This window comes from Struthio camelus, chromosome W (assembly GCF_040807025.1).
Source record: "Struthio camelus isolate bStrCam1 chromosome W, bStrCam1.hap1, whole genome shotgun sequence".
Lineage (NCBI taxonomy): Eukaryota > Metazoa > Chordata > Aves > Struthioniformes > Struthionidae > Struthio > Struthio camelus.
The window spans coordinates 8,317,466-8,870,490 of NC_090981.1; the positions used below are offsets into that span (position 1 = coordinate 8,317,466).

The window sequence follows — 553,025 nt, forward strand, 5'->3', positions numbered from 1 at the left end:
ATAGGCGATAGAAGCTAGCCAGACCGTTCCATGGGAAAAGGAGCATCTGCAGGGCATGCTGACCCATAGTCACACAGCTGAGCCTGCGCTAGTGTAGTGCTACACCTGGACTTTGAATCGGAAGTAACGATGAGCTCAATATGCTTGCTGTGCATGTGTGTAGTCCATAAAAACCTCATATAGTGCCCCTCCGAGGCATTCCTCACCATGGACCCACACTCAGCAGTGCCAGGGACTCTCTTGCTCCATTAGTGCCTCGATCGGGAAATCGCTGGGGAACCCCTGCTCAGGCACAGAGGTAATAAACGCTCAATATCAACCCTAGTGTGCCTTGTGTTTGTGCATCTGTCCCTGCTGCGAGTCCAGGTGTTGCCCCTGCCTTACCCTTACAGTTGGCAGGATCCACAAACGACAATGCCATGACTTAGGAGAGCAAAGGGGGAGGGTGAGAGCCAAGGAGGGGCTGCTCACCTGCGGCTGCCAGGATGGCCCCAGACTGAGCGGTGGGGGCCAGTAGCTGCATTGCTTGCTGCTCTGGCAGTCCCTGAGGACTGGACAGAGTTGGCACAGGGGGAAAATGTTACCCTGAAGGCGATTGAATCCGCTTTATGGGCTATGCCCTTCCATGCCGCTTCAGAAGCAGCTTGGAAGCTAGCTGGACGATTAGGGTGGGCACTGTTGATGGGCATTCGAGCCTTAGATAATGAGGTATTGTCTTTGCAGCAAGGAGTAAAAGATCCGGAGAAGGAGAATGGGGATTTGCACAACATGAAGGCGGTAGCACAGGAGTTGGTTACAACCCAAACTGAAGAGAGTCAGGAATTAACCCATAGGGGAGAGCGACTAGCTTTACGAGTGGCTAACAAACACCGTGCACGCTATGGTAAAGCCTCAGCTACAGTTGCCCAATGAGAGCAATGATAACTAGACCCTGCTGGGACCCCGAGGAGTGGGATGGTAAATATCTGGAGCACTTCATCTGACTCGGAGATTGAATTTGGATTAGAAGGAGAACTGGCTACTCCCCAGGTCCGACCTCTTGTGCAATTGAAGGGGGAGAGGCAAGTAGATGGGAGTACAGTGGAGCAATCGAGGACGTATACCCCAAAGGAATTGTGTGAATTTTTAACTACTTTCCAGCAGCAGCCTGGAGAGCCTTTGTTAGCCTGGTTAGTGAGGGCATGGGATGCAGGTCCCGGGTTGCTTACTCTCTTAAGAGAGGAGTTGAACTTAATGAGCCCCTTATCAATCGATGCTCAAGTACAGTATTGTCTTACCCAATTAACTTCTGCGCGGGATGGGGCAGGGAATGTTATTGAAGCTCCAACATTATATCAATGGTTATGCGCCACTGTGGTGGGTGCTTACCAGTCCACAGGTGAATTAGCTGCTACAGTGGGAACATGGCGTACTTTTGAGGAAGGGATCAACGCGTTGCAGCAACTCAGGGTAGCAATTGGGTTAGCAGATGGAGACGGACTGGATGATGTGGAAATAACACGGCAGATGAAAACCCAACTATTAAAGGGGGCTCCAAGTGCCTTAAAGGCGTTACTGCTTGGCACAGTAATGCCTGCAACTGGGTCAGTAGGGGCTTTGGTAAGCAATATGAGGGATTTGGCACTTGTTGGTGGACTGGATACTAAGGAAGTGAGAGCAGCTCGGAATTCCAAGGCGAGAAGATTGGCAGGGACTACTAAATTGAGTGGAAAGGCAACAAGGAGACAGATGTGGACTGATTTGCTGCAGGCAGGGGTATTGCGTGATGAGATAAATGGTCTTTCTACTGCTGACTTAAGTGGTGGCAGTGGCTACCTGCTAATCAGCAATATCGGACACAGCCTACTGCCCCACCCGCCCCAGCCACAGCATGGAAACTGCCAGCCAAAAGACAACGAGGGGGAGGCAGGTCCCCCGCAATACGAGCGCTAGTTGTGGCTTACCATCGGGGCGGGGGGACTGATGCCCTTATGTGCCCCTGCGAATTCACTGGCGCTCTGGAGGAGAGATCGCTGTACTTGCTTTAGTAGTACTGGGGCAGAAGTTACCGTACTACATAGCGTGGTAGCTCCAGGAAGGCCACTACCCATATATGTGGGTTGGGAGGATCGGCCACCCCAGCGGTACGGGCTGTAGTTATGTTAGCAATTAGCAAACCCCCCCCCCCATTTTCTACCCCTGTTTTATTAGCCCCAATTCATGAGTACATCTTGGGGGTTGTGGCAGCAATGTGCTCATGCAAGGTGGGAACCTGTAGGTTTCTGGTCCCGTTCCCTGCAAGGGGCCACAGCAAATTATACACCTCTGGCAAAACAGCTTTTGGCTGTGGTGTGGGCTTTGCAGGATACCGAAGGAGTTACAGGACGTGACCCAGTGACTGTACACACCCCCATCCCCATCCAGGCCTGGGTGACTGATGATACAGTCAGGGCCCATGTGGGGGTGGCCCAAGCTGCAACTCAGTGGAAATGGAAACACTATTTACAAGCCCAGTTTAAGAGGGGAAGAAAGGACATGAGTACCCTGCATGCAACCTTGTTGGGGGAAGTAGGTTTTGAGCACGTGCCTCTATTGTCTGAGCCAGAGGGGCTGCCCTTCTCTGCTCCCCCAGTAGAGTCATCACCTGTCCAAGAGGCGCCTCCTTTTGAGACGTGATCTCCTGAGCAACGGGAGTGGGCCTGGTTTTCTGATGGCAGTGCAGTGTATTCCTGGGCAGGAGAGCAAGTGTGGCGCTCTGTAGCATATAAACCTGCCACAGATACTCTCTGTTTTGCCTCAGGAATGGGATACGCAAGTCAGTGGGCCAAACTAAAGGCTGCAGCTATAGCTCGCGATGAGGGAGATGCACGCTAACACTATATGGATAGCTGGGTAGTATACAAGGGTCTGCAAACCTGGTTGCCAACAGTGGCAGATACATGATAAGGAACTCTGGGGGAGCCCCTTGTGGGAAAGGATTTGGGACGCTGTGCAAACTAAAGCTGTGTCTGTGTGACATGTTGATGCTCATCAGAAGCAAGAGACCCTCGAAACTCAGCATAATACAGCAGTCGACCAGATGGCAGCTCCCTCAGAGTTAAAGCAAGCTTGGCAAGCGCATGAACGATCAGGGCATTGTGGCCGCATCACAGCTCAGGCTTGGGATCTATCACGAGGGCATCCCATGTTAGCATTACATTGGTATAAGACAGCACGTGCTAACTGTCCCGTTTGCATGAAGATAACAAAAGTGCCTTTCACCAGCCCATATGGTTGCTTCAAGCAGGGCGAACATCCCTTTGCAACCTGGCAAGTAGATAATGTAGGCCCATTGCCCCCCTCACAGGGCTGAAAGTATATATTAACTGCTGCGGACACCTACGCAGGCCTTATGTATGCATATCCTACCTCCCATGCGAATCAATCCTCTACTGTGCGGGGCTTAGAGCAACTCATGTATACTTACGGTATACCAGAAGAAATACAGAGTGACCAAGGTACCCACTCTGCAGGCCATGTAGAACAAGAATGGGCAAAGGACTTGGGGATCACCTGGGTCTTGCATATACACTACCACCCTCAAGCTAGTGGATTGACAGAGAGAATGAACGGCCTGCTGAAGGAACAAATTCGGAAACTTACCACCACACAGATATTAAGGGGATGGGCAAGCATGCTCCCACAAGCGCTGTTTATTTCGTATAGTTAACCTATCTAAAGCAAATATTTGCTTTCGCTTTGTAAATGTTACCTCTGCTCTGCGGAACGTAACCAATACCCAGTTAATTTGTAATGACACTATGAATATTACCTATGTGTCTGCTCACCTGATACTACCACTAGGATGGTTCCTTCTGTGGGGCACTGCAGCATATACATCTGTGCCGGCCAGCATCACAGGTGGCCCATGCACTGTAGGTCATGTTACTTAAAGCATCGTTCCCTTTATGACAGAGCAGTGAAGGACCCCCATGGCATGTCCTGGATGCCATTTGTAACCCCCATGTAAGTTTATTTTCTCATACAGAAGCCTTAGGCCTATTATTAAGCCCGGCTGGGATCCCAGGGGTGGTGGCGCATAATTCTAAACAGTTAGAGCATGTTGCCTGCGCTTTAGCTCAAGGCTTAAATTGGACATTTAGAGCTACTGCCTCTTTAAACAAAAAGTTGGGGGCAGTACAGCAAGGAACACTGCAAAACCGTCTAGTGATTGACTATCTCTGACTGCGACATAACCACAGATGTCCTGACTTTGCCAGGATGTGCTGTTTTAACATCACTGATGCATCAGCATCTCTTGAGAATGCTATCAGCCACTTACAAGATATTATCCAACATATCTGACAGAATAATGGGGATGTCTGGCTGGCTAATTAATTTGGCTCCCTAACGGGATGGCTGGGCCACCTCATACAAGGCGGACTCTTGTTTATCTTTTGCTTTGTATTATGTTATGTTTTGATTTCTTTGCTTTGTAAATTCCCTTGCCCTCATACTCCACGCCCTTCTGAAGATTGGGATGGCCTGTAACTAGCTTTCCATCACGGGGGTGGAATGTATGTGAAAATGTGGAAGAATGTCGAGGAGCTAGGCGATGGAAGCTAGCCAGACCGTTTCATGAGAGAAGGAGCATCTGCAGGGCATGCTGACCCATAGTCACATGGCCGAGCCCGTGCCAGTGTGGCGCTGCACCTGGGCTTTGAATTGGAAGTAGTGATGAGCTCACTATGCTTGCTGCGCATGTGTGTAGTCCATAAAAACCTCATATAGTGCCCTCCCCTGAGGCGTTCCTCGCCGTGGACTGATGGTCGGAGACTCTCCTGCTCCATTAATGCCTCAATTGGGAAATCACTGGGGAACCCCTGCTCAGACGCAGAGATAATAAACGCTCAGTATTGACCCTAGTGTGCCTTGTGTTTGTGTATCTGTCCCTGCCAGGAGTCCAGGTACCCCCGCCTTACCCTTACACTCTCACCTTGACTCTCTCTCTCCCTCTAACCTTGATTCTTTCTCTCTTTCTCTCTCTCCCTCTTGCCTTGACTCTCCCTCTCTTCCCCCCCCTTGCCTTGACTCACTCTCCCCCCTCTCTCCTTGACTCGCTCTCTCTATCCTTCTTGCTTTGACTCTCTCCTCTCGCATTCTCCCAGAGCCTTGACTCTCTCTTCCTTTTTCTTTGTCTCTCTCTCTCCCCATCACCTTGACTCTCTCTCTCTCTCTCTCTCCCTCTCGCCTTCACTCTCCCTCTCTCGTTCCCCCTCTCACCTTGACTTTACTCTCTCCCCTTCTTGCCTTGACTCACTCTCTCATCTTCACTCTCCCTCTCTCCTTGACTCACTCTCCCCCTCTTCCCTTGACACTTTCTCCCTCACTCTTGCCTTGTTTCTTTCACTCTCACACTCTCTCACTCCCTCTCTCCCCTTTACTCAATGTCTCTCCCTCTCCCCTTGACTCTCTCTCTTTTCCATCTCCCCTTGACTCTCTCTCCTCCTCTCACCTTGACTCTTTCTGTCTCTATCTCTCTCTATACAGAATCACAGAATCACAGAATCGTTTAGGTTGGAAGGGACCTCTGGAGATCATCTAGTCCAACCTCCCTGCTCAAGCAGGGTCCTCTAGAGCATATTTCCCAGGATCACATCCAGACGGGTTTTGAATATCTCCAGCGAAGGAGACTCCACTACCTCTCTGGGCAACCTGGTCCAATGCTCTGTCACCCTCACAGTGAAGAAGTTTTTTCTCAGGTTTAGATGGAACTCCCTGTGGTTCAGCTTGTGCCCGTTGCCTCTTGTCCTGTTGCTGGGCACCACGGAGAAGAGGCTGGCCTCATCCTCTTGACACTCCCCCTTCAGATACTTGTACACGTTTATGAGAGCGCCTCTCAGTCTTCTCTTCTCCAGGCTGAACAGGCCCAGCTCTTGCAGTCTTTCTTCCTAGGAGAGGTGCTCCAGCCCTCTAATCATCTTTGTAGCCCTCCGCTGGACTCTCTCCAGTAGTGCCATGTCTCTCTTGTACTGGGGAGCCCAGCACTGGACACAGGACTCCAGATGTGGCCTCCCCAGGGCTGAGTAGAGGGGCAGGATCACCTCCCTCGACCTGCTGGCAACACTCTGCCTAATGCACCCCCAGGATACCCTTGGCCTTCTTGGACCCAAGGACACACTGCTGGCTCATGGTCAACTTGTTGTCCACCAGGACTCCCAGGTCCTTCTCTGCAGAGCTGCTTTCCAGCAGGTCAGCCCCCAGCCTGTACTGGTGCATGGGGTTATTCCTCCCCAGGTGCAGGACCCTGCACTTGCCTTTGTTGAACTGCAGGAGGTTCCTCTCCGCCCACCTCTCCAGCCTGTCCAGGTCCCTCTGAATGGCAGCACAGCCCTCTGGTGTGTCAGCCTCTCCTCCCAGTTTAGTATCATCAGCAAACTTGCTGAGGGGGCACTCTGTCCCTTCCTCCAGGTCATCGATGAATACGTTGAACAAGACTGGACCCAGGACTGACCCCTGGGGGACACCACTAGCTACAGGCCTCCAACTTGACTCTGCGCCATTCACCACAACCCTCTGAGCTCGGCCATCCAGCCACTTCTCAATCCACCTCACTGTCCACTCATCCAGCCCACACTTCCTGAGCTTGCCTAGGAGGATGTGATGGGAGACAGTGTCAAAAGCCTTGCTGAAGTCCAGGGAGACAACATCCACTGCTCTGCCCTCATCTCCCCAGCCAGTCCTTCCATCATGGAAGGCTATCAGATTGGTCAAGCATGATTTCCCTTTGGTGAATCCATGCTGACTACTCCTGATCACCTTCTTGTCCTCCAGATGCTTAGTGAGGACCTCCAGGATGAGCTGTTCTATCACCTTTCCAGGGATGGAGGTGAGGCTGACAGGCCTGTAGTTCCCTGGCTCCTCCTTCTTGCCCTTTTTGAAGGCTGGGGTGACACCGGCTTTCTCCCAGTCCTCAGGCACCTCTCCTGATCTCCAGGACCTTTCAAAGGTGATGGAGAGTGGCCTAGCGATAACATCCACCAGCTCCCTCAGCACTCGTGGGTGCATCCCATCGGGGTCCATGGATTTATGGATGTCAAGTTTGGATAAACGATCTCTAACCCGATCCTCCTTGACCAAGGGAGAGTCTTCCTTTCTCCAGACTTCCTCTCTTGTCCCCAGGGTCTGGAATTCCTGAGGACTGGCCTTAGCAGTGAAGACTGAAGCAAAGGCAGCATTCAATAACTCTGCCTTCTCTATATCCTTTGTCACCAGGGCACCCACCCCATTCAGCAGTGGGTCCACGTTTTCCCTAGTCTTCCTTTTGCTACTGATGTATTTGAAGAACCCCTTCTTGTTGTCCTTGACATCTCTTGCCAGATTTAATTCCAGCTGGGCCTTAGCCTTCCTTGTCGCATCCCTACGCCTTGACTCTCTCTCACTCCCTCTTGCCTTCACTCTTTCTCTTTCTCCCACCCCCTCACATTGACTCTCTCTCTTCCCCCTCTCACCTTGACTCTTTCTGTCTCTCCCCCCCCCCCCCTTGCCTGGAGTCTCTCTCTCCCTTTCGCCTTGACTCTCTATCACTCTCTCTCCCTCTTCCTTGACTGTCTCTCTCTCTCCCTCTTGCCTTGACACTCTCTCTCCCTCTCGCTTTGACACTCTCTCCCACTCTCCCTCCCTCTCGCCTTGTTTCTCTCTCTCACACTATCTCTCACTCCCTGTCTTGCCTTGACTCTCTCTCTCCCCCCTCATCTTGACCTTCTCTCTCTCTCTTTCTCTCTCTCCCTCTCGCCTGGACACTCTCTCCCTCTCTCTCCCCCTCTTTCTTACTCCGTCTCTCACCTTGACTCTCTCGCTATCTCTCTCCCCATCTTGCCTTGATTCTCTCTGTCTCCCCCTCATGCCTTTACTCTCTACCCCTCTCGGCTTGACTCTCCCTCTCTCTCTCTGTCATCTTGACTCTCTCTCACTCTCTCTCTCCCCCCTCTCACCTTGACTCTCTCTCTGTCTCTCTACCCCTCTCACCTTGACTCTTTCTCTCTCTCCCTCCCTCTTGCCTTGACTTTCTCTCTCCTTCTCGCCTTGACTTTCTCTCCCTCTCGCCTTGACTCTCTCTCCCCCTCTCGCCTTCATTTTCTCTCCTCCTCTTGCCTTGACTCTCTCTGTCTCTCTACCCCCTCGCCTTGACTTTCTCTCTCTCTCTCTCCTTCTCGCCTTGACTTTCTCTCTCCCTCTCGCCTTCATTCTCTCTTCCCCGTCTCGCCTTGACTCTCTCCTGCTTTCGCCTTGACTCTTTCTCTCTCCTGCTGTCACCTTGACTCTCTCTCCCTCCCTCCCTCTCACCTTGTTTCTCTCTCACACTTCCTCTCACTCCCTCTCGCCTTGACTCTCTCTCTCCTGCTCTTGCCTTGACTCTGTCTCTCTCCCTCTCTCCTTGACACTCTCTCTTCCTCCCTCTTGCCTTGTTTCTCTTTCACACTCTCCCCCAGTCACCTTGTCTCTCTCTTTCCCCCTCTCGCCTTGACTCTCTCTCTCCCCCCTCACCTTGACTCTCTCCCTCTCACCTTGACTCTCTTTCTCTCTCCCCCCTCCCTCCCTCTCTTTTTTCTTTCTTTCTCTCACCCTCTCTCACTCCCTCTCTTGTCTTGACTCTCCCTCTCTCTCCCCTTGACTCTGTCCCTTTCTTTCTCACTTTCAATCTTCTTGAAACTCTCTCCCGCTCTTTCCTTGACTCTTCCTGTCTCCCCTTGACTCTCTTTCTCTCACCCTGACTTTCTCTCTCTTCTTGATTCTTTCTCTCTCTCCTTTACTCATTCTCTCTCTCCCTGAAACTCTCTCTCTCCTTCTCCTTGACTCTCTCTCTATCTTTGTCTCCTTGACCTTCTCTCTCCCCTTGACACTCCGTCTATTTCTCTCTCCCCATTACTCTCTCTCTCTTTCTCCTTGGCACAGTCTTTCTATATCCTTTCTTGGTGCCCACTCCCTCTCTCGCTCTCTCCTTGACATTCTCCCTCTCTCATCTTGACTCTCTCTCTCTTTCCTTGACTCTCTCCCTCTCTCATCTTGACTCTCTCTCTCTTTCCTTGACTCTCTTTCTTTCTCTCATGCACTCTCACTCTCTCTCTCTCCCCTTGACACTCTGTCACTCGCTCCTTGACACACACACTCTCTCTCTCTCTCTCCTTGACTCTCTCTCTCGTGTGCCTTGATTCTCTCCCTCTCTTTTTCTCTCATGCCTTGACTGTCTCTCTATCTCCTTGGCATGTGCGGTCTTTCTCTCATTTACTCTCTCTCTCTCTTGCCTTGATGCTCTCTCTCACTCTTTACTTGACTTCCTCTGTCTCTCTCTCTCCTTGACACTATCTCTCTCGGTGTCTCTCTCCTTGACTCTCTCTGACTCCTTGGCTAAACCTCTCTCTCTCTTGTTGACACTCTCTCTCTCTCACCTGAGCTCCCTCCCTCTCTCACCTTGAATCTCCCTCTCTCTCTCGCCTTCTCTCTCTCTCTCTTTCTTTCTCTTCTTGGTGCACACGCTCCCTCTCTCTCCTTGTTTCTCTCTTTCTATGTCACCTTGACTCGTGCTCTCTCTCCCTCCCTTTCCTTGGCACTCTCTCTGTCTCATTGACTCTCTCTCTCTCACTCTCCTTAATTCTCTCTCTCTCATTGACTTTCTTTCTCACTTGCCTTGGTGCTCTCTCTCTCTCCTTAGCATGCATGCTCTCTCTCTCTCTCTCTCTCTCCTTGGCGCATGGTGTCTCTCCCTCTCTCTCTCTAACTTTCTCTACTTGACTCCCTCTTGCTTTGACTCTCTAACTCCTTGAGTCTCTCCCCTTGACACACTCTCTCTCTCTCTCCTTGGCACACACTAACTTGACTTTCCCTGTCTCTCTCTCCTTTACACACTCTCTCTCTGTCTCTCTCTTTCACTCTCTGTCTACTTGTCTAAACCTCTCTCTCTCCCCCTCTCTCACCTTGAATCTCTTTCTTTCTCTCTCTCTCTCTCTCTCTTCTTGACACTCTCCCATTTACTCTTTCTCTCTCTCCTTTTTTGATGCTCGCTCTCTCCTTGGCATCCACTCTCTCTCTCTTATGTGCACACTCTCTCTTTCTCTCTCACCATGACTCTCTCTCTCTCTCTCACCTTTACTCTCTCCCTCCCCCCTTGACTCTATCACTGTCTCCCTCTACTTGACTCTCTCTGTTACTCTCCCTCTCACCTTGACTCTCTCTCTCTCTCCTCTTGACATTCTCTCTCTCTTTCTCCCCGTGTGTCTCTGTCTCTCTCTCTCCTTGGCACAAACTCTCTCTGTCTCTGTCTCTCCTTGACTCTCTCTCTCCTTGACTCTCTCTCTCATTGACTCTCTCTCTCTCCTTGACTCTCTTTCTTCCTCTCCTTAACACACTCTCTCTCCTTGACTCTCTGGCTGTCTCTACTTGACACACTCTCTCTCCTTGACTCTCTGGCTGTCTCTACTTGACACTCTCCCTCTCTTTCATCTTGACTCTCTCCTGCTTTGACTCTCTCTCTCCTTGACACTTTCTCTCTCTCTCTCTCCACTTGACTGTCTCTCTCTCTCTCCTTAACACTAACTCTCCTGCTCTCTCCTTGACTCTCTCTCTTCATGACATTCTCTCTTTCTCTCCTTTACTCTCTCTCTTTCTGTCCCCCCTTGACACACTCTCTCTCTGTGTCTCCCCATGTCTCTCTATCTCTGTCCTTGGTGCACTCTCTCTCTCTCACGCCTTGATTCTCTTTCTCCCTCTCTCTCTCCTTGACTCTCTCTCTCCCTCTCCTTTACACTCTCTCCTTGATTCTCTCTCTCTCTCACCTTGACTGTCTCTCTTTCCTTGATTCTAACTGAGAGAGAGACTAACTGTCTCTCCTTGACACTCCCCCTCTCTCACCTTGATTCTCTGTCTCCTTGACGCTCTCTCACCTAGTCTCTCCCTCTCCCCTTGACTTTTTCTCTCTCTTTCTCCTCATTACTCTCTCTCTCTCCCTGACTCTCTCACTCTCTACTCTCTTTCTCTTTCCTTGACTCCTTCTGTCCCTCTCTCCTTCTCTCCTCCCCTTGACTCTCTCTCTCTTTCTCTCTCTCAATTCCTCTCTCCTTGAGAATCTCTCTCTCCCACTCTGTCCTAGACACACACACACGCTCTCTCTCTCTCCCCTCTGGATGCACTCTCTCTCTCCCCCCCCCCCATTACTCATGCTCTCTTTCTCTGTTTCTCTCTCTCCTTGGCACACACTCTCTGTCTCCTTCCTTTGTGTGCACTCTCTCTGTCTCTCTCCTTGACACTCTCCCTCTCTCGCCTTGACTCTCTCTCTTTCCTTGACTCTCTCATTCTTTCTTTCTCTCCTTCACTTTCTCTCATCCTGATACACTCTTTCTTTCTCTCTTGGCTTGACTCTCTCTCTCCTTGGTGCTCACTCTCTTTCTCTCTCTCCCTGATACTCTCTCTCCTTCTCTCTCCTTGACACTCTCTTGCCTTCTCTCTCTCTCTTTCTCTCTCTCATTGACTCTCTCTCCTTGACTCTTTCTCTCGCTCTCTTCCCATGACTCACCCTCTGTCTCTCTCCTCCTCTCATCTTGACACACTCTCTCACCTTGACTCTCTTTCTCTCTCTGTAGTGCACTCTCTCTCTCCCCCTCCCCATGATTCTCCCTCTCTCTCTCCTCGACTCTCTCTCTCCTTGGAGAGTACTCTCTGTTCCTCTTTCTATCCTTGGCAGACACGCTTCCCCCCTCTTTGGTGCACGCGCTCTCTCTCTTTCTCTCTGTGACGTGCATGCACTCTTTCTCTCCCCTTGACTCTCTCTCTCTCTCCTTAACACACTCTCTCTCTCCTTGACACTCACTCTCTCCTTGACACAACCTCTTTCTCTGTCTCTCTTCTTTACTCTGTCTCTCTTTCTCCTTGATGCTCTCTCTCTCTCTGTCCTTGACATTCTCTCTCGCACGCACACCCTGATTCTTTCTCTCTCTGGAGCGCGTTCTCTGTCTGTCTGTCTCTCTCTCGCTCTCTCTCTCCCCTTGGCGCATGCACTCCCTATTTCTCTCTCTCTCTCTTTCATTGACTCTCTCTCTCTCACCCTCTCTCTCCTTGACTCTCTTTCTCTCTGTGTCTCCTTGACACTCTCTCCCTCCCCTTGACTCTCTCTCTCCCCTTGAATCTCATGCTTTCCTTCTCTCATTGACTCTCTCTCTCCTCTTGACTCTCTGTCTCTCTTGGCTTGACTGTCTCTCTCTCTCTCTCCTCTTGACTCACTCTCTCTCTCCTTGACTCTCTCTCTCTCCTTTACTCTCCCTTTCTCCTCCTTCCTCCCTCTTCCACCCATCTCCCCATCTCACTTTGCCTTTCCCCATCTCTCACTGTGTTGCTGTCTCCTTCGTCTCGCTCTGTCCCTCGCTCTCATGCTCTCTCGTGCTGTCTCTCTCTCTCTATCTCGCTTTCTCTCTTTCTCACTCTGTTTCTTGCTCATTCCATCTCCCACTCATTCTCCCACTGTTGCTCCTCCTCTCTCTCTTTTTTCTCCCTCTCTCACTCTTCCTCTCTCTTTCACTTTGTCTCTTGCTCTCTCTCTCTCTCTCTGTCTTGCTCTGTCCCTCTCTTGCTGTCACTTGCCTTGACTCTCTCTCTTTCTCTTTGGAGCGTGCTCTGTCTCTCAATCTCTCTCCTTGGTGAACGTGCTCCCTGTCTCTCTCTCTCTTTCCTTGACTCTCTCTCTCTCTCTCACCCTCTCTCTCTCACCTTGACTCTCGTGCTTTCCCTCCCTCATTGACTCTCTCTTGGCTCGACTGTCTCTATTCTTGACTCTCTCTCCTTGACTCTCTCTCCCCTTTACTCTCCTCCCTCCCTGCCTTCCTCCCTCTTCCACCCGTCTCCCCGTCTTTCCCCATCTCCCCGTCTTGCTCTCCCTCCCCCATTTTGCTGTCTCTCTCTGTCTCTCCGTCTCGCTCTCTCTTTCTCACTCTGCTTCTTGCTCATTCCATCTCTCACTCAGTCTCCTACTGTCACTCCTCTCTCCTCTCTCCCTCTCTTTTGTCTCTCTCTCTTCCTCTCTCTTCATGTCTCTTGCTCTGTCTCACTCTCCAGTTCTGTCTCTGTCTCCCTCTCTCATTGTTTCTCTCGCTGTCTCCCTTTCTCTCTGTCTCCATCTTTTGCTCTGTCTCACTCTCTCTCACTGTCTGTCTCTCTCTCTCTCTTTCTCTCTCTCTCTCATGTTCTCGCTCTCTCGCGCCCTACTCTTGCTCTCTGTCTCTCTCCTCTCTTCTTTCTCCCTCTCTCTCACTTTGTCTCTCTGTCTCCCTCTCTCTCTCTCTGTCTTGCTCTCTCTCACTCTCTCTCTGGCTGTGTTTCTGTCCATCTCCCGTGGCTTTCCCCACAGGTAACTTTGACAGCCATGCATGCCATATGCTATAGGCCATACTAATAAATCTTCATGCACATGACGTTGTCTCAACATCATTTGTGCAACAGCTCAATTGTCTGAAATGCATAAGGAAACACGAGGATACAGAATGTAACCCCTTTTAGAGCAGATTTTCAACTTGTAACCATGGGCAGGACCTGACCCTGATTTTTGCATTATATCCCCTACTGCTGGCTTTCAGCTGTCACTTTATAGCATGGATGTTTTATAGCAGGAATTTTATGGCTTCTTTAAAAAAAAAAGTGTAGTTATATCACCCTCCACCCAAATACTAGCATGCCTCAGAACTCTTTGCAGAGTACAAATTTGCCCACTTTCTGCTCCCCAGCCCCATGCCTGTGTGACAGATACATGCATTGCAGGGCAATGGTTTATCTCAAATGCCGTGCTGTACACAACCTGGATTGTGCTGAGGAAGATGAGATCTTGCAGTGCCTTCTCGAAGGCCCCTTTGCTTGCAGGGGTTATGATGAAAAAACAACTTAGTCATGAAGCACTTCCACAACTTGATATTATTGTGCCAGTTTTGTAACTCATTTGTTTGAGGCCATTGTGCAATTTCAGTGCATTTAAAGTCCCCTCCTATTAGATGACCCCCTCCAAGCAGGTGAGTTGAGAGGGCTTTGCATATAGTTGAGGTTGGGTTAAAAATCTTACTGGAACATGAGGTATATGCATCTAGAGATGAACCACCGTATTTTGCTCAGGGTTATTTGTCTCTTATCAAACAGTAGTATGCACTGCAAGCACAAGCACAGAACAGCACTCAAAACAGGCAAATAAGGCCACTCAGTGATTTGACTTCTTTAAGGAACTTGCCTATGTATGTCAGAGTCCAGTACTCTCTGACCAAGTTCTTTTAGATATTCCACACATACAGAGAATGCAATGTTTAATATAAAAGTTTATTTTGAAGATATTTGATGTTACACAGGATTTTTGATTTAGCAGAGTGATTCAGCAATATACTGAAATCACAATTCAAATGTACACTTATACAGTTCAATCACAATACCAGTGTGATTGTCATTACCAGTCTCAATAATATGCTCACCGTCAGATGCTGGGGATCCCCAATCACTGGGAAGGAATACGTGGGTTGAAGCCAGCTCAAGCCCATTGCTCTCTTTGAAATTCTTTTGTTAGTTGTTGAGGTTTTATACTCTCTGTTGGGCTGAGCCATGTATACACTTCCCCCATGCTAGTCTGGCTAATCTCAGGGAGACATTCACATTCTTTTGATCAACTCAGGAAGAAACATTTACATCTGGCCCAATTAACGGCTATGGCTACTTATTTAAAACAAAGGTCACCCTCTGGCCCCCTTTGTGTTGAGATAAAGTCAGTTCTCTGTGCAACAGCAAAAATTAACGAGCTGCATCCTACACTGTTCCTGAACTTCATGGGCACCTCACCCTCTGAGCCTTCTTCCATTGTAGGGGTTATTGGTCGGTCACAGCCTAAGGCTGGTTATTGTTTCATTGGGGGTAGGGGGATCAGAGAAGAAAAGGGTAGAAGAGCAGAAGTAGAGCAGTAACAAAAACCCAACCTGCAGCCTGAATCAGTAGTTTAGTATGACCCTGAGAAACATGTGCATAAAGTATTGCTGAGCAATAGAGGAAAGAGACTTTGCTATGCTGAGCAGAGAAAGATTTATTTATTTGCTTCCTCCTCCTTCTCAGAATCAGGACTTTGTAGATAAACATGATACATCCCTGATGTCTCTTCCTTGCTGGAACAGTGAGATTGCTTCTGATTCATTCACATTGGAATGAAACCAGCACTCATTCATGATTAGCTAAACAGATGAATATCAGTTGGTTCATTGGTAACCTCCAAAGGAATAATAATAATAATTTAAAGAAATGATTAATTCCCTTTTCTTTGTCCTTCTCTGATAGAGAACAAACCTGGAATTTGGAGACTGTTTTTAGGGCTGTTGTAACTATTTCTTAATAGATTGTGACATTCAGGTCCTGTAAGAACTGGGTACATACTAGAATTATGCCATTACAAGGGAATGGTATGTGAGCAGTTAGAAATATTTTTAGTAATATAATAGTAATTTAGCAGTAGAACAATTTCAGAAATTGTTAGTGTTTGTTCTGGCTCATATTCTTAAGTTACTGCCATGACAATTGCTGGACCACTGGCCACACCTGAACCCACAGCTTTTGACAAGTCCTGTGTCAGGGACAATGGCAAGCCACTCAGCATAGGGGCTGTGCTGTGGACTAACCAAGTGGCATGTGTTACGAAGCAGTAGGTAGCAGCTGCCACCAAGCCTGGAACAGGCACTGATGCAGTGCTACCAGGATTCTCGCTTCATTCCTTACCAGCTGGGGAAAGCACCCCATCTCACTCCTCCTGAATGTGAAAGTAGGCGGGACTCATGGTACAGTCAGAACAACAGGTTTGGTTTATTGCCCTCCTCCAGCTGCAGTGATAAAATGCAAGGCTGTCTGACACGTACATGATTTGCATACCTTCTCCCCTTTCTTGACCCTCCTTTTCACCACCCTTGTACCTCCCTTTCTCTGCCCCACCACTTCATAACATCATGCTGAGGAAGATGGCAAAATTAGCTCATGCCTGTGGGCTGTCGGTAGCAGAACAAGTGAAACAGAGTGAAAAAACTACAGCAGAAGATCAGAGGAACCAGGTGCTTATACAAGAATATCCAAACTTGAGGGGTTCACCAACACAAGAAAAGGAAGCTTTGAGCAGAAAATGGGGGGAGGTAGTCAGAGCTGATTTAGCTGCAGGACTGACCAACATCAAAGAAAATCAGCTGATGAGGACTTAAACTGAGTAGCAAGGGAGGATCTGGGATAACCTCCTAGTGCTAACTTCAAAGGAAGATGGTCTGGAGAGGCGAGGAGATTAACATGAGGTTCCTGGTTTTGCCTAAGTCTGAATATATCTCCTGATACAAAATAAAGCAGGACAGTGCTTTACAAAATAAAGTGCAACAGTACAATTCTGTGCAGAGTCTACAGGCACATATCTGAGTGTGCACAATGTACTAATCAGTTTAACCTCTTCATGGAAATCTATCATGCTTCCCAAAAGATTTTGGGGACCATGCAAAAACTGTTAAGGATGCCCTGGGGGGAAGACAGTAATTTCAGGGTTTACATAACTGAATATAGGAATGCTGCTACTCAGGAAAGATGGCAGACATGAGATCTACACCTGGACTGCCTGTCTAAAACAGGAACAGCATCTACAGTGGCTGGGTGCCAGCCAAGGGCATAGCATTGTAGCATTTGCACTACACATCACAGCAACATGGCCAACATCCCAAAGAAGGAATTCTAATAAAAGTTTAAACTGCTGACAAACATTTTAGAACACATTTAGTTGTGTTCAGCTCAGCATAGCTCTAATGCCAAATAACCTCTTGAGAGGAAGGATGTCTTTGTTAAAAATTCAAGCCCTGCTCTCTTTCAGTGGAGTGCTTGCACTCCATAACTAGGATTCCAAATGAGACCACTAAGCAAACCCCCCCATATCTAGTATTCCTGATGACTTACCACATGTGCACATGTCACTGTATCAGTGAAGTGACACTCTTTGTTGAATTGTTATGCAATCACCCCAATGTAGCCACACTAGTAAAAGACCCTATTGGATTTGATCCAAGTATGCATGTAGCACTAAGCTGTACTGATTATGCTGCACTGCAGTATGGACAGGTACTCCAAGTTTATGTCAGGGCCCTGAGTGCACCAGTAAGCCTTAATTGCCCTGACCAGCCTCACCTGGGGCCTCCACCTGCCCTGCTCACCCATGGGCCCGGGACTCCATTTAAGCTCAGCCCTGAGCCCTTAGTCCTTGCTTAAGCTATGTTGTAGGAGCATTTGTCTCAATTTCTGGTTCTATCTTCTCATTGGACCTGTGTTTTAGGTAGCTTGTCTCCTCAGTGGATCCCTTGAATGTATGCTACAGCTTGTCTCTGTTCCTGCCTTTGGCCTTGTCTCCTGGATGGACTTTGAACCCATGCTGTAGCCTTGTTTCCAGTCCTGTCTTTAGCCCCATTGTATTTTGCTCTTGACTGGGCTCCCTGTATGGATTCTACACCTGGTTCATCACCTTACCTTGTCTAGGACTGTTGATAGGCTCTGTTATCAGTACCATATTCTGCTCACCTGGTTCAGATGCTGTGGGACTGTGTCCTGGTCAGTGAGGGCACTGCATGCCTTGTTATCACCCTTGGCTCCTGGTTCACCTTTTCTTAGGGAGCAACTGGCCCTTGCTGCTCCCTGAAAGCTTGTTTTTGTTTTTCTCAGGTATACTGCACTATACTACTGATGGTTTGTGCTGGATTGCGAGATACTTCCAGTAGGCCTGGACGCTTGTGAGGAAAGAAGATTAAGTTCACAATCAGTGTTCACATAGCACTACCCTTCCTTACCTAATATCTATCCACATGATAGAGCTCCAGAGCTTTATGCTTTCTGGTCCTTTATCATGGCAGAATAGCTGTCCCTGGCACATGATTTAAACCTGAACAATTTGAATGTACTAAACTTTCAGGTTTCCTTTATAAACCAGAAGGCAGCAAGGATGCCCTTCTGTTTCTCCTGTTTTAAAGGTTTCCTTTATAGATCGTGCTGATTGCTGTTAAGTAGCAACATATTACATTAAATGAGTAGTAGCCAAGAGGAAGCAGAAAAGCAACAGTTAGAAGGGAAAGCCCAGTGGGAGACTCTATAGTGTACTGGAGTAGGGTATTGTAGCCCAGTAAATATGATTTTTGCCCTTACTAATAAAAGGTCACAAGCTTTGTACTGACATGACAGTGCAACGTCTCAGGACTGTCTGGGCTTGCCTTGGCCTGAGCTGGGTTTAGCTTGTTTTAACAACTGTCCAGTGGTCAGTGACTGTTGTCTCACCTGTTGTAGCTTCAGCTCTGGGAGTGTTGTCTATGGTAAAGGTCTGGCACACTCAGACAGTCACCACTCACTGTGTAACAAACAATAGTCTTTTGTGCCAGTTGAGGTTGAAGGAAGCTAGTGAGCAACTTTCAGGCTTTAGCTGGGAACCAAGGAGAAGGAAGCAGGCTATGCTAAGAAAACTTATAAAAAGAAAACAAAGTGAACCCCAAGGCTGAGGAGGAAGAAAGCTTCAACACTATGCTCTGCCCAGTAAAGAGGAGGAAGAAACCCCATGGTGAACATCTTACCCCCTCTGCCTGGTGAAGACCTAAGGATACTGACAACTCATCTGAAAAATGAAACGTCAGCCTTAGGACCCAGAGGAACATTGGAAGGGTGAGTATAACACCAAAGAAGAGAGGTAAATATTAGAAAGAGGTATTTAGTATAACAATTTTAACTGTATTATTTATTGAGATTTTTCTGTATTAGAACATTTGGACTGTTAAAACATTAACTGGACTAACAATAAATTCTTAGCTCCATATATATATGATGTGTTCCCCTTTGCTACTACAAGATTTTGAGTGTATCAGTGTACCAAAGTTAACATTTGAATGTATATGCAGTCACAGTTTTGTATTCATCTCATGATGATGAGTTTGATCCAGGTAACTGATTTATTTCCAGCAAAGTTACATCCTGTCTTGGGGACAGGACACCTTGCCCTCCAAATGTGAAGAATTATCATCAAACAGGCCAATGCAGACAGTAAGAAGCTGTTATTGCATTTAGTGAGATCTGTCAGCCTCTGTAACGTCAATGACGAGCAAGGTGGAGCACAGCTTGCTTACTACAATGGTGGGAGCCTAATAGGGATAGCACTGAAGCCAGTAGAAATGCTCAGCTTGCTTTGGTGGGCTTTAACCAGCCCATGGATAGATGACAAATTTCAAGTTTTTTTCTTCCTGATGTTAGATGGAATTCCTGGAGTACACATTTAAGGAAGCTTGGCTTTATTTCATAGAAATCTATTATTTCCTCCAGTCCCACCACCACCCCCAAATTTTGCTCTTTTCCTCCAGAAATGGTGAGAATACATTGATAGACCTTTGGACACACTCCTCTTGTCTTCCAGGATTTGAGCCACCTAGTTAGGAGTCTTGCAACAGGATGTCACTATTTAAACTAGTAATTGCATTGTGTCCTGTTCCTCTCCAGATATTTTTTTTTTTCTGAATGGCAGGGAGAGAACCAGTGCAAGGCCACACAAGCATTTCTTCACTATTTCAGATGGGATTTTATTACTTTTTATTACTTTCATGCACTAACTTTGTCATTTCTTGGTGAGAAAACTCAGGAATCTTTCTAGTTCTCACTGTGGTTTGTACAATGGCCTAATTAAGAGATCTGGATTGCTAATCCCTTGTCTGATTCTGACCTTGAAGTCAGTTACCATTTCTCAGCCTGTGTTTTACTATCAGCAAAACGCTGATGTTGACCTTTGATGTTGACCAATAGTTGTTGGTCTTTTGCACCTACAGGTGATGTTGGTCTTTCTCCTTGCTCTATAGCGAGGCTCAACTAAGGCTCATTCTGCTGTATGGGAGAGAATGAATGAGACACTGCTTGTAGCATTAAATGGGCTACCTTTCCAGAGGGCAGAAATGCAACATGTTTTTCTCTGAGGATTGAATGCTGGGCAAGATGAAGACCTAATGCAGGCCACTCCATTTTCCAGAAGGTTACATGATGGGAAGGAAGCAGATATCTGACATGTTGAGGACATGTAAATGACGTGGTCATGTAATCACATAGGGATTATGCTTTGAGGCATGCTAGATTACATGATGGTACTGGCCAGAGCAACTTCTTTCTGGGTTTGGTGTTCTGCAGACTAAAGGAGGAGAGAAGCTGTGACACCAAACTATAATTGAGTAAGAACTTAGGAGTGACTGTCCAAACAAGGGCCAAATAAAGAAAAGTCATCAAGCTACTAGGTTTGGCAGCTTTCCCTGGTGCAGGGCATTTCCTCTTAAGAACTGGATGTTAGACAGCACTTCTCAGAGCCACCAACTATAATGGGGTTGTGTGGCTAAATGAAGCGCAGCAAACAGAGGCAGCGAACAGACACAGCAGTGTCTGGGCTCTGCTTGGGCCTTTTGTGGACCTTGTTGGAAGTTGTGGAGGCTTTCTGGGGACCCCTGAGGAACTAGACAGTGCTTGCTGCTAGCAGGAAGGGAGAGCTAGGCAAGGACAACTGCAGGAGGCCTTGACTTAACTTCTCCTGGGAAGTTCTAGCTAGGTGTGGCTGCTGCTAACAAGCTCTCTGGGTTGCCCTGGTCAGAGGGAGTTGGGGCTTTTGATTCAGGTGGCTCTTGATTGGGTGGGTCAAGCACCCTTGTGAGTCACTGCTAGGCAGGGGCCTATATAAGAGCCAGACCTAGAACACAGCTCCCAGAATGCAGCAAACAGAGGCAGCAGTTTGTGCAGAACGGTGCCAGAAGTCAAAGAAGGCACCTCTCCATTCTCTGTAGTGGTGTGTCCTTCCTCAGGCATTATCATGACACGCTGCAGAGCATGGTGAGGCCAGGTGAGGCCTCACCAGGGCTGAGTAGAGGGGCAGGATCACCTCCCTCGACCGGCTGGCAACACTCTGCCTAATGCAGCCCCAGGATACCCTTGGCCTTCTTGGCCACAAGGGCACATTGCTGGCTCATGGTCAACTTGTTGTCCACCAGGACTCCCAGGTCCTTCTCTGCAGAGCTGCTTTCCAGCAGGTCAACCCCAAGCCTGTCCTGGTGCCTGGGGTTATTCTTCCCTAGGTGCAGGACCCTGCACTTGCCTTGGTTGAACTGCAGGAGGTCCCTCTCCGCCCAGCTCTCCAGCCTGTCCAGGTCCCTCTGAATGGCAGCACAGCCCTCTGGTGTGTCAGGCCACTCCCCCCAGTTTAGTATCATCAGCAAACTTGCTGAGGGTGCGGCTTTGTCCCTTTAACCAGGTCATCGATGAATACATTGAACAAGACTGGACCCAGGACTGACCCCTGGGGGACACCGCTAGCTACAGGCCTCCAACTAGACTCTGCACCACTGACCGCAACCCTCTGAGCTCTGCCATCCAGCCAGGTCTCAATCCACCTCACTGTCCACTCATCCAGCCCACACTTCCTGAGCTTGCCTAGGAGGATGTGATGGGAGACAGTGTCAAAAGCCTTGCTGAAGTCCAGGGAGACAACATCCACTGCTCTGCCCTCATCTCCCCAGCCAGTCCTTCCATCATGGAAGGCTATCAGATTGGTCAAGCATGATTTCCCCTTGGTGAATCCATGCTGACTACTCCTGATCACCTTCTTTTTCGTCCTTCACGTGCCTGGAAACTGTATCCAGGAGTAGCTGCTCCATTGCCTATCCAGGGATGGAGGTGAGGCTGACAGGCCTGTAGTTTCCTGGGTCTTCCTTCTTGCCCTTTTTGAAGGCTGGAGTGACACTGGCTTTCTTTCAGTCCTCAGGCACTTCTCCCATTCTCCATGTCCTTTCAAAAATGATTGAGAGCGCTGGCGGACATCATTGCTAGGCCACTCTCAGCACTCACGGGAGGTCCTGATGGGATGCAATGGGCTTGTGGGTGTCCAGTTTGCTGACGTGATCCCTAACATGAACCTCCTCGACCAAGGGAAAAAAAAAAAAAAAATCTTGCTTTCTCCAGACTTTCTCCCTGGTTTCCAGGGTCCAGGATTCCTGAGAGCTGGCCTTCGCAGTAAAGACTGAAGCAAAGAAGGCATTCAGTATCTCCGCCTTCTCTGTATCCTTTGTCACCAGGGCCCCTGCCCCATTCAGCAGCAGGCCCACGTTTCCCCACTCTTCCTTTTGCTATTGATGCATTTGAAGAAGCCCTTCTTGCTGCCCTTGACATCCCTTGCCAGATTAAGCTCCAAAGGGGCCCTGGCTTTCCTCGTTGCATACTCGGACAACATCCCTATATTCCTCCCAAGTGGCCTGTCCCTGCTTCCACCTCTTGTACACTTTCTTCTTCTCTTAGAATTTTGCCAGGCGTTCTTTGTTCATCCATGCAGGTCTCTTGCCCCCTTTACTTGACTTCTTGACAGCATGTTCCCCGGTGGCTGTTGGAGTTGCTGCATCAGCTGTGTCTGAGGCTTCAACCCAGACAGACCCTCTGACAGCAGAGGCAGCTCTACAGGTGTCAGGCTGCAGGGAGTGCCTGGGGCCTCTCTGTGAGGCCTGGGCTGACAGACAGCTCTCCTGTGGAAGGTGTGCTGTGGTTGATCAGTTGCGTCATCAGGTAAAGGAGTTACGGGAGGAAGTCAGTAGGCTGCGTAGCATCCGAGAAGATGAGCAGGAGATAGACAGGGTATTCTCAGAGACTGTGCAGCTCCAGGAGTCCCCGCCCCCCACTGCAGCAGAGTTGCTGGAGGGCTCTGTGCTGTGTGCAACAGTACATCATAACGCTGTTCAAGAGGGCTGGAAACTGGTGACCTCTCGTAGAAGGAGAAAGGCTCTTGCTCCTCCTCAAGATTTGCCTTTGAGGAACAAGTTCAGCACCCTCCAAGCTGAGGAGGAGCTGGGCATGGCTCCAAGGGAGGCAACCGGCCTGCCAGACCCTGTGCCATGCAGGAACACCTGGAAGCAGCAGTGAGTGATTGTTGTGGGTGACTCCCTGCTGCAGGGGACAGAGGCACCTCTCTGCTGACCTGACCTCTTGTCTAGAGAGGTCTGCTGCCTGCCAGGGGCTTGAATACGAGATGTCATGGAAAGACTGCCAAGGCTTGTCCATGCATGGGACTATTGCCCTCTGCTGCTCTTCCATGTGGGCGCTAATGACACGAAAGGCAAATTGGAAATCAACAGGATTTCAGAGCTCTGGGAATGGTGGTCAAGGGTCTGGGAGCCCAGGTCGTTTTCCCCTCAATCTTGCCAGTGAGGGGGAAGGACGGGAGGAGGAGTAGACGAGTTTTCCAAGTTAACAACCGGCTGTGCCGCTGGTGTTGGCAGCGGGGCTTTGGTTTCTACGACCATGGGACCCTGTTTGAAGATCAACAGCTGATGGAGAGAGATGGGATCCACCTCACCAAGCAGGGCACGTGTGTCTTTGCTAACAGGCTGGCCAGCCTGGTAAGGAGGGCTTTAAACTAGGAGAGATGGGGGAAGGGGAGTGGCATAGAGACAGGGTAGTCAGTAAAACACCACTCGAGTCAGGATGCCTCCTGTGAGTGCATACAGCCAGGGGAGACAGCATGGGACATGGCTATGGAGGATCTTCTTGCACCTCTCCTGAGAAGCCTGCATGCTCGATTGGCTCTCTGAAGTGCCTGTACACCAATGCACGCAGCATGGGGAATAAGCAGGAAGAACTAGAGATCTGTGTGTGGCTGCAGGGCCATGATCTCGTTGCAGTTACAGAGACATGGTGGGATAGCTCACACGACTGGAATGCTGTCAGGGATGGCTATGTGCTTTTTAGGAAGGACAAGCCAGGAAGGGGAGGAGGGGGAGTTGCCCTTTATGTGAGGGAGCAACTGGAATGTATGGAGCTCTGCCTGGGGGTGGATGAAGAGCAAGTTGAGAGCCTATGGGTAAGGATTAAAGGGCAAGCTAACATGGGTGACACTGTGGTGGGGGTTTACTCCAGGCCACCTGATCAGGAAGAGGTCATCGATGAGGCCTTCTACAGACAGCTGGAAGTAGCCTCATGATCACAGGCCCTGGTTCTCATGGGAGACTTGAACCACCCTGACATCTGCTGGGAAGAGAGCACAGCTAGGCACAAACAGTCCAGGAGGTTCCTGCAAAGCATTGAGGATAACTTCTTGACACAGGTGGTGGAGAAGCCAACAAGGAGAGGTGTGCTGCTAGACCTTGTACCAACAAACAAAGAAGGGCTGGTTGGAGATGTGCAGGTTGGGGGCAGTCTTGGCTGCAGTGACCATGAGCTGGTGGAGTTCTGGATCCTGAAAGGAGGAAGCAGGGCAATAAGTAGGATTGCAACGCTGGACTTCAGGAGAGCAGACTTTGGCCTCTTCAGGGACCTCCCTAGGGGAATCTCATGGGGTAGGGCCCTAGAAGGAAGACGGGTCCAAGAAAGCTAGTTAATATTCAAGCATCACTTCCTCCAGGCTCAAGAGCAGTGCATCCCTCTGAGTAAGAAGTCCAGCAAAGTGGACAGGAGACCTGCATGGATGAGCAAGGAGCTCCTGGCAAAACTCCAACAGAAGAAGGAAGTCTACAGAATGTGGAAAAGGGGACAGGCCCCTTGGGAGGAATACAGGGACGCTGTCAGAGTGTGCAGGGATGCAACAAGGAAGGCTAAGGCCCATTCGGAATTAAATCTGGCAAGGGATGTCAAGGACAACAAGAAGGGGTTCTTCAAATACATCAATAGCAAAAGGAAGACTAGGGAAAATGTGGGCCCGCTGCTGAATGGGGTGGGTGCCCTGGTGATGAAGGATACAGAGAAGGCAGAGTTGCTGAATGCCGCCTTTGCTTCAGTCTTTACTGCTAAGGCCAGCCCTCGGGAATTCCAGGCCCTGGGGACAAGAGAGGAAGGCTGGAGAAAGGAAGACTCTCCCTTGGTCAAGGAGGATCGGGTTAGAGATCTTTTGGGCAAACTTGACATCCACAAATCCACGGGCCCCGATGGGATGCACCCACGAGTGCTGAGGGAGCTGGCGGATGTCATTGCTAGGCCACTCTCCATCATCTTTGAAAGGTCCTGGAGATCAGGAGAGGTGCCTGAGGACTGGAAGAAAGCCGAAGAAAGCCGGTGTCACTCCAGCCTTCAAAAAGGGCAAGAAGGAGGAGCCAGGGAACTACAGGCCTGTCAGCCTCACCTCCATCCCTGGAAAGGTGATGGAACAGCTCATCCTGGAGGTCCTCACTAAGCATCTGGAGGACAGGAAGGTGATCAGGAGTAGTCAGCATGGATTCACCAAGGGGAGATCATGCTTGACCAATCTGATAGCCTTCCATGATGGAATGACTGGCTGGGGAGATCAGGGGAGAGCAGCGGATGTTGTCTCCCTGGACTTCAGCAAGGCTTTTGACACTGTCCTGGGCCCCTTTGCTCTCCAGGGTAGTCTCCCATGGGATCCTGCCAGGCAAATACCTGAACAAGCCAAAATCTGCTTTCCTCAAGTTCAAGGTTATGATTCTCCTGTTTGCCTTGCTCACTTTTCTCGGGATTTTAAACTCTATCTCATGATTGCTACATCCTCGACCAGTTCTTGCTTATTTGTGAGTACCAGATTCAGACAAGCATCTCCTCTAGTCAATTTGATGATCTTGTATCAAGAAATTGTCTGTGCACTCCAAAAGTGTCCTGGTTTGCTTGTACCTAGCCATATTGCCCTTCGAGCAGATGCCAGGGTGAGTGAAGCGTCCCCCAATGAGTACCAGGGCTTACAATTGTGAAGCTTCCTCCAGCTGTCTAAAGAAGGCTTCTCATCTGCTTTCACTTCTTTATCTGTAGCAGACACCCACCATGATGTCACCCTCTTTAGTCTATCCTCTGATCCTCACCCATAAACTCTCAACTGGCTCATCACTTGTTCCAAGGCAAAGGTCCATGCATTCAAGCTGCTCCTTTGCATAGAGCACATCCCCTCCTCTTTGCTTTCCCAGCCTGACCTTCCTGAAGAGCCTGTATCCATCCATGGCAACGCTCCAGTCATGTGAGCTATCCCCCCCCGCCCCAACTTCTCTGTAATCCCAGAGAGATCAGAGCTCTGCAACTGTGCATGGACTTTAATTCCTCCTGTTTGTTGCCCCATGCTGTATGTATTTGTGTACAGGCACTTGAGACGAGTCCCAGTTGTGCTGCTTTCACAGAGAAACTGAGAGCTGTCCTCCAGACACTTCCTCGCTGCCCCCATGCCTCCACCTCCCTTCAGGCTATGGTAACCCTCCCTCGACATACCTAGTTTAAAGCCCTCCTCAAGGTTAGGAATCTTGTTGGTAAAGATGCTCTTGCTCCATTTTGTCAGATGGATTCCCATCTCTCCCCAGCAGCCCTCATTCCTCAGAAAGGGTCTCACAGTCGTAAAACAGAAGCCCTGCCTGCGACACCAACCATGCAACCAGGTGTTTACCAAATGCATCCACTACTGCCTGAGCCTTTCCCCTTCACTTCAAGGGGAACACTACCTGGGCCCCCATAGCTCTGTAGTCACTCTTGATACTGCCCGGGTGACCATGAGATCATCATCCACGCCCACACGGATCAGCAAAAAGGGGTAATACTCCAAAGGCCAGATGAGTCTTGGCAGTCTCTCTGCAACTGCCCAGATCCAAGCCCCCAGTAAGCAACAAACCTCTGAAGACAGCAAGTCAGGCTGGCAAATGGGTGCCTCCATCCCCCACAGGACATCTCCAACTATCATCACCCACCACTTCTTGGTGCAGAATCTTTAGGAATTCAGGTTTTCACTATAACTTATAGCTCATATAACAATTTTTTAGTTAAGTGAAATTGCTATGCATTTTCTTTGTTTTCTAAGTATTTGTGTTAAAACCCATCCTCTGAAAGTAAAAATCTGATCCAAAACAACAACATTATGCAACCACATTTTTCATTCAATACAACTAGAAGTGACATCACTGAGGACAGTTGAGGGGAGGGATTCATAAGTCTATCAACACCAGATAGCAATGAGTCAACACTGTAGAGAACAAATAAAGAAAATAAATTTACCAGCCTATCATAGTGCCATAGAATCCAAAAATCTATTAGGAAATTTAATGACAGGAAGGGAGAATTCACTTTTGTTTCCAGAATACAGAAGAACCACATGCAATTTTCAAGAAAATATTCACCTATTTTTACCTGTCTAGAAACTGAAGACACATTAAAATAATTATTTAGAGCATTTATTTTTATTTGGGGGACAATGACTCCAAAGTAGCTCCCTTAAAATAGTCACTGTGGTTTCATGTGCCACATAAACCCCTTTCAAAAGGCTTAGGACGGGATCCCAAATTTAATGATCAACTAACCGGAACAAAAACAAACTAATTCTTCCTGTTTATTCCCCATCCTGCATGCATTTGTGTACAGACACTTCAGAGAGGTACTCAAGCATGATGATTTCCCAGAAAGGCAACAAGAGGTTTCCCCAGAGTCTTTTCTTGTAGGTACTTCCTTTCCTGCATGCACTTGCTGGAGGTATCCCTGCTTGAGCCCTGTTTCGCTGACTGCATGGTCTCTATAACTCTCCCCTTCCCCCATCTCTCCTAGTTTAAAGCCCTCCTTACCAGGTTGGCCAGCCTGTTGGCGGAGATGCATATGCCCCATTTGGTGAGGTGGGTCCCATCTCTCCCACTCAGTTGTTGATCTTCAAACACAGTCCCGTGGTCATAGAAACCAAAACCCTGGTGCCAACACCAGCTGCGCAGCCAGTTGTTTACTTGGAGAATCCATCTACTCCTCCTCCCATCCTTCCCCCTCGCTGGCAAGATTGAGGAAAAAAATGACCAAGGCCCCCAGACCCCTGACCTCCACCCCCAGAGCTCTATAGTCACATTTAATACTTTCCAAGTTGCCCTTGGCAATATCCTTGGTGCTCACGTGAAAGAGCAGCAGAGGGTAATAGTTGGATGTGTAGACAAGCCTCGGCAGTCTTCCCATGACATCTCAGATTTGAGCCCCTGGCAGGCAGCAAACCTCTCTAGACAAGAGGTCAGGTCAGCAGACAGGTGCTTCTGTCCCCTGCAGCAGGGAGTCACCCACATCACCCACTCTACGCTTCTTCCAGGTGTTCATGTGTGGCATAGGATCTGTCAGCCTGGTCACTTGAAGCCATACCCAGCTCCTCCTCAGCTTGGAAGGCACTGAACCTGTTCATCAACTGCAAGTCTTCAGGAGGAGCAAGAGCCTCTCTCCTCATACAAGGGGTGACCAGTTTGCAGCCTTCATCTCCTACAGACTTATGACTTACCGTTCCACATGGCACAGAGCCCACCTGCACCTCCACTGCTGTGGGGGATTGAGACTCCTGAAGCTGTAAGGTCTCTGAGAATATCCTATCTATCTCTCGCTCATCTTCACGGATGCTACGCAGCCTGCTGACTTCCTCCCATAACTCCTTTACCTGGTGACACAACTCATCAACAACAGCATACCTTCTGCAGGAGAGCTGACTGTCAGCCCCAGCCTCACAGAGAGCCTCCAGGCACTCCCTGTAGCCTGAGACCTGCAGAGCTGCATCCACTGTCAAAAGGTCTGTCTGGGTAGAAGCCTCTGACATGGCAAACACAGCAACTCCAGCAGCTACTGGGGAAATGTGCTCCATAGCATATCATAACCATATCTGAGGAAATGTATGCTACTATGACTGGAGATGAAGGCACCTTCTTTACACCCTTCTGCATAAACTGCTGCATCTGCTCACTGCACTCTAGGCCTGGCTCTTATATAGGCCTCTGCCTAGCACTGACTCACAGGGCCAGCTGGAACAAAGGCCCCAACTCCCTCTGATCAGGGGCAACCAACAGAGCTTGTTAGCAGCAGCTACACCTAGCTAGAGCTTCCCAGGAGAAGTTAAGGCCTCCTGCAGTTGTCCTTGCCTAGCTCTTCCCTGTCAGCAGTAAGCACCATCTAGTTCCTCAGAGGGTCCCCAGAAAGCCCCCACAACCTCCAACAAGGTTCTCAGAGGTTCTAAGCAGAGCCCAGACGCTGCTGCGCAAACTGCTGCCTCTGTTAGCTGTGCTCTGGAAAAGAGGCTACAAATTCTGCTTGGCTGCCCCAGGCATCAGAGCTGCTAAGGAGCTGTGCTCACCAGTGTGTGCTGGACGTGGATTTAACAACTGAAGCACAGAGAGATGAGATGATTAGCCCAAGGTCTTGCAAGGACAGAAACAAGAACTGAATCCAAATCTTCTGAGTCCCAGTGAAATGCCTGGGCTGCAGGACTGTTTTTTTTTGTCTAACCAGATATGCAGAGGAGCTCTCATGGGAAGCCAGTCTGCCAGGAATATGATGAAACAAAGCATAGGTCAAAATAGTAGTGTAGTGCTCAAAGTGGGGGCATAGTTACATATACCAGGAACCACAGCCTCACACGAAGACAAGATATTGCTGATCACCTGAGGCAATAAGTTCTGAGACAGCTTGCTACAGAGCCTTTCTAAGGACTGAGGAGGAGCATCAACCAAGAACTGTTGATGATTTGTATTTTGCCTCTGGATGAGACAGCTACCATTTGCATTTAAAAATGGTAGTGCTGAAAATAAGCAGTAGGACATGCTGCATTACACATTGTCCCACTCTGTGCACTGTTGCTATGTAACACCAGCAGAGACATGCAAAGCTTTGGCCTCCAGCACTATCCTGGATCTACCCCTTTCACAGTTTTATAGTGAGTTTTCTCATAGTTGTGGATTTCTCTTTAGTTTCTTATCTATTGCATGTTTCTTGCAAACTTTTTGCCCTCCACAATGATGCCCTCCTATTGCTTTCAACGGTAGCAAAGCTACTGGCTGCCCTCACTCAAAACGGCCCTCAATTTCCCTTACAACTCCTCCATGTGTAGATATAGCTGCTGCTGCTAATGAAAATAGTCACCACCCACTGCTGTTTTCAAAGAGACTGGGCCTAGGTTATTCCCTCACTAGGCATCGGGGTTAAGAAACTGCAAGAGATGGAAGAGAAGTGATGGAAGGCAAGCAGGACTAGACAAAGCATAGAGGAAAGCAGTGTGTACACATGGGGGGGAGAGGCAGAGGCATAATATGATTAGCATGGGATGCAGTGCAAAGAATGAAATGGGGCACCTCATCCTGCCAATCATTAGTGTTTGCTCTTGCCTTATCTTTGCAGCTTGGTGTTTGGGTCCTTCTGGCCTGTGGGTTCTTGTGGCCTTCCAGACTGATGAGAAGGAGAACAAGGGTACAAGAACTGTGGGAGTAAGACATCTGAGGTTGTAGCATGATGTGAGGTACAGAAGGGAAACTGAGGAAAGGTTGTAAAGCTATTCAGAGAAAGATGTAATTGGGGAGAAGAGGACAAGGAGAGAGGAAGACTGAGCCCTTAATAGGCAAAAGAAAAAAAAGGAAGATGATGGAGAGCATGAGGGGGTTGGATTGGTGGTGATAAAGAAAACAGAGGGACAGGAGCAGAATAAGAGATGAAAACACAGGGGTAGAAGAAAATGAAGACAGGTGGGGACAGCTTGGATGGGAAAGGTGGGGGAGACTGAGTCAGAAGAAAATATGGGGAAAGGTACTTTTTAAAATAAATAGCTGACTAATGATTCTCCACCCTCCTGTGACACCAGGGCTTATTTTGCTGCCCGGCCTAGTAGGCAAACAGGCTGCAAGGCTCAGGCAGGAGCTTGACTGAGGTGGATTGTTTGATAGGTGTTTCACCTTTACAGTTTCTTCTCCAGACCAATGCCTTTTTCTGCAAAAGACAAAAAATTGCAGGGAAGGCAAACAGAATTCTGCAAGTCACAGACTTTTTGCTTCTTCATCATTCTGTATAAGGTTCTGTATAATACAGTCAGGCATCCGGGACAGGACAGGAAGCATTAGGCACATGTCACACTCAGTGCTGCTTGCTGCACCTCCCCGAATTAGAGGGGGTTTTGCAAGCCACACTGAGGAGGAGTGATAATAGGAAGTATCGCGAACCACCGGGCTGAACTCTCCTCCCTCAAGGCTGCTGCCACTCCTCACTCCCTAGCCTCCTCAGTAGGGAACGAGGAGGGAGGTCTCCGTGCACCCGCAAAGGTGCAGCCCCATCGCTACAGCAGCATGGTCTACTACAACAATCGGGGACTCGTCCCCTCCCCCTTCCGCAACACGCGGGCAACTGTCACAGGCTGGAATGGTGGAGGAGGCTGCGTCTTAGGAGAATGCCTAGAGACAGCAGTCTCTTCCAGTTTGGAGGGACAGGGAAGGGCCACCATCCAGTTTATGGGGGCTCCGCTCGGCTCCGCGGCGCTCTCCGTGTTGGGTGGTGACGGTCCCCCTTTCCCTTGGCTGTGTACTTCCTCTTCCTTCCTGCATGAAGCAGCTACTGGGCGGAAAAGGAACGGGGGAAAAAAATGGGTGGAGAAAGAAAGGAATCGCGAGGTCTTGAGCCGACGTGGGGGTTAGAGCTAAGAAGCACAAGAAGGAGTTAGTGTTCTTTCTATAGCAGCAGGAGAAGAAACAGAGGTGGGGACTCAGGAAGAAGAAGAAAGGGGGGGTGTAGAGGAAAGCGGCGGAAGAGGAAGGCGGCACTAGGAGCCGGCGGGGCTTAAGAGCCACCGTATCAGGGTGCCTAGGAAGTCGTTGCTGCTGGATCCGCCCCCCAGAGGGAGGGAGAAAAAGTGAGGCAGGCTGGGGCTGTTGGAGTAGATTCCTTTTTGCTCCCCCCCCCCCCTTTCTATTGCTTGCTCGTTTCGCGCCTGGGGCTTAGTGCGTACGGCGGGAGGGGCCCAGGCTGGAGCATCGCCTGAACAGCCCAGCAGGAGCCTGGGGACGGGCTTCGGCTGCAGCCTCTGAACTAGGATGTCCCGACATGAAGGTGAGAGATTTAAGGCCGCGGGGGGGAGGGGCCTTTGGGCCTGGTCCGGTGTTAGGGCCTGGCATATCACTGTGTGAGATGGGGTCAACATGGCGGCGTCGCCGCTAATGAGAGTGGGGCCTAGGGAGCTGGTGGCGGAAAGTGGCCATGGTGGGAGGAGGAAGGCGGCGGCCAGGCCCCGCTTTGCAGTGTCATGGGAGGGGAGGTGGCAGCCGTGTCCGTTACGGGCAGGCCCGAGCCCTTTCTCTATCGCCACTAAGCGCGCACACCAGGCCTGCGGTTGCCAAGGCGGGGGGGCCTACTGTGGTTTGAGGTGGGCCCGGCCTCTGCCACCCCTCACTGGCTTGTGGCTCGGGCCTTGCTCCACCCCGCACAAGGAGCGTGTCCGAGGTGGATGATAGAGAGGAGGAGGAGAAGACAGGAGAGTTGTTTATTTTTGTTCCTCTTCCTTCACAACTTGAAGTATGGGAAGAGAGAGAGAGGTGAGGAGGCCCTACCCAGGTGTGTGGGGTGCCCCTTCTCTTAGGATTGGCCCTGTAGGGGGTGGAGGAAGGACGTGGGTGGGCCTGGGGGAAATCTGTAAGGGGTGGGTTTGGGGGGGGGGGAAGGAAGGAGGAGGGTGCAAGATGTGTAGGAGTGTTGGGGGGGAGGTCAGTGTCAAAGCTGTGAGTTGTGAATAGTTTGGTGAGAAGGGGCACAGGAGGGGAAAGGAGGCTTGGCATGATGTGCCCCCTTTGAGGGGAGTACCCCTAAGTTTCTTAGGATGGGGAGGAGGAAAAGGGATTATGGGACATGATATGTAGGGAGAGCAGTGCTTGAGGGGAGGTGGTGCAGGGAGGGTGGCCTGGCATCCAGGAGAATTGAACTGGAGTGGGAAGGTTTGTTCAGTATAATGGAGGTGGAGGTTTTGCATGGCAGGTGGAGAAGAAACTCATGTATGTAATCAGGCTGTGATGTTGGGTTTGGGAAGAAAAAAAGTTTACCTAGTTCTTGTGGTCTTGCTTAGGTGTACTTTATATTTTGGTAGATCGAGAAGATCGAGAACTTTTTTTTTTTTTTTTTCCTAATGAATTTTGTATTTCAAAAGAGGAAATGAATGCTGATGTAGCATATTTTGTAGCATTAAGAGAGGTCATAATACAAATATATTTTATGTTTGCCCTTGTTCTTCTGTGTTCTTTGCTATGGGTGAGTTAAGTGGATAGTTGAGGATTAATCAAAAAGAGCAGTGAGAAGAATGGAGAGAAAGCTGAAAGTGAAGAGGGAATTTATGTAGAAAGAAGAGAGCGTGATATAAAGGAAGTTGTTTGTTTTTCTACCTATTCTTACTGAAAGATGAGGTAGTTAGGCTAATATTGAATATTTAATAGAAGCTCTGCCTTGTCTCATTAAATGATAAAGTTTTGCCATGTTAGTAACTAAATTTAGCATCTGTCTCTATAAATGATCTTCATTTTCCTAGAGCTGTGAAAATTATTTATTTAAAGAAGTGGAGACAGCTTTCAAAACGTTTGAAGATTAGATAAAGATATGTGCTAGAAGAATTCAGTGCTTGGGAGTAATATTATTAACTTCTAGATGGTGGGTTGGTAGCTTGGTGGTGGACTAAAGCAAGTATGATGGATGTTCAGTGTGTAGCTACAGTATTTTGCGTTTTGTTAGTGTGTATGTGTATATGTGTGCTTGCTTAGCTAAGAACAGTCTTGCCTGAATCCTCTAACACTTTTTTTCTTCTTCTATAGTAAAGGTATAACCAATCCTCTTGGTTCTTTTTTGATTAGAATGCTGCTTGCCTTTTTTATTATTTTATTTTATCTTTTTTTTATTAGAAGGTGGGGTTGCTGGATTTGTAAGCAGATAATGAGGTAAATGATAATAAGTGAGTAAAATGAGGGTTAATAAAGTTTTTGTTTGTGGTTTTATTGGAAAATGTACTCTGTAAATTGCTGCTGTGATAGCTATCCATAGTATGCAATTTAAAATATGATGATAGGATATAAACTTCTTAGATTGCACTGGTTAAAACCACAAAAATGGTATGATATGTTGTTCTTTAACTGTTCAGTGTTAATTCTTAAAGTCTACAACCTGCTGTTATAAATGGTTATATTTAGTAAAAAATATTTTGGTCTTGAAGTAGTGTTTTAATAAAGAAGAATTTTGCAAATGGATTTCTTTTTAAATGTGTTCCTCATAGAGGTTATATTTTGAAATTTTTCTAGTGGACATTAGATTTTGTTTGTAGTGGGGAAAATCGTGTTATTTCCGCGCTTGGATTTTTGCTGATGAATAGAAAAAGTGAGAAAAAACACTAAGCTTGGTTTTGTTAAAAATGAGAAGCAGGTATATGAGTGTGTGTTCTTTGAAGTTGCACTTTCCTTTAGAAATGGAAATAGCTATCTTCTAATAAGCTGTTGGTGAGTGTGAGGTTTTGGTAACTGTACATTGTCAATGCAAACATCTTCAAGTATGTTTTTAAAAAAAAAACCCGCAAGATATAAAGCTGCAGCAATGATTGTACTTTGATAGATGTTTAGAGGAGCCTGGTTTGTCTTTAGTTTTCTTAATCATTTTCTTTTACTCACCTTTTAACATGCTTTAAGTCTTAATTTTAGATTAGTTATGGGGTTAGAGTAAGTTGTCTTGATATAGGAATGGGTTTTTGCAGGGGGTGTTTTTGGAGTTTTGGGTTGGGGGGGGGTTAAGGGATGATGTTTTGTTTTGTTCCTCCAACCTGGATCAGATACTTGGTTTGTGTTAGAAGTATGGAAGTCCTTAAAACTGAAATATTCCCAAAAAGTACTCGCTTCAGATCTGCGTTATGTTGTCTATGGTTGGCTGACAGCTTTCAATCTGGTATGACCTGATCAAAGCTGTTTCTGGAAGGATAAGGTATAGGGGAAAAACGAGCTTAAATTATGTTATTAAATTGTGTCTTTGTGTGTTTTTGAAGTTGCAAATAAGATTTGATTGATCCATTGTTCTAGATCTTACCAGAATCAGTTTTGTGATGGGGAAGGCTTTATTTTAAAAGATAAATGTTGGAGAACTTGGAATTCCAATGCCTCAGGGCTTTAAATAAGCATCTGATAGAGGCCTAATCTTATTCTTCATTAGGGTCTCTTGGCTGTTTTTTTGCTCTTAATCATCTATAAAATAGTCAGTTGCTAAAGCATCTTCCATTTTCCTCAAGAAAATGTCAGCCTGCCTCTTCACTGTGCTCTTGTTTCATACCTGAGCTCTGGGCTCACCTTTCCTTCCGTTTCAGGTGAATGGACACAACTGGAACTTTCATTACTGTCTCTGTCTTGAAATGTTGGCTATTTCAGAGGATTTGTTAGCTAGTTGTTGCTGCTAAGAATGCTTGTTAGTGTTGATCCCAACTTTCCCTACCAATGCTTATTTCCAATTTTTAAAATAACCTTTGATGCATGATTTGATAAGAGAATAGCTATTCCCTGCCTTTGGGCTTCTAGAATGGAACAGAAGATCACTCTCCTGGTCTCTCTTTTTTTTTTTTTTTTTTTTTTAAATGTCATGCCCTTTATAGGAATGATGCACTATGCTTCTCCAGTTTAGCATCTTTATTTCAGAGTATATGGTGATGTGATCTTTGGCAGCCTAAGGGAAATGGGCAGGTGAATTTTTAGGCTCTACTATGGCAGAGGGTATTCAGTAGACTAAGTTTTCTGTGAACATGAGCGTGGCAGTGACTCTTTTGTATGGCTATAGATATTTATAGCCAGTAGAGCAGAAAAATGGAAAATCATAACTTCTGTGTACATCATCAAAAAATTCTTTTGCACTGTTTAATAAAAAAATTGTTTTAGGTGTTTTAATTGCATATAATAATATACTATTATTAGTAGGGAGGTGACAATTACAGCACCATGGGAAGTCATACAAGTGCTAGATTCCAATTTTCTATATCCAACAATTCCAAAGAATTCCCAATGTAGTTTTCTATGTTGTCATCTTCTGAATGCCAGCAGTTCCTGAAGTGCTGCTGCTTTTTCCAGGTCTTGGTTGATTCCAGAGCTTTTCAGCTAAGTGGTCTGTATCACTTAATTCTCTGCCTTCTACATTCTGTTCTTCCCTTTAAGTTCTGTACTTTGGTTCTTATTTTTGTTCAGTTTGTTTCTTTGCAAGCTTTTTGAAGCTCAAAAACACTTAAGGATTTCAGTGGTGTTCATTTACCAACAGTTCTTGTCAATCAGCAAAGCTCTGCAGTTAATCCTGTGAACTTCAGGAAGTCCTGAGTCAGGTAAAGCTGCTAATGGGGGCAGTAATCAAGCTAGGAAGGGAAAGCAGTGACAGTAGGGGCCATGTGAAATTCTGTGAATGTTCCCTGTTAGCTTCAGTCTCCCTGCACCCAGTGAAGCTTGAAGCTCAATGCATTTTTTAATAAAATGTCTTGTATGAAGACTTTGAAGTCAAGTACATATTAGTAATAAAAGAGTATATGAATACATTGTGGGGGAGGGGAGGGGCAGAACATGTGTTTGAAAATGAAGGTATCTCAAAGTTGGGATTAAACATGCACCAACCATTGGGAGGGAGGAAGGCAGAATAATATTACTTTGTTCTTTTAGCAGTAGAATAAGAAAACTGGGAGTCTGGGCTGGTTAGGTTTAGTTTGGTCATGATGTAAAAAATAAAACCGCTTGTTACAGATGAAGTTCTTCTTACTGATGACAGTAAGAACTAGAATGTCCCTGTGCTTGCTCCCCCAGTTATACCCTGGCTGTGTCATACTTGATCAACAGAAAGATGTTATGAATTTCTGACTAGACAAATAACACTTTGCCTGTGGCCATTCTCTTTAAGATTTTATGTGCCATCAGTGTTAGAAATGTCACTAAATGCAGATCTAAGAGGTTTGCATCCGAAAGTATATTAATTCAGGTAATGGAACTACAGTACTTTGTATGAAAAAGATGAAATCATTCTGTTCAAGTATTGTATTTTAATAATGGAGAACTGTCTCTGTGAAATCAATTATAAGTTGAGGTTCTCTGTGTATTTTTTTCTCACTTACATCTGCAAACGTAGAGTTTGACTATTTGTGCAACATATGAAAGAACTTAAGAACTTTTTAAACCTGTTCTGTAGAAATTAGGATGGTAGTTGTACACTTACCATAATACAGTGAGTTTTCTGAGTTTGTAGTAATACTTGGGTCTTATTTAGTGTTTTCTAACTTTAGATCTCAAAGTATTAAATAGTGGTGAGGTAACCTGTTCTCATGGAGTAAGACTAAGGCCTATAATATAGTGTAGTATCTAAAAAATGAGTTGGCATTATAACTTGGATAATGAGCTATATTTGGGACAGGAAAATGTTAACATTAACCTAAATGCCTACCAATATAAGTGGAAATATTGAAAACAGTATAATTAACAATTAATGTTCTTTGCTTTCAACAGAAAAATGCATCCCTTAAAATGGAGTTGAACACATCAGTAACATTTAACTGGTAATTATGAAATATCATGGAATTCAGATTTTTAGGGAAAAACTGTTTCGTGCTCTATTGATGGTTCAGGAAACCTTTTGTGTGTGAATTGCTACACTGCTGTCTTCTGAAGTCTGCAAGACCTCCAAAATAGATGTGGAAAGAGACTATTTGAGATTTGCGGTGAGAAATTAAGTAATGCCATGGATCAAAAAATGGTTGGGAGATGGGGGGGGGGGGTTAGAATTAAACAGTTGATGGCAAAAGGTTGGTAGTTAAATACCTTCAGAAATGGAACTGGTATAGAACTTATAAGTTCTATCCAGGGAATGGGGGAGGTGGAGGAAGGGGGAATAGTGGGACAGAAACACTTGCAAATAAGACAGTTATTTGAGCTAGTGCTGACTAGAAGTGATCGTGAGGAACTTTAGAAAGAGCTAAGTAAGTTAAATGCATGAGCAGCACAGGATGAGTGAAATTCACTTGTTAAAAGGAAAAGCACAGGGATAAGTATACTTCTTGGGTACCTTAGAAGCGTCTACTTTAGTGGTATTAACTTGAGAAAGGATATGGGGTATCTCTATAGATAACTATGCATCTGTTTTTACTGCTGCTCTTTTTTACTGTTAAGATATGAAAAATGTTACTGTGCTCAAGCTGCTCAGAACAGCCAGGTCATCAAGTTGAGCACTTGGAAGTTGGGATGTGCCAGAAATAGGTTGCACAGAGAACCCTAATTCAGCCCTCTTTGTGTACATGCACTGTGGAATTACATAGCCACATATCTTCTCTGTGGTACCCTGCCTCATTTAGGTTGTATAGGGAAGGAGGCTGTTGTATGTATGATACTTGCTTTGTTTTTAAGGTGAACATAAACAAGGAGGTAAGGCATTACAGAAAGAAAGGATGGTTGTGGTGTTGATAGTTGAATTTTGTTGTGGAAAGTTGGCTCGATCCCTACTTCTGCTACAGATTTCCTATGAAATGCCAGGCAAATCACTTAGACAAGAGTTCACAGGTGGCTTCTAGCTGTGTGTTTCTTATTTTATGAAGGCCCAATTGAAGATTTTTGGATCTAAGCATTCACAGCTGCAACTCTTAATACCTGGATGATGAGCTAAGAAAATATACCTAGCTATAGAAAATTAAATACTCTGAAAAATCCATCCATAGGTATCTCAAAGCAGGTACCTGGACTTAGACTTATGATTTTAATCTTTTTATGTTTTAGTTTCCAGCTATTGCAAAGGGAGGAAAATACTACTTTGAAGTGCTTTGAAAGCAAGTGCATTGATGTTTATGCAGCGCTGAGATGCTGTAGACATATGCTTCATAAGGAAGGCTTTGAGAAAATAATCTATATTCAGTACAAGTTTTGAAAAGGGTGCAGTAAATCGAGCCTCATGCCTAACTGAGGATAAAATAAATACTCAGTATCTGTTTACTGAACACCACTTACCCTGTGTGTTGAATGAGGTGATATTTTCATAGAAAAGAATGTGATCATATAAAACCTTTTTGCTTATGGATTCTGATCATAGGCTGATTTTTAAGATGCGTATATGATGCAATGAGCAAATTAGTGTCTCTTCTCCTATTTTTGTTCTTAGAAACATTTTGGCTGAAGCTTCTGAAGGAAATGCGTTCTTGGCCTAGAGAACTTACCATGTTTGTCCATCTAATTTATAGGCTGTGAAAAAGGAGTCATAATGAGAAGACCAACAAACTTGCTTAACTTTAGGCAGCACTGTCAGATTCCCATATAACAGTGTTATAAAGTACTGTGTGCAGCTTGATCCCCTTCAAAGAATTGGAGTGATGTTAATGCCTTAGGGTGTTGTGTGTGGGGGGGGGGGGGGAGCTATTGCATGGATAGAGACTGGGGGAAAAAAAATCTTTACCTCAAAGGTTGATAAAGAGAGGGAATCTTTTAAAAAAAAAAAAAAAGTCTAGATGATATAGATCAGGAGTGTCTATAATTTTTCATAATACAAGAGCAGGAGGTTATTCAATTAATTTAAGAGGTGATTGATTCAAAGCTGATTAACAGAAGCACTTTTTCACATACCATATGTAGTTAGACTGTGAAATATATTTTTGCAAAAAGTTATATCACCTGGTATCCAGCTTGAGGGGATTAAAGTTTTGGATTGTATCTTAAACTTCATATTTCAGGTCTCTTAACTGTTTGAGACTAAAAGGTGGCAGTAGAGTATCTCATATCTGATGTCTTCTGAAGTTCCTACACCTTTCCCTGAAGCATCAGCTGAACCTCTGTTCTGAATTCATATGATAATTCCTATGTTCTTTTGTACATATGTTCCTTACTGTCATTCACATCTTTGTTACTTTCTCATAGTGTTGTTACTTTCTCATAGTGTTATCCTAATTAACTTTGATACAATGAAGTAAGGCCATTTTGAATTTCACTCAGTGCAGAGTATAGTAACATGCTCAGTAGTTTCACTGGTTGCCAGTATGTGTAAATCAAGGTTTTGAGCTGTTTCCTGAAGCTTTATTTGACTTAGGCTCTAGATGTTTGTTGAGTTGACAAAAAGCGAGTGAGGACTTCCCCCAAGTTAAAATAGTGGGCTGGCATCACAGAAATTACTTCAACTTTAATATAATTCTTGCCACTTACATAAGTGCTCTTCATCCATAGAGTTTAGAATTGTATCTCAAAGGTGAGTACAGGCAATTGCTTGACTTGTACAATTGGAAGTTATTGCCTCATGGTTGGAGCCCTTTTTTGAATGTGGACTGACTGGAGCCAACAAGGTACTCTGAAAAATGACTGGGGTTGTTGTTTAAACCAAAGCTGTCTTCTGCACCTCTATGAGTCAGTTGAGTTGCTCTACAGACTCATGGTAGCATGGCAGGAACTTGGTGGTAGCTTCTATGAATAAACTTATGGGCAAGTGTGCTAGAAAGTCTTCAACATTATTTGGGGGCTGGACAGAAGTGTCTCGGGGTAGTCAGCTGGATAGTCATGCTCTAAACTGTTTTGTTAGTGATATTCTCTAGATAACTATCTCGAGTATCCCAGCTCCAGAAGCAGTGGACCATAGGAGGTTCTTAAGGTTGGAAGCATGTTGGGAGATAGAACTAGAATGATACATCGTGTGGTTGTCAGAAACTTCTGTCTCTGCTGGCAAATAAATGATTTTATTAAAAATATTGTTCAAACTTATTGGCTATGCATTTATTGCATAATTTATGTCCTTCTGTGTGTTGGTTATAATTTTAGAAAAATTTTCATATGGATGGATCTTGAAATTGCTGGGGGTTTCAATATAGATAAGCCTTTGTCAGTTGGACTTTTATGATTGTTAGAATGAAATCTGCTGTAAATGAATCTGGCTACAAGGACTTTCTAAACTTAACCATGGAAAGGTTGATGTAGGAAAGAAAAATCCAAGATGCCTTTTAAGAAGGGTACCAAAGCTTTGTAAAAGTAAGCTATAGAGAACATACAGCTTTGTAAATTACAGTTTAAACTTACCCCCCCCCCCCCCCCCCCAACAATACAACTCTAAAGATATATGTAAGGTAGTTCAGATTATCTTAACTTCATGCCTGTCCCCTGCTATCATACATATTGTCCAGGTAAGGTGAAAATATTAACATATGTAAGTTGACTTCTGATTGCTGTACAGGTGAAAGGCTCATCCCCAGACTCTGTTACTCCTGCTGTAAACCATGACCATCGTTCATCTTATAGACTTGTAGTTTTAAACTATATTCATTAGATACATTGCAGATTTATTAAGTTGAGTTGGAAACTGTGTGGTATCAGTTGACTTGCAAAGATTGGATATGTTTCCCAGCACTTTTCTCCCTTGGTTATCTTCAATTTCAGAGAACTCTTAAGGATGAGAAGCTTTTTGTCCTGTGCTGTTAGATACAGAAAGCAAAAGAATGGATGCAATGATCTGTAAATCATACCAAGAGACTGGAAAGAGAATAAGGCCTACAAATTGTCAGACAGTTTGGTAGGCAGGACCTGACAGTATAAAAAAAACTTCCAGGATAAGGAAAACTTGGTGTGAAGAACTTACAAGGTTCCAAAGTGCTTTTTTTATAGAAGAATGCTTTATAAGTAAAGGATGTTCTTGGAGTAGTTGTGACCCTTAGCAACACCTACCACTCTTAATTTGACTGATATAGATGTTGTTTCTGTGTTATTCCAGACTGCTATCTGAGGCTTAATTAGGAACAAGTGATCTGTAGGACACAACTTATTAGGCTTAACTCATGATGGAATATTAAAGAAATCATTTAAATGGTGGTTTGGAAAGATTTGGGGATCTCTTATAGTCTATAATGGTGCGAGAGAATTGTATCATCTAGCCTTTAAGTATTGGAAAATCATGACTTTCCAGTAACTGGTTCCTTGTACCATAGAGGTTAGTCACTGCTTTCTGGTGTCCTGGAAGCAGGAACAATTCAAACAGCGTGACCAGAAAACTGAATAAGGAGCTCATCTCTGATAGGATTGTTGAGAATCATATGCATAAATACACCTGTTCTAGTCGGGAATAAAAAGAATTGGGATGATAATTGGTTGGGGTACAGGACTTTGACTTGGAGGGATACCATGAAGGATGTTTTCTGAGCAACTGTATCAGATCAGCAGCTAATGGCTACTGTTAATGATGCTTGCATTGAATTTCACATTAAACTTCCTCCAAACACATTTTCCCTTCCCTCAAATGTTCCTTTTCATAAATTAATGCTTTTGAAGACAATGACAACTTTATGTAGGATGATGTGTTAAACCTCTCTAGACTGCGAGAAGATGCTACCTGCATTTTTTTTCCATGGCATTAAGCAGTTGGGGATCTCAGCTGTATGATACAGTTTTAAAAGTCTATGCTGCTTTAGTTTCTTCCAGTTAAATATATGTAAATCTAATCAAAGGTATTGCCTCTAATTCAAGCCAAAAAGAATTTAGAGGTTAAGATTAGAGAAGTTGCATATAAACAATAGGGTTGGGAATCCTTTTGTTTTCCACCTGTGGCTGTTTGAAGGCCTTTGCTGTCTGTAGGCTCTTAACTTTAAAAAGCTCAAGCTATTGCTGTAAAATATACTGTGTGGACAATATTACAGCTGCTACATTAGGGCCTTTGTCATGCCATACCTCTTTTCTTTTTTTCATGACAAGCTAACACAGGATTACAAATGTTCGCAACTTCTTTTGGCATTGTCAGGAGGCTGATATGAGCTGTTGAGCTGCTTTAGAGTTAGTGCTCTGCAAAGAAATGTTTCCAATACAGTAAGTTGACAATCTACTTTGGCATGTGTGGCAGAACCTGGAAGGAAAGCAGTTCATGCTTATGATCCCCTGTAGGAGCCAGGGTGGACTCTCCCTCTATGGAGAGCTCAGAAAACATGTGAAAATAAGTTTGCTTAAAGTCGTACTAGGAACATGGAAGCTCTGTACCACAGAGTAAATCTATAGGCTAGGCTAGGGGGCTTCCCCTCCCTCCATGCCACCTTCTTAAAAATTGCTCTGAAATGAATTGATGGAATTTCAAGCTCATGTGTGTGTTCAGTCCTCTAGTTTAGGAAACGTGTTGCCTTGATGTGGTAAAAATGTAGGGTGATGGTTATACATTTGTGATGTGTTCCTAAAAGGAAACTGAAGAATACAGCACATGGTGTACTCTTAAATGTGTGTGTGTGTGTATACATTCTTTACATTTTCATATTTTTATATATTTATATATATACACACTAACTACTGGAGGTGCAATTCATGTGAGGGCGAGCATTTCCTCACAAGCATCTGAATTTCAGATGGCTCAGCAGTGCAGTGAGTAAAAACCATCCTTTTGGATGGAATTTGAGTGAAGTTCGGTAGAAAACTGAGGATAGGGTTTATAGATTAGTTCTAAAAATATAAAATTAGAGCTGTATCTTCCTCAGTGTTCCAGCTGTCATATATCTCTATCCCTGAGATACACGAGGTAACAATATAGAAGTATGTGTGGTGGCTTGTTTTTTTTTTTTTCCTTCTTCTGTACTTTCAGTGTCTCCCCTTCCTTTGTTATCTAGGTTTTCTTCCTTAGCATTTGAATTCCTTTTGACTTCTAGTGGGTGAATGCATGTAAAAACATACTATGCTTGCAGCAACAGAGCACTGGACTCTTCTTGAATTAACTTACAGTATTGTCTTTTCTCTTACCTTCAATATGCAGATCAGAGACCCGTGCTTTTCCTGTTTCATGACATTAACATAGTCCACAATCACAATATTTTTCATATCCTAGCCTCTCTAGGCAGTTCTCATCTCCCACTGCTATTTGTTGTTCAGTTGTGAGCCTCAAAATCAAATCTATGTTCTCTCCTGTTAGTTGTCAGAACTATTGGGTCTTATTTTGTCACCTAGTAAAGTTTTGAAGCCCAAAGTGCTGCATGTATCACTAACTGTTATCCAATTCACCCAGCTAAATATTAGACAAAAAAAAAAAAAAAACTTGCTCTTCTGAATAAGTGAACAAGAGTATAATCTAATATATTAGACTTAAAGGTCAAGGAGAATCTTGCAAGTGATTATTAGGAATACAACTCTGCATCATATAAAATATATAATTGACAGTGTAGCTTTTCCTAAACTTCTAGCTTTATTTAAAATCTCCTAATTCTCGAGCATTTGGTAAGCTTTTTTTTCTTCTCTAATAGACAGATCACTGAAATCTTAATTGTCCTGGTGAAGATTTGTCAAACTTGTTTTAATGTAGGTGATTCTCCTCTTCTCTTCCCCCCCCCCCGCCACCTGTTAAAGCACAAAATAGTATAATAGTGGGTTTTTTTCTTCTCTGTAATAGTACCTTGGGATCTGAGTATATAACTAGGAATCATGAGACCTGGATTTTGATGCTCTCTTTGCTTGTGTCTCAGTCTATGGAGTGGGATAAATGACTATGTTAATACAATGATTTATTGCATACTATGTTTCATCATATATTTCAACATAATAGTATAATAATCTTTTGTATTTTCTAAAAAAATTAGTTCAGCAAATAAAGGAAAACATTTTTACAGCCTGCAATCACTTTCTGGGAAATCATCATGCTTGAGTACCTCTCTGAAGTGTCTGTACACAAATGCATGCAGGATGGGGAATAAACAGGAAGAATTAGTTTGTTTTTGTTCCGGTTAGTTGATCATTAAATTTGGGATCCCGTCCTAAGCCTTTTGAAAGGGGTTTATGTGGCACATGAAACCACAGTGACTATTTTAAGGGAGCTACTTTGGAGTCATTGTCCCCCAAATAAAAATAAATGCTCTAAATAATTATTTTAATGTGTCTTCAGTTTCTAGACAGGTAAAAATAGGTGAATATTTTCTTGAAAATTGCATGTGGTTCTTCTGTATTCTGGAAACAAAAGTGAATTCTCCCTTCCTGTCATTAAATTTCCTAATAGATTTTTGGATTCTATGGCACTATGATAGGCTGGTAAATTTATTTTCTTTATTTGTTCTCTACAGTGTTGACTCATTGCTATCTGGTGTTGATAGACTTATGAATCCCTCCCCTCAACTGTCCTCAGTGATGTCACTTCTAGTTGTATTGAATGAAAAATGTGGTTGCATAATGTTGTTGTTTTGGATCAGATTTTTACTTTCAGAGGATGGGTTTTAACACAAATACTTAGAAAACAAAGAAAATGCATAGCAATTTCACTTAACTAAAAAATTGTTATATGAGCTATAAGTTATAGTGAAAACCTGAATTCCTAAAGATTCTGCACCAAGAAGTGGTGGGTGATGATAGTTGGAGATGTCCTGTGGGGGATGGAGGCACCCATTTGCCAGCCTGACTTGCTGTCTTCAGAGGTTTGTTGCTTACTGGGGGCTTGGATCTGGGCAGTTGCAGAGAGACTGCCAAGACTCATCTGGCCTTTGGAGTATTACCCCTTTTTGCTGATCCGTGTGGGCGTGGATGATGATCTCATGGTCACCCGGGCAGTATCAAGAGTGACTACAGAGCTATGGGGGCCCAGGTAGTGTTCCCCTTGAAGTGAAGGGGAAAGGCTCAGGCAGTAGTGGATGCATTTGGTAAACACCTGGTTGCATGGTTGGTGTCGCAGGCAGGGCTTCTGTTTTACGACTGTGAGACCCTTTCTGAGGAATGAGGGCTGCTGGGGAGAGATGGGAATCCATCTGACAAAATGGAGCAAGAGCATCTTTACCAACAAGATTCCTAACCTTGAGGAGGGCTTTAAACTAGGTATGTCGAGGGAGGGTTACCATAGCCTGAAGGGAGGTGGAGGCATGGGGGCAGCGAGGAAGTGTCTGGAGGACAGCTCTCAGTTTCTCTGTGAAAGCAGCACAACTGGGACTCGTCTCAAGTGCCTGTACACAAATACATACAGCATGGGGCAACAAACAGGAGGAATTAAAGTCCATGCACAGTTGCAGAGCTCTGATCTCTCTGGGATTACAGAGAAGTTGGGGCGGGGGGGGATAGCTCACATGACTGGAGCGTTGCCATGGATGGATACAGGCTCTTCAGGAAGGTCAGGCTGGGAAAGCAAAGAGGAGGGGATGTGCTCTATGCAAAGGAGCAGCTTGAATGCATGGACCTTTGCCTTGGAACAAGTGATGAGCCAGTTGAGAGTTTATGGGTGAGGATCAGAGGATAGACTAAAGAGGGTGACATCATGGTGGGTGTCTGCTACAGATAAAGAAGTGAAAGCAGATGAGAAGCCTTCTTTAGACAGCTGGAGGAAGCTTCACAATTGTAAGCCCTGGTACTCATTGGGGGACGCTTCACTCACCCTGGCATCTGCTCGAAGGGCAATATGGCTAGGTACAAGCAAACCAGGACACTTTTGGAGTGCACAGACAATTTCTTGATACAAGATCATCAAATTGACTAGAGGAGATGCTTGTCTGAATCTGGTACTCACAAATAAGCAAGAACTGGTCGAGGATGTAGCAATCATGAGATAGAGTTTAAAATCCCGAGAAAAGTGAGCAAGGCAAACAGGAGAATCATAACCTTGAACTTGAGGAAAGCAGATTTTGGCTTGTTCAGGTATTTGCCTGGCAGGATCCCATGGGAGACTACCCTGGAGAGCAAAGGGGCCCAGGACAGTGTCAAAAGCCTTGCTGAAGTCCAGGGAGACAACATCCGCTGCTCTCCCCTCATCTCCCCAGCCAGTCATTCCATCATGGAAGGCTATCAGATTGGTCAAGCATGATCTCCCCTTGGTGAATCCATGCTGACTACTCCTGATCACCTTCCTGTCCTCCAGATGCTTAGTGAGGACCTCCAGGATGAGCTGTTCCATCACCTTTCCAGGGATGGAGGTGAGGCTGACAGGCCTGTAGTTCCCTGGCTCCTCCTTCTTGCCCTTTTTGAAGGCTGGAGTGACACCGGCTTTCTTCGGCTTTCTTCCAGTCCTCAGGCACCTCTCCTGATCTCCAGGACCTTTCAAAGATGATGGAGAGTGGCCTAGCAATGACATCCGCCAGCTCCCTCAGCACTCGTGGGTGCATCCCATCGGGGCCCGTGGATTTGTGGATGTCAAGTTTGCCCAAAAGATCTCTAACCCGATCCTCCTTGACCAAGGGAGAGTCTTCCTTTCTCCAGCCTTCCTCTCTTGTCCCCAGGGCCTGGAATTCCCGAGGGCTGGCCTTAGCAGTAAAGACTGAAGCAAAGGCGGCATTCAGCAACTCTGCCTTCTCTGTATCCTTCATCACCAGGGCACCCACCCCATTCAGCAGCGGGCCCACATTTTCCCTAGTCTTCCTTTTGCTATTGATGTATTTGAAGAACCCCTTCTTGTTGTCCTTGACATCCCTTGCCAGATTTAATTCCGAATGGGCCTTAGCCTTCCTTGTTGCATCCCTGCACACTCTGACAGCGTCCCTGTATTCCTCCCAAGGGGCCTGTCCCCTTTTCCACATTCTGTAGACTTCCTTCTTCTGTTGGAGTTTTGCCAGGAGCTCCTTGCTCATCCATGCAGGTCTCCTGTCCACTTTGCTGGACTTCTTACTCAGAGGGATGCACTGCTCTTGAGCCTGGAGGAAGTGATGCTTGAATATTAACTAGCTTTCTTGGACCCGTCTTCCTTCTAGGGCCCTACCCCATGAGATTCCCCTAGGGAGGTCCCTGAAGAGGCCAAAGTCTGCTCTCCTGAAGTCCAGCGTTGCAATCCTACTTATTGCCCTGCTTCCTCCTTTCAGGATCCAGAACTCCACCAGCTCATGGTCACTGCAGCCAAGACTGCCCCCAACCTGCACATCTCCAACCAGCCCTTCTTTGTTTGTTGGTACAAGGTCTAGCAGCACACCTCTCCTTGTTGGCTTCTCCACCACCTGTGTCAAGAAGTTATCCTCAATGCTTTGCAGGAACCTCCTGGACTGTTTGTGCCTAGCTGTGCTCTCTTCCCAGCAGATGTCAGGGTGGTTCAAGTCTCCCATGAGAACCAGGGCCTGTGATCATGAGGCTACTTCCAGCTGTCTGTAGAAGGCCTCATCGATGACCTCTTCCTGATCAGGTGGCCTGGAGTAAACCCCCACCACAGTGTCACCCATGTTAGCTTGCCCTTTAATCCTTACCCATAGGCTCTCAACTTGCTCTTCATCCACCCCCAGGCAGAGCTCCATACATTCCAGTTGCTCCCTCACATAAAGGGCAACTCCCCCTCCTCCCCTTCCTGGCTTGTCCTTCCTAAAAAGCACATAGCCATCCCTGACAGCATTCCAGTCGTGTGAGCTATCCCACCATGTCTCTGTAACTGCAACGAGATCATGGCCCTGCAGCCACACACAGATCTCTAGTTCTTCCTGCTTATTCCCCATGCTGCGTGCATTGGTGTACAGGCACTTCAGAGAGCCAATCGAGCATGCAGGCTTCTCAGGAGAGGTGCAAGAAGATCCTCCATAGCCATGTCCCATGCTGTCTCCCCTGGCTGTATGCACTCACAGGAGGCATCCTGACTCGAGTGGTGTTTTACTGACTACCCTGTCTCTATGCCACTCCCCTTCCCCCATCTCTCCTAGTTTAAAGCCCTCCTTACCAGGCTGGCCAGCCTGTTAGCAAAGACACACGTGCCCTGCTTGGTGAGGTGGATCCCATCTCTCTCCATCAGCTGTTGATCTTCAAACAGGGTCCCATGGTCGTAGAAACCAAAGCCCCGCTGCCAACACCAGCGGCACAGCCGGTTGTTAACTTGGAAAACTCGTCTACTCCTCCTCCCGTCCTTCCCCCTCACTGGCAAGATTGAGGGGAAAACGACCTGGGCTCCCAGACCCTTGACCACCATTCCCAGAGCTCTGAAATCCTGTTGATTTCCAATTTGCCTTTCGTGTCATTAGCGCCCACATGGAAGAGCAGCAGAGGGCAATAGTCCCATGCATGGACAAGCCTTGGCAGTCTTTCCATGACATCTCGTATTCAAGCCCCTGGCAGGCAGCAGACCTCTCTAGACAAGAGGTCAGGTCAGCAGAGAGGTGCCTCTGTCCCCTGCAGCAGGGAGTCACCCACAACAATCACTCACTGCTGCTTCCAGGTGTTCCTGCATGGCACAGGGTCTGGCAGGCCGGTTGCCTCCCTTGGAGCCATGCCCAGCTCCTCCTCAGCTTGGAGGGTGCTGAACTTGTTCCTCAAAGGCAAATCTTGAGGAGGAGCAAGAGCCTTTCTCCTTCTACGAGAGGTCACCAGTTTCCAGCCCTCTTGAACAGCGTTATGATGTACTGTTGCACACAGCACAGAGCCCTCCAGCAACTCTGCTGCAGTGGGGGGCGGGGACTCCTGGAGCTGCACAGTCTCTGAGAATACCCTGTCTATCTCCTGCTCATCTTCTCGGATGCTACGCAGCCTACTGACTTCCTCCCGTAACTCCTTTACCTGATGACGCAACTGATCAACCACAGCACACCTTCCACAGGAGAGCTGTCTGTCAGCCCAGGCCTCACAGAGAGGCCCCAGGCACTCCCTGCAGCCTGACACCTGTAGAGCTGCCTCTGCTGTCAGAGGGTCTGTCTGGGTTGAAGCCTCAGACACAGCTGATGCAGCAACTCCAACAGCCACCGGGGAACATGCTGTCAAGAAGTCAAGTAAAGGGGGCAAGAGACCTGCATGGATGAACAAAGAACGCCTGGCAAAATTCTAAGAGAAGAAGAAAGTGTACAAGAGGTGGAAGCAGGGACAGGCCACTTGGGAGGAATATAGGGATGTTGTCCGAGTATGCAACGAGGAAAGCCAGGGCCCCTTTGGAGCTTAATCTGGCAAGGGATGTCAAGGGCAGCAAGAAGGGCTTCTTCAAATGCATCAATAGCAAAAGGAAGAGTGGGGAAACGTGGGCCTGCTGCTGAATGGGGCAGGGGCCCTGGTGACAAAGGATACAGAGAAGGCGGAGATACTGAATGCCTTCTTTGCTTCAGTCTTTACTGCGAAGGCCAGCTCTCAGGAATCCTGGACCCTGGAAACCAGGGAGAAAGTCTGGAGAAAGCAAGATTTTTTTTTTTTTTTTCCCTTGGTCGAGGAGGTTCATGTTAGGGATCACGTCAGCAAACTGGACACCCACAAGCCCATTGCATCCCATCAGGACCTCCCGTGAGTGCTGAGAGTGGCCTAGCAATGATGTCCGCCAGCGCTCTCAATCATTTTTGAAAGGACATGGAGAATGGGAGAAGTGCCTGAGGACTGAAAGAAAGCCAGTGTCACTCCAGCCTTCAAAAAGGGCAAGAAGGAAGACCCAGGAAACTACAGGCCTGTCAGCCTCACCTCCATCCCTGGATAGGCAATGGAGCAGCTACTCCTGGATACAGTTTCCAGGCACGTGAAGGACGAAAAAGAAGGTGATCAGGAGTAGTCAGCATGGATTCACCAAGGGGAAATCATGCTTGACCAATCTGATAGCCTTCCATGATGGAAGGACTGGCTGGGGAGATGAGGGCAGAGCAGTGGATGTTGTCTCCCTGGACTTCAGCAAGGCTTTTGACACTGTCTCCCATCACATCCTCCTAGGCAAGCTCAGGAAGTGTGGGCTGGATGAGTGGACAGTGAGGTGGATTGAGACCTGGCTGGATGGCAGAGCTCAGAGGGTTGCGGTCAGTGGTGCAGAGTCTAGTTGGAGGCCTGTAGCTAGCGGTGTCCCCCAGGGGTCAGTCCTGGGTCCAGTCTTGTTCAATGTATTCATCGATGACCTGGTTAAAGGGACAAAGCCGCACCCTCAGCAAGTTTGCTGATGATACTAAACTGGGGGGAGTGGCCTGACACACCAGAGGGCTGTGCTGCCATTCAGAGGGACCTGGACAGGCTGGAGAGCTGGGCGGAGAGGGACCTCCTGCAGTTCAACCAAGGCAAGTGCAGGGTCCTGCACCTAGGGAAGAATAACCCCAGGCACCAGGACAGGCTTGGGGTTGACCTGCTGGAAAGCAGCTCTGCAGAGAAGGACCTGGGAGTCCTGGTGGACAACAAGTTGACCATGAGCCAGCAATGTGCCCTTGTGGCCAAGAAGGCCAAGGGTATCCTGGGGCTGCATTAGGCAGAGTGTTGCCAGCAGGTCGAGGGAGGTGATCCTGCCCCTCTACTCAGCCCTGGTGAGGCCTCACCTGGAGTCCTGTGTCCAGTTCTGGGCTCCCCAGTACAAGAGAGACATGGAGCTCCTGGGGTGAGTCCAGCAAAGGGCTACCAAGATGATGAGGGGCCTGGAGCATCTCTCCTATGAAGAAAGGCTGAGAGAGCTGGAACTGCTCAGCCTGGGGAAGAGAAGACTGAGGGGGGATCTGATCAATGTGTACAAGTATCTGAAGGGAGGGCGTCAAGAGGATGGGGCCAGACTCTTCTCCGTGGTGCCCAGCGACAGGACGAGAGGCAACGGGCACAAACTGAAACACAGGAAGTCCCGTCTGAACATGAGGAGAAACTTCTTTACTGTGAGGGTGACTGAGCACTGGACCAGGTTGCCCAGAGAGGTTGTGGCGTCTCCTTTCCTTGGAGATATTCAAAAGCCGTCTGGATACAATCCTGGACAACGTGCTCTAGGTGACCCTGCTTCAGCAGGGGTTTGGGACTAGATGATCTCCAAAGTTCCTTTCCAACCTTAAAGATTCTGCAATTCTGTGAAAATACAGTAATACTCATAGAAACAGCACCAGTGGCTTGCTTCTGTTCCCCTCTCCTGCTGATCGGGATGAAAGCCTGTTAATAGAAAATATATATGTACCTATAACGTGAACCTTTTCACTAGCTGGCCCCGAGATCCCCCTGGTCTCACAGTTCCCCCCCCCCCCCCCGTGTTTCTCCAGTAGCCAACTTGCAAACCCTCTGGGTCTCCCTAGTAACCAACTCGGACTTGGTCTCTCCAATACCTAACTCCCAGTCCTCCTATCCTATTTTCCAGCTCATCTGGCTTGAAGTTTATTAGTTGTTATACACACCTACATCCACCCCTGCACTATGTGCGTGTGCTCTGGTTTCTCTAGTTGCTGGCACCTCAGGCTTGGGGGCCCTTAGAACCCCATGGCCCCTTCTTCAGTGGCTGGCACTTAGACCTCCATGTGCACAGAATATAGAGCCCCCTCACTCAGGAAAAATAAAAAGGGAGTTTAGTAAGTCAGGGCAGACTGGTGATTAGGCACAGGGCATGGCCAGACCTACCAGCAACCTGTTTACATGTTATGGGTCCCTTTTATGCACCTTATCCCTCTATTTTCCCATGCTTGTTCCTCCCTGATCCACCTTGATCCCTCCCTTTCCCCACCTTTGATCATTCCCCTGAACACCCCATAGTAAGTCTTGTACAAATCCCAATATGCTCTTTCCCTGCATCCCATGAGTCCCATACCCTTTTAGGCAGTACCCCCACCCCAGAGTCTGCATGGCAGTCAGGGAAAACCTGTCTTGTTGCCCCCTCTTTGTGGGTCTCGTACCCAGACGATGGACTGGTTGTCCTTTTATAGCTCTGGGAATATCCAAGTCAGGGTTCTCTGTTGGCTTTGATCAGGTTATTGGCATTCCTCTGCTGCTCCTTTGTCTTTACAGAGATTAACTTTTAATCACGTAACCTAACACACTCCATTTGTAGGTCTGGTGTCTGAAATACTCAAAGTTTTATTTCCTTTTGCACTACTAGGCCAGCTTTTACCTATTTTGGAAATGTTTAAGAAGGTTAAGTGTGGCAACTTCTTCAGCACAGAGCAGAGTTAAGATCTAGTGTAGGCAGTAAACTGGCAAGCAGACAAGCACTGACCCATCAGCCTCAGAACTGGACATTTAAAAAAAAAAAAAAAAAAAGCTTTTTACCTAGCAAATGTCCTAACTATCTGAAATACACCAAAATATGATCCCTTTCTAGTCTCAAATCCTTTTTATGTGCTTCAGGCCTATTTCTAATAGTAAAGTGCCTAAACATCCCTAACAGTACTTGAAAACAAGGAAAGAAGCAAAAACGAATGACAAAACAGCTTTCAATATACCACTACAGACTTCAAGAACCATTACTGCCCTATGGATCACAGTTGATGGAATCACACAATAACTTAGGTAGGAAGGGATCTTTGGAGGTCTCTGGTCCAACCCCCAGCTCAAAGTAGGGGCAACTAGAGCAGGTTGTTCAGGGCCCTGTCCAGTCAAGGTTTAAATACCTCCAAGGATGGAGGTCTCACAGCCTCTCTGACATTTGACCATCCTCATGGGGAAAAAGGTTTTTCCTTATTATCAAATCAGAATTTCCTATGATGTAACTTGTGCCTGTTGCCTCTCATCTTATCACTGTGCACCTCTGAGAAGAGCTGCATACCAAGCCTGGGCTTTCATTCAAGTCTTAGCTCTCTCGTTAAGCATCAGAGCAAGCTGTATGAAAAATGCCTTCTCTTCCTTCTTGGGAATTTGGTGTATGATGTATTTCCCATTTGCAAAGACTGTTGCTGTTGTGGCTTGGGGAAGGGGTGAGGTCCCATTAGCTGTGGGACTCCTGATGCTGGGAGTTCTGTGTTGGGTGAGAGGGTTTGGCTATGCTTTGTAGTCATTTGGATGGATGTCCCAAGACATAGTAGAGCTGTACCTCATTTTTTCCAAGTAGTCTCTGCCTTTAGTGACCGAGTATCAGTTGTTCTTGAGCCTGAAAGCACTTATGTGGAAGTGTGTTTAGCTTGACAAAAGCTGTTTGAGTCCACTTAATATAGCAGAGAAATGTCAGGTGGAGCTAGTAACTTCCAGCAAATGTGCTTCCTATTTTAATTAGATTAGCCTAGCATCTCTGTCATTAAGTGATTGCAAATTTCAGTCACAACTCAGAGGTGATCTCCAGCATGTCTATGATATACTAACTTTATTTGTGCTGCACAGAAAACTGTTTTACTTTCTTAATTCAGGGCTGCCAAACAAGCTGTTATTAGGCATTGTCCAGTTACCAAAAATAACTGTTTGTGAAATTGCCAATGATTTATTTTTCTGTAAGAAATTAGATTCCTAGAGTGTCAAAACATTAATTTCCCATTTCAGGTCACCTATGAATTCTGTAACTACCAGGGTTTCATGGTTGTGGTATTACTATACATATTTGTACATAGACAAAGATACTTGGTAACGGTCATTAGATTTAAAACAGTTAATATTTTTTCCCAGTCAAATACACTAATGCTTCCAAAGCTATAGAAAAGTGTACAGGTGTTAAACAAGTTGTAAATAAAGGCTTCTATAAAATTTTAATGCCTGCTTTCTCTCTATTTGTTCCTCTATTATAAGGAGAGATTAAAGCACAGTTAAAAATATGGGTTTGAACCTGAAGTGCTCTTTGCTGTATAAGATGTCAGCTAGTAGTGCCTTCTGCAGCCAGCAGGTGATTATCCAGGATCACAGTGGAGTGACATTAACACAGATAATACAAAGCAGATGTAAACTAGGTAATAAGAACTGCAGTCAAGGTGCAATGGGAAAGAGAGCAGTCATTGATGCTGTTGCTTGTAGTGCATGGAGAGCTGTAGGTTACTGCTGACTTGAGCCATAAGACCAAGTGAAAATAACTATGCTGCTTCCAGGCTTGAGAAGAGCCAGCTCAGGGATTGCTGCACTTACAGCTGGGGCTATTAACCAGGCCATGAGTTTATTCTGCTGCACTATTAAGTTTAGGATTGATGTTGTTGCATGTAATCCAATTAAATCTTAAAAGCATGTATGTTTGTTTGCTGCATTTCAGATGGGCCAAGGGAGGAAGCTGGAGGAGGCAGTTGAAATAGATTTCCCCTCCTCCAAAAATGACGTGATTAGAATTCTGGTCAGCATTTTAGCAGATGGAAATATAGAGCAAGGAACTAGTTGCAGGTATGAGAGAAGGGAGAATAGTGTGTTGATAAACAAATAGCTCTGGGACAAATGAAGATTGGGGGGGGCACAGAATATCATTATTCAGACTCTTTTCTGATGCTTTGAGGGAAACTCCTGAAATAGTTCCATAATATCTTAAACTTCTGCTTGAAGGCTAAAATAACTGATGTCCTCAAGAGTTCCCAAAAAAATAGGCCCTGTCTTACCACTGTGCACCTCTGAGAAGAGACTGGTTCCATCTCCTCTACACCCTGCCATTAGGTAGTTGTAGGCAGGAATAAGGTCTCCCCTGAGCCTTCTCTTCTCCAGGCTAACAAACCTCATTCTCTCAGCCTCTCCTAGTATATCACGTGCTCCAGCCCCCAACCATCTTGGTGGCCTCCCACTGGACTCACTCCAGTATGTACTGGGAAGCCCAAAACTGGACTCAGGACTCCAGGTGTGGTCTCACCAGTGCCAAATAGATGGGATGACTCACTTCCCTCAACCTCCTGGCTGCGCTCTTGCTAATACAGCCCTGTACGTATACAACCTCACTTGGTGAAGGTGAGAGAAATTAAGTGCTTAAATAAATAAATAATCATGGAAAATGAATAACATCCCAATGATCAATTCCAAAGCATCCAAAGAAAAAAAAGAACAAAAACCAAAAAAACATCTGTGGGTGTGTGTATGTGAATCCTGCAGGCAGTTTCTTGCTACATTCAGCTCGCAGTCAAACCAAGGTGAGTGTAACAACATGGGTTCTTGTAGTGAGAACACCTGCGGGAGACCTGGCGAGGAGTCAGTGACTGGCAGAGTATGTGGTAGCAGCCCCAGCGTGTGAAACTACACACTGACCAGATTCCCGTCAGGGCCAGGCATGCATGTTCTGTTCTGTCAGCAATGTCTAGCTGCTTCCCGGACAGTAGCTACTCAAGGTTAGCACAGCTGAGATAAGGAAATAGCTCTAGTAGATTTAAGGGGCCCTTAGGATACAATGAGTCGAGTCCTGCCTGAGCGTCCGACCCATGCCTCCAGCAGCCTCCCATCAGCAACCCCTCTGCGCGGTTCCCGGGGCTCCCTGCGCAGTCAGCTACACTCAGCACATGCACCTGGATGAACTGCTACACCAAATTGGAAGGGGCAGGGGCAGCTAGGCAAAGGCATCTGTCATGTGAGCAACACACATAGCCACCCTGCTAGAGGGACAGGCAGTTGGTGAAGAACAAATTTATGTGCCTGCTGACCAATACAACCAGCACCCTAAAACATGGTTCAGGGACAGGGAGTGCCTTCAGAAGATGGTGAGACCATACAACAGAAGTTATGAAGGGAAGGCAGCAGAGAGGATGGCTTTCTGCTCTCTGGTAGCAACAGGAGGAGAGGTCTGTTACCATGTGCAACATGGCTCTGGACAGTTGGTGACAGCCTCCAAGGAACAGAGACTTGGGTGGTGGCATTATTGTTTCCTAGCACATAAGAACCAACCCAAGTGTGCACAAGATGGGCAGAAGACACCATGTAACAAGCACAAAGCTAAACCAAGCAAAAATAAATCTATATCTTGCCTTTCAAGGTGCAATTAAAAAAAAAAAGGTAGCACAAAAATGAAAAACAGCTGAGAACATGAGCTTGTACAAAAAACAGCTACCCATGGACTTTTTGGTGCTTGCTGAGCTGACAGACCAGATACGGCTAACTCTTGGCTTGAGCTACCTCACAGGAGCCAGTTCCTAGATGCGTAAATGGCAACTCATTGTCTTGTTCCTCAAGGGCTGTGCAAAGCAGAAGACTAGTATTTGGGTAACAGGTGTAACTCCTCCCCCCTCCCCCCCAAACCAAGGAAACATAGACCTCCCAAGCTTTCCCTGGAGAGTCTGGACTGAGAAGCCCATCACAGCAAGAATTACCTAGGCTTTTTACTTCAGGAAGGACCAAGGATAAACTTCCAAATAAAGTCACAGTTTGCTGCTGCTGCAGTTTAGCTACAGAAGTAGTCAAAGGTCATTCCTCCCCCCCCCTCCCCCCGCCCCAACTGCTAATATGGGCAGAAACATTTTCTGTCCCATCTGTAGTGCGAGGCAGCTTCTTCTTTTTTGGGGGGGAGGAGACAATGTCAAACAGAAGCAGCAGGACATCATTGTCAGTATTTTGGCTATAGGAAATGCAACAGCAGGAGCAGTTACTGAGCCCACAAGCATCGTGTATGATGCTGGTGCTGAAAAGCCATGAGCAAACACCCTCAAAGCAACCTTTCAAGGGCTGCTTTGAGAGCAGAAAGAGGAGGGCAACCTTCTGTTCCTCTGCAAGCACAAAGACCAGACCATGTATGCATCCTCCCACCGCAAAGCAGCAACTCCAGCCCAGTCTGCTGGCCATACTGGCATGAGATGGGGCATTGCCATGATGGTCACAGGGTGGCCCTGTACAGAACCTGCCTAGCCCGGCCAGGTCTATGCTTGTGTAGTGAGAGTAGCTGGCGGAGCCCTGGGAGGGAAGCTGGGGTTACGCTCGGCTAACACAAAGAGAGATTTGTTGACTGAGAGATGGGGAAAGCCCCAGTAGAGGTGACCAGCTCAGTCACAAACCATGGACAGTATAAGTTAAAGGCAGGGAGGCACCAGAGACTCACCTCCAAGCTGACAGTGATGGATCCCAGTCCTGCACACATCCTTTTCCTTCTGTTTCTCTCAGAATCACAGAGCACTTGGGGCTGGAAGAGACCCCCTGGAGATCATCTAGTCCAACACCCCTGCTCAAGCAGGGTCACCTAGAGCACGTTGTCCAGGATTGTATCCAGACGGCTTTTGAATATCTCCAAGGAAAGGAGACGCCACAACCTCTCTGGGCAACCTGGTCCAGTGCTCAGTCACCCTCACAGTAAAGAAGTTTCTCCTCATGTTCAGACGGGACTTCCTGTGTTTCAGTTTGTGCCCGTTGCCTCTCGTCCTGTCGCTGGGCACCACGGAGAAGAGTCTGGCCCCATCCTCTTGACGCCCTCCCTTCAGATACTTGAACACATTGATCAGATCCCCCCTCAGTCTTCTCTTCCCCAGGCTGAGCAGTTCCAGCTCTCTCAGCCTTTCTTCATAGGAGAGATGCTCCAGTCCCCTCATCATCTTTGTAGCCCTTTGCTGGACTCACCCCAGGAGCTCCATGTCTCTCTTGTACTGGGGAGCAAGGCACTGGACACAGCACTCCAGGTGTGGCCTCACCAGGGCTGAGTAGAATTGAAAACAGCTCTGCCCCTCGATCCCACCTCTAGTCCCTCACATTTGCCCTCATTATTTCAGCTTCCTTCCTAACCCCAATTCCCATCCCTTCTCTGTTATCCTTCTGTTCCCCCTCCACCCCCAACCTCTGCCTCCTTTTCCTGTTTGTATTAATTTTCTCTCCATACCCCAAAACCCTTCAGAACAATTAAAGCGCCCCCATTCCCTGCTTCCCCCTATCCTTTCACTGTCCCTCAGACTCCTCTACTTCACACTCCCCCATTTCATGCTGAGGCCTTGATCAGTTCTACCCCTGTAGCCCAGTAAATCTGGTGTTGCCATTGCTTGTACCAGGCCACGGGCTCTGTGTTAAGCTAACAACACAGGCCTCAGGACTTGTCAGGCTTTGTCTGGACTTGTCTTGGCCTGTCTGGAGATTTGTTTTAGCTCTTTTAGCTGTAACACCAGTTATCTAATGACCAGGTGACTGTTACCTACTTTGTTTTAGCTTTTGCTTATCTTTGTACAATTCTGTGATGTAACACTTAGTTACAGAAATATAACAATAGCTAGTAATAACAAGTAGTTATTCTGTGCAGAATGAACTGTGAATAACAGAATAAAATGCAGCACAGAGGAGTACAAACATGGGATGAGAGCAGAGGTCTTGAAAGTCTTGGCACAGGATGATACCAGAGGCCCCAGGCCTATGAACAACTCACCAGTGGTCAGTTACTGGTCAAAGAAACGCAGCCTTGGGAGCTGGGTTACCCCCCAGTCCTTGGGGTAACAAAGACATATGCAAAACACACATAGTGTATAGTAAATTCAGGTGTAATGTGGGCTTGCAGACTACTGAAGAAGGAGCAAGGTGTAGAGCGTGTTACCCAGCATAGAAATAACCCCAAGCAAATCCTAGTGAGGGGGAAGAAACCGGTAGCACCAATGTCATACCTCTCCCAGGAAAGACCTTGGGATGCTGACGACTCACCATACAGCACTCCCCCACACCAGACTGAAGCCATTGACCTTAGAAGGATGAGCATAACACCAGAGAAAGGGGTAGATGCTAGAAAGTCTGTGGGTGTATCATTTTAACTGTATACAATTTGAATAGTCTTAGTATCACTGTAAGTGGACTATAATAGTTCTTTGATCAGACTGTTAAGACTTTACTTAGACTAACAATAAATTCTTGACTTTGCATATAGAGGTGTTCTCCTTTTGCCCATACCATGACAAGATTTTGAGTGAAAAACTGGAATGTGGTCCATATCTATACATGTGTGGGAGAATGACATGTGATCATCCCATCACACACCCTGCTTCCCCAGGGATGTTTGCCCAGCAGAGATGACCCAACCCTGCCAGGCAAGGCCTGAGAGAACATATTTCAGCTGAACAAGCCCCATCTAAGGATCACACAGGTGGCACTAAGGATGCAGCAGCCCTATCCACAAGGGAACGGATCCATGTCAGAGTGCCACTGTGCAGTGGTTAACAGAGGAAGCCATTGGCTCCTAACTGTAGGCTGCTTAGCATTCTCTCAGCTTCTCCTGTTATATCATGTACTCTAATCCCCATTCATCTTGGTGGCCCCCCACTGGACTCACTCCAGTATGTCCATGCCTATCTTGTACTGGAGAGCCCAAAACTGGACTCAGGACTCCAGGTGTGGTCTCACCAGTGCTAAGTAAAGGGGAAGAATCTCTTCCCTCAATCCGCTGGTTACACTCTTGCTAATACAGCCCAATATGCAGTTGGTCTTTTTCACTGCAAAGGTACGCTACTGCCTCATGTTCAACTTGTTCACCAGGACCCTCAGATCTTTTTCTGCAAAGTTGCTTTCTTTCTAGCCAGTTGGTTCTCAGCCTGCCCTGGTGCATGGAGTTATTCAAGCCTAGGTGCAGGACCTCTATACTTCCTTATGTTTAGAGTTTTGCCAGGAGCTCCTTGTTCATCCATGCAGGTCTTCTGCCACCTTTGCTTGACTTTCTGCTGATTGGGATGGACCATTCTTCCTGGCCTATGGATGATTTTCTTTCTTTGTTGATCTGTGCGGCCGGCCATGCGTATATGTATTTTGTGCATGTGTACCTACTGGAAACACATGCTCAGCCTTGCTACTGGCTGGACCTGGGGGCATGGAGCTGCAATAGCCTCGCCTCTTTCAGACTACCTGATTCAGCAACTCCTAACAGAGCGTACCTAAATAGAATAGCTAATTTCCACCCAGCCTTGTGTAAAGGTATGAGTTTACAAGGAAAGTTGTGATGAGTTGTACCATTGCCAGATGTATTAAGCAATCAGTGGCTGAAAGAAAAAGTTTGATCAAGTCTCTGAAGTCTGACTTAAGGTTTGACTGTCTGCTCAACTGAGCCATACTACTTAGTTCTCTGAAACCTAATCACTTGTTCCCATTGTTCACTTTCTCCTTTTTTTCCTCACTCTTTGGTATGTTTTTCTTGTTTTGTTTTAGCACAAGTTTTAAAAATCTTCAAATATTTTTTTTAAAGAAGATAACCTCTAAGCCTTGCAGGACTCAACAGAGAAGTAGCAGTTCTTAATTTGTTTTGTCTACCCTTAGGATTTTCTGTGTTCCTTCTTTTCACATTTCTCCCAGCTATAGAATTAATTCTCAGGTGGTTTCCCCCCCCAGATTGTGTTCTCCCGAGCTGAATCTTTTTGTTGTCCTTTCCACACCTACAAAAAAATCTCAGGACCTTGATCCCATGCTATTAAATGAGAAATTTTACCACTGATTTTAATGAGTGCAGGATTTAGCTCTGCAGCTATTAATATTTTCTTGCCCTTATTACTGTTTACAGCTGTCCTCAGTTCAAGTGTCTTTTATTCATAGAATTCACGTGCTGTTTGCCAGTTTCCAGATTAAGAGAAATGCTAAATAAGACCATGCACAGTGCCAATTCCTGTGCTGCCACATTACCAACTTTGTGCTGATACAGTGCTTCATACCATTTGAAGCAGAGAGCAAGAAACAATTGAAGCTTACCTGTAGAAACTGAGAGGATTGGTATTACTGAGAGGGAATACCTTTGAAGATGCCTTTAGGAGAGACAGTTTATCATTAAAGGCATAATGAATAAAAACTCTTTAGGCTTTTAGCGTAATGCTACCCTCTAGTGGAATATTGTTGCATTAAAAAGCAAGCACATTCTTTGTCCATGAGCAACAAGTTTTTAACTAGACCTGATAGCCTCAGTTATCCTGATTGTGAAGAGAGGGTGCATTGGTGTAAATGTCATTATTTGGGCCTGTTTATCAGTGCACATGTGTATTTATGTATTGATAATTGAAAGTAGAAAAACTGAAGAAGCCTCCTCACTATTCTCTAAGGTAAAATGCATTAAAAACTTAATTTTAAAATAAACTGGATGATTTCTATTCTGTGATCATTTCCATAAGGTCATTCTAGAGAAGATTCTAGAGGAGAACAGTTCTCACTGAATAGGAATTCATTTTAAAATCATTTTAAAAGTAAATAACATTTACTGAGTAACACAAAAGTAAATAACATTTCATGAGTACAGAACATTTCACATGTACAGAATCTCTAAATTCTTGTCACAGATTGTTCACTCATTTATTCTTTTTGTTCCCTACTTCTAAGGGAACCCTTCCTGAGTGTGGTTTTTCCTTAAAACCTGTGATAAATATGCATGCATCTGGTTCAAGTTGGCATTCTGTTATCTGAGTGTTTGGGGTTTTTTTAGGGGCAGAGAGGCAAACTTCTAAACTTTCAATTAATTAACATAGTGTAGGGATTAAAATAGGGAAAATTGATCAACAAGCTGTAAAATTTCATAAGAAGGAGAGTGATTACTGTGATAGCAAGAATGGGGTGGGAAAAGACTAGCTTGCTGGAATGCCTAGCCAATTTGGATAAATGGGTGAGGTTGAGGTTTTGGCAGCCACGTGATAGGCTTGAAGAAGGATCAGAAAAAATTGTAATAGAGCTGAATTTGTGAGGCCTTCTTTAAAAAAAAAGGAAAAATAAGTGATGCGACTCCTGAAAATAAGGTTCTGCTGACTTCAGTGGGAGGTCTGGATATTTAAATATGGGTTTAGCTCCTAAACTAAGATTTTTATTTTAATTTCTCATTGTAATGGTTTGCTTGAGATTTTCCCCTTCTGTTGCACTAAAGGATATAAAAGTAATGTTGCCCTCTGGACCTGACATTGCTATTAGTAGTGGTGAATTGTGCTAATACTAGATTTTTCTGTTAAATTCTGATCATAGAATTTATAGTTAGGAAACAATCATAAAAAGCTTGGGACATTTGCAGTTTTGCGACCTTTTTGACTTCAAGAGGACGATTAGAGGAAGATTAATGTCATTGCTTTCTTCTGGTAACTTTGTTTCTATGAAACTTTCTGTACTTGCACTGAACTATGCATGCTTAAATTGATGTTGAAAGAGGACTTTGATCAAAATTTCATGTGTGTTGTATACACTACTTACTTTCATGAAGGCCCTTAACTTCCTTCAGTTGCAGTAGTAAATTTTCATGGGCCTTGATGATGATGTTTCCCCTGCACTTATCTAAATTAACAACAAAGAGCTGAAACCATGCAGTGAAAATGGCCAAAACTTTAGAAATTATGAAGCCTTTTTCTGACACAGGCAGTGTGACTGATTTGCAGTGCAGAGATTGAACTCCAAAAAGGAAGAAGTTGGAGAGCTGATGCAACATAACTTTGAATACATCTTAATTTTCTTCTGTACTTCAAAAAAGAAGATCTTAATTTCTACTCCCAGATGCATTGTCAAGAATGGTTGTGGCATTTTTCAGAATTGAAATATTAGAAAGTATGAAAATAAACACAAAAGCTGGATGGGGGGGGTTGAGGGTCAAGTTTATCGTTGTGTGTGGTTTTGTGTTTTTTTTTTTCTTCTCTCAAGTAAAAGTTCCAGATCAACCACTATACTGTTTAACTTTTGGAGTGTTTTGAACCAAGCTTCTGAACAGAACAGGGGAAAAAGTATCTAGATTTTATAGCCTAACAAAATTATCATTTTGAGTACTTGACTGGTTTTTATTTTACTTTGTGTTCAAGACTTTCATTTTGGATGACTATTGCCTTTTTTTAAAGATATAAATATGCTTAAAAACTGAGTCATATTGTGCATCAGCTGCATAAAAGCTTCTTGGCTGACTTCCTTTTTGGTTGGGGATAATAATAGCAAGAAATAGCAAGAAAACTGTATCATTAAAGCACAGTGAAATTAATATTGTTTACGAGCAGTTTGATTTGTTCGCAGGTGTCAGCTGTGATGCATGTTTAAAAGGAAATTTTCGAGGTCGCAGATACAAGTGTTTAATTTGCTACGATTACGATTTGTGTGCAACTTGTTATGAAAGTGGTGCAACAACAACAAGGCATACAACTGACCATCCAATGCAGTGCATACTAACAAGAGTAGATTTTGGTAAGTAATAATTTAATTGATATTATAGCTATTTGCAGTAGTTGCAAACATAATACATATTTTTGTTTCATTGCTTATTAAGTACACAAATAGCATGCTGAAAATTATACCAAGTTCCTGTCTCTTTGATAAAAGGCTCTAGCATATGAAAATTGTTTTATGCTTTTGGGTCAGGTGTTTTAGCACACAGCACGTTATCAGACTATTATTTCTGATAAAAATGATTACTCCTAAATTAACTTCCAATTCAAAAGGTGTAGCAAATCTACACACACCCACACCTCTTCCCCCAATATGCTGTACCAGAAAGTGCCATGGTGAAGAAGAGAAACAGTGGTGAGAGTTAGGGGGAATGTTATTCTTTGGTTACATCTGGTGATGTTAATGCAGCAGGGGTTGTAGGCTGTACTGAACGTGGAAGAATAGTGACAAGGGCTAGCAAGTAGTCCACTTGGGACTTGTTTGAAGTTCTTTTTGACTGCAAAAACACTTCAATACTGAAAAGTTGCTATCATCCCCCCTCCCTCAAATGTCATTTCTATCACATCATGTTTATAACACTGGTGTTGTAATTCTCTTGAACAAACCTTTGCATTAAGATATCGCTGACATTGAATGCTTATTTCTTTTTATGCCTGTTCTAAGCCCGCAAAGCTAACGTTTTATTTAAAACTGTTTTTAGTGATTTGAACCATATTGTTCTTTAAATTTTCATCTCTTTTAAAATATAATAATCTCTTAAAAGTTGAGGTCTTAGGAATTTTAGTCAATTTTTTTAACTTTTTGATTAAAAAAATTAAAAATGTATTCATGTATATTACATATGAGGTTAAACAGCAGCATTGTCATAAACATTATGTGTACATGATTCATAGGGGAAAGAGGACTGATGTATGCTTGCTGTGGAGCTATAAGTTAGCATTAAATGCTAAAAGTTTGAATGTAATACAATGGGAAAATTTATTTTAAGTCTTTTATCTCTTAAAATTCCTACCAACCGAGCTGGTGAATACTCTGTGCAACTAGAAAACATTTTGTTTCTGGAAACTTGAATATTTTTCTTTGTAAGTCTCTAAGCAAACACACCTTTGGATTAGGGTGTTACTCAGTAATTTTAAAAATGCCTTATTTAAATCTGTATGAAGAATCCAGTCAGGAAGATGGAAGCAACTTTGCAGTGAACTAGGGAGAGGGGGTGTTAGTAAGAAGAGAAGAAAATGCTGATGCACAGCTCTTCAACAAGACTTTTGATTTGATTAAACCCCTGGAACAACATGAGAGGAAAGAGCACATCACTGAATTCTAAACCACAACAAAGGCTAATGGCAGAAAACACCAAAGTAAAAGTCGCCTTGTAAATTTCTGCAGCAGAGTGAAATAAAGAATGTTTATAAATGTCCTTCTGCTTAGGCTTTAGGGAGGGTTATGACCTCATTCTTAAAATATTTATGCCTTTCTATTACAATCCTATATGGAATGTAAGATATAAAATAATATGTACAATGTGGTTTAAAAAAAGTTGTTTAGAGAAAGTGTAGTAACTTTTTAAAGGGCACTTTATAAACAAGGAGATCATGTGACTTTGAGGAAAATAGAATTTAGGAGATAAGGAAAAATTATAATTAATGCTGGAGTTAGTCTAAACAACTTATTTCAGAGTTGTCAGGTTAGCTGTTCTAGTGAAACTAAAAATCACCAAGCAAGGATGTATGAGCAGATTAAAAGAAAACATCCTGGAGGGAAAGATCAGCAGTATAAAATTAAATGAAAGAAGATAGAACCCAAGAGAGATGTTGTTTGCAGTCTATGGAAGTATGAGCAGGAAACAATAAAGAATACTGGGGGAAAAGACTTGAAGTAAAAATATAGAATGGAAGACTGTTAATGGAGGTAGATGCATGATTCCTAGAGTACCTGTCCATTGACAAAACTCAGAATTGTTGCTGGCAATCAGGTTTGATTCAAAGGTTCCAATTAATGAAGCTTCTTGATCAGTGTTAGAGAAGTATCTCAAAAAAAAAAAAGTAGGCTTGTCAGCATTCAATTTCTTCAACCTTTTAGTTCAAATGTTAGCGTGAAATCAGCTTATTACTTGTATGTTACCATTATTTTTAGTTTATGTGCATATATTAAATTTAAATGAAATTGCACTTGTATAAAATAAGAAAAATGATATTAAAATTCCTGTCTTCTGTGTACCCTCTTAAAATAATGTCTCCTCAGTATACAAGGACAAATTGTTACAACATTTAGTCCTGAATCAGCTCCTTCAAATACTGGCTTTGTCTGAGGAACTCTAGTGTATTTTTTCTCTCTAGTTGCTAACCTCCTGGCTCTCGTTCAGAATGTGCTAGCTCTATGTGGTTGATGAAGCAAAATAGCTTTTTTTGGCTGAGATTGTCAGATGTGAGATGTCTTAAAGCTGTTTCTTTTAGGAAATACTATAGTTTCCAAATACCATTAGACTTGAAATCTAACTTTGTATGCTATTGAGTCCTCTTTAGAGAGCGTTCTCATCCTTTTAGCATCATCTTAGTGCTGTTCCTCTGTAAGCAGTGAGGGAAACTTCCTTGAGAGATGTAATTTAGTCTGAAGTCAAAATACAGGGAACTGCACCCATCCATTGCTTCCTTTCCAAGGTTTTTCTTCTAATTGGTCAAGCAGCTGTTTTTGCTAAAGAATTACTAAACAACCCCGTCTTCCTTCCTAGCTCTTCTGAAAACAGGATGTTACAGGTCTACTGAAGAGGAGTCTGAAGAGATAGGGGCCAGAACTTTTGTGTAGGAAATAAGTTGGAAGGGGTTAAAACCCAGTATCTCAAAGATTTCTTTGTGGCCAGAAGGGATAGTTCTTTGGTCATGAACCAGTCCTATCAGAACAATATTACAACTGTAAGTAGAAACAGGAATACAACTCTAGGCCGTCTCCCTTCTGCAGCCTTGGAGGCATCACCTGCTCATTTTTTTCCCCCCATGCTTCCCCTAATAGAGCAAGAGGGCCTTTAAAGATGTTATACTGTGACTGCATGTGTTTTCTGAGAATTCTTGATGTCCTTGTAAAGACAAAACAGGTGGAGAAATAGCCAGTGTATGCTCTTAAATTGGACTGAAAAATGAAGATTCATGATATGGTCACTTGATGACCAAGCTTTTATTTTTTGATGATACTTTAAACAAAACATATCTTGTCTCCTTTATTTCAGATTATAAAGGGTCCATGGGACAAGACTTTGGTAAGGAAAAGTGGAGTGGTTAAGGATGAGGACAAAAAAGGTGGGGAGGGTATCAACTTTGAGGGAAAAACCTCTGGATTTGTTGGCAAGTTGTTTCACTGTCAATGGGTGCATTTTTAATATTTTTTTTCCAGGGAAAGGCATAGTTATTTGACATGTGAACACAAGTTTGCTGTGAGCTATAGGAAAGGAGTAGGAGGAAGTATGAATAGGAAGAATGTACAACAGTATAACCAAGAGGCTGGAAAGAACACAGTGGATATATTTTTTTAAAACTAGTAATTGGTTTGTTTCAGACCCTTGAAAAGGGCTAGAGGCATATGATTTGATAGATTTCCATCCTCTGTGGTAAGACAGTGTGTACTGTTGGAATTTTTGACATCTGGGCAGAACTAATGTCATTAAGGGGGAGATTTTTACCTGCATGCTAACCTGTTTTCCACTGTCCTCAGACTTTTTGCCCTGTGCCATTTATTCATCTGAGAAGTTGGGGTGGGTAGTCCTCTCCTTGAAAATATTTCTGGTTTTGAGGTGAGATTCACGGGTTAGAGGTATCTAGACCACCTAATGATTTAGAGTTGTTGTGGTTGGTTTGTTTGTTTGTTTTTGTCTAGATAATAGATCTAGCAAACAAAAATTATAAAAATAAGTATAAGAAAATCTTCCTAAGAATAGTGATGTGTGGGGGGGGTGGTTTTTTTCTTTTTTTTTTTTTAATAATAATACTACCAATAAATGGGTATTTGTTTGTCTGGAGGGTTATACCAAAGCTTGAGGGAAATTAAATGGACTGTTATTAGCTCATGATATGTGTTTGACATTTAGCAATTCCTACAGGACTGCAGAATATTTTACATGAGTCCTTGCTGAAATACTAAGCTTCAAATGATAGCATAGTATTTCCATGTGCTGTTTTAAAGTAATATAGTTAAACTTAGGTACTTTTTTCAGTTCTTCTAATCAGAAATTTGATCTTTTTATTTTATTTACCTAAAATCTTTATATAGGTTCCAACTTTCTTATATTTGTAGGGCTGTGGAGAAGTGAGAACTACAGTTTACTCTAGTACTACATTGCCTTTGCTGAATGCCACTGTAGGAATGATTCTGTGAATGCTTTCAAGCCCTTCCTTTTTGGTGTATACTGTAACAACTTCTGTAATAAGTTTCTTTATCAATAGACAAATTCCATGTAATGTCTAACAGGGATTCTTTCATACATCTTTATTGCAGCATATTACACTTGTGTATTTCACTTGACAAGTATGTTGGATCCTTGACCTTTTCCCCTGACAAAAGGTGCATCCCAACTTGTATTGCTCATCCATTTTGTAGACTTCAGTGACATCTTAAAAATATGTCCTTTGTGTAAGTTGTTTTTGCTTTGCTCACTTGAAACAATGGTGTTTTTATTTATTTGAACATACTGCAGTATATCTGTGGTATTTTACCCTCACTCAAGTTTTTGGCAACATCAGAATTGGAATCTGAATGTGGATCTTGGAAGGTTTCTGAAAAGTATTTCATGAAATTGTGCACTGAAGTGGCACTAGATTGGAACTTAAATCTTTTGGAGTTCAGTGAATTATACATATCTTCTGTGTGTTGTATTTGAAACAGTCTCCATAGGATTCTTCATTGCTAAGCCCCACAGATTGATATCACACTTCAAACATATAGTTAAAAGTTGTATATTAAACTGCACAAGAAAATCAATCCTGTTATGTCAATAAAAGTAGTATGGAAGATTTACAAACAAGACTGATGGTCACCAGATTGAAAATTTGGATGCTGTAGTTTTAGAAAAGCTACTTGGGTTGAAAGGTAATTGATGCATACAAGTAAATTAAATTTGATTCAGACTTTCTTCTGTTGGATGCGATTGCTCACCACCTTGACATGGAGACTGTTGGAGTTCTGAACTCTAAGGGGGGTAATTATGCTGCCACAGCCCTACTTCCTTTTTGTCTATCTATCAGAACTAACATAGTCATATATAATTGATTAAAAAAATAATAGTTCTGAGTTCTGATAAGTACTACAGACAGCTGTGTTATAGTTTCAAAAAAAGCTTAACATTTGGAATCTTCTGTTTTTGTTAATGTTTTGCTTTTTTGAGCATCTTGAACACTCTCTGGGCTGATGAATATTTAGCTTTTAAACCAAATAAGCAGATTTAAAGACTGTAAGATATATTCTTCTGCTCTTGCAGCATTGTTTTCTTTGGTTAAATATGATGTGTTTCTTAGACTTTGGCCAATTAATTTTCCCACGAATATAGCAAGTTCTTCAGTAGGACTTCCTCTTCCCAGCCTTGTGCATTCTTGCCATGGATTCTAGAGGATCAGGTATGGACAGATGTATTGAATTAAGACATATTGGATGTCCCCCACATTAGGATGCCAGCTGAACATCTGGCAAAATCTCCAGGAAATGCTTATCTTCTGTATGTTGAGTGGTTTAGGTGCATTCAGAATTGAGTCTTGATACATGTTTTACAAGGCCTTTGGGAAATTCCCACTAATAATGATTCCAGACTTTTGTTTCTGTTACTACTGTATAAATGACTCTTAAGTTTGGGGAGGCATCTTTTGGGCATCTCTTCTGATTTAGATTGCTGCCTTTCAGTCTGTGTGGTCCTGTCATATCTGAATTTGCAGTTCCAGCCTCTTCATCCAAAAAGTTATTACTCTTCTGCCTGTACTTCATTATAAAGAAAACTTAGAAAGCCTCAAATGCTACTTCAGTGGATTATGATTTAATTGGCAAGGGAACTTTCTCTTTTGGATGGTTTGACCTGTGGTACTTTCTTTTTGTTAGGAGTAGCTGAGACTAGATTCAGGATGGTAACTTAAGCTTAGTGCGATAGTTAATTTGATGTGACAGGCTAAAATGCTCAATTTGTCTGGCAGTGTTTCCTTTTTGGCAAGGCTTTCTGTCTACTATGGCTTTTTTTTTCTTTAACTTTGTCCAGAAAAGAGGTACTCTTCTCTTGTCATGCTGTGCTGAAGCTCTCTGGAAGCAGTTTCCTGAATAAGGGAAACAGGAACTTAGTGAACATAAACTCTTTGTTCTGCAGCTTATTGCATCCTTGGAATGACATTGATTCTATATCTTTAACTCTACTTATTAGCCCATTTGCAAATATGGTTTGATGCATTGATCTTGGAGTATTAATCCTCAAAATATCCAGTTATAGGTCAAATACTATTTGTTTGCTGTGTGGTTAAATGTACAGCTCTCATAGCAAGATTCTATAGATAAGCTATATTTGAAGAATGAGTTTCTCTAGGCAAGGTAATGTCTTCTGTATGCCTGTAGAAATAACAGAACCATTGTTCTGCTCTTCTTAGTCCTGTCTCAAAGACAGGCCAATAGCAGAAGATATGAAAAACCTTGGAAAATTGCTACTTGTGCCTGCAGAAGAACGTATTCCTAACACAGGTTAGATAGATATTGCCTTGTGGTGCAAAACATGAGTTTTTATATTTTCTGAAATTTGCCCCTATATTTGTTTATAACAGAACACTTGCAATTCTATGCAAATGCCTATCAGTTATTTATCAGTAAGTCCAAGTAATAAAAAAGGCAGTGAAAGGATTTAAAATTTGTTCAGGAAAAATAAATTTTTGTCTTGATGTGCAAGTGAAAAATAAAGCTTGTTTCATAATCCCTATGGGGGGGAGGAAACTGACTCTTCTTTTTAGCATGGCTTCATGATTGATTTGGCTCATGTTAATTGCTAAATTAGCAACTTAAGGGAGGCTGCTACTTCAGTAGTCAAGAAGTGCTGAAGAAGTGTTGAAACTGGTACATAACAGATCTTAAACTCCTTTTGCTTCATTAAACACACCCCTAGAGTTTATCTTTAAGACTTCTTTCTAAAACTTCCCTTTATTGTTAAACACTGGCTCAACTATGGCACCAGTATCACCATATGGAGTGCTGTTGTCACTGAGGCATTTTAAATTACCACTTCTAATCTAGGTTTGTTGTGAGTAGGGTTGAGAGCACAGTGCATCTACAGTAATGTTATCTCTGATACAAGGTCGCCTATGGTAAAAACAAGGATGGAGGAAAAGTGAAGGTTCAGCAGCACCATCGACCTTTGCTCTTACTGAATATTAGAAAGTTATGTTGTTTGCTAGTGAAAATGATGTGTAGTCTGTCTATTCTTTTGGCAGTTGAGTCATTGAACATCTTCTTTATTATCAGCATATGCCCTTTGTGCAGAAGTAAAATTTTTACATTGATTAAATATTGAATGAATTAATTTGACTACATGCACATATGTGTATATATACACAGGCTATATAAATAAAATAATAGACCATGCTGCTTGAAAACAGCCCCTCCTAAAACATCATCTTTTCCAGATTTGTACTATGGTGGAGAAGCTTTCTCTGTAGAGCAGCCACAGTCTTTTACTTGTCCTTATTGTGGAAAGATGGGTTATACGGAAACATCTCTTCAAGAACACGTTACTTCTGAACACGCAGAAACATCAACAGAAGTGGTAAGCAGCTTTCAGCATTGTTTTTCAATTATGATGGAAGTATATGAAAAATTTCTCTTCCAAAAAATTAGTATATTTTTTTCCTTGAAGTTAGTTCCTGAATTATTATATTTTTTTCCTGTTTTTTTCCTTGTTCATTTAAATGCTGTGTAGGAAGGTATGTGCCTGTATTTGAGAGATGAGAATGTTTTAATTGAGGTTTATTTAATTAGTGAAGCCACCAAAGAAAATGCTTCAATTAAGTTGTGTATATGTAAAATGATTAAGTCACCTTGAGCTGTGAACCTGTTACTTCTGGTTTTGAATTGTGCAACTTCTAATGCTGCAGTAGTGTAGTACTAAATATTTTATTTCCACATAGCTTTTTCCCCCCCATCAATGTTAGTACCAATGCAGTTATTTTCTGACTATAGGGTGAATAGAGCAAAGAATCATCAAGTTCAGATTTTTAATGGTGATGTTAAATTAGTCTGAAAGTTTTCTGTTCATTTTGTTGCTTGTATCTTGGCAATGGAAAAGATGTATTTAACTCTTTAAAAACAAACAGAAGAAAATACAAAAAACATTTTCTGAAAATAAGTGGACACATCAGAATTTTTCTACGTTTTACAGGTATCCTAATATAATGAGATTGATCACGTGGAGGGGAGCACTGTTTAGTTGTTCTGATACTTAGGCTGCCCCTTTTTGGAGCTTATTTACTGTATGATAGGTAATATTTAGAATCATTTTATTGTTATTCTGTATAGCAGTGTCTCTCCCCTCACAACCAGTTGCCTAGCTGCCAAACTGGCTCACAGTGTCCTATAAGATCATAGCTTTGTCAGCCTTTTCTAGCTGTAAGACAGGGAAAGGTATGAAGCTGATCTGTTGGATGTGGGTGGGTTTTTTTTTTAAGCTTTTGTAGTCTGGTATATTTGTCCATCAAAATTTGTTTTTCTATTAGAATTGATACTGCTGTTTCCCTCTACCACCAGCGTTAAAATAGATGGCATGATTAAGAACATGCTTCATGAAATATTTCTGTTGACAGTTGTTTATCTGAGGTGTCAGTGCTCAACATTTTAACTTACTTGGAGCAGAAAAATTTATAACTGAGCAGCTAATAATCTTTTTGTTGAGGTAATTTATATAATACTTGACATTTGTGACCTCAAATTCTAAAACATTATCACAACTTCCTTTCTGGAAAGGCCTGTTGATAGAAAAAACTACATATGTGGGTGCTCTTGAAATTCCAGTCTGTGTATAAGAGTTCAAATATATTTCATTTTTACAAAGATAGGGCTAGAATGGCCCTATTCCCCCCCTCCCAAGACATGTTATTAAATTCTGTTGAAAAATTTTGGATTTGACCATGTTCATTCCCTTGTTACGACTCCAATTTGGGGTCACTGTTCAGACATTTTTAGCCATGCACAAAGGGACTCTTCAAGCAGGATATATACAGCTTAAAAATATAAAGCAATTATTTATTGGCTAACATGTGCGCACGCACACAGAAGATAGCTAGGATTTAACAAGCTGCTAGCCTAAGCATTAGTATGCTCACTGCCCCTGAGACACCCAAAGAGTCTTTGCTGACCAGGCAGGCATCAGTCAGGAGGGGAAGGGGCAGCCTCCGCAGCTCCCTGGAACAGATCCTCAGTGGTGCTGAGTTGCTATTGTCCACCAAATCTGATGGCACTGATGACCCAATTGACTGACTGACTTGACTCTGTTTTGTTTTGTTTTGTTTTTTCCTTTGGGATTTTATACTTTTCCATGCTGGTGTGCTCACTCTTGACTCCTTGAGCTACTAACAATCCCCGTCTCAATGATCCTAGCTCTGTCTGTAATTTCACCATTATCTCTCTACAGACTTTCTCCCAGCTCTCTCTCAGCAGTCTGAGTCGAGGTTGCGCAGCTGGGCCTTGGATCCTTGCTACACAGGCCACTAAACCCTGGTGTTACAAAGGGAGAGGATTACATCCTTGTAAAAAAAATAACATTTAAATATATTGATTTTTATAAAGTAGCACTTGTTGTTTCCCTTTACCTCACCACTTGATTTTTTTCCTGATGGTTTCAACAGTAATAATCAGTGCAGAGCAGTTATACACCATATAATTGAGTACTGGAAGAATTGTTTTGCTTCTGTTTTTTGTTGGTAAGCATTCTGCTCTCAAGTTTTTATATCTAGATGTGACTGTTGCTTGTGCCAGAAGTTCTGAATTTTTTCCAAAGTGTGAGGTGACTTCTTTGCTATGTAAACAATAAATGAAAATAAACAATTTGGATTTTGATACTATTAGAAATGGTTTATTCTCAGCCTTTATTACAATATTGAGAAACTACATGCTTATACTATTTAGTGTTCAGACTACTTTCATTTAGAAGAGTCTGTAGCTCTGTCTTTAGATTTCCCTTTTTGGTGTGGGGGTGTGTTTTGTATTTATTTTTAAAGCCTGCTTTTTAGGGTTGCAGATCTAAAAACTCTAGGAAATGCTATCAGATGTCATCTTTGAATCAAGTTTCAGAATAAAGACATCAGTTTTTTGCTATTAAATCACACTTAGCAGATTCCTTATGTATTTAGTAAGGCGGCAACTAGACTTTTTGTGTGTGAACTGTAAGGACCAGATTCTGCAAATGTTGGCGAACGTGTTGGCAAGAACTTTACTTGCAGTAAAGAAATAGAGGAAATAAAAGGTCTATGGTTCCTATTTCTATTTTTCTTGAAGGAGAGTTATTGTAACCTTACCTTAAGCATGACAGGATTTATGTAGGTGCAGAATAATTGTATACCTTGTATAAACAGGGAGGTAGTGGTGATAAGAGAACACTTCTGGAAACTGGCAGGTCATCCATCAGGTTTGGAGCCTTACTGGCTTAAGGCTTTTTAATCATCTCCTGTATTTCATTCAAAGTAATATGATTATCTGATAACACAAGCAGTTGTAACTTCCAGGAGAAATTTCTCAATGTAGAATCTGTTTCTTTGGTCTTGTATAACTTAGAGAATTCAAGAGTGTTGTGTTAATGGTGATCATATTAGCTATGTCATGCTTGATCAGTGATGCTGCAGTCCTTGTATCAATTGGTGAGCGTTTTGCCAGAACTAATGCTTAACTAAAACTTCTATTCGTATACAACAATGCTCTACTTGCTAAACAAAAAAGTTCTTAAACCTTAGTGCACAGATTTAGGTTTAGGATTAGGACAGTTAGATTTTCTCTTCATTGTTCCTTGGTGTGGGTATGGGTTATTGTTGTGGTTTTTGGGCGGGGGGAGGTGTTTGCTTGTTTTAGGGGGTTTTTGCTGCTTTTTTGTGGTTGTGTGTGTGTTTTTTTTTTCTTCCTGGTAGTTGGTGTTCTCCCAAAGACTATGGAGTTGAGGGGAAGGATATGGGCTGTTCATAACTGCATTGCCCTGTTAAACTGGGTAGAACTTCCTTTTACTTTGTTACCTTTTAAAGTGTGTTGTCCCTTTCATGCAGAAATAAATTCTGCTTTGAAGATGTTGATTCCTATTGGTACTGAACACTTTCTTTCTTGAAATTAAGCTGATTATAAATAAGTTAATGGGCTCTATAGCAATCTGTCCTATATGCATCCATTTCTGTCTCTCCCACTGACTAGTTGTATAAATAATATATTGGCATAACTGAGGATTATAATCAAACCGGAAGGTGATTGTTGCTGATTTTCATGGATTTACGATAGAATTTTTTCAAATAGCTTTAAATGGATGGCAACTCTTTTTTGCTGTTAATTATGATGCAGTAGAATTGAGGTGAGACTCTGTTCTGGAGATAACCTGCTTGATAGGTTGCCCAAAAGTGAAGTTTTCATAATAGAAAAGTACATTTAAATACATTTAAAAATCATGGATTTAGAATCTCTGTTCCTCATACAGTGTTTGATCTGTTTTTACTCTTGATTTTACTCTGAAATTGCATACATTTGGAAGGTAATTGTATCACAGTGGTCATTACATTTTTGCCTTTACAGATTACTTTCAGGCTTGGGCCTGCTTATGTATCAAAAAGGTGTTTTTTTGTTGTGGGTTTTGTGGTTTTTTGGGGGGGTTGTGTGGGTTGTGCTTCTTTTGTTGCAGGGGAGCAGGCGGGCAGGCGGGCCTCATTAGAAATTCTGGTCTACCTTAAAAACTTGTATTCTGTCTATATGAAGCTTTTCACTACTTCTTCCAAATTGTTAACACTGTAATATATCCAGTGCATTACTGGTAGCTTTGTTTTCCCTCGCATGTTATGATAAAATGTCTGTTCTGCTGTGTGTCCACTTGTATTGCTTCTGTAGTGATGAGAGATTTGAAAAGTAGAATCTAGTGAAGTGAAATCCTGAGCATGAAAAATAAACTCTGAGCTAAAGGGGAAAGGGATTGTAATAAAAGACTTTTTAAAAAATGCCTTTGTTTTTTATGATCAGTGCTACTTTCTAAAATTAAACTGGCATGGAAGATTTGGCAACCCTTCCCACCTTCTCAAAGAGAGATTAGATCTTGCAATAAATATATTCTAAGATATCCTCCTCCTCATCCCCAAAAGGGTCAGAAGGGTATGTGTGCTTTCAATTAGATGTCCTTATGCCCACAGTCTTTTGAGAACCATTGTCAATAACTTGAATGAATGTGTGAAGAGCACAGTTTAGGAACCTGGGCTCTGTCACAGCCAGGACTCCTCTAAAAAGACAAAGGCAACTTGCTCCCGGGGGAGTTGAAGATGGCAAAAATGTTTGTCTGAAGCATTACAGTACTGACTGCCTGGGAAGAGAGGACCAGAAGTGCCATCCATTTGGGTCTGAGAAGCAGAGAATTCGCAGAAAGTGTTGGATTCAACTGTCAGAGTGATGTGTGATGGGTAGAAGAGTAGCTAAGACCTCCTTACCTAACACACATTGTGTGGAATAAGTTTGTCTCCTTTCTGGATTTTTAACCAGTGATCCGTCAAACTTTAAGCCTGGCCTGCAAAACTATTGCAAAGCACTTTTTAAAGGCACACTTCTCAGATGCATACAAAGTCATGGGGCGGGGGGCAGGGTTAATAAATGAAGGTTGCTATAGCACTAATGGTCCCTTAACTTTTTTTAAGTGTGTGTTTAGGCTTAAGGAAAAAAAAATGTAATGCCTCCTCCCAAAATACTTATTGGGTAGGAATAAGTAGTTTTTCTCCTCTCCCAAACCTCTGCTTGTGTGCTACCTCAATGGGTGGTCTCAGTGGTGATACTTTAATGAATATTCACATCTGGTTTCATTCTCCTTCCCACATTTCTCTGGTGGGATGAATGAGAAGTTGCTTGGGGATTCAAAGAGCAGTAAATGAACTTGATGATGTCATGTGCAGGTACATACAAGCAATTAGTAATCCCATGTCACCAGACCCACTGTCTGAGCTGGAATTGACATACAAAGTTTTAAAGCTGAAACACTGCAAATTGGATTTGAAAACTTTACTTTTTGGTTTCCCTGGTATTATTAAAAGCATAATTATGAGGAAAAGGTGGATCTTAAAAACATGCTAAAATTAACAGCTGCAGTTGAGCACATTTACTGCTTTAAACCTGTGGCTGTCTAGATACAGTATTAGAATGTGATTTTTAAAGTATAAGAATCCACGTTGAGTGATCAACTCAATGATGTGTGTTCTGTGATTTGTGTAAAGTTGGTTGTGGTTTTTTTTTCTCACTTTGTTTCAGATTTGTCCGATATGTGCAGCATTACCTGGAGGGGATCCTAATCATGTCACAGATGACTTTGCAGCTCATCTTACACTGGAACACAGAGCTCCCAGAGATTTAATATCCTTTCTTAAGTTGAGGAAAAAGGGCTAGACTGTTCCATATAGTAGCTGTAACTACTTGTTTTGATTTTTGTAGTCAAGTGGTTGAGTTTGGGTGTGTGGTTTTGTTTTGTTTTTGTTTCTGTGTGTGTTTTTTTTGTTTAGCAAAACCTTTTAATGCTTTGAACTTTGTTGAGATTGACTGACTTTAAATTTCTTGTTTGATTAGTTTTATCACCATATTTCAATAGGGTAGTTTCAGCCTGTTATTTATTGACATTTTTTAGATATAACTAGAAGAGCTATCAGGAGACTTCCTAGGAATTAGGGCTGTCTTTCAATTAACTTTATCTGCAGATTGTAGAGATTTAACTACTCTCAATGATTGAAGAGCTGAAACTGTCAGTTTCTTTCTGCTTTAAGTATAATTTTCTTTTGCATCAATTATCTTAGGAATAATAATGTGGCTTGTAATTAGAGTACCTCCTGAAATTAAGTAATTTCTATGAATTATTCATATTTTCTATGAATTATTTATCTTTCTGTATCTCATTTAAAAAAATACACTCCTGCTTTAATTTGATAGTGCCTTTTTTGTTCAGGGCTTCTTAAAAGAAAAAAAAATCAAGCCCCAACAATTCAAGTTCATTATGTCTACTGCTAGCAACATTTGAGGAAATGGTTTCACTTTGTGATCTGTATTTGCATTTAAATTTTTTAGCATTTAAATTGTCAATCCTAATTACACAGTGAAATTAACTTCCTACTGAAGTGGATGAGGTGTTTGATTAGAATTCGCACTTCCGGAGGTTCCCCCCCTCCCCCATCAGTGACATTGTCAGATAACTTTTAATTGGGAAATGTTTGTTTATTACTAGCTACATAGGAGCTATAAAAAATCAGAATAATCTTTTCAGTTACTGAGTAAGGCCACAGTGTCAGTCATCATGAAATTGATTGAGGGGGATGACTTTATAAATTAGACCATGTTGTAAATGATTTAAAATTATAGAAAATGCACATGGATGTTTTTGTACAGCATTGCTCTAGCAATCAGTGTTGTCAAGTCCACAAAACTTGATGGGGAAAAGTTTTCTGAACTACCTGTTCCATGTTGGGTGCTATTTCATGTCTCCCAACAGCTAAGACTAAAAGGAAGAAAAAGGGACAGAAGAAAGGATATCTGTCAAAGTCAGGGAGCTGTTAAAAAGCTATTCTCTGATACCATACTATTGCTTTTATACATGTCTTTGTATGAAACTATCACAGTTCAGAAATATGCAGAATAAATCCCTCTGCTCTGTTTTAATTACCCTCTTCATATACAGGATGGAGAGAAAGGAGACTGCCTGCATATTTTCTAGCATAAGGACTTGTGTTAAGCAGTTTCTGAGGTGGGCTTTGATTGGCCGCCTAGAGCTATGAACAGTTTAACTTCCTGCCTTGTCTTTTCTATAGAGATTAGAGTTGTTTTTTTTTTTTTTAGCTGTCACAAATGGCTGCACATATTTCTTGTGATGAATTCTGTGCAGCCACTACAAGGCATCTCCTTTATCCCTGGAGACTCTGGACAGCTCTTTAAAGTCCAGTTTCTTTCTTAAACAATTTTCAACTGTTTTACTGTTAAAACATGACTTTAGCCTTGACCATGTAAATGGTTCTAGCTTGGTTATTTTCAGTATATGTTTGCAATGAGTTAAGAGTTCCAAATGCTTTTTTAACCCCAGCATAGCTGGATAAGACATTAGTATACTCTTAACTAGTATTTAAGGGATGCTATATGTCTTAAAACACTTTGAAAGTTGCAGTTAGCAAGCTACTAAGGTCCTTTTCTAAATAAGACCGAGGCTGAGATTTTTCAAAGGATTAATATTAAGGGTGTTCCAGTTCCTTACTTCCTGAGTCTACTTTAAAAATTCCAGAATGAGGACATTTTTCTATAAGATGTAGCTATATTGTCAAACAGCATGAGAGCTGTAATCCATCTAGCACAATGTTTTGTTGCTACCAGCATCCAGTATCAGCAGACTCAAAGGAAGAACAAACCAGTCTATGCTAGGCAACTATCTTCTGTCCCAAGGGAGATTTTTTTTCCTCTTAAATCCTGGAAGTCATGTGTTTTAAAGAGTCAAACATCCTTGAAAGTATTTATTATAACAACTGAATGATCTTACTTGCCAAAAGAAGTCTAATAATTTTTCAGTCTCGAGTTTTTGTCCTCAGTGATATCCCAAGGCAATGAATTCTATGCCATAATTGTATGTTGTGTGAAAAGTACATTAGGCACCAGTCTGCTACAAATAATAGATATTATTCAAGTGATAAGGATGCTATTTTTAAAAAAGAAGAAAATCAGAGATAAGGTGAGCTAAGCTACTAATGTAGAAAAGGGAAAATAAAATAAGTCAAAGTACATTATTTCCTAGTCTAGTAGTTAATTACAGTAGTGCTCCTTAAGATAAAAGGAAGCCTTATCTAGACTGTCTTGGGAGAACATATGTTAACACTGTTCTGGGAAAGATCATTTTTTTAATGATTTGTTTATAGTCTCATAGTGTGTATGGAAAAAGTCTATAAAAGCTATGTCTTGAAATATAAGCCTCTCCTAGGAAATGGGGGAAATAAGAAAGTGAAAGGGATTGTTTTCATAATTGGAGTGAATGGAATTTGTGCGGAGAAAGAGAGGGAAGATGAAATAAAGGGGTATGACAGTGCTGAATCCTCTTGACCTGCAATTCCTTGAAGACTGGAGTGGGTGAAATTCCTTGGATAAAAGTATGAAATAAAAAGGTCAAAGGGAATACAATAATTACTGTGTGTTCTTGGTAAGAGTGACAATAAAACTGATTATTTTCAGTGCTTAAATCCCCTTCTTCCCTCATTTTAATGTTAAAATCCCTATATCTATTGAGTAACATGTTCTGCTGAACATGCGTCATCAGTTCAAATTGCCTAGTAGAAAACTTTGATCTGGAAAACAGAAAATCCACCCTGACGTTTCTTAGACATGATAAAAGGCCTGAGAAAAGAGAGTTTGGTGCAAGCAGCCCTGGGTGTCTTGGGTTTAGACCTTTATGTCTGACTGGCACCATAGCTATGGTTGCATTACACTTACAAATTTGAATCGTTGTTTTATGAATGAGGAATAGTGTGTTGCCTGATTACCCCACCTAGTAAATGCTCTTGCTGTTTAATACTCAATAGCAAACAGCTGTTTTCTTAACTGCTTGGTTATGATGAATCTAGTGGTGTTCGGCACGTACGTAGAATGTTCCACCCAGGCCGGGGGCTGGGAGGCCCCCGCGCACGTAGATCAAACATGCACTTTACTAGCAGTTCCACTGGTGGGCTTTCATCTTCTCAGAGTTCATATTCTCCAAGCAATAGAGAAGCCATGGATCCTATAGCTGGTAAGAGCTGTAACCACCAATTTTAACCCAGAGTCCTTAAATAGGCTTTGACACAAAATCCAAGATGATGATAATTGCCTTGTTTTTCAGTTTTGAAACTGAATGTGTATATATGCTTCCCAGTGCCATTGTAATTGAGGGATGTTTACTGATGAACAGTATCCTTGATTAGATTGTCTATAGGTATTGAGCCTGAAACTTCTGAAATTAAAAACGCCGCCCCTTGTGCTTTTAAATTTAGAGACTTTTAGGCTCATTCCCATGGCTGACCTGTTCACAAGTGGTGTGTATTTTTAAATGTAATTGTTTCTAACCTTTATTATCTACTTGAATGCATCTAACTTTAATTTGCAATGTGCATAGAGGTGTTTATGGAGGAGATTAGGAATCTTAATTTTTTTAGTACAAACCAAGTGCTGTACTTGAGAGTTCATCAAGATGAAATTAGCTCAATGTGAATATTATTAATAGATATTTAAAATGTGTTCAGTTTACATTCAGATTGCAATTTGAATGGCAGACTTGCTAATTTTAGGAGGTCTTTTAAGTGTATTTTTAAATTCTTATGTAAATGTATTGGTATAAAGCATTTGTAGCATATCTTGGTCAAGTTCAGGAGAACTGTGAAGGACAGGAAGTCTCATTTTTAACTTCCAAGAATCACACAGGCATGTTTTTAGGTTTTACAGGTATAATCCGTAATTATTTATTCAGCTTTGTGATTTTCAAAAGTAACCTCTCTATAAAGAGATTAAAATAAAAATTGAGCAGGAAGTTGGTTTTAAAAAGAACTATAATTTCTCCTAATGCAAAATCTTAAGACATCAATCTTATACTGGCATGGTGAAAGGTAATAAGCGTCAAGGAAACTTCAGAACTTCCTGCCATTATCCACCTTTGCTTCAGATACTGGAAGGGCATGAATGTTTAAACTGGAGCTTCCTGTTGTTAGGCTATGATTCCTTGAGAGGCAGCAAGCCAACTTTAATAACACGTTGCCCCTGAAAGGGGAAGCTGCAGCTCCACCTTCCCCCTTTCCCTAGGCATAATCCCCTTGCCTCTCTTGTGCTGGCTCTGGTGCTCTTTAGGCCTTCTGTGAACTGATTTAACTCATTAATATGGCAGAAAAATCATATAATAATTTAGGTTGGAAGGGATCTCTGGAGGTTGTCTGGTCTCAACTCCTTGCTCAAAGCAGGTATATTTAGATCAGGTTGCTCAGGGCCTTGTTCAGTTGAATCTTGAACACCTCCAAGGATAGAGATCCTACAACTTCTCTGGGCAACCTGTTCTAGTATTTGACCACTTCTGTGATATAAAAAAATTCTTTATATCTAATTGGAATTTCCCATGTTACAACTTGTCTGACTCTTGGCCTATTGCTGTGCACCTCTGAGAAAAGTCTGGCTCAGTCTTCTCTCTATCTTCCAATCAGGTAGTTGTTGACAGCAATAAGATCTCTCCCAAAGTAGACTTCTTCAGGATAAACAAACCCAGTTCTCCCAGTGTCTCCTCATGTCACATTCTCCAGCCCCAACCATCTTGGTGTGGCCCTTCACTGGACTTGATCCAGTATGTCCATGGCTTTCTTGTACTGGGGAGCTCAAAACTGAACACAGAACTCCAGATGTGGTCTCACAAATATCGAATAGAGGGGAAGAATATCTTCCCTGGACCTGCTGGCTACACTCTTACTACTAAATATCCCAGCAAAAGAGGAAGAAAAGTTTTCCGCCTTCTTAGTGAGTTAAGTTAGGTCATGGGAGGACCTAAAAAGCACTAGAGTTGGTTTAAGAAGGGAGGATGTTTGTGTGGCCTGGAGCGTAAGAACTCCTCTTTTTGTTATACTGACTGTTAGTTCAGCTCAGTTAAATATGAAGTGCCTGCTTTGGTTTGTTTCAGCCTCACAAGGCCTTCTTATTTACAGGCATGAAATGTGTAATAAAATGGCATTCCTTGGAATCTTTTCTTTTTTGATGGAAGTAATGTTTTTTTGCATTCAGAGAATGTAGTGCAATCTGGCTGGGTGTCTGTCTCATGCTAAGCCTGTGCCTCAAGCTCACCTCTGCCTCAAGAGTACTGTTTGACTATACTCAAAGCAATCTTACAACCAGTGAGGATAAATACATCTGTCTTGCCTGGCAGTGTTATAAGCCTTCCTTTTTATTGGGATAATAAATAGTACATGCAGCCAGAAGTTAGAACTTGTGCTTATAATAGATCTCTAAACATTATTTATTTTAATTTTTACTCCTTGTGGTTGTTGTCGTCAGTATTTAGTGAAATAAAATATTATTGGTAGTTAGTCTTGATATGATTATGCTGACTAAAAATGACTTGAGCATTTACTGTTGGCATTCTGAGTTCCTGACACAAAGAGCTACTGCATTGTGCTTTATTCCCCCCAGGAAAGCCTGGTTTCAAAGGATTATATCTAGAAAGTAAGATGGAAGGAAAATTATTATGATCTATAATAACTTGCAGTTTTAATGGAGGGGGGAGTAGACAGAGGAACAAAACAATCTACCTTCTCTGTCCTCCTTGCATCAAACACAACAAAGTAGTACTCGCAACTTCTTGTGGAATATATTCTGCGGAATATATTCTGTAATAAATCACTGAGCAATAACTTATTATTAATGTTTATTTGGGGAAATACTTAGTTTGGACAGAATTTGTCAGTCTCCAACTTTGGAGGAAAAGAATTCAGGCCAGATTTTTTTTATGGTTAGGTTTTCTTTATTTCTAGCAGAAGTCAAAATTCACACAATAAAAATATTTGACCATAGCAGTTTTTACATCATACAACATTTGAAAAAGCTTTCTGAACTGAATGTTTTCTAGAAATGTCTGAAACAATGCTGCAATATTTCTGTTGTTTCTACAGCTTCCCTCTGGAATACTGGGAACGTAGAGTCTATGCACTGAAGGTGCATTTGTTGGGGAGGGGGGAATAAAGCCACCAGCCAAAGTCAAAATTGAAATGTTTTTTTAGTCAATAACTATTTTGACTTGAAGGTAATATGTTAAAGTATTGTTGCACAGGGCATTGCTTATAGGGCATTCCCCACAGATTAACTCTTATTGGTTTAGAAAGCTTTAAACTTTGAATCTCTTATCTAGAGTAAAAAACTGTGCATAAACAAGTCTTAATCTTCCTTAACCTGTGAGCTTTGAGACATGGAATGCTTGGAGTAGGTAGCCCATGAAACTTTTCAAATCAATGCAATTTATTAACTTCATTGATGAAGGGTTTTAGAAAGAAAATAATTGATACATTTGTATTCGGGACATATTTGTGCTATTGTGCAATATTTATTTAAGCAGATTTCACCGTAGAAACTTCTCTCTTCTCTGGCAGAGCTTTTATCTCAGTTATCAGGCGTGAGGCGTTCTGCAGGGCAGCTCAATTCCTCTGGCCCTTCTGCTTCTCAGTTACAGCAGCTGCAGATGCAACTGCAGTTGGAGCGACAGCATGCACAGGCAGCAAGACAACAACTGGAGACTGCACGCAATGCAACTAGGCGCACTAACACAAGCAGCATCACCACCACTATTACACAATCTATAGCAGCAACCAACACATCTAACATAGAAAACAGTCAGCAGACTATCCAGAATTCCCAGTTTCTTCTTGCAAGGTAACTTGTTCTGTGGGTTTAACTTTACTCTTCTGCCATTTCTGTTTTCCTTGGTCCTGATAAAGATACAGAGTTCATTGAAACTATTATGTGTTTAGAGTTAGGTGTGTGCTTTAGTGTAGCAAAGTAGGGTCCTTAATTGCGGTTAAATATATCCCAGGATTAACAGGCCAATCAGTGAATCGTACAGACTATACCAATGTTAGAGGTCAATAGCTGTCATAGAATATCTGTAATTCATAACTCAATCTAAAAGAAAAATATTTCACACTTTAGTGCAGTACCATTAAAAGCAATAAACTTCATCCACTGAATTGTTCTTAAACCTGATTACTCTGTTAAATGTGTGGTAGTAGCCTGTGCATTGTTACCATAGTCAAAATATCTGAATAATGTTAAATATCACATCTTGTTGTGTATTGTAATCATAAGAAATGTGATGTGTTGGTGTTTTTCAGTTGTTTGATGTGCATTTAGGTGTTTATGTACACATTTATAAAGCAATCACAAAAAATTAGATTGATCCACACTGTCAGGAGTAAAGTAAATCCAAGAAATTAATATCTAAGAGTAGTAGTTTGTAGCTGGCCTGAAGGGAATTCTTCTGCTTTAAGGAAACCAACTCTAAGACTTGGCTGCAGAAATATCCAGTGGAGTCTCAGTGTTGATAAAAGTGAGAGGCAGTCTCACAGGCACGCTGCATTTCTTATATGTGTCTAGGAATGTATTTAAAGGTTTAGACTGGAATATGGGTTAGTTGTTTTCTGCAGGCCTTGAAAAGGAGGCTAGTCTTACAAGTTGAGCTATGGCTGTATGAGCTGCTTACAGTTCCAGCCACAGAATGGATTCTGCCAGATCCCTAATGAAGTTTGTAGTTGAGATGCTATGCTTTTGTTTGCATTCATAACATCTTCTTTTCAACCCTGCTGTGTCTCTGCTCCTAGGCAATGAATAAATATTACTTGCTGATTCTCAATTTTGAGAGAAACATAAGGAATATTACTTTGCTAAACTATACTTGTTTATTCTACTACTTCTGATAAAACAAGGGCATTTACAGTAATATGGTTCAAACATTATATGCTGATAATGTGAGGGGAGAGAACTTAGGTAGTATTGTTTACTAGGAAACAAATCTTTAATGAAGGCTTAAGGTTGAATAGAGGCTTATATAAAAATATTTCAGATGAAAAAAGCAAATAAGGAATGTGCTATTAATAAGCAAAATACACAGCTGTTTCAGAAAGTATAATTATATCCTAGGGTTGTTCTATAGAAAAGTTGCCCACTCTCATTCCAACTCTTTTAGGAGGCTTAGAATATTGATCTGGATTCAAAAGAGTTTTTGGGGTGGTTTTTTTTTTTGAATGTTTTTTCAATTAGATGTTGAGAAAGAACACACATTTGAACAGTTGCTGATTCTGGAAACCTGGGTTGGGAAAAGCTATTGCTGTCATGCTGGTTTTTATCTAAACTCAAAGTAATATCTCAATCAATAATAACTTTAATGAAAGTATCTACAAATGTCAGTCACTGATCTTGTGAGGTAGTGCAGAATTGGAGCAAGCAATGTCCTTGCTTCTGTTAGGTGATGATGCATGCACTGATAAGTGAAGAGAATGATGTACTGTGCTTTGGGAATCTTTAGGCATTATGTGTGTAGTAATGTATTTTGTGCCATGTTTACATTTAGAAGTTGACCTGGGGACAGAATGGGCACTTAAGGGATGACTAGGGAATCCCACCCTCACCCCCCGCAAAAGAAAACTCCTCTGAAGGGAAAAAAAAACTTCACGAATAGCTACTTTTTTTTTGCCTTCAGCATGAGAATCCACTTCTATGAAGTCTTTTGTAGCATCTAGGAACAGAAGGTTTGTTAAATGTCTGCATTCTTGTTGCATCGGGAGTGCCAGATGTTGTCAGATCTGCACATGTCAAAAGAAGTGCAGCAGTACCTAGGCTGGTTCCCAAAGGAACAGTTTTCAAGTGTCATTCAGCATGTGTCAGTCCAGCTGTAAGGCTTAGTAGTATTATTCAATGAAACAGGCTTTCACTAACTGTCTGTCTTGTCTCCTTCTGTGCTGCTGTGCAGGTTGAATGATCCTAAGATGTCAGAAGCAGAGCGTCAGTCAATGGAAACCGAACGGGCAGACCGCAGCTTGTTTGTTCAAGAGCTTCTACTGTCCACTTTGATGCGGGAAGAAAGCTCTTCCTCAGATGAGGATGAGAGGGGGGAGATTGCTGATTTTGGTGCTATGGGCTGTGTAGATATTATGCCTCTAGATGTTGCTTTAGAAAACCTAAATTTAAAAGAGAGTAATAAAGGAAATGAGCCTCCTCCACCTCCTCTTTGATGGCATCCCACTTTGCAGACAATGTCCTCTGTGCTGTATTTGCCAATGAAAGTGGACAACAACTATCTTGGGTTTGTTTTGGTGATTGTAATTTCAGGTCTGTTACTCTTGTTACATTGTGTACATTCAAAAGAAAGAGAGAAAAGATATATATGATAATCATTTCCACTTAACTAATTTTTACTTCTAGCAGGTAAATATAGGTTGCAGTGCAGAGAAAAAAGCTCTGCATCCTGTAGCTTGACATGCAAAAGGCTCTCCTAATACTCCACATTCAAACTGAGGAGGAAAAAATGAAAAATCTCAAATGAAGCTGCTGTGTGTATTTATGAATATTAATGAATAAAAATTGCTTGGATGGTTTACCTTAACTACTGCATGACATTTTTTGCAGCGTGCATGAGTTCTAGTGACCTTGTCATTTAAAAAATTAAATACAAGGAGTAAAACTAAAAACCCAAAGCTTTCCCATTATTCAAAGGTAATATTACAAAAAAGGTTAGTGCTCACTAGCAGTTTGTAGCCATGAAGTAGCTTTTGAGTAACATGTGACTAATGACCTTTTTATGTGCCCTCCCTGCACATTAATGCAAACTCCACAGTGGGCTACAGTGTCGTTTCCAGGATGTGGCGTTTTGCTATATTGTGACCATTATGTTGTCCTTTTAGCCATTATGTCCAGGTGGAGTTGAACTTTTTATATGTCTGTAGGAGACAAAACAACAAGGACATTGCTGGAATCTACCACAAATTCCCTAAAATCAAATTTTGCTCACCTTTCTTTAAAGTTTTCCTTTTTCATGGTTAATTTTTTTTAACTGTTAAACATACTTTATTCAGGTGTAGATGATTCTCATATTCACTGTCTTGGGGAAAAAAAGTTAACCTGGATTATGTTGCCTTTAAGCCTTCATAGTATCTATCATTTTGAGTTATTTATCTATTTCCTTCATAGTTTGCAGAGACTTGTCAGTATCAGGAGAGCTTGCAGATTTGACTTCCCAGATTGTCAATATGTTAAAATTGAATTCTTAATGCTAACTTTATCAACTTTTATTTATTAGGCTTTTTGGTTATATTTCTGGCATAAAAATAAAGCCTTTTTAATTGAAACATGCCACCTATATGCCTATACTGTTAATCCTATATGTTTTTAAATATTTTTTTTGTGTATGGATTATTATAATCCCAAGGCAAAGAACAGCAAGGCTTTGGTTTTTTTGGAATGTAAAGTTAGATTATAAAGACAAAAGTGTGCACAACTTCTGATAAAATTAGACTTGAAAACTTGATGGTGTTCCTAACAGAACTGTGATATGTATGCTAATCTAAAATAACAGCAACAGAAAAAGCCACCCTATAGGTTGGCATTTCAGTTCCATTCTCACTTTCTCAATTCTCAAATTCTATTGTTTCCTTTTAGTACTGTATTAGCTTTGTCTTCTTTTAGTCTCTGCAGCAGAAAATGTTTTAAGGGAACTTTTTACACTAGTCCTCTGGTTATCCCAGGAGTTATCCCCAGTAGGGTTTTATTTTTGATTGATTGTTGAGGATTTAAAAAATAAAAGTTCAAGCTGTAGTCTTTTCAGATACATCTTCTGCACATTACAAAAAGACACAGTTCAATAAAGCTTTTTCAAGGCTGTTGTTCAGTTGATTCTTTGGTGTTGATGTATTATCTAGGTAGCTGCAGAAGAAATTCTGGAATGAAACTGTCATTTCCAACTGTATGCAAAGGTATTTCATGTAGAAATCCTGGGATATTTACATAAACACACTTTTAAAAATGTGCATATTCTGTGCAGTGCATGTAGCTGTGAATAAACATGTAATCTTACAGCTTCACAGGTGCATGCATCCAACTTCTAGGAAAGATTTGTTTAAAAACAGAACCTTCTCAATGAATACTGAATATTATTTAAAATCTGTATATAGCCAGTCTGTTGATGATGTGTACGTTGCATGGTTTGCAAACTCCATTCCACTTTTACAGCACTTGAAAAGGCTGCTAATCCTTACTGTCCATGTTTATTATTAGAATCTGAGTATCTGCTGGCTTATATTTAAAATTAAATTTAGTTACTACATTAACTCCTTTAAGGATTACAAGCGTTTTAGATTTTGTTAGCTTAGAAATAATACCAAACAGCTACTGGGAGAATTTTGTTCTAGCACTCTGCTGATTAGTATTTGCAGGAAAGTGTTCTTCCTTTAAAGAATATTCCCCAGAATTATATTTTGGTTATTTTCAAAACACTGTTGTTTATTTTCAAGATACTGTGAGCTATAATGAAAATAGACTTTGAGGGCTTTTCAAGGGGAGCCTGGAGGGGATATTGCATCATTCCTACCTTAAGACCACCACTTTGGAAAAGAGAGCCCTAGCATTGGGCACACCTGACATCCAGGAGGAGTCTGTTGACTTTTGTGCATTTGTGTGAGATGTTTGTTTTCCCAAAAATATGGCACAGCCTGTGACAATCTTTGCAGAGAGGTTACATCTATGAATAGAGAGCACATCTGAAATTGGTGTGCTCTCCTATGAATTTTCACATCAGAGCTCAGAAGTGGCTTGCTTCTGCTTCCTGTTTAGTCAGCCAAGAATCTCTATGTTGCCTATGGAGTATGGAAGTCATGTTGAATTTTGCAGAGATGGGTATGGTGCCCATGTGCCCTTAGATTGAATTTTGCAAGATAGCAAATGAGACTCTACCTCTGTGTGTTGGGGAGGGGGTGTTGATCTTTATGTGTGTAGCTGTTAGTTTTGGCGGCCAGTGAAGCTGGGTGTGCTTGGTCTTTTACTTGTACTTTGTGCTGACCAAAAGGACTGTAGCTGTCCTTAGTGTGATGCTGATCTTGAGCTAACAAGTGCTGCAAAAAATAATATCTTTAGGGAGGATAAGGGCATATTTTATATATAAAAATGGGAAGGGATGTGCGAACTTGTTTAAAGCTGTTGGGGAGCAAGTCCCACTTAGGTGTCTGTGAGTACTTCTGTTTAATATATACAGTGCAATTCAGATTATTTGCAACTCTTCTAATCTGTTTTAATCCGTTTTTTTTTCCATCTGTGTGGTACTGTGCCAAAGCCAGACATTTACATGAGGTGGGTGGTACATTAAGCAAAATTAAATTGCATTTTAACTTAAACATCTCTGGGGACTTGATAAAAGCAGTCATGAGACTGGCAGGTCAAATGAGGTGGCCAGGAGCTGAAGTGGTTAATTACATCTTACTGGTATATACAATTGTGGTTCTAGAGACTGTCAAAGCTACTAAACATCAGTAGAAAGCCTTTACAGCTGTCACTACTTCCACTGGGTAGTTTTTTTGGAAATGAGGCTTTGCTCTTCTCATAGGAGCTTCTTGGTTCTCTCACTTCTATAATGTTGTTAATCTCTGCCAGCTTCACCTCCTGAAAGTTTCTTTCCTTTTTTGCAGACTGCTACTGGCAGTTAAGAGTATCGGCTCTGATTCAGTCATTGTTCCTGTTTGTTGTAAGAGGGACAGAGTTATTACTGCTGCAGCAAGGAAAGGTCGGTCTGTAACCTTAGCAAATAGCTCGTCCGGGAAATGAGCGGGGGAAGAAAATTTGGATATGGAGTGGATTTGGATCTTTCTTGGAAATATGTGATGGGTTGCAAACTAAGCATGAGATGCGCTTAGTGGTCTGGGCTCAGCACACAGAGGTAATGTTTTCATAGCAATCCTGCACAGAAGGGACCAGCATGATTGCTCAGCTGACTTGCAATGAGGCTGGAAGTAGAATTGTGAGCTTTGGCAGCAGCTCTAACTCCTACGGCTCCCTCCATCTTTGAATGGAGTGGGAGTGGTGAGTGGATTTTTTTGGGGGGGTTGTTTTTGTTGTTTTTTTTTTCTCTCCTATCTTCAGAGTGGTTTATAAGGCCTTATGTAAGGGTGTGGACTCTTTACACGTGACTTAAGGACACTGTAGCTTGCCCCAAAAGCTAAGTGTCTACATGTGTGTGCATTTCTCAGTTTTAGGGCCCCGTCTGTTGGGAGGGAATGAAGGTTATTCTTTATTATTGCACAGAGAAGCCCTGGGCCTGTCATAAGGCCTGAAACAGGGAAAGATTACATGCATTTGTTGTTTGCTGACTCTTTTCTAATTACATAATTTCCTTTCCTCCTCCCTGACAACCTCAGCTTCACTGCTGAATCTGCCTTGTTTACCAAAGCAAAAGGGGATAGCTTGTTATGATGAGGGTTTTTTTCCCCCCCTCTTAGCTCCTGAGAGATGAGGAAGAGGAAAAAAGCATGTGTATCTGTTTATCTCTGAGGGCAACTCTCCCCCTTCTCTGCCATGTTCTGTTTTACAGAGCAGAGCATCACAACCATCCAGGGCCCCTTCAGCTTTGGTGGTACTCAGGTCCTAACAGCTATGCCTGCTCATCTTCCTTCCAAAATAATGCTCAACAAGCATGCTGGTTCCTGACTGTAGAGAGCACAGCAGATACAAAAATGTTGGGCTCAGTCATCAGAGAATGGTAGTGGAGAGATGCTAAGCAGCCTGCAGTTAGGAGCCAATGGCTTCCTCTGTTAACCACTGCACAGTGGCACTCTGACATGGATCCGTTCCCTTGTGGATAGGGCTGCTGCATCCTTAGTGCCACCTGTGTGATCCTTAGATGGGGCTTGTTCAGCTGAAATATGTTCTCTCAGGCCTTGCCTGGCAGGGTTGGGTCATCTCTGCTGGGCAAACATCCCTGGGGAAGCAGGGTGTGTGATGGGATGATCACATGTCATTCTCCCACACATGTATAGATATGGACCACATTCCAGTTTTTCACTCAAAATCTTGTCATGGTATGGGCAAAAGGAGAACACCTCTATATGCAAAGTCAAGAATTTATTGTTAGTCTAAGTAAAGTCTTAACAGTCTGATCAAAGAACTATTATAGTCCACTTACAGTGATACTAAGACTATTCAAATTGTATACAGTTAAAATGATACACCCACAGACTTTCTAGCATCTACCCCTTTCTCTGGTGTTATGCTCATCCTTCTAAGGTCAATGGCTTCAGTCTGGTGTGGGGGAGTGCTGTATGGTGAGTCGTCAGCATCCCAAGGTCTTTCCTGGGCGAGGTATGACATTGGTGCTACCGGTTTCTTCCCCCTCACTAGGATTTGCTTGGGGTTATTTCTATGCTGGGTAACACGCTCTACACCTTGCTCCTTCTTCAGTAGTCTGCAAGCCCACATTACACCTGAATTTACTATACACTATGTGTGTTTTGCATATGTCTTTGTTACCCCAAGGACTGGGGGGTAACCCAGCTCCCAAGGCTGCGTTTCTTTGACCAGTAACTGACCACTGGTGAGTTGTTCATAGGCCTGGGGCCTCTGGTATCATCCTGTGCCAAGACTTTCAAGACCTCTGCTCTCATCCCATGTTTGTACTCCTCTGTGCTGCATTTTATTCTGTTATTCACAGTTCATTCTGCACAGAATAACTACTTGTTATTACTAGCTATTGTTATATTTCTGTAACTAAGTGTTACATCACAGAATTGTACAAAGATAAGCAAAAGCTAAAACAAAGTAGGTAACAGTCACCTGGTCATTAGATAACTGGTGTTACAGCTAAAAGAGCTAAAACAAATCTCCAGACAGGCCAAGACAAGTCCAGACAAAGCCTGACAAGTCCTGAGGCCTGTGTTGTTAGCTTAACACAGAGCCCGTGGCCTGGTACAAGCAATGGCAACACCAGATTTACTGGGCTACAGGGGTAGAACTGATCAAGGCCTCAGCATGAAATGGGGGAGTGTGAAGTAGAGGAGTCTGAGGGACAGTGAAAGGATAGGGGGAAGCAGGGAATGGGGGCGCTTTAATTGTTCTGAAGGGTTTTGGGGTATGGAGAGAAAATTAATACAAACAGGAAAAGGAGGCAGAGGTTGGGGGTGGAGGGGGAACAGAAGGATAACAGAGAAGGGATGGGAATTGGGGTTAGGAAGGAAGCTGAAATAATGAGGGCAAATGTGAGGGACTAGAGGTGGGATCGAGGGGCAGAGCTGTTTTCAATTCTACTCAGCCCTGGTGAGGCCACACCTGGAGTGCTGTGTCCAGTGCCTTGCTCCCCAGTACAAGAGAGACATGGAGCTCCTGGGGTGAGTCCAGCAAAGGGCTACAAAGATGATGAGGGGACTGGAGCATCTCTCCTATGAAGAAAGGCTGAGAGAGCTGGAACTGCTCAGCCTGGGGAAGAGAAGACTGAGGGGGGATCTGATCAATGTGTTCAAGTATCTGAAGGGAGGGCGTCAAGAGGATGGGGCCAGACTCTTCTCCGTGGTGCCCAGCGACAGGACGAGAGGCAACGGGCACAAACTGAAACACAGGAAGTCCCGTCTGAACATGAGGAGAAACTTCTTTACTGTGAGGGTGACTGAGCACTGGACCAGGTTGCCCAGAGAGGTTGTGGCGTCTCCTTTCCTTGGAGATATTCAAAAGCCGTCTGGATACAATCCTGGACAACGTGCTCTAGGTGACCCTGCTTGAGCAGGGGTGTTGGACTAGATGATCTCCAGGGGGTCTCTTCCAGCCCCAAGTGCTCTGTGATTCTGAGAGAAACAGAAGGAAAAGGATGTGTGCAGGACTGGGATCCATCACTGTCAGCTTGGAGGTGAGTCTCTGGTGCCTCCCTGCCTTTAACTTATACTGTCCATGGTTTGTGACTGAGCTGGTCACCTCTACTGGGGCTTTCCCCATCTCTCAGTCAACAAATCTCTCTTTGTGTTAGCCGAGCGTAACCCCAGCTTCCCTCCCAGGGCTCCGCCAGCTACTCTCACTACACAAGCATAGACCTGGCCGGGCTAGGCAGGTTCTGTACAGGGCCACCCTGTGACCATCATGGCAATGCCCCATCTCATGCCAGTATGGCCAGCAGACTGGGCTGGAGTTGCTGCTTTGCGGTGGGAGGATGCATACATGGTCTGGTCTTTGTGCTTGCAGAGGAACAGAAGGTTGCCCTCCTCTTTCTGCTCTCAAAGCAGCCCTTGAAAGGTTGCTTTGAGGGTGTTTGCTCATGGCTTTTCAGCACCAGCATCATACACGATGCTTGTGGGCTCAGTAACTGCTCCTGCTGTTGCATTTCCTATAGCCAAAATACTGACAATGATGTCCTGCTGCTTCTGTTTGACATTGTCTCCTCCCCCCCAAAAAAGAAGAAGCTGCCTCGCACTACAGATGGGACAGAAAATGTTTCTGCCCATATTAGCAGTTGGGGCGGGGGGAGGGGGGGGGAGGAATGACCTTTGACTACTTCTGTAGCTAAACTGCAGCAGCAGCAAACTGTGACTTTATTTGGAAGTTTATCCTTGGTCCTTCCTGAAGTAAAAAGCCTAGGTAATTCTTGCTGTGATGGGCTTCTCAGTCCAGACTCTCCAGGGAAAGCTTGGGAGGTCTATGTTTCCTTGGTTTGGGGGGGAGGGGGGAGGAGTTACACCTGTTACCCAAATACTAGTCTTCTGCTTTGCACAGCCCTTGAGGAACAAGACAATGAGTTGCCATTTACGCATCTAGGAACTGGCTCCTGTGAGGTAGCTCAAGCCAAGAGTTAGCCGTATCTGGTCTGTCAGCTCAGCAAGCACCAAAAAGTCCATGGGTAGCTGTTTTTTGTACAAGCTCATGTTCTCAGCTGTTTTTCATTTTTGTGCTACCTTTTTTTTTTTAATTGCACCTTGAAAGGCAAGATATAGATTTATTTTTGCTTGGTTTAGCTTTGTGCTTGTTACATGGTGTCTTCTGCCCATCTTGTGCACACTTGGGTTGGTTCTTATGTGCTAGGAAACAATAATGCCACCACCCAAGTCTCTGTTCCTTGGAGGCTGTCACCAACTGTCCAGAGCCATGTTGCACATGGTAACAGACCTCTCCTCCTGTTGCTACCAGAGAGCAGAAAGCCATCCTCTCTGCTGCCTTCCCTTCATAACTTCTGTTGTATGGTCTCACCATCTTCTGAAGGCACTCCCTGTCCCTGAACCATGTTTTAGGGTGCTGGTTGTATTGGTCAGCAGGCACATAAATTTGTTCTTCACCAACTGCCTGTCCCTCTAGCAGGGTGGCTATGTGTGTTGCTCACATGACAGATGCCTTTGCCTAGCTGCCCCTGCCCCTTCCAATTTGGTGTAGCAGTTCATCCAGGTGCATGTGCTGAGTGTAGCTGACTGCGCAGGGAGCCCCGGGAACCGCGCAGAGGGGTTGCTGATGGGAGGCTGCTGGAGGCATGGGTCGGACGCTCAGGCAGGACTCGACTCATTGTATCCTAAGGGCCCCTTAAATCTACTAGAGCTATTTCCTTATCTCAGCTGTGCTAACCTTGAGTAGCTACTGTCCGGGAAGCAGCTAGACATTGCTGACAGAACAGAACATGCATGCCTGGCCCTGACGGGAATCTGGTCAGTGTGTAGTTTCACACGCTGGGGCTGCTACCACATACTCTGCCAGTCACTGACTCCTCGCCAGGTCTCCCGCAGGTGTTCTCACTACAAGAACCCATGTTGTTACACTCACCTTGGTTTGACTGCGAGCTGAATGTAGCAAGAAACTGCCTGCAGGATTCACATACACACACCCACAGATGTTTTTTTGGTTTTTGTTCTTTTTTTTCTTTGGATGCTTTGGAATTGATCATTGGGATGTTATTCATTTTCCATGATTATTTATTTATTTAAGCACTTAATTTCTCTCACCTTCACCAAGTGAGGTTGTATACGTACAGGGCTGTATTAGCAAGAGCGCAGCCAGGAGGTTGAGGGAAGTGAGTCATCCCATCTATTTGGCACTGGTGAGACCACACCTGGAGTCCTGAGTCCAGTTTTGGGCTTCCCAGTACATACTGGAGTGAGTCCAGTGGGAGGCCACCAAGATGGTTGGGGGCTGGAGCACGTGATATACTAGGAGAGGCTGAGAGAATGAGGTTTGTTAGCCTGGAGAAGAGAAGGCTCAGGGGAGACCTTATTCCTGCCTACAACTACCTAATGGCAGGGTGTAGAGGAGATGGAACCAGTCTCTTCTCAGAGGTGCACAGTGGTAAGACAGGGCCTATTTTTTTGGGAACTCTTGAGGACATCAGTTATTTTAGCCTTCAAGCAGAAGTTTAAGATATTATGGAACTATTTCAGGAGTTTCCCTCAAAGCATCAGAAAAGAGTCTGAATAATGATATTCTGTGCCCCCCCCAATCTTCATTTGTCCCAGAGCTATTTGTTTATCAACACACTATTCTCCCTTCTCTCATACCTGCAACTAGTTCCTTGCTCTATATTTCCATCTGCTAAAATGCTGACCAGAATTCTAATCACGTCATTTTTGGAGGAGGGGAAATCTATTTCAACTGCCTCCTCCAGCTTCCTCCCTTGGCCCATCTGAAATGCAGCAAACAAACATACATGCTTTTAAGATTTAATTGGATTACATGCAACAACATCAATCCTAAACTTAATAGTGCAGCAGAATAAACTCATGGCCTGGTTAATAGCCCCAGCTGTAAGTGCAGCAATCCCTGAGCTGGCTCTTCTCAAGCCTGGAAGCAGCATAGTTATTTTCACTTGGTCTTATGGCTCAAGTCAGCAGTAACCTACAGCTCTCCATGCACTACAAGCAACAGCATCAATGACTGCTCTCTTTCCCATTGCACCTTGACTGCAGTTCTTATTACCTAGTTTACATCTGCTTTGTATTATCTGTGTTAATGTCACTCCACTGTGATCCTGGATAATCACCTGCTGGCTGCAGAAGGCACTACTAGCTGACATCTTATACAGCAAAGAGCACTTCAGGTTCAAACCCATATTTTTAACTGTGCTTTAATCTCTCCTTATAATAGAGGGACAAATAGAGAGAAAGCAGGCATTAAAATTTTATAGAAGCCTTTATTTACAACTTGTTTAACACCTGTACACTTTTCTATAGCTTTGGAAGCATTAGTGTATTTGACTGGGAAAAAATATTAACTGTTTTAAATCTAATGACCGTTACCAAGTATCTTTGTCTATGTACAAATATGTATAGTAATACCACAACCATGAAACCCTGGTAGTTACAGAATTCATAGGTGACCTGAAATGGGAAATTAATGTTTTGACACTCTAGGAATCTAATTTCTTACAGAAAAATAAATCATTGGCAATTTCACAAACAGTTATTTTTGGTAACTGGACAATGCCTAATAACAGCTTGTTTGGCAGCCCTGAATTAAGAAAGTAAAACAGTTTTCTGTGCAGCACAAATAAAGTTAGTATATCATAGACATGCTGGAGATCACCTCTGAGTTGTGACTGAAATTTGCAATCACTTAATGACAGAGATGCTAGGCTAATCTAATTAAAATAGGAAGCACATTTGCTGGAAGTTACTAGCTCCACCTGACATTTCTCTGCTATATTAAGTGGACTCAAACAGCTTTTGTCAAGCTAAACACACTTCCACATAAGTGCTTTCAGGCTCAAGAACAACTGATACTCGGTCACTAAAGGCAGAGACTACTTGGAAAAAATGAGGTACAGCTCTACTATGTCTTGGGACATCCATCCAAATGACTACAAAGCATAGCCAAACCCTCTCACCCAACACAGAACTCCCAGCATCAGGAGTCCCACAGCTAATGGGACCTCACCCCTTCCCCAAGCCACAACAGCAACAGTCTTTGCAAATGGGAAATACATCATACACCAAATTCCCAAGAAGGAAGAGAAGGCATTTTTCATACAGCTTGCTCTGATGCTTAACGAGAGAGCTAAGACTTGAATGAAAGCCCAGGCTTGGTATGCAGCTTTAGAAAACCACTCACCTCAGGACTTAGGCTGATCAGAGCACTACTTATCTCTGCTGGATAAATAAGTGACATGTTATTGCCCAAAACTCTATTTCTCCCTAGAGGCCAAGTCACTCCACTGCCCCTGGATGCTGGGGGAATCACGAAGGACATGTCTTCATCTCCTAAACAGTAAGGAGCCTTCCCAGATTGCTGAAAGCCAGTGAGCATCTGGCAGCCATGAAACTCTCAAAGTTCTCAAATTCAGAAGAGAGAACAGAGGCCCAAACTGTATACTTCTCTTCCTTCAAAGGAAGGGATAGGGAGAGAGAGAGAAGGGTCTGGTATCATACCCTGAGTCCTTCACTTCTCCTAAAGTGTCTGTCTAGAGTTCAGTCCTCACCTGCACTTCCCCTCATAGGATGGCAGAGACCTTCCTGTGCAAAAGGAGGCAGGGACAAGCTGTACCTCCAAATCACTCCGCATATCACTACCTCCATAGCAGGTGTCAGGGTCCCCGAGGACTAAACAAATGCAGGTGTCCCAGCATAAGGTGCAGCAAGCTGCCTAACATCTCACTTGATGGGCCAGGGACTAGGCTCATACTGTGTTTTGTGACTGGAAGTGGCTGCAGAGACTAGTAGATGCTTATCAGTACTGGTTGTCCACATACAAAATGAAAATACAGTAGTACAAATATGCAGATATTTAAGACTATTAAATAAACAGTTATTTACAATTAATATAAGCAGCACAAAATATTGAGTTATACTGTCTTAATACAGCATAGTCTTATAGCATAACATAAAGAAACAGCCACACTAGTGCAATTGGAAATGAAATAGCTAAATTTAAAAAAAATTGAGAAAAATAGTACAGGTAAAAGATAAATTCTCCAAATTATAAGCTAGCAAGGGCAGTCTGCATAATACTGTAAGTATAGACTGCTTTCATGCTCATTATCACCAGTCATGGTTTTTTTCCTCAGACTGTTTAACAATTGTATACAGATTAAAAAAAAAAAAGTTTCTGAAGGAAACAAACAACAGCTAAAACATATAGAAAAAAATACAACAGCCACAAACTACTGGGTATATACATAATAATGAAGCAGGCAGTATCTGTAAACAAAATAATGTATGATAGTTTGCCTGTCTCAGAGTTTATCAGATGAACCCTGCTCTAGTTTTCCAAGGAAGATGGGCTGGCTAAACAGTGATTCATAATTCATTTCTCCTGGGAGAACACACTTTCTTGGCTTAACTTTTAATTATTTAAAGACTCCAGGTGGATCCTTTAAGGGTACAGGTGCTTTAAAATTGCAACAGTAACCAAAGGTGCTTTTTATGAGCCCATAAGACTAGATTTTTCATATACTGAGCTATAAAATGTTGCAGGAAGTCTGTGTGTTAATACTGTTAATCAGAAGTGGATAGACAGAAGTAAAATGGAGAGCTGACAGTGCAGAATGCCTTCTCTGAACTTCTGAATAATGTGTTTCCTTTCCTTTAGCTTCATAGGTGACTTTTTGTGAAGAGGAAAAAAAATGGAAGAGGGAAATGGGAAAGCCACTCCCCAAGATGGTAAGCTTCTCTGCAAGTGAACCTCTTTGAAAGCAGATGCCCATGAGTTTTAATCGTAGAACTGGTTTAAGCTTTGGTTATGCAGTCTGGACAGAAAAGCAAGACATGCACTGAACAGTTCCTGTTATAATAATGCTGCAGGTCATGCAACCACATCACTGCAAATAAAAAAAATAAAGAAAAAAGTTAAAAAGCAGCAAACATCATTACTGTTAAAAACAAGAACAGAACAGGTATTTTCAAAGCAATTTAGTAAGGCTGTCTCTAGTTAAAGTTGTGCAAATTCATGGGGAAAACTTCTTTGTTAGGGCAACTCTTCTGATTCATGGGACAATTACATGCCAAAAATAAAAGCAACAAAAGTGAGTCTTTAACAATGTCTAAACTCAGATAAATTTGAATATTTTCTAGTAAGAGCCTAAAGGGCACCACTCTCAACTAACACAACTATGAAATTAGTCCACACAGCTAATGAAAACACCTCACTCATTCTTGCTGAGTGCATTCAGTTAAAAAAACAAAACTAAGACACAATATGAAGTGAAAGGTGTCTGTCCAAGACCATGTATTGTTGTCTACAGAAAGACAACAGAGGTTGTAACTCCTCTACGTGAGACTTCAAGCTTTGAGCACCAGAGAAAACTCTTAAAGATTAAGTGTTTATCTTTGATCAAAGCCCACCCTGTGTTCAATGTTTAAAAATGCAGTGTCATATTACACTGGCAAGCTCTATTCATTTCATGCAATTTAATTTTTTTTCAGCACATGCAAATTATAGGTATTCCTACTAAAAAGCAGACTAGGAGCCACTGAATAGTCTGCACAGCACATCACAGTGCTATGTAGCAATACTTAAGCCAGCCTAGGTACAGAACAGCATAGGAGATGTTGGCATACTGCCTCCATTCTGGCTATTATATCCTCTTTATTGGCATATGGAATTGTCCAGGTGAAATGCTTTGCTAACACAGCTATGGTGCTTTCAGCTCCCCCCACAAACACAAATATCTCTACACAACACAGCAGTATCTGCTCATCCTGATTTTCTCTTGTCATTGGACTGAATTCACATTCTGTGAATTATAGTTATTCCCCCCCCCCCAACTATTGCACTGATCAGGAAACTAATCTAAGAACACTTCTTGTGGCAAGAGAATCCAGATTGACTATAAGGGGAAATATGACTAAACTCAAAGACTTCTTGCAAAAAAAAAAAAATCATCTTATAGTTATGAGTCTTATGAGCTTGTGTATCCCTCCCTTTTCATCCTTGTGTTTCAACCCAGAAGACTAAAAGTAGTCAGAAAGTACACAGGAAGAACAGGCATAAGAAATCAAATGAAATAAAAATAGAGAATGCATAAAATGAACACATTCAAAGCAGAATTTGAGAGTGTATTTTGAATAATGCCTGTTTGAAGTGTGCTGTTATGCACACAAGCACTGCTAAGCAAGCATAAAGTTAGTATTCAGGATTAATAATATGAATATTACTGTAGTTAAGTCCATAAAAATTAAATGTTCAAGCTATATAAGAGTGCATCTATTCTACTACATATAAATGAATACAGCCTGTCCTTTATTCTCACCTGGATATGACCTATTTCAGATCTGCTGTGTGGTAGCATCTCATTAGTCCTGTTGCACATTAAGAGAACTGATATTAGAGTTTTGTCTTTCAGGTGTATTTTATGAGGGAAAAAAAAGTTAAAGTCTTGTAAACTCTGGACAATGTATTCTCTTTCAAGAATGTTACATAATACCCTGATTCATCCAAGAAGATATTAGTGCTCTTCTGACTAGAAATTTTCTTTCGTTTTGAAATGAGAAAAGAGTTGTTTTTTTTTTTTTCCTTTCAGGAAACACCTGAAATCAAAATCAGTAAAAGCAACATTTCAAAAGAGAGAAATGCAAGCTGCAAGGGTACATCCACTGCTGGCATAACCTGTCATTACTTCTGTGGCTTCATCAGAATAGGACAATTCATTCAGCAGAGAATTGGTCTATAGAAAAGAGTGACTTTCTCTTATTTACTTCCCTTGCCAGCACAGAACATTCTGATTCTAAATAGCTGAAGTAATGCTGCTATCATTGCTAGCCTGGGGGATTATTCCTTAGTAAGGAATCTCCCTTCAGTATTCAGTGTCAAACCTCATTAGCTCTACTTCATCAAGTGGCTATCATGCCTTTAAAAAAAATCTCAACTTCTCTCTGCTCTTCTGGTTTTTGAATGCACAGAAGTGATTTAGACATCTCCAGGCCATCTCAACTGCAGAAAGGATGGCAACCACTACTTGTCACCATCCTCATCAGCTCTGGAGGTACCTATCCACATGTGCACTATACTTCAAAGCATGCTTATAGTAGTCTTTCAAGCCAAATCAGATATAAAGAACACTACACTTCCTCTTAGGTATTTTTGGTCCTAAGATGGACCAGGATTTGTGTAGCTAATGATCTGCTGTCTCTAAGTGCCGCTCTGCCACACAGTCACTAAAGCAATCAGAGCAATGCAATCTGTTTAAAGTCCAGCACTATATGCATTCATTTTCCAAGTATTTCTACCAAGTCTCTGCTCTTAATTAACTGCCTCCAAATTTATTTGCTTACAGATTTCCTAACTTCATTACTTCCTGGCTTCTATCGTTAAGCCCCCCCCCCCCCCCCCGCATGCTGTTTTCTTTTGACTTTTTAAAAGAGCCTCCCAACATAATATCCTCTATAAGTGTATTAACACCACTTTGCATTTTTCATAGCTCTTTCAATCCCAGAGCACAAAGATTATTATAAATTCTAAAAAATATGCGGCCATTCTATGACATGTTCATTACTATTGCAAAATTTTGACTGACATTGATAAATCAAAACTAACACACCTCTCAATACCACTGATATCCCCAGGAAATATGTTCATCCTCTAGATGAACAATTCAATTCAATCCAACTAGAATTGCTTACATAATATTTTAAATTGAGAACTATATAAAAATGCTTTATTCAAGTCGCAACTGAATGTCTGATGCTTTCCCTTCACCTATTATATAAGTCCATACATGTTACTCGGTTTGGGATGCTCTCTTAAAATTCTGCTAATTTAATGATCATGCTAACAATCAGTCTTCATATTAATTTTATTTTCTCTTAAAAAGTTGACTTCATCATTAGAGATTCAAGTTCCACTTGCAGAATAATCACTGCCAGAAAAGCAAGCTCTTTCTTTTTGTAACAGGAGAGCCACATTTAGTTTGCTTATCTCATACATTACTTCCTACCTTTGGAAATATCTGCTGTTGCAATAGTTCAGATTTGTGCCATGTTACAACAGTTAACAGCTCTTCCAAGTGCCGATAAATTAGCATGATGTGGAAACACAGTGGCTGAGCAGCAGACAGCCAATGTTGTTTCTGAACTGGGGGCAGCACGTTTTCGCACCTAGAAAAGTTGTTGTGTTGTGAATTTTGTAACATGTGCAATCTATAAGCAAATTTTCAAGAACAAACCTGGAAATGACACAACAAAAGCAAAGACCTGGACACAACTGGAGAACTCACAGCTGGAACCAGAGATTGGAAATGCTGCTTCTGTAAAGATTAAATTAACCATGTTGCTCTCTGAAATATGATAGTCTATCTGACAGTCAAGAACCACTCCAAGGCCAAGCCATGAATAATGCTGCCACCAGACAGGAAAGGTTTCCTGACTGCCCTGCCCCCCGCCGCAACACTTTTCACGTTGGCTGGCTCATGCTCTGAGATCAGAGGCAACAGAACAGCACCAAGAGATTTTTCTATGCTTGTCAGATGGAATCTACTTTCAGTCTGGAATCAACACAGTGCTAAGGAGAGTGAAGGCTATGATATCAGTTTTCCAAATAATTTTGCATATACACAGTAAACGGCAGCAGAGGAATTTATTGATTTGCCATCATGGCCAACTAATAGAATCCCACTGACTTAGCAAGGCCCTACAAATAGAGGGTGAAATCCATGCTCTAATAGCAAAGGCACCCTCCAGCTTCCACAGATGAGGGTTTCACTGCAGCATTTACCATGAGTGCCTGCTGAGTCATCAGCTGTGGTTTGATCTGAAACAATTTGTTTGGAAAGCTGCCTTGATTCTACTGCCAGGTGTTCCTCTGATGTCCTGTGGGATTGCCTGGTTTGCCAAGTTTTCTAGGGCTTTTCAATCGATACTCATTCATTCACTAATTTAATGAGTTGCTACATTTTTAAAAGGACCTTTGTGTCTCAGTTTTCAATGAACCCATGAAAGTAAAGGAAAAAAGAACAAAAGAACAAAATCAGAAGTCCTCAAATTCTCCAAATACTGCAGTGAAGCTGGCAGCAAAGACAAGATCTCCAGGAATTCGCTGGATCAGATGCAGGAAGTCTGAGGATGGCATGGCTGATAAGACAACTTCAGTCTTATTCGCATAGGGTGAAACCTCAAATAGTCAACAGCAACTCAAAGTTAATTAAAAAATATATATCAGTTCCAAGAGCTCAGGATTCTGTTTCAAACAGTTTTCACACTACAGCTAAAAAGCAGCATGCAGGCAGACATACTGATACACATTTTTGTATTCAACAAGTTTCCTGGAATGGGTGCTTGCATCTTCTTCCTCCTTTCACTCCAAACTGAGCAAATCACCACTTATTTTTACTTATTGCCTGCAGAGGTCACTCACAAGCTCCTTGTGCTTTTCTGGACTTCCAGAGAGGGAAGAAATGTCACAGGAGCAAGGCAACACAATTGAATATGCTAGAAAGCTCTCAAATTCCTTAGAGTGGCAACCAGATGTTGCTAGGATCCTATGTATAATCTGACACCTCTCTCTTCACCCTACCCCCAGCTGACATGAAGTTAGCTTCTGGAGATGTTCTGAGTGCAAGTGAGATTTGTCCCTTGCTATAGGAAGGGCTCCTACCCCACCCTGAGACCAGGCAAAATTTCACTTCTTTCTCCTCATGAAAGGCACAAAGTAGGAAAGCAATATTTTTTCCAATCCAGAAGGGAGCTGGACTGCTCAGGTCTGGAAGAGAAAGTGTACTTGAGCTGTGTGCAATCTGCCTGGCTCAAATCCCCACTCAAATTCCTTGCTTACCTAATCTTTTTATGTTAAGTTTGTAATGATTCACCTTTTTTTTAAACAGAAAAATATACCCATGTGTCATATTTCCAGCTTTAGCTAATACAGTCATTCTAAGGAAGGGTTTCTGAAAAGGTTGTTTCTTAAGCACTTGATTTCCTGAGATCACACTTCAGTTGTAATTCAGCTCTCAAAACTACTTTGTAGGTGATATTCCTGCAGTATGAATACTGAAGACTTGCAGAAATATACACACTTATATAAGTATATCCTGACAGAGGAACCTCTTTCTATCTTTATTCAAACAGTACAGATGAGGGAAAAAGACTGCAAAATTAGCCAAGCTTGGTTTGGAGGTGTCAAAGTTTGTCAATACAAAATTACTGCTAAACACAGGGTCCACATACTACCTAAAAGACACATATGCACACACCCTAAAAGCCAGTTAAATATCTGACTTTGAGTGCAAAAATACTCCCCCCTCAATCTGGGGGTGGTGGGGGGGAAGTTTGGGGAAAAATATCTTCATAAGAGGAATGAAATCCAGTATTGTTTGCTTTGTAGGAAAAAACTTGAAAGACATTCAGGATATTCTTCCTCAGAATGACTAACTAAAGGAAAATCAGGTGGTGAGATAACATTTTCTAATTACCATATTTACAAAAAAATCAAGTTAATCAAACTTGATGCCAAGCATCAAGAATAGGAGGAACCTCTGTATCTAGAAAATGGGTGGGGGGGTTGGGTTTTTTATTTTTTGTTTGCTTTTTTGTCTTTTTAAATCATAAACATCCTAAATGAGATAGCAAAGGATGCAGCTAGGTTACTCTCATTGCCAATGTTAAGTTCTTTTGGCTGCAAACACATTTCACAACAACGTTATAGGATAATACATGTAGATACAAATGTATCAACTGTGACAATAAATTTGTTTGCTACACAGCCTATGTCAGGCTTTTCAGAAGAGATGAGGCTTCATACAAATTAAAAAGACTCCATTATTATACAAAACTTTTCTAGAGTTTTTTCAAAACTTTGGCACAATCAAAAAGGCAGAGAGCAAGTGACAGACTCCAAAAAACATGAGCAAAAGGTATTAGAACAATGAGAAACCATAATAAAGCCCCCTTTTGAACTGAGAAATAACAGTGGTTACAAGGGACAAAAAGATAGGATACTGGTTGAGTTTCCTGAAACATCATGTGCAACGGAAGTGGCCTGGATCACAGGGTAATTTTCTTTCTTAAAGGCAACGCTTCTCTACCTTGCTGTTGCTGGCTGGACATGACCAGGGTAAGATCTCCTTGTGCTCGTGGCTTGCCTTTGTCTAGCCAGGAAGGACTGTCCTGAGCCTGTACTAGCCAGTCTGTCTTCTGCTGCTTTTTTATGCAGAGTCATTCCCTATAAAGAGAAACTTATCAGTGAATACCAACAAATAACAGTGAACACCTCATTTACAATTTGTTTATTATCACTTCTTCATCAATACCAACTAACCCGGTTTGAATTTCAAGCATTATATTTTCAAGGATGGGGCTAAGACATTCTTCCTGAGCCTTTTAAATGAGTTCACTTTTTATCATCATGCAAGCTTGCAGTAATTCTTGAGGAAAGAGACTCCCAATGTGCCAGATCTTGAACACGCTTTTCTGCACATGAACACATGGTGCTTGGACAAAACTTTTGAAAGCTATCCCCTCCGAAGTTGAGCTAGAAGGGTGCTTCTCAATTATTTTCATGCTCTATGAAAATACTAACTTACTGTAAATGGCAAGAGGATATTTTGGTGCTGGTGGACAGCAAGTTGAACATGAGCCAGAAATGTGCCTTTGGGGAAAAGGTGGTCAACAGCATCCAGGGATGCATTAGGCAGAGCATTGCCAGCAGGTCAAGGGAGGTGATCCTCCCCCTCTACTCAGCCGTGGTGAGGTCGCTTCTGGAGCGCTGTGTCCAGTTCTGGGCTCCCCAGTACAAGAGAGACATGGAGCTACTGGAGTGAGCCCAGCAAATGGCCACAAAGACGAATAAGGGACTGGAGCATCTCTCATACAAGGAGAGTCTGAGAGAGCTGGGACTGTTCAGCCTGGAGAAGAGAAGGCTCGGGGGCGGGGGGGGGAAATCTTATCAATGTGTTCAAGTTTCTGAAGGGAGGGTGTCAAGAGGACAGGGCCAGACTCTTCTCAGAGTTATCCACTGAATGGACAAGAGGCAATGGGCACAAAATGAAATACAAGAAACTGCATTTAAACATAAGAAAAAACATTTTTTTACAGTGAGGGTGGTCAAGCACTGGAACAGGTTGCCCAGAGAGGTTGTGGAGTCTCCATCCTTGGAGATATTCAAAAGCCATCTCGACATGCTCCTGGGCAGCCTGCTCTAGGTGATCCTGCTTGAGCAGGGGAGTTGGACCAGATAATCTCCAGGGGTCCCTTACAACCTCAACTATTCTGTGATTCTGTGATTTTGAGAGAAATTATGTTTTTATCAGAAGCTAGGACCTATGAAATATTCTCACTGTTGAATGGCAGGAAAAAGAAGAAAACATAAGGAAGACCCTGACCAGTATGAGATGAGAGAAGCTATGATGGGTTGTAGATAAAAGCAGAGACTAACTAAAAGGAAGAAGCAGGTAAAGCTGTCAGCCCTCAGTCCACATGACAGTCAGGCTACTGAACCATACCTCTCAGCTCAGCCTTGTCTTCTGCTCACCAGTGGGACTGTTATGAAATCAGACAAGGGCGCCAGGTCACCTGAAAGTGTCTTCAATACCAAAAGGATTCAAATGCTCTGTTTAAACACCATTTTGCCCTCCTACTCATGGACATAACAGGAACATAAAATAGCAAGAAGGAAACTCTTCCAAGGGAAGACAATGTGGAGTGATTTAACCTCTATGATGAAACAGATGCATGCTACAGGGGGTCAGGGACTCTTATCAGGAGAGCCATTTCAAAGCAGCCACATCCTATCAAAGGTAAGTCTTGAACACATTTGCTGAAGGTGAAAGTCTCCCTGCACAGAGGTCCAACACTGTGTGGTTGCATATATAATTCCCTTATGCTTTGAATAGCATAAGTGAGGCTTGGCCCTTGCACTCACCCATAGCATGGGAGTAAACTTGCCCCCAAGTTAAGGGAGTAGCCTCCCAGAGTGCTTACTGCAGCAATGAGCTGTCTCGCTTTCAAATACTATAATCATAATTATTCTCTTGTGCCCTTCAATTGGATTCCTCATTGGTCTTAAACTTGGATCTCATTTTCATATGGGATCTCATTTTCATATGGGAAAAACTGAATAAAAGACCCAAATATGTATGGCTTGGTAAATGCCACAAGATGAATTGGAAAGGTGTGCACAAAACTATCTGCATTGCCACTCTAATGAAAAAGAAACAAGCAGAAGATCGGGGGTGAAAAAAATGAATTTGAATATTAGAAGTCAGTATAACTAAAGGGCTGGAATTACAAAACAGAAAATTGAGGCTTCCTTCCCCCCACAAAGTGATGCTTCTGATTTTGAAACTTGAAAATAACAATCACCTTGTTTTTTATATTCTGAATTCAGGTTTAATTTGCTTCTTTCAATATGACTGCTTTCAGCCTTTTACGAGTTTATTTTGTTTACTACAAGGTTAACTGTTATATAATGTTAACTAAAAGAATGCTTTCATCTACATATGTATTTGAAAATACTTTGCACACAAAAATATTATAAATAAATGAAGACTATGATAAATACCACAGAAACAACCAAGATTCACCTTTTTATCTTTTTAAAGTTTGGAGATTCTTACCATATTATACCAGGCACTAACAATAAACTTCTCCTCCATTTCTCTTTGACTCTTTGTTTTCTCATATTCTTTCTAAAACAAAACAAAAAAGCATATATTTAAAACTGTTTACCTGCAGAGGACAGGAAGTATTAGAGAAGCACAGTCTATACTCCCAAAATATTGAGGAAACAAAAAATCTACTGGGAAACATGGAGATTATTACCTCTAATGAATGGAACATTCTGTCCCGTTCTTGCAACTGATTTTTCAGAGCCTGAATCTCAGGAGCTGCACCCTGGTTTTGTTTAGGATCTAAGGTGCGGATAACCTGTGAGAGGAAAACCAGTTTGTTTTTAATTAAATGCTACAAAAGGCATCAAGGCATTCTAACCATGTAAGGCAGGTTGAGACACAGAAGTGACTTAAAACATGTCAATACAATAATGTAAAATGGCATTTAAAATGTCAAACAGAAGAATGTGTAATTTTAAAAGGCTAACTCATATGATACAATCACATCTCTCTTCTAATAAGGCAGAGGTTCTAAATACTTTGTCAGCCAGGATGATGGAGACTGTCTCTGAACACCAATCATGAAGTGTCACATAGCATCTGAAATGTGCTCTAACAGGACTGTCAAACAAACATGTTGATAGGAGAAAGGAAGACCTCAGAGGTTCAATATCTTGGACACAAGGAAGCAGCTCCTACCCCCATTCTGCACTGCCATGGGGCTAGAGTATAGGAAACGTTTCCTTGAAGCCTTTTTGTCTTTATAGTTAAGGATTACCTGTTTTCCCCTCGACTCACTCCTCACTGTGAACTCAAGGACTACTTCTGTCTGGAAAGAGGCTGTGATTCAGGGACTTGGAGTACCAGTACTGCTAATTTTAGAAAGTTTTGCTATAATCAAGAAGAATCCATGGTAGTGCACGTGTGATGAAGTTTCTGCCACTAAGATGAGGGAACAGCTGGCTACATTCTTATGTGGCACCCATCACAGGCAGCATGAGCGCTAACAAACACTGAGCTAAATCAAGAACGAGTCCAGTAAGAGGCCTAGATGTCTAAGTTTGTCCTAGAAAAATAACTGAAAACTTTTTAAGAACACATGAGTGTATAGAGAGAGACTTCATATCTGCTTTACTACCTATTTCAGAATCCTGCCCAGGTAATGAGGACAAGGTCATAACAGAAAATGAAGCGTCCAAAAGGACATGCTGAAATAAAACAATCCTTTAGATTTTAATAAGCCATCTTTACTGGATGGTACTCATGGAAGAAAATTCATAATGAAGTGTACTAAATTTGTTTCTAAGGAAACACACACTTGATTTCGACTTAGCTTCTATAGTGGACAGCAATAATGATTGTGTCCATCTTTATAAAAGAGAGCAGTGAAAGGCCATGGGAAGACCACAAACAGGCAAACTAGGTGAAAAAAATTTAAAACTATTGTCATATAAAACATCCTAGGTTAACACAACATACACAAACCAGCAGTTCTTATTTTGCGGGGAGAAATCATACCCCTCTCACTCATTAGAATAATTTGAGGAATAGTCAGCATCATGTGTAAAACAGAAGAGACAAATATAATTTGTTTAGTTTTCCAAAAAGCCTTTTAAGTGTCTCACAAAGAGCTATTAAAGATATTATGTAGCTACAAGGGAAGGAGGGGTAAAGTTGTCAGATTAGAAACTCATTTATGGATTCTAATTCAACTCTAACTCAGTAATCTCTGAGATCTTGATATCACCATGAATAGATCAAATAGAACATTGATATGCTTTTAAGAAGCCCAAATGAAATTTCAGGGTATATTAAGAGGAGAATAGTAGCTAGGATGGAGGCTATTATATTGCCATTATAAGGCTAGTAGTATACCCATATCCTGAATATCATACTTGAATATTAGTCAAATTCTCTCCAAAAAAAAAACCCACCTCATATTAAATAGAAAATGCAGATAGAAATGTAGAAAGTGAGTAGAGCTCCCATAGGTGGCTCAGTTAGAAATATTATTTTATTTGGAAAAACCATTGATAAAATAATATGTACTAAGAGGGTTTCTAAAATAGTTAATTGATCCAGAAAATTAATAGAAACCAAGGGCAAGAGACAAAAAAAAATGTAAACTGATAAAGAGGACTCTGTGGCACATGCGTAATTGCCTCCTGACAGTGAGCTCAGGGTTATAACTGAGGCAAAGAGCTTAGCAGAACAATAAATAAATAAGTAAATGAAAAAGGATGAACAGTTAAAACTCATCAAAATCTATAGCAGCTAAAAGCCACATTTGTAAAAAGGGATATCAACTTGTATGCTCTAAATGAGGGAGACATTCCTGATCAAGCACTATGAGAAGCCTACACCCCCCCCAACTACACAGAGCATGGATGCAGATAAGCTGACAAATATTCTGCTTTGTACCTGTGAAAGGAAAAAACCCCAAACCTCTCTTCCTCCCTCCACCCATTTAGTCTCCAGCAAAGCAAGCCACACTGATAAAAGCAGTTTGTTGGTTCAGTTGTGCCTGTTCAGTTGTGCTCTTGGTGGCAGAGCGACACTCATTTCAAGTACAGAGAAGCATGACTCTTCATGACAACTGTGCCAGAATTCCCATGCACATGTATCAATGAAACAACACTTTTATCTGCAGAGATTGCTCTTTCAGTTGGTGTATGTGGGTGGTTTTATGATTCTGAAATAAAGCACAGCTATTCTGGTTATTTCTAGATCACTTAAGCAGTCCTAGCATGGACATGTCTTCAGCTGAACTGTATCACTCACTGATGAGTCTGGAAGAACTCCCACCAAGAAACAAGTTATCACAACTTCAGGAAGGGTTTAACACCCTCTCTATGTTATCAAATGGCACCCTTAAGTAGCTTTGTCTGGGTAACCCTCTGATATGAATCTGTAACAGTGGGGTACACATGTACAGAGGTAGCACAAAGGGTTTTGGGTAGATAGTAAAAGGGGATGGTCACAAGTATAGACGATTTACTGTTATTCCTGCAGAGTGGAAATGTTAGGGAGGAAATGTTCAGCCTGTTAGGGAAGGAACCTTAACTTGGAACCCAGAAACTTACGCTCTTGGCCTTTTCCAAATACTTTTTGTATCGCTCTTCCATTTGCTTCATTTCTTCGTCCTTTTTCCGCAAAGCTTCTTGTAATTCTTCAATTCTGAGTGCTTTATGTCAGGATTGGAGAATAAAATAATTACATTACATTTATTTTCATGCATTTAAATAGACATTAAACCCAGAGCTAGGACTTACTTTATTTCAGTTAAGAAAAGTTTATGTAAGGAATGAAAAATGCATATTGATGCAGTGGACACAATAAGTTTAATTATTCAACAACTCAGACTATATTCAACAACTCCACTATATAATCTTGTTAAATAATCATTCTGTATGCAACTTTGCCTTCTTATATTATGAAAAAATACAGAGAAAGTGTCATAAATCAATGCCATTATTTGGTAGATATTAACTTAAAAATTCAAGTTTATTAATATAGTATATGTTCAAAAACATTTTGGTATATTGTCGGTCAAATGAAAAAAAGTTTAACAATCCTAAGTGACAAGCAAGATTCTTGCTCATATCTTCCCAAAGATAATAATGAATAAAATTCATCAAAATTGTGACATGAAAACACTCCAATTATGTTTTCTTCACATCATCCTCAAGCAGCAATGCAGACCAACAGGACACTTTCACTGTACAGCCAATTTCCTTTGTTGATTTAAGAATGGGCCAAGGCACTACTACTTATGCAAGCTATATGTCCTACTCGGATCTCAGAGAAAGATCAATTTGGTCATCATTGATCAAGCAGTATATAACAATGGTGTCTGGCTCTCAGACAATGATAGATATTGGACAACTCTTAATCCATCTATTTTGCAACCTCATTTTGTAATATTCATTTATGTTTGTCTTATTTACAATTTTCTCTCTAAGCATTAGGAAAACACTAAGATGATGACTGGGTAACATAAGATTTCTTCCACTGATCAGTTTATGGAACCACTTGCAGGTAGTCGTCAAGACTCCATTTTGCAAAATTTTGCATGATTCTGGCATAATGTCCAAACATCTTGGCCATAATTCAGGCCAGTTAAAAGAATCCAAAGAAAGAACTCACACACCTTTTATCCTATTCATGGAAACAAAGGAAGAAGTCCAACTACTATAACTGCTTTTGTCATATCAAGATAGAAGCTCAGCCCAGGGTTTTTCACAAGCAACTTGCAATTCCAGTAAGCCAATCAGAGAAACCTTAATATGCTCTAAATTTTAGAGCTTAGGTACTCAGAAAACTGGGCCCCTTTCTGCTATTAAATGCCCCTTCCTCCAACTGAGGCATAGTAAGTATGGAAGGATTACATACTCATCAGCTACCCACAGAGCCCCTGAACTTCATCTCCAGTTGTTCTATCTTTTTCTAAGATGTAGAATTTTGTAACATGTAATATTGTTCTGTGGTTTTAACTGGACACTAATTAAAACCTTCTGGATCTAAAATTTACCAAGCTATTACATAATGAATACCAAAATGATATTTCAATCCTCCCAGACCTTTTCATGAATAAAATTGCTTTAGTGCTTCCAAGAGAAGCTGACATTGCTACTTGAAAAAAGTAAGAGACAATTTATTATTTTCCAAGCCTTCCCAGTGTAAAAAAGGCAAATGCTGGTAGCCATCAATGATGTACCTTTCAGTCATTTACAACTGGGTGCTGAGGTCTTTCTGTGATATGACCAAAATGGCCCAAAAGCTACATTATCATTGACCAGTGTCCAAAAACTTTCTCAAGTTACAGCACAATTCCACTCTATAATCTGAAAACATATTGAAGTAACATATATTGGGAGTAAAAATAAAATGGAGATGGCAGCAAGGATTTTTTAACATAAGATGTTAGGAGACATAATACTATTTTCAGAAAACAGTTCTGAACAGCTGAGGTTAAATGACAGATAAACTATACTGACTCAACATTTCTGTGGACATCATCATTCTTTGCCATGGCTCTAAAATGTGATCTGCTGCATCTCAAGAATTAGTAGCATCTTTTTGGTCACTGCAGCTTCCAGAATAATTAACAACACACATATCACTACCACTTAAAACATACATTTTGTTTTCTTACAGCCTTTATAGATATTATAATTAAAGATCTTTCCCTGCATGCAAAACATTTTACAATTAAAAGAAATGGAATTCATATCAGAAAACTCACAACTGTTATTGCATCTTGGTTCCAAATCCTCAATAATAGCTCGTTTTTTCTGTAGCTCATTGTTAGCTTCATGAAGTTTCTCACTGTTACAAACCATAAAAGCACATATTATTTTTTCCAATACTCTTATCCTGCTTGAATGAACACTAAGTGATACAACCTCCCCCCGAATATTCTATATTTCTGGGAGCATAGTTGACTTTTGGCAGAGTTATAACACCAGACAGCTCTATTCTTGATCCAGAATTATACACTTCTATACACTTACTTTAGAATTTACAATAAATGGTACAAATCATGTTAGAAGTGTACAATATCGATAGCTGTGATAATATTAGGGAAGAATGGCTTAAAAATCCCAAAGTAACAGAGAGACTACACTTTCTGGTAAGCCAGTTAACAAGCAAACAATTCTTCAATACAAAAGTAAAACTTGCAGTTTAAAAAAAGTGTAAAATTAAAAGCAATGCAGAAATAGTAGAACAAAATGATCACACTCACTAAAGTGTTACCTTTTAGTCCATAATGTATACTAAAGTGTAAGTGGGTAAATCTTGCTTACATTAAAATGTTTTCCTCAGAACAAAATTCCTCTTAATTTAAGCTTCACACAATTTTAAACAAAGTTTTCTAACCACCAGAAAATGGTAGTTCTTTTATAATCCTTTTTAATTTGGCAAAGGCTTTCTATAAGAAATGGAAATACTGCCTGAATAACAGATCCCCTTAATATTCCTGAGCTATCTGCATTTCTTTTCCTTATATATCTTCCAAATGCACTAATGCCTTCCCACTGCTGTTGTTAATGGCTAAGCACCTGCTCAGCATATGGAAAACAGATTGTTTCATATGGCAAAGAAAATATGGAAAACTTTATTACTTACAGATGCTCTTCAAGTTTCTTTTTCAGAAGAATTGACTAAAACAGAAAGTTAAATGTGCCAGTTATTTTAATATTGTGGTGCTTTAATATCATTTCAGCTACATTAAAACATATAATTTCACAATTATAACCAGAACACAGCCTTTTAACTTCACTCATTTTTAGGTCATAATTGTATAGCAGTTTTCTCTACTAGTTGTCCTTTCCTTGATAGCTGTGTGACTTTCCTGAAGTCAGAATACCTTATAACTTCACAAGTATTTTCTTGGAATTGGATCAATACAGGAGAAGTCTATTAATGACAAAATTCTATTTCAGTTGTTTTCATTTCTTCATGATTCAGTACTTCTGTAGATTAGGCTCACCAAATTTATTTGAAATTAGTGCAAAATTTGCTTGAAGAGCTGTCCTACCAATGCATCAAAGCAATATTACATAAAGACCAGGTAAAATCCTATCCCCACAAAAATTAGATAGAGTAGAATGCCACTAACCAGAGCACAGCAGGAATTTTATCCTCAACTGCTCTGCTTTTCTCTGTTTTCACACCTTTGTTTGCCAACAAATATGTAAATATCATGCACCTTATGGTATTCCAGTTTCTGGTTAAGTCACATTTGGAGAAGCTCTTGGCCAGGGGATAGGGGAAGGAGGAGAAAAGCTTCAAAGTAAATTTTAGTTTAATCATAAACTCACTTTATATACAGTGAGCATCTTTTAAAATCAAATCATAAATGCCTGTAAAGTGAAAGCAGTGTTAAGTAAATAGAAAGCCATACTCACAATAGCCTTGAGCAGAAACCCATGCCAGGAAACAGAGATGACAGATTAGTATAAAGCAAAAACAGCAGCCAACAGAAGAAACTATTTAGTAAACTCATGAACAGAAAAAGTTAAAGCTATGCATTTTTTTCAGACATGCACATTTTTCCTCCTTCTCTGTTCTCATTAGCAGTTTCATCCTGTCACGTTTTCTGTAACGTTTTGGAAAGCTAATAAAAATTATCCATACTGAATCCAAGTATATGAATGCTTTTCCACTTCCACACAAAAACTAAACACTACAGAAGTAGTAAAGAAGCACATATATGAACATCATACCCAAACCAGAATTTCAAAGGAGAGCAGCTGCTGTTATGAAAAGTCATTTTAACACAGAAGTCATTAGTAACAAGGCAGCAGACAATATGCACTCTGTTGGGCTGCGATCAACATGTAGAGATGTGTGTATTTTGGTGGAGTGATTCTGAATTGGTGTTATTTTCACAGGACTTCAATACAAGACAAATATTAAATATCGGATATTTAAATTGGAGACTGCCTTTTTGTTTTGCATTTGTCCAATACCCATTATAGTGGAGTCCTACTCTGTGACTGATGCTCCAAAGTGCTATCACAATACAAAATAACATCATAAACAAAATGACTTCATTGCTTTACCTTTCCATTTTCTTTCAAGAAAGGTTTAAGCACAAAGCCAATACAGACAACTTGTGTGCAATCCAAGAAAAAATTTTAGCTGGAGTTTAAATGCTTCAAAATACCATCTTTAATCACATTCCTGGGTCATGCTCTTGATTGATTATTTCAAAGTTGGATTGCCTTTTTACACTGTGAATAAAGGGGATAAAATAAGCAAATGTGACTCCACTGAGTTCAAACAGAGCTACAGAAATTTACAGTAGCTAAGGACAGGTGGGTTTTGGCCACTTGTTTTTTTCCTTTTCCAGTTTTCCTAACAAATATAACAACAACACCTCTTATAACAACAAACTGCTGTATGCATTTCTCCAGGCAATGAAGTGCTTAGATTCACAAGGTTACTTATGCCTGGTCACTTACAGAACAATGTATTGACTTTGATAAGGAAGGAAAAGATTGTCAAGCAGTGTCCATTTCCCTAGTTTTTAAAGGAAATAAAAACTGAATGCAGATTTTGCCTTGGAAGGCTTGCACTGCATTTGGGTTTGGTTTGGTAGAGACACAAGTGACTACTTACAATAGCTGTTTCCACTAGCATCTCCTCGCTTATATTAATTGCACAGCACCAGCACTGTTGTGGGACTTAACCCCCCCCATATAGATAGATTACATGTTCTTTAGAGCAAGAACCTAACAAAGATACACAGTGCAAAGAATTAAAAGTGGGACAGAGTTTACAGAGTAATTTACCTAAGATAAAAGAATAAGAAAAAGGTAAGTAATAAAGTAATACATATCCCATGGTCATATTCTGTCTTCTACTGAAATCAAGCAGCCTGGGACAGAGATCCTGTTATTTATATGCACATTTTACCCACTCAAGGATCCTGCATACACATGAACCAAAATATTTAACTTTACAGGGATGAAGATGAATCACACAAAAAAGTGTTTAGCCCATTTTTGAAGTCACAACTAACTTCAAAGTCACATTTATGAACCTACTGTTACTAACAAGTTATCTCTATTATTGCTGTACCTGAACAGGAACAACAATATATAAAATTTATTGGGATTTTTTAAAGAGCTTTCTCTTAATTTTCTGCTCATTTCACAGTTGGCCCTATTCAAAGCTATGATTCATAATAGGAAAACATTTCCCTCATGAAGCCACAGACACATAGCAGATATTTTGGGTTTTTTTCTCCCAAATGTTAAGAAATTCTACTGATTCACTGTCACTTATTATAAGATAATTAAAGTTAATCCATCAATATACATAAGAGGGGGCATAATCTTAATTATCACAATAAGCATGTAAGAAACCCCACAAAAATATTTATGGGGTGGTTAAAAAACAAAACCAAAACACAAATTTTCTCCCCAATATTTAATTGATATCTTTCCTCTATTTCAAAAGAAACTAAGGAAAGAAAGCTTTTTTTGCTAGAAATTTCTTGCATGCTTATACAAACATAAGAAAAAAGTCTGTCCCCTTTTTGGGAAGAGATTTTTGTTTTCATTCTGCACTCACAATATAGAACTCAAAACAGTCTCCCCACCTGGGTCTTTGTAAGTAGTAGTTTGCAACAGAAGTGCATAGTTAAGGTAATACGTTTACTGCTTTTTGGGAAGGCAAAAGAACTACTTCAACTTATCAAAAAAAAAATCACACATTTCTGGACTGAACATGAAAAGGATCTTCCAGTTTTCCAGGTTAATTGCATTTATATTGTAAATGTACAGAAATAAGGTTTCCAGTGCGCTCTTGCAGAAAAGTAATGAAAAATCAGATGAAGCATGTGAACCTAAATTGATCTTATCCCTTTTCTCATGTTTCTAAAGGATCATTCTTGTAAGGATAGCTTAAGGATAGCTCAGGATGACCCTCAGCATTTTGATCTAACTTTGAAGTTGGTCCCTGATTTGAATAGGAGAATGGACCAGACATCCAGCCCTCTAGAGGTACCTTCCAACTTAAAGTATTCTGTGAATCTACATTTCCCCTTCTGCTTGTTTAAGAGTAAGTGAAGGCCAATATTCAGAACTGAACAAATTGGCCCATAGGGGTAGTGCCTATATATCACTGCTGGTATGATCAAACTTATACTGAAGCTAGGAATGCAGCTGCTGCATCATGAGCTTCAACTCTGCCTGGGACCCACAACAGGCTGCACAGTTCCATGTAAAAACATGTGCTAGCATGGTTTTGCTACTAGCAGAACCCAAAGCCAGCTCAGATTATGCCTACATGGGCTGTAGTCAGTCCTTTAAGTGCACTGTAAACATACCTTAAATCACTGTCTAAACCAAAGCCTCAAACAGGGACAGATTTAAAATTACAATAAATAAAGCTGCATTTGATTAGACTGAGATTATTTACAATACTTTCCACATCTGAGAATAACTTTCATAAACACATTGCTCAAAAATTATATCACAAAACAAAGTTTTATATGTCAAATGCTGAAAATAACAAAACTCGTGAGGAAAAAAAATTACCTGTCTTATCAATAAATGCTTTCTCTGGGTTCCTAAACTGTATAAAACTGAAGTTTCTTTTTCTGGTACATAAATATAATGGCTAGGTGTGTTTTAAGAAATATCATCAGAAATTTTCAGGAGAATGTTAAATTCAGCAATCTTACAATTAAACATGTGACCTGTCAAATGGAACTCCTAAAAACTCCTCTGTCTGTATTCACTAATCCTTAATTTCAAGCATATTTAGATCCATTCCTTGCCAAGACAGGGTGAAATCCTGACCACTGAAATAAACAGAGATTTTCCTCTTGATTTTCAGTGGGGCCATGATTTGCCTTCAACTCCCACAGCTCTTCTTTCCAGAGAGGAGAGCAAAAAAGATCCTCTTTCTGTGAGACTGACAGCATGCCAATGAACTTGTGTTATTTTTCATGCCAACACCAAAATATCAGTGCTCTGATCTCACTGAGCTAACAAGGCTGGAACGTTTATGAAAGCATGTGAAAGGTGGAGATTCAGCTGACTGACTGACTTAGGCTGCTGTTCCACCTCTGAGGAAGCCCTAAGAGTTCTCAGCCCTTTGCACAGACGTAACGGAATCAATATCAATTGGGTTGCGCTTTCTAAGATTTCCTGCATCAAAAAGATAGTGATAGTGTTAGTAAAAAGGGTTCCACTCAACTGAACACTATTAAGTGGTGCTCCTGTTAAGGATGCCAAGGATTAGACTTCTGTTGAGTCTGATTACCACAAAACATGCAATCAGTATATTCAGATTTTAATCACCCTGAAAAATTTGTTTTTGACTTATAACCAAGACAGCAAAGAATATCTTGGAATCACACAATAGTATAGACCTATTTTAAAATGAATTAAATTCTAAGTTACTTATTAATAGTGTTTTTCTAAATAAGAAGCCTATTAGTAGGTTTACTTTGGTATAGTTTAATCTGAAAAAGAAAAAGATAAGCTAAATTGAATAGACTCTTAAATGAAAATAAACAGCTAATAGAAACTTTCATTGTTTTATCTAAATCAGTTAAAATATAAACACAAAAGGAGAAAGTAACAAGTTAGCAAGGAAATACACTCAAATCTAAAAGGACGTGCACACACATATGACCCTGACCAAAATCATTGCTTTCAAGATAGTTCTAGAGCTTCTGCTCTCAAATATGGGAAGCAGCAAATACAATTTTCAGTGGAAGACTGAAAGTTGTGTTCCCACATTAATTCTGTCACAACTTCTTTATTTTAAATATTAAAATGTACAGTATCTAGGTATACAGAGATTGAAAATACTGCATTGTGTCAAAGGACTGCTCATTTTACTTTTTTAGTTTTGGCTTGCATGGCATCTTGCATTAGAGATACACATTTATATCAGCAATTACTGGGTTTCCACTGGCAAGAAAGGTCTTTACTTCCATGAAGAGCAGTAAACAAAAATACCTTGGGATATTTTACTAAGAAATGGAAAATTAATGTAGCCTTAATTTCCTATAAATGTCTCTATTCTAATTACAGAACTTTAAATAATGCTGAGTTTACTACTGGAACAGATACACTGAAGGGAACAAAATCTATTTGATTCCTTTTCTACAAATAATATTTATATTTATTCTAGACAAACATCTCATTTTACATTTCTTATCGAGAGAAATACAGTTTAAATATAAGGCCATTACAGCAAATATGAAAAGCTATCAGAAATCTCCATCTGTATTATTTCTTCATGATGTAACAAGTAGGAAATATTATGTAAAGCTGAAGGGTAGGATAATAAGTACTTGAACACAAGTTTGACATACATTCCTACTTACATCTTCAGCTTTTGAATCTTGCTCCTGCAAAGATTTCTGTAGTTCTTCAACCTGAGACTGTACTTCTAGAAGTCTCTGATTAATCAGCCTAAGAAATAGATAAAATTTTACTTTTCAGAAACAATGAATTACTGCACGATGAAATCCAAGACTTTTAGTGTCCAGCATTATGAGGCCATCTATGCAAGAGATGCACCACTATTTGTTTATTCAAAATTTACAACATCAGTTACAGTGTACAGCAGTTAAGATTATATCCTGTAATTCTGATGCTCTTCCAGCACAGTGAGAATAGATACATGCTTGGTAAGAATTTATTTCTAGACAGACATGATAGAAATTTTTAATAGTCATTTATACTGCATGAGAGCTACTAGCTTATTTCTCTTATGCAAACAAACCATGACATCTCATCTTCCTTTTCCCTTCTACAAGAAAAAATTACTGAAAATGTTTAAGGTTACTATACTTAACCTCCCCCTTCCATTATCCAGGACATCCAGAATCTCCAGGTTAAGGGAAAAATGCTGGTTTTAATCTTTTAGCAAAGCAAGTTTAATATTAAAGACCATTCTAATGGATGAAGTTAAAGATCTAACTGTGTTATGATCAGACTGGAGTTTTGGTACCAAAAGGTCAGAGGACACATTCCACAAGACACATGCCTATTTCTGCTGACTCTGCAAGATGCATCTGTGCATCTTTCAGTCTGCCTTCCATCGGGAGATCATTATGCATTTATTGAGCATTACCCCTTCCAATTCTTACACAAAAACAGATACCTCTTTCACTTCTCTGCAGCCTTAACACAAAACTACTCTGCTAATTTTTTGAAGCAGTGTAATACTACTAGACCCCAGTACTGTCACATACAGTAGGATCCTGAACTGACAGTGTCCATGATGCTAGGGTCCTTTAGCTGTGGATGGGAGACATCTAATCTGTTTTTGATAGAACATGTGTCCAAATTACTATAGGGGCAAATGTTTGTCCATTGAATGAACACAAACACAGCAATGAAGCAGCAGCTGATACCAATCTCTTTCTAACTCTACAGTCAACACAATTGCATCTAAGATTCTGCCTGCTGACTTTGTCCTCACTGGTCACAGTATTCTGTGGGTGAAGCAAGACAGCTGAAACCTACTGCATACTACAGTAAGAGAAAATTCAGTAGATAGAATCATGGAAAAAAAATTATCACCCTAAACTTTCATAAAATACTCATTTTTTACAAAATCTAGATCATCTTGACAGCAGCTCTAACACCTGCCAATGTATTTTTAAAGAACAAAATAGGAAACAGAAGGGAAGATGGAAAAATGTACAGGGAATGAATAGGTAGTAGGGAAGATAAGGAATTCTTTTTGTTATACTTGCTTTGCAGAAGGAGAATCTGAAGAAATACATGGTTCCTGCTGGGATCCTTTGCATCATTCCACTTGCAATCTATTACAGAATTCTTCAGCCCACACTGGAGGCTGTGGATATTGGAACAGCACTGAAAGACTGAGTAGACTCACAGGCTGGTTGAGCTACTTTTTGATAGGGCTAACCACATTTTTTGACCTAAGGAACTTGGCCCTGACCACAGTCTGCTAAGACAAGTGTACAGCATTGTTAGAAAAGTCACTGGAACAGAGAACAATACTTCCTTACCTATTCTCTGTCTCCAATTCATTCTTCCGTAAATTTGTATCATCAAGTAGACTCTGTAACAAGGCGATCTTTTCATTGTCAGAACCTTCCTGGTTCAGCTTTAACATCTTGTTCTCATGCTGAAGGCGAATGAGTTTCTCCCTAAACAAATAAAATCTGCTAGAAGCAGCTTGCCATTCTCTATAAAGAACAAAAGAATCTACCACAGGAGGTGTAAAGATAACATAAAGATCTTTTACCAGTTTTAGAAAGAGAGGAAACAACAACCAACTCTCTAGATACCCAAATTCAAACTTGATTAAAGAACCTGCAATTGTACAAAACACAGCAGAGGAACATTGCCTGAGGGCCCGGATTAGATCTGAGAGCAAGGTCAGACAGAGTGATGGGTAGAACACAGAGCTGGGTATCAAGGCATACAGTCTGTAACCTTAACTATCACTGAACTACTGAATGAACCTGGTCAAGTCACTTCCTTCCTCTTGGTGTGTCCCCACTCAATGAGTATCACTTAACTTGTCTATTTAGACTAAGCCCAATTGACAGCCCATAGACCGAATCCACCTTGTGAAAGAAACACTTTCATCAAGTCTGCAATTCTTCTCTATGGGATGGGGAAAGGAAAATCTTGTCTGAATAGCCAGATACTCCCTTTGCTAGCTTACAGTTGAGAGACCCAGGCTCTGTTGTCACGGAGAAGACAGAAGAGCTGCAGCAGCTGTTCCCATGTGTAGGAGCCCCCTTCCACCAGTGACAGAGGCCTCCAACAGCATTTAGGATCCTGTTCTTGCCTATGCAAATCATTTGAAGGTTCATGCAACAACCCGCTACTTTTGCAATATTGCGTCAAAGCATTACTCTCCTCCACTGCTCTTGAACAAAATTGAAAGGAACTACTTTTGTAGCAATGCACAGCAATGCAGCTGCAAGAGAAACAACTCTCTTCTGTTATTACTTACCTAGCAAGATCTCCTTTTACTACTCTAAAAAGTTTCTCAATCCCATATGCAGCTTTCCAAATGTTGAAATAATTGTATCAACATTTGTAGATGAAAAAATTAACTCCTAAAGAGCTTGCAGATTTCTGAGATGTGAGTGTCCCTTAATGACTTCAATTTCAAGTTACAGTAATACTAGGCTGTAGTGAGAACACCTGCGGGAGACCTGGCGAGGAGTCAGTGACTGGCAGAGTACGTGGTAGCAGCCCCAGCGTGTGAAACTACACACTGACCAGATTCCCGTCAGGGCCAGGCATGCATGTTCTGTTCTGTCAGCAATGTCTAGCTGCTTCCCAGACAGTAGCTACTCAAGGTTAGCACAGCTGAGATAAGGAAATAGCTCTAGTAGATTTAAGGGGCCCTTAGGATACAATGAGTCAAGTCCTGCCTGAGCGTCCGACCCATGCCTCCAGCAGCCTCCCATCAGCAACCCCTCTGCGCGGTTCCTGGGGCTCCCTGCACAGTTTGGAGTGCAAGTCCTTCATTAAATCTATCCCATTTAACCCCTCACGAACCTTGAGTGCCTCTCTCCGCTGGGATCCGACCCTCCCTTGCCCGCCTTGCAGTCACATTTGGCGTAGCCGGCAGGATACTGGTGCGGAGATGCCTCTTTGGGGGTGAGAGGACAAGGGGGAGGCAGGGAGCCGTGTTCCCAGGTGGCCTGCTATGGGTCAATGGGCACCCACGGCTCATGAGCTGGCGGGGCAGGTTGCCCCCACAGCGTGGCCGGAGCTAGAGAGTGAGCCAGGGGGATCCCCAGAGCGGCTCGTGGAACTGGTCTCCAAGCTCCGGCTGGAGAAAGCAGGGCTGGTGGTGCGAAAGGCAGCGGGGGATCTGGGGTGGGTCTCGCTGACTGCGCTCCGCACCCCAGACGAGGCGTTGCTGACGCAGCACCAGCGAAACGGGCAGGTGGAAAGCGGTCTCGAAGCCGCTAAGGAGGCTCGCCAGCTGTCCCAGGAGGTCACAACTGCAACCATGGGTCAAGCCGAGAAGATGGAGCACCAGTGTGCATTGTGGCCACCCGCATTGCAAATCGCCAGTGGTGACAGGGCGGGGTGATGAGATGTCCGTCCCTGGCAGTGTGGGCACTGGTGCAAAAAGCAGATGGGGATCTGGAAACTTGGGATGGCAACGTCTGGGGTCCTGATGAGCCCCTCAGCTCGGAGTCAGACACCGAGCATGAGGGGGAGGCAGCTACCTGGCCAGTGGCAGCGCAATCTGCAAGGGACCACAACTACTCGTGATTTTAAAGCGTCAGAGCTGCAGGATGTGCAGGGGCGCTACCAGCAGCAGCCCCATGAAGGGTTGTTAGAGTGGCTGTTGAGGCTGCGGGATGATGGGGCGGTTGCGGTTTATTTTACTAGAGGGGAGCTCGATGGGACGGGGGCCCTGCCCCAGGATCCCAGGCTGCGCGACACCCTCCATACCCCGCAGTAGTAAAGCCAAAATGTTCCCCCCTCCCTAATGGAGTGGGTGCTGGGTGCGGCGCAGTTAACCTGGCCGACTGCCGCAGACATCGATGACGGGCTCACCGGGTGGACCGCTATCGCGGCAGGAATGAACCGGCTGCGGCAATCAGGAATGCTGTCCGGAATTTACTCCCCTGAGCTTACCGGACCAGATCAGATCCCCATGAGCAAAACCATCTGGAGTAGGGTGCTGCGAACCACCCGCCCCCCTGCATCTTAAAGCGATGGTGCTACCTGTGATTGGGGGGCCGGGCACAGTGGGGGAGGCCGCAGCGCTGCTCTCTCGGGTAGCAGAGGCGTCCTCTGTTAGCAGAGGTGGGCAGCTGGGAAACAGGCGGGTAAACGTGAACCACAAAGAAAGGGCGAGTCGCGGCTCTGTGTTCCGAGACCTGCGGCGAGCGGCATGCCGTCGGGGGAGGTGGACGGCGAACCCAGCGCAGAGCTGCTCCAACGGTGGCTGCAGCTCCAGCCGGAGCAGCGCACGCAGCCCCTGGGGGTGGGGGAGCGCGGCGAGCAGCCTGGGGAGCGCAGGGGGGACCCGCGACACCCACTGTCCCACCGGCAGCGTGCACAGGGGGAGAACTGCCAGCGGCACAAACAGGGGCCAGGCAGCGTTGCCCCCGTTACACCTGCTTAGCTTCAGATACTGGTCCAAAACATTACGGGGTTCAGCTGAACGATACACTCTGATGGAACAGCAGATACTGGCTGTAGTCTTGGCTCTTCAACAAACAGAAGCTATCACAGGTCCAGATCCAGCAGTAGTGCCAACTCCTTTGCCCATGAGATGGATCCAAGATGAAGGACCACTAGCTAGAAGTGGTACTGCATAGGTCCAAATTTTGTGGAAGTGGAAGTATTATCTGCATCTACGCATGAAGGCCTCTAAACCAGGCATCACAGATGCTCACACTCGTCTCTTAGGGGCTGTCACCTTTGAGGAATTACCCCCAAGGATACTTGGCAGCATAGCCCTCTAGCCACAGCCCCAGAATCTCCATGCATAGAATCCCCCCTGTACAATCAGCTGACAGCGGAGCAGCAAGAATGCACATGGTTCACTGATGGCTCAGCCTCATACAAAGGGGCAGAGAGGTGGTGACAAGCCGTGGCCTTCAATCCCACTGTCAAAGAGATTCTGTATGAGACTGGCCTGGGACTATCAAGCCAGTGGGCTGAACTTTGGGCAGTCTATCTAGTGTTCACCGAGAATGAAGGGCCTCTAGTCATATACACTGAGAGTTGGGCAGTGTACAAGAGTCTTACTGTATGGATGGCAGCATGGTATACATTGGGATGGGCTATCCACGGCAAGCCAATATGGGGACAGCCCCTATGGCCTAGTATCTGGGAAGCCTGCACTCAATGTCAAATTGCCATAAGGCATGTGGATGCCCATGCAACTAGTAATCCCGAGGAAACCAAGTACAATGGTGAGGTAGACGCTATGGCAGCAGTTAGTGTGATTATTGCCCCTGAGTTAGCAGATTGGATTCACCATAGAAGCAGCCATCTGGGTGGAGATAGGGCCACTCAATCAGCTAGCGAACGAGATCTTCACACCACCATAGCAGCACAAAAAAGGGCCAGGCAGCATTGCCCCCGTTGTACCTGCTTAGCTCTGCAGCAGTTGCAGACCAAAAAGCATTATATCTGCAGAGGACAAAAGCCTGGGGAGGAGTGACAAACTGAGTCTATTGGACCCTTACCAGAGAGCCAGCAGCACAGATACGTCCTGACCACTGTAGATGCCTGCTCTGGTCTATTGTACACCCACTTTTGTGTCACAGCTACCCAGGATCACACCATTAAGGCATATGAAGACTTGATTGGGTTATATGGTTCCCCAGTGGAAATCCAAAGTGATCAGGGCACTCATTTTACAGGGAATGACATTCAAGATTGGGCTGGAGAGTGAGGAATAGCCTGGACATATCACATACATACCCTACCATCCGCAAAGGGCAGGATTGATAGAGCAAATGAACAGGCTGCTCAAAGAGCAGGTGTGCAAGTTGTCCCCTACTGGTACCCTCACGAGTTGGAGCAAAAACATTCGTCAGTCAATCACCTGCCTCAGTGACTGCCCACTGAATGGCTCTACCCTGTGTGCTCGTTTCAAAGGGGAATCCATGGAGTGTGTGCTTAGAGTGCAACGGCTGCACCCCCCAAGCCTGCCTCCCCATGCGAGCCACACTTGGGAGTGCAGGGTTGGGTCTGCGATTGCCACGCAAAGAAATAACCCTAGAACCGGAGAGCTGTCATCTTGTGAGTATGGGGTTGGCCGTCGCCATACCTCAAGGGTATTACGGTCGCATGGCGCCCTGCAATAGTTTAGCTGTCTGGAGAGGTAGACATCATTGCAGGGGTCATTGACTCAAACTACCTTGAGGAGGTGAAGGTTGTGATCCATTACACCGGATCCCAACCCCTGTGATGTATACAGGGAGACCAAATAGCTCAACTGATATGTGAGCAGACAGGGGTCCCCACTATCCAGGGAGTAGATTCCTTACAGCCCACCCAGCAACCAGGCGCTTTTGGGTCTCCAGGGCATGCTGTGCGGGTGCATGATCTGACTAGACCCGGACAGTCGGAAGGGGAAATCATTCCTGATGGGCCAGGAGACACCCACCTGGTACTAATCAAAGAAGAAAGCCTCCCAGTCTATGTCCCCTCTAGGAGACTCTCATCCAGAGAACCGAGACCTGATGAATATGCCGAGCGGAGCCACGACACTGCGGCTCTCCATCCCAGCCCTGTACACGAACAGTAGTTGGGACACCAACGGAACTGCGGTGAACACAGCGAATCCAGCGTCCACAAGATAAAGGGCCTACTTCAAGGACTACACGATGTAAAGTCTGAAGAATCAGTGTGGGACAACTCCTGGGAGTGACTGTCATCATGACTGTCGAATTTAGGACTATGGGGAAAACACGTTATACTCTTGGTCTTCTGGGCTGATTAGTTTTGTGTGCATATATGTTATAATTTACTACATATATTCACTATGAATTAGTTGCTTGTACACCTTAGCTGTTAGTTAGGCTAATACCAGAAAGGCTTATCTGAACCTTGTCCACACACTGGTGGCACCAATATCACGTCTCAGTCAGTCGGGGGTGGAGTGTAGTGAGAACACCTGCGGGAGATCTGGTGAGGAGTCAGTGACTGGCAGAGTATGTGGTAGCAGCCCCAGCATGTGAAACTACACACTGACCGAATTCCCATCAGGGCCAGGCATGCATATTCTGTTTTGTCAACAATGTCTAGCTGCTTCCTGGACAGTAGCTTCTCACAGTTAGCAGAGCTGAGATAAGGAAATAGCTCTAGTAGATAAAAGGGGCCCTTAGGATACAACGAGTTGAGTCCTGCCTGGGTGTCTGACCTGTGCATCCAGCAGCCTCCCATCAGCAACCCCTTCGTGCAGTTCCCGGGGCTCCCCGTGCAGCTTGGAGTGTAAGTAAGTCCTTTATTAAATCTATCCTGTTTAACCCCTCATGAACCTTGAGTGTCTCTGCCGGTATCCAACCCTCCCTTTCCCACCTTGCGGTCACACAGGCACTCTGGCAAGGCTAAACACAGATTGCATTATCTTAAGCCACAGTGATTTTTAGTCCTGTCTCTTCTCTCTCTTTCTAATAGTGCATGGTTTTTCTAATGCTAAGATATAAATGCATTTTAAAATCTATTCTTCATTTTGACAATTTTAATGTTTTTTTCCTTATACAACAACATATCCCATTGTTACAAACATTTTTGTCTGTTAATGCACATAAAAAGTTGCAGTGCTATGAATTATTTGCAGGAAGAGAGACCCAATTTGAGGATGATGGGTTTTTTGTTTCTCCTTCTTTGGAAAAAAGAAGACAAACTTGAGAGAAGTCAAGTGAATCTTGTCCTAAAGCATAAGGGATAGTGTTGTATGGAAATCCAAAGGGAAGGAGAAGAACAAACATGAATCTTAGAAATTTTCAAACACTGAAAACCAGATGGGAATAGTCATTTATGTGCATATTCTAAGGGTTAGGCAAAATAAAAACATGAGTTAACTTACTTGATTTCAGGAGTAACAATTTCCACTGCTAGACTGTCTGAAGGTTCCTGGCTTCCCAGGAGCATCAATGCTGTGTCAGGAAAAGAAATAAATAAAAAGTTTAGCAGGAAGAACAGTAACTTTGCTTTACAAGACCAGGAATAAACTTTGTTCTACAAGTTTATAGTTTTAGAATAATGCTCTTGAGTAAATGGGAAATAATACAAATGTCAGACCTCTAGCAAGAAGGAAAGACAAGCACAACACTATTTGGAGAACAATCACTGTTCCTTTTTTCACATGTTCTAATAAGTGATTTTATGGTGTATGATCTACTGATTGGTTTACATAAGAATTGAAAAGCTGTGCAACATAACACATGGAAAAAATTGCAGCATATGAACCTTCATGTACACATCAAGAAATCATTACATAATATTCTTTGGAGATGAGAGAGATATTGAGCATGACTATTCAGAAATCAAATTTTGCGGGGGGGACACACAACATGGGACATTTTCTAAAAATACCATATTTGGGAAGAGACTAAACATGAAAAATTTCACTCAAACTGAAAGTTTCATGAGTTCACAAGCATTTGAAAAGACAGTCATATCAAAAGTTTTTGAGCTTAGATGAATTTAAGTTTATTATCTGCTAAATTAAAACATATCCAGTATTCTCCAGAAGACCTTTGTGCACTTTAGAAGAGATGCATTTAATCTCCTTATTTGTCCCTTACCTGTAGTGGCGAGCTGACCCTCCTGTGCTTGTACACATCGGAGCTCTTCAATAGTTTCTTTTAAAGAATCTCTTTCTGCTCTTAATCTCTGAATAATTAGAACAATATTAGTCTTGGCACTATAAATCCATCCTTAACACTAAACAGGTTGCCATAAGGCACAGCATCAACACTTGAAAAAGAATTTATATGTAACTCAAGAGATAGATGATTTTTATATCAAAGCATCTCAACTCATTTCATAACAGAATAAAGATCAACTGCTTCCCAGAAACAGTGGTTCTTTGAGAAGGCTTGCTGCTGCATAGTACACTTGTTGGGGTAAAGATACCAGACTATAAGCTTACAAAAATCAAGATATTCATGACATACATAAACTTCTGGTACCAGATAGCAAACAGTATAATCCTCTCAATTCCAATTTGAGAGTGAGGAGCAGAAGAAAGCGATGACGAGGACAGATACCCATAGTAATTAGCAAAATCTGACAATGTACAAAAATCAAAGACCTATGAGCAAAATATAACTGAGAATTTTCAGCTCAAATGCTAAGTGCAAGACCTAGAAATTTATTATAAGATTAGACAGGAAATAGGGTATCATCTTCAGGGAAGTGTCTACAAAGATTCTGATTGATGGAAAGAAAAACTTACACCTCAAACAAGCCTGAGAAATTGCTAACTGAAAGTGTTGGACATGTTTCATGTGGTACTTTAAAGTGCCAACATACAGACCCAAAAAAGCCAACAAACAGAAACCAATTGTTGAAGAAACAAGAGTATTCAGGAGAAACATGGAGGATCATTCTTGGCAAGAGAGGATAGAGCAATCAACCTCTGTCATGTGCTGCTGGTGGTTTTGAGAGGAAGGGAATATACTGGTATCCACCCTGCATATCCATGATGACACCAGAAGCTAAATCAGTGATGAGCTGTCATAAGAGAAGGGGGAAATCACAACAGAGGACACATCCTTCTACAAGATTCCTAAACCTCTTGCTTCTGAGAACTAAACTTCTGAGTTTAGTTCTAGGGAGGTATTATAAAAACCCTACTTTAAATAGTTTTTCAGAATACATTACAATTACCTTTGGCATTTATTATCCTTTTCATGGTGAATGGTCAAGAAACAACTTCGGACACTATATGTGAGGACTTTTCCTCTTGAAAATTTGTTGCATATATTTTAATACAGTCACTTTATCCCATGCTATATAGTCATTAAATTTTAAAATATATTTGCACACAAACATTAAAACAATTTAAGTGGAAAAAAAATCCCTTACTAATTTAAAAAGCTTGCTGTAAAAGCTTATTTTGATCATCATATCACTGTATAATAAAGGACAAAATATTGATTTCACTACTACCAGAAAAATAATATCTTGAAACTTACATCTTTTTCTTTTTGGAGGCTGTCTACTTTTTCTTTCAGCCGTTTGCATTCATAATCTAATTTATCAGCTTTCTTGGATTCTTCAGATAATTTGTTTTGTAGTTCAACTGCCTGTGAGAGCAAGAAGCAGTAATTTGTCTGCAATTATTAATATTAAAGCAAAGCATATGAAAGAAAGTAGTTAATTACCATGCAGCACGAGACAAAAAAGTGAAATATTTACCTACAGGACATTCTAAAACGTTTTCATCAATTGTTATACGTTTCAGTATAACCTAAAATATTCAAATACTAGGCCTTAGCACAAATAAAAGAAACAACAAAAAAGATGTAAAGTATCTTCAAAAATTTACATACAAGTGAGGTCTACAGGAAAAGTTATATAATCCTATGAACCAAAATGCTTAGGAAAAGTAGAATAATCCTTCTACTTTCAGAGAAGCCTAGGAAAAGAAAAAACTCTCAAGAAACCTTTTTTCATCTTTTTTCACAAGCCTCACTCATGCAATTATATAAATTTTCTTGTGCTTAGATATTTGTTATTGTTTAATACACAAATATGAAGATTCAGCTGCAGGCTCATAATCATTTTTCTTTATTTCAAGAGGCAATATGTTCCTAACAAAATCTCATAGACATTTTTCAAGCTGTAAGTTAGCAAAGAGCTTTTAAATTAAAAAAAGAAGTCTGAAAGCATAGCAGAAAATATCAGTGAGCACAAGACAACTCTGCAAAGCCTTGCCTTTTCAAAGCTCTCAGCCTTTACTAATGTAGGCTAAATCCCAGAACGTTAATAACATAACACAGAGCATGAAAGCAAGTAAACTGACCAAAGATTGAGCTGGAAACACATAAGCTGAATGAAGACTCAGCTAAAGATATATAATTAATTATTATAGCAGGACACAGAATTAGGACTCCTGGAAACTAATTTGTTTGTGACATTTCATATTTATACTGTCTTCATTTATGTGTGGCTCTCAAAGGCACGTTCAAGAGGAGCTCAACTTACAGACACTGAAGGCAAACAGACTTAGTGTGTTTGTTCTGAGACAGCACGGTTAAGTGAAGGAAACGTCTGCCAGATGAGGCCTGGGCTTTATTCCAGTCTCAGTTAGCAGTAAAGTTCTGTACAACACAACAGCTCCTCAGTTGTAAAATCTCATCCATAAAACACAGGGAATGAGGGAGAAAAGGTGGAGTTCTTTGCAGCTGCACAGCTGAGACACAAACAACAAAGCTTCCCCCTCCAAAACCTGTATCATTGTTGAAATAAGCAGATCAGATGCAGATATCAGGAGTAACACAATTGTAATGGGTACTCTGTTATTCAGAGGAGAGACTTATTCCTTTTGTGAGCAAATGCAATATTAATGGTGTATGAAAGATTGCCTCCTCTTATATTTCCTTTTCCCTTTGATTGTATGTTACTTCAGCCTTTTCCTCATTAAGTTTTGGGTTTTTTTTTCTGGTGAAATCAGTTGGACTGTATTAACAATTAGCCCAGGGAGGTACAAGCTAATTGACCTATTTATCAAGATGGCCAGGTGCAGGGAAACAGCCTTTGAGTTTGAGGGATGCACATTGCTCCAGGGCTTATAATATTCTTGGTGCCTGTTTTTGTATCTTTTTTAATTCTGCTGTGGATTGACATGTAGGGACTCCTGCAGTGTGACCATTTGAGGTTAAGGGAAGTCAGAATAAAGACAAGTCACTGTTTTCATAAACCAGGCTCAGGCTGGCCCTGCAAAAAGGATCTCAGAATGATGGCAGGTCAATGTAGCGTAGACACAAAAAGTAGATTAGCATGCATCTTCCACCTTTATAGAAATATGGTCACATCCCTCTCAGTGGAGATGGAAAATAAACAGATGCCCTCCCACTCCAGAGGTCTCTGGTGATGCACAAAGTACTTTTCTTGGTGCATATATGCAACAAGAATGATATAGAGGAAGGAGGATGTGTATTTTCTAGCCACAGCTGGACAAATTTAGATTAGAAACTTTAAAAAAAAAAAGTTACCAAACTTACCTAGGCTATGGTGGATTCCCCACTGCTGGAAATTTTTAAGTGAAGAGTGGATGCTATTTCTGAGAGAGTGGCTCTAATTCTAGCTCCACTACTGAACTTGAATTAGGAATAATTTGATAAAACTGTTAAAATCTGTTACTTTTTGAGAGGTAAGACTGTTCATTGACAAAAGTAACACAACTTGACATAATGATCAATAAGCAGTGTGGGGAGGGAGGAAGAAAGAAGTATTTACAAAACAAGGAAGTCTCTCAAATGCAAGGAGCTGGCTTTGTTTGGTTGATTTTTTTTTTTTTTTACTTTGAGGCATTAACCATGTTGCAAAGAGGAAAAGTTGAGAAATGCAGAGAATTGTTGCACTAAAGATGTCTGTTCTCACCTGTCTCTTGTATGTCTCCAGCTGGCTACGTGCTGCATTGGCCTTCCTTAGTTCTTCCTCCAGGCTCACAGTGTTTTGCATGTACACTGTATTCTTCTCTTCTAAGAGTTTCACTTGCCGCCGCAAATCACCCAGGTCTTCCAATTTCTTTTTGTATGACTCTATCTGGCTTTCTAACTTGGCCACTTTGTCAGAAGAATGCCTGGGAAGACAAGAGATTGAACATTTGTACCAAATCTGTACTTGGAAGACTAAAAATCAAGTGTTATGAAGCTTCCTCAGTGTTACAATTCAATTTAGAAAACATTTCCAGACATCAAGGGGAGCACAAGGACACAAACGTCCTCACACTACTAAATGTCTTGGCTTCCGAGTTGTCTGCTCCCCGCCCCAGATAGTTGAGCCAAAGTGCTGCTACCAGAAGTGCTTTTGAATGGTATCATTTTTCCTAATGCAGCTCTCATTTTCTCATCTGCTTCCATTATTAATTTAAAAAAATGTTAACACCTCTACATTCCAACCCATTTCCTTCTAACTAACTCTAAATTCATCCTCAGAAGCCACTGCTTTACCAGGATAAAAGTAATATTTTCTGCCCTTCACTTTCTATTTTTTTTTTTTTAAACGATAGCCAGGGATAAACTTGTTCGGAAAAATGGAAATGGCAGATGATGTTAACAACTATTATATTCATTTCCCGGGCAGTCTGTACTTGGTCACACAGGAGTACCATAATAGTTTTGGAGCCTGAATCCTTTTTAACAAAAAAGCAAGACAGGGCTCGGTTTATAATACATTCAGAAAGAGTTTTCTCAATATTGGGTCATCACTTTGAATTGTGATGTGACTCCTAAATAATTCACAGCTTGACGGAAAACAAACAACATTAGGAAAATATCCTCTGAAAGTTTTCACAAAAAATTATAAACACCAAAAACCTATAAGCTAACAATAAAGAATGAATCCCCACAGCCATACCCAACAGTGTGACACTAGAATTAATTCAGCTGAACTAAACTTTTTGGTGCTTAGTGATCTGATGTCAGACTGCTTGACACAAAAGTTAGAACTATCATTTTGATGGCCACAGAGTGGCTTTTAGCACTCGCTTAAGAAGTGTTTTAATACATATCCAATCTTAATACCATTATGCCAAAAGCTAATGAAGCCTAAATTTATTATATGAATTTTACTCTGGATTAAAACTAATTATGTTCTAAAAAAAAGAAAAAAAACCCAAAAGCTAATGGAGCATAGTTTACCTGAGTACATCTATTTCATCCTTCAATGACTGAGCCTCTTCTGCTAACGTACTAAGCTCTGCAGTCTGTTGTCTCAGTTCTGCAATTTCCTTTTCTAGTTCTTCACAACGTATTCGATAGTCATCTTTGGCAGCTTCCAACCTGTACAATTGAAATAAAACAGAAAGTAATTTTTCACCTTGAGCCACTGTTGCCTTTCTTCATCATCATCCTCTCTAGAAACACCAGAAATAGACTTCTGATGCACAGTGAAAAGGAAACAGCAGTCCAATGCACAACACCACACAGAATGGAGTTTTGCTCTCAAATGTCTCACTTATTCAAAAGCATAGAAGCAGATCACTTTTCTAATGCTTCCAATTTCATGTCAATGTTTCTACTTTGGAACGTCACAGGGAAATGCGCATGTCAATTGTACTGGAAAGGAAAAAATCAGAGCTTTCTCTGTGATAGCAATGGAACTTCTTGCAGAAGTTTTCACTCCCCTTCCCCCCTTGGGGCATAGAAAGCTTGAACATGAAATCTTTATCCTAGGATTTATCCCAGGATTTTGTCCAGCTGTCCAACTCTCCTATACTATCAAAAATATTTAGGCAGGCAGACTTGATCTTCAGACATTCTGAATACTGTAGAGCTCTCACTGACTTTTTTTTTTTAGAAGCTATGCCTATTCAGCACCTCTGAAGAACCAAATATTTTTGACTAGTGTTTGAAGAGCACAGAAGAAAGTCTCATACAATATATGTAGGAAAAGTTGCATGAATTTGGCAGTGAGTGAAGGGAATAATCAAGAGAAACTTTGACAAAACATGGTGAATGAGTGGAGGAGAAGACAACTTGGCAGCACAGAGTGCAAAGTGCCATTGTGAATTTGATCCAAAATTAAAATAAAAAATAAAGATACCCAGAAAAGGGGATGCAGTCAAGAAAGATGTATGGCAGCATTTAATTCAAGGAGTCCAATAAGAGACTAAGAGAAAGGAGACAAGAGATGGTCAATGGGAGGCTTAGGCCAAAAATGACAAAGGTTTCAATAATAAGACCAGAACAGTCAAAGGACATAGAAGGTTGGGAAAACAACTACTGCACAAAACAACTGCTGCATACCAAAGCTGTACCTACTTTGTGTTTGGTCTACTAGAGCCGGAGGAGTAACAAGACAGACAATTTGTCATTAAACTTTACACAGGGAGAATGCGGAGAAAGGAGATAAAAGAGGATTGGAAGACAGAGACCCAGTGGACAGATGAGAAAGGGTTAGAAAAGTCTCCAAAACCTTGATGTAAAGGGTATAGAGGAAGGTGAAAGTACCAGAGTTACAGGCAGTGCAGAAATTGAGGGAGGGAGGGAGAGAGAACACCTGTTCAGTATAAACAAGAAGTGGTAATTAGATTGTGGTAGGAATCATTCCAGATAGATAATTAAGACAAATATCCTGTCTAAGGAGAGTTATAAGGGTAATTTAGAGAAACATGAGTATACTATTTCTTTACAGTGTAGATATATAGAGACAAGGAAAATATGCATTAGCTTGAGTGAAAGATGGAGAAGTACAGAACCTTTTTCAAGAAACAGGAGGGAGAGGGGCATGTGTGAACACAAAGTGAGAAGAGCTAAGACAGAGGAAAGAAGCTTGGCAAGAGAAAGTAGAAGGATGGGAAAATGTGAGCACAAAAGGTAAGAAAAGGTTATAGGAAGGTTGACATCAGAATTAGAGAAGGGCAAAGGAAAAGAGAGCAGAAAGAAGAAAAAAACAAAAGTGTAGAGAGACACTAGTTTCAGTCAAAGGAGAGGGAAAGTACAGGAACAAGAATGAAAAGGTGAGGGTGAAGGCGACCTTTCATCCTCGTGGATTTTTTTAAAAATGACAGGAAGGACTGCACACAAACCTTTCAAAACAACTTCGAGGGGAGGGGAGGGGGAGTGCATGCATCATTTCAGCATTAAAAAAACCACACACATTTTTCAAAGTCTGAGCTTATAAACAGGTAGATCATAACAGAAACTTCATTACTATGGTTATTATACCACCCATTATAATAATTTAGCATAATTGCCAATAGAACCAAAAGCATACAAGTCACGTTGGCTGCCAACTACAAACAGTTTACCCACTTGTGGCTTTTTTACCTGAATGTTTCTTCTTGGAGGTGTTCTAATTGGGTCTGCAGCTGCAAGTGCCTACGACCTGCAGGGCTGTTGGGATCTTCTATAGAATCAGACTGATTCAAACGTTCCATCAAAATCTGGTTCTCAGCAAGTAAACTGCTCTTCTCCTCTTGAAGTGCTGCAACCTGTTGTAATAAAAGAACAAACTGGAATAATGGAGCTGTCAGCTATAAAGAGCAACTTTTTTGTGCATGCAACAAAACATTAACACAACCCACAACTGGAAACATACAAGTTCCAAAAACTGTATTTCACAGGAACATGTTGCGACTTTAATACTTTTTCAATTGCTATGTGATGTAACCAATGTACTACAGCATTAGGGACAGGATTTACCATATAGAAAGCAGCATTCTTACCTATATTTCTCAGAAACATCTAAAGAAAAATATCTTAGCTATCAAAGATTACTTCACTGTATTAAAAGTCTGCCTACTTTTCAAACACACAAAAAAGAGACCACACCCTAGCACCCCATAGTAAGTTTTTTTAACCTGGTTTCCAAAGGAAACAGTGTTCATACAATCACACAGAATATCCAAGTCTCTCATGGTCATGCCCTTCCAAGAAATTTTTGAATCCAATAGCCAATTGCAAACAAACTTGGAATAGGAACAGAGGACCTAAATGTAATTAAATTTCTACCAGCTTTGTGAAAACAGACAGTGGGGCAAGGAACCCAAAGTGCTGTGACTCAAAGAATGGCTGAAGCATGAGCTCATATTATTAGACACTATACAATCAACATGCAGGTAGGAGGGGAAAAGAGGGAATATAAATATCCCAATAGAAGGAAAAGCTTTGATCAGAGCTTGCATCAAACACACCAAAATCAACCAACCATCAAATACAAATCAGCAAGTCATGAGGCTTCATTAATTCCAATGGTTACTGAACTTGGCTAAAAAGCTTGGCTAAAAGCCAAATTACATTCCAAAATAGAAATTCAGTGAATTGGCTCTTCTGGGTTAGTCTGTTGATGTCTTCCAGATCAGATATGCTCAGTGTACAGTAAAATTTATTATATGCATAGCTGATAGACAAGAGTAACTTTTGATCGGGGTGTAACTTTTTACTGAAATCATTATACCAGCAGAACTCCTCCTAGGATTTCTGTAACTCATGAGTTGAGCAATGCAGTTCATTTCTTGCTTGAAGAAAAAAGCTTTATCAGTACCAATCACCTTAATGCTGACATCATTGCATCAATACAAGGGGACATGCACTTTTTGTTCTGCTAACATGAGTAAAGAAACAGCTATTGAGGGTTTGGGGTTTTTTTTAATAAAAAAGTTAGATTTTCACACTACCTTTCTTCAGCTGTCCAAGAATTAACATACTTCTTTCTCGATTTGAAGATGACCTACCTGCATATCTAACTCATGACATCTCTGGGCAATTTCTTCTTTTGTTGCTAGGGCTTCATTTAATTCTTCTGTAGTTTTCTTCAACTATCATAAACAACAAACATTAGTTTCATAATCATCTCTCTATATATATGATATAACAACATTCTGAATTATATGATTGTAGAGTCTGTTTTATTGAAGTTTTGGAAAGAAAGAGAAGCAACTCTGCTTCTACAATGAAACAAAGGAGCAACTGTAATCATTGTTTAGTTTGTCTAACAAAGGTAAATGTAGCTGAAGGTGATATTTGGTCTTGAAACAAAACATTGAAATTAATCACATTTATTCTGTAAACTAAGCCCCTGCCCAAAACCAAACAGCTTAGTTCTGAAGAATCTATTGCCTCTGCACACTGAAAAAAATCATCAATACCACTTTTCTTTATGGATGCAAAGAATGCATGATTTCAGTTTTTAATCATCTTTTCAAATACACGAAGGATTGAGAGGTGGAATACAAGGAATAACTGGGAACTACTCTTACTGAACAACAGGGAATGGAATCTTATAAGCAGTGTGCAAACATTCAGTTATATCTCTTTAGAGGATTTTATAACAATTAAAATTTATAATAATTAAAAGACTTATATCTTCCAAGTTTCTGTATGAATATAGTTAGGGAAATAAAGAAAATTGTTCTGATAAAATATGTACATAGTTAATGCATACATATATATTTTATTACACATGATAAATTTTAGATGGGCCTTCTACTTTTCACAAACAGGATCTTTCATTTTTTAAGTTTACAAAGGACGGCTGACATAAAAAATAATTCCATCTACCAGAATTTATGTACTTCTACACAGATAACATCATAGCATGATGGAACAATGCAGGAAACACCACTATACCTCTACTGCTTTAGAGAAAGACTGATGAGATAAAAGGACAGTGTTAGCATCAGATCATGCTCTCTAAATATAAACACAATAGTTTTTACAATTTTATCTAAATATTTCAGGCAGGGAAGGATTTTCTCTCAAAATTTCTTAAAAACATTGTAACAGTTACCAAAACTGCTTCAAGCATTTTTTTAGCCTCATCTAAGCCTTTTTATTGACTTTGGAAGTGAGACAAGGCAAAAAAGTTTTGTTTAGAGTTCATAAATACTACAAACTCTTTTGTTGCCTCCTCATTAGCCAAAGATTTCCATTGGTCTTCAGTTTTGTTATATCATAACATCTTATAGCTAATCTTATTTTCCAAAGAGAGTTCTTTTCCTTGTAAACACACATAACAGGTTAACTCAATTTTATATGCCAAGGTTTTATTTAAATACATGTACTGCTTCTTGATATAAGACAATAAAATATATTCAGTTACAAATTTTTAGTTATTTTTCAAAACAAAAGGTCTTAAAGAAAAAAATAGTCAAGTTTTGTTTTCTATCCATTATTTGAATTTCCCACAAAATTCTCCCACAATAAAAAAGGTAGACTGCTTAACAATAAACTGGAATGATTAGGCACTGATTTCCTGTGATTAAAGAAACAGAAACATGCAGCCTTAGATACCTGACGATCAAGGTCAACGTAAACATCGTTTCCAACAGAGACTGGAGACTCTTTACTCATCAACTGCAATTAGATTACATTGGATTAGAAAAAGTATAAGATTTATTTGTATATTAAAAGCTAAGTTTCGATGAAAAAAAAGGTTGATCTTAACTTTTAGGAAAGCTTTTTTTCAGATGACAATAACATTTTTCACTTCATTTTTATATGTGGTATATTAAAAAAGAATTATAGAAAGATATCTTCAGAATTTATAATACCTAAAGGAGTATGAAAAATATTACTTACATAGTCATCCTCTCTTCTGAAAAAGCACATTCATTATCTATCATGAAAGCTATAGTATCCTTTGCAGAGCACTGTACTGAAGCAGCATTAAACTGGTAGCAGCTATTAATATGGCACGCAAGATAGGTCTTGAATTGTTCTCTGGCAGTGGTTTTCATCTTTCCCCATTTTGAGAGCTGATATTATTATTAATTTGTGAAACCTCTGTAACCTCCAGATTTGTCTAGAATTTGCAGATTAAAAAGTTATACTCTAGAATGAGTATTTTTGAAATAAATATTACAATCCTTAGAAAGCCCCAGATTGACTGACATGCTTATTGGGAAAAAAAAAGTTTTCTTTCAGGAACCTCACCCACTGATCAACTATACCAGGTAAATGGCTAAAAATAAATTTAAATGTTACAAAATTTTTAAGATCAAAAGACCCCCCTCTCCCAGCAAACAAATTAAGGTGAAATTAACATTAAATATATATATTGCAGATATGTTGCTACTAACTCAAAAAGAAGCATTACAAACCTGTGCTGCTTATTTCTGTGATAGTTTCAACACACCAAATGTTTTATGAGTTTCTCCTACTGACTCATGAAAGTTAGGAATTAACCCAGTCACCTATCCTAACCAAAACCAGGCCAATATTCTTCCCCTCAATGTAATTCTCTAGGCTTACTGTCCAGTCCAGTTACTCTCTCCAGAGACAGGGCAGGGCTTCCATTAATGCCCTCTAGAAGCCAGTGCTTGCATTCCATTTCACCGCCAAAGTTCTTGTGATACACAGTACAAACTTTCCTTTTCTCTCCATCCCTTCTGTTTCTACTACTACTTACAAAAAAACCAAAACTCTCCTTGTATTTTACATTTACACCATTCAAATATTTATATGCTTATATTTCTCTTCCTTTCCTCCACTCCTTAATAGGGATTTAGCCAAGTACTAAATATTTAAATTTCATCTAATCTCTTCTCAAAAGTTCCTCCAGGTCCTGACCATATTTGTTGCTAACCATTGAATTCCTTCAATTTTTGCCTACATTTCTATGATGACAAGCTACTTGGAAATGAAGCATTCCATATACAGAGCCCAGATGCTTTAGAAAGTCCCTAGCCTCAGAACTGGCATATCTACAAAAGTCACATGTCTTTTTCATTATTGCATATAGTAGCATTGCAAACCTGTATTGAATTTACAGTCAAGGTTTCAGAGTATCATACTGCTATCCAAAACAAGAATTTCCAATCCCTCCCTCTCTGTGACGTCTATGCATATGTTAATTGCTCTATTTCACTAGTTGTTTACACCCTTTTCCACATGACTAATGAAGATGTTAAGACTAACCAAACACTGACCTTTTCTCCTCCCTCCATTCCTTACAACGTTACTCACAAAATCATTTCCCCACTCCAACCACTATTACCCTTTGAGACAGTGCTATTCGATTGGTAGGCCACAAACTAAACAGCCTGCAAAAGGCCACTGACAGTCACCATCTCCTTTCTGGCCCTAGTACAACTTTCCCTTTAGAAACCCAGCTGAAGAGCCCTGCCCAAAACTTGCCTCTAGAGCAGGAGATGAGGAATGGAGAAAGCTGTACAGGCCACTAGAGGCCACTGTGGTGTCACTGCTTTCTATGGATGACTGCAAAGGAAGGAAGCAGAAGCCAGTAACATGGTAACCCGTTTATACCCTATTCTTCAATGCCTTCTGCTCCCAGACCTTCCTATGCACCAGAAACCTTAGCAAGAATGTGAAAGAGGACACTGGCTGGAGGGGAAGGGTGGGGGAAATCGGAAGGGGGGAGCATGAAAAGTACACAGGATTTGTGCATGGAAGGGGGGGGCATCAGAAATCTGGAGTACAGACATATCCTGGGATATGTGCATAAGGCACTGAGGATGAGAACCAGAGAATTGTGCAGATGATGGACTCATGGCAATGATGGAAGGACAAGAAATATCTTTTTTATATTTTGGCATTGATATGGTGGGAAAGCCAAAGAAAGTTCTAAGGGACTGACTGAGTGGCTAGGGGAGCCCTACAAAGTGAACCAGACAAGCAGTAGGAACAAGATAGCTGGATTAGTCACAAATAACACAGGAATGAGGCTTCTGATGTAGGAATGGTCAATGATATGCCACAGTTAAGAAAGGGTAATGGTACATGTGAATGAATGTCCTGACAGGGCTCTACTACTGACCTGTCACTTCCCATTTTCTACACCTTTAAAGAGAAACACTTCCCCCTAAAGAGATGAGCCAGTAGGGTGCAATCTCACCTAACTATATAAACTAATTTGATTTCCACAAAAATTCCTTTCAAGTTCAAGAAATGTTTAATGAATGCTATGTTTTAAGATTCTATGCAGATGTGCATGTCTTCTCAAATACATACCATACCTTCCATTCATGTAAAACAAACAAACAAACAAACAAATTGGCCTGTTTTCTCCCATTTTTCATTTTTATAGTATCACAGCACAACTGACTTGAAACATTTTAGACTTTTCCCTCTGAACTGTATATCCCATCAGTATATTAGAACCTAAAATTTTATTGTACATTAGTCCTTTCTGAAGATATATTTCCTATTTATTTATGATCTGATGAATTAGTTGAATTGTTGATTTTTAAAGCAAATTTATTTAATGTGCTCTGTTATCCATCTTCTTGACCATGTCTAGAAATGAAGACTTTAAAATAAAAGAAGTACGTACTAGAATAATCAAAATATCATTTAAAGTCAAATGAATCTATTCTCTGGTAAAGAAGTCATTCCCAAGTTTAAAAAGACAATAACCCGGACAACAAGATAATTTTTAAATTTGTATTTTGGTATTTTTATGAAAAATAGTTGCCATTCCCTATTCTATTCAAGGCAGCACTTTATATGTTTTCACACCCACAGCTTTGGCAAGAAGCCTTATAAAAATATTTGTAGCTCTGCTAGTTTTGTTATTAAAACCTTTAGTTTTAACTGCTTTGCTCATGAAAGCTGAGAAATTTGTGTTATCACAGATACATAAAGATAGGGGGGGGTGTTAAGACCAGCAGGAAATCTGTATACATGAATGTCCTGGACTGTGAACTCCCTCCCCCTCCCTTTTTCCATGCATGTGATTTGCTTTCTGCATTTTACAAATATAGCGGCACCACTTATTTTTATAATGTAGTAACTTTAAAATGTTTGCTTCATATACAGTGTTTTTACATTTGTTTAACTCGCTTTAATCTCTCTGGATCAACATTAAACTCATGTTTCTGTTCTCAGGAGTGTGTACCCAAGGGCATATATGACATGCTCTGTATCCTCTAATACCTTTAATACAGGAAGACCTTCCCCCCCCAAACATTGCTGATAGGCCCAATTAAAGATTTTTCCATCATTCAGAAACCACTTTTTTTGAAGACAAGAACCTTAAACAGTCAGGCCACAATATAGGAAAACCAATAGTTTCTGCTTTGTAGAAACAACACTGTTAGTATCAATCCAGAAAGCAGGTCCTTCTTGCTATATAACCCCAGACAAGTTTTGGCACTACCTTTAGTACCTAGTTGTAAAGAGCCTATTCTGACTGCCTACTTATAGAGAAGGGAAAAAACATCTGTTGAATAATCAAGTTCAGAAATGTTCTGAGCAGCAAAGGCATTTTCCCCCACTATCACTTTTAATTGGTGAAGAAACCTTAGCCACCCAAATGCTTAATTACCTAAAAGGCTTGGGAAAGTAACAGCATAATTTGTCAAGAACATAAAGAAAAACAGAAAAATATATCATTTCAAAAATTTGTTTTTGCAGCAATAGATTTTCTGGAAAGATTTTTTTTAGAAAAAAAATCTGTAAATTATGAAATTAAAGAATGCTATACTGGTTTTTGCAGCTCAGAATCTAAGAATCTAAATGGTGGTAATAAATGAAATCAACTTGATTGCACTGAAAAAAACAATATAAAGGCATTGTTAAATTTATATGTGCTTTAGAAAGTGCTAGGCATATTTTCGTTATTAAAGTTTTACTTTATATATTTAAATAAAAAATGGAAGGAAATGTTCAAGAAACAGAGGGAAAATTTTAAAATAATTTTACCAAATAAAATTTCATACATGAAGTGCTCACTTTACTAAATGAAAAACAGCCCTTTTTCACACACAAACGAAGAAGAGACAGGTCAGATGCTTGTTCTACTATGGCTTGACAAATGTTTCCATGATTAAGATGATATATGAAAGCCAATAAATCATCAAAAAGCATTTACATGTACTATGCTGAAACAGAAAAATAAATTACGTAATAGATTAAAAAAAGATTTAAAGAGGTATTTTTACATAGCTAATATTGAAAGACATGGAACTGCATGTCAAATGTTTTGAAGTGTTTGGATTAGGTGACATTTATCATTTTTTCCAATATGCAAATATAGCTATTTTAGTAGCACTTCATTTTGGTGTCTCCTACACACAGCTTAATCAAAGTCACTTGGATCCTGAGATCTGCTCTAAGAAGCCCATGAAAGAGAACTGAACTCCCTGAATCCTGCAAAGTCCTAAAACCCTTGCGCTCTCTAGGGGTCTTGGATTCTACCTGTGTTTTAAAGCACCATTCTGCAGCACTGAAGTCTATCTGACTTGAAAATCTGATGCCTGCCCTGCTCCACACAGAGACCTCAAAGACTTCTTTCCTACCCTCCACAGATAGAGACTGTAGCTCTGAAAAGATTCCTGGGATCTAAACTTTTGATTCTGAATAGGCTATTTGACCTCTCTGAGCATCTCAGAGCCTCCCCATTTGATCCTGAACATCTCAAACTTCTAACCATTTTGAAAGACAGCATTAAAGCCACTTGTATCTGCACTAGTCCTTGAAGGAGAAGCTCTTTTCTGATCCACCAAGTTTCAAAACCTGTTCCAGGAAGACAACCCCTCATCTTGTTGTTTCTCTTTCCCTCCCCCCAGCAAAGGGCACAAATACTAAATGAATTTCATGCCTACTGGCATTCGGCTTTTCTGCTCACATTCAGAAACAATTTGATTACCAGTGAAGGCCTGGGAAGGAAAGGTACACTGACAAAGACTTAGGAACTGTGATTTTGTTCCGGAGCGCTTGCCACACTTTCTTATCAGGAAGTACAACAAACTTTTCCTTTTAAGACTTCTTGCTTTCCTTACTAGCCTGCCTGCAGTAAACCTCCATCTATGAAGCCTGACTGAGCACATCAGAAGTCACTCAGAGGCTTCACGGCAACAGCGGTCACTAACATTATTCTGTAGTTTTCTTCTTTGATGCTTCCATCTGCATTGTTAGTGCGATATATCAGTTAAACAAGACTATGAAAACCTTTATTGCATATAGTAACTCTCCAGGCTAACAACTGCTAAAAGCACAGCAGAAGAATTGACTTTCCCACCACCACAGTCTTAATAATAAATCAGGTTTCCTATTACTATCCTTAAAATAACATTTTTACAAAACACACTGCAGTACATATATTAACAAGATACAAAGTATTATCAGGAATATCTTAACTAGTCTATTAATGTTGCTAACAACTGACAAAAGAATATTTCGCTGCACGTTTCTCTATTTCTTTTCACTTGTCCAGTTACAACATTTAGTAGTTCAGAAAGTTTTCCAATTATTAAGTAGACATTTTAAAGAAATTCTACAGTATTTGGTTACTTATATAAAAGCAGTATAGTGCACTTCAGGAGCCACAGCACAGGAAAGGTAAAGGAAGGGGAGCCCAGTATCAAAAATTTATTTAAACCTAGAAGATTTAAACTTCTAGAGAAGTAGGACATGCAAACAGAGTTCTTTGACATGAAGAAGGCTTTCTTGATTTGTTTTTCTAATTCAAAAAAGGAAAATATTCCTTATTCTAAAATTGCAAATTCTATGTCCCTTGTTTATTTACTTCCAACTGAATTCATCAAAGTGGAAAAAAGTATGGTTTTGTACAATATTGAAAGGCTGAACTTTATACACTATGAGCTCTATAACATACCTCCTGAATGGCTGTCATGACAACATGTTGAACTGATTCTTCCATCATCATTATGGTCTGGATGTACTCTGAAAAGAGAGCATTCTGACATGTTACTATTTAAGTTTGTGAAAGTCGCACATAATATGAGATCAGTAGTCGTATCTTTTCTACAAGCTGAGCAGGTGCTACAGATGAGATTGAAATTTGTAATTAACATTCAAGTCTCAGGTCAGCAAGCTCAAGAACACATTAAAAATAAGTCTATTCAGACATAAATCAAGGCTCACTGGAACACTGCAACATGCACATGTTTGTTTTTGTTTGTTTGGGTTTTTTTTTGGCTATGTTAGCCATTTTTTCCCCATCTCAAACATTACTTCCCCAAAGAACTGTCTACCCTCCAAGTGCTTACTCCCTTTGTTTCCGAGCTATTCAGGCAAAGGAAGAGCATAATCCAAGGATAGGTTGTCTTTTTCCATAACTTTGACTCCTTGTCCTGCCTTTCTTTGGCACCCTTATTTCACACACTTTCCATATGAGGTCTTGAAAAAACACAGAAATAAGAATACAAATCAAGAATATATCCTCTCTACTTTTTTTCTTCCTCATCTATATATAGATGTGAGCTGTATTGGAAGTATGCCACAAGAGGATTGAGTGGTTAGAATGCAAAATCCTGATGCTTAGACTGAGTCAGAGAATTCGTGACTTGCCCAAAATCATATGGATCCGAGTCAGCTTTCATGACTTCTTCTTTTATTTATTTACTTATTTAAAATGTCATGCATATCATTTTTATGATTTGTCTAAGAGGAAGATGCTGGAAATCAGACACCTCAAAGTGATTTAGACTGTAGTGATCCTAACTGGAAGACTATTGTACATCAAGGAGTTAGTGATCCACATAACCAGTTGACCTGAGCAGGCGCAGGCCTGTGCTATGCTACATGTATCCCTTGGCTGCAGGAAAAACTTAGCCATCATATTATACTTAAAGATTCAAGTGGGCATTCCTTCTTACAAAGATCCAGAAAGAACTGGCACCTACCCGGTGCACAACATTTGGCAAAGTCAGCAGGATCTCAATAAGAAAATGCCTTTTTGGAAAAAGGACAGGAATGCAGAACAGCCTGAATGGGTGCCAGGCTGGCCCCACATGCAAGGTGTGGGGGCCAGTTGCACAATGATTGGCCCTGGTGACCTCCCCGGTGAGTTGGGAAAATGAGGAGTTATCTGGATGTCCCACTCCAGCTGGAATATTAACTTGTCTCCAAAACCAAGGGGAAAAGGAAAACCCCAGCAGGATTTGCATTGTGGTTGGTTATTACTAACATGCTTGAAACGAGTGTGGGAACATTTTGACCAGATAAAAGCGTTCGTTACAAACGACTAATAAGATATGGGAAGAACAAGTGCAGGTATCCCAGCAACAAGGAACGCTGGCAAGGGAGCACACTGCTGGCCATGCCATCTGGGTACAGGGTAGGCAGCATGTGGTTCATAAGCAGCAGGTACAGGGCAAAGGTTGGGATCCTGGAGAGTGGGGTCAGTAGTTATGAACAAAGCAAAAGGGGCCCATGGGCAGCCTTATCATAAGATCTCTGTGTGAGATTGCACCCAGGGAGAATTGCAGACCATTGCTGAAGCTAGGGCAATGGCTAATGTGAGAGAGTGACTCTGTGTGTGTGCGAGATAATCAAACAGGGTAAAAGCTCTAATCCTATTATGGGGGACCCTCCAGCAGGGGAGCATGTGAGTGTGTGCGAGTGTGCTGCATTATAATGCTGATAACCAATATGCTTCAGGGCAGCAGAATCATGGATCAACTGGCTGGTCGGGGTCTCCCATGCTGGTGGGGGCCTCCCTGGAGATCCAGTGCACCTGTAACCCTTACACCCTTGGGCAGCAAGCACACAGGTCTACTGGCTGGTCAGGGTCTGCCATGCTGGCGGGGCTTTAGTGTGCTGGTAACCACTATGCTCCCAGGGCAGCAAGTGCATGGGTCTGCCAGATGGTTGGGGTCTTCCCTGCTGGTGGGGCTTTCCTGGGGATCTAGCATGCACGTAAATGTAACTGTTAGGCTTAAACCTCACACCACGACCCATGTTTGACCCTTGGTCAACTTGTAAACTAGCTTGAACCTGACCAAGGTGTTTAAAGGAAAAGGCAGCAGCGGGCTATGAGAGGAGGGGGGATTTCCCTGGGTCCTGAAGCCCTCCCCGCTCACCTGCTCCATGACAGCTCAGCTCTGAGCATCCCGAATCCTCAGGGACAGAGCCCCTGTATGGGGGGCTGGGGGGGGGTGTCATCCTCTTGCAAATGTACCTGAAGTGTTAAAATTGATGATCAAACTGTATAACTCACTTAAGCAGTGTATTCAGGAACACCCCAACTATTGAACCAGCAAGCTGTATTGGTCATAGAGCAGGCAAAGGCCCAAGGAAATAGGCTAAGGCCAAACCCTCTACACTCTGCTCCCTGGAAGTTGGAAAAACAGTTACATAAGAAATAAACAATTGTCAAAGGATTTCCTCACTTAAAAGGAAAAGTGAACCTATATGGGGCAAGACATCAGAACTCCAGGTTGTGTTGAAGGCAATACCTCCCATACCTTTGGGAGGAAAAAGGTACAAATCTTAACTCTTACCCTTTGAAAGAACATAACATCCCTCACTCATGGGGAAAATGCAGAAAGAGAATGAAGTGATAAGAGTTGCTTACAGGAATGGTGAACAGAGACAGAAGAGTTAAAGGCTTGAGGGGTGGCAGTCAAAGCTCCTGGAGAGGTGATAGCTGATGCATGCTGTCCTGCTGCAGAGGCTAATCACAAGAATGTGAGAAACAGGTAAGAGCCCTAGGAGCACAGTTACAAAACAAGAAAAGGCCTATAATGTGAAGAGCCAGCATCTTTAATTACCAACACTGTTATAAGAAACCAGAAGGGGATGGAAAATGCCCTAAGATGTAGTAAAAATCTCTGATTATCAAGAAAAATCAATGTAAAGAAACAGCTCAACCTTAAGTAATAGATGGATGTAACCTTGAGTAATCTAAACAGAAATGGTTTCAGCAGTTACAGTTAAAGCCAAACTATAACAACCTAATGGCCTAGGTAAGGCTTTCTGTTCTGTTTTAAGGAGTGATCCTCTAAAGAACAACAACTTGAAAAGAAGCAGCCAGAAATAGTGATAGAATTACCGATCTCCGTAATGTTTTTTTTTAAACAAGTGTGTAAATAACAGAATGAATCTAGGAACCAGAATAGAAGAAACATTAAAGGAAGATGGCATAGATAAGTATTAGAGGATACTCATACCTGTCTGATAACCAAGCTTAACAGCTGTATTCTAGTGTTTCTAAAAGTTAACCCTTTATAATGTATGATCTACAAGGTGCTAACACTTTCCCTTGAAAGGAAAGGAAAGAGAGAGAAGAAGATGATAAAACCTATGCATAAATATAAGAACTGCTGATTTAAGCTAGAGCATAAAGTTTGTCTGTTTATTATAGAGAAGACGGGGAGATGGAGGAATGAAGAAAAAAATGTGACTGAGTATATTGGAAGCTCCTATGAAGGAAAATATTGCAGCTTGGGGAACAAAGATAACTATTAATAATAATATTTTCTTAATCTTATCTTTGATAGGTAACACAGAAAAGTGAGTATCCCATTCCAATCTTATAGATACTGACCTATGTACATTATGTGTGTGCATTTATGAGCATCACTTTATGTATTTACAAAAGATGCTGCACAATGTTGGGAGGGATGAATTGCTGGCAAACTCACATAAACCCTCCTATGAGATCTAGGCCTAACTACAAGGCCTTTGCTATCTCTGCTACCCTCTTCACCATGTCATCAGTAAGACTAGCAAGGGATTGGTAAAACAGTCAATGAATGAGTAAATAGGTTAAGCAATCATAGAAGGGTTATTAATCACCAAGGTTATGAACAATCAAATACCATCCAATTGTGAGCCTATTGAACATATAAAATGAAAATGTTCTCTTTGGAATAGTGCCCTTAGGGCCGTAGGGCTGCTACACGTGAAAACGTATCCAATTGTAATGTTGCTTATACTAACTGTGTTAAGCATTGTCTAACTTTAGGTGGTTACATGTAGCATACCTCCTGCTGATTACAATGCACTTTTGGGGGACTGACGCATCTGCTCCAGAGCACCTGTGAGGCAAGAGCAGATGTTGCCACAGCACGGCCTCACCAGTGAACGGTCAGTCGCTGCGATTGAGTTGGGAGATGGGCATCTGCGGGGCCAGCTACTGCACTCACAGGAGGTTTGAGATATTGCTGGATAGTCGTCATATTAACCACACTGACCCCTTTACAGTGGGTCAACACAATCCAAGGGGTGGAAAATCATAGACTGAAGCCTACCCAAAAACACCATGCAGATTAAAAGGCCTCACAAAAAAGTTAAGATTAAGAAGTAAAATCCTTAACTCTAGATCTGAAGTACTGTGCAATAATTTACAGCAGGTAAATGAATTAATAAATCAGACTACAGGTTCCATATGCAAAGTATTAACTGTAGAACAGATGCCAAAAATATCTCCGCCTTCTTCTCATGTTGGGAAGATGTTGGAAATCAGACAGTTCAAAGTAATTTAGACTGTAGTGATCCTAACCGGAAGACTATTGTACCTCAAGGAGTTAGTGATCCACATAACAGTTAACCTGAGCAGACACAGGCCTGTGGTGTGCTGCACGTATTCCTTGGCCACAGGATGAACTTAGCTGGCTAATCATAACAGAGGAGCCTGTAGGCAGCTCCCACTTGGCACTGGCAATTACGTCACCCGTGTGTCCTCATCTTTATCTAAAAGTGAAGCAGCATGTTCTCATGTGAACATTATTTTGCTTGACAGTGGGAATGATGAATAGAATTGGTTTCTTCTAAGAACATCCTATAAGAGCTCTAAAGGCCAAAATGCTGGTGAACCTCACCATGGGCAGGATCCACGTAGCATGCCATGTCCTGATCTTACATCCCTTCCGATGCTGTATCATCTTGGGGTTCCCAGCATCAGAAGGGATGTAACATTTAATTGTTAATCTTTTATTCTGCTTGAATCTTTGAATATTCTGACCAAACATCATATTATACTTAAAGATTCAAGTGGGCATTCTTTCTTACCAAGATCCAGAAAGAACCAGCACCTACCTGGTGCACAGAGACTAGGCATGACAGTAATTAATGAAACTACATAGAACTAGACAGTTTAGATGTCTGTATCCTGTATATTTTTAATTTTTAGACTGAAATATGTAAAGTTCAGGGAAAGATACATTCCTCACTAATAAATGCCAAGAAACTATCAAAGGGAATGGGGAGAATTTAGAGAATTTAGAATTCAGAGATGTTAACTAAGCAGTCAATTGGAAGAGAGGAGGCTTAAATTAACAGTTATTTATGTACTTATATAAGGGAAATCACCTCTGTTCTAATTAAGAGGATGGCCAGACTTTCTCCTGCTTAAGGGAAGAATAATAGGAGCCTCAGGATGACAGTTTAAATCAATTTAGACACCTGAGAAAACTTGAAAGGGGAGAGAAAGCTTAAAAGGTAAGATACATCATACAACAGGAAGAAAAAAGGCTTGAAACCCTAGCTACCATTTTGCTAGAAAGGAAACAGAAGTGAAGTGTATTAGGGAGAGACAGTTTTTGATATAACTTTAGTGTAAATACAGTAAGCAGTTTTTTCTTTCATGTATCCACCTAAATCTTTTTTGAACACTCGCAACTTATCTATTTTAAGCATTATGAATAACTTTGCATTTTAACCTTAACCTGGCTTGAGTTAAGTGTAATTTAAGGTAACTGGCTAAGAAGATGACATCATACACCCTGGAACACCTTAAGAAATGCTTCAACCATCCAGCACATCCTCTACCATATCTGGAAGGAAACAGAATGGGTCCTCTTTTGACCTGTGCAGGTCAGATAGAGAACTGGCACCACAGAAGCCATAGGAGACAGAAATGTCTTCCAACAACTGCTAGGGTGGGATTCAGTAGCTTAAATATAGGCCTCTAGTGTCACTTTAGATGCCCTTTGGGGTATTCTGCCTGACTGCGCAAGTCAGGATGCCTCCAGCGGGTGCATGCAGCCAGGGGAGACAGCATGGGACATGGCTATGGAGGATCCTCTTGCACCTCTCCTGGGAAGCCTGCGTGCTCGATTGGCTCTCTGAAGTGCCTGTACACCAATGCACGCAGCATGGGAATAAACAGGAAGAACTAGAGATCTGTGTGCGGTCGCAGGGCCATGATCTCGTTGCAGTTACAGAGACATGGTGGGATAGCTCACACGACTGGAATGCTGTCAGGGATGGCTATGTGCTTTTTAGGAAAGACAGGCCAGGAAGGCAAGGTGGTGGAGTTGCCCTTTATGTGAGGGAGCAACTGGAATGTATGGAGGTCTGCCTAGGGGTGGATGAAGAGCAAGTTGAGAGCCTATGGGTAAGGATTAAAGGGCAGGCTAACATGGGTGACACGGATGTGGGGGTTTACTCCAGGCCACCTGATCAGGAAGAGGTCATCAATGAGGCCTTCTACAGACAGCTGGAAGTAGCCTCACAATCACATCTCCTGGAAAGAGAGCACAGCTAGGCACAAACAGTCCAAGAGGTTCCTGCAGAGCATTGAGGATAACTTCTTGACACAGGTGGTGGAGAAGCCAACAAGGAGAGGTGTGCTGCTAGACCTTGTACCAACAAACAAAGAAGGTCTAGTTGGAGATGTGCAGGTTGGGGGCAGCCTTGGCTGCAGTGACCATGAGCTGGTGAAGTTCAGGATCCTGCGAGGAGGAAGCAGGGCAATAAGTAGGATCACAACCCTGGACTTCAGGAGAGCAGACTTTGGCCTCTTCAGGGACCTCCCTAGGGGAATCTCATGGGGTAGGGCCCTAGAAGGAAGAGGGGTCCAAGAAAGCTGGTTAATATTCAAGGATCACTTCCTCCAGGCTCAAGAGCAGTGCATCCCTCTGAGTAAGAAGTCCAGCAAAGTGGACAGGAGACCTGCATGGATGAGCAAGGAACTCCTGGCAAAACTCCAACAGAAGAAGGAAGTCTACAGAATGTGGAAAAGGGGACAGGCCCCTTGGGAGGAATATAGGGACGCTGTCAGAGTCTGCAGGGATGCGACAAGGAAGGCTAAGGCCCATTTGGAATTAAATCTGGCAAGGGATGTCGAGGACAACAAGAAGGGGTTCTTCAAATACATCAGTAGCAAAAGGAAGACCAGGGAAAATGTGGGCCCACTGCTGAATGGGGCAGGTGCCCTGATGACGAAGGATACAGAGAAGGCAGAGTTGCTGAATGCCGCCTTTGCTTCAGTCTTTACTGCTAAGGCCAGCAGTACCATAGCACACGCTACCATATTCCAGTGTCATATTTGTCAACCCTGTGCAGAAGTCTCAGAAACCCTAGTGTCTCAAATGGCACTAGATGGCACCTGGTGACAATGATGGCTCTCTGACATGCAGTAAGATATTAGGATATGTTCTTGAACCCAATGGTCACACAGAAGAGTGTGTGAACCACATTTTTTGTTTCTTAACTACTACTTTTGATTCAGAGCTACCACACACATGAATAGTTAAAGGTTGGGGACAACAGTTTTCGTCTGTGAAGTTCCTTTTCAGATGAGGGAATCCAAACTGAAAATATGCATGTTGAAAGCAAAACTAATTCCACATGTCCAGCCTGCAAACTCAGTGAAACTCATAACATAACAACACTTGTTATCTGTAAAATGAAATAGTGTCATGATTTAGAAAGAGTCAATTTGTCTCTGATAGCAACCTGAGAAATATCATTTTCCCTAGGTGATTTAAAAAGCAAGTTAGATTTTCATTAACTGCCCTGGAAGCAAAACATACTTTCAAAATTTAATACCTTGTTTCTGTTCACAATTCACAGCACATCCCAAGATGAGCTGAAGCATTCTCCCAAGCTCTGCAGAATCAGAGTGCTCTCCAATCAGGTTAATATCAGGAAGGGTGAAGTCATTAATCTGTTGCCCTAGAATCTGCATAAAGACACAGTACATCATACATATGTACAGCACTATATATACACATACACATACATTACAAAATACAAAGATGATTCAGAGTCAATAGGAAGAACTCACTTTCTACTTTGGCATAATTTTCAAATCCATCTTAAAAAAATAAATTAATAAATTGCATAAGATCAGCTCATACACATATTTCAAAATATAAGACCATCCATATCACTTGACAGAGCTGACATTTGGGAAAGCCTGAACACAGCTGTCTCAACTAATAAGAAATTATTAGTTTAAAATTTATCAAGAACAAGACTTATTCTTCCAGGTAAGGAAAGGTAACATAGGCAGGCTTAAAAAACCTGATCAACTTGATGAAGTTTTTATTTTATTTTATTAAGTTTTTTATTTTAAAAAAATCTAATGCCTAAAAATATTCCATCTGGAATACAGTATATGCGAGTCTCTAAATCATACCTTTGGAAAGTAAGAAATTAAATATTTCTTTTATATGAAACACATCTAGGATGAATGGGTGACAAATCTAAGATCGTAAAACATTCGATCTAACAGTTTTGTAGGTCTAGTCTAAGGATACTTAGCAAGTCCAGAGCCAGAACAATCAATTTCTCATCCATTAGAAAAGAATTTGAAGTAGCGGTACAACACACAATTAAACAGAGCAAGTGTAAAAACAGAGAGACTGAAGAGAGCGAGAGCGTGCACAAGAAAAAGCAAGAGAGCGTGCGAGTGAAAGAAAGCAAAAGAGCAAGTGAGGGAGAAAGCAAGAAAGAGAAAGTGAGAGAGGCAGAAAAAGCAAAAAAGAAAAAGCAAAAGAGTGAGAGAGGGAAAGTGAGCAAGAGAAAGTGAAAGTGAAAGAGCAAGAGAGCGAGAAAGCAAGAGACAAGTGAGAGAAAGCATGCATGAGTGAGAAAGCGAAAGTGTAAGGGAGTGAGCAAGAAGGCGAGCTAGAAAGCAAGTGAGACAAAGCAATATAGAGAAAGAGAAGGCAAGAGAGGGAGAGAGAAAGCATGAGATGTGAGAATGTGAGAGAGAGCGAGCAAGCGAGCAAAGGAGAGCGAGAGGGAAATTAAAAGAGAGAAAGCACACACACAAGAGAGAAAGCAAGAGATGTGAGAGAGAAAGTGAGAGTGTACACACGAGAGAGAAAATGAGCAAGAGAAAGCACGAGTGCGAGAAAGTGCGTGAGCACATGCGAGAGCATGAGAGCAAGATCATGTGAGCAACTGGGGATCCCGAGAGCATATGCGAGACCACAAGACAGCGAGAGAGAAAGAGAAATCGAGAGGGAGTGAGAGAAAGAGAAAGCAGGTGAGAGAAAGCTAGCAGGAGAGAAAGCAAGCAAGAGAGAGATAAAACAAAGGAGAGAAAGTGAGCGACAGAGAAAGTGACTGACAGAGAGCAAGCGCGACAGTGCTAAAAAGAAAGCAAGCAATAAAAAGAGAAAGAGAGACAGCAAGAGAATCAAGAGAGAAAGCGAGACAGAGAGAATGCAAGAGAAGTGAGAGAGCGTGCATGTGAGAGAAAGTGACCGAGAGAGAGAAAGTGCAAGAAAGTGAGAGAGAGAGAAAGTACAAGTACAAGAGCAAGATCACAAGAGCAGGCATGATTACTGAGTGCGAGAGTGCACATGAAAAAGTAATAGAGAAGAGAGAGAAAGTGACAAAGGTAGAGAGAGAAAAAGCGAGTGAGGGAAAGTGAGAGTGCAAGAGCAAGATCGCAAGAACAAGCATAATTAGTGAGCTCGAGTGTGAGAATGTGCGAGACTGAAAAAGTGAGAAAGCGAGAGAGAGGCAGAGAAAGCAAACAAGCAAAAGCACTAGAGAAAGCGTGAGAGAGCAAGAGAGAGAAGGCATGAGAAAGAAAGCATGAGTGAGCAAGAGAGGGAAAGAAAGGGAGAGCAAGCAAGAGAGCAAGCGAGAGAAAGCAAAAAAAGCAAGACAAAGTGAGTGAGAGAGAAAAAGCGAGTGAAACAGCAAGAGAAAAAGCAATAGAGAGAAAGAGAAAAAGCATGAGAGCAACTGCGAAAGCAAGCACAAGAGCAAGCAATCGAGAGAAGCAAGAGAGGAGAGAAGGCAAGCAAGAGGAAAAAAGTGAAAGCAGGAGAGATGGAAAGCAAGCAAGAGAGAAACTGAGAAAAAGAGTGAGAAAGCAAGAGAAAATGCAAGAAAAGTGAGAAAGCAGGCATGAGAGAAAGCAGGGGGGGAGAGAAAGCATGGGAGTGAGCACAAGAAAGTGAGAGAGTGCGAGTGCAAGAGAGATTGCGAGAGCAAGCATGATTAGAGAGCATGCGAAAGTGAGAAAGCAAGAGAGAGAAGCGAGAGATTTAAAAATGAGAGGGAGAGAAAGTGAAAGAAATCAAAAGTGAGAGGAATGGACAGAGAGAGATGGAAAGCATTCAAGAGAAAGGGACAGAGAAAGCACAAGAGCAAGTGCAAGAGCGAGCGTGAGAGTACAAGATTGTGCGAGTAAGCTAGAGAAAGCAAGAGAAGCGAGAGTGCAAGAGAAAGCAAAGGAAGAGAGAAAGGGAAGGCAAGGGATAGAGGGAAAGTAAGAGAGAGTGGGGGAAACGAGAGTGTAAGAGTGAGCACAAGAGAGAATGCAAAGAGAGCGCAAGAGCGAGTGTGAGAGAGCACAAGAGCGAGAGAAAGCAAGAGAGCAAGAAAGCAAGACAGTGAGAGAAATGAGACAGAAAGCAAGAGAAAAGCCCATAAGAGAGGGAGAGCGAGAGGGGGGAAGTGAGAAAGAGGGAGCAAGTGAGAGAGGGAAGGGGGGAAGCGAGAGCGAGCATAGATAACACAAGAGCACAAGATCGAGTGTAAGAGCTACAGGGAGAGGGAGAGAAAGTGAGAGAAAAAGTAAAAGTGCAAGAAAATGAGAGAATGAGATGGAAAGTGTGAACAAGCAAGACAAAGTGAGCACAAAAGTGACAAAAGACAAAGTGAGAACGAGCATGCAAGTGAGAAAAAGCGAGAGAAAAGCAAGAGAGAAAAGGGAGAGAAAAAGCAAAAGAGAGCAAGAAAGCGAGAGAATGAGACGGAAAGTAAGCGAAGGAGTGAGATTGAGCAAAAGAGTGAGAGAGAAAGTGCGCAAGCAAGAGAAAAGAGAGAGAAGCGAGCGAAAGAGCGAGAGAAAAAGTGAGTGCAAGAGAGAAGGCACAGGAGTGAGAGAGAAGTCGCGTGCGAGACAGAAGGCGCACACGACGGGAGGGGGGGCGACGGTGGGGGAGAGCGCAAGGCGGAGTGCAGGGAAGTGAGGCGGGGAGGCGGGGCGGGAGCGAGGAGGCGAGGAGGAGCGAAGGAGGAGGAAGCGGGTAGGGGTGGAAGTGGGAGCGGGGAAGCGAGGGGGGAGCGAGGCGGGGAGCGAGAGAGGGAAAGCACCCATGCGATCAAGAGCAATCGTGCATGCGAGCGAGAAAGAGTGCGAGCAAAAGCATGATTGAAAGAGCGAGAGTGCAAATGTGAGCCATAGGGAGCGTGAGCAAGTTTGTGAAAGCGCAAAAGTGAATATAAATTGTCTCTAAGAGAAAGAAGAAAAACATGTGACAATTACTGTAAAATGATTTACAATTAGGAAGAATTTATGTTAATGATTATCAGTACAAGGAATTAAACAACTCTGTTCTGAAAGCTTTCAGGGGGCTGAAAATATGAATATGAAATGTGCAATTAATTACGTTCCTGAAACTTTAATTGTAGATAAAAAGAAACTGCCAAAAGTAGATGTAATAGAGAAACAATGACTACAGGAGTCACTCATTTATTTTCTGAATGTTGCTTTTTTTTTTTAATATGCAAGAAAAATAGCAAAGCAGGTCAAGGTATTTATATGAAAACTGTTTAACAGATGTAGAAATCAAGTTGTTGAAAAGTTTCCAGGATTGGGCTTTGGAGGAATCATGGGGTGGAGGTTTTTTTTGTTTGGGTTTGTTTTTTAAAGACTTGCTCAAAAATGAACACAGACACTACTAAAAATCTGAGTATTTTAAAGACTTTGGGACCAGTTTTCTATAAAATGACTCATTTTTTGGTCCCTAGTAAGAAAATAAGAATTTTATGGAAGCATTAAGTACAATATAAAATGTTGCTATTATATAAAATGCATTAATACAATCAAACACACCATTATTTAAATGGTTTAAGTTTGACATTCGTTTACTTGTATTACCTGCATTTTTAATGCAATGATGTTGTTGTTTTTTTTCTATTAATGATAATACAGTTGCTTTGTAGAAGTTGTTGGGGGAAGCTGAAGAGAAGAGGTATATTGGCTTGAACTATTAAGAAATGGGGGAAGCAAAGAAGCAGATTTAGGATTATGAAATAAATGTGATGCAGACAAGTTTAATACAGCAACAAAACTCAATGAGATGTACAACAAAAGGAAGATTGGGCTCCAGAATAAATATTTTGTGATGAAAGTGAGCACCTTTCATTTATTTGAAGAAAACAAATACTAGGATCTTTTACAAAAAGAATGAAAGTTTAGATTCCAAAGCAGCAAGATTCCAGGGGCCTCATAAAGCATACAAGAGTCTGAATAGGAACCTTTAGCTTGCTGTTCTTCCATATTAGAATAGACAAGACAGCCAGTGTAAGATAGCTGCTGAGAGACTCTCCTCTTGGCTGTACTAGGTAAAAACCAACTATATACTGTGCAAAAAGGCTTTGCCGGGGGGGGGGACACCCAGATAACAAAAATATAAGTACGATCAGTAGCAAAATAAAGTACATCACTATCACTACAATCATCACTTCAGCAGAGGGGGGAAATGGGGTCATACTTATAGATGTACTTTACCTTTGTACAATTTAGTAAATCAATCATTATAGCCTGCAGCTTGCTGACTTAGCAATATAATAAAGTTGTCATATCAGAAACTTAACAATCATACATACCAACTAGCTGAAAAGAAGCTGCCATCATTTTGTCATAGCCATATTAATATTCTATGACAGAACAATTTAATTATAATGTATCAACACTCATTAATTAAGAAACTATAAAGAAACTGTTCTTTGGCATTCTTCAAAATAGAAATATCTAACAAAAGACTATAATGAAAGATTATTTTAAAACATCCAATGAAAAGTGAAAGTATTTGCAGACTTTGTGCACTGGGGCAAGTATAGGACCCATACTGAAAAACTTATGTCAAAACCCACAAAAATTTTATTCTAAAATGTACTTATGGCCTTCTAATAAGGTCAACTATGATCAGCTGAGTCAGGACATAAAACATTTCCTCAAACATCAATTCTCAAAATTGCAACCTCAGCATGGATATTCAACCCTGGGCGGGGGGGGGGAGCGCTGAACATTTACTGAATATGGACTTACAAATCTAACTTCAAGTACTCATTTGTTTTAGAAAATGCATGAAGGCATGGGGGCAGCGAGGAAGTGTCTGGAGGACAGCTCTCAGTTTCTCTGTGAAAGCAGCACAACTGGGACTCGTCTCAAGTGCCTGTACACAAATACATACAGCATGGGGCAACAAACAGGAGGAATTAAAGTCCATGCACAGTTGCAGAGCTCTGATCTCTCTGGGATTACAGAGAAGTTGGGGCGGGGGGGGATAGCTCACATGACTGGAGCGTTGCCATGGATGGATACAGGCTCTTCAGGAAGGTCAGGCTGGGAAAGCAAAGAGGAGGGGATGTGCTCTACACAAAGGAGCAGCTTGAATGCATGGACCTTTGCCTTGGAACAGGTGACGAGCCAGTCAGGCATCTGTGGGTCAAGTTCAGCGGACAGACACTGACACAGGTGACACTGTGGTAGGAGCCTTCTACAGACAGCCCAATTGAGAAGTATATGAAGCCTTTCTTAGAAAGTGAAAAGAAGCTTCACAATCACAGGCCCTGGAGAATTAAACCACCCAGATATCTGCTGGAAGGGCAACATGGCTGGGAGCAAACAATCCAGGAGATCAGTGGTACAAAGTCCAACTGGCAGGGTAACTAGCAGCATCCCTCAGGGATGGATACCGAGGCCAGTACTGTTTAATATCTTTACTAAAAGTCCTGAACAATGGAATGGAGTGCACTCTCAGCAAGCTCATAGACAATACCAAATTGGGGGAAGCAAACAATATGCTGGAGGGCAGGGCTGATATTCAGAGGGACTTGGACAGGCTGGAGAAATGGGCTGGCAGGAACCTCATGAAATTCAACAAGGACAAATGTCAAGTCCTGCACCTGGGCTGAAATAACACCCTGCAACAGTAAAGGCTGAGCACCAACTGGCTAGAAAGTAGCTTTACAGAAAAGGACTTGGGGGTCCTGGTGGACAAGTTGAACAGGAGGCAGCAGCGTGCCCTTGCAGCCAAGAAGGCCAACTGCATATTGGGCTACGTTAGCAAGAGCATAGCCAGCAGGTCAAGGGAAAAGATTCTTCTCCTCTATTCAGCATTTGTAAGACCACACCTGGAGTCCTGTGTCTAGTTATGGGCTCCTCAGTACAAGACAGACATGGACATACTGGAGTGAGTCCAGTGGGGGGCCAAAAAGATGGTTGGGGACTGGAGCACATGATGTACAGGGAGAGGCTGAGAGCACTGGATTTGTTCAACCTTGAGAAGAGAAGGCTCAGGGAAGACCTTATCGATGTCTAAAGCTACCTAATGGGAAGGTATAGAGAATATGGAGCCAGATGCTTCTCAGGGATGCACAGCGATAGGACAAGAGTCAACAGACACAAGTTGCAACAATGGGAAATTCCAATTTGATATAAGGAAAAACATTTTGCCCCATGAGAGTGGTCAAACACTGGAACAGGGGCCCAGAGAGGTTGTGAGATCTCTATCCTTGGAGGTATTCAAACCCCAACTGGGCAAGACCCCGAGCAACCTGCTCTGGTTGGCCCTGCTTTGAACAGAAGGTTGGATTACATGACCTCTGGAGGTCCCTTCCAACATACATGATTCTATGGTAATGCAGGCAATCAAGTTTGAGAGGGCTAACACATTAGAACAGGCTACAAGACATCTTGGATGCCCAACATTGAAAAAGTCCAGCCCTAATAAATCAATAGACTACATTGTACATTGAAGAGAATAATAAAAGGAAAGTAAATGTAGATTACTTAAGACTGTTCTTACCTCATGGTTATAATCCAATATCCCTTTTAAAATTTTCTTCAAGTTGCTTACCTATTTCACATGGAGAGGAAGGAAATATATTAAAAATGCAGGAAACACCTAAATAGATGATGCTGTTACACAAATACAATAAGGCCACAGAGTAGACAATCACAAAAAAAAAACTTCCCACAGCCCACCATCAAGAATCATACAATATATATCTATTTGCATGCCAATGAGAATTTCTGGCTGAACAGTTTAAATTAGCATCATGGAAGTTATGAGATGGTCCCTTGTGATCAAATTTCTAGATGTGATCACAAGTCCACATGAAGCAATGGAACCCAATTAAGTCTATGAAAAGAAAAAAAAAACAAAACTACACACCACATTGTACTGAATGGGCTTTAGATCAGATACTATGGTTTTCTAAAGGAAGTCTTCTCTAGAGTACTTCTTTATCTTAGGATGTTTTGGTTTTTTAAAAATTAAAATTTTCTTTTCCTCTCCCCTTTTCTTGAAATATCCTGGTGACTCTTCTTACTCTCTAGAAACATGCACCTCTAATTACTTTAAATAAATAAGTTTAAATAGTTTCCATAAATACTTCCTGAAGAGGGATGGAGAGAATGGTTTAGAGTTGAATTGTCCTGGGTAATCATTTCCCAATTCAATTCATCTTATCTCAGACCTAAATAGCATACTGTCCTCTTACAGAGTAGGTGATTAGGATTCACAAGATGCCTACTACTGACAACAGCATCCTGTTGTCCTGACATGAGCTGCAGAACTATAATGGGGGGGGAGGACAACACACACAAAACAGAACTCCCAACTTTTGACCTTCTTTAAAACCAAGGATGTATATATATATATATATATATATATATATATATAAAATAACTTTTGGCAGTGGAGAGCCTCTTTAAGTTATTTATCTTCCAAAAAGACCTGAGTAAACACAGCAGAAAATAAATTAGGAGGCACTATACTGATATTCAAGGACAAATTATGAACTCCAACATAGTCAAAATGAGAACTGCTGAAAGCTAAACTCAGTTTCTTCCCAGAGAGAAGTCTAAGAATGGAATGGGATATTCATCCTGAAAGATATAGGAGAGCCTTGAACTCAAAAGTGGTAATGGTCTGACCTTCTCATTCCTACTAAACCCACCCCTTATGGAAACCAGGAGTCAAAAACTGACCAACTACAAGCATACATATAAAACATCCTCAGGAAATGTTTAGCATTGTCTTTGTAATCATTGAACCTAAAGTTATACTAAAATAGACATTTACCTAGACATCTAAAAAGACATACCAAACACTCCAACAACCTAAGATGAGAACTAGAGATGCTACATAACAATCTGCAGACCACAGCTATTCCTGTCTCTCTTTTAATGGGATGTACACAAATCATTAGTTTATCTTCAGGTGTAGTCTCCCTCTCCTGCCACCAAACACATTATTTTTGGTGTAAGAACTTCAAGAATTTCCTAGATGATTGCCAAACAGTCCAGTCCCTACCACTTCTCTCAGTTGTCATGCACTGTCATAAACAAAGTCTACAGCAAATTTAAGAATTAAAATATCAAATTATTTTCATATCATTGCAAAGAATACTGTACTGATTGGAATATCAGTTTCAAACTTGATTCATTAAAAACCTTCCAGTTTGTAATTTACCTTAAGCTGCTGCAGAAAGCACCGCAGAAACCAATGGGCCATGCTACAGAATTTAAATCCAGCTTAGCAACAAGAACATTGAGATGAATTTTGAAAATATCCCAAAAGAGAGTAATGAAATGAAAAGCACTAGGCTTGAAAATACTTCTTTTCCCCTCTCCCCCATAAGCCTTATTTGAATCAAGTAAGATTCAAAATGCTGCTATAAAGCAGCTTTGCAGAAAAGGACCTGGGGGTTGTTGCACAGTGTTTCAGTTCTTTAACTTGTGTATTTGCTAAAGGCCTTCCATTTGCAGTTTTAGCCTGCCTTTTCCCTTGCAACCTTTCACCTGCATACCCTGAGGCTGCTATGGCAGCACCTTGGGCCTGTTATCTCAAGTGCTCTTATCCTCATGGCCTTACACTGGTGCATTTTGAATCATTTATGTCTTATTCCCTGAGAAAGAGATTGTTTCCTATTTCTAAGTCATTCTGTTTCTCCTCTATCTTCTCCCTGCGTTGCTTTGCAGTTTTAGTTTATAGCTCTGTACTAAAGTTCCCTCCCTTCCATCCACCTGGTAGCTTCTAGACTGTTGACTCCATATTAGAACAAACATGATAGATAATAAGGAAATAACAGTAATTTTAATATCTGATAAATATTACCTGGTAACAGATGTGTACAAGGCTTAGTAGCCAATTAGTGTGCAACACTTGCACCTAATTAAGCATATTCCAATCAGTGCCAATAGTGTCAAAGACTGCCAATAGGAAACTTGAGTGAGTATCAATGAAAGGTATAATTGTACTGGGGGGGAAATGGTTGGGGGCTGTCACTCCCTCCCTCTCCCCCCTGGATGCAATTGAGATTCCCCTGCTGCACTCGAAAGGATGCTCACCTGGGGACCCCCACTGCTTCTCTTCCTAGCTGGCCACTGGGGAGAATTTTCCTTCCTTTCTCTCTCTCTGTCCCTGTTTTTCCCAGGGTAACCTTGAAGTCAATGTGTGCCATCAGCTATGGGCCCTGCAAATAAAACTTTGTGCATATCAACCTGCCTTGACTTTCTCTGTGCAACAGGGTCCTGGTGGACAAGTTGAACAGGAGGCAGCAGCGTGCCCTTGCAGCCAAGAAGGCCAACTGCATATTGGGCTGTGTTAGCAAGAGCATAGCCAGCAGGTCAAGGGAAGAGATTCTTTTCCTCTATTCAGCATTCATAAGACCATGCCTGGAGTCCTGTGTCCAGTTTTGGGCTTCCCAGGGCAAGACAGTCATAGACATACTGGAGCAAGTACAGTGTGGGGGGCACCAAAATGGTCAGGGAGCTGGAGCACACAATGTACACAGAGAAGATGAGAGAACTGGGTTCGTTTAGCCTTGAGAGGAGAAGACTCAGCAAGGATCTAACTGCTGTCTAAAACTACCTAATGGGAGGGCATAGAAAAGACAAAGCCAGATTCTTCTCAAAGATGACAGTAATAGGACAAGAGGCAACAGACACAAGCTGTAATTCAGGAAATTCTGATTAGATAGTCGGAAAAAAATTTTTGACCATCCTTCATGGTCAAACATTGGAACAGGAGCCCAAGAGAGATTGTAGAATCTCCATCCTTGGAAGAATTCAAACCTTGACTGAACAGGGCCCTGAGCAACCTGCTCTAGCTGGCCCTGCTTTGAGCAGGGTATTGGACTAGAGAGCTCCAGTGGTACCTTCCAACCTAAATCATTGTATGATTCTATGAAGTTTATTTTCTTATCTGATTTCATTTCCCTCACATTTTAAGACAAGGTTCTGTAAGGGTGTTCTATGTAGATTTCCCTCTCTAGGAACAGACTAGATCTTTCTATGTAGAGCAATAATAGGATAGCCTGATGAAGAGGACAACAGAAACATCCTTAAGCCGAAGGATTACTGGACAGTAGTGAAGCAATGGTGGTTTAATCTTTTGTTTTCTCTCCAGCATTAGGAAATTTGGTTTCCAATCTTTACATTTATATATGATATTTACATATCATTTGTATGATTGAGTTCTGTTTGCGCTGAAGATTCTGAAAAACAGTAAGTTGACTCTTCCCAGTTCCTTTTACATCCCAGGTCCTAAAGCATCTGAACAGGAACCCTAATGTTCCGAACTGCCCTGCACCAGTAGCTTGCCTGGATAATTAGGTACAGGCATGTTTCCTTTCTCATAAGTTATAACTACCAACCTTATAACCCTTAGAAGTGTTGCTAGGGCACAGACTTGCAATGAGGTGAGAAATTGTATCATTTTACTTCAGGCATCTGACTTAAGTAGGTATTGATGATTAAAGGGATTGAAGCATCTCTCCTATGAGGAAAGGCTGAGGGAGCTGGGCCTATTCAGTCTGGAGAAGAGAAGGCTGAGGGGAGATCTGATCAATGTGCATAAATATTTGATGGGAGAGCGTCAAGAGGATGGGGCCAGACTCTTCTCAGTGGTGCCCAGAGACAGGACAAGAGGCAACGGGCACAAACTGAAACACAGGGAGTTCCATCTGAACATGAGGAAAAACTTCTTTCCTGTGAGGGTGACTGAGCCCTGGACCAGGTTGTCCAGAGAGGTTGTAGAGTCTCCATCCTTGGAGATATTCAAAAGCTGCCTGGACAGGGTCCTGGGCAACGTGCTCTAGGTGACCCTGCTTGAGCAGGGGGGTTGGACTAGATGATCTCCAGAGGTCCCTTCCAACCCCAATTATTCTGTGATTCTGTATTCTCCTCAGCTGTGCTTCACAAAGAATGCACCCAAGTCATCTGTCTCCACAATTCCAACCACCTACATTAGGGTTTCTGCTCTGAACTGCATTCTGCAGGAATCCTTGTCTCTTCACTGACTGTATAGGGGGCCAAGAGAGACACCAACCTACTAGCTTTGGGGCCTATCCCCCCCAACCACCACCACCTGTCTTCCATGAAAAGATATCCTAAGAACATACCTGTATCTTTGCATTGCGTGGACAGGTAGAAACACTTCCTTGAGTTTAATGGGAAACCAAGACACATTTTTAAAGGAGATAGATAGCTTTGAACATAGATAGCATTTCCAGATTATACTTATGTTGGGATATATAGTGACTTAGAAGTTAAAGACAGAGAAACAGAAATAACTATGTTAGTTACTAATTATCTTCTTGACACAAAGATGAATGCTGGCTCTTAAGTATGCTGATGGTCTCTGGTGTCTTGTTTGCAGAGCCTAGCAGGAATACATATTCACATGAAAAACTTCTACCCCTATCAGGGAAAAAAAGAAAAATCAAGAACCCAGAAGGACAGTTCATGAGTAAGTGCTCCCCTCTCCTACAAGAGGACATGAAACTATTGAAAGGATGACACTATACATATAAAAAAGTCTTCCATCACTCCACCGCAGTCATCCCAGCTAGTACTGTAGAAAAATTCTATGCAAGCATAAAAACTAGGCTAAAATAGGGAGCCAAAATTAATCCTCAAAAATCAAATTTGTTTACTTGGGTTACAGCACTAAGTAGTTGATACTGTAATTTAATTATTCAATTTTGCAATGTTTTTATTAGACACATTCATCTTTGTAAAACACAAGTCATCCAAACTATTCCAGTTGTAGAAAAATCTAATTGCATCCATTGTTCAAATGTACTATTCAATAATGGAGCAGATGCTACTTGTTAATGTAAACACAGATAAAAACGTATGTTAAACTGATGCCGCAGTCTGATTGCCAAGGCAAACGTCTAGAAGTCAGAAAACGAGCAGAATAACCCATTTCCTTCCTCTCAAAAAATATGAATTTTTAGATATGGCCACATTGAATGAAAAAGAGTTAAGTCTATCAGTTCTTTTTCCCATCCCGAAGACAATCAACAATATATTCTGCACATTGTCACAGTGTGTCAGGGTCCTGAGCGTGCCAACAGGCTCTGCAATCTCCTTCCCAGATGTTTGGCTGCCTTGTGCTTAAGGCCAGCTCTGATATGACACAGCTGTTTAATCTGGGATCAGACAGGTGAGAAAGAGCTGGGTGAGGCCTCTCCCCTTTGCTCAGGAGCTGCATTTAAGCTCAGGCCCTTGCCTTTAGGCCTGAAGTATGGTGTAGTATGCTACGTCCATCCCTTGCTGATCTAGACTTGACCTGCTGACTTGACTTCCTGGCTTGACCTTGGACCCGTTTTGTTGCTATGGACTTGTTTGGCCATCGCTGGACTATTGTCTGAACCTGGCTGCTAGCACCAGACCTACTCTGCTCTTCTTGTTTGGGTACTGTGGGACTGCACCCTGTCGGTGAGGCCATTGCCCTGCCTGCCTTGCTGTCAGCCTTGGCTCCTGGCTCACCTGCCCTTGTGGAGCAGCCACTTCTGCTGCTCTCTGACCTAGTATGATAAAAATTAATCAGAGATAGGCACAAATGTCAATCACAAGTCATTAATTGTTTAAATTCCTGTTTTAATGTATCTACATCCCTTGACCACTGAACTATCCTTGTTTAAGGAATTCCATTATTGTGAAATTTTGGCAAGACAATTAAGTTATTTTTGGTGCTATTTCCTAGTTTCAGTGAAGGTTGTTTTCAAAATGTGTCAGTAGGAAATATTAGTTTGTATATAGTTAAAATGCGACTATAGGAAATATTCAGTTTTTAACTAGGAAAAAGATCTCTTCATGTTTGTAGATCTTTGCTAACCATCACATAAAATTCTATTTAAGGTAGTGTGGGGGGGGGAATGACTAAGCTTGCTGATTATATAAGTTTTGCCCCTGAAATTTTGTCTTCCAAGAAGCAAACTATATCTGTATTAGAACACAATATTTAAAAAGAGATTTGGTCAGTTACAATATACAGTGTGCTAACTGGCTGGATGCTTTCTACTCTGCCAGTCCTTAGAGTTCTAACATTTCCCTTATACTATCCTATCCATTACTCAAATCGCTGAAGCCAAACAGCCTGCTCTAAAAAACAAAATTATAATGACCTTCCTGTCAATGTACAGATTTACTTGCAACTGGTATAGTAAATGAACAATATTTTTCATAAGACTGTGTCCTTGCAGTAATCAGCAAGTAAAACAAGTAAAGATAACTTACAGTGTGTGTGGGGGGGGGGAATCATGACCCAAGCCACCTATTCTTGCATAATTCCCCATATGTAAAAACATTCAATTCAAAGTTTACAATTGGACGCTTTTCTGAATACTTGTGTCAATCACAGAATCACAGAATGGACAAGGTTGGAAGGGACCTCTGGAGATCATCTAGTCCAACCTCCCTGCTCAAGCAGGCTCATCTAGAGCACATTGCCCAGGATCGCGTCCAGGCAGGTTTTAAATATCTCCAGGGAAGGAGACTCCACAACCTCTCTGGGCAACCTGGTCCAGGGCTCAGTCACCCTCACAGGAAAGAAGTTTTTCCTCATGTTCAGATGGAACTCCCTGTGTTTCAGTTTGTGCCCATTGCCTCTTGTCCTGTCTCTGGGCACCACTGAGAAGAGTCTGGCCCCATCCTCTTGACACTCCCCCTTCAGATACTTGTACACATTGATCAGATCCCCCATCAGTCTTCTCTTCCCCAGGCTGAACAGGCCCAGCTCCCTCAGCCTTTCTTCATAGGAGAGATGCTCCAGTCCCCTAATCATCTTTGTAGCCCTCCACTCGACTCTCTCCAGTAGTGCCATGTCTCTCTTGTACTGGGGAGCCCAGAATTGGACACAGGATTCCAGATGTGGCCTCACCAGGGCTGAGTAGAGGGGCAGGATCACCTCCCTCGACCTGCTGGCAACACTCTGCCTAATGCAGCCCAGGATCCCCTTGGCCTTCTTGGCCCCAAGGACACACTGCTGGCTCATGTTTAACTTGTTGTCCACCAGGACTCCCAGGTCCTTCTCCGCAGAGCTGCTTTCCAGCAGGTCAGCCGCAAATAGTGCCAAGATTACTGGTCAAAGGGAAGGTATCAGAAAAGTGGTACAACAACCCCTGCACGTTCTATCTTGTCACCCATTTCCTCCTCTAGTCTGGATCCTTTATTTGTTTTGTAATACTGACAGCTCATACAAATGAATGACTATTAAACCATATCATATTGGTTACAGAGCAACCTTGTTGAGCAACAATAACATGCTTCAGCTAGCTATCAGTTACTTGAAATAAACTGTTCTATGAGCAGCAGAACTGACACAGCTCTTTTGGGGAGGCATGTCCCTTGTCCCCCAGCCCACCCATATTGCCTCACCAGTTTCCCTCACTTCTGCTGGCAACCCCATTAGTCAAGAGACAGTACATGCTATACATAGTCCAGAGTTACACATGACTGGTGGGGCAGTACACACAATACTGACAGGTCTGTTGGCCAAACCAAAACATGTACAAGAGTAGTCCTCCCTACCTTTTTCTCAGGAGGCACTTATTTGTGCGTCTCCTCTATTCAGCCACTGATGTTCACAAGGCTGTAAGACCTAAAGCATCTCAGAGCTTTGTCAAACATGGCTGAAACAGGTTCAGAAGGGCTTTTGGGGGCCAGAACAAGGTGGATTTAAGGGAAGCATGAACTGACAGACAAACTGTATGGGAAAATGCGGAAGAATGTTGAGGAGATAGGTGATGGAAGCTAGCCAGACCGTTCCGTGGGAAAAGGAGCAGCTACAGGGCAGGCTGACCCATAGTCACACAGCCGAGCCCGTGCCAGTGTGGCGCTACACCTGGGCTTTGAATCGAGATTAGCGATGAGCTCACTATGCTTACTGCGCATGTGTGTAGTCCATAAAAACCTCATATAGTGCCCCTCCATGGGGCTCCTCGCCATGGACCGACGCTCAGTGGTGCCAGGGACTCTCCCACTCTGTTATTGCCTTGATCAGAAAATCACTGGGGAACCCCCGCTAAGGTGCAGAGGTAATAAATGCTCAGTATTGACCCTAGTGTGCCTTGTGTTTGTGTATCTGTCTCTGCCAGGAGTCCAAGCGGTGCCCCCGCCTTACCCTTACAGTTGGCGCAGTCAGCAGGATAAACAAATGACAATGCCCGTGGCCGAAGAGAGCAAAGGGGGAGGGTGAGAGCCAAGGAGAGGCTGCTCGCCTGTGGCTGCCAGGATGGCCCCAGACTGAGCGGTGGGGGCTGGTAGCTGCATTGCTTGCTGCTCTGGCAGTCCCTGAGGACTGGACAGAGTTGGCACAGGGGGAAAATGTTACCCTGAAGGCGGTTGAATCCGCTTTACAGGCTATGCCCTTCCACGCCGCTTCGGAAGCAGCTCAGAAGCTAGCTGGACGATTAGGGTGGGCACTGTTTGACGGGCATTTGAGCCTTAGATAATGAGGTATTGTCTTTGCAGCAAGGAGTAAAAGATCTGGAGGAGATTGGGGATTTGTGCGACAAGACACGAAGGCAGTAGCACAGGAGTTGATTACGACCCAAAACTGAAAAGAGTCAGGAATTAACCCATAGGGGAGAGCGATTGGCTTTACAAGTGGCTAACAAATGCCATGCACGCTATGGTAAAGCCCCAGCTACAGTTGTCCAAGTGCGAGCAATGATAACTAGACCCTCCTGTGACCCAGAGGAGTGGGATGGTAAATATTTGGAGCACCTCATCTGACTCGGAGGTTGAATATGGATTAGAAGGAGAACTGGCTACTCCCCAGGTCCAACCTCTTGTGCAATTGAAGGGGGAGAGGCAAGTAGATGGGAATACAGTGGAGCAATTGAGGACATATAACCGCAAGGAACTGCGTGAATTTTTAACTGCTTTCCAGCAGCAGCCTGGGGAGTCTTTGTTAGCCTGGTTAGTGAGAGCAAGGGATGCAGGTGCTGGGTCGCTTACTCTCTTAAGAGAGGAGCTGAATTTAATGAGCCCCTTATCAATCGATGCTCAAGTACAGTATTGACTTATCCAATTAACTTCTGCGCGGGATGGGGCAGGGAATGTTATTGAAGCTCCAACATTATATCAATGGTTATGCGCCACTGTGGTGGGTGCTTACCAGTCCACAGGTGAATTAGCCACTACAGTGGGAGCGTGGCGTACTTTTGAGGAAGGGATCAATGCGTTGTGGCAGCTCGGGGTAGCAATTGGGTTAGCAGATGCAGACAGACCAGATGGTGTGGAAATACGCAGCAGACCTCCCATGCGAATCAATCCTCTACTGTGCGGGGCTTAGAGCAACTCATGTATACTTACGGTATACCAAAAGAAATACAGAGTGACCAAGGTACCCACTCTGCAGGCCATGTAGTACAAGAATGGGCAAAGGACTTGGGGATCACCTGGTTCTTGCATATACCCTACCACCCTCAAGCTAGTGGATTGACAGAGAGAATGAATGGCCTGCTGAAGGAACAAATTGGGAGACTTACCACCACGCAGATGTTAAGGGGGTGGGTGAGCATGCTCCCACAAGCGCTGTTTATGCTTAACAACGGGCGTGTTGGAATGCTTACTCCCTATGAGCGAGTACAAGTGTCAAACCAACCCTAGCAATCCCTGCTCGGATATCTGTAATGGAAAAGGGGATTGCCCCCCACATACTTGCCTCCAGGGAGGTAGAATTCTATGCACCCAAGCAACTGATGATTACTGAACAAAGAGTTGTAAGCTTACACTTAAGACTTGACTGCCCTTCACAGTGTGTATGGCTGTTTACACCTTTAAAACCTGTTCAAATAGCCCCACTCTTGTTGACCTCTCCTCAAGATTTATCTTTCCAGGTATCCGTATCCACGCCAGTGAATGTCTCGCAGGGAGCACCAATGCTGCGAGGAATTCTGATCCACAGTGCCGGAGTGCCTCAGTGCACTCTTTAGCAGTGTGTGGATACTATCTCCTCAGAAGGGAAAATGGCCTGGCACTGTTTTAGCAGATGGCCCAGGAGCCACTGCTCTAGTTCTTCCTGATGGCGATACCATGCCTTTCTATCTTCCCATCAACAGGTTATCACATTGGCATCTGTAAGTTGCTGTTGGAATGTTGCCTCTTGCTGACTACGACAGATGCCATTGATCCACAAGACCATCCAGCTTCCCATGTGAATACGTGGATCTGGCTCGCACAAAGATCAGCTAACCTCTCTGCTTTCTGTATTGCAGGAGGACGATCAGTGGATGATGTCTTAACTACGTGTTACATAGATGTACCAACTCCACTTGCAGTATTGCAGAGTTACACTTATTTTGATATTTCTGTTACTCCCATGAATTTATATGATTTGGGTATTGTTTCCCAAAAGCTGACACCTTGGATTTACTCTTTTCATATAGCAAACATATCTAAAGCAGATATTTGCTTTCGCTCTGTAAATGCTACCTCTGTTCTGTAGAATGTAACCAATACCCAGTTAATTTGTAATGACACTATGAATATTACCTATGTGTCTGCTCACCTGATACTACCACTAGGATGGTTCCTTCTGTGGGGCACTACAGCATATACATATGAGCTGGCCAACACCACAGGTGGCCCATGCACTGTAGGTCATGTTACTTAAAGCATTCTTTCCTTTATGATGGAACGGCGAAGGACCCCATGGAATGTCCTGGATGCCATTTGTAACCCCCATACAAATTTTTTTTCTCATGCAGCAGCCTTAGGCCTATTATTAAGCCTAGTTGGGATCCCAGGGGTGGTGGCGCATAATTCTAAACAGTTAGAGCATGTTGCCTGCGCTTTAACTCAAGGCTTAAAGTGGACATCTAGAGCCATTGCCTCTTTAAATAAAAAGTTGGGGGCAGTATGGGAAGGAACACCGCAAAGCCGTCTACTGATGGACTATCTCCTACTGTGACATAACCACAGATGTCATGACTTCACCAGGATGTGCTGTTTTAACATCACTGATGAACTGGTGTCTATTGAGAATGATATCAGTCACTTACAAGATATTATCCATCATCTTGTGAAGGCTGGGGGCAGCGTTGGCTGCAGTGACCATGAGATGGTGGAATTCAGGATCCTGCGAGGAGGAAGCAGGGCAATAAGTAAGATCGCAACCCTGGACTTCAGGAGAGCAGACTTTGGCCTCTTCAGGGACCTCCCTAGGGGAATCTCATGGGGTAGGGCCCTAGAAGGAAGAGGGGTCCAAGAAAGCTGGTTAATATTCAAGCATCACTTCCTCCAGGCTCAAGATGCGTGCATCCCTCTGAGTAAGAAGTCCAGCAAAGTGGACAGGAGACCTGCATGGATGAGCAAGGAACTCCTGGCAAAACTCCAACAGAAGAAGGAAGTCTACAGAATGTGGAAAAGGGGACAGGCCCCTTGGGAGGAACATAGGGACGTTGTCAGAGTCTGCAGGGATGCGACAAGGAAGGCTAAGGCCCATTTGGAATTAAATCTGGCAAGGGATGTCAAGGACAACAAGAAGGGCTTCTTCAAATACATCAATAGCAAAAGGAAGAGTAGGGAAAATGTGGGCCCGCTGCTGAATGGGGTGGGTGCCCTGGTGATGAAGGATACAGAGAAGGCAGAGTTGCTGAATGCCTTCTTTGCTTCAGCCTTTACTGCTAAGGCCAGCCCTCGGGAATTCCAGATCCTGGGGACAAGAGAGGAAGGCTGGAGAAAGGAAGACTCTCCCTTGGTCGAGGAGGCTTGGGTTAGAGGTCATATGGGCAAACTTGACATCCACAAATCCATGGGCCCCGATGGGGTGCACCCATGAGTGCTGAGGGAGCTGGCGGATGTCATTGCTAGGCCATTCTCCATCATCTTTGAAAGGTCCTGGAGATCAGGAGAGGTGCCTGAGGACTGGGAGAAAGCCGGTGTCACCCCAGCCTTCAAAAAGGGCAAGAAGGAGGAGCCAGGGAACTACAGGCCTGTCAGCCTCACCTCCATCCCTGGAAAGGTGATGGAACAGCTCATCCTGGAGGTCATCACTAAGCATCTGGAGGACAGGAAGGTGATCAGGAGTAGTCAGCATGGATTCACCAAGGGGAAATCATGCTTGACCAACCTGATAGCCTTCCATGATGGAATGACTGGCTGGGGAGATGAGGGCAGAGCAGTGGATGTTGTCTCCCTGGACTTCAGCAAGGCTTTTGACACTGTCTCCCATCACATCCTCCTAGGCAAGCTCAGGAAGTGTGGGTTAGATGAATGGACAGTGAGGTGGATTGAGACCTGGCTGGATGGCAGAGCTCAGAGGGTTGTGGTGAATGGCGCAGTGCCTAGTTGGAGGCCTGTAGCTAGTGGTGTCCCCCAGGGGTCAGTCCTGGGTCCACACTTGTTCAACGTATTCATCAATGACCTGGATGAAGGGACAGAGTGCACCCTCGGCAAGTTTGCTGATGATACGAAATACGAAACTGGGAGGAGTGGCTGACACACCAGAAGACTGTGCTGCCATTCAGAGGGACCTGGACAGGCTGGAGAGCTGGGCGGAGAGGAACCTCCTGCAGTTCAACCAAGGCAAGTGCAGGGTCCTGCACCTGGGGAGGAATAATCCCAGGCACCAGGACAGGCTGGGGGCTGACCTGCTGGAAAGCAGCTCTGCATAAAAGGACCTGGGAGTCCTGGTGGACAACAAGTTGACCATGAGCCAGCAGTGTGTCCTTGGGGCCAAGAAGGCCAAGGGGATCCTGGGCTGCATTAGGCAGAGTGTTGCCAGCAGGTCGAGGGAGGTGATCCTGCCCCTCTACTCAGCCCTGGTGAGGCCACATCTGGAATCCTGTGTCCAGTTCTGGGCTCCCCAGGACAAGAGAGACATGGCACTACTGGAGAGAGTCGAGTGGAGGGCTACAAAGATGATTAGGGGACTGGAGCATCTCTCCTATGAAGAAAGGCTGAGGGAGCTGGGCCTGTTCAGCCTGGGGAAGAGAAGACTGAGAGGGGATCTGATCAGTGTGTTCAAGTATCTGAAGGGGGAGTGTCAAGAGGATGGGGCCAGACTCTTCTCAGTGGTGCCCAGAGACAGGACAAGAGGCAATGGGCACAAACTGAAACACAGGGAGTTCCATCTGAACATGAGGAGAAACTTCTTTCCTGTGAGGGTGACTGAGCCCTGGACCAGGTTGCCCAGAGAGGTTGTGGAGTCTCCTTCCCTGGAGATATTTAAAACCTGCCTGGACGCGATCCTGGGCAATGTGCTCTAGATGAGCCTGCTTGAGCAGGGAGGTTGGACTAGATGATCTCCAGAGGTCCCTTCCAACCTTGGCCATTCTGTGTTTCTGTGATTCTGTGATATCCGACAGAATGACACAGATGCCTGGGCCACCCCATAAAAGGAGGACTCCTGTTTATCTTTTGCTTTGTATTATGTTATGTTTTGATTTCTTTGCTTTGTAAACTCCCTTGCCCTCATACCCCACGCCCTTCTGGCGGCCTGTAACTAGCTTTCCATCATGGGGGTAGAACGTATGGGAAAATGCAGAAGAAGGTCGAGGAGCTAAGTGATGGAAGCTAGCCAGACCATTCCGTGGGAAAAGGAGCAGCTACAGGGCAGGCTGACCCATAGTCACGCGGCTGAGCCCCTGTCAGTGTGGCGCTGCACTTGGGCTTTGAATCGAGATTAGCAATGAGCTCACTATGCTTACTGCACATGTGTGTAGCCCATAAAAACCTCACATAGTGCCCCCCTGGCGTTCCTCGCCCTGGACCGACGCTCAGCAGTGCCAGGGACTCTCCCACTCCATTATTGCCTCGATCAGGAAATCGCTGGGGAACCCCTGCTCAGACGCAGAGGTAATAAACGCGCAGTATCAATCATAGTGTGCCTTGTGTTTGTGTATCTGTCTCTGCCTGGAATCCAGGCATTGCCCCCACCTTACCCTTACACAAACCATACCTGTTTTGTTTCCCCAGGAAACTTGGTTGGAAATGGCATTTTAGGAAGGCACATATATCCTGATTTTCCCATCAAATGTGGTCAGTGTACATTTGAATTTTTTTTCCTGAAGCTACACTGACATCTGAATGTCCAGCTGTGTTCTTCCTGGTTTTAAGCTCAAATTCTCCTTAATTATAGGGAAACTTCTACTGCATTGAAGTTTTGCATAAGAAAGAATCAAGAAAAAGTACTAGTATACCAGGTGGCAGAAACGATCCAGCAAATAGAGTGTGGTTAACAAACATGCTGATTACACACAACATAAGAGCACCACTTTCTCTCCTACACCTACAGCTCAGTAATTTTGCAGAGCTGCCAATGTAAAAAGAAATATCACTTTGCTTTTTTTATTCAACTAAATTACTTATTACTTTGCTATTTTTATGCAATTATTTCTCAGAACAGAATCACTTTTTTGAAAGAGTAATTATTTTCACATGTTGCAATAAAAAGAGTAAAAACCTTTATTCACACTTCTCAGTTGCTCAAATGGTAATTTACACATTCAAGTTATTTTAAGATTTATTTTTCCTCTTAGCTTATTGAAACTTATTTACAAACTCAACATTTGTTCGTTTTTTTCTTCATTAAACTACAGGATACTACTAATAATAATGTAAAAAACCATCGCTAAAATCACCTTACATTCAATATATTCTATTATAAAGCAAAGTCTTAATTTAGAAATACATTACTATTTAAGCACAAACAATATTGTACTAAGCACTGATATACAGATTTGCAGGCAAGTAAAACAAACCAAATACCTTTAGCCTCCAATTATCTCCTACTTCTGTTTTGATTCTGTTTAACCAGTTTTCATCAAAGTAAGTTGGATCTCTGAAAATACATAAAAAGTTAGAACATTTGTTAAGAACACAAATTTCAAGTACTGACACCTTAGTGATTCAACATCTATTTTAGGCAGATGTTATTTAAATTACTATCTATATAGATATGGCCAGTATATAAAAGTTCAGAATCCTGCTATTATTCATTTATCTAAGTATTTACACCCTGCTCATATCTCAATTTTCTCTGCATGCCATGGGTAGTTAATACTTTTGAGGAAACTGCAACACTTGGAATGCATCTTGCCAATTTCTTCCATGTCTCCATGTTGAAAGTGTTCTTTCTTAATGTTACAGATTATCAGCTAATGCTGGGGCTTAAACTCTCAGGGAATACTACCATGTTTGCAACACTTAAAAAATTAGTAAAATTATTAATGTTTTTTTCCCCACACATGAATTCCTTGCTAGATTCTGGCTATAAATACTCCTTTAATAAAAAGGAAAGCTTGAGAGTGAACAAAATATGCCACCTTCATACACTGAAAAAAAGTTAAAAGCAGCACTGGAATTAAGTATTTGCTACTGAGAACATACTTATCTGTTATCTCTTCTATCAAACATCACAGTTTTTCCAAATATTTTTTCATGGTAATCCTTCACAAAAAGATTTATCATTACCTTTCTTTAAAGGATTTTCCATCTTCTGCACTTCTGGTGAGGCAATCAAGGTAAAGACACAGAAAAAGAGAACACCTATTGCTTGTATAGCATGCTGCTATTTCTGTAAACCTCCTTCCTCTCTCTTGCACATCTTCACTGAGCTACTTATTCATGACAACTAACACTCCCTCCCTCTTGCCCCCAGTTCAGAGACAAGATTATCTAAAAGGGTAACATTTCCTACTGCTTACTGAAGTCACATTTTCCCTTCTACAACGTAAGATTTTTGACAGTATGATCAGAACTAAAGAGAGATAAGACATTAAAAATAACTGGTATTAAAGCAATATGCTAACATAAGGAAAGACTCATATTTCAGATGAAAAATAGTCACCACAGTCCAAAAAAAAGCATTTTTTTGAAAGAGTAAGGCTCTTAAGAGCCAATGTAGTAGTCAATCTCCAGACTTCAGTTGCACAAAAAGTATTCCTAATTTCTAGACTTAAACTACCACATGTTGCTGCCAAGTACTATTAAATTTACTGCTGCATTCTCCAGAGAGACACAAAGTGGACATAATTATCTGTGTTTCACTGGCAAAGACCAAGAGAACTTTCTTAGGGGCCTCATCTTATCATCCTGGTCATGGTAGGTCACAAACATCTTCAGCTGCTTCAAGGCTGCAGTGCCATGATTATGCCAATTCTTGGCTTTACATTTTCATTGTATAAAAAAAAAAGTCTGAAAAGCAAGATGGGAAACAACATAGAAATGCTCACAAGGAGAAATCTACTTGGAGGGACTGGTTGACTAACACTGCATACCCAATATTCAACAAGGAAGCCATCACCTGATGAAAAAATGCAAAATTTAGGGTTCAACACCAACTCAGTTCACCCCGGTGAGCTATATTTCAACAATGATTAAAAAGCTTTTCTTGGCTACAACAGTAACGTGGTACAGGGACCATCAATCTACCTTCACTTTCTTCTTGACAGAAGTCATGGACTGCTTACACTTTTATTTAGCTCTCTAAACATTCGTTTTAGGGAGGCTCCTTGGAATGAAATCAAGTTAAACCTGAGTGTCCCCTTTGGTCTTCATGAAGGATCCAAGGACTAGCAGCAGATAAACAATCCATTCAGTCATTCACACAAAACAATAGTCAGAAAAGTGTCAACAACAATTCTCTTTACAGGACCTCAATGCCAGATTAAAAAATAGCTAGCAACATCCAAAGACAGACCTGTGCCAGCAAATCTCAGAAAGAACGCTGTAAGAGGGTCATCACCAAGAAAGTCTAAAATTATCATACTTTCCTCCACTGTTGGGAAGTCACCTCAGCATCATTCCTAATGCAACTGCCAAAATTTCAGTTCTCAAAATTCTAAGGTTCAAATCATGAGTATTAACATCAACAGCAATGCTTTCTCTCTATAATCAAACTAAGGGACCAAATCATCAGAGATCAAAAATTTAGCATAGAAACATTTAAAAAACGGTGTATTGGGCCTAACAGGCAGGGTTTGGGTAGCAGGGGGCTGCAGGGTGCCCTGTGTGGGAGGAGGCCAGGAACTGCCCTGGGCCGGTCACAACTGGTGCCAGCCGGCTCTGGAAGGGATGAAAACAACCCATTGCATGCCAAAACTCCAACCAATCCGAGGAGCACATGGAGCCTCTGCTCAGATATATTTAAGAAAGAGCAGCAGCTGTTAGAGGTGGGAGATACAGGAGGAGGTATGTGAGGACATACAAAAGTAAAGACACGAGGAGACACAGGACACAAAAAGAGATGTGAGGAGATATGTGAAGAGACATGTTTGGAGAAACAAAATGGATGAGACATGTGGAAAGGGGCATTGTTGGGGACATGGCTGGAGATGCATTCTTGGGAGGAGGTGCTCCATGCCAGAGGAGGTATGCCTCTGAGGGAACTGCAGCCCATGGATAAGCCACACCAGAGCAGGTACACCCATGAAGGGACTGCGGTCCATGGAGGAACCCACACCAAAGCAGAGAAAACAAGTAAGAAGCCAGGAGCAGCAGAAGAGTAAGAAGCAAGGAGCTGCAGACAGAAACCACTAGGCACTGGCCCCAACCTCCTGTGCCACCCGTTGCCTCACTGAAGGGATTGGGAGAGACTGAGTGTAACATGCAGTGAAAACAAGGAGAGTTGAGACTAGGAAGGAGGGAGGAGAGGTGCTGGACTGAAGTTAAGCCTGGGGAAAGGGGAAGAAAGGTGTTTCCCTACGTTTAATGTCTTTGCCTCTCAATACCCAAATCGGTAATTAAAAGTTTGTTAATTGGCAATAAATTATATTAGGTGAAATGCCCCAAGTTGAGACTGTTTTGCCTGCAATGAATGGGTTTTCAGGTGCACATTCCAAGACTACAGTAGCTCATAGCCATCACTGTGAACAAGTCTCCCCCACTTAACCAGCTTAATCCTTGAGTACAGTTGACTCATGTTCTTTAAAGCTCCTGGAGTCCCTTGGCCCGTGCAATTACAAGGAGGAAAGCCAAGATCATCTCATATTGGAATGCTCAAAAAAGCATCACTGAAACAAAAATGAAAATAGGCTTAGCTGAGAAGTGAGCAGTTGTGATTATGAAATGTCTACCAGTTAATTTGAAGATGTATTAAATGAGGTCAGCAGAAAATCATTGATTGGAATATCATCAGTATGATGAGATGACTTGCTTGAACCAAGTGTTGCGAGCGAGGTTTCTGTCATCATCATAACCTGAAGGCTAGAGCTGAAGTTGGGGAATCTCTTGCATTAGATACCTTTACCTTTATAGAGGTATTCATACATTCATAGCTGCCTAATCTCTAATTCTTCAGGTAACTTGTATTTTTTTTCAGAGCACAAGATACTTATACTTTTGTTAATACAGTAATGCTACATGTAATATTTGTTCTCAGTAGGGCTGAGAACTATCCTATATTCTCTATCCTATTTTGTATGCAATTTCCTTTTATTTAAGCAATTACCTCTGCACTTCATAGATGCCGGGGGGGGGGGAAGAACCCCACACCTCTCCAGAACAACCACTCCAAAACACTGAGTATGCAGCATAAATCATGACTATTACTCATTTTAACAGTGGCACAGTAAGCTGTTTTAAGTGTGCATGTGCACACAGGGGAGTAGGAAATACATTAAACAACATGACACCACTACTCTGAACTTATTAAGCAGACCAAGTGAGAGAGAAGCTGCGTCAAGGAAAGCTTCTCACTCTCAATTCCCTCCCTTCCACCCATCACCACTCCAATAAGTCAGCACAGCCAAGCCTAGGGGAAGCACAACACTCACTCCCACAGGTCTCAGTGTCAGGCTCTCGGGCAGTGGCTCAACACCAACTCATAACAGTTCCACCTCGGGTGCTCTGCTTCTACACAGTGTCCAAGGTTACAACATCCCCACCCCTGATCTCTATTACTGGGGGATTTTATAGCAAAATGTAGGCACAGGCTGCCAATCAGATTAGTCCACAATGATATCATGCTACACGTTTCCAGCAGTTGCAGGTATTGTTCTCCTGTCACTTGTTGATCCACCAAGGCTCATCACATTCAGTTCTCGTTTGCGTTGTCCTGTTGGCCACAGCTCACCACACTCAGTCCACTTGCATTGTACTCAGCTCTTGGCCAAGGTGAGGCCCACATGAGCATGTGTTTACATAGACACACCCCTTCACTAGGAATATAAAAGCCCTGCTTTTATATTCTGCATATATTAACACACACAAGCTATGCTGCACTGTATAACAATTAGCCCCACTCAATGACTGATAAAGAAAGAAAGAAGTACCTAATGATACCTAGATACTAAACAGTCTCCAGAGGCGGAAGAAAGGCAAAAAGTTAGTACTCTAATATATAACAGAGAATTATTATTTTCCACTGATACCAGTGGATGCGTAAGAAATACTGAAACTGATGAATAACATCACAGTAAAAAGTATTGAGTATTGCACTCTCTAAAACAATCAACAGTTTTGATGGTATACAGGCATCTTAATTTTACTGTATTTCATTACTGTTTTAATCAGAGGGAATGGTAGCCTTCACATTTGAAGGTTCAAGTGAACTCTATATCATAAGGAATTAAAAAAAAAATCAGTTTCAAAGCATAGACTGATTTTTCCTTCTCAAACGTAATGAAGTTAGTGCTGGAGAATCCAATTCATTAGTACTTTAACTTGAATTTCAAAGATGATGTGTTTAAGATAAAAAGTGTCCTTCAGGATTTTTATTTAGCAAAACCTGCATCTGTAGGTAAAAATGCTCTTCCTTACTTGCATCACATTTCTACCATATTTTATCATACTCTAAATTCGCGAAAAGCTTCTGAAGGTGTCAACAACTCCCTCTAAGTACCCTTTTCCACAGTCTCTTTCAGCAGCTTTATTACAGAAAAGTTCTGCTACATGGTTTAATTCTTTTAACAAATGATCCTCATACACTTGGGATAACACTTTATCCTAGCTTAAAAAAATAAAAAAAATAAAATAAAAACCAACATACTTTCAAGATGGAAGGAGCTCCTGACCCTTCCTAGCCCGTTAACGCAAGGGATGGCTGTTCTATCATCTGATGAGCAAGTGATTTTCTTCCATTTCTTATTTCACTGCCAACAAATCTTCTGGTTCTCTGCTGTGTAAATCTTTTATTTCCCTGAACTAAGAATCTCTCTGAAACTGTCTCTCATCATAAACTACTGTCTTAATTTTGTCTTTGTTTCTACAATAACCTGCCTTGATAAGTACCTAGTAGACCCTTCCCATGACAGTGGAGGTAAAGAAATGGAAAGAATAGCAAGTTCAGAATTCAATCTCTCAATTTTCTTGAAATGCTAGCCCATTTCTTCCACAGAAATATGCCCAGATCACCAGATCAGTGCAAAAAGTTAAAGCCCAACATCTTCAGATTTCTATCCAATGCTTCACCTGACTCATGTTCATTAATAACTGCATTTTGCTTAGTCATAGAAAATTCATCCCCTTTTTGGAATTCTCACTGGAGATATTAATCTGCTTTTCTGACTTTTATAAAAATTGTTTTATTATGATGAAATTCTTGATGCACTGAAAAGTCATCAGATATCTCTTCCCCTCCTCAACACAATGTTATCAGCCTCAATGAACACACATTGGCGGAGGTCTTTAAATTGGAGGCAGCTGTACTGAGTGACCCCCAAACTTCAGGAAACATCATTTACAGCAGTAGCAGTTTGCTTTTCTTAATGTAATAATAAGAGAAACTGTTTAAGTGGTTTTTTGACTCTAGTTTCCATTCTAAATTTGTCTTTAAGATGCACTTGCTGAAGGGTTGGGAGAGTCTGAGGTGAAAATCTCTAAAGTCTTCATTGAAGATGACAGCTTTAAGTCACAGATTGCATGCCTATGATCCAGGCTCCATTCCCCTATTTACAGTAATCCATTGCTTTTTGGCCTAATTTATTCTTCACTATTACACTTTAATGAATGATTTCAGAATAACTCCTAGCATCCACCTGCCTTGTTGTCATGCATTTCTACTTATGTGCCAACTTTCTTATACTTAGTGGTTTTCCTTGGGACAGGGAGGGAGTTACCGCTACTGATACAGAAGAAAAGACTGACTTATTTGTTCTATCCTAACTCCTTTCATTTGCCTGCACACACCCACCTGACCTGACTAAGTATCTTTTCTGCAGTACCTGTTTGACTTGAAGGAGCAAAAAGGAGAACTCTACGGGTTGTTTCAAATTTGTTTTTTAAATTGTTAACAGCAATGAATGCTTTCTCTTTGCATTCTCTAAAATGGCTTTGTCTATTGGGTCCCACTCAGTTTTTTAAACCAACTATTTAGACCAAACATAGTGACCACATCTATGTGCTGACCTTTCACATTCAGAGACACAGCTGGCTATTGTGTTTACTACCCCGATAGCTACATCAAGGATCCATTGGAAGCATCTTCTACTACAGAAAGAGAAGCAATAATATTTTTTCTTAGAAATCATTCATACCTTATTATTGTTTTAGAATTCTAAGATCAACTTGCTGCTGCAATTCCTTTCCTCCAAAGCTTTTCTCAAGAGAAATACAGTCAAGGTTATTGTTAAACTCATGTATGTGAGTCAAGATCTTCATTACGCAAGCATGCAAAATTGTAAATCTGAATTAGAGTTGACATGAGTTAAGACAGCCAAAGAGTAATTTTTTAGGATCCAATTATTGCCTGAGACATATCAGAAGACTTCCAATTGCTTAGCTGATCTTTACTTAAACTTCTCTGAGTACACTGAGGAAGTCCAGCTAACATTCAGTATCAATGTGACAATTACTAAAGGAAAAAAAAAATTCAAATGCTGCTACGGAAACACAATATTCATATGGTACATACTTCTCTTTTTAAGAGATCACTTCATCAGTTGAAAACAGGATCTCGGAGTAGATTTCCTTGCTTACTACTGGGGGGAGGGGGAACATGACAGTATCCTAAGTCACAGTAATAGGTTAAAAATACAATCAATAAGATTACTGAGGTCTGTTATTCGAGCTTTATTTTGGTATATAATCAAGGCATAATATCTTTCAGATCCCAATTCTGACCAGTCCTTGAACTAGTCAGTTAAAAAAAAAAAGCTAACAGAAGAACATTGACACCAATTGCTGGCGTGTCATGAAGTAAATGGGGATTGTACTCTATGGGGAAAACTGCGCAAGTTCATGATTGATGAGCATCCAAACTCAATGTGCCACAATCATGGTTCCCCCCCCGCCGCCCCCAAGCACTCCAACATAGAACTTAAAGATTTTGCCAAAAATCTTGACTTTTTACAGAATTTACTAAGCTCACTTACCATTTATATAATCACCCTCTCTTCTACTTTAGCAGGTAAAAGAGGAAGATATTTACAGTCTTGAAGAAAGAAGCAGCATCCAATTTCTTATTAGACTTGTAACACTGATATTCACATTTCAGAAAACTTAAGAATATGCTAGTTTAAATGTTGGATCATAATGCCCATTTCTATTTGCTTTTTGTCTTCTTTTAGATCAACACAAAACATTTAAATAATATAAAGATTTTTCACTTATTCTGAAGCAGCCAGGACTGCTGACATTATTTGAAATTGCATAGATTCCCTCAATGCAAAGTATATAGAGAACAGATTTTTTTTTTTAAAATAACTGGTGTCTCAATTTCTTTGCAGGAGAATTTATGTGAGAAATCTCTTCCAGATGACTGTATTTATTCCTTCAGTAAAATAACTGTCTCTTCATAACTTCCATCTTTTTTCACTACTAAGCTATTGGACTTATTTGGGTTTCCCACATCCAATATATTTCTATCTTACTTGAAACTTCTTAGAAGATCTAAATGTCAGTTTCTTTCTGCTCTAGAAGGAATTATCATTCTATACATTAGAAGTACCTGCATAAAATATTTGAGGGCATTATCTCAAATCAACAAACTAATTAAAGGTCTCCCTCTCCACCTCCCTTTCTCTTTCCCCTTCCTGTGAGCTCTCCCCCCTCCTTTCCATATGAAGGAAGAAATTATCATGGAAAGCTGTTCATGTCTTCTCTTTAACTTTCTAGTCTTCATTTTGAAGGAATCACACATAAAACATTTTTTTTGTTCTACACTTAGTCATAGGCAGTACCAAATTCATATTAAAGAGAATAAAGTGGACTTTTTTTTTTAAATAGGTCTCTAGGAACTGGCATACACAATCTGGACTGTGTGTGGTCTTCAGAAAGTATTGTTTAAGCTTCTAGTGAAAGGTTGAAAAAGCTCCCTCTGAAAACAGGTAGTTCTGGATATAAATTAAGTACATTTCAAATGCTTAGCTCTAGTGCCCTAAAAGAAGACAAAACACTGTGCACTCTGTCGAGATTAGACAGAAAATACATTTGAAGAGAAGCATTTCAAAATATTTCATTCTAAAATTCACACTGTATACAGAAACAGCCTAGATTATATGCTGGCATGGTAAATTAATGCATACAATATTTTAATTCTATTTGACTTCAAATTTTTTAAACAAAATTAATTACTATCTAGCATAATAATGATTTTTCCATTCATTTAGTCTTAACAATATGATGTCCTTGCATGCCACTAAATTTACATTATCAAAACAGAGCCATTAAGTTTACAGAATCATAGAATGGTTGAGGTTGGAAGAGACCTCTGGAGATCATCTATAGTCCAACCCCCCTGCTCAAAACAGGGTCAGCTAGAGCAGGACAACCTCTCTGGGCAACCCGTTCCAATGTTCGACCACCCTCACAGCAAAAAAGTGTTTCATGTTCAAGTGGAACTTCCTGTGTTTCCATTTGTGCCCGTTGCCTCTCGTCCTATCGCTGGGCACCACTGAGAAGAGTCTGGCCCCATCCTCTTGACACCCTCCCTTCAGATACTTATACACACTGATAAGATTCCCTCTCAGTCTTCTCTTCTCCAGGCTGAACAGGCCCAGTTCCCTCAGCCTTTCCTCATAGGAGAGATGCTCCAGTTCCCTAATCATCTTAGTAGCCCTTTGCTGGACTCGCTCCAGGAGCTCCATGTCTCTCTTGTACTTGGGGAGCCCAGAATGGGACACAGCACTCCAGGTGTGGCCTCACCAGGGCTGAGTAGAGGGGGAAGGATTACCTCCCTCGACCTGCTGGCAATACTCTGCCTAATGCAGCCCAGGATGCTGTTGGCCTTCTTTGCTGCAAGAGCATATTGCTGGATCATATCCTCAGGACCCCCAGGTACTTCTCTGCCAAGCTGCTTTTGCAGCTGGTCAACCCCCAGCCTGTACTGGCACATGGGGTTATTCCTCCCCAGGTACAGGACTTTGCACTTCCCTTTGTGGAACTTCATGAGGCTCCTCTGCCCATTTTCTCCAGCCTATCGAGGTCCCTCTGAATGGCAGCACACCCATTCTATTCTTCCTGGGTCACCTGTCCCTGCTTCTACCTCTTGTACGCTTCCTTTTTCTTTTTGAGTTTTGCCAGGAGCTCCTTGTTCATTCATGCAGGTCTCCTGCCCACTTTGCTTGACTTTTTACTCATTAGGATGGACCATTCTTGAGCTTGAAGGAGGTGATCCTTGAATATCAAGCAGCTCTCTTGGATCCCTCTTCCTTCTAGGGCCCTATCCCACGGGATTCTTCCAAGCAGGACCCTGAAGAGGCCAAAATCCGCTCTCCTGAAGTCCAGGGTTGTGATCCTGCTCTTTGTTCTGCTCCCTCCTCACAGAAGTTTTATTGTATGACCCGTGTTCCCCACATTGCCCTGCCAATACAACTCAGACATGACCTGGAGACACTGACTCCAGTTTCAGAGTCTTTTTTCATGTCTGTTCAGTATTTTAACTCTCCACTAACACTAATAAAAATGATAGCAACAGTGAGAGCAATAATACAGACAATTTTAACAGCTTTATCATTTCTCTCTACTGCAATTCTAACATATAGTATAGTGTACTGTGGTTTCAAATACTGCCCTGAGCTAATACCTTATCTTGCACTGGCTTCAACTGTTTAAAATGAAGTTTAAGTGTTGTGAACACATAAACCTTGTTTTAACCCAATTTATTTTCCAATAAGATTACCACTAGATAAATACCTTGTCCAAGTACTTTTTTTTAGGTTTATATTAACTGCACTTAAGATAACTATCTGAAAGTTGGGGAAAAAGTAGCACCCATATTCCAGATTAAAAACACTGGCTAAACACAGCAAAAGTTGAGTCCTTATTGAATATTGGCCAATTTTGAGTTAAGAAAATACACTCAAATTCAGACAAATTTACAAGTGATAAACCTGCGCACCAAAAATCATGGAACAAATTTGTTCTTACATCTTTTGAAGCACCTGAGCCATCACAACCCCATTCGTTAAGTCTTCCACAGTCTGGCATGGTGTTTCAACATTAAACGTCTGGATCTGAAGAGGAAGGGAGGAGGAAAAAAAAGTTACTAAAAGTTATTTTCTTTTACTTTTGAAAACCTCTTGATGTTCATTTTACTTGCTGTTGTTAGGAAACATTTCCTGTATGAGTAGAAAAGTAGAAAGTTTTAGATTGAATTGGCAATCAGTAAAACAAACTGCAGACATTACTTAATAGCTTTATTTTTGCAACCAAAAATACTGCAAACTCTACTATGATCAACTATAGTATATTCCCAACAAATGGATTTCCGAAAGCATTTTCTAACACACACAGGAACAAAAGTTGGAAGTGAATGGGACTTGTGTTCTCCCATTTAAGCACTTCTGAAAAACCCTTTTTCTCAGTGTAATATACATAAGAGAACTGATGAAAACACACACACACACACACACACAAAACCTACACCCAAACACTCATCACTCAGAGCTCCTACATGTTCTAGAGACACATATGTACTGCAAAACTAACTCCTCTGTACTATGAAATGGAAGAAAGCGTAGTTCTTTTAGTCCTAGAAGGTCTATATGCCGCTAGTTTTCCAATTGCTCTGGAGTGCTCAATTATTACAGTGACAGACATTTAAGGGCTGTATACAGAAGAGTTCCTAGTCTGTAGATGGAGATTAAGATACAAGATGCAAGCACTGGTAATTCAGAACTGTGGAAGGGGAATGACAAGGACCATATACATGCAATGACCGATTTGATTTTAATCCATGATAAAATTTCTTATGACTTAAGGTGATTTAGTGTCACAGGGGAAAAGGAACACCAAGAGCACCAAGTGAGAGAGAAGCTGCGTCAAGGAAAGCTTCTCACTCTCAATTCCCTCCCTTCCACCCATCACCACTCCAATAAGTCAGCACAGCCAAGCCTAGGGGAAGCACAACACTCACTCCCACAGGTCTCAGTGTCAGGCTCTCGGGCAGTGGCTCAACACCAACTCATAACAGTTCCACCTCGGGTGCTCTGCTTCTACACAGTGTCCAAGGTTACAACATCCCCACCCCTGATCTCTATTACTGGGGGATTTTATAGCAAAATGTAGGCACAGGCTGCCAATCAGATTAGTCCACAATGATATCATGCTACACGTTTCCAGCAGTTGCAGGTATTGTTCTCCTGTCACTTGTTGATCCACCAAGGCTCATCACATTCAGTTCTCGTTTGCGTTGTCCTGTTGGCCACAGCTCACCACACTCAGTCCACTTGCATTGTACTCAGCTCTTGGTGAGGCCACAGTACTCCCGTGTCAATTGGGTTACAACAAAATTCCTCTCTATAGACTATACACTAAGTACACATACAGAGACAAATCTAAAGTTAACTTTTGGAGTATGCTGTATAGCTTAAAAAAAGTCTCTCACGCAAACACACAATCAAGAATTACCTCTTTCCAAAAATAAATTAATCAGTACACAATTTATCTATGGCTGCTAATTTAATCAAGTATTCATCTACTCCATTTTCATGCATACTCTAAAATTTACTTGGGGGGAGGGGTAGCCACCCACACAAACACAGACACACACACCAGTAAATCACCAGCAATGTATAACTATAAAGCAGAGCTCTTTTCTCCTTTCTTTCCCCTGGTGTGGAAAAGAGCCAAGTCATTTCCTGTGGTTCAATTTATCATAGTACTTACTTTAAAGGACCAATACTTTTAAGGGGATGCAGGTAAGCTTTGTGAAAATATCATCTATGACACCACTCTGAGGACATCTGGCCAATCCTTTCACTGCTGTTATTCTGCTTGGAGGTAAGCATGTGCTCCCCTGTATGAAACACAATTTGTACATAGCAGGGGCTAATATTCTTAGAAGAGCTTGCAGCTTCAGGCTACATTTACATCAGATACATCAACTGTTCTTTCTGAACTCAATGTACAACCATTTGTGCTTTAACAGTACTTGAAAGATTGATGCAGGCAGATCCAAGCTATTCCCTATAAAATGCCCTCTAATTATGTATTCTTCAGTATCAGGCAATCCACAGAAAGTAAAAAGTTTCACAGATCCCTGTGAAGAAGGCTCTCAAAAATTACAAGCATGGTATTCAAACTCTCATAATGCCTTAGTAATTTCACATAAGCACTAGCAACAGCATCATTTAAAATTAATTTTAGAGAACAAAGACCTAAATGATTGTTCCATTCCTTTTTCTTATTCAGCAAGAAAGGTTTTAGCACTTCATTAGGAAAAATCAGGAACAGTATTCATGAAGAGCTAAAAAGATGAGCTCAGAAAGCACATTCATTGAGCCAACTTAAATAACCACCACAACAATAAGAGGTGAATGATGCATATGCTCCAACAACATAAACAATAAAATTACTACATGGCATCTAGATCACAGGCTAAAGCTGTTGGAGACTCAAGAGAGTGGCTTCCCGCAGCTTGGCCTGAACTACCCAGACAGCAGAAATACCCCCAACAACAGTGTGGGCGGGGGGGGGAGAAAAGAAAACAACCCACACATGACAGCATATACAGTCAAGATCTTTGTCTTGCACAACCCACACATGACAGCATATACAGTCAAGATCTTTGTCTTGCCAGAAATCTTAATAGTTTAACTAGTTTCTCTGTACAGCAGCATGGAATCCATGAGCCCTTTCTGTGTCCGAATCCACAAAACCTAGTAATACACTAAACAGGAAAAAAAAAGTCTCCCTAGCAAAGGAGGCTACAGTGTATCTCCATGACAGAACATGGATGCTCATGCATGAAAAAGTTCAGGATGGCATGAAAACCTGTTTCCAATTTTGCATATTTTGCCTTTAAGTTATCAAAGCTGCAACCACCCAATCTGATACATGGATAGCCAAAGCAAAAATTCACTTGAGAACCACTGCCCCAATTTTTCAGAAATAGGTAAATGCAAAACCTTATTTTCAGCCAAGCAGTACTGACACCCAAGGAGGCCTTCATCCATCCTGCAAACCACATCTTGTCTATTCATTACCTTATTTTGGTGAATGAAATCCCTCCTTGACTAAATATAGGTAGGAGAAACCACTACACTGAGCAGTGGAAGGAAGGCTGCAAAGCATACTTCTGAGATACTAAATAAATAAATAAATGCACACTCACTAATTTTGCCCTCGTAACTCCCCAATGCTTTACACAAGAGGAAAAAGGCAAAATGGTCAGTAAGGATCAGTACAACTCAGGTAAGCAACCTGACCTCTACTTTTTCCACAATGAGACATGCCCACACAAGATCACAACTGAGGACTTCAATGCTATCTATCTGCAGATGGCACAGAACAGAAAGGAGGAGAGAAAAGACTGATTATATGAGCTGTTTCTTTGTATGAGTTTTAACTTTTTCATAAATTCCCTTGTTTGCACAACAAGCAATGAATACACAGCATAACATATCCACTAAGGTAGCAAATTTATGCTACATAAACTTTAATATATAAAAAATACAATATCTTTGCTACAAGAGATTAATGAAGACCTCTATAGATATGCAATGAAAGCAACAACTTCGTCTTCCAGAAAGAGTCTAGTTAAAACCAAATCCCATGAGTTCTTATCCTGCTGGAACTGTTCCCACTTTTGACTGTGTTCAATACTGTCCTCACCTTTTGTTTGTCAAAGCTGTACATTCATTCCAATCCCCTGTTAACAACTTTGACAATGTGATGAACACTTCTCCAACTTTTCCATTTCCTGTGCCACCATATCGAGCTCTGACAACATATGCTAATAGACAACAGAGTCTGAAAAAACACCCAATAAAATGAGTTAACCACTATCCTTGACAGGCCTTCACACATTCCTACTATCATGTAAGGAAGCAAAAAACAGTTATTTCGCTTGATTTTTTTTTAATTCATTGCGCATGAGACTACTTATAGTATAGGTGAGGAATTATATGGTAGATAACACCAGTGGGCTAAAAAATTACTATAAAAGTCAGGACCTTGGAAAATCCGAGTTAGATTTCCAGATGATACACATGGCTAGTGAGGCTTTCTTAGCTACTAAAGAAAGGAGGAAGGTGTGCATTTCATGAAAAATACTCCTAGTATTAAGGTTGGAGAATGGACTAAACACAGTCCTCCAAAACAATAGCTGAGGGCCAGGATAAAATAAGGGCTACAATTCACAAAGCTCTCCAACACTTTAACCTCCACAACACTAAGTGCTCATGAAATACCTTTTCTTTGCACAGTGATTATATTCAAAACTCTGCTTTTTACTGCTGTTACAATTATTATAAATAAATATTAAAAAGGTCTGTTATATAATACCTGAAGTATATATATGAGCATCTTAGGTGGCAAACAATGTGCAACTGGTTGCCTTATAGACCACACAACACAAAGTAAATATTTCACCAGTGCCCAGTTAATAGTTTATTAGAGCAGAGTCCTGTCCCCCCAGCATTTTATATAGTATTTATTTCCCCATTATTTGCTCATAGTTTTGGAATTGACTACATAAAATGACAACCAACTGCCATGAAGATCCTAGTCAAACCTGCCCCCTCATGAAAAACAACCAACAAAAACAACCAACAAAGCAGATTATATAGCTAAAATTGGGGGAAGTGGCTAAAAAGAATAAGGATAAAAAAAGGAACCTGTTTCAGTTGCCTGGAAGAAGATCATTACTCATGCCATAAGCAAGAACGGGTGAAGGAGCAGACTGGCAGAGAAGAGCAAGAAGAGGGGTGTATATTTGTCTCCTCACACAAGACTTTTAGTCCATTCACAAATATCATCAAGAGGATCCTTAAGAACCCGATTAAAACACATTTCACTCAGCCTCAGTGCCTAGAAGAAATCAGATCATTAATATTTTTTTCCAGAATGGTAAATTGATTACCTGATGCAAAAAGTTGCTCATCTTCAAATTCCAGCTTCTAATATTGAGTCAGATTTATCATAATGAGATTTGGATTCCTATCCTATAAACATATTCTGTGCTCCAGGGCAACTTATTGATCCATTTTTCCCCCCACTTGGCAGCAGTGTTATTGTCTGCTAGGCTAATCATGCTACAAGCCATTTTTTAATGTTCTTCAACAGGGCATCATACTGAGTGAAGCAAATCCACAGGGTCAAGACTCTTGCATAAACAGTAAGTTTTACTCCAGGACTTGGATTTTTGGACTTTGTTGGTCTTTAAAAATATATATATATGCACTAAGGTTGTCAGCTTTTTATTATTATTATTAAAAAACAAGAGTTGTTTGCAATCCAACTTTGTGCCAGACATTCAAAATGGCCAAACAGTTAACAAGGACTTAACATCACTGGCCAGGATGGAGGTTCTTCTGGTGTTTTTTTGGTTTTTTTTACATTTTTTTCCTGTTTTTCAAATTCCCTCCTTGTCATATAACAGTGTTTGGCCCCAAATATTGGAACCAGCCAAGTGTCAATAACACAAAAGGTTCCCATCAAAGTATTGCAGTAATACTAGAAATGCTCACAATTCACAAAAGAGATCACTTGTAACTCAAGCTGTTCAAAGTGATTTCTTTGTATGGTATTATTCTATGGAGAGATGCAGTACAGAAAGCAGAAAAGGTATCTTGACACTTATTGGAGCATGATCAGATGGGGGAGGAAAGGCAGCATAAACCAGTTTAATTACACTGTCCTGGTACCACCACAAAACTGCTACTGACTGAACTGTTCAAGTCTGAAAAAGTATTAAGACACAATAAATGGAATTTTAGTCTGAACAGTATTTGGTATACATTTAACCACTGCAGGAATATATGTGAGAAAATAAGCTACTTAACAATCATGCTAGGTAAAAAAGGAAATAGATCTAAGAACAGTGAATTTCTCTGGTATAAAATAAATCTTTAGCAAAAACAAAAAATAGTTGATGAAAAAAATAATACAACAGAGCAATTGTGATGATGATAGATAACCCAAACAATAATGGTCCACTGTGGGGCAGTCTGCACAGCCTCCTCTTGGCAACATGGCCTGGATAACAACAGCTCATAAAATAGGGATGTGAGTGTAACAGAGGGTGCGAATGGGACACCCACAACTGTCTGAGAGGGCATTTGCCCCAAACTGATAACACTAAATAGGAAGACAACCATTAGTCAGATTAAACGGTAATCAGGGAATTACAGAGACTTCTGAAACAAAGGAGGAGTCAGCTTGAAAAGAAGCATAAAAGAAACATTAAAAATTTGCAATTGTGGAAAAAGAAATGGGAACAGAGCAGCAGTGAAACTAGGTTTGAGGCTGCCAGAAGTGGCCCCACGGGCATCCCAACCTCCGCCTAGGCTTGGCGGAGCAGCCTCCTCCTTGTGGGACGCGGTGAGTATCCTGCCTCCAGCTTGTGGACTGTCAGTACAGGGTGCACCAAGTAGGGGCCCACCCCTCGGGGTGCATAGGTGACCTTGTGGGGGGCTTTCTCACCAGCATGTGGATTTGCAGGTTGTAGGGAGCAGCATGGGCGCACCTATGGCTGGAGCACCCGCAGATCCCACAGGAGGGATGTGCAAGTGGGGGAATTCGCACTCCCAGAAGGGGTGTGTGCTTGTAACCCACCTGTCCTGTGAGGGGTGTGCACATGTAACTGTGTGTGTGTGTGTGTGTGTGTATCAGATTAGTTTAGGATTAGTAATAGAGGGCTGTTTAGAAATGTGTACATGTTTATTAACATTTTATGAGTGTTTAGTATTGTGGTTTATCTATTGTATTGCTGATATGGATCCTGAATGTATACTTCACTGATTGCTAGATAATCACATATTGTTAATAAATCAATCAACCACTTTGATCCTGATTTGATTTAAACCATGTGAGTTGAAAAGTTTTTCCCTATGACAATCCACAAAGTTTAATCAAGCACAAATAATGGAAGTGCTCTCTAAAAGTAGACATTAGTTTAGGTGGCAGAATAGCATTCAAAACCACAAAGAAAACATTATCACAGATGAAGACTGCCAGATTACTAGAAAACTGAACAGTGTCAGAAAAATATGCCCCACTTAACCTCCATTTAAATACTACTGCACATGCAACAGTATATATTGTTTTGCCTTATGCCATCAAATAAAAACTAAGTCCTTTAACTTCTTGGATAGGGTTTGGAGAAGAAAGCTTAGAAGACTAGTAGTTAAGATTTAAACACATTTCAAATGTTATGTTAAAAAATATGGATGAACACAGATGGCAGTTGTGCCCTTGCAGAATAAAGAATAGCCACTTAAAGCCTCCAACTCCACCTTCTTGCAGGTATAACTTAGATGAAAAGTGCTGCCTTTATTGACAGGTGGAATAAAGAACTCTTCCAGCAAAGGTATATAAAAGGTGAATCTGACAGCACTAAGTTAGGTTAAAATATCACATCTGCACAAGTTCTGATCAGTGTGGGAAACACCCAATCTTTCAAAGAATCACAAGAGAGTAAAAGAGACTTACCAGCTGAAGGATGGAATTCAGAGATAGCTGGCAGCACATTTTTAACCAAGCAGGCTTAGAAACTTCAGACTTAATAGATGTCAAAACTGGTGACACAGATGACTAGCACACAGCCAAGTTTATTGCATCACGTAGTTCAAATCTTTTCCCTTTCCAGGCTTTATATTTCAGCACACAATCTCCTTGGACTTCAAGAATACTGTGCGTACATAGAACAAGTTTTTGTCAAAAGTAATCTAACTGTCACAATTCAATAAGCAAGGCAGAAGTCACCAAGGATTAGGTTGCCATCTTCTGAGGTTGTTCAAGTACCAGCTAAACCAAACTGGAGTGATCTAGTGATCAGGAAAAATGAGACTTAAGTGTGCAATGGAATTGGTTAGAAGAGATTATGGTTTTCTATCTATTCCTATCCTGAAATAAAGCTAAGAATACCTTGTTGCCTGTGGCAAACAATCTCCCTCAAAGCTTTATCTTATGTAACCCTAGAACAGAGGAAAAGCTATGCCCTATCCAATGCTCTGCAACTCTGAAATACACAAAATATGGACTTTAAATTTCCCAGATCTTCTAATGCTTAGAAGAAACATCTAACATAGTGTGAATACACACTTGCTGTCTAACTTGCATATCTAAATTCGGTTCCCAAACAGTCTTAGTTCTCAACAGTCAATGGGACCTCCACAAAGGATATACAGTACTAGTCAGAACCTTAGTTAGATGGCATGAATAATCCCCACACATTCCTTGGTGCAGTTACGATGATATCATCAAGAGGAAAAATAAAAGCCTACAACTTGTGGTCGATGATCAATGACTAGAGAAGATAGTTTAAACACACAGGCTTAGCTAGGCTTCTGCAATCCTTCCATCCACAAGAAGAAATCAAGAGAGCCCCTTAAAGCACAGGCTACACAGGAGACATGCAAGAATCAAGAGTAGCAAAGTATAAAAGGTAAGGAAGTAACGGAAAAGGAAGGGAAGGAAGGGAAAACCCTGGAAAGGTGATGGAACAGCTCATCCTGGAGGTCATCACTAAGCATCTGGAGGACAGGAAGGTGATCAGGAGTAGTCAGCATGGATTCACCAAGGGGAAATCATGCTTGACCAACCTGATAGCCTTCCATGATGGAAGGACTGGCTGGGGAGATGAGGGGAGAGCAGTGGATGTTGTCTCCCTGGACTTCAGCAAGGCTTTTGACACTGTCTCCCATCACATCCTCCTAGGCAAGCTCAGGAAGTGTGGGCTGGATGAATGGACAGTGAGGTGGATTGAGACCTGGCTGGATGGCCGAGCTCAGAGGGTTGTGGTCAGTGGCGCAGAGTCTAGTTGGAGGCCTGTAGCTAGTGGTGTCCCCCAGGGGTCAGTCCTGGGTCCACACTTGTTCAACGTATTCATCAATGACCTGGATGAAGGGACAGAGTGCACCCTCGGCAAGTTTGCTGATGATACGAAATACGAAACTGGGAGGAGTGGCTGACACACCAGAAGACTGTGCTGCCATTCAGAGGGACCTGGACAGGCTGGAGAGCTGGGCGGAGAGGAACCTCCTGCAGTTCAACCAAGGCAAGTGCAGGGTCCTGCACCTGGGGAGGAATAATCCCAGGCACCAGGACAGGCTGGGGGTTGACCTGCTGGAAAGCAGCTCTGCATAAAAGGACCTGGGAGTCCTGGTGGACAACAAGTTAAGCATGAGGCAGCAGTGTGTCCTTGGGGCCAAGAAGGCCAAGGGGATCCTGGGCTGCATTAGGCAGAGTGTTGCCAGCAGGTCGAGGGAGGTGATCCTGCCCCTCTACTCAGCCCTGGTGAGGCCACATCTGGAATCCTGTGTCCAATTCTGGGCTCCCCAGGACAAGAGAGACATGGCACTACTGGAGAGAGTCCAGCGGAGGGCTGCTAAGATGATGAAGGGCCTGGAGCATCTCTCCTATGTAGAAAGGCTGAGAGAGCCTGAGACTTGAGCTGGGGGGGGGGGGGCGTGTCTCATCAATGCATATAAATACCTGAAGGGAGGGTGTCAAGAGGATGGGGCCAGACTCTTCTCCATGGTGCCCAGTGACAGGACAGGAGGCAATGGGCACAAACTGAAACACAGGCAGTCCCATGTGAACATAAGAAAACACCACTTCACTGTGAGGATGGTTGAATATTGCAACAGGTTGCCCAGAGAGGTTGTGGCATCTCCTTTCCTTGGAGATATTCAAAAGCCGTCTGGACAGGATCCTGGGCAACGTGCTCTAGGTGACCCTGCTTGAGCAGGGGGTTTGGACTAGATGATCTGCAGAGGTCCCTTTCAACCTCAACTGTTCTGTGATTCTGTGACCCTTCTTGAAGAATCAAAGTCTCTATGTCAGGAGTTGCTCAGATGGCCTCTAGATCTCATCTGAACTGGAATAATCTGTCTATGTAACAGACACTGTGTATAAGACACAAATACCACATTTAGGAAGTTTCTCAGCCAAAAGGGAGAAAGTCAAACAGAATAGTAAGGATTGATACCACATAAAGAACTAGAAGCACTTTCAAAATGGAGGAAGTCAAAACAGAGGCTTTGAACAGTATTTACAGAATGCCCACTTTATAGAGAGTTTTAACACCTCTACCAAGGAAATAAACATCAACTCCCCTACCTGAAGAAAGTATTTTCATTTGGTCTTCAAGACAATTAGAAAAGGAAAGCAGGTAAGGTGCAACTCAATGGAGGCAACATACAACAGAGTAAGTTACTGTGATGAGGAGGGAGAGTTGCCAACATCTCCACAACAATATGTTACAAAAGATCAGCCAACACTGATTTCTTTGAGGAATCCTGCTGCTTAAATAGCAAGCACTAAGCAACCTTCCCCAGTATCAGATCTTACTTCTATGTTTTATAAAAATGCTAAAAACAGCACATGCTAAAAACCACACACTGAACAGCCTGCAGCCATTTTATTTAGTTCAGATATGGGCATATTACAGTGTAACTGCCACATGCATGTATGAAAACACTCCAAGATCTTCAGACATGACCCAAAGATATAACTGAGTTAAAAACACTCCTGACACTACTACATCCATAGCAAAAAACCTCAGTGTCTGCATCTGGATCAGTCACAAGTTTTAAACAGAAATGACGCTGTGTACCTCTATTAGATATGCTGAAACAATTTTAAAAACACTGCAGGTTTATTCCGCAGCCACATTGTTCTGGACTGTTTTGGTTGCAATGCTGTTTCGGTACCTACACCACATTGCCTAGAATAAACTCAGAAGAGGCTACTAGGAAATTTTTTTTTTTGGTAGAGTACTAGTTCTGCAATGACAGTGGACTGCAAACACTGCTAAGGCTTAGAACAATCAACTCTGAGATGTCAGTAGTTGGGCTCCAGTCCCTTGCTCAGTTTCGCTCCAGTTGCCACTACCCTGGCTGCCTCAAGAACCATCATGGCAATTTGCTGAAACAGAAGGAAACAAAAGCTCTCTCAGCTGTTTAAAACCCTGAACAAAAATGATTCAGGAATATGTCTGACAGTGCTCTCAATCCAAGAGATAAATGAAACAGGGGGGTTGGACTGGATGATCTCCAGAGGTCCCTTCCAACCTCAACCATTCTGTGATTCTGTGAAACTGAGAGCAATGCCTTAAACTATAATATAACCCAAAACAGTGAGAGGGGGATATTAAAAATAAAAACAGAACATTTATAGTGGCTTGCTCTAGTTTAAAGATATCAAAAATAGTCATCTTGGGCATGGAGGCTTGAAGGATATTCTCATCCATCAAAAGCACAGGTTGCCAGAGGGAGGAGCAATTTCAGTTTGCCTACATCCATGCCAGCAAACACTCAGTTTAGGCTGAACAGGTTCTCAGACCTCTTTGCAAAGCCTTATCTACTCAGAACACAGACAAATCAGTGTAAGTATTTCTATATGGATGTGAAGTGTTTTTACAAACAATCTAGGAGGTTAAATCAGTTCTTAAGAAGAGCCAATTTTTCCAGCACAATAGATCTCCATGGCCAGTCTTTTCTAAGTTGTAACAGCTCTTTTGCCATCTAAAGGGGCGGTTTCCCCAAGAATCATGATGAGACTTGAGGGAAGAGTCAGACAAAGAAAACAGTTTTATTTGTTTATATTGCTTGTTTCACTGGAGACTAAAAAACCTCAAGGTCTCTTTTGCAAGTTTCATATCTTGCAATTTAAGGGGAGATGCATCCCAGCCAATTAAGTTTAAAACCAGCTCAACCAAACCAGTTTTTAAATCCAGGTAGGGCCAGAACAAAAGCTAAGTCTGAACCACTTTTTTTTTTTAATTGAACTGAGCCAATTTCAAATCCACCTTCATACTAAAACGGCTAAACAGGCCAGAAAATCCCACGTAATCACCTAAGAAACACAATGGTGTTGACAAATTCTATATGCTTTTTAAGAATTATTTACAAATATTTCTGCTAACCAAAAAAGGAAGAAGCTAGTGTCATAATTAGGTCAGCATGCAAAGAATGGAGAAAAAATGTAAAGGACATAAATTAGTTGGGGTATTTAAATAAATCGTCCATGGGATGCTAAGCTTCAAGGATACTGCTTCATATAGATATATTGGTCCTCATCCCCTCCACAAACAAGAATTGTTATTTTATTTTACTTCATTTTTAATCAGCAGTATCCCAACTTCTGCATGTGCCCAAATCCAGTAGAAGTTGACAATAGTCCTTCAGAATACATATAGACCATTGTTTTATATCATATTTGGCTGCACAGAGAAGCCTCCCTTCCTCACCCAACGAAGCCTTTGCCTCTAACTATGCATTTTGTTAGTTCCCTAGCTAGTTAGCAAATACTTTAACCTTCTGAAATCTTTTTTAATTTTTTAGAAAATTTATTTAAATTAGTTTAAAATATCTATTTGTTTTCAACAATATGTCACGTTCCAGAGTTTCATATAATAGATATTTACTTGGCAATTTTCTTAATGTGTGTGTGGGAAGCCAATGATTCCAGACAGCTAAACCAGCAAGTCAACTGCTAAGGAAATAGCAGCTTCACAGATATGTTACAGTTACTGTGCTCCACGTCTCAAAATGCAGAGTAGCTGCAAAAGCAGGTTCAATGTCCAGTAAGTTCTGGCTGTTCTATGAGTAACAACACCCCATGAACATACCGATGCATGCAGTCCACGTCGAACACGCAGGCAGCAGGTTAGGAAACACGGCACAAAAACATTGCAGCCATGGGCAGGACAGGCACAAGACTTGGGGCGGGGGGGGGGGGAGGAGGGGGGAGAAGGCAGAGAGAAGAATAAAAGCAACAAATAATAACTTGCCCACTAAGTCTAGGCACGCGACAGGAAGGAAATACACACCAGAGCCTCTCCAACACGCTGAAATCTGCTTCCTCTTCGCGCATCCCTGTGCAGGCACGCGCGGGAAACAAGCTCTTTTATTTTTCCCGGCAAATGTAGAGTTAAGGCAATGGACGGAGGCTACGACTCCCCATCCCGCCCCGGGGCTTTGGCCAGGCGGGGCAGGTCCACCGGGGCTCCGCAGACCCCGGAAGGGATCAAGCTCACCCGAGAGCGAGGGTATGGCCCGGGGTGTGGGGACTAAAGTGACAGAGACCCCGGAGCCATCCACAGGGCCGCGGAGAGGAAGAGATGACCGGAGAGGGCGGACAGACGCGCACCGCGGCGGGTGCCTCTAGCTGGGCTACCTCGCTCTGAGCGGCCTACTGGGCCCGAGCACTCACCCAGGTAAGGAGGCTCTCCCCAAGCTCGGCCCGTTCTAAGCTTTCCACGTTGAACATAGCGGAGCGCAGCAATCCTGAAGCCACCAACGTAACTATTATGGGCTAGATCAATAGCGAAGGTGCTGCTCGCCACCTTTTCACCCCGTCTCAAGCCGGGCTGTGGTGCATACACGTCACTACGACCTACCAAGATCCACCCGCTCGTTCCGCCTCCGTCATCGCTACTACGTCACGCTAATGAGGGCGGAGCCAAAACCGGTAATAAGCTTCATCGGAAATTCAGCTATTGCAGTAATCTATAGAGAAAAGGGTTACTTATCCCTCTCTCTTCGGTACTTGAGGAAAGAGAATTTGTTGGTTAGTGCCCGCCTGCTTATTCGTTCGGGGCGGGGGGGTGAATCTGTCTTTTTCTCTGGTTTGTGGGTAATGCCTTGCTTGGGCATACAGTTTCTTTTCTTTCCGATCTCGGGGGTAGGTTTGACCGCCGTTCCTGGGCGAGCCCTGCTACTGCGGGGGCACTTACATTGCTCTGAGGGGGCCCTTGTGGGGCTGGTGTCCCGGGACACCAACATCCTATCCCCAGGCAGCTTCTGAGTGCTGGTGGACTTTGGCTCTGTGAGAAGCTGAAAGGGGTCCAGGCTCTTCAGGGAGGTCCCTAAAGGTGGGCTGCATGGAGCACCCTGCTCCCTACACTGTGCTGGAGTAGCCTGGGCACCCTTGTGTTGACAAGTGCGAAAGGTGTTAACGCTACTTGTGTCTGTAGGTGCATTTCAGCTGAGACACTTACCTTATTGCATGTATGTATTATTCTGCCTAAGCGACCTTAGTGGGTCACTAGTGATACCCTGGTATTGGAGCGCTTGCCTTAGCAAAGCTGATGCCATGGTTACTTTTTTCTGTCAGAGCTTGCAGTGGCAATTTTTGTTGATTAAAAAGTGGGTTCCTTAAGAGTGCTAATACTCTGAAGAGGTCCTCTGCAGGTTGACCTCCCTTGCCTTATATCTCTCCTTCACTAGTCCTACAGTCTGAATGAATAAGTAGTAACTGATTTAGTCAGTCTCTGACAGGTAGCTCATAGGACTAGGAGGGATCTATGTTATACCCCAACTTCCAGTAATCTCCAATTTCAGCAATGTGGTTTTGTGAGGGTACTGCACCCAAAGAAATTCACTTATTAGTAATAATATAGTTTGACATGTGGAAGGAGTAACTTTTAAAAGGAGATTTTTTTTTTCTCATCTGGAAAATGACAGTAACTTTCTCTCAGTAAAACCCTGCTTATCCACAATTTGGTCATGTTTGCTCTTGAAGGGGTGTTGGGGGGAATGTATAGGCAGTGCACTTCCCCAGTTGCTTGGCTAGAGTGCCTCAATTTCAGAATGTGAAGGGATTGGGGTTTCCCCAATCCTTCAGATATTCTCAGTAATTTATTGAATTGTGTCCTGTCTGAGGTTTTTGAGAATGTCAGGTGTAATGTTAAGTGATATAGATTCCTGTTGATAAGGAACTGGACTGACATGTAACATCTGAGGAGTCACAAGCCTTGTATACTAATAATATAGACTAGAGTTGAATAAGCAACCAAGAGATGAAATGTTGCAGATCTAGTAACTGTACTTCAACTGTACATGAACACAGCTTCAGTATGACATTTTGTGTCATCTTTTTCCATTGTTAGCTTAACTCTGTTGGTTTCATAATGTTCACAACTGTGGTTCATTTCACTTCCTGATTGCAACAGGAGTGATTTAGCAGCATGTTGCAGATCATTTTATTTTGCTTATATTTCCACCTGTAGTTTAATGAATGTTAGTGTTAGCAAGTCATTCTGGTCTTTGCAGATATGAAATGAATATAAAACAAATGACAGGGTAATGAGAGAAGCCTGGATGTGTACTCTTCCATCCAAGCTTTGCCCATGTTTCCAGCTGAAGGATATAAAATGCACAGAACAGGCAGATAAAGTATATGATATGGCTCCTGTTTATCCAAATGGACATTTATTGCTTTAAATGCAACTGAAATGCAAATATTAGTGATTCTTTTCCCACATGAATGATGTAAATTAGTTTTCTCAAAAAATGCTCTCTTAGCCTAACTGCAATGAGGTAGTCTGTACTAGCTAATACTCCTGATAAAATAGACTTATTACACTCTGTATAAACAGATTGCACTTAGAACACATCAAATCAAGCAGGCTCTCTTATGCCCAAGTAAGATATCTGGTAAAGATCTCCAGGTTAAGGTATCTGACTGATTTAAAAGGTCTTAAAAGACTAGGCTATGATCTAAAGAATTGCTACTGTGTAAAAAATAATGTTGTGCAATCCTCTGCAGCAAGCTCTCTATTTAGTAGAATTCAGCTGATTACTCTTGCTTTCCCTCCTCTTTTCCCCAAAGTGATGATTAATCTGTAGTCTCAAGAATTTAGTGTGTATAAATATATGTATATATATTTCTATGTATATATTAAATATTTTTTTTAATTTTAAATGTGGAATGGCCTGTCACCAAGCACAAGTTAACAGTTTGAAGTTAGATAATGATTCAGTTATAGAAGGAATAAGTGACCAAGTAATGATGGTAGTTGTACTGAGTTTCACTTTCATTGCTGCTCTGGTATATGCACTTTTAAGGTGAGAATATGTTTATAGGAATTATCAGTACACCTGTAGCTCAATTTGTCAAATTTAAATTTGTTCTATTAAATCAAATAGTTGTATTAGTGTACAAAATAACTGTGTTTTTGTGACATTAAGTAATTGTTTGATCACTTACTCTAGATACTGTGCCATTTAACTAATTGCTTGACACAGTTTGGTATTTTGGTTTGCAGTCAAAATGAAATTATGCGTTTTCCAAAGGTAATGCCAAGCTCTTCTTAATCTTCAGTTATTGTAAATTCCCTTTTCCCTGATAGGGGATCCAGTTGGAGGAAGACACAGATCACAACCAGTATGGTCAACCATGGTCACTGCAGCCAAGGTTGCCCCCAACCTTCACATCTCCAACTAGACCTTCTTTGTTTGTTAGTACAAGGTCTAGCATTGCACCTCTCCTTGTTGGCGTCTCCACCACCTGGGTCAAGAAATTATCATCAATCCTCTGCAGGAACCTCTTTGACTGTTTGTGCCTAGCTGTGCTCTCTTCCCAGGGTTCTTCTTTCTTGTTCCCCTTCTTTGTGCTTAAACACTTTACTGTCTCATCCACACACACATCTCTGTCTTTGGGGCTTACCAATTGACTCAGGCTTACCCAGTTGTCTCAACCCTGGCCAAAGGCTGCCACACGTACCTCCCACTGCACCAACCCCTTGCTCCCTGAGCGAGGTCCTGCAGCAACCTCAACCCCCAGGGCCTAATGTCCATCCATCCCCACATTACAGCTATCTGTGATCCGTGTAATTGGTACCCCACTTCTGACACCTAAAGTCATTATCGTAGTTTAAGAACAAATGACAGTGTGGAGACTAAATGTACTCGGATACCAAAACACTTTAATCACAGATATATGCAATTCTACAATTACACAACTTCCCTGTTGCATGGGAGAGAGGATGGAATCCAGAAGAAAACTCAGATGAGCTAGCGTAGTGGTTCAAGCTGTCCTATGTGTAGTCCTGGTGCATGGCCATGGGGTCCCCTGGGTTCTCTCCTAGTTCTCCCTCCTCGAGTGACTCCAGACACCATCAGTTATATGATTGGGTAGAGAATATCCAATTCTTGATTGGCTTGTTCAAAGTCAGTCAGCGTCCAACAACTGGTTGTTGCTGGCACTCACAATCTACTTGTCTTGAAGGTTCTCGACACATTTGGAACTTTCAGTGATTGACAAGTTGTTTATGCTTGAAATGCTTCTCTGTTCTTATAACTAAACTGCTCCCTTATCCTATAGGGCTAACTAAAGTTCATGTGCTGGCACAGATTGGGCCTGGTCGACAACTGCCACACCCACCAGACTCTCCATCAGGTCTATGTCCAAAAGACTTGGCACGGGAGAGTAGAGGGACAGACTTGCACCCTAATACTAAGTGGTAGGGGGAGAGAAGGGTGATAGTTTCTTCAATTAGTGATTAAGAAGTTCTCTGTCTTCTCATGAGATAACCTTTTAAAATTAATTATGCAGTTCAACCAGATCACGATTTATCTCATTAATAGTCTAGAATTTGAACACTTATTTTTTGGTATCTTCAATTAACTTTATATGAAAAATTATACCAAAAAAGTTTTTTCTGGATGTTTAAAATCTTATTTCTTACAATAACTGTTTTGAATCAAAAATTTTAGTGTGTCTATAACTGTTACTTATTTCCTCGAGGTTCCTGTATTATTACAGGCTGGAGGTATGACTTGTGGCTTGGTGCCATCCATTGTCCAATCTGCAGACAAATGGCAATATTTCAATCAATCATGGACGCAGTGATTTGGATACCAAATATAATCCCCAAGCCCATTCAAAAAAAAAAATTCCTTATGTGCAAACTACAAAAGGAAGAGTGAAATATGAGAAGTTAGAAGAGGGATATGCAAGATATAGATGGTAAACAACAAATTCTGAACTCTATGCATTTTCCAAAGGGGTACAGGCAAAAGGGGTCCAGGCCAAGGCTTGGCCAAAGGGGTTCAGGCCAAGGCTTTTCCAAAGGGATTCAGGCCAAGGCTTCGGGGCAAGACTTTTCCAAAGGGGTTCAGTACAGAGGTTTAGGCCAAGGCTTTTCCAAAGGGGTTCAGTACAGAGGTTTAGACCAAGGCTTTTCCAAAGGTATTCAGGCCAGGGGTTGAGGCCAAGGCTTTTCCAAAGGGGTTCAGGCCAGGGGTTGAGGCCAAGGCTTTTCCAAAGGGATTTAGGCCAGGGTTCAGGCCAAGGCTTTTCCAAAGGGGTTCAGGCCAGGGGTTTCTGGCCAAGGCTTTTCCAAAGGTAATCAAGCAAGGAATTCAGGCCAAGGGTTCAGGCCAAGGCTTTTCCAAAGGTGTTGAGGCCAAGGGGTTGAGTCCAGGGGTTCAGGCCTAGGCTTTTCCAAAGGGGTTCAGGGCACGGGTTGAGGCCAGGGGTTCAGGTCACGGCTTTTCCAAAGGGGTTGAGGCCAAGGCTTTTCCAAAGGGATTCAGACCAGGGTTTCAGGCCAAGGCTTTTGCAAAGGGGTTCAGTCCAAGTGTTCAGATCAAGGCTTTTCTAAAGGTGTTCAGGCCAAGGGGTTCAGGCCAGGGGTTCAGGCCAAGGCTTCTCCAAAGGGGTTCAAGAAAGGGGTTGAGGTCAATCCTTTTCCAAAGGAATTTAAGCAAGGGATTCAGGCCAAGGCTTTTCCAAAGGGGTTCACACCAGTGGTTCAGGCCAAGACTTTTCCAAAGGTGTTCAGGCCAAGCATTCAGACTAGAGATTTTCCAAAGGGATTCAGGCCAGGGCTTCAGGCCAAGGCTTTTCCAAAGGGGTTCAGGTTAGGGGTTCCGGCCAATTCTTTTTCAAAGGGGTTCAGGCCAACATTTCCGACCAAGTCTTTTCCAAAAGGATTCAGTCCAGGGCGTCAGGCCAAGGCTTTTCCAAAGGGGTTCAGGTTAGGGGTTCCGGCCAATTCTTTTTCAAAGGGGTTCAGGCCAACATTTCCGACCAAGTCTTTTCCAAAAGGATTCAGTCCAGGGCGTCAGGCCAAGGCTTTTCCAAAGGGGTTCAGGCCAAGGGTTCAGGTCAAGGCTTTTCCAAAGGGCTTCAGGCCAGTCGTTCATGTCAAGGCTTTTCCAAAGGGGTTGAGACCAAGGATTTTCCAAAGGGGTTCAAGCAAGGGATGCAGGCCAAGGGTTCATACCTAGGCTTTTCCATAGGGCTTCAGGCCAGTCGTTCATGTCAAGGGTTTTCCAAAGGTTTTGAGGCCAAGGATTTTCCAAAGGGGTTCAAGCCAGAGGTTCAGGCCTAGGCTTTTCCAAAGGGGTTCAAGCAAGGGATTCAGGCCAGGGGTTCAGGCCTAGCCTTTTCCAAAGGGGTTCAGGGCACGGGTTGAGGCCAGGGGTTCAGGTCACGGCTTTTCCAAAGGGGTTGAGGCCAAGGCTTTTCCAAAGGGATTCAGACCAGGGGTTCAGGCCAAGACTTTTCCAAAGGGGTTCAAGCAAGGGGTTGAGGCCAATCCTTTTACAAAGGGATTTAAGCAAGGGATTCAGGGCAGGGGTTTAGGCCAAGGCTTTTCCAACGGGGTTCAGACCAGTGGTTCAGGCCAAGGCTTTTCCAAAGGGGTTCAGGCCAAGATTTCAGGCCAAGGCTTTTCCAAGGGGGTTCAGGCCAGGGGTTTCTGGCCAAGGGTTCAGGCGAAGGCATTTTGTAAAGGTGTTGAGGCCAAGGGGGTTGAGGCCAGGGGTTCAGGCCTAGCCTTTTCCAAAGGGGTTCAGGACACGGGTTGAGGCCAGGGGTTCAGGTCACGGCTTTTCCAAAGGTGTTGAGGCCAAGGCTTTTCCAAAGGGGTTCAGGCCAACCTTTCTGACCAAGGCTTTTCCAAAGGGATTCATGCCCAGGGCTTCAGGCCAAGGCTTTTCCAAAGGTGTTCAGGCCAAGGGGTTCAGGCCAGGGGTTCAGGCCAAGGCTTTTCCAAAGGTGTTCAGGCCAAGGGGTTCAGGCCAGTGGTTCAGGCCAAGGCTTTTCCAAAGGGGTTCAGGCCAAACGTTCAGGCCAAGGCTTTTCTAAAGGCGTTCAAGGAAGGGATTCAGGCCAGGGATTTCTCCAAAGGGATTAAGGCCAGGGGTTCAGGCCAGGGGTTTAGACCAAGGCTTTTCCAATAGGATTCAGGCCAAGCGGTCAGAGCACAGGTTTTCCGAAGGGATTCAGGCCCAGATTTCACGCCAAGGCTTTTCCAAAGGGATCCAAGCTAGGGGTTCAGACCAAGGGTTCAGGCGAAGGCTTTTCCAAAGGGGTTCAGACCAAGGGTTCAGGCGAAGGCTTTTCCAAAGGGGTTCAGGCCAGGGTTTCTGGCCAAGGCTTTTCCAAAGGGATTCAGGCCCAGGGGTTCAGGCCAAGGCTTTTCCAAAGGGGTTCAAGCAAGGGATTCAGGCCAGGGCTTCAGGCCAAGCCTTTTCCAAAGGGGTTCAGGCCAAGGGTTCAGGTCAAGGCTTTTCCAAAGGGCTTCAGGCCAGGGGTTCAGGTCAAGGCTTTTCCAAAGGTGTTCAGGCCAAGGCTTTTCCAAAGGGGTTCAGACCAGGGATTCAGGCCAAGGCTTTTCCAAAGGGGTTCAGGCCAAGGGGTTCAGGCCCAGGGCTTCAGGCCGAGGCTTTTCCAAAGGGGTTCAAGCAAGGGATTCAGGCCAAATTTTTAGACCAAGGCTTTTCCAAAGCGGTTCAGATGAAGGGTTCAGACGAAGGCTTTTCCAAAGGTGTTCAGGCCAAGGGGTTCAGGCCACATTTTCAGGCCAAGGCTTTTGTAAAGGCTTTCAAGCAAGGGATTCAGGACAGGGGTTTCTCAGGCCAAGGCTTTTCCAATAGGGTTCAGGCCAGGCATTCAGACCAGAGATTTTCCAAAGGGATCCAAGCAAGGGGTTCAGACCAAGGGTTCAGGCAAAGGCTTTTCCAAGGGGGTTCAGGCCAGGGGTTCAGGTCAAGGCTTTTCCAAAGGTGTTCAGGACAGGTTTTTCAAAGGGATTCAGGCCAGGGATTCAGGCCCAGGACTCAGCTCCAGGCTTTTCTAAAGGGATTCAGGTCAGGGATTCAGACCAGGGATTCAGGCCAAGGCTTTTCCAAAGGGGTTCAGGCCAAGGGGTTCAGGCCCAGGGCTTCAGGCAGAGGCTTTTCCAAAGGGGTTCAAGCAAGGGATTCGGGCCAGGGGTTTAGACCAAGGCTTTTCCAAAGCGGTTCAGACGAAGGGTTCAGACGAAGGCTTTTCCAAAGGTGTTCAGGCCAAGGGGTTCAGGCCAAATTTTCAGGCCAAGGCTTTTGTAAAGGCTTTCAAGCAAGGGATTCAGGACAGGGGTTTCTCAGGCCAAGGCTTTTCCAATAGGGTTCAGGCCAGGCATTCAGACCAGAGATTTTCCAAAGGGATCCAAGCAAGGGGTTCAGACCAAGGGTTCAGGCAAAGGCTTTTCCAAGGGGGTTCAGGCCAGGGGTTCAGGCCAAGGCTTTTCCAAAGGGGAGTAGCAAGGGATTCAGGCCAGGGATTCAGGCCTAGGCTTTTCCACAGGGGTTCAGGGCACGGGTTGAGGCCAGGGGTTCAGGTCACGGCTTTTCCAAAGGGGTTGAGGCCAAGGCTTTTCCAAAGGGATTCAGACCAGGGTTTCAGGCCAAGGCTTTTCCAAAGGAGTTCAAACAAGGGATTGAGGCCAAGGCTTTTCCAAAGGGTTTTAAGCAAGGGATTCAAACCAGTGGTTCAGGCCAAGGCTTTTCCAAAGGGGTTCAGGCCAAGATTTCAGGCCAAGGCTTTTCCAAAGGGGTTCAGGCCAAGATTTCAGGCCAAGACTTTTCTAAAGGGCTTCAGGCCAGGGGTTCAGGCCAAGGCTTTTCCCATAGGGTTCAGGCCAAGCATTCAGACCAGAGATTTTCCAAAGGGATTCAGACCCAGGGTTCAGGCCAAGGCTTTTCCAAAGGGGTTCAAGCAAGGGATTCAGGCCAAGTGTTCAGGCCAAGGGTTTTTAAAGGTGTTGAGACCAAGGGGTTGAGGCCAGGGGTTCAAGCCATTCCTTTTCCAAAGGGGTTCAGGACAACCTTTCCGACCAAGTCTTTTCTAAAGGTGTTCAGGCCAAGGGGTTCAGGCCAGGCGTTCAGGCCAAGGCTTTTCCAAAGGGCTTCAGGCCAAACGTTCAGGCCAAAGTTTTTCTAAAGGCGTTCAAGGAAGGGCTTCAGGCCAGGAGTTTCTCCAACGGGATTAAGGCCGGGGATTCAGGCCAGGGGTTTAGACCAAGAATTTTCTAAAGGGGTTTCAGGCGAAGGCTTTTCCAATAGGGTTCAGGCCAAGCGGTCAGAGCACAGGTTTTCCAAAGGGATTCAGGTCCAGGTTTCAGGCCAAGGCTTTTCTAAAGGGGTTCAGACCAAGTGTTCAGGCGAAGGCTTTTCCAAAGGGGTTCAGGCCAGGGTTTCTGGCCAAGGCTTTTCCAAAGGGGATTAGCAAGGGATTCAGGCCAGGGGTTTAGACCAAGGCTTTTCCAAAGGGGTTCAGACCAGAGTTTCAGGCCAAGGCTTTTCCAAAGGGGTTCAGCCCAAGCGTTAAGACCAAGGCTTTTCCAAAGGGATTCAGGCCAAGGGGTTCAGGCCAAGGCTTTTCCAAAGGGGTTCAGGCCAAGATTTCAGGCCAAGGCTTTTCCAAAGGGGTTCAGGCCAGGGGTTCAGGACAAGGCTTTTCCAGTAGGGTTCAGGCCAAGCATTCAGACCAGAGATTTTCCAAAGGGATTCAAGCCAACTGTTCAGGCCAAGGCTTTTCCAAAGGGGTTCAGGTCAGGGGTTCCGACCAATACTTTTCCAAAGGGGTTCAAGAAAGGGATTGAGGCCAGGCATTCAGGCCAAGGCTTTTCAAAAGGGGTTGAGGCCAAGGATTTTCCAAAGGGGTTCAAGCCAGAGGTTCAGGTGAAGGCTTTTCAAAAGGGGTTGAGGCCAAGGATTTTCCAAAGGGGTTCACGCCAGAGGTTCAGGTGAAGGCTTTTCCAAAGGAGTTGAGGCCAAGGCTTTTCCAAGGGGATTCAAGCCAGAGGTTCAGGCCAAGGCTTTTCCCAAGGGGTTCAAGCAAGGGATTCAGGCCAGGGGTTCAGGCCAAGGCTTTTCCAAAGGGGTTCAGACCACGGGTTGAGGCCAGGGGTTCAGGTCACGGCTTTTCCAAAGGGGTTGAGGCCAAGGCTTTTCCAAAGGGGTTCAAGCCAGGGGTTCAGGCCAATCCTTTTCCAAAGGGGTTCAGGACAACCTTTCCGACCAAGTCTTTTCCAAAGGGATTCAGGCCAGGGCTTCAGGCCAAGGCTTTTCCAAAGGGCTTCAGGCCAAACGTTCAGGCCAAGGCTTTTCCAAAGGGGTTCAAGCAAGGGATGGAGGCCAACCTTTCCGGCCAAGGCTTTTCCAAAGGGGTTTATACCAGGGGTTCAGGCTAAGGCTTTTCCAAAGGGGTTGAAGCAATGGGTTGAGGCCAATCCTTTTGCAAAGGGATTTAAGCAAGGGGTTCAGGTCAGGGGTTCAGGCCAAGGCTTTTCCAAATGGGTTTAGACCAGTGGTTCAGGCCAAGGCTTTTCCAAAGGGATTCAGGCCAGGGCTTCAGGCCAAGGCTTTTCCAAAGGGGTTCAAGCAAGGGATTCAGGCCAGGGGTTCAGGTCAAGGCTTTTCGAAAGGGCTTCAGGCCAGGCGTTCATGTCAAGGCTTTTCCCATAGGGTTCAGGCCCAGGGTTCAGGCCAAGGCTTTTCCAAAGGGATTCAGACCCAGGGTTCAGGCCAAGGCTTTTCCAAAGGGGTTCAAGCAAGGGATTCAGGCCAAGTGTTCAGGCCAAGGGTTTTTAAAGGTGTTGAGACCAAGGGGTTGAGGCCAGGGGTTCAAGCCATTCCTTTTCCAAAGGGGTTCAGGACAACCTTTCCGACCAAGTCTTTTCTAAAGGTGTTCAGGCCAAGGGGTTCAGGCCAGGCGTTCAGGCCAAGGCTTTTCCAAAGGGCTTCAGGCCAAACGTTCAGGCCAAAGTTTTTCTAAAGGCGTTCAAGGAAGGGCTTCAGGCCAGGAGTTTCTCCAACGGGATTAAGGCCGGGGATTCAGGCCAGGGGTTTAGACCAAGAATTTTCTAAAGGGGTTTCAGGCGAAGGCTTTTCCAATAGGGTTCAGGCCAAGCGTTCAGAGCACAGGTTTTCCAAAGGGATTCAGGCCCACGGTTGAGGCGAAGGCTTTTCCAAAGGGATCCAAGCAAGGGGTTCAGACCAAGGGTTCAGGCGAAGGCTTTTCCAAAGGGGTTCAGGCCAGGGTTTCTGGCCAAGGCTTTTCCAAAGGGGATTAGCAAGGGATTCAGGGCAGGGGTTCAGGCCAAGGCTTTTCCAAAGGGGTTCAAGCAAGGGATTCAGGCCAGGGGTTTAGACCAAGGCTTTTCCAAAGGGGTTCAGACCAAGGGTTCATGTCAAGGCTTTTCCAAAGGGATTGAGGCCAAGGATTTTCCAAAGGGATTCAGGCCAAGGGGTTCAGGCCAATCTTTTTCCAAAGGGGTTCAAGCAAGGGATGGAGGCCAACCTTTCCGACCAAGGCTTTTCCAAAGGGGTTTATACCAGGGGTTCAGGCCAAGGCTTTTCCAAAGGGGTTGAAGCAATGGGTTGAGGCCAATCCTTTTGCAAAGGGATTTAAGCAAGGGGTTCAGGTCAGGGGTTCAGGCCAAGGCTTTTCCAAATGGGTTTAGACCAGTGGTTCAGGCCAAGGCTTTTCCAAAGGGATTCAGGCCCAGGGCTTCAGGCCAAGGCTTTTCCAAAGGGCTTCAAGCAAGGAACTCAGGCCCAGGGTTCATGTCAAGGATTTTCCAAAGGGGTTCACGCCAGGCGTTCATGTCAAGGCTTTTCCAAAGGGGTTGAGGCCAAGGCTTTTCCAAAGGAGTTCAAGCAAGGAATTCAGGCCAAGGGTTCAGGACAAGCCTTTTCCAAAGGTGTTTAGGTCAAGGGATTCAGGCCAGGGGTTCAGGACAAGCCTTTTTCAAAGGTGGTTAAGTCAAGGGGTTCAGGTCAGGGGTTCAGGCCAACTTTTCCGACCAAGTCTTTTCCAAAGGGATTCAGGCCAGGGCTTCAGGCCAAGGCTTTTCCAAAGGGGTTCAGGCCAAGGATTTTCCAAAGTGGTTTCAGGCCAGGGGTTCAGGCCAAGGCTTTTCCAAAGGGGTTCAGGCCAAGGGTTCAGGCCAAGGCTTTTCCAAAGGGGTTCAAACAAGGAGTTCAGAACAAGGGTTCAGGTGAAGGCTTTTGTAACGGGGTTCAGGCCAAGTCTTTTCCAAAGGGGATTAGCAATGGATAAGGCCAGGGGTTCAGGCCAAGGCTTTTCCAAAGGGGTTCAAGCAAGGAATTCAAGCCAGGGGTTCAGGCCAAGGCTTTTCCAAAGGGGTTTAAGCAAGGAATTCAGGCCAAGATTTCAGGCCAAGGCTTTTCCAAAGGTGTTCAGGCCAGGGGTTCAGGCTAAGGCTTTTCTAAAGGTGTTCAACAAGGAATTCAGGCCAGGGTTTTCTCCAAAGGGATTAAGGCCAGGGATTCAGGCCAGGGTTTCAGTCCTAGGCTTTTCCAAAGGGGTTCAGGGCACGAGTTGAGGCCAGGGGTTCAGGTCACGGCTTTTCCAAAGGGATTCAGACCAGGGGTTGAGACCAAGGCTTTTCCAAAGGGGTTCAGACCAGTGGTTCAGGCCAATCTTTTTCCAAAGGGGTTCAGGCCAAGATTTCAGGTCAAGGCTTTTCCAAAGGGCTTCAGGCCAGGCGTTCATGTCAAGGCTTTTCCAAAGGGGTTGAAGCCAAGGATTATCCAAAGGGGTTCAAGCCAGAGGTTCAGGCCAAGGCTTTTCCAAAGGAGTTCAAGCAAGGAATTCAGGCCAAGGGTTCAGGACAAGCCTTTTCCAAAGGTGTTCAGGTCAAGGGATTCAGGCCAGGACTTCAGGCCAAGGCTTTTCTAAAGGCATTTAAGCAAGGGATTCAGGCCAGGGGTTTCTCCAAAGGGATTAAGGCCAGGGATTCAGGCCAGGGGTTCAGGTCTAGGCTTTTCCAAAGGGGTTCAGGGCACGGGTTGAGGCCAGGGGTTCAGGTCACGGCTTTTCCAAAGGGATTCAGGCCAGGGGTTCAGGCCAAGGCTTTTCCAAAGGGGTTCAGACCAGTGGTTCAGGCCAAGGCTTTTCCAAAGGGGTTCAGGCCAAGATTTCACGCCAAGGCTTTTCCAAGGGGGTTCAGACCAGGGGTTCAGGCCAAGGCTTTTCCAAGGGGGTTCAGACCAGTGGTTCAGGCCAAGGCTTTTCCAAAGGGGTTCAGACCAGGGGTTCAGGCCAAGGCTTTTCCAAGGGGGTTCAGACCAGGGGTTCAGGCCAAAGCTTTTCCACAGGGGTTCAAGAAAGGGTTTCAGGCCAGGGGTTGAGACCAAGGCTTTTCCAAAGGGGTTCAGACCAAGGGTTCAGGCCAAGGCTTTTCCAAAGGGCTTCAGGCCAGGCGTTCATGTCAAGGCTTTTCCAAAGGGGTTGAGGCCAAGGATTTTGCAAAGGGGTTCAAGCCAGAGGTTCAGGCCAAGGCTTTTCCAAAGGGGTTCAGGCCAAACGTTCAGGCCAAGGCTTTTCTAAAGGGGTTTCAGGCGAAGGCTTTTCCAATAGGGTTCAGGCCAAGCGTTCAGAGCTCAGGTTTTCCAAAAGGATTCAGGCCCACGGTTGAGGCGAAGGCTTTTCCAAAGGGATCCAAGCAAGGGGTTCAGACCAAGGGTTCAGGCGAAGGCTTTTCCAAATGGGTTCAGGCCAGGGTTTCTGGCCAAGGCTTTTCCAAAGGGGAGTAGCAAGGGATTCAGGCCAGGGATTCAGGCCTAGGCTTTTCCACAGGGGTTCAGGGCACAGGTTGAGGCCAGGGGTTCAGGTCACAGCTTTTCCAAAGGGGTTCAGGCCAAGGCTTTTCCAAAGGGGTTCAAGCAAGGAATTCAGGCCAAGTGTTCAGGCCAAGGGTTTTTAAAGGTTTTGAGACCAAGGGGTTGAGGCCAGGCGTTTAAGCCGTTCCTTTTCCAAAGGGGTTCAGGACAACCTTTCCGACCAAGTCTTTTCTAAAGGTGTTCAGGCCAAGGGGTTCAGGCCAGGCGTTCAGGCCAAGGCTTTTCCAAAGGGCTTCAGGCCAAACGTTCAGGCCAAAGTTTTTCTAAAGGTGTTCAAGGAAGGGCTTCAGGCCAGGAGTTTCTCCAAAGGGATTAAGGCCAGGGATTCAGGCCAGGGGTTTAGACCAAGGCTTTTCCAATAGGGTTCAGGCCAAGCGGTCAGAGCACAGGTTTTCCAAAGGGATTCAGGCCCAGGTTTCACGCCAAGGCTTTTCCAAAGGGATCCAAGCAAGGGGTTCAGACCAAGGGTTCAGGTGAAGGCTTTTCCAAAGGGGTTCAGGCCAGGGTTTCTGGCCAAGGCTTTTCCAAAGGGATTCAGGCCCAGGGCTTCAGGCCAAGGCTTTTCCAAAGGGGTTCAAGCAAGGGATTCAGGCCAGGGCTTCAGGCCAAGCCTTTTCCAAAGGGGTTCAGGCCAAGGGTTCAGGTCAAGGCTTTTCCAAAGGGCTTCAGGCCAGGGGTTCAGGTCAAGGCTTTTCCAAAGGTGTTCAGGACAGGTTTTTCCAAAGGGATTCAGGCCAGGGATTCAGGCCCAGGACTCAGCTCCAGGCTTTTCTAAAGGGATTCAGGCCAAGGGGTTCAGGCCCAGGGCTTCAGGCCGAGGCTTTTCCAAAGGGGTTCAAGCAAGGGATTCGGGCCAGGGGTTTAGACCAAGGCTTTTCCAAAGGGGTTCAGACGAAGGGTTCAGACGAAGGCTTTTCCAAAGGTGTTCAGGCCAAGGGGTTCAGGCCAAATTTTCAGGCCAAGGCTTTTGTAAAGGCTTTCAAGCAAGGGATTCAGGATAGGGGTTTCTCAGGCCAAGGCTTTTCCAAGGGGGTTCAGGCCAGGGGTTCAGACCAAGGCTTTTCCAAAGGGGAGTAGCAAGGGATTCAGGCCAGGGATTCAGGCAAAGGCTTTTCCAAGGGGGTTCAGGCCAGGGGTTCAGGCCAAGGCTTTTCCAAAGGGGAGTAGCAAGGGATTCAGGCCAGGGGTTCAGGCCTAGGCTTTTCCACAGGGGTTCAGGGCACGGGTTGAGGCCAGGGGTTCAGGTCACGGCTTTTCCAAAGGGGTTGAGGCCAAGGCTTTTCCAAAGGGATTTAAGCAAGGGATTCAAACCAGTGGTTCAGGCCAAGGCTTTTCCAAAGGGGTTCAGGCCAAGATTTCAGGCCAAGGCTTTTCCAAAGGGGTTCAGGCCAAGATTTCAGGCCAAGACTTTTCTAAAGGGGTTCAGGCCAGGGGTTCAGGCCAAGGCTTTTCCCATAGGGTTCAGGCCAAGCATTCAGACCAGAGATTTTCCAAAGGGATTCAGACCCAGGGTTCAGGCCAAGGCTTTTCCAAAGGTAATCAAGCAAGGAATTCAGGCCAAGGGTTCAGGCGAAGGCTTTTCCAAAGGTTTTGAGGCCAAGGGGTTGAGGCCAGGGGTTCAGGCCTTGGCTTTTCCAAAGGGGTTCAGGGCACGGGTTGAGGCCAGGGGTTCAGGTCACGGCTTTTCCAAAGGGGTTCAGTCCAGGGGTTCAGGCCAATCTTTTTCCAAAGGGGTTCAGGACAACCTTTCCGACCAAGTCTTTTCCAAAGGGATTCAGGCCAGGGCTTCAGGCCAAGGCTTTTCCAAAGGAGTTCAAACAAGGGATTGAGGCCAAGGCTTTTCCAAACGGATTTAAGCAAGGGATTCAAACCAGTGGTTCAGGCCAAGGCTTTTCCAAAGGGCTTCAGGCCAAGATTTCAGGCCAAGGCTTTTCCAAAGGGGTTCAGGCAAAGCATTCAGACCAGAGATTTTCCAAAGGGATTCAGACCCAGGGTTCAGGCCAAGGCTTTTCCAAAGGGGTTCAAGCAAGGGATTCAGGCCAAGTGTTCAGGCCAAGGGTTTTTAAAGGTGTTGAGACCAAGGGGTTGAGGCCAGGGGTTCAAGCCATTCCTTTTCCAAAGGGGTTCAGGACAACCTTTCCGACCAAGTCTTTTCTAAAGGTGTTCAGGCCAAGGGGTTCAGGCCAGGCGTTCAGGCCAAGGCTTTTCCAAAGGGCTTCAGGCCAAACGTTCAGGCCAAAGTTTTTCTAAAGGCGTTCAAGGAAGGGCTTCAGGCCAGGAGTTTCTCCAACGGGATTAAGGCCGGGGATTCAGGCCAGGGGTTTAGACCAAGAATTTTCTAAAGGGGTTTCAGGCGAAGGCTTTTCCAATAGGGTTCAGGCCAAGCGTTCAGAGCACAGGTTTTCCAAAGGGATTCAGGCCCACGGTTGAGGCGAAGGCTTTTCCAAAGGGATCCAAGCAAGGGGTTCAGACCAAGGGTTCAGGCGAAGGCTTTTCCAAAGGGGTTCAGGCCAGGGTTTCTGGCCAAGGCTTTTCCAAAGGGGATTAGCAAGGGATTCAGGGCAGGGGTTCAGGCCAAGGCTTTTCCAAAGGGGTTCAAGCAAGGGATTCAGGCCAGGGGTTTAGACCAAGGCTTTTCCAAAGGGGTTCAGACCAAGGGTTCATGTCAAGGCTTTTCCAAAGGGATTGAGGCCAAGGATTTTCCAAAGGGATTCAGGCCAAGGGGTTCAGGCCAATCTTTTTCCAAAGGGGTTCAAGCAAGGGATGGAGGCCAACCTTTCCGACCAAGGCTTTTCCAAAGGGGTTTATACCAGGGGTTCAGGCCAAGGCTTTTCCAAAGGGGTTGAAGCAATGGGTTGAGGCCAATCCTTTTGCAAAGGGATTTAAGCAAGGGGTTCAGGTCAGGGGTTCAGGCCAAGGCTTTTCCAAATGGGTTTAGACCAGTGGTTCAGGCCAAGGCTTTTCCAAAGGGATTCAGGCCCAGGGCTTCAGGCCAAGGCTTTTCCAAAGGGCTTCAAGCAAGGAACTCAGGCCCAGGGTTCATGTCAAGGATTTTCCAAAGGGGTTCACGCCAGGCGTTCATGTCAAGGCTTTTCCAAAGGGGTTGAGGCCAAGGCTTTTCCAAAGGAGTTCAAGCAAGGAATTCAGGCCAAGGGTTCAGGACAAGCCTTTTCCAAAGGTGTTTAGGTCAAGGGATTCAGGCCAGGGGTTCAGGACAAGCCTTTTTCAAAGGTGGTTAAGTCAAGGGGTTCAGGTCAGGGGTTCAGGCCAACTTTTCCGACCAAGTCTTTTCCAAAGGGATTCAGGCCAGGGCTTCAGGCCAAGGCTTTTCCAAAGGGGTTCAGGCCAAGGATTTTCCAAAGTGGTTTCAGGCCAGGGGTTCAGGCCAAGGCTTTTCCAAAGGGGTTCAGGCCAAGGGTTCAGGCCAAGGCTTTTCCAAAGGGGTTCAAACAAGGAGTTCAGAATAAGGGTTCAGGTGAAGGCTTTTGTAACGGGGTTCAGGCCAAGTCTTTTCCAAAGGGGATTAGCAATGGATAAGGCCAGGGGTTCAGGCCAAGGCTTTTCCAAAGGGGTTCAAGCAAGGAATTCAAGCCAGGGGTTCAGGCCAAGGCTTTTCCAAAGGGGTTTAAGCAAGGAATTCAGGCCAAGATTTCAGGCCAAGGCTTTTCCAAAGGTGTTCAGGCCAGGGGTTCAGGCTAAGGCTTTTCTAAAGGTGTTCAACAAGGAATTCAGGCCAGGGTTTTCTCCAAAGGGATTAAGGCCAGGGATTCAGGCCAGGGTTTCAGTCCTAGGCTTTTCCAAAGGGGTTCAGGGCACGAGTTGAGGCCAGGGGTTCAGGTCACGGCTTTTCCAAAGGGATTCAGACCAGGGGTTGAGACCAAGGCTTTTCCAAAGGGGTTCAGACCAGTGGTTCAGGCCAATCTTTTTCCAAAGGGGTTCAGGCCAAGATTTCAGGTCAAGGCTTTTCCAAAGGGCTTCAGGCCAGGCGTTCATGTCAAGGCTTTTCCAAAGGGGTTGAAGCCAAGGATTATCCAAAGGGGTTCAAGCCAGAGGTTCAGGCCAAGGCTTTTCCAAAGGAGTTCAAGCAAGGAATTCAGGCCAAGGGTTCAGGACAAGCCTTTTCCAAAGGTGTTCAGGTCAAGGGATTCAGGCCAGGACTTCAGGCCAAGGCTTTTCTAAAGGCATTTAAGCAAGGGATTCAGGCCAGGGGTTTCTCCAAAGGGATTAAGGCCAGGGATTCAGGCCAGGGGTTCAGGTCTAGGCTTTTCCAAAGGGGTTCAGGGCACGGGTTGAGGCCAGGGGTTCAGGTCACGGCTTTTCCAAAGGGATTCAGGCCAGGGGTTCAGGCCAAGGCTTTTCCAAAGGGGTTCAGACCAGTGGTTCAGGCCAAGGCTTTTCCAAAGGGGTTCAGGCCAAGATTTCACGCCAAGGCTTTTCCAAGGGGGTTCAGACCAGGGGTTCAGGCCAAGGCTTTTCCAAGGGGGTTCAGACCAGTGGTTCAGGCCAAGGCTTTTCCAAAGGGGTTCAGACCAGGGGTTCAGGCCAAGGCTTTTCCAAGGGGGTTCAGACCAGGGGTTCAGGCCAAAGCTTTTCCACAGGGGTTCAAGAAAGGGTTTCAGGCCAGGGGTTGAGACCAAGGCTTTTCCAAAGGGGTTCAGACCAAGGGTTCAGGCCAAGGCTTTTCCAAAGGGCTTCAGGCCAGGCGTTCATGTCAAGGCTTTTCCAAAGGGGTTGAGGCCAAGGATTTTGCAAAGGGGTTCAAGCCAGAGGTTCAGGCCAAGGCTTTTCCAAAGGGGTTCAGGCCAAACGTTCAGGCCAAGGCTTTTCTAAAGGGGTTTCAGGCGAAGGCTTTTCCAATAGGGTTCAGGCCAAGCGTTCAGAGCTCAGGTTTTCCAAAAGGATTCAGGCCCACGGTTGAGGCGAAGGCTTTTCCAAAGGGATCCAAGCAAGGGGTTCAGACCAAGGGTTCAGGCGAAGGCTTTTCCAAATGGGTTCAGGCCAGGGTTTCTGGCCAAGGCTTTTCCAAAGGGGAGTAGCAAGGGATTCAGGCCAGGGATTCAGGCCTAGGCTTTTCCACAGGGGTTCAGGGCACAGGTTGAGGCCAGGGGTTCAGGTCACAGCTTTTCCAAAGGGGTTCAGGCCAAGGCTTTTCCAAAGGGGTTCAAGCAAGGAATTCAGGCCAAGTGTTCAGGCCAAGGGTTTTTAAAGGTTTTGAGACCAAGGGGTTGAGGCCAGGCGTTTAAGCCGTTCCTTTTCCAAAGGGGTTCAGGACAACCTTTCCGACCAAGTCTTTTCTAAAGGTGTTCAGGCCAAGGGGTTCAGGCCAGGCGTTCAGGCCAAGGCTTTTCCAAAGGGCTTCAGGCCAAACGTTCAGGCCAAAGTTTTTCTAAAGGTGTTCAAGGAAGGGCTTCAGGCCAGGAGTTTCTCCAAAGGGATTAAGGCCAGGGATTCAGGCCAGGGGTTTAGACCAAGGCTTTTCCAATAGGGTTCAGGCCAAGCGGTCAGAGCACAGGTTTTCCAAAGGGATTCAGGCCCAGGTTTCACGCCAAGGCTTTTCCAAAGGGATCCAAGCAAGGGGTTCAGACCAAGGGTTCAGGTGAAGGCTTTTCCAAAGGGGTTCAGGCCAGGGTTTCTGGCCAAGGCTTTTCCAAAGGGATTCAGGCCCAGGGCTTCAGGCCAAGGCTTTTCCAAAGGGGTTCAAGCAAGGGATTCAGGCCAGGGCTTCAGGCCAAGCCTTTTCCAAAGGGGTTCAGGCCAAGGGTTCAGGTCAAGGCTTTTCCAAAGGGCTTCAGGCCAGGGGTTCAGGTCAAGGCTTTTCCAAAGGTGTTCAGGACAGGTTTTTCCAAAGGGATTCAGGCCAGGGATTCAGGCCCAGGACTCAGCTCCAGGCTTTTCTAAAGGGATTCAGGCCAAGGGGTTCAGGCCCAGGGCTTCAGGCCGAGGCTTTTCCAAAGGGGTTCAAGCAAGGGATTCGGGCCAGGGGTTTAGACCAAGGCTTTTCCAAAGGGGTTCAGACGAAGGGTTCAGACGAAGGCTTTTCCAAAGGTGTTCAGGCCAAGGGGTTCAGGCCAAATTTTCAGGCCAAGGCTTTTGTAAAGGCTTTCAAGCAAGGGATTCAGGACAGGGGTTTCTCAGGCCAAGGCTTTTCCAAGGGGGTTCAGGCCAGGGGTTCAGGCCAAGGCTTTTCCAAAGGGGAGTAGCAAGGGATTCAGGCCAGGGATTCAGGCAAAGGCTTTTCCAAGGGGGTTCAGGCCAGGGGTTCAGGCCAAGGCTTTTCCAAAGGGGAGTAGCAAGGGATTCAGGCCAGGGGTTCAGGCCTAGGCTTTTCCACAGGGGTTCAGGGCACGGGTTGAGGCCAGGGGTTCAGGTCACGGCTTTTCCAAAGGGGTTGAGGCCAAGGCTTTTCCAAAGGGATTTAAGCAAGGGATTCAAACCAGTGGTTCAGGCCAAGGCTTTTCCAAAGGGGTTCAGGCCAAGATTTCAGGCCAAGGCTTTTCCAAAGGGGTTCAGGCCAAGATTTCAGGCCAAGACTTTTCTAAAGGGGTTCAGGCCAGGGGTTCAGGCCAAGGCTTTTCCCATAGGGTTCAGGCCAAGCATTCAGACCAGAGATTTTCCAAAGGGATTCAGACCCAGGGTTCAGGCCAAGGCTTTTCCAAAGGTAATCAAGCAAGGAATTCAGGCCAAGGGTTCAGGCGAAGGCTTTTCCAAAGGTTTTGAGGCCAAGGGGTTGAGGCCAGGGGTTCAGGTCACGGCTTTTCCAAAGGGGTTCAGTCCAGGGGTTCAGGCCAATCTTTTTCCAAAGGGGTTCAGGACAACCTTTCCGACCAAGTCTTTTCCAAAGGGATTCAGGCCAGGGCTTCAGGCCAAGGCTTTTCCAAAGGAGTTCAAACAAGGGATTGAGGCCAAGGCTTTTCCAAACGGATTTAAGCAAGGGATTCAAACCAGTGGTTCAGGCCAAGGCTTTTCCAAAGGGCTTCAGGCCAAGATTTCAGGCCAAGGCTTTTCCAAAGGGGTTCAGGCAAAGCATTCAGACCAGAGATTTTCCAAAGGGATTCAGACCCAGGGTTCAGGCCAAGGCTTTTCCAAAGGGGTTCAAGCAAGGGATTCAGGCCAAGTGTTCAGGCCAAGGGTTTTTAAAGGTGTTGAGACCAAGGGGTTGAGGCCAGGGGTTCAAGCCATTCCTTTTCCAAAGGGGTTCAGGACAACCTTTCCGACCAAGTCTTTTCTAAAGGTGTTCAGGCCAAGGGGTTCAGGCCAGGCGTTCAGGCCAAGGCTTTTCCAAAGGGCTTCAGGCCAAACGTTCAGGCCAAAGTTTTTCTAAAGGCGTTCAAGGAAGGGCTTCAGGCCAGGAGTTTCTCCAAAGGGATTAAGGCCAGGGATTCAGGCCAGGGGTTTAGACCAAGAATTTTCTAAAGGGGTTCAGGCGAAGGCTTTTCCAATAGGGTTCAGGCCAAGCGGTCAGAGCACAGGTTTTCCAAAGGGATTCAGGCCCAGGTTTCAGGCCAAGGCTTTTCTAAAGGGGTTCAGACCAAGTGTTCAGGCGAAGGCTTTTCCAAAGGGGTTCAGGCCAGGGTTTCTGGCCAAGGCTTTTCCAAAGGGGATTAGCAAGGGATTCAGGCCAGGGGTTTAGACCAAGGCTTTTCCAAAGGGGTTCAGACCAGAGTTTCAGGCCAAGGCTTTTCCAAAGGGGTTCAGCCCAAGCGTTAAGACCAAGGCTTTTCCAAAGGGATTCAGGCCAAGGGGTTCAGGCCAAGGCTTTTCCAAAGGGGTTCAGGCCAAGATTTCAGGCCAAGGCTTTTCCAAAGGGGTTCAGGCCAGGGGTTCAGGACAAGGCTTTTCCAGTAGGGTTCAGGCCAAGCATTCAGACCAGAGATTTTCCAAAGGGATTCAAGCCAACTGTTCAGGACAAGGCTTTTCCAGTAGGGTTCAGGCCAAGCATTCAGACCAGAGATTTTCCAAAGGGATTCAAGCCAACTGTTCAGGCCAAGGCTTTTCCAAAGGGGTTCAGGTCAGGGGTTCCGACCAATTCTTTTCCAAAGGGGTTCAAGAAAGGGATTGAGGCCAGGCATTCAGGTCAAGGCTTTTCAAAAGGGGTTGAGGCCAAGGATTTTCCAAAGGGGTTCAAGCCAGAGGTTCAGGTGAAGGCTTTTCCAAAGGGGTGGAGGCCAAGGATTTTCCAAAGGGGTTCACGCCAGAGGTTCAGGTCAAGGCTTTTCCAAAGGAGTTGAGGCCAAGGATTTTCCAAAGGGGTTCACGCCAGAGGTTCAGGTCAAGGCTTTTCCAAAGGAGTTGAGGCCAAGGCTTTTCCAAGGGGATTCAAGCCAGAGGTTCAGGCCAAGGCTTTTCCCAAGAGGTTCAAGCAAGGGATTCAGGCCAGGGGTTCAGGCCAAGGCTTTTCCAAAGGGGTTCAGGCCACGGGTTGAGGCCAGGGGTTCAGGTCACGGCTTTTCCAAAGGGGTTGAGGCCAAGGCTTTTCCAAAGGGGTTCAAGCCAGGGGTTCAGGCCAATCCTTTTCCAAAGGGGTTCAGGACAACCTTTCCGACCAAGTCTTTTCCAAAGGGATTCAGGCCAGGGCTTCAGGCCAAGGCTTTTCCAAAGGGCTTCAGGCCAAACGTTCAGGCCAAGGCTTTTCCAAAGGGGTTCAAGCAAGGGATGGAGGCCAACCTTTCCGGCCAAGGCTTTTCCAAAGGGGTTTATACCAGGGGTTCAGGCTAAGGCTTTTCCAAAGGGGTTGAAGCAATGGGTTGAGGCCAATCCTTTTGCAAAGGGATTTAAGCAAGGGGTTCAGGTCAGGGGTTCAGGCCAAGGCTTTTCCAAATGGGTTTAGACCAGTGGTTCAGGCCAAGGCTTTTCCAAAGGGATTCAGGCCCAGGGCTTCAGGCCAAGGCTTTTCCAAAGGGCTTCAAGCAAGGAGCTCAGGCCCAGGGTTCATGTCAAGGATTTTCCAAAGGGGTTCACGCCAGGCGTTCATGTCAAGGCTTTTCCAAAGGGGTTGAGGCCAAGGCTTTTCCAAAGGAGTTCAAGCCAGAGGTTCAGGCCAAGGCTTTTCCAAAGGAGTTCAAGCAAGGAATTCAGGCCAAGGGTTCAGGACAAGCCTTTTCCAAAGGTGTTTAGGTCAAGGGATTCAGGCCAGGGGTTCAGGCGAAGGCTTTTGTAAAGGTGTTGATGCCAAGGGGTTCAGGTCAGGGGTTCAGGCCAACTTTTCCGACCAAGTCTTTTCCAAAGGGATTCAGGCCAGGGCTTCAGGCCAAGGCTTTTCCAAAGGGGTTCAAGCAAGGGATTCAGGCCAGGGGTTCAGGTCAAGGCTTTTCGAAAGGGCTTCAGGCCAGGCGTTCATGTCAAGGCTTTTCCAAAGGGGTTGAGGCCAAGGGTTCAGGCCAAGGCTTTTCCAAAGGGGTTCAAGCAAGGAATTCAGGCCAAGGGTTCAGTACAAGCCTTTTACAAAGGTGTTCAGGTCAAGGGAGTCAGGCCAGGAATTCAGACCAAGGCTTTTCCAAAGGAGTTCAGGCCCGGGGTTCAGGCTAAGGCTTTTCTAAAGGTATTCAACAAGGAATTCAGGCCAGGGATTTCTCCAAAGGGATTAAGGCCAGGGATTCAGGCCAGGGGTTCAGGTCTAGACTTTTCCAAAGGGGTTCAGGGCATGAGTTGAGGCCAGGGGTTCAGGTCACGGCTTTTCCAAAGGGATTCAGACCAGGGGTTGAGGCCAAGGCTTTTCCAAAGGGGTTCAGGCCAAGATTTCAGGCCAAGGCTTTTCCAAAGGCATTTAAGCAAGGGATTCAGGCCAGGGGTTCAGGCCAATCTTTTTCCAAAAGGCTTCAGGCCAGGCGTTCAGGTCAAGGCTTTTCCAAAGGGCTTCAGGCCAGGCGTTCATGTCAAGGCTTTTCCAAAGGGGTTGAGGCCAAGGATTATCCAAAGAGGTTCAAGCCAGAGGTTCAGGTCAAGGCTTTTCCAAAGGGGTTGAGGCCAAGGATTTTCCAAAGGGATTCAAGCCGGAGGTTCAGGCCAAGGATTTTCCCAAGGGGTTCAAGCAAGGGATTCAGGCCAGGGGTTCAGGCCAAGGCTTTTCCAAAGGGGTTCAGGGCACGAGTTGAGGCCAGGGGTTCAGGTCACGGCTTTTACAAAGGGGTTGAGGCCAAGACTTTTCCAAAGGGATTCAGACCAGGGGTTCAGGCCAAGGCTTTTACAAAGGGATTTAAGCAAGGGATTCAGGCCAGTGGTTCAGGCCAAGGCTTTTCCAAAGGGGTTCAGGCCAGGGGTTCAGGCCAAGGCTTTTCCATTAGGGTTCAGGCCAAGCATTCAGACCAGAGATTTTCCAAAGGGATTCAGGCCAGGGGTTCAGGCCAAGGCTTTTCCATTAGGGTTCAGGCCAAGCATTCAGACCAGAGATTTTCTAAAGGGGTTCAGGCCAGGGGTTCAGGCCAAGGCTTTTCCATTAGGGTTCAGGCCAAGCATTCAGACCAGAGATTTTCCAAAGGGATTCAGACGAAGGGTTCAGGCCAAGGCTTTTCCAAAGGTATTCAAGCAAGGAATTAAGGCCAAGGGTTCAGGCGAAGGCTTTTCCAAAGGTTTTGAGGCCAAGGGGTTGAGGCCAGGGGTTCAGGCCTTGGCTTTTCCAAAGGGGTTCAGGGCACGGGTTGAGGCCAGGGGTTCAGGTCACGGCTTTTCCAAAGGGGTTCAGTCCAGGGGTTCAGGCCAATCTTTTTCCAAAGGGGTTCAGGACAACCTTTCCGACCAAGTCTTTTCCAAAGGGATTCAGGCCAGGGCTTCAGGCCAAGGCTTTTCCAAAGGAGTTCAAACAAGGGATTGAGGCCAAGGCTTTTCCAAACGGATTTAAGCAAGGGATTCAAACCAGTGGTTCAGGCCAAGGCTTTTCCAAAGGGCTTCAGGCCAAGATTTCAGGCCAAGGCTTTTCCAAAGGGGTTCAGGCAAAGCATTCAGACCAGAGATTTTCCAAAGGGATTCAGACCCAGGGTTCAGGCCAAGGCTTTTCCAAAGGGGTTCAAGCAAGGGATTCAGGCCAAGTGTTCAGGCCAAGGGTTTTTAAAGGTGTTGAGACCAAGGGGTTGAGGCCAGGGGTTCAAGCCATTCCTTTTCCAAAGGGGTTCAGGACAACCTTTCCGACCAAGTCTTTTCTAAAGGTGTTCAGGCCAAGGGGTTCAGGCCAGGCGTTCAGGCCAAGGCTTTTCCAAAGGGCTTCAGGCCAAACGTTCAGGCCAAAGTTTTTCTAAAGGCGTTCAAGGAAGGGATTCAGGCCAGGAGTTTCTCCAAAGGGATTAAGGCCAGGGATTCAGGCCAGGGGTTTAGACCAAGAATTTTCCAAAGGGGTTTCAGGCGAAGGCTTTTCCAATAGGGTTCAGGCCAAGCGGTCAGAGCACAGGTTTTCCAAAGGGATTCAGGCCCAGGTTTCAGGCCAAGGCTTTTCTAAAGGGGTTCAGACCAAGGGTTCAGGCGAAGGCTTTTCCAAAGGGGTTCAGGCCAGGGTTTCTGGCCAAGGCTTTTCCAAAGGGGATTAGCAAGGGATTCAGGGCAGGGGTTCAGGCCAAGGACTTTCTAAAGGGGTTCAGGCCAACCTTTCCCACCAAGACTTTTCCAAAGGGATTCAGGCCCAGGGTTTCAGGCCAAGGCTTTTCCAAAGGGGTTCAAGCAAGGGATTCAGGCCAGGGGTTTAGACCAAGGCTTTTCCAAAGGGGTTCAGACCAAGGGTTCATGTCAAGGCTTTTCCAAAGGGATTGAGGCCAAGGATTTTCCAAAGGGATTCATGCCAGAGGTTCACGTCAAGGCTTTTCCAAAGGGGTTCAGGGCACGGATTGCGGCCAGGAGTTCAAGCCAAGGCTTTTCCGAAGGGGTTGAGGCCAAGGCTTTTCCAAAGGGTTCAGGGCACGGATTGCGGCCAGGAGTTCAAGCCAAGGCTTTTCCGAAGGGGTTGAGGCCAAGGCTTTTCCAAAGGGGTTCAGCCCAAGCGTTCAGACCAAGGCTTTTCCAAAGGGATTCAGGCCAAGGGGTTCAGGCCAGGGGTTCAGGCCAAGGCTTTTCCAAAGGGGTTCAGGCCAAGATTTCAGGCCAAGGCTTTTCCAAAGGAGTTCAGGCCAGGGGTTCAGGACAAGGCTTTTCCAGTAGGGTTCAGGCCAAGAATTCAGACCAGAGATTTTCCAAAGGGATTCAAGCCAACGGTTCAGGCCAAGGCTTTTCCAAAGGGGTTCAGGTCAGGGGTTCCGACCAATTCTTTTCCAAAGGGGTTCAAGAAAGGGATTGAGACCAGGCATTCAGGCCAAGGCTTTTCAAAAGGGGTTGAGGCCAAGGATTTTCAAAAGGGGTTCAAGCCAGAGGTTCAGGTGAAGGCTTTTCCAAAAGGGTGGAGGCCAAGGATTTTCCAAAGAGGTTCAAGCAAGGGGTTCAGGTCAAGGCTTTTCCAAAGGGGTGGAGGCCAAGGATTTTCCAAAGGGGTTCATGCCAGAGGTTCAGGTCAAGGCTTTTCCAAAGGAGTTGAGGCCAAGGCTTTTCCAAGGGGATTCAAGCCAGAGGTTCAGGCCAAGGCTTTTCCCAAGGGGTTCAACAAGGGATTCAGGCCAGGGGTTCAGGCCAAGGCTTTTCCAAAGGGGTTCAGGCCACGGGTTGAGGCCAGGGGTTCAGGTCACGGCTTTTCCAAAGGGGTTGAGGCCAAGGCTTTTCCAAAGGGGTTCAAGCCAGGGGTTCAGGCCAATCCTTTTCCAAAGGGGTTCAGGACAACCTTTCCGACCAAGTCTTTTCCAAAGGGATTCAGGCCAGGGCTTCAGGCCAAGGCTTTTCCAAAGGGCTTCAGGCCAGGGGTTCAGGCCAAGGCTTTTCCAAAGGGGTTCAAGCAAGGAATTTAGGCCAAGGGTTCAGGCGAAGGCTTTTGTAAAGGTGTTGAGGCCAAGGGGTTCAGGCCAGGGGTTCAGGCCAATCCTTTTCCAAGGGGATTCAGGTCAGGGTTCAGGCCAAGACTTTTCCAAAGTGGTTCAAGCAAGGGGTTCAGTCCAAGGTTTCTCCAAAGGGATTTAGACCAGGGGTTCCGGCCAAGGGTGCAAGCCAAGGCTTTTCTAAAGGGGTTGAGGCCAAGGTTTCAGGCCAAAACGTTTCCAAAGGGCTCCAGGCCAAAGGTTCAGGCCAAGGCTTTTCCAATGGGGTTCAGGTCAGGGTTTCTGGCCAATTCTTTTCTAAAGCGATTCAAGAAAGGGGTTCAGGCCAAGGTTTCTCCAAAGGGATTAAGACCAGGGATTCAGGGCAACCTTCCAGGCCAAGGCATTTTCCAAAGGGATTCAGGCTAGGGGTTCAGTCCAAGAGTTTTGCAAAGGTGTTTCGGCCAAGGGGTTCAGGCCAGGGGTTCAGGCCAATCCTTTTCCAAAGGGGTTCAGGCCAGGGGTTCAGGCCAATCCTTTTCCAAAGGGGTTCAGGCCAAGGCTTCAGGCCAATCCTTTTCCAAAGGGGTTCAGGCCAGGGGTTCAGGCCAAGACTTTTCCAAATGGCTTCAGGCCAAGCGTTTAGGCCAAGAATTTTCCAAAGCGGTTCAGGCCAAACGTTCAGACCAAGGCTTTTCCAAAGGGCTTCAGGCCAGGGGTTTCGACCAAGGCTTTTCCAAAGGGGTTCAGACCAAGGGTTCAGGTCAAGGCTTTTCCAAAGGGGTTGAGGCCAAGGATTTTCCAAAGGGGTTCAAGCCAGAGGTTCAGGCCAAGGCTTTTCTAAAGGCATTTAAGCAAGGGATTCAGGCCAGGGGTTTCTCCAAAGGGATTAAGGCCAGGGGTTCAGGTCTAGGGTTTTCCAAAGGGGTTCAGGGCACGGGTTGAGGCCAAAGGGGTTCAGGTCACGGCTTTTCCAAAGGGATTCAGGCCAAGGGTTCAGGCGAAGGCTTTTGTAAAGGTGTTGAGGCCAAGGGGTTCGGGCCAGGGGTTCAGGCCAATCCTTTTCCAAAGGGATTCAGGTCAGGGTTCAGGCCAAGACTTTTCCAAAGTGGTTCGAGCAAGGGGTTCAGTCCAAGGTTTCTCCAAAGGGATTTAGACCAGGGGTTCCGGCCAAGGGTGCAAGCCAAGGCTTTTCTAAAGGGGTTGAGGCCAAGGTTTCAGGCCAAAACGTTTCCAAAGGGCTCCAGGCCAAAGGTTCCGGCCAAGGCTTTTCCAATGGGGTTCAGGTCAGGGTTTCCGGCCAATTCTTTTCTAAAGCGATTCAAGAAAGGGGTTCAGGCCAAGGTTTCCCCAAAGGGATTAAGACCAGGGATTCAGGGCAACCTTCCAGGTCAAGGCATTTTCCAAAGGGATTCAGGCTAGGGGTTCAGTCCAAGAGTTTTGCAAAGGTGTTTCGGCCAAGGGGTTCAGGCCAGGGGTTCAGGCCAATCCTTTTCCAAAGGGATTCAGGCCAGGGGTTCAGGTCAAGGCTTTTCCAAAGGAATTCAGGCCAGGGGTTCAGGTGAAGGCTTTTGTAAAGGGGTTCAGGCCAACATTTCAGTCCAAGGCTTTTCCAAGGGGGTTCAGGCCAGGGGTTGAGGCCAAGGCTTTTCCAAAGGGGTTCAGGCCAATCCTTTTCCAAAGGGATTCAGGCCAGGGGTTCAGGTCAAGGCTTTTCCAAAGGGATTCAGGCCAGGGGTTCAGGTGAAGGCTTTTGTAAAGGGGTTCAGGCCAACATTTCAGTCCAAGGCTTTTCCAAGGGGGTTCAGGCCAGGGGTTGAGGCCAAGGCTTTTCCAAAGGGGTTCAAGCAAGGAATTCAGGCCAAGGGTTCAGGCGAAGGCTTTTGTAAAGGTGTTGAGGCCAAGGGATTCGGGCCAGGGGTTCAGGCCAATCCTTTTCCAAAGGGATTCAGGTCAGGGTTCAGGCCAAGACTTTTCCAAAGTGGTTCGAGCAAGGGGTTCAGTCCAAGGTTTCTCCAAAGGGATTTAGACCAGGGGTTCCGGCCAAGGGTGCAAGCCAAGGCTTTTCTAAAGGGGTTGAGGCCAAGGTTTCAGGCCAAAACGTTTCCAAAGGGCTCCAGGCCAAAGGTTCAGGCCAAGGCTTTTCCAATGGGGTTCAGGTCAGGGTTTCCGGCCAATTCTTTTCTAAAGCGATTCAAGAAAGGGGTTCAGGCCAAGGTTTCCCCAAAGGGATTAAGACCAGGGATTCAGGGCAACCTTCCAGGTCAAGGCATTTTCCAAAGGGATTCAGGCTAGGGGTTCAGTCCAAGAGTTTTGCAAAGGTGTTTCGGCCAAGGGGTTCAGGCCAGGGGTTCAGGCCAATCCTTTTCCAAAGGGATTCAGGCCAGGGGTTCAGGCCAATCCTTTTCCAAAGGGATTCAGGCCAAGGCTTCAGGCCAAGGCTTTTCCAAAGGGATGCAGACTAGAGGTTCAGGCCAATCCTTTTCCAAAGGGGTTCAGGCCAGGGGTTCAGGCCAAGACTTTTCCAAAGGGCTTCAGGCCAAGCGTTTAGGCCAAGAATTTTCCAAAGCGGTTCAGGCCAAACGTTCAGACCAAGGCTTTTCCGAAGGGCTTCAGGCCAGGGGTTTAGACCAAGGCTTTTCCAAAGGGGTTCAGACCAAGGGTTCAGGTCAAGGCTTTTCCAAAGGGGTTGAGGCCAAGGATTTTCCAAAGGGGTTCAAGCAAGGGCTTCAGGCCAGGGGTTTAGACCAAGGCTTTTCCAAAGGGGTTCAGACCAAGGGTTCAGGTCAAGGCTTTTCCAAAGGGGTTGAGGCCAAGGATTTTCCAAAGGGGTTCAAGCCAGAGGTTCAGGCCAAGGCTTTTCTAAAGGCATTTAAGGAAGGGATTCAGGCCAGGGGTTCAGGCCAAGGCTTTTCCAAACGGGTTCAGACCAGTGGTTCAGGCTAAGGCTTTTCCAAATGGGTTCAGGCCAAGATTTCAGGCCAAGGCTTTTCCAAGGTTGTTCAGGCCAGGGGTTCAGGCCAAGGCTTTTCCAAGGTTGTTCAGGCCAGGGGTTGAGGCCAAGGATTTTCCAAAGGGGTTCAAGCCAGAGGTTCAGGCAAAGGGTTTTCCAAAGGAGTTCAAGCAAGGGATTCAGGCCAGGGCTTCAGGACAAGCCTTTTCCAAAGGGGTTCAAGAAAGGGATTCAGGCCAGGGGTTTAGACCAAGGCTTTTCCAAAGGGGTTCAGACCAAGGGTTCAGGCCAAGGGTTCAGGCGAAGGCTTTTGTAAAGGTGTTGAGGCCAAGGGGTTCAGGCCAGGGGTTCAGGCCAATCCTTTTCCAAAGGGATTCAGGTCAGGGTTCAGGCCAAGACTTTTCCAAAGTGGTTCGAGCAAGGGGTTCAGTCCAAGGTTTCTCCAAAGGGATTTAGACCAGGGGTTCCGGCCAAGGGTGCAAGCCAAGGCTTTTCTAAAGGGGTTGAGGCCAAGGTTTCAGGCCAAAACGTTTCCAAAGGGCTCCAGGCCAAAGGTTCAGGCCAAGGCTTTTCCAATGGGGTTCAGGTCAGGGTTTCCGGCCAATTCTTTTCTAAAGCGATTCAAGAAAGGGGTTCAGGCCAAGGTTTCCCCAAAGGGATTAAGACCAGGGATTCAGGGCAACCTTCCAGGTCAAGGCATTTTCCAAAGGGATTCAGGCTAGGGGTTCAGTCCAAGAGTTTTGCAAAGGTGTTTCGGCCAAGGGGTTCAGGCCAGGGGTTCAGGCCAATCCTTTTCCAAAGGGATTCAGGCCAGGGGTTCAGGCCAATCCTTTTCCAAAGGGATTCAGGCCAAGGCTTCAGGCCAAGGCTTTTCCAAAGGGATGCAGACTAGAGGTTCAGGCCAATCCTTTTCCAAAGGGGTTCAGGCCAGGGGTTCAGGCCAAGACTTTTCCAAAGGGCTTCAGGCCAAGCGTTTAGGCCAAGAATTTTCCAAAGCGGTTCAGGCCAAACGTTCAGACCAAGGCTTTTCCGAAGGGCTTCAGGCCAGGGGTTTAGACCAAGGCTTTTCCAAAGGGGTTCAGACCAAGGGTTCAGGTCAAGGCTTTTCCAAAGGGGTTGAGGCCAAGGATTTTCCAAAGGGGTTCAAGCAAGGGCTTCAGGCCAGGGGTTTAGACCAAGGCTTTTCCAAAGGGGTTCAGACCAAGGGTTCAGGTCAAGGCTTTTCCAAAGGGGTTGAGGCCAAGGATTTTCCAAAGGGGTTCAAGCCAGAGGTTCAGGCCAAGGCTTTTCTAAAGGCATTTAAGGAAGGGATTCAGGCCAGGGGTTCAGGCCAAGGCTTTTCCAAACGGGTTCAGACCAGTGGTTCAGGCTAAGGCTTTTCCAAATGGGTTCAGGCCAAGATTTCAGGCCAAGGCTTTTCCAAGGTTGTTCAGGCCAGGGGTTCAGGCCAAGGCTTTTCCAAGGTTGTTCAGGCCAGGGGTTGAGGCCAAGGATTTTCCAAAGGGGTTCAAGCCAGAGGTTCAGGTGAAGGCTTTTCCAAAGGAGTTCAAGCAAGGAATTCAGGCCAAGGGTTCAGGACAAGTCTTTTCCAAAGGTGTTCAGGTCAAGGGATTCAGGCCAGGGCTTCAGGACAAGCCTTTTCCAAAGGGGTTCAAGCAAGGGATTCAGGCCAGGGGTTTAGACCAAGGCTTTTCCAAAGGGGTTCAGACCAAGGGTTCAGGCCAAGGCTTTTCCAAAGGGGTTCAGGCCAGGGGTTCAGGCCAAGGCTTTTCCAAAGGGGTTCAAGCAAGGAATTCAGGCCAAGGGTTCAGGCGAAGGCTTTTGTAAAGGTGTTGAGGCCAAGGGGTTCAGGCCAGGGGTTCAGGCCAATCCTTTTCCAAGGGGATTCAGGTCAGGGTTCAGGCCAAGACTTTTCCAAAGTGGTTCGAGCAAGGGGTTCAGTCCAAGGTTTCTCCAAAGGGATTTTGACCAGGGGTTCCGGCCAAGGGTGCAAGCCAAGGCTTTTCTAAAGGGGTTGAGGCCAAGGTATCAGGCCAAAACGTTTCCAAAGGGCTCCAGGCCAAAGGTTCAGGCCAAGGCTTTTCCAATGGGGTTCAGGTCAGGGTTTCCGGCCAATTCTTTTCTAAAGCGATTCAAGAAAGGGGTTCAGGCCAAGGTTTCCCCAAAGGGATTAAGACCAGGGATTCAGGGCAACCTTCCAGGTCAAGGCATTTTCCAAAGGGATTCAGGCTAGGGGTTCAGTCCAAGAGTTTTGCAAAGGTGTTTCGGCCAAGGGGTTCAGGCCAGGGGTTCAGGCCAATCCTTTTCCAAGGGGGTTCAGGCCAGGGGTTCAGGCCAATCCTTTTCCAAAGGGATTCAGGCCAGGGGTTTAGACCAAGGCTTTTCCAAGGGGGTTCAGACCAGTGGTTCAGGCCAAGGCTTTTCCAAACGGGTTCAGGCCAGGGGTTCAGGCCAAGGCTTTTCCAAGGTGGTTCAGGCCAGGGGTTCAGGCCAAGGCTTTTCCAAAGGGGTTCAAGCAAGGAATTCAGGCCAAGGGTTCAGGCGAAGGCTTTTGTAAAGGTGTTGAGGCCAAGGGATTCAGGCCAGGGGTTCAGGCTAAGGCTTTTCTAAAGGCCTTCAAGCAAGGGATTCAGGCCAGGGGTTTCTCCAAAGGGATTAAGGCCAGGGGTTCAGGTCTAGGGTTTTCCAAAGGGTTTCAGGGCACGGGTTGAGGCCAGGGGTTCAGGTCACGGCTTTTCCAAAGGGATTCAGGCCAGGGGTTCAGGCCAAGGCTTTTCCAAAGGGGTTTAGACCAGTGGTTCAGGCCAAGGCTTTTCCAAAGGGGTTCAGGCCAAGATTTCAGGCCAAGGCTTTTCCAAAGGGGTTCAAGCCAGAGGTTCAGGTCAAGGCTTTTCCAAAGGGGTGGAGGGGAAGTGTTCAGGCCAAGGATTTCCAAAGGTGTTCAAGCCAAGGGGTTCAGGCCAGGGATTCAGGCCAAGGATTCAGGCCAGGGTTCAGGCCAAGACTTTTCCAAAGTGGTTCGAGCAAGGGGTTCAGTCCAAGGTTTCTCCAAAAGGGATTTTGACCAGGGGTTCCGGCCAAGGGTGCAAGCCAAGGCTTTTCTAAAGGGGTTGAGGCCAAGGTTTCAGGCCAAAACGTTTCCAAAGGGCTCCAGGCCAAGGGTTCCGGGCCAAGGCTTTTCCAATGGGGTTCAGGTCAGGGTTTCTGGCCAATTCTTTTCTAAAGCGATTCAAGAAAGGGGTTCAGGCCAAGGTTTCTCCAAAGGGATTAAGACCAGGGATTCAGGGCAACCTTCCAGGTCAAGGCATTTTCCAAAGGGATTCAGGCTAGGGGTTCAGTCCAAGAGTTTTGCAAAGGTGTTTCGGCCAAGGGGTTCAGGCCAGGGGTTCAGGCCAATCCTTTTCCAAAGGGGTTCAGGCCAGGGGTTCAGGCCAATCCTTTTCCAAAGGAATTCAGGCCAGGGGTTCAGGTGAAGGCTTTTGTAAAGGGGTTCAGGCCAGGGGTTCAGGCCAAGGCTTTTCCAAGGTGCTTCAGGCCAGGGGTTGAGGCCAAGGCTTTTCCAAAGGGGTTCAAGCAAGGAATTCAGGCCAAGGGTTCAGGCGAAGGCTTTTGTAAAGGTGTTGAGGCCAAGGGGTTCAGGCCAGGGGTTCAGGCTAAGGCTTTTCTAAAGGCATTCAAGCAGGGGATTCAGGCCAGGGGTTTCTCCAAAGGGATTAAGGCCAGGGGTTCAGGTCTAGGGTTTTCCAAAGGGTTTCAGGGCACGGGTTGAGGCCAGGGGTTCAGGTCACGGCTTTTCCAAAGGGATTCAGGCCAGTGGTTCAGGCCAAGGCTTTTCCAAAGGGGTTCAGGCCAGGGGTTCAGGCCAAGGCTTTTCCAAAGGGGTTCAAGCCAGGGCTTCAGGCCAAGGCTTTTCCAAAGGGGTTCAGGCCAGGGGTTCAGGCCAAGGCTTTTCCAAAGGGGTTCAAGCCAGAGGTTCAGGCCAAGGCTTTTCCAAAGGGGTTCAGGCCAAGATTTCAGGCCAAGGCTTTTCCAAAGGGGTTCAAGTCAGAGGTTCAGGTCAAGGCTTTTCCAAAGGGGTGGAGGACAAGTGTTCAGGCCAAGGATTTCCAAAGGTGTTCAAGCCAAGGGGTTCAGGCCAGGGATTCAGGCCAAGGATTCAGGCCAGGGTTCAGGCCAAGACTTTTCCAAAGTGGTTCGAGCAAGGGGTTCAGTCCAAGGTTTCTCCAAAAGGGATTTTGACCAGGGGTTCCGGCCAAGGGTGCAAGCCAAGGCTTTTCTAAAGGGGTTGAGGCCAAGGTTTCAGGCCAAAACGTTTCCAAAGGGCTCCAGGCCAAGGGTTCCGGCCAAGGCTTTTCCAATGGGGTTCAGGTCAGGGTTTCCGGCCAATTCTTTTCTAAAGCGATTCAAGAAAGGGGTTCAGGCCAAGGTTTCCCCAAAGGGATTAAGACCAGGGATTCAGGGCAACCTTCCAGGTCAAGGCATTTTCCAAAGGGATTCAGGCTAGGGGTTCAGTCCAAGAGTTTTGCAAAGGTGTTTCGGCCAAGGGGTTCAGGCCAGGGGTTCAGGCCAATCCTTTTCCAAAGGGGTTCAGGCCAGGGGTTCAGGCCAAGACTTTTCCAAAGGGGTTCAGACCAGTGGTTCAGGCCAAGGCTTTTCCAAACGGATTCAGGCCAGGGGTTCAGGCCAAGGCTTTTCCAAGGGGGTTCAGGCCAGGGGTTCAGGTCAAGGCTTTTCCAAAGGGCTTCAGGCCAGGTGTTCATGTCAAGGCTTTTCCAAAGGGGTTGAGGCCAAGGATTTTCCAAAGGGGTTCAAGCCAGAGGTTCAGGCCAAGGCTTTTCCAAAGGAGTTCAAGCAAGGAATTCAGGCCAAGGGTTCAGGACAAGCCTTTTCCAAAGGTGTTCAGGTCAAGGGATTCAGGCCAGGGGTTCAGGTCTAGGCTTTTCCAAAGGGGTTCAGGGCACGGGTTGAGGCCAGGGGTTCAGGTCACGGCTTTTCCAAAGGGGTTCAGGCCAAGATTTCAGTCCAAGGCTTTTCCAAACGGGTTGAGGCCAGGGGTTCAGGCCAAGGCTTTTCCAAGGGGGTTCAGACCAGTGGTTCAGGCCAAGGCTTTTCCAAACGGGTTCAGGCCAGGGGTTCAGGCCAAGGCTTTTCCAAGGTGCTTCAGGCCAGGGGTTCAGGCCAAGGCTTTTCCAAAGGGGTTCAAGCAAGGAATTCAGGCCAAGGGTTCAGGCGAAGGCTTTTGTAAAGGTGTTGAGGCCAAGGGATTCAGGCCAGGGGTTCAGGCTAAGGCTTTTCTAAAGGCGTTCAAGCAGGGGATTCAGGCCAGGGGTTTCTCCAAAGGGATTAAGGCCAGGGGTTCAGGTCTAGGCTTTTCCAAAGGGTTTCAGGGCACGGGTTGAGGCCAGGGGTTCAGGTCACGGCTTTTCCAAAGGGATTCAGGCCAGGGGTTCAGGCCAAGGCTTTTCCAAAGGGGTTTAGACCAGTGGTTCAGGCCAAGGCTTTTCCAAAGGGGTTCAGGCCAAGATTTCAGGCCAAGGCTTTTCCAAAGGGGTTCAAGCCAGAGGTTCAGGTCAAGGCTTTTCCAAAGGGATTCAGGCCAAGGCTTCAGGCCAATCCTTTTCCAAAGGGATTCAGGTCAGGGTTCAGGCCAAGACTTTTCCAAAGTGGTTCGAGCAAGGGGTTCAGTCCAAGGTTTCTCCAAAGGGATTTAGACCAGGGGTTCCGGCCAAGGGTGCAAGCCAAGGCTTTTCTAAAGGGGTTGAGGCCAAGGTTTCAGGCCAAAACGTTTCCAAAGGGCTCCAGGCCAAAGGTTCAGGCCAAGGCTTTTCCAATGGGGTTCAGGTCAGGGTTTCCGGCCAATTCTTTTCTAAAGCGATTCAAGAAAGGGGTTCAGGCCAAGGTTTCCCCAAAGGGATTAAGACCAGGGATTCAGGGCAACCTTCCAGGTCAAGACATTTTCCAAAGGGATTCAGGCTAGGGGTTCAGTCCAAGAGTTTTGCAAAGGTGTTTCGGCCAAGGGGTTCAGGCCAGGGGTTCAGGCCAATCCTTTTCCAAAGGGGTTCAGGCCAGGGGTTCAGGCCAATCCTTTTCCAAAGGGATTCAGGCCAAGGCTTTAGGCCAATCCTTTTCCAAAGGGGTTCAGGCCAGGGGTTCAGGCCAAGACTTTTCCAAATGGCTTCAGGCCAAGCGTTTAGGCCAAGAATTTTCCAAAGCGGTTCAGGCCAAACGTTCAGACCAAGGCTTTTCCGAAGGGCTTCAGGCCAGGGGTTTAGACCAAGGCTTTTCCAAAGGGGTTCAGACCAAGGGTTCAGGTCAAGGCTTTTCCAAAGGGGTTGAGGCCAAGGATTTTCCAAAGGGGTTCAAGCCAGAGGTTCAGGCCAAGGCTTTTCTAAAGGCATTTAAGCAAGGAATTCAGGCCAGGGGTTCAGGCCAAGACTTTTCCAAAGGGGTTCAGACCAGTGGTTCAGGCCAAGGCTTTTCCAAACGGGTTCAGGCCAGGGGTTCAGGCCAAGACTTTTCCAAAGGGGTTCAGACCAGTGGTTCAGGCCAAGGCTTTTCCAAACGGGTTCAGGCCAGGGGTTCAGGCCAAGGCTTTTCCAAGGTGGTTCAGGCCAGGGGTTCAGGCCAAGGCTTTTCCAAAGGGGTTCAAGCAAGGAATTCAGGCCAAGGGTTCAGGCGAAGGCTTTTGTAAAGGTGTTGAGGCCAAGGGATTCAGGCCAGGGGTTCAGGCTAAGGCTTTTCTAAAGGTGTTCAAGCAAGGGATTCAGGCCAGGGGTTTCTCCAAAGGGATTAAGGCCAGGGGTTCAGGTCTAGGCTTTTCCAAAGGGTTTCAGGGCACGGGTTGAGGCCAGGGGTTCAGGTCACGGCTTTTCCAAAGGGATTCAAGCCAGAGGTTCAGGTCAAGGCTTTTCCAAAGGGGTGGAGGACAAGTGTTCAGGCCAAGGATTTCCAAAGGTGTTCAAGCCAAGGGGTTCAGGCCAGGGATTCAGGCCAAGGATTCAGGCCAGGGTTCAGGCCAAGACTTTTCCAAAGTGGTTCGAGCAAGGGGTTCAGTCCAAGGTTTCTCCAAAAGGGATTTAGACCAGGGGTTCCGGCCAAGGGTGCAAGCCAAGGCTTTTCTAAAGGGGTTGAGGCCAAGGTTTCAGGCCAAAACGTTTCCAAAGGGCTCCAGGCCAAGGGTTCCGGCCAAGGCTTTTCCAATGGGGTTCAGGTCAGGGTTTCTGGCCAATTCTTTTCTAAAGCGATTCAAGAAAGGGGTTCAGGCCAAGGTTTCTCCAAAGGGATTAAGACCAGGGATTCAGGGCAACCTTCCAGGTCAAGGCATTTTCCAAAGGGATTCAGGCTAGGGGTTCAGTCCAAGAGTTTTGCAAAGGTGTTTCGGCCAAGGGGTTCAGGCCAGGGGTTCAGGCCAATCCTTTTCCAAAGGGGTTCAGGCCAGGGGTTCAGGCCAATCCTTTTCCAAGGTGGTTCAGGCCAGGGGTTCAGGTGAAGGCCTTTGTAAATGGGTTCAGGCCAAGATTTCAGTCCAAGCCTTTTCCAAGGGGGTTCAGGCCAGGGGTTGAGGCCAAGGCTTTTCCAAAGGGGTTCAAGCAAGGAATTCAGGCCAAGGGTTCAGGCGAAGGCTTTTGTAAAGGTGTTGAGGCCAAGGGGTTCAGGCCAATCCTTTTCCAAAGGGATTCAGGTCAGGGTTCAGGCCAAGACTTTTCCAAAGTGGTTCGAGCAAGGGGTTCAGTCCAAGGTTTCTCCAAAGGGATTTAGACCAGGGGTTCTGGCCAAGGGTGCAAGCCAAGGCTTTTCTAAAGGGGTTGAGGCCAAGGTTTCAGGCCAAAACGTTTCCAAAGGGCTCCAGGCCAAAGGTTCAGGCCAAGGCTTTTCCAATGGGGTTCAGGTCAGGGTTTCCGGCCAATTCTTTTCTAAAGCGATTCAAGAAAGGGGTTCAGGCCAAGGTTTCCCCAAAGGGATTAAGACCAGGGATTCAGGGCAACCTTCCAGGTCAAGGCATTTTCCAAAGGGATTCAGGCTAGGGGTTCAGTCCAAGAGTTTTGCAAAGGTGTTTCGGCCAAGGGGTTCAGGCCAGGGGTTCAGGCCAATCCTTTTCCAAAGGGGTTCAGGCCAGGGGTTCAGGCCAATCCTTTTCCAAAGGGATTCAGGCCAAGGCTTCAGGCCAATCCTTTTCCAAAGGGGTTCAGGCCAGGGGTTCAGGCCAAGACTTTTCCAAATGGATTCAGGCCAAGCGTTTAGGCCAAGAATTTTCCAAAGCGGTTCAGGCCAAACGTTCAGACCAAGGCTTTTCCGAAGGGCTTCAGGCCAGGGGTTTAGACCAAGGCTTTTTCAAAGGGGTTCAGACCAAGGGTTCAGGTCAAGGCTTTTCCAAAGGGGTTGAGGCCAAGGATTTTCCAAAGGGGTTCAAGCCAGAGGTTCAGGCCAAGGCTTTTCTAAAGGCATTTAAGCAAGGAATTCAGGCCAGGGGTTCAGGCCAAGACTTTTCCAAAGGGGTTCAGACCAGTGGTTCAGGCCAAGGCTTTTCCAAACGGGTTCAGGCCAGGGGTTCAGGCCAAGACTTTTCCAAAGGGGTTCAGACCAGTGGTTCAGGCCAAGGCTTTTCCAAACGGGTTCAGGCCAGGGGTTCAGGCCAAGGCTTTTCCAAGGTGGTTCAGGCCAGGGGTTCAGGCCAAGGCTTTTCCAAAGGGGTTCAAGCAAGGAATTCAGGCCAAGGGTTCAGGCGAAGGCTTTTGTAAAGGTGTTGAGGCCAAGGGATTCAGGCCAGGGGTTCAGGCTAAGGCTTTTCTAAAGGCGTTCAAGCAAGGGATTCAGGCCAGGGGTTTCTCCAAAGGGATTAAGGCCAGGGGTTCAGGTCTAGGCTTTTCCAAAGGGTTTCAGGGCACGGGTTGAGGCCAGGGGTTCAGGTCACGGCTTTTCCAATGGGATTCAGGCCAGGGGTTCAGGCCAAGGCTTTTCCAAAGGGGTTTAGACCAGTGGTTCAGGCCAAGGCTTTTCCAAAGGGGTTCAGGCCAAGATTTCAGGCCAAGGCTTTTCCAAAGGGGTTCAAGCCAGAGGTTCAGGTCAAGGCTTTTCCAAAGGGGTGGAGGACAAGTGTTCAGGCCAAGGATTTCCAAAGGTGTTCAAGCCAAGGGGTTCAGGCCAGGGATTCAGGCCAAGGATTCAGGCCAGGGTTCAGGCCAAGACTTTTCCAAAGTGGTTCGAGCAAGGGGTTCAGTCCAAGGTTTCTCCAAAAGGGATTTTGACCAGGGGTTCCGGCCAAGGGTGCAAGCCAAGGCTTTTCTAAAGGGGTTGAGGCCAAGGTTTCAGGCCAAAACGTTTCCAAAGGGCTCCAGGCCAAGGGTTCCGGCCAAGGCTTTTCCAATGGGGTTCAGGTCAGGGTTTCCGGCCAATTCTTTTCTAAAGCGATTCAAGAAAGGGGTTCAGGCCAAGGTTTCCCCAAAGGGATTAAGACCAGGGATTCAGGGCAACCTTCCAGGTCAAGGCATTTTCCAAAGGGATTCAGGCTAGGGGTTCAGTCCAAGAGTTTTGCAAAGGTGTTTCGGCCAAGGGGTTCAGGCCAGGGGTTCAGGCCAATCCTTTTCCAAAGGGGTTCAGGCCAGGGGTTCAGGCCAAGACTTTTCCAAAGGGGTTCAGACCAGTGGTTCAGGCCAATCCTTTTCCAAAGGGGTTCAGGCCAGGGGTTCAGGCCAAGACTTTTCCAAAGGGCTTCAGGCCAAGCGTTTAGGCCAAGACTTTTCCAAATGGATTCAGGCCAAACGTTCAGACCAAGGCTTTTCCGAAGGGCTTCAGGCCAGGGGTTTAGACCAAGGCTTTTCCAAAGGGGTTCAGACCAAGGGTTCAGGTCAAGGCTTTTCCAAAGGGGTTGAGGCCAAGGATTTTCCAAAGGGGTTCAAGCCAGAGGTTCAGGCCAAGGCTTTTCTAAAGGCATTTAAGCAAGGAATTCAGGCCAGGGGTTCAGGCCAAGACTTTTCCAAAGGGGTTCAAGCCAGAGGTTCAGGCCAAGGCTTTTCCAAACGGGTTCAGGCCAGGGGTTCAGGCCAAGACTTTTCCAAAGGGGTTCAGGCCAGGGGTTCAGGCCAAGGCTTTTCCAAGGTTGTTCAGGCCAGGGGTTCAGGCCAAGGCTTTTCCAAAGGGGTTCAAGCAAGGAATTCAGGCCAAGGGTTCAGGCGAAGGCTTTTGTAAAGGTGTTGAGGCCAAGGGATTCAGGCCAGGGGTTCAGGCTAAGGCTTTTCTAAAGGCGTTCAAGCAAGGGATTCAGGCCAGGGGTTTCTCCAAAGGGATTAAGGCCAGGGGTTCAGGTCTAGGCTTTTCCAAAGGGTTTCAGGGCACGGGTTGAGGCCAGGGGTTCAGGTCACGGCTTTTCCAAAGGGATTCAGGCCAGGGGTTCAGGCCAAGGCTTTTCCAAAGGGGTTTAGACCAGTGGTTCAGGCCAAGGCTTTTCCAAAGGGGTTCAGGCCAAGATTTCAGGCCAAGGCTTTTCCAAAGGGGTTCAAGCCAGAGGTTCAGGTCAAGGCTTTTCCAAAGGGGTGGAGGGGAAGTGTTCAGGCCAAGGATTTCCAAAGGTGTTCAAGCCAAGGGGTTCAGGCCAGGGATTCAGGCCAAGGATTCAGGCCAGGGTTCAGGCCAAGACTTTTCCAAAGTGGTTCGAGCAAGGGGTTCAGTCCAAGGTTTCTCCAAAAGGGATTTTGACCAGGGGTTCCGGCCAAGGGTGCAAGCCAAGGCTTTTCTAAAGGGGTTGAGGCCAAGGTTTCAGGCCAAAACGTTTCCAAAGGGCTCCAGGCCAAGGGTTCCGGCCAAGGCTTTTCCAATGGGGTTCAGGTCAGGGTTTCTGGCCAATTCTTTTCTAAAGCGATTCAAGAAAGGGGTTCAGGCCAAGGTTTCTCCAAAGGGATTAAGACCAGGGATTCAGGGCAACCTTCCAGGTCAAGGCATTTTCCAAAGGGATTCAGGCTAGGGGTTCAGTCCAAGAGTTTTGCAAAGGTGTTTCGGCCAAGGGGTTCAGGCCAGGGGTTCAGGCCAATCCTTTTCCAAAGGGGTTCAGGCCAGGGGTTCAGGCCAAGACTTTTCCAAAGGGGTTCAGACCAGTGGTTCAGGCCAAGGCTTTTCCAAGGTGGTTCAGCCCAGGGGTTGAGGCCAAGGCTTTTCCAAAGGGGTTCAAGCAAGGAATTCAGGCCAAGGGTTCAGGCGAAGGCTTTTGTAAAGGTGTTGTGGCCAAGGGGTTCAGGCCAGGGGTTCAGGCCAAGACTTTTCCAAAGGGGTTCAGGCAACTTTTCCGACCAAGGCTTTTCCAAAGGGATTCAGGCCAGGGCTTCAGGCCAAGGCTTTTCCAAAGGGGTTCACACCAAGGGTTCAGGTCAAGGCTTTTCCAAAGGACTTCAGGCCAGGTGTTCATGTCAAGGCTTTTCCAAAGGGGTTGAGGCCAAGGATTTTCCAAAGGGGTTCAAGCCAGAGGTTCAGGCCAAGGCTTTTCCAAAGGAGTTCAAGCAAGGAATTCAGGCCAAGGGTTCAGGACAAGCCTTTTCCAAAGGTGTTCAGGTCAAGGGATTCAGGCCAGGGCTTCAGGCCAAGGCTTTTCCAAAGGGGTTCAAGCAAGGGATTCAGGCCAGGGCTTCAGGCCAAGGCTTTTCCAAAGGGGTTCAAGCAAGGGATTCAAACCAAGGGTTCAGGCCAAGGCTTTTCCAAAGGGGTTCAAGCAAGGGCTTCAGGCCAGGGCTTCAGGCCAAGGCTTTTCCAAAGGGGTTCAAGCAAGGGCTTCAAACCAAGGGTTCAGGCCAAGGCTTTTCCAAAGGGGTTCAAGCAAGGGCTTCAGGCCAGGGGTTCAGGCCAAGGCTTTTCCAAAGGGGTTCAAGCAAGGGATTCAAACCAAGGGTTCAGGCGAAGGCATTTTGTAAAGGTGTTGAGGCCAAGGGATTCAGGCCAGGGCTTCAGGCCAAGGCTTTTCCAAAGGGGTTCAGGCAAGGGATTCAGACCAAGGGTTCAGGCCAAGGCTTTTCCAAAGGGGTTCAGGCCAGGGGTTCAGGCCAAGGCTTTTCCAAAGGGGTTCAAGCAAGGAATTCAGGCCAAGGGTTCAGGCGACGGCATTTTGTAAAGGTGTTGAGGCCAAGGGGTTCAGCCCAGGGCTTCAGGCCAAGGCTTTTCCAAAGGGGTTCAGGCAACTTTTCCGACCAAGTCTTTTCCAAAGGGATTCAAGCAAGGGATTGAGGCCAGGGCTTCAGGCCAAGGCTTTTCCAAAGGGGTTCAGGCCAGGAGTTCAGGCCAAGGCTTTTCCAAAGGGGTTTCAGGCCAGGGGCTCAGGCCAATGCATTTCCATAGGGATTCCGACCAGGAGTTCAGGCCAACGCTTTTCCAAAGGGGTTCAGGCCAGGAGTTCAGGCCAAGGCTTTTCTGAAGGGATTCATGCCAACGGGTTCAGGTCAAGGCTTTTCCTAAGGGATTCAGGCCAAGGAGTTCAGGTCAAGGCTTTTCCAAAAGGGGTTCAGGCCAAGGTTTCAGGCCAAGGCTTTTCTGAAGGGATTTAAGCCAACTGTTCTGGTCAAGACTTTTCCTAATGGGTTCACATCAAAACCTTTCCAAACGGGTTCAGTCCAAGGGTTCAGGCCAAGGCTTTTCCAAAGGGGTTCAGGCCAAGGGTTCAGGCCAAGGCTTTTCCAAAGGGATTAAGGCCAGGGGTTTAGACCAACACTTTTAGAAAGGGGTTCACACCAAGGCTTTTCCAAAGGGATTAAGGCCAGCGGTTTAGACCAAGGCTTTTCTCAAAGGATTCAGGCCAAGGCTTTCCTGACGGGATTCAGACCAAGGGTTCAGGCCCGGGGTTCTGGTCAATGCATTTCCAAAGGGGTTCAGGGCAGGGGTTTAGAACAAGGCTTTTCTGAAGGGATTCAGGCCAAGGATTTCAGGTCAAGAGTTTTCCAAAGGGATTCAGGACCAGTTTTTCCAAAGGGGTTCAGGCCAAAGCTTCGGGCCAAGACTTTTCCAAAGGGATTCAGGCCAGGGATTCAGGCCCAGGGCTTGACTCAAGGCTTTTTCAAAGGGGTTCAGGCCAAGGGTTCAGGTCAAGGCTTTTCCAAAGGGGTTCAGGCAGAGGGTTCAGGCAAAGACTTTTCTGAAGGGACTCAGGCCAGGGGTTCAGGCGAAGGATTTCCCAAGGGGTCCAGTCAAGGGATTTAGACCAAGGCTTTTCCAAAGGGGTTTCAGGCCAAGAGTTCAGGCGAAGACTTTTGCAAAGGGGTTCAGGCCAAGGCTTTTCCCAAGGGGTTCAGGCCAGGCATTCAGGCCAAGGCTTTTCCAAAGGGGATCAGGCTTTGGGTTCCGAGTAAAGTTTGTCCAAAGGGGTTCAGGCCAAGAGTTCAGGCCAAGGGTTCAGGCCAAGGCTTTTCCCAAGGGGTTCAGGCCCAGGGTTCAGACCAAGGCTTTTCCCAAGGGATTCAGGCCAAGGGGTTCAGACCAAGGCTTTTCTGAAGGGATTCAGACCAAGGGTTCAGGCCCAGGGTTCAGGACAGGTTTTTCCAAAGGGGTTTCAGGCCAGGGGCTAAGGCCAATGCCTTTCCATAGGGATTCGGACCAGGAGTTCAGGCCAAGGCTTTTCCAAAGGGATTCAGGCCAGGGCTTCAACACAAGGCTTTTCCAAAGGGGTTCAGGCCAGGAGTTCAGGCCAGGGCTTCAGACCAAGGCTTTTCCAACGGGGTTCAGGCCAAGGCTTCAGGCCAAGGCTTTTCCAAAAGGGTTCAGGCTAGGGGTTTAGACCAAGGCTTTTCCAAAGGGGTTCAGGCCAAGGGTTCAGGCCAAGGCTTTTCCACAGGGGTTCAGGCCAGGGGTTCAGGCCAAGGCTTTTCCACAGGGGTTCAGGCCAGGGCTTCAGGCCAAGGGTTTTCCAACGGGGTTCAGGCCAAGGGTTCAGGCCAAGGCTTTTCCAAAGGGGTTCAGGCCAAGAGTTCAGGCCAAGAGTTTTCCAAAGGGGTTTAGGCCAAGGCTTTTCCAAAGGGGTTCATGCCAGGGGTTCAGGTCAAGGCTTTTCCCAAGGGGTTCAGCACAGGTTTTTCCAAAGGGGTTCAGGCCAAAGCTTCGGGCCAAGACTTTTCCAAAGGGGTTTCAGGCCAGGGGTTCAGGCCCAGGGCTCAGCTCAAGGCTTTTCCAAAGGGATTCAGGCCAGGGATTCAGGTCCAGGGCTCAGCTCAAGGCTTTTCCAAAGGGGTTTCAGGCCAGGGGCTCAGGCCAATGCATTTCCATAGGGATTCCGACCAGGAGTTCAGGCCAAGGCTTTTCCAAAGGGGTTTCAGGCCAGGAGTTCAGGCCAAGACTTTTCCGAAGGCATTCTGGCCAACAGGTTCAGGCCAAGGCTTTTCCAAAGGGGTTCAGGGCAAGAGTTCAGGCCAAGAGTTTTCCAAAGGGGTTCAGGCCAAGGCTTTTCCCAAGGGGTTCAGGCCAAGGGTTCAGGTCAAGGCTTTTCCCAAGGGGTTCATGCCAGGGGTTCAGACCAAGGCTTTTCCCAAGGGGTTCAGCACAGGTTTTTCCAAAGGGGTTCAGGCCAAAGCTTCGGGCCAAGACTTTTCCAAAGGGATTCAGGCCAGGGATTCCGACCAGGAGTTCAGGCCAAGGCTTTTCCAAAGGGGTTTCAGGCCAGGGGCTCAGGCCAATGCATTTCCATAGGGATTCCGACCAGGAGTTCAGGCCAAGGCTTTTCCAAAGGGGTTCAGGGAAAGGGTTCAGGCAAAGGCTTTTCCAAAGGGTTCAGGCAATGGGTTCAGACAAAGGGTTCAGACAAATGTTTTTCCAAAGGGTCAGGCAAAGGGTTCAGGCAGAGACTGTACCGAAGGGTTCAGGCAACGGTATCGGGCAGAGACTTTACCCAAGGGTTCAGGCAAAGGTTTAAGGCAAAGGCTTTTCCAAAGGGTTCAGACATAGGGTTCAGGGAAAGGGTTCAGACCAAGGATTTTCCAAAGGGTTCAGGCAAAGGGTTCAGTCAAAGGCTTTTCCAAAGGATTCAGACATAGGGTTCAGGGAAAGGGTTCAGGCAATGACTTTTGCAAAGGGTTCAGGCAAAGGCTTGTGCAAAGGGCTCTGGCAAAGACTTTTCCAAAGGGTTCAGGGAAAGCATTCAGGGAAAGCCTTTTCCAAAAGATTCAGGGAAAGGTTTCAGGCCAAGGCTTTTCCAAAAGGTTAAAGGTAAAGGTTTCAGAGAAATGCTTTTCCAAAGGGTTCAGACAAAGACTTTTCCAAAGGGTTCAGGGAAAGGATTCAGACAAAGGGTTCAGGCAAAGCCTTTTCCAAAGGGTTCAGGGAAAGGCTTTTCCAAAGGGTTTAGACATAGGGTTCAGGCAAAGGGTTCAGGCAATGACTTTTCCAAAGGGTTCAGGAAAAGAGTTCAGACAAAGAGTTCAGGCAAAGGCTTTTCCAAAGGTTACAGGCAAAAAATATTCCAAAGGGTTCAGGGAAAGGCTTTAGGCAAAGGGTTCAGGGAAAGGCTTTAGGACCGGAGTTCAGGGAACGGGTTCAGGCAAAGGGTTCAGGCAGGGACTGTACCCAAGGGTTCAGGCAACGGGATCAGGCAGAGACTTTACCCAAGGGTTCAGGCAACGGGATCAGGCAGAGACTTTACCCAAGGGTTCAGGCAAAGGGTTAAGGCAAATGCTTTTCCAAAGGGTTCAGGCAAAAGGTTCAGGGAAAGGCTTTTCTAAAGGCTTCAGACATAGGGTTCAGGGAAAGGGTTCAGGCAATGACTTTTCCAAAGGGTTCAGGCAAAGGCTTTTCCAAAGGGTTCAGGGAAAGGGTTCAGGCAAAGACTTTTCCAAAGGGTTCAGGCAAAAGGCTCACGCAAAGTCTTTTCCAAAGGTTTCAGGCAATGGGTTCAGGCAAAGGCTTTTCCAAAGGTTACAGGCAAAAACTATTCCAAAGGGTTCAGGGAAACTGTTCAGGCAATGACTTTTCCAAAGGGTTCAGGCAAAGGCTTTTCCAAAGGGTTCAGGGAAAGGGTTCAGGAAAAGACTTTTCCAAAGGGTTCAGGAAAAGGGCTCACGCAAAGTCTTTTCCAAAGGTTTTAGGCAATGGGTTCAGGCAAAGGGTTCAGGCAAAGTGTTTGGGCAAAAGCTTTTCCAAAGGGTTCAGGCAAAGGCTTTAGGCAAATGATTCAGGCAAAGCCTTTTCGAAAGGTTTCAGGCAAAGGGTTTGGACAAAGGATTCAGGCAAAGGGTTCAGGCAAAGGGTTCAGTCAAAGGCTTTTCCAAAGGATTCAGACATAGGGTTCAGGCAAAGTGTTCAGGCAATGACTTTTCCAACGGGTTCAGGAAAAGAGTTCAGACAAAGAGTTCAGGAAAAGGCTTTTCCAAAGGGTTCAGTCAAAAACTATTCCAAAGTGTTCAGGCAAAGGGTTCAGGCAAAGGCTTTTCCAAAGGTTACAGGCAAAAACTATTCCAAAGGGTTCAGGGAAAGGCTTTAGGCAAAGGGTTCAGGCAAATGCTTTAGGAACGGAGTTCAGGGAAAGGGTTCAGGCAAAGGCTTTTCCAAAGGGATTGTGGAAAGGGTTCAGGCAAAGGCTTTTCCAAAGCGTTCAGGCAAAGGGTTCAGGCAAAGGCTTTTCCAAAGGGTTCAGGCAAAGCGTTCAGGCAGAGACTGTACCCAAGGGTTCAGGCAACGGCATCAGGCAGAGACTTTACCCAAGGGTTCTGGCAAAGGCTTAAGGCAAAGGCTTTTCCAAAGGGTTCAGGCAAAAGGTTCAGGCAGAGGGTTCAGGCAAAGACTTTTCTGAAGGGATTCAGGCCAGGGGTTCAGGCCAAGGATTTCCCAAGGGGTCCAGACAAGGGATTTAGACCAAGGCTTTTCCAAAGGGGTTTCAGGCCAAGAGTTCAGGCGAAGACTTTTGCAAAGGGGTTCAGGCCAAGGCTTTTCCCAAGGGGTTCAGGCCAGGCATTCAGGCCAAGGCTTTTCCAAAGGGGATCAGGCTTGGGGTTCCGAGTAAAGTTTGTCCAAAGGGTTTCAGGCCAAGAGTTCAGGCCAAGGGTTCAGGCCAAGGCTTTTCCAAAGGGGTTAAGGCCAAGAGTTCAGGCCAAGAGATTTACCAAAGGGGTTCAGGCCAAGGCTTTTCGTAAGGGGTTCAGGCCCAGGGTTCAGGTCAGGGCTTTTCCATAGGGGTTCAGGCCAGGGGTTTAGACCAAGACTTTTCCAAAGGGGTTCAGACCAAGGCTTTTCTCAAAGGGTTCACACCAGGATTTGAGGCCAAGGCTTTTCCAAAGGGGTTCATACCAAGGATTCAGGCCCAGGGTTCAGGCCAAGACTTTTTCACAGGGGTTCAGGCCAGGGGTTCAGGCCAAGGCTTTTCCAAAGGGGTTCAGGCAAAGGGTTAAGGCCAAGGCTTTTCCAAAGGGGTTCAGGCAGAGGGTTCAGGCAAAGACTTTTCTGAAGGGATTCAGGCCAGGGGTTCAGGCGAAGGATTTCCCAAGGGGTCCAGTCAAGGGATTTAGACCAAGGCTTTTCCAAAGGGGTTTCAGGCCAAGAGTTCAGGCGAAGACTTTTGCAAAGGGGTTCAGGCCAAGGCTTTTCCCAAGGGGTTCAGGCCAGGCATTCAGGCCAAGGCTTTTCCAAAGGGGATCAGGCTTTGGGTTCCGAGTAAAGTTTGTCCAAAGGGGTTCAGGCCAAGAGTTCAGGCCAAGGGTTCAGGCCAAGGCTTTTCCCAAGGGGTTCAGGCCCAGGGTTCAGACCAAGGCTTTTCCCAAGGGATTCAGGCCAAGGGGTTCAGACCAAGGCTTTTCTGAAGGGATTCAGACCAAGGGTTCAGGCCCAGGGTTCAGGACAGGTTTTTCCAAAGGGGTTTCAGGCCAGGGGCTAAGGCCAATGCCTTTCCATAGGGATTCGGACCAGGAGTTCAGGCCAAGGCTTTTCCAAAGGGATTCAGGCCAGGGCTTCAACACAAGGCTTTTCCAAAGGGGTTCAGGCCAGGAGTTCAGGCCAGGGCTTCAGACCAAGGCTTTTCCAACGGGGTTCAGGCCAAGGCTTCAGGCCAAGGCTTTTCCAAAAGGGTTCAGGCTAGGGGTTTAGACCAAGGCTTTTCCAAAGGGGTTCAGGCCAAGGGTTCAGGCCAAGGCTTTTCCACAGGGGTTCAGGCCAGGGGTTCAGGCCAAGGCTTTTCCACAGGGGTTCAGGCCAGGGCTTCAGGCCAAGGGTTTTCCAACGGGGTTCAGGCCAAGGGTTCAGGCCAAGGCTTTTCCAAAGGGGTTCAGGCCAAGAGTTCAGGCCAAGAGTTTTCCAAAGGGGTTCAGGCCAAGGCTTTTCCAAAGGGGTTCATGCCAGGGGTTCAGGTCAAGGCTTTTCCCAAGGGGTTCAGCACAGGTTTTTCCAAAGGGGTTCAGGCCAAAGCTTCGGGCCAAGACTTTTCCAAAGGGGTTTCAGGCCAGGGGTTCAGGCCCAGGGCTCAGCTCAAGGCTTTTCCAAAGGGATTCAGGCCAGGGATTCAGGTCCAGGGCTCAGCTCAAGGCTTTTCCAAAGGGGTTTCAGGCCAGGGGCTCAGGCCAATGCATTTCCATAGGGATTCCGACCAGGAGTTCAGGCCAAGGCTTTTCCAAAGGGGTTTCAGGCCAACAGGTTCAGGTCAAGGCTTTTCCTAAGGGATTCAGGCCAAGGCGTTCAGGTCAAGACTTTTCCAAAGGGGTTCAGGCCAAGGCTTTTCTGAAGAGATTTAAGCCAACTATTCGGGTCAAGACTTTTCCTAATCCGTTCAGATCAAAACCTTTCCAAACGGGCTCAGACCAAGGGTTCAGGCCAAGGCTTTTCCACAGGGGTTCAGGCCAGGGCTTCAGACGAAGGGTTTTCCAACGGGGTTCAGGCCAAGGGTTCAGGCCAAGGCTTTTCCAAAGGGGTTCAGGCCAAGGCTTTTCCAAAGGGGTTCAGGCCAAGAGTTCAGGCCAAGAGTTTTCCAAAGGGGTTCAGGCCAAGGCTTTTCCCAAGGGGTTCAGGCCAAGGGTTCAGGTCAAGGCTTTTCCCAAGGGGTTCATGCCAGGGGTTCAGACCAAGGCTTTTCCCAAGGGGTTCAGCACAGGTTTTTCCAAAGGGGTTCAGGTCAAAGCTTCGGGCCAAGACTTTTCCAAAGGGATTCAGGCCAGGGATTCCGACCAGGAGTTCAGGCCAAGGCTTTTCCAAAGGGGTTTCAGGCCAGGGGCTCAGGCCAATGCATTTCCATAGGGATTCCGACCAGGAGTTCAGGCCAAGGCTTTTCCAAAGGGGTTCAGGGAAAGGGTTCAGGCAAAGGCTTTTCCAAAGGGTTCAGGCAATGGGTTCAGACAAAGGGTTCAGACAAATGCTTTTCCAAAGGGTCAGGCAAAGGGTTCAGGCAGAGACTGTACCGAAGGGTTCAGGCAACGGTATCGGGCAGAGACTTTACCCAAGGGTTCAGGCAAAGGTTTAAGGCAAAGGCTTTTCCAAAGGGTTCAGACATAGGGTTCAGGGAAAGGGTTCAGACCAAGGATTTTCCAAAGGGTTCAGGCAAAGGGTTCAGTCAAAGGCTTTTCCAAAGGATTCAGACATAGGGTTCAGGGAAAGGGTTCAGGCAATGACTTTTGCAAAGGGTTCAGGCAAAGGCTTGTGCAAAGGGCTCTGGCAAAGACTTTTCCAAAGGGTTCAGGGAAAGCATTCAGGGAAAGCCTTTTCCAAAAGATTCAGGGAAAGGTTTCAGGCCAAGGCTTTTCCAAAAGGTTAAAGGTAAAGGTTTCAGAGAAATGCTTTTCCAAAGGGTTCAGACAAAGACTTTTCCAAAGGGTTCAGGGAAAGGATTCAGACAAAGGGTTCAGGCAAATGCTTTAGGAACGGAGTTCAGGGAAAGGGTTCAGGCAAAGGCTTTTCCAAAGGGATTGTGGAAAGGGTTCAGGCAAAGGCTTTTCCAAAGCGTTCAGGCAAAGGGTTCAGGCAAAGGCTTTTCCAAAGGGTTCAGGCAAAGCGTTCAGGCAGAGACTGTACCCAAGGGTTCAGGCAACGGCATCAGGCAGAGACTTTACCCAAGGGTTCTGGCAAAGGCTTAAGGCAAAGGCTTTTCCAAAGGGTTCAGGCAAAAGGTTCAGGCAGAGGGTTCAGGCAAAGACTTTTCTGAAGGGATTCAGGCCAGGGGTTCAGGCCAAGGATTTCCCAAGGGGTCCAGACAAGGGATTTAGACCAAGGCTTTTCCAAAGGGGTTTCAGGCCAAGAGTTCAGGCGAAGACTTTTGCAAAGGGGTTCAGGCCAAGGCTTTTCCCAAGGGGTTCAGGCCAGGCATTCAGGCCAAGGCTTTTCCAAAGGGGATCAGGCTTGGGGTTCCGAGTAAAGTTTGTCCAAAGGGTTTCAGGCCAAGAGTTCAGGCCAAGGGTTCAGGCCAAGGCTTTTCCCAAGGGGTTCAGGCCAAGAGTTCAGACCAAGGCTTTTCCCAAGGGATTCAGGCCAGGGGTTCAGACCAAGGCTTTTCCTAAGGGGTTCAGGCCAAGGAGTTCAGGTCAAGACTTTTCCTAAGGGGTTCAGGCCAAGGAGTTCAGGTCAAGACTTTTCCACAGGGGTTCAGGCCAGGGCTTCAGGTCAAGACTTTTCCAACGGGGTTCAGGCCAAGGGTTCAGGCCAAGGCTTTTCCAAAGGGGTTCAGGCCAAGAGTTCAGGCCAAGAGTTTTCCAAAGGGGTTCAGGCCAAGGCTTTTCCCAAGGGGTTCAGGCCAAGGGTTCAGGTCAAGGCTTTTCCCAAGGGGTTCATGCCAGGGGTTCAGACCAAGGCTTTTCCCAAGGGGTTCAGCACAGGTTTTTCCAAAGGGGTTCAGGCCAAAGCTTCGGGCCAAGACTTTTCCAAAGGGGTTTCAGGCCAGGGGTTCAGGCCCAGGGCTCAGCTCAAGGCTTTTCCAAAGGGGTTTCAGGCCAGGGGCTCAGGCCAATGCATTTCCATAGGGATTCCGACCAGGAGTTCAGGCCAAGGCTTTTCCAAAGGGGTTTCTGGCCAGGAGTTCAGGCCAAGGCTTTTCTGAAGGCATTCAGGCCAACGAGTCCAGGTCAAGGCTTTTCCTAAGGGATTCAGGCCAAGGAGTTCAGGTCAAGACTTTTCCAAAGGGGTTCAGGCCAAGGATTCAGGCCAAGGCTTTTCCAAAGGGGTTTCAGGCCAACTATTCGGGTCAAGCCTTTTCCTAATGCGTTCAGATCAAAACCTTTCCAAACGGGCTCAGGCCAAGGGTTCAGGCCAAGGCTTTTCCAAAGGGGTTCAGACTAAGGATTCAGGGCCAGGGTTCAGGCCAAGGCTTTTCCAAAGGGGTTCAGGCCAAGGCTTTTCCAAAGGGGTTCAGGCCAGGGGTTTAGACCAACACTTTTCCAAAGGGGTTCAGGCCAAGGCTTTTCCAAAGGGGTTCAGGCCAGGGGTTTAGACCAACACTTTTCCAAAGGGGTTCACGCCAAGGCTTTTCCAAAGGGATTAAGGCCAGCGGTTTAGACCAAGGTTTTTCTCAAAGGGTTCAGGACAAGGATTCAGGCCAAGGCTTTCCTGACGGGATTCAGACCAAGGGTTCAGGCCCAGGGTTCTGGTCAAGGCTTTTCCAAAGGGGTTCAGGGCAGGGGTTTAGAACAAGGCTTTTCTGAAGGGATTCAGACCAAGGGTTCAGGCCCAGCGTTCAGGTCAAGGCTTTTCCAAAGGGGTTCAGGCCTGGGGTTTAGAACACGGCTTTTCTGAAGGGATTCAGGCCAAGGATTTCAGGTCAAGAGTTTTCCAAAGGGATTCAGGACCAGTTTTTCCAAAGGGGTTCAGGCCAAAGCTTCGGGCCAAGACTTTTCCAAAGGGATTCAGGCCAGGGATTCAGGCCCAGGGCTCAGCTCAAGGCTTTTTCAAAGGGGTTCAGGCCAAGGGTTCAGGCCAAGGCTTTTCCAAAGGGGTTTCAGGCCAAGGGTTCAGGCCAAGGCTTTTCCAAAGGGGTTCAGGCCAAGGGTTCAGGCCAAGGATTCCGGGCCAAGGCTTTTCACAAGGGTTTCAGGCCCAGGGTTCAGGCCAAGGCTTTTCCAAAGGGGTTCAGGCCAGGAGTTCAGGCCAAGGCTTTTCCAAAGGGGTTTCAGGCCAGGGGCTCAGGCCAATGCATTTCCATAGGGATTCCGACCAGGAGTTCAGGCCAAGGCTTTTCCAAAGGGGTTCAGGGAAAGGGTTCAGGCAAAGGCTTTTCCAAAGGGTTCAGGCAATGGGTTCAGACAAAGGGTTCAGACAAATGCTTTTCCAAAGGGTCAGGCAAAGGGTTCAGGCAGAGACTGTACCGAAGGGTTCAGGCAACGGTATCGGGCAGAGACTTTACCCAAGGGTTCAGGCAAAGGTTTAAGGCAAAGGCTTTTCCAAAGGGTTCAGACATAGGGTTCAGGGAAAGGGTTCAGACCAAGGATTTTCCAAAGGGTTCAGGCAAAGGGTTCAGTCAAAGGCTTTTCCAAAGGATTCAGACATAGGGTTCAGGGAAAGGGTTCAGGCAATGACTTTTGCAAAGGGTTCAGGCAAAGGCTTGTGCAAAGGGCTCTGGCAAAGACTTTTCCAAAGGGTTCAGGGAAAGCATTCAGGGAAAGCCTTTTCCAAAAGATTCAGGGAAAGGTTTCAGGCCAAGGCTTTTCCAAAAGGTTAAAGGTAAAGGTTTCAGAGAAATGCTTTTCCAAAGGGTTCAGACAAAGACTTTTCCAAAGGGTTCAGGGAAAGGATTCAGACAAAGGGTTCAGGCAAAGCCTTTTCCAAAGGGTTCAGGGAAAGGCTTTTCCAAAGGGTTTAGACATAGGGTTCAGGCAAAGGGTTCAGGCAATGACTTTTCCAAAGGGTTCAGGAAAAGAGTTCAGAAAAAGAGTTCAGGCAAAGGCTTTTCCAAAGGTTACAGGCAAAAAATATTCCAAAGGGTTCAGGGAAAGGCTTTAGGCAAAGGGTTCAGGCAAATGCTTTAGGACCGGAGTTCAGGGAACGGGTTCAGGCAAAGGGTTCAGGCAGGGACTGTACCCAAGGGTTCAGGCAACGGGATCAGGCAGAGACTTTACCCAAGGGTTCAGGCAACGGGATCAGGCAGAGACTTTACCCAAGGGTTCAGGCAAAGGGTTAAGGCAAATGCTTTTCCAAAGGGTTCAGGCAAAAGGTTCAGGGAAAGGCTTTTCTAAAGGCTTCAGACATAGGGTTCAGGGAAAGGGTTCAGGCAATGACTTTTCCAAAGGGTTCAGGCAAAGGCTTTTCCAAAGGTTACAGGCAAAAACTATTCCAAAGGGTTCAGGGAAATGGTTCAGGCAATGACTTTTCCAAAGGGTTCAGGCAAAGGCTTTTCCAAAGGGTTCAGGGAAAGGGTTCAGGCAAAGACTTTTCCAAAGGGTTCAGGCAAAAGGCTCACGCAAAGTCTTTTCCAAAGGTTTCAGGCAATGGGTTCAGGCAAAGGCTTTTCCAAAGGTTACAGGCAAAAACTATTCCAAAGGGTTCAGGGAAACTGTTCAGGCAATGACTTTTCCAAAGGGTTCAGGCAAAGGCTTTTCCAAAGGGTTCAGGGAAAGGGTTCAGGAAAAGACTTTTCCAAAGGGTTCAGGAAAAGGGCTCACGCAAAGTCTTTTCCAAAGGTTTTAGGCAATGGGTTCAGGCAAAGGGTTCAGGCAAAGTGTTTGGGCAAAAGCTTTTCCAAAGGGTTCAGGCAAAGGCTTTAGGCAAATGATTCAGGCAAAGCCTTTTCGAAAGGTTTCAGGCAAAGGGTTTGGACAAAGGATTCAGGCAAAGGGTTCAGGCAAAGGGTTCAGTCAAAGGCTTTTCCAAAGGATTCAGACATAGGGTTCAGGCAAAGTGTTCAGGCAATGACTTTTCCAAAGGGTTCAGGAAAAGAGTTCAGACAAAGAGTTCAGGAAAAGGCTTTTCCAAAGGGTTCAGTCAAAAACTATTCCAAAGTGTTCAGGCAAAGGGTTCAGGCAAAGGCTTTTCCAAAGGTTACAGGCAAAAACTATTCCAAAGGGTTCAGGGAAAGGCTTTAGGCAAAGGGTTCAGGCAAATGCTTTAGGAACGGAGTTCAGGGAAAGGGTTCAGGCAAAGGCTTTTCCAAAGGGATTGTGGAAAGGGTTCAGGCAAAGGCTTTTCCAAAGCGTTCAGGCAAAGGGTTCAGGCAAAGGCTTTTCCAAAGGGTTCAGGCAAAGCGTTCAGGCAGAGACTGTACCCAAGGGTTCAGGCAACGGCATCAGGCAGAGACTTTACCCAAGGGTTCTGGCAAAGGCTTAAGGCAAAGGCTTTTCCAAAGGGTTCAGGCAAAAGGTTCAGGCAGAGGGTTCAGGCAAAGACTTTTCTGAAGGGATTCAGGCCAGGGGTTCAGGCCAAGGATTTCCCAAGGGGTCCAGACAAGGGATTTAGACCAAGGCTTTTCCAAAGGGGTTTCAGGCCAAGAGTTCAGGCGAAGACTTTTGCAAAGGGGTTCAGGCCAAGGCTTTTCCCAAGGGGTTCAGGCCAGGCATTCAGGCCAAGGCTTTTCCAAAGGGGATCAGGCTTGGGGTTCCGAGTAAAGTTTGTCCAAAGGGTTTCAGGCCAAGAGTTCAGGCCAAGGGTTCAGGCCAAGGCTTTTCCAAAGGGGTTAAGGCCAAGAGTTCAGGCCAAGAGATTTACCAAAGGGGTTCAGGCCAAGGCTTTTCCCAAGGGGTTCAGGCCAAGAGTTCAGACCAAGGCTTTTCCCAAGGGATTCAGGCCAGGGGTTCAGACCAAGGCTTTTCCTAAGGGGTTCAGGCCAAGGAGTTCAGGTCAAGACTTTTCCTAAGGGGTTCAGGCCAAGGAGTTCAGGTCAAGACTTTTCCACAGGGGTTCAGGCCAGGGCTTCAGGTCAAGACTTTTCCAACGGGGTTCAGGCCAAGGGTTCAGGCCAAGGCTTTTCCAAAGGGGTTCAGGCCAAGAGTTCAGGCCAAGAGTTTTCCAAAGGGGTTCAGGCCAAGGCTTTTCCCAAGGGGTTCAGGTCAAGGGTTCAGGTCAAGGCTTTTCCCAAGGGGTTCATGCCAGGGGTTCAGACCAAGGCTTTTCCCAAGGGGTTCAGCACAGGTTTTTCCAAAGGGGTTCAGGCCAAAGCTTCGGGCCAAGACTTTTCCAAAGGGGTTTCAGGCCAGGGGTTCAGGCCCAGGGCTCAGCTCAAGACTTTTCCAAAGGGGTTTCAGGCCAGGGGTTCAGGCCCAGGGCTCAGCTCAAGGCTTTTCCAAAGGGGTTTTAGGCCAGGGGCTCAGGCCAATGCATTTCCATAGGGATTCCGACCAGGAGTTCAGGCCAAGGCTTTTCCAAAGGGGTTTCTGGCCAGGAGTTCAGGCCAAGGCTTTTCTGAAGGCATTCAGGCCAACGAGTTCAGGTCAAGGCTTTTCCTAAGGGATTCAGGCCAAGGAGTTCAGGTCAAGACTTTTCCAAAGGGGTTCAGGCCAAGGATTCAGGCCAAGGCTTTTCCAAAGGGGTTTCAGGCCAACTATTCGGGTCAAGCCTTTTCCTAATGCGTTCAGATCAAAACCTTTCCAAACGGGCTCAGGCCAAGGGTTCAGGCCAAGGCTTTTCCAAAGGGGTTCAGACTAAGGATTCAGGGCCAGGGTTCAGGCCAAGGCTTTTCCAAAGGGGTTCAGGCCAGGGGTTTAGACCAACACTTTTCCAAAGGGGTTCAGGCCAAGGCTTTTCCAAAGGGGTTCAGGCCAGGGGTTTAGACCAACACTTTTCCAAAGGGGTTCACGCCAAGGCTTTTCCAAAGGGATTAAGGCCAGCGGTTTAGACCAAGGTTTTTCTCAAAGGGTTCAGGACAAGGATTCAGGCCAAGGCTTTCCTGACGGGATTCAGACCAAGAGTTCAGGCCCAGGGTTCTGGTCAAGGCTTTTCCAAAGGGGTTCAGGGCAGGGGTTTAGAACAAGGCTTTTCTGAAGGAATTCAGACCAAGGGTTCAGGCCCAGCGTTCAGGTCAAGGCTTTTCCAAAGGGGTTCAGGCCTGGGGTTTAGAACACGGCTTTTCTGAAGGGATTCAGGCCAAGGATTTCAGGTCAAGAGTTTTCCAAAGGGATTCAGGACCAGTTTTTCCAAAGGGGTTCAGGCCAAAGCTTCGGGCCAAGACTTTTCCAAAGGGATTCAGGCCAGGGATTCAGGCCCAGGGCTCAGCTCAAGGCTTTTTCAAAGGGGTTCAGGCCAAGGGTTCAGGCCAAGGCTTTTCCAAAGGGGTTTCAGGCCAAGGGTTCAGGCCAAGGCTTTTCCAAAGGGGTTCAGGCCAGGGGTTTAGACCAAGACTTTTCCAAAGGGGTTCAGACCAAGGGTTCAGGCCAAGGCTTTTCCACAGGGGTTCAGGCCAGGGGTTCAGGCCAAGGCTTTTCCACAGGGGTTCAGGCCAGGGCTTCAGACCAAGGGTTTTCCAACGGGGTTCAGGCCAAGGGTTCAGGCCAAGGCTTTTCCAAAGGGGTTCAGGCCAAGGCTTTTCCAAAGGGGTTCTGGCCAAGAGTTCAGGCCAAGAGTTTTCCAAAGGGGTTCAGGCCAAGGCTTTTCCCAAGGGGTTCAGGCCAAGGGTTCAGGTCAAGGCTTTTCCCAAGGGGATCATGCCAGGGGTTCAGACCAAGGCTTTTTCCAAGGGGTTCAGCACAGGTTTTTCCAAAGGGGTTCAGGCCAAAGCTTCGGGCCAAGACTTTTCCAAAGGGATTCAGGCCAGGGATTCCGACCAGGAGTTTAGGCCAAGGCTTTTCCAAAGGGATTCAGGCCAGGAGTTCAGGCCAAGGCTTTTCCAAAGGGGTTTCAGGCCAGGGGCTCAGGCCAATGCATTTCCATAGGGATTCCGACCAGGAGTTCATGCCAAGGCTTTTCCAAAGGGGTTCAGGGAAAGGGTTCAGGCCAAGGCTTTTCCAAAGGGTTCAGGCAATGGGTTCAGACAAAGGGTTCAGACAAATGCTTTTCCAAAGGGTCAGGCAAAGGGTTCAGGCAGAGACTGTACCGAAGGGTTCAGGCAACGGTATCGGGCAGAGACTTTACCCAAGGGTTCAGGCAAAGGTTTAAGGCAAAGGCTTTTCCAAAGGGTTCAGACATAGGGTTCAGGGAAAGGGTTCAGACCAAGGCTTTTCCAAAGGGTTCAGGCAAAGGCTTGTGCAAAGGGCTCTGGCAAAGACTTTTCCAAAGGGTTCAGGGAAAGCATTCAGGGAAAGCCTTTTCCAAAAGATTCAGGGAAAGGTTTCAGGCCAAGGCTTTTCCAAAAGGTTTAAGGTAAAGGTTTCAGAGAAATGCTTTTCCAAAGGGTTCAGACAAAGACTTTTCCAAAGGGTTCAGGGAAAGCATTCAGGGAAAGCCTTTTCCAAAAGATTCAGGGAAAGGTTTCAGGCCAAGGCTTTTCCAAAAGGTTAAAGGTAAAGGTTTCAGAGAAATGCTTTTCCAAAGGGTTCAGACAAAGACTTTTCCAAAGGGTTCAGGGAAAGGATTCAGACAAAGGGTTCAGGCAAAGGCTTTTCCAAAGGGTTCAGGCAAAGGCTTTTCCAAAGGGTTTAGACATAGGGTTCAGGCAAAGGGTTCAGGCAATGACTTTTCCAAAGGGTTCAGGCAAAGGCTTTTGCAAAGGGTTCAGGAAAAGAGTTCAGACAAAGGGTTCAGGGAAAGACATTTCCAAAGGGTTGAGTCAAAAACTATTCCAAAATGTTCAGGTAAAGGGTTCAGGGAAAGGCTTTAGGGACAGGGTTCAGGCAAATGCTTTTCCAAAGGGCTTGTGGAAAGGGTTCAGGCAAAGGGTTCAGGCAGAGACTTTACCCAAGGGTTCAGGCAAAGGGTTCAGGCAGAGACTTTACCCAAGGGTTCAGGCAAAGGGTTAAGGCAAAGGCTTTTCCAAAGGGTTCAGGCCAAAGGTTCAGGCAAAGGGTTCAGGCAAAAGCTTTTCCAAAGGGTTCAGACAAAGGGTTCAGGTAAAGGCTTTTCCAAAGGGTTCAGGGAAAGACTTTTCCAAAGGGTTCAGTCAAAAACTATTCCAAACTGTTCCAGCAAAGGGTTCAGGGAAAGGCTTTTCCAAAGGATTCAGACATAGGGTTCAGGGAAAGGGTTCAGGCAATGACTTTTCCAAAGGGTTCAGGCAAAAGGTTCAGGCAAAGGGTTGAGGCAAATGCTTTCCAAAAGGGTTCAGGCAAAGGGCTCACGCAAAGGCTTTTCCAAAGGTTTCAGGCAATGGGTTCAGACAAAGGGTTCAGGCAAAGTGTTTGGGCAAAAACTTTTCCAAAGGGTTCAGGCAAAGGGTTCAGGCAAAGGGTTCAGGAAAAGGCTGTAGGCAAAGGGTTCAGGCAAAGGGTTGAGGCAAAGGCTTTTCCAAAGGGTTCAGTCAAAGGCTTTTCTAAAGGCTTCAGACATAGGGTTCAGGGAAAGGGTTCAGGCAATGACTTTTCCAAAGGGTTCAGGCAAAGGCTTTTCCAAAGGGTTCAGGCAAAAACTATTCCAAAGGGTTCAGGGAAACGGTTCAGGCAATGACTTTTCCAAAGGGTTCAGGCAAAGGCTTTTCCAAAGGGTTCAGACAAAATGTTCAGACAAATGGTTTTCCAAAGGGTTCAGGCAACGGGTTCAGGCAAAGCATTCAGGCAGAGACTGTACCCAAGGGTTCAGGCAACGGCATCAGACAGAGACTTTACCCAAGGGTTCAGGCAACGGCATCAGGCAGAGACTTTACCCAAGGGTTCTGGCAAAGGGTTCAGGCAAAGGCTTTTCCAAAGGGTTCAGGGAAAGGGCTCACGCAAAGTCTTTTCCAAAGGTTTCAGGCAATGGGTTCAGGGAAAGGGTTCAGGCAAAGTCTTTTCGAAAGGTTTCAGGCAAAGGGTTTGGACAAAGGATTCAGGCAAAGGGTTCAGGCAAAGGGTTCAGGCAAAAGGTTCAGGCAAAGGGTTCAGGCAAAGGCTTTTCCAAAGGATTCAGACATAGGGTTCAGACAAAGAGTTCATGCAAAGGCTTTTCCAAAGGTTACAGGCAAAAACTATTCCAAAGGGTTCAGGGAAAGGCTTTAGGCAAAGGGTTCAGGCAAATGCTTTAGGAACGGAGTTCAGGGAAAGGGTTCAGGCAAAGGGTTCAGGCAGGGACTGTACCCAAGGGTTCAGGCAACGGGATCAGGCAGAGACTTTACCCAAGGGTTCAGGCAAAGGGTTAAGGCAAATGCTTTTCCAAAGGGTTCAGGCAAAAGGTTCAGGGAAAGGCTTTTCTAAAGGCTTCAGACATAGGGTTCAGGGAAAGGGTTCAGGCAATGACTTTTCCAAAGGGTTCAGGCAAAGGCTTTTCCAAAGGTTACAGGCAAAAACTATTCCAAAGGGTTCAGGGAAACGGTTCAGGCAATGACTTTTCCAAAGGGTTCAGGCAAAGGCTTTTCCAAAGGGTTCAGGGAAAGGGTTCAGGCAAATGCTTTTCCAAAGGGTTCAGGCAAAGGGCTCACGCAAAGTCTTTTCCAAAGGTTTCAAGCAATGGGTTCAGGCAAAGGGTTCAGGCAAAGTGTTTGGGCAAAAGCTTTTCCAAAGGGTTCAGGCAAAGGCTTTAGGCAAATGATTCAGGCAAAGCCTTTTCGAAAGGTTTCAGGCAAAGGGTTTGGACAAAGGATTCAGGCAAAGGGTTCAGGCAAAGGGTTCAGTCAAAGGCTTTTCCAAAGGATTCAGACATAGGGTTCAGGCAAAGTGTTCAGGCAATGACTTTTCCAAAGGGTTCAGGAAAAGAGTTCAGACAAAGAGTTCAGGAAAAGGCTTTTCCAAAGGGTTCAGTCAAAAACTATTCCAAAGTGTTCAGGCAAAGGGTTCAGGCAAAGGCTTTTCCAAAGGTTACAGGCAAAAACTATTCCAAAGGGTTCAGGGAAAGGCTTTAGGCAAAGGGTTCAGGCAAATGCTTTAGGAACGGAGTTTAGGGAAAGGGTTCAGGCAAAGGCTTTTCCAAAGGGTTTGTGGAAAGGGTTCAGGCAAAGGGTTCAGGCAAAGGCTTTTCCAAAGCGTTCAGGCAAAGGGTTCAGGCAAAGGCTTTTCCAAAGGGTTCAGGCAAAGGGTTCAGGCAAAGGTTTTCCAAAGGGTTCAGGCAAAAGATTCAGGCAAAGGGTTCAGACAAAGGCTTTTCCAAAGGGTTCAGGCAAAAGATTCAGGCAAAGGGTTCAGACAAAGGCTTTTCCAAAGGGTTCAGGCAAAAGGTTCAGGCAAAGGGTTCAGGCAAATGCTTTTCCAAAGGGTTCAGACATAGGGTTCAGGGAAAGGGTTCAGGCAATGACTTTTCCAGACGGTTCAGGCAAAGGCTTTTCCAAAGTGTTCAGGGAAAGGATTCAGACGAATGGTGTTCCAAAGGGTTCAGGGAATGACTTTTCCAAAGGGTTCAGACAAAATATTCAGACAAATGCTTTTCCAAAGGGTTCAGGCAAAGGGTTCAGGCAGAGACTGTACCCAAGGGTTCAGGCAACGGCATCAGGCAGAGACTTTACCCAAGGGTTCTGGCAAAGGGTTCAGGCAAAGGCTTTTCCAAAGGGTTCAGGCAAAAGGTTCAGGCAGAGGGTTCAGGCAAAGACTTTTCTGAAGGGATTCAGGCCAGGGGCTAAGGCCAATGCCTTTCCATAGGGATTCGGACCAGGAGTTCAGGCCAAGGCTTTTCCAAAGGGATTCAGGCCAGGGCTTCAACACAAGGCTTTTCCAAAGGGGTTCAGGCCAGGAGTTCAGGCCAGGGCTTCAGACCAAGGCTTTTCCAACGGGGTTCAGGCCAAGGGTTCAGGCCAAGGCTTTTCCAAAGGGGTTCAGGCTAGGGGTTTAGACCAAGGCTTTTCCAAAGGGATTCAGGCCAGGGCTTCAACACAAGGTTTTCCAAAGGGGTTCAGGCCAGGAGTTCAGGCCAGGGCTTCAGACCAAGGCTTTTCCAACGGGGTTCAGGCCAAGGGTTCAGGCCAAGGCTTTTCCAAAGGGATTCAGGCCAGGGGTTCAGGCCAAGGATTTCCCAAGGGATCTAGACCAGGGGTTCAGGCCAAGGCTTTTCCCAAGGGGTTCAGGCCAGGGGTTCAGGCCAAGGATTTCCCAAGGGATCTAGACCAGGGGTTCAGGCCAAGGCTTTTCCCAAGGGGTTCAGGCCAAGGATTCAGGCCAAGGCTATTCCAAAGGCATTCAGGCCAAGGGGTTTAGGCCAAGGCTTTTCCAACGGGATTCAGACCAGGGGTTCAGGCCACGGCTTTTCCACATGGGTTCAGGCCAGGAGTTCAGACCAAGGGTTTTCCAACAGGGTTCAGGCCAAGGGTTCAGGCCAAGGCTTTTCCACAGGGGTTCAGGCCAGGGGTTCAGGCCAAGGCTTTTCCACATGGGTTCAGGCCAGGAGTTCAGACCAAGGGTTTTCCAACAGGGTTCAGGCCAAGGGTTCAGGCCAAGGCTTTTCCAAAGGGGTTCAGACCAGTGGTTCAGGCCAAGGCTTTTCCAAACGGATTCAGGCCAGGGGTTCAGGCCAAGGCTTTTCCAAGGTGGTTCAGCCCAGGGGTTGAGGCCAAGGCTTTTCCAAAGGGGTTCAAGCAAGGAATTCAGGCCAAGGGTTCAGGCGAAGGCTTTTGTAAAGGTGTTGTGGCCAAGGGGTTCAGGCCAGGGGTTCAGGCCAAGACTTTTCCAAAGGGGTTCAGGCAACTTTTCCGACCAAGGCTTTTCCAAAGGGATTCAGGCCAGGGCTTCAGGCCAAGGCTTTTCCAAAGCGGTTCACACCAAGGGTTCAGGTCAAGGCTTTTCCAAAGGGCTTCAGGCCAGGTGTTCATGTCAAGGCTTTTCCAAAGGGGTTGAGGCCAAGGATTTTCCAAAGGGGTTCAAGCCAGAGGTTCAGGCCAAGGCTTTTCCAAAGGAGTTCAAGCAAGGAATTCAGGCCAAGGGTTCAGGACAAGCCATTTCCAAAGGTGTTCAGGTCAAGGGATTCAGGCCAGGGGTTCAGGTCTAGGCTTTTCCAAAGGGGTTCAGGGCACGGGTTGAGGCCAGCGGTTCAGGTCACGGCTTTTCCAAAGGGGTTCAGGCCAAGATTTCAGTCCAAGGCTTTTCCAAGGGGGTTCAGGCCAAGATTTCAGGCCAAGGCTTTTCCAAGGGGGTTCAGCCCAGGGGTTGAGGCCAAGGCTTTTCCAAAGGGGTTCAAGCAAGGAATTCAGGCCAAGGGTTCAGGCGAAGGCTTTTGTAAAGGTGTTGAGGCCAAGGGGTTGAGACCAGGGGTTCAGGCCAATCTTTTTCCAAAGGGGTTCAGGCAACTTTTCCAACCAAGTCTTTTCCAAAGGGATTCAGGCCACGGCTTCAGGCCAGGGCTTTTCCAAAGGGGTTCAGACCAAGGGTTCAGGCCAAGGCTTTAACAAAGGGCTTCAGGCCAAGGATTTTCCAAAGGGATTCAAGCCATAGGTTCAGGCCAAGGCTTTTCCAAAGGAGTTCAAGCAAGGAATTCAGGCCAAGGGTTCAGGACAAGCCTTTTCCAAAGGGGTTCAGACCAAGGGATTCAGGCCAGGGCTTCAGGCCAAGGCTTTTCCAAAGGGGTTCAAGCAAGGGATTCAGGCCAGGGGTTTAGACCAAGGCTTTTCCAAAGGGATTCACGCCAGGGTTCAGGCCAAGACTTTTCCAAAGTGGTTCGAGCAAGGGGTTCAATCCAAGGTTTCTCCAAAGGGATTTAGACCAGGGGTTCCGGCCAAGGGTGCAAGCCAAGGCTTTTCTAAAGGGGTTGAGGCCAAGGTTTCAGGCCAAAACGTTTCCAAAGGGCTCCAGGCCAAAGGTTCAGGCCAAGGCTTTTCCAATGGGGTTCAGGTCAGGGTTTCCGGCCAATTCTTTTCTAAAGCGATTCAAGAAAGGGGTTCAGGCCAAGATTTCAGGCCAAGGCTTTTCCAAAGGGGTTCAAGCCAGAGGTTCAGGTCAAGGCTTTTCCAAAGGGGTTCAAGCAAGGAATTCAGGCCAAGGGTTCAGGCGAAGGCATTTTGTAAAGGTGTTGAGGTCAAGGGGTTGAGGCCAGGGCTTCAGGCCAAGGCTTTTCCAAAGGGGTTCAGGCAACTTTTCCGACCAAGTCTTTTCCAAAGGGATTCAAGCAAGGGATTGAGGCCAGGGGTTGAGACCAAGTCTTTTCCAAAGGGATTCAGGCCAGGGGTTCAGGCTAAGGCTTTTCTAAAGGCCTTCAAGCAAGGGATTCAGGCCAGGGGTTTCTCCAAAGGGATTAAGGCCAGGGGTTCAGGTCTAGGCTTTTCCAAAGGTTTTCAGGGCACGGGTTGAGGCCAGGGGTTCAGGTCACGGCTTTTCCAAAGGGATTCAGGCCAGGGGTTCAGGCCAAGGCTTTTCCAAAGGGGTTTAGACCAGTGGTTCAGGCCAAGGCTTTTCCAAAGGGGTTCAGGCCAAGATTTCAGGCCAAGGCTTTTCCAAAGGGGTTCAAGCCAGAGGTTCAGGTCAAGGCTTTTCCAAAGGGGTGGAGGGGAAGTGTTCAGGCCAAGGATTTCCAAAGGTGTTCAAGCCAAGGGGTTCAGGCCAGGGATTCAGGCCAAGGATTCAGGCCAGGGTTCAGGCCAAGACTTTTCCAAAGTGGTTCGAGCAAGGGGTTCAGTCCAAGGTTTCTCCAAAGGGATTTAGACCAGGGGTTCCGGCCAAGGGTGCAAGCCAAGGCTTTTCTAAAGGGGTTGAGGCCAAGGTTTCAGGCCAAAACGTTTCCAAAGGGCTCCAGGCCAAAGGTTCAGGCCAAGGCTTTTCCAATGGGGTTCAGGTCAGGGTTTCCGGCCAATTCTTTTCTAAAGCGATTCAAGAAAGGGGTTCAGGCCAAGGTTTCCCCAAAGGGATTAAGACCAGGGATTCAGGGCAACCTTCCAGGTCAAGGCATTTTCCAAAGGGATTCAGGCTAGGGGTTCAGTCCAAGAGTTTTGCAAAGGTGTTTCGGGCCAAGGGGTTCAGGCCAGGGGTTCAGGCCATTCCTTTTCCAAAGGGGTTCAGGCCAGGGGTTCAGGCCAATCCTTTTCCAAAGGGATTCAGGCCAAGGCTTCAGGCCAATCCTTTTCCAAAGGGGTTCAGGCCAGGGGTTCAGGCCAATCCTTTTCCAAAGGGATTCAGGCCAAGGCTTCAGGCCAATCCTTTTCCAAAGGGGTTCAGGCCAGGGGTTCAGGCCAAGACTTTTCCAAATGGATTCAGGCCAAGCGTTTAGGCCAAGAATTTTCCAAAGCGGTTCAGGCCAAACGTTCAGACCAAGGCTTTTCCGAAGGGCTTCAGGCCAGGGGTTTAGACCAAGGCTTTTCCAAAGGGGTTCAGACCAAGGGTTCAGGTCAAGGCTTTTCCAAAGGGGTTGAGGCCAAGGATTTTCCAAAGGGGTTCAAGCCAGAGGTTCAGGCCAAGGCTTTTCTAAAGGCATTTAAGCAAGGAATTCAGGCCAAGGGTTCAGGCGAAGGCTTTTGTAAAGGTGTTGAGGCCAAGGGGTTCAGACCAGTGGTTCAGGCCAAGGCTTTTCCAAAGGGGTTCAGGCAACTTTTCCGACCAAGGCTTTTCCAAAGGGATTCAGGCCAGGGCTTCAGGCCAAGGCTTTTCCAAAGGGGTTCAAGCAAGGGATTCAGGCCAGGGGTTTAGACCAAGGCTTTTCCAAAGCGGTTCACACCAAGGGTTCAGGTCAAGGCTTTTCCAAAGGGCTTCAGGCCAGGCGTTCATGTCAAGGCTTTTCCAAAAGGGGTTGAGGCCAAGGATTTTCCAAAGGGGTTCAAGCCAGAGGTTCAGGCCAAGGCTTTTCCAAAGGGGTTCAGGCCAGGGGTTCAGGCCAAGGCTTTTCCAAATGGGTTCAGGCCAGGGGTTCAGGCCAAGGCTTTTCCAAGGTGGTTCAGACCAGGGGTTCAGGCCAAGGCTTTTCCAAAGGGGTTCAAGCAAGGAATTCAGGCCAAGGGTTCAGGCGAAGGCTTTTGTAAAGGTGTTGAGGCCAAGGGATTCAGGCCAGGGGTTCAGGCTAAGGCTTTTCTAAAGGCGTTCAAGCAAGGGATTCAGGCCAGGGGTTTCTCCAAAGGGATTAAGGCCAGGGGTTCAGGTCTAGGCTTTTCCAAAGGGTTTCAGGGCACGGGTTGAGGCCAGGGGTTCAGGTCACGGCTTTTCCAAAGGGATTCAGGCCAAGGGTTCAGGCCAAGGCTTTTCCAAAGGGGTTTAGACCAGTGGTTCAGGCCAAGGCTTTTCCAAAGGGGTTCAGGCCAAGATTTCAGGCCAAGGCTTTTCCAAAGGGGTTCAAGCCAGAGGTTCAGGTCAAGGCTTTTCCAAAGGGGTGGAGGGGAAGTGTTCAGGCCAAGGATTTCCAAAGGTGTTCAAGCCAAGGGGTTCAGGCCAGGGATTCAGGCCAAGGATTCAGTCCAGGGTTCAGGCCAAGACTTTTCCAAAGTGGTTCGAGCAAGGGGTTCAGTCCAAGGTTTCTCCAAAAGGGATTTTGACCAGGGGTTCCGGCCAAGGGTGCAAGCCAAGGCTTTTCTAAAGGGGTTGAGGCCAAGGTTTCAGGCCAAAACGTTTCCAAAGGGCTCCAGGCCAAGGGTTCCGGGCCAAGGCTTTTCCAATGGGGTTCAGGTCAGGGTTTCTGGCCAATTCTTTTCTAAAGCGATTCAAGAAAGGGGTTCAGGCCAAGGTTTCTCCAAAGGGATTAAGACCAGGGATTCAGGGCAACCTTCCAGGTCAAGGCATTTTCCAAAGGGATTCAGGCTAGGGGTTCAGTCCAAGAGTTTTGCAAAGGTGTTTCGGCCAAGGGGTTCAGGCCAGGGGTTCAGGCCAATCCTTTTCCAAAGGGGTTCAGGCCAGGGGTTCAGGCCAAGACTTTTCCAAAGGGGTTCAGACCAGTGGTTCAGGCCAAGGCTTTTCCAAACGGATTCAGGCCAGGGGTTCAGGCCAAGGCTTTTCCAAGGTGGTTCAGCCCAGGGGTTGAGGCCAAGGCTTTTCCAAAGGGGTTCAAGCAAGGAATTCAGGCCAAGGGTTCAGGCGAAGGCTTTTGTAAAGGTGTTGTGGCCAAGGGGTTCAGGCCAGGGGTTCAGGCCAAGACTTTTCCAAAGGGGTTCAGGCAACTTTTCCGACCAAGGCTTTTCCAAAGGGATTCAGGCCAGGGCTTCAGGCCAAGGCTTTTCCAAAGGGGTTCACACCAAGGGTTCAGGTCAAGGCTTTTCCAAAGGGCTTCAGGCCAGGTGTTCATGTCAAGGCTTTTCCAAAGGGGTTGAGGCCAAGGATTTTCCAAAGGGGTTCAAGCCAGAGGTTCAGGCCAAGGCTTTTCCAAAGGAGTTCAAGCAAGGAATTCAGGCCAAGGGTTCAGGACAAGCCTTTTCCAAAGGTGTTCAGGTCAAGGGATTCAGGCCAGGGGTTCAGGCCAAGGCTTTTCCAAAGGGGTTCAAGCAAGGGATTCAGGCCAGGGGTTTAGACCAAGGCTTTTCCAAAGGGGTTCAAGCAAGGGATTCAGGCCAGGGCTTCAGGCCAAGGCTTTTCCAAAGGGGTTCAAGCAAGGGAATCAAACCAAGGGTTCAGGCCAAGGCTTTTCCAAAGGGGTTCAAGCAAGGGCTTCAGGCCAGGGGTTCAGGCCAAGGCTTTTCCAAAGGGGTTCAAGCAAGGGATTCAAACCAAGGGTTCAGGCGAAGGCATTTTGTAAAGGTGTTGAGGCCAAGGGATTCAGGCCAGGGCTTCAGGCCAAGGCTTTTCCAAAGGGGTTCAGGCAAGGGATTCAGACCAAGGGTTCAGGCCAAGGCTTTTCCAAAGGGGTTCAGGCCAGGGGTTCAGGCCAAGGCTTTTCCAAAGGGGTTCAAGCAAGGAATTCAGGCCAAGGGTTCAGGCGAAGGCATTTTGTAAAGGTGTTGAGGCCAAGGGGTTCAGGCCAGGGCTTCAGGCCAAGGCTTTTCCAAAGGGGTTCAGGCAACTTTTCCGACCAAGTCTTTTCCAAAGGGATTCAAGCAAGGGATTGAGGCCAGGGCTTCAGGCCAAGGCTTTTCCAAAGGGGTTCAGGCCAGGAGTTCAGGCCAAGGCTTTTCCAAAGGGGTTTCAGGCCAGGGGCTCAGGCCAATGCATTTCCATAGGGATTCCGACCAGGAGTTCAGGCCAACGCTTTTCCAAAGGGGTTCAGGCCAGGAGTTCAGGCCAAGGCTTTTCTGAAGGGATTCATGCCAACGGGTTCAGGTCAAGGCTTTTCCTAAGGGATTCAGGCCAAGGAGTTCAGGTCAAGGCTTTTCCAAAAGGGGTTCAGGCCAAGGTTTCAGGCCAAGGCTTTTCTGAAGGGATTTAAGCCAACTATTCGGGTCAAGACTTTTCCTAATGGGTTCACATCAAAACCTTTCCAAACAGGTTCAGTCCAAGGGTTCAGGCCAAGGCTTTTCCAAAGGGATTAAGGCCAGGGGTTTAGACCAACACTTTTAGAAAGGGGTTCACACCAAGGCTTTTCCAAAGGGATTAAGGCCAGCGGTTTAGACCAAGGCTTTTCTCAAAGGATTCAGGCCAAGGCTTTCCTGACGGGATTCAGACCAAGGGTTCAGGCCCGGGGTTCTGGTCAATGCATTTCCAAAGGGGTTCAGGGCAGGGGTTTAGAACAAGGCTTTTCTGAAGGGATTCAGGCCAAGGATTTCAGGTCAAGAGTTTTCCAAAGGGATTCAGGACCAGTTTTTCCAAAGGGGTTCAGGCCAAAGCTTCGGGCCAAGACTTTTCCAAAGGGATTCAGGCCAGGGATTCAGGCCCAGGGCTTGGCTCAAGGTTTTTTCAAAGGGGTTCAGGCCAAGGGTTCAGGTCAGGGCTTTTCCATAGGGGTTCAGGCCAGGGGTTTAGACCAAGACTTTTCCAAAGGGGTTCAGACCAAGGCTTTTCTCAAAGGGTTCACACCAGGATTTGAGGCCAAGGCTTTTCCAAAGGGGTTCATACCAAGGATTCAGGCCCAGGGTTCAGGCCAAGACTTTTTCACAGGGGTTCAGGCCAGGGGTTCAGGCCAAGGCTTTTCCAAAGGGGTTCAGGCAAAGGGTTAAGGCCAAGGCTTTTCCAAAGGGGTTCAGGCAGAGGGTTCAGGCAAAGACTTTTCTGAAGGGATTCAGGCCAGGGGTTCAGGCGAAGGATTTCCCAAGGGGTCCAGTCAAGGGATTTAGACCAAGGCTTTTCCAAAGGGGTTTCAGGCCAAGAGTTCAGGCGAAGACTTTTGCAAAGGGGTTCAGGCCAAGGGTTCAGGCCCAGGGTTCAGGACAGGTTTTTCCAAAGGGGTTTCAGGCCAGGGGCTAAGGCCAATGCCTTTCCATAGGGATTCGGACCAGGAGTTCAGGCCAAGGCTTTTCCAAAGGGATTCAGGCCAGGGCTTCAACACAAGGCTTTTCCAAAGGGGTTCAGGCCAGGAGTTCAGGCCAGGGCTTCAGACCAAGGCTTTTCCAACGGGGTTCAGTCCAAGGGTTCAGGCCAAGGCTTTTCCAAAGGGGTTCAGGCTAGGGGTTTAGACCAAGGCTTTTCCAAAGGGGTTCAGGCCAAGGGTTCAGGCCAAGGCTTTTCCACAGGGGTTCAGGCCAGGGGTTCAGGCCAAGGCTTTTCCACAGGGGTTCAGGCCAGGGCTTCAGGCCAAGGGTTTTCCAACGGGGTTCAGGCCAAGGGTTCAGGCCAAGGCTTTTCCAAAGGGGTTCAGGCCAAGAGTTCAGGCCAAGAGTTTTCCAAAGGGGTTCAGGCCAAGGCTTTTCCAAAGGGGTTCATGCCAGGGGTTCAGGTCAAGGCTTTTCCCAAGGGGTTCAGCACAGGTTTTTCCAAAGGGGTTCAGGCCAAAGCTTCGGGCCAAGACTTTTCCAAAGGGGTTTCAGGCCAGGGGTTCAGGCCCAGGGCTCAGCTCAAGGCTTTTCCAAAGGGATTCAGGCCAGGGATTCAGGTCCAGGGCTCAGCTCAAGGCTTTTCCAAAGGGGTTTCAGGCCAGGGGCTCAGGCCAATGCATTTCCATAGGGATTCCGACCAGGAGTTCAGGCCAAGGCTTTTCCAAAGGGGTTTCAGGCCAGGAGTTCAGGCCAAGGCTTTTCCGAAGGCATTCTGGCCAACAGGTTCAGGTCAAGGCTTTTCCTAAGGGATTCAGGCCAAGGCGTTCAGGTCAAGACTTTTCCAAAGGGGTTCAGGCCAAGGCTTTTCTGAAGAGATTTAAGCCAACTATTCGGGTCAAGACTTTTCCTAATGCGTTCAGATCAAAACCTTTCCAAACGGGCTCAGACCAAGGGTTCAGGCCAAGGCTTTTCCACAGGGGTTCAGGCCAGGGCTTCAGACGAAGGGTTTTCCAACGGGGTTCAGGCCAAGGGTTCAGGCCAAGGCTTTTCCAAAGGGGTTCAGGCCAAGAGTTTTCCAAAGGGGTTCAGGCCAAGGCTTTTCCCAAGGGGTTCATGCCAGGGGTTCAGACCAAGGCTTTTCCAAAGGGGTTCAGCACAGGTTTTTCCAAAGGGGTTCAGGCCAAAGCTTCGGGCCAAGACTTTTCCAAAGGGATTCAGGCCAGGGATTCCGACCAGGAGTTCAGGCCAAGGCTTTTCCAAAGGGGTTTCAGGCCAGGGGCTCAGGCCAATGCATTTCCATAGGGATTCCGACCAGGAGTTCAGGCCAAGGCTTTTCCAAAGGGGTTCAGGGAAAGGGTTCAGGCAAAGGCTTTTCCAAAGGGTTCAGGCAATGGGTTCAGACAAAGGGTTCAGACAAATGCTTTTCCAAAGGGTCAGGCAAAGGGTTCAGGCAGAGACTGTACCGAAGGGTTCAGGCAACGGTATCGGGCAGAGACTTTACCCAAGGGTTCAGGCAAAGGTTTAAGGCAAAGGCTTTTCCAAAGGGTTCAGACATAGGGTTCAGGGAAAGGGTTCAGACCAAGGATTTTCCAAAGGGTTCAGGCAAAGGGTTCAGTCAAAGGCTTTTCCAAAGGATTCAGACATAGGGTTCAGGGAAAGGGTTCAGGCAATGACTTTTGCAAAGGGTTCAGGCAAAGACTTGTGCAAAGGGCTCTGGCAAAGACTTTTCCAAAGGGTTCAGGGAAAGCATTCAGGGAAAGCCTTTTCCAAAAGATTCAGGGAAAGGTTTCAGGCCAAGGCTTTTCCAAAAGGTTAAAGGTAAAGGTTTCAGAGAAATGCTTTTCCAAAGGGTTCAGACAAAGACTTTTCCAAAGGGTTCAGGGAAAGGATTCAGACAAAGGGTTCAGGCAAAGCCTTTTCCAAAGGGTTCAGGGAAAGGCTTTTCCAAAGGGTTTAGACATAGGGTTCAGGCAAAGGGTTCAGGCAATGACTTTTCCAAAGGGTTCAGGAAAAGAGTTCAGACAAAGAGTTCAGGCAAAGGCTTTTCCAAAGGTTACAGGCAAAAACTATTCCAAAGGGTTCAGGGAAAGGCTTTAGGCAAAGGGTTCAGGCAAATGCTTTAGGACCGGAGTTCAGGGAACGGGTTCAGGCAAAGGGTTCAGGCAGGGACTGTACCCAAGGGTTCAGGCAACGGGATCAGGCAGAGACTTTACCCAAGGGTTCAGGCAACGGGATCAGGCAGAGACTTTACCCAAGGGTTCAGGCAAAGGGTTAAGGCAAATGCTTTTCCAAAGGGTTCAGGCAAAAGGTTCAGGGAAAGGCTTTTCTAAAGGCTTCAGACATAGGGTTCAGGGAAAGGGTTCAGGCAATGACTTTTCCAAAGGGTTCAGGCAAAGGCTTTTCCAAAGGTTACAGGCAAAAACTATTCCAAAGGGTTCAGGGAAATGGTTCAGGCAATGACTTTTCCAAAGGGTTCAGGCAAAGGCTTTTCCAAAGGGTTCAGGGAAAGGGTTCAGGCAAAGACTTTTCCAAAGGGTTCAGGCAAAAGGCTCACGCAAAGTCTTTTCCAAAGGTTTCAAGCAATGGGTTCAGGCAAAGGCTTTTCCAAAGGTTACAGGCAAAAACTATTCCAAAGGGTTCAGGGAAACTGTTCAGGCAATGACTTTTCCAAAGGGTTCAGGCAAAGGCTTTTCCAAAGGGTTCAGGGAAAGGGTTCAGGAAAAGACTTTTCCAAAGGGTTCAGGAAAAGGGCTCACGCAAAGTCTTTTCCAAAGGTTTTAGGCAATGGGTTCAGGCAAAGGGTTCAGGCAAAGTGTTTGGGCAAAAGCTTTTCCAAAGGGTTCAGGCAAAGGCTTTAGGCAAATGATTCAGGCAAAGCCTTTTCGAAAGGTTTCAGGCAAAGGGTTTGGACAAAGGATTCAGGCAAAGGGTTCAGGCAAAGGGTTCAGTCAAAGGCTTTTCCAAAGGATTCAGACATAGGGTTCAGGCAAAGTGTTCAGGCAATGACTTTTCCAAAGGGTTCAGGAAAAGAGTTCAGACAAAGAGTTCAGGAAAAGGCTTTTCCAAAGGGTTCAGTCAAAAACTATTCCAAAGTGTTCAGGCAAAGGGTTCAGGCAAAGGCTTTTCCAAAGGTTACAGGCAAAAACTATTCCAAAGGGTTCAGGGAAAGGCTTTAGGCAAAGGGTTCAGGCAAATGCTTTAGGAACGGAGTTCAGGGAAAGGGTTCAGGCAAAGGCTTTTCCAAAGGGATTGTGGAAAGGGTTCAGGCAAAGGCTTTTCCAAAGCGTTCAGGCAAAGGGTTCAGGCAAAGGCTTTTCCAAAGGGTTCAGGCAAAGCGTTCAGGCAGAGACTGTACCCAAGGGTTCAGGCAACGGCATCAGGCAGAGACTTTACCCAAGGGTTCTGGCAAAGGCTTAAGGCAAAGGCTTTTCCAAAGGGTTCAGGCAAAAGGTTCAGGCAGAGGGTTCAGGCAAAGGCTTTTCTGAAGGGATTCAGGCCAGGGGTTCAGGCCAAGGATTTCCCAAGGGGTCCAGACAAGGGATTTAGACCAAGGCTTTTCCAAAGGGGTTTCAGGCCAAGAGTTCAGGCGAAGACTTTTGCAAAGGGGTTCAGGCCAAGGCTTTTCCCAAGGGGTTCAGGCCAGGCATTCAGGCCAAGGCTTTTCCAAAGGGGATCAGGCTTGGGGTTCCGAGTAAAGTTTGTCCAAAGGGTTTCAGGCCAAGAGTTCAGGCCAAGGGTTCAGGCCAAGGCTTTTCCCAAGGGGTTCAGGCCAAGAGTTCAGACCAAGGCTTTTCCCAAGGGATTCAGGCCAGGGGTTCAGACCAAGGCTTTTCGTAAGGGGTTCAGGCCAAGGAGTTCAGGTCAAGACTTTTCCTAAGGGGTTCAGGCCAAGGAGTTCAGGTCAAGACTTTTCCACAGGGGTTCAGGCCAGGGCTTCAGGTCAAGACTTTTACAACGGGGTTCAGGCCAAGGGTTCAGGCCAAGGCTTTTCCAAAGGGGTTCAGGCCAAGAGTTCAGGCCAAGAGTTTTCCAAAGGGGTTCAGGCCAAGGCTTTTCCCAAGGGGTTCAGGCCAAGGGTTCAGGTCAAGGCTTTTCCCAAGGGGTTCATGCCAGGGGTTCAGACCAAGGCTTTTCCCAAGGGGTTCAGCACAGGTTTTTCCAAAGGGGTTCAGGCCAAAGCTTCGGGCCAAGACTTTTCCAAAGGGGTTTCAGGCCAGGGGTTCAGGCCCAGGGCTCAGCTCAAGGCTTTTCCAAAGGGGTTTCAGGCCAGGGGCTCAGGCCAATGCATTTCCATAGGGATTCCGACCAGGAGTTCAGGCCAAGGCTTTTCCAAAGGGGTTTCAGGCCAACGAGTTCAGGCCAAGGCTTTTCCGAAGGCATTCTGGCCAACGGGTTCAGGTCAAGGCTTTTCCTAAGGGATTCAGGCCAAGGAGTTCAGGTCAAGACTTTTCCAAAGGGGTTCAGGCCAAGGATTCAGGCCAAGGCTTTTCTGAAGGGATTTAAGCCAACTATTCGGGTCAAGCCTTTTCCTAATGCGTTCAGATCAAAACCTTTCCAAACGGGCTCAGGCCAAGGGTTCAGGCCAAGGCTTTTCCAAAGGGGTTCAGACTAAGGATTCAGGGCCAGGGTTCAGGCCAAGGCTTTTCCAAAGGGGTTCAGGCCAGGGGTTTAGACCAACACTTTTCCAAAGGGGTTCAGGCCAAGGCTTTTCCAAAGGGGTTCAGGCCAGGGGTTTAGACCAACACTTTTCCAAAGGGGTTCACGCCAAGGCTTTTCCAAAGGGATTAAGGCCAGCGGTTTAGACCAAGGTTTTTCTCAAAGGGTTCAGGACAAGGATTCAGGCCAAGGCTTTCCTGACGGGATTCAGACCAAGGGTTCAGGCCCAGGGTTCTGGTCAAGGCTTTTCCAAAGGGGTTCAGGGCAGGGGTTTAGAACAAGGCTTTTCTGAAGGGATTCAGACCAAGGGTTCAGGCCCAGCGTTCAGGTCAAGGCTTTTCCAAAGGGGTTCAGGCCTGGGGTTTAGAACACGGCTTTTCTGAAGGGATTCAGGCCAAGGATTTCAGGTCAAGAGTTTTCCAAAGGGATTCAGGACCAGTTTTTCCAAAGGGGTTCAGGCCAAAGCTTCGGGCCAAGACTTTTCCAAAGGGATTCAGGCCAGGGATTCAGGCCCAGGGCTCAGCTCAAGGCTTTTTCAAAGGGGTTCAGGCCAAGGGTTCAGGCCAAGGCTTTTCCAAAGGGGTTTCAGGCCAAGGGTTCAGGCCAAGGCTTTTCCAAAGGGGTTCAGGCCAGGGGTTTAGACCAAGACTTTTCCAAAGGGGTTCAGACCAAGGGTTCAGGCCAAGGCTTTTCCACAGGGGTTCAGGCCAGGGGTTCAGGCCAAGGCTTTTCCACAGGGGTTCAGGCCAGGGCTTCAGACCAAGGGTTTTCCAACGGGGTTCAGGCCAAGGGTTCAGGCCAAGGCTTTTCCAAAGGGGTTCAGGCCAAGGCTTTTCCAAAGGGGTTCAGGCCAAGAGTTCAGGCCAAGAGTTTTCCAAAGGGGTTCAGGCCAAGGCTTTTCCCAAGGGGATCATGCCAGGGGTTCAGACCAAGGCTTTTTCCAAGGGGTTCAGCACAGGTTTTTCCAAAGGGGTTCAGGCCAAAGCTTCGGGCCAAGACTTTTCCAAAGGGATTCAGGCCAGGGATTCCGACCAGGAGTTTAGGCCAAGGCTTTTCCAAAGGGGTTCAGGCCAGGAGTTCAGGCCAAGGCTTTTCCAAAGGGGTTTCAGGCAAAGGCTTGTGCAAAGGGCTCTGGCAAAGACTTTTCCAAAGGGTTCAGGGAAAGCATTCAGGGAAAGCCTTTTCCAAAAGATTCAGGGAAAGGTTTCAGGCCAAGGCTTTTCCAAAAGGTTTAAGGTAAAGGTTTCAGAGAAATGCTTTTCCAAAGGGTTCAGACAAAGACTTTTCCAAAGGGTTCAGGGAAAGCATTCAGGGAAAGCCTTTTCCAAAAGATTCAGGGAAAGGTTTCAGGCCAAGGCTTTTCCAAAAGGTTAAAGGTAAAGGTTTCAGAGAAATGCTTTTCCAAAGGGTTCAGACAAAGACTTTTCCAAAGGGTTCAGGGAAAGGATTCAGACAAAGGGTTCAGGCAAAGGCTTTTCCAAAGGGTTCAGGCAAAGGCTTTTCCAGAGGGTTTAGACATAGGCTTCAGGGAAAGGGTTCAGGCAATGACTTTTCCAAAGGGTTCAGGCAAAGGCTTTTGCAAAGGGTTCAGGAAAAGAGTTCAGACAAAGGGTTCAGGGAAAGACATTTCCAAAGGGTTGAGTCAAAAACTATTCCAAAATGTTCAGGTAAAGGGTTCAGGCAAAGGCTTTTCCAAAGTATTCAGGCAAAGGGTTCAGGCAAAGGCTTTTCCAAAGGTTACAGGCAAAAACTATTCCAAAGGGTTCAGGGAAAGGCTTTAGGGAAAGGGTTCAGGCAAATGCTTTTCCAAAGGGCTTGTGGAAAGGGTTCAGGCAAAGGGTTCAGGCAGAGACTTTACCCAAGGGTTCAGGCAACGGGATCAGGCAGAGACTTTACCCAAGGGTTCAGGCAAAGGGTTAAGGCAAAGGCTTTTCCAAAGGGTTCAGGCCAAAGGTTCAGGCAAAGGGTTCAGGCAAAAGCTTTTCCAAAGGGTTCAGGCAAAGAGTTCAGGCAAAGGCTTTTCCAAAGGGTTCAGGGAAAGGATTCAGACAAAGGGTTCAGGTAAAGGCTTTTCCAAAGGGTTCAGGGAAAGACTTTTCCAAAGGGTTCAGTCAAAAACTATTCCAAACTGTTCCAGCAAAGGGTTCAGGGAAAGACTTTTCCAAAGGATTCAGACATAGGGTTCAGGGAAAGGGTTCAGGCAATGACTTTTCCAAAGGGTTCAGGCAAAAGGTTCAGGCAAAGGGTTGAGGCAAATGCTTTCCAAAAGGGTTCAGGCAAAGGGCTCACGCAAAGGCTTTTCCAAAGGTTTCAGGCAATGGGTTCAGACAAAGGGTTCAGGCAAAGTGTTTGGGCAAAAACTTTTCCAAAGGGTTCAGGCAAAGGGTTCAGGAAAAGGCTGTAGGCAAAGGGTTCAGGCAAAGGGTTGAGGCAAAGGCTTTTCCAAAGGGTTCAGTCAAAGGCTTTTCTAAAGGCTTCAGACATAGGGTTCAGGGAAAGGGTTCAGGCAATGACTTTTCCAAAGGGTTCAGGCAAAGGCTTTTCCAAAGGGTTCAGGCAAAAACTATTCCAAAGGGTTCAGGGAAACGGTTCAGGCAATGACTTTTCCAAAGGGTTCAGGCAAAGGCTTTTCCAAAGGGTTCAGACAAAATGTTCAGACAAATGGTTTTCCAAAGGGTTCAGGCAACGGGTTCAGGCAAAGCATTCAGGCAGAGACTGTACCCAAGGGTTCAGGCAACGGCATCAGACAGAGACTTTACCCAAGGGTTCAGGCAACGGCATCAGGCAGAGACTTTACCCAAGGGTTCTGGCAAAGGGTTCAGGCAAAGGCTTTTCCAAAGGGTTCAGGGAAAGGGTTCAGGCAAAGACTTTTCCAAAGGGTTCAGGGAAAGGGCTCACGCAAAGTCTTTTCCAAAGGTTTCAGGCAATGGGTTCAGGGAAAGGGTTCAGGCAAAGTCTTTTCGAAAGGTTTCAGGCAAAGGGTTTGGACAAAGGATTCAGGCAAAGGGTTCAGGCAAAGGGTTCAGGCAAAAGGTTCAGGCAAAGGGTTCAGGCAAAGGCTTTTCCAAAGGGTCAGGCAAAGGGTTCAGGCAGAGACTGTACCGAAGGGTTCAGGCAACGGTATCGGGCAGAGACTTTACCCAAGGGTTCAGGCAAAGGTTTAAGGCAAAGGCTTTTCCAAAGGGTTCAGACATAGGGTTCAGGGAAAGGGTTCAGACCAAGGCTTTTCCAAAGGGTTCAGGCAAAGGGTTCAGTCAAAGGCTTTTCCAAAGGATTCAGACATAGGGTTCAGGGAAAGGGTTCAGGCAATGACTTTTGCAAAGGGTTCAGGCAAAGGCTTGTGCAAAGGGCTCTGGCAAAGACTTTTCCAAAGGGTTCAGGGAAAGCATTCAGGGAAAGCCTTTTCCAAAAGATTCAGGGAAAGGTTTCAGGCCAAGGCTTTTCCAAAAGGTTAAAGGTAAAGGTTTCAGAGAAATGCTTTTCCAAAGGGTTCAGACAAAGACTTTTCCAAAGGGTTCAGGGAAAGGATTCAGACAAAGGGTTCAGGCAAAGCCTTTTCCAAAGGGTTCAGGGAAAGGCTTTTCCAAAGGGTTTAGACATAGGGTTCAGGCAAAGGGTTCAGGCAATGACTTTTCCAAAGGGTTCAGGAAAAGAGTTCAGACAAAGAGTTCAGGCAAAGGCTTTTCCAAAGGTTACAGGCAAAAACTATTCCAAAGGGTTCAGGGAAAGGCTTTAGGCAAAGGGTTCAGGGAAAGGCTTTAGGACCGGAGTTCAGGGAACGGGTTCAGGCAAAGGGTTCAGGCAGGGACTGTACCCAAGGGTTCAGGCAACGGGATCAGGCAGAGACTTTACCCAAGGGTTCAGGCAACGGGATCAGGCAGAGACTTTACCCAAGGGTTCAGGCAAAGGGTTAAGGCAAATGCTTTTCCAAAGGGTTCAGGCAAAAGGTTCAGGGAAAGGCTTTTCTAAAGGCTTCAGACATAGGGTTCAGGGAAAGGGTTCAGGCAATGACTTTTCCAAAGGGTTCAGGCAAAGGCTTTTCCAAAGGTTACAGGCAAAAACTATTCCAAAGGGTTCAGGGAAATGGTTCAGGCAATGACTTTTCCAAAGGGTTCAGGCAAAGGCTTTTCCAAAGGGTTCAGGGAAAGGGTTCAGGCAAAGACTTTTCCAAAGGGTTCAGGCAAAAGGCTCACGCAAAGTCTTTTCCAAAGGTTTCAGGCAATGGGTTCAGGCAAAGGCTTTTCCAAAGGTTACAGGCAAAAACTATTCCAAAGGGTTCAGGGAAACTGTTCAGGCAATGACTTTTCCAAAGGGTTCAGGCAAAGGCTTTTCCAAAGGGTTCAGGGAAAGGGTTCAGGAAAAGACTTTTCCAAAGGGTTCAGGAAAAGGGCTCACGCAAAGTCTTTTCCAAAGGTTTCAGGCAATGGGTTCAGGCAAAGGGTTCAGGCAAAGTGTTTGGGCAAAAGCTTTTCCAAAGGGTTCAGGCAAAGGCTTTAGGCAAATGATTCAGGCAAAGCCTTTTCGAAAGGTTTCAGGCAAAGGGTTTGGACAAAGGATTCAGGTAAAGGGTTCAGGCAAAGGGTTCAGTCAAAGGCTTTTCCAAAGGATTCAGACATAGGGTTCAGGCAAAGTGTTCAGGCAATGACTTTTCCAAAGGGTTCAGGAAAAGAGTTCAGACAAAGAGTTCAGGAAAAGGCTTTTCCAAAGGGTTCAGTCAAAAACTATTCCAAAGTGTTCAGGCAAAGGGTTCAGGCAAAGGCTTTTCCAAAGGTTACAGGCAAAAACTATTCCAAAGGGTTCAGGGAAAGGCTTTAGGCAAAGGGTTCAGGCAAATGCTTTAGGAACGGAGTTCAGGGAAAGGGTTCAGGCAAAGGCTTTTCCAAAGGGATTGTGGAAAGGGTTCAGGCAAAGGCTTTTCCAAAGCGTTCAGGCAAAGGGTTCAGGCAAAGGCTTTTCCAAAGGGTTCAGGCAAAGCGTTCAGGCAGAGACTGTACCCAAGGGTTCAGGCAACGGCATCAGGCAGAGACTTTACCCAAGGGTTCTGGCAAAGGCTTAAGGCAAAGGCTTTTCCAAAGGGTTCAGGCAAAAGGTTCAGGCAGAGGGTTCAGGCAAAGGCTTTTCTGAAGGGATTCAGGCCAGGGGTTCAGGCCAAGGATTTCCCAAGGGGTCCAGACAAGGGATTTAGACCAAGGCTTTTCCAAAGGGGTTTCAGGCCAAGAGTTCAGGCGAAGACTTTTGCAAAGGGGTTCAGGCCAAGGCTTTTCCCAAGGGGTTCAGGCCAGGCATTCAGGCCAAGGCTTTTCCAAAGGGGATCAGGCTTGGGGTTCCGAGTAAAGTTTGTCCAAAGGGTTTCAGGCCAAGAGTTCAGGCCAAGGGTTCAGGCCAAGGCTTTTCCCAAGGGGTTCAGGCCAAGAGTTCAGACCAAGGCTTTTCCCAAGGGATTCAGGCCAGGGGTTCAGACCAAGGCTTTTCGTAAGGGGTTCAGGCCAAGGAGTTCAGGTCAAGACTTTTCCACAGGGGTTCAGGCCAGGGCTTCAGGTCAAGACTTTTACAACGGGGTTCAGGCCAAGGGTTCAGGCCAAGGCTTTTCCAAAGGGGTTCAGGCCAAGAGTTCAGGCCAAGAGTTTTCCAAAGGGGTTCAGGCCAAGGCTTTTCCCAAGGGGTTCAGGCCAAGGGTTCAGGTCAAGGCTTTTCCCAAGGGGTTCATGCCAGGGGTTCAGACCAAGGCTTTTCCCAAGGGGTTCAGCACAGGTTTTTCCAAAGGGGTTCAGGCCAAAGCTTCGGGCCAAGACTTTTCCAAAGGGGTTTCAGGCCAGGGGTTCAGGCCCAGGGCTCAGCTCAAGGCTTTTCCAAAGGGGTTTCAGGCCAGGGGCTCAGGCCAATGCATTTCCATAGGGATTCCGACCAGGAGTTCAGGCCAAGGCTTTTCCAAAGGGGTTTCAGGCCAACGAGTTCAGGCCAAGGCTTTTCCGAAGGCATTCTGGCCAACGGGTTCAGGTCAAGGCTTTTCCTAAGGGATTCAGGCCAAGGAGTTCAGGTCAAGACTTTTCCAAAGGGGTTCAGGCCAAGGATTCAGGCCAAGGCTTTTCTGAAGGGATTTAAGCCAACTATTCGGGTCAAGCCTTTTCCTAATGCGTTCAGATCAAAACCTTTCCAAACGGGCTCAGGCCAAGGGTTCAGGCCAAGGCTTTTCCAAAGGGGTTCAGACTAAGGATTCAGGGCCAGGGTTCAGGCCAAGGCTTTTCCAAAGGGGTTCAGGCCAGGGGTTTAGACCAACACTTTTCCAAAGGGGTTCAGGCCAAGGCTTTTCCAAAGGGGTTCAGGCCAGGGGTTTAGACCAACACTTTTCCAAAGGGGTTCACGCCAAGGCTTTTCCAAAGGGATTAAGGCCAGCGGTTTAGACCAAGGTTTTTCTCAAAGGGTTCAGGACAAGGATTCAGGCCAAGGCTTTCCTGACGGGATTCAGACCAAGGGTTCAGGCCCAGGGTTCTGGTCAAGGCTTTTCCAAAGGGGTTCAGGGCAGGGGTTTAGAACAAGGCTTTTCTGAAGGGATTCAGACCAAGGGTTCAGGCCCAGCGTTCAGGTCAAGGCTTTTCCAAAGGGGTTCAGGCCTGGGGTTTAGAACACGGCTTTTCTGAAGGGATTCAGGCCAAGGATTTCAGGTCAAGAGTTTTCCAAAGGGATTCAGGACCAGTTTTTCCAAAGGGGTTCAGGCCAAAGCTTCGGGTCAAGACTTTTCCAAAGGGATTCAGGCCAGGGATTCAGGCCCAGGGCTCAGCTCAAGGCTTTTTCAAAGGGGTTCAGGCCAAGGGTTCAGGCCAAGGCTTTTCCAAAGGGGTTTCAGGCCAAGGGTTCAGGCCAAGGCTTTTCCAAAGGGGTTCAGGCCAGGGGTTTAGACCAAGACTTTTCCAAAGGGGTTCAGACCAAGGGTTCAGGCCAAGGCTTTTCCACAGGGGTTCAGGCCAGGGGTTCAGGCCAAGGCTTTTCCACAGGGGTTCAGGCCAGGGCTTCAGACCAAGGGTTTTCCAACGGGGTTCAGGCCAAGGGTTCAGGCCAAGGCTTTTCCAAAGGGGTTCAGGCCAAGGCTTTTCCAAAGGGGTTCAGGCCAAGAGTTCAGGCCAAGAGTTTTCCAAAGGGGTTCAGGCCAAGGCTTTTCCCAAGGGGATCATGCCAGGGGTTCAGACCAAGGCTTTTTCCAAGGGGTTCAGCACAGGTTTTTCCAAAGGGGTTCAGGCCAAAGCTTCGGGCCAAGACTTTTCCAAAGGGATTCAGGCCAGGGATTCCGACCAGGAGTTTAGGCCAAGGCTTTTCCAAAGGGGTTCAGGCCAGGAGTTCAGGCCAAGGCTTTTCCAAAGGGGTTTCAGGCAAAGGCTTGTGCAAAGGGCTCTGGCAAAGACTTTTCCAAAGGGTTCAGGGAAAGCATTCAGGGAAAGCCTTTTCCAAAAGATTCAGGGAAAGGTTTCAGGCCAAGGCTTTTCCAAAAGGTTTAAGGTAAAGGTTTCAGAGAAATGCTTTTCCAAAGGGTTCAGACAAAGACTTTTCCAAAGGGTTCAGGGAAAGCATTCAGGGAAAGCCTTTTCCAAAAGATTCAGGGAAAGGTTTCAGGCCAAGGCTTTTCCAAAAGGTTAAAGGTAAAGGTTTCAGAGAAATGCTTTTCCAAAGGGTTCAGACAAAGACTTTTCCAAAGGGTTCAGGGAAAGGATTCAGACAAAGGGTTCAGGCAAAGGCTTTTCCAAAGGGTTCAGGCAAAGGCTTTTCCAAAGGGTTTAGACATAGGGTTCAGGGAAAGGGTTCAGGCAATGACTTTTCCAAAGGGTTCAGGCAAAGGCTTTTGCAAAGGGTTCAGGAAAAGAGTTCAGACAAAGGGTTCAGGGAAAGACATTTCCAAAGGGTTGAGTCAAAAACTATTCCAAAATGTTCAGGTAAAGGGTTCAGGCAAAGGCTTTTCCAAAGTATTCAGGCAAAGGGTTCAGGCAAAGGCTTTTCCAAAGGTTACAGGCAAAAACTATTCCAAAGGGTTCAGGGAAAGGCTTTAGGGAAAGGGTTCAGGCAAATGCTTTTCCAAAGGGCTTGTGGAAAGGGTTCAGGCAAAGGGTTCAGGCAGAGACTTTACCCAAGGGTTCAGGCAACGGGATCAGGCAGAGACTTTACCCAAGGGTTCAGGCAAAGGGTTAAGGCAAAGGCTTTTCCAAAGGGTTCAGGCCAAAGGTTCAGGCAAAGGGTTCAGGCAAAAGCTTTTCCAAAGGGTTCAGGCAAAGAGTTCAGGCAAAGGCTTTTCCAAAGGGTTCAGGGAAAGGATTCAGACAAAGGGTTCAGGTAAAGGCTTTTCCAAAGGGTTCAGGGAAAGACTTTTCCAAAGGGTTCAGTCAAAAACTATTCCAAACTGTTCCAGCAAAGGGTTCAGGGAAAGACTTTTCCAAAGGATTCAGACATAGGGTTCAGGGAAAGGGTTCAGGCAATGACTTTTCCAAAGGGTTCAGGCAAAAGGTTCAGGCAAAGGGTTGAGGCAAATGCTTTCCAAAAGGGTTCAGGCAAAGGGCTCACGCAAAGGCTTTTCCAAAGGTTTCAGGCAATGGGTTCAGACAAAGGGTTCAGGCAAAGTGTTTGGGCAAAAACTTTTCCAAAGGGTTCAGGCAAAGGGTTCAGGCAAAGGGTTCAGGAAAAGGCTGTAGGCAAAGGGTTCAGGCAAAGGGTTGAGGCAAAGGCTTTTCCAAAGGGTTCAGTCAAAGGCTTTTCTAAAGGCTTCAGACATAGGGTTCAGGGAAAGGGTTCAGGCAATGACTTTTCCAAAGGGTTCAGGCAAAGGCTTTTCCAAAGGGTTCAGGCAAAAACTATTCCAAAGGGTTCAGGGAAATGGTTCAGGCAATGACTTTTCCAAAGGGTTCAGGCAAAGGCTTTTCCAAAGGGTTCAGACAAAATGTTCAGACAAATGGTTTTCCAAAGGGTTCAGGCAACGGGTTCAGGCAAAGCATTCAGGCAGAGACTGTACCCAAGGGTTCAGGCAACGGCATCAGACAGAGACTTTACCCAAGGGTTCAGGCAACGGCATCAGGCAGAGACTTTACCCAAGGGTTCTGGCAAAGGGTTCAGGCAAAGGCTTTTCCAAAGGGTTCAGGGAAAGGGTTCAGGCAAAGACTTTTCCAAAGGGTTCAGGGAAAGGGCTCACGCAAAGTCTTTTCCAAAGGTTTCAGGCAATGGGTTCAGGGAAAGGGTTCAGGCAAAGTCTTTTCGAAAGGTTTCAGGCAAAGGGTTTGGACAAAGGATTCAGGCAAAGGGTTCAGGCAAAGGGTTCAGGCAAAAGGTTCAGGCAAAGGGTTCAGGCAAAGGCTTTTCCAAAGGGTCAGGCAAAGGGTTCAGGCAGAGACTGTACCGAAGGGTTCAGGCAACGGTATCGGGCAGAGACTTTACCCAAGGGTTCAGGCAAAGGTTTAAGGCAAAGGCTTTTCCAAAGGGTTCAGACATAGGGTTCAGGGAAAGGGTTCAGACCAAGGCTTTTCCAAAGGGTTCAGGCAAAGGGTTCAGTCAAAGGCTTTTCCAAAGGATTCAGACATAGGGTTCAGGGAAAGGGTTCAGGCAATGACTTTTGCAAAGGGTTCAGGCAAAGGCTTGTGCAAAGGGCTCTGGCAAAGACTTTTCCAAAGGGTTCAGGGAAAGCATTCAGGGAAAGCCTTTTCCAAAAGATTCAGGGAAAGGTTTCAGGCCAAGGCTTTTCCAAAAGGTTAAAGGTAAAGGTTTCAGAGAAATGCTTTTCCAAAGGGTTCAGACAAAGACTTTTCCAAAGGGTTCAGGGAAAGGATTCAGACAAAGGGTTCAGGCAAAGCCTTTTCCAAAGGGTTCAGGGAAAGGCTTTTCCAAAGGGTTTAGACATAGGGTTCAGGCAAAGGGTTCAGGCAATGACTTTTCCAAAGGGTTCAGGAAAAGAGTTCAGACAAAGAGTTCAGGCAAAGGCTTTTCCAAAGGTTACAGGCAAAAACTATTCCAAAGGGTTCAGGGAAAGGCTTTAGGCAAAGGGTTCAGGCAAATGCTTTAGGACCGGAGTTCAGGGAACGGGTTCAGGCAAAGGGTTCAGGCAGGGACTGTACCCAAGGGTTCAGGCAACGGGATCAGGCAGAGACTTTACCCAAGGGTTCAGGCAACGGGATCAGGCAGAGACTTTACCCAAGGGTTCAGGCAAAGGGTTAAGGCAAATGCTTTTCCAAAGGGTTCAGGCAAAAGGTTCAGGGAAAGGCTTTTCTAAAGGCTTCAGACATAGGGTTCAGGGAAAGGGTTCAGGCAATGACTTTTCCAAAGGGTTCAGGCAAAGGCTTTTCCAAAGGTTACAGGCAAAAACTATTCCAAAGGGTTCAGGGAAATGGTTCAGGCAATGACTTTTCCAAAGGGTTCAGGCAAAGGCTTTTCCAAAGGGTTCAGGGAAAGGGTTCAGGCAAAGACTTTTCCAAAGGGTTCAGGCAAAAGGCTCACGCAAAGTCTTTTCCAAAGGTTTCAGGCAATGGGTTCAGGCAAAGGCTTTTCCAAAGGTTACAGGCAAAAACTATTCCAAAGGGTTCAGGGAAACTGTTCAGGCAATGACTTTTCCAAAGGGTTCAGGCAAAGGCTTTTCCAAAGGGTTCAGGGAAAGGGTTCAGGAAAAGACTTTTCCAAAGGGTTCAGGAAAAGGGCTCACGCAAAGTCTTTTCCAAAGGTTTTAGGCAATGGGTTCAGGCAAAGGGTTCAGGCAAAGTGTTTGGGCAAAAGCTTTTCCAAAGGGTTCAGGCAAAGGCTTTAGGCAAATGATTCAGGCAAAGCCTTTTCGAAAGGTTTCAGGCAAAGGGTTTGGACAAAGGATTCAGGCAAAGGGTTCAGGCAAAGGGTTCAGTCAAAGGCTTTTCCAAAGGATTCAGACATAGGGTTCAGGCAAAGTGTTCAGGCAATGACTTTTCCAACGGGTTCAGGAAAAGAGTTCAGACAAAGAGTTCAGGAAAAGGCTTTTCCAAAGGGTTCAGTCAAAAACTATTCCAAAGTGTTCAGGCAAAGGGTTCAGGCAAAGGCTTTTCCAAAGGTTACAGGCAAAAACTATTCCAAAGGGTTCAGGGAAAGGCTTTAGGCAAAGGGTTCAGGCAAATGCTTTAGGAACGGAGTTCAGGGAAAGGGTTCAGGCAAAGGCTTTTCCAAAGGGATTGTGGAAAGGGTTCAGGCAAAGGCTTTTCCAAAGCGTTCAGGCAAAGGGTTCAGGCAAAGGCTTTTCCAAAGGGTTCAGGCAAAGCGTTCAGGCAGAGACTGTACCCAAGGGTTCAGGCAACGGCATCAGGCAGAGACTTTACCCAAGGGTTCTGGCAAAGGCTTAAGGCAAAGGCTTTTCCAAAGGGTTCAGGCAAAAGGTTCAGGCAGAGGGTTCAGGCAAAGACTTTTCTGAAGGGATTCAGGCCAGGGGTTCAGGCCAAGGATTTCCCAAGGGGTCCAGACAAGGGATTTAGACCAAGGCTTTTCCAAAGGGGTTTCAGGCCAAGAGTTCAGGCGAAGACTTTTGCAAAGGGGTTCAGGCCAAGGCTTTTCCCAAGGGGTTCAGGCCAGGCATTCAGGCCAAGGCTTTTCCAAAGGGTTCAGGGAAAGGATTCAGACAAAGGGTTCAGGTAAAGGCTTTTCCAAAGGGTTCAGGGAAAGACTTTTCCAAAGGGTTCAGTCAAAAACTATTCCAAACTGTTCCAGCAAAGGGTTCAGGGAAAGACTTTTCCAAAGGATTCAGACATAGGGTTCAGGGAAAGGGTTCAGGCAATGACTTTTCCAAAGGGTTCAGGCAAAAGGTTCAGGCAAAGGGTTGAGGCAAATGCTTTCCAAAAGGGTTCAGGCAAAGGGCTCACGCAAAGGCTTTTCCAAAGGTTTCAGGCAATGGGTTCAGACAAAGGGTTCAGGCAAAGTGTTTGGGCAAAAACTTTTCCAAAGGGTTCAGGCAAAGGGTTCAGGCAAAGGGTTCAGGAAAAGGCTGTAGGCAAAGGGTTCAGGCAAAGGGTTGAGGCAAAGGCTTTTCCAAAGGGTTCAGTCAAAGGCTTTTCTAAAGGCTTCAGACATAGGGTTCAGGGAAAGGGTTCAGGCAATGACTTTTCCAAAGGGTTCAGGCAAAGGCTTTTCCAAAGGGTTCAGGCAAAAACTATTCCAAAGGGTTCAGGGAAATGGTTCAGGCAATGACTTTTCCAAAGGGTTCAGGCAAAGGCTTTTCCAAAGGGTTCAGACAAAATGTTCAGACAAATGGTTTTCCAAAGGGTTCAGGCAACGGGTTCAGGCAAAGCATTCAGGCAGAGACTGTACCCAAGGGTTCAGGCAACGGCATCAGACAGAGACTTTACCCAAGGGTTCAGGCAACGGCATCAGGCAGAGACTTTACCCAAGGGTTCTGGCAAAGGGTTCAGGCAAAGGCTTTTCCAAAGGGTTCAGGGAAAGGGTTCAGGCAAAGACTTTTCCAAAGGGTTCAGGTAAAGGGCTCACGCAAAGTCTTTTCCAAAGGTTTCAGGCAATGGGTTCAGGGAAAGGGTTCAGGCAAAGTCTTTTCGAAAGGTTTCAGGCAAAGGGTTTGGACAAAGGATTCAGGCAAAGGGTTCAGGCAAAGGGTTCAGGCAAAAGGTTCAGGCAAAGGGTTCAGGCAAAGGCTTTTCCAAAGGGTCAGGCAAAGGGTTCAGGCAGAGACTGTACCGAAGGGTTCAGGCAACGGTATCGGGCAGAGACTTTACCCAAGGGTTCAGGCAAAGGTTTAAGGCAAAGGCTTTTCCAAAGGGTTCAGACATAGGGTTCAGGGAAAGGGTTCAGACCAAGGCTTTTCCAAAGGGTTCAGGCAAAGGGTTCAGTCAAAGGCTTTTCCAAAGGATTCAGACATAGGGTTCAGGGAAAGGGTTCAGGCAATGACTTTTGCAAAGGGTTCAGGCAAAGGCTTGTGCAAAGGGCTCTGGCAAAGACTTTTCCAAAGGGTTCAGGGAAAGCATTCAGGGAAAGCCTTTTCCAAAAGATTCAGGGAAAGGTTTCAGGCCAAGGCTTTTCCAAAAGGTTAAAGGTAAAGGTTTCAGAGAAATGCTTTTCCAAAGGGTTCAGACAAAGACTTTTCCAAAGGGTTCAGGGAAAGGATTCAGACAAAGGGTTCAGGCAAAGCCTTTTCCAAAGGGTTCAGGGAAAGGCTTTTCCAAAGGGTTTAGACATAGGGTTCAGGCAAAGGGTTCAGGCAATGACTTTTCCAAAGGGTTCAGGAAAAGAGTTCAGACAAAGAGTTCAGGCAAAGGCTTTTCCAAAGGTTACAGGCAAAAACTATTCCAAAGGGTTCAGGGAAAGGCTTTAGGCAAAGGGTTCAGGCAAATGCTTTAGGACCGGAGTTCAGGGAACGGGTTCAGGCAAAGGGTTCAGGCAGGGACTGTACCCAAGGGTTCAGGCAACGGGATCAGGCAGAGACTTTACCCAAGGGTTCAGGCAACGGGATCAGGCAGAGACTTTACCCAAGGGTTCAGGCAAAGGGTTAAGGCAAATGCTTTTCCAAAGGGTTCAGGCAAAAGGTTCAGGGAAAGGCTTTTCTAAAGGCTTCAGACATAGGGTTCAGGGAAAGGGTTCAGGCAATGACTTTTCCAAAGGGTTCAGGCAAAGGCTTTTCCAAAGGTTACAGGCAAAAACTATTCCAAAGGGTTCAGGGAAATGGTTCAGGCAATGACTTTTCCAAAGGGTTCAGGCAAAGGCTTTTCCAAAGGGTTCAGGGAAAGGGTTCAGGCAAAGACTTTTCCAAAGGGTTCAGGCAAAAGGCTCACGCAAAGTCTTTTCCAAAGGTTTCAGGCAATGGGTTCAGGCAAAGGCTTTTCCAAAGGTTACAGGCAAAAACTATTCCAAAGGGTTCAGGGAAACTGTTCAGGCAATGACTTTTCCAAAGGGTTCAGGCAAAGGCTTTTCCAAAGGGTTCAGGGAAAGGGTTCAGGAAAAGACTTTTCCAAAGGGTTCAGGAAAAGGGCTCACGCAAAGTCTTTTCCAAAGGTTTTAGGCAATGGGTTCAGGCAAAGGGTTCAGGCAAAGTGTTTGGGCAAAAGCTTTTCCAAAGGGTTCAGGCAAAGGCTTTAGGCAAATGATTCAGGCAAAGCCTTTTCGAAAGGTTTCAGGCAAAGGGTTTGGACAAAGGATTCAGGCAAAGGGTTCAGGCAAAGGGTTCAGTCAAAGGCTTTTCCAAAGGATTCAGACATAGGGTTCAGGCAAAGTGTTCAGGCAATGACTTTTCCAAAGGGTTCAGGAAAAGAGTTCAGACAAAGAGTTCAGGAAAAGGCTTTTCCAAAGGGTTCAGTCAAAAACTATTCCAAAGTGTTCAGGCAAAGGGTTCAGGCAAAGGCTTTTCCAAAGGTTACAGGCAAAAACTATTCCAAAGGGTTCAGGGAAAGGCTTTAGGCAAAGGGTTCAGGCAAATGCTTTAGGAACGGAGTTCAGGGAAAGGGTTCAGGCAAAGGCTTTTCCAAAGGGATTGTGGAAAGGGTTCAGGCAAAGGCTTTTCCAAAGCGTTCAGGCAAAGGGTTCAGGCAAAGGCTTTTCCAAAGGGTTCAGGCAAAGCGTTCAGGCAGAGACTGTACCCAAGGGTTCAGGCAACGGCATCAGGCAGAGACTTTACCCAAGGGTTCTGGCAAAGGCTTAAGGCAAAGGCTTTTCCAAAGGGTTCAGGCAAAAGGTTCAGGCAGAGGGTTCAGGCAAAGGCTTTTCTGAAGGGATTCAGGCCAGGGGTTCAGGCCAAGGATTTCCCAAGGGGTCCAGACAAGGGATTTAGACCAAGGCTTTTCCAAAGGGGTTTCAGGCCAAGAGTTCAGGCGAAGACTTTTGCAAAGGGGTTCAGGCCAAGGCTTTTCCCAAGGGGTTCAGGCCAGGCATTCAGGCCAAGGCTTTTCCAAAGGGGATCAGGCTTGGGGTTCCGAGTAAAGTTTGTCCAAAGGGTTTCAGGCCAAGAGTTCAGGCCAAGGGTTCAGGCCAAGGCTTTTCCAAAGGGGTTAAGGCCAAGAGTTCAGGCCAAGAGATTTACCAAAGGGGTTCAGGCCAAGGCTTTTCCCAAGGGGTTCAGGCCCAGGGTTCAGACCAAGGCTTTTCCCAAGGGATTCAGGCCAGGGGTTCAGACCAAGGCTTTTCCTAAGGGGTTCAGGCCAAGGAGTTCAGGTCAAGACTTTTCCTAAGGGGTTCAGGCCAAGGAGTTCAGGTCAAGACTTTTCCACAGGGGTTCAGGCCAGGGCTTCAGGTCAAGACTTTTACAACGGGGTTCAGGCCAAGGGTTCAGGCCAAGGCTTTTCCAAAGGGGTTCAGGCCAAGAGTTCAGGCCAAGAGTTTTCCAAAGGGGTTCAGGCCAAGGCTTTTCCCAAGGGGTTCAGGTCAAGGGTTCAGGTCAAGGCTTTTCCCAAGGGGTTCATGCCAGGGGTTCAGACCAAGGCTTTTCCCAAGGGGTTCAGCACAGGTTTTTCCAAAGGGGTTCAGGCCAAAGCTTCGGGCCAAGACTTTTCCAAAGGGGTTTCAGGCCAGGGGTTCAGGCCCAGGGCTCAGCTCAAGACTTTTCCAAAGGGGTTTCAGGCCAGGGGTTCAGGCCCAGGGCTCAGCTCAAGGCTTTTCCAAAGGGGTTTCAGGCCAGGGGCTCAGGCCAATGCATTTCCATAGGGATTCCGACCAGGAGTTCAGGCCAAGGCTTTTCCAAAGGGGTTTCTGGCCAGGAGTTCAGGCCAAGGCTTTTCTGAAGGCATTCAGGCCAACGAGTTCAGGTCAAGGCTTTTCCTAAGGGATTCAGGCCAAGGAGTTCAGGTCAAGACTTTTCCAAAGGGGTTCAGGCCAAGGATTCAGGCCAAGGCTTTTCTGAAGGGATTTAAGCCAACTATTCGGGTCAAGCCTTTTCCTAATGCGTTCAGATCAAAACCTTTCCAAACGGGCTCAGGCCAAGGGTTCAGGCCAAGGCTTTTCCAAAGGGGTTCAGACTAAGGATTCAGGGCCAGGGTTCAGGCCAAGGCTTTTCCAAAGGGGTTCAGGCCAGGGGTTTAGACCAACACTTTTCCAAAGGGGTTCAGGCCAAGGCTTTTCCAAAGGGGTTCAGGCCAGGGGTTTAGACCAACACTTTTCCAAAGGGGTTCACGCCAAGGCTTTTCCAAAGGGATTAAGGCCAGCGGTTTAGACCAAGGTTTTTCTCAAAGGGTTCAGGACAAGGATTCAGGCCAAGGCTTTCCTGACGGGATTCAGACCAAGAGTTCAGGCCCAGGGTTCTGGTCAAGGCTTTTCCAAAGGGGTTCAGGGCAGGGGTTTAGAACAAGGCTTTTCTGAAGGAATTCAGACCAAGGGTTCAGGCCCAGCGTTCAGGTCAAGGCTTTTCCAAAGGGGTTCAGGCCTGGGGTTTAGAACACGGCTTTTCTGAAGGGATTCAGGCCAAGGATTTCAGGTCAAGAGGTTTCCAAAGGGATTCAGGACCAGTTTTTCCAAAGGGGTTCAGGCCAAAGCTTCGGGCCAAGACTTTTCCAAAGGGATTCAGGCCAGGGATTCAGGCCCAGGGCTCAGCTCAAGGCTTTTTCAAAGGGGTTCAGGCCAAGGGTTCAGGCCAAGGCTTTTCCAAAGGGGTTTCAGGCCAAGGGTTCAGGCCAAGGCTTTTCCAAAGGGGTTCAGGCCAGGGGTTTAGACCAAGACTTTTCCAAAGGGGTTCAGACCAAGGGTTCAGGCCAAGGCTTTTCCACAGGGGTTCAGGCCAGGGGTTCAGGCCAAGGCTTTTCCACAGGGGTTCAGGCCAGGGCTTCAGACCAAGGGTTTTCCAACGGGGTTCAGGCCAAGGGTTCAGGCCAAGGCTTTTCCAAAGGGGTTCAGGCCAAGGCTTTTCCAAAGGGGTTCTGGCCAAGAGTTCAGGCCAAGAGTTTTCCAAAGGGGTTCAGGCCAAGGCTTTTCCCAAGGGGTTCAGGCCAAGGGTTCAGGTCAAGGCTTTTCCCAAGAGGATCATGCCAGGGGTTCAGACCAAGGCTTTTTCCAAGGGGTTCAGCACAGGTTTTTCCAAAGGGGTTCAGGCCAAAGCTTCGGGCCAAGACTTTTCCAAAGGGATTCAGGCCAGGGATTCCGACCAGGAGTTTAGGCCAAGGCTTTTCCAAAGGGATTCAGGCCAGGAGTTCAGGCCAAGGCTTTTCCAAAGGGGTTTCAGGCCAGGGGCTCAGGCCAATGCATTTCCATAGGGATTCCGACCAGGAGTTCATGCCAAGGCTTTTCCAAAGGGGTTCAGGGAAAGGGTTCAGGCCAAGGCTTTTCCAAAGGGTTCAGGCAATGGGTTCAGACAAAGGGTTCAGACAAATGCTTTTCCAAAGGGTCAGGCAAAGGGTTCAGGCAGAGACTGTACCGAAGGGTTCAGGCAACGGTATCGGGCAGAGACTTTACCCAAGGGTTCAGGCAAAGGTTTAAGGCAAAGGCTTTTCCAAAGGGTTCAGACATAGGGTTCAGGGAAAGGGTTCAGACCAAGGCTTTTCCAAAGGGTTCAGGCAAAGGCTTGTGCAAAGGGCTCTGGCAAAGACTTTTCCAAAGGGTTCAGGGAAAGCATTCAGGGAAAGCCTTTTCCAAAAGATTCAGGGAAAGGTTTCAGGCCAAGGCTTTTCCAAAAGGTTTAAGGTAAAGGTTTCAGAGAAATGCTTTTCCAAAGGGTTCAGACAAAGACTTTTCCAAAGGGTTCAGGGAAAGCATTCAGGGAAAGCCTTTTCCAAAAGATTCAGGGAAAGGTTTCAGGCCAAGGCTTTTCCAAAAGGTTAAAGGTAAAGGTTTCAGAGAAATGCTTTTCCAAAGGGTTCAGACAAAGACTTTTCCAAAGGGTTCAGGGAAAGGATTCAGACAAAGGGTTCAGGCAAAGGCTTTTCCAAAGGGTTCAGGCAAAGGCTTTTCCAAAGGGTTTAGACATAGGGTTCAGGCAAAGGGTTCAGGCAATGACTTTTCCAAAGGGTTCAGGCAAAGGCTTTTGCAAAGGGTTCAGGAAAAGAGTTCAGACAAAGGGTTCAGGGAAAGACATTTCCAAAGGGTTGAGTCAAAAACTATTCCAAAATGTTCAGGTAAAGGGTTCAGGGAAAGGCTTTAGGGACAGGGTTCAGGCAAATGCTTTTCCAAAGGGCTTGTGGAAAGGGTTCAGGCAAAGGGTTCAGGCAGAGACTTTACCCAAGGGTTCAGGCAAAGGGTTCAGGCAGAGACTTTACCCAAGGGTTCAGGCAAAGGGTTAAGGCAAAGGCTTTTCCAAAGGGTTCAGGCCAAAGGTTCAGGCAAAGGGTTCAGGCAAAAGCTTTTCCAAAGGGTTCAGACAAAGGGTTCAGGTAAAGGCTTTTCCAAAGGGTTCAGGGAAAGACTTTTCCAAAGGGTTCAGTCAAAAACTATTCCAAACTGTTCCAGCAAAGGGTTCAGGGAAAGGCTTTTCCAAAGGATTCAGACATAGGGTTCAGGGAAAGGGTTCAGGCAATGACTTTTCCAAAGGGTTCAGGCAAAAGGTTCAGGCAAAGGGTTGAGGCAAATGCTTTCCAAAAGGGTTCAGGCAAAGGGCTCACGCAAAGGCTTTTCCAAAGGTTTCAGGCAATGGGTTCAGACAAAGGGTTCAGGCAAAGTGTTTGGGCAAAAACTTTTCCAAAGGGTTCAGGCAAAGGGTTCAGGCAAAGGGTTCAGGAAAAGGCTGTAGGCAAAGGGTTCAGGCAAAGGGTTGAGGCAAAGGCTTTTCCAAAGGGTTCAGTCAAAGGCTTTTCTAAAGGCTTCAGACATAGGGTTCAGGGAAAGGGTTCAGGCAATGACTTTTCCAAAGGGTTCAGGCAAAGGCTTTTCCAAAGGGTTCAGGCAAAAACTATTCCAAAGGGTTCAGGGAAACGGTTCAGGCAATGACTTTTCCAAAGGGTTCAGGCAAAGGCTTTTCCAAAGGGTTCAGACAAAATGTTCAGACAAATGGTTTTCCAAAGGGTTCAGGCAACGGGTTCAGGCAAAGCATTCAGGCAGAGACTGTACCCAAGGGTTCAGGCAACGGCATCAGACAGAGACTTTACCCAAGGGTTCAGGCAACGGCATCAGGCAGAGACTTTACCCAAGGGTTCTGGCAAAGGGTTCAGGCAAAGGCTTTTCCAAAGGGTTCAGGGAAAGGGCTCACGCAAAGTCTTTTCCAAAGGTTTCAGGCAATGGGTTCAGGGAAAGGGTTCAGGCAAAGTCTTTTCGAAAGGTTTCAGGCAAAGGGTTTGGACAAAGGATTCAGGCAAAGGGTTCAGGCAAAGGGTTCAGGCAAAAGGTTCAGGCAAAGGGTTCAGGCAAAGGCTTTTCCAAAGGATTCAGACATAGGGTTCAGACAAAGAGTTCATGCAAAGGCTTTTCCAAAGGTTACAGGCAAAAACTATTCCAAAGGGTTCAGGGAAAGGCTTTAGGCAAAGGGTTCAGGCAAATGCTTTAGGAACGGAGTTCAGGGAAAGGGTTCAGGCAAAGGGTTCAGGCAGGGACTGTACCCAAGGGTTCAGGCAACGGGATCAGGCAGAGACTTTACCCAAGGGTTCAGGCAAAGGGTTAAGGCAAATGCTTTTCCAAAGGGTTCAGGCAAAAGGTTCAGGGAAAGGCTTTTCTAAAGGCTTCAGACATAGGGTTCAGGGAAAGGGTTCAGGCAATGACTTTTCCAAAGGGTTCAGGCAAAGGCTTTTCCAAAGGTTACAGGCAAAAACTATTCCAAAGGGTTCAGGGAAACGGTTCAGGCAATGACTTTTCCAAAGGGTTCAGGCAAAGGCTTTTCCAAAGGGTTCAGGGAAAGGGTTCAGGCAAATGCTTTTCCAAAGGGTTCAGGCAAAGGGCTCACGCAAAGTCTTTTCCAAAGGTTTCAAGCAATGGGTTCAGGCAAAGGGTTCAGGCAAAGTGTTTGGGCAAAAGCTTTTCCAAAGGGTTCAGGCAAAGGCTTTAGGCAAATGATTCAGGCAAAGCCTTTTCGAAAGGTTTCAGGCAAAGGGTTTGGACAAAGGATTCAGGCAAAGGGTTCAGGCAAAGGGTTCAGTCAAAGGCTTTTCCAAAGGATTCAGACATAGGGTTCAGGCAAAGTGTTCAGGCAATGACTTTTCCAAAGGGTTCAGGAAAAGAGTTCAGACAAAGAGTTCAGGAAAAGGCTTTTCCAAAGGGTTCAGTCAAAAACTATTCCAAAGTGTTCAGGCAAAGGGTTCAGGCAAAGGCTTTTCCAAAGGTTACAGGCAAAAACTATTCCAAAGGGTTCAGGGAAAGGCTTTAGGCAAAGGGTTCAGGCAAATGCTTTAGGAACGGAGTTTAGGGAAAGGGTTCAGGCAAAGGCTTTCCCAAAGGGATTGTGGAAAGGGTTCAGGCAAAGGGTTCAGGCAAAGGCTTTTCCAAAGCGTTCAGGCAAAGGGTTCAGGCAAAGGCTTTTCCAAAGGGTTCAGGCAAAGGGTTCAGGCAAAGGTTTTCCAAAGGGTTCAGGCAAAAGATTCAGGCAAAGGGTTCAGACAAAGGCTTTTCCAAAGGGTTCAGGCAAAAGATTCAGGCAAAGGGTTCAGACAAAGGCTTTTCCAAAGGGTTCAGGCAAAAGGTTCAGGCAAAGGGTTCAGGCAAATGCTTTTCCAAAGGGTTCAGACATAGGGTTCAGGGAAAGGGTTCAGGCAATGACTTTTCCAGACGGTTCAGGCAAAGGCTTTTCCAAAGTGTTCAGGGAAAGGATTCAGACGAATGGTGTTCCAAAGGGTTCAGGGAATGACTTTTCCAAAGGGTTCAGACAAAATATTCAGACAAATGCTTTTCCAAAGGGTTCAGGCAAAGGGTTCAGGCAGAGACTGTACCCAAGGGTTCAGGCAACGGCATCAGGCAGAGACTTTACCCAAGGGTTCTGGCAAAGGGTTCAGGCAAAGGCTTTTCCAAAGGGTTCAGGCAAAAGGTTCAGGCAGAGGGTTCAGGCAAAGACTTTTCTGAAGGGATTCAGGCCAGGGGCTAAGGCCAATGCCTTTCCATAGGGATTCGGACCAGGAGTTCAGGCCAAGGCTTTTCCAAAGGGATTCAGGCCAGGGCTTCAACACAAGGCTTTTCCAAAGGGGTTCAGGCCAGGAGTTCAGGCCAGGGCTTCAGACCAAGGCTTTTCCAACGGGGTTCAGGCCAAGGGTTCAGGCCAAGGCTTTTCCAAAGGGGTTCAGGCTAGGGGTTTAGACCAAGGCTTTTCCAAAGGGATTCAGGCCAGGGCTTCAACACAAGGTTTTCCAAAGGGGTTCAGGCCAGGAGTTCAGGCCAGGGCTTCAGACCAAGGCTTTTCCAACGGGGTTCAGGCCAAGGGTTCAGGCCAAGGCTTTTCCAAAGGGATTCAGGCCAGGGGTTCAGGCCAAGGATTTCCCAAGGGATCTAGACCAGGGGTTCAGGCCAAGGCTTTTCCCAAGGGGTTCAGGCCAAGGATTCAGGCCAAGGCTTTTCCAAAGGCATTCAGGCCAAGGGGTTTAGGCCAAGGCTTTTCCAACGGGATTCAGACCAGGGGTTCAGGCCACGGCTTTTCCACATGGGTTCAGGCCAGGAGTTCAGACCAAGGGTTTTCCAACAGGGTTCAGGCCAAGGGTTCAGGCCAAGGCTTTTCCACAGGGGTTCAGGCCAGGGGTTCAGGCCAAGGCTTTTCCACATGGGTTCAGGCCAGGAGTTCAGACCAAGGGTTTTCCAACAGGGTTCAGGCCAAGGGTTCAGGCCAAGGCTTTTCCAAAGGGGTTCAGACCAGTGGTTCAGGCCAAGGCTTTTCCAAACGGATTCAGGCCAGGGGTTCAGGCCAAGGCTTTTCCAAGGTGGTTCAGCCCAGGGGTTGAGGCCAAGGCTTTTCCAAAGGGGTTCAAGCAAGGAATTCAGGCCAAGGGTTCAGGCGAAGGCTTTTGTAAAGGTGTTGTGGCCAAGGGGTTCAGGCCAGGGGTTCAGGCCAAGACTTTTCCAAAGGGGTTCAGGCAACTTTTCCGACCAAGGCTTTTCCAAAGGGATTCAGGCCAGGGCTTCAGGCCAAGGCTTTTCCAAAGCGGTTCACACCAAAGGTTCAGGTCAAGGCTTTTCCAAAGGACTTCAGGCCAGGTGTTCATGTCAAGGCTTTTCCAAAGGGGTTGAGGCCAAGGATTTTCCAAAGGGGTTCAAGCCAGAGGTTCAGGCCAAGGCTTTTCCAAAGGAGTTCAAGCAAGGAATTCAGGCCAAGGGTTCAGGACAAGCCATTTCCAAAGGTGTTCAGGTCAAGGGATTCAGGCCAGGGGTTCAGGTCTAGGCTTTTCCAAAGGGGTTCAGGGCACGGGTTGAGGCCAGCGGTTCAGGTCACGGCTTTTCCAAAGGGGTTCAGGCCAAGATTTCAGTCCAAGGCTTTTCCAAGGGGGTTCAGGCCAAGATTTCAGGCCAAGGCTTTTCCAAGGGGGTTCAGGCCAGGGGTTGAGGCCAAGGCTTTTCCAAAGGGGTTCAAGCAAGGAATTCAGGCCAAGGGTTCAGGCGAAGGCTTTTGTAAAGGTGTTGAGGCCAAGGGGTTGAGACCAGGGGTTCAGGCCAATCTTTTTCCAAAGGGGTTCAGGCAACTTTTCCAACCAAGTCTTTTCCAAAGGGATTCAGGCCACGGCTTCAGGCCAGGGCTTTTCCAAAGGGGTTCAGACCAAGGGTTCAGGCCAAGGCTTTAACAAAGGGCTTCAGGCCAAGGATTTTCCAAAGGGATTCAAGCCATAGGTTCAGGCCAAGGCTTTTCCAAAGGAGTTCAAGCAAGGAATTCAGGCCAAGGGTTCAGGACAAGCCTTTTCCAAAGGAGTTCAAGCAAGGGATTCAGGCCAGGGCTTCAGGCCAAGGCTTTTCCAAAGGGGTTCAAGCAAGGGATTCAGGCCAGGGGTTTAGACCAAGGCTTTTCCAAAGGGATTCAGGCCAGGGTTCAGGCCAAGACTTTTCCAAAGTGGTTCGAGCAAGGGGTTCAATCCAAGGTTTCTCCAAAGGGATTTAGACCAGGGGTTCCGGCCAAGGGTGCAAGCCAAGGCTTTTCTAAAGGGGTTGAGGCCAAGGTTTCAGGCCAAAACGTTTCCAAAGGGCTCCAGGCCAAAGGTTCAGGCCAAGGCTTTTCCAAAGGGGTTCAAGCCAGAGGTTCAGGTCAAGGCTTTTCCAAAGGGGTTCAAGCAAGGAATTCAGGCCAAGGGTTCAGGCGAAGGCATTTTGTAAAGGTGTTGAGGTCAAGGGGTTGAGGCCAGGGCTTCAGGCCAAGGCTTTTCCAAAGGGGTTCAGGCAACTTTTCCGACCAAGTCTTTTCCAAAGGGATTCAAGCAAGGGATTGAGGCCAGGGGTTGAGACCAAGTCTTTTCCAAAGGGATTCAGGCCAGGGGTTCAGGCTAAGGCTTTTCTAAAGGCCTTCAAGCAAGGGATTCAGGCCAGGGGTTTCTCCAAAGGGATTAAGGCCAGGGGTTCAGGTCTAGGCTTTTCCAAAGGGTTTCAGGGCACGGGTTGAGGCCAGGGGTTCAGGTCACGGCTTTTCCAAAGGGATTCAGGCCAGGGGTTCAGGCCAAGGCTTTTCCAAAGGGGTTTAGACCAGTGGTTCAGGCCAAGGCTTTTCCAAAGGGGTTCAGGCCAAGATTTCAGGCCAAGGCTTTTCCAAAGGGGTTCAAGCCAGAGGTTCAGGTCAAGGCTTTTCCAAAGGGGTGGAGGGGAAGTGTTCAGGCCAAGGATTTCCAAAGGTGTTCAAGCCAAGGGGTTCAGGCCAGGGATTCAGGCCAAGGATTCAGGCCAGGGTTCAGGCCAAGACTTTTCCAAAGTGGTTCGAGCAAGGGGTTCAGTCCAAGGTTTCTCCAAAAGGGATTTTGACCAGGGGTTCCGGCCAAGGGTGCAAGCCAAGGCTTTTCTAAAGGGGTTGAGGCCAAGGTTTCAGGCCAAAACGTTTCCAAAGGGCTCCAGGCCAAGGGTTCCGGCCAAGGCTTTTCCAATGGGGTTCAGGTCAGGGTTTCTGGCCAATTCTTTTCTAAAGCGATTCAAGAAAGGGGTTCAGGCCAAGGTTTCTCCAAAGGGATTAAGACCAGGGATTCAGGGCAACCTTCCAGGTCAAGGCATTTTCCAAAGGGATTCAGGCTAGGGGTTCAGTCCAAGAGTTTTGCAAAGGTGTTTCGGCCAAGGGGTTCAGGCCAGGGGTTCAGGCCAATCCTTTTCCAAAGGGGTTCAGGCCAGGGGTTCAGGCCAAGACTTTTCCAAAGGGGTTCAGACCAGTGGTTCAGGCCAAGGCTTTTCCAAACGGATTCAGGCCAGGGGTTCAGGCCAAGGCTTTTCCAAGGTGGTTCAGCCCAGGGGTTGAGGCCAAGGCTTTTCCAAAGGGGTTCAAGCAAGGAATTCAGGCCAAGGGTTCAGGCGAAGGCTTTTGTAAAGGTGTTGTGGCCAAGGGGTTCAGGCCAGGGGTTCAGGCCAAGACTTTTCCAAAGGGGTTCAGGCAACTTTTCCGACCAAGGCTTTTCCAAAGGGATTCAGGCCAGGGCTTCAGGCCAAGGCTTTTCCAAAGGGGTTCACACCAAGGGTTCAGGTCAAGGCTTTTCCAAAGGGCTTCAGGCCAGGTGTTCATGTCAAGGCTTTTCCAATGGGGTTGAGGCCAAGGATTTTCCAAAGGGGTTCAAGCCAGAGGTTCAGGCCAAGGCTTTTCCAAAGGAGTTCAAGCAAGGAATTCAGGCCAAGGGTTCAGGACAAGCCTTTTCCAAAGGTGTTCAGGTCAAGGGATTCAGGCCAGGGGTTCAGGCCAAGGCTTTTCCAAAGGGGTTCAAGCAAGGGATTCAGGCCAGGGGTTTAGACCAAGGCTTTTCCAAAGGGGTTCAAGCAAGGGATTCAGGCCAGGGCTTCAGGCCAAGGCTTTTCCAAAGGGGTTCAAGCAAGGGAATCAAACCAAGGGTTCAGGCCAAGGCTTTTCCAAAGGGGTTCAAGCAAGGGATTCAGGCCAGGGCTTCAGGCCAAGGCTTTTCCAAAGGGGTTCAAGCAAGGGAATCAAACCAAGGGTTCAGGCCAAGGCTTTTCCAAAGGGGTTCAAGCAAGGGCTTCAGGCCAGGGGTTCAGGCCAAGGCTTTTCCAAAGGGGTTCAAGCAAGGGATTCAAACCAAGGGTTCAGGCGAAGGCATTTTGTAAAGGTGTTGAGGCCAAGGGATTCAGGCCAGGGCTTCAGGCCAAGGCTTTTCCAAAGGGGTTCAGGCAAGGGATTCAGACCAAGGGTTCAGGCCAAGGCTTTTCCAAAGGGGTTCAGGCCAGGGGTTCAGGCCAAGGCTTTTCCAAAGGGGTTCAAGCAAGGAATTCAGGCCAAGGGTTCAGGCGAAGGCATTTTGTAAAGTGTTGAGGCCAAGGGGTTCAGGCCAGGGCTTCAGGCCAAGGCTTTTCCAAAGGGGTTCAGGCAACTTTTCCGACCAAGTCTTTTCCAAAGGGATTCAAGCAAGGGATTGAGGCCAGGGCTTCAGGCCAAGGCTTTTCCAAAGGGGTTCAGGCCAGGAGTTCAGGCCAAGGCTTTTCCAAAGGGGTTTCAGGCCAGGGGCTCAGGCCAATGCATTTCCATAGGGATTCCGACCAGGAGTTCAGGCCAACGCTTTTCCAAAGGGGTTCAGGCCAGGAGTTCAGGCCAAGGCTTTTCTGAAGGGATTCATGCCAACGGGTTCAGGTCAAGGCTTTTCCTAAGGGATTCAGGCCAAGGAGTTCAGGTCAAGGCTTTTCCAAAAGGGGTTCAGGCCAAGGTTTCAGGCCAAGGCTTTTCTGAAGGGATTTAAGCCAACTATTCGGGTCAAGACTTTTCCTAATGGGTTCACATCAAAACCTTTCCAAACGGGTTCAGTCCAAGGGTTCAGGCCAAGGCTTTTCCAAAGGGATTAAGGCCAGGGGTTTAGACCAACACTTTTAGAAAGGGGTTCACACCAAGGCTTTTCCAAAGGGATTAAGGCCAGCGGTTTAGACCAAGGCTTTTCTCAAAGGATTCAGGCCAAGGCTTTCCTGACGGGATTCAGACCAAGGGTTCAGGCCCGGGGTTCGGGTCAATGCATTTCCAAAGGGGTTCAGGGCAGGGGTTTAGAACAAGGCTTTTCTGAAGGGATTCAGGCCAAGGATTTCAGGTCAAGAGTTTTCCAAAGGGATTCAGGACCAGTTTTTCCAAAGGGGTTCAGGCCAAAGCTTCGGGCCAAGACTTTTCCAAAGGGATTCAGGCCAGGGATTCAGGCCCAGGGCTTGGCTCAAGGCTTTTTCAAAGGGGTTCAGGCCAAGGGTTCAGGTCAGGGCTTTTCCATAGGGGTTCAGGCCAGGGGTTTAGACCAAGACTTTTCCAAAGGGGTTCAGACCAAGGCTTTTCTCAAAGGGTTCACACCAGGATTTGAGGCCAAGGCTTTTCCAAAGGGGTTCATACCAAGGATTCAGGCCCAGGGTTCAGGCCAAGACTTTTTCACAGGGGTTCAGGCCAGGGGTTCAGGCCAAGGCTTTTCCAAAGGGGTTCAGGCAAAGGGTTAAGGCCAAGGCTTTTCCAAAGGGGTTCAGGCAGAGGGTTCAGGCAAAGACTTTTCTGAAGGGATTCAGGCCAGGGGTTCAGGCGAAGGATTTCCCAAGGGGTCCAGTCAAGGGATTTAGACCAAGGCTTTTCCAAAGGGGTTTCAGGCCAAGAGTTCAGGCGAAGACTTTTGCAAAGGGGTTCAGGCCAAGGGTTCAGGCCCAGGGTTCAGGACAGGTTTTTCCAAAGGGGTTTCAGGCCAGGGGCTAAGGCCAATGCCTTTCCATAGGGATTCGGACCAGGAGTTCAGGCCAAGGCTTTTCCAAAGGGATTCAGGCCAGGGCTTCAACACAAGGCTTTTCCAAAGGGGTTCAGGCCAGGAGTTCAGGCCAGGGCTTCAGACCAAGGCTTTTCCAACGGGGTTCAGTCCAAGGGTTCAGGCCAAGGCTTTTCCAAAGGGGTTCAGGCTAGGGGTTTAGACCAAGGCTTTTCCAAAGGGGTTCAGGCCAAGGGTTCAGGCCAAGGCTTTTCCACAGGGGTTCAGGCCAGGGGTTCAGGCCAAGGCTTTTCCACAGGGGTTCAGGCCAGGGCTTCAGGCCAAGGGTTTTCCAACGGGGTTCAGGCCAAGGGTTCAGGCCAAGGCTTTTCCAAAGGGGTTCAGGCCAAGAGTTCAGGCCAAGAGTTTTCCAAAGGGGTTCAGGCCAAGGCTTTTCCAAAGGGGTTCATGCCAGGGGTTCAGGTCAAGGCTTTTCCCAAGGGGTTCAGCACAGGTTTTTCCAAAGGGGTTCAGGCCAAAGCTTCGGGCCAAGACTTTTCCAAAGGGGTTTCAGGCCAGGGGTTCAGGCCCAGGGCTCAGCTCAAGGCTTTTCCAAAGGGATTCAGGCCAGGGATTCAGGTCCAGGGCTCAGCTCAAGGCTTTTCCAAAGGGGTTTCAGGCCAGGGGCTCAGGCCAATGCATTTCCATAGGGATTCCGACCAGGAGTTCAGGCCAAGGCTTTTCCAAAGGGGTTTCAGGCCAGGAGTTCAGGCCAAGGCTTTTCCGAAGGCATTCTGGCCAACAGGTTCAGGTCAAGGCTTTTCCTAAGGGATTCAGGCCAAGGCGTTCAGGTCAAGACTTTTCCAAAGGGGTTCAGGCCAAGGCTTTTCTGAAGAGATTTAAGCCAACTATTCGGGTCAAGACTTTTCCTAATGCGTTCAGATCAAAACCTTTCCAAACGGGCTCAGACCAAGGGTTCAGGCCAAGGCTTTTCCACAGGGGTTCAGGCCAGGGCTTCAGACCAAGGGTTTTCCAACGGGGTTCAGGCCAAGGGTTCAGGCCAAGGCTTTTCCAAAGGGGTTCAGGCCAAGAGTTTTCCAAAGGGGTTCAGGCCAAGGCTTTTCCCAAGGGGTTCATGCCAGGGGTTCAGACCAAGGCTTTTCCAAAGGGGTTCAGCACAGGTTTTTCCAAAGGGGTTCAGGCCAAAGCTTCGGGCCAAGAGTTTTCCAAAGGGGTTCAGGCCAAGGCTTTTCCCAAGGGGTTCATGCCAGGGGTTCAGACCAAGGCTTTTCCAAAGGGGTTCAGCACAGGTTTTTCCAAAGGGGTTCAGGCCAAAGCTTCGGGCCAAGACTTTTCCAAAGGGATTCAGGCCAGGGATTCCGACCAGGAGTTCAGGCCAAGGCTTTTCCAAAGGGGTTTCAGGCCAGGGGCTCAGGCCAATGCATTTCCATAGGGATTCCGACCAGGAGTTCAGGCCAAGGCTTTTCCAAAGGGGTTCAGGGAAAGGGTTCAGGCAAAGGCTTTTCCAAAGGGTTCAGGCAATGGGTTCAGACAAAGGGTTCAGACAAATGCTTTTCCAAAGGGTCAGGCAAAGGGTTCAGGCAGAGACTGTACCGAAGGGTTCAGGCAACGGTATCGGGCAGAGACTTTACCCAAGGGTTCAGGCAAAGGTTTAAGGCAAAGGCTTTTCCAAAGGGTTCAGACATAGGGTTCAGGGAAAGGGTTCAGACCAAGGATTTTCCAAAGGGTTCAGGCAAAGTGTTCAGGCAATGACTTTTCCAAAGGGTTCAGGAAAAGAGTTCAGACAAAGAGTTCAGGAAAAGGCTTTTCCAAAGGGTTCAGTCAAAAACTATTCCAAAGTGTTCAGGCAAAGGGTTCAGGCAAAGGCTTTTCCAAAGGGTTCAGGCAAAAGGTTCAGGCAAAGGGTTCAGGCAAATGCTTTTCCAAAGGGTTCAGACATAGGGTTCAGGGAAAGGGTTCAGGCAATGACTTTTCCAGACGGTTCAGGCAAAGGCTTTTCCAAAGTGTTCAGGGAAAGGATTCAGACGAATGGTGTTCCAAAGGGTTCAGGGAATGACTTTTCAAAAGGGTTCAGGCAAAAACTATTCCAAAGAGTTCAGGCAAAGGTTTCAGGCAAAGGCTCTTCCAAAGGGTTCAGACAAAATATTCAGACAAATGCTTTTCCAAAGGGTTCAGGCAAAGGGTTCAGGCAGAGACTTTTCCCAAGGGTTCAGGCAACGGCATCAGGCAGAGACTTTACCCAAGGGTTCTGGCAAAGGGTTCAGGCAAAGGCTTTTCCAAAGGGTTCAGGCAAAAGGTTCAGGCAGAGGGTTCAGGCAAAGACTTTTCTGAAGGGATTCAGGCCAGGGGCTAAGGCCAATGCCTTTCCATAGGGATTCGGACCAGGAGTTCAGGCCAAGGCTTTTCCAAAGGGATTCAGGCCAGGGCTTCAACACAAGGCTTTTCCAAAGGGGTTCAGGCCAGGAGTTCAGGCCAGGGCTTCAGACCAAGGCTTTTCCAACGGGGTTCAGGCCAAGGGTTCAGGCCAAGGCTTTTCCAAAGGGGTTCAGGCTAGGGGTTTAGACCAAGGCTTTTCCAAAGGGATTCAGGCCAGGGCTTCAACACAAGGCTTTTCCAAAGGGGTTCTAGCCAGGAGTTCAGGCCAGGGCTTCAGACCAAGGCTTTTCCAACGGGGTTCAGGCCAAGGGTTCAGGCCAAGGCTTTTCCACAGGGGTTCAGGCCAGGGTTTCAGGCCAAGGCTTTTCCACATGGGTTCAGGCCAAGGCTTTTCCCAAGGGGTTCAGGCCATGCTTTCAGGTCAAGGCTTTTCCCAAGGGGTTCACGCCAGGGGTTCAGGTCAAGGCTTTTCCCAAGGGGTTCAGCACAGGTTTTTCCAAAGGGGTTCAGGCCAAAGCTTCGGGCCAAGACTTTTCCAAAGGGGTTTCAGGCCAGGGATTCAGGCCCAGGGCTCAGCTCAAGGCTTTTCCAAAGGGGTTTCAGGCCAGGGGCTCAGGCCAATGCATTTCCATAGGGATTCCGACCAGGAGTTCAGGCCAAGGCTTTTCCAAAGGGGTTTCAGGCCAACGAGTTCAGGCCAAGGCTTTCCGAAGGCATTCAGGCCAATGGTTTCAGGTCAAGGCTTTTCCTAAGGGATTCAGGCCAAGGAGTTCAGATCAAAACCTTTCCAAACGGGCTCAGGCCAAGGGTTAAGGCCAAGGCTTTTCCAAAGGGGTTCAGACTAATGATTCAGGGCCAGGGTTCAGGCCAAGGCTTTTCCAAAGCGGTTCAGGTCAAGGATTCAGGCCAAGGATTTTACAAAGGGATTCAGCCCAAGGGATTTAGACAAAGGCTTTTCCAAAGGGGTTCACGCCAAGGCTTTTCCAAAGGGATTCAGGCCAGGGGTTTAGACCAAGGTTTTTCTCAAAGGGTTCAGGCCAAGGATTCAGGCCAAGGCTTTCCTGACGGGATTCAGACCAAGGGTTTTCCCAAGGGGTTCAGGCCCAGGGTTCAGACCAAGGCTTTTCTGAAGGGATTCAGACCAAGGGTTCAGGTCCAGGGTTCAGGACAGGTTTTTCCAAAGGGGTTTCCGGCTAGAGGCTAAGGCCAATGCCTTTCCATAGGGATTCGGACCAGGAGTTCAGGCCAAGGCTTTTCCAAAGGGATTCAGGCCAGGGCTTCAGACCAAGGCTTTTCCAACGGGGTTCAGGCCAAGGGTTCAGGCCAAGGCTTTTCTAAAGGGGTTCAGGCCAGGGGTTTAGACCAAGGCTTTTCCCAAGAGGTCCAGACCAAGGGTTCAGGCCAAGGCTTTTCCACAGGGGTTCAGGCCAGGGGTTCAGGCCAAGGCTTTTCCACAGGGGTTCAGGCCAGGGCTTCAGACCAAGGGTTTTCCAACGGGGTTCAGGCCAAGGGTTCAGGCCAAGGCTTTTCCAAAGGGGTTCAGGCCAAGAGTTCAGGCCAAGAGTTTTCCAAAGGGGTTCAGGCCAAGGCTTTTCCAAAGGGGTTCATGCCAGAGGTTCAGGTCAAGGCTTTTCCCAAGGGGTTCATGCCAGGGGTTCAGGTCAAGGCTTTTCCCAAGGGGTTCAGCACAGGTTTTTCCAAAGGGGTTCAGGCCAAAGCTTCAGGCCAAGTCTTTTCCAAAGGGGTTTCAGGCCAGGGGTTCAGGCCCAGGTCTCAGCTCAAGGCTTTTCCAAAGGGATTCAGGCCAGGGATTCAGGTCCAGGGCTCAGCTCAAGGCTTTTCCAAAGGGATTCAGGCCAGGGATTCAGGTCCAGGGCTCAGCTCAAGGCTTTTCCAAAGGGGTTTCAGGCCAGGGGCTCAGGCCAATGCATTTCCATAGGGATTCCGACCAGGAGTTCAGGCCAACGCTTTTCCAAAGGGGTTTCAGGCCAACGAGTTCAGGCCAAGGCTTTTCCGAAGGCATTCTGGCCAACGGGTTCAGGTCAAGGCTTTTCCTAAGGGATTCAGGCCAAGGAGTTCAGGTCAAGACTTTTCCAAAGGGGTTCAGGCCAAGGATTCAGGCCAAGGCTTTTCTGAAGGGATTTAAGCCAACTATTCGGGTCAAGACTTTTCCTAATGCGTTCGGGTCAAAACCTTTCCAAACGGGCTCAGGCCAAGGGTTCAGGCCAAGGCTTTTCCAAAGGGGTTCAGACTAAGGATTCAGGGCCAGGGTTCAGGCCAAGGCTTTTCCAAAGGGGTTCAGGCCAAGGCTTTTCCACATGGGTTCAGGCCAGGGGTTTAGACCAACACTTTTCCAAAGGGGTTCACACCAAGGCTTTTCCAAAGGGATTAAGGCCAGCGGTTTAGACCAAGGTTTTTCTCAAAGGGTTCAGGACAAGGATTCAGGCCAAGGCTTTCCTGACGGGATTCAGACCAAGGGTTCAGGCCCAGGGTTCAGACCAAGGCTTTTCCAAAGGGGTTCAGGGCAGGGGTTTAGAACACGGCTTTTCTGAAGGGATTCAGGCCAAGGAGTTCAGGTCAAGGCTTTTCCAAAGGGGTTCAGGCCAAGGATTCAGGCCAAGGCTTTTCTGAAGGGATTTAAGCCAACTATTCGGGTCAAGACTTTTCCTAATGCGTTCAGATCAAAACCTTTCCAAACGGGCTCAGGCCAAGGGTTCAGGCCAAGGCTTTTCCAAAGGGGTTCAGACTAAGGATTCAGGGCCAGGGTTTAGACCAAGGTTTTCCCAAAGGGGTTCAGGCCAAGGCTTTTCCAAAGGGATTCAGGCCAGGGGTTTAGACCAACACTTTTCCAAAGGGGTTCACGCCAAGGCTTTTCCAAAGGGATTAAGGCCAGCGGTTTAGACCAAGGCTTTTCTCAAAGGGTTCAGGACAAGGATTCAGGCCAAGGCTTTCCTGACGGGATTCAGACCAAGGGTTCAGGCCCAGGGTTCTGGTCAAGGCTTTTCCAAAGGGGTTCAGGGCAGGGGTTTAGACCAAGGCTTTTCCAAAGGGGTTCAGGCCAGGGGTTCAGGCCAAGGCTTTTCCAAAGGGGTTCAGGCCAAGGGTTCAGGCCAAGGCTTTTCCACAGGGGTTCAGGCCAGGGGTTCAGGCCAAGGCTTTTCCACAGGGGTTCAGGCCAGGGCTTCAGACCAAGGGTTTTCCAACGGGGTTCAGGCCAAGGGTTCAGGCCAAGGCTTTTCCAAAGGGGTTCAGGCCAAGAGTTCAGGCCAAGAGTTTTCCAAAGGGGTTCAGGCCAAGGCTTTTCCAAAGGGGTTCAGGCCAAGGGTTCAGGTCAAGGCTTTTCCCAAGGGGTTCATGCCAGGGGTTCAGGTCAAGGCTTTTCCCAAGGGGTTCAGCACAGGTTTTTCCAAAGGGGTTCAGGCCAAAGCTTCAGGCCAAGACTTTTCCAAAGGGGTTTCAGGCCAGGGGTTCAGGCCCAGGGCTCAGCTCAAGGCTTTTCCAAAGGGATTCAGGCCAGGGATTCAGGTCCAGGGCTCAGCTCAAGGCTTTTCCAAAGGGGTTTCAGGCCAGGGGCTCAGGCCAATGCATTTCCATAGGGATTCCGACCAGGAGTTCAGGCCAAGGCTTTTCCAAAGGGGTTTCAGGCCAGGAGTTCAGGCCAAGGCTTTTCCAAAGGGGTTTCAGGCCAGGAGTTCAGGCCAAGGCTTTTCCGAAGGCATTCAGGCCAACGGGTTCAGTTCAAGGCTTTTCCTAAGGGATTCAGGCCAAGGAGTTCAGGTCAAGACTTTTCCAAAGGGGTTCAGGCCAAGGATTCAGGCCAAGGCTTTTCTGAAGGGATTTAAGCCAACTATTCGGGTCAAGCCTTTTCCTAATGCGTTCAGATCAAAACCTTTCCAAACGGGTTCAGACCAAGGGTTCAGGCCAAGGCTTTTCCAAAGGGGTTCAGGCCAAGGCTTTTCCAAAGGGGTTCAGACTAATGATTCAGGGCCAGGGTTCAGGCCAAGGCTTTTCCAAAGAGGTTCAGGCCAAGGCTTTTCCACAGGGGTTCAGGCCAGGGGTTCAGGCCAAGGCTTTTCCACAGGGGTTCAGGCCAAGGCTTTTCCAAAGGGATTAAGGCCAGCGGTTTAGACCAAGGCTTTTCTCAAAGGGTTCAGGCCAAGGATTCAGGCCAAGGCTTTTCTGAAGGGATTCAGACCAAGGGTTCAGGCCCATGGTTCAGGACAAGGCTTTTCCAAAGGGGTTCAGGCCTGGGGTTTAGACCAAGGCTTTTCCAAAGGGGTTCAGGCCAAAGCTTCGGGCCAAGACTTTTCCAAAGGGGTTCAGGCCAGGGGTTCAGGCCCAGGGCTCAGCTCAAGGCTTTTTCAAAGGGGATTCAGGACAAGGGTTCAGGCCAAGGCTTTTCCAAAGGGGTTCAGGCCAGGGGTTTAGACCAAGACTTTTCCAAAGGGGTTCAGGCCAAGGGTTCAGGCCAAGGCTTTTCCACAGGGGTTCAGGCCAGGGGTTCAGGCCAAGGCTTTTCCACAGGGGTTCAGGCCAGGGCTTCAGACCAAGGGTTTTCCAACGGGGTTCAGGCCAAGGGTTCAGGCCAAGGCTTTTCCAAAGGGGTTCAGGCCAAGAGTTCAGGCCAAGAGTTTTCCAAAGGGGTTCAGGCCAAGGCTTTTCCCAAGGGGTTCAGGCCAAGGGTTCAGGTCAAGGCTTTTCCCAAGGGGTTCATGCCAGGGGTTCAGACCAAGGCTTTTCCCAAGGGGTTCAGCACAGGTTTTTCCAAAGGGGTTCAGGCCAAAGCTTCGGGCCAAGACTTTTCCAAAGGGATTCAGGCCAGGGATTCTGACCAGGAGTTCAGGCCAAGGCTTTTCCAAAGGGGTTCAGGCCAGGAGTTCAGGCCAAGGCTTTTCCAAAGGGGTTTCAGGCCAGGGGCAAAGGCCAATGCATTTCCATAGGGATTCCGACCAGGAGTTCAGGCCAAGGCTTTTCCAAAGGGGTTCAGGGAAAGGGTTCAGGCAAAGGCTTTTCCAAAGGGTTCAGGCTATGGGTTCAGACAAAGGGTTCAGACAAATGCTTTTCCAAAGGGTCAGGCAAAGGGTACAGGCAGAGACTGTACCGAAGGGTTCAGGCAACGGTATCGGGCAGAGACTTTACCCAAGGGTTCAGGCAAAGGGTTAAGGCAAAGGCTTTTCCAAAGGGTTCAGACATAGGGTTCAGGGAAAGGGTTCAGACCAAGGCTTTTCCAAAGGGTTCAGGCAAAGGGTTCAGTCAAAGGCTTTTCCAAAGGATTCAGACATAGGGTTCAGGGAAAGGGTTCAGGGAAAGGGTTCAGACCAAGGCTTTTCCAAAGGGTTCAGGCAAAGGCTTGTGCAAAGGGCTCTGGCAAAGACTTTTCCAAAGGGTTCAGGGAAAGCATTCAGGGAAAGCCTTTTCCAAAAGATTCAGGGAAAGGTTTCAGGCCAAGGCTTTTCCAAAAGGTTAAAGGTAAAGGTTTCAGAGAAATGCTTTTCCAAAGGGTTCAGACAAAGACTTTTCCAAAGGGTTCAGGGAAAGGATTCAGACAAAGGGTTCAGGTAAAGGCTTTTCCAAAGGGTTCAGTCAAAAACTATTCCAAACTGTTCCAGCAAAGGGTTCAGGGAAAGGCTTTTCCAAAGGATTCAGACATAGGGTTCAGGGAAAGGGTTCAGGCAATGACTTTTCCAAAGGGTTCAGGCAAAAGGTTCAGGCAAAGGGTTGAGGCAAATGCTTTTCCAAAGGGTTCAGGCAAAGGGCTCACGCAAAGGCTTTTCCAAAGGTTTCAGGCAATGGGTTCAGACAAAGGGTTCAGGCAAAGTGTTTGGGCAAAAACTTTTCCAAAGGGTTCAGGCAAAGGGTTCAGGCAAAGGGTTGAGGCAAAGGCTTTTCCAAAGGGTTCAGTCAAAGGCTTTTCTAAAGGCTTCAGACATGGGGTTCAGGGAAAGGGTTCAGGCAATGACTTTTCCAAAGGGTTCAGGCAAAGGCTTTTCCAAAGGGTTCAGGCAAAAACTATTCCAAAGGGTTCAGGGAAACGGTTCAGGCAATGACTTTTCCAAAGGGTTCAGGCAAAGGCTTTTCCAAAGGGTTCAGACAAAATGTTCAGACAAATGGTTTTCCAAAGGGTTCAGGCAACGGGTTCAGGCAAAGCATTCAGGCAGAGACTGTACCCAAGGGTTCAGGCAACGGCATCAGTCAGAGACTTTACCCAAGGGTTCTGGCAAAGGGTTCAGGCAAAGGCTTTTCCAAAGGGTTCAGGTAAAGGGCTCACGCAAAGTCTTTTCCAAAGGGTTCAGGCAATGGGTTCAGGGAAAGGGTTCAGGCAAAGTCTTTTCGAAAGGTTTCAGGCAAAGGGTTTGGACAAAGGATTCAGGCAAAGGGTTCAGGCAAAGGCTTTTCCAAAGGGTTCAGGTAAAGGGCTCACGCAAAGTCTTTTCCAAAGGGTTCAGGCAAAAGGTTCAGGCAAAGGGTTCAGGCAAAGGCTTTTCCAAAGGATTCAGACATAGGGTTCAGACAAAGAGTTCATTCAAAGGCTTTTCCAAAGGTTACAGGCAAAAACTATTCCAAAGGGTTCAGGGAAAGGCTTTAGGCAAAGGGCTCAGGCAAATGCTTTAGGAACGGAGTTCAGGGAAAGGGTTCAGGCAAAGGGTTCAGGCAGAGACTGTACCCAAGGGTTCAGGCAACGGGATCAGGCAGAGACTTTACCCAAGGGTTCAGGCAAAGGGTTAAGGCAAATGCTTTTCCAAAGGGTTCAGGCAAAAGGTTCAGGCAGAGGGTTCAGTCAAAGGCTTTTCTAAAGGGTTCAGACATAGGGTTCAGGGAAAGGGTTCAGGCAATGACTTTTCCAAAGGGTTCAGGTAAAGGCTTTTCCAAAGGTTACAGGCAAAAACTATTCCAAAGGGTTCAGGGAAATGGTTCAGGCAATGACTTTTCCAAAGGGTTCAGGCAAAGGCTTTTCCAAAGGGTTCAGGGAAAGGGCTCACGCAAAGTCTTTTCCAAAGGTTTCAGGCAATGGGTTCAGGCAAAGGGTTCAGGCAAAGCGTTCAGGCAGAGACTGTACCCAAGGGTTCAGGCAACGGCATCAGGCAGAGACTTTACCCAAGGGTTCTGGCAAAGGGTTAAGGCAAAGGCTTTTCCAAAGGGTTCAGGCAAAGGGTTCAGGCAAATGATTCAGGTAAAGTCTTTTTGAAAGGGTTCGGGCAAAGGTTTCAGGCAAAGGGTTCAGGCAAAGGGTTCATGCAAAGACTTTACCCAAGGGTTCAGGCAAAGGCTTTTCCAAAGGTTACAGGCAAAAACTATTCCAAAGGGTTCAGGGAAAGGCTTTAGGCAAAGGGTTCAGGCAAATGCTTTAGGAACGGAGTTCAGGGAAAGGGTTCAGGCAAAGGGTTCAGGCAGAGACTGTACCCAAGGGTTCAGGCAACGGGATCAGGCAGAGACTTTACCCAAGGGTTCAGGCAAAGGGTTAAGGCAAATGCTTTTCCAAAGGGTTCAGGCAAAAGGTTCAGGGAAAGGCTTTTCTAAAGGCTTCAGACATAGGGTTCAGGGAAAGGGTTCAGGCAATGACTTTTCCAAAGGGTTCAGGGAAAGGGCTCACGCAAAGTCTTTTCCAAAGGTTTCAGGCAATGGGTTCAGGCAAAGGGTTCAGGCAAAGTGTTTGGGCAAAAGCTTTTCCAAAGGGTTCAGGCAAAGGCTTTAGGCAAATGATTCAGGCAAAGCCTTTTCGAAAGGTTTCAGGCAAAGGGTTTGGACAAAGGATTCAGGCAAAGGGTTCAGGCAAAGGGTTCAGTCAAAGGCTTTTCCAAAGGATTCAGACATAGGGTTCAGGCAAAGTGTTCAGGCAATGACTTTTCCAAAGGGTTCAGGAAAAGAGTTCAGACAAAGAGTTCAGGAAAAGGCTTTTCCAAAGGGTTCAGTCAAAAACTATTCCAAAGTGTTCAGGCAAAGGGTTCAGGCAAAGGCTTTTCCAAAGGGATTGTGGAAAGGGTTCAGGCAAAGGGTTCAGGCAAAGGCTTTTCCAAAGCGTTCAGGCAAAGGGTTCAGGCAAAGGCTTTTCCAAAGGGTTCAGGGAAAGGGTTCAGGCAAAGGCTTTTCCAAAGGATTCAGGCAAAAGATTCAGGCAAAGGGTTCAGGCAAAGGCTTTTCCAAAGCGTTCAGGCAAAGGGTTCAGGCAAAGGTTTTTCCGAAGGGTTCAGGCAAAGGGTTCAGGCAAAGGTTTTCCAAAGGGTTCAGGCAAAAGGTTCAGGCAAAGGGTTCAGGCAAATGCTTTTCCAAAGGGTTCAGGCAAAAGGTTCAGGCAAAGGGTTCAGGCAAAGGTTTTTCCAAAGGGTTCAGGCAAAGGGTTCAGGCAAAGGCTTTTCCAAAGCGTTCAGGCAAAGGGTTCAGGCAAAGGCTTTTCCAAAGGGTTCAGGCAAAGGGTTCAGGCAAAGGTTTTCCAAAGGGTTCAGGCAAAAGGTTCAGGCAAAGGGTTCAGGCAAATGCTTTTCCAAAGGGTTCAGGCAAAAGGTTCAGGCAAAGGGTTCAGGCAAAGGTTTTTCCAAAGGGTTCAGGCAAAGGGTTCAGACAAAGGCTTTTCCAAAGGGTTCAGGCAAAAGGTTCAGGCAAAGGGTTCAGGCAAATGCTTTTCCAAAGGGTTCAGGCAAAAGGTTCAGGCAAAGGGTTCAGGCAAAGGCTTTTCTAAAGGGTTCAGACATAGGGTTCAGGGAAAGGGTTCAGGCAATCACTTTTCCAAACGGTTCAGGCAAAGGCTTTTCCAAAGGGTTCAGGCAAAGTGTTCAGGCAAAGGGTTCAGGCAAAGGCTTTTCCAAAGGGATTGTGGAAAGGGTTCAGGCAAAGGCTTTTCCAAAGGGTTCAGGCAAAAGATTAAGGCAAAGGGTTCAGGTAAAGGCTTTTCCAAAGCGTTCAGGCAAAGGGTTCAGGCAAAGGTTTTTCCAAAGGGTTCAGGGAAAGGGTTCAGGCAAAGACTTTTCCAAAGGGTTCAGGCAAAGGCTTTTCCAAAGGGTTCAGGGAAAGGGTTCAGGCAAAGACTTTTCCAAAGGGTTCAGGCAAAGGGCTCACGCAAAGTCTTTTCCAAAGGTTTCAGGCAATGGGTTCAGGCAAAGGGTTCAGGCAAAGTGTTTGGGCAAAAGCTTTTCCAAAGGGTTCAGGCAAAGGCTTTAGGCAAATGATTCAGGCAAAGCCTTTTCGAAAGGTTTCAGGCAAAGGGTTTGGACAAAGGATTCAGGTAAAGGGTTCAGGCAAAGGGTTCAGTCAAAGGCTTTTCCAAAGGATTCAGACATAGGGTTCAGGCAAAGTGTTCAGGCAATGACTTTTCCAAAGGGTTCAGGAAAAGAGTTCAGACAAAGAGTTCAGGAAAAGGCTTTTCCAAAGGGTTCAGTCAAAAACTATTCCAAAGTGTTCAGGCAAAGGGTTCAGGCAAAGGCTTTTCCAAAGGGATTGTGGAAAGGGTTCAGGCAAAGGGTTCAGGCAAAGGTTTTTCGAAAGGTTTCAGGCAAAGGGTTTGGACAAAGGATTCAGGCAAAGGGTTCAGGCAAAGGGTTCAGTCAAAGGCTTTTCCAAAGGATTCAGACATAGGGTTCAGGCAAAGTGTTCAGGCAATGACTTTTCCAAAGGGTTCAGGAAAAGAGTTCAGACAAAGAGTTCAGGAAAAGGCTTTTCCAAAGGGTTCAGTCAAAAACTATTCCAAAGTGTTCAGGCAAAGGGTTCAGGCAAAGGCTTTTCCAAAGGGATTGTGGAAAGGGTTCAGGCAAAGGCTTTTCCAAAGGGTTCAGGGAAAGGGTTCAGGCAAAGGCTTTTCCAAAGGGTTCAGGCAAAGGGTTCAGGCAAAGGGTTCAGGCAAAGGCTTTTCCAAAGCGTTCAGGCAAAGGGTTCAGGCAAAGGTTTTTCCAAAGGGTTCAGGCAAAGGGTTCAGGCAAAGGTTTTCCAAAGGGTTCAGGCAAAAGGTTCAGGCAAAGGGTTCAGGCAAATGCTTTTCCAAAGGGTTCAGGCAAAAGGTTCAGGCAAAGGGTTCAGGCAAAGGTTTTTCCAAAGGGTTCAGGCAAAGGTTTCAGGCAAAGGCTTTTCCAAAGGGTTCAGGCAAAAGGTTCAGGCAAAGGGTTCAGGCAAATGCTTTTCCAAAGGGTTCAGGCAAAAGGTTCAGGCAAAGGGTTCAGGCAAAGGCTTTTCTAAAGGGTCAGACATAGGGTTCAGGGAAAGGGTTCAGGCAATCACTTTTCCAAACGGTTCAGGCAAAGGCTTTTCCAAAGGGTTCAGGCAAAGTGTTCAGGCAAAGGGTTCAGGCAAAGGCTTTTCCAAAGGGATTGTGGAAAGGGTTCAGGCAAAGGGTTCAGGCAAAGGCTTTTCCAAAGCGTTCAGGCAAAGGGTTCAGGCAAAGGCTTTTCCAAAGGGTTCAGGGAAAGGGTTCAGGCAAAGGCTTTTCCAAAGGGTTCAGGCAAAAGATTCAGGCAAAGGGTTCAGGCAAAGGCTTTTCCAAAGCGTTCAGGCAAAGGGTTCAGGCAAAGGTTTTTCCAAAGGGTTCAGGCAAAAGGTTCAGGCAAAGGGTTCAGGCAAATGCTTTTCCAAAGGGTTCAGGCAAAAGGTTCAGGCAAACGGTTTAGGCAAAGGCTTTTCCAAAGGGTTCAGGCAAAGGGTTCAGGAAAAGGGTTCAGTCAAAGGCTTTTCTAAAGGGTTCAGACATAGGGTTCAGGGAAAGGGTTCAGGCAATGACTTTTCCAGACGGTTCAGGCAAAGGCTTTTCCAAAGAGTTCAGGCAAAGGATTCAGACGAATGGTGTTCCAAAGGGTTCAGGGAATTGCTTTTCAAAAGGGTTCAGGGAAAAACTATTCCAAAGAGTTCAGGCAAAGGGTTCAGGCAAAGGCTTTTCCAAAGGGTTCAGGCAAAGCGTTCAGGCAGAGACTGTACCCAAGGGTTCAGGCAACGGCATTAGGCAGAGACTTTACCCAAGGTTTCTGGCAAAGGGTTAAGGCAAAGGCTTTTCCAAAGGGTTCAGGCAAAAGGTTCAGGCAAAGGGTTCAGGCAAAGGTTTTTCCGAAAGGTTCAGGCAAAGGGTTCAGGCAAAGGCTTTTCCAAAGGGTTCAGGCAAAAGGTTCAGGCAAAGGGTTCAGGCAAAGGTTTTTCCAAAGGGTTTAGGCAAAGGGTTCAGACAAAGGCTTTTCCAAAGGGTTCAGGCAAAAGGTTCAGGCAAAGGGTTCAGGCAAAGGCTTTTCTAAAGGGTTCAGACATAGGGTTCAGGGAAAGGGTTCAGGCAATCACTTTTCCAAACGGTTCAGGCAAAGGCTTTTCCAAAGGGTTCAGGCAAAGTGTTCAGGCAAAGGGTTCAGGCAAAGGCTTTTCCAAAGGGATTGTGGAAAGGGTTCAGGCAAAGGGTTCAGGCAAAGGCTTTTCCAAAGCGTTCAGGGAAATGGTTCAGGCAAAGGCTTTTCCAAAGGGTTCAGGCAAAAGATTCAGGCAAAGGGTTCAGGCAAAGGCTTTTCCAAAGCGTTCAGGCAAAAGGTTCAGGCAAAGGGTTCAGGCAAATGCTTTTCCAAAGGGTTCAGGCAAAAGGTTCAGGCAAAGGCTTTTCCAAAGGGTTCAGGCAAAGCGTTCAGGCAGAGACTGTACCCAAGGGTTCAGGCAACGGCATTAGGCAGAGACTTTACCCAAGGTTTCTGGCAAAGGGTTAAGGCAAAGGCTTTTCCAAAGGGTTCAGGCAAAAGGTTCAGGCAGAGGGTTCAGGCAAAGACTTTTCCAAAGGGTTCACGCAAAGACTTTTCCAAAGGGTTCAGGCAAAGGGCTCACACAAAGTCTTTTCCAAAGGTTTCAAGCAATGGGTTCAGACAAAGGGTTCAGGCAAAGTGTTTGGGCAAAAGCTTTTCCAAAGGGTTCAGGCAAAGCCTTTAGGCAAATGATTCAGACAAAGTCTTTTCGAAAGGGTTCAGGCAAAGGGTTCGAGCAAAAGGTTCAGGCAAAGGGTTCAGGCAAAGACTTTTCCAAAGGGTTCAGGCAAAGGGCTCACGCAAAGTCTTTTCCAAAAGTTTCAGGCAATGGGTTCAGGCAAAGGGTTCAGGCAAAGTGTTTGGGCAAAAGCTTTTCCAAAGGGTTCAGGCAAAAGGTTCAGGCAAAGGGTTCAGGCAAAGGGTTCAGTCAAAGGCTTTTCTAAAGGCTTCAGACATAGGGTTCAGGGAAAGGGTTCAGGCAAAAGCTTTTCCAAAGGGTTCAGGCAAAAGGTTCAAGCAAAGGGTTCAGTCAAAGGCTTTTCGAAAGGGTTCAGGCAAAGGCTTTTCCAAAGGTTACAGGCAAAAACTATTCCAAAGGGTTCAGGGAAAGGCTTTAGGGAAAGGGTTCAGGCAAGTGCTTTAGGAACAGAGTTCAGGGAAAGGGTTCAGGCAAAGGCTTTTCCAAAGGGCTTGTGGAAAGGGTTCAGGCAAAGGGTTCAGGCAGAGACTTTACCCAAGGGTTCAGGCAACGGGATCAGGCAGAGACTTTACCCAAGGGTTCAGGCAAAGGGTTAAGGCAAAGGCTTTTCCAAAGGGTTCAGGCATAGGGTTCCGGGAAAGGGTTCAGGCAAAGGCTTTTCCAAAGGGTTCAGGAAAAGGCTTTAGGCAAAGGGTTCAGGCAAAGCGTTGAGGCAAAAGGCTTTTCCAAAGGTTTCAGGCAAAGGTTTCAGGCAAAGGCTTTTCCAAAGGGTGCAGGCAAAAGGTTCAGGCAAAGGGTTCAGGTAAAGGGTTCAGGCAAAGGCTTTTCTAAATGGTTCAGACATAGAGTTCAGGGAAAGGGTTCAGGCAATGACTTTTCCAAACGGTTCAGGCAAAGGCTTTTCCAAAGGGTTCAGGCAAAGGATTCAGACGAATGGTGTTCCAAAGGGTTCAGGCAAAAACTATTCCAAAGAGTTCAGGCAAAGTGTTCAGGCAAAGGCTTTTCCAAAGGGTTCAGGCAAAGGATTCAGACGAATGGTGTTCCAAAGGGTTCAGGCAAAAACTATTCCAAAGAGTTCAGGCAAAGTGTTCAGGCAAAGGCTTTTCCAAAGGGTTCAAACAAAATATTCAGACAAATGCTTTTCCAAAGGGTTCAGGCAAAGGGTTCAGGCAAAGGCTTTTCCAAAGGGTTCAGGCAAAGGGTTCAGGAAAAGGGTTCAGTCAAAGGCTTTTCTAAAGGGTTCAGACATAGGGTTCAGGGAAAGGGTTCAGGCAATGACTTTTCCAGACGGTTCAGGCAAAGGCTTTTCCAAAGGGTTCAGGGAAAGGATTCAGACGAATGGTGTTCCAAAGGGTTCAGGGAATGACTTTTCAAAAGGGTTCAGGGAAAAACTATTCCAAAGAGTTCAGGCAAAGGGTTCAGGCAAAGGCTTTTCCAAAGGGTTCAGGCAAAGCGTTCAGGCAGAGACTGTACCCAAGGGTTCAGGCAACGGCATTAGGCAGAGACTTTACCCAAGGTTTCTGGCAAAGGGTTAAGGCAAAGGCTTTTCCAAAGGGTTCAGGCAAAAGGTTCAGGCAGAGGGTTCAGGCAAAGACTTTTCCAAAGGGTTCACGCAAAGACTTTTCCAAAGGGTTCAGGCAAAGGGCTCACACAAAGTCTTTTCCAAAGGTTTCAAGCAATGGGTTCAGACAAAGGGTTCAGGCAAAGTGTTTGGGCAAAAGATTTTCCAAAGGGTTCAGGCAAAGCCTTTAGGCAAATGATTCAGACAAAGTCTTTTCGAAAGGGTTCAGGCAAAGGGTTCGAGCAAAAGGTTCAGGCAAAGGGTTCAGGCAAAGACTTTTCCAAAGGGTTCAGGCAAAGGGCTCACGCAAAGTCTTTTCCAAAAGTTTCAGGCAATGGGTTCAGGCAAAGGGTTCAGGCAAAGTGTTTGGGCAAAAGCTTTTCCAAAGGGTTCAGGCAAAAGGTTCAGGCAAAGGGTTCAGGCAAAGGGTTCAGTCAAAGGCTTTTCTAAAGGCTTCAGACATAGGGTTCAGGGAAAGGGTTCAGGCAAAAGCTTTTCCAAAGGGTTCAGGCAAAAGGTTCAAGCAAAGGGTTCAGTCAAAGGCTTTTCGAAAGGGTTCAGGCAAAGGCTTTTCCAAAGGTTACAGGCAAAAACTATTCCAAAGGGTTCAGGGAAAGGCTTTAGGGAAAGGGTTCAGGCAAGTGCTTTAGGAACAGAGTTCAGGGAAAGGGTTCAGGCAAAGGCTTTTCCAAAGGGCTTGTGGAAAGGGTTCAGGCAAAGGGTTCAGGCAGAGACTTTACCCAAGGGTTCAGGCAACGGGATCAGGCAGAGACTTTACCCAAGGGTTCAGGCAAAGGGTTAAGGCAAAGGCTTTTCCAAAGGGTTCAGGCATAGGGTTCCGGGAAAGGGTTCAGGCAAAGGCTTTTCCAAAGGGTTCAGGAAAAGGCTTTAGGCAAAGGGTTCAGGCAAAGCGTTGAGGCAAAAGGCTTTTCCAAAGGTTTCAGGCAAAGGTTTCAGGCAAAGGCTTTTCCAAAGGGTGCAGGCAAAAGGTTCAGGCAAAGGGTTCAGGTAAAGGGTTCAGGCAAAGGCTTTTCTAAATGGTTCAGACATAGAGTTCAGGGAAAGGGTTCAGGCAATGACTTTTCCAAACGGTTCAGGCAAAGGCTTTTCCAAAGGGTTCAGGCAAAGGATTCAGACGAATGGTGTTCCAAAGGGTTCAGGCAAAAACTATTCCAAAGAGTTCAGGCAAAGTGTTCAGGCAAAGGCTTTTCCAAAGGGTTCAAACAAAATATTCAGACAAATGCTTTTCCAAAGGGTTCAGGCAAAAACTATTCCAAAGAGTTCAGGCAAAGTGTTCAGGCAAAGGCTTTTCCAAAGGGTTCAAACAAAATATTCAGACAAATGCTTTTCCAAAGGGTTCAGGCAAAGGGTTCAGGCAAAGGCTTTTCCAAAGGGTTCAGGCAAAGGGTTCAGGAAAAGGGTTCAGTCAAAGGCTTTTCTAAAGGGTTCAGACATAGGGTTCAGGGAAAGGGTTCAGGCAATGACTTTTCCAGACGGTTCAGGCAAAGGCTTTTCCAAAGGGTTCAGGGAAAGGATTCAGACGAATGGTGTTCCAAAGGGTTCAGGGAATGACTTTTCAAAAGGGTTCAGGGAAAAACTATTCCAAAGAGTTCAGGCAAAGGGTTCAGGCAAAGGCTTTTCCAAAGGGTTCAGGCAAAGCGTTCAGGCAGAGACTGTACCCAAGGGTTCAGGCAACGGCATTAGGCAGAGACTTTACCCAAGGTTTCTGGCAAAGGGTTAAGGCAAAGGCTTTTCCAAAGGGTTCAGGCAAAAGGTTCAGGCAGAGGGTTCAGGCAAAGACTTTTCCAAAGGGTTCACGCAAAGACTTTTCCAAAGGGTTCAGGCAAAGGGCTCACACAAAGTCTTTTCCAAAGGTTTCAAGCAATGGGTTCAGACAAAGGGTTCAGGCAAAGTGTTTGGGCAAAAGATTTTCCAAAGGGTTCAGGCAAAGCCTTTAGGCAAATGATTCAGACAAAGTCTTTTCGAAAGGGTTCAGGCAAAGGGTTCGAGCAAAAGGTTCAGGCAAAGGGTTCAGGCAAAGACTTTTCCAAAGGGTTCAGGCAAAGGGCTCACGCAAAGTCTTTTCCAAAAGTTTCAGGCAATGGGTTCAGGCAAAGGGTTCAGGCAAAGTGTTTGGGCAAAAGCTTTTCCAAAGGGTTCAGGCAAAAGGTTCAGGCAAAGGGTTCAGGCAAAGGGTTCAGTCAAAGGCTTTTCTAAAGGCTTCAGACATAGGGTTCAGGGAAAGGGTTCAGGCAAAAGCTTTTCCAAAGGGTTCAGGCAAAAGGTTCAAGCAAAGGGTTCAGTCAAAGGCTTTTCGAAAGGGTTCAGGCAAAGGCTTTTCCAAAGGTTACAGGCAAAAACTATTCCAAAGGGTTCAGGGAAAGGCTTTAGGGAAAGGGTTCAGGCAAGTGCTTTAGGAACAGAGTTCAGGGAAAGGGTTCAGGCAAAGGCTTTTCCAAAGGGCTTGTGGAAAGGGTTCAGGCAAAGGGTTCAGGCAGAGACTTTACCCAAGGGTTCAGGCAACGGGATCAGGCAGAGACTTTACCCAAGGGTTCAGGCAAAGGGTTAAGGCAAAGGCTTTTCCAAAGGGTTCAGGCATAGGGTTCCGGGAAAGGGTTCAGGCAAAGGCTTTTCCAAAGGGTTCAGGAAAAGGCTTTAGGCAAAGGGTTCAGGCAAAGCGTTGAGGCAAAAGGCTTTTCCAAAGGTTTCAGGCAAAGGTTTCAGGCAAAGGCTTTTCCAAAGGGTGCAGGCAAAAGGTTCAGGCAAAGGGTTCAGGTAAAGGGTTCAGGCAAAGGCTTTTCTAAATGGTTCAGACATAGAGTTCAGGGAAAGGGTTCAGGCAATGACTTTTCCAAACGGTTCAGGCAAAGGCTTTTCCAAAGGGTTCAGGCAAAGGATTCAGACGAATGGTGTTCCAAAGGGTTCAGGCAAAAACTATTCCAAAGAGTTCAGGCAAAGTGTTCAGGCAAAGGCTTTTCCAAAGGGTTCAAACAAAATATTCAGACAAATGCTTTTCCAAAGGGTTCAGGCAAAGGGTTCAGGCAAAGGCTTTTCCAAAGGGTTCAGGCAAAGCGTTCAGGCAGAGACTGTACCCAAGGGTTCAGGCAACGGCATCAGGCAGAGACTTTACCCAAGGGTTCTGGCAAAGGGTTAAGGCAAAGGCTTTTCCAAAGGGTTCAGGCAAAGGGTTCAGGCAAATGATTCAGGCAAAGTCTTTTTGAAAGGGTTCGGGCAAAGGTTTCAGGCAAAGGGTTCAGGCAAAGGGTTCATGCAAAGACTTTACCCAAGGGTTCAGGCAAAGGCTTTAGGCAAAAGGTTCAGGCAAAGGCTTTTCTAAAGGGTTCAGACATAGGGTTCAGGGAAATGGTTCAGGTAAAGGCTTTTCCAAAGGGTTCAGGCAAAGGGTTCATGGAAAGGCTTTTCCAAAGGGTTCAGGCCAAGAGTTCAGGCAAAGGGTTCAGTCAAAGGCTTTTCCAAAGGGTTCAGGCAAAGGGTTCAGGCAAAGGGTTCAGGCAAAGGCTTTTCCAAAGGATTCAGACAGGGCTCAGGCAAAGGGTTCAGGCAAAGGCTTTTCCAAAGGTTTCAGGCAAAGGCTTTTGCAAAGGGTTCAGGAAAAGAGTTCTGGCAAAGGCTTTTCCAAAGGGTTCAGTCAGAGATGTTTCCAAAGGGTTCAGGGAAAGGATTCAGACAAATGGTTCAGGTAAAAGCTTTTCCAAAGGGTTCGTACAAAGGGTTCAGGCAAAGGATTCAGACGAATGGTGTTCCAAAGGGTTCAGGCAAAGACTTTTCCAAAGGGTTCAGGGAAAGGGTTCAGACAAAATGTTCAGACAAATGCTTTTCCAAAGGGTTCAGGCAAAGGGTTTTCTAAAGGTTACAGGCAAAAACTCTTCCAAAGTGTTCAGGGAAAGGCTTTAGGCAAAGGGTTCAGGCAAACGCTTTAGGAACAGAGTTCAGGCACAGGGTTCAGGCAAAGGCTTTTCCAAAGGGTTCAGGCAAAGGGCTCACGGAAAGGGTTCAGGTGAGGTGGAAGTATGGTTAATGGAATTGGGGCACTATGAATATGCTAACCCTGTGATTGAAATACGCTGACTCTGTGTTTGACCTAGAGTAACCCTAGTCGCTTGAGCAAGAGCAAGTAGATAACATGCCTGAATCCGCCGCCTGGATCTGGATTTGATGGTCACAGAGTAAGCGGAATGAAACAACAGATGGCTCCTGCACTGAGTGACCAGACCAATCCGGCTGATGGAAGATGCGCGTGGACAAGGGGACCTAACCAATCCAAGCACTGGAAGTGGTGCGTGACAGCTTGGGGGGAAATAAAAGATCTCTAGGGGGAAAGCTTCGGGGACTGCTATGCAGACGCTACAATAAAGAGCATTAATTCATATTGAATGACTCTCACCTTTCTTCTACTCCGGGGAGGTGTCACTGAATTTCCGACTGCAAATGGTGACCCCGACGTGATACTTTGAAGAACGACGTTTTTCCTTTGATGACGGGTCTGCAGCGGAGGGAAGGCGACTGCGGGGGAGTAGAGGACCTCGGCGGAAAAAATAAGGCGTGCGCATGTCAACGACTCACTAGAAGAGGTGAGTGCTGCCGGAACGGGCAGGGCTGCCTACGTGCAGGAGCCGAGGGAGATGGGCTCAAAGGAGGAGCCGGAAGCCATAGCACGTTTGCTTTGGCGGGTCCTCTCTAAGAGAGGGAAAACTTCAAAGAGCGCAGAAAAGGACATTTCCGCCCTAGTGGATTTTGGCTGGCGCACGGGCGCGTTGCAGTGTACGGGCGAGTTGTTTAAGGACTCCACCTGGGACGCGGTAAAAGAAGAGATATGGACTGCCATTGGCAATGGAGAGGAGGGGGGCGAAGGACCTTATAGGCCCTTGGCACCTTATCAAAGAAACAGTAACAGAGAAAAAACCGCAGCTGGAGCTTTGGCTCTAGCCACTAGTGCAAGTGAACAGAGTGAACTCTTTGCAGCGCCTGTGGTGCCAGTGGGCTGTCGTGGCATGACGGCAAAGCCGGCCAGCTCAATACAGGCGTTGAAGCAGTTGTTCTCAACAGGGCAGGATCGCTGCCCACAGACCATGAACGGGGAGGCTGGTGATTCGAAGGGGTCTCCGATCTGTGAGGAGGTGCCAGGGGAGGATAAAGAAAAACAGGCCGTAGTGACAGATCAGGAGGCGGAACGGTCGGAGGGCGATGTGGAAAAACAAAAGCCCTTAGGAGTCGCGCATCGGAGCGAGGAATTGGAACAGGTGATTAAACATCTGTCCCAGGCGATGCAGAGTTTAAAATTAGAACAAGAACAGTTGAAAGAAAAGGACAACCCCCCCCCTCCACCGCCCCTCCCAGCTGTGCCATCTGCTCCGCCCCTGGACGCCCCGTTCCTCTGGCCACCACCCATGGCCCCTCCTTTGCCGGGAGGGAGGGGGCCGTGTCTGCAGGGAACCAGCTCAACCGGACAAGCTGACAGACGAGCGGGTGGGGTGTGGGAGTCTCCGTTCGGGCCAGCCCCTGCTCTGCCAGCAGCGAGCTCTGCGCCGTTACACTGAGAGGGCGCGACAGTGCGTCTGGAGCCAGGTCGGTGGACGACTACGCTTCAGAAAGCGCTCGTTCTGGAAGGCATTCCTTTCGAGGAAGGACTAAGTGCGTTTCCGGTGGTTGCGGACGGAGGAGGAGGGGGCCAGAAATGGGAACCCTTTGATTGGAAAATAATTGAAAGGCTGAAGAAAGCCTTTGATGAGTACGGACCGACATCTGCGTTAAGCGGGCAGTTGTTACGGTATATATATGGGGCCGATGTTATGATCCCAAATGACTCCCGTCAGCTGGCATCAATCATTTTATCCCCCTCACAATACATTGTGTGGAAATCTGAGTGGCGCAGATTATGTTGGCAGGAAGCCTCACGACCTCGGGGGCAGGGGGATCCCCTGCTGGGTGTGTCATCAGAGGTGTTGCTTGGAGCTGGAGCGTTTGAATTACAGGAGGCACAGTTGAATATACCACCTTTTGTATTACGATTGTCACAGCAACTAGCATTACAGGCTTTCTGGTCTATAAAGCCAAAAGGACAGAAAAGAGCATTTTCAAGAGTGACGCAGGGTCCAACAGAGCCCTTTGGGACTTTTGTCGATCATTTATATCGATCTTTGGAAAATCACCCGGACTTAACAGAGGATATGCGACCGACGTTATTTAAGACGTTGGTTTTCGATAATGCTAATGAACGCACCAAGGCGATCCTAGCCACTCTGCCAAAGAATGCCGAAGTATCACAGATGATAGAACGAATGGACCATGCCCGAGATGATGAGACAGCTACAGTTGTTGCAGCTGCTGTCCGGGCTGCAGTACGACCAGTACAAAGGGGGGCGTGGTCAAGGGAGGTAACATGTTTTCGATGCGGTAAGACAGGACATATGAAATGCGACTGCCAAATGCCGGAAGCCTGCCAGAAATGCAGGAAACCAGGATACAAGGCTAGAGAATGCCAGTCGGGAAACCAGAAAAAGAGTGCCAGCTGGGGCGCCAAGACAAAAATGCCAGCAGCCAAGGAGGCTACCTGGACCGTAACCCCACAGCCACAACAGGGAGCACAGGGGTTGATCTGGCAACAGCAGTAGATGCTATGCTAATCAATAGAGAGGTCCATTTGATAGAGTCTGACGCACAAGGACCTTTAGGGCATGGACTATGTGCATTGTTGTTGGGACGTTCCTCGGCAACAAAAATGGGACTGTTTATATTTCCAGGAGTAATTGACGCTGACTTCACCGGTATAGTGAAGATTATGTGTCAAGCCCTTGCCCCACCAATACACATTCCAAAGGGAACGAAGATAGCTCAGCTGGTCCCTTTCTACAGTCAAGCGCCTCAAAGAATGCCCCGGGAGCGAGGAGACAGGGGATGGGGGTCTACTAACACTCCTGAGGTATTTTTCACTCAACAGATTTCGACCAAGAAACCCAAATTGCCTGTACAGATGTCACTTGGTGACCAACGAGCTACCATAGAATTTATTTTGGACACCAGGGCTGATGTCACCATCGTTTCCACTACAGCGTGGCCACCACGGTGGCCAATGGAACACGCAGGCACCAGCATTGCAGGGGTAGGAGGTAGTTCTGCCACAAAACAAAGCAAGAATTTAATACTTCTGACCTTCCCAGATGGACAGAGTATCGCTTGTAAGCCATTTATATTGCCCCTGCCACCTGACCTCCAAGGACTGTTGGGGCGCGACATCCTCGGACAGATGGGTGTCAGACTGACAACGGATTTTTGGTAGGGGTCACTGGAGGTGTGGAGCCGCAATGAATGCCGCCCATAATTCGCTTGACTTGGCTCACTGATGAGCCAGTGTGGGTGGAACAGTGGCCCCTTAAGGAAGAGCGGCTGGAAATAGCTCACCAACTTGTGAAAGAGCAATTGGAGGCGGGTCACCTTCGCCCGTCATTGAGCCCCTGGAATACACCTATTTTTGTTATACCTAAAAAGAATGGAAAATGGAGACCGTTACATGATTTACGGCGCGTCAACGCCGTACTGCAAGCTATGGGAGCCCTACAACCGGGTTTACCCATGCCAACAATGCTTCCCCAAGGATGGCACTTACTCATTGTAGACTTGAAGGACTCTTTCTTTACGATTCCATTACATCCGGACGATATGCCAAAGTTTGCCTTTACATTACTGTCGATAAATCGAGCAGAGCCGGCTGCTCGGTACAAGTGGACAGTTTTACCACAAGGGATGAAAAACTCACCGACTATATGCCAGCAGTTTGTAGCTTTTGCCTTGCAGCCACTGCGACACAGGAGACCGGGGTGGTGCATATATCATTATATGGATGATATATTGTTCGCCTCCCCTAGCTCGATATCAGATATGGAGCTGGCGTGGATTGAAAATACGTTGTTATAGTGCGGACTAAAAATAGCTCCGGAAAAAGTTCAGAGACAGCCAGACTGGAAATACCTAGGATGGGTAATAACGGAAGAGGCAGTCCGGTCACAAAAAACTACTGTGCATACCACTATTCGAACATTGGCCGATGCCCAGAGACTGATAGGGGATATCCAATGGATACGCCCTCTTGCTGGTATCACTAACGACTTATTGGAACCATTATTGCCAATGCTTCGAGGCGGTGACAGAGCGGCTGAAAGGCTAATGCCGACCAAGGAACAATAGTGAGTGATTGACACCATCGGACAGCTACTCTCCACTGCGTGGGCTGATCGGTTTGATCCTGCACGTCCCATCATTGGATGTATCTACACTCCGCCCTCGGGACACCTGCACGCAGTGCTCGCACAGCACGAGCAAAAGAAAAGGGGGGAAGGAATGAGAATATTGGAATGGGTGTACCCAAAAATTCAACCAAGAATGTCCATAACATCCCGAATAGATGGGATGGCAGAGCTCGTAAAGAAAGTAAGGGAACGTGCACTAAACATTAGCAGCAAAGAACCAGCAGAATTGGTCCTCCCCATAAGACAGGAAATGCTGGAATGGACAATGAGGCATAATGACTCATTAGCACTTGCATGCATAGGTTTCACAGGAACGATTTCGAGCCACTACCCTAAAGGAAAAGAATCACAAATGTTATCCAGATGGGAATGGGTAGAAAGGCCCCTGTTAAGCAAAACACCGGTGGAAGGACTAACGGTTTTCACGGATGCTGGACGAAGAAGCCATACTGCTGCAATCATTTGGCAGAATACAAAAGGTTGGCAGCGAGAGATATGGAAGGGAGATAATCAAGATAGTCTGCAGACGCTGGAGCTGAAAGCTGTAGTACGGGCCCTTACAAAATGGATGCATGATCCACTTAATGTGGTAACGGACTCTCTGTATGTAGTGGGAGTTTTGAACAGGATTGAAGATGCCATCATCCGCACCACAAAAAGGGAGCGACTAGTACAATTGTTCCTAGAGCTCAAACAAGCGGTGCGACAGCGAACAGCAAAATAGTGTCGTGCACGTGCGAAGTCATATGCTCCCGATAGGTTTAGGAGAAAGCAACCAGCGGGCAGATGATGCGGTTGCGGGACCGGTAATTAAGGCTCCCGAAAACAAGTTTGTGACTGCTCGGATCAGCCATGACCAATACCATCAGAATGCGAGAGGGCTGAAATTACAATTTGGACTCACCTGGGAAGAGGCCAAGGGTATTGTACGATCCTGCCCCTCATGTCAGGGTCAGGGGTCTGGTCTTGGTATCGGAGTTAATCCTAGAGGAATTGAACCCCGAGATATATGGCAGATGGATGTGACTCACATACCAGAGTTTGGTCGCCGAAAGTATGTGCACGTCACAGTGGACACGTACTCTAGAGTACTACATGCCATGGCACAAACAGGAGAGAAGGCCCTACACGCCATTCGGCATATGCATAGCACCATGGCTGTCCTGGGGGTCCCGAGAGTGCTTAAGACCGACAATGGGCCATGCTATATAAGCCAGTGGTTCCAACAGTTTTGTAGGACATGGGGAATAGAACATGTAACGGGTATTCTCATAATCCAACAGGACAAGCCATAGTAGAAAGGGCAAATCGTACTTTAAAGGAAATGATTATCCGTCAAAAAATGCGGGGGGGTCACAGATCCAGAGTTAATATTGGGAAAGGCGGTATTTACACTAAACTTTTTGTGTATAACAGAAGGACATGATGAGCCACCAATATTGATACATCAGGGACCAAGAAAAAGGGAAACAGAGATAAGGGTGAGATACCGCGAACCAACATCGGGTCAGTGGCAAGCACCGACAAGGGTAATAACGCAGGGCAGGGGGTATTTCTGTGTTGCAGGACCGGACGGACCATTGTGGGTACCAAGTCGTTGGTGCAAGCCTGCCCTGGAAATACGACCTCCGGGGAATCCTCAGAACAACGAAACCGTGGAAGTAACAACGTGATGCTCCTGGGTTTCCAAGTGTTTTTAAATATTCTTACAGCAGAGGGAGATGCGGAACGCAAGCGCTTTCATTATTTTGCTTAGCTTAATTCACAATAGTCAAGCAATGCAAATTAGGGTTGAGCCTAGACAAAATGTATGGGTAACAATAGCTAATCACACAGGGCAACAAGCTTTTTGTTTGAGCTTACAGCAGGTGGGACAACCGTTTTCTACATGCCTGATAGGAGTGCCCTATTTTGACCCTAAGGACTATCAGGGTCTTGTCCATAGTGGTGCATGGGAAGAAAAGAAACTTAATCAAACATATAAAGCTGAGAGTTCCAATCACTCACCTGAGTGGCAATTAGCGTGCTGGCAAGCTTAAGTCATAGAGTCACTAAATGTAACCCTCATACATGACCCAGAGGAATTAGATATTTTAGGGAGTGTTAACAACACCAATGGGTGTGTCAAATTTGCACCACCACCCGACAAAATGAATGAGGCTGATTCAAGACAGGTAATAGTTAACCTGACAAATTCTTTCTGGAACTTTAACAATTCTGAGATGACCTATTCCAACTTAAAGATGACAGGGAAGACACCCCATAAACTGCCCAAAGAGATATTTCTGATTTGTGGGGATAGAGCCTTTAATGGTATTCCTAGGTCCCCAATAGGCAGACCCTGTTATTTGGGAAAATTAGCTCTAGCACACCCAAGTCTTCACCAATTACAGAAGTGGACAAGGAGGATTAAAAGGGGGATACACGAACTTGATTGTAAGGGTGAGACTGCACCGGAGTTTTGGGGCGCCGCCACCCGAATCGTAACATCGTTTTTCTGCCCAGGATGCGCAGCTGCTAAAAGCCTCAGGCTGCTCAAACAGTTCGCGTGTTGGGAGAAGGGAGAATGGAACATAACTTCTGAGATCCTCGATGAACTTAGTCAGGATGTTATTAGCGTTCGACATGAGGTACTGCAAAATAGAGCGGCCATAGATTTTTTACTTTTGGCTCATGGACATGGCTGCGAAGAATTTGAAGGTATGTGCTGCATGAATCTATCGGATCATAGTAAATCCATACATGGCCACATAAAAGAATTAAGAGATAATATAAAGAAATTAAGGGAAAAGGATTCTATTTTTGACACCTGGTGGAATGGTCTAGGGTGGCCAGCATGGGTTGCACAACTTTTAAAGGAAGGGTTACGATTTTGTACTTCTGTTGATCGTCACAGGCTTAGTTGCCTTCGGCATTTTTAGACGATTGCTGGAAAAGGATGCACATGTGGTCTTGCTAGCGCAAAAAGAAAAGGGGGGAGATGAGGTGGAAGTATGGTTAATGGAATTGGGGCACTATGAATACGCTAACCCTGTGATTGAAATACGCTGACTCTGTGTTTGACCTAGAGTAACCTTGCATAAGGACTGCACTAACTCTTGTTTGACTTAGAGTAACCCTAGCCGCTTGAGCAAGAGCAAGTAGATAACATGCCTGAATCCACCGCCTGGATCTGGATTTGGAGGTCACAGAGTAAGCGGAATGAGACAACCGATAGCTCGTGAACTGAGTGACCTGACCAATCAGGCTGATGGAAGATGCGCGTGGACAAGGGGATCTAACCAATCCAAGCACTGGAAGAGGCGTGTGATAGCTCGGGGGGAGATAAAAGACTACTAGGGGGAAAGCTTCGGGGGCTGCTATGCGGACGCTATAATAAAGAGCATTAATTCATATTGAATGACTCTCACCTTTCTTCTACTCCAGGGAGGCATCGCTGAATTTACGACTGCAGGTTCAGGCCAGGAGTTCAGCCCAGGGCTTCAGGCCAAGGTTTTCCCAAGGGGTTCAGGCCCAGGGTTCAGGCCAAGGCTTTTCCAAAGGGGTTCAGGCCAAGGATTCAGGCCAAGGGTTCAGGCCAAGGCTTTTCCCAAGAGGTCCAGACCAGGGGTTCAGGCCAAGGCTTTTCCTAAGGGGTTCAGGCCAGGGGTTCCGAGCAAAGTTTTTCCAAAGGGGTTCAGGCCAAGAGTTCAGGCCAAGGATTCAGGCCAAGGCTTTTCCAAAGGGGTTCAGGCCAAGGGTTCAGGCCAAGGCTTTTCCCAAGAGGTCCAGACCAAGGGGTTCAGGTCAAGGCTTTTCCAAAGGGGTTCAGGACAGGTTTTTCCAAAGGGGTTCAGGCCAAAGCTTCGGGCCAAGACTTTTCCAAAGGGATTCAGCCCAGGGATTCAGGCCAAGGGTTCAGGCCAAGGCTTTTCCCAAGAGGTCCAGACCAAGGGGTTCAGGTCAAGGCTTTTCCAAAGGGGTTCAGGACAGGCTTTTCTAAAGGGGTTCAGGCCAAAGCTTCGGGCCAAGACTTTTCCAAAGGGATTCAGCCCAGGGATTCAGACCCAGGTCTCAGTGCAAGGCTTTTCCAAAGGGGTTCAGGCCAAGGGTTCAGGTCAAAGTTTTTCCGAAGGGGTTCAGGCCAAGAGTTCAGGCCAGGGCTTCAGACCAAGGCTTTTCCAAAGGGGTTCAGGCCAGGAGTTCAGGTCAAGGCTTTTCCAAAGGGATTCAGGCCGACCGGTTTAGGTCAAGGCTTTTCCAAAGGGAGCCAGGCCGAGGGGTTCAGCTCAAGGCTTTTCCAAAGGGGTTCAGGACAGGTTTTTCCAAAGGGGTTCAGGCCAAAACTTCGGGCCAAGGCTTTTCCAAACGGAATCATGCTAGGGATTCAGGCCCAGGACTCAGCTCAAGGCTTTTCCAAAGGGATTCAGGTCAAGGATTCAGACCAGGGGTTCAGGCCAAAGCTTTTCCAACGGGGTTCAGACCAGGCATTCAGGCCAAGGCTTTTCCAAAGGGGTTCAGGCCAAGGGTTCAGGTCAGGGGTTCAGACCAAGGATTTTCCCAAGGGGTTCAGACCAGGCATTCAGGCCAAGGCTTTTCCAAAGGGTTTCAGGCCAGGGGTATAGACCAAGGCTTTTCCCAAGGGTTTCAGACCAAGGCTTTTCTCAAAGGGTTCAGACCAGGATTTGAGGCCACGGCTTTTCCCAAGGGGTTCAGGCCAAGGATTAAGGCCAAGGCTTTCCCAAGGGATCTAGACGAGGGGTTCAGGCCACGGCTTTTCCAAAGGGGTTCAGGTCAAGGGTTCCAAGCAAAGTTTTTCGAAAGGGGTTCAGGCCAAGGGTTCAGGCCAAGGATTCCGGGCCAAGGCTTTTCCCAAGGGTTTCAGGCCCAGGGTTCAGGCCAAGACTTTTCCAAAGGGATTCAGGCCAAGGGGTTTAGGCCAAGGCTTTTCCAACGGGGTTCAGACCAGGGGTTCAGGCCACGGCTTTTCCAGAGGGGTTAAGGCCAAGGATTCAGGCCAAGGCTTTTCTGAAGGGATTTAAGCCAACAGTTCGGGACAAGACTTTTCCTAATGGGTTCAGATCAAAACCTTTCCAAACGGGTTCAGACCAAGGGTTCAGGCCAAGGCTTTTCCAAAGGGGTTCAGGCCAGGGGTTTAGACCAAGGCTTTTCCAAAGGGGTTCAGGCCAAGGCTTTTCCAAAGGGGTTCAGACCAAGGATTCAGGGCCAGGGTTCAGGCCAAGGCTTTTCCAAAGGGGTTCAGGTCAAGGATTCAGGCCAAGGGTTCAGAGCAAAACCTTTCCAAAGGGGTTCAGGCCAAGGCTTTTCCAAAGGGGTTCAGGCCAGGCATTCAGGCCAAGGGTTCAGGCCAAGGCTTTTCCAAAGGGATGCAGGCCAAGGGTTCAGTCCAAGGCTTTTCCCAAGAGGTCCAGACCAAGGGTTCAGGCCAAGGCTTTTCCAAAGCAGTTTAGGTCAAGAGTTTCCGAACAAAGTTTTTCCAAAGGGGTTCAGGCCAAGAGTTCAGGCCCTGGGTTCAGGCCAAGGCTTTTCCAAAGGGATTCAGGCCAAGGGTTCAGGCGAAGGCTTTCCTAAGGGATTCAGGCCAAGGATTCAGGCCAAGGCTATTCTGAAGGGATTTAAGCTAAACGTTCGGGACAAGACTTTTCCTAATGGGTTCAGATCAAAACCTTGCCAAACGGGTTCAGACCAAAGGGTTCAGGCCAAGGGTTTTCCAAAGGGGTTCAGGTCAGGGGTTTAGACCAAGGCATTTCCAAAGGGGTTCAGGCCAAGGCTTTTCCCAAGAGGTCCAGACCAAGGGTACAAGCCAAGGCTTTTCGAAAGGGGTTCAGACCAAGGCTTTTCCAAAGGGGTTCAGGCCAGGGGTTTAGACCAAGGCATTTCCAAAGGTGTTCAGGCCAAGGCTTTTCCCAAGAGGTCCAGACCAAGGGTACAAGCCAAGGCTTTTTGAAAGGGGTTCAGACCAAGGCTTTTCCAAAGGGATTCAGGCCAAGAGTTCAAGCCAAGGATTACGATGAAAACCTTTCCAAACAGGTTCAGGCCAAGGCTTTTCCAAAGGGATTCAGGCCAAGGGGTTTAGGCCAAGGCTTTTCCAACGGGGTTCAGACCAGGCATTCAGGCCAAGGCTTTTCCAAAGGGGTTCAGGCCAGGGGTATAGACCAAGGCTTTTCCCAAGGGTTTCAGACCAAGGCTTTTCTCAAAGGGTTCAGACCAGGATTTGAGGCCACGGCTTTTCCAAAGGGGTTCAGGCCAAGGATTAAGGCCAAGGCTTTCCCAAGGGATCTAGACGAGGGGTTCAGGCCACGGCTTTTCCAAAGGGGTTCAGGTCAAGGGTTCCAAGCAAAGTTTTTCGAAAGGGGTTCAGGCCAAGGGTTCAGGCCAAGGATTCCGGGCCAAGGCTTTTCCCAAGGGTTTCAGGCCCAGGGTTCAGGCCAAGGCTTTTCCAAAGGGATTCAGGCCAAGGGGTTTAGGCCAAGGCTTTTCCAACGGGGTTCAGACCAGGGGTTCAGGCCACGGCTTTTCCAAATGGGTTTCAGGCCAAGGGTTCAGGCCAAGGCTTTTCTGAAGGGATTTAAGCCAAAAGTTCGGGACAAGACTTTTCCTAATGGGTTCAGATCAAAACCTTTCCAAACGGGTTCAGACCAAGGGTTCAGGCCAAGGGTTTTCCAAAGGGGTTCAGGCCAGGGGTTTAGACCAAGGCTTTTCCAAAGGGGTTCAGGCCAAGGCTTTTCCAAAGGGGTTCAGACCAAGGATTCAGGGCCAGGGTTCAGGCCAAGGCTTTTCCAAAGGGGTTCAGGTCAAGGATTCAGGCCAAGGGTTCAGAGCAAAACCTTTCCAAAGGGGTTCAGGCCAAGGCTTTTCCAAAGGGGTTCAGGCCAGGCATTCAGGCCAAGGGTTCAGGCCAAGGCTTTTCCAAAGGGATGCAGGCCAAGGGTTCAGTCGAAGGCTTTTCCCAAGAGGTCCAGACCAAGGGTTCAGGCCAAGGCTTTTCCAAAGGGGTTCAGGTCAAGAGTTTCCGAACAAAGTTTTTCCAAAGTGGTTCAGGCCAAGAGTTCAGGCCCTGGGTTCAGGCCAAGGCTTTTCCAAAGGGATTCAGGCCAAGGGTTCAGGCGAAGGCTTTCCTAAGGGATTCAGGCCAAGGATTCAGGCCAAGGCTATTCTGAAGGGATTTAAGCTAAACGTTCGGGACAAGACTCTTCCTAATGGGTTCAGATCAAAACCTTGCCAAACGGGTTCAGACCAAAGGGTTCAGGCCAAGGCTTTTCCAAAGGGGTTCAGGCCAGGGGTTTAGACCAAGGCTTTTCCAAAGGGGTTCAGGCCAAGGCTTTTCCAAAGGGGTTCAGGCCAGGGGTTCAGACCAAGGCTTTTCCAAAGGGATTCAGGCCAAGAGTTCAAGCCAAGGATTACGATGAAAACCTTTCCAAACAGGTTCAGGCCAAGGCTTTTCCAAAGGGATTCAGGCCAAGGGTTCAGGCCCAGGGTTCAGGACAGGTTTTTCCAAAGGGGTTTCAGGCCAAAGCTTCAGGCCAAGACTTTTCCATAGGGCTTCCGGCCAGGAATTCAGGCCAGGGCTTCAAGACAAGGCTTTTCCAAAGGAGTTCAGGTCAGGATTTCGGGCCAAGGCTTTTTCAAAGGGGTTCAGGCCAGGGGTTTAGACCAAGGCTTTTCCAAAGGGGTTCAGGCCAAGGGTTTAGACCAAGGCTTTTCCAAAGGGGTTCAGGCCAAGAGTTCAGGTGAAGAATTTTCCAAAGGGATTCAGGCCAAGAGTTCAGGCGAAGACTTTTCCAAAGGGATTCAGGCAAAGGGTTCAGGCCAAGGGTTCAGGCTAAGGCTTTTCCAAAGGGATGCAGGCCAAGGGTTCAGGACAAGGCTTTTCCCAAGAGGTCCAGACCAGGGTTTCAGGCCAAGGCTTTTCCTAAGGGGTTCAGGCCAAGCGTTCAGGCCAAGGATTCAGGCCAAGGCTTTTCCCAAGGGGTTCAGGCCCAGGGTTCAGACCAAGGATTTTACAAAGGGGTTCAGGCCAAGGGATTTCGACAAAGGCTTTTCCAAAGGGGTTCAGGCCAAGGCTTTTCCAAAGGGGTTCAGGCCAGGAGTTCAGGCCAAAGCTTTTCCCAAGGGATTAAGGCCAGGGGTTTAGACCAAGGCTTTTCTCAAAGGGTTCAGGACAGGAGTTCAGGCCAAGGCTTTTCCAAAGGGATTAAGGCCAGGGGTTCAGGCCCAGGGTTCAGGACAGGTTTTTCCAAAGGGGTTTCAGGCCAAAGTTTCGGGCCAAGACTTTTCCAAAGGGATTCAGGCGAGGGTTTCGGGCCAAGGCTTTTCCATAGGGCTTCCGGCCAGGAATTCAGGCCAGGGCTTCAAGACAAGGCTTTTCCAAAGGAGTTCAGGTCAGGATTTCGGGCCAAGGCTTTTCCAAAGGGGTTCAGGCCAAGGGTTCAGGCCAAGGCTTTTCCAAAGGGAGCCAGGCCGACAGGTTTAGGTCAAGGCTTTTCCAAAGGCATTCAGGCCGAGGGGTTCAGGTCAAGGCTTTTCCAAAGGGGTTCAGGACAGGTTTTTCCAAAGGGGGTTCAGGCCAAAACTTCGGGCCAAGGCTTTTCCAAAGGGAATCATGCTAGGGTTTCAGGCCCAGGACTCAGCTCAAGGCTTTTCCAAAGGGATTCAGGTCAAGGATTCAGACCAGGGGTTCAGGCCAAAGCTTTTCCAACGGGGTTCAGACCAGGCATTCAGGCCAAGGCTTTTCCAAAGGGGTTCAGGCCAAGGGTTCAGGCCCAGGGTTCAGACCAAGGATTTTCCAAAGGGGTTCAGACCAGGCATTCAGGCCAAGGCTTTTCCAAAGGGTTTCAGGCCAGGGGTATAGACCAAGGCTTTTCCCAAGGGTTTCAGACCAAGGCTTTTCTCAAAGGGTTCAGACCAGGATTTGAGGCCACGGCTTTTCCAAAGGGGTTCAGGCCAAGGATTAAGGCCAAGGCTTTCCCAAGGGATCTAGACGAGGGGTTCAGGCCACGGCTTTTCCAAAGGGGTTCAGGTCAAGGGTTCCAAGCAAAGTTTTTCGAAAGGGGTTCAGGCCAAGGGTTCAGGCCAAGGATTCCGGGCCAAGGCTTTTCCCAAGGGTTTCAGGCCCAGGGTTCAGGCCAAGACTTTTCCAAAGGGATTCAGGCCAAGGGGTTTAGGCCAAGGCTTTTCCAACGGGGTTCAGACCAGGGGTTCAGGCCACGGCTTTTCCAAATGGGTTTCAGGCCAAGTGTTCAGGCCAAGGCTTTTCCAAAGGGGTTCAGGCCAAGGATTCAGGCCAAGGCTTTTCTGAAGGGATTTAAGCTAAACGTTCGGGACAAGACTTTTCCTAATGGGTTCAGATCAAAACCTTTCCAAACGGGTTCAGACCAAGGGTTCAGGCCAAGGGTTTTCCAAAGGGGTTCAGGCCAGGGGTTTAGACCAAGGCTTTTCCAAATGGGTTCAGGCCAAGGCTTTTCCAAAGGGGTTCAGACCAAGGATTCAGGGCCAGGGTTCAGGCCAAGGCTTTCCCAAGGGATCTAGACGAGGGGTTCAGGCCACGGCTTTTCCAAAGGGGTTCAGGTCAAGGGTTCCAAGCAAAGTTTTTCGAAAGGGGTTCAGGCCAAGGGTTCAGGCCAAGGATTCCGGGCCAAGGCTTTTCCCAAGGGTTTCAGGCCCAGGGTTCAGGCCAAGGCTTTTCCAAAGGGATTCAGGCCAAGGGGTTTAGGCCAAGGCTTTTCCAACGGGGTTCAGACCAGGGGTTCAGGCCACGGCTTTTCCAAATGGGTTTCAGGCCAAGGGTTCAGGCCAAGGCTTTTCTGAAGGGATTTAAGCCAAAAGTTCGGGACAAGACTTTTCCTAATGGGTTCAGATCAAAACCTTTCCAAACGGGTTCAGACCAAGGGTTCAGGCCAAGGGTTTTCCAAAGGGGTTCAGGCCAGGGGTTTAGACCAAGGCTTTTTCAAAGGGGTTCAGGCCAAGGCTTTTCCAAAGGGGTTCAGACCAAGGATTCAGGGCCAGGGTTCAGGCCAAGGCTTTTCCAAAGGGGTTCAGGTCAAGGATTCAGGCCAAGGGTTCAGAGCAAAACCTTTCCAAAGGGGTTCAGGCCAAGGCTTTTCCAAAGGGGTTCAGGCCAGGCATTCAGGCCAAGGGTTCAGGCCAAGGCTTTTCCAAAGGGATGCAGGCCAAGGGTTCAGTCGAAGGCTTTTCCCAAGAGGTCCAGACCAAGGGTTCAGGCCAAGGCTTTTCCAAAGGGGTTCAGGTCAAGAGTTTCCGAACAAAGTTTTTCCAAAGTGGTTCAGGCCAAGAGTTCAGGCCCTGGGTTCAGGCCAAGGCTTTTCCAAAGGGATTCAGGCCAAGGGTTCAGGCGAAGGCTTTCCTAAGGGATTCAGGCCAAGGATTCAGGCCAAGGCTATTCTGAAGGGATTTAAGCTAAACGTTCGGGACAAGACTCTTCCTAATGGGTTCAGATCAAAACCTTGCCAAACGGGTTCAGACCAAAGGGTTCAGGCCAAGGCTTTTCCAAAGGGGTTCAGGCCAGGGGTTTAGACCAAGGCTTTTCCAAAGGGGTTCAGGCCAAGGCTTTTCCAAAGGGGTTCAGGCCAGGGGTTCAGACCAAGGCTTTTCCAAAGGGATTCAGGCCAAGAGTTCAAGCCAAGGATTACGATGAAAACCTTTCCAAACAGGTTCAGGCCAAGGCTTTTCCAAAGGGATTCAGGCCAAGGGTTCAGGCCCAGGGTTCAGGACAGGTTTTTCCAAAGGGGTTTCAGGCCAAAGCTTCAGGCCAAGACTTTTCCATAGGGCTTCCGGCCAGGAATTCAGGCCAGGGCTTCAAGACAAGGCTTTTCCAAAGGAGTTCAGGTCAGGATTTCGGGCCAAGGCTTTTTCAAAGGGGTTCAGGCCAGGGGTTTAGACCAAGGCTTTTCCAAAGGGGTTCAGGCCAAGGGTTTAGACCAAGGCTTTTCCAAAGGGGTTCAGGCCAAGAGTTCAGGTGAAGAATTTTCCAAAGGGATTCAGGCCAAGAGTTCAGGCGAAGACTTTTCCAAAGGGATTCAGGCAAAGGGTTCAGGCCAAGGGTTCAGGCTAAGGCTTTTCCAAAGGGATGCAGGCCAAGGGTTCAGGACAAGGCTTTTCCCAAGAGGTCCAGACCAGGGTTTCAGGCCAAGGCTTTTCCTAAGGGGTTCAGGCCAAGCGTTCAGGCCAAGGATTCAGGCCAAGGCTTTTCCCAAGGGGTTCAGGCCCAGGGTTCAGACCAAGGATTTTACAAAGGGGTTCAGGCCAAGGGATTTCGACAAAGGCTTTTCCAAAGGGGTTCAGGCCAAGGCTTTTCCAAAGGGGTTCAGGCCAGGAGTTCAGGCCAAAGCTTTTCCCAAGGGATTAAGGCCAGGGGTTTAGACCAAGGCTTTTCTCAAAGGGTTCAGGACAGGAGTTCAGGCCAAGGCTTTTCCAAAGGGATTAAGGCCAGGGGTTCAGGCCCAGGGTTCAGGACAGGTTTTTCCAAAGGGGTTTCAGGCCAAAGTTTCGGGCCAAGACTTTTCCAAAGGGATTCAGGCGAGGGTTTCGGGCCAAGGCTTTTCCATAGGGCTTCCGGCCAGGAATTCAGGCCAGGGCTTCAAGACAAGGCTTTTCCAAAGGAGTTCAGGTCAGGATTTCGGGCCAAGGCTTTTCCAAAGGGGTTCAGGCCAAGGGTTCAGGCCAAGGCTTTTCCAAAGGGAGCCAGGCCGACAGGTTTAGGTCAAGGCTTTTCCAAAGGCATTCAGGCCGAGGGGTTCAGGTCAAGGCTTTTCCAAAGGGGTTCAGGACAGGTTTTTCCAAAGGGGGTTCAGGCCAAAACTTCGGGCCAAGGCTTTTCCAAAGGGAATCATGCTAGGGTTTCAGGCCCAGGACTCAGCTCAAGGCTTTTCCAAAGGGATTCAGGTCAAGGATTCAGACCAGGGGTTCAGGCCAAAGCTTTTCCAACGGGGTTCAGACCAGGCATTCAGGCCAAGGCTTTTCCAAAGGGGTTCAGGCCAAGGGTTCAGGCCCAGGGTTCAGACCAAGGATTTTCCAAAGGGGTTCAGACCAGGCATTCAGGCCAAGGCTTTTCCAAAGGGTTTCAGGCCAGGGGTATAGACCAAGGCTTTTCCCAAGGGTTTCAGACCAAGGCTTTTCTCAAAGGGTTCAGACCAGGATTTGAGGCCACGGCTTTTCCAAAGGGGTTCAGGCCAAGGATTAAGGCCAAGGCTTTCCCAAGGGATCTAGACGAGGGGTTCAGGCCACGGCTTTTCCAAAGGGGTTCAGGTCAAGGGTTCCAAGCAAAGTTTTTCGAAAGGGGTTCAGGCCAAGGGTTCAGGCCAAGGATTCCGGGCCAAGGCTTTTCCCAAGGGTTTCAGGCCCAGGGTTCAGGCCAAGACTTTTCCAAAGGGATTCAGGCCAAGGGGTTTAGGCCAAGGCTTTTCCAACGGGGTTCAGACCAGGGGTTCAGGCCACGGCTTTTCCAAATGGGTTTCAGGCCAAGGGTTCAGGCCAAGGCTTTTCCAAAGGGGTTCAGGCCAAGGATTCAGGCCAAGGCTTTTCTGAAGGGATTTAAGCCAACAGTTCGGGACAAGACTTTTCCTAATGGGTTCAGATCAAAACCTTTCCAAACGGGTTCAGACCAAGGGTTCAGGCCAAGGGTTTTCCAAAGGGGTTCAGGCCAGGGGTTTAGACCAAGGCTTTTCCAAAGGGGTTCAGGCCAAGGCTTTTCCAAAGGGGTTCAGACCAAGGATTCAGGGCCAGGGTTCAGGCCAAGGCTTTTCCAAAGGGGTTCAGACCAAGGATTCAGGCCAAGGGTTCAGAGCAAAACCTTTCCAAAGGGGTTCAGGCCAAGGCTTTTCCAAAGGGGTTCAGGCCAGGCATTCAGGCCAAGGGTTCAGAGCAAAACCTTTCCAAAGGGGTTCAGGTCAAGGATTCAGGCCAAGGGTTCAGAGCAAAACCTTTCCAAAGGGGTTCAGGCCAAGGCTTTTCCAAAGGGGTTCAGGCCAGGCATTCAGGCCAAGGGTTCAGGCCAAGGCTTTTCCAAAGGGATGCAGGCCAAGGGTTCAGTCGAAGGCTTTTCCCAAGAGGTCCAGACCAAGGGTTCAGGCCAAGGCTTTTCCAAAGGGGTTCAGGTCAAGAGTTTCCGAACAAAGTTTTTCCAAAGTGGTTCAGGCCAAGAGTTCAGGCCCTGGGTTCAGGCCAAGGCTTTTCCAAAGGGATTCAGGCCAAGGGTTCAGGCGAAGGCTTTCCTAAGGGATTCAGGCCAAGGATTCAGGCCAAGGCTATTCTGAAGGGATTTAAGCTAAACGTTCGGGACAAGACTCTTCCTAATGGGTTCAGATCAAAACCTTGCCAAACGGGTTCAGACCAAAGGGTTCAGGCCAAGGCTTTTCCAAAGGGGTTCAGGCCAGGGGTTTAGACCAAGGCTTTTCCAAAGGGGTTCAGGCCAAGGCTTTTCCAAAGGGGTTCAGGCCAGGGGTTCAGACCAAGGCTTTTCCAAAGGGATTCAGGCCAAGAGTTCAAGCCAAGGATTACGATGAAAACCTTTCCAAACAGGTTCAGGCCAAGGCTTTTCCAAAGGGATTCAGGCCAAGGGTTCAGGCCCAGGGTTCAGGACAGGTTTTTCCAAAGGGGTTTCAGGCCAAAGCTTCAGGCCAAGACTTTTCCATAGGGCTTCCGGCCAGGAATTCAGGCCAGGGCTTCAAGACATGGCTTTTCCAAAGGGGTTCAGGCCAAGAGTTCAGGCGAAGACTTTTCCAAAGGGATTCAGGCCAAGGGTTCAGGCCCAGGGTTCAGGACAGGTTTTTCCAAAGGGGTTTCAGGCCAAAGCTTCGCGCCAAGACTTTTCCAAAGGGATTCAGGCGAGGGTTTCGGGCCAAGGCTTTTCCATAGGGCTTCCGGCCAGGAATTCAGGCCAGGGCTTCAAGACAAGGCTTTTCCAAAGGAGTTCAGGTCAGGATTTCGGGCCAAGGCTTTTCCAAAGGGGTTCAGGCCAGGGGTTTAGACCAAGGCTTTTCCAAAGGGGTTCAGGCCAAGGGTTTAGACCAAGGCTTTTCCAAAGGGGTTCAGGCCAAGAGTTCAGGTGAAGAATTTTCCAAAGGGATTCAGGCCAAGAGTTCAGGCGAAGACTTTTCCAAAGGGATTCAGGCAAAGGGTTCAGGCCAAGGGTTCAGGCTAAGGCTTTTCCAAAGGGATGCAGGCCAAGGGTTCAGGACAAGGCTTTTCCCAAGAGGTCCAGACCAGGGTTTCAGGCCAAGGCTTTTCCTAAGGGGTTCAGGCCAAGCGTTCAGGCCAAGGATTCAGGCCAAGGCTTTTCCCAAGGGGTTCAGGCCCAGGGTTCAGACCAAGGATTTTACAAAGGGGTTCAGGCCAAGGGATTTCGACAAAGGCTTTTCCAAAGGGGTTCAGGCCAAGGCTTTTCCAAAGGGGTTCAGGCCAGGAGTTCAGGCCAAAGCTTTTCCCAAGGGATTAAGGCCAGGGGTTTAGACCAAGGCTTTTCTCAAAGGGTTCAGGACAGGAGTTCAGGCCAAGGCTTTTCCAAAGGGATTAAGGCCAGGGGTTCAGGCCCAGGGTTCAGGACAGGTTTTTCCAAAGGGGTTTCAGGCCAAAGTTTCGGGCCAAGGCTTTTCCATAGGGCTTCCGGCCAGGAATTCAGGCCAGGGCTTCAAGACAAGGCTTTTCCAAAGGAGTTCAGGTCAGGATTTCGGGCCAAGGCTTTTCCAAAGGGGTTCAGGCCAAGGGTTCAGGCCAAGGCTTTTCCAAAGGGAGCCAGGCCGACAGGTTTAGGTCAAGGCTTTTCCAAAGGCATTCAGGCCGAGGGGTTCAGGTCAAGGCTTTTCCAAAGGGGTTCAGGACAGGTTTTTCCAAAGGGGGTTCAGGCCAAAACTTCGGGCCAAGGCTTTTCCAAAGGGAATCATGCTAGGGTTTCAGGCCCAGGACTCAGCTCAAGGCTTTTCCAAAGGGATTCAGGTCAAGGATTCAGACCAGGGGTTCAGGCCAAAGCTTTTCCAACGGGGTTCAGACCAGGCATTCAGGCCAAGGCTTTTCCAAAGGGGTTCAGGCCAAGGGTTCAGGCCCAGGGTTCAGACCAAGGATTTTCCAAAGGGGTTCAGACCAGGCATTCAGGCCAAGGCTTTTCCAAAGGGTTTCAGGCCAGGGGTATAGACCAAGGCTTTTCCCAAGGGTTTCAGACCAAGGCTTTTCTCAAAGGGTTCAGACCAGGATTTGAGGCCACGGCTTTTCCAAAGGGGTTCAGGCCAAGGATTAAGGCCAAGGCTTTCCCAAGGGATCTAGACGAGGGGTTCAGGCCACGGCTTTTCCAAAGGGGTTCAGGTCAAGGGTTCCAAGCAAAGTTTTTCGAAAGGGGTTCAGGCCAAGGGTTCAGGCCAAGGATTCCGGGCCAAGGCTTTTCCCAAGGGTTTCAGGCCCAGGGTTCAGGCCAAGACTTTTCCAAAGGGATTCAGGCCAAGGGGTTTAGGCCAAGGCTTTTCCAACGGGGTTCAGACCAGGGGTTCAGGCCACGGCTTTTCCAAATGGGTTTCAGGCCAAGGGTTCAGGCCAAGGCTTTTCCAAAGGGGTTCAGGCCAAGGATTCAGGCCAAGGCTATTCTGAAGGGATTTAAGCCAACAGTTCGGGACAAGACTTTTCCTAATGGGTTCAGATCAAAACCTTTCCAAACGGGTTCAGACCAAGGGTTCAGGCCAAGGGTTTTCCAAAGGGGTTCAGGCCAGGGGTTTAGACCAAGGCTTTTCCAAAGGGGTTCAGGCCAAGGCTTTTCCAAAGGGGTTCAGACCAAGGATTCAGGGCCAGGGTTCAGGCCAAGGCTTTTCCAAAGGGGTTCAGGTCAAGGATTCAGGCCAAGGGTTCAGAGCAAAACCTTTCCAAAGGGGTTCAGGCCAAGGCTTTTCCAAAGGGGTTCAGGCCAGGCATTCAGGCCAAGGGTTCAGGCCAAGGCTTTTCCAAAGGGGTTCAGGTCAAGGATTCAGGCCAAGGGTTCAGAGCAAAACCTTTCCAAAGGGGTTCAGGCCAAGGCTTTTCCAAAGGGGTTCAGGCCAGGCATTCAGGCCAAGGGTTCAGGCCAAGGCTTTTCCAAAGGGATGCAGGCCAAGGGTTCAGTCGAAGGCTTTTCCCAAGAGGTCCAGACCAAGGGTTCAGGCCAAGGCTTTTCCAAAGGGGTTCAGGTCAAGAGTTTCCGAACAAAGTTTTTCCAAAGTGGTTCAGGCCAAGAGTTCAGGCCCTGGGTTCAGGCCAAGGCTTTTCCAAAGGGATTCAGGCCAAGGGTTCAGGCGAAGGCTTTCCTAAGGGATTCAGGCCAAGGATTCAGGCCAAGGCTATTCTGAAGGGATTTAAGCTAAACGTTCGGGACAAGACTCTTCCTAATGGGTTCAGATCAAAACCTTGCCAAACGGGTTCAGACCAAAGGGTTCAGGCCAAGGCTTTTCCAAAGGGGTTCAGGCCAGGGGTTTAGACCAAGGCTTTTCCAAAGGGGTTCAGGCCAAGGCTTTTCCAAAGGGGTTCAGGCCAGGGGTTCAGACCAAGGCTTTTCCAAAGGGATTCAGGCCAAGAGTTCAAGCCAAGGATTACGATGAAAACCTTTCCAAACAGGTTCAGGCCAAGGCTTTTCCAAAGGGATTCAGGCCAAGGGTTCAGGCCCAGGGTTCAGGACAGGTTTTTCCAAAGGGGTTTCAGGCCAAAGCTTCAGGCCAAGACTTTTCCATAGGGCTTCCGGCCAGGAATTCAGGCCAGGGCTTCAAGACATGGCTTTTCCAAAGGGGTTCAGGCCAAGAGTTCAGGCGAAGACTTTTCCAAAGGGATTCAGGCCAAGGGTTCAGGCCCAGGGTTCAGGACAGGTTTTTCCAAAGGGGTTTCAGGCCAAAGCTTCGCGCCAAGACTTTTCCAAAGGGATTCAGGCGAGGGTTTCGGGCCAAGGCTTTTCCATAGGGCTTCCGGCCAGGAATTCAGGCCAGGGCTTCAAGACAAGGCTTTTCCAAAGGAGTTCAGGTCAGGATTTCGGGCCAAGGCTTTTCCAAAGGGGTTCAGGCCAGGGGTTTAGACCAAGGCTTTTCCAAAGGGGTTCAGGCCAAGGGTTTAGACCAAGGCTTTTCCAAAGGGGTTCAGGCCAAGAGTTCAGGTGAAGAATTTTCCAAAGGGATTCAGGCCAAGAGTTCAGGCGAAGACTTTTCCAAAGGGATTCAGGCAAAGGGTTCAGGCCAAGGGTTCAGGCTAAGGCTTTTCCAAAGGGATGCAGGCCAAGGGTTCAGGACAAGGCTTTTCCCAAGAGGTCCAGACCAGGGTTTCAGGCCAAGGCTTTTCCTAAGGGGTTCAAGCCAAGCGTTCAGGCCAAGGATTCAGGCCAAGGCTTTTCCCAAGGGGTTCAGGCCCAGGGTTCAGACCAAGGATTTTACAAAGGGGTTCAGGCCAAGGGATTTCGACAAAGGCTTTTCCAAAGGGGTTCAGGCCAAGGCTTTTCCAAAGGGGTTCAGGCCAGGAGTTCAGGCCAAAGCTTTTCCCAAGGGATTAAGGCCAGGGGTTTAGACCAAGGCTTTTCTCAAAGGGTTCAGGACAGGAGTTCAGGCCAAGGCTTTTCCAAAGGGATTAAGGCCAGGGGTTCAGGCCAAGGGTTCAGGACAGGTTTTTCCAAAGGGGTTTCAGGCCAAAGTTTCGGGCCAAGACTTTTCCAAAGGGATTCAGGCGAGGGTTTCGGGCCAAGGCTTTTCCATAGGGCTTCCGGCCAGGAATTCAGGCCAGGGCTTCAAGACAAGGCTTTTCCAAAGGAGTTCAGGTCAGGATTTCGGGCCAAGGCTTTTCCAAAGGGGTTCAGGCCAAGGGTTCAGGCCAAGGCTTCTCCAAAGGGAGCCAGGCCGACAGGTTTAGGTCAAGGCTTTTCCAAAGGCATTCAGGCCGAGGGGTTCAGGCCAAGGCTTTTCCAAAGGGGTTCAGGACAGGTTTTTCCAAAGGGGGTTCAGGCCAAAACTTCGGGCCAAGGCTTTTCCAAAGGGAATCATGCTAGGGTTTCAGGCCCAGGACTCAGCTCAAGGCTTTTCCAAAGGGATTCAGGTCAAGGATTCAGACCAGGGGTTCAGGCCAAAGCTTTTCCAACGGGGTTCAGACCAGGCATTCAGGCCAAGGCTTTTCCAAAGGGGTTCAGGCCAAGGGTTCAGGTCAGGGGTTCAGACCAAGGATTTTCCAAAGGGGTTCAGACCAGGCATTCAGGCCAAGGCTTTTCCAAAGGGTTTCAGGTCAGGGGTATAGACCAAGGCTTTTCCCAAGGGTTTCAGACCAAGGCTTTTCTCAAAGGGTTCAGACCAGGATTTGAGGCCACGGCTTTTCCCAAGGGGTTCAGGCCAAGGATTAAGGCCAAGGATTTCCCAAGGGATCTAGACGTGGGGTTCAGGCCACGGCTTTTCCAAAGGGGTTCAGGTCAAGGGTTCCAAGCAAAGTTTTTCGAAAGGGGTTCAGGCCAAGGGTTCAGGCCAAGGATTCCGGGCCAAGGCTTTTCCCAAGGGTTTCAGGCCCAGGGTTCAGGCCAAGACTTTTCCAAAGGGATTCAGGCCAAGGGGTTTAGGCCAAGGCTTTTCCAACGGGGTTCAGACCAGGGGTTCAGGCCAAGGCTTTTCCAAAGGGGTTCAGGCCAAGGATTTAGAACAAGGCTATTCTGAAGGGATTTAAGCCAAAAGTTCGGGACAAGACTTTTCCTAATGGGTTCAGATCAAAACCTTTCCAAACGGGTTCAGACCAAGGGTTCAGGCCAAGGGTTTTCCAAAGGGATTCAGGGCAGGGCTTTAGACCAAGGCTTTTCCAAAGGGGTTCAGGCCAAGGCTTTTCCAAAGGGGTTCAGACCAAGGATTCGGGGCCAGGGTTCAGGCCAAGGCTTTTCCAAAGGGGTTCAGGTCAAGGATTCAGGCCAAGGGTTCAGAGCAAAACCTTTCCAAAGGGGTTCAGGCCAAGGCTTTTCCAAAGGGGTTCAGGTCAAGAGTTTCCGAACAAAGTTTTTCCAAAGGGGTTCAGGCCAAGGGTTCAGGCCAAGGGTTCAGGCCAAGGCTTTTCCCAAGGGGTTCATGCCCTGGGTTCAGGCCAAGGCTTTTCCTAAGGGGTTCAAGCCAAGCGTTCAGGCCAAGGATTCAGGCCAAGGCTTTTCCCAAGGGGTTCAGGCCCAGGGTTCAGACCAAGGATTTTACAAAGGGGTTCAGGCCAAGGGATTTAGACAAAGGCTTTTCCAAAGGGGTTCAGGCCAAAGCTTTTCCCAAGGGATTAAGGCCAGGGGTTTAGACCAAGGCTTTTCTCAAAGGGTTCAGGACAGGAGTTCAGTCCAAGGTTTTCCAAAGGGATTAAGGCCAGGGGTTCAGGCCCAGGGTTCAGGACAGGTTTTTCCAAAGGGGTTTCAGGCCAAAGCTTCGGGCCAAGACTTTTCCAAAGGGATTCAGGCGAGGGTTTCGGGCCAAGGCTTTTCCATAGGGATTCCGGCCAGGAATTCAGGCCAGGGCTTCAAGACAAGGCTTTTCCAAAGGAGTTCAGGTCAGGATTTCGGGCCAAGGCTTTTCCAAAGGGGTTCAGGCCAGGGGTTTAGACCAAGGCTTTTCCAAAGGGGTTCAGGACAGGTTTTTCCAAAGGGGGTTCAGGCCAAAGCTTCGGGCCAAGACTTTTCCAAAGGGATTCAGCCCAGGGATTCAGACCCAGGTCTCAGTGCAAGGCTTTTCCAAAGGGGTTCAGGCCAAGGGTTCAGGCCAAGGCTTTTCCCAAGGGGTCCAGACCAGGGGTTCAGGCCAAGACTTTTCCGAAGGGATTCAGGCCGACAGGTTTAGGTCAAGGCTTTTCCAAAGGGATTCAGGCCAAGGGGTTCAGGTCAAGGCTTTTCCAAAGGGGTTCAGGACAGGGGTTTAGACCAAGGCTTTTCCAAAGGGGTTCAGGCCAAGGCTTTTCCAAAGGGGTTCAGACCAAGGATTCGGGGCCAGGGTTCAGGCCAAGGCTTTTCCAAAGGGGTTCAGGTCAAGGATTCAGGCCAAGGGTTCAGACCAAGGCTTTTCCAAAGGGGTCCAGACCAGGGGTTCAGGCCAAGGGTTCAGGCCAAGGCTTTTCCAAAGGGGTTCAGGCCAAGAGTTCAGGCCAAGGATTCAGGCCAAGGCTTTTCCCAAGGGGTTCAGGACAAGGGTTCAGGCCAAGGATTCAGGCCAAGGCTTTTCCCAAGGGATTCAGGCCCAGGGTTCAGACCAAGGATTTTACAAAGGGATTCAGCCCAAGGGATTTCGACAAAGGTTTTTCCAAAGGGCTTCAGGCCAAGGCTTTTCCAAAGGGGTTCAGGCCAGGGGTTCAGGTCAAGGTTTTTCCAAAGGGGTTCAGGCCAAGGATTCAGGCCAAGGGTTCAGGCCAAGGCTTTTCCCAAGGGGTCCAGACCAGGGGTTCAGGCCAAGACTTTTCCCAAGAGGTCCAGACCACGGGTTCAGGCCAAGGTTTTCCCAAAGGGGTTTAGGCCAGGAGTTCAGGCCAAGGCTTTTCCAAAGGGATTCAGGCCAAGGGGTTCAGGTCAAGGCTCTTCCAAAGGGATTCAGGCCGAGGGGTTCAGGTCAAGGCTTTTCCAAAGGGGTTCAGGACAGGTTTTTCCAAAGGGGTTCAGGCCAAAACTTCGGGCCACGGCTTTTCCAAAGGGAATCATGCTAGGGAGTCAGGCCCAGGACTCAGCTCAAGGCTTTTCCAAAGGGATTCAGGTCAAGGATTCAGACCAGGGGTTCAGGCCAAGGCTTTTCCGAAGGGATTCAGGCCGACAGGTTTAGGTCAAGGCTTTTCCAAAGGGATTCAGGCCGAGGGGTTCAGGTCAAGGCTTTTCCAAAGGGGTTCAGGCCAGGAGTTCAGGCCAAGGTTTTCCCGAAGGGATTCAGGCCGACAGGTTTAGGTCAAGGCTTTTCCAAAGGGATTCAGGCCGACACGTTTAGGTCAAGGCTTTTCCAAAGGGGTTCAGGCCAGGAGTTCAGGCCAAGGCTTTTCCAAAGGGGTTCAGGACAGTTTTTTCCAAAGGGGTTCAGGCCAGAACTTCGGGCCAAGGCTTTTCCAAAGGGAATCATGCTAGGGATTCAGGCCCAGGACTCAGCTCAAGGCTTTTCCAAAGGGATTCAGGTCAAGGATTCAGACCAGGGGTTCAGGCCAAAGATTTTCCCAAGGGGTTCAGACCAGGCATTCAGGCCAAGGCTTTTCCAAAGGGGTTCAGGCCAAGGGTTCAGGATCAGGGTTCAGGCCAAGGCTTTTCTGAAGGGATTCAGGCCAAGGATTCAGGCCAAGGGTTTTCCAAAGGGGTTCAGGCCAGGGGTTTAGACCAAGGCTTTTCCAAAGGGGTTCAGGCCAAGGCTTTTCCAAAGGGGTTCAGGCCAAGGATTCAGGCCAAGGCTTTTCCAAAGGGGTTCAGGCCCAGGGTTCAGACCAAGGATTTTACAAAGGGATTCAGCCCAAGGGATTTCGACAAAGGCTTTTCCAAAGGGCTTCAGGCCAAGGCTTTTCCAAAGGGGTTCAGGCCAGGGGTTCAGGTCAAGGTTTTTCCAAAGGGGTTCAGGCCAAGGATTCAGGCCAAGGGTTCAGGCCAAGGCTTTTCCCAAGGGGTCCAGACCAGGGGTTCAGGACAAGGCTTTTCCCAAGAGGTCCAGACCAGGGGTTCAGGCCAAGGTTTTTCCAAAGGGGTTCAGGCCAGGAGTTCAGGCCAAGGCTTTTCCAAAGGGATTCAGGCCGAGGGGTTCAGGTCAAGGCTTTTCCAAAGGGATTCAGGCCGAGGGGTTCAGGTCAAGGCTTTTCCAAAGGGGTTCAGGACAGGTTTTTCCAAAGGGGTTCAGGCCAAAACTTCGGGCCAAGGCTTTTCCAAAGGGAATCATGCCAGGGATTCAGACCAGGGGTTCAGGCCAAGGCTTTTCCAAAGGGATTCAGGCCGACAGGTTTAGGTCAAGGCTTTTCCAAAGGGATTCAGGCCGAGGGGTTCAGGTCAAGGCTTTTCCAAAGGGGTTCAGGCCCAGGGTTCAGGCCAAGGCTTTTCCAAAGGGGTTCAGGACAGGTTTTTCCAAAGGGGTTCAGGCCAAAACTTCGGGCCAAGGCTTTTCCAAAGGGAATCATGCTAGGGATTCAGGCCCAGGACTCAGCTCAAGGCTTTTCCAAAGGGATTCAGGTCAAGGATTCAGACCAGGGGTTCAGGCCAAAGATTTTCCCAAGGGGTTCAGACCAGGCATTCAGGCCAAGGCTTGTCCAAAGGGGTTCAGACCAAGGGTTCAGGATCAGGGTTCAGGCCAAGGCTTTTCTGAAGGGATTCAGGCCCAGGGTTCAGGCCAAGGCTTTTCCAAAGGGGTTCAGGCCAAGAGTTCAGGCCCAGGGTTCAGGCCAAGGCTTTTCCAACGGGGTTCAGACCAGGGGTTCAGGCCATGGCTTTTCCAAATGGGTTTCAGGCCAAGGGTTCAGGCCAAGGCTTTTCCAAAGGGGTTCAGGCCAAGGGATTTCGACAAAGGCTTTTCCAAAGGGGTTCAGGCCAAGGCTTTTCCAAAGGGGTTCAGGCCAGGAGTTCAGGCCAAAGCTTTTCCCAAGGGATTAAGGCCAGGGGTTTAGACCAAGGCTTTTCTCAAAGGGTTCAGGACAGGAGTTCAGGCCAAGGCTTTTCCAAAGGGATTAAGGCCAGGGGTTCAGGCCAAGGGTTCAGGACAGGTTTTTCCAAAGGGGTTTCAGGCCAAAGTTTCGGGCCAAGACTTTTCCAAAGGGATTCAGGCGAGGGTTTCGGGCCAAGGCTTTTCCATAGGGCTTCCGGCCAGGAATTCAGGCCAGGGCTTCAAGACAAGGCTTTTCCAAAGGAGTTCAGGTCAGGATTTTGGGCCAAGGCTTTTCCAAAGGGGTTCAGGCCAAGGGTTCAGGCCAAGGCTTTTCCAAAGGGAGCCAGGCCGACAGGTTTAGGTCAAGGCTTTTCCAAAGGCATTCAGGCCGAGGGGTTCAGGTCAAGGCTTTTCCAAAGGGGTTCAGGACAGGTTTTTCCAAAGGGGGTTCAGGCCAAAACTTCGGGCCAAGGCTTTTCCAAAGGGAATCATGCTAGGGTTTCAGGCCCAGGACTCAGCTCAAGGCTTTTCCAAAGGGATTCAGGTCAAGGATTCAGACCAGGGGTTCAGGCCAAAGCTTTTCCAACGGGGTTCAGACCAGGCATTCAGGCCAAGGCTTTTCCAAAGGGGTTCAGGCCAAGGGTTCAGGCCCAGGGTTCAGACCAAGGATTTTCCAAAGGGGTTCAGACCAGGCATTCAGGCCAAGACTTTTCCAAAGGGATTCAGGCCAAGGGGTTTAGGCCAAGGCTTTTCCAACGGGGTTCAGACCAGGGGTTCAGGCCAAGGCTTTTCCAAAGGGGTTCAGGCCAAGGATTCAGGCCAAGGCTATTCTGAAGGGATTTAAGCCAAAAGTTCGGGACAAGACTTTTCCTAATGGGTTCAGATCAAAACCTTTCCAAACGGGTTCAGACCAAGGGTTCAGGCCAAGGGTTTTCCAAAGGGATTCAGGGCAGGGCTTTAGACCAAGGCTTTTCCAAAGGGGTTCAGGCCAAGGCTTTTCCAAAGGGGTTCAGACCAAGGATTCGGGGCCAGGGTTCAGGCCAAGGCTTTTCCAAAGGGGTTCAGGTCAAGGATTCAGGCCAAGGGTTCAGAGCAAAACCTTTCCAAAGGGGTTCAGGCCAAGGCTTTTCCAAAGGGGTTCAGGTCAAGAGTTTCCGAACAAAGTTTTTCCAAAGGGGTTCAGGCCAAGGGTTCAGGCCAAGGGTTCAGGCCAAGGCTTTTCCCAAGGGGTTCATGCCCTGGGTTCAGGCCAAGGCTTTTCCTAAGGGGTTCAAGCCAAGCGTTCAGGCCAAGGATTCAGGCCAAGGCTTTTCCCAAGGGGTTCAGGCCCAGGGTTCAGACCAAGGATTTTACAAAGGGGTTCAGGCCAAGGGATTTAGACAAAGGCTTTTCCAAAGGGGTTCAGGCCAAAGCTTTTCCCAAGGGATTAAGGCCAGGGGTTTAGACCAAGGCTTTTCTCAAAGGGTTCAGGACATGAGTTCAGTCCAAGGTTTTCCAAAGGGATTAAGGCCAGGGGTTCAGGCCCAGGGTTCAGGACAGGTTTTTCCAAAGGGGTTTCAGGCCAAAGCTTCGGGCCAAGACTTTTCCAAAGGGATTCAGGCGAGGGTTTCGGGCCAAGGCTTTTCCATAGGGATTCCGGCCAGGAATTCAGGCCAGGGCTTCAAGACAAGGCTTTTCCAAAGGAGTTCAGGTCAGGATTTCGGGCCAAGGCTTTTCCAAAGGGGTTCAGGCCAGGGGTTTAGACCAAGGCTTTTCCAAAGGGGTTCAGGCCAAGGGTTCAGGCCAAGGCTTTTCCCAAGAGGTCCAGACCAAGGGCTTCAGGTCAAGGCTTTTCCAAAGGGGTTCAGGACAGGTTTTTCCAAAGGGGGTTCAGGCCAAAGCTTCGGGCCAAGACTTTTCCAAAGGGATTCAGCCCAGGGATTCAGACCCAGGTCTCAGTGCAAGGCTTTTCCAAAGGGGTTCAGGCCAAGGGTTCAGGCCAAGGCTTTTCCCAAGGGGTCCAGACCAGGGGTTCAGGCCAAGACTTTTCCGAAGGGATTCAGGCCGACAGGTTTAGGTCAAGGCTTTTCCAAAGGGATTCAGGCCAAGGGGTTCAGGTCAAGGCTTTTCCAAAGGGGTTCAGGACAGGGGTTTAGACCAAGGCTTTTCCAAAGGGGTTCAGGCCAAGGCTTTTCCAAAGGGGTTCAGACCAAGGATTCGGGGCCAGGGTTCAGGCCAAGGCTTTTCCAAAGGGGTTCAGGTCAAGGATTCAGGCCAAGGGTTCAGACCAAGGCTTTTCCAAAGGGGTCCAGACCAGGGGTTCAGGCCAAGGGTTCAGGCCAAGGCTTTTCCAAAGGGGTTCAGGCCAAGAGTTCAGGCCAAGGATTCAGGCCAAGGCTTTTCCCAAGGGGTTCAGGACAAGGGTTCAGACCAAGGATTCAGGCCAAGGCTTTTCCCAAGGGATTCAGGCCCAGGGTTCAGACCAAGGATTTTACAAAGGGATTCAGCCCAAGGGATTTCGACAAAGGTTTTTCCAAAGGGCTTCAGGCCAAGGCTTTTCCAAAGGGGTTCAGGCCAGGGGTTCAGGTCAAGGTTTTTCCAAAGGGGTTCAGGCCAAGGATTCAGGCCAAGGGTTCAGGCCAAGGCTTTTCCCAAGGGGTCCAGACCAGGGGTTCAGGCCAAGACTTTTCCCAAGAGGTCCAGACCACGGGTTCAGGCCAAGGTTTTCCCAAAGGGGTTTAGGCCAGGAGTTCAGGCCAAGGCTTTTCCAAAGGGATTCAGGCCAAGGGGTTCAGGTCAAGGCTCTTCCAAAGGGATTCAGGCCGAGGGGTTCAGGTCAAGGCTTTTCCAAAGGGGTTCAGGACAGGTTTTTCCAAAGGGGTTCAGGCCAAAACTTCGGGCCACGGCTTTTCCAAAGGGAATCATGCTAGGGAGTCAGGCCCAGGACTCAGCTCAAGGCTTTTCCAAAGGGATTCAGGTCAAGGATTCAGACCAGGGGTTCAGGCCAAGGCTTTTCCGAAGGGGTTCAGGCCGACAGGTTTAGGTCAAGGCTTTTCCAAAGGGATTCAGGCCGAGGGGTTCAGGTCAAGGCTTTTCCAAAGGGGTTCAGGCCAGGAGTTCAGGCCAAGGTTTTCCCGAAGGGATTCAGGCCGACAGGTTTAGGTCAAGGCTTTTCCAAAGGGATTCAGGCCGACACGTTTAGGTCAAGGCTTTTCCAAAGGGGTTCAGGCCAGGAGTTCAGGCCAAGGCTTTTCCAAAGGGGTTCAGGACAGTTTTTTCCAAAGGGGTTCAGGCCAGAACTTCGGGCCAAGGCTTTTCCAAAGGGAATCATGCTAGGGATTCAGGCCCAGGACTCAGCTCAAGGCTTTTCCAAAGGGATTCAGGTCAAGGATTCAGACCAGGGGTTCAGGCCAAAGATTTTCCCAAGGGGTTCAGACCAGGCATTCAGGCCAAGGCTTTTCCAAAGGGGTTCAGGCCAAGGGTTCAGGATCAGGGTTCAGGCCAAGGCTTTTCTGAAGGGATTCAGGCCATGGATTCAGGCCAAGGGTTTTCCAAAGGGGTTCAGGCCAGGGGTTTAGACCAAGGCTTTTCCAAAGGGGTTCAGGCCAAGGCTTTTCCAAAGGGGTTCAGGCCAAGGATTCAGGCCAAGGCTTTTCCCAAGGGGTTCAGGCCCAGGGTTCAGACCAAGGATTTTACAAAGGGATTCAGCCCAAGGGATTTCGACAAAGGCTTTTCCAAAGGGCTTCAGGCCAAGGCTTTTCCAAAGGGGTTCAGGCCAGGGGTTCAGGTCAAGGTTTTTCCAAAGGGGTTCAGGCCAAGGATTCAGGCCAAGGGTTCAGGCCAAGGCTTTTCCCAAGGGGTCCAGACCAGGGGTTCAGGACAAGGCTTTTCCCAAGAGGTCCAGACCAGGGGTTCAGGCCAAGGTTTTTCCAAAGGGGTTCAGGCCAGGAGTTCAGGCCAAGGCTTTTCCAAAGGGATTCAGGCCGAGGGGTTCAGGTCAAGGCTTTTCCAAAGGGATTCAGGCCGAGGGGTTCAGGTCAAGGCTTTTCCAAAGGGGTTCAGGACAGGTTTTTCCAAAGGGGTTCAGGCCAAAACTTCGGGCCAAGGCTTTTCCAAAGGGAATCATGCCAGGGATTCAGACCAGGGGTTCAGGCCAAGGCTTTTCCAAAGGGATTCAGGCCGACAGGTTTAGGTCAAGGCTTTTCCAAAGGGATTCAGGCCGAGGGGTTCAGGTCAAGGCTTTTCCAAAGGGGTTCAGGCCCAGGGTTCAGGCCAGGGGTTCAGGCCAAGGCTTTTCCGAAGGGGTTCAGGCCGACAGGTTTAGGTCAAGGCTTTTCCAAAGTGATTCAGGCCGAGGGGTTCAGGTCAAGGCTTTTCCAAAGGGGTTCAGGCCAGGAGTTCAGGCCAAGGTTTTCCCGAAGGGATTCAGGCCGACAGGTTTAGGTCAAGGCTTTTCCAAAGGGATTCAGGCCGACACGTTTAGGTCAAGGCTTTTCCAAAGGGGTTCAGGCCAGGAGTTCAGGCCAAGGCTTTTCCAAAGGGGTTCAGGACAGTTTTTTCCAAAGGGGTTCAGGCCAGAACTTCGGGCCAAGGCTTTTCCAAAGGGAATCATGCTAGGGATTCAGGCCCAGGACTCAGCTCAAGGCTTTTCCAAAGGGATTCAGGTCAAGGATTCAGACCAGGGGTTCAGGCCAAAGATTTTCCCAAGGGGTTCAGACCAGGCATTCAGGCCAAGGCTTTTCCAAAGGGGTTCAGGCCAAGGGTTCAGGATCAGGGTTCAGGCCAAGGCTTTTCTGAAGGGATTCAGGCCAAGGATTCAGGCCAAGGGTTTTCCAAAGGGGTTCAGGCCAGGGGTTTAGACCAAGGCTTTTCCAAAGGGGTTCAGGCCAAGGCTTTTCCAAAGGGGTTCAGGCCAAGGATTCAGGCCAAGGCTTTTCCCAAGGGGTTCAGGCCCAGGGTTCAGACCAAGGATTTTACAAAGGGATTCAGCCCAAGGGATTTCGACAAAGGCTTTTCCAAAGGGCTTCAGGCCAAGGCTTTTCCAAAGGGGTTCAGGCCAGGGGTTCAGGTCAAGGTTTTTCCAAAGGGGTTCAGGCCAAGGATTCAGGCCAAGGGTTCAGGCCAAGGCTTTTCCCAAGGGGTCCAGACCAGGGGTTCAGGACAAGGCTTTTCCCAAGAGGTCCAGACCAGGGGTTCAGGCCAAGGTTTTTCCAAAGGGGTTCAGGCCAGGAGTTCAGGCCAAGGCTTTTCCAAAGGGATTCAGGCCGAGGGGTTCAGGTCAAGGCTTTTCCAAAGGGATTCAGGCCGAGGGGTTCAGGTCAAGGCTTTTCCAAAGGGGTTCAGGACAGGTTTTTCCAAAGGGGTTCAGGCCAAAACTTCGGGCCAAGGCTTTTCCAAAGGGAATCATGCCAGGGATTCAGACCAGGGGTTCAGGCCAAGGCTTTTCCAAAGGGATTCAGGCCGACAGGTTTAGGTCAAGGCTTTTCCAAAGGGATTCAGGCCGAGGGGTTCAGGTCAAGGCTTTTCCAAAGGGGTTCAGGCCCAGGGTTCAGGCCAAGGCTTTTCCAAAGGGGTTCAGGACAGGTTTTTCCAAAGGGGTTCAGGCCAAAACTTCGGGCCAAGGCTTTTCCAAAGGGAATCATGCTAGGGATTCAGGCCCAGGACTCAGCTCAAGGCTTTTCCAAAGGGATTCAGGTCAAGGATTCAGACCAGGGGTTCAGGCCAAAGATTTTCCCAAGGGGTTCAGACCAGGCATTCAGGCCAAGGCTTGTCCAAAGGGGTTCAGACCAAGGGTTCAGGATCAGGGTTCAGGCCAAGGCTTTTCTGAAGGGATTCAGGCCCAGGGTTCAGGCCAAGGCTTTTCCAAAGGGGTTCAGGCCAAGAGTTCAGGCCCAGGGTTCAGGCCAAGGCTTTTCCAACGGGGTTCAGACCAGGGGTTCAGGCCATGGCTTTTCCAAATGGGTTTCAGGCCAAGGGTTCAGGCCAAGGCTTTTCCAAAGGGGTTCAGGCCAAGGGATTTCGACAAAGGCTTTTCCAAAGGGGTTCAGGCCAAGGCTTTTCCAAAGGGGTTCAGGCCAGGAGTTCAGGCCAAAGCTTTTCCCAAGGGATTAAGGCCAGGGGTTTAGACCAAGGCTTTTCTCAAAGGGTTCAGGACAGGAGTTCAGGCCAAGGCTTTTCCAAAGGGATTAAGGCCAGGGGTTCAGGCCAAGGGTTCAGGACAGGTTTTTCCAAAGGGGTTTCAGGCCAAAGTTTCGGGCCAAGACTTTTCCAAAGGGATTCAGGCGAGGGTTTCGGGCCAAGGCTTTTCCATAGGGCTTCCGGCCAGGAATTCAGGCCAGGGCTTCAAGACAAGGCTTTTCCAAAGGAGTTCAGGTCAGGATTTCGGGCCAAGGCTTTTCCAAAGGGGTTCAGGCCAAGGGTTCAGGCCAAGGCTTTTCCAAAGGGAGCCAGGCCGACAGGTTTAGGTGAAGGCTTTTCCAAAGGCATTCAGGCCGAGGGGTTCAGGTCAAGGCTTTTCCAAAGGGGTTCAGGACAGGTTTTTCCAAAGGGGGTTCAGGCCAAAACTTCGGGCCAAGGCTTTTCCAAAGGGAATCATGCTAGGGTTTCAGGCCCAGGACTCAGCTCAAGGCTTTTCCAAAGGGATTCAGGTCAAGGATTCAGACCAGGGGTTCAGGCCAAAGCTTTTCCAACGGGGTTCAGACCAGGCATTCAGGCCAAGGCTTTTCCAAAGGGGTTCAGGCCAAGGGTTCAGGCCCAGGGTTCAGACCAAGGATTTTCCAAAGGGGTTCAGACCAGGCATTCAGGCCAAGGCTTTTCCAAAGGGTTTCAGGCCAGGGGTATAGACCAAGGCTTTTCCCAAGGGTTTCAGACCAAGGCTTTTCTCAAAGGGTTCAGACCAGGATTTGAGGCCACGGCTTTTCCAAAGGGGTTCAGGCCAAGGATTAAGGCCAAGGCTTTCCCAAGGGATCTAGACGAGGGGTTCAGGCCACGGCTTTTCCAAAGTGGTTCAGGTCAAGGGTTCCAAGCAAAGTTTTTCGAAAGGGGTTCAGGTCAAGGGTTCAGGCCAAGGATTCCGGGCCAAGGCTTTTCCCAAGGGTTTCAGGCCCAGGGTTCAGGCCAAGACTTTTCCAAAGGGATTCAGGCCAAGGGGTTTAGGCCAAGGCTTTTCCAACGGGGTTCAGACCAGGGGTTCAGGCCACGGCTTTTCCAAATGGGTTTCAGGCCAAGGGTTCAGGCCAAGGCTTTTCCAAAGGGGTTCAGGCCAAGGATTCAGGCCAAGGCTATTCTGAAGGGATTTAAGCCAACAGTTCGGGACAAGACTTTTCCTAATGGGTTCAGATCAAAACCTTTCCAAACGGGTTCAGACCAAGGGTTCAGGCCAAGGGTTTTCCAAAGGGGTTCAGGCCAGGGGTTTAGACCAAGGCTTTTCCAAAGGGGTTCAGGCCAAGGCTTTTCCAAAGGGGTTCAGACCAAGGATTCAGGGCCAGGGTTCAGGCCAAGGCTTTTCCAAAGGGGTTCAGGTCAAGGATTCAGGCCAAGGGTTCAGAGCAAAACCTTTCCAAAGGGGTTCAGGCCAAGGCTTTTCCAAAGGGGTTCAGGCCAGGCATTCAGGCCAAGGGTTCAGGCCAAGGCTTTTCCAAAGGGATGCAGGCCAAGGGTTCAGTCGAAGGCTTTTCCCAAGAGGTCCAGACCAAGGGTTCAGGCCAAGGCTTTTCCAAAGGGGTTCAGGTCAAGAGTTTCCGAACAAAGTTTTTCCAAAGTGGTTCAGGCCAAGAGTTCAGGCCCTGGGTTCAGGCCAAGGCTTTTCCAAAGGGATTCAGGCCAAGGGTTCAGGCGAAGGCTTTCCTAAGGGATTCAGGCCAAGGATTCAGGCCAAGGCTATTCTGAAGGGATTTAAGCTAAACGTTCGGGACAAGACTCTTCCTAATGGGTTCAGATCAAAACCTTGCCAAACGGGTTCAGACCAAAGGGTTCAGGCCAAGGCTTTTCCAAAGGGGTTCAGGCCAGGGGTTTAGACCAAGGCTTTTCCAAAGGGGTTCAGGCCAAGGCTTTTCCAAAGGGGTTCAGGCCAGGGGTTCAGACCAAGGCTTTTCCAAAGGGATTCAGGCCAAGAGTTCAAGCCAAGGATTACGATGAAAACCTTTCCAAACAGGTTCAGGCCAAGGCTTTTCCAAAGGGATTCAGGCCAAGGGTTCAGGCCCAGGGTTCAGGACAGGTTTTTCCAAAGGGGTTTCAGGCCAAAGCTTCAGGCCAAGACTTTTCCATAGGGCTTCCGGCCAGGAATTCAGGCCAGGGCTTCAAGACATGGCTTTTCCAAAGGGGTTCAGGCCAAGAGTTCAGGCGAAGACTTTTCCAAAGGGATTCAGGCCAAGGGTTCAGGCCCAGGGTTCAGGACAGGTTTTTCCAAAGGGGTTTCAGGCCAAAGCTTCGCGCCAAGACTTTTCCAAAGGGATTCAGGCGAGGGTTTCGGGCCAAGGCTTTTCCATAGGGCTTCCGGCCAGGAATTCAGGCCAGGGCTTCAAGACAAGGCTTTTCCAAAGGAGTTCAGGTCAGGATTTCGGGCCAAGGCTTTTTCAAAGGGGTTCAGGCCAGGGGTTTAGACCAAGGCTTTTCCAAAGGGGTTCAGGCCAAGGGTTTAGACCAAGGCTTTTCCAAAGGGGTTCAGGCCAAGAGTTCAGGTGAAGAATTTTCCAAAGGGATTCAGGCCAAGAGTTCAGGCGAAGACTTTTCCAAAGGGATTCAGGCAAAGGGTTCAGGCCAAGGGTTCAGGCTAAGGCTTTTCCAAAGGGATGCAGGCCAAGGGTTCAGGACAAGGCTTTTCCCAAGAGGTCCAGACCAGGGTTTCAGGCCAAGGCTTTTCCTAAGGGGTTCAGGCCAAGCGTTCAGGCCAAGGATTCAGGCCAAGGCTTTTCCCAAGGGGTTCAGGCCCAGGGTTCAGACCAAGGATTTTACAAAGGGGTTCAGGCCAAGGGATTTCGACAAAGGCTTTTCCAAAGGGGTTCAGGCCAAGGCTTTTCCAAAGGGGTTCAGGCCAGGAGTTCAGGCCAAAGCTTTTCCCAAGGGATTAAGGCCAGGGGTTTAGACCAAGGCTTTTCTCAAAGGGTTCAGGACAGGAGTTCAGGCCAAGGCTTTTCCAAAGGGATTAAGGCCAGGGGTTCAGGCCCAGGGTTCAGGACAGGTTTTTCCAAAGGGGTTTCAGGCCAAAGTTTCGGGCCAAGGCTTTTCCATAGGGCTTCCGGCCAGGAATTCAGGCCAGGGCTTCAAGACAAGGCTTTTCCAAAGGAGTTCAGGTCAGGATTTCGGGCCAAGGCTTTTCCAAAGGGGTTCAGGCCAAGGGTTCAGGCCAAGGCTTTTCCAAAGGGAGCCAGGCCGACAGGTTTAGGTCAAGGCTTTTCCAAAGGCATTCAGGCCGAGGGGTTCAGGTCAAGGCTTTTCCAAAGGGGTTCAGGACAGGTTTTTCCAAAGGGGGTTCAGGCCAAAACTTCGGGCCAAGGCTTTTCCAAAGGGAATCATGCTAGGGTTTCAGGCCCAGGACTCAGCTCAAGGCTTTTCCAAAGGGATTCAGGTCAAGGATTCAGACCAGGGGTTCAGGCCAAAGCTTTTCCAACGGGGTTCAGACCAGGCATTCAGGCCAAGGCTTTTCCAAAGGGGTTCAGGCCAAGGGTTCAGGCCCAGGGTTCAGACCAAGGATTTTCCAAAGGGGTTCAGACCAGGCATTCAGGCCAAGGCTTTTCCAAAGGGTTTCAGGCCAGGGGTATAGACCAAGGCTTTTCCCAAGGGTTTCAGACCAAGGCTTTTCTCAAAGGGTTCAGACCAGGATTTGAGGCCACGGCTTTTCCAAAGGGGTTCAGGCCAAGGATTAAGGCCAAGGCTTTCCCAAGGGATCTAGACGAGGGGTTCAGGCCACGGCTTTTCCAAAGGGGTTCAGGTCAAGGGTTCCAAGCAAAGTTTTTCGAAAGGGGTTCAGGCCAAGGGTTCAGGCCAAGGATTCCGGGCCAAGGCTTTTCCCAAGGGTTTCAGGCCCAGGGTTCAGGCCAAGACTTTTCCAAAGGGATTCAGGCCAAGGGGTTTAGGCCAAGGCTTTTCCAACGGGGTTCAGACCAGGGGTTCAGGCCACGGCTTTTCCAAATGGGTTTCAGGCCAAGGGTTCAGGCCAAGGCTTTTCCAAAGGGGTTCAGGCCAAGGATTCAGGCCAAGGCTATTCTGAAGGGATTTAAGCCAACAGTTCGGGACAAGACTTTTCCTAATGGGTTCAGATCAAAACCTTTCCAAACGGGTTCAGACCAAGGGTTCAGGCCAAGGGTTTTCCAAAGGGGTTCAGGCCAGGGGTTTAGACCAAGGCTTTTCCAAAGGGGTTCAGGCCAAGGCTTTTCCAAAGGGGTTCAGACCAAGGATTCAGGGCCAGGGTTCAGGCCAAGGCTTTTCCAAAGGGGTTCAGGTCAAGGATTCAGGCCAAGGGTTCAGAGCAAAACCTTTCCAAAGGGGTTCAGGCCAAGGCTTTTCCAAAGGGGTTCAGGCCAGGCATTCAGGCCAAGGGTTCAGGCCAAGGCTTTTCCAAAGGGGTTCAGGTCAAGGATTCAGGCCAAGGGTTCAGAGCAAAACCTTTCCAAAGGGGTTCAGGCCAAGGCTTTTCCAAAGGGGTTCAGGCCAGGCATTCAGGCCAAGGGTTCAGGCCAAGGCTTTTCCAAAGGGATGCAGGCCAAGGGTTCAGTCGAAGGCTTTTCCCAAGAGGTCCAGACCAAGGGTTCAGGCCAAGGCTTTTCCAAAGGGGTTCAGGTCAAGAGTTTCCGAACAAAGTTTTTCCAAAGTGGTTCAGGCCAAGAGTTCAGGCCCTGGGTTCAGGCCAAGGCTTTTCCAAAGGGATTCAGGCCAAGGGTTCAGGCGAAGGCTTTCCTAAGGGATTCAGGCCAAGGATTCAGGCCAAGGCTATTCTGAAGGGATTTAAGCTAAACGTTCGGGACAAGACTCTTCCTAATGGGTTCAGATCAAAACCTTGCCAAACGGGTTCAGACCAAAGGGTTCAGGCCAAGGCTTTTCCAAAGGGGTTCAGGCCAGGGGTTTAGACCAAGGCTTTTCCAAAGGGGTTCAGACCAAGGCTTTTCCAAAGGGATTCAGGCCAAGAGTTCAAGCCAAGAATTACGATGAAAACCTTTCCAAACAGGTTCAGGCCAAGGCTTTTCCAAAGGGATTCAGGCCAAGGGTTCAGGCCCAGGGTTCAGGACAGGTTTTTCCAAAGGGGTTTCAGGCCAAAGCTTCAGGCCAAGACTTTTCCATAGGGCTTCCGGCCAGGAATTCAGGCCAGGGCTTCAAGACATGGCTTTTCCAAAGGGGTTCAGGCCAAGAGTTCAGGCGAAGACTTTTCCAAAGGGATTCAGGCCAAGGGTTCAGGCCCAGGGTTCAGGACAGGTTTTTCCAAAGGGGTTTCAGGCCAAAGCTTCGCGCCAAGACTTTTCCAAAGGGATTCAGGCGAGGGTTTCGGGCCAAGGCTTTTCCATAGGGCTTCCGGCCAGGAATTCAGGCCAGGGCTTCAAGACAAGGCTTTTCCAAAGGAGTTCAGGTCAGGATTTCGGGCCAAGGCTTTTCCAAAGGGGTTCAGGCCAGGGGTTTAGACCAAGGCTTTTCCAAAGGGGTTCAGGCCAAGGGTTTAGACCAAGGCTTTTCCAAAGGGGTTCAGGCCAAGAGTTCAGGTGAAGAATTTTCCAAAGGGATTCAGGCCAAGAGTTCAGGCGAAGACTTTTCCAAAGGGATTCAGGCAAAGGGTTCAGGCCAAGGGTTCAGGCTAAGGCTTTTCCAAAGGGATGCAGGCCAAGGGTTCAGGACAAGGCTTTTCCCAAGAGGTCCAGACCAGGGTTTCAGGCCAAGGCTTTTCCTAAGGGGTTCAAGCCAAGCGTTCAGGCCAAGGATTCAGGCCAAGGCTTTTCCCAAGGGGTTCAGGCCCAGGGTTCAGACCAAGGATTTTACAAAGGGGTTCAGGCCAAGGGATTTCGACAAAGGCTTTTCCAAAGGGGTTCAGGCCAAGGCTTTTCCAAAGGGGTTCAGGCCAGGAGTTCAGGCCAAAGCTTTTCCCAAGGGATTAAGGCCAGGGGTTTAGACCAAGGCTTTTCTCAAAGGGTTCAGGACAGGAGTTCAGGCCAAGGCTTTTCCAAAGGGATTAAGGCCAGGGGTTCAGGCCAAGGGTTCAGGACAGGTTTTTCCAAAGGGGTTTCAGGCCAAAGTTTCGGGCCAAGACTTTTCCAAAGGGATTCAGGCGAGGGTTTCGGGCCAAGGCTTTTCCATAGGGCTTCCGGCCAGGAATTCAGGCCAGGGCTTCAAGACAAGGCTTTTCCAAAGGAGTTCAGGTCAGGATTTCGGGCCAAGGCTTTTCCAAAGGGGTTCAGGCCAAGGGTTCAGGCCAAGGCTTTTCCAAAGGGAGCCAGGCCGACAGGTTTAGGTCAAGGCTTTTCCAAAGGCATTCAGGCCGAGGGGTTCAGGTCAAGGCTTTTCCAAAGGGGTTCAGGACAGGTTTTTCCAAAGGGGGTTCAGGCCAAAACTTCGGGCCAAGGCTTTTCCAAAGGGAATCATGCTAGGGTTTCAGGCCCAGGACTCAGCTCAAGGCTTTTCCAAAGGGATTCAGGTCAAGGATTCAGACCAGGGGTTCAGGCCAAAGCTTTTCCAACGGGGTTCAGACCAGGCATTCAGGCCAAGGCTTTTCCAAAGGGGTTCAGGCCAAGGGTTCAGGTCAGGGGTTCAGACCAAGGATTTTCCAAAGGGGTTCAGACCAGGCATTCAGGCCAAGGCTTTTCCAAAGGGTTTCAGGCCAGGGGTATAGACCAAGGCTTTTCCCAAGGGTTTCAGACCAAGGCTTTTCTCAAAGGGTTCAGACCAGGATTTGAGGCCACGGCTTTTCCCAAGGGGTTCAGGCCAAGGATTAAGGCCAAGGATTTCCCAAGGGATCTAGACGTGGGGTTCAGGCCACGGCTTTTCCAAAGGGGTTCAGGTCAAGGGTTCCAAGCAAAGTTTTTCGAAAGGGGTTCAGGCCAAGGGTTCAGGCCAAGGATTCCGGGCCAAGGCTTTTCCCAAGGGTTTCAGGCCCAGGGTTCAGGCCAAGACTTTTCCAAAGGGATTCAGGCCAAGGGGTTTAGGCCAAGGCTTTTCCAACGGGGTTCAGACCAGGGGTTCAGGCCAAGGCTTTTCCAAAGGGGTTCAGGCCAAGGATTTAGAACAAGGCTATTCTGAAGGGATTTAAGCCAAAAGTTCGGGACAAGACTTTTCCTAATGGGTTCAGATCAAAACCTTTCCAAACGGGTTCAGACCAAGGGTTCAGGCCAAGGTTTTTCCAAAGGGGTTTCAGGCCAAAGCTTCGGGCCAAGACTTTTCCAAAGGGATTCAGGCGAGGGTTTCGGGCCAAGGCTTTTCCATAGGGATTCCGGCCAGGAATTCAGGCCAGGGCTTCAAGACAAGGCTTTTCCAAAGGAGTTCAGGTCAGGATTTCGGGCCAAGGCTTTTCCAAAGGGGTTCAGGCCAGGGGTTTAGACCAAGGCTTTTCCAAAGGGGTTCAGGCCAAGGGTTCAGGCCAAGGCTTTTCCCAAGAGGTCCAGACCAAGGGCTTCAGGTCAAGGCTTTTCCAAAGGGGTTCAGGACAGGTTTTTCTAAAGGGGTTCAGGCCAAAGCTTCGGGCCAAGACTTTTCCAAAGGGATTCAGCCCAGGGATTCAGACCCAGGTCTCAGTGCAAGGCTTTTCCAAAGGGGTTCAGGCCAAGGGTTCAGGCCAAGGCTTTTCCCAAGGGGTCCAGACCAGGGGTTCAGGCCAAGACTTTTCCGAAGGGATTCAGGCCGACAGGTTTAGGTCAAGGCTTTTCCAAAGGGATTCAGGCCAAGGGGTTCAGGTCAAGGCTTTTCCAAAGGGGTTCAGGACAGGGGTTTAGACCAAGGCTTTTCCAAAGGGGTTCAGGCCAAGGCTTTTCCAAAGGGGTTCAGACCAAGGATTCGGGGCCAGGGTTCAGGCCAAGGCTTTTCCAAAGGGGTTCAGGTCAAGGATTCAGGCCAAGGGTTCAGGCCAAGGCTTTTCCAAAGGGGTTCAGGCCAAGAGTTCAGGCCAAGGATTCAGGCCAAGGCTTTTCCCAAGGGGTTCAGGACAAGGGTTCAGGCCAAGGATTCAGGCCAAGGCTTTTCCCAAGGGATTCAGGCCCAGGGTTCAGACCAAGGATTTTACAAAGGGATTCAGCCCAAGGGATTTCGACAAAGGTTTTTCCAAAGGGCTTCAGGCCAAGGCTTTTCCAAAGGGGTTCAGGCCAGGGGTTCAGGTCAAGGTTTTTCCAATGGGGTTCAGGCCAAGGATTCAGGCCAAGGGTTCAGGCCAAGGCTTTTCCCAAGGGGTCCAGACCAGGGGTTCAGGCCAAGACTTTTCCCAAGAGGTCCAGACCACGGGTTCAGGCCAAGGTTTTCCCAAAGGGGTTCAGGCCAGGAGTTCAGGCCAAGGCTTTTCCAAAGGGATTCAGGCCAAGGGGTTCAGGTCAAGGCTCTTCCAAAGGGATTCAGGCCGAGGGGTTCAGGTCAAGGCTTTTCCAAAGGGGTTCAGGACAGGTTTTTCCAAAGGGGTTCAGGCCAAAACTTCGGGCCACGGCTTTTCCAAAGGGAATCATGCTAGGGAGTCAGGCCCAGGACTCAGCTCAAGGCTTTTCCAAAGGGATTCAGGTCAAGGATTCAGACCAGGGGTTCAGGCCAAGGCTTTTCCGAAGGGGTTCAGGCCGACAGGTTTAGGTCAAGGCTTTTCCAAAGTGATTCAGGCCGAGGGGTTCAGGTCAAGGCTTTTCCAAAGGGGTTCAGGCCAGGAGTTCAGGCCAAGGTTTTCCCGAAGGGATTCAGGCCGACAGGTTTAGGTCAAGGCTTTTCCAAAGGGATTCAGGCCGACACGTTTAGGTCAAGGCTTTTCCAAAGGGGTTCAGGCCAGGAGTTCAGGCCAAGGCTTTTCCAAAGGGGTTCAGGACAGTTTTTTCCAAAGGGGTTCAGGCCAGAACTTCGGGCCAAGGCTTTTCCAAAGGGAATCATGCTAGGGATTCAGGCCCAGGACTCAGCTCAAGGCTTTTCCAAAGGGATTCAGGTCAAGGATTCAGACCAGGGGTTCAGGCCAAAGATTTTCCCAAGGGGTTCAGACCAGGCATTCAGGCCAAGGCTTTTCCAAAGGGGTTCAGGCCAAGGGTTCAGGATCAGGGTTCAGGCCAAGGCTTTTCTGAAGGGATTCAGGCCAAGGATTCAGGCCAAGGGTTTTCCAAAGGGGTTCAGGCCAAGAGTTCAGACCAAGGATTTTACAAAGGGATTCAGCCCAAGGGATTTCGACAAAGGCTTTTCCAAAGGGCTTCAGGCCAAGGCTTTTCCAAAGGGGTTCAGGCCAGGGGTTCAGGTCAAGGTTTTTCCAAAGGGGTTCAGGCCAAGGATTCAGGCCAAGGGTTCAGGCCAAGGCTTTTCCCAAGGGGTCCAGACCAGGGGTTCAGGACAAGGCTTTTCCCAAGAGGTCCAGACCAGGGGTTCAGGCCAAGGTTTTTCCAAAGGGGTTCAGGCCAGGAGTTCAGGCCAAGGCTTTTCCAAAGGGATTCAGGCCGAGGGGTTCAGGTCAAGGCTTTTCCAAAGGGATTCAGGCCGAGGGGTTCAGGTCAAGCCTTTTCCAAAGGGGTTCAGGACAGGTTTTTCCAAAGGGGTTCAGGCCAAAACTTCGGGCCAAGGCTTTTCCAAAGGGAATCATGCTAGGGATTCAGGCCCAGGACTCAGCTCAAGGCTTTTCCAAAGGGATTCAGGTCAAGGATTCAGACCAGGGGTTCAGGCCAAAGATTTTCCCAAGGGGTTCAGACCAGGCATTCAGGCCAAGGCTTGTCCAAAGGGGTTCAGACCAAGGGTTCAGGATCAGGGTTCAGGCCAAGGCTTTTCTGAAGGGATTCAGGCCCAGGGTTCAGGCCAAGGCTTTTCCAAAGGGGTTCAGGCCAAGAGTTCAGGCCCAGGGTTCAGGCCAAGGCTTTTCCAACGGGGTTCAGACCAGGGGTTCAGGCCATGGCTTTTCCAAATGGGTTTCAGGCCAAGGGTTCAGGCCAAGGCTTTTCCAAAGGGGTTCAGGCCAAGGATTCAGGCCAAGGCTTTTCTGAAGGGATTTAAGCCAACAGCTCGGGACAAGACTTTTCCTAATGGGTTCAGATCAAAACCTTTCCAAACGGGTTCAGACCAAGGGTTCAGGCCAAGGGTTTTCCAAAGGGGTTCAGGCCAGGGGTTTAGACCAAGGCTTTTCCAAAGGGGTTCAGGCCAAGGCTTTTCCAAAGGGGTTCAGACCAAGGATTAAGGGCCAGGGTTCAGGCCAAGGCTTTTCCAAAGGGGTTCAGGTCAAGGATTCAGGCCAAGGGTTCAGAGCAAAACCTTTCCAAAGGGGTTCAGGCCAAGGCTTTTCCAAAGGGGTTCAGGCCAAGAGTTCAGGCCAAGGATTCAGGCCAAGGCTTTTCCCAAGGGGTTCAGGCCCAGGGTTCAGGCCAAGGATTTTACAAAGGGATTCAGCCCAAGGGATTTTGACAAAGGCTTTTCCAAAGGGGTTCAGGCCAAGGCTTTTCCAAAGGGGTTCAGGCCCTGGGTTCAGGCCAAGGATTCAGGCCAAGGCTATTCCCAAGGGGTTCAGGCCCAGGGTTCAGACCAAGGATTTTACAAAGGGATTCAGCCCAAGGGATTTCGACAAAGGCTTTTCCAAAGGGGTTCAGGCCAAGGCTTTTCCAAAGGGATTCAGGCCAAGGATTCAGGCCAAGGCTTTTCCAAAGGGATTCAGGCCAAGGATTCAGGCCAAGGATTTCCCAAGGGATCTAGACCAGGGGTTCAGGCCAAGGCTTTTCCAAAGGGGTTCAGGCCAAGGGTTCAGGCCAAGGCTTTTCCCAAGAGGTCCAGACCAAGGGTTCAGGCCAAGGCCTTTCTAAAGGGGTTCAGGCCAGGGGTTTAGACCAAGGCTTTTCCAAAGGGGTTCAGGCCAAGGCTTTTCCAAAGGAGTTCAGACCAAGGATTAAGGGCCAGGGTTCAGGCCAAGGCTTTTCCAAAGGGGTTCAGACCAAGGATTAAGGGCCAGGGTTCAGGCCAAGGCTTTTCCAAAGGGGTTCAGGTCAAGGATTCAGGCCAAGGTTTCAGAGCAAAACCTTTCCAAAGGGGTTCAGGCCAAGGCTTTTCCAAAGGGGTTCAGGCCAGGCATTCAGGCCAAGGGTTCAGGCCAAGGCTTTTCCAAAGGGGTTCAGGCCAAGGATTCAGGCCAATGGTTCAGGCCAAGGCTTTTCCCAAGAGGTCCAGGCCAGGGCTTCAAGACAAGGCTTTTCCAAAGCAGTTTAGGTCAGGATTTCGGGCCAAGGCTTTTCCAAAGGGGTTCAGGCCAGGGGTTTAGACCAAGGCTTTTCCAAAGGGGTTCAGGCCAAGGCTTTTCCAAAGGGGTTCAGACCAAGGATTAAGGGCCAGGGTTCAGGCCAAGGCTTTTCCAAAGGGGTTCAGGTCAAGGATTCAGGCCAAGGGTTCAGAGCAAAACCTTTCCAAAGGGGTTCAGGCCAAGGCTTTTCCAAAGGGGTTCAAGCCAGGAGTTCAGGCCAACGCTTTTCCGAAGGGATTCAGGCCGACAGGTTTACGTCAAGGCTTTTCCAAAGGGATTCAGGCCGAGGGGTTCAGGTCAAGGCTTTTCCAAAGGGGTTCGGGACAGGTTTTTCCAAAGGGGTTCAGGCCAAAACTTCGGGCCAAGGCTTTTCCAAAGGGAATCATGCTAGGGATTCAGGCCCAGGACTCAGCTCAAGGCTTTTCCAAAGGGATTCAGGTCAAGGATTCAGACCAGGGGTTCAGGCCAAAGATTTTCCCAAGGGGTTCAGACCAGGCATTCAGGCCAAGGCTTTTCCAAAGGGGTTCAGGCCAAGGGTTCAGGATCAGGGTTCAGGCCAAGGCTTTTCCGAAGGGATTCAGGCCAAGGGGTTTAGGCCAAGGCTTTTCCAACGGGGTTCAGACCAGGGGTTCAGGCCACGGCTTTTCCAAATGGGTTTCAGGCCAAGGGTTCAGGCCAAGGCTTTTCCAAAGGGGTTCAGGCCAAGGATTCAGGTCAAGGCTTTTCTGAAGGGATTTAAGCCAACAGTTTGGGACAAGACTTTTCCTAATGGGTTCAGATCAAAACCTTTCCAAACGGGATCAGACCAAGGGTTCAGGCCAAGGCTTTTCCAAAGGGGTTCAGGCCAGGGCTTTAGACCAAGGCTTTTCCAAAGGGGTTCAGGCCAAGGCTTTTCCAAAGGGGTTCAGACCAAGGATTAAAGGCCAGGGTTCAGGCCAAGGCTTTTCCAAAGGGTTTCAGGTCAAGGATTCAGGCCAAGGGTTCAGAGCAAAACCTTTCCAAAGGGGTTCAGGCCAAGGCTTTTCCAAAGGGGTTCAGGCCAAGAGTTCAGACCAAGGATTCAGGCCAAGGCTTTTCCCAAGGGGTTCAGGCCCAGGGTTCAGACCAAGGATTTTACAAAGGGATTCAGCCCAAGGGATTTCGACAAAGGCTTTTCCAAAGGGGTTCAGGTCAAGGCTTTTCCAAAGGGGTTCAGGCCAAGGATTCAGGCCAAGGGTTCAGGCCAAGGCTTTTCCAAAGGGATGCAGGCCCAGGGTTCAGGCCAAGGCTTTTCCGAAGGGTTTCAGGCCGACAGGTTTAGGTCAAGGCTTTTCCAAAGGGGTTCAGGCCAAGGGTTCAGGCCCAGGCTTCAGGCCAAGGCTTTTCCAAAGGGATTCATGCCAAGGATTAAGGCCAAGGATTTCCCAAGGGATCTAGACCAGGGGTTCAGGCCACGGCTTTTCCAAAGGAGTTCAGGCCAAGGGTTCAGGCCAAGGCTTTTCCCAAGAGGTCCAGATCAAGGGTTCAGGCCAAGGTTTTTCCAAAGGGGTTCAGGCCAAGGCTTTTCCAAAGGGGTTCAGGCCAAGGATTAAGGGCCAGGGTTCAGGCCATGGCTTTTCCAAAGGGGTTCAGGTCAAGGATTCAGGCCAAGGGTTCAGAGCAAAACCTTTCCAAAGGGGTTCAGGCCAAGGCTTTTCCAAAGGGGTTCAGGCCAGGCATTCAGGCCAAGGGTTCAGGCCAAGGCTTTTCCAAAGGGGTTCAGGCCAAGGATTAAGGCCAATGGTTCAGGCCAAGGCTTTTCCAAAGGGGTTCAGGCCAAGAGTTCAGGCCAAGGATTCAGGCCAAGGCTTTTCCCAAGGGGTTCAGGCCCAGGGTTCAGACAAAGGATTTTACAAAGGGATTCAGCCCAAGGGATTTTGACAAAGGCTTTTCCAAAGGGGTTCAGGCAAAGGCTTTTCCAAAGGGGTTCAGGCCCTGGGTTCAGGCCAAGGATTCCGGCCAAGGCTATTCCCAAGGGGTTCAGGCCCAGGGTTCAGACCAAGGATTTTACAAAGGGATTCAGCCCAAGGGATTTCGACAAAGGCTTTTCCAAAGGGGTTCAGGCCAAGGCTTTTCCAAAGGGATGCAGGCCAAGGGTTCAGACCAAGGCTTTTCCCAAGAGGTCCAGACCAGGGGTTCAGGCCAAGGCTTTTCCAAAGGGGTTCAGGCCCAGGGTTCAGGCCAAGGCTTTCCCGAAGGGATTCAGGCCGAGAGGTTTAGGTCAAGGCTTTTCCAAAGGGGTTCAGGCCAGGCATTCAGGCCAAGGGTTCAGGCCAAGGCTTTTCCAAAGGGGTTCAGGCCAAGAGTTCAGGCCAAGGATTCAGGACAAGGCTTTTCCCAAGGGGTTCAGGCCCTGGGTTCAGGCCAAGGATTCAGGCCAAGGCTATTCCCAAGGGGTTCAGGCCCAGGGTTCAGACCAAGGATTTTACAAAGGGATTCAGCCCAAGGGATTTCGACAAAGGCTTTTCCAAAGGGGTTCAGGCCAAGGCTTTTCCAAAGGGATGCAGGCCAAGGGTTCAGGCCAAGGCTTTTCCCAAGAGGTCCAGACCAGGGGTTCAGGCCAAGGCTTTTCCGAAGGGTTTCAGGCCGACAGGTTTAGGTCAAGGCTTTTCCAAAGGGATTCAGGCCGAGGGGTTCAGGTGAAGGCTTTTCCAAAGGGGTTCAGGACAGGTTTTTCCAAAGGGGTTCAGGCCAAAACTTCGGGCCAAGGCTTTTCCAAAGGGAATCATGCTAGGGATTCAGGCCCAGGACTCAGCTCAAGGCTTTTCCAAAGGGATTCAGGTCAAGGATTCAGACCAGGGTTACAGGGCAAAGATTTTCCAAAGGGGTTCAGACCAGGCATTCAGTCCGAGGCTTTTCCAAAGGGATTCAGGCCAAGGGGTTTAGGCCAAGACTTTTCCAACGGGGTTCAGACCAGGGGTTCAGGCCATGGCTTTTCCAAATGGGTTTCAGGCCAAGGGTTCAGGCCAAGGCTTTTCCAAAGGGATTCAGGCCAAGGATTCAGGCCAAGGCTATTCTGAAGGGATTTAAGCCAACAGTTTGGGACAAGACTTTTCCTAATGGGTTCAGATCAAAACCTTTCCAAACGGGTTCAGACCAAGGGTTCAGGCCAAGGCTTTTCCAAAGGGGTTCAGGCCAAGGCTTTTCCAAAGGGGTTCAGACCAAGGATTAAGGGCCAGGGTTCAGGCCAAGGCTTTTCCAAAGGGGTTCAGGCCAGGCATTCAGGCCAAGGGTTCAGGCCAAGGCTTTTCCCAAGGGGTTCAGGTCCTGGGTTCAAGCCAAGGATTCAGGTCAAGGCTTTTCCGAAGGGATTCAGGCCCAGGGTTCAGACCAAGGATTTTACAAAGGGATTCAGCCCAAGGGATTTCGACAAAGGCTTTTCCAAAGGGCTTCAGGCCAAGGCTTTTCCAAAGGGGTTCAGACCAAGGATTAAGGGCCAGGCTTCAGGCCAAGGCTTTTCCAAAGGGGTTCAGGCCAGGCATTCAGGCCAAGGGTTCAGGCCAAGGCTTTTCCCAAGGGGTTCAGGTCCTGGGTTCAGGCCAAGGATTCAGGCCAAGGCTTTTCCCAAGGGGTTCAGGCCCAGGGTTCAGACCAAGGATTTTCCCAAGGGGTCCAGACCAGGGGTTCAGGACAAGGCTTTTCCCAAGAGGTCCAGACCAGGGGTTCAGGCCAAGGCTTTTCCAAAGGGGTTCAGGCCAGGAGTTCAGGCCAAGGCTTTTCCAAAGGGATTCAGGCCAAGGGGTTCAGGTCAAGGCTTTTCCAAAGGGATTCAGGCCGAGGGGTTCAGGTCAAGGCTTTTCCAAAGGGGTTCAGGACAGGTTTTTCCAAAGGGGTTCAGACCAAGGGTTCAGGCCCAGGGTTCAGGCCAAGGCTTTTCCAAAGGGATTCATGCCAAGGATTAAGGCCAAGGATTTCCCAAGGGATCTAGACCAGGGGTTCAGGCCACGGTTTTTCCAAAGGGGTTCAGGCCAAGGGTTCAGGCCAAGGCTTTTCCCAAGAGGTCCAGATCAAGGGTTCAGGCCAAGGTTTTTCCAAAGGGGTTCAGGCCAAGGCTTTTCCAAAGGGGTTCAGGCCAAGGATTAAGGGCCAGGGTTCAGGCCATGGCTTTTCCAAAGGGGTTCAAGTCAAGGATTCAGGCCAAGGGTTCAGAGCAAAACCTTTCCAAAGGGGTTCAGGCCAAGGCTTTTCCAAAGGGGTTCAGGCCAGGCATTCAGGCCAAGGGTTCAGGCCAAGGCTTTTCCAAAGGGGTTCAGGCCAAGGATTAAGGCCAATGGTTCAGGCCAAGGCTTTTCCAAAGGGGTTCAGGCCCTGGGTTCAGGCCAAGGATTCCGGCCAAGGCTATTCCCAAGGGGTTCAGGCCCAGGGTTCAGACCAAGGATTTTACAAAGGGATTCAGCCCAAGGGATTTCGACAAAGGCTTTTCCAAAGGGGTTCAGGCCAAGGCTTTTCCAAAGGGATGCAGGCCAAGGGTTCAGACCAAGGCTTTTCCCAAGAGGTCCAGACCAGGGGTTCAGGCCAAGGCTTTTCCAAAGGGGTTCAGGCCCAGGGTTCAGGCCAAGGCTTTCCCGAAGGGATTCAGGCCGAGAGGTTTAGGTCAAGGCTTTTCCAAAGGGGTTCAGGCCAGGCATTCAGGCCAAGGGTTCAGGACAAGGCTTTTCCCAAGGGGTTCAGGCCCTGGGTTCAGGCCAAGGATTCAGGCCAAGGCTATTCCCAAGGGGTTCAGGCCCAGGGTTCAGACCAAGGATTTTACAAAGGGATTCAGCCCAAGGGATTTCGACAAAGGCTTTTCCAAAGGGGTTCAGGCCAAGGCTTTTCCAAAGGGATGCAGGCCAAGGGTTCAGGCCAAGGCTTTTCCCAAGAGGTCCAGACCAGGGGTTCAGGCCAAGTCTTTTCCGAAGGGTTTCAGGCCGACAGGTTTAGGTCAAGGCTTTTCCAAAGGGATTCAGGCCGAGGGGTTCAGGTGAAGGCTTTTCCAAAGGGGTTCAGGACAGGTTTTTCCAAAGGGGTTCAGGCCAAAACTTCGGGCCAAGGCTTTTCCAAAGGGAATCATGCTAGGGATTCAGGCCCAGGACTCAGCTCAAGGCTTTTCCAAAGGGATTCAGGTCAAGGATTCAGACCAGGGTTACAGGGCAAAGATTTTCCAAAGGGGTTCAGACCAGGCATTCAGTCCGAGGCTTTTCCAAAGGGATTCAGGCCAAGGGGTTTAGGCCAAGACTTTTCCAACGGGGTTCAGACCAGGGGTTCAGGCCACGGCTTTTCCAAATGGATTTCAGGCCAAGGGTTCAGGCCAAGGCTTTTCCAAATGGGATTCAGGCCAAGGATTCAGGCCAAGGCTATTCTGAAGGGATTTAAGCCAACAGTTTGGGACAAGACTTTTCCTAATGGGTTCAGATCAAAACCTTTCCAAACGGGTTCAGACCAAGGGTTCAGGCCAAGGCTTTTCCAAAGGGGTTCAGGCCAAGGCTTTTCCAAAGGGGTTCAGACCAAGGATTAAGGGCCAGGGTTCAGGCCAAGGCTTTTCCAAAGGGGTTCAGGCCAGGCATTCAGGCCAAGGGTTCAGGCCAAGGCTTTTCCCAAGGGGTTCAGGTCCTGGGTTCAAGCCAAGGATTCAGGCCAAGGCTTTTCCGAAGGGATTCAGGCCCAGGGTTCAGACCAAGGATTTTACAAAGGGATTCAGCCCAAGGGATTTCGACAAAGGCTTTTCCAAAGGGCTTCAGGCCAAGGCTTTTCCAAAGGGGTTCAGACCAAGGATTAAGGGCCAGGCTTCAGGCCAAGGCTTTTCCAAAGGGGTTCAGGCCAGGCATTCAGGCCAAGGGTTCAGGCCAAGGCTTTTCCCAAGGGGTTCAGGCCCAGGGTTCAGACCAAGGATTTTCCCAAGGGGTCCAGACCAGGGGTTCAGGACAAGGCTTTTCCCAAGAGGTCCAGACCAGGGGTTCAGGCCAAGGCTTTTCCAAAGGGGTTCAGGCCAGGAGTTCAGGCCAAGGCTTTTCCAAAGGGATTCAGGCCAAGGGGTTCAGGCCAAGGCTTTTCCGAAGGGATTCAGGCCGACAGGTTTAGGTCAAGGCTTTTCCAAAGGAATTCAGGCTGAGGGGTTCAGGTCAAGGCTTTTCCAAAGGGGTTCAGGACAGGAGTTCAGGCCAAGGTTTTCCCGAAGGGATTCAGGCCGACAGGTTTAGGTCAAGGCTTTTCCAAAGGGATTCAGGCCGACAGGTTTAGGTCAAGGCTTTTTCAAAGGGGTTCAGGCCAGGAGTTCAGGCCAAGGCTTTTCCAAAGGGGTTCAGGACAGGTTTTTCCAAAGGGGTTCAGGCCAAAACTTCGGGCCAAGGCTTTTCCAAAGGGAATCATGCTAGGGATTCAGGCCCAGGACTCAGCTCAAGGCTTTTCCAAAGGGATTCAGGTCAAGGATTCATACCAGGGGTTCAGGCCAAAGATTTTCTGAAGGGATTCAGGCCAAGGGGTTCAGGACAAGGCTTTTCCAAAGGGGTTCAGACCAAGGATTAAGGGCCAGGGTTCAGGCCAAGGCTTTTCCAAAGGGGTTCAGGTCAAGGATTCAGGCCAAGGGTTCAGAGCAAAACCTTTCCAAAGGGGTTCAGGCCAAGGCTTTTCCAAAGGGGTTCAGGCCAGGGCTTTAGACCAAGGCTTTTCCAAAGGGGTTCAGGCCAAGGCTTTTCCAAAGGGGTTCAGACCAAGGATTAAGGGCCAGGGTTCAGGCCAAGGCTTTTCCAAAGGGGTTCAGGTCAAGGATTCAGGCCAAGGGTTCAGAGCAAAACCTTTCCAAAGGGGTTCAGGCCAAGGCTTTTCCAAAGGGGTTCAGGCCAAGAGTTCAGGCCAAGGATTCAGGCCAAGGCTTTTCCCAAGGGGTTCAGGCCCAGGGTTCAGACAAAGGATTTTACAAAGGGATTCAGCCCAAGGGATTTTGACAAAGGCTTTTCCAAAGGGGTTCAGGCAAAGGCTTTTCCAAAGGGGTTCAGGCCCTGGGTTCAGGCCAAGGATTCAGGCCAAGGCTATTCCCAAGGGGTTCAGGCCCAGGGTTCAGACCAAGGATTTTACAAAGGGATTCAGCCCAAGGGATTTCGACAAAGGCTTTTCCAAAGGGCTTCAGGCCAAGGCTTTTCCAAAGGGATTCAGGCCAAGGATTCAGGCCAAGGCTTTTCCAAAGGGGTTCAGGCCAAGGATTCAGGCCAAGGATTTCCCAAGGGATCTAGACCAGGGGTTCAGGCCAAGGCTTTTCCAAAGGGGTTCAGGCCAAGGGTTCAGGCCAAGGCTTTTCCCAAGAGGTCCAGACCAAGGGTTCAGGCCAAGCCCTTTCTAAAGGGGTTCAGGCCAGGGGTTTAGACCAAGGCTTTTCCAAAGGGGTTCAGGCCAAGGCTTTTCCAAAGGAGTTCAGACCAAGGATTAAGGGCCAGGGTTCAGGCCAAGGCTTTTCCAAAGGGGTTCAGACCAAGGATTAAGGGCCAGGGTTCAGGCCAAGGCTTTTCCAAAGGGGTTCAGGTCAAGGATTCAGGCCAAGGTTTCAGAGCAAAACCTTTCCAAAGGGGTTCAGGCCAAGGCTTTTCCAAAGGGGTTCAGGCCAGGCATTCAGGCCAAGGGTTCAGGCCAAGGCTTTTCCAAAGGGGTTCAGGCCAAGGATTCAGGCCAATGGTTCAGGCCAAGGCTTTTCCCAAGAGGTCCAGGCCAGGGCTTCAAGACAAGGCTTTTCCAAAGCAGTTTAGGTCAGGATTTCGGGCCAAGGCTTTTCCAAAGGGGTTCAGGCCAGGGGTTTAGACCAAGGCTTTTCCAAAGGGGTTCAGGCCAAGGCTTTTCCAAAGGGGTTCAGACCAAGGATTAAGGGCCAGGGTTCAGGCCAAGGCTTTTCCAAAGGGGTTCAGGTCAAGGATTCAGGCCAAGGGTTCAGAGCAAAACCTTTCCAAAGGGGTTCAGGCCAAGGCTTTTCCAAAGGGGTTCAAGCCAGGAGTTCAGGCCAACGCTTTTCCGAAGGGATTCAGGCCGACAGGTTTACGTCAAGGCTTTTCCAAAGGGATTCAGGCCGAGGGGTTCAGGTCAAGGCTTTTCCAAAGGGGTTCAGGACAGGTTTTTCCAAAGGGGTTCAGGCCAAAACTTCGGGCCAAGGCTTTTCCAAAGGGAATCATGCTAGGGATTCAGGCCCAGGACTCAGCTCAAGGCTTTTCCAAAGGGATTCAGGTCAAGGATTCAGACCAGGGGTTCAGGTCAAAGATTTTCCCAAGGGGTTCACACCAGGCATTCAGGCCAAGGCTTTTCCAAAGGGGTTCAGGCCAAGGGTTCAGGATCAGGGTTCAGGCCAAGGCTTTTCCGAAGGGATTCAGGCCAAGGGGTTTAGGCCAAGGCTTTTCCAACGGGGTTCAGACCAGGGGTTCAGGCCACGGCTTTTCCAAATGGGTTTCAGGCCAAGGGTTCAGGCCAAGGCTTTTCCAAAGGGGTTCAGGCCAAGGATTCAGGTCAAGGCTATTCTGAAGGGATTTAAGCCAACAGTTTGGGACAAGACTTTTCCTAATGGGTTCAGATCAAAACCTTTCCAAACGGGATCAGACCAAGGGTTCAGGCCAAGGGTTTTCCAAAGGGATTCAGGGCAGGGCTTTAGACCAAGGCTTTTCCAAAGGGGTTCAGGCCAAGGCTTTTCCAAAGGGGTTCAGACCAAGGATTAAAGGCCAGGGTTCAGGCCAAGGCTTTTCCAAAGGGTTTCAGGTCAAGGATTCAGGCCAAGGGTTCAGAGCAAAACCTTTCCAAAGGGGTTCAGGCCAAGGCTTTTCCAAAGGGGTTCAGGCCAAGAGTTCAGACCAAGGATTCAGGCCAAGGCTTTTCCCAAGGGGTTCAGGCCCAGGGTTCAGACCAAGGATTTTACAAAGGGATTCAGCCCAAGGGATTTCGACAAAGGCTTTTCCAAAGGGGTTCAGGTCAAGGCTTTTCCAAAGGGGTTCAGGCCAAGGATTCAGGCCAAGGGTTCAGGCCAAGGCTTTTCCAAAGGGATGCAGGCCCAGGGTTCAGGCCAAGGCTTTTCCGAAGGGTTTCAGGCCGACAGGTTTAGGTCAAGGCTTTTCCAAAGGGATTCAGGCCGAGGGGTTCATGTGAAGGCTTTTCCAAAGGGGTTCGGGACAGGTTTTTCCAAAGGGGTTCAGGCCAAAACTTCGGGCCAAGGCTTTTCCAAAGGGAATCATGCTAGGGATTCAGGCCCAGGACTCAGCTCAAGGCTTTTCCAAAGGGATTCAGGTCAAGGATTCAGACCAGGGGTTCAGGTCAAAGATTTTCCCAAGGGGTTCAGACCAGGCATTCAGGCCAAGGCTTTTCCAAAGGGGTTCAGGCCAAGGGTTCAGGATCAGGGTTCAGGCCAAGGCTTTTCCGAAGGGATTCAGGCCAAGGGGTTTAGGCCAAGGCTTTTCCAACGGGGTTCAGAACAGGGGTTCAGGCCACGGCTTTTCCAAATGGGTTTCAGGCCAAGGGTTCAGGCCAAGGCTTTTCCAAAGGGGTTCAGGCCAAGGATTCAGGTCAAGGCTATTCTGAAGGGATTTAAGCCAACAGTTTGGGACAAGACTTTTCCTAATGGGTTCAGATCAAAACCTTTCCAAACGGGATCAGACCAAGGGTTCAGGCCAAGGCTTTTCCAAAGGGGTTCAGGCCAGGGCTTTAGACCAAGGCTTTTCCAAAGGGGTTCAGGCCAAGGCTTTTCCAAAGGGGTTCAGACCAAGGATTAAAGGCCAGGGTTCAGGCCAAGGCTTTTCCAAAGGGGTTCAGGTCAAGGATTCAGGCCAAGGGTTCAGAGCAAAACCTTTCCAAAGGGGTTCAGGCCAAGGCTTTTCCAAAGGGGTTCAGGCCAAGAGTTCAGACCAAGGATTCAGGCCAAGGCTTTTCCCAAGGGGTTCAGGCCCAGGGTTCAGACCAAGGATTTTACAAAGGGATTCAGCCCAAGGGATTTCGACAAAGGCTTTTCCAAAGGGGTTCAGGTCAAGGCTTTTCCAAAGGGGTTCAGGCCAAGGATTCAGGCCAAGGGTTCAGGCCAAGGCTTTTCCAAAGGGATGCAGGCCCAGGGTTCAGGCCAAGGCTTTTCCGAAGGGTTTCAGGCCGACAGGTTTAGGTCAAGGCTTTTCCAAAGGGATTCAGGCCGAGGGGTTCATGTGAAGGCTTTTCCAAAGGGGTTCGGGACAGGTTTTTCCAAAGGGGTTCAGGCCAAAACTTCGGGCCAAGGCTTTTCCAAAGGGAATCATGCTAGGGATTCAGGCCCAGGACTCAGCTCAAGGCTTTTCCAAAGGGATTCAGGTCAAGGATTCAGACCAGGGGTTCAGGCCAAAGATTTTCCCAAGGGGTTCAGACCAGGCATTCAGTCCGAGGCTTTTCCAAAGGGGTTCAGGCCAAGGGTTCAGGCCCAGGGTTCAGGCCAAGGCTTTTCCAAAGGGATTCATGCCAAGGATTAAGGCCAAGGATTTCCCAAGGGATCTAGACCAGGGGTTCAGGCCACGGCTTTTCCAAAGGAGTTCAGGCCAAGGGTTCAGGCCAAGGCTTTTCCCAAGAGGTCCAGATCAAGGGTTCAGGCCAAGGTTTTTCCAAAGGGGTTCAGGCCAAGGCTTTTCCAAAGGGGTTCAGGCCAAGGATTAAGGGCCAGGGTTCAGGCCATGGCTTTTCCAAAGGGGTTCAGGTCAAGGATTCAGGCCAAGGGTTCAGAGCAAAACCTTTCCAAAGGGGTTCAGGCCAAGGCTTTTCCAAAGGGGTTCAGGCCAGGCATTCAGGCCAAGGGTTCAGGCCAAGGCTTTTCCAAAGGGGTTCAGGCCAAGGATTAAGGCCAATGGTTCAGGCCAAGGCTTTTCCAAAGGGGTTCAGGCCAAGAGTTCAGGCCAAGGATTCAGGCCAAGGCTTTTCCCAAGGGGTTCAGGCCCAGGGTTCAGACAAAGGTTTTTACAAAGGGATTCAGCCCAAGGGATTTTGACAAAGGCTTTTCCAAAGGGGTTCAGGCAAAGGCTTTTCCAAAGGGGTTCAGGCCCTGGGTTCAGGCCAAGGATTCAGGCCAAGGCTATTCCCAAGGGGTTCAGGCCCAGCGTTCAGACCAAGGATTTTACAAAGGGATTCAGCCCAAGGGATTTCGACAAAGGCTTTTCCAAAGGGGTTCAGGCCAAGGCTTTTCCAAAGGGATGCAGGCCAAGGGTTCAGACCAAGGCTTTTCCCAAGAGGTCCAGACCAGGGGTTCAGGCCAAGGCTTTTCCAAAGGGGTTCAGGCCCAGGGTTCAGGCCAAGGCTTTTCCGAAGGGATTCAGGCCGACAGGTTTAGGTCAAGGCTTTTCCAAAGGGGTTCAGGCCAGGCATTCAGGCCAAGGATTCAGGACAAGGCTTTTCCCAAGGGGTTCAGGCCCTGGGTTCAGGCCAAGGATTCAGGCCAAGGCTATTCCCAAGGGGTTCAGGCCCAGGGTTCAGACCAAGGATTTTACAAAGGGATTCAGCCCAAGGGATTTCGACAAAGGCTTTTCCAAAGGGGTTCAGGCCAAGGCTTTTCCAAAGGGATGCAGGCCAAAGGTTCAGGCCAAGGCTTTTCCCAAGAGGTCCAGACCAGGGGTTCAGGCCAAGGCTTTTCCGAAGGGTTTCAGGCCGACAGGTTTAGGTCAAGGCTTTTCCAAAGGGATTCAGGCCGAGGGGTTCAGGTGAAGGCTTTTCCAAAGGGGTTCAGGACAGGTTTTTCCAAAGGGGTTCAGGCCAAAACTTCGGGCCAAGGCTTTTCCAAAGGGAATCATGCTAGGGATTCAGGCCCAGGACTCAGCTCAAGGCTTTTCCAAAGGGATTCAGGTCAAGGATTCAGACCAGGGGTTCAGGCCAAAGATTTTCCCAAGGGGTTCAGACCAGGCATTCAGTCCGAGGCTTTTCCAAAGGGGTTCAGGCCAAGGGTTCAGGCCCAGGGTTCAGGCCAAGGCTTTTCCAAAGGGATTCATGCCAAGGATTAAGGCCAAGGATTTCCCAAGGGATCTAGACCAGGGGTTCAGGCCACGGCTTTTCCAAAGGGGTTCAGGCCAAGGGTTCAGGCCAAGGCTTTTCCCAAGAGGTCCAGATCAAGGGTTCAGGCCAAGGTTTTTCCAAAGGGGTTCAGGCCAAGGCTTTTCCAAAGGGGTTCAGGCCAAGGATTAAGGGCCAGGGTTCAGGCCATGGCTTTTCCAAAGGGGTTCAGGTCAAGGATTCAGGCCAAGGGTTCAGAGCAAAACCTTTCTAAAGGGGTTCAGGCCAAGACTTTTCCAAAGGGGTTCAGGCCAGGCATTCAGGCCAAGGGTTCAGGCCAAGGCTTTTCCAAAGGGGTTCAGGCCAAGGATTAAGGCCAATGGTTCAGGCCAAGGCTTTTCCAAAGGGGTTCAGGCCAAGAGTTCAGGCCAAGGATTCAGGCCAAGGCTTTTCCCAAGGGGTTCAGGCCCAGGGTTCAGACCAAGGATTTTACAAAGGGATTCAGCCCAAGGGATTTCGACAAAGGCTTTTCCAAAGGGGTTCAGGCCAAGGCTTTTCCAAAGGGATGCAGGCCAAGGGTTCAGACCAAGGCTTTTCCCAAGAGGTCCAGACCAGGGGTTCAGGCCAAGGCTTTTCCAAAGGGGTTCAGGCCCAGGGTTCAGGCCAAGGCTTTCCCGAAGGGATTCAGGCCGACAGGTTTAGGTCAAGGCTTTTCCAAAGGGGTTCAGGCCAGGCATTCAGGCCAAGGGTTCAGGCCAAGGCTTTTCCAAAGGGGTTCAGGCCAAGAGTTCAGGCCAAGGATTCAGGACAAGGCTTTTCCCAAGGGGTTCAGGCCCTGGGTTCAGGCCAAGGATTCAGGCCAAGGCTATTCCCAAGGGGTTCAGGCCCAGGGTTCAGACCAAGGATTTTACAAAGGGATTCAGCCCAAGGGATTTCGACAAAGGCTTTTCCAAAGGGGTTCAGGCCAAGGCTTTTCCAAAGGGATGCAGGCCAAGGGTTCAGGCCAAGGCTTTTCCCAAGAGGTCCAGACCAGGGGTTCAGGCCAAGGCTTTTCCGAAGGGTTTCAGGCCGACAGGTTTAGGTCAAGGCTTTTCCAAAGGGGTTCAGGCCGAGGGGTTCAGGTGAAGGCTTTTCCAAAGGGGTTCAGGACACGTTTTTCCAAAGGGGTTCAGGCCAAAACTTCGGGCCAAGGCTTTTCCAAAGGGAATCATGCTAGGGATTCAGGCCCAGGACTCAGCTCAAGGCTTTTCCAAAGGGATTCAGGTCAAGGATTCAGACCAGGGTTACAGGGCAAAGATTTTCCAAAGGGGTTCAGACCAGGCATTCAGTCCGAGGCTTTTCCAAAGGGATTCAGGCCAAGGGGTTTAGGCCAAGACTTTTCCAACGGGGTTCAGACCAGGGGTTCAGGCCACGGCTTTTCCAAATGGGTTTCAGGCCAAGGGTTCAGGCCAAGGCTTTTCCAAAGGGATTCAGGCCAAGGATTCAGGCCAAGGCTATTCTGAAGGGATTTAAGCCAACAGTTTGGGACAAGACTTTTCCTAATGGGTTCAGATCAAAACCTTTCCAAACGGGTTCAGACCAAGGGTTCAGGCCAAGGCTTTTCCAAAGGGGTTCAGGCCAAGGCTTTTCCAAAGGGGTTCAGACCAAGGATTAAGGGCCAGGGTTCAGGCCAAGGCTTTTCCAAAGGGGTTCAGGCCAGGCATTCAGGCCAAGGGTTCAGGCCAAGGCTTTTCCCAAGGGGTTCAGGTCCTGGGTTCAAGCCAAGGATTCAGGTCAAGGCTTTTCCGAAGGGATTCAGGCCCAGGGTTCAGACCAAGGATTTTACAAAGGGATTCAGCCCAAGGGATTTCGACAAAGGCTTTTCCAAAGGGCTTCAGGCCAAGGCTTTTCCAAAGGGGTTCAGACCAAGGATTAAGGGCCAGGGTTCAGGCCAAGGCTTTTCCAAAGGGGTTCAGGCCAGGCATTCAGGCCAAGGGTTCAGGCCAAGGCTTTTCCCAAGGGGTTCAGGTCCTGGGTTCAGGCCAAGGATTCAGGCCAAGGCTTTTCCCAAGGGGTTCAGGCCCAGGGTTCAGACCAAGGATTTTCCCAAGGGGTCCAGACCAGGGGTTCAGGACAAGGCTTTTCCCAAGAGGTCCAGACCAGGGGTTCAGGCCAAGGCTTTTCCAAAGGGGTTCAGGCCAGGAGTTCAGGCCAAGGCTTTTCCAAAGGGATTCAGGCCAAGGGGTTCAGGTCAAGGCTTTTCCAAAGGGATTCAGGCCGAGGGGTTCAGGTCAAGGCTTTTCCAAAGGGGTTCAGGACAGGTTTTTCCAAAGGGGTTCAGACCAAGGGTTCAGGCCCAGGGTTCAGGCCAAGGCTTTTCCAAAGGGATTCATGCCAAGGATTAAGGCCAAGGATTTCCCAAGGGATCTAGACCAGGGGTTCAGGCCACGGCTTTTCCAAAGGGGTTCAGGCCAAGGGTTCAGGCCAAGGCTTTTCCCAAGAGGTCCAGATCAAGGGTTCAGGCCAAGGTTTTTCCAAAGGGGTTCAGGCCAAGGCTTTTCCAAAGGGGTTCAGGCCAAGGATTAAGGGCCAGGGTTCAGGCCATGGCTTTTCCAAAGGGGTTCAGGTCAAGGATTCAGGCCAAGGGTTCAGAGCAAAACCTTTCCAAAGGGGTTCAGGCCAAGGCTTTTCCAAAGGGGTTCAGGCCAGGCATTCAGGCCAAGGGTTCAGGCCAAGGCTTTTCCAAAGGGGTTCAGGCCAAGGATTAAGGCCAATGGTTCAGGCCAAGGCTTTTCCAAAGGGGTTCAGGCCAAGAGTTCAGGCCAAGGATTCAGGCCAAGGCTTTTCCCAAGGGGTTCAGGCCCAGGGTTCAGACAAAGGATTTTACAAAGGGATTCAGCCCAAGGGATTTTGACAAAGGCTTTTCCAAAGGGGTTCAGGCAAAGGCTTTTCCAAAGGGGTTCAGGCCCTGGGTTCAGGCCAAGGATTCAGGCCAAGGCTATTCCCAAGGGGTTCAGGCCCAGGGTTCAGACCAAGGATTTTACAAAGGGATTCAGCCCAAGGGATTTCGACAAAGGCTTTTCCAAAGGGGTTCAGGCCAAGGCTTTTCCAAAGGGATGCAGGCCAAGGGTTCAGACCAAGGCTTTTCCCAAGAGGTCCAGACCAGGGGTTCAGGCCAAGGCTTTTCCAAAGGGGTTCAGGCCCAGGGTTCAGGCCAAGGCTTTCCCGAAGGGATTCAGGCCGAGAGGTTTAGGTCAAGGCTTTTCCAAAGGGGTTCAGGCCAGGCATTCAGGCCAAGGGTTCAGGCCAAGGCTTTTCCAAAGGGGTTCAGGCCAAGAGTTCAGGCCAAGGATTCAGGACAAGGCTTTTCCCAAGGGGTTCAGGCCCTGGGTTCAGGCCAAGGATTCAGGCCAAGGCTATTCCCAAGGGGTTCAGGCCCAGGGTTCAGACCAAGGATTTTACAAGGGGATTCAGCCCAAGGGATTTCGACAAAGGCTTTTCCAAAGGGGTTCAGGCCAAGGCTTTTCCAAAGGGATGCAGGCCAAGGGTTCAGGCCAAGGCTTTTCCCAAGAGGTCCAGACCAGGGGTTCAGGCCAAGGCTTTTCCGAAGGGTTTCAGGCCGACAGGTTTAGGTCAAGGCTTTTCCAAAGGGATTCAGGCCGAGGGGTTCAGGTGAAGGCTTTTCCAAAGGGGTTCAGGACAGGTTTTTCCAAAGGGGTTCAGGCCAAAACTTCGGGCCAAGGCTTTTCCAAAGGGAATCATGCTAGGGATTCAGGCCCAGGACTCAGCTCAAGGCTTTTCCAAAGGGATTCAGGTCAAGGATTCAGACCAGGGTTACAGGGCAAAGATTTTCCAAAGGGGTTCAGACCAGGCATTCAGTCCGAGGCTTTTCCAAAGGGATTCAGGCCAAGGGGTTTAGGCCAAGACTTTTCCAACGGGGTTCAGACCAGGGGTTCAGGCCACGGCTTTTCCAAATGGGTTTCAGGCCAAGGGTTCAGGCCAAGGCTTTTCCAAATGGGATTCAGGCCAAGGATTCAGGCCAAGGCTATTCTGAAGGGATTTAAGCCAACAGTTTGGGACAAGACTTTTCCTAATGGGTTCAGATCAAAACCTTTCCAAACGGGTTCAGACCAAGGGTTCAGGCCAAGGCTTTTCCAAAGGGGTTCAGGCCAAGGCTTTTCCAAAGGGGTTCAGACCAAGGATTAAGGGCCAGGGTTCAGGCCAAGGCTTTTCCAAAGGGGTTCAGGCCAGGCATTCAGGCCAAGGGTTCAGGCCAAGGCTTTTCCCAAGGGGTTCAGGTCCTGGGTTCAAGCCAAGGATTCAGGTCAAGGCTTTTCCGAAGGGATTCAGGCCCAGGGTTCAGACCAAGGATTTTACAAAGGGATTCAGCCCAAGGGATTTCGACAAAGGCTTTTCCAAAGGGCTTCAGGCCAAGGCTTTTCCAAAGGGGTTCAGACCAAGGATTAAGGGCCAGGCTTCAGGCCAAGGCTTTTCCAAAGGGGTTCAGGCCAGGCATTCAGGCCAAGGGTTCAGGCCAAGGCTTTTCCCAAGGGGTTCAGGTCCTGGGTTCAGGCCAAGGATTCAGGCCAAGGCTTTTCCCAAGGGGTTCAGGCCCAGGGTTCAGACCAAGGATTTTCCCAAGGGGTCCAGACCAGGGGTTCAGGACAAGGCTTTTCCCAAGAGGTCCAGACCAGGGGTTCAGGCCAAGGCTTTTCCAAAGGGGTTCAGGCCAGGAGTTCAGGCCAAGGCTTTTCCAAAGGGATTCAGGCCAAGGGGTTCAGGTCAAGGCTTTTCCAAAGGGATTCAGGCCGAGGGGTTCAGGTCAAGGCTTTTCCAAAGGGGTTCAGGACAGGTTTTTCCAAAGGGGTTCAGGCCAAAACTTCGGACCAAGGCTTTTCCAAAGGGAATCATGCTAGGGATTCAGGCCCAGGACTCAGCTCAAGGCTTTTCCAAAGGGATTCAGGTCAAGGATTCAGACCAGGGGTTCAGGCCAAGGCTTTTCCGAAGGGATTCAGGCCGACAGGTTTAGGTCAAGGCTTTTCCAAAGGGATTCAGGCCGAGGGGTTCAGGTCAAGGCTTTTCCAAAGGGGTTCAGGACAGGAGTTCAGGCCAAGGTTTTCCCGAAGGGATTCAGGCTGACAGGTTTAGGTCAAGGCTTTTCCAAAGGGATTCAGGCCGACAGGTTTAGGTCAAGGCTTTTTCAAAGGGGTTCAGGCCAGGAGTTCAGGCCAAGGCTTTTCCAAAGGGGTTCAGGACAGGTTTTTCCAAAGGGGTTCAGGCCAAAACTTCGGGCCAAGGCTTTTCCAAAGGGAATCATGCTAGGGATTCCGGCCCAGGACTCAGCTCAAGGCTTTTCCAAAGGGATTCAGGTCAAGGATTCATACCAGGGGTTCAGGCCAAAGATTTTCCCAAGGGGTTCAGACCAGGCATTCAGGCCAAGGCTTTTCCAAAGGGGTTCAGGCCAAGGGTTCAGGCCCAGGGTTCAGGCCAAGGCTTTTCCCAAGGGTTTCAGGCCAAGGGGTTTAGGCCAAGGCTTTTCCAACGGGGTTCAGAACAGGGGTTCAGGCCACGGCTTTTCCAAATGTGTTTCAGGCCAAGGGTTCAGGCCAAGGCTTTTCCAAAGGGGTTCAGGCCAAGGATTCAGGTCAAGGCTTTTCTGAAGGGATTTAAGCCAACAGTTCGGGACAAGACTTTTCCTAATGGGTTCAGATCAAAACCTTTCCAAACGGGATCAGACCAAGGGTTCAGGCCAAGGCTTTTCCAAAGGGGTTCAGGCCAGGGGTTTAGACCAAGGCTTTTCCAAAGGGGTTCAGACCAAGGCTTTTCCAAAGGGGTTCAGACCAAGGATTAAGGCCCAGGGTTCAGGCCAAGGCTTTTCCAAAGGGGTTCAGGTCAAGGATTCAGGCCAAGGGTTCAGAGCAAAACCTTTCCAAAGGGGTTCAGGCCAAGGCTTTTCCAAAGGGGTTCAGGCCCTGGGTTCAGGCCAAGGATTCAGACCAAGGCTTTTCCCAATGGGTTCAGGCCCAGGGTTCAGACCAAGGATTTTACAAAGGGATTCAGCCCAAGGGATTTCGACAAAGGCTTTTCCAAAGGGGTTCAGGCCAAGGCTTTTCCAAAGGGGTTCAGGCCAAGGATTCAGGCCAAGGGTTCAGGCCAAGGCTTTTCCAAAGGGATGCAGGCCCAGGGTTCAGGCCAAGGCTTTTCCGAAGGGTTTCAGGCCGACAGGTTTAGGTCAAGGCTTTTCCAAAGGGATTCAGGCCGAAGGGTTCATGTGAAGGCTTTTCCAAAGGGGTTCGGGACAGGTTTTTCCAAAGGGGTTCAGGCCAAAACTTCGGGCCAAGGCTTTTCCAAAGGGAATCATGCTAGGGATTCAGGCCCAGGACTCAGCTCAAGGCTTTCCCAAAGGGATTCAGGTCAAGGATTCAGACCAGGGGTTCAGGCCAAAGATTTGCCCAAGGGGTTCAGACCAGGCATTCAGTCCGAGGCTTTTCCAAAGGGGTTCAGGCCAAGGGTTCAGGCCCAGGGTTCAGGCCACGGCTTTTCCAAAGGGGTTCAGGCCAAGGGTTCAGGCCAAGGATTAAGGCCAATGGTTCAGGCCAAGGCTTTTCCAAAGGGGTTCAGGGCAAGAGTTCAGGCCAAGGATTCAGGCCAAGGCTTTTCCCAAGGGGTTCAGGCCCAGGGTTCAGACAAAGGATTTTACAAAGGGATTCAGCCCAAGGGATTTTGACAAAGGCTTTTCCAAAGGGATTTAGGCAAAGGCTTTTCCAAAGGGGTTCAGGCCCTGGGTTCAGGCCAAGGATTTTACAAAGGGATTCAGCCCAAGGGATTTCGACAAAGGCTTTTCCAAATGGGTTCAGGCCAAGGCTTTTCCAAAGGGGTTCAGGCCAAGGCTTTTCCAAAGGGGTTCAGGCCAAGGATTCAGGCCAAGGGTTCAGGCCAAGGCTTTTCCAAAGGGATGCAGGCAAAGGGTTCAGGCCAACGCTTTTCCCAAGGGGTCCAGACCAGGGGTTCAGGCCAAGGCTTTTCCAAAGGGGTTCAGGCCCAGGGTTCAGGCCAAGGCTTTTCCGAAGGGATTCAGACCGACAGGTTTAGGTCAAGGCTTTTCCAAAGGGATTCAGGCCGAGGGGTTCAGGTGAAGGCTTTTCCAAAGGGGTTCAGGCCAGGAGTTCAGGCCAAGGCTTTTCCAAAGGGGTTCAGGACAGGTTTTTCCAAAGGGGTTCAGTCCAAAACTTCGGGCCAAGGCTTTTCCAAAGGGAATCATGCTAGGGATTCAGGCCCAGGACTCAGCTCAAGGCTTTTCCAAAGGGATTCAGGTCAAGGATTCAGACCAGGGGTTCAGGCCAAAGATTTTCCCAAGGGGTTCAGACCAGGCATTCAGTCCGAGGCTTTTCCAAAGGGGTTCAGGCCAAGGGTTCAGGCCAAGGGTTCAGGCCAAGGATTTTACAAAGGGATTCAGCCCAAGGGATTTCGACAAAGGCTTTTCCAAAGGGGTTCAGGCCAAGGCTTTTCCAAAGGGGTTCAGGCCAAGGATTCAAGCCAAGGGTTCAGGCCAAGGCTTTTCCAAAGGGATGCAGGCCAAGGGTTCAGGCCAAGGCTTTTCCCAAGAGGTCCAGACCAGGGGTTCAGGACAAGGCTTTTCCAAAGGGGTTCAGGCCCAGGGTTCAGGCCAAGGCTTTTCCGAAGGGATTCAGGCCGACAGGTTCAGGCCAAGGCTTTTCCAAAGGGGTTCAGGCCAAGGGTTCAGGATCAGGGTTCAGGCCAAGGCTTTTCCAAAGGGGTTCAGGCCAACAGTTCAGGCCCAGGGTTCAGGCCAAGGCTTTTCCAACGGGGTTCAGACCAGGGGTTCAGGCCACGGCTTTTCCAAATGGGTTTCAGGCCAGGGGTTTAGACCAAGGCTTTTCCAAAGGGGTTCAGGCCAAGGCTTTTCCAAAGGGGTTCAGACCAAGGATTAAGGGCCAGGGTTTAGGCCAAGGCTTTTCCAACGGGATTCAGACCAGGGGTTCAGGCCACGGCTTTTCCAAATGGGTTTCAGGCCCAGGGTTCAGGCCAAGGCTTTTCCAAAGGGGTTCAGGCCAAGGATTCAGGCCAAGGCTATTCTGAAGGGATTTAAGCCAACAGTTCGGGACAAGACTTTTCCTAATGGGTTCAGATCAAAACCTTTCCAAACGGGTTCAGACCAAGGGTTCAGGCTAAGTCTTTTCCAAAGGGGTTCAGGCCAAGGCTTTTCCAAAGGGGTTCAGACCAAGGATTAAGGGCCAGGGTTCAGGCCAAGGCTTTTCCAAAGGGGTTCAGGTCAAGGACTCAGGCCAAGGGTTCAGAGCAAAACCTTTCCAAAGGGGTTCAGGCCAGGCATTCAGGCCAAGGATTCAGGCCAAGGCTTTTCCCAAGGGGTTCAGGCCCTGGGTTCAGGCCAAGGATTCAGGCCAAGGCTTTTACCAAGGGATTCAGGCCCAGGGTTCAGACCAAGGATTTTACAAAGGGATTCAGCCCAAGGGATTTCGCCAAAGGCTTTTCCAAAGGGCTTCAGGCCAAGGCCTTTCCAAAGGGGTTCAAGCCAGGGGTTCAGGTCAAGGTTTTTCCAAAGGGATTCAGGCCAAGGGTTCAGGCCAACGCTTTTCCCAAGGGGTCCAGACCAGGGGTTCAGGACAAGGCTTTTCCAAAGGGGTTCAGGCCAGGAGTTCAGGCCAAGGCTTTTCCGAAGGGATTCAGGCCGACAGGTTTAGGTCAAGGCTTTTCCAAAGGGATTCAGGCCGAGGGGTTCAGGTCAAGGCTTTTCCAAAGGCATTCAGGCCGAGGGGTTCAGGTCAAGGCTTTTCCAAAGGGGTTCAGGACAGGTTTTTCCAAAGGGGTTCAGGCCAAAACTTCGGGCCAAGGCTTTTCCAAAGGGAATCATGCTAGGGATTCAGGCCCAGGACTCAGCTCAAGGCTTTTCCAAAGGGATTCAGGTCAAGGATTCAGACCAGGGGTTCAGGCCAAAGATTTTCCCAAGGGGTTCAGACCAGGCATTCAGGCCAAGGCTTTTCCAAAGGGGTTCAGGCCAAGGGTTCAGGATCAGGGTTCAGGCCAAGGCTTTTCCAATGGGGTTCAGGCCAAGAGTTCAGGCCCGGGGTTCAGGCCAAGGCTTTTCCAACGGGGTTCAGACCAGGGGTTCAGGCCACGGCTTTTCCAAATGGGTTTCAGGCCAAGGTTTCAGGCCAAGGCTTTTCCACAGGGGTTCAGGCCAGGGGTTTAGACCAAGGCTTTTCCAAAGGGGTTCAGGCCAAGGCTTTTCCAAAGGGGTTCAGACCAAGGATTAAGGGCCAGGGTTCAGGCCAAGGCTTTTCCAAAGGGGTTCAGGTCAAGGATTCAGGCCAAGGCTTCAGAGCAAAACCTTTCCAAAGGGGTTCAGGCCAAGGCTTTTCCAAAGGGGTTCAGGCCCTGGGTTCAGGCCAAGGATTCAGGCCAAGGCTTTTCCCAAGGGGTTCAGGCCCAGGGTTCAGACCAAGGATTTTACAAAGGGATTCAGCCCAAGGGATTTTGACAAAGGCTTTTCCAAAGGGGTTCAGGCAAAGGCTTTTCCAAAGGGGTTCAGGCCCTGCGTTCAGACCAAGGGTTTTACAAAGGGATTCAGCCCAAGGGATTTCAACAAAGGCTTTTCCAAAGGGGTTCAGGTCAAGGCTTTTCCAAAGGGGTTCAGGCCAAGGATTCAGGGCCAGGGTTCAGGCCAAGGCTTTTCCAAAGGGGTTCAGGTCAAGGATTCAGGCCAAGGGTTCAGAGCAAAACCTTTCCAAAGGGGTTCAGGCCAAGGCTTTTCCAAAGGGGTTCAGGCCAGGCATTCAGGCCAAGGGTTCAGGCCAAGGCTTTTCCAAAGGGGTTCAGGCCAAGAGTTCAGGCCAAGGATTCAGGCTAAGGCTTTTCCCAAGGGGTTCAGGCCCTGGGTTCAGGCCAAGGCTTTTCCCAAGGGGTTCAGGCGAAGGGTTCAGACCAAGGATTTTACAAAGGGATTCAGCCCAAGGGATTTCGCCAAAGGCTTTTCCAAAGGGCTTCAGGCCAAGGCCTTTCCAAAGGGGTTCAAGCCAGGGGTTCAGGTCAAGGTTTTTCCAAAGGGGTTCAGACCAAGGAATCAGGCCAAGGGTTCAGGCCAAGGCTTTTCCCAAGGGGTTCAGGCCCAGGGTTCAGACCAAGGATTTTACAAAGGGATTCAGCCCAAGGGATTTCGACAAAGGCTTTTCCAAAGGGGTTCAGGTCAAGGCTTTTCCAAAGGGGTTCAGGCCAAGGATTCAGGGCCAGGGTTCAGGCCAAGGCTTTTCCAAAGGGGTTCAGGTCAAGGATTCAGGCCAAGGGTTCAGAGCAAAACCTTTCCAAAGGGGTTCAGGCCAAGGCTTTTCCAAAGGGGTTCAGGCCAGGCATTCAGGCCAAGGGTTCAGGCCAAGGCTTTTCCAAAGGGGTTCAGGCCAAGAGTTCAGGCCAAGGATTCAGGCCAAGGCTTTTCCCAAGGGGTTCCGGCCAAGGATTCAGGCCAAGGCTTTTCCCAAGGGGTTCAGGCCCAGGGTTCAGACCAAGGATTTTACAAAGGGATTCAGCCCAAGGGATTTCGCCAAAGGCTTTTCCAAAGGGGTTCAGGCCAAGGCCTTTCCAAAGGGGTTCAAGCCAGGGGTTCAGGTCAAGGTTTTTCCAAAGGGGTTCAGGCCAAGGATTCAGGCCAAGGGTTCAGGCCAAGGCTTTTCCCAAGGGGTCCAGACCAGGGGTTCAGGACAAGGCTTTTCCAAAGGGGTTCAGGACAGGTTTTTCCAAAGGGGTTCAGGCCAAAACTTCGGGCCAAGGCTTTTCCAAAGGGAATCATGCTAGGGATTCAGGCCCAGGACTCAGCTCAAGGCTTTTCCACAGGGATTCAGGTCAAGGATTCAGACCAGGAGTTCAGGGCAAAGATTTTCCCAAGGGGTTCAGACCAGGCATTCAGGCCAAGGCTTTTCCAAAGGGGTTCAGACCAAGGGATTTCGCCAAAGGCTTTTCCAAAGGGGTTCAGGCCAAGGCCTTTCCAAAGGGGTTCAAGCCAGGGGTTCAGGTCAAGGTTTTTCCAAAGGGGTTCAGGCCAAGGATTCAGGCCAAGGGTTCAGGCCAAGGCTTTTCCCAAGGGGTCCAGACCAGGGGTTCAGGCCAAGGCTTTTCCAAAGGGGTTCAGGCCAAGAGTTCAGACCAAGGATTCAGGCCAAGGCTTTTCCCAAGGGGTTCAGGCCCAGGGTTCAGACCAAGGATTTTACAAAGGGATTCAGCCCAAGGGATTTTGACAAAGGCTTTTCCAAAGGGGTTCAGGCAAAGGCTTTTCCAAAGGGGTTCAGGCCCTGGGTTCAGGCCAAGGATTCAGGCCAAGGCTATTCCCAAGGGGTTCAGGCCCAGGGTTCAGACCAAGGATTTTACAAAGGGATTCAGCCCAAGGGATTTCGACAAAGGCTGTTCCAAAGGTGTTCAGGTCAAGGCTTTTCCAAAGGGGTTCAGGCCAAGGATTCAGGGCCAGGGTTCAGGCCAAGGCTTTTCCAAAGGGGTTCAGGTCAAGGATTCAGGCCAAGGGTTCAGAGCAAAACCTTTCCAAAGGGGTTCAGGCCAAGGCTTTTCCAAAGGGGTTCAGGCCAGGCATTCAGGCCAAGGGTTCAGGCCAAGGCTTTTCCAAAGGGGTTCAGGCCAAGAGTTCAGGCCAAGGATTCAGGCCAAGGCTTTTCCCAAGGGGTTCAGGCCAAGGATTCAGGCCAAGGCTTTTCCCAAGGGGTTCAGGCCCAGGGTTCAGACCAAGGATTTTACAAAGGGATTCAGCCCAAGGGATTTCGACAAAGGCTTTTCCAAAGGGCTTCAGGCCAAGGCCTTTCCAAAGGGGTTCAAGCCAGGGGTTCAGGTCAAGGTTTTTCCAAAGGGGTTCAGGCCAAGGATTCAGGCCAAGGGTTCAGGCCAAGGCTTTTCCAAAGGGGTTCAGGCCGAGGGGTTCAGGTCAAGGCTTTTCCAAAGGGGTTCAGGCCAGGAGTTCAGGCCAAGGTTTTCCCGAAGGGATTCAGGCTGACAGGTTTAGGTCAAGGCTTTTCCAAAGGGATTCAGGCCGACAGGTTTAGGTCAAGGCTTTTTCAAAGGGGTTCAGGCCAGGAGTTCAGGCCAAGGCTTTTCCAAAGGGGTTCAGGACAGGTTTTTCCAAAGGGGTTCAGGCCAAAACTTCGGGCCAAGGCTTTTCCAAAGGGAATCATGCTAGGGATTCAGGCCCAGGACTCAGCTCAAGGCTTTTCCACAGGGATTCAGGTCAAGGATTCAGACCAGGGGTTCAGGCCAAAGATTTGCCCAAGGGGTTCAGACCAGGCATTCAGGCCAAGGCTTTTCCAAAGGGGTTCAGACCAAGGATTAAGGGCCAGGGTTCAGGCCAAGGCTTTTCCAAAGGGTTTCAGGTCAAGGTCAGGCCAAGGGTTCAGAGCAAAACCTTTCCAAAGGGGTTCAGGCCAAGGCTTTTCCAAAGGGGTTCAGGCCAAGAGTTCAGACCAAGGATTCAGGCCAAGGCTTTTCCCAAGGGGTTCAGGCCCAGGGTTCAGACCAAGGATTTTACAAAGGGATTCAGGCCAAGGGATTTCGCCAAAGTCTTTTCCAAAGGCCTTCAGGCCAAGGCCTTTCCAAAGGGGTTCAAGCCAGGGGTTCAGGTCAAGGTTTTTCCAAAGGGGTTCAGGCCAAGGATTCAGGCCAAGGGTTCAGGCCAAGGCTTTTCCAAAGGGATTCAGGCCGAGGGGTTCAGGCCAAGGCTTTTCCAAAGGGGTTCAGGCCTGGAGTTCAGGCCAAGGCTCTTCCGAAGGGGTTCAGGCTGACAGGTTTAGGTCAAGGCTTTTCCAAAGGGATTCAGGCCGACAGGTTTAGGTCAAGGCTTTTCCAAAGGGGTTCAGGCCAGGAGTTCAGGCCAAGGCTTTTCCAAAGGGGTTCAGGACACGTTTTTCCAAAGGGGTTCAGGCCAAAACTTCGGGCCAAGGCTTTTCCAAAGGGAATCATGCTAGGGATTCAGGCCCAGGACTCAGCTCAAGGCTTTTCCACAGGGATTCAGGTCAAGGATTCAGACCAGGAGTTCAGGGCAAAGATTTTCCCAAGGGGTTCAGACCAGGCATTCAGGCCAAGGCTTTTCCAAAGGGGTTCAGACCAAGGATTAAGGGCCAGGGTTCAGGCCAAGGCTTTTCCAAAGGGTTTCAGGTCAAGGTCAGGCCAAGGGTTCAGAGCAAAACCTTTCCAAAGGGGTTCAGGCCAAGGCTTTTCCAAAGGGGTTCAGGCCAAGAGTTCAGACCAAGGATTCAGGCCAAGGCTTTTCCCAAGGGGTTCAGGCCCAGGGTTCAGACCAAGGATTTTACAAAGGGATTCAGCCCAAGGGATTTCGACAAAGGCTTTTCCAAAGGGGTTCAGGTCAAGGCTTTTCCAAAGGGGTTCAGGCCAAGGATTCAGGGCCAGGGTTCAGGCCAAGGCTTTTCCAAAGGGGTTCAGGTCAAGGATTCAGGCCAAGGGTTCAGAGCAAAACCTTTCCAAAGGGGTTCAGGCCAAGGCTTTTCCAAAGGGGTTCAGGCCAGGCATTCAGGCCAAGGATTCAGGCCAAGGCTTTTCCAAAGGGGTTCAGGCCAAGAGTTCAGGCCAAGGATTCAGACAAAGGCTTTTCCCAAGGGGTTCAGGCCAAGGATTCAGGCCAAGGCTTTTCCCAAGGGGTTCAGGCCCAGGGTTCAGACCAAGGATTTTACAAAGGGATTTCGGCCAAGGGATTTCGCCAAAGGCTTTTCCAAAGGGCTTCAGGCCAAGGCCTTTCCAAAGGGGTTCAAGCCAGGGGTTCAGGTCAAGGTTTTTACAAAGGGGTTCAGACCAAGGATTCAGGCCAAGGGTTCAGGCCAAGGCTTTTCCAAAGGGTTTCAGGTCAAGGTCAGGCCAAGGGTTCAGAGCAAAACCTTTCCAAAGGGGTTCAGGCCAAGGCTTTTCCCAAGGGGTTCAGGCCCAGGGTTCAGACCAAGGATTTTACAAAGGGATTCAGCCCAAGGGATTTCGACAAAGGCTTTTCCAAAGGGGTTCAGGTCAAGGCTTTTCCAAAGGGGTTCAGGCCAAGGATTCAGGGCCAGGGTTCAGGCCAAGGCTTTTCCAAAGGGGTTCAGGTCAAGGATTCAGGCCAAGGGTTCAGAGCAAAACCTTTCCAAAGGGGTTCAGGCCAAGGCTTTTCCAAAAGGGTTCAGGCCAGGCATTCAGGCCAAGGGTTCAGGCCAAGGCTTTTCCAAAGGGGTTCAGGCCAAGAGTTCAGGCCAAGGATTCAGGCCAAGGCTTTTCCCAAGGGGTTCCGGCCAAGGATTCAGGCCAAGGCTTTTCCCAAGGGGTTCAGGCCCAGGGTTCAGACCAAGGATTTTACAAAGGGATTCAGCCCAAGGGATTTCGCCAAAGGCTTTTCCAAAGGGGTTCAGGCCAAGGCCTTTCCAAAGGGGTTCAAGCCAGGGGTTCAGGACAAGGTTTTTCCAAAGGGGTTCAGGCCAAGGATTCAGGCCAAGGGTTCAGGCCAAGGCTTTTCCCAAGGGGTCCAGACCAGGGGTTCAGGACAAGGCTTTTCCAAAGGGGTTCAGGACAGGTTTTTCCAAAGGGGTTCAGGCCAAAACTTCGGGCCAAGGCTTTTCCAAAGGGAATCATGCTAGGGATTCAGGCCCAGGACTCAGCTCAAGGCTTTTCCACAGGGATTCAGGTCAAGGATTCAGACCAGGAGTTCAGGGCAAAGATTTTCCCAAGGGGTTCAGACCAGGCATTCAGGCCAAGGCTTTTCCAAAGGGGTTCAGGTCAAGGTCAGGCCAAGGGTTCAGAGCAAAACCTTTCCAAAGGGGTTCAGGCCAAGGCTTTTCCAAAGGGGTTCAGGCCAAGAGTTCAGACCAAGGATTCAGGCCAAGGCTTTTCCAAAGGGGTTCAGGCCCAGGGTTCAGACCAAGGATTTTACAAAGGGATTCAGCCCAAGGGATTTTGACAAAGGCTTTTCCAAAGGGGTTCAGGCAAAGGCTTTTCCAAAGGGGTTCAGGCCCTGGGTTCAGGCCAAGGATTCAGGCCAAGGCTATTCCCAAGGGGTTCAGGCCCAGGGTTCAGACCAAGGATTTTACAAAGGGATTCAGCCGAAGGGATTTCGACAAAGGCTTTTCCAAAGGTGTTCAGGTCAAGGCTTTTCCAAAGGGGTTCAGGCCAAGGATTCAGGGCCAGGGTTCAGGCCAAGGCTTTTCCAAAGGGGTTCAGGTCAAGGATTCAGGCCAAGGGTTCAGAGCAAAACCTTTCCAAAGGGGTTCAGGCCAAGGCTTTTCCAAAGGGGTTCAGGCCAGGCATTCAGGCCAAGGGTTCAGGCCAAGGCTTTTCCAAAGGGGTTCAGACCAGGGGTTCAGGCCAAGGATTCAGGCCAAGGCTTTTCCCAAGGGGTTCAGACCAGGCATTCAGGCCAAGGCTTTTCCAAAGGGGTTCAGACCAAGGATTAAGGGCCAGGGTTCAGGCCAAGGCTTTTCCAAAGGGTTTCAGGTCAAGGTCAGGCCAAGGGTTCAGAGCAAAACCTTTCCAAAGGGGTTCAGGCCAAGGCTTTTCCAAAGGGGTTCAGGCCAAGAGTTCAGACCAAGGATTCAGGCCAAGGCTTTTCCCAAGGGGTTCAGGCCCAGGGTTCAGACCAAGGATTTTACAAAGGGATTCAGCCCAAGGGATTTCGCCAAAGTCTTTTCCAAAGGCCTTCAGGCCAAGGCCTTTCCAAAGGGGTTCAAGCCAGGGGTTCAGGTCAAGGTTTTTCCAAAGGGGTTCAGGCCAAGGATTCAGGCCAAGGGTTCAGGCCAAGGCTTTTCCAAAGGGATTCAGGCCGAGGGGTTCAGGCCAAGGCTTTTCCAAAGGGGTTCAGGCCTGGAGTTCAGGCCAAGGCTCTTCCGAAGGGGTTCAGGCTGACAGGTTTAGGTCAAGGCTTTTCCAAAGGGATTCAGGCCGACAGGTTTAGGTCAAGGCTTTTCCAAAGGGGTTCAGGCCAGGAGTTCAGGCCAAGGCTTTTCCAAAGGGGTTCAGGACACGTTTTTCCAAAGGGGTTCAGGCCAAAACTTCGGGCCAAGGCTTTTCCAAAGGGAATCATGCTAGGGATTCAGGCCCAGGACTCAGCTCAAGGCTTTTCCACAGGGATTCAGGTCAAGGATTCAGACCAGGAGTTCAGGGCAAAGATTTTCCCAAGGGGTTCAGACCAGGCATTCAGGCCAAGGCTTTTCCAAAGGGGTTCAGACCAAGGATTAAGGGCCAGGGTTCAGGCCAAGGCTTTTCCAAAGGGTTTCAGGTCAAGGTCAGGCCAAGGGTTCAGAGCAAAACCTTTCCAAAGGGGTTCAGGCCAAGGCTTTTCCAAAGGGGTTCAGGCCAAGAGTTCAGACCAAGGATTCAGGCCAAGGCTTTTCCCAAGGGGTTCAGGCCCAGGGTTCAGACCAAGGATTTTACAAAGGGATTCAGCCCAAGGGATTTCGACAAAGGCTTTTCCAAAGGGGTTCAGGTCAAGGCTTTTCCAAAGGGGTTCAGGCCAAGGATTCAGGGCCAGGGTTCAGGCCAAGGCTTTTCCAAAGGGGTTCAGGCCAAGAGTTCAGGCCAAGGATTCAGACAAAGGCTTTTCCCAAGGGGTTCAGGCCAAGGATTCAGGCCAAGGCTTTTCCCAAGGGGTTCAGGCCCAGGGTTCAGACCAAGGATTTTACAAAGGGATTTCGGCCAAGGGATTTCGCCAAAGGCTTTTCCAAAGGGCTTCAGGCCAAGGCCTTTCCAAAGGGGTTCAAGCCAGGGGTTCAGGTCAAGGTTTTTACAAAGGGGTTCAGACCAAGGATTCAGGCCAAGGGTTCAGGCCAAGGCTTTTCCAAAGGGTTTCAGGTCAAGGTCAGGCCAAGGGTTCAGAGCAAAACCTTTCCAAAGGGGTTCAGGCCAAGGCTTTTCCCAAGGGGTTCAGGCCCAGGGTTCAGACCAAGGATTTTACAAAGGGATTCAGCCCAAGGGATTTCGACAAAGGCTTTTCCAAAGGGGTTCAGGTCAAGGCTTTTCCAAAGGGGTTCAGGCCAAGGATTCAGGGCCAGGGTTCAGGCCAAGGCTTTTCCAAAGGGGTTCAGGTCAAGGATTCAGGCCAAGGGTTCAGAGCAAAACCTTTCCAAAGGGGTTCAGGCCAAGGCTTTTCCAAAAGGGTTCAGGCCAGGCATTCAGGCCAAGGGTTCAGGCCAAGGCTTTTCCAAAGGGGTTCAGGCCAAGAGTTCAGGCCAAGGATTCAGGCCAAGGCTTTTCCCAAGGGGTTCCGGCCAAGGATTCAGGCCAAGGCTTTTCCCAAGGGGTTCAGGCCCAGGGTTCAGACCAAGGATTTTACAAAGGGATTCAGCCCAAGGGATTTCGCCAAAGGCTTTTCCAAAGGGGTTCAGGCCAAGGCCTTTCCAAAGGGGTTCAAGCCAGGGGTTCAGGACAAGGTTTTTCCAAAGGGGTTCAGGCCAAGGATTCAGGCCAAGGGTTCAGGCCAAGGCTTTTCCCAAGGGGTCCAGACCAGGGGTTCAGGACAAGGCTTTTCCAAAGGGGTTCAGGACAGGTTTTTCCAAAGGGGTTCAGGCCAAAACTTCGGGCCAAGGCTTTTCCAAAGGGAATCATGCTAGGGATTCAGGCCCAGGACTCAGCTCAAGGCTTTTCCACAGGGATTCAGGTCAAGGATTCAGACCAGGAGTTCAGGGCAAAGATTTTCCCAAGGGGTTCAGACCAGGCATTCAGGCCAAGGCTTTTCCAAAGGGGTTCAGGTCAAGGTCAGGCCAAGGGTTCAGAGCAAAACCTTTCCAAAGGGGTTCAGGCCAAGGCTTTTCCAAAGGGGTTCAGGCCAAGAGTTCAGACCAAGGATTCAGGCCAAGGCTTTTCCAAAGGGGTTCAGGCCCAGGGTTCAGACCAAGGATTTTACAAAGGGATTCAGCCCAAGGGATTTTGACAAAGGCTTTTCCAAAGGGGTTCAGGCAAAGGCTTTTCCAAAGGGGTTCAGGCCCTGGGTTCAGGCCAAGGATTCAGGCCAAGGCTATTCCCAAGGGGTTCAGGCCCAGGGTTCAGACCAAGGATTTTACAAAGGGATTCAGCCGAAGGGATTTCGACAAAGGCTTTTCCAAAGGTGTTCAGGTCAAGGCTTTTCCAAAGGGGTTCAGGCCAAGGATTCAGGGCCAGGGTTCAGGCCAAGGCTTTTCCAAAGGGGTTCAGGTCAAGGATTCAGGCCAAGGGTTCAGAGCAAAACCTTTCCAAAGGGGTTCAGGCCAAGGCTTTTCCAAAGGGGTTCAGGCCAGGCATTCAGGCCAAGGGTTCAGGCCAAGGCTTTTCCAAAGGGGTTCAGGCCAAGAGTTCAGGCCAAGGATTCAGGCCAAGGCTTTTCCCAAGGGGTTCAGGCCAAGGATTCAGGCCAAGGCTTTTCCCAAGGGGTTCAGGCCCAGGGTTCAGACCAAGGATTTTACAAAGGGATTTCGGCCAAGGGATTTCGCCAAAGGCTTTTCCAAAGGGCTTCAGGCCAAGGCCTTTCCAAAGGGGTTCAAGCCAGGGGTTCAGGTCAAGGTTTTTCCAAAGGGGTTCAGGCCAAGGATTCAGGCCAAGGGTTCAGGCAAAGGCTTTTCCAAAGGGGTCCAGACCAGGGGTTCAGGACAAGGCTTTTCCAAAGGGGTTCAGGCCAGGAGTTCAGGCCAAGGCTTTTCCGAAGGGATTCAGGCCGACAGGTTTAGGTCAAGGCTTTTCCAAAGGGATTCAGGCCGAGGGGTTCAGGCCAAAGCTTTTCCAAAGGGGTTCAGGACAGGAGTTCAGGTCAAGGCTTTCCCGAAGGGATTCAGGCCGACAGGTTTAGGTCAAGGCTTTTCCAAAGGGATTCAGGCCGACAGGTTTAGGTCAAGGCTTTTTCAAAGGGGTTCAGGCCAGGAGTTCAGGCCAAGGCTTTTCCAAAGGGATTCAGGACAGGTTTTTCCAAAGGGGTTCAGGCCAAAACTTCGGGCCAAGGCTTTTCCAAAGGGAATCATGCTAGGGATTCAGGCCCAGGACTCAGCTCAAGGCTTTTCCACAGGGATTCAGGTCAAGGATTCAGACCAGGGGTTCAGGGCAAAGATTTTCCCAAGGGGTTCAGACCAGGCATTCAGGCCAAGGCTTTTCCAAAGGGGTTCAGGTCAAGGTCAGGCCAAGGGTTCAGAGCAAAACCTTTCCAAAGGGGTTCAGGCCAAGGCTTTTCCAAAGGGGTTCAGGCCAAGAGTTCAGACCAAGGATTCAGGCCAAGGCTTTTCCAAAGGGGTTCAGGCCCAGGGTTCAGACTAAGGATTTTACAAAGGGATTCAGCCCAAGGGATTTTGACAAAGGCTTTTCCAAAGGGGTTCAGGCAAAGGCTTTTCCAAAGGGGTTCAGGCCCTGGGTTCAGGCCAAGGATTCAGGCCAAGGCTATTCCCAAGGGGTTCAGGCCCAGGGTTCAGACCAAGGATTTTACAAAGGGATTCAGCCGAAGGGATTTCGACAAAGGCTTTTCCAAAGGTGTTCAGGTCAAGGCTTTTCCAAAGGGGTTCAGGCCAAGGATTCAGGGCCAGGGTTCAGGCCAAGGCTTTTCCAAAGGGGTTCAGGTCAAGGATTCAGGCCAAGGGTTCAGAGCAAAACCTTTCCAAAGGGGTTCAGGCCAAGGCTTTTCCAAAGGGGTTCAGGCCAGGCATTCAGGCCAAGGATTCAGGCCAAGGCTTTTCCAAAGGGGTTCAGGCCAAGAGTTCAGGCCAAGGATTCAGACAAAGGCTTTTCCCAAGGGGTTCAGGCCAAGGATTCAGGCCAAGGCTTTTCCCAAGGGGTTCAGGCCCAGGGTTCAGACCAAGGATTTTACAACGGGATTCAGACCAAGGGATTTCGCCAAAGGCTTTTCCAAAGGGCTTCAGGCCAAGGCCTTTCCAAAGGGGTTCAAGCCAGGGGTTCAGGTCAAGGTTTTTCCAAAGGGGTTCAGGCCAAGGATTCAGGCCAAGGGTTCAGGCCAAGGCTTTTCCCAAGGGGTCCAGACCAGGGGTTCAGGACAAGGCTTTTCCAAAGGGGTTCAGGCCAGGAGTTCAGGCCAAGGCTTTTCCGAAGGGATTCAGGCCGACAGGTTTAGGTCAAGGCTTTTCCAAAGGGATTCAGGCCGAGGGGTTCAGGCCAAAGCTTTTCCAAAGGGGTTCAGGACAGGAGTTCAGGTCAAGGCTTTCCCGAAGGGATTCAGGCCGACAGGTTTAGGTCAAGGCTTTTCCAAAGGGATTCAGGCCGACAGGTTTAGGTCAAGGCTTTTTCAAAGGGGTTCAGGCCAGGAGTTCAGGCCAAGGCTTTTCCAAAGGGGTTCAGGACAGGTTTTTCCAAAGGGGTTCAGGCCAAAACTTCGGGCCAAGGCTTTTCCAAAGGGAATCATGCTAGGGATTCAGGCCCAGGACTCAGCTCAAGGCTTTTCCACAGGGATTCAGGTCAAGGATTCAGACCAGGGGTTCAGGCCAAAGATTTGCCCAAGGGGTTCAGACCAGGCATTCAGGCCAAGGCTTTTCCAAAGGGGTTCAGACCAAGGATTAAGGGCCAGGGTTCAGGCCAAGGCTTTTCCAAAGGGGTTCAGGTCAAGGTCAGGCCAAGGGTTCAGAGCAAAACCTTTCCAAAGGGGTTCAGGCCAAGGCTTTTCCAAAGGGGTTCAGGCCAAGAGTTCAGACCAAGGATTCAGGCCAAGGCTTTTCCCAAGGGGTTGAGGCCCAGGGTTCAGACCAAGGATTTTACAAAGGGATTCAGCCCAAGGGATTTTGACAAAGGCTTTTCCAAAGGGGTTCAGGCAAAGGCTTTTCCAAAGGGGTTCAGGCCCTGGGTTCAGACCAAGGATTCAGGCCAAGGCTTTTCCCAAGGGGTTCAGGCCCAGGGTTCAGACCAAGGATTTTACAAAGGGATTCAGCCCAAGGGATTTCGACAAAGGCTTTTCCAAAGGGGTTCAGGTCAAGGCTTTTCCAAAGGGGTTCAGACCAAGGATTAAGGGCCAGGGTTCAGGCCAAGGCTTTTCCAAAGGGGTTCAGGTCAAGGATTCAGGCCAAGGGTTCAGAGCAAAACCTTTCCAAAGGGGTTCAGGCCAAGGCTTTTCCAAAGGGGTTCAGGCCAGGCATTCAGGCCAAGGATTCAGGCCAAGGCTTTTCCCAAGGGGTTCAGGCCCTGGGTTCAGGCCAAGGCTTTTCCCAAGGGGTTCAGGCCCAGGGTTCAGACCAAGGATTTTACAAAGGGATTCAGCCCAAGGGATTTTGCCAAAGGCTTTTCCAAAGGGCTTCAGGCCAAGGCCTTTCCAAAGGGGTTCAAGCCAGGGGTTCAGGTCAAGGTTTTTCCAAAGGGGTTCAGGCCAAGGATTCAGGCCAAGGGTTCAGGCCAAGGCTTTTCCCAAGGGGTCCAGACCAGGGGTTCAGGACAAGGCTTTTCCAAAGGGGTTCAGGCCAGGAGTTCAGGCCAAGGCTTTTCCGAAGGGATTCAGGCCGACAGGTTTAGGTCAAGGCTTTTCCAAAGGGATTCAGGCCGAGGGGTTCAGGTCAAGGCTTTTCCAAAGGGGTTCAGGACAGGAGTTCAGGCCAAGGTTTTCCCGAAGGGATTCAGGCTGACAGGTTTAGGTCAAGGCTTTTCCAAAGGGATTCAGGCCGACAGGTTTAGGTCAAGGCTTTTCCAAAGGGGTTCAGGCCAGGAATTCAGGCCAAGGCTTTTCCAAAGGGGTTCAGGACAGGTTTTTCCAAAGGGGTTCAGGCCAAAACTTCGGGCCAAGGCTTTTCCAAAGGGAATCATGCTAGGGATTCAGGCCCAGGACTCAGCTCAAGGCTTTTCCAAAGGGATTCAGGTCAAGGATTCAGACCAGGGGTTCAGGCCAAAGATTTGCCCAAGGGGTTCAGACCAGGCATTCAGGCCAAGGCTTTTCCAAAGGGGTTCAGACCAAGGATTAAGGGCCAGGGTTCAGGCCAAGGCTTTTCCAAAGGGTTTCAGGTCAAGGTCAGGCCAAGGGTTCAGAGCAAAACCTTTCCAACGGGGTTCAGGCCAAGGCTTTTCCAAAGGGGTTCAGGCCAAGAGTTCAGACCAAGGATTCAGGCCAAGGCTTTTCCCAAGGGGTTGAGGCCCAGGGTTCAGACCAAGGATTTTACAAAGGGATTCAGCCCAAGGGATTTTGACAAAGGCTTTTCCAAAGGGGTTCAGGCAAAGGCTTTTCCAAAGGGGTTCAGGCCCTGGGTTCAGGCCAAGGATTCAGGCCAAGGCTATTCCCAAGGGGTTCAGGCCCAGGGTTCAGACCAAGGATTTTACAAAGGGATTCAGCCCAAGGGATTTCGACAAAGGCTTTTCCAAAGGGGTTCAGGTCAAGGCTTTTCCAAAGGGGTTCAGGCCAAGGATTCAGGGCCAGGGTTCAGGCCAAGGCTTTTCCAAAGGGGTTCAGGTCAGGGATTCAGGCCAAGGGTTCAGAGCAAAACCTTTCCAAAGGGGTTCAGGTCAAGGCTTTTCCAAAGGGGTTCAGGCCAAGGATTCAGGGCCAGGGTTCAGGCCAAGGCTTTTCCAAAGGGGTTCAGGTCAGGGATTCAGGCCAAGGGTTCAGAGGAAAACCTTTCCAAAGGGGTTCAGGCCAAGGCTTTTCCAAAGGAGTTCAGGCCAAGAGTTCAGGCCAAGGATTCAGGCCAAGGCTTTTCCCAAGGGGTTCAGGCCAAGGATTCAGGCCAAGGCTTTTCCCAAGGGGTTCAGGCCCAGGGTTCAGACCAAGGATTTTACAAAGGGATTCAGCCCAAGGGATTTCACCAAAGGCTTTTCCAAAGGGCTTCAGGCCAAGGCCTTTCCAAAGGGGTTCAGGCCAGGGGTTCAGGTCAAGGTTTTTCCAAAGGGGTTCAGGCCAAGGATTCAGGCCAAGGGTTCAGGCCAAGGCTTTTCCCAAGGGGTCCAGACCAGGGGTTCAGGACAAGGCTTTTCCAAAGGGGTTCAGGCCAGGAGTTCAGGCCAAGGCTTTTCCGAAGGGATTCAGGCCGACAGGTTTAGGTCAAGGCTTTTCCAAAGGGATTCAGGCCGAGGGGTTCAGGCCAAGGCTTTTCCAAAGGGGTTCAGGCCAGGAGTTCAGGCCAAGGTTTTCCCGAAGGGATTCAGGCTGACAGGTTTAGGTCAAGGCTTTTCCAAAGGGATTCAGGCCGACAGGTTTAGGTCAAGGCTTTTCCAAAGGGGTTCAGGCCAGGAGTTCAGGCCAAGGCTTTTCCAAAGGGATTCAGGACAGGTTTTTCCAAAGGGGTTCAGGCCAAAACTTCGGGCCAAGGCTTTTCCAAAGGGAATCATGCTAGGGATTCAGGCCCAGGACTCAGCTCAAGGCTTTTCCAAAGGGATTCAGGTCAAGGATTCAGACCAGGGGTTCAGGCCAAAGCTTTTCCAACGGGGTTCAGACCAGGCATTCAGGCCAAGGCTTTTCCAAAGGGGTTCAGGCCAAGGGTTCAGACCAAGGATTCCGGGCCAAGGCTTTTCCCAAGGGTTTCAGGCCCAGGGTTCAGGCCAAGGCTTTTCCAAAGGGATTCAGGCCCAGGGTTCAGGCCAAGGCTTTTCCAACGGGGTTCAGACCAGGGGTTCAGGCCACGGCTTTTCCAAATGGGTTTCAGGCCAAGGGTTCAGGCCAAGGGTTTTCCAAAGGGGTTCAGACCAGGCATTCAGGCCAAGGCTTTTCCAAAGGGGTTCAGACCAAGGATTAAGGGCCAGGGTTCAGGCCAAGGCTTTTCCAAAGGGTTTCAGGTCAAGGTCAGGCCAAGGGTTCAGAGCAAAACCTTTCCAACGGGGTTCAGGCCAAGGCTTTTCCAAAGGGGTTCAGGCCAAGGGTTCAGACCAAGGATTCCGGGCCAAGGCTTTTCCCAAGGGGTTGAGGCCCAGGGTTCAGACCAAGGATTTTACAAAGGGATTCAGCCCAAGGGATTTTGACAAAGGCTTTTCCAAAGGGGTTCAGGCAAAGGCTTTTCCAAAGGGGTTCAGGCCCTGGGTTCAGGCCAAGGATTCAGGCCAAGGCTTTTCCCAAGGGGTTCAGGCCCAGGGTTCAGACCAAGGATTTTACAAAGGGATTCAGCCCAAGGGATTTCGACAAAGGCTTTTCCAAAGGGGTTCAGGTCAAGGCTTTTCCAAAGGGGTTCAGGCCAAGGATTCAGGGCCAGGGTTCAGGCCAAGGCTTTTCCAAAGGGGTTCAGGTCAGGGATTCAGGCCAAGGGTTCAGAGCAAAACCTTTCCAAAGGGGTTCAGGCCAAGGCTTTTCCAAAGGAGTTCAGGCCAAGAGTTCAGGCCAAGGATTCAGGCCAAGGCTTTTCCCAAGGGGTTCAGGCCAAGGATTCAGGCCAAGGCTTTTCCCAAGGGATTCAGGCCCAGGGTTCAGACCAAGGATTTTACAAAGGGATTCAGCCCAAGGGATTTCGCCAAAGGCTTTTCCAAAGGGCTTCAGGCCAAGGCCTTTCCAAAGGGGTTCAAGCCAGGGGTTCTGGTCAAGGTTTTTCCAAAGGGGTTCAGGCCAAGGATTCAGGCCAAGGGTTCAGGCCAAGGCTTTTCCCAAGGGGTCCAGACCAGGGGTTCAGGACAAGGCTTTTCCAAAGGGGTTCAGGCCAGGAGTTCAGGCCAAGGCTTTTCCGAAGGGATTCAGGCCGACAGGTTTAGGTCAAGGCTTTTCCAAAGGGATTCAGGCCGAGGGGTTCAGGCCAAGGCTTTTCCAAAGGGGTTCAGGCCAGGAGTTCAGGCCAAGGTTTTCCCGAAGGGATTCAGGCCGACAGGTTTAGGTCAAGGCTTTTCCAAAGGGATTCAGGCCGACAGGTTTAGGTCAAGGCTTTTCCAAAGGGGTTCAGGCCAGGAGTTCAGGCCAAGGCTTTTCCAAAGGGATTCAGGACAGGTTTTTCCAAAGGGGTTCAGGCCAAAACTTCGGGCCAAGGCTTTTCCAAAGGGAATCATGCTAGGGATTCAGGCCCAGGACTCAGCTCAAGGCTTCTCCAAAGGGATTCAGGTCAAGGATTCAGACCAGGGGTTCAGGCCAAAGCTTTTCCAACGGGGTTCAGACCAGGCATTCAGGCCAAGGCTTTTCCAAAGGGGTTCAGGCCAAGGGTTCAGACCAAGGATTCCGGGCCAAGGCTTTTCCCAAGGGTTTCAGGCCCAGGGTTCAGGCCAAGGCTTTTCCAAAGGGATTCAGGCCCAGGGTTCAGGCCAAGGCTTTTCCAACGGGGTTCAGACCAGGGGTTCAGGCCACGGCTTTTCCAAATGGGTTTCAGGCCAAGTGTTCAGGCCAAGGGTTTTCCAAAGGGGTTCAGGCCAAGGATTCAGGCCAAGGCTATTCTGAAGGGATTTAAGCCAACAGTTCGGGACAAGACTTTTGTAATGGGTTCAGATCAAAACCTTTCCAAACGGGTTCAGACCAAGGGTTCAGGCCAAGGCTTTTCCAAAGGGGTTCAGGCCAAGGCTTTTCCAAAGGGGTTCAGACCAAGGATTAAGGGCCAGGGTTCAGGCCACGGCTTTTCCAAAGGGGTTCAGGTCAAGGATTCAGGCCAAGGGTTCAGAGCAAAACCTTTCCAAAGGGGTTCAGGCCAAGGCTTTTCCAAAGGGGTTCAGGCCCTGGGTTCAGGCCAAGGATTCAGGCCAAGGCTTTTCCCAAGGGGTTCAGGCCCAGGGTTCAGACCAAGGATTTTACAAAGGGATTCAGCCCAAGGGATTTCGACAAAGGCTTTTCCAAAGGGGTTCAGGTCAAGGCTTTTCCAAAGGGGTTCAGGCCAAGGATTCAGGGCCAGGGTTCAGGCCAAGGCTTTTCCAAAGGGGTTCAGGTCAGGGATTCAGGCCAAGGGTTCAGAGCAAAACCTTTCCAAAGGGGTTCAGGTCAAGGCTTTTCCAAAGGGGTTCAGGCCAAGGATTCAGGGCCAGGGTTCAGGCCAAGGCTTTTCCAAAGGGGTTCAGGTCAGGGATTCAGGCCAAGGGTTCAGAGGAAAACCTTTCCAAAGGGGTTCAGGCCAAGGCTTTTCCAAAGGAGTTCAGGCCAAGAGTTCAGGCCAAGGATTCAGGCCAAGGCTTTTCCCAAGGGGTTCAGGCCAAGGATTCAGGCCAAGGCTTTTCCCAAGGGGTTCAGGCCCAGGGTTCAGACCAAGGATTTTACAAAGGGATTCAGCCCAAGGGATTTCACCAAAGGCTTTTCCAAAGGGCTTCAGGCCAAGGCCTTTCCAAAGGGGTTCAGGCCAGGGGTTCAGGTCAAGGTTTTTCCAAAGGGGTTCAGGCCAAGGATTCAGGCCAAGGGTTCAGGCCAAGGCTTTTCCCAAGGGGTCCAGACCAGGGGTTCAGGACAAGGCTTTTCCGAAGGGATTCAGGCCGACAGGTTTAGGTCAAGGCTTTTCCAAAGGGATTCAGGCCGAGGGGTTCAGGCCAAGGCTTTTCCAAAGGGGTTCAGGCCAGGAGTTCAGGCCAAGGTTTTCCCGAAGGGATTCAGGCTGACAGGTTTAGGTCAAGGCTTTTCCAAAGGGATTCAGGCCGACAGGTTTAGGTCAAGGCTTTTCCAAAGGGGTTCAGGCCAGGAGTTCAGGCCAAGGCTTTTCCAAAGGGATTCAGGACAGGTTTTTCCAAAGGGGTTCAGGCCAAAACTTCGGGCCAAGGCTTTTCCAAAGGGAATCATGCTAGGGATTCAGGCCCAGGACTCAGCTCAAGGCTTTTCCAAAGGGATTCAGGTCAAGGATTCAGACCAGGGGTTCAGGCCAAAGCTTTTCCAACGGGGTTCAGACCAGGCATTCAGGCCAAGGCTTTTCCAAAGGGGTTCAGGCCAAGGGTTCAGACCAAGGATTCCGGGCCAAGGCTTTTCCCAAGGGGTTGAGGCCCAGGGTTCAGACCAAGGATTTTACAAAGGGATTCAGCCCAAGGGATTTTGACAAAGGCTTTTCCAAAGGGGTTCAGGCAAAGGCTTTTCCAAAGGGGTTCAGGCCCTGGGTTCAGGCCAAGGATTCAGGCCAAGGCTTTTCCCAAGGGGTTCAGGCCCAGGGTTCAGACCAAGGATTTTACAAAGGGATTCAGCCCAAGGGATTTCGACAAAGGCTTTTCCAAAGGGGTTCAGGTCAAGGCTTTTCCAAAGGGGTTCAGGCCAAGGATTCAGGGCCAGGGTTCAGGCCAAGGCTTTTCCAAAGGGGTTCAGGTCAGGGATTCAGGCCAAGGGTTCAGAGCAAAACCTTTCCAAAGGGGTTCAGGCCAAGGCTTTTCCAAAGGAGTTCAGGCCAAGAGTTCAGGCCAAGGATTCAGGCCAAGGCTTTTCCCAAGGGGTTCAGGCCAAGGATTCAGGCCAAGGCTTTTCCCAAGGGATTCAGGCCCAGGGTTCAGACCAAGGATTTTACAAAGGGATTCAGCCCAAGGGATTTCGCCAAAGGCTTTTCCAAAGGGCTTCAGGCCAAGGCCTTTCCAAAGGGGTTCAAGCCAGGGGTTCTGGTCAAGGTTTTTCCAAAGGGGTTCAGGCCAAGGATTCAGGCCAAGGGTTCAGGCCAAGGCTTTTCCCAAGGGGTCCAGACCAGGGGTTCAGGACAAGGCTTTTCCAAAGGGGTTCAGGCCAGGAGTTCAGGCCAAGGCTTTTCCGAAGGGATTCAGGCCGACAGGTTTAGGTCAAGGCTTTTCCAAAGGGATTCAGGCCGAGGGGTTCAGGCCAAGGCTTTTCCAAAGGGGTTCAGGCCAGGAGTTCAGGCCAAGGTTTTCCCGAAGGGATTCAGGCCGACAGGTTTAGGTCAAGGCTTTTCCAAAGGGATTCAGGCCGACAGGTTTAGGTCAAGGCTTTTCCAAAGGGGTTCAGGCCAGGAGTTCAGGCCAAGGCTTTTCCAAAGGGATTCAGGACAGGTTTTTCCAAAGGGGTTCAGGCCAAAACTTCGGGCCAAGGCTTTTCCAAAGGGAATCATGCTAGGGATTCAGGCCCAGGACTCAGCTCAAGGCTTCTCCAAAGGGATTCAGGTCAAGGATTCAGACCAGGGGTTCAGGCCAAAGCTTTTCCAACGGGGTTCAGACCAGGCATTCAGGCCAAGGCTTTTCCAAAGGGGTTCAGGCCAAGGGTTCAGACCAAGGATTCCGGGCCAAGGCTTTTCCCAAGGGTTTCAGGCCCAGGGTTCAGGCCAAGGCTTTTCCAAAGGGATTCAGGCCCAGGGTTCAGGCCAAGGCTTTTCCAACGGGGTTCAGACCAGGGGTTCAGGCCACGGCTTTTCCAAATGGGTTTCAGGCCAAGTGTTCAGGCCAAGGGTTTTCCAAAGGGGTTCAGGCCAAGGATTCAGGCCAAGGCTATTCTGAAGGGATTTAAGCCAACAGTTCGGGACAAGACTTTTGTAATGGGTTCAGATCAAAACCTTTCCAAACGGGTTCAGACCAAGGGTTCAGGCCAAGGCTTTTCCAAAGGGGTTCAGGCCAAGGCTTTTCCAAAGGGGTTCAGACCAAGGATTCAGGGCCAGGGTTCAGGCCACGGCTTTTCCAAAGGGGTTCAGGTCAAGGATTCAGGCCAAGGGTTCAGAGCAAAACCTTTCCAAAGGGGTTCAGGCCAAGGCTTTTCCAAAGGGGTTCAGGCCCTGGGTTCAGGCCAAGGATTCAGGCCAAGGCTTTTCCCAAGGGGTTCAGGCCCAGGGTTCAGACCAAGGATTTTACAAAGGGATTCAGCCCAAGGGATTTCGACAAAGGCTTTTCCAAAGGGGTTCAGGTCAAGGCTTTTCCAAAGGGGTTCAGGCCAAGGATTCAGGGCCAGGGTTCAGGCCAAGGCTTTTCCAAAGGGGTTCAGGTCAAGGATTCAGGCCAAGGGTTCAGAGCAAAACCTTTCCAAAGGGGTTCAGGCCAAGGCTTTTCCAAAGGGGTTTAGGCCAGGCATTCAGGCCAAGGATTCAGGCCAAGGCTTTTCCCAAGGGGTTCAGGCCCTGGGTTCAGGCCAAGGCTTTTCCCAAGGGGTTCAGGCCCAGGGTTCAGACCAAGGATTTTACAAAGGGATTCAGCCCAAGGGATTTCGCCAAAGGCTTTTCCAAAGGGCTTCAGGCCAAGGCCTTTCCAAAGGGGTTCAAGCCAGGGGTTTCAGGTCAAGGTTTTTCCAAAGGGGTTCAGGCCAAGGATTCAGGCCAAGGGTTCAGGCCAAGGCTTTTCCCAAGGGGTCCAGACCAGGGGTTCAGGACAAGGCTTTTCCAAAGGGGTTCAGGCCAGGAGTTCAGGCCAAGGCTTTTCCGAAGGGATTCAGGCCGACAGGTTTAGGCCAAGGTTTTCCCGAAGGGATTCAGGCTGACAGGTTCAGGCCAAGGCTTTTCCAAAGGGGTTCAGGCCGACAGGTTTAGGTCAAGGCTTTTCCAAAGGGGTTCAGGCCAGGAGTTCAGGCCAAGGCTTTTCCAAAGGGTTTCAGGACAGGTTTTTCCAAAGGGGTTCAGGCCAAAACTTCGGGCCAAGGCTTTTCCAAAGGGAATCATGCTAGGGATTCAGGCCCAGGACTCAGCTCAAGGCTTTTCCACAGGGATTCAGGTCAAGGATTCAGACCAGGGGTTCAGGCCAAAGATTTGCCCAAGGGGTTCAGACCAGGCATTCAGGCCAAGGCTTTTCCAAAGGGGTTCAGACCAAGGATTAAGGGCCAGGGTTCAGGCCAAGGATTTTACAAAGGGATTCAGCCCAAGGGATTTCGACAAAGGCTTTTCCAAAGGGGTTCAGGTCAAGGCTTTTCCAAAGGGGTTCAGGCCAAGGATTCAGGGCCAGGGTTCAGGCCAAGGCTTTTCCAAAGGGGTTCAGGTCAGGGATTCAGGCCAAGGGTTCAGAGCAAAACCTTTCCAAAGGGGTTCAGGCCAAGGCTTTTCCAAAGGAGTTCAGGCCAAGAGTTCAGGCCAAGGATTCAGGCCAAGGCTTTTCCCAAGGGGTTCAGGCCAAGGATTCAGGCCAAGGCTTTTCCCAAGGGATTCAGGCCCAGGGTTCAGACCAAGGATTTTACAAAGGGATTCAGCCCAAGGGATTTCGCCAAAGGCTTTTCCAAAGGGCTTCAGGCCAAGGCCTTTCCAAAGGGGTTCAAGCCAGGGGTTCTGGTCAAGGTTTTTCCAAAGGCGTTCAGGCCAAGGATTCAGGCCAAGGGTTCAGGCCAAGGCTTTTCCCAAGGGGTCCAGACCAGGGGTTCAGGACAAGGCTTTTCCAAAGGGGTTCAGGCCAGGAGTTCAGGCCAAGGCTTTTCCGAAGGGATTCAGGCCGACAGGTTTAGGTCAAGGCTTTTCCAAAGGGATTCAGGCCGAGGGGTTCAGGCCAAGGCTTTTCCAAATGGGTTCAGGCCAGGAGTTCAGGCCAAGGTTTTCCCGAAGGGATTCAGGCCGACAGGTTTAGGTCAAGGCTTTTCCAAAGGGATTCAGGCCGACAGGTTTAGGTCAAGGCTTTTCCAAAGGGGTTCAGGCCAGGAGTTCAGGCCAAGGCTTTTCCAAAGGGATTCAGGACAGGTTTTTCCAAAGGGGTTCAGGCCAAAACTTCGGGCCAAGGCTTTTCCAAAGGGAATCATGCTAGGGATTCAGGCCCAGGACTCAGCTCAAGGCTTTTCCAAAGGGATTCAGGTCAAGGATTCAGACCAGGGGTTCAGGCCAAAGATTTTCCCAAGGGGTTCAGACCAGGCATTCAGGCCAAGGCTTTTCCAAAGGGGTTCAGGCCAAGGGTTCAGACCAAGGATTCCGGGCCAAGGCTTTTCCCAAGGGTTTCAGGCCCAGGGTTCAGGCCAAGGCTTTTCCAAAGGGATTCAGGCCCAGGGTTCAGGCCAAGGCTTTTCCAAAGGGGTTCAGACCAGGGGTTCAGGCCACGGCTTTTCCAAATGGGTTTCAGGCCAAGTGTTCAGGCCAAGGGTTTTCCAAAGGGGTTCAGGCCAAGGATTCAGGCCAAGGCTATTCTGAAGGGATTTAAGCCAACAGTTCGGGACAAGACTTTTCCTAATGGGTTCAGATCAAAACCTTTCCAAACGGGTTCAGACCAAGGGTTCAGGCCAAGGCTTTTCCAAAGGGGTTCAGGCCAAGGCTTTTCCAAAGGGGTTCAGACCAAGGATTAAGGGCCAGGGTTCAGGCCAAGGCTTTTCCAAAGGGGTTCAGGTCAAGGATTCAGGCACAGGGTTCAGAGCAAAACCTTTCCAAAGGGGTTCAGGCCAAGGCTTTTCCAAAGGGGTTCAGGCCAAGAGTTCAGGCCAAGGATTCAGGCCAAGGCTTTTCCCAAGGGGTTCAGGCCAAGGATTCAGGCCAAGGCTTTTCCCAAGGGGTTCAGGCCCAGGGTTCAGACCAAGGATTTTACAAAGGGATTGAGCCCAAGGGATTTCGACAAAGGCTTTTCCAAAGGGCTTCAGGCCAAGGCCTTTCCAAAGGGGTTCAAGCCAGGGGTTCAGGCCAAGGTTTTTCCAAAGGGGTTCAGGCCAAGGATTCAGGCCAAGGGTTCAGGCCAAGGCTTTTCCCAAGGGGTCCAGACCAGGGGTTCAGGACAAGGCTTTTCCAAAGGGGTTCAGGCCAGGAGTTCAGGACAAGGCTTTCCCGAAGGGATTCAGGCCGACAGGTTTAGGTCAAGGCTTTTCCAAAGGGATTCAGGCCGACGGGTTCAGGCCAAGGCTTTTCCAAAGGGGTTCAGGCCAGGAGTTCAGGCCAAGGCTTTTCCAAAGGGAATCATGCTAGGGATTCAGGCCCAGGACTCCGCTCAAGGCTTTTCCAAAGGGATTCAGGTCAAGGATTCAGACCAGGGGTTCAGGCCAAAGATTTTCCCAAGGGGTTCAGACCAGGCATTCAGGCCAAGGCTTTTCCAAAGGGGTTCAGGTCAAGGTCAGGCCAAGGGTTCAGAGCAAAACCTTTCCAAAGGGGTTCAGGCAAAGGCTTTTCCAAAGGGGTTCAGGCCCTGGGTTCAGGCCAAGGATTCAGGCCAAGGCTATTCCCAAGGGGTTCAGGCCCAGGGTTCAGACCAAGGATTTTACAAAGGGATTCAGCCGAAGGGATTTCGACAAAGGCTTTTCCAAAGGTGTTCAGGTCAAGGCTTTTCCAAAGGGGTTCAGGCCAAGGATTCAGGGCCAGGGTTCAGGCCAAGGCTTTTCCAAAGGGGTTCAGGTCAAGGATTCAGGCCAAGGGTTCAGAGCAAAACCTTTCCAAAGGGGTTCAGGCCAAGGCTTTTCCAAAGGGGTTCAGGCCAGGCATTCAGGCCAAGGGTTCAGGCCAAGGCTTTTCCAAAGGGGTTCAGGCCAAGAGTTCAGGCCAAGGATTCAGGCCAAGGCTTTTCCCAAGGGGTTCAGGCCAAGGATTCAGGCCAAGGCTTTTCCCAAGGGGTTCAGGCCCAGGGTTCAGACCAAGGATTTTACAACGGGATTCAGACCAAGGGATTTCGCCAAAGGCTTTTCCAAAGGGCTTCAGGCCAAGGCCTTTCCAAAGGGGTTCAAGCCAGGGGTTCAGGTCAAGGTTTTTCCAAAGGGGTTCAGGCCAAGGATTCAGGCCAAGGGTTCAGGCCAAGGCTTTTCCCAAGGGGTCCAGACCAGGGGTTCAGGACAAGGCTTTTCCAAAGGGGTTCAGGCCAGGAGTTCAGGCCAAGGCTTTTCCGAAGGGATTCAGGCCGACAGGTTTAGGTCAAGGCTTTTCCAAAGGGATTCAGGCCGAGGGGTTCAGGCCAAAGCTTTTCCAAAGGGGTTCAGGACAGGAGTTCAGGTCAAGGCTTTCCCGAAGGGATTCAGGCCGACAGGTTTAGGTCAAGGCTTTTCCAAAGGGATTCAGGCCGACAGGTTTAGGTCAAGGCCTTTTCAAAGGGGTTCAGGCCAGGAGTTCAGGCCAAGGCTTTTCCAAAGGGGTTCAGGACACGTTTTTCCAAAGGGGTTCAGGCCAAAACTTCGGGCCAAGGCTTTTCCAAAGGGAATCATGCTAGGGATTCAGGCCCAGTACTCAGCTCAAGGCTTTTCCACAGGGATTCAGGTCAAGGATTCAGACCAGGGGTTCAGGCCAAAGATTTGCCCAAGGGGTTCAGACCAGGCATTCAGGCCAAGGCTTTTCCAAAGGGGTTCAGACCAAGGATTAAGGGCCAGGGTTCAGGCCAAGGCTTTTCCAAAGGGGTTCAGGTCAAGGATTCAGGCCAAGGGTTCAGAGCAAAACCTTTCCAAAGGGGTTCAGGCCAAGGCTTTTCCAAAGGGGTTCAGGCCAGGCATTCAGGCCAAGGATTCAGGCCAAGGCTTTTCCCAAGGGGTTCAGGCCCTGGGTTCAGGCCAAGGCTTTTCCCAAGGGGTTCAGGCCCAGGGTTCAGACCAAGGATTTTACAAAGGGATTCAGCCCAAGGGATTTTGCCAAAGGCTTTTCCAAAGGGCTTCAGGCCAAGGCCTTTCCAAAGGGGTTCAAGCCAGGGGTTCAGGTCAAGGTTTTTCCAAAGGGGTTCAGGCCAAGGATTCAGGCCAAGGGTTCAGGCCAAGGCTTTTCCCAAGGGGTCCAGACCAGGGGTTCAGGACAAGGCTTTTCCAAAGGGGTTCAGGCCAGGAGTTCAGGCCAAGGTTTTCCCGAAGGGATTCAGGCTGACAGGTTTAGGTCAAGGCTTTTCCAAAGGGATTCAGGCCGACAGGTTTAGGTCAAGGCTTTTCCAAAGGGGTTCAGGCCAGGAATTCAGGCCAAGGCTTTTCCAAAGGGGTTCAGGACAGGTTTTTCCAAAGGGGTTCAGGCCAAAACTTCGGGCCAAGGCTTTTCCAAAGGGAATCATGCTAGGGATTCAGGCCCAGGACTCAGCTCAAGGCTTTTCCACAGGGATTCAGGTCAAGGATTCAGACCAGGGGTTCAGGCCAAAGATTTTCCCAAGGGGTTCAGACCAGGCATTCAGGCCAAGGCTTTTCCAAAGGGTTTCAGGTCAAGGTCAGGCCAAGGGTTCAGAGCAAAACCTTTCCAACGGGGTTCAGGCCAAGGCTTTTCCAAAGGGGTTCAGGCCAAGAGTTCAGACCAAGGATTCAGGCCAAGGCTTTTCCCAAGGGGTTCAGGCCCAGGGTTCAGACCAAGGATTTTACAAAGGGATTCAGCCCAAGGGATTTTGACAAAGGCTTTTCCAAAGGGGTTCAGGCAAAGGCTTTTCCAAAGGGGTTCAGGCCCTGGGTTCAGGCCAAGGATTCAGGCCAAGGCTATTCCCAAGGGGTTCAGGCCCAGGGTTCAGACCAAGGATTTTACAAAGGGATTCAGCCCAAGGGATTTCGACAAAGGCTTTTCCAAAGGGGTTCAGGTCAAGGCTTTTCCAAAGGGGTTCAGGCCAAGGATTCAGGGCCAGGGTTCAGGCCAAGGCTTTTCCAAAGGGGTTCAGGTCAGGGATTCAGGCCAAGGGTTCAGAGCAAAACCTTTCCAAAGGGGTTCAGGTCAAGGCTTTTCCAAAGGGGTTCAGGCCAAGGATTCAGGGCCAGGGTTCAGGCCAAGGCTTTTCCAAAGGGGTTCAGGTCAGGGATTCAGGCCAAGGGTTCAGAGCAAAACCTTTCCAAAGGGGTTCAGGCCAAGGCTTTTCCAAAGGAGTTCAGGCCAAGAGTTCAGGCCAAGGATTCAGGCCAAGGCTTTTCCCAAGGGGTTCAGGCCAAGGATTCAGGCCAAGGCTTTTCCCAAGGGGTTCAGGCCCAGGGTTCAGACCAAGGATTTTACAAAGGGATTCAGCCCAAGGGATTTCGCCAAAGGCTTTTCCAAAGGGCTTCAGGCCAAGGCCTTTCCAAAGGGGTTCAAGCCAGGGGTTCAGGTCAAGGTTTTTCCAAAGGGGTTCAGGCCAAGGATTCAGGCCAAGGGTTCAGGCCAAGGCTTTTCCCAAGGGGTCCAGACCAGGGGTTCAGGACAAGGCTTTTCCAAAGGGGTTCAGGCCAGGAGTTCAGGCCAAGGCTTTTCCGAAGGGATTCAGGCCGACAGGTTTAGGTCAAGGCTTTTCCAAAGGGATTCAGGCCGAGGGGTTCAGGCCAAGGCTTTTCCAAAGGGGTTCAGGCCAGGAGTTCAGGCCAAGGTTTTCCCGAAGGGATTCAGGCTGACAGGTTTAGGTCAAGGCTTTTCCAAAGGGATTCAGGCCGACAGGTTTAGGTCAAGGCTTTTCCAAAGGGGTTCAGGCCAGGAGTTCAGGCCAAGGCTTTTCCAAAGGGATTCAGGACAGGTTTTTCCAAAGGGGTTCAGGCCAAAACTTCGGGCCAAGGCTTTTCCAAAGGGAATCATGCTAGGGATTCAGGCCCAGGACTCAGCTCAAGGCTTTTCCAAAGGGATTCAGGTCAAGGATTCAGACCAGGGGTTCAGGCCAAAGATTTTCCCAAGGGGTTCAGACCAGGCATTCAGGCCAAGGCTTTTCCAAAGGGGTTCAGGCCAAGGGTTCAGACCAAGGATTCCGGGCCAAGGCTTTTCCCAAGGGTTTCAGGCCCAGGGTTCAGGCCAAGGCTTTTCCAAAGGGATTCAGGCCCAGGGTTCAGGCCAAGGCTTTTCCAACGGGGTTCAGACCAGGGGTTCAGGCCACGGCTTTTCCAAATGGGTTTCAGGCCAAGGGTTCAGGCCAAGGGTTTTCCAAAGGGGTTCAGACCAGGCATTCAGGCCAAGGCTTTTCCAAAGGGGTTCAGACCAAGGATTAAGGGCCAGGGTTCAGGCCAAGGCTTTTCCAAAGGGTTTCAGGTCAAGGTCAGGCCAAGGGTTCAGAGCAAAACCTTTCCAACGGGGTTCAGGCCAAGGCTTTTCCAAAGGGGTTCAGGCCAAGAGTTCAGACCAAGGATTCAGGCCAAGGCTTTTCCCAAGGGGTTCAGGCCCAGGGTTCAGACCAAGGATTTTAAAAAGGGATTCAGCCCAAGGGATTTTGACAAAGGCTTTTCCAAAGGGGTTCAGGCAAAGGCTTTTCCAAAGGGGTTCAGGCCCTGGGTTCAGGCCAAGGATTCAGGCCAAGGCTTTTCCCAAGGGGTTCAGGCCCAGGGTTCAGACCAAGGATTTTACAAAGGGATTCAGCCCAAGGGATTTCGACAAAGGCTTTTCCAAAGGGGTTCAGGTCAAGGCTTTTCCAAAGGGGTTCAGGCCAAGGATTCAGGCCAAGGGTTCAGGCCAAGGCTTTTCCAAAGGGGTTCAGGTCAGGGATTCAGGCCAAGGGTTCAGAGCAAAACCTTTCCAAAGGGGTTCAGGCCAAGGCTTTTCCAAAGGAGTTCAGGCCAAGAGTTCAGGCCAAGGATTCAGGCCAAGGCTTTTCCCAAGGGGTTCAGGCCAAGGATTCAGGCCAAGGCTTTTCCCAAGGGATTCAGGCCCAGGGTTCAGACCAAGGATTTTACAAAGGGATTCAGCCCAAGGGATTTCGCCAAAGGCTTTTCCAAAGGGCTTCAGGCCAAGGCCTTTCCAAAGGGGTTCAAGCCAGGGGTTCTGGTCAAGGTTTTTCCAAAGGGGTTCAGGCCAAGGATTCAGGCCAAGGGTTCAGGCCAAGGCTTTTCCCAAGGGGTCCAGACCAGGGGTTCAGGACAAGGCTTTTCCAAAGGGGTTCAGGCCAGGAGTTCAGGCCAAGGCTTTTCCGAAGGGATTCAGGCCGACAGGTTTAGGTCAAGGCTTTTCCAAAGGGATTCAGGCCGAGGGGTTCAGGCCAAGGCTTTTCCAAAGGGGTTCAGGCCAGGAGTTCAGGCCAAGGCTTTTCCGAAGGGATTCAGGCCGACAGGTTTAGGTCAAGGCTTTTCCAAAGGGATTCAGGCCGACAGGTTTAGGTCAAGGCTTTTCCAAAGGGGTTCAGGCCAGGAGTTCAGGCCAAGGCTTTTCCAAAGGGGTTCAGGACAGGTTTTTCCAAAGGGGTTCAGGCCAAAACTTCGGGCCAAGGCTTTTCCAAAGGGAATCATGCTAGGGATTCAGGCCCAGGACTCAGCTCAAGGCTTTTCCAAAGGGATTCAGGTCAAGGATTCAGACCAGGGGTTCAGGCCAAAGCTTTTCCAACGGGGTTCAGACCAGGCATTCAGGCCAAGGCTTTTCCAAAGGGGTTCAGGCCAAGGGTTCAGACCAAGGATTCCGGGCCAAGGCTTTTCCCAAGGGTTTCAGGCCCAGGGTTCAGGCCAAGGCTTTTCCAAAGGGATTCAGGCCCAGGGTTCAGGCCAAGGCTTTTCCAACGGGGTTCAGACCAGGGGTTCAGGCCACGGCTTTTCCAAATGGGTTTCAGGCCAAGTGTTCAGGCCAAGGGTTTTCCAAAGGGGTTCAGGCCAAGGATTCAGGCCAAGGCTATTCTGAAGGGATTTAAGCCAACAGTTCGGGACAAGACTTTTGTAATGGGTTCAGATCAAAACCTTTCCAAACGGGTTCAGACCAAGGGTTCAGGCCAAGGCTTTTCCAAAGGGGTTCAGGCCAAGGCTTTTCCAAAGGGGTTCAAGCCAGGGGTTCAGGTCAAGGTTTTTCCAAAGGGGTTCAGGCCAAGGATTCAGGCCAAGGGTTCAGGCCAAGGCTTTTCCCAAGGGGTCCAGACCAGGGGTTCAGGACAAGGCTTTTCCAAAGGGGTTCAGGCCAGGAGTTCAGGCCAAGGCTTTTCCGAAGGGATTCAGGCCGACAGGTTTAGGTCAAGGCTTTTCCAAAGGGATTCAGGCCGAGGGGTTCAGGCCAAGGCTTTTCCAAAGGGGTTCAGGCCAGGAGTTCAGGCCAAGGTTTTCCCGAAGGGATTCAGGCTGACAGGTTTAGGTCAAGGCTTTTCCAAAGGGATTCAGGCCGACAGGTTTAGGTCAAGGCTTTTCCAAAGGGGTTCAGGCCAGGAGTTCAGGCCAAGGCTTTTCCAAAGGGATTCAGGACAGGTTTTTCCAAAGGGGTTCAGGCCAAAACTTCGGGCCAAGGCTTTTCCAAAGGGAATCATGCTAGGGATTCAGGCCCAGGACTCAGCTCAAGGCTTTTCCAAAGGGATTCAGGTCAAGGATTCAGACCAGGGGTTCAGGCCAAAGCTTTTCCAACGGGGTTCAGACCAGGCATTCAGGCCAAGGCTTTTCCAAAGGGGTTCAGGCCAAGGGTTCAGACCAAGGATTCCGGGCCAAGGCTTTTCCCAAGGGTTTCAGGCCCAGGGTTCAGGCCAAGGCTTTTCCAAAGGGATTCAGGCCCAGGGTTCAGGCCAAGGCTTTTCCAACGGGGTTCAGACCAGGGGTTCAGGCCACGGCTTTTCCAAATGGGTTTCAGGCCAAGGGTTCAGGCCAAGGGTTTTCCAAAGGGGTTCAGACCAGGCATTCAGGCCAAGGCTTTTCCAAAGGGGTTCAGACCAAGGATTAAGGGCCAGGGTTCAGGCCAAGGCTTTTCCAAAGGGTTTCAGGTCAAGGTCAGGCCAAGGGTTCAGAGCAAAACCTTTCCAACGGGGTTCAGGCCAAGGCTTTTCCAAAGGGGTTCAGGCCAAGAGTTCAGACCAAGGATTCAGGCCAAGGCTTTTCCCAAGGGGTTCAGGCCCAGGGTTCAGACCAAGGATTTTAAAAAGGGATTCAGCCCAAGGGATTTTGACAAAGGCTTTTCCAAAGGGGTTCAGGCAAAGGCTTTTCCAAAGGGGTTCAGGCCCTGGGTTCAGGCCAAGGATTCAGGCCAAGGCTTTTCCCAAGGGGTTCAGGCCCAGGGTTCAGACCAAGGATTTTACAAAGGGATTCAGCCCAAGGGATTTCGACAAAGGCTTTTCCAAAGGGGTTCAGGTCAAGGCTTTTCCAAAGGGGTTCAGGCCAAGGATTCAGGGCCAGGGTTCAGGCCAAGGCTTTTCCAAAGGGGTTCAGGTCAGGGATTCAGGCCAAGGGTTCAGAGCAAAACCTTTCCAAAGGGGTTCAGGCCAAGGCTTTTCCAAAGGAGTTCAGGCCAAGAGTTCAGGCCAAGGATTCAGGCCAAGGCTTTTCCCAAGGGGTTCAGGCCAAGGATTCAGGCCAAGGCTTTTCCCAAGGGATTCAGGCCCAGGGTTCAGACCAAGGATTTTACAAAGGGATTCAGCCCAAGGGATTTCGCCAAAGGCTTTTCCAAAGGGCTTCAGGCCAAGGCCTTTCCAAAGGGGTTCAAGCCAGGGGTTCTGGTCAAGGTTTTTCCAAAGGGGTTCAGGCCAAGGATTCAGGCCAAGGGTTCAGGCCAAGGCTTTTCCCAAGGGGTCCAGACCAGGGGTTCAGGACAAGGCTTTTCCAAAGGGGTTCAGGCCAGGAGTTCAGGCCAAGGCTTTTCCGAAGGGATTCAGGCCGACAGGTTTAGGTCAAGGCTTTTCCAAAGGGATTCAGGCCGAGGGGTTCAGGCCAAGGCTTTTCCAAAGGGGTTCAGGCCAGGAGTTCAGGCCAAGGTTTTCCCGAAGGGATTCAGGCTGACAGGTTTAGGTCAAGGCTTTTCCAAAGGGATTCAGGCCGACAGGTTTAGGTCAAGGCTTTTCCAAAGGGGTTCAGGCCAGGAGTTCAGGCCAAGGCTTTTCCAAAGGGATTCAGGACAGGTTTTTCCAAAGGGGTTCAGGCCAAAACTTCGGGCCAAGGCTTTTCCAAAGGGAATCATGCTAGGGATTCAGGCCCAGGACTCAGCTCAAGGCTTTTCCAAAGGGATTCAGGTCAAGGATTCAGACCAGGGGTTCAGGCCAAAGCTTTTCCAACGGGGTTCAGACCAGGCATTCAGGCCAAGGCTTTTCCAAAGGGGTTCAGGCCAAGGGTTCAGACCAAGGATTCCGGGCCAAGGCTTTTCCCAAGGGTTTCAGGCCCAGGGTTCAGGCCAAGGCTTTTCCAAAGGGATTCAGGCCCAGGGTTCAGGCCAAGGCTTTTCCAACGGGGTTCAGACCAGGGGTTCAGGCCACGGCTTTTCCAAATGGGTTTCAGGCCAAGTGTTCAGGCCAAGGGTTTTCCAAAGGGGTTCAGGCCAAGGATTCAGGCCAAGGCTATTCTGAAGGGATTTAAGCCAACAGTTCGGGACAAGACTTTTGTAATGGGTTCAGATCAAAACCTTTCCAAACGGGTTCAGACCAAGGGTTCAGGCCAAGGCTTTTCCAAAGGGGTTCAGGCCAAGGCTTTTCCAAAGGGGTTCAGACCAAGGATTCAGGGCCAGGGTTCAGGCCACGGCTTTTCCAAAGGGGTTCAGGTCAAGGATTCAGGCCAAGGGTTCAGAGCAAAACCTTTCCAAAGGGGTTCAGGCCAAGGCTTTTCCAAAGGGGTTCAGGCCCTGGGTTCAGGCCAAGGATTCAGGCCAAGGCTTTTCCCAAGGGGTTCAGGCCCAGGGTTCAGACCAAGGATTTTACAAAGGGATTCAGCCCAAGGGATTTCGACAGAGGCTTTTCCAAAGGGGTTCAGGTCAAGGCTTTTCCAAAGGGGTTCAGGCCAAGGATTCAGGGCCAGGGTTCAGGCCAAGGCTTTTCCAAAGGGGTTCAGGTCAAGGATTCAGGCCAAGGGTTCAGAGCAAAACCTTTCCAAAGGGGTTCAGGCCAAGGCTTTTCCAAAGGGGTTCAGGCCAGGCATTCAGGCCAAGGATTCAGGCCAAGGCTTTTCCCAAGGGGTTCAGGCCCTGGGTTCAGGCCAAGGCTTTTCCCAAGGGGTTCAGGCCCAGGGTTCAGACCAAGGATTTTACAAAGGGATTCAGCCCAAGGGATTTCGCCAAAGGCTTTTCCAAAGGGCTTCAGGCCAAGGCCTTTCCAAAGGGGTTCAAGCCAGGGGTTCAGGTCAAGGTTTTTCCAAAGGGGTTCAGGCCAAGGATTCAGGCCAAGGGTTCAGGCCAAGGCTTTTCCCAAGGGGTCCAGACCAGGGGTTCAGGACAAGGCTTTTCCAAAGGGGTTCAGGCCAGGAGTTCAGGCCAAGGCTTTTCCGAAGGGATTCAGGCCGACAGGTTTAGGTCAAGGCTTTTCCAAAGGGATTCAGGCCGAGGGGTTCAGGCCAAGGCTTTTCCAAAGGGGTTCAGGCCAGGAGTTCAGGCCAAGGTTTTCCCGAAGGGATTCAGGCTGACAGGTTTAGGTCAAGGCTTTTCCAAAGGGATTCAGGCCGACAGGTTTAGGTCAAGGCTTTTCCAAAGGGGTTCAGGCCAGGAATTCAGGCCAAGGCTTTTCCAAAGGGTTTCAGGACAGGTTTTTCCAAAGGGGTTCAGGCCAAAACTTCGGGCCAAGGCTTTTCCAAAGGGAATCATGCTAGGGATTCAGGCCCAGGACTCAGCTCAAGGCTTTTCCACAGGGATTCAGGTCAAGGATTCAGACCAGGGGTTCAGGCCAAAGATTTGCCCAAGGGGTTCAGACCAGGCATTCAGGCCAAGGCTTTTCCAAAGGGGTTCAGACCAAGGATTAAGGGCCAGGGTTCAGGCTAAGGATTTTACAAAGGGATTCAGCCCAAGGGATTTCGACAAAGGCTTTTCCAAAGGGGTTCAGGTCAAGGCTTTTCCAAAGGGGTTCAGGCCAAGGATTCAGGGCCAGGGTTCAGGCCAAGGCTTTTCCAAAGGGGTTCAGGTCAGGGATTCAGGCCAAGGGTTCAGAGCAAAACCTTTCCAAAGGGGTTCAGGCCAAGGCTTTTCCAAAGGAGTTCAGGCCAAGAGTTCAGGCCAAGGATTCAGGCCAAGGCTTTTCCCAAGGGGTTCAGGCCAAGGATTCAGGCCAAGGCTTTTCCCAAGGGATTCAGGCCCAGGGTTCAGACCAAGGATTTTACAAAGGGATTCAGCCCAAGGGATTTCGCCAAAGGCTTTTCCAAAGGGCTTCAGGCCAAGGCCTTTCCAAAGGGGTTCAAGCCAGGGGTTCTGGTCAAGGTTTTTCCAAAGGCGTTCAGGCCAAGGATTCAGGCCAAGGGTTCAGGCCAAGGCTTTTCCCAAGGGGTCCAGACCAGGGGTTCAGGACAAGGCTTTTCCAAAGGGGTTCAGGCCAGGAGTTCAGGCCAAGGCTTTTCCGAAGGGATTCAGGCCGACAGGTTTAGGTCAAGGCTTTTCCAAAGGGATTCAGGCCGAGGGGTTCAGGCCAAGGCTTTTCCAAAGGGGTTCAGGCCAGGAGTTCAGGCCAAGGTTTCCCCGAAGGGATTCAGGCTGACAGGTTTAGGTCAAGGCTTTTCCAAAGGGATTCAGGCCGACAGGTTTAGGTCAAGGCTTTTCCAAAGGGGTTCAGGCCAGGAGTTCAGGCCAAGGCTTTTCCAAAGGGATTCAGGACAGGTTTTTCCAAAGGGGTTCAGGCCAAAACTTCGGGCCAAGGCTTTTCCAAAGGGAATCATGCTAGGGATTCAGGCCCAGGACTCAGCTCAAGGCTTTTCCAAAGGGATTCAGGTCAAGGATTCAGACCAGGGGTTCAGGCCAAAGATTTTCCCAAGGGGTTCAGACCAGGCATTCAGGCCAAGGCTTTTCCAAAGGGGTTCAGGCCAAGGGTTCAGACCAAGGATTCCGGGCCAAGGCTTTTCCCAAGGGTTTCAGGCCCAGGGTTCAGGCCAAGGCTTTTCCAAAGGGATTCAGGCCCAGGGTTCAGGCCAAGGCTTTTCCAAAGGGGTTCAGACCAGGGGTTCAGGCCACGGCTTTTCCAAATGGGTTTCAGGCCAAGTGTTCAGGCCAAGGGTTTTCCAAAGGGGTTCAGGCCAAGGATTCAGGCCAAGGCTATTCTGAAGGGATTTAAGCCAACAGTTCGGGACAAGACTTTTCCTAATGGGTTCAGATCAAAACCTTTCCAAACGGGTTCAGACCAAGGGTTCAGGCCAAGGCTTTTCCAAAGGGGTTCAGGCCAAGGCTTTTCCAAAGGGGTTCAGACCAAGGATTAAGGGCCAGGGTTCAGGCCAAGGCTTTTCCAAAGGGGTTCAGGTCAAGGATTCAGGCACAGGGTTCAGAGCAAAACCTTTCCAAAGGGGTTCAGGCCAAGGCTTTTCCAAAGGGGTTCAGGCCCTGGGTTCAGGCCAAGGATTCAGGCCAAGGCTTTTCCCAAGGGGTTCAGGCCCAGGGTTCAGACCAAGGATTTTACAAAGGGATTCAGCCCAAGGGATTTCGACAGAGGCTTTTCCAAAGGGGTTCAGGTCAAGGCTTTTCCAAAGGGGTTCAGGCCAAGGATTCAGGGCCAGGGTTCAGGCCAAGGCTTTTCCAAAGGGATTCAGGTCAAGGATTCAGGCCAAGGGTTCAGAGCAAAACCTTTCCAAAGGGGTTCAGGCCAAGGCTTTTCCAAAGGGGTTCAGGCCAAGAGTTCAGGCCAAGGATTCAGGCCAAGGCTTTTCCCAAGGGGTTCAGGCCAAGGATTCAGGCCAAGGCTTTTCCAAAGGGGTTCAGGCCCAGGGTTCAGACCAAGGATTTTACAAAGGGATTCAGCCCAAGGGATTTCGACAAAGGCTTTTCCAAAGGGCTTCAGGCCAAGGCCTTTCCAAAGGGGTTCAAGTCAGGGGTTCAGGCCAAGGTTTTTCCAAAGGGGTCCAGACCAGGGGTTCAGGACAAGGCTTTTCCAAAGGGGTTCAGGCCAGGAGTTCAGGACAAGGCTTTTCCGAATGGATTCAGGCCGACAGGTTTAGGTCAAGGCTTTTCCAAAGGGATTCAGGCCGACGGGTTCAGGCCAAGGCTTTTCCAAAGGGGTTCAGGCCAGGAGTTCAGGCCAAGGCTTTTCCAAAGGGAATCATGCTAGGGATTCAGGCCCAGGACTCCGCTCAAGGCTTTTCCAAAGGGATTCAGGTCAAGGATTCAGACCAGGGGTTCAGGCCAAAGATTTTCCCAAGGGGTTCAGACCAGGCATTCAGGCCAAGGCTTTTCCAAAGGGGTTCAGGCCAAGGGTTCAGGCCAAGGATTCCGGGCCAAGGCTTTTCCCAAGGGTTTCAGGCCCAGGATTCAGGCCAAGGCTTTTCCAAAGGGATTCAGGCCAAGCGGTTTAGGCCAAGGCTTTTCCAACGGGGTTCAGACCAGGGGTTCAGGCCACGGCTTTTCCAAATGGGTTTCCGGCCAAGGGTTCAGGCCAAGGCTTTTCCAAAGGGGTTCAGGCCAAGGATTCAGGCCAAGGCTATTCTGAAGGGATTTAAGCCAACAGTTCGGGACAAGACTTTTCCTAATGGGTTCAGATCAAAACCTTTCCAAACGGGTTCAGACCAAGGGTTCAGGCCAAGGCTTTTCCAAAGGGGTTCAGGCCAAGGCTTTTCCAAAGGGGTTCAGACCAAGGATTAAGGGCCAGGGTTCAGACCAAGGCTTTTCCAAAGGGGTTCAGGCCCTGGGTTCAGGCCAAGGATTCAGGCCAAGGCTATTCCCAACGGGTTCAGGCCCAGGGTTCAGACCAAGGATTTTACAAAGGGATTCAGCCCAAGGGATTTCGACAAAGGCTTTTCCAAAGGGGTTCAGGTCAAGGCTTTTCCAAAGGGGTTCAGACCAAGGATTAAGGGCCAGGGTTCAGGCCAAGGCTTTTCCAAAGGGGTTCAGGTCAAGGATTCAGGCCAAGGGTTCAGAGCAAAACCTTTCCAAAGGGGTTCAGGCCAAGGCTTTTCCAAAGGGGTTCAGGCCAGGCATTCAGGCCAAGGGTTCAGGCCAAGGCTTTTCCAAAGGGGTTCAGGCCAAGAGTTCAGGCCAAGGATTCAGGCCAAGGCTTTTCCCAAGGGGTTCAGGCCAAGGATTCAGGCCAAGGCTTTTCCCAAGGGGTTCAGGCCCAGGGTTCAGACCAAGGATTTTACAAAGGGATTCAGCCCAAGGGATTTTGCCAAAGGCTTTTCCAAAGGGCTTCAGGCCAAGGCCTTTCCAAAGGGGTTCAAGCCAGGGGTTCAGGTCAAGGTTTTTCCAAAGGGGTTCAGGCCAAGGATTCAGGCCAAGGGTTCAGGCCAAGGCTTTTCCCAAGGGGTCCAGACCAGGGGTTCAGGCCAAGGCTTTTCCAAAGGGGTTCAGGCCAGGAGTTCAGGCCAAGGCTTTTCCGAAGGGATTCAGGCCGACAGGTTTAGGTCAAGGCTTTTCCAAAGGGATTCAGACCAAGGGGTTCAGGTCAAGGCTTTTCCAAAGGGGTTCAGGACAGGAGTTCAGGCCAAGGTTTTCCCGAAGGGATTCAGGCTGACAGGTTTAGGTCAAGGCTTTTCCAAAGGGATTCAGGCCGACAGGTTTAGGTCAAGGCTTTTCCAAAGGGGTTCAGGCCAGGAGTTCAGGCCAAGGCTTTTCCAAAGGGGTTCAGGACAGGTTTTTCCAAAGGGGTTCAGGCCAAAACTTCGGGCCAAGGCTTTTCCAAAGGGAATCATGTTAGGGATTCAGGCCCAGGACTCAGCTCAAGGCTTTTCCAAAGGGATTCAGGTCAAGGATTCAGACGAGGGGTTCAGGCCAAAGATTTTCCCAAGGGGTTCAGACCAGGCATTCAGGCCAAGGCTTTTCCAAAGGGGTTCAGGCCAAGGGTTCAGGCCAAGGATTCCGGGCCAAGGCTTTTCCCAAGGGTTTCAGGCCCAGGGTTCAGGCCAAGGCTTTTCCAAAGGGATTCAGGCCAAGGGGTTTAGGCCAAGGCTTTTCCAACGGGGTTCAGACCAGGGGTTCAGGCCACGGCTTTTCCAAATGGGTTTCAGGCCAAGTGTTCAGGCCAAGGTTTCTCCAATGGGGTTCAGGACAAGGATTCAGGCCAAGGCTATTCTGAAGGGATTTAAGCCAACAGTTCGGGACAAGACTTTTCCTAATGGGTTGAGAGCAAAATCTTTCCAAACGGGTTCAGGCCAAGGCTTTTCCAAAGGGGTTCAGGCCAGGCATTCAGGCCAAGGGTTCAGGCCAAGGCTTTTCCAAAGGGGTTCAGGCCAAGAGTTCAGGCCAAGGATTCAGCCCAAGGCTTTTCCCAAGGGGTTCAGGCCCTGGGTTCAGGCCCTGGGTTCAGGCCAAGGCTTTTCCCAAGGGATTCAGGCCCAGGGTTCAGACCAAGGATTTTACAAAGGGATTCAGCCCAAGGGATTTCGCCAAAGGCTTTTCCAAAGGGCTTCAGGCCAAGGCCTTTCCAAAGGGGTTCAAGCCAGGGGTTTCAGGTCAAGGTTTTTCCAAAGGGGTTCAGGCCAAGGATTCAGGCCAAGGGTTCAGGCCAAGGCTTTTCCCAAGGGGTCCAGACCAGGGGTTCAGGACAAGGCTTTTCCAAAGGGGTTCAGGCCAGGAGTTCAGGCCAAGGCTTTTCCAAAGGGATTCAGGCCGACAGGTTTAGGTCAAGGCTTTTCCAAAGGGATTCAGGCCGAGGGGTTCAGGTCAAGTCTTTTCCAAAGGGGTTCAGGCCAGGAGTTCAGGCCAAGGCTTTTCCAAAGGGATTCAGGCCGACAGGTTTAGGTCAAGGCTTTTCCAAAGGGGTTCAGGCCAGGAGTTCAGGCCAAGGCTTTTCCAAAGGGGTTCAGGACAGGTTTTTCCAAAGGGGTTCAGGCCAAAACTTCGGGCCAAGGCTTTTCCAAAGGGAATCATGCTAGGGATTCAGGCCCAGGACTCAGCTGAAGGCTTTTCCAAAGGGATTCAGGTCAAGGATTCAGACCAGGGGTTCAGGCCAAAGATTTTCCCAAGGGGTTCAGACCAGGCATTCAGGCCAAGGCTTTTCCAAAGGGGTTCAGGCCAAGGGTTCAGGCCCAGGGTTCAGGCCAAGGCTTTTCTGAAGGGATTCAGGCCAAGGATTCAGGCCAAGGCTTTTCCAAAGGGATTCAGGCCAAGGATTCAGGCCAAGGATTTCCCAAGGGATCTAGACCAGGGGTTCAGGCCAAGGCTTTTCCAAAGGGGTTCAGGCCAAGGGTTCAGGCCAAGGCTTTTCCCAAGAAGTCCAGACCAAGGGTTCAGGCCAAGGCTTTTCTAAAGGGGTTCAGGTCAAGGGTTCTGAGCAAAGTTTTTCCAAAGGGGTTCAGGCTCAGGGTTCAGGCCAAGGATTCCGGGCCAAGGCTTTTCCCAAGGGTTTCAGGCCCAGGGTTCAGGCCACGGCTTTTCCAAATGGGTTTCAGGCCAAGTGTTCAGGCCAAGGCTTTTCCAAAGGGGTTTAGGCCAAGGATTCAGGCCAAGGCTATTCTGAAGGGATTTAAGCCAACAGTTCGGGACAAGACTTTTCCTAATGGGTTCAGATCAAAACCTTTCCAAACGGGTTCAGACCAAGGGTTCAGGCCAAGGCTTTTCCAAAGGGGTTCAGGCCAAGGCTTTTCCAAAGGGGTTCAGACCAAGGATTAAGGGCCAGGGTTCAGGCCATGGCTTTTCCAAAGGGGTTCAGGTCAAGGATTCAGGCCAAGGGTTCAGAGCAAAACCTTTCCAAAGGGGTTCAGGCCAAGCCTTTTCCAAAGGGGTTCAGGCCAGGCATTCAGGCCAAGGGGTTCAGGCCCAGGGTTCAGACCAAGGATTTTACAAAGGGATTCAGCCCAAGGGATTTCGACAAAGGCTTTTCCAAAGGGGTTCAGGACAAGGAATCAGGCCAAGGGTTCAGGCCAAGGCTTTTCCCAAGAGGTCCAGACCAGGGGTTCAGGCCAAGGCTTTTCCAAAGGGGTTCAGGCCAGGAGTTCAGGCCAAGGCTTTTCCGAAGGGATTCAGGCCGACAGGTTTAGGTCAAGGCTTTTCCAAAGGGATTCAGGACAGGTTTTTCCAAAGGGGTTCAGGCCAAAACTTCGGGCCAAGGCTTTTCCAAAGGGAATCATGCCAGGGATTCAGGCCCAGGACTCAGCTCAAGGCTTTTCCAAAGGGATTCAGGTCAAGGATTCAGACCAGGGGTTCAGGCCAAAGATTTTCCCAAGGGGTTCAGACCAGGCATTCAGGCCAAGGCTTTTCCAAAGGGGTTCAGGCCAAGGGTTCAGGCCAAGGATTCCGGGCCAAGGCTTTTCCCAAGGGTTTCAGGCCCAGGGTTCAGGCCAAGGCTTTTCCAAAGGGATTCAGGCCAAGGGGTTTAGGCCAAGGCTTTTCCAAAGGGGTTCAGACCAGGGGTTCAGGCCACGGCTTTTCCAAATGGGTTTCAGGCCAAGGGTTCAGGCCAAGGCTTTTCCAAAGGGGTTCAGGCCAAGGATTCAGGCCAAGGCTTTTCTGAAGGGATTTAAGCCAACAGTTCGGGACAAGACTTTTCCTAATGGGTTCAGATCAAAACCTTTCCAAACGGGTTCAGACCAAGGGTTCAGGCCAAGGCTTTTCCAAAGGGGTTCAGGCCAAGGCTTTTCCAAAGGGGTTCAGACCAAGGATTAAGGGCCAGGGTTCAGGCCAAGGCTTTTCCAAAGGGGTTCAGGTCAAGGATTCAGGCCAAGGGTTCAGAGCAAAACCTTTCCAAAGGGGTTCAGGCCAAGGCTTTTCCAAAGGGGTTCAGGCCAGGCATTCAGGCCAAGGGTTCAGGCCAAGGCTTTTCCAAAGGGGTTCAGGCCAGGAGTTCAGGCCAAGGCTTTTCCGAAGGGATTCGGACCGACAGGTTAAGGCCAAGGCTTTTCCCAAGGGATTCAGGCCGACAGGTTTAGGTCAAGGCTTTTCCCAAGGGGTTCAGGCCAGGAGTTCAGGCCAAGGCTTTTCCAAAGGGGTTCAGGACACGTTTTTCCAAAGGGGTTCAGGCCAAAACTTCGGGCCAAGGCTTTTCCAAAGGGAATCATGTTAGGGATTCAGGCCCAGGACTCAGCTCAAGGCTTTTCCACAGGGATTCAGGTCAAGGATTCAGACCAGGGGTTCAGGCCAAAGATTTTCCCAAGGGGTTCAGAACAGGCATTCAGGCCAAGGCTTTTCCAAAGGGGTTCAGGCCAAGGGTTCAGGCCCCGGGTTCAGGCCAAGGCTTTTCTGAAGGGATTCAGGCCAAGGATTCAGGCCAAGGCTTTTCCAAAGGGGTTCAGGCCAACAGTTCAGGCCCAGGGTTCAGGCCAAGGCTTTTCCAACGGGGTTCAGACCAGGGGTTCAGGCCAAGGCTTTTCCAAAGGGATTCAGGCCAAGGATTAAGGCCAAGGATTTCCCAAGGGATCTAGACCAGGGGTTCAGGCCACGGCTTTTCCAAAGGGGTTCAGGCCAAATCTTCGGGCCAAGGCTTTTCCCAAGAAGTCCAGACCAAGGGTTCAGGCCAAGGCTTTTCCGAAGGGGTTCAGGTCAAGGGTTCCGAGCAAAGTTTTTCCAAAGGGGTTCAGGCCAAGGGTTCAGGCCAAGGATTCCGGGCCAAGGCTTTTCCCAAGGGTTTCAGGCCCAGGGTTCAGGCCAAGGCTTTTCCAAAGGGATTCAGGCCAAGGGGTTTAGGCCAAGGCTTTTCCAACAGGGTTCAGACCAGGGGTTCAGGCCACGGCTTTTCCAAATGGGTTTCAGGCCAAGTGTTCAGGCCAAGGCTTTTCCAAAGGGATTCAGGCCAAGGATTCAGGCCAAGGCTATTCTGAAGGGATTTAAGCCAACAGTTCGGGACAAGACTTTTCCTAATGGGTTCAGATCAAAACCTTTCCAAACGGGTTCAGACCAAGGGTTCAGGCCAAGGCTTTTCCAAAGGGGTTCAGGCCAAGGCTTTTCCAAAGGGGTTCAGACCAAGGATTAAGGGCCAGGGTTCAGGCCAAGGCTTTTCCAAAGGGGTTCAGGTCAAGGATTCAGGCCAAGGGTTCAGAGCAAAACCTTTCCAAAGGGGTTCAGGCCAAGGCTTTTCCCAAGGGGTTCAGGCCAGGCATTCAGGCCAAGGGTTCAGGCCAAGGCTTTTCCAAAGGGGTTCAGGCCAAGAGTTCAGGCCAAGGATTCAGGCCAAGGCTTTTCCAACGGGGTTCAGACCCGGGGTTCAGGCCATGGCTTTTCCAAATGGGTTTCAGGCCAAGTGTTCAGGCCAAGGCTTTTCCAAAGGGGTTCAGGCCAAGGATTCAGGCCAAGGCTTTTCTGAAGGGATTTAAGCCAACAGTTCGGGACAAGACTTTTCCTAATGGGTTCAGATCAAAACCTTTCCAAACGGGTTCAGACCAAGGGTTCAGGCCAAGGCTTTTCCAAAGGGGTTCAGGACAAGGCTTTTCCAAAGGGGTTCAGACCAAGGATTAAGGGCCAGGGTTCAGGCCAAGGCTTTTCCAAAGGGGTTCAGGTCAAGGATTCAGGCCAAGGGTTCAGAGCAAAACCTTTCCAAAGGGGTTCAGGCCAGGCATTCAGGCCAAGGGTTCAGGCCAAGGCTTTTCCAAAGGGGTTCAGGCCAAGAGTTCAGGCCAAGGATTCAGGCCAAGGCTTTTCCCAAGGGGTTCAGGCCCTGGGTTCAGGCCCTGGGTTCAGGCCAAGGCTTTTCCCAAGTGATTCAGGCCCAGGGTTCAGACCAAGGATTTTACAAAGGGATTCAGCCCAAGGGATTTCGACAAAGGCTTTTCCAAAGGGCTTCAGGCCAAGGCCTTTCCAAAGGGGTTCAAGCCAGGGGTTCAGGTCAAGGTTTTTCCAAAGGGGTTCAGGCCAAGGATTCAGGCCAAGGGTTCAGGCCAAGGCTTTTCCCAAGGGGTCCAGACCAGGGGTTCAGGACAAGGCTTTTCCAAAGGGGTTCAGGCCAGGAGTTCAGGCCAAGGCTTTTCCGAAGGGATTCGGACCGACAGGTTAAGGCCAATGCTTTTCCCAAGGGATTCAGGCCGACAGGTTTAGGTCAAGGCTTTTCCAAAGGGGTTCAGGCCAGGAGTTCAGGCCAAGGCTTTTCCAAAGGGGTTCAGGACAGGTTTTTCCAAAGGGGTTCAGGCCAAAACTTCGGGCCAAGGCTTTTCCAAAGGGAATCATGTTAGGGATTCAGGCCCAGGACTCAGCTCAAGGCTTTTCCACAGGGATTCAGGTCAAGGATTCAGACCAGGGGTTCAGGCCAAAGATTTTCCCAAGGGGTTCAGACCAGGCATTCAGGCCAAGGCTTTTCCAAAGGGGTTCAGGCCAAGGGTTCAGGCCCCAGGTTCAGGCCAAGGCTTTTCTGAAGGGATTCAGGCCAAGGATTCAGGCCAAGGCTTTTCCAAAGGGGTTCAGGCCAACAGTTCAGGCCCAGGGTTCAGGCCAAGGCTTTTCCAACGGGGTTCAGACCAGGGGTTCAGGCCAAGGCTTTTCCAAAGGGATTCAGGCCAAGGATTAAGGCCAAGGATTTCCCAAGGGATCTAGACCAGGGGTTCAGGCCACGGCTTTTCCAAAGGGGTTCAGGCCAAAACTTCGGGCCAAGGCTTTTCCCAAGAAGTCTAGACCAAGGGTTCAGGCCAAGGCTTTTCCGAAGGGGTTCAGGTCAAGGGTTCCAAGCAAAGTTTTTCCAAAGGGGTTCAGGCCAAGGGTTCAGGCCAAGGATTCCGGGCCAAGGCTTTTCCCAAGGGTTTCAGGCCCAGGGTTCAGGCCAAGGCTTTTCCAAAGGGATTCAGGCCAAGGGGTTTAGGCCAAGGCTTTTCCAACAGGGTTCAGACCAGGGGTTCAGGCCACGGCTTTTCCAAATGGGTTTCAGGCCAAGTGTTCAGGCCAAGGCTTTTCCAAAGGGATTCAGGCCAAGGATTCAGGCCAAGGCTTTTCTGAAGGGATTTAAGCCAACAGTTTGGGACAAGACTTTTCCTAATGGGTTCAGATCAAAACCTTTCCAAACGGGTTCAGACCAAGGGTTCAGGCCAAGGCTTTTCCAAAGGGGTTCAGGCCAAGGCTTTTCCAAAGGGGTTCAGACCAAGGATTAAGGGCCAGGGTTCAGGCCAAGGCTTTTCCAAAGGGTTTCAGGTCAAGGATTCAGGCCAAGGGTTCAGAGCAAAACCTTTCCAAAGGGGTTCAGGCCAAGGCTTTTCCAAAGGGGTTCAGGCCAGGCATTCAGGCCAAGGGTTCAGGCCAAGGCTTTTCCAAAGGGGTTCAGGCCAAGAGTTCAGGCCAAGGATTCAGGCCAAGGCTTTTCCAACGGGGTTCAGACCCAGGGTTCAGGCCACGGCTTTTCCAAATGGGTTTCAGGCCAAGTGTTCAGGCCAAGGCTTTTCCAAAGGGGTTCAGGCCAAGGATTAAGGGCCAGGGTTCAGGCCAAGGCTTTTCCAAAGGGGTTCAGGTCAAGGATTCAGGCCAAGGGTTCAGAGCAAAACCTTTCCAAAGGGGTTCAGGCCAGGCATTCAGGCCAAGGGTTCAGGCCAAGGCTTTTCCAAAGGGGTTCAGGCCAAGAGTTCAGGCCAAGGATTCAGGCCAAGGCTTTTCCCAAGGGGTTCAGGCCCTGGGTTCAGGCCCTGGGTTCAGGCCAAGGCTTTTCCCAAGTGATTCAGGCCCAGGGTTCAGACCAAGGATTTTACAAAGGGATTCAGCCCAAGGGATTTCGACAAAGGCTTTTCCAAAGGGCTTCAGGCCAAGGCCTTTCCAAAGGGGTTCAGGCCAGGGGTTCAGGTCAAGGTTTTTCCAAAGGGGTTCAGGCCAAGGATTCAGGCCAAGGGTTCAGGCCAAGGCTTTTCCCAAGGGGTCCAGACCAGGGGTTCAGGACAAGGCTTTTCCAAAGGGGTTCAGGCCAGGAGTTCAGGCCAAGGCTTTTCCGAAGGGATTCAGGCCGACAGGTTTAGGTCAAGGCTTTTCCAAAGGGATTCAGGCCGAGGGGTTCAGGCCAAGGCTTTTCCAAAGGGGTTCAGGACAGGTTTTTCCAAAGGGGTTCAGGCCAAGAGTTCAGGCCAAGGATTCAGGCCAAGGCTTTTCCCAAGGGGTTCAGGCCAAGGATTCAGGCCAAGGCTTTTCCCAAGGGGTTCAGGCCCAGGGTTCAGACCAAGGATTTTACAAAGGGATTCAGCCCAAGGGATTTCGACAAAGGCTTTTCCAAAGGGCTTCAGGCCAAGGCCTTTCCAAAGGGGTTCAAGCCAGGGGTTCAGGCCAAGGTTTTTCCAAAGGGGTTCAGGCCAAGGATTCAGGCCAAGGGTTCAGGCCAAGGCTTTTCCCAAGGGGTCCAGACCAGGGGTTCAGGACAAGGCTTTTCCAAAGGGGTTCAGGCCAGGAGTTCAGGACAAGGCTTTTCCGAATGGATTCAGGCCGACAGGTTTAGGTCAAGGCTTTTCCAAAGGGATTCAGGCCGACGGGTTCAGGCCAAGGCTTTTCCAAAGGGGTTCAGGCCAGGAGTTCAGGCCAAGGCTTTTCCAAAGGGAATCATGCTAGGGATTCAGGCCCAGGACTCCGCTCAAGGCTTTTCCAAAGGGATTCAGGTCAAGGATTCAGACCAGGGGTTCAGGCCAAAGATTTTCCCAAGGGGTTCAGACCAGGCATTCAGGCCAAGGCTTTTCCAAAGGGGTTCAGGCCAAGGGTTCAGGCCAAGGATTCCGGGCCAAGGCTTTTCCCAAGGGTTTCAGGCCCAGGGTTCAGGCCAAGGCTTTTCCAAAGGGATTCAGGCCAAGGGGTTTAGGTCAAGGCTTTTCCAAAGGGGTTCAGACCAGGGGTTCAGGCCACGGCTTTTCCAAATGGGTTTCAGGCCAAGTGTTCAGGCCAAGGCTTTTCCAAAGGGGTTCAGGTCAAGGATTCAGGCCAAGGGTTCAGAGCAAAACCTTTCCAAAGGGGTTCAGGCCAAGGCTTTTCCAAAGGGGTTCAGGCCAGGCATTCAGGCCAAGGATTCAGGCCAAGGCTTTTCCAAAGGGGTTCAGGCCAAGAGTTCAGGCCAAGGATTCAGGCCAAGGCTTTTCCCAAGGGGTTCAGGCCCTGGGTTCAGGCCAAGGCTTTTCCCAAGGGGTTCAGGCCCAGGGTTCAGACCAAGGATTTTACAAAGGGATTCAGCCCAAGGGATTTCGCCAAAGGCTTTTCCAAAGGGCTTCAGGCCAAGGCCTTTCCAAAGGGGTTCAAGCCAGGGGTTCAGGACAAGGTTTTTCCAAAGGGGTTCAGGCCAAGGATTCAGGCCAAGGGTTCAGGCCAAGGCTTTTCCCAAGGGGTCCAGACCAGGGGTTCAGGACAAGGCTTTTCCAAAGGGGTTCAGGCCAGGAGTTCAGGCCAAGGCTTTTCCGAAGGGATTCAGGCCGACAGGTTTAGGTCCAGGCTTTTCCAAAGGGATTCAGGCCGAGGGGTTCAGGTCAAGGCTTTTCCAAAGGGGTTCAGGACAGGAGTTCAGGTCAAGGCTTTTCCAAAGGGATTCAGGCCGACAGGTTTAGGTCAAGGCTTTTCCAAAGGGATTCAGGCCGACAGGTTTAGGTCAAGGCTTTTCCAAAGGGGTTCAGGCCAGGAGTTCAGGCCAAGGCTTTTCCAAAGGGGTTCAGGACACGTTTTTCCAAAGGGGTTCAGGCCAAAACTTCGGGCCAAGGCTTTTCCAAAGGGAATCATGCTAGGGATTCAGGCCCAGGACTCAGCTCAAGGCTTTTCCAAAGGGATTCAGGTCAAGGATTCAGACCAGGGGTTCAGGCCAAAGATTTTCCCAAGGGGTTCAGACCAGGCATTCAGGCCAAGGCTTTTCCAAAGGGGTTCAGGCCAAGGGTTCAGGCCAAGGATTCCGGGCCAAGGCTTTTCCCAAGGGTTTCAGGCCCAGGGTTCAGGCCAAGGCTTTTCCAAAGGGATTCAGGCCAAGGGGTTTAGGCCAAGGCTTTTCCAACGGGGTTCAGAACAGGGGTTCCGGCAACGGCTTTTCCAAATGGGTTTCCGGCCAAGGGTTCAGGCCAAGGCTTTTCCAAAGGGGTTCAGGCCAAGGATTCAGGCCAAGGCTATTCTGAAGGGATTTAAGCCAACAGTTCGGGACAAGACTTTTCCTAATGGGTTCAGATCAAAACGTTTCCAAACGGGTTCAGACCAAGGGTTCAGGCCAAGGCTTTTCCAAAGGGGTTCAGGCCAAGGCTTTTCCAAAGGGGTTCAGACCAAGGATTAAGGCCCAGGGTTCAGGCCAAGGCTTTTCCAAAGGGGTTCAGGCCCTGGGTTCAGGCCAAGGATTCAGGCCAAGGCTATTCCCAACGGGTTCAGGCCCAGGGTTCAGACCAAGGATTTTACAAAGGGATTCAGCCCAAGGGATTTCGACAAAGGCTTTTCCAAAGGGGTTCAGGTCAAGGCTTTTCCAAAGGGGTTCAGACCAAGGATTAAGGGCCAGGGTTCAGGCCAAGGCTTTTCCAAAGGGGTTCAGGTCAAGGATTCAGGCCAAGGGTTCAGAGCAAAACCTTTCCAAAGGGGTTCAGGCCAAGGCTTTTCCAAAGGGGTTCAGGCCAGGCATTCAGGCCAAGGGTTCAGGCCAAGGCTTTTCCAAAGGGGTTCAGGCCAAGAGTTCAGGCCAAGGATTCAGGCCAAGGCTTTTCCCAAGGGGTTCCGGCCAAGGATTCAGGCCAAGGCTTTTCCCAAGGGGTTCAGGCCCAGGGTTCAGACCAAGGATTTTACAAAGGGATTCAGCCCAAGGGATTTTGCCAAAGGCTTTTCCAAAGGGCTTCAGGCCAAGGCCTTTCCAAAGGGGTTCAAGCCAGGGGTTCAGGTCAAGGTTTTTCCAAAGGGTTTCAGGTCAAGGATTCAGGCCAAGGGTTCAGAGCAAAACCTTTCCAAAGGGGTTCAGGCCAAGGCTTTTCCAAAGGGGTTCAGGCCAGGCATTCAGGCCAAGGGTTCAGGCCAAGGCTTTTCCAAAGGGGTTCAGGCCAAGAGTTCAGGCCAAGGATTCAGGCCAAGGCTTTTCCAACGGGGTTCAGACCCAGGGTTCAGGCCACGGCTTTTCCAAATGGGTTTCAGGCCAAGTGTTCAGGCCAAGGCTTTTCCAAAGGGGTTCAGGCCAAGGATTAAGGGCCAGGGTTCAGGCCAAGGCTTTTCCAAAGGGGTTCAGGTCAAGGATTCAGGCCAAGGGTTCAGAGCAAAACCTTTCCAAAGGGGTTCAGGCCAGGCATTCAGGCCAAGGGTTCAGGCCAAGGCTTTTCCAAAGGGGTTCAGGCCAAGAGTTCAGGCCAAGGATTCAGGCCAAGGCTTTTCCCAAGGGGTTCAGGCCCTGGGTTCAGGCCCTGGGTTCAGGCCAAGGCTTTTCCCAAGTGATTCAGGCCCAGGGTTCAGACCAAGGATTTTACAAAGGGATTCAGCCCAAGGGATTTCGACAAAGGCTTTTCCAAAGGGCTTCAGGCCAAGGCCTTTCCAAAGGGGTTCAGGCCAGGGGTTCAGGTCAAGGTTTTTCCAAAGGGGTTCAGGCCAAGGATTCAGGCCAAGGGTTCAGGCCAAGGCTTTTCCCAAGGGGTCCAGACCAGGGGTTCAGGACAAGGCTTTTCCAAAGGGGTTCAGGCCAGGAGTTCAGGCCAAGGCTTTTCCGAAGGGATTCAGGCCGACAGGTTTAGGTCAAGGCTTTTCCAAAGGGATTCAGGCCGAGGGGTTCAGGCCAAGGCTTTTCCAAAGGGGTTCAGGACAGGTTTTTCCAAAGGGGTTCAGGCCAAGAGTTCAGGCCAAGGATTCAGGCCAAGGCTTTTCCCAAGGGGTTCAGGCCAAGGATTCAGGCCAAGGCTTTTCCCAAGGGGTTCAGGCCCAGGGTTCAGACCAAGGATTTTACAAAGGGATTCAGCCCAAGGGATTTCGACAAAGGCTTTTCCAAAGGGCTTCAGGCCAAGGCCTTTCCAAAGGGGTTCAAGCCAGGGGTTCAGGCCAAGGTTTTTCCAAAGGGGTTCAGGCCAAGGATTCAGGCCAAGGGTTCAGGCCAAGGCTTTTTCCAAGGGGTCCAGACCAGGGGTTCAGGACAAGGCTTTTCCAAAGGGGTTCAGGCCAGGAGTTCAGGACAAGGCTTTTCCGAATGGATTCAGGCCGACAGGTTTAGGTCAAGGCTTTTCCAAAGGGATTCAGGCCGACGGGTTCAGGCCAAGGCTTTTCCAAAGGGGTTCAGGCCAGGAGTTCAGGCCAAGGCTTTTCCAAAGGGAATCATGCTAGGGATTCAGGCCCAGGACTCCGCTCAAGGCTTTTCCAAAGGGATTCAGGTCAAGGATTCAGACCAGGGGTTCAGGCCAAAGATTTTCCCAAGGGGTTCAGACCAGGCATTCAGGCCAAGGCTTTTCCAAAGGGGTTCAGGCCAAGGGTTCAGGCCAAGGATTCCGGGCCAAGGCTTTTCCCAAGGGTTTCAGGCCCAGGGTTCAGGCCAAGGCTTTTCCAAAGGGATTCAGGCCAAGGGGTTTAGGTCAAGGCTTTTCCAAAGGGGTTCAGACCAGGGGTTCAGGCCACGGCTTTTCCAAATGGGTTTCAGGCCAAGTGTTCAGGCCAAGGCTTTTCCAAAGGGGTTCAGGTCAAGGATTCAGGCCAAGGGTTCAGAGCAAAACCTTTCCAAAGGGGTTCAGGCCAAGGCTTTTCCAAAGGGGTTCAGGCCAGGCATTCAGGCCAAGGGTTCAGGCCAAGGCTTTTCCAAAGGGGTTCAGGCCAAGAGTTCAGGCCAAGGATTCAGGCCAAGGCTTTTCCCAAGGGGTTCAGGCCCTGGGTTCAGGCCAAGGCTTTTCCCAAGGGGTTCAGGCCCAGGGTTCAGACCAAGGATTTTACAAAGGGATTCAGCCCAAGGGATTTCGCCAAAGGCTTTTCCAAAGGGCTTCAGGCCAAGGCCTTTCCAAAGGGGTTCAAGCCAGGGGTTCAGGACAAGGTTTTTCCAAAGGGGTTCAGGCCAAGGATTCAGGCCAAGGGTTCAGGCCAAGGCTTTTCCCAAGGGGTCCAGACCAGGGGTTCAGGACAAGGCTTTTCCAAAGGGGTTCAGGCCAGGAGTTCAGGCCAAGGCTTTTCCGAAGGGATTCAGGCCGACAGGTTTAGGTCCAGGCTTTTCCAAAGGGATTCAGTCCGAGGGGTTCAGGTCAAGGCTTTTCCAAAGGGGTTCAGGACAGGAGTTCAGGTCAAGGCTTTTCCAAAGGGATTCAGGCCGACAGGTTTAGGTCAAGGCTTTTCCAAAGGGATTCAGGCCGACAGGTTTAGGTCAAGGCTTTTCCAAAGGGGTTCAGGCCAGGAGTTCAGGCCAAGGCTTTTCCAAAGGGGTTCAGGACACGTTTTTCCAAAGGGGTTCAGGCCAAAACTTCGGGCCAAGGCTTTTCCAAAGGGAATCATGCTAGGGATTCAGGCCCAGGACTCAGCTCAAGGCTTTTCCAAAGGGATTCAGGTCAAGGATTCAGACGAGGGGTTCAGGCCAAAGATTTTCCCAAGGGGTTCAGACCAGGCATTCAGGCCAAGGCTTTTCCAAAGGGGTTCAGGCCAAGGGTTCAGGCCAAGGATTCCGGGCCAAGGCTTTTCCCAAGGGTTTCAGGCCCAGGGTTCAGGCCAAGGCTTTTCCAAAGGGATTCAGGCCAAGCGGTTTAGGCCAAGGCTTTTCCAACGGGGTTCAGAACAGGGGTTCCGGCAACGGCTTTTCCAAATGGGTTTCCGGCCAAGGGTTCAGGCCAAGGCTTTTCCAAAGGGGTTCAGGCCAAGGATTCAGGCCAAGGCTATTCTGAAGGGATTTAAGCCAACAGTTCGGGACAAGACTTTTCCTAATGGGTTCAGATCAAAACCTTTCCAAACGGGTTCAGACCAAGGGTTCAGGCCAAGGCTTTTCCAAAGGGGTTCAGGCCAAGGCTTTTCCAAAGGGGTTCAGACCAAGGATTAAGGGCCAGGGTTCAGGCCAAGGCTTTTCCAAAGGGGTTCAGGCCCTGGGTTCAGGCCAAGGATTCAGGCCAAGGCTACTCCCAACGGGTTCAGGCCCAGGGTTCAGACCAAGGATTTTACAAAGGGATTCAGCCCAAGGGATTTCGACAAAGGCTTTTCCAAAGGGGTTCAGGTCAAGGCTTTTCCAAAGGGGTTCAGACCAAGGATTAAGGGCCAGGGTTCAGGCCAAGGCTTTTCCAAAGGGGTTCAGGTCAAGGATTCAGGCCAAGGGTTCAGAGCAAAACCTTTCCAAAGGGGTTCAGGCCAAGGCTTTTCCAAAGGGGTTCAGGCCAGGCATTCAGGCCAAGGGTTCAGGCCAAGGCTTTTCCAAAGGGGTTCAGGCCAAGAGTTCAGGCCAAGGATTCAGGCCAAGGCTTTTCCCAAGGGGTTCAGGCCAAGGATTCAGGCCAAGGCTTTTCCCAAGGGGTTCAGGCCCAGGGTTCAGACCAAGGATTTTACAAAGGGATTCAGCCCAAGGGATTTCGCCAAAGGCTTTTCCAAAGGGCTTCAGGCCAAGGCCTTTCCAAAGGGGTTCAAGCCAGGGGTTCAGGTCAAGGTTTTTCCAAAGGGGTTCAGGCCAAGGATTCAGGCCAAGGGTTCAGGCCAAGACTTTTCCCAAGGGGTCCAGACCAGGGGTTCAGGCCAAGGCTTTTCCAAAGGGGTTCAGGCCAGGAGTTCAGGCCAAGGCTTTTCCGAAGGGATTCAGGCCGACAGGTTTAGGTCAAGGCTTTTCCAAAGGGATTCAGGCCAAGGGGTTCAGGTCAAGGCTTTTCCAAAGGGGTTCAGGACAGGAGTTCAGGCCAAGGTTTTCCCGAAGGGATTCAGGCCGACAGGTTTAGGTCAAGGCTTTTCCAAAGGGGTTCAGGCCAGGAGTTCAGGCCAAGGCTTTTCCAAAGGGGTTCAGGACAGGTTTTTCCAAAGGGGTTCAGGCCAAAACTTCGGGCCAAGGCTTTTCCAAAGGGAATCATGCTAGGGATTCAGGCCCAGGACTCAGCTCAAGGCTTTTCCAAAGGGATTCAGGTCAAGGATTCAGACGAGGGGTTCAGGCCAAAGATTTTCCCAAGGGGTTCAGACCAGGCATTCAGGCCAAGGCTTTTCCAAAGGGGTTCAGGCCAAGGGTTCAGGCCCAGGGTTCAGGCCAAGGCTTTTCTGAAGGGATTCAGGCCAAGGATTCAGGCCAAGGCTTTTCCAAAGGGATTCAGGCCAAGGATTCAGGCCAAGGATTTCCCAAGGGATCTAGACCAGGGGTTCAGGCCAAGGCTTTTCCAAAGGGGTTCAGGCCAAGGGTTCAGGCCAAGGCTTTTCCCAAGAAGTCCAGACCAAGGGTTCAGGCCAAGGCTTTTCCGAAGGGGTTCAGGTCAAGGGTTCTGAGCAAAGTTTTTCCAAAGGGGTTCAGGCTAAGGGTTCAGGCCAAGGATTCCGGGCCAAGGCTTTTCCCAAGGGTTTCAGGCCCAGGGTTCAGGCCAAGGCTTTTCCAAAGGGATTCAGGCCAAGTGTTCAGGCCAAGGCTTTTCCAAAGGGGTTTAGGCCAAGGATTCAGGCCAAGGCTATTCTGAAGGGATTTAAGCCAACAGTTCGGGACAAGACTTTTCCTAATGGGTTCAGATCAAAACCTTTCCAAACGGGTTCAGACCAAGGGTTCAGGCCAAGGCTTTTCCAAAGGGGTTCAGGCCAAGGCTTTTCCAAAGGGGTTCAGACCAAGGATTAAGGGCCAGGGTTCAGGCCATGGCTTTTCCAAAGGGGTTCAGGTCAAGGATTCAGGCCAAGGGTTCAGAGCAAAACCTTTCCAAAGGGGTTCAGGCCAAGGCTTTTCCAAAGGGGTTCAGGCCAGGCATTCAGGCCAAGGGTTCAGGCCAAGGCTTTTCCAAAGGGGTTCAGGCCAAGAGTTCAGGCCAAGGATTCAGGCCAAGGCTTTTCCCAAGGGGTTCAGGCCCAGGGTTCAGACCAAGGATTTTACAAAGGGATTCAGCCCAAGGGATTTCGACAAAGGCTTTTCCAAAGGGCTTCAGGCCAAGGCTTTTCCAAAGGGGTTCAGGCCAGGAGTTCAGGCCAAGGCTTTTCCAAAGTGATTCAGGCCGACAGGTTTAGGTCAAGGCTTTTCCAAAGGGATTCAGGACAGGTTTTTCCAAAGGGGTTCAGGCCAAAACTTCGGGCCAAGGCTTTTCCAAAGGGAATCATGCTAGGGATTCAGGCCCAGGACTCCGCTCAAGGCTTTTCCAAAGGGATTCAGGTCAAGGATTCAGACCAGGGGTTCAGGCCAAAGATTTTCCCAAGGGGTTCAGACCAGGCATTCAGGCCAAGGCTTTTCCAAAGGGGTTCAGGCCAAGGGTTCAGGCCAAGGATTCCGGGCCAAGGCTTCTCCCAAGGGTTTCAGGCCCAGGGTTCAGGCCAAGGCTTTTCCAAAGGGATTCAGGCCAAGGGGTTTAGGCCAAGGCTTTTCCAAAGGGGTTCAGACCAGGGGTTCAGGCCACGGCTTTTCCAAATGGGTTTCAGGCCAAGGGTTCAGGCCAAGGCTTTTCCAAAGGGGTTCAGGCCAAGGATTCAGGCCAAGGCTTTTCTGAAGGGATTTAAGCCAACAGTTCGGGACAAGACTTTTCCTAATGGGTTCAGATCAAAACCTTTCCAAACGGGTTCAGACCAAGGGTTCAGGCCAAGGCTTTTCCAAAGGGGTTCAGGCCAAGGCTTTTCCAAAGAGGTTCAGACCAAGGATTCAGGGCCAGGGTTCAGGCCAAGGCTTTTCCAAAGGGGTTCAGGTCAAGGATTCAGGCCAAGGGTTCAGAGCAAAACCTTTCCAAAGGGGTTCAGGCCAAGGCTTTTCCAAAGGGGTTCAGGCCAGGCATTCAGGCCAAGGGTTCAGGCCAAGGCTTTTCCAAAGGGGTTCAGGCCAGGAGTTCAGGCCAAGGCTTTTCCGAAGGGATTCGGACCGACAGGTTAAGGCCAAGGCTTTTCCCAAGGGATTCAGGCCGACAGGTTTAGGTCAAGGCTTTTCCCAAGGGGTTCAGGCCAGGAGTTCAGGCCAAGGCTTTTCCAAAGGGGTTCAGGACAGGTTTTTCCAAAGGGGTTCAGGCCAAAACTTCGGGCCAAGGCTTTTCCAAAGGGAATCATGTTAGGGATTCAGGCCCAGGACTCAGCTCAAGGCTTTTCCACAGGGATTCAGGTCAAGGATTCAGACCAGGGGTTCAGGCCAAAGATTTTCCCAAGGGGTTCAGAACAGGCATTCAGGCCAAGGCTTTTCCAAAGGGGTTCAGGCCAACAGTTCAGGCCCAGGGTTCAGGCCAAGGCTTTTCCAACGGGGTTCAGACCAGGGGTTCAGGCCAAGGCTTTTCCAAAGGGATTCAGGCCAAGGATTAAGGCCAAGGATTTCCCAAGGGATCTAGACCAGGGGTTCAGGCCACGGCTTTTCCAAAGGGGTTCAGGCCAAATCTTCGGGCCAAGGCTTTTCCCAAGAAGTCCAGACCAAGGGTTCAGGCCAAGGCTTTTCCGAAGGGGTTCAGGTCAAGGGTTCCGAGCAAAGTTTTTCCAAAGGGGTTCAGGCCAAGGGTTCAGGCCAAGGATTCCGGGCCAAGGCTTTTCCCAAGGGTTTCAGGCCCAGGGTTCAGGCCAAGGCTTTTCCAAAGGGATTCAGGCCAAGGGGTTTAGGCCAAGGCTTTTCCAACAGGGTTCAGACCAGGGGTTCAGGCCACGGCTTTTCCAAATGGGTTTCAGGCCAAGTGTTCAGGCCAAGGCTTTTCCAAAGGGATTCAGGCCAAGGATTCAGGCCAAGGCTATTCTGAAGGGATTTAAGCCAACAGTTTGGGACAAGACTTTTCCTAATGGGTTCAGATCAAAACCTTTCCAAACGGGTTCAGACCAAGGGTTCAGGCCAAGGCTTTTCCAAAGGGGTTCAGGCCAAGGCTTTTCCAAAGGGGTTCAGACCAAGGATTAAGGGCCAGGGTTCAGGCCAAGGCTTTTCCAAAGGGGTTCAGGTCAAGGATTCAGGCCAAGGGTTCAGAGCAAAACCTTTCCAAAGGGGTTCAGGCCAAGGCTTTTCCCAAGGGGTTCAGGCCAGGCATTCAGGCCAAGGGTTCAGGCCAAGGCTTTTCCAAAGGGGTTCAGGCCAAGAGTTCAGGCCAAGGATTCAGGCCAAGGCTTTTCCAACGGGGTTCAGACCCGGGGTTCAGGCCATGGCTTTTCCAAATGGGTTTCAGGCCAAGTGTTCAGGCCAAGGCTTTTCCAAAGGGGTTCAGGCCAAGGATTCAGGCCAAGGCTTTTCTGAAGGGATTTAAGCCAACAGTTCGGGACAAGACTTTTCCTAATGGGTTCAGATCAAAACCTTTCCAAACGGGTTCAGACCAAGGGTTCAGGCCAAGGCTTTTCCAAAGGGGTTCAGGACAAGGCTTTTCCAAAGGGGTTCAGACCAAGGATTAAGGGCCAGGGTTCAGGCCAAGGCTTTTCCAAAGGGGTTCAGGTCAAGGATTCAGGCCAAGGGTTCAGAGCAAAACCTTTCCAAAGGGGTTCAGGCCAGGCATTCAGGCCAAGGGTTCAGGCCAAGGCTTTTCCAAAGGGGTTCAGGCCAAGAGTTCAGGCCAAGGATTCAGGCCAAGGCTTTTCCCAAGGGGTTCAGGCCCTGGGTTCAGGCCCTGGGTTCAGGCCAAGGCTTTTCCCAAGTGATTCAGGCCCAGGGTTCAGACCAAGGATTTTACAAAGGGATTCAGCCCAAGGGATTTCGACAAAGGCTTTTCCAAAGGGCTTCAGGCCAAGGCCTTTCCAAAGGGGTTCAAGCCAGGGGTTCAGGTCAAGGTTTTTCCAAAGGGGTTCAGGCCAAGGATTCAGGCCAAGGGTTCAGGCCAAGGCTTTTCCCAAGGGGTCCAGACCAGGGGTTCAGGACAAGGCTTTTCCAAAGGGGTTCAGGCCAGGAGTTCAGGCCAAGGCTTTTCCGAAGGGATTCGGACCGACAGGTTAAGGCCAAGGCTTTTCCCAAGGGATTCAGGCCGACAGGTTTAGGTCAAGGCTTTTCCAAAGGGGTTCAGGCCAGGAGTTCAGGCCAAGGCTTTTCCAAAGGGGTTCAGGACAGGTTTTTCCAAAGGGGTTCAGGCCAAAACTTCGGGCCAAGGCTTTTCCAAAGGGAATCATGTTAGGGATTCAGGCCCAGGACTCAGCTCAAGGCTTTTCCACAGGGATTCAGGTCAAGGATTCAGACCAGGGTTTCAGGCCAAAGATTTTCCCAAGGGGTTCAGACCAGGCATTCAGGCCAAGGCTTTTCCAAAGGGGTTCAGGCCAAGGGTTCAGGCCCCAGGTTCAGGCCAAGGCTTTTCTGAAGGGATTCAGGCCAAGGATTCAGGCCAAGGCTTTTCCAAAGGGGTTCAGGCCAACAGTTCAGGCCCAGGGTTCAGGCCAAGGCTTTTCCAACGGGGTTCAGACCAGGGGTTCAGGCCAAGGCTTTTCCAAAGGGATTCAGGCCAAGGATTAAGGCCAAGGATTTCCCAAGGGATCTAGACCAGGGGTTCAGGCCACGGCTTTTCCAAAGGGGTTCAGGCCAAAACTTCGGGCCAAGGCTTTTCCCAAGAAGTCTAGACCAAGGGTTCAGGCCAAGGCTTTTCCGAAGGGGTTCAGGTCAAGGGTTCCGAGCAAAGTTTTTCCAAAGGGGTTCAGGCCAAGGGTTCAGGCCAAGGATTCCGGGCCAAGGCTTTTCCCAAGGGTTTCAGGCCCAGGGTTCAGGCCAAGGCTTTTCCAAAGGGATTCAGGCCAAGGGGTTTAGGCCAAGGCTTTTCCAACAGGGTTCAGACCAGGGGTTCAGGCCACGGCTTTTCCAAATGGGTTTCAGGCCAAGTGTTCAGGCCAAGGCTTTTCCAAAGGGATTCAGGCCAAGGATTCAGGCCAAGGCTTTTCTGAAGGGATTTAAGCCAACAGTTTGGGACAAGACTTTTCCTAATGGGTTCAGATCAAAACCTTTCCAAACGGGTTCAGACCAAGGGTTCAGGCCAAGGCTTTTCCAAAGGGGTTCAGGCCAAGGCTTTTCCAAAGGGGTTCAGACCAAGGATTAAGGGCCAGTGTTCAGGCCAAGGCTTTTCCAAAGGGGTTCAGGTCAAGGATTCAGGCCAAGGGTTCAGAGCAAAACCTTTCCAAAGGGGTTCAGGCCAAGGCTTTTCCAAAGGGGTTCAGGCCAGGCATTCAGGCCAAGGGTTCAGGCCAAGGCTTTTCCAAAGGGGTTCAGGCCAAGAGTTCAGGCCAAGGATTCAGGCCAAGGCTTTTCCAACGGGGTTCAGGCCAAAACTTCGGTCCAAGACTTTTTCAAAGGGAATCATGCTAGGGATTCAGGCCCAGGACTCAGCTCAAGGCTTTTCCAAAGGGATTCAGGTCAAGGATTCAGACGAGGGGTTCAGGCCAAAGATTTTCCCAAGGGGTTCAGACCAGGCATTCAGTCCGAGGCTTTTCCAAAGGGATTCAGGCCAAGGGTTCAGGCCAAGGATTTCCCAAGGGATCTAGACCAGGGGTTCAGGCCACGGCTTTTCCAAACGGGTTCAGACCAAGGGTTCAGGCCAAGGCTTTTCCCAAGAGGTCCAGAGCAAGGGTTCAGGCCAAGGTTTTTCCAAAGGGGTTCAGACCAAGGATTAAGGGCCAGGGTTCAGGCCAAGGCTTTTCCAAAGGGGTTCAAGTCAAGGATTCAGGCCAAGGGTTCAGAGCAAAACCTTTCCAAAGGGGTTCAGGCCAAGGCTTTTCCAAAGGGGTTCAGGCCAGGGGTTTAGACCAAGGCTTTTCCAAAGGGGTTCAGGCCAACGCTTTTCCAAAGGGGTTCAGGCCAAGGATTCAGGCCAAGGGTTCAGGCCAAGGCTTTTCCAAAGGGATGCAGGCCAAGGGTTCAGGACAAGGCTTTTCCCAAGAGGTCCAGACCAGGCGTTCAGGCCAAGGCTTTTCCAAAGGGGTTCAGGCCAGGAGTTCAGGCCAAGGCTTTCCCGAAGGGATTCAGGCCGACAGGTTTAGGTCAAGGCTTTTCCAAAGGGGTTCAGGACAGGTTTTTCCAAAGGGGTTCAGGCCAAAACTTTGGGCCAAGGCTTTTCCAAAGGGAATCATGCTAGGGATTCAGGCCCAGGACTCAGCTCAAGGCTTTTCCAAAGGGATTCAGGCCAAGGATTCAGGCCAATGGTTCAGGCCAAGGCTTTTCCCAAGAGGTCCAGGCCAGGGCTTCAAGACAAGGCTTTTCCAAAGGAGTTTAGGTTTCGGGCCGAGGCTTTTCCAAAGGGGTTCAGGCCAGGGGTTTAGACCAAGGCTTTTCCAAGGGGGTTCAGGCCAAGGGTTCAGGCCAAGGCTTTTCCCAAGGGGTCCAGGCCAGGGGTTCAGGCCAAGGGTTCAGGTCAAAGTTTTTCCCAAGGGGTTCAGGCCAAGAGATCAGGCCAGGGCTTCAGACCAAGGCTTTTCCAAAGGGCTTCAGGCCAGGAGTTCAGGCCAAGGTTTTCCCGAAGGGATTCAGGCCGACAGGTTTAGGTCAAGGCTTTTCCAAAGGGATTCAGGCCGAGGGCTTCAGACCAAGGCTTTTCCAAAGGGGTTCAGGCCAGGAGTTCAGGCCAAGGCTTTTCCAAAGGGGTTCAGGACAGGTTTTTCCAAAGGGGTTCAGGCCAAAACTTCGGGCCAAGGCTTTTCCAAAGGGAATCATGTTAGGGATTCAGGCCCAGGACTCAGCTCAAGGCTTTTCCACAGGGATTCAGGTCAAGGATTCAGACCAGGGGTTCAGGCCAAAGATTTTCCCAAGGGGTTCAGACCAGGCATTCAGGCCAAGGCTTTTCCAAAGGGGTTCAGGCCAAGGGTTCAGGCCCCAGGTTCAGGCCAAGGCTTTTCTGAAGGGATTCAGGCCAAGGATTCAGGCCAAGGCTTTTCCAAAGGGGTTCAGGCCAACAGTTCAGGCCCAGGGTTCAGGCCAAGGCTTTTCCAACGGGGTTCAGACCAGGGGTTCAGGCCAAGGCTTTTCCAAAGGGATTCAGGCCAAGGATTAAGGCCAAGGATTTCCCAAGGGATCTAGACCAGGGGTTCAGGCCACGGCTTTTCCAAAGGGGTTCAGGCCAAAACTTCGGGCCAAGGCTTTTCCCAAGAAGTCTAGACCAAGGGTTCAGGCCAAGGCTTTTCCGAAGGGGTTCAGGTCAAGGGTTCCGAGCAAAGTTTTTCCAAAGGGGTTCAGGCCAAGGGTTCAGGCCAAGGATTCCGGGCCAAGGCTTTTCCCAAGGGTTTCAGGCCCAGGGTTCAGGCCAAGGCTTTTCCAAAGGGATTCAGGCCAAGGGGTTTAGGCCAAGGCTTTTCCAACAGGGTTCAGACCAGGGGTTCAGGCCACGGCTTTTCCAAATGGGTTTCAGGCCAAGTGTTCAGGCCAAGGCTTTTCCAAAGGGATTCAGGCCAAGGATTCAGGCCAAGGCTTTTCTGAAGGGATTTAAGCCAACAGTTTGGGACAAGACTTTTCCTAATGGGTTCAGATCAAAACCTTTCCAAACGGGTTCAGACCAAGGGTTCAGGCCAAGGCTTTTCCAAAGGGGTTCAGGCCAAGGCTTTTCCAAAGGGGTTCAGACCAAGGATTAAGGGCCAGTGTTCAGGCCAAGCCTTTTCCAAAGGGGTTCAGGTCAAGGATTCAGGCCAAGGGTTCAGAGCAAAACCTTTCCAAAGGGGTTCAGGCCAAGGCTTTTCCAAAGGGGTTCAGGCCAGGCATTCAGGCCAAGGGTTCAGGCCAAGGCTTTTCCAAAGGGGTTCAGGCCAAGAGTTCAGGCCAAGGATTCAGGCCAAGGCTTTTCCAACGGGGTTCAGGCCAAAACTTCGGTCCAAGACTTTTTCAAAGGGAATCATGCTAGGGATTCAGGCCCAGGACTCAGCTCAAGGCTTTTCCAAAGGGATTCAGGTCAAGGATTCAGACGAGGGGTTCAGGCCAAAGATTTTCCCAAGGGGTTCAGACCAGGCATTCAGTCCGAGGCTTTTCCAAAGGGATTCAGGCCAAGGGTTCAGGCCAAGGATTTCCCAAGGGATCTAGACCAGGGGTTCAGGCCACGGCTTTTCCAAACGGGTTCAGACCAAGGGTTCAGGCCAAGGCTTTTCCCAAGAGGTCCAGAGCAAGGGTTCAGGCCAAGGTTTTTCCAAAGGGGTTCAGACCAAGGATTAAGGGCCAGGGTTCAGGCCAAGGCTTTTCCAAAGGGGTTCAAGTCAAGGATTCAGGCCAAGGGTTCAGAGCAAAACCTTTCCAAAGGGGTTCAGGCCAAGGCTTTTCCAAAGGGGTTCAGGCCAGGGGTTTAGACCAAGGCTTTTCCAAAGGGGTTCAGGCCAACGCTTTTCCAAAGGGGTTCAGGCCAAGGATTCAGGCCAAGGGTTCAGGCCAAGGCTTTTCCAAAGGGATGCAGGCCAAGGGTTCAGGACAAGGCTTTTCCCAAGAGGTCCAGACCAGGGGTTCAGGCCAAGGCTTTTCCAAAGGGGTTCAGGCCAGGAGTTCAGGCCAAGGCTTTCCCGAAGGGATTCAGGCCGACAGGTTTAGGTCAAGGCTTTTCCAAAGGGGTTCAGGACAGGTTTTTCCAAAGGGGTTCAGGCCAAAACTTTGGGCCAAGGCTTTTCCAAAGGGAATCATGCTAGGGATTCAGGCCCAGGACTCAGCTCAAGGCTTTTCCAAAGGGATTCAGGCCAAGGATTCAGGCCAATGGTTCAGGCCAAGGCTTTTCCCAAGAGGTCCAGGCCAGGGCTTCAAGACAAGGCTTTTCCAAAGGAGTTTAGGTTTCGGGCCGAGGCTTTTCCAAAGGGGTTCAGGCCAGGGGTTTAGACCAAGGCTTTTCCAAGGGGGTTCAGGCCAAGGGTTCAGGCCAAGGCTTTTCCCAAGGGGTCCAGGCCAGGGGTTCAGGCCAAGGGTTCAGGTCAAAGTTTTTCCCAAGGGGTTCAGGCCAAGAGATCAGGCCAGGGCTTCAGACCAAGGCTTTTCCAAAGGGCTTCAGGCCAGGAGTTCAGGCCAAGGTTTTCCCGAAGGGATTCAGGCCGACAGGTTTAGGTCAAGGCTTTTCCAAAGGGATTCAGGCCGAGGGCTTCAGACCAAGGCTTTTCCAAAGGGGTTCAGGCCAGGAGTTCAGGCCAAGGCTTTTCCAAAGGGGTTCAGGACAGGTTTTTCCAAAGGGGTTCAGGCCAAAACTTCGGGCCAAGGCTTTTCCAAAGGGGTTCAGGGCAACAGTTCAGGCCCATGGTTCAGGCCAAGGCTTTTCCAAAGGGATTCAGGCCAAGGATTCAGGCCAAGGCTTTTCCAAAGGGATTCAGGCCAAGGATTAAGGCCAAGGATTTCCCAAGGGATCTAGACCAGGGCTTCAGGCCACGCCTTTTCCAAAGGGGTTCAGGCCAAGGGTTCAGGCCAAGGCTTTTCCCAGGAGGTCTAGACCAAGGGTTCAGGCCAAGGCTTTTCCAAAGGGGTTCAGGCCAAGGGTTCAGGCCAAAACTTCGGGCCAAGGCTTTTCCAAAGGGGTTCAGGGCAACAGTTCAGGCCCAGGGTTCAGGCCAAGGCTTTTCCAAAGGGATTCAGGCCAAGGATTCAGGCCAAGGCTTTTCCAAAGGGATTCAGGCCAAGGATTAAGGCCAAGGATTTCCCAAGGGATCTAGACCAGGGGTTCAGCCCATGGCTTTTACAAAGGGGTTCAGGCCAAGGGTTCAGGCCAAGGCTTTTCCCAAGAGGTCTAGACCAAGGGTTCAGGCCAAGGCTTTTCCAAAGGGGTTCAGGCCAAGGGTTCAGGCCAAGGATTCCGGGCCAAGGCTTTTCCCAAGGGTTTCAGGCCCAGGGTTCAGGCCAAGGCTTTTCCAAAGGGATTCAGGCCAAGGGGTTTCGGCCAAGGCTTTTCCAACGGGGTTTAGACCAAGGATTCAGGCCAAGGCTATTCTGAAGGGATTTAAGCCAACAGTTCGGGACAAGACTTTTCCTAATGGGTTCAGATCAAAACCTTTCCAAACGGGTTCAGACCAAGGGTTCAGGCCAAGGCTTTTCCAAAGGGGTTCAGGCCAAGGCTTTTCCAAAGGGGTTCAGACCAAGGATTAAGGGCCAGGGTTCAGGCCAAGGCTTTTCCAAAAGGGTTTCAGGTCAAGGATTCAGGCCAAGGGTTCAGAGCAAAACCTTTCCAAAGGGGTTCAGGCCAAGGCTTTTCCAAAGGGGTTCAGGCCAAGAGTTCAGGCCAAGGATTCAGGCCAAGGCTTTTCCCAAGGGGTTCAGGCCCTGGGTTCAGGCCAAGGATTCAGGCCAAGGCTTTTCCCAAGGGATTCAGGCCCAGGGTTCTGACCAAGGATTTTAAAAAAGGATTCAGCCCAAGGGATTTCGCCAAAGGCCTTTCCAAAGGCCTTCAGGCCAAGGCCTTTCCAAAGGGATTCCGGTCAAGGATTCAGACGAGGGGTTCAGGCCAAAGATTTTCCCAAGGGGTTCAGACCAGGCATTCAGGCCAAGGCTTTTCCAAAGGGGTTCAGGCCAAGGGTTCAGGCCAAGGATTCCGGGCCAAGGCTTTTCCCAAGGGTTTCAGGCCCAGGGTTCAGGCCAAGGCTTTTCCAAAGGGATTCAGGCCAAGGGGTTTAGGTCAAGGCTTTTCCAAAGGGGTTCAGACCAGGGGTTCAGGCCACGGCTTTTCCAAATGGGTTTCAGGCCAAGTGTTCAGGCCAAGGCTTTTCCAAAGGGGTTCAGGCCAAGGATTCAGGCCAAGGCTATTCTGAAGGGATTTAAGCCAACAGTTCGGGACAAGACTTTTCCTAATGGGTTCAGATCAAAACCTTTCCAAACAGGTTCAGACCAAGGCTTTTCCAAAGGGGTTCAGGCCAGGCATTCAGGCCAAGGGTTCAGGCCAAGGCTTTTCCAAAGGGGTTCAGGCCAAGAGTTCAGGCCAAGGATTCAGCCGAAGGCTTTTCCCAAGGGGTTCAGGCCCTGGGTTCAGGCCCTGGGTTCAGGCCAAGGCTTTTCCCAAGGGATTCAGGCCCAGGGTTCAGACCAAGGATTTTACAAAGGGATTCAGCCCAAGGGATTTCCCCAAAGGCTTTTCCAAAGGGCTTCAGGCCAAGGCCTTTCCAAAGGGGTTCAAGCCAGGGGTTCAGGTCAAGGTTTTTCCAAAGGGGTTCAGGCCAACAATTCAGGCCAAGGGTTCAGGCCAAGGCTTTTCCCAAGGGGTCCAGACCAGGGGTCCAGGCCAAGGCTTTTCCAAAGGGGTTCAGGCCAGGAGTTCAGGCCAAGGCTTTTCCGAAGGGATTCGGACCGACAGGTTCAGGCCAAGGCTTTTCCAAAGGGATTCAGGCCGACAGGTTTAGGTCAAGGCTTTTCCAAAGGGGTTCAGGCCAGGAGTTCAGGCCAAGGCTTTTCCAAAGGGGTTCAGGACAGGTTTTTCCAAAGGCATTCAGGCCAAAACTTCGGGCCAAGGCTTTTCCAAAGGGAATCATGCTAGGGATTCAGGCCCAGGACTCAGCTGAAGGCTTTTCCAAAGGGATTCAGGTCAAGGATTCAGACCAGGGGTTCAGGCCAAAGATTTTCCCAAGGGGTTCAGACCAGGCATTCAGGCCAAGGCTTTTCCAAAGGGGTTCAGGCCAAGGGTTCAGGATCAGGGTTCAGGCCAAGGCTTTTCTGAAGGGATTCAGGCCAAGGATTCAGGCCAAGGCTTTTCCAAAGTGGTTCAGGCCAAGGGTTCAGGATCAGGGTTCAGGCCAAGGCTTTTCTGAAGGGATTCAGGCCAAGGATTCAGGCCCAGGCTTTTCCAAAGGGGTTCAGGCCAAGAGTTCAGGCCCAGGGTTTAGGCCAAGGCTTTTCCAACGGGGTTCAGACCTGGGGTTCAGGCCATGGCTTTTCCAAATGGGTTTCAGGCCAAGGGTTCAGGCCAAGGCTTTTCCAAAGGGGTTCAGGCCAAGGATTCAGGCCAAGGCTTTTCTGAAGGGATTTAAGCCAACAGTTTGGGACAAGACTTTTCCTAATGGGTTCAGATCAAAACCTTTCCAAACGGGTTCAGACCAAGGATTCAGGCCAAGGCTTTCCCAAAGGGGTTCAGGCCAGGGGTTTAGACCAAGGCTTTTCCAAAGGGGTTCAGGCCAAGGCTTTTCCAAAGGGGTTCAGACCAAGGATTCAGGGCCAGGGTTCAGGCCAAGGCTTTTCCAAAGGGTTTCAGGTCAAGGATTCAGGCCAAGGGTTCAGAGCAAAACCTTTCCAAAGGGGTTCAGGCCAAGGCTTTTCCAAAGGGGTTCAGGCCAAGGATTCAGGCCAAGGCTTTTCCCAAGGGGTTCAGGCCCAGGGTTCAGACCAAGGATTTTACAAAGGGATTCAGTCCAAGGGATTTCGACAAAGGCTTTTCCAAAGGGCTTCAGGCCAAGGCTTTTCCAAAGGGGTTCAGGCCCTGGGTTCAGGCCAAGGATTCAGGCCAAGGCTATTCCCAAGGGGTTCAGGCCCAGGTTTCAGACCAAGGATTTTACAAAGGGATTCAGCCCAAGGGATTTCGACAAAGGCTTTTCCAAAGGGGTTCAGGTCAAGGCTTTTCCAAAGGGGTTCAGGCCAAGGATTCAGGCCAAGGGTTCAGGCCAAGGCTTTTCCAAAGGGATGCAGGCCAAGGGTTCAGGACAAGGCTTTTCCCAAGGGGTCCAGACCAGGGGTTCAGGCCAAGGCTTTTCCAAAGGGGTTCAGGCCAGGAGTTCAGGCCAAGGCTTTCCCGAAGGGATTCAGGCCGAGGGGTTCAGGTCAAGGCTTTTCCAAAGGCATTCAGGCCGAGGAGTTCAGGTCAAGGCTTTTCCAAAGGGGTTCAGGCCAGGTTTTTCCAAAGGGGTTCAGGCCAAAACTTCGGGCCAATGCTTTTTCAAAGGGAATCATGCTAGGGATTCAGGCCCAGGACTCAGCTCAAGGCTTTTCCAAAGGGATTCAGGTCAAGGATTCAGACCAGGGGTTCAGGTCAAAGATTTTCCCAAGGGGTTCAGACCAGGCATTCAGTCCGAGGCTTTTCCAAAGGGGTTCAGGCCAAGGGTTCAGGCCCAGGGTTCAGGCCAAGGCTTTTCCAAAGGGATTCAGGCCAAGGATTAAGGCCAAGGATTTCCCAAGGGATCTAGACCAGGGGTTCAGGCCACGGCTTTTCCAAACGGGTTCAGACCAAGGGTTCAGGCCAAGGCTTTTCCCAAGAGGTCCAGATCAAGGGTTCAGGCCAAGGTTTTTCCAAAGGGGTTCAGGCCAAGGCTTTTCCAAAGGGGTTCAGACCAAGGATTAAGGGCCAGGGTTCAGGCCAAGGCTTTTCCAAAGGGGTTCAAGTCAAGGATTCAGGCCAAGGGTTCAGAGCAAAACCTTTCCAAAGGGGTTCAGGCCAAGGATTTTCCAAAGGGGTTCAAGTCAAGGATTCAGGCCAAGGGTTCAGAGCAAAACCTTTCCAAAGGGGTTCAGGCCAAGGCTTTTCCAAAGGGGTTCAGGCCAGGCATTCAGGCCAAGGGTTCAGGCCAAGGCTTTTCCAAAGGGGTTCAGGCCAAGGATTAAGGCCAATGGTTCAGGCCAAGGCTTTTCCAAAGGGATGCAGGCCAAGGGTTCAGGACAAGGCTTTTCCCAAGAGGTCCAGACCAGGGGTTCAGGCCAAGGCTTTTCCAAAGGGGTTCAGGCCAGGAGTTCAGGCCAAGGCTTTTCCGAAGTGATTCAGGCCGACAGGTTTAGGTCAAGGCTTTTCCAAAGGGATTCAGGCCGAGGGCTTCAGACCAAGGCTTTTCCCAAGGGGTTCAGGCCAGGAGTTCAGGCCAAGGCTTTTCCAAAGGGGTTCAGGACAGGTTTTTCCAAAGGGGTTCAGGCCAAAACTTCGGGCCAAGGCTTTTCCAAAGGGGTTCAGGGCAACAGTTCAGGCCCAGGGTTCAGGCCAAGGCTTTTCCAAAGGGATTCAGGCCAAGGATTCAGGCCAAGGCTTTTCCAAAGGGATTCAGGCCAAGGATTAAGGCCAAGGATTTCCCAAGGGATCTAGACCAGGGCTTCAGGCCACGGCTTTTCCAAAGGGGTTCAGGCCAAGGGTTCAGGCCAAGGCTTTTCCCAAGAGGTCCAGACCAAGGGTTCAGGCCAAGGCTTTTCCAAAGGGGTTCAGGCCAAGGGTTCAGGCCAAGGATTCCGGGTCAAGGCTTTTCCCAAGGGTTTCAGGCCCAGGGTTCAGGCCAAGGCTTTTCCAAAGGGATTCAGGCCAAGGGGTTTAGCCCAAGGCTTTTCCAACGGGGTTCAGACCAGGGGTTCAGGCCACGGCTTTTCCAAATGGGTTTCAGGCCAAGTGTTCAGGCCAAGGCTTTTCCAAAGGGGTTCAGGCCAAGGATTCAGGCCAAGGCTTTTCTGAAGGGATTTAAGCCAACAGTTCGGGACAAGACTTTTCCTAATGGGTTCAGATCAAAACCTTTCCAAACGGGTTCAGACCAAGGGTTCAGGCCAAGGCTTTTCCAAAGGGGTTCAGGCCAAGGCTTTTCCAAAGGGGTTCAGGACAAGGAATCAGGCCAAGGATTCAGGACAAGGCTTTTCCCAAGGGGTCCAGACCAGGAGTTCAGGCCAAGGCTTTCCCGAAGGGATTCAGGCCGAGGGGTTCAGGTCAAGGCTTTTCCAAAGGCATTCAGGCCGAGGGGTTCAGGTCAAGGCTTTTCCAAAGGGGTTCAGGCCAAGGCTTTTCCAAAGGGGTTCAAGTCAAGGATTCAGGCCAAGGGTTCAGAGCAAAACCTTTCCAAAGGGGTTCAGGCCAAGGCTTTTCCAAAGGGGTTCAGGCCAGGGGTTTAGACCAAGGCTTTTCCAAAGGGGTTCAGGCCAACGCTTTTCCAAAGGGGTTCAGGCCAAGGATTCAGGCCAAGGGTTCAGGCCAAGGCTTTTCCAAAGGGATGCAGGCCAAGGGTTCAGGCCAAGGCTTTCCCGAAGGGATTCAGGCCGACAGGTTTAGGTCAAGGCTTTTCCAAAGGGGTTCAGGACAGGTTTTTCCAAAGGGGTTCAGGCCAAAACTTTGGGCCAAGGCTTTTCCAAAGGGAATCATGCTAGGGATTCAGGCCCAGGACTCAGCTCAAGGCTTTTCCAAAGGGATTCAGGCCAAGGATTCAGGCCAATGGTTCAGGCCAAGGCTTTTCCCAAGAGGTCCAGGCCAGGGCTTCAAGACAAGGCTTTTCCAAAGGAGTTTAGGTTTCGGGCCGAGGCTTTTCCAAAGGGGTTCAGGCCAGGGGTTTAGACCAAGGCTTTTCCAAGGGGGTTCAGGCCAAGGGTTCAGGCCAAGGCTTTTCCCAAGGGGTCCAGGCCAGGGGTTCAGGCCAAGGGTTCAGGTCAAAGTTTTTCCCAAGGGGTTCAGGCCAAGAGATCAGGCCAGGGCTTCAGACCAAGGCTTTTCCAAAGGGCTTCAGGCCAGGAGTTCAGGCCAAGGTTTTCCCGAAGGGATTCAGGCCGACAGGTTTAGGTCAAGGCTTTTCCAAAGGGATTCAGGCCGAGGGCTTCAGACCAAGGCTTTTCCAAAGGGGTTCAGGCCAGGAGTTCAGGCCAAGGCTTTTCCAAAGGGGTTCAGGACAGGTTTTTCCAAAGGGGTTCAGGCCAAAACTTCGGGCCAAGGCTTTTCCAAAGGGGTTCAGGCCAAGGATTAAGGCCAAGGATTTCCCAAGGGATCTAGACCAGGGCTTCAGGCCACGCCTTTTCCAAAGGGGTTCAGGCCAAGGGTTCAGGCCAAGGCTTTTCCCAAGAGGTCTAGACCAAGGGTTCAGGCCAAGGCTTTTCCAAAGGGGTTCAGGCCAAGGGTTCAGGCCAAAACTTCGGGCCAAGGCTTTTCCAAAGGGGTTCAGGGCAACAGTTCAGGCCCAGGGTTCAGGCCAAGTCTTTTCCAAAGGGATTCAGGCCAAGGATTCAGGCCAAGGCTTTTCCAAAGGGATTCAGGCCAAGGATTAAGGCCAAGGATTTCCCAAGGGATCTAGACCAGGGGTTCAGCCCATGGCTTTTACAAAGGGGTTCAGGCCAAGGGTTCAGGCCAAGGCTTTTCCCAAGAGGTCTAGACCAAGGGTTCAGGCCAAGGCTTTTCCAAAGGGGTTCAGGCCAAGGGTTCAGGCCAAGGATTCCGGGCCAAGGCTTTTCCCAAGGGTTTCAGGCCCAGGGTTCAGGCCAAGGCTTTTCCAAAGGGATTCAGGCCAAGGGGTTTCGGCCAAGGCTTTTCCAACGGGGTTTAGACCAAGGATTCAGGCCAAGGCTATTCTGAAGGGATTTAAGCCAACAGTTCGGGACAAGACTTTTCCTAATGGGTTCAGATCAAAACCTTTCCAAACGGGTTCAGACCAAGGGTTCAGGCCAAGGCTTTTCCAAAGGGGTTCAGGCCAAGGCTTTTCCAAAGGGGTTCAGACCAAGGATTAAGGGCCAGGGTTCAGGCCAAGGCTTTTCCAAAAGGGTTTCAGGTCAAGGATTCAGGCCAAGGGTTCAGAGCAAAACCTTTCCAAAGGGGTTCAGGCCAAGGCTTTTCCAAAGGGGTTCAGGCCAAGAGTTCAGGCCAAGGATTCAGGCCAAGGCTTTTCCCAAGGGGTTCAGGCCCTGGGTTCAGGCCCTGGGTTCAGGCCAAGGCTTTTCCCAAGGGATTCAGGCCCAGGGTTCTGACCAAGGATTTTAAAAAAGGATTCAGCCCAAGGGATTTCGCCAAAGGCCTTTCCAAAGGCCTTCAGGCCAAGGCCTTTCCAAAGGGATTCCGGTCAAGGATTCAGACGAGGGGTTCAGGCCAAAGATTTTCCCAAGGGGTTCAGACCAGGCATTCAGGCGAAGGCTTTTCCAAAGGGGTTCAGGCCAAGGGTTCAGGCCAAGGATTCCGGGCCAAGGCTTTTCCCAAGGGTTTCAGGCCCAGGGTTCAGGCCAAGGCTTTTCCAAAGGGATTCAGGCCAAGGGGTTTAGGTCAAGGCTTTTCCAAAGGGGTTCAGACCAGGGGTTCAGGCCACGGCTTTTCCAAATGGGTTTCAGGCCAAGTGTTCAGGCCAAGGCTTTTCCAAAGGGGTTCAGGCCAAGGATTCAGGCCAAGGCTATTCTGAAGGGATTTAAGCCAACAGTTCGGGACAAGACTTTTCCTAATGGGTTCAGATCAAAACCTTTCCAAAGAGGTTCAGACCAAGGCTTTTCCAAAGGGGTTCAGGCCAGGCATTCAGGCCAAGGGTTCAGGCCAAGGCTTTTCCAAAGGGGTTCAGGCCAAGAGTTCAGGCCAAGGATTCAGCCGAAGGCTTTTCCCAAGGGGTTCAGGCCCTGGGTTCAGGCCCTGGGTTCAGGCCAAGGCTTTTCCCAAGGGATTCAGGCCCAGGGTTCAGACCAAGGATTTTACAAAGGGATTCAGCCCAAGGGATTTCCCCAAAGGCTTTTCCAAAGGGCTTCAGGCCAAGGCCTTTCCAAAGGGGTTCAAGCCAGGGGTTCAGGTCAAGGTTTTTCCAAAGGGGTTCAGGCCAACAATTCAGGCCAAGGGTTCAGGCCAAGGCTTTTCCCAAGGGGTCCAGACCAGGGGTTCAGGACAAGGCTTTCCCAAAGGGGTTCAGGCCAGGGGTTTAGACCAAGGCTTTTCCAAAGGGGTTCAGGCCAAGGCTTTTCCAAAGGGGTTCAGACCAAGGATTCAGGGCCAGGGTTCAGGCCAAGGCTTTTCCAAAGGGTTTCAGGTCAAGGATTCAGGCCAAGGGTTCAGAGCAAAACCTTTCCAAAGGGGTTCAGGCCAAGGCTTTTCCAAAGGGGTTCAGGCCAAGGATTCAGGCCAAGGCTTTTCCCAAGGGGTTCAGGCCCAGGGTTCAGACCAAGGATTTTACAAAGGGATTCAGTCCAAGGGATTTCGACAAAGGCTTTTCCAAAGGGCTTCAGGCCAAGGCTTTTCCAAAGGGGTTCAGGCCCTGGGTTCAGGCCAAGGATTCAGGCCAAGGCTATTCCCAAGGGGTTCAGGCCCAGGTTTCAGACCAAGGATTTTACAAAGGGATTCAGCCCAAGGGATTTCGACAAAGGCTTTTCCAAAGGGGTTCTGGTCAAGGCTTTTCCAAAGGGGTTCAGGCCAAGGATTCAGGCCAAGGGTTCAGGCCAAGGCTTTTCCAAAGGGATGCAGGCCAAGGGTTCAGGACAAGGCTTTTCCCAAGGGGTCCAGACCAGGGGTTCAGGCCAAGGCTTTTCCAAAGGGGTTCAGGCCAGGAGTTCAGGCCAAGGCTTTCCCGAAGGGATTCAGGCCGAGGGGTTCAGGTCAAGGCTTTTCCAAAGGCATTCAGGCCGAGGGGTTCAGGTCAAGGCTTTTCCAAAGGGGTTCAGGCCAGGTTTTTCCAAAGGGGTTCAGGCCAAAACTTCGGGCCAATGCTTTTTCAAAGGGAATCATGCTAGGGATTCAGGCCCAGGACTCAGCTCAAGGCTTTTCCAAAGGGATTCAGGTCAAGGATTCAGACCAGGGGTTCAGGTCAAAGATTTTCCCAAGGGGTTCAGACCAGGCATTCAGTCCGAGGCTTTTCCAAAGGGGTTCAGGCCAAGGGTTCAGGCCCAGGGTTCAGGCCAAGGCTTTTCCAAAGGGATTCAGGCCAAGGGTTCAGGCCAAGGATTTCCCAAGGGATCTAGACCAGGGGTTCAGGCCACGGCTTTTCCAAACGGGTTCAGACCAAGGGTTCAGGCCAAGGCTTTTCCCAAGAGGTCCAGATCAAGGGTTCAGGCCAAGGTTTTTCCAAAGGGGTTCAGGCCAAGGCTTTTCCAAAGGGGTTCAGACCAAGGATTAAGGGCCAGGGTTCAGGCCAAGGCTTTTCCAAAGGGGTTCAAGTCAAGGATTCAGGCCAAGGGTTCAGAGCAAAACCTTTCCAAAGGGGTTCAGGCCAAGGATTTTCCAAAGGGGTTCAAGTCAAGGATTCAGGCCAAGGGTTCAGAGCAAAACCTTTCCAAAGGGGTTCAGGCCAAGGCTTTTCCAAAGGGGTTCAGGCCAGGCATTCAGGCCAAGGGTTCAGGCCAAGGCTTTTCCAAAGGGGTTCAGGCCAAGGATTAAGGCCAATGGTTCAGGCCAAGGCTTTTCCAAAGGGATGCAGGCCAAGGGTTCAGGACAAGGCTTTTCCCAAGAGGTCCAGACCAGGGGTTCAGGCCAAGGCTTTTCCAAAGGGGTTCAGGCCAGGAGTTCAGGCCAAGGCTTTTCCGAAGTGATTCAGGCCGACAGGTTTAGGTCAAGGCTTTTCCAAAGGGATTCAGGCCGAGGGCTTCAGACCAAGGCTTTTCCCAAGGGGTTCAGGCCAGGAGTTCAGGCCAAGGCTTTTCCAAAGGGGTTCAGGACAGGTTTTTCCAAAGGGGTTCAGGCCAAAACTTCGGGCCAAGGCTTTTCCAAAGGGGTTCAGGGCAACAGTTCAGGCCCAGGGTTCAGGCCAAGGCTTTTCCAAAGGGATTCAGGCCAAGGATTCAGGCCAAGGCTTTTCCAAAGGGATTCAGGCCAAGGATTAAGGCCAAGGATTTCCCAAGGGATCTAGACCAGGGCTTCAGGCCACGGCTTTTCCAAAGGGGTTCAGGCCAAGGGTTCAGGCCAAGGCTTTTCCCAAGAGGTCCAGACCAAGGGTTCAGGCCAAGGCTTTTCCAAAGGGGTTCAGGCCAAGGGTTCAGGCCAAGGATTCCGGGTCAAGGCTTTTCCCAAGGGTTTCAGGCCCAGGGTTCAGGCCAAGGCTTTTCCAAAGGGATTCAGGCCAAGGGGTTTAGCCCAAGGCTTTTCCAACGGGGTTCAGACCAGGGGTTCAGGCCACGGCTTTTCCAAATGGGTTTCAGGCCAAGTGTTCAGGCCAAGGCTTTTCCAAAGGGGTTCAGGCCAAGGATTCAGGCCAAGGCTTTTCTGAAGGGATTTAAGCCAACAGTTCGGGACAAGACTTTTCCTAATGGGTTCAGATCAAAACCTTTCCAAACGGGTTCAGACCAAGGATTCAGGCCAAGGCTTTCCCAAAGGGGTTCAGGCCAGGGGTTTAGACCAAGGCTTTTCCAAAGGGGTTCAGGCCAAGGCTTTTCCAAAGGGGTTCAGACCAAGGATTCAGGGCCAGGGTTCAGGCCAAGGCTTTTCCAAAGGGTTTCAGGTCAAGGATTCAGGCCAAGGGTTCAGAGCAAAACCTTTCCAAAGGGGTTCAGGCCAAGGCTTTTCCAAAGGGGTTCAGGCCAAGGATTCAGGCCAAGGCTTTTCCCAAGGGGTTCAGGCCCAGGGTTCAGACCAAGGATTTTACAAAGGGATTCAGCCCAAGGGATTTCGACAAAGGCTTTTCCAAAGGGGTTCAGGTCAAGGCTTTTCCAAAGGGGTTCAGGCCAAGGATTCAGGCCAAGGGTTCAGGCCAAGGCTTTTCCAAAGGGATGCAGGCCAAGGGTTCAGGACAAGGCTTTTCCCAAGGGGTCCAGACCAGGGCTTCTGACCAAGGCTTTTCCAAAGGGCTTCAGGCCAGGAGTTCAGGCCAAGGTTTTCCCGAAGGGATTCAGGCCGACAGGTTTAGGTCAAGGCTTTTCCAAAGGGATTCAGGCCGAGGGCTTCAGACCAAGGCTTTTCCAAAGGGGTTCAGGCCAGGAGTTCAGGCCAAGGCTTTTCCAAAGGGGTTCAGGACAGGTTTTTCCAAAGGGGTTCAGGCCAAAACTTCGGGCCAAGGCTTTTCCAAAGGGGTTCAGGGCAACAGTTCAGGCCCAGGGTTCAGGCCAAGGCTTTTCCAAAGGGATTCAGGCCAAGGATTCAGGCCAAGGCTTTTCCAAAGGGATTCAGGCCAAGGATTAAGGCCAAGGATTTCCCAAGGGATCTAGACCAGGGGTTCAGCCCATGGCTTTTACAAAGGGGTTCAGGCCAAGGGTTCAGGCCAAGGCTTTTCCCAAGAGGTCTAGACCAAGGGTTCAGGCCAAGGCTTTTCCAAAGGGGTTCAGGCCAAGGGTTCAGGCCAAAACTTCGGGCCAAGGCTTTTCCAAAGGGGTTCAGGGCAACAGTTCAGGCCCAGGGTTCAGGCCAAGGCTTTTCCAAAGGGATTCAGGCCAAGGATTCAGGCCAAGGCTTTTCCAAAGGGATTCAGGCCAAGGATTAATGCCAAGGATTTCCCAAGGGATCTAGACCAGGGGTTCAGCCCATGGCTTTTACAAAGGGGTTCAGGCCAAGGGTTCAGGCCAAGGCTTTTCCCAAGAGGTCTAGACCAAGGGTTCAGGCCAAGGCTTTTCCAAAGGGGTTCAGGCCAAGGGTTCAGGCCAAGGATTCCGGGCCAAGGCTTTTCCCAAGGGTTTCAGGCCCAGGGTTCAGGCCAAGGCTTTTCCAAAGGGATTCAGGCCAAGGGTTCAGGCCAAGGCTTTTCCAACGGGGTTTAGACCAAGGATTCAGGCCAAGGCTATTCTGAAGGGATTTAAGCCAACAGTTCGGGACAAGACTTTTCCTAATGGGTTCAGATCAAAACCTTTCCAAACGGGTTCCGACCAAGGGTTCAGGCCAAGGCTTTTCCAAAGGGGTTCAGGCCAAGGCTTTTCCAAAGGGGTTCAGACCAAGGATTAAGGGCCAGGGTTCAGGCCAAGGCTTTTCCAAAAGGGTTTCAGGTCAAGGATTCAGGCCAAGGGTTCAGAGCAAAACCTTTCCAAAGGGGTTCAGGCCAAGGCTTTTCCAAAGGGGTTCAGGCCAAGAGTTCAGGCCAAGGATTCAGGCCAAGACTTTTCCCAAGGGGTTCAGGCCCTGGGTTCAGGCCCTGGGTTCAGGCCAAGGCTTTTCCCAAGGGATTCAGGCCCAGGGTTCTGACCAAGGATTTTAAAAAAGGATTCAGCCCAAGGGATTTCGCCAAAGGCCTTTCCAAAGGCCTTCAGGCCAAGGCCTTTCCAAAGGGATTCCGGTCAAGGATTCAGACGAGGGGTTCAGGCCAAAGATTTTCCCAAGGGGTTCAGACCAGGCATTCAGGCCAAGGCTTTTCCAAAGGGGTTCAGGCCAAGGGTTCAGGCCAAGGATTCCGGGCCAAGGCTTTTCCCAAGGGTTTCAGGCCCAGGGTTCAGGCCAAGGCTTTTCCAAAGGGATTCAGGCCAAGGGGTTTAGGTCAAGGCTTTTCCAAAGGGGTTCAGACCAGGGGTTCAGGCCACGGCTTTTCCAAATGGGTTTCAGGCCAAGTGTTCAGGCCAAGGTTTCTCCAAAGGGGTTCAGGCCAAGGATTCAGGCCAAGGCTATTCTGAAGGGATTTAAGCCAACAGTTCGGGACAAGACTTTTCCTAATGGGTTCAGATCAAAACCTTTCCAAACGGGTTCAGACCAAGGCTTTTCCAAAGGGGTTCAGGCCAGGCATTCAGGCCAAGGGTTAAGGCCAAGGCTTTTCCAAAGGGGTTCAGGCCAAGAGTTCAGGCCAAGGATTCAGCCGAAGGCTTTTCCCAAGGGGTTCAGGCCCTGGGTTCAGGCCCTGGGTTCAGGCCAAGGCTTTTCCCAAGGGATTCAGGCTCAGGGTTCAGACCAAGGATTTTACAAAGGGATTCAGCCCAAGGGATTTCCCCAAAGGCCTTTCCAAAGGGGTTCAAGCCAGGGGTTCAGGTCAAGGTTTTTCCAAAGGGGTTCAGGCCAAGAATTCAGGCCAAGGGTTCAGGCCAAGGCTTTTCCCAAGGGGTCCAGACCAGGGGTCCAGGCCAAGGCTTTTCCAAAGGGGTTCAGGCCAGGAGTTCAGGCCAAGGCTTTTCCGAAGGGATTCGGACCGACAGGTTCAGGCCAAGGCTTTTCCAAAGGGATTCAGGCCGACAGGTTTAGGTCAAGGCTTTTCCAAAGGGGTTCAGGCCAGGAGTTCAGGCCAAGGCTTTTCCAAAGGGGTTCAGGACAGGTTTTTCCAAAGGCATTCAGGCCAAAACTTCGGGCCAAGGCTTTTCCAAAGGGAATCATGCTAGGGATTCAGGCCCAGGACTCAGCTGAAGGCTTTTCCAAAGGGATTCAGGTCAAGGATTCAGACCAGGGGTTCAGGCCAAAGATTTTCCCAAGGGGTTCAGACCAGGCATTCAGGCCAAGGCTTTTCCAAAGGGGTTCAGGCCAAGGGTTCAGGATCAGGGTTCAGGCCAAGGCTTTTCTGAAGGGATTCAGGCCAAGGATTCAGGCCAAGGCTTTTCCAAAGTGGTTCAGGCCAAGGGTTCAGGATCAGGGTTCAGGCCAAGGCTTTTCTGAAGGGATTCAGGCCAAGGATTCAGGCCCAGGCTTTTCCAAAGGGGTTCAGGCCAAGAGTTCAGGCCCAGGGTTTAGGCCAAGGCTTTTCCAACGGGGTTCAGACCTGGGGTTCAGGCCATGGCTTTTCCAAATGGGTTTCAGGCCAAGGGTTCAGGCCAAGGCTTTTCCAAAGGGGTTCAGGCCAAGGATTCAGGCCAAGGCTTTTCTGAAGGGATTTAAGCCAACAGTTTGGGACAAGACTTTTCCTAATGGGTTCAGATCAAAACCTTTCCAAACGGGTTCAGACCAAGGATTCAGGCCAAGGCTTTCCCAAAGGGGTTCAGGCCAGGGGTTTAGACCAAGGCTTTTCCAAAGGGGTTCAGGCCAAGGCTTTTCCAAAGGGGTTCAGACCAAGGATTCAGGGCCAGGGTTCAGGCCAAGGCTTTTCCAAAGGGTTTCAGGTCAAGGATTCAGGCCAAGGGTTCAGAGCAAAACCTTTCCAAAGGGGTTCAGGCCAAGGCTTTTCCAAAGGGGTTCAGGCCAAGGATTCAGGCCAAGGCTTTTCCCAAGGGGTTCAGGCCCAGGGTTCAGACCAAGGATTTTACAAAGGGATTCAGTCCAAGGGATTTCGACAAAGGCTTTTCCAAAGGGGTTCAGGCCAAGGCTTTTCCAAAGGGGTTCAGGCCCTGGGTTCAGGCCAAGGATTCAGGCCAAGGCTATTCCCAAGGGGTTCAGGCCCAGGTTTCAGACCAAGGATTTTACAAAGGGATTCAGCCCAAGGGATTTCGACAAAGGCTTTTCCAAAGGGGTTCTGGTCAAGGCTTTTCCAAAGGGGTTCAGGCCAAGGATTCAGGCCAAGGGTTCAGGCCAAGGCTTTTCCAAAGGGATGCAGGCCAAGGGTTCAGGACAAGGCTTTTCCCAAGGGGTCCAGACCAGGGGTTCAGGCCAAGGCTTTTCCAAAGGGGTTCAGGCCAGGAGTTCAGGCCAAGGCTTTCCCGAAGGGATTCAGGCCGAGGGGTTCAGGTCAAGGCTTTTCCAAAGGCATTCAGGCCGAGGGGTTCAGGTCAAGGCTTTTCCAAAGGGGTTCAGGCCAGGTTTTTCCAAAGGGGTTCAGGCCAAAACTTCGGGCCAATGCTTTTTCAAAGGGAATCATGCTAGGGATTCAGGCCCAGGACTCAGCTCAAGGCTTTTCCAAAGGGATTCAGGTCAAGGATTCAGACCAGGGGTTCAGGTCAAAGATTTTCCCAAGGGGTTCAGACCAGGCATTCAGTCCGAGGCTTTTCCAAAGGGGTTCAGGCCAAGGGTTCAGGCCCAGGGTTCAGGCCAAGGCTTTTCCAAAGGGATTCAGGCCAAGGATTAAGGCCAAGGATTTCCCAAGGGATCTAGACCAGGGGTTCAGGCCACGGCTTTTCCAAACGGGTTCAGACCAAGGGTTCAGGCCAAGGCTTTTCCCAAGAGGTCCAGATCAAGGGTTCAGGCCAAGGTTTTTCCAAAGGGGTTCAGGCCAAGGCTTTTCCAAAGGGGTTCAGACCAAGGATTAAGGGCCAGGGTTCAGGCCAAGGCTTTTCCAAAGGGGTTCAAGTCAAGGATTCAGGCCAAGGGTTCAGAGCAAAACCTTTCCAAAGGGGTTCAGGCCAAGGATTTTCCAAAGGGGTTCAAGTCAAGGATTCAGGCCAAGGGTTCAGAGCAAAACCTTTCCAAAGGGGTTCAGGCCAAGGCTTTTCCAAAGGGGTTCAGGCCAGGCATTCAGGCCAAGGGTTCAGGCCAAGGCTTTTCCAAAGGGGTTCAGGCCAAGGATTAAGGCCAATGGTTCAGGCCAAGGCTTTTCCAAAGGGATGCAGGCCAAGGGTTCAGGACAAGGCTTTTCCCAAGAGGTCCAGACCAGGGGTTCAGGCCAAGGCTTTTCCAAAGGGGTTCAGGCCAGGAGTTCAGGCCAAGGCTTTTCCGAAGTGATTCAGGCCGACAGGTTTAGGTCAAGGCTTTTCCAAAGGGATTCAGGCCGAGGGCTTCAGACCAAGGCTTTTCCCAAGGGGTTCAGGCCAGGAGTTCAGGCCAAGGCTTTTCCAAAGGGGTTCAGGACAGGTTTTTCCAAAGGGGTTCAGGCCAAAACTTCGGGCCAAGGCTTTTCCAAAGGGGTTCAGGGCAACAGTTCAGGCCCAGGGTTCAGGCCAAGGCTTTTCCAAAGGGATTCAGGCCAAGGATTAAGGCCAAGGATTTCCCAAGGGATCTAGACCAGGGCTTCAGGCCACGGCTTTTCCAAAGGGGTTCAGGCCAAGGGTTCAGGCCAAGGCTTTTCCCAAGAGGTCCAGACCAAGGGTTCAGGCCAAGGCTTTTCCAAAGGGGTTCAGGCCAAGGGTTCAGGCCAAGGATTCCGGGTCAAGGCTTTTCCCAAGGGTTTCAGGCCCAGGGTTCAGGCCAAGGCTTTTCCAAAGGGATTCAGGCCAAGGGGTTTAGGCCAAGGCTTTTCCAAAGGGGTTCAGACCAGGGGTTCAGGCCACGGCTTTTCCAAATGGGTTTCAGGCCAAGTGTTCAGGCCAAGGCTTTTCCAAAGGGGTTCAGGCCAAGGATTCAGGCCAAGGCTTTTCTGAAGGGATTTAAGCCAACAGTTCGGGACAAGACTTTTCCTAATGGGTTCAGATCAAAACCTTTCCAAACGGGTTCAGACCAAGGATTCAGGCCAAGGCTTTCCCAAAGGGGTTCAGGCCAGGGGTTTAGACCAAGGCTTTTCCAAAGGGGTTCAGGCCAAGGCTTTTCCAAAGGGGTTCAGACCAAGGATTCAGGGCCAGGGTTCAGGCCAAGGCTTTTCCAAAGGGTTTCAGGTCAAGGATTCAGGCCAAGGGTTCAGAGCAAAACCTTTCCAAAGGGGTTCAGGCCAAGGCTTTTCCAAAGGGGTTCAGGCCAAGGATTCAGGCCAAGGCTTTTCCCAAGGGGTTCAGGCCCAGGGTTCAGACCAAGGATTTTACAAAGGGATTCAGTCCAAGGGATTTCGACAAAGGCTTTTCCAAAGGGGTTCAAGCCAAGGCTTTTCCAAAGGGGTTCAGGCCCTGGGTTCAGGCCAAGGATTCAGGCCAAGGCTATTCCCAAGGGGTTCAGGCCCAGGTTTCAGACCAAGGATTTTACAAAGGGATTCAGCCCAAGGGATTTCGACAAAGGCTTTTCCAAAGGGGTTCAGGTCAAGGCTTTTCCAAAGGGGTTCAGGCCAAGGATTCAGGCCAAGGGTTCAGGCCAAGGCTTTTCCAAAGGGATGCAGGCCAAGGGTTCAGGACAAGGCTTTTCCCAAGGGGTCCAGACCAGGGGTTCAGGCCAAGGCTTTTCCAAAGGGGTTCAGGCCAGGAGTTCAGGCCAAGGCTTTCCCGAAGGGATTCAGGCCGAGGGGTTCAGGTCAAGGCTTTTCCAAAGGCATTCAGGCCGAGGGGTTCAGGTCAAGGCTTTTCCAAAGGGGTTCAGGCCAGGTTTTTCCAAAGGGGTTCAGGCCAAAACTTCGGGCCAATGCTTTTTCAAAGGGAATCATGCTAGGGATTCAGGCCCAGGACTCAGCTCAAGGCTTTTCCAAAGGGATTCAGGTCAAGGATTCAGACCAGGGGTTCAGGTCAAAGATTTTCCCAAGGGGTTCAGACCAGGCATTCAGTCCGAGGCTTTTCCAAAGGGGTTCAGGCCAAGGGTTCAGGCCCAGGGTTCAGGCCAAGGCTTTTCCAAAGGGATTCAGGCCAAGGATTAAGGCCAAGGATTTCCCAAGGGATCTAGACCAGGGGTTCAGGCCACGGCTTTTCCAAACGGGTTCAGACCAAGGGTTCAGGCCAAGGCTTTTCCCAAGAGGTCCAGATCAAGGGTTCAGGCCAAGGCTTTTCCAAAGGGGTTCAGACCAAGGATTAAGGGCCAGGGTTCAGGCCAAGGCTTTTCCAAAGGGGTTCAAGTCAAGGATTCAGGCCAAGGGTTCAGAGCAAAACCTTTCCAAAGGGGTTCAGGCCAAGGATTTTCCAAAGGGGTTCAAGTCAAGGATTCAGGCCAAGGGTTCAGAGCAAAACCTTTCCAAAGGGGTTCAGGCCAAGGCTTTTCCAAAGGGGTTCAGGCCAGGCATTCAGGCCAAGGGTTCAGGCCAAGGCTTTTCCAAAGGGGTTCAGGCCAAGGATTAAGGCCAATGGTTCAGGCCAAGGCTTTTCCAAAGGGATGCAGGCCAAGGGTTCAGGACAAGGCTTTTCCCAAGAGGTCCAGACCAGGGGTTCAGGCCAAGGCTTTTCCAAAGGGGTTCAGGCCAGGAGTTCAGGCCAAGGCTTTTCCGAAGTGATTCAGGCCGACAGGTTTAGGTCAAGGCTTTTCCAAAGGGATTCAGGCCGAGGGCTTCAGACCAAGGCTTTTCCCAAGGGGTTCAGGCCAGGAGTTCAGGCCAAGGCTTTTCCAAAGGGGTTCAGGACAGGTTTTTCCAAAGGGGTTCAGGCCAAAACTTCGGGCCAAGGCTTTTCCAAAGGGGTTCAGGGCAACAGTTCAGGCCCAGGGTTCAGGCCAAGGCTTTTCCAAAGGGATTCAGGCCAAGGATTCAGGCCAAGGCTTTTCCAAAGGGATTCAGGCCAAGGATTAAGGCCAAGGATTTCCCAAGGGATCTAGACCAGGGCTTCAGGCCACGGCTTTTCCAAAGGGGTTCAGGCCAAGGGTTCAGGCCAAGGCTTTTCCCAAGAGGTCCAGACCAAGGGTTCAGGCCAAGGCTTTTCCAAAGGGGTTCAGGCCAAGGGTTCAGGCCAAGGATTCCGGGTCAAGGCTTTTCCCAAGGGTTTCAGGCCCAGGGTTCAGGCCAAGGCTTTTCCAAAGGGATTCAGGCCAAGGGGTTTAGGCCAAGGCTTTTCCAAAGGGGTTCAGACCAGGGGTTCAGGCCACGGCTTTTCCAAATGGGTTTCAGGCCAAGTGTTCAGGCCAAGGCTTTTCCAAAGGGGTTCAGGCCAAGGATTCAGGCCAAGGCTTTTCTGAAGGGATTTAAGCCAACAGTTCGGGACAAGACTTTTCCTAATGGGTTCAGATCAAAACCTTTCCAAACGGGTTCAGACCAAGGGTTCAGGCCAAGGCTTTTCCAAAGGGGTTCAGGCCAAGGCTTTTCCAAAGGGGTTCAGGACAAGGAATCAGGCCAAGGATTCAGGACAAGGCTTTTCCCAAGGGGTCCAGACCAGGAGTTCAGGCCAAGGCTTTCCCGAAGGGATTCAGGCCGAGGGGTTCAGGTCAAGGCTTTTCCAAAGGCATTCAGGCCGAGGGGTTCAGGTCAAGGCTTTTCCAAAGGGGTTCAGGCCAGGTTTTTCCAAAGGGGTTCAGGCCAAAACTTCGGGCCAATGCTTTTTCAAAGGGAATCATGCTAGGGATTCAGGCCCAGGACTCAGCTCAAGGCTTTTCCAAAGGGATTCAGGTCAAGGATTCAGACCAGGGGTTCAGGTCAAAGATTTTCCCAAGGGGTTCAGACCAGGCATTCAGTCCGAGGCTTTTCCAAAGGGGTTCAGGCCAAGGGTTCAGGCCCAGGGTTCAGGCCAAGGCTTTTCCAAAGGGATTCAGGCCAAGGATTAAGGCCAAGGATTTCCCAAGGGATCTAGACCAGGGGTTCAGGCCACGGCTTTTCCAAACGGGTTCAGACCAAGGGTTCAGGCCAAGGCTTTTCCCAAGAGGTCCAGATCAAGGGTTCAGGCCAAGGTTTTTCCAAAGGGGTTCAGGCCAAGGCTTTTCCAAAGGGGTTCAGACCAAGGATTAAGGGCCAGGGTTCAGGCCAAGGCTTTTCCAAAGGGGTTCAAGTCAAGGATTCAGGCCAAGGGTTCAGAGCAAAACCTTTCCAAAGGGGTTCAGGCCAAGGATTTTCCAAAGGGGTTCAAGTCAAGGATTCAGGCCAAGGGTTCAGAGCAAAACCTTTCCAAAGGGGTTCAGGCCAAGGCTTTTCCAAAGGGGTTCAGGCCAGGCATTCAGGCCAAGGGTTCAGGCCAAGGCTTTTCCAAAGGGGTTCAGGCCAAGGATTAAGGCCAATGGTTCAGGCCAAGGCTTTTCCAAAGGGATGCAGGCCAAGGGTTCAGGACAAGGCTTTTCCCAAGAGGTCCAGACCAGGGGTTCAGGCCAAGGCTTTTCCAAAGGGGTTCAGGCCAGGAGTTCAGGCCAAGGCTTTTCCGAAGTGATTCAGGCCGACAGGTTTAGGTCAAGGCTTTTCCAAAGGGATTCAGGCCGAGGGCTTCAGACCAAGGCTTTTCCCAAGGGGTTCAGGCCAGGAGTTCAGGCCAAGGCTTTTCCAAAGGGGTTCAGGACAAGGAATCAGGCCAAGGATTCAGGACAAGGCTTTTCCCAAGGGGTCCAGACCAGGAGTTCAGGCCAAGGCTTTCCCGAAGGGATTCAGGCCGAGGGGTTCAGGTCAAGGCTTTTCCAAAGGCATTCAGGCCGAGGGGTTCAGGTCAAGGCTTTTCCAAAGGGGTTCAGGCCAGGTTTTTCCAAAGGGGTTCAGGCCAAAACTTCGGGCCAATGCTTTTTCAAAGGGAATCATGCTAGGGATTCAGGCCCAGGACTCAGCTCAAGGCTTTTCCAAAGGGATTCAGGTCAAGGATTCAGACCAGGGGTTCAGGTCAAAGATTTTCCCAAGGGGTTCAGACCAGGCATTCAGTCCGAGGCTTTTCCAAAGGGGTTCAGGCCAAGGGTTCAGGCCCAGGGTTCAGGCCAAGGCTTTTCCAAAGGGATTCAGGCCAAGGATTAAGGCCAAGGATTTCCCAAGGGATCTAGACCAGGGGTTCAGGCCACGGCTTTTCCAAACGGGTTCAGACCAAGGGTTCAGGCCAAGGCTTTTCCCAAGAGGTCCAGATCAAGGGTTCAGGCCAAGGCTTTTCCAAAGGGGTTCAGACCAAGGATTAAGGGCCAGGGTTCAGGCCAAGGCTTTTCCAAAGGGGTTCAAGTCAAGGATTCAGGCCAAGGGTTCAGAGCAAAACCTTTCCAAAGGGGTTCAGGCCAAGGATTTTCCAAAGGGGTTCAAGTCAAGGATTCAGGCCAAGGGTTCAGAGCAAAACCTTTCCAAAGGGGTTCAGGCCAAGGCTTTTCCAAAGGGGTTCAGGCCAGGCATTCAGGCCAAGGGTTCAGGCCAAGGCTTTTCCAAAGGGGTTCAGGCCAAGGATTAAGGCCAATGGTTCAGGCCAAGGCTTTTCCAAAGGGATGCAGGCCAAGGGTTCAGGACAAGGCTTTTCCCAAGAGGTCCAGACCAGGGGTTCAGGCCAAGGCTTTTCCAAAGGGGTTCAGGCCAGGAGTTCAGGCCAAGGCTTTTCCGAAGTAATTCAGGCCGACAGGTTTAGGTCAAGGCTTTTCCAAAGGGATTCAGGCCGAGGGCTTCAGACCAAGGCTTTTCCCAAGGGGTTCAGGCCAGGAGTTCAGGCCAAGGCTTTTCCAAAGGGGTTCAGGACAGGTTTTTCCAAAGGGGTTCAGGCCAAAACTTCGGGCCAAGGCTTTTCCAAAGGGGTTCAGGGCAACAGTTCAGGCCCAGGGTTCAGGCCAAGGCTTTTCCAAAGGGATTCAGGCCAAGGATTCAGGCCAAGGCTTTTCCAAAGGGATTCAGGCCAAGGATTAAGGCCAAGGATTTCCCAAGGGATCTAGACCAGGGCTTCAGGCCACGGCTTTTCCAAAGGGGTTCAGGCCAAGGGTTCAGGCCAAGGCTTTTCCCAAGAGGTCCAGACCAAGGGTTCAGGCCAAGGCTTTTCCAAAGGGGTTCAGGCCAAGGGTTCAGGCCAAGGATTCCGGGTCAAGGCTTTTCCCAAGGGTTTCAGGCCCAGGGTTCAGGCCAAGGCTTTTCCAAAGGGATTCAGGCCAAGGGGTTTAGGCCAAGGCTTTTCCAAAGGGGTTCAGACCAGGGGTTCAGGCCACGGCTTTTCCAAATGGGTTTCAGGCCAAGTGTTCAGGCCAAGGCTTTTCCAAAGGGGTTCAGGCCAAGGATTCAGGCCAAGGCTTTTCTGAAGGGATTTAAGCCAACAGTTCGGGACAAGACTTTTCCTAATGGGTTCAGATCAAAACCTTTCCAAACGGGTTCAGACCAAGGGTTCAGGCCAAGGCTTTTCCAAAGGGGTTCAGGCCAAGGCTTTTCCAAAGGGGTTCAGGACAAGGAATCAGGCCAAGGATTCAGGACAAGGCTTTTCCCAAGGGGTCCAGACCAGGAGTTCAGGCCAAGGCTTTCCCGAAGGGATTCAGGCCGAGGGGTTCAGGTCAAGGCTTTTCCAAAGGCATTCAGGCCGAGGGGTTCAGGTCAAGGCTTTTCCAAAGGGGTTCAGGCCAGGTTTTTCCAAAGGGGTTCAGGCCAAAACTTCGGGCCAATGCTTTTTCAAAGGGAATCATGCTAGGGATTCAGGCCCAGGACTCAGCTCAAGGCTTTTCCAAAGGGATTCAGGTCAAGGATTCAGACCAGGGGTTCAGGTCAAAGATTTTCCCAAGGGGTTCAGACCAGGCATTCAGTCCGAGGCTTTTCCAAAGGGGTTCAGGCCAAGGGTTCAGGCCCAGGGTTCAGGCCAAGGCTTTTCCAAAGGGATTCAGGCCAAGGATTAAGGCCAAGGATTTCCCAAGGGATCTAGACCAGGGGTTCAGGCCACGGCTTTTCCAAACGGGTTCAGACCAAGGGTTCAGGCCAAGGCTTTTCCCAAGAGGTCCAGATCAAGGGTTCAGGCCAAGGTTTTTCCAAAGGGGTTCAGGCCAAGGCTTTTCCAAAGGGGTTCAGACCAAGGATTAAGGGCCAGGGTTCAGGCCAAGGCTTTTCCAAAGGGGTTCAAGTCAAGGATTCAGGCCAAGGGTTCAGAGCAAAACCTTTCCAAAGGGGTTCAGGCCAAGGATTTTCCAAAGGGGTTCAAGTCAAGGATTCAGGCCAAGGGTTCAGAGCAAAACCTTTCCAAAGGGGTTCAGGCCAAGGCTTTTCCAAAGGGGTTCAGGCCAGGCATTCAGGCCAAGGGTTCAGGCCAAGGCTTTTCCAAAGGGGTTCAGGCCAAGGATTAAGGCCAATGGTTCAGGCCAAGGCTTTTCCAAAGGGATGCAGGCCAAGGGTTCAGGACAAGGCTTTTCCCAAGAGGTCCAGACCAGGGGTTCAGGCCAAGGCTTTTCCAAAGGGGTTCAGGCCAGGAGTTCAGGCCAAGGCTTTTCCGAAGTGATTCAGGCCGACAGGTTTAGGTCAAGGCTTTTCCAAAGGGATTCAGGCCGAGGGCTTCAGACCAAGGCTTTTCCCAAGGGGTTCAGGCCAGGAGTTCAGGCCAAGGCTTTTCCAAAGGGGTTCAGGACAGGTTTTTCCAAAGGGGTTCAGGCCAAAACTTCGGGCCAAGGCTTTTCCAAAGGGGTTCAGGGCAACAGTTCAGGCCCAGGGTTCAGGCCAAGGCTTTTCCAAAGGGATTCAGGCCAAGGATTCAGGCCAAGGCTTTTCCAAAGGGATTCAGGCCAAGGATTAAGGCCAAGGATTTCCCAAGGGATCTAGACCAGGGCTTCAGGCCACGCCTTTTCCAAAGGGGTTCAGGCCAAGGGTTCAGGCCAAGGCTTTTCCCAAGAGGTCCAGACCAAGGGTTCAGGCCAAGGCTTTTCCAAAGGGGTTCAGGCCAAGGGTTCAGGCCAAGGATTCCGGGTCAAGGCTTTTCCCAAGGGTTTCAGGCCCAGGGTTCAGGCCAAGGCTTTTCCAAAGGGATTCAGGCCAAGGGGTTTAGCCCAAGGCTTTTCCAACGGGGTTCAGACCAGGGGTTCAGGCCACGGCTTTTCCAAATGGGTTTCAGGCCAAGTGTTCAGGCCAAGGCTTTTCCAAAGGGGTTCAGGCCAAGGATTCAGGCCAAGGCTTTTCTGAAGGGATTTAAGCCAACAGTTCGGGACAAGACTTTTCCTAATGGGTTCAGATCAAAACCTTTCCAAACGGGTTCAGACCAAGGGTTCAGGCCAAGGCTTTTCCAAAGGGGTTCAGGCCAAGGCTTTTCCAAAGGGGTTCAGGACAAGGAATCAGGCCAAGGATTCAGGACAAGGCTTTTCCCAAGGGGTCCAGACCAGGAGTTCAGGCCAAGGCTTTCCCGAAGGGATTCAGGCCGAGGGGTTCAGGTCAAGGCTTTTCCAAAGGCATTCAGGCCGAGGGGTTCAGGTCAAGGCTTTTCCAAAGGGGTTCAGGCCAGGTTTTTCCAAAGGGGTTCAGGCCAAAACTTCGGGCCAATGCTTTTTCAAAGGGAATCATGCTAGGGATTCAGGCCCAGGACTCAGCTCAAGGCTTTTCCAAAGGGATTCAGGCCAAGGATTCAGACCAGGGGTTCAGGTCAAAGATTTTCCCAAGGGGTTCAGACCAGGCATTCAGTCCGAGGCTTTTCCAAAGGGGTTCAGGCCAAGGGTTCAGGCCCAGGGTTCAGGCCAAGGCTTTTCCAAAGGGATTCAGGCCAAGGATTAAGGCCAAGGATTTCCCAAGGGATCTAGACCAGGGGTTCAGGCCACGGCTTTTCCAAACGGGTTCAGACCAAGGGTTCAGGCCAAGGCTTTTCCCAAGAGGTCCAGATCAAGGGTTCAGGCCAAGGTTTTTCCAAAGGGGTTCAGGCCAAGGCTTTTCCAAAGGGGTTCAGACCAAGGATTAAGGGCCAGGGTTCAGGCCAAGGCTTTTCCAAAGGGGTTCAAGTCAAGGATTCAGGCCAAGGGTTCAGAGCAAAACCTTTCCAAAGGGGTTCAGGCCAAGGATTTTCCAAAGGGGTTCAAGTCAAGGATTCAGGACAAGGGTTCAGAGCAAAACCTTTCCAAAGGGGTTCAGGCCAAGGCTTTTCCAAAGGGGTTCAGGCCAGGCATTCAGGCCAAGGGTTCAGGCCAAGGCTTTTCCAAAGGGGTTCAGGCCAAGGATTAAGGCCAATGGTTCAGGCCAAGGCTTTTCCAAAGGGATGCAGGCCAAGGGTTCAGGACAAGGCTTTTCCCAAGAGGTCCAGACCAGGGGTTCAGGCCAAGGCTTTTCCAAAGGGGTTCAGGCCAAGGATTAAGGCCAATGGTTCAGGCCAAGGCTTTTCCAAAGGGATGCAGGCCAAGGGTTCAGGACAAGGCTTTTCCCAAGAGGTCCAGACCAGGGGTTCAGGCCAAGGCTTTTCCAAAGGGGTTCAGGCCGACAGGTTTAGGTCAAGGCTTTTCCAAAGGGATTCAGGCCGAGGGCTTCAGACCAAGGCTTTTCCCAAGGGGTTCAGGCCAGGAGTTCAGGCCAAGGCTTTTCCAAAGGGGTTCAGGACAGGTTTTTCCAAAGGGGTTCAGGCCAAAACTTCGGGCCAAGGCTTTTCCAAAGGGGTTCAGGGCAACAGTTCAGGCCCAGGGTTCAGGCCAAGGCTTTTCCAAAGGGATTCAGGCCAAGGATTCAGGCCAAGGCTTTTCCAAAGGGATTCAGGCCAAGGATTAAGGCCAAGGATTTCCCAAGGGATCTAGACCAGGGCTTCAGGCCACGCCTTTTCCAAAGGGGTTCAGGCCAAGGGTTCAGGCCAAGGCTTTTCCCAAGAGGTCCAGACCAAGGGTTCAGGCCAAGGCTTTTCCAAAGGGGTTCAGGCCAAGGGTTCAGGCCAAGGATTCCGGGTCAAGGCTTTTCCCAAGGGTTTTAGGCCCAGGGTTCAGGCCAAGGCTTTTCCAAAGGGATTCAGGCCAAGGGGTTTAGGCCAAGGCTTTTCCAAAGGGGTTCAGACCAGGGGTTCAGGCCACGGCTTTTCCAAATGGGTTTCAGGCCAAGTGTTCAGGCCAAGGCTTTTCCAAAGGGGTTCAGGCCAAGGATTCAGGCCAAGGCTTTTCTGAAGGGATTTAAGCCAACAGTTCGGGACAAGACTTTTCCTAATGGGTTCAGATCAAAACCTTTCCAAACGGGTTCAGACCAAGGATTCAGGCCAAGGCTTTCCCAAAGGGGTTCAGGCCAGGGGTTTAGACCAAGGCTTTTCCAAAGGGGTTCAGGCCAAGGCTTTTCCAAAGGGGTTCAGACCAAGGATTCAGGGCCAGGGTTCAGGCCAAGGCTTTTCCAAAGGGTTTCAGGTCAAGGATTCAGGCCAAGGGTTCAGAGCAAAACCTTTCCAAAGGGGTTCAGGCCAAGGCTTTTCCAAAGGGGTTCAGGCCAAGGATTCAGGCCAAGGCTTTTCCCAAGGGGTTCAGGCCCAGGGTTCAGACCAAGGATTTTACAAAGGGATTCAGTCCAAGGGATTTCGACAAAGGCTTTTCCAAAGGGGTTCAGGCCAAGGCTTTTCCAAAGGGGTTCAGGCCCTGGGTTCAGGCCAAGGATTCAGGCCAAGGCTATTCCCAAGGGGTTCAGGCCCAGGTTTCAGACCAAGGATTTTACAAAGGGATTCAGCCCAAGGGATTTCGACAAAGGCTTTTCCAAAGGGGTTCAGGTCAAGGCTTTTCCAAAGGGGTTCAGGCCAAGGATTCAGGCCAAGGGTTCAGGCCAAGGCTTTTCCAAAGGGATGCAGGCCAAGGGTTCAGGACAAGGCTTTTCCCAAGGGGTCCAGACCAGGGGTTCAGGCCAAGGCTTTTCCAAAGGGGTTCAGGCCAGGTTTTTCCAAAGGGGTTCAGGCCAAAACTTCGGGCCAATGCTTTTTCAAAGGGAATCATGCTAGGGATTCAGGCCCAGGACTCAGCTCAAGGCTTTTCCAAAGGGATTCAGGTCAAGGATTCAGACCAGGGGTTCAGGTCAAAGATTTTCCCAAGGGGTTCAGACCAGGCATTCAGTCCGAGGCTTTTCCAAAGGGGTTCAGGCCAAGGGTTCAGGCCCAGGGTTCAGGCCAAGGCTTTTCCAAAGGGATTCAGGCCAAGGATTAAGGCCAAGGATTTCCCAAGGGATCTAGACCAGGGGTTCAGGCCACGGCTTTTCCAAAGGGGTTCAGACCAAGGGTTCAGGCCAAGGCTTTTCCCAAGAGGTCCAGATCAAGGGTTCAGGCCAAGGTTTTTCCAAAGGGGTTCAGGCCAAGGCTTTTCCAAAGGGGTTCAGACCAAGGATTAAGGGCCAGGGTTCAGGCCAAGGCTTTTCCAAAGGGGTTCAAGTCAAGGATTCAGGCCAAGGGTTCAGAGCAAAACCTTTCCAAAGGGGTTCAGGCCAAGGATTTTCCAAAGGGGTTCAAGTCAAGGATTCAGGCCAAGGGTTCAGAGCAAAACCTTTCCAAAGGGGTTCAGGCCAAGGCTTTTCCAAAGGGGTTCAGGCCAGGCATTCAGGCCAAGGGTTCAGGCCAAGGCTTTTCCAAAGGGGTTCAGGCCAAGGATTAAGGCCAATGGTTCAGGCCAAGGCTTTTCCAAAGGGATGCAGGCCAAGGGTTCAGGACAAGGCTTTTCCCAAGAGGTCCAGACCAGGGGTTCAGGCCAAGGCTTTTCCAAAGGGGTTCAGGCCGACAGGTTTAGGTCAAGGCTTTTCCAAAGGGATTCAGGCCGAGGGCTTCAGACCAAGGCTTTTCCCAAGGGGTTCAGGCCAGGAGTTCAGGCCAAGGCTTTTCCAAAGGGGTTCAGGACAGGTTTTTCCAAAGGGGTTCAGGCCAAAACTTCGGGCCAAGGCTTTTCCAAAGGGGTTCAGGGCAACAGTTCAGGCCCAGGGTTCAGGCCAAGGCTTTTCCAAAGGGGTTCAGGGCAACAGTTCAGGCCCAGGGTTCAGGCCAAGGCTTTTCCAAAGGGATTCAGGCCAAGGATTCAGGCCAAGGCTTTTCCAAAGGGGTTCAGGCCAAGGATTAAGGCCAAGGATTTCCCAAGGGATCTAGACCAGGGCTTCAGGCCACGCCTTTTCCAAAGGGGTTCAGGCCAAGGGTTCAGGCCAAGGCTTTTCCCAAGAGGTCCAGAGCAAGGGTTCAGGCCAAGGCTTTTCCAAAGGGGTTCAGGCCAAGGGTTCAGGCCAAGGATTCCGGGTCAAGGCTTTTCCCAAGGGTTTCAGGCCCAGGGTTCAGGCCAAGGCTTTTCCAAAGGGATTCAGGCCAAGGGGTTTAGGCCAAGGCTTTTCCAAAGGGGTTCAGACCAGGGGTTCAGGCCACGGCTTTTCCAAATGGGTTTCAGGCCAAGTGTTCAGGCCAAGGCTTTTCCAAAGGGGTTCAGGCCAAGGATTCAGGCCAAGGCTTTTCTGAAGGGATTTAAGCCAACAGTTCGGGACAAGACTTTTCCTAATGGGTTCAGATCAAAACCTTTCCAAACGGGTTCAGACCAAGGGTTCAGGCCAAGGCTTTCCCAAAGGGGTTCAGGCCAGGGGTTTAGACCAAGGCTTTTCCAAAGGGGTTCAGGCCAAGGCTTTTCCAAAGGGGTTCAGACCAAGGATTCAGGGCCAGGGTTCAGGCCAAGGCTTTTCCAAAGGGTTTCAGGTCAAGGATTCAGGCCAAGGGTTCAGAGCAAAACCTTTCCAAAGGGGTTCAGGCCAAGGCTTTTCCAAAGGGGTTCAGGCCAAGGATTCAGGCCAAGGCTTTTCCCAAGGGGTTCAGGCCCAGGGTTCAGACCAAGGATTTTACAAAGGGATTCAGTCCAAGGGATTTCGACAAAGGCTTTTCCAAAGGGGTTCAGGCCAAGGCTTTTCCAAAGGGGTTCAGGCCAAGGATTCAGGCCAAGGCTTTTCCCAAGGGGTTCAGGCCCAGGGTTCAGACCAAGGATTTTACAAAGGGATTCAGTCCAAGGGATTTCGACAAAGGCTTTTCCAAAGGGGTTCAGGCCAAGGCTTTTCCAAAGGGGTTCAGGCCCTGGGTTCAGGCCAAGGATTCAGGCCAAGGCTATTCCCAAGGGGTTCAGGCCCAGGTTTCAGACCAAGGATTTTACAAAGGGATTCAGCCCAAGGGATTTCGACAAAGGCTTTTCCAAAGGGGTTCAGGTCAAGGCTTTTCCAAAGGGGTTCAGGCCAAGGATTCAGGCCAAGGGTTCAGGCCAAGGCTTTTCCAAAGGGATGCAGGCCAAGGGTTCAGGACAAGGCTTTTCCCAAGGGGTCCAGACCAGGGGTTCAGGCCAAGGCTTTTCCAAAGGGGTTCAGGCCAGGAGTTCAGGCCAAGGCTTTCCCGAAGGGATTCAGGCCGAGGGGTTCAGGTCAAGGCTTTTCCAAAGGCATTCAGGCCGAGGGGTTCAGGTCAAGGCTTTTCCAAAGGGGTTCAGGCCAGGTTTTTCCAAAGGGGTTCAGGCCAAAACTTCGGGCCAATGCTTTTTCAAAGGGAATCATGCTAGGGATTCAGGCCCAGGACTCAGCTCAAGGCTTTTCCAAAGGGATTCAGGTCAAGGATTCAGACCAGGGGTTCAGGTCAAAGATTTTCCCAAGGGGTTCAGACCAGGCATTCAGTCCGAGGCTTTTCCAAAGGGGTTCAGGCCAAGGGTTCAGGCCCAGGGTTCAGGCCAAGGCTTTTCCAAAGGGATTCAGGCCAAGGATTAAGGCCAAGGATTTCCCAAGGGATCTAGACCAGGGGTTCAGGCCACGGCTTTTCCAAACGGGTTCAGACCAAGGGTTCAGGCCAAGGCTTTTCCCAAGAGGTCCAGATCAAGGGTTCAGGCCAAGGTTTTTCCAAAGGGGTTCAGGCCAAGGCTTTTCCAAAGGGGTTCAGACCAAGGATTAAGGGCCAGGGTTCAGGCCAAGGCTTTTCCAAAGGGGTTCAAGTCAAGGATTCAGGCCAAGGGTTCAGAGCAAAACCTTTCCAAAGGGGTTCAGGCCAAGGATTTTCCAAAGGGGTTCAAGTCAAGGATTCAGGCCAAGGGTTCAGAGCAAAACCTTTCCAAAGGGGTTCAGGCCAAGGCTTTTCCAAAGGGGTTCAGGCCAGGCATTCAGGCCAAGGGTTCAGGCCAAGGCTTTTCCAAAGGGGTTCAGGCCAGGCATTCAGGCCAAGGGTTCAGGCCAAGGCTTTTCCAAAGGGGTTCAGGCCAAGGATTAAGGCCAATGGTTCAGGCCAAGGCTTTTCCAAAGGGATGCAGGCCAAGGGTTCAGGACAAGGCTTTTCCCAAGAGGTCCAGACCAGGGGTTCAGGCCAAGGCTTTTCCAAAGGGGTTCAGGCCAGGAGTTCAGGCCAAGGCTTTTCCGAAGTGATTCCGGCCGACAGGTTTAGGTCAAGGCTTTTCCAAAGGGATTCAGGCCGAGGGCTTCAGACCAAGGCTTTTCCCAAGGGGTTCAGGCCAGGAGTTCAGGCCAAGGCTTTTCCAAAGGGGTTCAGGACAGGTTTTTCCAAAGGGGTTCAGGCCAAAACTTCGGGCCAAGGCTTTTCCAAAGGGGTTCAGGGCAACAGTTCAGGCCCAGGGTTCAGGCCAAGGCTTTTCCAAAGGGATTCAGGCCAAGGATTCAGGCCAAGGCTTTTCCAAAGGGATTCAGGCCAAGGATTAAGGCCAAGGATTTCCCAAGGGATCTAGACCAGGGCTTCAGGCCACGCCTTTTCCAAAGGGGTTCAGGCCAAGGGTTCAGGCCAAGGCTTTTCCCAAGAGGTCCAGACCAAGGGTTCAGGCCAAGGCTTTTCCAAAGGGGTTCAGGCCAAGGGTTCAGGCCAAGGATTCCGGGTCAAGGCTTTTCCCAAGGGTTTCAGGCCCAGGGTTCAGGCCAAGGCTTTTCCAAAGGGATTCAGGCCAAGGGGTTTAGGCCAAGGCTTTTCCAAAGGGGTTCAGACCTGGGGTTCAGGCCACGGCTTTTCCAAATGGGTTTCAGGCCAAGTGTTCAGGCCAAGGCTTTTCCAAAGGGGTTCAGGCCAAGGATTCAGGCCAAGGCTTTTCTGAAGGGATTTAAGCCAACAGTTCGGGACAAGACTTTTCCTAATGGGTTCAGATCAAAACCTTTCCAAACGGGTTCAGACCAAGGGTTCAGGCCAAGGCTTTCCCAAAGGGGTTCAGGCCAGGGGTTTAGACCAAGGCTTTTCCAAAGGGGTTCAGGCCAAGGCTTTTCCAAAGGGGTTCAGACCAAGGATTCAGGGCCAGGGTTCAGGCCAAGGCTTTTCCAAAGGGTTTCAGGTCAAGGATTCAGGCCAAGGGTTCAGAGCAAAACCTTTCCAAAGGGGTTCAGGCCAAGGATTCAGGCCAAGGCTTTTCCCAAGGGGTTCAGGCCCAGGGTTCAGACCAAGGATTTTACAAAGGGATTCAGTCCAAGGGATTTCGACAAAGGCTTTTCCAAAGGGGTTCAGGCCAAGGCTTTTCCAAAGGGGTTCAGGCCAAGGATTCAGGCCAAGGCTTTTCCCAAGGGGTTCAGGCCCAGGGTTCAGACCAAGGATTTTACAAAGGGATTCAGTCCAAGGGATTTCGACAAAGGCTTTTCCAAAGGGGTTCAGGCCAAGGCTTTTCCAAAGGGGTTCAGGCCCTGGGTTCAGGCCAAGGATTCAGGCCAAGGCTATTCCCAAGGGGTTCAGGCCCAGGTTTCAGACCAAGGATTTTACAAAGGGATTCAGCCCAAGGGATTTCGACAAAGGCTTTTCCAAAGGGGTTCAGGTCAAGGCTTTTCCAAAGGGGTTCAGGCCAAGGATTCAGGCCAAGGGTTCAGGCCAAGGCTTTTCCAAAGGGATGCAGGCCAAGGGTTCAGGACAAGGCTTTTCCCAAGGGGTCCAGACCAGGGGTTCAGGCCAAGGCTTTTCCAAAGGGGTTCAGGCCAGGAGTTCAGGCCAAGGCTTTCCCGAAGGGATTCAGGCCGAGGGGTTCAGGTTAAGGCTTTTCCAAAGGCATTCAGGCCGAGGGGTTCAGGTCAAGGCTTTTCCAAAGGGGTTCAGGCCAGGTTTTTCCAAAGGGGTTCAGGCCAAAACTTCGGGCCAAGGCTTTTCCAAAGGGGTTCAGGGCAACAGTTCAGGCCCAGGGTTCAGGCCAAGGCTTTTCCAAAGGGATTCAGGCCAGGAGTTCAGGCCAAGGCTTTCCCGAAGGGATTCAGGCCGAGGGCTTCAGACCAAGGCTTTTCCCAAGGGGTTCAGGCCAGGAGTTCAGGCCAAGGCTTTTCCAAAGGGGTTCAGGACAGGTTTTTCCAAAGGGGTTCAGGCCAAAACTTCGGGCCAAGGCTTTTCCAAAGGGGTTCAGGGCAACAGTTCAGGCCCAGGGTTCAGGCCAAGGCTTTTCCAAAGGGATTCAGGCCAAGGATTCAGGCCAAGGCTTTTCCAAAGGGATTCAGGCCAAGGATTAAGGCCAAGGATTTCCCAAGGGATCTAGACCAGGGCTTCAGGCCACGGCTTTTCCAAAGGGGTTCAGGCCAAGGGTTCAGGCCAAGGCTTTTCCCAAGAGGTCCAGACCAAGGGTTCAGGCCAAGGCTTTTCCCAAGGGTTTCAGGCCCAGGGTTCAGGCCAAGGCTTTTCCAAAGGGATTCAGGCCAAGGGGTTTAGGCCAAGGCTTTTCCAAAGGGGTTCAGACCAGGGGTTCAGGCCACGGCTTTTCCAAATGGGTTTCAGGCCAAGGGTTCAGGCCAAGGCTTTTCCAAAGGGGTTCAGGCCAAGGATTCAGGCCAAGGCTTTTCTGAAGGGATTTAAGCCAACAGTTCGGGACAAGACTTTTCCTAATGGGTTCAGATCAAAACCTTTCCAAATGGGTTCAGACCAAGGATTCAGGCCATAGCTTTCCCAAAGGGGTTCAGGCCAGGGGTTTAGACCAAGGCTTTTCCAAAGGGGTTCAGGCCAAGGCTTTTCCAAAGGGGTTCAGACCAAGGATTCAGGGCCAGGGTTCAGGCCAAGGCTTTTCCAAAGGGGTTCAGGTCAAGGATTCAGGCCAAGGGTTCAGAGCAAAACCTTTCCAAAGGGGTTCAGGCCAAGGCTTTTCCAAAGGGGTTCAGGCCAAGGATTCAGGCCAAGGCTTTTCCCAAGGGGTTCAGGCCCAGGGTTCAGACCAAGGATTTTACAAAGGGATTCAGTCCAAGGGATTTCGACAAAGGCTTTTCCAAAGGGGTTCAGGCCAAGGCTTTTCCAAAGGGGTTCAGGCCCTGGGTTCAGGCCAAGGATTCAGGCCAAGGCTATTCCCAAGGGGTTCAGGCCCAGGTTTCAGACCAAGGATTTTACAAAGGGATTCAGCCCAAGGGATTTCGACAAAGGCTTTTCCAAAGGGGTTCAGGTCAAGGCTTTTCCAAAGGGGTTCAGGCCAAGGATTCAGGCCAAGGGTTCAGGCCAAGGCTTTTCCAAAGGGATGCAGGCCAAGGGTTCAGGACAAGGCTTTTCCCAAGGGGTCCAGACCAGGGGTTCAGGCCAAGGCTTTTCCAAAGGGGTTCAGGCCAGGAGTTCAGGCCAAGGCTTTCCCGAAGGGATTCAGGCCGAGGGGTTCAGGTCAAGGCTTTTCCAAAGGCATTCAGGCCGAGGGGTTCAGGTCAAGGCTTTTCCAAAGGGGTTCAGGCCAGGTTTTTCCAAAGGGGTTCAGGCCAAAACTTCGGGCCAATGCTTTTTCAAAGGGAATCATGCTAGGGATTCAGGCCCAGGACTCAGCTCAAGGCTTTTCCACAGGGATTCAGGTCAAGGATTCAGACCAGGGGTTCAGGTCAAAGATTTTCCCAAGGGGTTCAGACCAGGCATTCAGTCCGAGGCTTTTCCAAAGGGGTTCAGGCCAAGGGTTCAGGCCCAGGGTTCAGGCCAAGGCTTTTCCAAAGGGATTCAGGCCAAGGATTAAGGCCAAGGATTTCCCAAGGGATCTAGACCAGGGGTTCAGGCCACGGCTTTTCCAAACGGGTTCAGACCAAGGGTTCAGGCCAAGGCTTTTCCCAAGAGGTCCAGATCAAGGGTTCAGGCCAAGGTTTTTCCAAAGGGGTTCAGGCCAAGGCTTTTCCAAAGGGGTTCAGACCAAGGATTAAGGGCCAGGGTTCAGGCCAAGGCTTTTCCAAAGGGGTTCAAGTCAAGGATTCAGGCCAAGGGTTCAGAGCAAAACCTTTCCAAAGGGGTTCAGGCCAAGGATTTTCCAAAGGGGTTCAAGTCAAGGATTCAGGCCAAGGGTTCAGAGCAAAACCTTTCCAAAGGGGTTCAGGCCAAGGCTTTTCCAAAGGGGATCAGGCCAGGCATTCAGGCCAAGGGTTCAGGCCAAGGCTTTTCCAAAGGGGTTCAGGCCAGGCATTCAGGCCAAGGGTTCAGGCCAAGGCTTTTCCAAAGGGATGCAGGCCAAGGGTTCAGGACAAGGCTTTTCCCAAGAGGTCCAGACCAGGGGTTCAGGCCAAGGCTTTTCCAAAGGGGTTCAGGCCAGGAGTTCAGGCCAAGGCTTTTCCGAAGTGATTCAGGCCGACAGGTTTAGGTCAAGGCTTTTCCAAAGGGATTCAGGCCGAGGGCTTCAGACCAAGGCTTTTCCCAAGGGGTTCAGGCCAGGAGTTCAGGCCAAGGCTTTTCCAAAGGGGTTCAGGACAGGTTTTTCCAAAGGGGTTCAGGCCAAAACTTCGGGCCAAGGCTTTTCCAAAGGGGTTCAGGGCAACAGTTCAGGCCCAGGGTTCAGGCCAAGGCTTTTCCAAAGGGATTCAGGCCAAGGATTCAGGCCAAGGCTTTTCCAAAGGGATTCAGGCCAAGGATTAAGGCCAAGGATTTCCCAAGGGATCTAGACCAGGGCTTCAGGCCACGGCTTTTCCAAAGGGGTTCAGGCCAAGGGTTCAGGCCAAGGCTTTTCCCAAGAGGTCCAGACCAAGGGTTCAGGCCAAGGCTTTTCCAAAGGGGTTCAGGCCAAGGGTTCAGGCCAAGGATTCCGGGTCAAGGCTTTTCCCAAGGGTTTCAGGCCCAGGGTTCAGGCCAAGGCTTTTCCAAAGGGATTCAGGCCAAGGGGTTTAGCCCAAGGCTTTTCCAACGGGGTTCAGACCAGGGGTTCAGGCCACGGCTTTTCCAAATGGGTTTCAGGCCAAGTGTTCAGGCCAAGGCTTTTCCAAAGGGGTTCAGGCCAAGGATTCAGGCCAAGGCTTTTCTGAAGGGATTTAAGCCAACAGTTCGGGACAAGACTTTTCCTAATGGGTTCAGATCAAAACCTTTCCAAACGGGTTCAGACCAAGGGTTCAGGCCAAGGCTTTTCCAAAGGGGTTCAGGCCAAGGCTTTTCCAAAGGGGTTCAGGACAAGGAATCAGGCCAAGGATTCAGGACAAGGCTTTTCCCAAGGGGTCCAGACCAGGAGTTCAGGCCAAGGCTTTCCCGAAGGGATTCAGGCCGAGGGGTTCAGGTCAAGGCTTTTCCAAAGGCATTCAGGCCGAGGGGTTCAGGTCAAGGCTTTTCCAAAGGGGTTCAGGCCAGGTTTTTCCAAAGGGGTTCAGGCCAAAACTTCGGGCCAATGCTTTTTCAAAGGGAATCATGCTAGGGATTCAGGCCCAGGACTCAGCTCAAGGCTTTTCCAAAGGGATTCAGGCCAAGGATTCAGACCAGGGGTTCAGGTCAAAGATTTTCCCAAGGGGTTCAGACCAGGCATTCAGTCCGAGGCTTTTCCAAAGGGGTTCAGGCCAAGGGTTCAGGCCCAGGGTTCAGGCCAAGGCTTTTCCAAAGGGATTCAGGCCAAGGATTAAGGCCAAGGATTTCCCAAGGGATCTAGACCAGGGGTTCAGGCCACGGCTTTTCCAAACGGGTTCAGACCAAGGGTTCAGGCCAAGGCTTTTCCCAAGAGGTCCAGATCAAGGGTTCAGGCCAAGGTTTTTCCAAAGGGGTTCAGGCCAAGGCTTTTCCAAAGGGGTTCAGACCAAGGATTAAGGGCCAGGGTTCAGGCCAAGGCTTTTCCAAAGGGGTTCAAGTCAAGGATTCAGGCCAAGGGTTCAGAGCAAAACCTTTCCAAAGGGGTTCAGGCCAAGGATTTTCCAAAGGGGTTCAAGTCAAGGATTCAGGCCAAGGGTTCAGAGCAAAACCTTTCCAAAGGGGTTCAGGCCAAGGCTTTTCCAAAGGGGTTCAGGCCAGGCATTCAGGCCAAGGGTTCAGGCCAAGGCTTTTCCAAAGGGGTTCAGGCCAAGGATTAAGGCCAATGGTTCAGGCCAAGGCTTTTCCAAAGGGATGCAGGCCAAGGGTTCAGGACAAGGCTTTTCCCAAGAGGTCCAGACCAGGGGTTCAGGCCAAGGCTTTTCCAAAGGGGTTCAGGCCGACAGGTTTAGGTCAAGGCTTTTCCAAAGGGATTCAGGCCGAGGGCTTCAGACCAAGGCTTTTCCCAAGGGGTTCAGGCCAGGAGTTCAGGCCAAGGCTTTTCCAAAGGGGTTCAGGACAGGTTTTTCCAAAGGGGTTCAGGCCAAAACTTTGGGCCAAGGCTTTTCCAAAGGGGTTCAGGGCAACAGTTCAGGCCCAGGGTTCAGGCCAAGGCTTTTCCAAAGGGATTCAGGCCAAGGATTCAGGCCAAGGCTTTTCCAAAGGGATTCAGGCCAAGGATTAAGGCCAAGGATTTCCCAAGGGATCTAGACCAGGGCTTCAGGCCACGGCTTTTCCAAAGGGGTTCAGGCCAAGGGTTCAGGCCAAGGCTTTTCCCAAGAGGTCCAGATCAAGGGTTCAGGCCAAGGCTTTTCCAAAGGGGTTCAGGCCAAGGGTTCAGGCCAAGGATTCCGGGTCAAGGCTTTTCCCAAGGGTTTCAGGCCCAGGGTTCAGGCCAAGGCTTTTCCAAAGGGATTCAGGCCAAGGGGTTTAGGCCAAGGCTTTTCCAAAGGGGTTCAGACCAGGGGTTCAGGCCACGGCTTTTCCAAATGGGTTTCAGGCCAAGTGTTCAGGCCAAGGCTTTTCCAAAGGGGTTCAGGCCAAGGATTCAGGCCAAGGCTTTTCTGAAGGGATTTAAGCCAACAGTTCGGGACAAGACTTTTCCTAATGGGTTCAGATCAAAACCTTTCCAAACGGGTTCAGACCAAGGATTCAGGCCAAGGCTTTCCCAAAGGGGTTCAGGCCAGGGGTTTAGACCAAGGCTTTTCCAAAGGGGTTCAGGCCAAGGCTTTTCCAAAGGGGTTCAGACCAAGGATTCAGGGCCAGGGTTCAGGCCAAGGCTTTTCCAAAGGGTTTCAGGTCAAGGATTCAGGCCAAGGGTTCAGAGCAAAACCTTTCCAAAGGGGTTCAGGCCAAGGCTTTTCCAAAGGGGTTCAGGCCAAGGATTCAGGCCAAGGCTTTTCCCAAGGGGTTCAGGCCCAGGGTTCAGACCAAGGATTTTACAAAGGGATTCAGTCCAAGGGATTTCGACAAAGGCTTTTCCAAAGGGGTTCAAGCCAAGGCTTTTCCAAAGGGGTTCAGGCCCTGGGTTCAGGCCAAGGATTCAGGCCAAGGCTATTCCCAAGGGGTTCAGGCCCAGGTTTCAGACCAAGGATTTTACAAAGGGATTCAGCCCAAGGGATTTCGACAAAGGCTTTTCCAAAGGGGTTCAGGTCAAGGCTTTTCCAAAGGGGTTCAGGCCAAGGATTCAGGCCAAGGGTTCAGGCCAAGGCTTTTCCAAAGGGATGCAGGCCAAGGGTTCAGGACAAGGCTTTTCCCAAGGGGTCCAGACCAGGGGTTCAGGCCAAGGCTTTTCCAAAGGGGTTCAGGCCAGGAGTTCAGGCCAAGGCTTTCCCGAAGGGATTCAGGCCGAGGGGTTCAGGTCAAGGCTTTTCCAAAGGCATTCAGGCCGAGGGGTTCAGGTCAAGGCTTTTCCAAAGGGGTTCAGGCCAGGTTTTTCCAAAGGGGTTCAGGCCAAAACTTCGGGCCAATGCTTTTTCAAAGGGAATCATGCTAGGGATTCAGGCCCAGGACTCAGCTCAAGGCTTTTCCAAAGGGATTCAGGTCAAGGATTCAGACCAGGGGTTCAGGTCAAAGATTTTCCCAAGGGGTTCAGACCAGGCATTCAGTCCGAGGCTTTTCCAAAGGGGTTCAGGCCAAGGGTTCAGGCCCAGGGTTCAGGCCAAGGCTTTTCCAAAGGGATTCAGGCCAAGGATTAAGGCCAAGGATTTCCCAAGGGATCTAGACCAGGGGTTCAGGCCACGGCTTTTCCAAACGGGTTCAGACCAAGGGTTCAGGCCAAGGCTTTTCCCAAGAGGTCCAGACCAAGGGTTCAGGCCAAGGTTTTTCCAAAGGGGTTCAGGCCAAGGCTTTTCCAAAGGGGTTCAGACCAAGGATTAAGGGCCAGGGTTCAGGCCAAGGCTTTTCCAAAGGGGTTCAAGTCAAGGATTCAGGCCAAGGGTTCAGAGCAAAACCTTTCCAAAGGGGTTCAGGCCAAGGATTTTCCAAAGGGGTTCAAGTCAAGGATTCAGGCCAAGGGTTCAGAGCAAAACCTTTCCAAAGGGGTTCAGGCCAAGGCTTTTCCAAAGGGGTTCAGGCCAGGCATTCAGGCCAAGGGTTCAGGCCAAGGCTTTTCCAAAGGGGTTCAGGCCAGGCATTCAGGCCAAGGGTTCAGGCCAAGGCTTTTCCAAAGGGGTTCAGGCCAAGGATTAAGGCCAATGGTTCAGGCCAAGGCTTTTCCAAAGGGATGCAGGCCAAGGGTTCAGGACAAGGCTTTTCCCAAGAGGTCCAGACCAGGGGTTCAGGCCAAGGCTTTTCCAAAGGGGTTCAGGCCAGGAGTTCAGGCCAAGGCTTTTCCGAAGTGATTCCGGCCGACAGGTTTAGGTCAAGGCTTTTCCAAAGGGATTCAGGCCGAGGGCTTCAGACCAAGGCTTTTCCCAAGGGGTTCAGGCCAGGAGTTCAGGCCAAGGCTTTTCCAAAGGGGTTCAGGACAGGTTTTTCCAAAGGGGTTCAGGCCAAAACTTCGGGCCAAGGCTTTTCCAAAGGGGTTCAGGGCAACAGTTCAGGCCCAGGGTTCAGGCCAAGGCTTTTCCAAAGGGATTCAGGCCAAGGATTCAGGCCAAGGCTTTTCCAAAGGGATTCAGGCCAAGGATTAAGGCCAAGGATTTCCCAAGGGATCTAGACCAGGGCTTCAGGCCACGCCTTTTCCAAAGGGGTTCAGGCCAAGGGTTCAGGCCAAGGCTTTTCCCAAGAGGTCCAGACCAAGGGTTCAGGCCAAGGCTTTTCCAAAGGGGTTCAGGCCAAGGGTTCAGGCCAAGGATTCCGGGTCAAGGCTTTTCCCAAGGGTTTCAGGCCCAGGGTTCAGGCCAAGGCTTTTCCAAAGGGATTCAGGCCAAGGGGTTTAGGCCAAGGCTTTTCCAAAGGGGTTCAGACCTGGGGTTCAGGCCACGGCTTTTCCAAATGGGTTTCAGGCCAAGTGTTCAGGCCAAGGCTTTTCCAAAGGGGTTCAGGCCAAGGATTCAGGCCAAGGCTTTTCTGAAGGGATTTAAGCCAACAGTTCGGGACAAGACTTTTCCTAATGGGTTCAGATCAAAACCTTTCCAAACGGGTTCAGACCAAGGGTTCAGGCCAAGGCTTTCCCAAAGGGGTTCAGGCCAGGGGTTTAGACCAAGGCTTTTCCAAAGGGGTTCAGGCCAAGGCTTTTCCAAAGGGGTTCAGACCAAGGATTCAGGGCCAGGGTTCAGGCCAAGGCTTTTCCAAAGGGTTTCAGGTCAAGGATTCAGGCCAAGGGTTCAGAGCAAAACCTTTCCAAAGGGGTTCAGGCCAAGGATTCAGGCCAAGGCTTTTCCCAAGGGGTTCAGGCCCAGGGTTCAGACCAAGGATTTTACAAAGGGATTCAGTCCAAGGGATTTCGACAAAGGCTTTTCCAAAGGGGTTCAGGCCAAGGCTTTTCCAAAGGGGTTCAGGCCAAGGATTCAGGCCAAGGCTTTTCCCAAGGGGTTCAGGCCCAGGGTTCAGACCAAGGATTTTACAAAGGGATTCAGTCCAAGGGATTTCGACAAAGGCTTTTCCAAAGGGGTTCAGGCCAAGGCTTTTCCAAAGGGGTTCAGGCCCTGGGTTCAGGCCAAGGATTCAGGCCAAGGCTATTCCCAAGGGGTTCAGGCCCAGGTTTCAGACCAAGGATTTTACAAAGGGATTCAGCCCAAGGGATTTCGACAAAGGCTTTTCCAAAGGGGTTCAGGTCAAGGCTTTTCCAAAGGGGTTCAGGCCAAGGATTCAGGCCAAGGGTTCAGGCCAAGGCTTTTCCAAAGGGATGCAGGCCAAGGGTTCAGGACAAGGCTTTTCCCAAGGGGTCCAGACCAGGGGTTCAGGCCAAGGCTTTTCCAAAGGGGTTCAGGCCAGGAGTTCAGGCCAAGGCTTTCCCGAAGGGATTCAGGCCGAGGGGTTCAGGTTAAGGCTTTTCCAAAGGCATTCAGGCCGAGGGGTTCAGGTCAAGGCTTTTCCAAAGGGGTTCAGGCCAGGTTTTTCCAAAGGGGTTCAGGCCAAAACTTCGGGCCAAGGCTTTTCCAAAGGGGTTCAGGGCAACAGTTCAGGCCCAGGGTTCAGGCCAAGGCTTTTCCAAAGGGATTCAGGCCAGGAGTTCAGGCCAAGGCTTTCCCGAAGGGATTCAGGCCGAGGGCTTCAGACCAAGGCTTTTCCCAAGGGGTTCAGGCCAGGAGTTCAGGCCAAGGCTTTTCCAAAGGGGTTCAGGACAGGTTTTTCCAAAGGGGTTCAGGCCAAAACTTCGGGCCAAGGCTTTTCCAAAGGGGTTCAGGGCAACAGTTCAGGCCCAGGGTTCAGGCCAAGGCTTTTCCAAAGGGATTCAGGCCAAGGATTCAGGCCAAGGCTTTTCCAAAGGGATTCAGGCCAAGGATTAAGGCCAAGGATTTCCCAAGGGATCTAGACCAGGGCTTCAGGCCACGGCTTTTCCAAAGGGGTTCAGGCCAAGGGTTCAGGCCAAGGCTTTTCCCAAGAGGTCCAGACCAAGGGTTCAGGCCAAGGCTTTTCCCAAGGGTTTCAGGCCCAGGGTTCAGGCCAAGGCTTTTCCAAAGGGATTCAGGCCAAGGGGTTTAGGCCAAGGCTTTTCCAAAGGGGTTCAGACCAGGGGTTCAGGCCACGGCTTTTCCAAATGGGTTTCAGGCCAAGGGTTCAGGCCAAGGCTTTTCCAAAGGGGTTCAGGCCAAGGATTCAGGCCAAGGCTTTTCTGAAGGGATTTAAGCCAACAGTTCGGGACAAGACTTTTCCTAATGGGTTCAGATCAAAACCTTTCCAAATGGGTTCAGACCAAGGATTCAGGCCATAGCTTTCCCAAAGGGGTTCAGGCCAGGGGTTTAGACCAAGGCTTTTCCAAAGGGGTTCAGGCCAAGGCTTTTCCAAAGGGGTTCAGACCAAGGATTCAGGGCCAGGGTTCAGGCCAAGGCTTTTCCAAAGGGGTTCAGGTCAAGGATTCAGGCCAAGGGTTCAGAGCAAAACCTTTCCAAAGGGGTTCAGGCCAAGGCTTTTCCAAAGGGGTTCAGGCCAAGGATTCAGGCCAAGGCTTTTCCCAAGGGGTTCAGGCCCAGGGTTCAGACCAAGGATTTTACAAAGGGATTCAGTCCAAGGGATTTCGACAAAGGCTTTTCCAAAGGGGTTCAGGCCAAGGCTTTTCCAAAGGGGTTCAGGCCCTGGGTTCAGGCCAAGGATTCAGGCCAAGGCTATTCCCAAGGGGTTCAGGCCCAGGTTTCAGACCAAGGATTTTACAAAGGGATTCAGCCCAAGGGATTTCGACAAAGGCTTTTCCAAAGGGGTTCAGGTCAAGGCTTTTCCAAAGGGGTTCAGGCCAAGGATTCAGGCCAAGGGTTCAGGCCAAGGCTTTTCCAAAGGGATGCAGGCCAAGGGTTCAGGACAAGGCTTTTCCCAAGGGGTCCAGACCAGGGGTTCAGGCCAAGGCTTTTCCAAAGGGGTTCAGGCCAGGAGTTCAGGCCAAGGCTTTCCCGAAGGGATTCAGGCCGAGGGGTTCAGGTCAAGGCTTTTCCAAAGGCATTCAGGCCGAGGGGTTCAGGTCAAGGCTTTTCCAAAGGGGTTCAGGCCAGGTTTTTCCAAAGGGGTTCAGGCCAAAACTTCGGGCCAATGCTTTTTCAAAGGGAATCATGCTAGGGATTCAGGCCCAGGACTCAGCTCAAGGCTTTTCCACAGGGATTCAGGTCAAGGATTCAGACCAGGGGTTCAGGTCAAAGATTTTCCCAAGGGGTTCAGACCAGGCATTCAGTCCGAGGCTTTTCCAAAGGGGTTCAGGCCAAGGGTTCAGGCCCAGGGTTCAGGCCAAGGCTTTTCCAAAGGGATTCAGGCCAAGGATTAAGGCCAAGGATTTCCCAAGGGATCTAGACCAGGGGTTCAGGCCACGGCTTTTCCAAACGGGTTCAGACCAAGGGTTCAGGCCAAGGCTTTTCCCAAGAGGTCCAGATCAAGGGTTCAGGCCAAGGTTTTTCCAAAGGGGTTCAGGCCAAGGCTTTTCCAAAGGGGTTCAGACCAAGGATTAAGGGCCAGGGTTCAGGCCAAGGCTTTTCCAAAGGGGTTCAAGTCAAGGATTCAGGCCAAGGGTTCAGAGCAAAACCTTTCCAAAGGGGTTCAGGCCAAGGATTTTCCAAAGGGGTTCAAGTCAAGGATTCAGGCCAAGGGTTCAGAGCAAAACCTTTCCAAAGGGGTTCAGGCCAAGGCTTTTCCAAAGGGGATCAGGCCAGGCATTCAGGCCAAGGGTTCAGGCCAAGGCTTTTCCAAAGGGGTTCAGGCCAGGCATTCAGGCCAAGGGTTCAGGCCAAGGCTTTTCCAAAGGGATGCAGGCCAAGGGTTCAGGACAAGGCTTTTCCCAAGAGGTCCAGACCAGGGGTTCAGGCCAAGGCTTTTCCAAAGGGGTTCAGGCCAGGAGTTCAGGCCAAGGCTTTTCCGAAGTGATTCAGGCCGACAGGTTTAGGTCAAGGCTTTTCCAAAGGGATTCAGGCCGAGGGCTTCAGACCAAGGCTTTTCCCAAGGGGTTCAGGCCAGGAGTTCAGGCCAAGGCTTTTCCAAAGGGGTTCAGGACAGGTTTTTCCAAAGGGGTTCAGGCCAAAACTTCGGGCCAAGGCTTTTCCAAAGGGGTTCAGGGCAACAGTTCAGGCCCAGGGTTCAGGCCAAGGCTTTTCCAAAGGGATTCAGGCCAAGGATTCAGGCCAAGGCTTTTCCAAAGGGATTCAGGCCAAGGATTAAGGCCAAGGATTTCCCAAGGGATCTAGACCAGGGCTTCAGGCCACGGCTTTTCCAAAGGGGTTCAGGCCAAGGGTTCAGGCCAAGGCTTTTCCCAAGAGGTCCAGACCAAGGGTTCAGGCCAAGGCTTTTCCAAAGGGGTTCAGGCCAAGGGTTCAGGCCAAGGATTCCGGGTCAAGGCTTTTCCCAAGGGTTTCAGGCCCAGGGTTCAGGCCAAGGCTTTTCCAAAGGGATTCAGGCCAAGGGGTTTAGCCCAAGGCTTTTCCAACGGGGTTCAGACCAGGGGTTCAGGCCACGGCTTTTCCAAATGGGTTTCAGGCCAAGTGTTCAGGCCAAGGCTTTTCCAAAGGGGTTCAGGCCAAGGATTCAGGCCAAGGCTTTTCTGAAGGGATTTAAGCCAACAGTTCGGGACAAGACTTTTCCTAATGGGTTCAGATCAAAACCTTTCCAAACGGGTTCAGACCAAGGGTTCAGGCCAAGGCTTTTCCAAAGGGGTTCAGGCCAAGGCTTTTCCAAAGGGGTTCAGGACAAGGAATCAGGCCAAGGATTCAGGACAAGGCTTTTCCCAAGGGGTCCAGACCAGGAGTTCAGGCCAAGGCTTTCCCGAAGGGATTCAGGCCGAGGGGTTCAGGTCAAGGCTTTTCCAAAGGCATTCAGGCCGAGGGGTTCAGGTCAAGGCTTTTCCAAAGGGGTTCAGGCCAGGTTTTTCCAAAGGGGTTCAGGCCAAAACTTCGGGCCAATGCTTTTTCAAAGGGAATCATGCTAGGGATTCAGGCCCAGGACTCAGCTCAAGGCTTTTCCAAAGGGATTCAGGCCAAGGATTCAGACCAGGGGTTCAGGTCAAAGATTTTCCCAAGGGGTTCAGACCAGGCATTCAGTCCGAGGCTTTTCCAAAGGGGTTCAGGCCAAGGGTTCAGGCCCAGGGTTCAGGCCAAGGCTTTTCCAAAGGGATTCAGGCCAAGGATTAAGGCCAAGGATTTCCCAAGGGATCTAGACCAGGGGTTCAGGCCACGGCTTTTCCAAACGGGTTCAGACCAAGGGTTCAGGCCAAGGCTTTTCCCAAGAGGTCCAGATCAAGGGTTCAGGCCAAGGTTTTTCCAAAGGGGTTCAGGCCAAGGCTTTTCCAAAGGGGTTCAGACCAAGGATTAAGGGCCAGGGTTCAGGCCAAGGCTTTTCCAAAGGGGTTCAGGTCAAGGATTCAGGCCAAGGGTTCAGAGCAAAACCTTTCCAAAGGGGTTCAGGCCAAGGATTTTCCAAAGGGGTTCAAGTCAAGGATTCAGGCCAAGGGTTCAGAGCAAAACCTTTCCAAAGGGGTTCAGGCCAAGGCTTTTCCAAAGGGGTTCAGGCCAGGCATTCAGGCCAAGGGTTCAGGCCAAGGCTTTTCCAAAGGGGTTCAGGCCAAGGATTAAGGCCAATGGTTCAGGCCAAGGCTTTTCCAAAGGGATGCAGGCCAAGGGTTCAGGACAAGGCTTTTCCCAAGAGGTCCAGACCAGGGGTTCAGGCCAAGGCTTTTCCAAAGGGGTTCAGGCCGACAGGTTTAGGTCAAGGCTTTTCCAAAGGGATTCAGGCCGAGGGCTTCAGACCAAGGCTTTTCCCAAGGGGTTCAGGCCAGGAGTTCAGGCCAAGGCTTTTCCAAAGGGGTTCAGGACAGGTTTTTCCAAAGGGGTTCAGGCCAAAACTTTGGGCCAAGGCTTTTCCAAAGGGGTTCAGGGCAACAGTTCAGGCCCAGGGTTCAGGCCAAGGCTTTTCCAAAGGGATTCAGGCCAAGGATTCAGGCCAAGGCTTTTCCAAAGGGATTCAGGCCAAGGATTAAGGCCAAGGATTTCCCAAGGGATCTAGACCAGGGCTTCAGGCCACGGCTTTTCCAAAGGGGTTCAGGCCAAGGGTTCAGGCCAAGGCTTTTCCCAAGAGGTCCAGATCAAGGGTTCAGGCCAAGGCTTTTCCAAAGGGGTTCAGGCCAAGGGTTCAGGCCAAGGATTCCGGGTCAAGGCTTTTCCCAAGGGTTTCAGGCCCAGGGTTCAGGCCAAGGCTTTTCCAAAGGGATTCAGGCCAAGGGGTTTAGGCCAAGGCTTTTCCAAAGGGGTTCAGACCAGGGGTTCAGGCCACGGCTTTTCCAAATGGGTTTCAGGCCAAGTGTTCAGGCCAAGGCTTTTCCAAAGGGGTTCAGGCCAAGGATTCAGGCCAAGGCTTTTCTGAAGGGATTTAAGCCAACAGTTCGGGACAAGACTTTTCCTAATGGGTTCAGATCAAAACCTTTCCAAACGGGTTCAGACCAAGGATTCAGGCCAAGGCTTTCCCAAAGGGGTTCAGGCCAGGGGTTTAGACCAAGGCTTTTCCAAAGGGGTTCAGGCCAAGGCTTTTCCAAAGGGGTTCAGACCAAGGATTCAGGGCCAGGGTTCAGGCCAAGGCTTTTCCAAAGGGTTTCAGGTCAAGGATTCAGGCCAAGGGTTCAGAGCAAAACCTTTCCAAAGGGGTTCAGGCCAAGGCTTTTCCAAAGGGGTTCAGGCCAAGGATTCAGGCCAAGGCTTTTCCCAAGGGGTTCAGGCCCAGGGTTCAGACCAAGGATTTTACAAAGGGATTCAGTCCAAGGGATTTCGACAAAGGCTTTTCCAAAGGGGTTCAGGCCAAGGCTTTTCCAAAGGGGTTCAGGCCCTGGGTTCAGGCCAAGGATTCAGGCCAAGGCTATTCCCAAGGGGTTCAGGCCCAGGTTTCAGACCAAGGATTTTACAAAGGGATTCAGCCCAAGGGATTTCGACAAAGGCTTTTCCAAAGGGGTTCAGGTCAAGGCTTTTCCAAAGGGGTTCAGGCCAAGGATTCAGGCCAAGGGTTCAGGCCAAGGCTTTTCCAAAGGGATGCAGGCCAAGGGTTCAGGACAAGGCTTTTCCCAAGGGGTCCAGACCAGGGGTTCAGGCCAAGGCTTTTCCAAAGGGGTTCAGGCCAGGAGTTCAGGCCAAGGCTTTCCCGAAGGGATTCAGGCCGAGGGGTTCAGGTCAAGGCTTTTCCAAAGGCATTCAGGCCGAGGGGTTCAGGTCAAGGCTTTTCCAAAGGGGTTCAGGCCAGGTTTTTCCAAAGGGGTTCAGGCCAAAACTTCGGGCCAATGCTTTTTCAAAGGGAATCATGCTAGGGATTCAGGCCCAGGACTCAGCTCAAGGCTTTTCCAAAGGGATTCAGGTCAAGGATTCAGACCAGGGGTTCAGGTCAAAGATTTTCCCAAGGGGTTCAGACCAGGCATTCAGTCCGAGGCTTTTCCAAAGGGGTTCAGGCCAAGGGTTCAGGCCCAGGGTTCAGGCCAAGGCTTTTCCAAAGGGATTCAGGCCAAGGATTAAGGCCAAGGATTTCCCAAGGGATCTAGACCAGGGGTTCAGGCCACGGCTTTTCCAAACGGGTTCAGACCAAGGGTTCAGGCCAAGGCTTTTCCCAAGAGGTCCAGATCAAGGGTTCAGGCCAAGGTTTTTCCAAAGGGGTTCAGGCCAAGGCTTTTCCAAAGGGGTTCAGACCAAGGATTAAGGGCCAGGGTTCAGACCAAGGCTTTTCCAAAGGGGTTCAAGTCAAGGATTCAGGCCAAGGGTTCAGAGCAAAACCTTTCCAAAGGGGTTCAGGCCAAGGATTTTCCAAAGGGGTTCAAGTCAAGGATTCAGGCCAAGGGTTCAGAGCAAAACCTTTCCAAAGGGGTTCAGGCCAAGGCTTTTCCAAAGGGGTTCAGGCCAGGCATTCAGGCCAAGGGTTCAGGCCAAGGCTTTTCCAAAGGGGTTCAGGCCAAGGATTAAGGCCAATGGTTCAGGCCAAGGCTTTTCCAAAGGGATGCAGGCCAAGGGTTCAGGACAAGGCTTTTCCCAAGAGGTCCAGACCAGGGGTTCAGGCCAAGGCTTTTCCAAAGGGGTTCAGGCCAGGAGTTCAGGCCAAGGCTTTTCCGAAGTGATTCAGGCCGACAGGTTTAGGTCAAGGCTTTTCCAAAGGGATTCAGGCCGAGGGCTTCAGACCAAGGCTTTTCCCAAGGGGTTCAGGCCAGGAGTTCAGGCCAAGGCTTTTCCAAAGGGGTTCAGGACAGGTTTTTCCAAAGGGGTTCAGGCCAAAACTTCGGGCCAAGGCTTTTCCAAAGGGGTTCAGGGCAACAGTTCAGGCCCAGGGTTCAGGCCAAGGCTTTTCCAAAGGGATTCAGGCCAAGGATTCAGGCCAAGGCTTTTCCAAAGGGATTCAGGCCAAGGATTAAGGCCAAGGATTTCCCAAGGGATCTAGACCAGGGCTTCAGGCCACGGCTTTTCCAAAGGGGTTCAGGCCAAGGGTTCAGGCCAAGGCTTTTCCCAAGAGGTCCAGACCAAGGGTTCAGGCCAAGGCTTTTCCCAAGGGTTTCAGGCCCAGGGTTCAGGCCAAGGCTTTTCCAAAGGGATTCAGGCCAAGGGGTTTAGGCCAAGGCTTTTCCAAAGGGGTTCAGACCAGGGGTTCAGGCCACGGCTTTTCCAAATGGGTTTCAGGCCAAGGGTTCAGGCCAAGGCTTTTCCAAAGGGGTTCAGGCCAAGGATTCAGGCCAAGGCTTTTCTGAAGGGATTTAAGCCAACAGTTCGGGACAAGACTTTTCCTAATGGGTTCAGATCAAAACCTTTCCAAACGGGTTCAGACCAAGGATTCAGGCCAAGGCTTTCCCAAAGGGGTTCAGGCCAGGGGTTTAGACCAAGGCTTTTCCAAAGGGGTTCAGGCCAAGGCTTTTCCAAAGGGGTTCAGACCAAGGATTCAGGGCCAGGGTTCAGGCCAAGGCTTTTCCAAAGGGTTTCAGGTCAAGGATTCAGGCCAAGGGTTCAGAGCAAAACCTTTCCAAAGGGGTTCAGGCCATGGCTTTTCCAAAGGGGTTCAGGCCAAGGATTCAGGCCAAGGCTTTTCCCAAGGGGTTCAGGCCCAGGGTTCAGACCAAGGATTTTACAAAGGGATTCAGTCCAAGGGATTTCGACAAAGGCTTTTCCAAAGGGGTTCAGGCCAAGGCTTTTCCAAAGGGGTTCAGGCCCTGGGTTCAGGCCAAGGATTCAGGCCAAGGCTATTCCCAAGGGGTTCAGGCCCAGGTTTCAGACCAAGGATTTTACAAAGGGATTCAGCCCAAGGGATTTCGACAAAGGCTTTTCCAAAGGGGTTCAGGTCAAGGCTTTTCCAAAGGGGTTCAGGCCAAGGATTCAGGCCAAGGGTTCAGGCCAAGGCTTTTCCAAAGGGATGCAGGCCAAGGGTTCAGGACAAGGCTTTTCCCAAGGGGTCCAGACCAGGGGTTCAGGCCAAGGCTTTTCCAAAGGGGTTCAGGCCAGGAGTTCAGGCCAAGGCTTTCCCGAAGGGATTCAGGCCGAGGGGTTCAGGTCAAGGCTTTTCCAAAGGCATTCAGGCCGAGGGGTTCAGGTCAAGGCTTTTCCAAAGGGGTTCAGGCCAGGTTTTTCCAAAGGGGTTCAGGCCAAAACTTCGGGCCAATGCTTTTTCAAAGGGAATCATGCTAGGGATTCAGGCCCAGGACTCAGCTCAAGGCTTTTCCACAGGGATTCAGGTCAAGGATTCAGACCAGGGGTTCAGGTCAAAGATTTTCCCAAGGCGTTCAGACCAGGCATTCAGTCCGAGGCTTTTCCAAAGGGGTTCAGGCCAAGGGTTCAGGCCCAGGGTTCAGGCCAAGGCTTTTCCAAAGGGATTCAGGCCAAGGATTAAGGCCAAGGATTTCCCAAGGGATCTAGACCAGGGGTTCAGGCCACGGCTTTTCCAAACGGGTTCAGACCAAGGGTTCAGGCCAAGGCTTTTCCCAAGAGGTCCAGATCAAGGGTTCAGGCCAAGGTTTTTCCAAAGGGGTTCAGGCCAAGGCTTTTCCAAAGGGGTTCAGACCAAGGATTAAGGGCCAGGGTTCAGGCCAAGGCTTTTCCAAAGGGGTTCAAGTCAAGGATTCAGGCCAAGGGTTCAGAGCAAAACCTTTCCAAAGGGGTTCAGGCCAAGGATTTTCCAAAGGGGTTCAAGTCAAGGATTCAGGCCAAGGGTTCAGAGCAAAACCTTTCCAAAGGGGTTCAGGCCAAGGCTTTTCCAAAGGGGATCAGGCCAGGCATTCAGGCCAAGGGTTCAGGCCAAGGCTTTTCCAAAGGGGTTCAGGCCAGGCATTCAGGCCAAGGGTTCAGGCCAAGGCTTTTCCAAAGGGATGCAGGCCAAGGGTTCAGGACAAGGCTTTTCCCAAGAGGTCCAGACCAGGGGTTCAGGCCAAGGCTTTTCCAAAGGGGTTCAGGCCAGGAGTTCAGGCCAAGGCTTTTCCGAAGTGATTCAGGCCGACAGGTTTAGGTCAAGGCTTTTCCAAAGGGATTCAGGCCGAGGGCTTCAGACCAAGGCTTTTCCCAAGGGGTTCAGGCCAGGAGTTCAGGCCAAGGCTTTTCCAAAGGGGTTCAGGACAGGTTTTTCCAAAGGGGTTCAGGCCAAAACTTCGGGCCAAGGCTTTTCCAAAGGGGTTCAGGGCAACAGTTCAGGCCCAGGGTTCAGGCCAAGGCTTTTCCAAAGGGATTCAGGCCAAGGATTCAGGCCAAGGCTTTTCCAAAGGGATTCAGGCCAAGGATTAAGGCCAAGGATTTCCCAAGGGATCTAGACCAGGGCTTCAGGCCACGGCTTTTCCAAAGGGGTTCAGGCCAAGGGTTCAGGCCAAGGCTTTTCCCAAGAGGTCCAGACCAAGGGTTCAGGCCAAGGCTTTTCCAAAGGGGTTCAGGCCAAGGGTTCAGGCCAAGGATTCCGGGTCAAGGCTTTTCCCAAGGGTTTCAGGCCCAGGGTTCAGGCCAAGGCTTTTCCAAAGGGATTCAGGCCAAGGGGTTTAGCCCAAGGCTTTTCCAACGGGGTTCAGACCAGGGGTTCAGGCCACGGCTTTTCCAAATGGGTTTCAGGCCAAGTGTTCAGGCCAAGGCTTTTCCAAAGGGGTTCAGGCCAAGGATTCAGGCCAAGGCTTTTCTGAAGGGATTTAAGCCAACAGTTCGGGACAAGACTTTTCCTAATGGGTTCAGATCAAAACCTTTCCAAACGGGTTCAGACCAAGGGTTCAGGCCAAGGCTTTTCCAAAGGGGTTCAGGCCAAGGCTTTTCCAAAGGGGTTCAGGACAAGGAATCAGGCCAAGGATTCAGGACAAGGCTTTTCCCAAGGGGTCCAGACCAGGAGTTCAGGCCAAGGCTTTCCCGAAGGGATTCAGGCCGAGGGGTTCAGGTCAAGGCTTTTCCAAAGGCATTCAGGCCGAGGGGTTCAGGTCAAGGCTTTTCCAAAGGGGTTCAGGCCAGGTTTTTCCAAAGGGGTTCAGGCCAAAACTTCGGGCCAATGCTTTTTCAAAGGGAATCATGCTAGGGATTCAGGCCCAGGACTCAGCTCAAGGCTTTTCCAAAGGGATTCAGGCCAAGGATTCAGACCAGGGGTTCAGGTCAAAGATTTTCCCAAGGGGTTCAGACCAGGCATTCAGTCCGAGGCTTTTCCAAAGGGGTTCAGGCCAAGGGTTCAGGCCCAGGGTTCAGGCCAAGGCTTTTCCAAAGGGATTCAGGCCAAGGATTAAGGCCAAGGATTTCCCAAGGGATCTAGACCAGGGGTTCAGGCCACGGCTTTTCCAAACGGGTTCAGACCAAGGGTTCAGGCCAAGGCTTTTCCCAAGAGGTCCAGATCAAGGGTTCAGGCCAAGGTTTTTCCAAAGGGGTTCAGGCCAAGGCTTTTCCAAAGGGGTTCAGACCAAGGATTAAGGGCCAGGGTTCAGGCCAAGGCTTTTCCAAAGGGGTTCAAGTCAAGGATTCAGGCCAAGGGTTCAGAGCAAAACCTTTCCAAAGGGGTTCAGGCCAAGGATTTTCCAAAGGGGTTCAAGTCAAGGATTCAGGCCAAGGGTTCAGAGCAAAACCTTTCCAAAGGGGTTCAGGCCAAGGCTTTTCCAAAGGGGTTCAGGCCAGGCATTCAGGCCAAGGGTTCAGGCCAAGGCTTTTCCAAAGGGGTTCAGGCCAAGGATTAAGGCCAATGGTTCAGGCCAAGGCTTTTCCAAAGGGATGCAGGCCAAGGGTTCAGGACAAGGCTTTTCCCAAGAGGTCCAGACCAGGGGTTCAGGCCAAGGCTTTTCCAAAGGGGTTCAGGCCGACAGGTTTAGGTCAAGGCTTTTCCAAAGGGATTCAGGCCGAGGGCTTCAGACCAAGGCTTTTCCCAAGGGGTTCAGGCCAGGAGTTCAGGCCAAGGCTTTTCCAAAGGGGTTCAGGACAGGTTTTTCCAAAGGGGTTCAGGCCAAAACTTTGGGCCAAGGCTTTTCCAAAGGGGTTCAGGGCAACAGTTCAGGCCCAGGGTTCAGGCCAAGGCTTTTCCAAAGGGATTCAGGCCAAGGATTCAGGCCAAGGCTTTTCCAAAGGGATTCAGGCCAAGGATTAAGGCCAAGGATTTCCCAAGGGATCTAGACCAGGGCTTCAGGCCACGGCTTTTCCAAAGGGGTTCAGGCCAAGGGTTCAGGCCAAGGCTTTTCCCAAGAGGTCCAGATCAAGGGTTCAGGCCAAGGCTTTTCCAAAGGGGTTCAGGCCAAGGGTTCAGGCCAAGGATTCCGGGTCAAGGCTTTTCCCAAGGGTTTCAGGCCCAGGGTTCAGGCCAAGGCTTTTCCAAAGGGATTCAGGCCAAGGGGTTTAGGCCAAGGCTTTTCCAAAGGGGTTCAGACCAGGGGTTCAGGCCACGGCTTTTCCAAATGGGTTTCAGGCCAAGTGTTCAGGCCAAGGCTTTTCCAAAGGGGTTCAGGCCAAGGATTCAGGCCAAGGCTTTTCTGAAGGGATTTAAGCCAACAGTTCGGGACAAGACTTTTCCTAATGGGTTCAGATCAAAACCTTTCCAAACGGGTTCAGACCAAGGATTCAGGCCAAGGCTTTCCCAAAGGGGTTCAGGCCAGGGGTTTAGACCAAGGCTTTTCCAAAGGGGTTCAGGCCAAGGCTTTTCCAAAGGGGTTCAGACCAAGGATTCAGGGCCAGGGTTCAGGCCAAGGCTTTTCCAAAGGGTTTCAGGTCAAGGATTCAGGCCAAGGGTTCAGAGCAAAACCTTTCCAAAGGGGTTCAGGCCAAGGCTTTTCCAAAGGGGTTCAGGCCAAGGATTCAGGCCAAGGCTTTTCCCAAGGGGTTCAGGCCCAGGGTTCAGACCAAGGATTTTACAAAGGGATTCAGTCCAAGGGATTTCGACAAAGGCTTTTCCAAAGGGGTTCAGGCCAAGGCTTTTCCAAAGGGGTTCAGGCCCTGGGTTCAGGCCAAGGATTCAGGCCAAGGCTATTCCCAAGGGGTTCAGGCCCAGGTTTCAGACCAAGGATTTTACAAAGGGATTCAGCCCAAGGGATTTCGACAAAGGCTTTTCCAAAGGGGTTCAGGTCAAGGCTTTTCCAAAGGGGTTCAGGCCAAGGATTCAGGCCAAGGGTTCAGGCCAAGGCTTTTCCAAAGGGATGCAGGCCAAGGGTTCAGGACAAGGCTTTTCCCAAGGGGTCCAGACCAGGGGTTCAGGCCAAGGCTTTTCCAAAGGGGTTCAGGCCAGGAGTTCAGGCCAAGGCTTTCCCGAAGGGATTCAGGCCGAGGGGTTCAGGTCAAGGCTTTTCCAAAGGCATTCAGGCCGAGGGGTTCAGGTCAAGGCTTTTCCAAAGGGGTTCAGGCCAGGTTTTTCCAAAGGGGTTCAGGCCAAAACTTCGGGCCAATGCTTTTTCAAAGGGAATCATGCTAGGGATTCAGGCCCAGGACTCAGCTCAAGGCTTTTCCAAAGGGATTCAGGTCAAGGATTCAGACCAGGGGTTCAGGTCAAAGATTTTCCCAAGGGGTTCAGACCAGGCATTCAGTCCGAGGCTTTTCCAAAGGGGTTCAGGCCAAGGGTTCAGGCCCAGGGTTCAGGCCAAGGCTTTTCCAAAGGGATTCAGGCCAAGGATTAAGGCCAAGGATTTCCCAAGGGATCTAGACCAGGGGTTCAGGCCACGGCTTTTCCAAACGGGTTCAGACCAAGGGTTCAGGCCAAGGCTTTTCCCAAGAGGTCCAGATCAAGGGTTCAGGCCAAGGTTTTTCCAAAGGGGTTCAGGCCAAGGCTTTTCCAAAGGGGTTCAGACCAAGGATTAAGGGCCAGGGTTCAGACCAAGGCTTTTCCAAAGGGGTTCAAGTCAAGGATTCAGGCCAAGGGTTCAGAGCAAAACCTTTCCAAAGGGGTTCAGGCCAAGGATTTTCCAAAGGGGTTCAAGTCAAGGATTCAGGCCAAGGGTTCAGAGCAAAACCTTTCCAAAGGGGTTCAGGCCAAGGCTTTTCCAAAGGGGTTCAGGCCAGGCATTCAGGCCAAGGGTTCAGGCCAAGGCTTTTCCAAAGGGGTTCAGGCCAAGGATTAAGGCCAATGGTTCAGGCCAAGGCTTTTCCAAAGGGATGCAGGCCAAGGGTTCAGGACAAGGCTTTTCCCAAGAGGTCCAGACCAGGGGTTCAGGCCAAGGCTTTTCCAAAGGGGTTCAGGCCAGGAGTTCAGGCCAAGGCTTTTCCGAAGTGATTCAGGCCGACAGGTTTAGGTCAAGGCTTTTCCAAAGGGATTCAGGCCGAGGGCTTCAGACCAAGGCTTTTCCCAAGAGGTCCAGACCAGGGGTTCAGGCCAAGGCTTTTCCAAAGGGGTTCAGGCCAGGAGTTCAGGCCAAGGCTTTTCCGAAGTGATTCAGGCCGACAGGTTTAGGTCAAGGCTTTTCCAAAGGGATTCAGGCCGAGGGCTTCAGACCAAGGCTTTTCCCAAGGGGTTCAGGCCAGGAGTTCAGGCCAAGGCTTTTCCAAAGGGGTTCAGGACAGGTTTTTCCAAAGGGGTTCAGGCCAAAACTTCGGGCCAAGGCTTTTCCAAAGGGGTTCAGGGCAACAGTTCAGGCCCAGGGTTCAGGCCAAGGCTTTTCCAAAGGGGTTCAGGGCAACAGTTCAGGCCCAGGGTTCAGGCCAAGGCTTTTCCAAAGGGATTCAGGCCAAGGATTCAGGCCAAGGCTTTTCCAAAGGGATTCAGGCCAAGGATTAAGGCCAAGGATTTCCCAAGGGATCTAGACCAGGGCTTCAGGCCACGGCTTTTCCAAAGGGGTTCAGGCCAAGGGTTCAGGCCAAGGCTTTTCCCAAGAGGTCCAGACCAAGGGTTCAGGCCAAGGCTTTTCCAAAGGGGTTCAGGCCAAGGGTTCAGGCCAAGGATTCCGGGTCAAGGCTTTTCCCAAGGGTTTCAGGCCCAGGGTTCAGGCCAAGGCTTTTCCAAAGGGATTCAGGCCAAGGGGTTTAGGCCAAGGCTTTTCCAAAGGGGTTCAGACCAGGGGTTCAGGCCACGGCTTTTCCAAATGGGTTTCAGGCCAAGTGTTCAGGCCAAGGCTTTTCCAAAGGGGTTCAGGCCAAGGATTCAGGCCAAGGCTTTTCTGAAGGGATTTAAGCCAACAGTTCGGGACAAGACTTTTCCTAATGGGTTCAGATCAAAACCTTTTCAAACGGGTTCAGACCAAGGATTCAGGCCAAGGCTTTCCCAAAGGGGTTCAGGCCAGGGGTTTAGACCAAGGCTTTTCCAAAGGGGTTCAGGCCAAGGCTTTTCCAAAGGGGTTCAGACCAAGGATTCAGGGCCAGGGTTCAGGCCAAGGCTTTTCCAAAGGGGTTCAGGTCAAGGATTCAGGCCAAGGGTTCAGAGCAAAACCTTTCCAAAGGGGTTCAGGCCAAGGCTTTTCCAAAGGGGTTCAGGCCAAGGATTCAGGCCAAGGCTTTTCCCAAGGGGTTCAGGCCCAGGGTTCAGACCAAGGATTTTACAAAGGGATTCAGTCCAAGGGATTTCGACAAAGGCTTTTCCAAAGGGGTTCAGGCCAAGGCTTTTCCAAAGGGGTTCAGGCCAAGGATTCAGGCCGAGGCTTTTCCCAAGGGGTTCAGGCCCAGGGTTCAGACCAAGGATTTTACAAAGGGATTCAGCCCAAGGGATTTCGACAAAGGCTTTTCCAAAGGGGTTCAGGCCAAGGCTTTTCCAAAGGGGTTCAGGCCCTGGGTTCAGGCCAAGGATTCAGGCCAAGGCTATTCCCAAGGGGTTCAGGCCCAGGTTTCAGACCAAGGATTTTACAAAGGGATTCAGTCCAAGGGATTTCGACAAAGGCTTTTCCAAAGGGGTTCAGGCCAAGGCTTTTCCAAAGGGGTTCAGGCCCTGGGTTCAGGCCAAGGATTCAGGCCAAGGCTATTCCCAAGGGGTTCAGGCCCAGGTTTCAGACCAAGGATTTTACAAAGGGATTCAGCCCAAGGGATTTCGACAAAGGCTTTTCCAAAGGGGTTCAGGTCAAGGCTTTTCCAAAGGGGTTCAGGCCAAGGATTCAGGCCAAGGGTTCAGGCCAAGGCTTTTCCAAAGGGATGCAGGCCAAGGGTTCAGGACAAGGCTTTTCCCAAGGGGTCCAGACCAGGGGTTCAGGCCAAGGCTTTTCCAAAGGGGTTCAGGCCAGGAGTTCAGGCCAAGGCTTTCCCGAAGGGATTCAGGCCGAGGGGTTCAGGTCAAGGCTTTTCCAAAGGCATTCAGGCCGAGGGGTTCAGGTCAAGGCTTTTCCAAAGGGGTTCAGGCCAGGTTTTTCCAAAGGGGTTCAGGCCAAAACTTCGGGCCAATGCTTTTTCAAAGGGAATCATGCTAGGGATTCAGGCCCAGGACTCAGCTCAAGGCTTTTCCAAAGGGATTCAGGTCAAGGATTCAGACCAGGGGTTCAGGTCAAAGATTTTCCCAAGGGGTTCAGACCAGGCATTCAGTCCGAGGCTTTTCCAAAGGGGTTCAGGCCAAGGGTTCAGGCCCAGGGTTCAGGCCAAGGCTTTTCCAAAGGGATTCAGGCCAAGGATTAAGGCCAAGGATTTCCCAAGGGATCTAGACCAGGGGTTCAGGCCACGGCTTTTCCAAACGGGTTCAGACCAAGGGTTCAGGCCAAGGCTTTTCCCAAGAGGTCCAGATCAAGGGTTCAGGCCAAGGTTTTTCCAAAGGGGTTCAGGCCAAGGCTTTTCCAAAGGGGTTCAGACCAAGGATTAAGGGCCAGGGTTCAGGCCAAGGCTTTTCCAAAGGGGTTCAAGTCAAGGATTCAGGCCAAGGGTTCAGAGCAAAACCTTTCCAAAGGGGTTCAGGCCAAGGATTTTCCAAAGGGGTTCAAGTCAAGGATTCAGGCCAAGGGTTCAGAGCAAAACCTTTCCAAAGGGGTTCAGGCCAAGGCTTTTCCAAAGGGGTTCAGGCCAGGCATTCAGGCCAAGGGTTCAGGCCAAGGCTTTTCCAAAGGGGTTCAGGCCAGGCATTCAGGCCAAGGGTTCAGGCCAAGGCTTTTCCAAAGGGGTTCAGGCCAAGGATTAAGGCCAATGGTTCAGGCCAAGGCTTTTCCAAAGGGATGCAGGCCAAGGGTTCAGGACAAGGCTTTTCCCAAGAGGTCCAGACCAGGGGTTCAGGCCAAGGCTTTTCCAAAGGGGTTCAGGCCAGGAGTTCAGGCCAAGGCTTTTCCGAAGTGATTCAGGCCGACAGGTTTAGGTCAAGGCTTTTCCAAAGGGATTCAGGCCGAGGGCTTCAGACCAAGGCTTTTCCCAAGGGGTTCAGGCCAGGAGTTCAGGCCAAGGCTTTTCCAAAGGGGTTCAGGACAGGTTTTTCCAAAGGGGTTCAGGCCAAAACTTCGGGCCAAGGCTTTTCCAAAGGGGTTCAGGGCAACAGTTCAGGCCCAGGGTTCAGGCCAAGGCTTTTCCAAAGGGATTCAGGCCAAGGATTCAGGCCAAGGCTTTTCCAAAGGGATTCAGGCCAAGGATTAAGGCCAAGGATTTCCCAAGGGATCTAGACCAGGGCTTCAGGCCACGCCTTTTCCAAAGGGGTTCAGGCCAAGGGTTCAGGCCAAGGCTTTTCCCAAGAGGTCCAGAGCAAGGGTTCAGGCCAAGGCTTTTCCAAAGGGGTTCAGGCCAAGGGTTCAGGCCAAGGATTCCGGGTCAAGGCTTTTCCCAAGGGTTTCAGGCCCAGGGTTCAGGCCAAGGCTTTTCCAAAGGGATTCAGGCCAAGGGGTTTAGGCCAAGGCTTTTCCAAAGGGGTTCAGACCAGGGGTTCAGGCCACGGCTTTTCCAAATGGGTTTCAGGCCAAGTGTTCAGGCCAAGGCTTTTCCAAAGGGGTTCAGGCCAAGGATTCAGGCCAAGGCTTTTCTGAAGGGATTTAAGCCAACAGTTCGGGACAAGACTTTTCCTAATGGGTTCAGATCAAAACCTTTCCAAACGGGTTCAGACCAAGGGTTCAGGCCAAGGCTTTCCCAAAGGGGTTCAGGCCAGGGGTTTAGACCAAGGCTTTTCCAAAGGGGTTCAGGCCAAGGCTTTTCCAAAGGAGTTCAGACCAAGGATTCAGGGCCAGGGTTCAGGCCAAGGCTTTTCCAAAGGGTTTCAGGTCAAGGATTCAGGCCAAGGGTTCAGAGCAAAACCTTTCCAAAGGGGTTCAGGCCAAGGCTTTTCCAAAGGGGTTCAGGCCAAGGATTCAGGCCAAGGCTTTTCCCAAGGGGTTCAGGCCCAGGGTTCAGACCAAGGATTTTACAAAGGGATTCAGTCCAAGGGATTTCGACAAAGGCTTTTCCAAAGGGGTTCAGGCCAAGGCTTTTCCAAAGGGGTTCAGGCCAAGGATTCAGGCCAAGGCTTTTCCCAAGGGGTTCAGGCCCAGGGTTCAGACCAAGGATTTTACAAAGGGATTCAGTCCAAGGGATTTCGACAAAGGCTTTTCCAAAGGGGTTCAGGCCAAGGCTTTTCCAAAGGGGTTCAGGCCCTGGGTTCAGGCCAAGGATTCAGGCCAAGGCTATTCCCAAGGGGTTCAGGCCCAGGTTTCAGACCAAGGATTTTACAAAGGGATTCAGCCCAAGGGATTTCGACAAAGGCTTTTCCAAAGGGGTTCAGGTCAAGGCTTTTCCAAAGGGGTTCAGGCCAAGGATTCAGGCCAAGGGTTCAGGCCAAGGCTTTTCCAAAGGGATGCAGGCCAAGGGTTCAGGACAAGGCTTTTCCCAAGGGGTCCAGACCAGGGGTTCAGGCCAAGGCTTTTCCAAAGGGGTTCAGGCCAGGAGTTCAGGCCAAGGCTTTCCCGAAGGGATTCAGGCCGAGGGGTTCAGGTCAAGGCTTTTCCAAAGGCATTCAGGCCGAGGGGTTCAGGTCAAGGCTTTTCCAAAGGGGTTCAGGCCAGGTTTTTCCAAAGGGGTTCAGGCCAAAACTTCGGGCCAATGCTTTTTCAAAGGGAATCATGCTAGGGATTCAGGCCCAGGACTCAGCTCAAGGCTTTTCCAAAGGGATTCAGGTCAAGGATTCAGACCAGGGGTTCAGGTCAAAGATTTTCCCAAGGGGTTCAGACCAGGCATTCAGTCCGAGGCTTTTCCAAAGGGGTTCAGGCCAAGGGTTCAGGCCCAGGGTTCAGGCCAAGGCTTTTCCAAAGGGATTCAGGCCAAGGATTAAGGCCAAGGATTTCCCAAGGGATCTAGACCAGGGGTTCAGGCCACGGCTTTTCCAAACGGGTTCAGACCAAGGGTTCAGGCCAAAGCTTTTCCCAAGAGGTCCAGATCAAGGGTTCAGGCCAAGGTTTTTCCAAAGGGGTTCAGGCCAAGGCTTTTCCAAAGGGGTTCAGACCAAGGATTAAGGGCCAGGGTTCAGGCCAAGGCTTTTCCAAAGGGGTTCAAGTCAAGGATTCAGGCCAAGGGTTCAGAGCAAAACCTTTCCAAAGGGGTTCAGGCCAAGGATTTTCCAAAGGGGTTCAAGTCAAGGATTCAGGCCAAGGGTTCAGAGCAAAACCTTTCCAAAGGGGTTCAGGCCAAGGCTTTTCCAAAGGGGTTCAGGCCAGGCATTCAGGCCAAGGGTTCAGGCCAAGGCTTTTCCAAAGGGGTTCAGGCCAAGGATTAAGGCCAATGGTTCAGGCCAAGGCTTTTCCAAAGGGATGCAGGCCAAGGGTTCAGGACAAGGCTTTTCCCAAGAGGTCCAGACCAGGGGTTCAGGCCAAGGCTTTTCCAAAGGGGTTCAGGCCAGGAGTTCAGGCCAAGGCTTTTCCGAAGTGATTCAGGCCGACAGGTTTAGGTCAAGGCTTTTCCAAAGGGATTCAGGCCGAGGGCTTCAGACCAAGGCTTTTCCCAAGGGGTTCAGGCCAGGAGTTCAGGCCAAGGCTTTTCCAAAGGGGTTCAGGACAGGTTTTTCCAAAGGGGTTCAGGCCAAAACTTCGGGCCAAGGCTTTTCCAAAGGGGTTCAGGGCAACAGTTCAGGCCCAGGGTTCAGGCCAAGGCTTTTCCAAAGGGATTCAGGCCAAGGATTCAGGCCAAGGCTTTTCCAAAGGGATTCAGGCCAAGGATTAAGGCCAAGGATTTCCCAAGGGATCTAGACCAGGGCTTCAGGCCACGCCTTTTCCAAAGGGGTTCAGGCCAAGGGTTCAGGCCAAGGCTTTTCCCAAGAGGTCCAGACCAAGGGTTCAGGCCAAGGCTTTTCCAAAGGGGTTCAGGCCAAGGGTTCAGGCCAAGGATTCCGGGTCAAGGCTTTTCCCAAGGGTTTCAGGCCCAGGGTTCAGGCCAAGGCTTTTCCAAAGGGATTCAGGCCAAGGGGTTTAGGCCAAGGCTTTTCCAAAGGGGTTCAGACCAGGGGTTCAGGCCACGGCTTTTCCAAATGGGTTTCAGGCCAAGGGTTCAGGCCAAGGCTTTTCCAAAGGGGTTCAGGCCAAGGATTCAGGCCAAGGCTATTCTGAAGGCATTTAAGCCAACAGTTCGGGACAAGACTTTTCCTAATGGGTTCAGATCAAAACCTTTCCAAACGGGTTCAGACCAAGGATTCAGGCCAAGGCTTTCCCAAAGGGGTTCAGGCCAGGGGTTTAGACCAAGGCTTTTCCAAAGGGGTTCAGGCCAAGGCTTTTCCAAAGGGGTTCAGACCAAGGATTCAGGGCCAGGGTTCAGGGCAAGGCTTTTCCAAAGGGGTTCAGGTCAAGGATTCAGGCCAAGGGTTCAGAGCAAAACCTTTCCAAAGGGGTTCAGGCCAAGGCTTTTCCAAAGGGGTTCAGGCCAAGGATTCAGGCCAAGGCTTTTCCCAAGGGGTTCAGGCCCAGGGTTCAGACCAAGGATTTTACAAAGGGATTCAGTCCAAGGGATTTCGACAAAGGCTTTTCCAAAGGGGTTCAGGCCAAGGCTTTTCCAAAGGGGTTCAGGCCCTGGGTTCAGGCCAAGGATTCAGGCCAAGGCTATTCCCAAGGGGTTCAGGCCCAGGTTTCAGACCAAGGATTTTACAAAGGGATTCAGCCCAAGGGATTTCGACAAAGGCTTTTCCAAAGGGGTTCAGGTCAAGGCTTTTCCAAAGGGGTTCAGGCCAAGGATTCAGGCCAAGGGTTCAGGCCAAGGCTTTTCCAAAGGGATGCAGGCCAAGGGTTCAGGACAAGGCTTTTCCCAAGGGGTCCAGACCAGGGGTTCAGGCCAAGGCTTTTCCAAAGGGGTTCAGGCCAGGAGTTCAGGCCAAGGCTTTCCCGAAGGGATTCAGGCCGAGGGGTTCAGGTCAAGGCTTTTCCAAAGGCATTCAGGCCGAGGGGTTCAGGTCAAGGCTTTTCCAAAGGGGTTCAGGCCAGGTTTTTCCAAAGGGGTTCAGGCCAAAACTTCGGGCCAATGCTTTTTCAAAGGGAATCATGCTAGGGATTCAGGCCCAGGACTCAGCTCAAGGCTTTTCCAAAGGGATTCAGGTCAAGGATTCAGACCAGGGGTTCAGGTCAAAGATTTTCCCAAGGGGTTCAGACCAGGCATTCAGTCCGAGGCTTTTCCAAAGGGGTTCAGGCCAAGGGTTCAGGCCCAGGGTTCAGGCCAAGGCTTTTCCAAAGGGATTCAGGCCAAGGATTAAGGCCAAGGATTTCCCAAGGGATCTAGACCAGGGGTTCAGGCCACGGCTTTTCCAAACGGGTTCAGACCAAGGGTTCAGGCCAAGGCTTTTCCCAAGAGGTCCAGATCAAGGGTTCAGGCCAAGGTTTTTCCAAAGGGGTTCAGGCCAAGGCTTTTCCAAAGGGGTTCAGACCAAGGATTAAGGGCCAGGGTTCAGGCCAAGGCTTTTCCAAAGGGGTTCAAGTCAAGGATTCAGGCCAAGGGTTCAGAGCAAAACCTTTCCAAAGGGGTTCAGGCCAAGGATTTTCCAAAGGGGTTCAAGTCAAGGATTCAGGCCAAGGGTTCAGAGCAAAACCTTTCCAAAGGGGTTCAGGCCAAGGCTTTTCCAAAGGGGTTCAGGCCAGGCATTCAGGCCAAGGGTTCAGGCCAAGGCTTTTCCAAAGGGGTTCAGGCCAAGGATTAAGGCCAATGGTTCAGGCCAAGGCTTTTCCAAAGGGATGCAGGCCAAGGGTTCAGGACAAGGCTTTTCCCAAGAGGTCCAGACCAGGGGTTCAGGCCAAGGCTTTTCCAAAGGGGTTCAGGCCAGGAGTTCAGGCCAAGGCTTTTCCGAAGTGATTCAGGCCGACAGGTTTAGGTCAAGGCTTTTCCAAAGGGATTCAGGCCGAGGGCTTCAGACCAAGGCTTTTCCCAAGGGGTTCAGGCCAGGAGTTCAGGCCAAGGCTTTTCCAAAGGGGTTCAGGACAGGTTTTTCCAAAGGGGTTCAGGCCAAAACTTCGGGCCAAGGCTTTTCCAAAGGGGTTCAGGGCAACAGTTCAGGCCCAGGGTTCAGGCCAAGGCTTTTCCAAAGGGATTCAGGCCAAGGATTAAGGCCAAGGATTTCCCAAGGGATCTAGACCAGGGCTTCAGGCCACGGCTTTTCCAAAGGGGTTCAGGCCAAGGGTTCAGGCCAAGGCTTTTCCCAAGAGGTCCAGACCAAGGGTTCAGGCCAAGGCTTTTCCAAAGGGGTTCAGGCCAAGGGTTCAGGCCAAGGATTCCGGGTCAAGGCTTTTCCCAAGGGTTTCAGGCCCAGGGTTCAGGCCAAGGCTTTTCCAAAGGGATTCAGGCCAAGGGGTTTAGGCCAAGGCTTTTCCAACGGGGTTCAGACCAGGGGTTCAGGCCACGGCTTTTCCAAATGGGTTTCAGGCCAAGTGTTCAGGCCAAGGCTTTTCCAAAGGGGTTCAGGCCAAGGATTCAGGCCAAGGCTTTTCTGAAGGGATTTAAGCCAACAGTTCGGGACAAGACTTTTCCTAATGGGTTCAGATCAAAACCTTTCCAAACGGGTTCAGACCAAGGGTTCAGGCCAAGGCTTTTCCAAAGGGGTTCAGGCCAAGGCTTTTCCAAAGGGGTTCAGGACAAGGAATCAGGCCAAGGATTCAGGACAAGGCTTTTCCCAAGGGGTCCAGACCAGGAGTTCAGGCCAAGGCTTTCCCGAAGGGATTCAGGCCGAGGGGTTCAGGTCAAGGCTTTTCCAAAGGCATTCAGGCCGAGGGGTTCAGGTCAAGGCTTTTCCAAAGGGGTTCAGGCCAGGTTTTTCCAAAGGGGTTCAGGCCAAAACTTCGGGCCAATGCTTTTTCAAAGGGAATCATGCTAGGGATTCAGGCCCAGGACTCAGCTCAAGGCTTTTCCAAAGGGATTCAGGTCAAGGATTCAGACCAGGGGTTCAGGTCAAAGATTTTCCCAAGGCGTTCAGACCAGGCATTCAGTCCGAGGCTTTTCCAAAGGGGTTCAGGCCAAGGGTTCAGGCCCAGGGTTCAGGCCAAGGCTTTTCCAAAGGGATTCAGGCCAAGGATTAAGGCCAAGGATTTCCCAAGGGATCTAGACCAGGGGTTCAGGCCACGGCTTTTCCAAACGGGTTCAGACCAAGGGTTCAGGCCAAGGCTTTTCCCAAGAGGTCCAGATCAAGGGTTCAGGCCAAGGTTTTTCCAAAGGGGTTCAGGCCAAGGCTTTTCCAAAGGGGTTCAGACCAAGGATTAAGGGCCAGGGTTCAGGCCAAGGCTTTTCCAAAGGGGTTCAAGTCAAGGATTCAGGCCAAGGGTTCAGAGCAAAACCTTTCCAAAGGGGTTCAGGCCAAGGATTTTCCAAAGGGGTTCAAGTCAAGGATTCAGGCCAAGGGTTCAGAGCAAAACCTTTCCAAAGGGGTTCAGGCCAAGGCTTTTCCAAAGGGGTTCAGGCCAGGCATTCAGGCCAAGGGTTCAGGCCAAGGCTTTTCCAAAGGGGTTCAGGCCAAGGATTAAGGCCAATGGTTCAGGCCAAGGCTTTTCCAAAGGGATGCAGGCCAAGGGTTCAGGACAAGGCTTTTCCCAAGAGGTCCAGACCAGGGGTTCAGGCCAAGGCTTTTCCAAAGGGGTTCAGGCCAGGAGTTCAGGCCAAGGCTTTTCCGAAGTGATTCAGGCCGACAGGTTTAGGTCAAGGCTTTTCCAAAGGGATTCAGGCCGAGGGCTTCAGACCAAGGCTTTTCCCAAGGGGTTCAGGCCAGGAGTTCAGGCCAAGGCTTTTCCAAAGGGGTTCAGGACAGGTTTTTCCAAAGGGGTTCAGGCCAAAACTTCGGGCCAAGGCTTTTCCAAAGGGGTTCAGGGCAACAGTTCAGGCCCAGGGTTCAGGCCAAGGCTTTTCCAAAGGGATTCAGGCCAAGGATTCAGGCCAAGGCTTTTCCAAAGGGATTCAGGCCAAGGATTAAGGCCAAGGATTTCCCAAGGGATCTAGACCAGGGCTTCAGGCCACGCCTTTTCCAAAGGGGTTCAGGCCAAGGGTTCAGGCCAAGGCTTTTCCCAAGAGGTCCAGACCAAGGGTTCAGGCCAAGGCTTTTCCAAAGGGGTTCAGGCCAAGGGTTCAGGCCAAGGATTCCGGGTCAAGGCTTTTCCCAAGGGTTTCAGGCCCAGGGTTCAGGCCAAGGCTTTTCCAAAGGGATTCAGGCCAAGGGGTTTAGGCCAAGGCTTTTCCAAAGGGGTTCAGACCAGGGGTTCAGGCCACGGCTTTTCCAAATGGGTTTCAGGCCAAGGGTTCAGGCCAAGGCTTTTCCAAAGGGGTTCAGGCCAAGGATTCAGGCCAAGGCTTTTCTGAAGGGATTTAAGCCAACAGTTCGGGACAAGACTTTTCCTAATGGGTTCAGATCAAAACCTTTCCAAACGGGTTCAGACCAAGGATTCAGGCCAAGGCTTTCCCAAAGGGGTTCAGGCCAGGGGTTTAGACCAAGGCTTTTCCAAAGGGGTTCAGGCCAAGGCTTTTCCAAAGGGGTTCAGACCAAGGATTCAGGGCCAGGGTTCAGGCCAAGGCTTTTCCAAAGGGGTTCAGGTCAAGGATTCAGGCCAAGGGTTCAGAGCAAAACCTTTCCAAAGGGGTTCAGGCCAAGGCTTTTCCAAAGGGGTTCAGGCCAAGGATTCAGGCCAAGGCTTTTCCCAAGGGGTTCAGGCCCAGGGTTCAGACCAAGGATTTTACAAAGGGATTCAGTCCAAGGGATTTCGACAAAGGCTTTTCCAAAGGGGTTCAGGCCAAGGCTTTTCCAAAGGGGTTCAGGCCAAGAATTCAGGCCAAGGCTTTTCCCAAGGGGTTCAGGCCCAGGGTTCAGACCAAGGATTTTACAAAGGGATTCAGTCCAAGGGATTTCGACAAAGGCTTTTCCAAAGGGGTTCAGGCCAAGGCTTTTCCAAAGGGGTTCAGGCCCTGGGTTCAGGCCAAGGATTCAGGCCAAGGCTATTCCCAAGGGGTTCAGGCCCAGGTTTCAGACCAAGGATTTTACAAAGGGATTCAGCCCAAGGGATTTCGACAAAGGCTTTTCCAAAGGGGTTCAGGTCAAGGCTTTTCCAAAGGGGTTCAGGCCAAGGATTCAGGCCAAGGGTTCAGGCCAAGGCTTTTCCAAAGGGATGCAGGCCAAGGGTTCAGGACAAGGCTTTTCCCAAGGGGTCCAGACCAGGGGTTCAGGCCAAGGCTTTTCCAAAGGGGTTCAGGCCAGGAGTTCAGGCCAAGGCTTTCCCGAAGGGATTCAGGCCGAGGGGTTCAGGTCAAGGCTTTTCCAAAGGCATTCAGGCCGAGGGGTTCAGGTCAAGGCTTTTCCAAAGGGGTTCAGGCCAGGTTTTTCCAAAGGGGTTCAGGCCAAAACTTCGGGCCAATGCTTTTTCAAAGGGAATCATGCTAGGGATTCAGGCCCAGGACTCAGCTCAAGGCTTTTCCAAAGGGATTCAGGTCAAGGATTCAGACCAGGGGTTCAGGTCAAAGATTTTCCCAAGGGGTTCAGACCAGGCATTCAGTCCGAGGCTTTTCCAAAGGGGTTCAGGCCAAGGGTTCAGGCCCAGGGTTCAGGCCAAGGCTTTTCCAAAGGGATTCAGGCCAAGGATTAAGGCCAAGGATTTCCCAAGGGATCTAGACCAGGGGTTCAGGCCACGGCTTTTCCAAACGGGTTCAGACCAAGGGTTCAGGCCAAGGCTTTTCCCAAGAGGTCCAGATCAAGGGTTCAGGCCAAGGTTTTTCCAAAGGGGTTCAGGCCAAGGCTTTTCCAAAGGGGTTCAGACCAAGGATTAAGGGCCAGGGTTCAGGCCAAGGCTTTTCCAAAGGGGTTCAAGTCAAGGATTCAGGCCAAGGGTTCAGAGCAAAACCTTTCCAAAGGGGTTCAGGCCAAGGATTTTCCAAAGGGGTTCAAGTCAAGGATTCAGGCCAAGGGTTCAGAGCAAAACCTTTCCAAAGGGGTTCAGGCCAAGGCTTTTCCAAAGGGGTTCAGGCCAGGCATTCAGGCCAAGGGTTCAGGCCAAGGCTTTTCCAAAGGGGTTCAGGCCAAGGATTAAGGCCAATGGTTCAGGCCAAGGCTTTTCCAAAGGGATGCAGGCCAAGGGTTCAGGACAAGGCTTTTCCCAAGAGGTCCAGACCAGGGGTTCAGGCCAAGGCTTTTCCAAAGGGGTTCAGGCCAGGAGTTCAGGCCAAGGCTTTTCCGAAGTGATTCAGGCCGACAGGTTTAGGTCAAGGCTTTTCCAAAGGGATTCAGGCCGAGGGCTTCAGACCAAGGCTTTTCCCAAGGGGTTCAGGCCAGGAGTTCAGGCCAAGGCTTTTCCAAAGGGGTTCAGGACAGGTTTTTCCAAAGGGGTTCAGGCCAAAACTTCGGGCCAAGGCTTTTCCAAAGGGGTTCAGGGCAACAGTTCAGGCCCAGGGTTCAGGCCAAGGCTTTTCCAAAGGGATTCAGGCCAAGGATTAAGGCCAAGGATTTCCCAAGGGATCTAGACCAGGGCTTCAGGCCACGGCTTTTCCAAAGGGGTTCAGGCCAAGGGTTCAGGCCAAGGCTTTTCCAAAGGGGTCCAGACCAAGGGTTCAGGCCAAGGCTTTTCCAAAGGGGTTCAGGCCAAGGGTTCAGGCCAAGGATTCCGGGTCAAGGCTTCTCCCAAGGGGTTCAGGCCCAGGGTTCAGGCCAAGGCTTTTCCAAAGGGATTCAGGCCAAGGGGTTTAGGCCAAGGCTTTTCCAACGGGGTTCAGACCAGGGGTTCAGGCCACGGCTTTTCCAAATGGGTTTCAGGCCAAGTGTTCAGGCCAAGGCTTTTCCAAAGGGGTTCAGGCCAAGGATTCAGGCCAAGGCTTTTCTGAAGGGATTTAAGCCAACAGTTCGGGACAAGACTTTTCCTAATGGGTTCAGATCAAAACCTTTCCAAACGGGTTCAGACCAAGGGTTCAGGCCAAGGCTTTTCCAAAGGGGTTCAGGCCAAGGCTTTTCCAAAGGGGTTCAGGACAAGGAATCAGGCCAAGGATTCAGGACAAGGCTTTTCCCAAGGGGTCCAGACCAGGAGTTCAGGCCAAGGCTTTCCCGAAGGGATTCAGGCCGAGGGGTTCAGGTCAAGGCTTTTCCAAAGGCATTCAGGCCGAGGGGTTCAGGTCAAGGCTTTTCCAAAGGGGTTCAGGCCAGGTTTTTCCAAAGGGGTTCAGGCCAAAACTTCGGGCCAATGCTTTTTCAAAGGGAATCATGCTAGGGATTCAGGCCCAGGACTCAGCTCAAGGCTTTTCCAAAGGGATTCAGGTCAAGGATTCAGACCAGGGGTTCAGGTCAAAGATTTTCCCAAGGGGTTCAGACCAGGCATTCAGTCCGAGGCTTTTCCAAAGGGGTTCAGGCCAAGGGTTCAGGCCCAGGGTTCAGGCCAAGGCTTTTCCAAAGGGATTCAGGCCAAGGATTAAGGCCAAGGATTTCCCAAGGGATCTAGACCAGGGGTTCAGGCCACGGCTTTTCCAAACGGGTTCAGACCAAGGGTTCAGGCCAAGGCTTTTCCCAAGAGGTCCAGATCAAGGGTTCAGGCCAAGGTTTTTCCAAAGGGGTTCAGGCCAAGGCTTTTCCAAAGGGGTTCAGACCAAGGATTAAGGGCCAGGGTTCAGGCCAAGGCTTTTCCAAAGGGGTTCAAGTCAAGGATTCAGGCCAAGGGTTCAGAGCAAAACCTTTCCAAAGGGGTTCAGGCCAAGGATTTTCCAAAGGGGTTCAAGTCAAGGATTCAGGCCAAGGGTTCAGAGCAAAACCTTTCCAAAGGGGTTCAGGCCAAGGCTTTTCCAAAGGGGTTCAGGCCAGGCATTCAGGCCAAGGGTTCAGGCCAAGGCTTTTCCAAAGGGGTTCAGGCCAAGGATTAAGGCCAATGGTTCAGGCCAAGGCTTTTCCAAAGGGATGCAGGCCAAGGGTTCAGGACAAGGCTTTTCCCAAGAGGTCCAGACCAGGGGTTCAGGCCAAGGCTTTTCCAAAGGGGTTCAGGCCAGGAGTTCAGGCCAAGGCTTTTCCGAAGTGATTCAGGCCGACAGGTTTAGGTCAAGGCTTTTCCAAAGGGATTCAGGCCGAAGGCTTCAGACCAAGGCTTTTCCCAAGGGATTCAGGCCGAGGGCTTCAGACCAAGGCTTTTCCCAAGGGGTTCAGGCCAGGAGTTCAGGCCAAGGCTTTTCCAAAGGGGTTCAGGACAGGTTTTTCCAAAGGGGTTCAGGCCAAAACTTCGGGCCAAGGCTTTTCCAAAGGGGTTCAGGGCAACAGTTCAGGCCCAGGGTTCAGGCCAAGGCTTTTCCAAAGGGATTCAGGCCAAGGATTAAGGCCAAGGATTTCCCAAGGGATCTAGACCAGGGCTTCAGGCCACGGCTTTTCCAAAGGGGTTCAGGCCAAGGGTTCAGGCCAAGGCTTTTCCCAAGAGGTCCAGACCAAGGGTTCAGGCCAAGGCTTTTCCAAAGGGGTTCAGGCCAAGGGTTCAGGCCAAGGATTCCGGGTCAAGGCTTTTCCCAAGGGTTTCAGGCCCAGGGTTCAGGCCAAGGCTTTTCCAACGGGGTTCAGACCAGGGGTTCAGGCCACGGCTTTTCCAAATGGGTTTCAGGCCAAGTGTTCAGGCCAAGGCTTTTCCAAAGGGGTTCAGGCCAAGGATTCAGGCCAAGGCTTTTCTGAAGGGATTTAAGCCAACAGTTCGGGACAAGACTTTTCCTAATGGGTTCAGATCAAAACCTTTCCAAACGGGTTCAGACCAAGGGTTCAGGCCAAGGCTTTTCCAAAGGGGTTCAGGCCAAGGCTTTTCCAAAGGGGTTCAGGACAAGGAATCAGGCCAAGGATTCAGGACAAGGCTTTTCCCAAGGGGTCCAGACCAGGAGTTCAGGCCAAGGCTTTCCCGAAGGGATTCAGGCCGAGGGGTTCAGGTCAAGGCTTTTCCAAAGGCATTCAGGCCGAGGGGTTCAGGTCAAGGCTTTTCCAAAGGGGTTCAGGCCAGGTTTTTCCAAAGGGGTTCAGGCCAAAACTTCGGGCCAATGCTTTTTCAAAGGGAATCATGCTAGGGATTCAGGCCCAGGACTCAGCTCAAGGCTTTTCCAAAGGGATTCAGGTCAAGGATTCAGACCAGGGGTTCAGGTCAAAGATTTTCCCAAGGGGTTCAGACCAGGCATTCAGTCCGAGGCTTTTCCAAAGGGGTTCAGGCCAAGGGTTCAGGCCCAGGGTTCAGGCCAAGGCTTTTCCAAAGGGATTCAGGCCAAGGATTAAGGCCAAGGATTTCCCAAGGGATCTAGACCAGGGGTTCAGGCCACGGCTTTTCCAAACGGGTTCAGACCAAGGGTTCAGGCCAAGGCTTTTCCCAAGAGGTCCAGATCAAGGGTTCAGGCCAAGGTTTTTCCAAAGGGGTTCAGGCCAAGGCTTTTCCAAAGGGGTTCAGACCAAGGATTAAGGGCCAGGGTTCAGGCCAAGGCTTTTCCAAAGGGGTTCAAGTCAAGGATTCAGGCCAAGGGTTCAGAGCAAAACCTTTCCAAAGGGGTTCAGGCCAAGGATTTTCCAAAGGGGTTCAAGTCAAGGATTCAGGCCAAGGGTTCAGAGCAAAACCTTTCCAAAGGGGTTCAGGCCAAGGCTTTTCCAAAGGGGTTCAGGCCAGGCATTCAGGCCAAGGGTTCAGGCCAAGGCTTTTCCAAAGGGGTTCAGGCCAAGGATTAAGGCCAATGGTTCAGGCCAAGGCTTTTCCAAAGGGATGCAGGCCAAGGGTTCAGGACAAGGCTTTTCCCAAGAGGTCCAGACCAGGGGTTCAGGCCAAGGCTTTTCCAAAGGGGTTCAGGCCAGGAGTTCAGGCCAAGGCTTTTCCGAAGTGATTCAGGCCGACAGGTTTAGGTCAAGGCTTTTCCAAAGGGATTCAGGCCGAGGGCTTCAGACCAAGGCTTTTCCCAAGGGGTTCAGGCCAGGAGTTCAGGCCAAGGCTTTTCCAAAGGGGTTCAGGACAGGTTTTTCCAAAGGGGTTCAGGCCAAAACTTCGGGCCAAGGCTTTTCCAAAGGGGTTCAGGGCAACAGTTCAGGCCCAGGGTTCAGGCCAAGGCTTTTCCAAAGGGATTCAGGCCAAGGATTAAGGCCAAGGATTTCCCAAGGGATCTAGACCAGGGCTTCAGGCCACGGCTTTTCCAAAGGGGTTCAGGCCAAGGGTTCAGGCCAAGGCTTTTCCAAAGGGGTCCAGACCAAGGGTTCAGGCCAAGGCTTTTCCAAAGGGGTTCAGGCCAAGGGTTCAGGCCAAGGATTCCGGGTCAAGGCTTCTCCCAAGGGGTTCAGGCCCAGGGTTCAGGCCAAGGCTTTTCCAAAGGGATTCAGGCCAAGGGGTTTAGGCCAAGGCTTTTCCAACGGGGTTCAGACCAGGGGTTCAGGCCACGGCTTTTCCAAATGGGTTTCAGGCCAAGTGTTCAGGCCAAGGCTTTTCCAAAGGGGTTCAGGCCAAGGATTCAGGCCAAGGCTTTTCTGAAGGGATTTAAGCCAACAGTTCGGGACAAGACTTTTCCTAATGGGTTCAGATCAAAACCTTTCCAAACGGGTTCAGACCAAGGGTTCAGGCCAAGGCTTTTCCAAAGGGGTTCAGGCCAAGGCTTTTCCAAAGGGGTTCAGGACAAGGAATCAGGCCAAGGATTCAGGACAAGGCTTTTCCCAAGGGGTCCAGACCAGGAGTTCAGGCCAAGGCTTTCCCGAAGGGATTCAGGCCGAGGGGTTCAGGTCAAGGCTTTTCCAAAGGCATTCAGGCCGAGGGGTTCAGGTCAAGGCTTTTCCAAAGGGGTTCAGGCCAGGTTTTTCCAAAGGGGTTCAGGCCAAAACTTCGGGCCAATGCTTTTTCAAAGGGAATCATGCTAGGGATTCAGGCCCAGGACTCAGCTCAAGGCTTTTCCAAAGGGATTCAGGTCAAGGATTCAGACCAGGGGTTCAGGTCAAAGATTTTCCCAAGGGGTTCAGACCAGGCATTCAGTCCGAGGCTTTTCCAAAGGGGTTCAGGCCAAGGGTTCAGGCCCAGGGTTCAGGCCAAGGCTTTTCCAAAGGGATTCAGGCCAAGGATTAAGGCCAAGGATTTCCCAAGGGATCTAGACCAGGGGTTCAGGCCACGGCTTTTCCAAACGGGTTCAGACCAAGGGTTCAGGCCAAGGCTTTTCCCAAGAGGTCCAGATCAAGGGTTCAGGCCAAGGTTTTTCCAAAGGGGTTCAGGCCAAGGCTTTTCCAAAGGGGTTCAGACCAAGGATTAAGGGCCAGGGTTCAGGCCAAGGCTTTTCCAAAGGGGTTCAAGTCAAGGATTCAGGCCAAGGGTTCAGAGCAAAACCTTTCCAAAGGGGTTCAGGCCAAGGCTTTTCCAAAGGGGTTCAAGTCAAGGATTCAGGCCAAGGGTTCAGAGCAAAACCTTTCCAAAGGGGTTCAGGCCAAGGCTTTTCCAAAGGGGTTCAGGCCAGGCATTCAGGTCAAGGGTTCAGGCCAAGGCTTTTCCAAAGGGGTTCAGGCCAAGGATTAAGGCCAATGGTTCAGGCCAAGGCTTTTCCAAAGGGATGCAGGCCAAGGGTTCAGGACAAGGCTTTTCCCAAGAGGTCCAGACCAGGGGTTCAGGCCAAGGCTTTTCCAAAGGGGTTCAGGCCAGGAGTTCAGGCCAAGGCTTTTCCGAAGTGATTCAGGCCGACAGGTTTAGGTCAAGGCTTTTCCAAAGGGATTCAGGCCGAGGGCTTCAGACCAAGGCTTTTCCCAAGGGGTTCAGGCCAGGAGTTCAGGCCAAGGCTTTTCCAAAGGGGTTCAGGACAGGTTTTTCCAAAGGGGTTCAGGCCAAAACTTCGGGCCAAGGCTTTTCCAAAGGGGTTCAGGGCAACAGTTCAGGCCCAGGGTTCAGGCCAAGGCTTTTCCAAAGGGATTCAGGCCAAGGATTCAGGCCAAGGCTTTTCCAAAGGGATTCAGGCCAAGGATTAAGGCCAAGGATTTCCCAAGGGATCTAGACCAGGGCTTCAGGCCACGCCTTTTCCAAAGGGGTTCAGGCCAAGGGTTCAGGCCAAGGCTTTTCCCAAGAGGTCCAGACCAAGGGTTCAGGCCAAGGCTTTTCCAAAGGGGTTCAGGCCAAGGGTTCAGGCCAAGGATTCCGGGTCAAGGCTTTTCCCAAGGGTTTCAGGCCCAGGGTTCAGGCCAAGGCTTTTCCAAAGGGATTCAGGCCAAGGGGTTTAGGCCAAGGCTTTTCCAAAGGGGTTCAGACCAGGGGTTCAGGCCACGGCTTTTCCAAATGGGTTTCAGGCCAAGTGTTCAGGCCAAGGCTTTTCCAAAGGGGTTCAGGCCAAGGATTCAGGCCAAGGCTTTTCTGAAGGGATTTAAGCCAACAGTTCGGGACAAGACTTTTCCTAATGGGTTCAGATCAAAACCTTTCCAAACGGGTTCAGACCAAGGATTCAGGCCAAGGCTTTCCCAAAGGGGTTCAGGCCAGGGGTTTAGACCAAGGCTTTTCCAAAGGGGTTCAGGCCAAGGCTTTTCCAAAGGGGTTCAGACCAAGGATTCAGGGCCAGGGTTCAGGCCAAGGCTTTTCCAAAGGGGTTCAGGTCAAGGATTCAGGCCAAGGGTTCAGAGCAAAACCTTTCCAAAGGGGTTCAGGCCAAGGCTTTTCCAAAGGGGTTCAGGCCAAGGATTCAGGCCAAGGCTTTTCCCAAGGGGTTCAGGCCCAGGGTTCAGACCAAGGATTTTACAAAGGGATTCAGTCCAAGGGATTTCGACAAAGGCTTTTCCAAAGGGGTTCAGGCCAAGGCTTTTCCAAAGGGGTTCAGGCCCTGGGTTCAGGCCAAGGATTCAGGCCAAGGCTATTCCCAAGGGGTTCAGGCCCAGGTTTCAGACCAAGGATTTTACAAAGGGATTCAGCCCAAGGGATTTCGACAAAGGCTTTTCCAAAGGGGTTCAGGTCAAGGCTTTTCCAAAGGGGTTCAGGCCAAGGATTCAGGCCAAGGGTTCAGGCCAAGGCTTTTCCAAAGGGATGCAGGCCAAGGGTTCAGGACAAGGCTTTTCCCAAGGGGTCCAGACCAGGGGTTCAGGCCAAGGCTTTTCCAAAGGGGTTCAGGCCAGGAGTTCAGGCCAAGGCTTTCCCGAAGGGATTCAGGCCGAGGGGTTCAGGTCAAGGCTTTTCCAAAGGCATTCAGGCCGAGGGGTTCAGGTCAAGGCTTTTCCAAAGGGGTTCAGGCCAGGTTTTTCCAAAGGGGTTCAGGCCAAAACTTCGGGCCAATGCTTTTTCAAAGGGAATCATGCTAGGGATTCAGGCCCAGGACTCAGCTCAAGGCTTTTCCAAAGGGATTCAGGTCAAGGATTCAGACCAGGGGTTCAGGTCAAAGATTTTCCCAAGGGGTTCAGACCAGGCATTCAGTCCGAGGCTTTTCCAAAGGGGTTCAGGCCAAGGGTTCAGGCCCAGGGTTCAGGCCAAGGCTTTTCCAAAGGGATTCAGGCCAAGGATTAAGGCCAAGGATTTCCCAAGGGATCTAGACCAGGGGTTCAGGCCACGGCTTTTCCAAACGGGTTCAGACCAAGGGTTCAGGCCAAGGCTTTTCCCAAGAGGTCCAGATCAAGGGTTCAGGCCAAGGTTTTTCCAAAGGGGTTCAGGCCAAGGCTTTTCCAAAGGGGTTCAGACCAAGGATTAAGGGCCAGGGTTCAGGCCAAGGCTTTTCCAAAGGGGTTCAAGTCAAGGATTCAGGCCAAGGGTTCAGAGCAAAACCTTTCCAAAGGGGTTCAGGCCAAGGATTTTCCAAAGGGGTTCAAGTCAAGGATTCAGGCCAAGGGTTCAGAGCAAAACCTTTCCAAAGGGGTTCAGGCCAAGGCTTTTCCAAAGGGGTTCAGGCCAGGCATTCAGGCCAAGGGTTCAGGCCAAGGCTTTTCCAAAGGGGTTCAGGCCAAGGATTAAGGCCAATGGTTCAGGCCAAGGCTTTTCCAAAGGGATGCAGGCCAAGGGTTCAGGACAAGGCTTTTCCCAAGAGGTCCAGACCAGGGGTTCAGGCCAAGGCTTTTCCAAAGGGGTTCAGGCCAGGAGTTCAGGCCAAGGCTTTTCCGAAGTGATTCAGGCCGACAGGTTTAGGTCAAGGCTTTTCCAAAGGGATTCAGGCCGAGGGCTTCAGACCAAGGCTTTTCCCAAGGGGTTCAGGCCAGGAGTTCAGGCCAAGGCTTTTCCAAAGGGGTTCAGGACAGGTTTTTCCAAAGGGGTTCAGGCCAAAACTTCGGGCCAAGGCTTTTCCAAAGGGGTTCAGGGCAACAGTTCAGGCCCAGGGTTCAGGCCAAGGCTTTTCCAAAGGGATTCAGGCCAAGGATTCAGGCCAAGGCTTTTCCAAAGGGATTCAGGCCAAGGATTAAGGCCAAGGATTTCCCAAGGGATCTAGACCAGGGCTTCAGGCCACGGCTTTTCCAAAGGGGTTCAGGCCAAGGGTTCAGGCCAAGGCTTTTCCCAAGAGGTCCAGACCAAGGGTTCAGGCCAAGGCTTTTCCAAAGGGGTTCAGGCCAAGGGTTCAGGCCAAGGATTCCGGGCCAAGGCTTTTCCCAAGGGTTTCAGGCCCAGGGTTCAGGCCAAGGCTTTTCCAAAGGGATTCAGGCCAAGGGGTTTAGGCCAAGGCTTTTCCAACGGGGTTCAGACCAGGGGTTCAGGCCACGGCTTTTCCAAATGGGTTTCAGGCCAAGTGTTCAGGCCAAGGCTTTTCCAAAGGGGTTCAGGCCAAGGATTCAGGCCAAGGCTTTTCTGAAGGGATTTAAGCCAACAGTTCGGGACAAGACTTTTCCTAATGGGTTCAGATCAAAACCTTTCCAAACGGGTTCAGACCAAGGGTTCAGGCCAAGGCTTTTCCAAAGGGGTTCAGGCCAAGGCTTTTCCAAAGGGGTTCAGGACAAGGAATCAGGCCAAGGATTCAGGACAAGGCTTTTCCCAAGGGGTCCAGACCAGGAGTTCAGGCCAAGGCTTTCCCGAAGGGATTCAGGCCGAGGGGTTCAGGTCAAGGCTTTTCCAAAGGCATTCAGGCCGAGGGGTTCAGGTCAAGGCTTTTCCAAAGGGGTTCAGGCCAGGTTTTTCCAAAGGGGTTCAGGCCAAAACTTCGGGCCAATGCTTTTTCAAAGGGAATCATGCTAGGGATTCAGGCCCAGGACTCAGCTCAAGGCTTTTCCAAAGGGATTCAGGTCAAGGATTCAGACCAGGGGTTCAGGTCAAAGATTTTCCCAAGGGGTTCAGACCAGGCATTCAGTCCGAGGCTTTTCCAAAGGGGTTCAGGCCAAGGGTTCAGGCCCAGGGTTCAGGCCAAGGCTTTTCCAAAGGGATTCAGGCCAAGGATTAAGGCCAAGGATTTCCCAAGGGATCTAGACCAGGGGTTCAGGCCACGGCTTTTCCAAACGGGTTCAGACCAAGGGTTCAGGCCAAGGCTTTTCCCAAGAGGTCCAGATCAAGGGTTCAGGCCAAGGTTTTTCCAAAGGGGTTCAGGCCAAGGCTTTTCCAAAGGGGTTCAGACCAAGGATTAAGGGCCAGGGTTCAGGCCAAGGCTTTTCCAAAGGGGTTCAAGTCAAGGATTCAGGCCAAGGGTTCAGAGCAAAACCTTTCCAAAGGGGTTCAGGCCAAGGATTTTCCAAAGGGGTTCAAGTCAAGGATTCAGGCCAAGGGTTCAGAGCAAAACCTTTCCAAAGGGGTTCAGGCCAAGGCTTTTCCAAAGGGGTTCAGGCCAGGCATTCAGGCCAAGGGTTCAGGCCAAGGCTTTTCCAAAGGGGTTCAGGCCAAGGATTAAGGCCAATGGTTCAGGCCAAGGCTTTTCCAAAGGGATGCAGGCCAAGGGTTCAGGACAAGGCTTTTCCCAAGAGGTCCAGACCAGGGGTTCAGGCCAAGGCTTTTCCAAAGGGGTTCAGGCCAGGAGTTCAGGCCAAGGCTTTTCCGAAGTGATTCAGGCCGACAGGTTTAGGTCAAGGCTTTTCCAAAGGGATTCAGGCCGAAGGCTTCAGACCAAGGCTTTTCCCAAGGGGTTCAGGCCAGGAGTTCAGGCCAAGGCTTTTCCAAAGGGGTTCAGGACAGGTTTTTCCAAAGGGGTTCAGGCCAAAACTTCGGGCCAAGGCTTTTCCAAAGGGGTTCAGGGCAACAGTTCAGGCCCAGGGTTCAGGCCAAGGCTTTTCCAAAGGGATTCAGGCCAAGGATTCAGGCCAAGGCTTTTCCAAAGGGATTCAGGCCAAGGATTAAGGCCAAGGATTTCCCAAGGGATCTAGACCAGGGCTTCAGGCCACGGCTTTTCCAAAGGGGTTCAGGCCAAGGGTTCAGGCCAAGGCTTTTCCCAAGAGGTCCAGACCAAGGGTTCAGGCCAAGGCTTTTCCAAAGGGGTTCAGGCCAAGGGTTCAGGCCAAGGATTCCAGGTCAAGGCTTTTCCCAAGGGTTTCAGGCCCAGGGTTCAGGCCAAGGCTTTTCCAAAGGGATTCAGGCCAAGGGGTTTAGGCCAAGGCTTTTCCAACGGGGTTCAGACCAGGGGTTCAGGCCACGGCTTTTCCAAATGGGTTTCAGGCCAAGTGTTCAGGCCAAGGCTTTTCCAAAGGGGTTCAGGCCAAGGATTCAGGCCAAGGCTTTTCTGAAGGGATTTAAGCCAACAGTTCGGGACAAGACTTTTCCTAATGGGTTCAGATCAAAACCTTTCCAAACGGGTTCAGACCAAGGGTTCAGGCCAAGGCTTTTCCAAAGGGGTTCAGGCCAAGGCTTTTCCAAAGGGGTTCAGGACAAGGAATCAGGCCAAGGATTCAGGACAAGGCTTTTCCCAAGGGGTCCAGACCAGGAGTTCAGGCCAAGGCTTTCCCGAAGGGATTCAGGCCGAGGGGTTCAGGTCAAGGCTTTTCCAAAGGCATTCAGGCCGAGGGGTTCAGGTCAAGGCTTTTCCAAAGGGGTTCAGGCCAGGTTTTTCCAAAGGGGTTCAGGCCAAAACTTCGGGCCAATGCTTTTTCAAAGGGAATCATGCTAGGGATTCAGGCCCAGGACTCAGCTCAAGGCTTTTCCAAAGGGATTCAGGTCAAGGATTCAGACCAGGGGTTCAGGTCAAAGATTTTCCCAAGGGGTTCAGACCAGGCATTCAGTCCGAGGCTTTTCCAAAGGGGTTCAGGCCAAGGGTTCAGGCCCAGGGTTCAGGCCAAGGCTTTTCCAAAGGGATTCAGGCCAAGGATTAAGGCCAAGGATTTCCCAAGGGATCTAGACCAGGGGTTCAGGCCATGGCTTTTCCAAACGGGTTCAGACCAAGGGTTCAGGCCAAGGCTTTTCCCAAGAGGTCCAGATCAAGGGTTCAGGCCAAGGTTTTTCCAAAGGGGTTCAGGCCAAGGCTTTTCCAAAGGGGTTCAGACCAAGGATTAAGGGCCAGGGTTCAGGCCAAGGCTTTTCCAAAGGGGTTCAAGTCAAGGATTCAGGCCAAGGGTTCAGAGCAAAACCTTTCCAAAGGGGTTCAGGCCAAGGATTTTCCAAAGGGGTTCAAGTCAAGGATTCAGGCCAAGGGTTCAGAGCAAAACCTTTCCAAAGGGGTTCAGGCCAAGGCTTTTCCAAAGGGGTTCAGGCCAGGCATTCAGGCCAAGGGTTCAGGCCAAGGCTTTTCCAAAGGGGTTCAGGCCAAGGATTAAGGCCAATGGTTCAGGCCAAGGCTTTTCCAAAGGGATGCAGGCCAAGGGTTCAGGACAAGGCTTTTCCCAAGAGGTCCAGACCAGGGGTTCAGGCCAAGGCTTTTCCAAAGGGGTTCAGGCCAGGAGTTCAGGCCAAGGCTTTTCCGAAGTGATTCAGGCCGACAGGTTTAGGTCAAGGCTTTTCCAAAGGGATTCAGGCCGAGGGCTTCAGACCAAGGCTTTTCCCAAGGGGTTCAGGCCAGGAGTTCAGGCCAAGGCTTTTCCAAAGGGGTTCAGGACAGGTTTTTCCAAAGGGGTTCAGGCCAAAACTTCGGGCCAAGGCTTTTCCAAAGGGGTTCAGGGCAACAGTTCAGGCCCAGGGTTCAGGCCAAGGCTTTTCCAAAGGGGTTCAGGGCAACAGTTCAGGCCCAGGGTTCAGGCCAAGGCTTTTCCAAAGGGATTCAGGCCAAGGATTCAGGCCAAGGCTTTTCCAAAGGGATTCAGGCCAAGGATTAAGGCCAAGGATTTCCCAAGGGATCTAGACCAGGGCTTCAGGCCACGGCTTTTCCAAAGGGGTTCAGGCCAAGGGTTCAGGCCAAGGCTTTTCCCAAGAGGTCCAGACCAAGGGTTCAGGCCAAGGCTTTTCCAAAGGGGTTCAGGCCAAGGGTTCAGGCCAAGGATTCCGGGTCAAGGCTTTTCCCAAGGGTTTCAGGCCCAGGGTTCAGGCCAAGGCTTTTCCAAAGGGATTCAGGCCAAGGGGTTTAGGCCAAGGCTTTTCCAAAGGGGTTCAGACCAGGGGTTCAGGCCACGGCTTTTCCAAATGGGTTTCAGGCCAAGTGTTCAGGCCAAGGCTTTTCCAAAGGGGTTCAGGCCAAGGATTCAGGCCAAGGCTTTTCTGAAGGGATTTAAGCCAACAGTTCGGGACAAGACTTTTCCTAATGGGTTCAGATCAAAACCTTTCCAAACGGGTTCAGACCAAGGATTCAGGCCAAGGCTTTCCCAAAGGGGTTCAGGCCAGGGGTTTAGACCAAGGCTTTTCCAAAGGGGTTCAGGCCAAGGCTTTTCCAAAGGGGTTCAGACCAAGGATTCAGGGCCAGGGTTCAGGCCAAGGCTTTTCCAAAGGGTTTCAGGTCAAGGATTCAGGCCAAGGGTTCAGAGCAAAACCTTTCCAAAGGGGTTCAGGCCAAGGCTTTTCCAAAGGGGTTCAGGCCAAGGATTCAGGCCAAGGCTTTTCCCAAGGGGTTCAGGCCCAGGGTTCAGACCAAGGATTTTACAAAGGGATTCAGTCCAAGGGATTTCGACAAAGGCTTTTCCAAAGGGGTTCAGGCCAAGGCTTTTCCAAAGGGGTTCAGGCCAAGGATTCAGGCCGAGGCTTTTCCCAAGGGGTTCAGGCCCAGGGTTCAGACCAAGGATTTTACAAAGGGATTCAGCCCAAGGGATTTCGACAAAGGCTTTTCCAAAGGGGTTCAGGCCAAGGCTTTTCCAAAGGGGTTCAGGCCCTGGGTTCAGGCCAAGGATTCAGGCCAAGGCTATTCCCAAGGGGTTCAGGCCCAGGTTTCAGACCAAGGATTTTACAAAGGGATTCAGCCCAAGGGATTTCGACAAAGGCTTTTCCAAAGGGGTTCAGGTCAAGGCTTTTCCAAAGGGGTTCAGGCCAAGGATTCAGGCCAAGGGTTCAGGCCAAGGCTTTTCCAAAGGGATGCAGGCCAAGGGTTCAGGACAAGGCTTTTCCCAAGGGGTCCAGACCAGGGGTTCAGGCCAAGGCTTTTCCAAAGGGGTTCAGGCCAGGAGTTCAGGCCAAGGCTTTCCCGAAGGGATTCAGGCCGAGGGGTTCAGGTCAAGGCTTTTCCAAAGGCATTCAGGCCGAGGGGTTCAGGTCAAGGCTTTTCCAAAGGGGTTCAGGCCAGGTTTTTCCAAAGGGGTTCAGGCCAAAACTTCGGGCCAATGCTTTTTCAAAGGGAATCATGCTAGGGATTCAGGCCCAGGACTCAGCTCAAGGCTTTTCCAAAGGGATTCAGGTCAAGGATTCAGACCAGGGGTTCAGGTCAAAGATTTTCCCAAGGCGTTCAGACCAGGCATTCAGTCCGAGGCTTTTCCAAAGGGGTTCAGGCCAAGGGTTCAGGCCCAGGGTTCAGGCCAAGGCTTTTCCAAAGGGATTCAGGCCAAGGATTAAGGCCAAGGATTTCCCAAGGGATCTAGACCAGGGGTTCAGGCCACGGCTTTTCCAAACGGGTTCAGACCAAGGGTTCAGGCCAAGGCTTTTCCCAAGAGGTCCAGATCAAGGGTTCAGGCCAAGGTTTTTCCAAAGGGGTTCAGGCCAAGGCTTTTCCAAAGGGGTTCAGACCAAGGATTAAGGGCCAGGGTTCAGGCCAAGGCTTTTCCAAAGGGGTTCAAGTCAAGGATTCAGGCCAAGGGTTCAGAGCAAAACCTTTCCAAAGGGGTTCAGGCCAAGGATTTTCCAAAGGGGTTCAAGTCAAGGATTCAGGCCAAGGGTTCAGAGCAAAACCTTTCCAAAGGGGTTCAGGCCAAGGCTTTTCCAAAGGGGTTCAGGCCAGGCATTCAGGCCAAGGGTTCAGGCCAAGGCTTTTCCAAAGGGGTTCAGGCCAAGGATTAAGGCCAATGGTTCAGGCCAAGGCTTTTCCAAAGGGATGCAGGCCAAGGGTTCAGGACAAGGCTTTTCCCAAGAGGTCCAGACCAGGGGTTCAGGCCAAGGCTTTTCCAAAGGGGTTCAGGCCAGGAGTTCAGGCCAAGGCTTTTCCGAAGTGATTCCGGCCGACAGGTTTAGGTCAAGGCTTTTCCAAAGGGATTCAGGCCGAGGGCTTCAGACCAAGGCTTTTCCCAAGGGGTTCAGGCCAGGAGTTCAGGCCAAGGCTTTTCCAAAGGGGTTCAGGACAGGTTTTTCCAAAGGGGTTCAGGCCAAAACTTCGGGCCAAGGCTTTTCCAAAGGGGTTCAGGGCAACAGTTCAGGCCCAGGGTTCAGGCCAAGGCTTTTCCAAAGGGATTCAGGCCAAGGATTCAGGCCAAGGCTTTTCAAAAGGGATTCAGGCCAAGGATTAAGGCCAAGGCTTTTCCCAAGGGATCTAGACCAGGGCTTCAGGCCACGGCTTTTCCAAAGGGGTTCAGGCCAAGGGTTCAGGCCAAGGCTTTTCCCAAGAGGTCCAGACCAAGGGTTCAGGCCAAGGCTTTTCCAAAGGGGTTCAGGCCAAGGGTTCAGGCCAAGGATTCCGGGTCAAGGCTTTTCCCAAGGGTTTCAGGCCCAGGGTTCAGGCCAAGGCTTTTCCAAAGGGATTCAGGCCAAGGGGTTTAGGCCAAGGCTTTTCCAACGGGGTTCAGACCAGGGGTTCAGGCCACGGCTTTTCCAAATGGGTTTCAGGCCAAGTGTTCAGGCCAAGGCTTTTCCAAAGGGGTTCAGGCCAAGGATTCAGGCCAAGGCTTTTCTGAAGGGATTTAAGCCAACAGTTCGGGACAAGACTTTTCCTAATGGGTTCAGATCAAAACCTTTCCAAACGGGTTCAGACCAAGGGTTCAGGCCAAGGCTTTTCCAAAGGGGTTCAGGCCAAGGCTTTTCCAAAGGGGTTCAGGCCAAGGATTAAGGGCCAGGGTTCAGGCCAAGGCTTTTCCAAAGGGGTTCAGGTCAAGGATTCAGGCCAAGGGTTCAGAGCAAAACCTTTCCAAAGGGGTTCAGGCCAAGGCTTTTCCAAAGGGAATCATGCTAGGGATTCAATCCAAGGGTTCAGGCCAAGGCTTTTCCAAAGGGGTTCAGGCCAGGCATTCAGGCCAAGGATTCAGGCCAAGGCTTTTCCCAAGGGGTTCAGGCCCGGGGTTCAGGCCAAGAGTTCAGGCCAAGGATTCAGGCCAAGGCTTTTCCAAAGGGGTTCAGGCCCTGGGTTCAGGCCCTGGGTTCAGGCCAAGGCTTTTCCCAAGGGATTCAGGCCCAGGGTTCAGACCAAGGATTTTACAAAGGGATTCAGCCCAAGGGATTTCGACAAAGGCTTTTCCAAAGGGCTTCAGGCCAAGGCCTTTCCAAAGGGGTTCAAGCCAGGGGTTCAGGTCAAGGTTTTTCCAAAGGGGTTCAGGCCAAGGATTCAGGCCAAGGGTTCAGGCCAAGGCTTTTCCCAAGGGGTCCAGACCAGGGGTTCAGGACAAGGCTTTTCCAAAGGGGTTCAGGCCAGGAGTTCAGGCCAAGGCTTTTCCGAAGGGATTCAGGCCGACAGGGTTAGGTCAAGGCTTTTCCAAAGGGATTCAGGCCGAGGGGTTCAGGCCAAGGCTTTTCCAAAGGGGTTCAGGCCAGGAGTTCAGGCCAAGGCTTTTCCAAAGGGATTCAGGCCAACAGGTTTAGGTCAAGGCTTTTCCAAAGGGATTCAGGCCGAGGGGTTCAGGTCAAGGCTTTTCCAAAGGGGTTCAGGACAGGAGTTCAGGCCAAGGTTTTTCCAAAGGGGTTCAGGCCGACAGGTTTAGGTCAAGGCTTTTCCAAAGGGATTCAGGCCGACAGGTTTAGGTCAAGGCTTTTCCAAAGGGGTTCAGGCCAGGAGTTCAGGCCAAGGCTTTTCCAAAGGGGTTCAGGACAGGTTTTTCCAAAGGGGTTCAGGCCAAAACTTCGGGCCAAGGCTTTTCCAAAGGGAATCATGCTAGGGCTTCAGGCCCAGGACTCAGCTCAAGGCTTTTCCAAAGGGATTCAGGTCAAGGATTCAGACCAGGGGTTCAGGCCAAAGATTTTCCCAAGGGGTTCAGACCAGGCATTCAGGCCAAGGCTTGTCCAAAGGGGTTCAGGCCAAGGGTTCAGGCCCAGGGTTCAGGCCAAGGCTTTTCTGAAGGGATTCAGGCCAAGGATTCAGGCCAAGGCTTTTCCAAAGGGGTTCAGGCCAACAGTTCAGGCCAAGGGTTCAGGCCAAGGCTTTTCCAAAGGGATTCAGGCCAAGGATTCAGGCCAAGGATTCAGGCCAAGGCTTTTCCAAAGGGATTCAGGCCAAGGATTAAGGCCAAGGCTTTTCTGAAGGGATTCAGGCCAAGGATTCAGGCCAAGGCTTTTCCAAAGGGGTTCAGGCCAAGAGTTCAGGCCCAGGGTTTAGGCCAAGGCTTTTCCAACGGGGTTCAGACCTGGGGTTCAGGCCATGGCTTTTCCAAATGGGTTTCAGGCCAAGGGTTCAGGCCAAGGCTTTTCCAAAGGGGTTCAGGCCAAGGATTCAGAACAAGGCTTTTCTGAAGGGATTTAAGCCAACAGTTCGGGACAAGACTTTTCCTAATGGGTTCAGATCAAAACCTTTCCAAACGGGTTCAGACCAAGGATTCAGGCCAAGGCTTTCCCAAAGGGGTTCAGGCCAGGGGTTTAGACCAAGGCTTTTCCAAAGGGGTTCAGGCCAAGGCTTTTCCAAAGGGGTTCAGACCAAGGATTCAGGGCCAGGGTTCAGGCCAAGGCTTTTCCAAAGGGGTTCAGGTCAAGGATTCAGGCCAAGGGTTCAGAGCAAAACCTTTCCAAAGGGGTTCAGGCCAAGGCTTTTCCAAAGGGGTTCAGGCCCTGGGTTCAGGCCAAGGATTCAGGCCAAGGCTTTTCCCAAGGGGTTCAGGCCCAGGGTTCAGACCAAGGATTTTACAGAGGGATTCAGTCCAAGGGATTTTGACAAAGGCTTTTCCAAAGGGCTTCAGGCCAAGGCTTTTCCAAAGGGGTTCAGGCCCTGGGTTCAGGCCAAGGATTCAGGCCAAGGCTATTCCCAAGGGGTTCAGGCCCAGGTTTCAGACCAAGGATTTTACAAAGGGATTCAGCCCAAGGGATTTCGACAAAGGCTTTTCCAAAGGGGTTCAGGTCAAGGCTTTTCCAAAGGGGTTCAGGCCAAGGATTCAGGCCAAGGGTTCAGGCCAAGGCTTTTCCAAAGGGATGCAGGCCAAGGGTTCAGGACAAGGCTTTTCCCAAGAGGTCCAGACCAGGGGTTCAGGCCAAGGCTTTTCCAAAGGGCTTCAGGCCAGGAGTTTAGGCCAAGGCTTTCCCGAAGGGATTCAGGCCGACAGGTTTAGGTCAAGGCTTTTCCAAAGGGGTTCAGGACAGGTTTTTCCAAAGGGGTTCAGGCCAAAACTTCGGGCCAAGGCTTTTCCAAAGGGAATCATGCCAGGGATTCAGGCCCAGGAATCATCTCAAGGCTTTTCCAAAGGGATTCAGGCCAAGGATTCAGGCCAATGGTTCAGGCCAAGGCTTTTCCCAAGAGGTCCAGGCCAGGGCTTCAAGACAAGGCTTTTCCAAAGGAGTTTAGGTCAGGATTTCGGGCCAAGGCTTTTCCAAAGGGGTTCAGGCCAGGGGTTTAGACCAAGGCTTTTCCAAAGGGGTTCAGGCCAAGGGTTCAGGCCAAGGGTTCAGGCCAAGGCTTTTCCCAAGGGGTTCAGGCCCAGGGTTCAGACCAAGGATTTTACAAAGGGATTCAGCCCAAGGGATTTCGACAAAGGCTTTTCCAAAGGGGTTCAGGCAAAGGCTTTTCCAAAGGGGTTCAGGCCAAGGATTCAGGCCAAGGGTTCAGGCCAAGGCTTTTCCAAAGGGATGCAGGCCAAGGGTTCAGGACAAGGCTTTTCCCAAGAGGTCCAGACCAGGGGTTCAGGCCAAGGCTTTTCCAAAAGGCTTCAGGCCAGGATTTCAGGCCAAGGCTTTCCCGAAGGGATTCAGGCCGACAGGTTTAGGTCAAGGCTTTTCCAAAGGGGTTCAGGACAGGTTTTTCCAAAGGGGTTCAGGCCAAAACTTTGGGCCAAGGCTTTTCCAAAGGGAATCATGCCAGGGATTCAGGCCCAGGAATCAGCTCAAGGCTTTTCCAAAGGGATTCAGGCCAAGGATTCAGGCCAATGGTTCAGGCCAAGGCTTTTCCCAAGAGGTCCAGGCCAGGGCTTCAAGACAAGGCTTTTCCAAAGGAGTTTAGGTCAGGATTTCGGGCCAAGGCTTTTCCAAAGGGGTTCAGGCCAGGGGTTTAGACCAAGGCTTTTCCAAAGGGGTTCAGGCCAAGGGTTCAGGCCAAGGGTTCAGGCCAAGGCTTTTCCCAAGGGGTCCAGACCAGGGGTTCAGGCCAAGGGTTCAGGTCAAAGTTTTTCCGAAGGGGTTCAGGCCAAGAGATCAGGCCAGGGCTTCAGACCAAGGCTTTTCCAAAGGGCTTCAGGCCAGGCGTTCAGGCCAAGGTTTTCCCGAAGGGATTCAGGCCAACAGGTTTAGGTCAAGGCTTTTCCATAGGGATTCAGGCCGAGGGCTTCAGACCAAGGCTTTTCCAAAGGGGTTCAGGCCAGGAGTTCAGGCCAAGGCTTTTCCAAAGGGGTTCAGGACAGGTTTTTCCAAAGGGGTTCAGGCCAAAACTTCGGGCCAAGGCTTTTCCAAAGGGGTTCAGGGCAACAGTTCAGGCCCAGGGTTCAGGCCAAGGCTTTTCCAAAGGGATTCAGGCCAAGGATTCAGGCCAAGGCTTTTCCAAAGGGATTCAGGCCAAGGATTAAGGCCAAGGATTTCCCAAGGGATCTAGACCAGGGCTTCAGGCCACGGCTTTTCCAAAGGGGTTCAGGCCAAGGGTTCAGGCCAAGGCTTTTACCAAGAGGTCTAGACCAAGGGTTCAGGCCAAGGCTTTTCCCAAGAGGTCCAGACCAAGGGTTCAGGCCAAGGCTTTTCCAAAGGGGTTCAGGCCAAGGGTTCAGGCCAAGGATTCCGGGTCAAGGCTTTTCCCAAGGGTTTCAGGCCCAGGGTTCAGGCCAAGGCTTTTCCAAAGGGATTCAGGCCAAGGGGTTTAGGCAAAGGCTTTTCCAACGGGGTTCAGACCAGGGGTTCAGGCCACGGCTTTTCCAAATGGGTTTCAGGCCAAGTGTTCAGGCCAAGGCTTTTCCAAAGGGGTTCAGGCCAAGGATTCAGGCCAAGGCTATTCTGAAGGGATTTAAGCCAACAGTTCGGGACAAGACTTTTCCTAATGGGTTCAGATCAAAACCTTTCCAAACGGGTTCAGACCAAGGGTTCAGGCCAAGGCTTTTCCAAAGGGGTTCAGGCCAAGGCTTTTCCAAAGGGGTTCAGACCAAGGATTAAGGGCCAGGGTTCAGGCCAAGGCTTTTCCAAAGGTGTTCAGGTCAAGGATTCAGGCCAAGGGTTCAGAGCAAAACCTTTCCAAAGGGGTTCAGGCCAAGGCTTTTCCAAAGGGTTTCAGGCCAAGAGTTCAGGCCAAGGGTTCAGGCCAAGGCTTTTCCAAAGGGATTCAGGCCAAGGATTCAGGCCAAGGCTTGTCCAAAGGGGTTCAGGCCCTGGGTTCAGGCCCTGGGTTCAGACCAAGGATTTTACAAAGGGATTCAGCCCAAGGGATTTCGCCAAAGGCTTTTCCAAAGTGCTTCAGGCGAAGGCTTTTCCAAAGGGGTTCAGGCCAAGAGTTCAGGCCAAGGATTCAGCCCAAGGCTTTTCCCAAGGGGTTCAGGCCCTGGGTTCAGGCCCTGGGTTCAGGCCAAGGCTTTTCCCAAGGGATTCAGGCCCAGGGTTCAGACCAAGGATTTTACAAAGGGATTCAGCCCAAGGGATTTCGACAAAGGCTTTTCCAAAGGGCTTCAGGCCAAGGCCTTTCCAAAGGGGTTCAAGCCAGGGGTTCAGGTCAAGGTTTTTCCAAAGGGGTTCAGGCCAAGGATTCAGGCCAAGGGTTCAGGCCAAGGCTTTTCCCAAGGGGTCCAGACCAGGGGTTCAGGCCAAGGCTCTTCCGAAGGGATTCAGGCCGACAGGTTTAGGTCAAGGCTTTTCCAAGGGGATTCAGGCCGAGGGGTTCAGGTCAAGTCTTTTCCAAAGGGGTTCAGGCCAGGAGTTCAGGCCAAGGCTTTTCCAAAGGGATTCAGGCCGACAGGTTTAGGCCAAGGCTTTTCCAAAGGGGTTCAGGACAGGTTTTTCCAAAGGGGTTCAGGCCAAAACTTCGGGCCAAGGCTTTTCCAAAGGGAATCATGCTAGGGATTCCGGCCCAGGACTCAGCTCAAGGCTTTTCCAAAGGGATTCAGGTCAAGGATTCAGACCAGGGGTTCAGGCCAAAGATTTTCCCAAGGGGTTCAGACCAGGCATTCAGGCCAAGGCTTTTCCAAAGGGGTTCAGGCCAAGGGTTCAGGCCCAGGGTTCAGGCCAAGGCTTTTCTGAAGGGATTCAGGCCAAGGATTCAGGCCAAGGCTTTTCCAAAGGGGTTCAGGCCAACAGTTCAGGCCCAGGGTTCAGGCCAAGGCTTTTCCAAAGGGATTCAGACCAGGGGTTCAGGCCAAGGCTTTTCCAAAGGGATTCAGGCCAAGGATTAAGGCCAAGGATTTCCCAAGGGATCTAGACCAGGGGTTCAGGCCACGGCTTTTCCAAAGGGAATCATGCTAGGGATTCAGGCCAAGGGTTCAGGCCAAGACTTTTCCAAAGGGGTTCAGGCCAAGAGTTCAGGCCAAGGATTCAGGCCAAGGCTTTTCCCAAGGGATTCAGGCCCTGGGTTCAGGCCCTGGGTTCAGGCCAAGGCTTTTCCCAAGGGATTCAGGCCCAGGGTTCAGACCAAGGATTTTACAAAGGGATTCAGCCCAAGGGATTTCGACAAAGGCTTTTCCAAAGGGCTTCAGGCCAAGGCCTTTCCAAAGGGGTTCAAGCCAGGGGTTCAGGTCAAGGTTTTTCCAAAGGGGTTCAGGCCAAGGAATCAGGCCAAGGGTTCAGGCCAAGGCTTTTCCCAAGGGGTCCAGACCAGGGGTTCAGGACAAGGCTTTTCCAAAGGGGTTCAGGCCAGGAGTTCAGGCCAAGGCTTTTCCAAAGGGATTCAGGCCGACAGGTTTAGGTCAAGGCTTTTCCAAAGGGATTCAGGCCGAGGGGTTCAGGTCAAGGCTTTTCCAAAGGGGTTCAGGACAGGAGTTCAGGCCAAGGCTTTTCCGAAGGGATTCAGGCCGACAAGTTTAGGTCAAGGCTTTTCCAAAGGGATTCAGGCCGACAGGTTTAGGTCAAGGCTTTTCCAAAGGGGTTCAGGCCAGGAGTTCAGGCCAAGGCTTTTCCAAAGGGGTTCAGGACAGGTTTTTCCAAAGGGGTTCAGGCCAAAACTTCGGGCCAAGGCTTTTCCAAAGGGAATCATGCTAGGGATTCAGGCCCAGGACTCAGCTCAAGGCTTTTCCAAAGGGATTCAGGTCAAGGATTCAGACCAGGGGTTCAGGCCAAAGATTTTCCCAAGGGGTTCACACCAGGCATTCAGGCCAAGGCTTTTCCAAAGGGGTTCAGGCCCAGGGTTCAGGCCCAGGGTTCAGGCCAAGGCTTTTCTGAAGGGATTCAGGCCAAGGATTCAGGCCAAGGCTTTTCCAAAGGGGTTCAGGCCAACAGTTCAGGCCCAGGGTTCAGGCCAAGGCTTTTCCAACGGAGTTCAGACCTGGGGTTCAGGCCAAGGCTTTTCCAAAGGGATTCAGGCCAAGGATTAAGGCCAAGGGTTCAGGCCAAGGCTTTTCCAAAGGGGTTCAGGCCAAGAGTTCAGGCCAAGGATTCAGGCCAAGGCTTTTCCCAAGGGGTTCAGGCCCTGGGTTCAGGCCCTGGGTTCAGGCCAAGGCTTTTCCCAAGGGATTCAGGCCCAGGGTTCAGACCAAGGATTTTACAAAGGGATTCAGCCCAAGGGATTTCGACAAAGGCTTTTCCAAAGGGCTTCAGGCCAAGTCCTTTCCAAAGGGATTCCGGTCAAGGATTCAGACGAGGGGTTCAGGCCAAAGATTTTCCCAAGGGGTTCAGACCAGGCATTCAGGCGAAGGCTTTTCCAAAGGGGTTCAGGCCAAGGGTTCAGGCCAAGGATTCCGGGCCAAGGCTTTTCCCAAGGGTTTCAGGCCCAGGGTTCAGGCCAAGGCTTTTCCAAAGGGATTCAGGCCAAGGGGTTTAGGCCAAGGCTTTTCCAAAGCGGTTCAGACCAGGGGTTCAGGCCACGGCTTTTCCAAATGGGTTTCAGGCCAAGTGTTCAGGCCAAGGTTTCTCCAAAGGGGTTCAGGCCAAGGATTCAGGCCAAGGCTATTCTGATGGGATTTAAGCCAACAGTTCGGGACAAGACTTTTCCTAATGGGTTCAGATCAAAACCTTTCCAAACGGGTTCAGACCAAGGCTTTTCCAAAGGGGTTCAGGCCAGGCATTCAGGCCAAGGGTTCAGGCCAAGGCTTTTCCAAAGGGGTTCAGGCCAAGAGTTCAGGCCAAGGATTCAGGCCAAGGCTTTTCCCAAGGGGTTCAGGCCCTGGGTTCAGGCCCTGGGTTCAGGCCAAGGCTTCTCCCAAGGGGTTCAGGCCCAGGGTTCAGACCAAGGATTTTACAAAGGGATTCAGCCCAAGGGATTTCGCCAAAGGCTTTTCCAAAGGGCTTCAGGCCAAGGCCTTTCCAAAGGGGTTCAAGCCAGGGGTTCAGGTCAAGGTTTTTCCAAAGGGGTTCAGGCCAAGGAATCAGGCCAAGGGTTCAGGCCAAGGCTTTTCCAAAGGGGTCCAGACCAGGGGTTCAGGTCAAGGCTTTTCCAAAGGGGTTCAGGCCAGGAGTTCAGGCCAAGGCTTTTCCAAAGGGATTCAGGCCAAGGGTTCAGGCCAAGGATTCTGGGCCAAGGCTTTTCCCAAGGGTTTCAGGCCCAGGGTTCAGGCCAAGGCTTTTCCCAAGGGATTCAGGCCAAGGGGTTTAGGCCAAGGCTTTTCCAAAGGGGTTCAGACCAGGGGTTCAGGCCACGGCTTTTCCAAATGGGTTTCAGGCCAAGTGTTCAGGCCAAGGTTTCTCCAAAGGCGTTCAGGCCAAGGATTCAGGCCAAGGCTATTCTGAAGGGATTTAAGCCAACAGTTCGGGACAAGACTTTTCCTAATGGGTTCAGATCAAAACCTTTCCAAACGGGTTCAGACCAAGGCTTTTCCAAAGGGGTTCAGGCCAGGCATTCAGGCCAAGGGTTCAGACCAAGGCTTTTCCAAAGGGGTTCAGGCCAGGCATTCAGGCCAAGGGTTCAGGCCAAGGCTTTTCCAAAGGGGTTCAGACCAAGAGTTCAGGCCAAGGATTCAGGCCAAGGCTTTTCCCAAGGGGTTCAGGCCCTGGGTTCAGGCCCTGGGTTCAGACCAAGGATTTTACAAAGGGATTCAGCCCAAGGGATTTCGACAAAGGCTTTTCCAAAGGGCTTCAGGCCAAGGCCTTTCCAAAGGGGTTCAAGCCAGGGGTTCAGGTCAAGGTTTTTCCAAAGGGGTTCAGGCCAAGGATTCAGGCCAAGGTTTCAGGCCAAGGCTTTTCCCAAGGGGTCCAGACCAGGGGTTCAGGACAAGGCTTTTCCAAAGGGGTTCAGGCCAGGAGTTCAGGCCAAGGCTCTTCCGAAGGGATTCAGGCCGACAGGTTTAGGTCAAGGCTTTTCCAAAGGGATTCAGGCCGACAGGTTTAGGTCAAGGCTTTTCCCAAGGGGTTCAGGCCAGGAGTTCAGGCCAAGGCTTTTCCAAAGGGGTTCAGGACAGGTTTTTTCAAAGGGGTTCAGGCCAAAACTTCGGGCCAAGGCTTTTCCAAAGGGAATCATGCTAGGGATTCAGGCCCAGGACTCAGCTCAAGGCTATTCCACAGGGATTCAGGTCAAGGATTCAGGCCAAGGATTAAGGCCAAGGATTTCCCAAGGGATCTAGAGCAGGGGTTCAGGCCACGGCTTTTCCAAAGGGGTTCAGGCCAAGGGTTCAGACCAAGGCTTTTCCCAAGAAGTCCAGACCAAGGGTTCAGGCCAAGGCTTTTCCAAAGGGGTTCAGGTCAAGGGTTCCGAGCAAAGTTTTTCCAAAGGGGTTCAGGCCAAGGGTTCAGGCCAAGGATTCTGGGCCAAGGCTTTTCCCAAGGGTTTCAGGCCCAGGGTTCAGGCCAAGGCTTTTCCAAATGGGTTTCAGGCCAAGTGTTCAGGCCAAGGCTTTTCCAAAGGGGTTCAGGCCAAGGATTCAGGCCAAGGCTATTCTGAAGGGATTTAAGCCAACAGTTCGGGACAAGACTTTTCCTAATGGGTTCAGATCAAAACCTTTCCAAACGGGTTCAGACCAAGGGTTCAGGCCAAGGCTTTTCCAAAGGGGTTCAGGCCAAGGCTTTTCCAAAGGGGTTCAGGTCAAGGATTCAGGCCAAGGGTTCAGAGCAAATCCTTTCCAAAGGGGTTCAGGCAAAGGCTTTTCCAAAGGGGTTCAGGCCAGGCATTCAGGCCAAGGATTCAGGTCAAGGCTATTCCGAAGGGATTCAGGCCCAGGGTTCAGGCCAAGGCTTTTCCAAAGGGGTTCAGGACAAGGAATCAGGCCAAGGATTCAGGACAAGGCTTTTCCCAAGGGGTCCAGACCAGGGGTTCAGGCCAAGGCTTTTCCAAAGGGGTTCAGGCCAGGAGTTCAGGCCAAGGCTTTTCCGAAGGGATTCAGGCCGACAGGTTTAGGTCAAGGCTTTTCCAAAGGGATTCAGGACAGGTTTTTCCAAAGGGGTTCAGGCCAAAACTTCGGGCCAAGGCTTTTCCAAAGGGAATCATGCTAGGGATTCAGGCCCAGGACTCAGCTCAAGGCTTTTCCAAAGGGATTCAGGTCAAGGATTCAGACCAGGGGTTCAGGCCAAAGATTTTCCCAAGGGGTTCAGACCAGGCATTCAGGCCAAGGCTTGTCCAAAGGGGTTCAGGCCAAGGGTTCAGGCCCAGGGTTCAGGCCAAGGCTTTTCTGAAGGGATTCAGGCCAAGGATTCAGGCCAAGGCTTTTCCAAAGGGGTTCAGGCCAAGAGTTCAGGCCCAGGGTTCAGGCTAAGGCTTTTCCAACGGGGTTCAGACCTGGGGTTCAGGCCAAGGCTTTTCCAAAGAGATTCAGGCCAAGGATTAAGGCCAAGGATTTCCCAAGGGATCTAGACCAGGGGTTCAGGCCACGGCTTTTCCAAAGGGGTTCAGGCCAAGGGTTCAGACCAAGGCTTTTCCCAAGAAGTCCAGACCAAGGGTTCAGGCCAAGGCTTTTCCGAAGGGGTTCAGGTCAAGGGTTCCGAGCAAAGTTTTTCCAAAGGGGTTCAGGCCAAGGGTTCAGGCCAAGGATTCTGGGCCAAGGCTTTTCCCAAGGGTTTCAGGCCCAGGGTTCAGGCCATGGCTTTTCCAAATGGGTTTCAGGCCAAGTGTTCAGGCCAAGGCTATTCTGAAGGGATTTAAGCCAACAGTTCGGGACAAGACTTTTCCTAATGGGTTCAGATCAAAACCTTTCCAAACGGGTTCAGACCAAGGGTTCAGGCCAAGGCTTTTCCAAAGGGGTTCAGGCCAAGGCTTTTCCAAAGGGGTTCAGACCAAGGATTAAGGGCCAGGGTTCAGGCCAAGGCTTTTCCAAAGGGGTTCAGGTCAAGGATTCAGGCCAAGGGTTCAGAGCAAAACCTTTCCAAAGGGGTTCAGGCCAAGGCTTTTCCAAAGGGAATCATGCTAGGGATTCAGGCCAAGGATTCAGGCCAAGGCTTTTCCCAAGGGGTTCAGACCCTGGGTTCAGGCCCTGGGTTCAGGCCAAGGCTTTTCCAAAGGGGTTCAGGTCAAGGATTCAGGCCAAGGATTCAGAGCAAAACCTTTCCAAAGGGGTTCAGGCCAAGGCTTTCCCAAAGGGGTTCAGGCCAGGCATTCAGGCCAAGGGTTCAGGCCAAGGCTTTTCCAAAGGGGTTCAGGCCAAGGGTTCAGGCCAAGAGTTCAGACCAAGGATTCAGGCCAAGGCTTTTCCCAAGGGGTTCAGGCCCAGGGTTCAGACCAAGGATTTTACAAAGGGATTCAGCCCAAGGGATTTCGACAAAGGCTTTTCCAAAGGGGTTCAGGCCAAGGGTTCAGGCCAAGAGTTCAGGCCAAGGATTCAGGCCAAGGCTTTTCCCAAGGGGTTCAGGCCCAGGGTTCAGACCAAGGATTTTACAAAGGGATTCAGCCCAAGGGATTTCGACAAAGGCTTTTCCAAAGGGCTTCAGGCCAAGGCTTTTCCAAAGGGATTCAGGCCAGGGGTTTAGACCAAGGCTTTTCCAAAGGGGTTCAGGCCGACAGGTTTAGGTCAAGCCTTTTCCAAAGGGATTCAGGCCAAGGGGTTTAGGCCAAGGCTTTTCCAAAGGGGTTCAGAACAGGGGTTCAGGCCACGGCTTTTCCAAATGGGTTTCAGGCCAAGTGTTCAGGCCAAGGCTTTTCCAAAGGCGTTCAGGCCAAGGATTCAGGCCAAGGGTTCAGGCCAAGGCTTTTCCCAAGGGGTCCAGACCAGGGGTTCAGGCCAAGGCTTTTCCAAAGGGCTTCAGGCCAGGAGTTCAGGCCAAGGCTTTTCCGAAGGGATTCGGACCGACAGGTTCAGGCCAAGGCTTTTCCAAAGGGATTCAGGCCGACAGGTTTAGGTCAAGGCTTTTCCAAAGGGGTTCAGGCCAGGAGTTCAGGCCAAGGCTTTTCCAAAGGGGTTCAGGACACGTTTTTCCAAAGGGGTTCAGGCCAAAACTTCGGGCCAAGGCTTTTCCAAAGGGAATCATGCTAGGGATTCAGGCCCAGGACTCAGCTGAAGGCTTTTCCAAAGGGATTCAGGTCAAGGATTCAGACCAGGGGTTCAGGCCAAAGATTTTCCCAAGGGGTTCAGACCAGGCATTCAGGCCAAGGCTTTTCCAAAGGGGTTCAGGCCAAGGGTTCAGGCCCAGGGTTCAGGCCAAGGCTTTTCTGAAGGGATTCAGGCCAAGGATTCAGGCCAAGGCTTTTCCAAAGGGGTTCAGGCCAAGAGTTCAGGCCCAGGGTTCAGGCCAAGGCTTTTCCAACGGGGTTCAGACCAGGGGTTCAGGCCAAGGCTTTTCCAAAGGGATTCAGGCCAAGGATTAAGGCCAAGGATTTCCCAAGGGATCTAGACCAGGGGTTCAGGCCACGGCTTTTCAAAGGGGTTCAGGCAAAAACTTCGGGCCAAGGCTTTTCCCAAGAAGTCCAGACCAAGGGTTCAGGCCAAGGCTTTTCCGAAGGGGTTCAGGTCAAGGGTTCCGAGCAAAGTTTTTCCAAAGGGGTTCAGGCCAAGGGTTCAGGCCAAGGATTCCGGGCCAAGGCTTTTCCCAAGGGTTTCAGGCCCAGGGTTCAGGCCAAGGCTTTTCCAAGGGGATTCAGGCCAAGGGGTTTAGGCCAAGGCTTTTCCAACGGGGTTCAGACCAGGCCAAGGGTTCAGGCCAAGGCTTTTCCAAAGGGGTTCAGGCCAAGGATTCAGGCCAAGGCTTTTCTGAAGGGATTTAAGCCAACAGTTCGGGACAAGACTTTTCCTAATGGGTTCAGATCAAAACCTTTCCAAACGGGTTCAGGCCAAGGGTTCAGGCCAAGGCTTTTCCAAAGGGGTTCAGGACAAGGCTTTTCCAAAGGGGTTCAGACCAAGGATTAAGGGCCAGGGTTCAGGCCAAGGCTTTTCCAAAGGGGTTCAGGTCAAGGATTCAGGCCAAGGGTTCAGAGCAAAACCTTTCCAAAGGGGTTCAGGCCAAGGCTTTTCCAAAGGGGTTCAGGCCAGGCATTCAGGCCAAGGGTTCAGGCCAAGGCTTTTTCAAAGGGGTTCAGGCCAAGAGTTCAGGCCAAGGATTCAGGCCAAGGCTTTTCCCAAGGGGTTCAGGCCCTGGGTTCAGGCCAAGGATTCAGGCCAAGGCTTTTCCCAAGGGATTCAGGCCCAGGGTTCAGACCAAGGATTTTACAAAGGGATTCAGCCCAAGGGATTTCGACAAAGGCTTTTCCAAAGGGCTTCAGGCCAAGGCCTTTCCAAAGGGGTTCAAGCCAGGGGTTCAGGTCAAGGTTTTTCCAAAGGGGTTCAGGCCAAGGATTCAGGCCAAGGGTTCAGGCCAAGGCTTTTCCCAAGGGGTCCAGACCAGGGGTTCAGGACAAGGCTTTTCCCAAGGGGTTCAGGCCAGGAGTTCAGGCCAAGGCTTTTCCAAAGGGATTCAGGCCGACAGGTTTAGGTCAAGGCTTTTCCAAAGGGATTCAGGCCGAGGGGTTCAGGTCAAGGCTTTTCCAAAGGGGTTCAGGACAGGAGTTCAGGCCAAGGCTTTTCCGAAGGGATTCAGGCCGACAGGTTTAGGTCAAGGCTTTTCCAAAGGGATTCAGGCTGACAGGTTTAGGTCAAGGCTTTTCCAAAGGGGTTCAGGCCAGGAGTTCAGGCCAAGGCTTTTCCAAAGGGGTTCAGGACAGGTTTTTCCAAAGGGGTTCAGGCCAAAACTTCGGGCCAAGGCTTTTCCAAAGGGAATCATGCTAGGGATTCAGGCCCAGGACTCAGCTCAAGGCTTTTCCAAAGGGATTCAGGTCAAGGATTCAGACCAGGGGTTCAGGCCAAAGATTTTCCCAAGGGGTTCAGACCTGGCATTCAGGCCAAGGCTTGTCCAAAGGGGTTCAGGCCAAGGGTTCAGGCCCAGGGTTCAGGCCAAGGCTTTTCTGAAGGGATTCAGGCCAAGGATTCAGGCCAAGGCTTTTCCAAAGGGGTTCAGGCCAACAGTTCAGGCCCAGGTTTCAGGCCAAGGCTTTTCCAACGGGGTTCAGACCTGGGGTTCAGGCCAAGGCTTTTCCAAAGGGATTCAGGCCAAGGATTAAGGCCAAGGGTTCAGGCCAAGGCTTTTCCAAAGGGGTTCAGGCCAAGAGTTCAGGCCAAGGATTCAGGCCAAGGCTTTTCCCAAGGTGTTCAGGCCCTGGGTTCAGGCCCTGGGTTCAGGCCAAGGCTTTTCCCAAGGGATTCAGGCCCAGGGTTCAGACCAAGGATTTTACAAAGGGATTCAGCCCAAGGGATTTCGCCAAAGGCTTTTCCAAAGGGCTTCAGGCCAAGGCCTTTCCAAAGGGGTTCAAGCCAGGGGTTCAGGTCAAGGTTTTTCCAAAGGGGTTCAGGCCAAGGATTCAGGCCAAGGGTTCAGGCCAAGGCTTTTCCCAAGGGGTCCAGACCAGGGGTTCAGGACAAGGCTTTTCCAAAGGGGTTCAGGCCAGGAGTTCAGGCCAAGGCTCTTCCGAAGGGATTCAGGCCGACAGGTTTAGGTCAAGGCTTTTCCAAAGGGATTCAGGCCGACAGGTTTAGGTCAAGGCTTTTCCAAAGGGGTTCAGGCCAGGAGTTCAGGCCAAGGCTTTTCCAAAGGGGTTCAGGACAGGTTTTTCCAAAGGGGTTCAGGCCAAAACTTCGGGCCAAGGCTTTTCCAAAGGGAATCATGCTAGGGATTCAGGCCCAGGACTCAGCTCAAGGCTATTCCACAGGGATTCAGGTCAAGGATTCAGGCCAAGGATTAAGGCCAAGGATTTCCCAAGGGATCTAGAGCAGGGGTTCAGGCCACGGCTTTTCCAAAGGGGTTCAGGCCAAGGGTTCAGGCCAAGGCTTTTCCCAAGAAGTCCAGACCAAGGGTTCAGGCCAAGGCTTTTCCAAAGGGGTTCAGGCCAAGGGTTCAGGCCAAGGATTCTGGGCCAAGGCTTTTCCCAAGGGTTTCAGGCCCAGGGTTCAGGCCATGGCTTTTCCCAAGGGTTTCAGGCCAAGTGTTCAGGCCAAGGCTTTTCCAAAGGGGTTCAGGCCAAGGATTCAGGCCAAGGCTATTCTGAAGGGATTTAAGCCAACAGTTCGGGACAAGACTTTTCCTAATGGGTTCAGATCAAAACCTTTCCAAACGGGTTCAGACCAAGGGTTCAGGCCAAGGCTTTTCCAAAGGGGTTCAGGCCAAGGCTTTTCCAAAGGGGTTCAGACCAAGGATTAAGGGCCAGGGTTCAGGCCAAGGCTTTTCCAAAGGGGTTCAGGTCAAGGATTCAGGCCAAGGGTTCAGAGCAAAACCTTTCCAAAGGGGTTCAGGCCAAGGCTTTCCCAAAGGGGTTCAGGCCAGGCATTCAGGCCAAGGGTTCAGGCCAAGGCTTTTCCAAAGGGGTTCAGGCCAAGAGTTCAGGCCAAGGATTCAGGCCAAGGCTTTTCCCAAGGGATTCAGGCCCAGGGTTCAGACCAAGGATTTTACAAAGGGATTCAGCCCAAGGGATTTCGACAAAGGCTTTTCCAAAGGGCTTCAGGCCAAGGCCTTTCCAAAGGGATTCAGGCCAGGGGTTTAGACCAAGGCTTTTCCAAAGGGGTTCAGGACAAGGAATCAGGCCAAGGGTTCAGGACAAGGCTTTTCCCAAGGGGTTCAGGCCAGGAGTTCAGGCCAAGGCTTTTCCGAAGGGATTCAGGCCGACAGGTTTAGGTCAAGGCTTTTCCAAAGGGATTCAGGCCAAGGGGTTTAGGCCAAGGCTTTTCCAAAGGGGTTCAGAACAGGGGTTCAGGCCACGGCTTTTCCAAATGGGTTTCAGGCCAAGTGTTCAGGCCAAGGCTTTTCCAAAGGGGTTCAGGACAAGGAATCAGGCCAAGGGTTCAGGCCAAGGCTTTTCCCAAGGGGTCCAGACCAGGGGTTCAGGTCAAGGCTTTTCCAAAGGGGTTCAGGCCAGGAGTTCAGGCCAAGGCTTTTCCGAAGGGATTCGGACCGACAGGTTCAGGCCAAGGCTTTTCCAAAGGGATTCAGGCCGACAGGTTTAGGTCAAGGCTTTTCCAAAGGGGTTCAGGCCAGGAGTTCAGGCCAAGACTTTTCCAAAGGGGTTCAGGACACGTTTTTCCAAAGGGGTTCAGGCCAAAACTTCGGGCCAAGGCTTTTCCAAAGGGAATCATGCTAGGGATTCAGGCCCAGGACTCAGCTCAAGGCTTTTCCACAGGGATTCAGGTCAAGGATTCAGACCAGGGGTTCAGGCCAAGGCTTTTCCAAAGGGGTTCAGGCCAAGGATTCAGGCCAAGGCTATTCTGAAGGGATTTAAGCCAACAGTTCGGGACAAGACTTTTCCTAATGGGTTCAGATCAAAACCTTTCCAAACGGGTTCAGACCAAGGGTTCAGGCCAAGGCTTTTCCAAAGGGGTTCAGGCCAAGGCTTTTCCAAAGGGGTTCAGGTCAAGGATTCAGGCCAAGGGTTCAGAGCAAATCCTTTCCAAAGGGGTTCAGGCAAAGGCTTTTCCAAAGGGGTTCAGGCCCTGGGTTCAGGCCAAGGATTCAGGTCAAGGCTATTCCGAAGGGATTCAGGCCCAGGGTTCAGGCCAAGGCTTTTCCAAAGGGGTTCAGGACAAGGAATCAGGCCAAGGATTCAGGCCAAGGCTTTTCCCAAGGGGTCCAGACCAGGGGTTCAGGCCAAGGCTTTTCCAAAGGGGTTCAGGCCAGGAGTTCAGGCCAAGGCTTTTCCGAAGGGATTCAGGCCGACAGGTTTAGGTCAAGGCTTTTCCAAAGGGATTCAGGACAGGTTTTTCCAAAGGGGTTCAGGCCAAAACTTCGGGCCAAGGCTTTTCCAAAGGGAATCATGCTAGGGATTCAGGCCCAGGACTCAGCTCAAGGCTTTTCCAAAGGGATTCAGGTCAAGGATTCAGACCAGGGGTTCAGGCCAAAGATTTTCCCAAGGGGTTCAGACCAGGCATTCAGGCCAAGGCTTGTCCAAAGGGGTTCAGGCCAAGGGTTCAGGCCCAGGGTTCAGGCCAAGGCTTTTCTGAAGGGATTCAGGCCAAGGATTCAGGCCAAGGCTTTTCCAAAGGGGTTCAGGCCAAGAGTTCAGGCCCAGGGTTCAGGCTAAGGCTTTTCCAACAGGGTTCAGACCTGGGGTTCAGGCCAAGGCTTTTCCAAAGGGATTCAGGCCAAGGATTAAGGCCAAGGATTTCCCAAGGGATCTAGACCAGGGGTTCAGGCCAAGGCTTTTCCAAAGGGGTTCAGGCCAAGGGTTCAGACCAAGGCTTTTCCCAAGAAGTCCAGACCAAGGGTTCAGGCCAAGGCTTTTCCGAAGGGGTTCAGGTCAAGGGTTCCGAGCAAAGTTTTTCCAAAGGGGTTCAGGCCAAGGGTTCAGGCCAAGGATTCTGGGCCAAGGCTTTTCCCAAGGGTTTCAGGCCCAGGGTTCAGGCCATGGCTTTTCCAAATGGGTTTCAGGCCAATTGTTCAGGCCAAGGCTATTCTGAAGGGATTTAAGCCAACAGTTCGGGACAAGACTTTTCCTAATGAGTTCAGATCAAAACCTTTCCAAACGGGATCAGACCAAGGGTTCAGGCCAAGGCTTTTCCAAAGGGGTTCAGGCCAAGGCTTTTCCAAAGGGGTTCAGACCAAGGATTAAGGGCCAGGGTTCAGGCCAAGGCTTTTCCAAAGGGGTTCAGGCCAAGGATTCAGGCCAAGGGTTCAGAGCAAAACCTTTCCAAAGGGGTTCAGGCCAAGGCTTTTCCAAAGGGAATCATGCTAGGGATTCAGGCCAAGGATTCAGGCCAAGGCTTTTCCCAAGGGGTTCAGACCCTGGGTTCAGGCCCTGGGTTCAGGCCAAGGCTTTTCCAAAGGGGTTCAGGTCAAGGATTCAGGCCAAGGATTCAGAGCAAAACCTTTCCAAAGGGGTTCAGGCCAAGGCTTTCCCAAAGGGGTTCAGGCCAGGCATTCAGGCCAAGGGTTCAGGCCAAGGCTTTTCCCAAGGGGTTCAGGCCAAGGGTTCAGGCCAAGAGTTCAGGCCAAGGATTCAGGCCAAGGCTTTTCCCAAGGGGTTCAGGCCCAGGGTTCAGACCAAGGATTTTACAAAGGGATTCAGCCCAAGGGATTTCGACAAAGGCTTTTCCAAAGGGCTTCAGGCCAAGGCCTTTCCAAAGGGGTTCAGGCCAGGGGTTTAGACCAAGGCTTTTCCAAAGGGGTTCAGGCCGACAGGTTTAGGTCAAGGCTTTTCCAAAGGGATTCAGGCCAAGGGGTTTAGGCCAAGGCTTTTCCAAAGGGGTTCAGAACAGGGGTTCAGGCCACGGCTTTTCCAAATGGGTTTCAGGCCAAGTGTTCAGGCCAAGGCTTTTCCAAAGGGGTTCAGGCCAAGGATTCAGGCCAAGGGTTCAGGCCAAGGCTTTTCCCAAGGGGTCCAGACCAGGGGTTCAGGCCAAGGCTTTTCCAAAGGGGTTCAGGCCAGGAGTTCAGGCCAAGGCTTTTCCGAAGGGATTCGGACCGACAGGTTCAGGCCAAGGCTTTTCCAAAGGGATTCAGGCCGACAGGTTTAGGTCAAGGCTTTTCCAAAGGGGTTCAGGCCAGGAGTTCAGGCCAAGACTTTTCCAAAGGGGTTCAGGACACGTTTTTCCAAAGGGGTTCAGGCCAAAACTTCGGGCCAAGGCTTTTCCAAAGGGAATCATGCTAGGGATTCAGGCCCAGGACTCAGCTCAAGGCTTTTCCAAAGGGGTTCAGGCCAAGGATTCAGGCCAAGGGTTCAGGCCAAGGCTTTTCCAAAGGGGTTCAGGCCAAGGATTCAGGCCAAGGCTATTCTGAAGGGATTTAAGCCAACAGTTCGGGACAAGACTTTTCCTAATGGGTTCAGATCAAAACCTTTCCAAACGGGTTCAGACCAAGGGTTCAGGCCAAGGCTTTTCCAAAGGGGTTCAGGCCAAGGCTTTTCCAAAGGGGTTCAGGTCAAGGATTCAGGCCAAGGGTTCAGAGCAAATCCTTTCCAAAGGGGTTCAGGCAAAGGCTTTTCCAAAGGGGTTCAGGCCCTGGGTTCAGGCCAAGGATTCAGGTCAAGGCTATTCCGAAGGGATTCAGGCCCAGGGTTCAGGCCAAGGCTTTTCCAAAGGGGTTCAGGACAAGGAATCAGGCCAAGGATTCAGGCCAAGGCTTTTCCCAAGGGGTCCAGACCAGGGGTTCAGGCCAAGGCTTTTCCAAAGGGGTTCAGGCCAGGAGTTCAGGCCAAGGCTTTTCCGAAGGGATTCAGGCCGACAGGTTTAGGTCAAGGCTTTTCCAAAGGGATTCAGGACAGGTTTTTCCAAAGGGGTTCAGGCCAAAACTTCGGGCCAAGGCTTTTCCAAAGGGAATCATGCTAGGGATTCAGGCCCAGGACTCAGCTCAAGGCTTTTCCAAAGGGATTCAGGTCAAGGATTCAGACCAGGGGTTCAGGCCAAAGATTTTCCCAAGGGGTTCAGACCAGGCATTCAGGCCAAGGCTTGTCCAAAGGGGTTCAGGCCAAGGGTTCAGGCCCAGGGTTCAGGCCAAGGCTTTTCTGAAGGGATTCAGGCCAAGGATTCAGGCCAAGGCTTTTCCAAAGGGGTTCAGGCCAAGAGTTCAGGCCCAGGGTTCAGGCTAAGGCTTTTCCAACAGGGTTCAGACCTGGGGTTCAGGCCAAGGCTTTTCCAAAGGGATTCAGGCCAAGGATTAAGGCCAAGGATTTCCCAAGGGATCTAGACCAGGGGTTCAGGCCAAGGCTTTTCCAAAGGGGTTCAGGCCAAGGGTTCAGACCAAGGCTTTTCCCAAGAAGTCCAGACCAAGGGTTCAGGCCAAGGCTTTTCCGAAGGGGTTCAGGTCAAGGGTTCCGAGCAAAGTTTTTCCAAAGGGGTTCAGGCCAAGGGTTCAGGCCAAGGATTCTGGGCCAAGGCTTTTCCCAAGGGTTTCAGGCCCAGGGTTCAGGCCATGGCTTTTCCAAATGGGTTTCAGGCCAATTGTTCAGGCCAAGGCTATTCTGAAGGGATTTAAGCCAACAGTTCGGGACAAGACTTTTCCTAATGAGTTCAGATCAAAACCTTTCCAAACGGGATCAGACCAAGGGTTCAGGCCAAGGCTTTTCCAAAGGGGTTCAGGCCAAGGCTTTTCCAAAGGGGTTCAGACCAAGGATTAAGGGCCAGGGTTCAGGCCAAGGCTTTTCCAAAGGGGTTCAGGCCAAGGATTCAGGCCAAGGGTTCAGAGCAAAACCTTTCCAAAGGGGTTCAGGCCAAGGCTTTTCCAAAGGGAATCATGCTAGGGATTCAGGCCAAGGATTCAGGCCAAGGCTTTTCCCAAGGGGTTCAGACCCTGGGTTCAGGCCCTGGGTTCAGGCCAAGGCTTTTCCAAAGGGGTTCAGGTCAAGGATTCAGGCCAAGGATTCAGAGCAAAACCTTTCCAAAGGGGTTCAGGCCAAGGCTTTCCCAAAGGGGTTCAGGCCAGGCATTCAGGCCAAGGGTTCAGGCCAAGGCTTTTCCCAAGGGGTTCAGGCCAAGGGTTCAGGCCAAGAGTTCAGGCCAAGGATTCAGGCCAAGGCTTTTCCCAAGGGGTTCAGGCCCAGGGTTCAGACCAAGGATTTTACAAAGGGATTCAGCCCAAGGGATTTCGACAAAGGCTTTTCCAAAGGGCTTCAGGCCAAGGCCTTTCCAAAGGGGTTCAGGCCAGGGGTTTAGACCAAGGCTTTTCCAAAGGGGTTCAGGCCGACAGGTTTAGGTCAAGGCTTTTCCAAAGGGATTCAGGCCAAGGGGTTTAGGCCAAGGCTTTTCCAAAGGGGTTCAGAACAGGGGTTCAGGCCACGGCTTTTCCAAATGGGTTTCAGGCCAAGTGTTCAGGCCAAGGCTTTTCCAAAGGGGTTCAGGCCAAGGATTCAGGCCAAGGGTTCAGGCCAAGGCTTTTCCCAAGGGGTCCAGACCAGGGGTTCAGGCCAAGGCTTTTCCAAAGGGGTTCAGGCCAGGAGTTCAGGCCAAGGCTTTTCCGAAGGGATTCGGACCGACAGGTTCAGGCCAAGGCTTTTCCAAAGGGATTCAGGCCGACAGGTTTAGGTCAAGGCTTTTCCAAAGGGGTTCAGGCCAGGAGTTCAGGCCAAGACTTTTCCAAAGGGGTTCAGGACACGTTTTTCCAAAGGGGTTCAGGCCAAAACTTCGGGCCAAGGCTTTTCCAAAGGGAATCATGCTAGGGATTCAGGCCCAGGACTCAGCTCAAGGCTTTTCCAAAGGGATTCAGGTCAAGGATTCAGACCAGGGGTTCAGGCCAAAGATTTTCCCAAGGGGTTCAGACCAGGCATTCAGGCCAAGGCTTTTCCAAAGGGGTTCAGGCCAAGGGTTCAGGCCCAGGGTTCAGGCCAAGGCTTTTCTGAAGGGATTCAGGCCAAGGATTCAGGCCAAGGCTTTTCCAAAGGGGTTCAGGCCAACAGTTCAGGCCCAGGGTTCAGGCCAAGGCTTTTCCAACGGGGTTCAGACCAGGGGTTCAGGCCAAGGCTTTTCCAAAGGGATTCAGGCCAAGGATTAAGACCAAGGATTTCCCAAGGGATCTAGACCAGGGGTTCAGGCCACGGCTTTTCAAAGGGGTTCAGGCAAAAACTTCGGGCCAAGGCTTTTCCCAAGAAGTCCAGACCAAGGGTTCAGGCCAAGGCTTTTCCGAAGGGGTTCAGGTCAAGGGTTCCGAGCAAAGTTTTTCCAAAGGGGTTCAGGCCAAGGGTTCAGGCCAAGGATTCCGGGCCAAGGCTTTTCCCAAGGGTTTCAGGCCAAGGGTTCAGGCCAAGGCTTTTCCAAAGGGATTCAGGCCAAGGGGTTCAGGCCAAGGCTTTTCCAAAGGGGTTCAGGCCAAGGATTCAGGCCAAGGCTTTTCTGAAGGGATTTAAGCCAACAGTTCGGGACAAGACTTTTCCTAATGGGTTCAGATCAAAACCTTTCCAAACGGGTTCAGGCCAAGGGTTCAGGCCAAGGCTTTTCCAAAGGGGTTCAGGACAAGGCTTTTCCAAAGGGGTTCAGACCAAGGATTAAGGGCCAGGGTTCAGGCCAAGGCTTTTCCAAAGGGGTTCAGGTCAAGGATTCAGGCCAAGGGTTCAGAGCAAAACCTTTCCAAAGGGGTTCAGGCCAAGGCTTTTCCAAAGGGGTTCAGGCCAGGCATTCAGGCCAAGGGTTCAGGCCAAGGCTTTTCCAAAGGGGTTCAGGCCAAGAGTTCAGGCCAAGGATTCAGGCCAAGGCTTTTCCAAAGGGGTTCAGGCCAAGAGTTCAGGCCAAGGATTCAGGCCAAGGCTTTTCCCAAGGGATTCCGGCCCAGGGTTCAGACCAAGGATTTTACAAAGGGATTCAGCCCAAGGGATTTCGACAAAGGCTTTTCCAAAGGGCTTCAGGCCAAGGCCTTTCCAAAGGGGTTCAAGCCAGGGGTTCTGGTCAAGGTTTTTCCAAAGGGGTTCAGGCCAAGGATTCAGGCCAAGGGTTCAGGCCAAGGCTTTTCCCAAGGGGTCCAGACCAGGGGTTCAGGACAAGGCTTTTCCAAAGGGGTTCAGGCCAGGAGTTCAGGCCAAGGCTTTTCCGAAGGGATTCAGGCCGACAGGTTTAGGTCAAGGCTTTTCCAAAGGGATTCAGGCCAAGGGGTTCAGGTCAAGGCTTTTCCAAAGGGGTTCAGGACAGGAGTTCAGGCCAAGGCTTTTCCGAAGGGATTCAGGCCGACAGGTTTAGGTCAAGGCTTTTCCAAAGGGATTCAGGCCGACAGGTTTAGGTCAAGGCTTTTCCAAAGGGGTTCAGGCCAGGAGTTCAGGCCAAGGCTTTTCCAAAGGGGTTCAGGACAGGTTTTTCCAAAGGGGTTCAGGCCAAAACTTCGGGCCAAGGCTTTTCCAAAGGGAATCATGCTAGGGATTCAGGCCCAGGACTCAGCTCAAGGCTTTTCCAAAGGGATTCAGGTCAAGGATTCAGACCAGGGGTTCAGGCCAAAGATTTTCCCAAGGGGTTCAGACCAGGCATTCAGGACAAGGCTTGTCCAAAGGGGTTCAGGCCAAGGGTTCAGGCCCAGGGTTCAGGCCAAGGCTTTTCTGAAGGGATTCAGGCCAAGGATTCAGGCCAAGGCTTTTCCAAAGGGGTTCAGGCCAACAGTTCAGGCCCAGGTTTCAGGCCAAGGCTTTTCCAACGGGGTTCAGACCAGGGGTTCAGGCCAAGGCTTTTCCAACGGGATTCAGGCCAAGGATTAAGGCCAAGGGTTCAGGCCAAGGCTTTTCCAAAGGGGTTCAGGACAAGGAATCAGGCCAAGGATTCAGGCCAAGGCTTTTCCCAAGGGGTCCAGACCAGGGGTTCAGGCCAAGGCTTTTCCAAAGGGGTTCAGGCCAGGAGTTCAGGCCAAGGCTTTTCCGAAGGGATTCAGGCCGACAGGTTTAGGTCAAGGCTTTTCCAAAGGGATTCAGGACAGGTTTTTCCAAAGGGGTTCAGGCCAAAACTTCGGGCCAAGGCTTTTCCAAAGGGAATCATGCTAGGGATTCAGGCCCAGGACTCAGCTCAAGGCTTTTCCAAAGGGATTCAGGTCAAGGATTCAGACCAGGGGTTCAGGCCAAAGATTTTCCCAAGGGGTTCAGACCAGGCATTCAGGCCAAGGCTTGTCCAAAGGGGTTCAGGCCAAGGGTTCAGGCCCAGGGTTCAGGCCAAGGCTTTTCTGAAGGGATTCAGGCCAAGGATTCAGGCCAAGGCTTTTCCAAAGGGGTTCAGGCCAACAGTTCAGGCCCAGGGTTCAGGCTAAGGCTTTTCCAACAGGGTTCAGACCTGGGGTTCAGGCCAAGGCTTTTCCAAAGGGATTCAGGCCAAGGATTAAGGCCAAGGATTTCCCAAGGGATCTAGACCAGGGGTTCAGGCCAAGGCTTTTCCAAAGGGGTTCAGGCCAAGGGTTCAGACCAAGGCTTTTCCCAAGAAGTCCAGACCAAGGGTTCAGGCCAAGGCTTTTCCGAAGGGGTTCAGGTCAAGGGTTCCGAGCAAAGTTTTTCCAAAGGGGTTCAGGCCAAGGGTTCAGGCCAAGGATTCTGGGCCAAGGCTTTTCCCAAGGGTTTCAGGCCCAGGGTTCAGGCCATGGCTTTTCCAAATGGGTTTCAGGCCAAGTGTTCAGGCCAAGGCTATTCTGAAGGGATTTAAGCCAACAGTTCGGGACAAGACTTTTCCTAATGGGTTCAGATCAAAACCTTTCCAAACGGGTTCAGACCAAGGGTTCAGGCCAAGGCTTTTCCAAAGGGGTTCAGGCCAAGGCTTTTCCAAAGGGGTTCAGACCAAGGATTAAGGGCCAGGGTTCAGGCCAAGGCTTTTCCAAAGGGGTTCAGGCCAAGGATTCAGGCCAAGGGTTCAGAGCAAAACCTTTCCAAAGGGGTTCAGGCCAAGGCTTTTCCAAAGGGAATCATGCTAGGGATTCAGGCCAAGGATTCAGGCCAAGACTTTTCCAAAGGGGTTCAGGCCAAGAGTTCAGGCCCTGGGTTCAGGCCAAGGCTTTTCCAAAGGGGTTCAGGCCAGGCATTCAGGCCAAGGGTTCAGGCCAAGGCTTTTCCAAAGGGGTTCAGGCCAAGGGTTCAGGCCAAGAGTTCAGGCCAAGGATTCAGGCCAAGGCTTTTCCCAAGGGGTTCAGGCCCAGGGTTCAGACCAAGGATTTTACAAAGGGATTCAGCCCAAGGGATTTCGACAAAGGCTTTTCCAAAGGGCTTCAGGCCAAGGCCTTTCCAAAGGGGTTCAGGCCAGGGGTTTAGACCAAGGCTTTTCCAAAGGGGTTCAGGCCGACAGGTTTAGGTCAAGGCTTTTCCAAAGGGATTCAGGCCAAGGGGTTTAGGCCAAGGCTTTTCCAAAGGGGTTCAGAACAGGGGTTCAGGCCACGGCTTTTCCAAATGGGTTTCAGGACAAGTGTTCAGGCCAAGGCTTTTCCAAAGGGGTTCAGGCCAAGGATTCAGGCCAAGGGTTCAGGCCAAGGCTTTTCCGAAGGGATTCGGACCGACAGGTTCAGGCCAAGGCTTTTCCAAAGGGATTCAGGTCGACAGGTTTAGGTCAAGGCTTTTCCAAAGGGGTTCAGGCCAGGAGTTCAGGCCAAGGCTTTTCCAAAGGGGTTCAGGACACGTTTTTCCAAAGGGGTTCAGGCCAAAACTTCGGGCCAAGGCTTTTCCAAAGGGAATCATGCTAGGGATTCAGGCCCAGGACTCAGCTCAAGGCTTTTCCAAAGGGATTCAGGTCAAGGATTCAGACCAGGGGTTCAGGCCAAAGATTTTCCCAAGGGGTTCAGACCAGGCATTCAGGCCAAGGCTTTTCCAAAGGGGTTCAGGCCAAGGGTTCAGGCCCAGGGTTCAGGCCAAGGCTTTTCTGAAGGGATTCAGATCAAGGATTCAGGCCAAGGCTTTTCCAAAGGGGTTCAGGCCAACAGTTCAGGCCCAGGGTTCAGGCCAAGGCTTTTCCAACGGGGTTCAGACCAGGGGTTCAGGCCAAGGCTTTTCCAAAGGGATTCAGGCCAAGGATTAAGGCCAAGGATTTCCCAAGGGATCTAGACCAGGGGTTCAGGCCACGGCTTTTCAAAGGGGTTCAGGCAAAAACTTCGGGCCAAGGCTTTTCCCAAGAAGTCCAGACCAAGGGTTCAGGCCAAGGCTTTTCCGAAGGGGTTCAGGTCAAGGGTTCCGAGCAAAGTTTTTCCAAAGGGGTTCAGGCCAAGGGTTCAGGCCAAGGATTCCGGGCCAAGGCTTTTCCCAAGGGTTTCAGGCCCAGGGTTCAGGCCAAGGCTTTTCCAAAGGGATTCAGGCCAAGGGGTTTAGGCCAAGGCTTTTCCAACGGGGTTCAGACCAGGCCAAGGGTTCAGGCCAAGGCTTTTCCAAAGGGGTTCAGGCCAAGGATTCAGGCCAAGGCTTTTCTGAAGGGATTTAAGCCAACAGTTCGGGACAAGACTTTTCCTAATGGGTTCAGATCAAAAACTTTCCAAACGGGTTCAGGCCAAGGGTTCAGGCCAAGGCTTTTCCAAAGGGGTTCAGGACAAGGCTTTTCCAAAGGGGTTCAGACCAAGGATTAAGGGCCAGGGTTCAGGCCAAGGCTTTTCCAAAGGGGTTCAGGTCAAGGATTCAGGCCAAGGGTTCAGAGCAAAACCTTTCCAAAGGGGTTCAGGCCAAGGCTTTTCCAAAGGGGTTCAGGCCAGGCATTCAGGCCAAGGGTTCAGGCCAAGGCTTTTCCAAAGGGGTTCAGGCCAAGAGTTCAGGCCAAGGATTCAGGCCAAGGCTTTTCCAAAGGGGTTCAGGCCAAGAGTTCAGGCCAAGGATTCAGGCCAAGGCTTTTCCCAAGGGATTCCGGCCCAGGGTTCAGACCAAGGATTTTACAAAGGGATTCAGCCCAAGGGATTTCGACAAAGGCTTTTCCAAAGGGCTTCAGGCCAAGGCCTTTCCAAAGGGGTTCAAGCCAGGGGTTCTGGTCAAGGTTTTTCCAAAGGGGTTCAGGCCAAGGATTCAGGCCAAGGGTTCAGGCCAAGGCTTTTCCCAAGGGGTCCAGACCAGGGGTTCAGGACAAGGCTTTTCCAAAGGGGTTCAGGCCAGGAGTTCAGGCCAAGGCTTTTCCGAAGGGATTCAGGCCGACAGGTTTAGGTCAAGGCTTTTCCAAAGGGATTCAGGCCGAGGGGTTCAGGTCAAGGCTTTTCCAAAGGGGTTCAGGACAGGAGTTCAGGCCAAGGCTTTTCCGAAGGGATTCAGGCCGACAGGTTTAGGTCAAGGCTTTTCCAAAGGGATTCAGGCCGACAGGTTTAGGTCAAGGCTTTTCCAAAGGGGTTCAGGCCAGGAGTTCAGGCCAAGGCTTTTCCAAAGGGGTTCAGGACAGGTTTTTCCAAAGGGGTTAAGGCCAAAACTTCGGGCCAAGGCTTTTCCAAAGGGAATCATGCTAGGGATTCCGGCCCAGGACTCAGCTCAAGGCTTTTCCAAAGGGATTCAGGTCAAGGATTCAGACCAGGGGTTCAGGCCAAATATTTTCCCAAGGGGTTCAGACCTGGCATTCAGGCCAAGGCTTGTCCAAAGGGGTTCAGGCCAAGGGTTCAGGCCCAGGGTTCAGGCCAAGGCTTTTCTGAAGGGATTCAGGCCAAGGATTCAGGCCAAGGCTTTTCCAAAGGGGTTCAGGCCAACAGTTCAGGCCCAGGTTTCAGGCCAAGGCTTTTCCAACGGGGTTCAGACCAGGGGTTCAGGCCAAGGCTTTTCCAACGGGATTCAGGCCAAGGATTAAGGCCAAGGGTTCAGGCCAAGGCTTTTCCAAAGGGGTTCAGGCCAAGAGTTCAGGCCAAGGATTCAGGCCAAGGCTTTTCCCAAGGGGTTCAGGCCCTGGGTTCAGGCCCTGGGTTCAGGCCAAGGCTTTTCCCAAGGGATTCAGGCCCAGGGTTCAGACCAAGGATTTTACAAAGGGATTCAGCCCAAGGGATTTCGCCAAAGGCTTTTCCAAAGGGCTTCAGGCCAAGGCCTTTCCAAAGGGATTCCGGTCAAGGATTCAGACAAGGGGTTCAGGCCAAAGATTTTCCCAAGGGGTTCAGACCAGGCATTCAGGCCAAGGCTTTTCCAAAGGGGTTCAGGCCAAGGGTTCAGGCCAAGGATTCCGGGCCAAGGCTTTTCCCAAGGGTTTCAGGCCCAGGGTTCAGGCCAAGGCTTTTCCAAAGGGATTCAGGCCAAGGGGTTTAGGCCAAGGCTTTTCCAAAGGGGTTCAGACCAGGGGTTCAGGCCACGGCTTTTCCAAATGGGTTTCAGGCCAAGTGTTCAGGCCAAGGCTTTTCCAAAGGGGTTCATGCCAAGGATTCAGGCCAAGGCTATTCTGAAGGGATTTAAGCCAACAGTTCGGGACAAGACTTTTCCTAATGGGTTCAGATCAAAACCTTTCCAAACGGGTTCAGACCAAGGCTTTTCCAAAGGGGTTCAGGCCAGGCATTCAGGCCAAGGGTTCAGGCCAAGGCTTTTCCAAAGGGGTTCAGGCCAAGAGTTCAGGCCAAGGATTCAGCCCAAGGCTTTTCCCAAGGGGTTCAGGCCCTGGGTTCAGGCCAAGGATTCAGACCAAGGATTTTACAAAGGTATTCAGCCCAAGGGATTTCGACAAAGGCTTTTCCAAAGGGCTTCAGGCCAAGGCTTTCCAAAGGGGTTCAAGCCAGGGGTTCAGGTCAAGGTTTTTCCAAAGGGGTTCAGGCCAAGGAATCAGGCCAAGGGTTCAGGCCAAGGCTTTTCCCAAGGGGTCCAGACCAGGGGTTCAGGACAAGGCTTTTCCAAAGGGGTTCAGGCCAGGAGTTCAGGCCAAGGCTCTTCCGAAGGGATTCAGGCCGACAGGTTTAGGTCAAGGCTTTTCCAAAGGGATTCAGGCCGAGGGGTTCAGGTCAAGGCTTTTCCAAAGGGGTTCAGGCCAGGAGTTCAGGCCAAGGCTTTTCCAAAGGGGTTCAGGACACGTTTTTCCAAAGGGGTTCAGGCCAAAACTTCGGGCCAAGGCTTTTCCAAAGGGAATCATGCCAGGGATTCAGGCCCAGGACTCAGCTCAAGGCTTTTCCAAAGGGATTCAGGTCAAGGATTCAGACCAGGGGTTCAGGCTTTTCCAACGGGGTTCAGACCAGGCATTCAGGCCAAGGCTTGTCCAAAGGGGTTCAGGCCAAGGGTTCAGGCCCAGGGTTCAGACCAAGGCTTTTCTGAAGGGATTCAGGCCCAGGGTTCAGGCCAAGGCTTTTCTGAAGGGATTCAGGCCAAGGATTCAGGCCAAGGCTTTTCCAAAGGGGTTCAGACCAGGGGTTCAGGCCAAGGCTTTTCCAAAGGGATTCAGGCCAAGGATTAAGGCCAAGGGTTCAGGCCAAGGCTTTTCCAAAGGGGTTCAGGCCAAGAGTTCAGGCCAAGGATTCAGGCCAAGGCTTTTCCCAAGGGGTTCAGGCCCTGGGTTCAGGCCCTGGGTTCAGGCCAAGGCTTTTCCCAAGGGATTCAGGCCCAGGGTTCAGACCAAGGATTTTACAAAGGGATTCAGCCCAAGGGATTTCGCCAAAGGCTTTTCCAAAGGGCTTCAGGCCAAGGCCTTTCCAAAGGGATTCCGGTCAAGGATTCAGACGAGGGGTTCAGGCCAAAGATTTTCCCAAGGGGTTCAGACCAGGCATTCAGGCCAAGGCTTTTCCAAAGGGGTTCAGGCCAAGGGTTCAGGCCAAGGATTCCGGGTCAAGGCTTTTCCCAAGGGTTTCAGGCCCAGGGTTCAGGCCAAGGCTTTTCCAAAGGGATTCAGGCCAAGGGGTTTAGGCCAAGGCTTTTCCAAAGGGGTTCAGACCAGGCGTTCAGGCCACGGCTTTTCCAAATGGGTTTCAGGCCAAGTGTTCAGGCCAAGGTTTCTCCAAAGGGGTTCAGGCCAAGGATTCAGGCCAAGGCTATTCTGAAGGGATTTAAGCCAACAGTTCGGGACAAGACTTTTCCTAATGGGTTCAGATCAAAACCTTTCCAAACGGGTTCAGACCAAGGCTTTTCCAAAGGGGTTCAGGCCAGGCATTCAGGCCAAGGGTTCAGGCCAAGGCTTTTCCAAAGGGGTTCAGGCCAAGAGTTCAGGCCAAGGATTCAGGCCAAGGCTTTTCCCAAGGGGTTCAGGCCCTGGGTTCAGGCCCTGGGTTCAGGCCAAGGCTTTTCCCAAGGGATTCAGGCCCAGGGTTCAGACCAAGGATTTTACAAAGGGATTCAGCCCAAGGGATTTCGACAAAGGCTTTTCCAAAGGGCTTCAGGCCAAGGCCTTTCCAAAGGGGTTCAAGCCAGGGGTTCAGGTCAAGGTTTTTCCAAAGGGGTTCAGGCCAAGGATTCAGGCCAAGGGTTCAGGCAAAGGCTTTTCCAAAGGGGTCCAGACCAGGGGTTCAGGACAAGGCTTTTCCAAAGGGGTTCAGGCCAGGAGTTCAGGCCAAGGCTCTTCCGAAGGGATTCAGGCCGACAGGGTTAGGTCAAGGCTTTTCCAAAGGGATTCAGGCCGAGGGGTTCAGGTCAAGTCTTTTCCAAAGGGGTTCAGGCCAGGCATTCAGGCCAAGGGTTCAGGCCAAGGCTTTTCCAAAGGGGTTCAGGCCAAGAGTTCAGGCCAAGGATTCAGGCCAAGGCTTTTCCAAAGGGGTTCAGGCCAAGAGTTCAGGCCAAGGATTCAGGCCAAGGCTTTTCCAAAGGGGTTCAGGTCAAGGATTCAGGCCAAGGGTTCAGAGCAAAACCTTTCCAAAGGGGTTCAGGCCAAGGCTTTTCCAAAGGGGTTCAGGCCAGGCATTCAGGCCAAGGGTTCAGGCCAAGGCTTTTCCAAAGGGGTTCAGGCCAAGAGTTCAGGCCAAGGATTCAGGCCAAGGCTTTTCCAAAGGGGTTCAGGCCAAGAGTTCAGGCCAAGGATTCAGGCCAAGGCTTTTCCCAAGGGATTCCGGCCCAGGGTTCAGACCAAGGATTTTACAAAGGGATTCAGCCCAAGGGATTTCGACAAAGGCTTTTCCAAAGGGCTTCAGGCCAAGGCCTTTCCAAAGGGGTTCAAGCCAGGGGTTCTGGTCAAGGTTTTTCCAAAGGGGTTCAGGCCAAGGATTCAGGCCAAGGGTTCAGGCCAAGGCTTTTCCCAAGGGGTCCAGACCAGGGGTTCAGGACAAGGCTTTTCCAAAGGGGTTCAGGCCAGGAGTTCAGGCCAAGGCTTTTCCGAAGGGATTCAGGCCGACAGGTTTAGGTCAAGGCTTTTCCAAAGGGATTCAGGCCGAGGGGTTCAGGTCAAGGCTTTTCCAAAGGGGTTCAGGACAGGAGTTCAGGCCAAGGCTTTTCCGAAGGGATTCAGGCCGACAGGTTTAGGTCAAGGCTTTTCCAAAGGGATTCAGGCCGACAGGTTTAGGTCAAGGCTTTTTCAAAGGGGTTCAGGCCAGGAGTTCAGGCCAAGGCTTTTCCAAAGGGGTTCAGGACAGGTTTTTCCAAAGGGGTTCAGGCCAAAACTTCGGGCCAAGGCTTTTCCAAAGGGAATCATGCTAGGGATTCAGGCCCAGGACTCAGCTCAAGGCTTTTCCAAAGGGATTCAGGTCAAGGATTCAGACCAGGGGTTCAGGCCAAAGATTTTCCCAAGGGGTTCAGACCTGGCATTCAGGACAAGGCTTGTCCAAAGGGGTTCAGGCCAAGGGTTCAGGCCCAGGGTTCAGGCCAAGGCTTTTCTGAAGGGATTCAGGCCAAGGATTCAGGCCAAGGCTTTTCCAAAGGGGTTCAGGCCAACAGTTCAGGCCCAGGTTTCAGGCCAAGGCTTTTCCAACGGGGTTCAGACCAGGGGTTCAGGCCAAGGCTTTTCCAACGGGATTCAGGCCAAGGATTAAGGCCAAGGGTTCAGGCCAAGGCTTTTCCAAAGGGGTTCAGGCCAAGAGTTCAGGCCAAGGATTCAGGCCAAGGCTTTTCCCAAGGGGTTCAGGCCCTGGGTTCAGGCCCTGGGTTCAGGCCAAGGCTTTTCCCAAGGGATTCAGGCCCAGGGTTCAGACCAAGGATTTTACAAAGGGATTCAGCCCAAGGGATTTCGACAAAGGCTTTTCCAAAGGGCTTCAGGCCAAGGCCTTTCCAAAGGGATTCCGGTCAAGGATTCAGACGAGGGGTTCAGGCCAAAGATTTTCCCAAGGGGTTCAGACCAGGCATTCAGGCCAAGGCTTTTCCAAAGGGGTTCAGGCCAAGGGTTCAGGCCAAGGATTCCGGGCCAA

General features: G+C 48.6%; 3 protein-coding genes across 14 annotated transcripts; 2 read left to right on the top strand and 1 right to left on the bottom strand.

Annotated features, from left to right (window-relative positions):
• Nucleotides 1–31,578: 31,578 nt before the first annotated feature.
• KCMF1 (potassium channel modulatory factor 1) lies at nt 31,579–87,775 on the top strand. The gene is made up of 7 exons (XM_068925877.1): nt 31,579–31,797; nt 63,021–63,188; nt 70,796–70,935; nt 76,632–76,733; nt 79,950–80,124; nt 83,486–83,765; nt 85,858–87,775. Exons 1-7 carry the CDS (start codon nt 31,782–31,784, stop codon nt 86,117–86,119), a joined length of 1,143 nt encoding a protein of 380 aa, XP_068781978.1. The 5' UTR covers nt 31,579–31,781; the 3' UTR covers nt 86,120–87,775.
• An 8,215-nt stretch (nt 87,776–95,990) lies between these two features.
• LOC104143993 (protein Hook homolog 3) lies at nt 95,991–198,919 on the bottom strand. Of its 10 annotated transcripts, none has more exons than XM_068925037.1 (24): nt 198,684–198,919; nt 185,451–185,536; nt 174,912–174,984; nt 159,703–159,753; nt 152,465–152,597; nt 144,561–144,628; nt 138,275–138,337; nt 136,717–136,800; nt 135,311–135,474; nt 133,181–133,321; nt 131,919–132,120; nt 129,509–129,619; nt 128,114–128,201; nt 127,393–127,462; nt 120,866–121,006; nt 119,207–119,294; nt 113,479–113,513; nt 112,595–112,677; nt 110,433–110,533; nt 107,561–107,665; nt 107,356–107,427; nt 104,827–104,963; nt 100,063–100,111; nt 95,992–98,631 (listed from the first exon to the last, which is right to left on the bottom strand). In XM_068925037.1, the coding sequence occupies exons 1-24, from the start codon at nt 198,738–198,740 to the stop codon at nt 98,629–98,631; spliced, it is 2,205 nt and encodes a 734-aa protein (XP_068781138.1). In that variant the 5' UTR covers nt 198,741–198,919; the 3' UTR covers nt 95,992–98,628. The 10 variants fall into 10 exon arrangements, with proteins under 10 accessions (XP_068781139.1, XP_068781138.1, XP_068781136.1 ...); XM_068925033.1 differs by having other exon boundaries at nt 98,517–98,631; nt 120,866–121,045; nt 198,684–198,911; XM_068925038.1 differs by lacking the exon at nt 100,063–100,111 and having other exon boundaries at nt 95,991–98,631.
• Nucleotides 198,483–324,831, top strand: LOC138064092 (uncharacterized). 3 transcript variants are annotated; one of them, XM_068925040.1, is made up of 6 exons: nt 198,483–198,687; nt 317,278–317,466; nt 317,595–317,761; nt 322,850–322,939; nt 323,939–324,133; nt 324,545–324,827. In XM_068925040.1, the coding sequence occupies exons 3-6, from the start codon at nt 317,665–317,667 to the stop codon at nt 324,547–324,549; spliced, it is 387 nt and encodes a 128-aa protein (XP_068781141.1). In that variant the 5' UTR covers nt 198,483–198,687; nt 317,278–317,466; nt 317,595–317,664; the 3' UTR covers nt 324,550–324,827. The 3 variants fall into 3 exon arrangements, 1 of the variants encoding a protein (XP_068781141.1); XR_011137337.1 differs by lacking the exon at nt 198,483–198,687 and adding an exon at nt 198,816–198,941 and having other exon boundaries at nt 317,276–317,466; nt 322,850–322,914; nt 323,000–324,133; nt 324,545–324,830; XR_011137336.1 differs by lacking the exons at nt 198,483–198,687; nt 317,278–317,466 and having other exon boundaries at nt 317,525–324,133; nt 324,545–324,831.
• Nucleotides 324,832–553,025: the final 228,194 nt, after the last annotated feature.

Coding starts and splice junctions, on each gene's coding strand:
- KCMF1 (XM_068925877.1), top strand. Junction 70,936..76,631: donor CAGAAACATCAACAGAAGTG/GTAAGCAGCTTT, acceptor ACTTTGTTTCAG/ATTTGTCCGATATGTGCAGC. Junction 83,766..85,857: donor TCCCAGTTTCTTCTTGCAAG/GTAACTTGTTCT, acceptor GCTGCTGTGCAG/GTTGAATGATCCTAAGATGT.
- LOC104143993 (XM_068925030.1), bottom strand. CDS start 198,740: ATGTTCAACGTGGAAAGCTTAGAACGGGCCGAGCTTGGGGAGAGCCTC. Junction 185,537..198,683: donor GGGAGAGCCTCCTTACCTGG/GTGAGTGCTCGG, acceptor CTTCCTCTTCAG/ATCCAGACGTTTAATGTTGA. Junction 110,534..112,594: donor ACCAAGATGCAATAACAGTT/GTGAGTTTTCTG, acceptor CCTGACATAAAG/CACTCAGAATTGAAGAATTA.
- LOC138064092 (XM_068925040.1), top strand. CDS start 317,665: ATGACGGGTCTGCAGCGGAGGGAAGGCGACTGCGGGGGAGTAGAGGAC. Junction 317,762..322,849: donor TCAACGACTCACTAGAAGAG/GTGAGTGCTGCC, acceptor TGTGTATAACAG/AAGGACATGATGAGCCACCA. Junction 322,940..323,938: donor ATACCGCGAACCAACATCGG/GTCAGTGGCAAG, acceptor TTTTCTGCCCAG/GATGCGCAGCTGCTAAAAGC.